Genomic DNA, 576,716 nt, shown 5'->3' with positions numbered 1-576,716 from the left:
GAAATAGAGAGGCAATGCTCTCAGACAGTGCACAGCTCTGCTGCCAGGACACAGGATGAAGATCAAGACTCCAAGTCCCACCTCCCAGAAATCAATCAGTAATTTCTAGTTAGTCCAAGTGCTTCCAACAGGTTTCATTGCCACTCATGACTGGCTGCGTCTGCTTTGAACCTAATTTTTAAGTGTTATCTTTTCTTTATACTGTGTATACTGGATACTGATACCTGTATCAACTTTGTGAATTCCCTTTCTGGAATAAAAGGTCAAATGCTGGGTACTGCAGCACTGTGTGCCTTCATGCTCAGCTCCTCTTTTTTAAGATCTCAACTTTTTCACCAGGGAAGAATTTATGCACAATCTGGCTCTCTGGAGGACATCATTCAAAGGTTATGTAGTTAATCTTTAAGAATTGAAGCTTTTCTTTCGACAATTGAAATATAACTAGATTCATTATCAGAATTATATGAGGACTGCCCCAATGATTTCTCACAGGTAGCATTTCACCTACCCTGGCACCTGACAGACTGTGCCATGACTCTGAAGGGCCTCCTGTACAGGCAGGAGGCAATAGGGAGGAAGGTGTGTGGTCCAAATTTACACACATATGTGCTTGCAGATCATATGAGTGGTACACAGAAAAGAGTACCTGCCCTGCTGCTCAAAACCACAGACTGCGATGGCATCTATGGGAAGGTACTAAATATTAGACAATGCCCTCCATTGTATGGAGATGAAAGGAAGGAAAATAAAACAGACGGTAAGTTTCAGGAAGAATTTCCTGTGAGTGAAAGGGTGAAAAAATGTACTTTAAAAATACTCTTTGAACTTTGCAAATGAACTAAGAAGGAACATTCATTATAGGAATAGATGACTGGCCTTTTCTTTTGAGCACGAGTCTTCAAATCTAAGCAGGACTCCTGAGCACTGCCACAGAAAGAAGATAAAAGCTAAGAGAAGACACATTTCTCCTTTGACAGACTAGTGAATTAGATTGACCAATTAATATTCCAGTTTTGATTTTGTATTTCATCTACAAAATCCTAATGAATTTACTGTTTCAATGCTCCTGGAAAGATAAATAGGTATCACTATTCTAGGAGTGGGAAACACAGTCACAGGGATATTCATCCAAGGCACAATAAAAGGTAACAAAAGGGATAATTTTAGAAATCCAGTACCTCAGTCACCACAAAAATATATCTATACTTTAAAAATACAAATTTGCATGAGAATTTAGTAATAGTGAATTCAAATATAGAAGTACCACCATTTCCCTTATGTTTCATCGCAGAGAAGTAAGTAATCTACAAAACATTTTGGAAATGTGTCACAGAAGAAATGTTTGTTATAGAAAGAAGCCCTGTGTCTATTTTCTAATATCCAGAATGAGAACTATACACTGTAGAAAAATATCCTTTGAGAACTATCACAAGATAGAAAGTCCACTAGGTAGATATCTAGATGTTATACCAGGAAAACACTGAGTGCTGTCAACCTTTTAATGAGATCAATTGTTAATTAATAAATATCAGCATTGAAAGTTTTCTTTAAAAGTTGGCTCTTACATCTTGTTCAGATAGTGTTTCGCTCAGATAGCATATAAATAATAATTCACATATACTAACAGCTCTGTTCAGGAATAGTGTCACAGGTTACAAAACCTATTTATTTTCTTTTTTGAACTTTCTAGCTATTCAACTATACAAATCTTTTGTTGCCTTCAAAAACTTACCAAACGTGTTACTTTTCAAACTAATGTGTTCAATCCTTTTACTGTAGCTAATTGAAGTTTTGAATATTCAGTTTTTTAAATTAATTTTCATTCAAGGAATACCAATTCATTATTACTCTACAATGAGTTATACTACCATAATCCAAAATGTACTCTAAACCAGCTTTCTAACGTTATTTGGACTATACACTGCCTACACTCCTACATTGTTACTGTTCTGCCAAGACTGTAACTTACAAAAGATAAAATTACTTTGAACCCTTTGAAGCTCATCTCTTTCCATTTTTAATTGCATAGTTTGAACTTGCTTATCTGAAAACAAGAGAGGAAAGAGAAAACCCCTGAAATCAGATGCCCACATTAATGTATTCCAAATGTTTGCCTCAGGTCAGTGTCCGAAGACGGCGGAATGCACCGGGATGAGAGTCCTGGCAGAGCTGTGACCTTCACTGCCGCCCTTGACATCCACAGCCTCCTCCCTGCTGTTCTGTGGGCTGGGGACAGAGATGTGAAGAAGTTCAAGTGTGACTGAGCGCCGACAGCTTTCCATTAGTACTGGTTCTGGACATCCTTGCTGCTCCTCACACCCAATATAAAGTGTTTTAGCAGATGGTTCTTTATGTCTCGTATAAAACTACCAAAAGGTAAGAGGCTCCATAGGATCAGATGATAAACAGGAATGAGGAATATTGTCTGTATCAAATAAATCTTGCCACTATTGAAGGTGATACTGAATCTAACCTGTATGGGCATAACAAAGCTAAACAGCCAAATTCGATTCTGTTGCCATGGTTTCTAGTCCTCCATTAAATCTTTCACTCTGGCAATATATGAGAAATGTCCTGCAGGTAAGGACTGTACATTGCATCTGGAAAAACACCTTCTTTTAAAAACTATAATAAAGCACAGGTATCAAAAGTAGTGTTAACTTATTTGAGAGAAACTGATTCTGTTATAAACTTTTCCAGAAACACAAAACTAATTATATGAAGAGATGTACCTTTTGCAGAAGCTCAAAAACTACTCTAGGGAGAGAGTAGATTTCAATATTTTAAAGATAAAATAGTAGAACGTAATTTAAGAACATAACTATCTACATATGGCACTTTTCTGTATCAGTAACTTTACAGTATATATCTGTCACAAAATAAGCAGTCCAGTCACATTGCTAGACAATATTAGAAGTCTCAAAAGCCACAGCAAATATTCCTTTGTCATAATCTAAAAATATGTAAATATATGCATTAGAATTAGAATAAGTATGTATGAATTTCACTACAAATACACACAAAATTTGCATTTTGATACCGGAAAAAGACAACAGTCCAGAAACAAGTTCTGAAGCTCAAACAATTCCAACTTTAGTGACATTTCTTGCATGCTTTTAAACTAATCATCTTGATCTGATGTCAGTTTAAAATTTTTCCTAATAACTATTTTTCTTTTTCAGCATTTTTTCAGAGCATTTTCAAGATCAAAAGTTTCATTGTGCAATTTAAAAGACTCATTTTCTTTTTCAAGCATTTTTTTTCATGGTCATCGTCTTCAAAGACAAACTGAAAGATTGTGATGCCTTGACTTCACAAGGAAGGAATCAGAGATTTAAATATGCTGCGCTGGTGTAATATTATACAACACAGTATCATATAATTTTTGAATACTAGTACAGAGTCATAATATGAATAGAAAAAAGTCGAGACTCTAAATAGGTCCCTGCTAGAAGAAAGGCTGCAGTACATTATATACAAAGCCCATAACACATGGGGACATTTTATTGACAGGAATAATGCATATCATACTGTTTGTGTGCCCTCATCATTCAGGTCAATTTATTATGGAGGCTGTGTCCAGGAAGGCAGCTGGGGCCTATCCACCCACACTTCCCCCCGTGTTTATGAAGTGCTGTCCGTAACTAGGCAGGCAGGAGGGACTGTGGACAGGCAACACCAGGGGGTTGCAAAGTGCATGGCTAAGGAGGGGGGCTTGTTGCCTTTGTGTCATTTCTCAGTGACAGTGCTGCCAGTGTCATGAGGAGCACATCACATGTCAAAGCGGTGAAGTTTTCAGGCTGGGAGCCGCATGGAGTCCATCAGGCCTTCTGATATCAACACAGTTGGTTTTCTACTTGGTGTCGGAGCCACCCAGAGGCAATTCATATTCTGAACATTAACATGGCTTTGCATGCCTGTCACACATAGACCGTGCAGGGGTTTAATGCTATTGAAGACTACGGTTTAAATCTCTATGCAAACAGTGATTACCTTGTAAGAAGGTTCCAGGATAACATGCAACAAAAGACTTTAAAGTTATAGTTTTAGTAAAGCAAACTCATTTACATTTTTATTATGCGTGTCCTTTGTTTAAATCTTGCCACGTCCATTATGGAAAAGACTTCTTATGCAACTGAAGCTTATTGGGGCAGCTACTCTTTTTTTCTTGTTGGTTTCAAAGCTATTGAAAACATTTGAATATATTGTCTTATGGCTGTCTAGATTTTACTGCCACATATTTCTTTTAAAATTATAGAAAAGCTTTCAGAGCTGGCACAGATCTTTATAGTAATACCGGAATATTAACTAACTCCTGAAACCATTTAAAATATTAACACAAAAGAGGAGACACACAACAGTTGCTTTGCTTGCTAAGGAAAATTCAGGATATTATTTGCATTGTTTGGTAAAAATATGAACTTAAAAAAAGATTACTCCAAACAAAAAAATCTTAGACCTTTAAAAATTAAATTTCAGGTTTTGAAATGGCATGTAAACTTAAACCATAGTGTAATGATGGATAAAATATAGTTCATAACTATTTGTTTTTCTTTGAAAAAGACTTTTTTTCCTCCGATTTCCCAGAAGAAATCACCAATGTACATAAAGTTTTGGCTGCAAGGTTTTCATTGATTTTATAAGAAATTGTGTAAATAAAATGTCAAGTGCTTTGCAAATTAATTCATATTACTTCATGGTTACCCTTCCTGTACTGAAGAAACAGTAGCAGCTTACATAAAGACCAAGTGTGAGTAAGAAGAATGTTATTTTTAATAATGTAATATTTTTAATAAATTCTAGTGAAATACTTCATCAATATTTCATCTTAAACAGTGTTTTAGCAGTATCAGATTTAAAATTATTCCTCTGAGATAACTGTGAGAGTGCATGCTTTTACTGAAAACTTTTACCAGATCCTGCGGACAGCGGAACACCCTGCAGGGAAAGCAGTAGTGTTAAGAAAACAGCACATGCGACATTTAGGTAATCAGCTGACACTCTACTTTGGCAGTGGACAGCTCTAAACCACCGAAAACAAGCTCGGAATGTCAAAATACCTTTTAAGTAACTGTTACAGCTCTTAAAAGGCTTAAGTATTTGTTCGGCTCTGGCTGTGTTTGAGCATCAACAGCAGATGCTCGAAGAAGAACCTTTACATAAAATAAACAAAAAAAAAAAAGACTTAAATTAATCCTATGAGTCAGTTCGAAACGGCATCTCAGTGTAGGCACGATCTTGTCCTATTCTAAGGAAAGGACAAGAAAAGCACAAAAAGCTTTCCCGGCCTTTTCTTTGCCCTTTGCCATCCCCGGGCGGCCTTACCTCGAGCGCCACCGCCTGCCGCGGCCGGGAACTGCAGCTCATTAACTATTCCGTCTCCTGCTGCAATGAGGACACTCATTAGCAAAATGAACAAAGGGACAATTTTCTGTAGCTACAGTCATCTGTTACACTTTGAGTGGCAGGTTTTGTAGCAATGTTCTCTCTACCATCTGCCCACAGCGGTAGCGTTTGGCTTGCTTAAACTGGGGAACTTTTAAGTTGTAAGAAAAAAGGGCTAGAGGTTGGACAGCTTACACGACACAGCTTAGACTGGAGACGTCGAGATTTCTCACCTTTTCTGATGTATTGCCTTCATTCCAACACTTTTAAACTCTTAGTAAAATAAAAAAAAATAAAAAATAAAAAAGGAAAGCAACATATTTCAGCCTTACTAATTCTACTCTGCATTTTCTAAGGTTTTGTACTGTAAACTTACAATAGTTTTTCTGATAACTCAAGACAGATATGCACACACAGTTTTGGAGCACAACGAGCTCATGAACCAGATTCATTCACCTATACTTGTAATATTCTAGCCAAACAGGTAAAGTGCCATTCACAATGCAATTGAGAAATACACACTTCTGTTTTGGTGCAGTGCAGTATTTAATGTACACTCAAAATAATAATTCAGCCTTTTGAATAACTGCTATGAATTTTGCACTCCTATTGCAAAGAAATTGATGTGAATTACTGGTGTTATCCCATGGCATGAAAGAACAACATATTTGAGAATATTCCAGTTGAAATCATAAACTAAAGTTGTTATTGTTGTAGATACATTGGTAATTTTCCTTGAAAACAAATCCATTCTTGAGAATCTGTTACCCAAATGATCATGTTCCTCTGTTTCAAATTCGAGTTTAGGTATATACAGGCCACCCTGTGTGCACACCAGAGGGTGCAATTGCCCAGGCTGTCATTAAAACATTTACAAACATACCCAGTTCTGAGTCATAAGGGAAACAATAATTTTAATAATAAATTATATTTATTTTTATTATCCATAACATATTACATTCTCATGTTTATAATATTAAATCTTTCACAGTTTAGAACTGTTTATTTCAAAGAAACACCATTTAAGGTTTAACGTGGGAACTTGCAGTATGGGCACTGGTTGGATACAAGCCTTTACCTTACAGTCATCCTCCCCATTATTAAACCTGTATCTCCCATTCAGCTAACGGATATATTTTATTAGGGCTTGAAGGAGATCAAGATGTCATCATTCCTTTGACAATGTGTTCTAATGAGCAACCGTTCTCATAGAGGTGTCATCTTGTAGCCACTGTATTCTATTTTGTCATTTATGGAGACCTTTTAAATGAAACAAAACATAGACACTCCCTATGGAGGGAGTAACAAGTGGTTTCTGGCCCAGATAGCTCCATTTACCTTCTAATGCCATGTCAGAGTTGGAAAAAGTAAAGACAGCATAGCTTTGGAGGGAAAATAGCCTTTTCATTCCAAATTCTTCGACAAAAGTAAACAGTAAACTTTTCTTGTTCCTGATTTGTATGAGAATGCAGAATTCTCAGAGAAGCTGGTGATGACAAACTTTCACTGTATGGATTAGATAAAAATTGCATAGATCCTGAAATAATCCTTGTAGTGAAGCCTAAGGATGAAGGGTTGGCCAGCCAATTTGACACTAAATGTTTATTGCAACCAGCTGTTTCTGTCCATTCAGAAGCTTGTCGGGGATGAAAACCAATTAGTGAAGTCTTGTAAACTGTTTCTAGAATCCTTCTTGTGACCTGGAGAGAGATTAAGCATTCTCTTAAGAGAGAGATTCCAAACACTAAGCAAATATCTCCAAATCTTCGCTTTGGCAAGGTATTCAGATTCTGTAATTAATTAATCTCAAACTATATGTTAAAAAGATTTAAGCTGTTTTTCAACTTCAGGCACTTTCTCCAGCTCTTAAAAATGTTTTGACTTTTTCATGTTCACTTCCCTATCGATGCAGGCTAGAACTAGTACCAGCACTCAAAGGTCTAGTATCTCTTTACACTTACCTGGAACCTATTCCAGTACCCAACCAACCTTTGTGTGAAGAACCTTTCTCTAATATCCAACCAAATCCTTCCCTGACACAGCTTTAGGTCATTCCCTGTCACTGGTCACCAGAGAGATCAGTGCCTGCCACTCTGTTTTCCCTCACAAGGAGGCTGCAGATTTCCCCTCAGTCTCCTCTTCTCTGAGCAGACCAAGCGATCTCAGTTGCTCCTCACACGTCCCTTCCAGGCCCTGCACCATTCTTACAGCCCTCCTTTGGGCACTCTCCAATAGCTTTATGTCTTTCTTATATTGTGACACTCAAAACTGCACACAGGACTTGAAGTGAGGCTGTACCAGCACAGACTAGAGCAGGACAATCTCCTCTTTGGCCAGCTAGCTGTGCTGTGCTTGTCACAAAGAATTTTCACTATTAATGATTCTACATTTTTATTTAAGAGTAAAATCATACAATTGCATTCACCTCCCTTGCTTCCAATAAATTGATTATGTTGTCCTTAATGGTTCTATTTATACTTCTTTCACTGATACATTGTCCATTTTATGGACAGGTCTTTAGCAATAGCTGTTCTCTTTTTAAGTTATGAGACTATGCCTTTTTAGCTACATAATACTTATTTTCTTAATAATTTCAGCCTTTTTGTTCATATTATTGTGTTCAGATTTTAACTCTGGCCAGTTTTTCTCACCAATATACGTCAAGCTTTGGAAATATTGCATGTGTGCGCACCAAAACCTATTTGCATATACAGATGTGTTCATATATATTTATGGCATAACTTATTAGCTTCTCATTAACTTTGGACTCACCTTAAGCCTTGTGTGCCTTTCTGGGCCACACAATTTCAGAAGGATGTGAAGGTCCTTGAAAGTGTCCAGAGGAGGGCAACAAAGCTGATGAAAGGGCTGGGAGCAATGTCCTGTGAGGAGCAGTGAGGACTTTGGGCTTGTCTAGTTGGAAAAAAGGAGTATGAGGGGTGACCTCATTGCTCTCTGTGGCTTCTCAAGGAGGGAAAGTGAAGAGGTATGTGCTGATCTCTTCTTCCTGGTGTCCAGTGATGGGACACGGGGGGATGGTTCAAGGTTTTGCCAGTGCGGTTTAGACTGGACATCAGGAAGCATTTCTTTACCCTGAGTGCAGTCACACACCTGAAGAGGTTTCCTAGAGAGGTGGTCAATGCCCCCAGCCTGTGTGTTTACAGGGGGTTCACAGGCATGACAGCAGTAATACAAGTGCCCTTAGGATAAGAGACTGAGTCCAAAAACTGCATCAAAATCCCTGATGATCCATTAAATAATTCAGCATTACAGCCCTAAAATCTACAACTAACTGACCTTGTACCACTAGAAGCTGTGAGGCAGTTTAAGTATTGCTGTCATACTGTTTTGAATCCTAATAGCAATGAAAGGTTCAACAGCTGAATTCCAGTGAAGTTACAAATGTCTCTACAGGCTTTCTGATCCAGCTGGGTGTTCTAAAAGTACTCCTACCAACTCAGAACTTTTAAAAGATAGTGAGGAGATGATTTCGTACCCCTAGAATTTCACATACCCTCTACCTTAGGTGGCTGTCAGCATAGTTAGGAGGCATTTTCAGATCTCATTAGTACTACACATCTCAATGATACATAGAGAGCAGGGATGAAAAAGCAATAGACTGCAAGTCTCAGCTGGCACTCTGGAACCTCTTTAGAGCCTGAGACTGCTTTTATCAGCCTAAAACATATGAGAAGTTTTGAAAAAGTGTTACAGATTTGTCACATTTCAGTGAACTCCAGACAAGTAGTCAGAAGGGCAGAAGGACATGCTTATGTTGCAGAAGGGATACAAAGGAGATGTACGGGCAAATGAGACTGAATGTCTCCTATTTGAAGACAAGAGACTCAATAAGCAGGAAGTTCTTTGCCATTATAACTAGCTATTTATGTCTGCATTTGCATGGGGGAAAAGATTCATAATTGAAAAGAGCTTCTTGAATCTATTAAAGGTTGTACCCAAGTAGTTGTTATATTCCATGAACTTCTACTGCAGGTGTTAAGAAAACTCAAACAAGAGATTTTGTATTACACTTTTATATTTCAAATGAAGTTATAGTTTCACTGTATATTTGAAATGCTGATTTAAATGATTAGCAACCCAATTCTGAATCAAAAAAGAAAATACTTATTTTAGAATTCCCAGAAGCATTGTTTCACTACCTAATTGTAAAAGGGAACATAGACTATTCTTCAAATAGTCTATATAGTCTGAAGTGCTCTTTTAAACTATCTCTGCCTAAAACATTAGAAGTAACTGCTAGAAGATTCCTCAACAAAAATCTCCTAGTTTAAACTTGGTTTTGGAGCAGAATTTCTTTCTTCAACTGATGGTGCTACAGACCATTATCCAGGAATGAAGAAAAGAAGTAAAAAATTAACATCTTTATTCTTTGTGAAGTTTTAAGAAAACTTTCAGTTTCTTTCTTGACACAATCTACCATTTCCTACTGAAAAACTAAATGCTTGATTTTGCTTTCTAATCACTCACTTTAAGCTATGCAACATTCTTGAACTGCATATCATCTACTGTCACTTGGTCAGAGCTTTATGCATTCTGATTTTCACTCACATCTTTTTAAAATTCCTCAGCCTCACAGCTCCTTGTATCTTTTCTGTGAACTTTTCTCCTTTGCTTCACATTTCTCTATCCTATTCTGTGAAACATCCACATGATTAATGCTGGCTTAAACCCATTCAGAAGTGCACCTGTTCTCCTGTCCCTGCACATGTCTAGGAGATCATTCATGCTGTAAAACCACATTCTTTTCTCCTTCCAGGATTCTCTATGATTTTTTTAATTATACTGTATTACACAGGAGATGCTGTTAATATATCAGACATATTTCCCACTATATACCTCCACTTGACTGTGCTATGTATAAACAGGAGAATAATTTTGCTAAATATTTTACCCACCACCTTTCCCAACTACCCATATAAGTAAAATTATTTAATATTTTTTTTTTTTTAATACTGATTTTGTTTTGTCAAGAAGTACAACCATGTATGCTCTGCATGCTTGTAGGGGAAGAAAGATGAAATTTAGATTCCATACCTCCTAATGTGGATTCTTCTTACTGTTCCAGTTATATGCTGAAATTAGTTACCATGAAGGTTTGTGGCACAGGCCCTAGAGGGCACTAGGAAGCCACCTGGAGTGCCCATGATTGGTCATCATTGGCTGCTTGGGAGCCTAAGAGTTCAACTACCAAATTCATCAAAACATTTCTTTTTTTTTTCAAATTAAACCAGTCTCCATTTTATGTGATTACTATGTTTCTGCCTCTTACCAGACTCAGTCACAGGATGACAATAAAGCAGGTTCCCTTAATTTGCTGTGAATTAAAGCATGCTCATCCCTCCATGATTTGCCTATCCTGAGTGACATGGAAAAGTGGCACTGACTAGATATTTGGGTCTAATCCTACAATGACTGAGTATTTTGTGGTCAATCTCTACCAGTCAAGAAATTAAAAACTGCCTTCTTCCACTGGTATCTACTAATATTCCTCATTCATGTTGTATTAATTATGATGTTACTCACATAAAACTATATTCAAGAATGCTAAACTGCCGAGGAAAAAACAGCATTTGTAAAAAAATATTTTTGTGTTGATTTTTTTCTATTAAATATAGTTTAAATACCTAATCCTCACAAAAATTTCAAATACCTTCTTCAGGTTTTGAAGTGCCAAATTATACTCTGTAACCACTTTATGACACATTAATACTCAGACCAGCAGTCTATCACATTCATGACAAAAACCTCCCTCAAAATTGCCCCTGAGAACAGTCAGTATATCACATAGCTGTTGCTGTTGCTTTGTTGAATTTGGACCCAATTCTGTAATCCAATTTGTAATACATTACTGAGAATTTTGATGTACAGTAAAAGAACAATTGCAAAATTGAAACAATCTACTTTGATTCTTCTTTTTTGTTTAAGAAAATTAAATCCAAGCTCTTCTACTTAAATGACAAGCTCATGTTCCTTTTCTGTAATTTTTTTCTACACTATTAAACTATTTTTATTACTGTTCAAATGAGTAACTTGAATCTGAGGATTTATGTATACTTCTCTCTTGTAGTGAGGGCCCATTGATTGCAACATGACTGCCATGGAGTGTTAATGCTGGAATGGGCTGTAATTTGCTACCTAACATTCACTGACTGTATTTTATCAAATAAATTAGTGGGAAAAGAACTGTAAATAAATTATACACACAGGGAGTGTGCTACTTTTCTTGCCTATTAAAATATTGCTATAAAGTATTTTACCAGAAATACCACAAGACAATTTAAGAATATCTTTCTAGATATGGTTGTTAATATGCCGAGCACATTGTAATTCATGTTCTGTTTATTGTAAATTTGAAAAAGACACTTTATATGGTAAATTTTGAAACTATAGTAGTACTCTACTTCCTTATTTCCAGTACTTCCATGGATTACTTTTCATTAAGTAAAATACTGTTTTGATCTGCACAAAAAGGATATATGAATGAAACCTGGTATCTAGTGAAGATTAACACAGAAGTAAAAAAGAATTTTTTCTTTACCCATTTAGGTAAAAGGTCAATGTCTCTCAGTGGGTCACTTATGTATTTACAAAGGTTTGGAGCCTGCTCTTCAAAAATTTCTCCATACTGTGTTTGACTGATACTTTTACAGAAGAACAAATCTGGCTAGAGGGAGCAAACGAGCTAGAAATCCAAATCTTAGAATTATTTATTTTTATATAGAAAGCAAGCTGGTCAAAAGAAAAGTATGGCTATTCCATTACTCTGTTCAAGATGCCTGTGACTAGATTTAATCACCTAAATACATATCTATGCCCTACTGTCCACTTGGCCAGGGTCTCTACACCTGTCAGAGCTCACAGCTTCATATCCATGCTTTGGACATCTCAGGCTGCCAGCAGGAATGTCATCTCCAGAGTAAAGTCCTAAATTTAAGTGTCTGCCTAAGAACTTGGGGAGTAAGTTCCCGCCACAGGCAACGAGGCAAATGAAACTTGACTCAGTTGCTCATGAGCACATGGTTTAATGTCAGAAGTGAGGTATGAAACACATCTCACACAGGCCTGGCTGCTAAGGCACGGGGCTGAAGCAAACCTGTCCCTTTCTGCAACCAGAGGCACAGGCCAGGTTGAATATCTTTAGACATCTCCACTGAACAGAAAAATAGATCTGTAGTGACTGTAGTGACAGATCAGTAGTGACACTCCCATAAGACACCTAAATGTATGTTTCTTAATCTGCGAGCTGATTCCCAAAATAACAAATTTGACTATTAAATAAAGTCTCAGGTAGCCTTCTGTAAAGAAAATAACAAATATTGCACTACAATGTTGTTTCATAAAAATTAAAAAGTAATTATATTAAGAAAATTGTAATTTTCTTTTGCAGAATAAATTATAAAAATGTGCCCAAATTAACATACATTGCCAAGTCAGATGTATCAATGACATCTTTTTAATGCTTTTTGTAATCATTGTTCTATAGCATTATTCCTGGGGATGATAAAAATTTAAAACTTACACTAAGAAGACTGTAACTCATGACATGGAAGATCTGAATATACAAAATTGAACACATATCTCATTAGTCCCATGCAAGGAAAGCATGAGACCTGACCCTCAATATAAATATGCTTTGTATACTGGTGTACAAAGTGTTCTCTGTTAAACTAAAGACTCCCCCACCAAACCTTCAGTACTGCATATTTGGAATACACTTGGACTCATTATTTGACAGGCAGAGAATATTTATGCAGGAAGGATATTCAGCTTTCTCAAAAAATAACTAACTTAGGAACACTCAAGTATCTGCCAGATGGTAACTAGTCAGATCCTGCAAATGAGACCCACACACGTGTATTAATACAGACATCAAAATGTAAGCTCAGTAAGTGGCCAAAGCTTGTTTATAAATCCTATTTCAACGCCCTGCAAAGTGTTTTTTGAACAAGAATTGAAATATCAGCATTTTAGTAAGGAACAGGAGAAAGGTTAAAGGAAATAAATTCTGCTTGCACCTGGCTCAGGTGAGCAGAAAAAGCTGGAGTCTTTCAGTGATTAGAGGTAGAATGAGATACTGCTTCTAAAAACAGTACCCAAAGCATTTAATTTTAGTTCGTATACCACTGAGAACAAAAAAAAGAAAAGCTTATTCTTTCTAGGAATTTTGTGGGCATAATTATTTTATAACCCTAAGCACCTTCCTATGAAATTTCTTACACAGTAAAGGGACAGCCTCAGGAACCCTTCATTTTGGAGGATCACATCTCCCTCTGCAGGTCTCCAGAGGCACCGTCTTCCCGCACAGACCGCTCAGGCACTGAGGCTGAGCAGACTGAACCGTGCCTCCTTTAGGACTGCACCCTCCCTCCCACGTCTAAGCACTACATTTCAGAGACACACTGCTTAGGAGACACATAACTGTCCAAGACAAAAGTAGCTTTTATTATTTGGATCTTCTTTCCAATTTGCTTTTGTATGTGATTTGCCAAAGCATTGCATTATTTCATTTAATCTTCTTAGACGTGTGAGATCAGCTAAGTCAAACTTGTAACTCACACTGGACAAGTGTCAATGGAACTGCCAGGCCTGCATTTATTTTCATGCTTTTAGCCACTATCAACTTTCAGAATTTTCACTTACCTTTTTTGTACCTAAAGTCTTGTTAACCCCTGTATAATTTCCTGTGATTCAGAGAGCCAAACAATCCAGTATCTAATTAAGGTATTAATACTTGCATATTAATCTGTTTTAAAAACACAAATCTATATAATTTAGATGAAATAGGAATATGAAAACAGAAGAAAAGCCAAAACAGATTCCTGAAGGGCTACACAATATAGAGATGACAGAGACAGAAGTATTTTTCATAGCATGAAAACATCTGATACTTTCCTAGTTTACATTGACTAAAGCTTGAATAGCAATAGTCAACGTACCAGCTCCTTTATTCTGGTATTTCTTTGATAACTGTTTATGTAGCATGATCAGGGCTGTAATACCTATTTTTTAAGTCATCTGAAATGAAAAGGATACAAAACCTAAAAGATTTGAAAAAAACACTTGCAATGTTAGAGTAATTGCATTATTAATCGATCTTCTGTCAGTAATGGAATTCCAGAGGCAGTACCTGTATTTCTTTTATAATTTCACTCGAATCACTTTTTAAAGACAGACGTGGGTATTGTGTTTGCATGGCCAGGTTTTGGTGGCGGGGGCTACAGGGGGTGCTGTGAGAAGCTGCCAGAGCCTCCTCCGTGTCCGACGGAGCCAATTCCAGCCGGCTTCAGGAATGGCCCAACGCTGGCCAGGGCTGAGCCCATCGGAAATGGGCAGCACCGCCCTGGGAAGAGATTTAAGAAGGAAAAAAATTATAGTGCAAATGTGACTGTGCTCGGAGAGGAGTGAGGACATGTGAGAACAACAGCTCTGCAGACACCAGGGTCAGTGAAGAAGGAGGGGGACGGGGTGGCCCGGCCGGAGCGGAGATTCCCCCGCAGCCCGTGGAGGCACAAGGAACGCAGGGATCCACCCGCAGCCCCTGGGGGAGCCCCACGCCGGAGCAGGCGGAGGCCTGAGAGAAGGCTGCGACCAGAGGCAGGAAAAAGAAGGCCGAGTCCCGTTAACGGCGTCCCCGGTGTCACGGGAGAGGGGCCGGGACCGCCCTGGCCCTGCCGCTGTAGAGCCCGGCGGGGCCGCCCCTGAGGGCCCCGGGCTGAGCCCGCCCGGCCCGAGGGCAGCGCAGGAAGTGACGCGGCGGCGCTGGGCCCGGGCGGGCGGCGCTGGGATCGGCCCGGGGCGGACCCGCCGCCTCCCGCGGCCTCCGCGCCGTCCCCGGGCCCTGCCACCCCCCGGGCCCGGCCACCCCCCGGGCCCGGCCGCCCCGGGCAGAGCCCGCCCCGGGCAGAGCCCGCCCCGGGGCCGGTTCACCCCGCAAAACCTCCCCGAGCGGAGGAAACGTCTCCGGCCCAAGCGCCCCATGTCCCGAGAGGCCGAACGCGCTTCTCCTATTTGCTGCCAGTTACCCGTTGCTTCGCGATTGCTCTCACTGCCTTCTAGATGTTTTTCTCATTGGAGACGTATGAGTCGCATTCCGTAGCCTCTTCCCCACCTTAGGTCAGCCTCGTCGCTGTTGGAGCGTCTGTCCGACCGGACACTTCCTATTTAAGCTAAAAGTGCTGCTAAGTTGTAAATGTCAGTGGTTAGATCCTCGCTGGGGAGCGTCTGATGAGAATTGGCGCGCTGCAGGTAACTGAGGTCAAGAGGCCTTTTCTCCACATGGTGGCAAGTTTCAGACAATATCGCACATAACTGGGCACCAGTGCAGTGACTCCCACCACACACACCCTCCTGAACTTCTCACCTCTCTCTATAGACTGGAGCAGAGACAGGTGGATAAAGTTTAGATCTGTTTTTAAGGCTGCATAAGAATAAGAGGAAAATGTGAAAGAAATACAGAGTAGTGGCTTGGGCCCTGAAGGAAGAAGACGAAAAAGTCTGGGCAGTTTATGACTGCAGGTTAGAGGAAGATGGTGTCGAACATGAGTATAAGCCTTTATGAATGGCCAGTTTTCTTTCATTGCAATAATAAACAGACTTTGACATTCTAGTTTTTGTGTAGTTAGGAGACAATAGTACAATCTCCCAGAACTAGGCATAATTTTCTTATAATTCTCCCCAAAAACTAGCTGAAAAAAGCTATTAATGTGTTTGAATAAACTGTTTGATCTCTTTGACCTCAATAGCTATTAGCATCTGCATTAAAAATTCCTGAAATGTTTTTGAACTCAAATTACACCTGGAGAGATGTCAAATATTCAATATCAAACATCACATCAACATTGCACAGCTCTATAAATGTAGAAGCAATAATTACTTATAGATAATGTCCTTACATTAATATATGTGCATTATTTAAAACTCCTTAGTTTTAAACAGGACGATTTCTTCTAATGGAATTGAATTTTCCTAGTTCAATGTGACACATAATCTTTATGGCTCATAACTCACCATGATTAGATGAATAAAATAATTTCAAGTTCTGTGAGTCCACAGAACTGCCAGGGATTCATATGGCCTTTAGAAAAAAAAAATTGTGCCTTTATTTTCAAGAATGAAAATAATTTAACTAATTATACCTTTTCTGCACGCTGTGGGCATTATCTCATTTCATCTACAGAAGAAAGGTGGAAAGTGATACAAACTGTCAACATATAATTAAATGCTAGATTTTTTCTCTGAGCTCAAGCTGAAAAAGGGATAAACAAGTGATCTTTATTATAATAGTAAAAAAGAGAATTTTAAGAAGTTACATATAGTACAAGAGATAAATCATGAGTACAGTGGCAAATGTTACTTAAATGAATTTAAAAAGGAGATATGCTGAGTAATGGTTTAAATTGATACTTGTAACTCAACTATTCTTCTCAGAGGCTTTGTCTTGGTTAGAAAAATAAAGGCAATTGAGTGAGTGGTGGAATTTATTACTTGGCTTCAAAAGACCATTTGTAAAGCCTGTCTTTTAGGTCACATTTCAAGACTAATAATATAGGGAAGGGTGCATTTTGGTTTGGGGAAAAAATCTAATTACCCACTCGAAACAGATCACAAATTTGTTAAGAAAAAACTGCCAAAGATTACATCAAAGTTTTGACATATAGGAATCAGATCATCAATTAGGAAAACTTATTTATTTATCCCATCTGTTGCTTTGGTACATATGAAAGGAGCAAGTTTTATCCTTTAGAAGTTCTGATCAGAAGATTCACATGTATTTATGAACTGAAAAACTCAACACTTTGTTTATGGCATATTATGACTAACTCTGTTTGTTCTTATTTTTTGACTACTGTTGATCCAAACTATTCTAACTAATGTTTTTATGTTAAGTAACTCGATGCTGCACACCCTAATTACCTACTGCACTCATAATAATCTTGTTTATTTAGAAATGTCTTTGTTCTCTCACCTGGGCAAGGACAGCTATTGATTCTCTTAGATAATAATCAAATGCTGTTTGTTTATAATCTTCATTCTCCAAATACCCTGAAATGAATTTTATGATTATTTTAACCCAGGTAGAAGCTGCTGAAAATGGATTTGGAATGAGTTTACTTGTTACTCTTTGAAAATGAGATCTTACTTGCCTCTGGTTTGTGTCCCATCTTTCCAGGTGTGTTACTGTTTCACTGGCTGGGGATTCTGCTTTCTGTGCAGGGAACACTGTGGAGCACAAAAGCCCAGGAAGAAAAAAAAGCAAACCAAGAAACAGACATAAGTGGAACAAAGAAGTGGAATAAGATTTGATTGCACATTAAGATCAAAGTCTTTACCAAGCTATAGTCCTCTGTTATAATTAAACTGTAATGGTCCTCACATTCATAGGCCACACTGGTTTCACCATGGTGCTGCAAGTATTTTGTTACCTCGATCCTTTCACAAAACTATTTGCAGTTACGTCATATCTGAAAGCCGAGGCTGTGAGTCAGGACTAAATTTATTCATTGCCAGTTTGTATCTATTTCTTTTTGGCCAACACTACCTTCAACCAAAGGAGCTCTTCTTACTCTCTAGTATTTAATCTGTGATGTATTTTTAGGGATCCCTTCTCAACCTTCATTAGGTAAGTCATCTTCTCTTGTTAGACAGCCACCAGTGCCCTGATCATTCTAATTCCCCCTTGCTCTCCTTCCACTCAGTGTCCTTAAGCAACAGTGAACAGAAATGTATACAGAATTCCAGATTAATTTCACAAGTTCTTTCTAAAAGAAATACTTTTTTATTTTGGATATGTATTCACCTACTGTGTTTTAGGATCCTATATGTCCTTTAGAAAGTTACATCACGTTAGAAACTACAGTGATTTTGCCTCTGAATACCATTTGTGGTTCTTCTGTCCTGATGGTTTCCCACAGCTGAGATTATGCTAGTAACAGAAATACTGACCTGCCACCAGGTGGATGGGCTTTCACTTTGCACTGTTGAATTTCAGATCGTCACAAAAGCAATTCTGTCTCTAGTTTTCAGATGTTTCCCATATGACATTTAAAAAATCTTCTTTAAATGCTGCTTAGCTGTGAATCTTGAAGTCAGTAGCACACCTAGTGCTGGTATAATAAATGAAAATATTAAAGTCAGTCTCAAGATGGATCTTTGAAGTATTCCACAAGCAAGTTTCTTTCAGTGTAACGACTTCTTTAAATCATTTTTAGTTGTCTCTCCCCATCATCATCTTTTATTTCTTGTTTTAATCCTTGTCTTCATTGGATTGGTAATGACTCATACCATGCAGTATCAGAAATTTTCTTTAGATACTGCAAGATTAGATATACTAAATTTCCTATAGTGATTCTACATCAAATTCAGATAGACATGCACAAAACCCTTTATGCCCAGGTCTGATATAGTAAGCTGACTGTATTTGGGATTCTCTCTCTGAATTACTAATTGATTAATGCTTAATTTTCATAAAACTGTGCTCACCTATAAATCACAACTTGAGGAATGTTTATTTTCATGTAAAGATAATTTAGCTTTAACAAACAGTGCTTCTTTGCAACGATGTTAATGCTTCTATTAAACTTGAATAAGTACTGAAACTCTCAAATTGCTAAAATCCTATTTTAAAATTTCTGTAGATACTCACTGGAAGCCTCAGGAATGCTAATTTATATTTCAGTCTAAATAAAGATTCCATTCTTATTGGAGTTACCAGTATAAATCTGCAAACTGCAGAGTATCTGCCCCTGATTTCTCCAGTGAAAAATATTTCAGATTCAGGTTCATTGTTATAAATGCTTTTTAAAAATTGTGTCTCGTTATATTAGAACTTTTAAAATTTACATCAGAAAAAATAATTCCATATTGTACACTTAGATATGGTAAAGTATGTTAAGGAAAGATGTAATTATTTGCGCAGACTACGACATCAGTCAGGATGAACTGATGTCATCCCTCCTCTCTAATGGCTCTACCTGTGTTATTTTTTCATGTTAAGACAGTGGAGTTAAATAGCTGTGATCCAACCTTGCCATAACAGTTAGCTCTGTGCTACATAAATGGAAACAGAGCAGGTTTTTAATTGTGATGAGGTAAGCTCTCTCCCTACATTTCATCAGGGATTTGACATGACTTGCTAAGCTGGTTATGTAGCACATAACCACAGCCTTTTCCCACAGGAAGGACTTGGCAGGGGAACAACAAAGCTGGTAAATGTAATTACATGCTATTCCATGACTCTCAAAGCATGAATGTTGAAATGTGGTTTTCCGTGACACTCACTTCTAGCTGCAAAATGATGATTCCTCCTTTTGCTGCTTATTGATGGCAGAAAGGCAGGGAAAGGTGTGTACTGCAAGGTTGTGGAGAATAGAGGGGATGACACTTCCCATGCAATCAGTCTGTTTCCAAAGTCTTTCAGTTGTGAGGCCACACATGGTAGTGCTGGCTGCTTGCTACCTCATCGGAGTCAAGAGTGTTCACTTCAGCAGTATTGCACCTTCTTTTCTGCCACGGTTATTTTATGCTTCCAGTTTTTATCAAGATTAAGCTATTAATAATATTTCCTGTAATTGTGAGTGGTGATTTCCTGCTTCTGGTATTTCTGTATTGGCCATTTCACCCTACCTCCTTCACAGCCTGTCCTTGTTCTGCTCTTAGTTTTAGCCAAAGTATGTACTTTCCTCGACCCTAAATTGCCATTAACCAACATGAAAGGGAGAGAAGGTGATTGATTTCCTGTAACTGACAAAAAAATGTGCATTGTGAACACTTTTATATCTCATAAGGTTTATAAAAATAGAGACAATAACCCTTCTAACCATCATACACATTACAAAGTTTGTCTATGTAACATTATTATCACGTTAACTTTTTTTTTTCAGATGAAACAGCATTGTAGATTCCCCCCTCCTTTCTTTCCTGGTATCATCACCTGGCCCTGTGCACAGTGACCAACTGCAAATGCCATCTACACTTTCGAGCAGAAATGTGAGGCTTGACCTGCGTCATCACTCACATTTAGAGATTCACTTATCAAGTGGGATACCAACTGAGCCCTTGAGACATGAGCAAATGTCTATATTTATCACCAACAGCCCTTTTTCCACAAACTCTTGCCACATGATGTCATAGCACTGGTTGTATCTCTAATGCCTGGTGCACCCATACAGTGAATAAAATTTTAACATATGCAGAAGCTGAACAACAAATTGTGAGGCAAAGCTCTCTGAGACATAGCCGTTGTTTTACGCAACATTTTCACACCTCAGTGTAAGTGTGGATACAGTTTCCCTCCTTTTTAAGTTAGCATTTAGGGTGAAATACACTAGCTATTTTAGTTTATACTAACACTTAGGCCATCACAAAGTAGCTGGCATCAAGAGTAGAAAAAAGAGACTGGGAATGAGAAAGAGCAGAATTGGTTCTTTTGGCAGTTGTGTTGCCTTGTGACAGCTTTATAGATTCACTTACTGAATCCTGAATAAGTTACCTGTAACTGGTAGTTTTATGAAAGGAATGATATGATATGATAGATATCGTATGATATGATATGATATGATATGATATGATATGATATGATCATCTGTGGGCAACAGAGGATGAAATTGATGTTTTGTCAGTTTGTTCCATCTAGTTGAAGTATATAAGCATTTCTTCCCTGTATTGGAAGATTCCGGATATTTTTTTCTATTTTCTAATAGTTTTCAATTTTTTTTCCTTTGTATACCACTTCAGATTATTAGTATAAATTCAACATTTCATCTTCCAGTTACATACAAAGAGTTATTAATTCATTAAATACTTGTCAGAAATATCTTTATCCAAAGGGCTGTAATGTCAGCACAAACAAAAACAATACAAAAAAGAAGCAATGGAAATGCTTATTCAGTGTAATTCACTACATCATTTTAGCGAGCTTCTCCTAATTTCTTCACTAGCAAATGTTCCTGGTGATGTAATTAGTTTGTTTCTTCTATGTCAATCATATATCTACTACATATTAAAGTTAAAATTAGTTCTACTCTCATGCATTTCGTTTTACGTCAGTAAATACCACTGTTGTTCCACAGCTGTTTTTGTGATTGTGGTTTGCCTTCTAAACAATCTAAACTATTCCTGGAATGTGCAGGGTAACCAGTGATAACAGTAATGTCAAGAGAAACTTTAGCCGTGAGAGATGTTTATGCTTTATTACTGCAGAGCTTGTTTTGAGATCTATTCTGTAAGAGCAAAGGACTGTACATTACGCTGTAATGAGGGAACCAGAAGCTCAGGAATATTACTCTGTGGAAAACAGTGAAGGGCATATCCATACTGTGCTCCCCTCAATTTCCAAACACCTCTAGTGCTTGTGAGGCACCTGTAGGCAAAAGTGGACAGAAGCTGGAAATACAGAAGTATTCTGGAAGTAATCAATACGTGGGTTGTGTTTTAGCTGGGTCATAACAAAGAAAAATTTTGTTTTCTCTTGGAATTAACAGCAGTTCTATATGTAGAAAGAAAAAGTTAATTAATGTTAATTAATGTTAATATGTAGAAAGAAATGTTAAAGACCAATATACTGGTAGTAAAAGGCACTGAAGGCAGAACCATGTGCCCCTGGCTTTTATAGATACCATTGCATTAAAGGCATTCAAATATTTCTTTGAAATTTCTATTTCACGGGAATTGTACTTATAACACTTGATTATTCCAGATCATGCACATGGTGGTGGTGGATGTCACATCCATGGAAGTTTTCAAGACCAGGCTGGATGGAGTTTTGAACAACTTGGTCTAGCAGAAGGTGACCAGGAGCCAGAGGATCTTTAAGATTTCTTCCAATCCAGGCCATTCTAAGTTTACTTCCTGGTGTAGACCATGGTTTAGGATGTTATTGTTAAAACCTGTCAGATATCTAAGAAAATTACCTTTAGGAAGTGCTGATCCCTGGTAGCTCCTAGTATGAAAGTTGAAAGCTAACCATGCGATGCCCGTGTAGCAGAAGCTGAATGGGATTTTTGTCATTGGTCATCCAGAAAGACTGGATTCCCCTCAGGCCAAGTACGTGTGACTAGCTCTGGCTGCTCAGTTATGAAAAATGTTGGTTGCATTACACTGTCAGTACTTAATAACAACACAGGTAAAACACACCAAGGTGAGCTTCTCTTTCCATTTACTTCACACAGGACATAATAAAGATATCAAAAGTAGTATACTATTAACACCAAGACAGTGGTTACAATGTTTGTTTTGTCTCTCAGTTACCTAGCAACAGATTTTGTTTGCATTTTAACCTTATTAGTCCGCTTATTATGTGCATTTTAACTGAAAATTTAGGAAAGACATTATATCTGCTTATAAGCAAAAAGTAAAAAAAAGAACAATCTGCTACCATTACAAAAACCTGCTGGCATATTTAGCATGTATTTTGGGATATTCCTTGGATTTCTGTTCAGATAAACAAGTTTTCTTATCCACAATATGCTACATTAGAGCATCAGAATACCAGTACAAGGGCAATTTGGGCATACAAAAATCTGTTTCTCTCCTCAAATGAATCACCACAAACTTCAAGTTGTACCTCGTTGTAACCAACAATCAGAATTAAACAGCTGCCCATCCATTAATGTACCACTGTTCCAAGTAGCCTATGGTTTTGGAGAGGCAGAACATTCATTAGCAGGAGTTTCTATAATATCCTAGAAGAAAAAAATTTGTAGTACTGAGTATTCAAAATGCAGCACTTGCTCCTGGCAGAAGTGCTCTTATTCTGCTGCATCCATTTACTGTTCTCTAAGAGAAAGAGCTGCCTCTCTCCTTCCTCTCTCTGTTACCAGAGTATTGAAGATTTTAACCCACCACCCTGTACTGTATTTTAAACCCACTTGGAAAAAGTAGTTTTACATTAAGTCTCCTATCAGTATATATATAAACACGTTGCTATAGGACATGAAACAAACGACACACACACCATCAGGTCGTCAGGGCAAAAAGAGGGAAGTTTATTTTTTTACTTCAATTTATATAGATTTTGGACAATGAGTACGGATTGGAGGATGAGGTTGACACCTCTCCAACCATACTGGTTAAACTAGAAGTCCATCAATTGTTTCTTCTCAATAGAGGAATGTAAACATCACTTTGTTTACATGAAAGTCTCTGAGAAACTTCACTACAAAAATGCAAATATCAGAAGGCTGAAAAAAATTAGAAGGATATAAACATATGCATGTTAACTTGGAAATAGACGTTATCAAGTTTTGACTAAGAAATAAAACTAGACGGGAATCTTTCCTTTGCTCCAAACCTCCATTTCAAGGAGGGAAGATTTCAATTTGCTGCTATTTGATCAATACATATTCCTCTCTAAGTAATGATTAGTCCAGAAATAAAGACTCACTGACTGGGCTCACAAACTATATTTAAAACAAAGTTCTGAACATTCTGAAATACAGGAGTCACTCTGTAATTTCAGAGCAGTTGTAATATCTTATCCCACTCTAACAGGCTGCCAGAAATGCTCCTGGATAAGGCCCATCACCATTTGTTCTAAAGATATCAACTTTTTGGCTGGCTCTGGCAGGTAACTGAGGACATTTGGGCTTTGATTCATACCTGATATACTTCTTACATTTCAGCTTCGAAGGCAACAGTTTTGGGTCTGTAAAAAAAAAAAAATTCGGTCAAAAATATTTAGTCTGTAATTTTTTATTAAAAGGTTCCCAATATTGCATGCAACAAACTGCTGCGTTTTATCCAGAATAATAATAATAAAAAAGTATGTGAAAACTTTTCCCATAAATATCCACATTACTTTGCATGCAGGATTTGGGCATTTTTTTCTCCAACATGCAATTTAGCTAAATGAGTCATAATATGTTTTCCATGCAAAGAGAATGATATTCCATTTTGTGTAACTTGTAGCCCTGGAATCAGCCGCAGAGACTGAAGATGGGAAGTATGTCCTTAAAGATTGATACAAAATACAAGGAAGGCTCCAAAGAAACAATTATTTTTGACATTGCAGTATATTGCAAGTGATCCCCTTAGTCTGTTTTTTTAATTAATGTAACTGGAATGAGGAAAAGAAAATTTTCAGAATATCTAAATAAAGGGGGTTCTGTTTGTTTTTGTTTGTTTTTTTTTAAGTTACACAATCTGCCCGGAGTACTAACACTTTCCTGAAAATACTTGAGGCTGTGGGATGGAATCCAGAATTGTTTTTACGTATCACTTTGAACTTACATATGTCAATACCTTTTTTCCTATTTTGTTAGGAATGACTTCCAGTGTTAACATTTGATCATAGTGCAAGCTGGTGTTTCTTGGTCAGCATGCCTGTCAGAGTGTAATCAAACCCAGTGTGTACAGATCACACCATTGCCCATGGACAAAGGCTTAGGCATGACTTTATTTATACCGCAGCTAGGGCTAGAAGACATGGCTTCATTTTAAGGTGCTACAGGCCAATAATTAGTAAACAAATTATCAGTGATCTTGATAAGACCCGTATTTCAGACCGCGTGTCTCCCCTTTAAATGTGCTGGTCTACATCACACATTTTTGTTTGCATGCGCTGCATTTCCCAGAGTGGGACTGCAGGACAAACAGCAACCTGGGACTGTCCCACCCCAGGTGCCAGGACTATCTATTCTCGCTGGGGGAGCCGCACACAGCAGCCGCACACAGCAGCCGTGACCCGCGCGTAGGCCGGGCAGGGGCGGGGCCGGTGACGTCACTAACCCCGCCCCCCGCGCTCCCGCAGCTTCCAGAAGGGCCGGAGCCCGCGGGGGGGCCGGGCCGGTGGCGCAGTCGGAATTGCCGCGGCCGCGGGGCCCGGGCGGGGCGGGGCGGGCGGTGATGCCCTTGTTTATTTTTACTCGGGCGGTTCATCCTCCTCGGCAGCCCCAGCGCGGCCCCCGCTGCCGCTCCCCGCCCCAGCTCCGACGGCGGCGCCGCCTATAAAGCGCCGCCCGCGGGGAGCCGAGGATGCAGCTCTACAGCTCCGTGATCACCCACTACCCGGCGGCCGCCACCGCAGCAGCCGCCGCGGCCTCGCCGAGCTCCGCCGCCGTCTTCAAGGTCTCCTTGTCGCCGGGACCCTCCGCCCCGGAGGCACCGAGCGCCGCCGACGCCGCGGGCCCGAACGCGGCCGCCGAGAGCTCCGGCAAGGACAGCTTCGCTCCCGGGGGGGGCAGCAGCAGCGCCGCCGCCATGCCCGCCTTCTCGTCCTGCCTGGAGGTGATGCCGAGCGGCCCCGCGGCGGGCCCGGCCGGGCGGGCGGCGGGCGGCCCGCAGTTCAGCTCCTGCGCGCAGGTCACCGTCAGCCGCCGGCGGCCGCTGGAGCGGATCGTGCCCATCCGCATCGTGCAGCGCGCCGAGGCCGCCGGGGAGCTGGTGCCGGGCTCGCCGCGCAGCCGCGCCTGGCTGGAGGGCATCCTGGAGAGCGTGCGGCAGGCCGGGGCCGACGGCGAGGCCGCCGCCGAGGAGCCCAGCAACCGCAGCCTGCGGCTCAGCGAGCACTGCCAGGCGCTGCAGGCGGCGGCCGCCGGCGCCCAGCCCGGGCTGGTCCCCGGGTGCGGCCCCGCGGAGCGGAGCGGGGGCCCCGCGCACGGCCAGGAGGAGGAGGAGGAGGAGGCGGCGGGGCCCGACGTGCGGAGGGGGCCCGGCGGCAGAGCCGAGCGCAGCGAGAAGCTGGCCCTGTACCTGGCCGAGGTGGAGAAGCAGGACAAGTACCTGCGGCAGAAGGGCCGGTTCCGCTTCCACATCATCCCCGACGGGAACTGCCTGTACCGCGCCGTCTGCAAGGCGGTGTACGGGGACCAGCGGCTGCACGGCGAGCTCCGCGAGCAGACCGTGCACTACATCGCCGACCACCTGGACCACTTCAACCCCATCATCGAGGGCGACGTGGGAGAGTTCCTCATCGCCGCCGCCCAGGACGGGGCCTGGGCCGGCTACCCGGAGCTGCTGGCCATGGGGCAGATGCTGAACGTGAACATCCACCTCACCACGGGCGGCCGGCCCGAGAGCCCCACCGTTTCCACCATGGTTCACTACCTGGGGCCCGAGGACCCGACGCGGCCCAGTATCTGGCTGAGCTGGCTCAGCAATGGGCACTACGATGCCGTGCTGGACCGCGTGTGCCCCAACCCGGAGTACGAGGCGTGGTGCAGACAGACTCAGGTACAGCGCAGGCGGGATGAGGAGCTGGCCAAGTCCATGGCGGTGTCTTTGTCCAAGATGTACATCGAGCAGAACGCCTGCTCATGAGACCACCTGGGCCGCGGGCTGGGAGCTTTGCTGCAGGGACTGACAGAGAGAAGGTGTGCTGGCTGTGATGGTGATGCCTTAATCCTTAATGAAGCAGCAGCACCCCAGACTGAGAAGGACTGTAGGTTGTGGGGGATAAATACAGGCGTATTTGTAATATTCTGTTGTAAAAACTTAGCCTCGGGTTATTTGCAAGCAGATTTCTCTGTGTATGTTTGTGTCTCTCCTCCCCACTGTCTATTTTCTATAAGAATGTATTTTTTGCACACTATTTTTAAACTGTTACCTCCATCTTCTACATCTTACATTAGTATCTGGCTTTCAGCTGTACAGCCAAAAACGTTTGTAAACAGTTTTTGTAAATAAGGCTTATGATGTAACAGCTATTTTTTGCTGTGTTTTTTACCCATGAACCTTATATTTTTACCAAATGAAGTTGATGTCAAACTGACCCCCCTAGTTGATGAAAAATATTGTGGGTATTTTCTTGCAAAATTAAAATAATGGCTTTTGTAAAAGTGCAGCAAAGTGAGAACAGACTGCTTTTAGGAACAGTTGCTTTCTCTGCCTGGAGCATAGAACAGGTCTTTGAGCCAGTTGGAATGCAGCTACACGTGAACAGTGCAGGGAGCAATTGACTCTTCTGGTTTTAATTACTGTTTTGAGTAAACTGGCCTCTTGTTGCCTGGTTGGCTCACCCCTCTGCTCCATTTATATTATTTATCTATAATACCAGAACATTAACTTGCAATAGAATGTTGTGACTAGATAATAGTCTCCTGCTTTGGCAGTAATTGCCTTGGCTGCACCTCAGTGTTTGTGTTCTTGTTTCTGGGGTTATGGTGTCTTTTGTATAAGCCCTGCTTCTTTTTTGGCACTGGTGTTTCACCAACAAAGCATTATCTGATCACAACATTTTATTCACGTGACTTTATTTTCTAATCAAGAAATCAGGAATGGTATTCTACATTATGGTTTAAAATAATAATAATAATAAAAAAACCACTTAAACTGAGGTTTGTATGGTTTGCTGGGTCAAACATTTAAATGTTTCCAATCTGGATTCTGTCTCTTCTACTTTCTGATTAACTTGTTAGATATATTTATTAAGTAATGCAGTTTGTACTTTTTTATTTTGTAATATATTGTGATTTTGGAATTTATACTGTATTTGTATAATAGGAACATTCACAGCTAAAATGGAATGAATGAATAAAGAATATAATTTTACTTGTGCTCTTTTCTACCGTGTTCATTTCTGGTGTGGGGAAGGTGGGTTCACAGGACTGTTTATTTAGCTTCTCTGCCTTAGTCTCCCCTATTAAGAGGTGAGAAGAAATGTGAACCACTGATAATTCTGGCATCTTGTCAATATGTGAAAGAAAGAAATTCAAGCATTTAAAGACAATTTAATATCTAATTATTTTCTGACTGCAAGAGATCTTGGTATATCTGTTTGCCAGTGAGAAACAAATTTCTATATTAATATGCCTTAGAAGAGTTCTCAGGCATAGTTCATGAGCTGGTGACACCAGGGTTGGTGGTGAGCCAGCTCTCTGCTGGACTCTGCACACCTGGGCTTGGACATTGGTCTTTGGGAACCTCCATTCTGCAGTTAGCCCCAAACTTGCTTGAGATTTGTCCTTCAGTAGTGATACCTTGGCACCCTCTTGTTACTCAAGTAGAAGTAATGTCTCAGGAAGATGCAGCTTTTTACTCCCCTCACAAGATGGAAATGCCTTGCGAGTTGTTAAAATGTGTTTAGAAATGTGCACATGTGTTTTGCAAATCAGTCCCTGATCTCAAAGTAGTAAAAGGCCCCATCCTTGAACAACAGAAGGGTACTGGGTTAAAGTTAGGATTAAAAAGTAACTAAATAGCTGAAATGCATCAGTCTTAGTTGAGCACATGTGATAAAGAGCTGCAGGACTGATGTATATTTTTGTTACTGGTTTATGTGGCACAAAGAGTAGATTTAAATATTTTGTTATTTTCAAAATACTGGTAAATACAGTATTTCTCCTGTTCTCTTTACACTCAGTTGTGCCTTTTCTTTAAAGTGCAAATAGTGGTGGAAAGACCCTGGTCATTCTAGTCCACTACTGATTAACCTATGAATCTTTGGAAAGCTGAGTTTTGAGGTGAGAGAACAGCAAAGATGCAGTCATGGATGTGTTCATAAGGAACAGAGGTAGTTTATGGGGAAAATGGCTACTCATGTGACTCTAAAAATGAAAATATTAATACAGCATCACTAAATATCAATGATGTGTTGTCTGATTAAAAACATTGTATTCAGGCTGCTTAGGTTTTGGGTTGGATGTGATTAATTCATTCAAAGTTGTGACTATCCCAAACTTTAAAAAAAGCCCCAAACACATTTATTTTAGGTCTTCAAAAATTACTATTTTCAGCTGTATCATTAATTGTAATCACAAATTTTGTGTTTTGCAACACAAACCTTAGAAATGCTCAGTAAGCTAAGTGAAAAGGATTGGTACTGCATGGTGTTCACTCTGTGCGATAAAAATGTTACTAAAATACCACAAATAAATAAAGTAGTGTTAAAAACCAACCATGCAGGACCCTGGCATGGGTTCCCACAGAGTTCCTCAGCAATTTATCTACTGCATGAGTCACAGGGGCATGCAGATAACTTTAAGGAATTTGAAAAAGTAGGTTACTTGTTGAACTAGTTTGCAAAGACATTGAGGGTGTATTGCTGAAGGGTATAACAAGGCACTTGTTTTTGCAGCTTGCATTACATACTGTGTCTAAAAGGAAATTACAAAAATGGCATTTCAGATGTGTTCAACACATGGAAAGTGTTTTTTTTTTCAATAGATGTGGTGTTTAAAGTTCAGCTGAGACACTAGGTTCAGATGGAAGCTTGCGGTGTCTTGCTTGAACAGGAGTAGAGACGGCTTCATGGACAAATTTTATGGAAGCAGTGATCCTAATGTGGGCAGAGCTTTACTGCTTGTAACACTACTCTCACCCCCAGCAAAAGCAGAGGTAGAGGCAAGTTTTCCTTTACTGGCCTCTGTTCAACAATTCCAGTATCAAGGGAAGGACAGATATTGTCCTGTATCATAATTTCAGTTCCTGATTATTTTAACCTTGGCTAATCACTTGCATAACACAGCTAATCCTTAGACCTGTCTGGGGACTTTGGTCAACAGACTTTTTATTATTGACAATAAGTCAGAACAAGAGCCTAATTTTCAATGTGCCACTTGTACAGTTCTATTCAGATGGAAAATGCTTTCATTCTAAACCAAGCAATTGTGAACCTCAGTCTGTGGGAGCATAAGCTTTGTGGTGCCATCTTTGCTTGTATTTTATAACACAATTGTGAATTAGTTGACATGCTGGATGCTGCATTTCAGGAATTCCTTAGGTTGCCAAGACAATGACATTCTGTCACTAAAGGTGCAAGGGAAATGTTACAATTGTCATGTGTGTTAAACAGACTTTGTTACACAGAGCAAGGTTTACAAGAACTGAATTGGTTTGCAATGAAGGGATTCCAAAATAGGGGTGATGGGCAAGTAGGAAAGGGAAGATTTATGTAACTATCACTGATTTCCATCTCAGTCAAGGGCTTGCTCTTCAGAAATCTTCATGGATGACACTTTGTGCTTCATAACTTTCTTAGGACACATAGAAGTTGTCTAATGCCAGCTAGTCTGGTTTATCTGTCCTGTTGTATTTAGCTGATACATTACGTGTGTGCAAGATAAATCTTTTACATTAATGCCACTTGTAAATAAAAGTGTGTTTCAGTATTTCTTATACATGTACAAAATCACCTGAATACAAATATTTATACAGTCTGCTTTTGCTTTTATGATGTCGGAATTACTTGGTAGGATTTTTGAGGATAAAATTTCAATTTTGTTTTAGTGATTTGTCAGTGTCCTCAGGCATAGCTTCTGAATCCAAGCATAAAATGATGACAGATATCTCACAACAGAGACAAGTAACTGGCAATAACTGTTTATTGTTTATAATTTGCTTATTCTTTTATATTTATTCAAGAGTTTATTGATATGGAGTGATAAGTGTTTCCTAGGAGGTTGGTGCAAAATGGTGCGAAATGAAAAAAATTCCTGAGCCTCAGTGTTAAAAAGATTGTCCCATTTCAGAGAGGTAGTGAGTAACTGTTTAAGAGGATATCAGCTCTGCCAAATGCAATTGTGTAGTCATCTTTAAAAAGTAGAGCTTTTTAAAGAAGCAGAAAAATTTAAACTGAATTTTTACTAACATACAGGCTGATTTGTAACATGCATATATGTTTCAGTTAAAAAAAAAAAAGTGGCTTTCATATTTCCTGTTCAGTTTTTATTTATAATCTTTTTTATTTTATCAGTGGATAAAAAGATACAACAATGCAATAATATATTGTACTTCAGACATTTTTTTCTGAAGTTAGTATTTGAAATCTTTTTATACAAGGAAACCTGTACACAGTATTCAGACTGCAAATCAATGGAAATAAACCACTGTCACATTCCAGGTTTCCGTGGCATGAGTGGTTATTAATCCATCTTCTCATAAATTTGTCCTAATTACTGAGTAAGATCAGGAGAAAAGTTGAGTGTACAATTGTAATAGCATAATGCATGTACACATGGAGGAACTCATCTTTCTTGAGTGATCTTTAAAAATGGCATTTCCTGTATTTTTAGTGTTTCCTTTAAACCATTATGCTTTTAATCCTTATTTTATTTCATAGAAGTTTTACTGGAAGTTGTAGAACGCAAACTACTGAGTTCTTCTTACAAGGCATGGTTGGTTAATAGTATTTGAACCTTCAGCATTTAGCACAGTTAAGCACAGTTAAGCTGAGTACAGAGTGGCCTCTGTGGGAAAGAAGGCACTTGTAGGAGGAAAGTTGGAACTGGGATCTGGCTGTGAATGGGGCCCAGGTCGCCTTCCATCGTTTCATCTGCCCTTGTTCACCCACATCCCCAGCAGGGAGATCCTGACTTGCTGTGCTGTTGTTCTGGTGACAGTTTCAGCATCATTGCTGCTGCTCCTTGGGGTCTAGTTGTGGAGTTCTTGGACTGCCAAGCTTTTGGGGGCTGCAAATGAAGGAAGGGATGCAACACTCATTAAAAAATGAGAAGGATTTCACGAAGGGTGAAGACAGTGTTTTTCTTGCCTGTGAATTTCTCTTACTGAATTTCAAAGACTTAAAGCATGGTTGAACATCCAAATGGTTTGCAAAGGTCAATGTAATTCTGAAAATCACATAAAGCATGTTAACAGATTTTTGAGAGTCAAATGCTGAAGTATGCTGCAATACCTCTTTTTTTGAAAAATTAATCCATAATTACATTAGCAAACCCATATTATTTTCACAGGTACAAGGATCCAGCATTTTTCCTGCACAAAACTTCTGTTTTTGTTGACTGTAAAACTTAACTAACCAACATATCTGGGCAAGAAAATAATGATTTCAGATCTCTGGGTATGATTTGGAATTTGGTAACATCTGTCAACCCAATATCACTAAGTGCAATATTTTTTCCCATTGCTGATGCTGTACACAAGTTTAGAAGTATGCTTTTAGAAATAACATGATCATTGGAACTCCAATTGAGCTTCTTTTGATATTTTTTATGCAGAGCCTGTGGTCAAAATATACTCCCTTTGTAAATAAACCAACCAGTATGTTTCATATCTAAATTGCCAGTCTTCCATATGACTTAAAGATTGAGATATGACCAAGCAACTAAGCAGTTAACTAACGTGTTTATATGATTTGTTTGCTTTCCTGAAAAACTTCAGCTCCACTGGAATAGGTTACTCACAGGGACTGACCTTGCCTTTTGTGATTTAAGGTAAGAACAATGATAAAATTGTTGTCTCAGTAATTACCAACACAATTCCTATTACTTCTGCAAACTCTATTTACAATTTTAAAATTTCTTTTTGTGGTTAGTTTTGTTGATTGTCAATCATATGCCTATTCAGGATTAACCTTAGAAAATAGTTATGCTGCAAACCAAAACCTAATTAATCAGGACATTTGAGTGACTTTAGGAATTGACAGCTGTTTTGCTGTTTATGTATAATCAAGGGAAAGGTGGTGCCCAAAATGAAGTGGTTGTGAAAACACTTGTTTTGCTCTAAAAGACGGTTATGTCAGCTTATAGATCAGCATTGTGACTGCTGATGTAAAAGCTTTAATGGACTTGAATTTATTGTTTCTAAATAAAGTAATAATGTTATCTCACAACAAGTTACATTTTTGCTACACTCGGGATCTTTGCTACACAAGAGACTAATACTGCTAGATTAGAAAGAAAACAATGTTTTTACTTTTAGACCTATTTGCTTTTTTCCCCCTTTATCTCCCACCGTTCTAATATCCAGTGAAAGAGAGCTTTGGCTTTAGGTGAAGAATGTTTGTGCGTGTGGCGTGTGTTCTCCCTGAACTGGTAAGTTGAATACATGTAGAGTAAGTTTTTTTTTAACTTCAGATTAATACCCATAAAAGTGGTGAATAAACGGTTAAAAAATTACCTGTTATGCTGTAGAGCATTTGGCTCAGCAAAGCTGCAGTCCCACTGGGACTTGGATGGGAAGCAGCATTATAACAGCACATGCTTTACAGGTTTATGAAAACTTAATCTCCATTTAGTAATTTTACTTTTACTTTTACTTTTAATTTTTTTTTTATGAACGTTATCTTACTTATCAGGAAGTAAATATTTATGGATGTTTTGTCAATTAGGTTGCTGTCCTTTTGGATATACTCATGATTATTCATGTGTACAATTCATGTGGATGTGATTCCTGGTAGAACTCCATTTTCAGTTAATATTTTACAGCAGTTGCCCTGAAGAGGCTATGCAACACCTGAAATTGCTAGAAATTATACCAAACAGTAAAAAATTCAGTTATTTGATAGTATTAATGAAATCAGATTCTTCTCCTTGTCTAGCTCTGTGCAGAAACAAACATGTTCCAAAACAGATAAACAAGACAACACTGGGGTCTGTTAAGTAAATTAAAGAAGAATTTTCAGAGAAATAATAATTGTGGAAAGCTTCACCAAATATGTTATTGCTAAGAGGGACGTTGGGATACCGTAGTACATATGCTTCTCAAAACTCTTTGTTGTCACACTGAGATTGTGACAATTTCAAACAAACAAAACCTAAAAAATCCGCAAACCAAAATGGCAAACAAAATCCCAAAAGAATATAAACTTTTGCAACCAAAAACCCAAGGGAAGCTGTGCTGGGTAGGCTGTATTTGTGAGGAACCGTTGTCTCAGAGGCAGGTTATATAACATGGACAGTGGCCTCAGCTCTAACATCTACAGGAAATCATTCTGCCAACCAGGCTTCTACCCTGGGAGACCAAGTAGGTAATAGTCGATGCTCTACTTCAGTCAAGGGATTGAGTTAATCTCTGCTAAGACTTTGGTGCTTCCTCAAGCCTTTGAGCTTTATCTCAGTGCTCTCTGGATTAAGCTCTTGCCAGCCAGCAGCGATATCATTTCTCTTTGGGTGCTTGATATTGATAGAGCAGGTAGACAACAGGCAGGTACTGTCTCTGTGTAGAGAATCCTGTGCTCCATCATATCCCATTGGTGTCTTATATCACTCCTGTCTAGTATGAAGTAAAAGAAATCATACACCACTGGAATGTGGAATCAGTTCTATCTGTCTGTTCACTCAAAAGTTCTCACTGAAAAAAATACAAGTCTGTGCCAAGTCAGTTATACTTATTTATTTATTTAATTTTTCTGTGAACTATAAATATTTCATAAGGAATTTATAACTAGCCACTGAGCCATTTTACATTACCCTAAAAATACTACAGATGTTTGGTCATATGGAAATCTTCAGTGGGATGCCATAAGTTTTCTACCAAATTCAATTCTGGATTCAGATTTATCTTCTGCTCAAATATTTATTTCAATCTGTTTACTATCACCATTATGTATTTAATCCCCTCATTAACTTTGAGTGTTTATTCTCATAGCATATGGAGGAAATACTAGGAATTCTTTCCAATGTCAGTGAATACCATCAAATCTTGAAAGGAAAGGAGGGTAGCACCTTAGGGTAGGGAATGTTCCATGACTGCTTAAAACCAAGAAAAAACTGACTGAAATTTGGTCTTGACATAGACATTTTAACTTTCTTTTTCTTTATCTTTTCCTTTTTCTTTTTCTGATATAAGTATAGGCCTTTTTTAATTTTTTTTTCCAGATATCTGTAGGGATTGTGGATGAGAAAGAAAAAAAAAAATCAATTAAATAAATAGACAAAAATGCTTGTATACACACTATAATGCAAGTGCTTGTATACACACACCAATGGATTTCTAGTCTCTTACTAGTAAAAGGACTAACACTTGGAAAAAATAGTTTCAGGCTGAAAGCCTTCTTTAGAGAGCCTTATTCTTGTTAAATATATCTTGTGTTGAGTTTGTGCTGATGCATTTGCTAAACCTGCCGAAGAGAGGGCCAACAAAAACGTGCCAAGTAAAGTGGAAATGCTGTCTCTGTCTCTAAGATGGAAGTGCAGCATGTGAGGCAGCTTTACTTTCTGTTGGCCTAACCTGTGGGGCTTATATCTCATTTATAACTTTGCCTTTGTTTCATTGGCATAAAAAATGATTTTTATAAGTTTTTGCAACATATTTCGTTGTTTCTTGGGAGTCAAGTCCATTTTAAAACTTTTCATTTGGTGAAACAGGATTTATGTGTTGCTTTCAGTTTCACAACCTTTATGATGTAATTCAAGCACAGAGCTGTAAAAAAAGAGGTATGTTTGTAAAGGAGTATAAATTTCACCTTTATAGGCTTTTAAAATAAGTGTTTACAGCTGGGTTAACTTTGATAAACAGCAAGGGAATTCTGAATGGAAAATATGTGAATAGGATATTATAAAAATGTGACATTTCTCGTTCTTATGCTCTTTATTGTAAATTTCCAGATTTAATTTCTTCAGGGGAAAAATAATTGAGAATGGAGTTTATTGAGCTCTTTGCTGCTGCGCTGCTAGGCAAGTTCAACACAGCAACCCTGAACTTTGTCACCTTCCTGAAAGATCAGCCTTTGCCTCTAGATATTGCAGATGAGAAATTAAATGCAGAATCTGTTTACATAGATTTTTTTTTTCTTTGCAAAGAAAATTTTTGAAAAGGAGAATGTAATAGCTACAGCTGTATGGAACAATTATCATCACCTGTACCATATTTGAAATGCCATTTTTGACTTCTCTTCCCTCTATGCTGCCCAGTGAGATGAGGAAAGAAAATTACTGTGGTAGACCTTTGGGAAGTGTTTGCTCTGCAGAGCACAGTGCTGTGTAGAGACATCATTTGAGCTCTGCAGGGGCAGTAGCATCACAGAATGGAGCTTGTTAAGTAGAGGGAAAAAGCAGGTCTCTGAAGGAGGTGAGTAGGATCCTGAGTGCCAGAGTTGTTCTGCTCTCTCCCCAGTGCATGGACAGGGCCCTGGACACTCTGACAAGGTTCATTGCCTATACTCAGTAGCATAGGTCAGTTTTAAGGATTTAACTCTATAGACTCGGTTTGAAGGTATTACTTGGTGCATAGCTGCCGTGCAACAATCTTGCAACATCAAGCTGCAATAATTGTATGAAGAATATGTAGCCCTGGGAGAGAGTTAAAGATACTATATTACATATAAAATTTCCATATATAACCTAATTGCTTTTTAATAGGAAGCCATGGTGACTACAAGCAGGAAAGTGTTTTAGCAGTTGTAGAAACATAAACCACTTCTCAGCAGTTCTGGTGGAGATGAGAGGGAATTACATAACAGCTGCTTTCTAGCCCCAGGCTAATATGACTTGCCCGCTTTGCCAGTTCTTGGGACTCAAAGATCTGAATCGTCACCTCCCACCTACACTACAATTGCAGAGCACAGGAGGGTGGTTTAAAATAATGGATGTTCCACAGTCGTATTTCTGTGAAACATGCAAACTTGGTTCTGTTAGGATATTGGGGGTTTTTTTGGGCATTCTGCAACCCCCCCTCCCCTGCCCCCGCCCCCCAAAGCTTTAAGAGGAATTTGACTGTTCTCAAAATCATGTGTAAACTCAAAAGGTCAAAATGCAGCCCCAATGCACACGCAAAAAAATTTTTTTTTTTTTTTTTTTTTTTTTTTTTCTCTGGCTAATTGAAAAATATATCTTTCACTCCTCATCATCCCAGGTAGGGCTGTCACTGTCCCACCAGTTTGTGTTCCCACCTCCCTCTGCTGCATTACCTCTAATTTTGCTCTTACTGCCTGCACTGCTTTTGGCTAGGATAGAGTTAATTTTCTTCAGAGTGACTCATATGGGGCTGTGTTTTAGGTTTGTACTGAAAACAATGTTGATAATATAGAGATATTTGTTATTGGAGAGCAGAGCTTGCAGAGCAGCAAGGCTTTTTGCACTTCTTGTAGTGCCATGCTAGGGAGGGGGCTGGGGGTGCTGGGGAAGTTGGGAGGAGATACAGCTGGGACAGATGACCCCAATGACCAAAGGGATATCCCATACTATAGAACATCAGTATATAAAGTGGGGGGAAGAAGGATGAAGGGGTGGACATTTGGAGTGACAGTGCTTGTTTTCCCAAGTCACCATTACATGTGATAGGGCCCTGCTGTCCTGGAGATGGCTGAACCCCTGCCTGCCCATGGGGAGCAGTGAATTAATTCCCTGTTTTGCTTTGCTTGCATGTAGGGCTTCTGCTTTTCCTATAAAACTGTCTTTATATCAACCCACGAGTTTTCTCACTTTTACTCTTCCGATTCTCTCCCACATCCTGCTGGTGGGGGAGTGAGCAAATGGCTGTGTGGTACTCAATTACTGGCTGGTGTTAAACCACAACACCCTCTCAGCCCCTTCTCCTTGTCCTTCTGCTAACCTATCCCTGTTGTCTGATCCCAGGGCCTCTTCCCTCTGCCTTGCAGCATGCATCACTCCCAGTGGCCATTGCCACTTTTCACAGCAAGTATCCTATCAGGTTGGATCTAAAGCCCCTGAGTCACAGAGTGGCAACTGTTTTTCAAGAGGACATAGCAACACTTCTTATTAACAGCAAGCCTTGTTTTTATTAGTGATATCCCAGTAGGAACTAGATTCCTTATTAATGATGGGATCTAGCAGTCATTTGGAACAAAGTTGCCTTCCTCCTGTTTTCATGAGCAGCTTAAATAAATTGCAAGTTTGAATGCAACCACAAACCTTCATAGCACTACAAATCTCAGTGTTGTTGGCAGAAAGGCTGTAGTGGAAGGCAGGGAGTAGGCAGAGCAGAGGAGTTGCTGTGGCAGGGCTGGTTCTGCACAGGCCTGGCAAAGCTCAGCTCTGTTCTGATTCAGGGCCAAGGAGGCTTAGGCAGCAGCAGAAAGGTCTGATGACTTTATTATTTTAAGTCCTGCTTTTTCTAAAAATCTATAATTCTAAATTACTTTGGTTCATTGCATAGTCACTGGTAGCTGCCAAAAGCTGTAACAAAGGCGATTTTAGCATCATGTTTTGATTTGCCAGAGACATCAGAGCTGTAGACACAGCAGACAAATCAGCCCACCAGATATCCTGATGGTGCAGAACCTGCAGCTTGATCTGAGAGGAGGTGAGGGAGGCACCTGAGTAAACTGAGCAGTTGGTGAGCTTATTTGTGTCTTAGTTGTTGCTCCCTGGAAACATGAGGCCTGACAGGATATCCACCCCCTGGAAATGTGGCATTTTGTGAGTGCATATTATTTTATGGTTTTGAAAAGCTGCATTACACTGAAAATTCTTCTTTCATTTGAATAATTTTGTAGTCTATATGGCACCCTATAAATTTTTTATCCCAACTGGGAACTGTAGCTTATGATTCCTGCAGTATCACAGCTTTGTCAGTGGCTCATGGCTGTGATGGTCAGGCAACTGCTCTTGCACAATTAATGCATATTACAGAAGCAAGGAACAACTTTCTCACAGAATTAGCTTGACATTAGGTGAGAACCTCATGAAGTACAATAAGGCCACATACAAGGTTCTGCGCATGGGTTGGAGCAATCCCAAACACGAACACACAGTGTTTGTTTGTTGGACAAAGCAGCCCTGGGAAGGACTTGGGGTGCTGGTGGATAAGAGGCAGGGAATGAGCCAGCAATGGGCACTCACAGCCTGAAAAGCCAAACGTGTTCTGGGCTGCATCAAAAGGACCATGGCAAGCAGGTGGAGGAAGGTGATTCTGCTCATCTACTCTGCTCTCATGAGGCCCCATCTTGGGTGCTGCCTCTAGTTTTGGGGTCCCCAGCATAAGAAGGATGTGGAATGAATTCCTACTGGAATGAATCTGCAAGAGGGTGACAAAGGTCATCAGAGGGCTGGAATAGCTCCCATGCAAGGGCAGGCTGAGAGAGTTGGGGCTCTTCAGCCTGGAGAAGAGAAGGCTCCTGGGTGATGATATAGCAGCCTCCCAGCCAAAGGGGGCCCACAAGAAAGATGAACTTTTTGCAAGGGCATGTAGTGACAGGGCAAGGGGCAACGGCCCTTGGAACTGAAAGAGAGTAGGTTTAAGTGAAATATTAGGAATAAATTCTTATGAGTGTGGTGAGACACTGGCACAGGTTGCCCAGAGAAGTTGTGGATGCCCCGTCCCTGGAAGGCAAGGTTGGGTGGGTCTTTGAGAAACCTGGTCCAGTGGAAGGTGTCCTGTCCTTTGGGGATGGGGGTGGGAAGTTTGGAACTAGGTGATCTTTAAGGTTCCTTCCAACCCAAATCATTCTATGAGTCTATGATTTTATGATTCTATGAGTTACAACAAACAGGCTTTATAAACAGCAGAAAATACAATAGAGTTGCTATGAGTCATGGTAGATATAATGCATGCACTTTATTTTTCCTTATTTTTTGTGCTTGTAAATTGCTAACTCATGATCGATGCAAATGAAACATTTGGCATTTCTAGTTTTTCATTCTGTTAGGTTCCTTTTGTTGTTTTCCTTTAGGCTGTAACCCTTTCCTGTCAGATTTGCTTTGCATTTGTTTTTGCTTAGATATTTATGCATTTGTATATTTATATAGTAAAATATAGCATTAATTTTCAACAATTTAGTAACAGAGAAATACACCATTTCCAAGAATCTTTGCAGATTAAAGAGAAAACATACAGAATAGATCCAGTTACTAAGTGGATGCTGGAAACACTTTATAAAAACCAAAATAAGTATATTATGTTCAAATATGGAAAAAATAGAATGCCGTAATGAACATAATACCATAACAATGTCTTGCATTTGAACAGAACGGTGTCTTTAACTCAATTTACATTAAAAAAATTCATATAATTATCATTAAATCCACATTTGTTTCAGTGAAGTTCTCAGCTTTCAGAGAGACAGAGGCCTGCTATCCTACCTATTTCTAGTAGGGCCAGTAATGCTGTTCGTACTTTGGCAAAGGCAGAAAAATGTGCCAGCTCTTTGATTAATAATAATCTGCAAACTAAGTTCCTTCCTCTCAGGCTATTTCATATCACTAATATGTTTTATTTTGCTGTATGAAATATTTTATCTCCCAAACATTATTAGAGATAGAAACATGTTCACAAATCTTTTTGTCCCTAAACTTATGTGTTGTTTATTGTATCATCTCTTTTAACGCCTCTGAAAAACACAAGATTAAACTCCCTCAGTATGTTACATTCCACTGACAGATGAGATTGAGTCTTTTTTATGTCATGTAACTGGGTAAACAATTTTGTAGGAAAACAGCAGTACCATGATATGTTGCTCTCTCAAGGAGTAGGTGCATAATCTTCAACAGAAATACTTTTCAAAAATAGAAAGTTAAAAGTGAATTGCATCGTGTACCTTTGACTTTTAGTTCTACCAGTACTGATATATATCAAAATACCTTGCTACTGTGCTATTTCAACCCTGTGGAAAGATTGGTCCCCTGTAAATAAGTGTCACGCACAGGGCTGCATATCATTGTAATAACAATTCCTTCTTACTTTTCTGATGATCAGAACTCCTGTTTCTTACAGTGCTGAACCTGTAAATAAATGAATCAGACACCTAAATAATGAGAATGAGAATAATAGTGATGTTGTTTGTGATGTGTTTCGTGTTTCATTATTCTTTGGAGCTCCTCACAGGTTTTTTAGTCAAGCAGAACTGCAGCTCAATCCTAACAGCCTGTGTGAGCTAAGTGTGCTTTTGGCTAAACTTTGTTACTTTCCATTTTTGTGGTCTTCAGTTAATATGTCATAAAACTCCACAATCTTGAAAACAGACACCATCTTCTTTGGTTACATATGTCACTACAAACAGATGCTTATGACAGAGGAATTCAGTAGCTTCTCAAAGTGATTAAGAGATTACATTACAGTTTGAGGGGAGCATTATTAAAGGATTAGAAACCTCTCCTAACAACTAAAAGCACAAGCAGTCTAAGGTGTTACATTGCTTGATTTGCAAAGATATAGGTATGTGGGTTTGCACTTTCCAACCTTATGAATAGATGTGGTTTTGGCTGATGTGGAAAGCATTGTTGGGGTCAGAATTCCTAAACACATCCAGAACATGTATTATAAACACCCTAGGAGCACCTACTGTTGCTGCTAGAGAAGGAGAGAATCAAGGTTTAGATTTACAACGCACTGAAGAAAACCACTGATGTGGTGAACTATTTTTAAGTACAATGTTAATTTCAACCAAAATTGGAATTTACATGGAAAATATATTTGGAGTTATTTTCAATTATACATTAATGAAAGAAGGCAATAGACTTTTACTGAGTAGTGTGTTTTTAATGCCATATATATGGTATGGCTCTTAAAGGTCATGGATTTGCTGACAGATGTATGAGAGTGTGCTTCTTGTAATGTTCCTGTGGTAAAAATGATATTGTAATGTAAAACATCTAATGTTTTTAAACATCTCATTCCTGTAGTTAAGAGCAAGCAACTCCATTCCTCTTCTGATGGGAAAATGTGTTTGGATAATGGCAGTCAGTGTGGAAGTGCCTGCAAAATAGTACCTGCAACAGCAGTCACTTCAAGGGAACCTAACAGGTTTGCAGGAAATAGTTGAGCTTTTGGACCCAAGTGAGCAGTATCTGAGCTTAACTTTTCCAATATTCAGTTCTACAATGTAAAAAAGTTTTTCCCAATAAAAACACCCCTTTAAAATGATTGTATTTTCCAGAGCTATGAATTCAATACCAAGCTATACCCCTAATAACTGTACAGTTTTATAACTTATATATTAAAAAAAAATCCATTCCAGGATTTTTTCCAGTCCTTCCAAGAACTGCCCTTTCAGCTTCAAACACCCCAGTGTCACTTAACTTGCCATTAGGAAAAAAAGAAATATCTGCAGGGAAGGAGTCGAATTGTGCCTCAGCAGCAAGGAGACCAGCATACAGCTGTGACAGTCAGGATCCTGTGCTCACAGTCTGCAGGGAAACATAGGAGTAGCTTTATTGATTCAGAACAGTCAGCAGCATCTGGTCTTCTCTTTCCTGTAGTAATTGTAAGTAGATACCTGGATGGAGCACTAACGATATTTCCCTGTGAAATTTTCCCCACAGGTGATTTCTCACATGTAAGGGGATTGTCTATTGGGTTGGTCTGTTTTGTAACCCTTTCTCTTGCAAGATGTCCCAAGCAATGGGCAGTCTCCCATGAATTCTCTTGCATCTACAGCTTCCTTTGGCTGTGCAGGGCACCATTCCATGTCTTGCATCTCACCCTCCACACCACAGCCCTCAGGGAAACTGCAGAGATTAAGCAGAATCACTCCTGCACTCAGGCAGGAATTCCTGGCTGCCTGCTACCAGCATTTCTCACCATCAGCTACTGCCCTCTCGGGCCTCTCAGTCCTGAGCAAAAGAACCTGTTTAAAAAGATGAAGCTGAACCTTCAGAAGGACTACAGCTGTCAGTGTAAGTAGAGAAAAAGACTTTCCATCAAGTTCCACAGGTAGTAATGACCTAGAGCTCCTGTTTCCCAGTAGGAGATAAACATCTCACCTTCTGACCTCATTAGCACTGTCCTAGAGACTCCAGTTACCTTTTCTCTCGGATGATTAGCATACCAATCTAAAATCAAAGGGATTTCTTCAGCTCGTATTTAGCTTTGAGTATCACTGCTCCGTTTGAAGAAAGGGTTGACTGCAAGCTTTTTTTTTCTCCTCTGTAACAGCTGGTCTATCAAAGATCTTCCAGCAAACTCTCTTCCTTTATTGTGCCGCTGAAAGTTCATGCTGGTCGCGGTTACTGCTAAGAAAACCGCTGTCGAAGGAATGGTATTTTTTTAATTACTGCTTGCTGTGTTCCATTGTCAGTTTGTATTTAGTGTCAGTAACAAAGACTTAAGCTTTCCTAGCACTGAATCTTGAGGATAGCGGAAGTCAGGGCTTTGGGGTTAGGATAACTGGGTAAGTAGGCCAATAAGTAATTATGATAAGAAGGTTAGGATAATTAGTGGCAGCAATAAATGGCCAAAGTTATCCTGCTTGAGTTCTCTGTTCTATATTTTGTCAGTGATCATTTTCTTAGGACAAATTATGAGAAGCAGCAATACTTTGTTAAATACTGTTGCAGTCATAGAAGCTAAAATTAAATTATAGCAACGGGGAAGGATCACTGTTTTTTTGATGTAAAAAGGATGAAGTAAATGGTGTTAGTAAAGTGGAATATTATACAGCGAGTGATACTGAATGAGCACTGAAGCCCCAAACCGAAATTAATCAAATGGAAATAGATGAAAATCTTAACCAGCAATACATTCAAGGTGAAACATCCTGCAGCTGACTCGACTAAATAGGGATTTTAAAGAAAAAGTTGTGGTTAGCAGTTTAGTGCATATATGACTTATATTCGCACACAGACTGTGCTCAGCACTGGAGAATTTCCAGGTGAAATGTAGTTTTTGGCTTTCTTTAAATGTCTCTTCTTTTACTATTTTTAAGATTTATATCTCTTGTGCTTAGGCTTTTCACTCCATCTCCTCCTGATGCCTTAAGTTTTAGCTTTCATGGTTTTCAGATTCTGTGCTGTCTAGAGGTGTAGTTCTGAGCCTCATAATAAGTGCTAGTAAGCTCTCTTCACAGAGTAGGTAGACAAAACAAATCCTTTTCCTGCTGAAGACCGAGGACAACTTTCAGGCCCAAAAGTATAAACAATGGTGGACTGAAGGGAGAAACGAGAAGGATGAGACCTCACAAACTGAAGCTCTAATTGCACAATTAAACCCCAATATGCAAATAGACCAAAACTTATTAAAGTGCAAGACCTTGTGGCCTAACAGTCATTTTTTTGTTACCATTTTTAGTCCACCTTGGATGTAGTCCTGATCAGGATTTTGTCTTGCTCAAGGTGTACCCTAAAGGCCTTTCAGTATATATCTACTTTGTTCTCTAGCTCTGTCCAGTCTTCCCAAGGCTTCCTAGTACTGAAGTCTGGGTGACTGTGTCTAGGCCAGCCTCTGTAGAATAGGCTGTCTGGTTCCAAGTAGGATGTGAGTCAGGTCGTCCATAGGCTAATAATTCTCCTGAATCTTTCCTGTACTTTGTCTCAAAGTGGAAGATGTTCTTATGTAAGTGTCACTTTTTCCTAGTGGAGCGTGTAAATGCAAAGAACCATAGACACATGGGTTGTAAGTGTACTGACAATTACAAAAAAGGGTGCAGGTTTGCCATGAAAGAAACCTTCAAAAACGCATCACAACTTTATATTCTGCTTTCTTGCTATTTTCTTTTTCTGACCACATTACACTAGAAATTAAAGTCAGAAGTGGCAGTAACAAAGGCTGCATCGTTGTCCCTGAGATTTTTTTCCTGAAGAATTTAGAACTTGAATATTAGTCTCAGAGTTGGCTGATGTATGCCAGCTTTTGTGTTCATCTCTGTTTATCATGTATCAACTTCTCTTCCTGTTGCCCTAATTGGATTGTGAGGGGTTCCTTTGATTTTAAACTATTGAGCTATGGAATGCTGCATGCCTACATCTGATCTTGTCAACAGCATCTGAGGTTTCCTAGAACCACAAAAGGTGTTGGTCTTCAACCTGAAAACCAAAACTGCATATGGTGGCTTGATTTAATTGAAAGGTTCTTCTTTTTTTATCTCATTTTCATAAACCAGAAATTGTGGGGTTCATCCAGTTCTCAAAGGGATAATATTTCAAAGTAAAAAAAATTATTCAAAACCACAGGTCTTCCTTTTATTTTGCAAGTGTATCTTTCTCTTTGGGAAGATAAATACAAACTCTGCAGGGCTGATCAGGTCTACAGAGTAGATGTATGCCTAAACACAACCTCAAATAAATTGGTGGTTTACATGGCTATACATACTATGTATAGTAATAACATACAGGAGCCCTGAAAATGATTGCTTTAAGCACTCTATAAACAGATAAACAAGTCCATTCTATCTGTCAGAAAGCTTGCAAAAATACAAAATAAGTGGTTGCAGATGAATCAAGTGAGCTAGACAATTTTTAATGTTCTGAGGAGATCAGAATAATGATGCGAGTAGTTTAGTCAAAGTACCAGCTTGCTGCTACGCTTTATAATTAATGTTGTGGCATCCAACCTTCTGAAAACAAAGCATTTAAGAAATGCACACAGGCACACGCACACATATGCACAATCAGTCAGTTCATTATCATAGGTGAAAATATGTTTATGACAATAATTACAGGTTGAAAAATAACATTGCATTTCTTTAACTTAGTAGAGCCATGAGCCAAATTAAATACAAGTTTTATATGCTATTTCTTTTTGGCAGAGCTGACATTTTGCTAAAATTTAATCTTAAAAATACTTCATGTCTGCTACTTTATCATGATTGGAAATGCATCCTGCATGACTAGTGAGGCATGTTTCACCTGAATTTTTCACACCCTATGGAGTATAAAGCATTCAGTAATGAAAAGTAACCACTGCCTCAGGGGTTATACAAGAAGCTTGTATGTTTCCAACTAGGCTTGTCAGTTTGCAGCATGAACTCCAATTCTACATTGAATTGGGGCAGGCTTGGGGCTTCCATCTCCTTTGTGCTGTCCTTGCTTTAAATGTTGGGGTTGGGGCCTTTTGCTTCTCTGCTGAAATTTCTCTTATGTTTCCATTTAGAACGTTTTGAGAAAAAAAAATGTTTTAAAGGAAATTTTTTTCTTTCTTTAAAAGAAAAACTGTAAGAAACTTATAGGTGTTAAATGCTCTCACTCCTTTAAGTGAAAAATAAGCAGCATTGTGATCATTCTGAAAAGACTAGATGAGGTTTCCAAGAGGATTTGAGCCATCTAGGAAGGTAAGGTAATTAATAAACCTAAGCACTGGTGGTGTTACTTGGACAGACACTACTTCCTAAACTAGGTGGCTCTGCATATCACTATGGAAATAAAGTGTTATCATGGTAGTCTTGTTTACTCTGTGGAAGACTCCTCTGCCAGTGGCTTGTAATCTATAAGTAGTGCAGTGCTTCACTCTAACAGAAGAGAAGCACACAGGGCAAAGAAGTGTGTGATTTTCTTCCATCACACAGTGAGGAAATCCAAACTCATTTAGATTGTCATACTTTTCTCTTGCAAAAAATATTTTTAAACCTTCAGGTCTCTGAATGTAGAAATGACACCTATCAGCTCTAATTCTTCCTAACATAATGCCAGCTTTATATTTTCCAAGCAGGGGGTTGCAAACAGTACAAGTGCCTGAAACAGCTGCAGGTGCACAACCGCAGTGGCTCCAGGCAATGCAGGGGGAAAGAGAAATGGATTCTCCAGGTTCACTGCCCAGTGCAGTCATCCAGATCCTATTGAACAACAACATGGGTGACCGTGGACAGTGCAAATTATTTGGGAGGAGTAGCTGGACATGGCATCCCCCCATTTACTTCCCCCTTGCATAGCAGGCAGACAATCAATACAAATACTGTAGCTGAGGTTAGGGAAAGGAAAGAAAGAAGAGTAGCAGCAAAGTCAGGAAAAATGATACAGCCTTTTCTCTCCTTTTGCTGCTCTCTTCTGCCTTTGTGATTGATGTTGCCCCTGGGAAACCCTTGACTGACTGAAGACATATGTTGGACTGAGCAGATCAACCACATCCAGCAGCTGGCCACTGTGCAGAGAGTGCAATAGTAACTGATCTATGAACTAAACTCGCTTCTTTTCAAGTTTTTTCTTGATGTTGCTAGAAGGCAATGAATCATATTTACCATCCAAAAAGAGTTGGACATAACCATAGAAAAATAATAATTCCATTATTTTCTTTGTTACATTTACGTATGAAGGGAGGCTAATCCTGATGGTATAAGTGAGTTTGTGGCATGTCTGTTCAATTTAGAGGACCCTGAATTGAAGCCTGTGCATATTTGCAGACCGAACAAGGATGAGATACTAATCTGGTAATAAAGCCTCTTATTCTAACATGCACACAAGAATTGTAGTAAAGGTCTGATTACAGAAAGGAACAATATTAAGGTAATGTATGATTAAAAATAAAGAAACAGCTTGTTGTATTCACTGGATTTTGAACAGGAAACAGAAAATACACAAAGCATATTGTATTTAACTCTTAATTTGGCAGAGAATGGTCTCAGGTTGTTCTCTTCAATGTGGCCAAGTGCATTTCAACATTTTGGCATCACTAACTACCAAAGTTACGATTTGAAGTATAAAGTTGATAAGTATATGAGGAAACTGAAAAAGTTAATGATAAAATGTGAATGGCCCCATCATCCACCTCCACAATAAAAGATCATATCTTTGGAAAACATTTGAATAATCAATTATAATGTGAGGGGAAATTATATGTATGACAGCTTAATGTGATTTTTGGTGACCAAATTACATTTTCAAAGTTTGCTAATGCCGTGAGAGCTCTGCAATTGGCCTCTGCACAAAAGGTTGCTTAACTCATTATCATCACTGGCTTTTTGTCTAACAGCATTAAAACATTTGTCTGTGATGGTGAAAATTGTTGCTACCAAGTGTATATGGAAATGAGATTAACTTTTTTTTTTTAACGTGGTTAGGGTATAAACAAAAATCTTGAACCATAAATGTCAGCATTAACCTTCAGCTTGAAGGTCTCTCTCAGCCTGGAGGCAATGCTGGATAAAACAGAAATAAAATTGAAATAGAATAGACATTCTTTATAAAATGTCATTTTGAATGCAATAGCATTAAAATTTAAGACACTACCAAAACAACACAAATAAATTCATTTTAACATTAAAGATCTCTCTAACTTAGCTGTTTAAACAAAAGGCCACGACAGACACACAGAAGTGCTGCATAATGAATTAGTATTAGGAAAAGTAAAGTCAATCTCAGATTCAGCTACTTGCTTCCTCTTTTAAACAATAACAGGAATCAAGAATATGAATCAAAATAAATCAGTAAATAGAGAGCTCAAATCGAGGAAGATATAAGAGGAAACTTTTTTTTCACAAAGAAACAATTCCATCTGCAAAGAAAGTAAATAGTTACATTTCCACCCTTTTCAGCTGTTCATCCCTGCATTATCATAATTTTAAAGAACCCTGCTTCTGGAATTATTCTGATACCACAGAAACTTTATTTATGGAGATTCTTAAGCAGAATAAATCATTAAGCATTGTATATAAAATTTGCAGGACAAAAAAGGCTATTTGATTTAATTTTTTAATGGAACATCCAAGGTCTAATAAAGTTATGAGCTTTTAGAGTAATGTAAAGAAGCTGCTACACATTGTGACTCCTGCTTTCATTTGTAATACTTAATGGTCTTAGGTCTTACTACCATTAGGCTAAATTGAACAAATGATTGGAAATGTTAATTGGGAGAAAAGGGGGAAATGTCAATCATGAGTCATTAATAATTTTACTTTTCATGTCTGCCTCTACAAAAGCATGGGCAGTGTACTGAGCATTAAGTATGCCTTAATTAGAATGCAGAGATAAAGCCATAGCTTCACGTTGAAAGAGAGGTATTTTACCTGGTCTCTGGTGAACTTTGAGTCACAGGGCATTAAGACAATTTGTTTTAGAAGGACCCTTCTAAAGCTAATATTCTTAAGTCTTCCAGATCATCAGCTGATCAATTCTCCTCCCCACTGGTGGTACTTATTTGCCAGCTGGGATTAAATTTGCATAATATTTAAAGATAACCTGCTTAAACCAAAGAAATTAACATTAAAAGCAAAAAATACTACAAGGTTTAAAAAACTAAACCATTTGTCCTCATTACAAAACAGAAAAAAACCCTCAAAAACCAGCTGCTGCAATGTATTTCCTCAACTGCTGAAGTACCTGAGGCTTCCTAAGCTGATATAGTGGCTTCAGTTCATTGCAGATGGTAGAAAACATGAGAGTTTTAACACAGACAGATTCAAGACTGTGAGATTTTGCAACACAATCCCTGATATTTCAAGGACTGCTGTGTGCAGCATGGTATGCACACCAAAGTGTTATCAGGATCTGATTACAGGGATAAAAATCCCATCCCCAGTCCTGTCCTTTCATGCCTGTGTTTTTAATGCCTCTCCCAGCAGTGGAGCTGTGTGTTGCCAATTTACGTGCAGAGAATGACTGCTGTAGAAAGCAAAGCAAAGTTTTTGGTAGGAAATGAATGATCAGAAATCAATCTCTTCTTGTTCTTAATGATTATTTGTTCTTTAGAGTGCCTCGATTTGGCATCCTGCCTACTCATTAGTATTCCCTAAGAATGCAGTGGGCTCTACTTAGTGGGATGGTGTAGAGTGAGTTGGGATGGGGTGGGATGTGATGGGGTGAGTGGTCTTTCTCATCCAGGAGTACTGGATGCTCTTTGCCCTGCTTCTCTGATGGCTGCTGCTTTCTACTACCTGGCAGTTGAGAGGGCAGCTTGTGATGTCCTTGTGTTTTGTATTTTGTCATATTAGTTGTTAGACCACTCTCTTTTTTGCCTTGTTTCATAGTTCAGTAATCAGTCAATACTAGAAAACTTGTGCTATAATCTCTGCCTGAGTACTTAGACAGTGGTTTGAATACCATTCCACTCTGAGACATGAATCTGCAAATGACAAATGTTAAAATACATGTTTTATTTGTGGCCACTTCCCTGAGAAATGTGCAGTTTGAATTTCTTTCTCAAGGAGTACTGAGCCTGAGAAGTCAGTTTAATGTTGTTTTTAATAGAAAGGTCAGTGATGGCTGGCTGTATTTCAGAAATTCCTATGAGAAAGGACTCAGCTTGTCTCTTGACAGAGCTGCAGATGAGTAATGATCCCAGCAAAAGAGAGGTCAGTTCAGCTGCCCAAGGGATCAAGATGGCTCAGATTGTAACAGGAATTTCTGAAAACTGAGCTGTGGCTTTCTACAGCCGGTCAGCCAGGCCCGCTCTCTGTGGAGAAAAAGAAAAAGCTTTATTTAGAGTCTGAGATTCAGCACAGGGTTTTCTTTAATGATCATTATTCTTCAGCTACTCCTGAGCATCAGCCTCTGCAGTGTTCCTTCATCCCCACCTCTGTCTCTGCAAACACTGCTTCAGTCCAGGTCTGCTTCACCCCTTGGCCATCAGCAAAGTGAGGGCTCTCCACTGTGAGTTGATTACAATTCGCCCTGAGTTTGCTCTGATGCCATCAATAAATTTTCTCTTCCAAGCATACACCTTCATCTTAATCCATATTTTCAACTTTTAGGGACTTCGTTTCTCTGGAATATGGAAATCTCTATGCAATCATCTTTGGTGCTGGTGCTCATGGTACCAGCCAAAAAGACTGCAGCAGCCATCCTTGCTGACACTGACCTTTTTTCACCAACTGAAATCAGAATCTCACTTGAGAGATATTGCCTTTTGAGGAGTATTTTTATTCCACTCTTTGATTGCCTCCACTGATTAGAGGTCTTTTCTCATAATTTCCTCGTTTTTCATTTGGGGAACAGGCATCATATTGCCTCACCCCAGAAGGCAGGTAACAGATAGGTGGGAATTTCCTCCTGGGAGAAAGTCTTTGATTTACTATGTTCAAATTAAACCTACCAACCTCCTATCTCCCCTGCTGTTGCAATATCCTGTTTTGGATTCTAGGCAATAAAGGAACAACATTAGTTTCAAATGTTTTATTCCCAGAAAGGTTTAGATGAACACTAGCACACGCAAGGTGATGACCTTTCATGTGGTCCTGACAGAAACTGCTAGTTAAAGATGCCAAACTTCTGTGAGGAGAGCAGAAACCCAGTGGGTGTTTAGAGAAAAATCTTTCCAGGGGAAAATTGGTTCTTGGTGGGTAAGCAAGTGTTAATAAACCCATCTTTTTTGTTGATTACTTTCTTCCCTCCCTTTTCATTTTCCCACCTCTAAAGAGATTTTCTTTCTCTGATTCAGTGGTCATGGAATGCTGTAGGGCAATGGAAGATAAATATATTGTGCATTGAAAAGTAGCTAATATTGTATGCCAGACAAGGAGATGTTCTGTGGCATCAGTTTGTCCCATTTGATTTGACCCAGGGACACTTCAGCCAATCAAGCAGTGCATTATCATTTCAAGCTCGAGGAGAGATGCACTATTAATCTAAGTGAGCTGCAGTCAGACTTGACAAGCAGGGGACAAATCCCTAATCAATCTTTTAATCACCCACCTGGGGTGGTTTGAATGAAGTCAATTAAGGGATCGTTCATCAGCAGAAAAATCTGTACTCGGTGAGTTGAAGAAACATGTAAGATCTCCTTTGTGAAGCTATCTTTAGAATAAAACTTGTATCTTTCTCTTCCTTCATTCATTTAGTGGGGAGTAAGCTGGATGAGAAAGAAAAGATGTATGTAGGAGAACTGTACAAAATTTCAATATAATATGATCACAGACATGTATTTGGAATAAATATCCTTTTTCTCCAGAAGTGCTGCAAGAATTCCAGAAAACGCCATACTGGAATGAAACATAAATGCTGAGTAAATATTTTCATAAACCAGCTCTACAAAACATCATGGTCAAATAATTGGATGAGGTGTTAAAGGACTGATTTTCCTATTGTAGATAGTGAAGGAATATATTGTAGAGATGTTTATAAATCTCTTTTCTCCTGTTCAAGTTTCTTACACAATTTGTCACTAATGTTTTGTATTCAAAACTCCTGCCAGACCTAGTGAAGCACAGGATGGCCATAGAAAGCAAAACATAGTTGTAATTTCTGAGTAGATATTTTACTTTAACTCATTGGAGTATGCCTGTAAGTTTTGAGCACAAGATTGGTTCTTTTCCACTGAAAATTTAATTGTGTGATTTGCTTACTGAGACTTAATATTTACAGATCTTTGAAAATATTACCTGTGTGTGCAATTTTGTTTTGTTCTGGAAAAAGTATAGCCAAAGTGTTGTAACCTGTAACATTTTTCAGTCCTGTAAGTCACATAGATTTGATGTTCAAAAGCAGCTTAATCTTAAAACCACCTGACAGCCTACCCCCAGCATGATCATGAAAATGTGACTAAAAACTAAAAGTACTTTCTTAGGTCATCTCTAATGGAGCTTCTTTTAGTGGGGGAACAAAATTACTGAAGGAGTTTTCAGGATAAACATTAAGTAATCTGTTGTGGTTGCTAGACTTCTTACTCATCCCTGTTTTAAGAACTTTGTTAGGCTATTTTGTTTTTCATCCTTTTTTAAAATGCAGCCAAGTTTAAACTTCTGTTGTATGTACGTTGGGAGAGATCAAACCTTTAATGCTGTGGTAATTTTTTCCCTTCCCTAATAGAGTAATTTTAGTGCTGTATTAGGGACTTAAGCACCAAAGGTTGAGCTGACAAATAAATTTTATTTTCTTCTCTGCTTAGATCTTAAACTGAACAAAATCACCAGCTCCTGGTAATGTTGTCTCCCATCCTTATCTCTGTAGAAGACAGATAAATTTCAAAAGAAACAAACAAAGCCTACTTGAGAGTGACCTGAGGGATGTTCAGGATTGCAGTGACATTTTCTGTAACCCTCTTTGGCACACTTTGGTACTTCCTTGTGTGAGCAGCTGAAACCACTTCCTTTTTGAACAGCAGGTGTCATTGCAAGCTGAAGCCCAGATTTGTGGGGACTCTTGAGAACTGACCATACACCTATTGTGTCACAGCTGATGGGAGTCACACACCTGGTTGTCATGTCATGAGCCACCTTTACACATCTGTGAAAATAAACCCCTCTCCTATGCAGTTGGACCTACATGCCTACTCTTGAGGTGGTTTTTCTGGTGTCAGTGTTTATTTTGAAACAGAAATTGAAGTTTTTTTGTTGCTCCACATGATCACTGGGACATTGGCTGCTATTTCAGATTTTATTTTCCAAAAAAAAATGCAGGAACCAGCACATAGGATTTGACTCTGCTTCTGTTGGAACAATAGGAGAAGACAGACTACCATGAAGTACAGCTCACAGAAAAATGACAACCAACAGCACACTGCAAAGCCCATGGGAACCCCTGGCTGCATGGAGGAAAGGTCAATTAAAGCTTACAAAAGAAAAGTGACTTTTCAGTTCTTCTGGCTTATCTGTTTCAGACACTGACACTTCACTGATTTCAGACAAATCACATTGTGGTTACACCACTGTGGGAAGAAAATCAGGAGAGTGGGTCATGCATGCAGGATTTATTGACCTGCAGGAGCCACAAAGCCAGTGTCTCCTTACTCAGGGCCACTTTCAACACAAGGTGCCTGGGTGTCCTTGAGCTGCTGGGGTGACTCTGCTCTCCCTGCAGGGACAGGAGGTACCTCATGCCTGAGGGCAGGATGGTGGATCAGGTTTGGACTCCTTTTCCTGTGTGCTGGGTGGGTGATGTTCCAGGCTGTGCTGTTGCAGTGTGTCCTGAGGTAGAGCAGCCCCAAACTATTTTTGATCCTGTGCTCAGGTCACAAGCACAGTACCTGAGAGTGTCTTGCAGAGTCTGGGACTACCTCTATGCCCTCATGTGTCCCAACATTCCACTGAATGAAGATGCAAGTGTGCATTGTCCCTCTGCAGGAAAGTGATTGGAGCCTGTGGGCCAAAGGGGATCTGAACTACAGTTCTTCCCATGGGAACCATCTGGAACATGAAGAGTTCAGATATAGCTTGTGCTCCCTCAGGAGATAAAAATTGCCTCTTATCTTTCACAGGTTCTTAAAGTCAGAACCCCAAGACACAAAACTGAAGACCTCAACAGTTCACATTCTGCTGTAGGATGTTGCTACTCTCTATCTGTACAGCAGCTCAGGTGGCCATTGCCTTCATGCATGCTAGGAAGTGAGGCATGGGAGTAAAAGGCAGGCCTCATTAAAAATTTTTTCTCTTCTAGTCCATAGCAAGCCTTTGTATCCTGAGGAGATGACAATTAATGAACTCTTTAAATAGTTATTTGAGAGCAGCAATTGCAATTGTGTGTGGTAGACACAACTTTCAGTAGTGTGTGGAAAACAGATTAACTCTTTCTAAAGAGATTAAATTTCCTTCTTAATTACATGTCTTTCTTTTATATAACAATTTTTAATTAAAATTCCTTAAGATAAGTATTCCATAAGTTTGAAAAAAAGGGCTGTGCCTAATTAATGCCATTTAAACTCGAATGACTATTACAGTGTGCAAATATCCAAAATCAAGTGGGAGGTAGGCAGACAATGAACGCACAAAAGACAACATGAAAAAAGTTGCAATTTTTTTGGGTAAAATAGGCCAGAGAGGGTTTAGAGGGGGAATTAGTATAAAGGTGTGAAAGCTGCTATAAAATCTGCTTTAAAAACATCAGAGAAGAAAGTTGTCCAGAAAGTCAACTGGACCAGTAGATGGTAAAAGGGTAGAAAAGGCACCCTATGAAGACAGGACCTTGCAGCAGAGCTAAGTTATGTGTTTCTGTTACTGCTGGTTACAGGAGAGGTCAGTGAGGCTCCCACTGGAGTCATTCTTTATGGGAGATGAGTATAAGAAACTGATTGGCATAAACCAGCAAATTGAATCTAATCTCTTCCCAGGACCAGAACAAATTCATGCAGGAGCTTTTAGGTGGCTGCAGTTGTCCTGTCTGAGATACAGTTTAAAGCACTTAAAGACAAAATAGTGGAAGCCTGCAAATGGGACACAGGTCTTCAAAAAAGGGTTGAGGAATAATCTGAAAGGCTATGGATTGAGAAGTCTGACATCTATTCCAAGAAAGTCAGTGGAATTGAGAAGACATTGGGAGATGGAAGGAGCAATTTTCTCACTCATAAGAAGGCTCTTTCCATTGATCCTTGTCTTCAGCAATGGCCCAAGACAAAAACCCAAGAACCTGATACCAAGCATATCCCTAAGGACAGAGTCATAGGGACAGGCAGAGTGAAGTGCTCCTCTCTCTTTCAAAGATGTGCAACTGGCCTGGGCCAGCTTTGCCACTGTTAGCTCATGCTGCTGGTTAGAAATGTCATGGGTATAGTTTTGATGTGTGTTGGTGAGGACTCTGTTCCTCAGCTCATGCTGATGTGTCCCCCCAGTTTGCACCCCATGGCACCCAGGAGAAAGGAAGGTCACAGCCTGCAGGAGGGCACTTTGCAAAGGGCAGGGACACTGCACAGTGGGGAGGAGCATGTAGGGCATAGGCTTTTAGAGGAGGACTCTGAGCCTGCTTCATGTTCAGGTGTTCCATGGCTGTATGTTGGGAAAAATAGGAGGTTATTGGTGGGTTATCACCTGCTTTGTGCTGATGACTATACTACTTTAAACATAAAGGATATAGTAAGAAAATTTGAAAAATTAAATGAGTGACAGCAATGCAGATGTTAAACCAGAATATTTTCTCAGAGTAGTCTGACCTGAAATTGTCTGAGCAGATTTTCAGAGATGACTGATTAATGAAATGGCACATGAAATTCAATGTCAATAATTATGAGGTAATGCATACAAGAAAAAATCCATCCCTCTAAGTAGAAACATTGTCAGTAAGGGATTAATCCCTAGTACCACTCAGAAAGGAGGCATAAGAGTTAATGTGGATCGTTTTTTAGAGGCATCAGTTCAATGGTTGTTCAAAGTCAAAGGCAGATTGAATCAGACAAGCTTTTAGGAAAGGAACTCACAACAAACCAGAACATATGATTATGCTCCAGTGCAAAACTGTGATGAATTGGCACTGGAGTGCTGTGGATGAGGCCCCAGGATTGACAGCCCTGCTTTGCCAAACCTGTGTGAGACTAAAGCCAGACCAGGAGGAGGGTGCCTGGCTGCCTGTGGGGAACAACTTGCAGGTTTGGTTTTAAATTTATACCTTTGGTCTCTTGTATCAAACCCTGCATATGTGGTTGATTTCTGAAATTGTTAAAATTTGTTCAGCGGATAGGTCTTTGGAGAAATACTGTATGCAAAGTCCTGTGATCAATTTAACTGCAGGTGCTGTTACAGGCAGGAATACAGAGACAGTCCCCATTCTTAATGGATGGCTCAGTTACATACTGAAACAGCAGTGAAGCCTTTGATATGCAATTGCTGCTGAGACTAAAGAAAGTGGCTTTTTGGTGAAACTTTCTCCCCTCTCTATGTGGTCTTCAGATCTCATGATAGGATGAAACTTTTTTTGATGTTTCTCTTGCCTTGGGGAGGGAAAGGAGGAGGACAAAGCAATCTGTCCAACGTATACTCCCTTCCTCCTCCCATCAGGGTAGCAGTCATGAGCCGTTTGACCTATGCCAAGAGGGATGAGCTAGGCTTCCAAATCCAATGGCATTCAAGTATTTCTCTGACATATTTCCTGCAGAAAAAAAAAAAAAAAAAAAAAAGAAAAAAAAAAAGAAAAAAGGTTTGTTCAGTTTATTCTGGTGCCCGGTGTATATATCTTTCTATATTTTTCTTTATATAACTAAAACAGGAAATGTTTCTTTGGTTACTATTGCACAGAAGATAGACCAATTACAGTAAGTCTGTACTATATAACCAATATAACATCAATTTTTAAAAAATAATTATTTGGAGTTTATCTTATTACATTATTTTATATTGTGAGAATATTAGATTATTTTACTTTACCTAGAGGGCTGTGAGTGTGTTTAATTTTGGCATTAGAATCAGTGATAACCTCTTTTAAAAGCATGGTGAATCAAAAAATACTAGATTGCTAATAGTCCAAATGGATGAACTGTGTGAGTGTAATGTAAAGTTCTTACATTAAAGTAAATTTGTATAGTATCTGATAATGTTCTGTTTTACCATTCATGCTCTGTTGTCTGGTTCTGTGATTGGTATAGAAATAGAATACTAATTATGTTCTGCTAGACAAACATGTACTCTTAAAAGATGAAAAGCAAAAACTCAGTTACAAGTAAAGATATAGCCTGCTTTTTCTATTAAACTGGCAGTTTGGTCAGTTAGTTTGCCCTTTATCAGTGCTTTAAAATTGTTGCCCATTTTACTTTGCAGTAGGTTCGAATTTTGCAAGCAAGGGAGTTTTGTTGAGCCCTTCACCTTCAAAAAGTGCCCTTGAGCTGAGCATTCAACTAATCTCTCTTGAAACTCAGCTTTGATTACCTTTTGAGAGATTAGGAACTGTTTGTGGTGTCTTTGGGAACAATAACACCAGGCTGTAGCAGGGGTGTAAGTGTTCTATTCTTGAGTGTGCTGCCGTCCCTCCTTGCTGAGATAGCTGGGGGTTCTGAGCTTTGAATGTGTATAAAAGTGGAAGCGATGCAGACCTTTGCTATCCCACCAAAGTCAGCAGATCTGCTTGCAGTTCTAAGGACTGCACAGCCTGTTTCAGCAACCTTGCATAAACAAGGTTCAGTGATGAGACACTAGACCTTCATCAATATCACCTTGCTGCTAAGTTATAAGCAAGAACGTATTTATTCTTCATAAAAATGTTAATAAATTCCTCTTGCATTAATTTAGGCACCAGCCAAATAGCTTTATGTTCTACAGTGACACTTAACATACCAGGGTAATGGTTTTACTGCAGTGTTTCTACACTCTGAGCAATCGGGTTTGCATCTTACTTGCTCAGCATTTTGCTGCACTGAATGATCAGGATGTCACTGAAAAACTTGGGCACCTCCAGAGTGTTTTAAAAGACTTTAGATGGAGAAGCTCAAACTCACCTTTGTATCCTCTGGTGTCTGCTTGTTCTTGTTTTTTGCCTTGAAGCACCAACATTCATACTTTATTTACAGATCTCAACAGGCTTTGCCTTGTCAAATATTTTGAATTCCATAATGAGGTGTGTAATGTCTCTTATATAAGCTCTCATTTGTGCTCTCCTGGGATGCCTGGCTTTTGTGCTTACATGGATTTGACTGTGTTTGCTCTACTCATTTTACTTTTCACTGAAAAATTAGGCTTAAGGAAATAACTTTGCCTCCTTGGGAAAAAAAAACCCAAATCAAATGAAACTCAAGCAATCGCCCTGCTTCAAATCATCAGTTTGGTTTAGAACTAATGTCAGTTGCAAGAAGCAAGTGGGCTGAGTTGAAGGTGGATGAATGTCTCCAGCAGGAAGTGGGTGCACTCATTTTTCCTGGATGAGAACTTTAATACTGTGATGAACTGGATATACAATGTGAGCTACTTCTATTTATGGTCTGGCTCTCCAATTCATATTTTATGAGTTTCCTCCCAGGCAAAGCTGCTCTGTTTGGTTCATTGGAGTCCTGTCAGGAGAACAATCAAGATGATATTAATCTGGAGCTCAAATACCACGTCAATTAACAGGCAGGGGTTTTAAACCATGGAGTTCAGAATGTACTTGGCAGAACAAATGCAAATAAACCTTTTATCAATGAGAGAACCTTAAAGCAGTAGATAGACACATTTCAGTCCCTTTTCTAAATATGGTCTTAAAATAGTTTATACTGGATGCCATCTATGAATTACACTTTTTTATTCTCATGTTTTGGATAAAAATATTAGAACAGAACTTCACTTTCATAGCAAATATGTGGATGTTTTGATGACATATAAACAAACAAACAATAATCTGTTCTATTTTTTTCTTATGGTACAGAGAAGCAAAGAGAAAGGTCATTCCTCTGGAAGCTGATAATAGTTAGATGCACTTTTTAGGAGCCCCATCCTGAGTGTGGAACATTGGTAGTAATATACGGTGGGAAAGTCCTTTTTTATTGGCAGGCAAAAAAATTTAGCTTTTTATGTAATTGTGGGTAGAATCCATGTGAAGTCATTTCCTTTCAACACATTGGGATGAAATATAAGATTGTGCTTGGGAAGCCATGATAGGAACTGTCCAGGGACTGTGGACACACATTTGGGGCCATATCCCTTGGTGCATTGACTCTTGCTGCTGGGAGGAAACAACTGAGCCTTGGCAGCTCTTCTGGCAATACGTGTTGCATTTGGGTGAAGTGCTTCTATTTCTAGGTTCATTTTCTAAATTATTTAAATTAAAATAAGTACTTCAGTGTTTCAGTCCATTAGAAGAAGTCAGCTTTGATGCAGTTACATTAAAGTCTGAACTAACAGTGCCAGAAACCATTTTCAACTGCTTATGCTGGGTAGTGTAGGCATAAAATGCTAGTAAATAGAAATCACAGTGTGTCACATTCATTTGCACATGAACACAGCTATGTTTGCTTCAAGGCAGGAGACAAATAAGGCATGAATTTACTAGCTAGAAAAAACCTGCATGCATGAGGTTTGAAGTCACAGTCTCACTGGCCATGTGTGTGCGGCTTTATCAGATTGCTCCAGGGGATAGACCCAGGAAAGCATCCCAAGCTGGAGTTCACATCTACATTTTCTGTCTTCCCACATGCCCCAGATGTGTCCACACAGAGTAGCACTGTGTCCTTGGGATTTCCTATCCTATGGAGCTTTAGGCACTGTCAGCAAGAGAGGTGCTGTCTATGTGACCTACCATCTATCTCTGCCCAACTGGCCCCTCTTGCCTGTTCATGATTGCCAGTAGCAAAGACAGGTAAAGACCCTTTTTTTGATTTGTGTGGATGGATTCCCAGCTGGTCCCACTGCTTTCCCAGAGCTTGCCTAGAGTTGGAAGCAAGCAAAGCCCTGCTGGCTGAGCCTTCAGGGGGTTCCCTGATCCCAGGACAAGCAGCAGCCTGTGCCTTCCCTCTTTCTCTGCTCATCTCAGGCTCACTCTCTCCCTGGACCTTGGTTGCAGCAGTGGTCTCCAGCACCCACCCTTGGCAGCACAGGGAGATGGGGAAAGAGACCCTTCCCTTGTACATACTGAAACTGGATTTTTACAGCTTTCTCCTGGAACTGAGTCATGAGCTGGAATGTGTGTTGCCAAGTGACAAACACTTTGGGCAGGACTCAGCCTCGGACACTAAAATTAGTCATCCAGTGTATTTGTAGATGAGATTTCTAAGCTCCCACTATTGATAGTGAAGATCCAGACTGCAAATCTCAGGGGAGGGATATTCAGCAGGGGTAGTGGGGTCTGGAGGCTGAGTCTGCCCACAGTGAGGTAGACACTGAGAAGTTCCCTTTAGCTGCCCTCTTACTAACAGCCATAAGTGGTAACTGAGATGCCTGAGGCTACCTTGGGCATCAAGATGGGGCTTGCAAATGTGACACAGGACCTACAGGAGACATTAGGTCTTCTGGAGCAGCAGTTGGAGGCCAGCCAAAAAACTCCAGGGCATCTTAATATCAGCAGGACACCAATGCTTTGCAGCTGAATCACAGCTGATCTCTACTGGCTACAGTAGGAGCTGAGATGCCCAGCTCACAAATAAATGTTTGTGATTAGGTGCCTAAATGTAGATACCTCAGGCTCTGACTGAATCTCACCTGTGTTTCTGGCAAGAGCCCAGAGCCATTTTTGCACTCTGAATAAGTTTACATCCATAATACACACACACACACAGAGGTATGTACACAGGCAACATAAAATGAAGACAGTTCTCACAGCCAACTACCAAACATCCCCTTTACTTCTCTCTTTTCTGTCTCTAGGCATGGGGCTGCAGCCCTTCCCAGCTTCCTTGGGAAGCTCCTGCGACCTTCTTTCTTCACAAGTGAGTGAACAACAGCTCCTTTCCACCCTCCCCCTTGGTGCTTGGCTGTGGGAGTCTCACAGCCCTGGCCTCAGCCCCTCATGCCAACACAGGACTATTGAGAACATTTGTGTTGAGAGACAAATGAGAGAACATGTGTGCTGCCTCTGAGAGCCCAGGGTGCTGGAGAGTTGGCTCCTTTCATCACAACAGGGGAGACAGAGGCTCTGGCAATGGTCAGGACTGGGCACAAAACATTCCAGTGAGGCTCTGCCGTGAAGTGGGAACTTCTGCTTTCCTGATGTTGTGGCCACTTGAAGGCCATGTGATGACTGTCAGCCATGGCCTTTGATGCAGACTGTGAACATGCAACATCACCTTCAATGCCTGGGGACAAGACCCTGCAAGCATAGCACAAGTGCTGACATGAACATTTCTACCTAAGGAACTTCAAAACATTCTGCTTTCTGAGAAGCTAACCATAGATCTCTTTGTCAGTATGTAGTGTGGAGAAGAGTGTAAACAACACAGTAGTTCTTTAAGTACAGCTATTGACTAGATATCCTCATATAAAATGAACTCCAATTACAAAAACTAATAAAAATGTATTTCCCATTTTATTTATGCATTTGTTAACAAAACAGTTGCTATAGTTGCACCGAATGGTCTGGATATAAAATTTATTAATTCTGAAGATAAGCATGTTCAGCAAAATGTTAAGTTGCACATGACCTTGCCAGTATATGTTTGCCATAATTTTTGATATCTCCATTGCTTGATCCTCTGACAGAAGCACCTGTATTTGTTATTGCTTGTATTAATTCCTGTTATCACTGTAGGCATTCATATCCATGGATCCATACCCTACATACAGCATACACTGAACCTAAAACATTTTTTGGCTAAAACCCCACCTTCTCCATAATACACTGGTTCCATGTACCCCTCTCCACCATTGCTACTTATCCATTACCTGCTCAGCCAACAACTGATTGCTTTGTCAGCCCAGAAAATGTTTGGATGCAAGAGACTCATTTACCACTGTTTGGAAATGTTCAGATATTGCCTCCTGGATCTGAAGCGTGTTATGTTTTGGCAATATGAGCTACTATCAAAGACAAATCCACAGAAATTATTTTATTTGAGCCTTTACTAACAGAAATAATAGAACTTCAGAAAATTAAAGTGTCTGGGTAAAATTAGGACTATAAGCAAAAAAGGACTGAAGGTGGCACTGTAGGAACAGGCATTTCCCTTTTTAGAAAAAAAGATGGTAAATGCCTGCTTAGTCTTTCTCTTTGAAACAAGAAAAAGAAAAGAAAAGAAGAGAAAGAAAGAAAGAAAGAAAGAAAGAAAGAAGAAGAAGAAGAAGAAGAAGAAGAAGAAGAAGAAGAAGAAGAAGAAGAAGAAGAAGAAGAAAAGATACAGTTGTAAACCATGAACCTTATTTTCCCATATGTTTCCTCTCATTTTGCTATTCCTTGTCCTTCCTCAGAGTGGGAAGACTTTGAAGAGAGCACCAGGGCATGCCTTGTCCTTTCCAGCAGGGCAGACACACATCTGCCTACAACGGGCAGGCTGTCCACACCAGGGGCAGGGCAGTCAGCTGGATGTGGGAAAGTCCAGCCAGTTTGATGCCAGGCTGAGGAGTCTTAACTACAGACCTTTTCTTTCCCAGATGGGTCTGGCCTGTGACAGGATATTTACTTTCCACAGATCTACCCCTAATGCTCACTAGAAGGGCAGAGAGAGACACACATCTAAACCGACCAGTCTTTACACAAAATGCTGAGGTTTGTTACTCAGCCCTATAACTCTTAATTCCAGTTAAACCTTCAGACTATCTCTGCCTAAACTAATCCTTGATCCTTTACTTTCCCCCTTTGTTGTCACTCTGTTGTAGGTGGTGGCCCTGCTGGCCTCCAGGCAGGAAGACTTCCCAAGAGCAGCTCCTTCATACTATGAGAAGTCATGGTTATGTTGCAGAGAGTTTTTTTTGATTCACAAATTATGTCCTAGTGCTCCAGAGGTATCCAGCACCTGCTTTAGGGACAGACAGCAAGTACAGTATCCTGAATGTCTGCACAGCCTGGATACCACTTAACTGCAGAGTAAAGACTTCATTTTGCAAATATTGCAGGCCAGATGCACATATGTCAGAAGGAAACTTGTGGGTTATAGCCAGCATCTGCATCTACCATAGTGCTGTTTCACTGTATTTAAAAGCTTTTTAAGACAGGGATCTGCCTTTACACTCAGCCACAAGAACCAGACTCATGTTGGAAAGCAGCAATGTGACCTGCTCTGGGAATCTGCTCCAGCAGTGAGAGCACAGAGATGGGTTTCAGATTTTGTTTGGATTTGATACAGTTAGTGTCTATTTCAACTTTGTTTTGGACCTTGTCTGAAGATTCAGCCTTTTCTGGTCACAACTTTGCTCCTACAGTTCAGCAAATTTGCATGGGATTTATTGCTTTGTTTTGTTTTCATGAGAAGGACAAATCATTTGTCATTGCAGGCGTAAGTAGGCATGGAGGCTTTGAAAATCAGGAAAGGGACCTTGAAGTGGGCTCTGCATCAGGAGCAGGGTCCTGAGCCATGCCCCAGTGTGTGGTGCATCAAAATGAGGCAGATCTTCAACCAACAGCAGCTCCAGCACCAGTGAGCTGGCAGACAACCAAAAAGTACAGCAAACCTGGGTGTGTGCACACATGCACACAGCACAATGGAAGTTCAAGAAAACAGTAGCATACAAAACAGGACCAGCATATGCTATTCCTTATCAAGATACTACTGATGAGATGAGAGTTTTTAGATGTGTATTCTGGAAGCCAAAAATACAGTCATTATGTGGAGAATACATGGTTTTCCTGCACGCTGCGTTGGTGTGCAGCCCAGGACACTCCATGCCTGCCTCTATGGATCTGGGGACAGCCAGTGACATCTCCAGCAAGGACTGTTGGAGAGGTTTCACAAACATGAAAACTATGAAAGGCATGTAGGAGCTAGTAAAAACAAGTATCTATGGGAACTTGTTATTTCTTGTAGCAAGTTGCTACATCTTGTATCTTATTACCTGTTGTAACAGGTTTGCGCAAGGTCTGCACTTGCCTCCTATGACATCACTACAAACTTAACCATGGAAGTTAAGCTCTGTTGCATTTTGCCAGTGCTAAATTTTACTCTTAAGGAAAAATGCCAAGTAAAGACTTTGACAGGGTAAATGAAGAAATGTGGATAGTTCAGCACCCCTAAAGGAGAAGCCATTTTGCCTCTAACCTCTGCTGTGGGGCAGGGTGTGGTGTTCAGAGCCATCTGGGTTATCCTTGGGGAGGGTCTTTGTTCCAGGACCCACAGTATGTGAATATCTGTGCCTCTGAGCCTGGGGGTGAAGTTGGTGTGCACTGTGAGGACAACTCAGTCCTGGTAGAAAGTGGGGTGTTGTCCCCAGAGGGCAACTTGCAAAGCACTTGTGGAGATTTTGAAGGTGTATCTGATTTAACAGACTGATGCCGCCAGCTGAGGCATCTGTTTTAAGGGAGGGGTGTTATTCTGTGTGTTTCCTTCATGTCGGCATTGCTGCTCTTGGGATGTCTTTCTCTGTAGGAGGAGAAAGACAAGATCCTTCCATTATTTTAATAGGACAGAGGGAGTTTTTTATCCTTCCATGGCTGGAGGTGTGTTGTGTGTGCTCTGGGGAGCTTCCCAAGGAAACATTGAGGTCCCACAGCCTGATGCAGGTTTTAAGGCCCTCAGCTTCATCTCAGCTTCTGACACAACAGTGCCCTAGGTCTGAATGTGCCTGGTCAAACAGGAAAGATGAACAAAACAAGCACATGCTGTGTTTTTCTAGAGATGCCAAGGAAGACTGTGGGAATCTGGTATCAGTCTGGATATTGTCCCCTTGGGGAGTTCTTTCTTTCAATAGTTCACAGTTATAGCCCTGATGATTACATGTGAGTACCAAAATCTTCCTTAGTGAGCCACCACATGAAAACATGTTTATTGTCTGAGAGTATTTTAACTGCTCAGATTACAGCTTTTGTGAGAGTGTTTTGTTTACATGGAAAATGTGAGGATGCTTGTGAAGAGATACTCATGGCTCATACCCTGTCTTGCCTCACGTAAGAAATGGGAGATCTGCACGCAACACTAACTGTACTTGAGTTATGGGAAAACAGAAATCCTTTCTATGTCCCTCTCTCACTCTGTCCAACACCCTCCTATTTAACAAGTCCCATTATCTTCAATAGGAGGCAATTCATATGTCAGTGGTAGGATAATGGCTGGCTGTAAGGTAGTAGATAACATAATCTGCCTCTTGAAGTTCTACAGAAACTGTCCTTTCTATTTATTTTACTTGACCTGGAAAGAGCAAAGTGCTGTTAAGCCAGCAGGTTTGATTGATTGCAGATATATATCTATACCCAGGAGTCTCGCCTATCAGTAAGTTGCTTTCAAGTAAAGATGGGTTTGATTTGCAAGCTTTGTCCTTAATCTAAACCAATGTGTAATGGAAAGCTAAACCCCAAGTCATAAGCTGCTGTTATAAATAAAGGCAATCACTATGAAACAAAACAAGTTACTTGTTCAGATTATTTGTTAAAATAAATTAAAATATAGTAATGTGATAATGCTGTCCTTTAGATGCATTTAAACAACTTCTATCACTCTCTGTCACTTGGCAACTTCATTTGATAGCAATTGATTTTAAGAAGGAGAAAAATATGAATTATTCTTTTGGAAGTTGCTCTCCCACACATTCACAAGCAACATCTGTCTTTAAGAGCTATAACATGTCTGAGGCTGTGACAGCTCTGCTCTCTCAAGTGAGTATTTATCACTAACCTGGGGAACCTGATGATTTATAGAAAGTTTTGAAGCATGACAATTATGAGACAGCTTGTAGTAGTCTTTAAGTCATGTTCATTCTGGTCATGGATTGAGCAGTGAGTGGTGTATTTTTTGCTTTCATTTTGAGCCACCTAGTGGTAATATAAATGAGATAAGATTTCTGTGCTGAAGAGCTGTGAACCTTTCTCAGCAACTATTTTTAATTTAATGGGATTAAGCTCAGTTAAGTGAATTGAAACCTCAATATTCTGTCCCTTTTGCTAAAGAATATTTCATTAGAAATACAGTAAAACTTTCAATGCTGTCTAATAACAAGGAGTTAAAACATTCCCTCATATTTTTTCCTGACAATGAGGTGCTCCAGGACTCTGCCAAAGTTGTTTCAAGCCACTTTTAACACTGGGAGCCTTTCTGGTGAATTTTCAACTCACCAAGTGTTCAAGTGGTGCTTGGCAGATGTGGCAGAAAGATGCATTTAGTGCTTCCCTGGGTGGAGAGTCAGGCAACCTTGGGCCATGCCACTTTCTGGCCCTTAGCCAGAGCTGGTTTGAGAAGATTCCCCCAAATATTCTTTGGCTGGAGTCAGGTTTATCAATGGAAACCCCTGGCTCTGATCCTGAACTTGTGTCTTCAGCACTTGCTGCTAGCTTTCATTCTCCAGAGCACCTTTATCCAGTGTATCCCAACATTAAAATGTGAAATTAAAAATAGTGTTTTCCAAAACTGGGCAATTTGTCCAAATACTAACCACATAGCTGAACTAGAATTAGCAGGGAGCATTATATATTCATATATCCATGACAGAGCTGCATTTTCTAGGCCTGTTGTCTGAATGATAATCAATCACACGTCCTTTAGCACTCAAAGAACCAAAGTTAATTACAGACCTGCTCAGTGGTCTATGAGATACACTCAGCACCTCAGATATACTGTAGCTAATTTTAGGGTTTCCTAAATGGGAACTGTAGATCAAAGTATCTTTCATTTTGTCTGTGTGCTCATATAATGGTCTCAAGAGCATCCAGATCACTAAATCCTTATTGCTAATCTTACAGGTTAGAAATCACAGTCACCTTTCTCTTCTGTGCTGAATTCTTGAAGCCTTTCTAGTCTTTGGCTCTTCTCTGATGCCATGTTGCCTAAATTTTCTTTTACTTTCAAATATCACTCAGTTCCCCAAATAAAACTCCCAGATGCTCATACTATGTAACATTCCAGAAAACCCCCTACATACTACATCCTATATTCTCAGCTGTATTACTGAAATACACTTTCAGAGCAATCTTAAAAATAAATAAAATAGTTCATCCTCTGTTTTTAATATGCAATCTAGAAAAACAGGTCTCTTCTTTACAGAGAAGACAAAATTTTAAATATTATGTCTTTAGTGCTTCCTAAAGGTTAAGATGTTCAAACAATCCCCCAAGCATTAGCAAAGAGAACATGCTTTGCCTTCCCCAGAGGAAAGTTAGACTTCCCCACCCATTTAGCATTTTTAATTTGTGTGATACCTCAAGATTCTGGTATATTTCTATTTAATTTTTCCCCTAAATTGGGTACTGGAAGCATCAGGCCTATTAAGCTGAAAGACAGTTACTGGCAGAGTATGGAGACAGGTGCTTGTCAATTCTTGTTCATTCTGAAAAACATGTAGAAAGGATTATAAGAATTCCTTGTAAAGTAGGAGAGGAAGGAAATGTCAGCTGGGACAGGAAAACCACAGGAACAGGCCAGATGGGAAGAGAAATTCAGCCAGATGTTTGTTATCATGCTGAATGCAGGGAAGCCAGACAGCAGGTCGAGGATGCTCCTGGACAAGGAGAGGGATTTTATGTCTTCTGCTGAAGGGCTGTGTCCAGAAAAAGATGTGTCATTTCCAGATTGCTGCCTGTGTGGTCTAACAAGCAGGTCGGCCCTTACAGCGCTGTTCTCGGGGGCAGAGTGAGACAGCTGGGCTGCAGCTGCCGCCAACAGGAGCGGCGGAGGCAGTGCCGGGGACCATCGCGGGCAGTGTCAGGCACCGCCGAGGTGTGCTCTCCTCCGACACTGCTCTGGGCACTGCAGAGAGAGGAGCCGGGCAGCTGCCAGGGCCCAGATGAGCAGCGCTGTGCCTGGGGGCGGCGGGGCTACAGCCCACTCCTCTGGGCGCAGGGCTAACCCCGACCTCCACCGCCCCTGGGAGCTTTCTGGCCTTGCCGGGAGGATGAGGGAGAGCTGACCATGAGAATTGACACCCTAACTGCTTCCCTGAAGGAGTTGAGACCACACCCTGTTCCAGTCCATGTGGGAATACTGACTGTGAAATAGCAAACCCCAGATTGCTGGCAGTTAGACCCAGAGAGGAATTTAGGAATGTTTTCAGACAAAAATCAAAAGAATACACAGGCTGACTAAATGAGCGAGGACAAGTTTCATTGCTTTTCAGTGCTTGTAAGACAAGGCAGTAGTTCTTTAAAACTGGGCTTTGTCTCCTGACAGGGTTGGTTTGCTCACAGGAGGTGGGAATTCCTTAATAAGCCTCAGGGGCAAACAGTGGGATGGAAACACACTGCCTCCCTGGAAAGGAGGTTCTGGAGTTTGCAGCCATCACAAGTCTCAAGACAGAGCAATGTCACTGGTGGTTCCATCTGGCACAACTTTGAGGTAAACTCTGCCCTTTTCTGACCAGAGAAGGTAGGAGTGCACACACAGAGACGTGTGCAATGGGCAGGCAGTTAGCATTGCAGAGGAAAATAGGTTGGGAGGAAAGATAATTTGTCCTCTGGCTTCTTCACGTGCCATAGATGTCCATGCAGGGGACCCTGTGCAAGGACAGTTGTTGGGGAACATCCTGATTTCTTTCAAAGCATTTCCCCAGGGAAGGACTGGCAGTGGTTTTCGATAAGCCCTGCCCAATGGATATGTACCAAAATGACTGGAGCTTTACACCTCTTCTCCAGTTGCCTCCTCCCTGCTGCCCAGGTGTCCCTGGCCGCTCTGCACTGGAGGCAGCAGCATGCTCTGGTGCACAGGCTGGCATAGGGGCTGGGAGAGCCCTGGCATGACAGGGGCATGAGGAGATCCATTTAGGATTCACACTGTCACTGCCAGCAGCTCCTGGAAAACTTTCCAGGCTGTCTTCCTGCATCTCTGTGGACACAGGGAGAGCTGTATCCATAGTTTTGGCGGCACCTCACTGCAGGCCATGCTTTGGGTTCCCATTAACCAGCTGAGAGGCATAAAAAAATAAGGTTAGAAAGGAGCAATAGCTGGAATATCAGAACAGAAAGTGCTAGACAGGATCTGCCTGCTCAAGAAAACAGTATGCTAACAGAAACAGTGTAGCAAAGGACAGACTGTTTGAGATAAAGCCATTGAATTGACTTATCGGCTGGTCCACAGAGATCTGCGTGCTCTTTAGCTGTGCTATTCCACCACAAAGCCTGTCTCGTGGCAGAGTTGTTGTTGCTGTGCCAGTCTGATGCAAGGAACAGTTTCTGGACTTGTGCTGGTAACTGCAGGACACTACCCCTGGCTTTGTAATCTTAGCCATTTCAGCAGTCCTTCAGACCCATATGCGTGTGCCGGGCACAGAAAGGGAATTTCCACCTTGGAGGCCTGTGAAATTTGTCATGCAGCATGCCGGTATGCTCAAAACTTCTAGATGCAACATAACTGCTGGACTGTAGCCACTAAGCAACTTCCATTTGATCATGGAGAGAGCTGCAAAAACCCTTCAAATGTGTCTAGACAAGGAATAAAGTTTAAAATTATTCCCACCGAAGACTTCTACAGACTCACAGGTATATATGTATTTATCAATCCAAAAATAACCTCGGATGACAGTACATTGCTCAGAGTTCATGTTCAATCAGTTATACACAATGTTACCTGCAGAGCAATTATTTTCCTGAGAATATTAATGCATAATACAAACCACCATTCTTATTTTTAGGTGTATAATTTTGCTTTGGCCATTTTCAGAATGCCTGTTCTCACCTGTTTTATAAATTGATCCACCTCTCTCACTCTGCATTACTGACATGTCCCCATTCTTTACTACTCACTGATTTCTCTCAGCTTCAGGATAAACTTTACATTTTCTTCCCAGTCACTGATGATAGTGTATAGCAGTTTCTTGACAAGAGGGAAAGAGCTGTCATGCCAGTCTGTCAGGTCCCTGTTTATTAACTGCAGCAGCCAAAAGCCCCCACTGCTGCAGAGAGGCTCCCTGGCCTTCCTAGCACTGTTAGAGCAGCAATACTCACTGTAACCCTTTTCTTCTCACCCACTTTAATTTCCCTGCAAAACATTGATAATGAATCTTCAAATCCCAGTCATATTCTCAGCAAAGTGATTAAGCTTAAAAATAAGGAATTGCAATTGTTTAAAGAGGGATTGATTTCCTAAAAAAGAGTCCACACTTTTCTGAGCTGCATCTGAAGAGCAAAGAGAAAGAAACAAAATAATGTGCAGCTAGTTAAGAAAGAGCTTTCAGACTTTATTTTGTTGAGAAATGTTTTAATGTTGCTAGTCATGGTTAGACAATAGGGACATGACCTGAACATCCTAGAAAAATACCAGCTGCTCTGCAAGAAAAAAATTACAAACATATGGTGAAACCACTATCATTGAAGCATTTAACTTGACAAATTTCACGTAAGTTAATTCCGGTGGTAATGTAGTTTCTTCCGGGAACATTTATTTATTTGCACACTCTTTTTCTAAGTGAGTTACATACAGGCTTTTTCGCTAAGTTTCACTGTCTCCAGGGAATGTCAATCAATTTAATGTTGCTCAGAGTGGTCTCCAAATGTACTGCTCCAACTGTTTTTTGAACAGCACAGTTTGTGTCTCTCTTCAACCCAGCCCTCCCTCTGCTATTCACTGTCTCACTTTCCAGACTACACCACTACCTTACTTACTTTCAGAAAGAACTTCCTCCAGCCCTAAACATTTTTGTTTGTTTGACTGTTTTCTTCTCTGGGATACACTTATTTCCCTTAACTCAGCCTTCTACTTCATTCTCCAGGCAGCTATCTTGAGTTGGCTTAGACATTGTCTGCCTTTCTCTCAACTCTTCCTGATGGGCTGTGAGTTGCTTTACCCAAACTTATGCCAGCTGTTGCTCTTTTGAAATCTTTAACCATGTCCAAATCAACATATGACTATTGCAATTTTCCTTTCTGGTTCTCCTAAATCATTGCTGTCTTAGCTCTGATATTTCTGGGATGCTGCAGCCAGGCTCTTTTTGGTTCTTGAACAATGCTACTTCAGGATTTTCTATGACTGTTGGTGCATTGATTTGCCCAATATATAAAATTTGATAAATTTTGGGGGCTTTCCTATTTTCTACTGTAGATTTCTATCTACAGTATCTGGCTATATCTGTTGATGCAGCCTGTACAGTATTACTTGAATTGGGAACTAAAAACTGGATTTATGCTGCACCATTAGAGGTGACACTGTTCCCTCCAACTCTGGAGGACTTTATATTGCTCTGTTTCTTGTGATCTATCCTTGGTGAGGTTTCTTTAATCCAACCAGCTCCATCAGCACTGTTCCCTTCTTCTGGGAACAAAGTCTGCCTCACAAACCTCACAATCTCTATTGTCCCTGCTTGTAAATGACACATGGTCACCTGCATGAGAAACCGCTTTTTAAAAGTTTTTGATGCATAGTTCTCTATGCATCTACCCAGCAGTGGGGTACATTTGCACTCCTCTGTATGGGGACATGTTGGCCACCTTTTGTTTTTCTGAAGTCGGTGACTGAGATACTGAATCCGTCTATAACTCTGATTATTTTTGGGCTTATCTCCTTTCAAAATTTCACTTTCGATATAAAAAGATATTTTATATATCTTTACTGTCAAACACATTATTAAGTTACATAAAAATGAAACAGAAATTGGAGGATTATGGATAAGAAAGATTGTGTAGATCAATAATTGTGCGTATACAGAAAAAATATGCCAGTATAAGAGAAAGGGTAGAAGTATTGGATGAGAAGTTTCTTCATGGCTGTTTTTTGTATTGGATAGTACAAAACTAGGGCAGGGGGAGAAAACACAAGAAATGTATGAGGTGAATGGGAGACTGGGTGGGTGAGGCAAAGATGTGAGAAACAGTGGTCCAGAGAAGGCTGGATGGTGACTTTAAATCTCTTTGGGCCTGCTCAGCCCCTGTGCAGGTTCACATGTGATGGTGAAGAGAGGTGGCAGCCAGCCCTCCCCTGGGCTGGGGTGTGATGCTGACACTGGGCTGTTACGAGCCTCTGGGGTTTCTGAATGAAAACAAGAAGTTTAGCCAGCGTCTACCATAAGCCTTCCTTAATCTCAAACTATTTCTTTCAGCATATGGAGTGCATTAAAAGAGTATAAAACCACTCTCAGTGGAGGTTTACTGTGTATTATACAAAAATTGAATTGTAATAGCAACTGCAGTTGACTGCCACCTCTAAAGATGTGGCATAAATCTGAGTTTTAGTGTCCCATGTAGTAAACACTTGGTAAACACTTGGAGGGTAATGTTGCACAGTCTGCACAAACAATGTTATGGAGCAGACCCTGTCTTCTAAAACAAACACATTGCCACCAATCTACATTAGAAAATAGAAAGGCCACACCAATTTAGCAAAAATATGTATTAAACAAAGCAGACCATTATTATACGTATAAATTTAAGCTGTTGTGAGATGTTGTCTCAGCTACAGCAGCATCATAAAATGATCCTAATAGCCTATACAGCCATTTAGCTTGATTTAAAAACACACATTTCTTTGACATATAGGAGAGTGGTATACTGGTGCTGTAATTACCTTAATCTGACAATTGCTGTAAATAATTCTCCTTTTCAAGGATTTGAAGATGCTCTGAGTAGTTCCTTTACTTTGTTCTTACTGTAGCATCATCCCAGTTGTTCAAGGCAATTATTTAGAATTTAAATGTGCCCAGTGAATCAGTTATGTAAATTAATTTATTGTATATAAAACATTAACTGTGTCTAGAAACAGGAGAAATAAGAATATAAAGACCAAGCATATGACTGTGGTCATATCTTATGTAGCATCTAAGTATATATTTTTTTGTTTTTCCAAATCTTATGTCATTTTTCCACATAAAAAGAAGTACAAGGTATCCTGATTCGTACTGTATTCAGTCATATGCTTGTGATTTCTGCTACAAAAATATGAACAAAATCAACTTATTTGATAGACAAAAGATTTATAAAGGAAAATACTTTTCTTAAAAGTCTGATGAATGAAAAGACAAGATATCACTGAATGGTAGAAAAAATGTTGACATACCTAACTTTTTTTATTAATCCAGCAACAACTGAAGATTTCATTAATGGAATAATGAGCTAAAATAAATAAAAAATGCCACAGGGTATACTTGCTTTAATATAATTAAGAATTTTGCCATTCCATATCTGCAACATTAGAAATACTGCACATTGTGTATATATGTGGTGATTCTGCAGGCTACGAAAACAGTGACTCCTCTGTCATTTATCATCCATAAGCTGTAAAAACCAAGTCTTTCTCATTTCATAGGTGAGAAGTAATATTCAGTAGCTCAGTATTTCAATACCTGAAGTTGTGACCCATTGAAAAAAAAAATATGGAGGAACATTACAAGGGATGAGTTCATGAGGAGGTGCCCAAATGAATGAATGAATTCAGAGTTCCTATGAACAAAGGAATCTTCCAAGTATAAACCTGAGTCATGGGTAGGAGGATCCAATCTACAGAGATAAAAGTGAACATCACAATTCTTTGCAATTATGACTATGATTTGAGCAAATATTAGAAATAATAGAAGGTGTTATAAGAAATAATCCTTACTACTCTAAGGGTGACACCATTCTGGAGCTGTATAATACAGCACTACAAACTAGGTTCTTGCATTCTAATACCTGAAAGAAATTTCTGAGGGTGCTCAATCTGAGCCAGCTTCTAGGAGTTTAATTAAAGCTAGGCAAACATGAGAAAAGTCAGCCACTGGAATTTTTTCTCTTCTAAGATATAGCATACATTAAAAACACATGATAATAATAAAATCCCCACCAAGCATGGGGAATGTAGAATTGGAAGTTGATTGCAGTGTTGTATAAAAGCTGTGTCTGAACTTGTCAACTGAGTGTGCCCAGGATGGTGCCTGGACTCAGAGGGCAGCTGATCCACCTCTACTAAATTCCCTCAGGCCTTGGGGTAAGGTGTCACATTTGATGGGAAGGAAGCCAGGCTCTGCTAGCTCCCAACATGCATCTAGGAATAGTTTGAGAGAGCAGGGGGGTGGCACAGGCCAGCCTTGTGTTGGAGGCAACTCTGACAGTTCCAGTGCCTGGGGATGCTCCTTTGAGTTGTTTAATTTGCTAATATTGGCACAATGAGACAGTCCTGAAAAAATACCAGAGTATGTGTGTGTGTGAGAACTGTTCCACAGTCAAAGCCTTATATTTGTATTTTCCTTCTAAGTATGTATGTTTAAATCCTGCAGTCATTTCCTTGAACCCGGTCCTGTGGATGGGGAGAGCGAATCTCTGGAGAGCAATTAAGTGAGCAAGTACTTGTGGTGAACAAAAAGCAAGTGTCAGCAGGATTAATATCCAGATTATTACCTCTGCTCCTGCCCTCGGCCTGCCTGCCTGGCACTACTCTTGTGTGCCTGCCTCAGCTTACCTTGCTGTGCTGCTGCTGCTCCCACCTTCCCCACAGCCCCAGGGCCTCTCTGAGCAGGGAGATGCATCTCCCACCACCCAAGCTCTATCTCTCTGCTTGGCTCCTGCTCGCCTGAACTTCCAGTTACTCCTCTTTCAACAGTGGTCACATCCTCTTTTTGCTGCAGGCTGCTTTTCCCTCTGGCTCAGGCCCATTCCATTTGGGCAGCCGGTATGTTTTTTCTCCTCCAGCATCAAGCCTCAGCTTTCCTAGGAAATTGGTTCCTCTCTTTTTCCTTTCTGTGGCCTTTGAGCAATCTCTGCTTCAGCACCAGACCCAGAACACCCATGAAAGACAAATCTGCCTTGGCTGGGTGTCCTGGAGCTGTGAGTCATGCTGAGGGGACAGTGCCCTCCCAGTCATTGGAACAGTTTGAGCAAGATCAGAGAAAAGTGAATTCTTGGAAACTGCTGTGAGAATAGAAGTCTCCACCCAACAAGAACAAACTGCATTCTTCTTCCCAGAAATTAAAAAACCCAGCAAGAACTGGGGAAATTTATTACAGGGCAGAAAAAAATACAGCTCAGAAGTAGAAACCAGCCATTGTGTCAAAACATGGCTGCACCAGATTTCTCTCATCTGCCATCAGAAACTTTAATGCTGGTAAAACAACAGATTTCTCCAAGTCTTGCATCCTGAAATAATAGAAACTTTTAGGCAGCAACACTCAAACCAGGCAGTCCCAGTAACAAATACTGCCTGAAGCAAAAACCCAGCATAGAAATATCTTAACTGTATAGACATGCACCAGAAGAAACCAAAAAATAGGATATATTGACCTGCCAACCCCACTCTTCATACCAAACCATGCTCACAATGTAGGTGATCAAATATACCAGAGCCAGCCCAGTTTGACACCTTGTGGCTCAACACTACATTTGAAATGCTTATGCAAATGATGAGTACTCACATGATAAAGTTATATTGGCTTTTTTTTAGCTGATTCTCTCATATCAATACTGTCACATAGCCTAAAGCAATTGAAATGATTGACTAGCAAAATGTGCTAATAATGTTGATTATCTTAATTTATTTGCATATAATTCTTTGTTAATTTCTCTGCAGTAATTAGGACTGTGGCACATTGCTGACATGGCTTTTTAAAACAAGAATGTGTTAAAGTAATATTCAAACCTGTTTTGTGATTTCCAGCTGATGTTTTCAATAAAGACAAATCACCTTCAGGCAAGATATTTCTGAAATGAATATGTATTTCTAGATTTTAAGCAATCATTAGAGGGAGATTTTGCTATCAATGTAGATGTTCAAAATCCAGAAGATGTTTCTCTTGAGGCCACAGCTCAGTCAAGATAGATCACTGTTGCCAGTCAGGTAGGAGTTGTTGCCTGGGAAATATGGAAATGACCCAATGTTCTGCACTAAAAGCCCCAAACTGGTTGGAAAAAATACTGGCAGAAAGAAATGCACTCTTGTAGTGTCCCAAAAATTATATTTTAGTTTGCCATTCCACCTGTGACATTTAAGCAAATCTACTGAGGTTGATAAATGACTTACTAACCATACGTATTGCATTTTGGTCAGCAATTCTTCCTACCAAATCTTTGATTCTTTTTGGGGGCTACTTACAAGCATGCTACTGATGAAAGTATTTAAATACTTCTTTTCTTCCTGTCACCACTTTAAATTGCTTCTATACTGTGCATTACTGGGTACGAGGCACTGAAATGTTTTATAGACATAGCTTGGATGTTAGAGGTTATTCTTATCTCATATTAACATCAGGTTAGCATACAATTCACAACCTGATTTTTGTCTGTGTCCCTGCAAGACAAAAGAATAAAAGTCAAGGACAAAAATCCTGAAAATCATGACTGGACAGATGTACACTTTCCTGAATGCTTTGCCAGCCACATGACAATTTTAAATAGAAGAAAGTGAATAGGTGAAGAAAGCCATCAAAGTCAGCATTAATGCTGCTGCCTAAACAGTTTAGCTGTCTTTGCTCCATTTCTTCCACAGCTATTGCTGACTGTGACTACTGATAAGTTGAACAAGGATGGAGGTCACCAAAACAAGAAATGCCTTAATAATTAAGGGCTCAATACATTTCACAAATACACCTTCTGTATCTGCTGCCAAACAGCTGTGGATCTGTGATATCTTGTAAAAATAAATTAAGAAGCCTGAAAGGCTCTGTTCATAATCTAAATGTGGAACTGAGGATGCAGAATGAGGATGAAACTACTAATTACTCTCTCCAGGCTCATACTTGCAATATAATCAAATCTGTCTACCGGGGCGATCAGCACTTAATCAATTGAAGTGTGATATAACCTTGCACTTCGTGCTAACATGAAGCTAGAACTATAAAAAGCCCTGTCATTGTTACAAGCATATTTTCAAGGCAGAGAATTAGCAGGCTTTGCTCTCCAAAATAAGCCTTTCAACATATAATTACCTATAGCAGGCTGCACACATTTGTTAAGGTCTGTGCAGAGCTAACAGCTGAGCCTGCTGATGCCAGCAAGCCCTTCCTCCTCTGCCCTGAGAATGGTTTGCTATAGGAATACTTTGTTCCAGCACACTACTCTGTTGGTAAAATGCTAAGTGCTCTCCTTGTTTTAATGCAAGATGATTTATTAAGTAAAGAGGCAAAGCATTTTCTACTTTTAATGTTGTTGTATTGTATAGCCTGAAGAAAATATTAATCATGGAAAAGTTGTATTAGGCTTTTTCTGTTGTTAATATTTGGAATTTTTTTTACTCTATTTTGTTATTTCCTCCCCTTTTTTAACTGAGACTATTCTTATAGCTGAAAATTTCTGTACAATATCAGCTGTCACTTCAACTCTGTGTTTGGACAGTTAGCAAAATTTTGTGGATGTGAATTTAAATCTCAGGGGAGCTTCTCTGTCTTTCATATCAGTAGCTGGCAGCTCAAGAGGCAGGTTTTCTACAAAGATTCACTTGTCCTTTAATTGCAGAGAAATGAAATAACATCTCTCTGGGTTTTTTTATGACTTCTACTTCCGAATTAAACAGGGAAATACAAGGACATGACAAAGAGAAAGATCTCAGCTTTCTGAATCTGTAACACTTCAGTTAGGCAGTAGAGTGAAGATTCTGTGTCAGCTCTTGTTAATTCAGATATGCTTTTGCTGCCCTCACAACTGATTTTCCTAGTCAATTCCATTTCTAGGCATGGAGAGCAACACTCTGGAAAGGGGCCTGGGGGTCCTGGTCCATGGCAAGTTGAACATGAGCCAGCAGTGCCCTGGCAGCCAGGAGGGCCAATCCTGTCCTGGGGACATCAGGCACAGCCGGGCAAGGGAGGAGATTGTCCTGCTCTGCTCTGCTCTGGGGCAGCCTCACCTCGAGTGCTGGGGCAGTTCTGGGTGCTACAATGTAAGAAATACATTAAACCAATAAAGACTGTCCAGAGGAGAATCATGAGCATAGTGAAGGATTGGAGGGGAGCTGTATGGGGAAAGGCTGAGGTAATTTGTTTTTTTCAGCCTGGAGAAGAGGAGATTGAGGGGAGACCTCGTTGTGGTCTTCAACATCCTCACAAGAAGAAGAGGAGGGGCAGGCACTGATCTCTTCACTCTTGTGATCAGTGACAGGACTCAAGGAAATGGCCTGATGCTGAGTCAGGAGAGGCTTAGGTTGGATATCAGGAAAAAGTTTTTCACCCAGAGGGTGGTTGAGCACTGAAGCAGGCTTCCCAGAGAGGTAGTCACAGCACCAAGCCTGACCAAGGTCAAAAAAGATTTGGACACTCTCAGGCACATGGTGTGATTCTTGGGATTGTCCTGCACCAGGCCCAGAGTTGGACTCAATGGTCCTGATGGGTCCCTTCCAACTCAGCATATTCTACGATTCTGTGATTCTTTGATTCTATGTTCCTTTCCAATTAGTTGAAATACTGACTAAAACCTTTTTGGTTTTGTCTATTGTTTCATTTCTAAAAACTGTTTAACTCCCACACATTGATTGGAAATGCTAAAACACAGAAAAATATTGTTTATAACAATGCTGTGTTTTGAAATTTCTAAAACAAAACTTAAGGCTCACGCTCTCCCTAAAGAGGATGATGGCTGTTTTGCTCAAAGACTGCAAGAGAGATCATCAGTCTGGGGCTCCAGGAGTTTTCCAGGGTATGAAAGGCCTCCTGGCCTGATGCTCACCAGTCCCAGTTGCTCAAGACAACTGTGGTGTCAACAACTTGTTTCCCTCTCCTGGGTCCCTGACTTTTGTCCATTTTGTCTCCAGACACCATCCACCCTGGACAGGACTCTTGTCTCAACAAACTCTGGAGAATAACTGCCTTGCATGTTATTTGCATTTTATCACTCTTAATGTTTGTTTAACACACACTTGTGTTGAATGTGTAATATTACACCTTGGATTTTGGAGAGAGGAGGGAGGAGCCAATCTGGCCATGTCATCGTGGAGAAATGAGTGCCCTGGCAGGAGGAGTAGCTTGGATTGAGCTGGCTGCACCATATGGAAGGCAAACACACTGGATGAGTTCTCATCTGCTGTCTAGGGTGGGTTATCACTTGCAGCTGTGCAAAGCCAGAGCACAAGCCCCTGTTCTTATGCTTTACCTTGCCCTGTTCTGCAGGAGTGTGCATTACTGCATACAATGCAAGAGGCAGCATTTGGCCTAATCACTGTTTCTGCTGAAAACAAAACCTGTCAAGTGGTAAAGACAAAACACCGTGCTCAAAACCTTCACATTTTCTGCTTCTGTTTATTGTGAATTCTGCCTTATAAAGAAAGGAATCACAGAATAAACTAGGTTGGAAAAGACCTTTGAGATCATCAATTCCAACCTGTGACCTAGCATTACCTTATCAGCTAAACCACGGCACTGAGTGCCTCATTAAGTCAGTTTTTAAACACCTCCAGGGATGGTGACTCAACCACCTCCCTGGCAGCCCATTCCAATGCTAAACCACTCCTTCTGTGAAGAATTTTTTTTTTAATATCTAGCCTAAACTTCCTGGTGCAGCTTGAGGCTGTGTCCTCTTGTCCTGTCACTGGTCTCCTGGGAGAAGGGGCTGACTCTCTCCTGGCTACAACTGCCTTTCAGGTTGTATCACTCTATAGAGAGTGATAAGGAAGGCCAGCTTTATGCCACTACAGAAATGACTGAACTATATTTCTCCTTTTTAAGTTCAACACAGCCTGTGCTCTCAGAAAAATATCCTACCAGTAGGCAAATATGAACACAAAGACATGAAAATTTTGCTCATTCCAGTTTTGTCTTTTCACCTTCTGTCAATATCCAAACAAGTGAAACAACCTTTGTATTAAAAAAGAAAAGAAAAGAAAAGAAAAGAAAAGAAAAGAAAAGAAAAGAAAAGAAAAGCAGCAAAAAAACCCACCCCAAAACAATTTCCTGTGTCCTTCCTTCTATGGAACGGGAGGACATTAGAGGAGGTCAGCTATATCCTTGTTTTTTTTTGTCAGCAAAATAAGAACATCAGACTTATGAAAATGTCCAAACTCAATCAAGTGTTCATTAGCATTCTGGGGAGTCACTTTAATTAAAGAAAACTCTTATTTTGTCTGCATCACTAGGGAAATGCAGACTAAAATTGGAATGTAAATGTGGTTGTATTTTAGAATGATTTAATGTGACAATCTTTCTGTTTGCAAATGGCCCAGCAAAGGGGCACAATTTAACACCAATTCACAGAATAAAATGCAAGTTCAAAAACATGTCAGAACAATTTGCAGGAAGTTTTTCAATTATCTGGCAAAGAACACAAAGAGATTTCTTACATGATTTCATTTTTCTTTGAGACTTTATATGCTGCCAGTTCTGAGCCATGAGTTGTTTGCATTCTTAAATTCCAGTTTGAGAGGTTTACTAAGATACTAGCAAGAAGCTCTAGCAAAATTTCCCTTCATTTCTAAGCCACTTCAGTGTCTTTTCCCACTGATGGGAAAAATGGGCTAAGCATTTTCAGCTGCATCTCAGGTAAAACCAAAGCAAACCAAAGCCCTTAAGGCTCTGATTTTCTGAGTGCTTAAAGTAATTGGAGCTGCTGTGGAACTGTAACCCTGAAAACTTGAAACAATGGTCTCTTTGAGAGGACGATGGTCCTTGGATCGTCAAACTGGCCTGGAGCTGTGAGGTAGGACGACTTTGCACATACTGCCTAAAGTAGGACTATGTTTTGAATTCTGTCTGCAATCTGGTTGATCACAATTTAATGGGCTGCTCCTCTGCCCTGTGCAATTAAGGTTAAGAAAGTACTCTAGATATTCTGTAAGTAGGTACAGTAAATATCCAGTAAATAGGTACAGAGGTTCTGCCCAGCCTGAGGAGTTTCCCATTGGGGATTGGGTGGAGGGGAGTGTCCCCTGCCCTGAATGGGGAGCAGCCTGATTGCCGCTCCCTCCTTGCTGGGGATGTGTGTGCCCACATGTGCATGTGTCAGACCCTTGTGTGCACTGGGGTCCTGATCTTGTGGCACTGAACGCTTCCCAGCCAGTCCTCACTTTTCCACTGGCATGAAGAGCAGTGCCTGCTCCATCACACACTGTGCAGCAAAGCAAAGCAAAGCAAAGCCAGGCACATTTTGTAGCTCTTAATTTCTATGGTGGGGAAGACATTAAGAAGTGGTATTCTCATGTGTGTCTCAGTCATGCCTGTTACTAAGAAAATGCTACAAAATCCCTGACCTGTTCTCTGGCTCTCCACCTCTGCCATTGATGTGTCCATTTACAAACCCCTTGGCTGTTCCTCCCAGCTGGAACTTCAGAAAAGAACCAGGATTTGCTGGCATCAATGCCATGAAATAGTGCCAGCCTGTATTACTGAACTCAGTAGAAGCAGAGCAAGGTTTGAACTCTGAGCTCTGTAACTGGCAGACTGTGGTTACTAAAAAATGATAACCCAAAACTTAAGCTACCCTCTTGATATCTGATGTAGTTAAAATTGAGGAGTATAGTAGAACCACAGAATTGTTAAAGCTGGAAAAGACTTTTAGGATCATCAAGTAAGTCCCACTGTTAACCCAGCACCACCACCATATCCACCACTGAACTATGTCTTCAGTGAATGAGATGAACTCCATCTGCACCAAAATCAATATGCCAGGGTCAACATAACTCCAGCAACCATGAAGACTTGAAGACATGTTACAGTTTGACCTCCTGTTGAAGCAGTTCTCCTGTGTCAATTTGTTCACTTACTTCTTTCACAAGTAATCTTTCAGCTTTCAAGTGTGAAACTATAAAGTGCCACTTAAAAAACATCATAATTGTCACAGTCCAGTGAAGATCTATGGTTGCTGTCTGTCAGTGTGGCCCATACCAAATAGGGTTAGTGCGCTAGACTGAAAAATAAAAGTATTTTGCTAACTGTGAATCTTAAAAGCTGGAGTGTATTGACTGAGCACATGAGAAAGTCTAAACCTTTACTCCCAAAATATTACTTTAATCCATTATCTTCTCTCAGAGAGCAGCCATCTGTTGATGCATGGAGAGGAGTACAAAGCCAGGGAACCCACAAACTCTTCCCCAGAATAATATTTAAGCTTCTGATGAACCATGACTCCTGGCCTACACATTTTAACTCCATATTTAATTTAATTGATTTTTTTACTTATCCTGTTTTGACTCATCACTTTCTGAAGCCTGGGATACTCTGGTGAAAACCTATGGAAGGACTTTTCACATCTGACTGTGTGCTTTTATTTCTTTGTTTTGAATTTGCCATCTTTTGTCTTTCTTTGAAACTTTCTAATTCTTGCACTAGAAAAGACAATGAACACAAGATCCTCATTTATGTTTGCTATACACTTGTGATTTCATAGACACACATTTTTTTACAGCCTTGTTCAGTCACCTCTTTTCAGACTGAAAAAGCCTGATCTATTTAATCACTTTAAATGCAGAAACCACTTGGTACCCTTGTAATCCTCATACTCCACTTCTGGACCCTTTTCAGACCTGCTGTACACTATGGAGATGGGTGAATTAGGGTGTGGTAGCCCCATATCCATGCAGCATGGGATGATATTCTCTCTCTCCTTTCTCTTTTCCTTTCTTAATAATTCCTCACATTCAATTTGCCTTTTTTTTTTTTTTATTACTCCTGAGCATTGAGCTCTGACACTTTCATAGACTGTCTATTATATTTCCAAGATCTTATTCCTGAATGTTAATTTAAAGACTGTCACTATGTATATAAAGTTAGGATTGTTTTTCTTTTACATGCTACTTTATATTTATCTATTTTGAATTTCATCTGCCACTTAATCATCCAGTCAGTTTGTTTCCTGCAGCTATCTCTCTCTCTCTCTTTTTTTTTTCTTTTTCTTTTTCTCATAAGCTAAGTTCTTATCAACAGAAAACAGAGCCATCTTGCTATTCACCTCCTTTTCCAGGTAATTTAGAAGTGTGTTGAACAGGGCAGACTTATCACATACCCCACTAAGACTCTACTGGTACCTTCTCTGCACTGAGAAAATTGATTGTTTATTCCTATTCCTCATTTTCTAAACAGTAACTCTTTATCTATCCCGCAAAGGAGTTCCTTTCCTATACTGTGGTAGAAAGAGTTTTTGGTGAAGGACATTGTCAAATACTCAGGAATTCAATTCTAGAGATTGAATCCCAATCAGTATGTGCAGGAGAGGGTGTGAATTGCTTGTTCATTATCTCTTCTTGTACCTGAAGTAGGGGAAATTGAAGGATGCTTCTAGAAGGCAAAATGATTTTTTTTTTAAAAGCAAAACGATTCTTCATGCAATGTGTAGTTAGCTTTCAGAGTTCATAGCCACATTTAATGTGGATAGTATTTGTTATTTGTGGGTTCAAGGGACAGACTGGTCTTGTTTACAGATCTCAAATCCATTGAAGGCTACTAAATGTATAGAAATAAAGGCTGCCTAAAGCACTCATGGAAGTTAAAATGATTTGAAGTCTTAAGAGTCATTCATCAGGAACATCTTGTACGTCTGTCACTGGTTGTATTCTCTTTCCTAGGCATTCACTTTTGGAGACAGGATTCTTAGCAAACCCAGCCTGGCCGTTCCTCTGCCTTTTTGTGCCCATATTCTTAACTGGGTGTATTATTGGATGCTTTCAGAGAATTCTGTCTGGTTTGCAAGACATGACTCCCCTCTTTGAAAGTTCCTTCCCTGGGCTGCTGCACTTTCCCAATATCCTCTTTTTAAGTCCTACTCATGCTCCTGATATAGCTGTCAAACTGAGAGGTGCTACAGCTCTACAGATACACCCTGCAACTTATAAAAATTTGTCATCATGTTTGCCATCCTCCATTCCTGCAGTGCAATGACAGCTCTAATGCCTTGCAGCTTCCTTTAGTAGGTCAGCTTTTGAATCATCTGGACTTGACAATTTTTTACCTTAATTTTGACAATTTCTTCTATAGATTCTTCTAATGAACTCACTATGAAGTAGTTCCTTTGACATATCCCCTCTCATGCATGAAGAAAGGTTCCAGCCCAGATATTTCCCCAAACTCCATCAAGGCTGTAAAAAATAATTTAATTTTCTTCCGCTGCTTTATCTTCTCTGAAAGTTCCTTTTGTACTTTGATCAATTAATGGGCCTCCAAACTCTATAGCTTCCTGCTCCTGATGTGTTTGAGGAAATGATTAATTATAGGTTTTTACGCCCTCTGAAAACTGTTCTTCAAACTCTTTTTTACTGGCCTGAAACGAGGAACAAGGGAGCTTCGCTGAAGGCATTCATTTTGATCTACTATTTTTTGGTTTTTTTGGGGATTTCTACTTCAGTAAAGAAAGGAAAATCCTCATTGATTTTCATAATCCTGAAAATATAAGGGTTTACAACTGAACATACATCTACACCAAATTTCTTACTCTTTTGGTCCTACATACATATCTATAAGAACAGTTATACAGCATATTCTGACTTTTTTCTGTAAAAAACATTTTTACATTTCCTCTGACACATTTTTGCATGCTAAATAACTAAATGCCTTTTTCTTTATAAGTGTGCCAAGTTGCTTCTGTAAAATGCACAAAAGTAATATTTTAGTCTTCTCTTTCTTTAGCTAGATGAAACTACTTGGATGGATTTCCTCTCACCTGTTTACACCTCACTTGTAGCTCAGTTTATGCTTATGCCAGTTGGTTGCTCCATTGTTCTTACACAGACTCCTTTGTACCCCCATATTGGCTTCTGGCTGGTATTTGCTGTTTAACTTTATGTACTTCTAATTTGGTACTTGACAAGTCCCCAGTCGGGGGGCTTGAGTATTCCTGGTCATTAGTGTATCTCCTTTGTTTGTTTAAGCATTTCTATGTTGGTAATTTAACTACTCTGCTCAAAATAGGGGCTGTTGTGAATTAAAATAATCTCCTGGCTCTTGTTCTGTGCTAGGGGTGTCTTGTGGTTGGGAATGCTTCTATTCTGCCTGCTGATGGCAAAAATCCTCTCTTGTTGTGTAGCTTCATCTTTGTACCTGTTGAGAAGACGCTTCTGTGTTCCTCTCTGTCCTATCTGAAATGTTCATATTCCCAGAAATCTTCTCTGTTACACCTTTATTTCTGCTCCTTTCTGGTTATTCACGATGTAAGTAAATTCCCAGGATTTCCTATTTGCTTTTGGATATTCACAATCATTCAAATTTTGCTGACCTTGGTCTTTTTGAAACATTTGGTCTTGTTATCTACTCTGTTACTGCTGGCTTTGGAGGTTTATCTGTAGGTGCATAGAAACTAGGAGGAGGGTTAAGTCAGTAGCAAAAAATGGCTTTTCATGTTTCAGAGAAGGAACTTCACATTTCAGTCCCAGGAACTTCACAGTGTCCCTGTCCCAGATCTGTCTCATCGCCTGCTCATGGGCAGCCCGAAAAGCAGAAGCAATAGCAAACAAAATTGTCACTTTTTAGTCCTGTTGTGCTTTTTTTTAACTCATGATTTTTCTGATTGACAGCATCTGCCTTCTCACTAGATGATTATTACTCTTAGCTAATTCCCTACTCTATCTTTTGAAGTCACTGCATTCTATGAAATTCTCTTTCTTAAATTAGTATTATTAGAGAGGTGGTGCATACCTAAACTATTTAATGACATAATTTTTTATTAAGTATAAGATTTTCCTTCTCTGAAACCTGCTTCTTCTTAGCTACTTGACTGTGTCTGATTTAATTTGTGGTAATATCACTCATTAACATTTTCTGACACTAATAATACTCTATTTCTCATCTTTCAGACTGCCATTCTTCTGGCAGTTTGACAGTAAAATAATCTTTGACATTAGCAAAAGCAAGTGCCCTGTTGGGCACTTCTAAAATTTTCTTTACTTTTAGTTGTCTATATATATCTAAGATTTTGGCCCCACCTTTCTAAAATTAGTCAATTCCATCTCCTCCTACCTTGTTTTATTTACCTCATTAGGGGGAAACATAGATAACATTTTTGTAAAAAAAAAAAATGCAAATAATGTAGTACGATTTAAATACTAATCTTCTTGGAAATTAAACCACTGTGTATTTGCAATTAAAAAAACCCAAACCTAAAGTGTATTGGAATCTAAACTTGGATCTGAGTGTCAGATTGAGATTTGTAACTCCTTCATAGCCACTGGCCATTTGGATTCTGCTGAACTTCAAGGTTCTTGAGTCAAAATGTTTCTAAAACTAATTTTGGAGAAGTTTAGAAGTCTGCTTTGAAAGGTGTGGCAACAGAATGCACTGAAGATGGACTAAATATCCTGCCTTTGCCCGTTCCCTTCTACCATCCTTGGATGTGCTAAGCAGAGCTAGGCAGACCTGTATTCTATGAAATTGCAGGGGGCAATTCTGCTTTATAACATTTCAAATGTTGTTCTGTATGGTCTGAGAATCTCTGCTGATGTCCTCTTAAGAGTGAGCATATTTGCTCCTTGGCTTTTGTGGCTCTAGCTATGGAGGTGTACTTTTGCTTTGCTCAGTTGGTACACATCGCAATGCCTATACACAGAAGTAAAAAACCCACAACAAACAAAATTTCTGTCAGAAGGAACTAGCTTTAGTACTTATTCACTGAGTGTAGATTTAAAACCAAACCAAACTGCTATAAAACACAATCACCACCTCTGTGAGACAGACAGGAGTTTCAAGGTTGGTTGCCTATCTGAAGCATAAAATACACCACTGATCTTTGTCTCTCCAAGAGACACAGCCTACTTTCATCCAGCCTTGTTGTCCAGCCCCTTTTTTTGTGCCCCTTTCCCCTTTGGAAATACTTGTCTGGCTCCTGGAGCACCAACTGTCAGAGTGGCTGGGTCTCGGCTGGGAGACATCTCCTCCCTCTGAGTCCAGCTCACTATAATGTTTTCTGACAGGGGAAGCTGGTTGTGGCTCCCTCTACACTTACCCACACCGCTCTGCTCAGCTGCACAGAGCATCCTGGGCAGTCATTTTCAGATGATAAAAGTTAGCTAATTCCTACAGCAGGAGCATTCTTGCACTGCAGGTGGGCTTTATTTTACTGCTTTGTTCTTCAGCATGTGTGAGGTGGCCCTGGAAGGACTGAGGTCCCATTAATCTGGTATCTCTACAAATCTTTAATGAGATGCTGTTCCCTGCTACACAGCTTGCAATCTACAAATGTCTTATGACATATGATGAAACCAAATCTACAGAATAGAAGCAAAGGGATTTAATTGAATGTCATATCCGCAAAAGCCAAAGGGCAAAATCCTGGCCTAGGGAGGTCACTGGCCAAGCTCCCATTGGCTTTAGTGGTGCCAGGCTTTAAACAAGAGCCTTTGCAGCATAAGTATTTGTATTCTGCTCACGTTGACCTATTTCAGGTCGAAATTCCCTTTAGCAGTGCTCACTAAGCCATAGGGCTTGCTGGTAAACCTTAACGTGTTTAGCCAATGCAAGCTGACAAGGGCATGACATCATTAGCCAAGTTTCACATCCCACTGACCTTGCCATCATGCCTTAATCTGCTGGGGTCTGTCATCCCTAATGGTTTGGTTTGACAGTGCTTTACTGCACTTGTATATTCACCTACTACAGTCTGTTAAGAAAACATGGATATACAGAAGCTGCTGTATGACTCTGATGGCATGTGAATTATAGCAAAGTTTAACAATACATCATTTGTTGGACTAGCATATTGACATCTCTGTCTTGTTTCCTGATACCTGAGTTATGGATTTCTCTAGTCTGATACTATGTGAATTGTGTCACACAGAAATTACCACATCTTAAGAAAACTTGATATTTCTACTGAGAAGGTGATTTATTATGATTTCACATCTATCATGTTTGTCTTTCAAAATTTCACACCATTTTGCAGGCATCATTATCCTGATTTATATTAGAGAGCATGAACCAAAGTTGCACACTGACAGGTCTGACCAGAAACCATTGTTTCACTGATTAGGTCTCTCTGTGCTGGCAGAAGGAAGAGTGAGTGCCACATCTCCAGTCGAAAGCAGAAGGATTGCAGGACTGTTCTGCAGACCAAGCACACAAGCAGCTCACCTTTTACTAGGGAAAACAGAAGCAAGCACCATAAAATCCAGAGCATCATGTGTACTATTCTCTACATCCCACAGAAAAAATCAAAACAACAAAACCAAACAACACAACCCCTCCCCCCGAACATCTCAAACAACTAGAAAAGAGAAGAATCAATACCACCTAAGATAAATGATTTTGGTAGTTGGGGGAAAAGAGGGAGCATATGGACCTGTACCTCAGGCACTTCTATTTGAAACACCTTTCCACATTCTAGGTAATCTCTAGTCCTATCCAAGAAGCTGCATCCTGGGCAGGAGAGTGAGAACTTTACTGCACAAAAGATGAACAAAGTTTTAGAGCTGTTTTTCTGAACTCCTTACATTATTTTAATTAAAAATTTGTCATTGTGGGGGAGTTGTTGCCGAATTAGTGCAGGGGGTGAATTCAAAGTGCAACACTCAGTCTGTACTCATTCCCCGTGTGGGTTAAGCTAAACACACAGGGACAATTTCACTATGGATTAACAATGTCCTCCTGAAGAGTTAGTACGCAATAACTATTCCAGGCTATTTCCTCAGGTAGACAAGTCTAAACATCTGATAAATAGGCCTATTCCTTTTCCTCTTAAGCAATTAAGTACTTATTTTAGAAGGATAAAATGAATTATCACATAACTATTTCACTGCAATACGTCTTACTTAGTGCATTAATGTCAGAAAAAGTGAACTACAGTCCACAGATTGGAAAGAAAGGTATTAGTATTTTGCATATACAAGCAAAGAGATATCTCTTGACCTTATTTTATTTTGGGTAAAGATTATGATGTATTGTTGTTTTTGCAACACTTCACATTTATTTCACAAAATAAATCACATAATGGACTGTCATAATAGCCCCAGTAGTGTGACAGGAAAAAAGAATTGATAGAGCTACACTTCAGTGCACAGTGAAATAGCTAACAATTTGTTAAATATCCCATGAGTGGATTAAATAGGCATATGATCAGTTATGTGGCTGCCAAGCCACAGCAGGAGCCAATTAGAATTCACCAAAAATAATTTAGATGAAAACTGATGAATCTATCAAAACCTAATTAAATTTATGGAAAAAAGCAAACATCTCGTTGACAGATTATATAACCAACAAGTTTTTCTGTAAACAGTCTACAAAGGATGGCCACTGAAAGTAGAGCTGCATTATTTGATCTTGTTTGAAGAGCACTGAGTTCTTTAACAGGTAATATCCTTCCTGTTTAACTTTCAGGTAAATCAGTCACATAAAAGTGAGTCAGCTGGCTTTACATGAAGAAGCACAAAGTCATTCAGCAAATTGTAACTGTTGTTAATTATTTTATGGCTTGTCTTATGTGAAACACGTAGGAGTCTGTGGTGGGGGAGGGATTTGAATGGAGAAGAAAGATGCTGTAGAAAGGGAGCTCTTTCAAGGATCTGATTTTATATAATGAATGAGAAAACACACTGTTAAATACAACTGTTAGAGCTCAAGCTCTTTAATATTGAGATGTTTTCTATGGTATAATGTTGGGGAAGAGGATTGTTTTTATTGAAATGCTGGGTATTAGGCCACCCAATGGTGAAGCAAGTCTGTGTGAGAATGAGCACTGAGCTACCAGCAACAAAACCCAGAAAGCAGAAAGGCAAGACTCCTCTAAATCAGAGCTTTCAGCTGCAGTAAATAGATAACCTGCCTTTAGAACCAAAAGGCAGGGACTTGCATGGTTATTCTCATTATAATCCTGCAAAGAATCAGCCAGAAACAGGGCTGCTGATCATCTTACTCCAGCAATGTCAGGATAGATATTTCTAAAATGTTACTTTACACTCCAGTTGTTTCTCAGATATCTGCACTGTTCATTCTCCCATGAAACTGTTGTACATTGTGAACTATAACCTGAGCTTTTTTTTCACAGAAATTCAGTTTTCCCAGTGCACCAATGCTTTTGTGCTGTATGTGTTTTGTATGACTAATCAGCACAACAAAGATGTAGCTGAGTATTACTCAAGACGGAGGTTTTTCCCCCATGCTATTCAGAAATGAGGCTTTCAGCTGCCAACAGAAGAAAGGTGATACGTGTTTCTCCTCTGTGCCTGTGGTTTTTTGGTGGCCGCATGGGAAAGTGCTAGGGCAATGTCTGATTCATCTCTCTTGAAACCAGGAAGTTAGCAATGACTTTCCTTTTCCCTTTTCCCCAAATCGAAGAAAAGTGAAAGATCCAATCCTTAAATACAGGTAATAACATTCTTCCAGCTTGAAGAGTCTGAATATTTACAGAATAGGTATCTATGAAAATCAAAATGCAGAAGAGTATATGTTCTGTCATCACTGCATGAATGTTAACGTTAGCCAGACTCTTGCATTACATAAAGATGTCTGAATTACCTTGTATAAAATATTCTTTAAGAGTCTAAGGAGACGTCTTAAAGTGAACGTGTCTTAATCCATGGATCCATAACAAGAAGATGCATTTGCTTTCTCTGGGAAAAAGAGCAGTCACACATGCCTCATTTTCTGATTTTTCTCGCTTCTAGAATTAAAGCTGTCCTTTGAAATTAGGCAAAAATATAATTGGACTCATTTAAATTCTTGAATTAACTTTAATTAAACTAAAGATAACCTAAAATGGAGGAAAATGGATAAATAAAGGGGAAAAAGGAGAAAACTGCAAATGAGAAGGAGGATGACGTATTCATTCATCTGTTCTACTACCTCTGAGTCTTCTAAGTCTTCCTGATAGTTTGGGATCTTTTTTGGGGGGTGAGGTTTTCTGGGGGTTGGGTGTTTTTGGTTTTGGAGGCTTTTTGGGTGGAATTGAATTTTTTGGGGGGAGGTGGGAGATGTTGTCTCATTTTGAGGGAGGAAGAGGGACAGAAGGCAGGAGAAGAATCTCACAGGGCCCCGAAAAGGCACAAAAAGATACTATGTTTTACTTGTTCTTGGTGGTTTCTGTGGTACTCTCTGGGGAGGAGGAGACTTTTTGCATGTCTACCCCAGGCAGCGCAACGTGTGTCAGCACAGAGGCTGCAGAAATGATGTAGAGGCTCATACAAATAGATTACACACTGTGCAACTTCACACCATGCCTAAATAGCCATGAGTGAGCTTCCTGTGGAAAACACCCAACAGACAAGCTGTGAACGTGTAACATTTTCTCAGCACTTAACAAGGCATCACCTTGAGCTAAAGAGGATTGCTATCCTTTTCCTCCTTGTTCAGACCAATCCCAAGCCATAAATAAGCCCCTTACACTGCTGCAGTAAGCACTTCAAGGACCAGGAAAAAGAAGCTTTTGCTTGGGACATGACGAAATGCAGGAACACAATCTTTCACTAGGATTGTTTTTTTTTTTTAAAGACTGTTGGATAGCCAAGTCTAACAGAAGCTTAAGAGATCCTCTAAAAATGGGCCTGTTTTGTCCTGAACCTGAGACTCCAAATTCCTCTTGAACAATCATAGTGTCTGCTCTGCTCAGATGTAAAGGAGAGCCTACTTCTCTGTAAGAAGGAATTAGATAAAGATTTATGGTGATTATTTTAAGCCCCAAACTAATGTGCTGAAACTTGCATTCCTTGATGTATTTTGAATTATTGAATGCATGACACAGATATTCCAGACATTTGCATTAAAACAACTGGATTTTAACTTTTTTTTTTTTTGCATAAAGGATAAATGTCACATGACAGGTTGGACATTAGGAGGAATTTTTTCACAGAAAGGTTGATTAAATGTTGGAATGTACTGACCAGGGAGGTAGCAGAGTCAAAATACCTGGAGATGTTTAAGGAAAGACTGGACATGGCATAGTCCAGTTGACATGGTGGTGTTTGGTCAGATGTTGGACCTGATGATTTCAGAGCTTTTCCAACCTGTGGATTGAGTCTGTGATTCTGTAAATACGAAGTTCTGTGACACTACTAGAAATCTGTCCTTTCCATATCCAAGGGTTAATTTTCATGCTTTGCTCCTGAAGAATGCAATTCAGGAGGAATGCAAGAAAACTCCTTTAGAGTCCTTTAAAACATATATCACCTTTTCCTGCTGGGGCTGGTGCAGGCAGGTGAATAAGGGCTAAGCAGCAACTGAAATACATGCATGCCTTGTGGTACATTTCATGTAAGATGGTGCCAATATGTCTCACATCTATCTCTCACCAAAATTTTTCATAGTTCTTGAAGACCTTTTCTATGTAACCGTCCTATTTTTTGTAAGTAGAATGTAAAAATACATTTTTTTTTTTTTAAGAGGACAAATATTAAAAATCTGAAACCAAGGGAAAACAATAAAAGTGGAAGGGATGACAAGAAGTGCAGGGAAATGGGACTAAAGCTTGCCCAATTAATCCTTATTGAAATTGCAAGATTTCATTCCCTTTGAATTGGTCCCTTTGACCAATGAATTCTTGAAATCAGAGAACAAAGTCTAACAAACATTCTGGAAAGGAGATATGATGAAATAAACTGCAACTGACAAAAATCACAACATTTGGAAAGGGAGTGACTGCAACGAAATGGACTGAGATGAAATGAGGGACAGTGAAAAAGACCAGATCTTGCCAAAATTACTCCAATTAAAATCCTGTCATTGGGAAAAAAGGAAAACAAAGAGAGAGGAGAAGAAACTAAAGAAATGAAATGTTAAAAATAAAAAATGAAAAATCTAAAGCCAAGTGAAAACAATAAAAGTGAATGGGATGACAGGAAATGCAGGGAAATGGACTGAAGCTTGCCCAATTAATCCTCATTGAAATCTTGAAATCAGTGAACAAAGTCTAACAAATGCTCTGGAAAGGAGATATGATCAAATAAATTGCCATTGAAAAAAATCAGAAAATTTGGAAAGGGAGTAACTGTGACCAAATGGACTGAAATGAAATGAGAGGCAAGGAAAACAAACAAATTGTACGAAATTTATCCTAATTAAAATCCTAAAATCAGGGAAGAAAGATAAATAAAGAGAGAGGAGAAGAAACTGAAAAAATGAAATGTCAAAAACAAGAAAGTAAAAAAATTTGAAACCAAGTGAAAGCAATAAAAGTGAATGGGATGATAGGAAGTGCAGGGAAATGGACCAAAGCTTGCCCAAGTAATTAATCTTGCCCAATGGGTCTCAAAAACTACCACTGGACACTAATCATATGCAGCAATTTCTTATTAAAGAAGCTTTGTTATCTATTTGGAGAAGTACACAGAAACAGCTTGGTGTATGCACTGGTCTTAATGTAGAAAATTTCAAAAAGTCTCCTTGATAGAGGCACTGGAATGTATTACAGAGCACCTTTAAATGAGATGGAAAGTTGATGTTTTTAAAATCACTGGATATACTCTTGATAGGGAGCTTGATTTATACCAAATAACATCAATAAAACTATAGTCATTGACTTCATTAGAAGGATGCTCAAACTAACTATTTGCTACTGGTTTTACATGTACAATTAATTTTTAACTTAATTTTCAGAGGTACTAAGTGCATTCCCATAACCCATTGATTTCAAATAATGTTTTGGGTGCTAGGGACTTCAAAAAAAATGAGGCTGCCTTATCTACAAATTCAGTCAAATTGTTAATCCACATTGGAATTAATGGACTCAGCTAACAGAATCTGCAAATAAATTGGAAGCACTGAATAAGTGTGTCTCCTGATGGTTCTGGAGAGCAGCCTTATCTAACCAGCCCAATCCATTTTTTCACCTGCTCTGACAACAGGCTGCCAGGCGTGGGCTGATCTGCATGGCAGCAGCCTTCTGCTAGGGCACTTTATGTCACACAAAAATATATTCGGTGCTTAAAATGAGCCTATTATTAATAAACACCAACACATCTCAGGGGTGCTATTCATCTTAGCACCATCCTTGTACAATCCTTTTTATTGTTTGTGTGATACATTCTCAAGATATTAACATTTTTATGTGGCTGGAAAGAGAAGAAAATCCCTGAATTTCACTCTATGAACTCAAATCCAAGAGTGGCCAGTGCAGAAACTGTATAAAATTGGATAATCTGTTTACAGAAAGAGCTGGATGGGTAACAGAGTTGGCAAAGACATTCAGCTTTTTCATAATTGGCTCAGATACTTTCCAAATCAAAAGGGTCAGTGAGGCTTTACTGCCTGAGAGTTGCTTTGCAAAACCTGTGAAATAAACAGCACATTTATCATGAAAGGGACATAGGCCATTATAGGAAAAATACCAACATGCTTAACATTGGCTGGTATCATGGAAAAATTGTCAGGAATTAAATCAAAGGCAGCCAAACAACAAATGGGCTTTCAGGTACTTACAGGACCCTGAAAGATCTGGAGTCAAATGATGACTGGCCTCGCTACCTAATTGAACAATCAACATCCAGACACCTGGATAAACAGCAATAATTAGCTGTTTTGTTGATGTATTAGAAAAAAATATATATTTCAGCATTTTTAATTAAGTTTGGGTTGGAATAAATAATCTTTATTTTTAATCTGATAGTCTCAAGTTCCATTTCCAGTATCTTCAAATATTACTGAATATTCTCTTAAAATGAATTTTGTCTACACAATTTCTTAAAAGCTTTAAATTCCATATTTTAAAATATGCATGAATCTATTCTACAATAAATGAAGAAACTAGATACATGCTTAACAAAGAATGCTGAAAAGACATGAAGTTTAGAGTAAGATCATATTTATTTTTCCTGGTTGTTTTAGTATATGAAGCCATAGAAGAGAAAAAAGCTAAACTTATGCTATATTAACAGATGATAAATAAAGTCCAAAGTAAGGATGGAGAACAAGTGAAAAAAGGAACAAGAAATCCACAAAATATAACAGCTTGAATAAAAATGAAAGCAAAGCATTCACATGTGTATAATTTCCCAAAATACCCTGTGAGTGTAAAGAATTTGTTATTTTCTGTGCTTTTCTGTTCTTGATTTTCAGAGCTAAGTGCAGTAAAGATGTGCAAATTTTTGAATTCTTATTGTTATTTTGCTCCTATTAAATAGAGAAAGGAAGTAAAACTCTTTGAATATTGAATATTCAGTTACAGGTTTTCCTGCAGGCCATTTGGAGTCCTTGTGGCTGTGAGGGAACTGCATGCCAGACCCAGGTAAGCCTGGCTGAAATAGAATGTTTCTATTCATTCTAGGAGAGAAAGGAAGGCTCAGGTATTGGGAACTCTCTCTGTTTGAGTGCTCATAAGCTACAGGATCATTTTCCTCTTTCTTGTGCTGTTTCTGTCCTTCCAGGCTGGATTTCACTTAGCTGCATGTCCCATGGAGTAAGGAATAACCTTCCTGGACCCAGTGGCACAAGGATGGCCAGGGCTTTAGCTCCTACCAAAATGTGTGATGACAGTAAGGAAAAACTGAAGCTGTTCCATCACCTGTAGCCATTTGGTATTGAAGTTTGACACCAGTGTTATCTATTAGGCACAGATCATTTTGATAGCAGTTATCATGTGGATACAACCATTGTGTCCCTCCCTCTCACCTGCCTCATACCTTTAACAAAAGCTGCTTGTATGTATAAAAGTTTGTGCTGAGAAAGTCCTGCTTAGTCATCATGTGAGTAAAGACTTCCAGATCTGCATGTGGAAGGACTCCATGCTTGGAACAAGGGTTTGCCTTACTGGCATTTCTCTTCACAATATGTAGCAGATTTTTGATAGATAGGTCTGTGATAGAATGCAACAAAATTTATCAGGTTCCAAAATTCAGAGGAAATCTAATACTGCCACAATTTTTAGTAGTTCCACAGGAATGTTTGACAGAATTTGCAATGTGTGGTATAGCAGTGAGTATCAGTCTGTGGAGAGGATTTGAGCAGCAGAGTGCCACCATAGACAACAGCAAGGTGAGTTTGCTATCAAAACAGTGGGGCAGTGCAGTGAATGTTACCCTTTGTAAAACACTCCATAAGCCAACAGAAAATAAGCAAGCAGACAAATAGTTATGTCTCTCTCCTTTGTGTTTAGCTGTGTAGTACCCCTCAGTAGGCCCTGCAGCAAAGAATGATTGATGCACGTAACAGTGAATTTCATCCTGCTTCTCGAGGACAGGAGCAATTGCTGTGCCTTTCCTCTTCATTTTATGCAGTTCACCATGCTCTTTACCTCATGCTTTTCAAGTCCTTGCACATAATCAAAATACTACATGCTGTCTGTAACCTCAGAGTAAGGCAGATAATTTAGAAAATGTTTTCGCATATCCTTTCTTCCCTGATTTTTCATTTGACCTCAGATTATTTTGGTTTCTTTTTGGCATCTAATATCAAAGACTATACAGCTAAAGTCAGCCCCTACAAAAGATATATGAAAAGCAACATCACATTTTCAGACTGAGAAGGGTGCTTGCCTGGATGGTATAATTTTAAAAAGTCTCATTTGCCTGCAATAAAATATTAATTCAATACTTTCCATTTGCTGTCCTTATTTCCTTGTGTGCAGCATTCTTTCTCACAATTCTGGTATGTTCTAAAAATGCTACCAACCTAAGAGGAAAATCATGCCTTTAAAAACTTCTTGCTAATGGAATATTAAAATTACAAGTCTCAAAACCACTGAGTAACAGCATTTTCCTGTTTACCAAAAACCCCTACTCTTTTCAAATGACTTTATCCTCCTCTTAAATCTTCCATCTTAGCTTCCTGGCCTGTGAAAAAAAAAATAATAAATAAGTAAATAAATAGAATTATGTGGTGTAGCCAAAACCAGAATCTGCATTAGTTGCCTCTGGGAAGACTGCACAACATTTCAATAGTACAAGCACTCAGTACCTCATTGTGATTTTCAGCTGAGACCACTGGTGCTTAAAGGATGCCTATCTAGGTCAGAGTAGTATTTTTTTATATCCATAGCAATTTTTGTATGCCCAAACAAATAAGGTGAGGCTTAAAGGGCAGAAAAAAAAAAAGGAGCAGCTTCTGTGTCATCAGAGCTTGCTTTGAGAAACTCAGTCACCTATATGGTTCCATAAGAGCATGTCATGTACACAGCATATCCACAAAACCATGTGTTTGAAGGTGGCCTGTCCAGGAGACAAAAGCTTTTCCAGTCTTGGCAAAATGCTATGGGAGCCATTTCAGGTAGCTGGGCACAGGAAACTGCTGGAATTTCTGGTAGTGGGGAAAGGTTTCTTCCCACTCCCTTTGCCACATGGTGATGCTGCAGCTTTCAGATGAAGAAAAAGTTCCATCTGAATCTTGACAAAATTGTTATTGTGTAGTGACTTTTAGAATGATAGAAAATACAGCTTTTGTTGCAAGTTTACAGCTGACTTGGTGGCTGCCTTCTGATTTCAAATGGTGTGATGTTGGGCAGGGATGGTAACCAAACACACCTGTGCAGTTCTTTGGGCATCACTGAATCAAGCATTTACTGATTTCCGTGGATCAAAATAATATAGGAACCAGTATCAACTGCACACCAATATAATACAGTATAGATATTAAAGTGCAAAACCTGTCTTTGCACTGTTTCTCCTTTAGCTCCAGGCACAAATGCAATTTGAGAGACATTTTCTTCTCAAGAACCTTCAACATCTTACTATTTGTTATGGATGTTGAATGTACAATTTTTAGCTTTGAATCATGTCAGCACTGTCACCATTCAAAAGACAGCATGTCAGCTTGGCTTAGTGTATGAATTATGTAGAAACACAGTTTTAGTACTTTATTTTCTATAGTAATCACATATGCAGCCTTGACATACTTCGTGTTCTCTTTAGCCTTTTGGAAATAATCCCTATAAAGCAAACAGGTGTTGTCAGTGCTTATAAACTATTCTGAGATGTTGTTCATTGTGTATATAAAATGAAACTCATATCCTTAGCCACTTTTACAAGAGCTTATTTTCTGGGAGTTGGAGCTCCAAGTGTTGATATAATGATTTCCTGTTTTCATGATGGTGCTCCATCTTCAAACATTCTCTACTTAGAGCACTATCTCAGTTACCCAAAATATAAAACAGAATAATCTATAAATCTAGAAATAAATGTATAAGCACATCATTTTATGCTTGATGTATTTGCCATAGGTTTCCATAAGTCAAAAAAGACACCATTAGTTTTAGCATTTTTTCACAAGTGCTTCTCTTTTGATGGGAACTGCTTAATCATGAGGTAAGAGTAATGAAACTGGATGACAGCAAAGGCCCACCTTACTCAGTACATTTTCTCTGTCACTAGTGGCAGATCACTATGGGAAAGTAAGTAGGAGCACAAATAAGTATAAGCAACACATTTATGTCGGTTTAGGGACTTCTATGCAAATACTCATACATCTCACTGTATTCAACAGTTCCCCTTGGATGTTGATTGCAAAAAACCTAAATTATTTTGAAAATATTTTTATTTCAGGCTGTCAGATATTGTCTTAGACCTATTTCTTTAAACTTGAAGTTGGATAATTTCAACTGGTGGATTACAGATCTTGAATTATGAGGGAGTGCAAATAATGATTTCTTATATTCCATCTCTATGTCATCCATGATTTTAATACCTTGGTTTGTATACTCCCAGTTATGTATTTTCCAAACTGGGGATTTCAGGTTGTCTTAGTTTCTCCTTACAAGAAGATCGTTCTACCCGCAGTCAGAATTTTTTCTAACAGAGACATCATTCTCTTTGGGATCACCTTAGGGGCATTATTACAACATTATTTGGCTTCAATAGGCTTCAAATAGATTTTTTTTCAGCACCTCTAAAAGCAAGCCATTACAAATAGAATAGTTAAAAGGGATTTTAGTTGCCTACCAAAAGCCACACATAGTTTAAACCCCATGACGTCTAAAACATATGGTTTTCCAGGAGTAAATCTGACAGAGTAAATACAGATTCATGTTGGTGTTTCAGGAATTCTTCTTAGTTCTTACTGTACAGGTGAAGAGAGAATGAGGTTCCTTTTCATTTTTTGCTTTTCATAACTTGGTTTTATATTGAGAGTTTAGCTGCCCATCCTTCCTTGACAAGAGGCACATAAATGACAGACATGTAAACCAAACATGTGCGCACACACAGTCCTTTCACTCTGGCACCCTTCTTACACTGCAGAGCAGTTCCTGGTCAATTCCTGCTGCAAAACCATCACCGGCTATACTTCAGCAGCATCTAAACATCTCTTTGCCAACAGTTTCTAGTGAAGGCAAGGATACAGCATTTGTCTCTGTCCTTTGACTTTCCCTAGGAAGACTGCCAACTAGGAGATTTCAATATCCTACCAGGTAGAAAAAAAAAAAAAAAAAAGGAAAAAAAAAAAAAGTTTATTTTCCAACATATTCCTCTTAGCTGGGAAGAGAACGGAGAATATTTGGGTTGCCTTCCTGAAAACACTGATGTCATTGTGCATTTCCATTTTCTCGAAATGTTGTAACTTTCAGCATTTTAATGTCATTTTGGTGGACATAGTCTAGCAGAGAGTTCAAACCTAAAATTTCATTCATCTATGAGCTTTTATTTTCTAATATTTTCTTCAATATATTTTATTTTAAATCAGATGATTCCAAGGTCATGTAGCCTCAGAAACCCAGTGTTCTTTAGCAATGCATAGAAAATAAACAATTAAATTAAACTGTAAAGTGAGAGAAACTGAATTGCTGGGAGGGGCAGAATATTGCCCATTTTTAATTCAGTGTCAAAGTGAGGAGTCAATCAGTCCTCTTTTGGCTAAAACAAGGGAATATGTGGGGTGAGGAAAGGCAAAAAAGGTGTTTCAATTCTTTGAAGGATCCAAGAAGGCCATTTGGCCTTGAAATTAAATATTTAGTTTGGGGCTTTTTTCCAATAGAAGCAGAGAAAAATGCAGGTTTGGAATTAGGTACAGAAGGGAGCACCAGGAGCATGGCAAACACCCACATCAGAGATACTGATGGTAATGATGCTAGAGCTGGAGATGCTCCTCTGACACCTCCAGCCTCGACTCCCCCTATCCTGGATCCTGCCTGTCTTGTTTTGGGTGTGGACACTGAAGCAGTTGTTTTTCATAGGAATTTAATTATTTTTGATACCTCTCTCTTGCTTTAGAACATTCTTGAAATTGGCTGAGTGCTCTGCTACATACTGTTGCAAAATCCTGTGATGATCTCTGATAAACATAAATTATTTTTTGTGTATTTTCCTAATTTTTCTAAAAATCTCTTCTTCCCCTGTTGATTGAAGTTCAATGATTGTGTGCTCCAAAACAGGGGAGAATGTTGCCATGATGAGATTGTGTCTTGCAGTATTCTTTTTTTTTTAAATGCAGGAAGTTCTGAAGGACATTTGTTTTTCTGCAGAGCTCCCTGCTTGGGGAGCTGAATTAAATCTAGGAAAATATTAATAAAGTTTAAAGATCGTTCCATAAGAAAGCAATGAAAACAAGGGCATGCTCTAGCCACAGAAAATGTAAAAGGCTAAATGAATTCCCCATTGAGGTGGTTGCCAGGTTGTGCTGCAGAGGGGATGAATTTGGCTCAGAAGCCAAACTGCAAGTTCACAGCCTCCCCAGAGGTTTGGTTCTGTTGCAGTGTCTCTGCTGCTGTGAACAGTGACTTCTGGGAAGTGCGCCTTCCCTCAGTAATTCTGCAGCAGTGCAATCCTATATTTAATCAATCCAGGTTCTAGAAATACTTCATTGCCCAGTGTGAAAATCACTGCACAGACCCAGAGATCAAGAGAATGTATTTAGCCCCCATTCAGAAAAGTTAGACATTCCTTTGTAGAGAAACAGATGGTGCAATGCAAGTGAAAGAAAGAATGAAAATACTGTGTCAGACTTTTTTGCTCTTTCAAAAGGTGATAAAACTATGAGGAAGTTTGGGTTGGTTTGGTCAGCGGTGTTTCTTTTTTTATATATTTTTAAATTTTTAAAATTTTTTTTAGAGGATGGTATTGATGTTGTTTGTTTAATTTTGTTTTGTTTTAATACTCCTCATCCCTACTTGACTCTTGGAAAGCAAAAGGGATTATTTAAGCATGTTGTACTTAGGTTAGTAAGTTTTAGATGCAATGGTAAATTAAAGCAGCCTCATGATTTTCTCAGGAAAACAATAGAGCAATATAATCAGTGAATGCAGAAGTTTTATGGCTATCACATCTGCAGAAATTTCCTTCATTTCTCATGGTGCAATCAACAATTAGAACTTTCTTGTAAATGGGTTGCAGAATCACAACACACCTGCACAAGAACTCTATCGCGAATACCAAAGTAAATCTTCATCCTAGAATAGAATATTTCCATCTGACTCAACATTTTGCTTACTGCTTTCCACTCATGAATGGCTGCATTTGGGTGTCTTCCTCTTTGTGCATTACAGAAGCTGTATAGAACAGCTAACAGATATCAAATAACTAACTTTACATGAGGGCAACATTGAAAATGGATTCCTTTTGAAAAATCCCACTGAATAGAGAAGATGGTACTTTTTAGCATCTCTAAGGCCTTTATTCTGCCTGCAGGAAAAGCTTGTTTACTTCAATAGGAATACACAAAAAAATAAGTACTTGTCTGCAGATGAAAATGCAGTATTTTAATGAAAGATTTTGATTCAAAAGAATTAAAAAAAATTAATTCACAAGAATAGACTGGCATATGCTTTCTTGAGGCCATCTTAAGTTTATTATTAATGGGTTTGAATCAACCTCAGACAAGGATTTCTTCAGTGCAGTCTTCATTGGTATTAATTATTTGCTGCTATTATGTATTTAAAGGGCTTTGGGCTCTAACCTGCTTGTTAGGCCAACAGACAGGGATCTTGGTCCTGTACTAAATCTGAAGAACATAGTTAGGATTTTCCTACAAGAGGAAGTGATTTTCCATGTACAGGTCACTGTGGGATGTTCAGTCATGCCATTTGGCAAGGCTCAGGGAGCATCTTGTGAGAATGCAGGAGCCCTTGACTGCTGATGTTGGTGAGAGCAGAAATCTGCAGCAAGACCTTTTTGTGCAGCACATGACACTGTTTAGATGGGTACTTGCAAGGCAGTGTCTTCCTTCCAGTCCCTCACAGCTTCCTTCTTATGGAAATTTCTGGAAAGAAATTATACAGATTTGGTCTCAGCTGGACTGAATCCCTGCCTTTGAAAATGCTGAGGTAGATAATTTCAGACATTTTGGAATTAAATAATCTGAAGCATTGTTAAATGCAAAGGAATGTTTTTCTCTTTTGAGTTTATTATAATGATACTGTTACTATTATGAGTGTATCCATTTCAGATGTGTCCTTTACAGTTAGTTAGGACTACTCACTGTTTTGTATGAATTTATGGCCCAAGAGGCATTATCAGTAATGATAATAAACAAGTCCTTAGCATTACTTTAAGTGAAAAATTCAAGCCTGGAAAAATGTATTTAATATTATGATAAAACACTAAGCCATCACTATTGAATTTTACATAAGGGCATATAGGGCATAAAGGTACTTAGTTTTATTGCTGCTGTGTAAAATCAAATGTCATTCAAAAACTATTCTGCTCATAAGTATCTTCAGTGGAGTGGCAATAATTTGTACTAACTCTTGGAAAACCCAATCTGAATTCATTAATTTTGCAACTCAGCAAGAAATGAGCATATTTAGCAAGAAAGAGGAGAACTCAACTGAAAGAGCCTGGATTCAGGAAACCAGTATGAAATTGTATTGAATACCTTTTGCTGCTAGTGCTTAGAGCTGCTGAGAAGAAGAAAAAAACCTCAATAAATTGATGCACCATAACACCAGTCTTACTAAAAACAAAGTTTGTACATTTGATTTTCAGGAATGTGCTCAGTCCATCATTGCACCATTTAAAGCAATGCTTGGCATCACTGGAACTGTTGTATGGGCTGCTGGACCAGAGACACCTCCTGCATGATCTTGGGCAAGTTACTTCATCTTCCTATGCTTCTGTTTCCCCTGTCATCACTTGCCTGTCTTATCTGCTTGGTCTGGACTGGATGTCTCCAAGACAGGAATTCTCTCTCCCTTTTTGGTCAATGAAAAGCCCAACCAAGTCTCAGCTCAGCTGCAGCTGTTGTGCATTGCTGTATTACAAGTACTGCCTCTTACCATAAATATAAATGCAGTGTATCAGACTTGGCAAAACCAAAGTCCTGGTAATAAGACCTCTCTCTAAAGCATCTCATACTCTAAAATCTCAGAGAGATGGAAAACCCACCTTATTTATATGAGCAAGCGTGAAGTTAGGAAGAATATACACTATTGAAGTTTTGTTGTTGGTCTATCTCTTGTTTAAACGGGTTATTCAACTTCATAGCTGCTGGATTTTGCTCAGCACACTATGCAGGCAAAGCTTCATGCCTTTTGATAGAAAGGCCAAGTTCAGGCTGTCTGCCTTCCAGACAGAAGTGTCAGCTAGTTGGGAACAGGAGGTGCAGAAAAGCAGAAACCAAAATTGCATCACTAGCAGATTCCATCTTAAACATACCTGCAAAATAAAACCATCTTCCTCCATCAAAATAAACTAAAGCAAATTTGTGACTTTATAATCAGAGTTTTTAAATGCTGCCTGTCTCAATATTTCTTGCTCTTGCCACTTATAATTCTCAGATAACCAAAATTTAGAAGCATAGTAGTTGTTGCAGGTGGTATTGCAACCTTGCAATACCAGTGTGGGTCCATGCAGCACCAAAATAACTTTTTTTTTTTTTTTTTGGGGGGGGGGGGGGGCAGGGGAACCACAGCAAGGAATAAGATATTAATATTTTTCCTTCATATAAATTGTTTTCTGTCTTGAGACTCTGTTTATTTTGATATTCTTTTAAACATGTGTGAAATTGTTGAAAGTTTCCATAATTTCTATCCTCATTTTCCATCAGATTGCATAGATAACTGCATCCAAGATAAGATACTTGTTTCTGGGCTTCCCATGCATTTAGATTCTTGCTTAAGATATATTTCACAGACCAGTTAGAGTGTGAAAGCCCAGTTTGTCCTAACAGAACTGCTAGCACGATGTTCCCATAGAGGACTGTTGCCTCCCTGTTCTGATGGAAACCACTCAAGGCAGCACCTTCCCCAAAAAGGAGAGAGGAAGGTTTCAGGGGCTGGGGCACAGGCGATGCCCCTCTGGCACATCTCTCCGCCTGGCTGTGCAGGCGAGCGCTGCCCCGGTGCGGAGCCAGCCGGGCCAGTGTGAGCCAGTTCAGATTGCGCCCCTGTAGGGCTGGTTTGGGAGGTTCGAAGCCCAGGAGCGACACGACTAAAACGCTCCTCTTAGCTAGATGCGGCTATTAGGATGCCTAATAAATATTTATAGCCCCTCAGCGAGGAGGTGATTGACAGCACGGGGGCAATCCCCACCCTGCAGCCGCAGGCAAGCCGCCGCCTCGGGGAGAGCATCCCGGCCCGGGGGGCGTCTGTAGTAGGGTCGCGTTCCTTCCGCACTCGCGGAGGGGCTCGGGACGGCCCTCGGAGCTCCACAGTCCGTGCCTTCCCCCTCGGGGGCTGCGGGCACCGGCAGGGCAGGACTCGCCCCGGCCCGCGGGGGACGCTGCGCGGTGCGGCCCGGCCCGCCCGGCTCCCCCCGTGGTGCGGAGGGCGCTGCCGCAGTGACTGCGGTCCCGCGGAAAGCTGCGGAGCCGCCCGCCCCGCCGCAGCCGGGCTGCCTGCAGGTGAAGTGAAAGTCGTCGGGGAGAGAGAGGAGGCGGCGGCGGCGGAGGGAGCGCCAGCCCGTCCTGCGCCCTGCAGCCCGCGGAGGCTCCGCGCCGCCCCCTGCCCTCCGCGGCGGCGCATCCCGGCTCCGCCGGAGTGAGTGCTCCCCAAGTTCGCTTTCCCGGGGGAGGGGGTGACCTTGGGGGCGATCGCCCTGCGGGCAGGTGGGGCCGAGCGGGGCGGGGGTCGGCGCCGCCGCCTCCCGGTGCCGTCAGCAGCTCGGGGGGGGGGGCGAGGGGCGGGCGGGGGAGGCACCGGCGGGAGCTGCCGGGCGCCTGAGCTCGGGAGCGCCGCATCCTCCGGCCGGGCCGGCTGCCCCTCTGCCCGCGAGTCTTCTGCTTGTGAGTAAACTTAGGAATGTGTCAAACTTAAAAGTTACTTATTGGTAAGCGTGGAGTACCACAGAAACTGCTTTTCCCCCGGAAAACACGATGGGGGTGGGGTGGAGTGTATTGCATGCTTTGACTGTCAGAATCTTTCCACAACAAAATGACTGTGCTTTTTGGAGGAAAAGAATCCCAACCTAAATCCTTTAGGAATGTGCAGTTTGGGTCGGAAGCTTTTCGTTTGAGCCCTGAGGACGAAAGCGCAGCTCTCCAAGCGCTCCAAGTGCGGGCTCCGCAACCCCAGACCTGCTGCTCTGATCGCAGGGATTGTGTGGGGGTCTGGAAGATGCTTATAGTAGGGTATTGAACGTGTCCTTGTCCATGTGTGTGCCCTGAGGTATGATCTGCTCGCAGCCGAGAGTCAACTTTTTCTGATGCTTCTGGAGTTCAAGCAAAACTATTGTTAGCTTCAAGAATAGCAGGATTTGGCTTGTTCGTGTTTGGCAAAGTTCAGCCCCTGCATGCAGTACTGGGCAGTGTGGTGATGTCAGCTTCTCAGAATATTTAAATGCCGTGTTTAGTGCTGCATATCTTGTGCTGCTGTTTAAAATCAGTCGTTCTTAATGTGCTTTTATTTCTTGTTCTTTCTCTGTCCTAATTGCCTTCAAAATCCTTGTTTGGAGTTCTGCAGATGAGCATTGCATACTGCCCAGGGAAGTCACCAGCTGCTCGTTTGTCTCTGGTTGCTCAGGGAGGCTGCCTGGACAGTAGCTTTTGCTTACTGGGAAAGCACGGTTAGACTATTAGGCAAAGTATTGCATAATACCAAGCATTAAGATGTAATTTTATAGACTTCTGGTAAACTGACTTTTCTGCATGTTAGAGATGGGTATCAAACCCTTTTTCTTCCTTCTGACCTTGTGAACTGTGTGAAGTACAGTGAGTATGGATAGAAATCTGTATCCTCTAGCTCTCTAAGAATGACATTTTCATACAGTGACCAAGCTAGATCTCTGACTAACTATAACAAGTATTTTTTTTATTAACTCTGTATTCACCGAGTCAAACCTAATCTCAAATTCTTGTGATAACACCTGAACTAATACATGCAGGAATTTCTGTGCACACAGCTGGTCATGTTGTATGTACAGTGGTCAGGGTGCAGCCCTGATAGTACACAACTCTTTCTGCAACCAGAACCTCCTCTGATTTCATGTGTGTACCTGGAGCTCTGACTGATGTGCATAGGCCCAAAGACTTTATATAATGCCATAGTTTAGGCTTGGATTTTAGAGAACCTTTATCCTCAGATCATTGCCCAATTAGAGGAGGAAGTTTAGTATTGAGTATTTTTAATGCTCAATATTTTTAATGCTCAGTTCCTGTGTCTGGGACTATGTATATATTTTTTTCCTGTATGGCAGAAAAATTATTCTAAAACTGTTTTGAAGATTTGTTGTAATTCAGATTAGCTATGTTTTCTAAAGCGTTCAATTGTGCAACAATAAATTTGCCATTAGATATTGGTTAATAAATTGGTTCCTTCCCCCCCCCCCCCCCCCCCAATAAAAGCATTGCCTTTGTATTCTTATTCGTCACTGGTTTTGTCAATCAGGGGTTTTTGTTTATTTGTTTTTGTTTTGTGCCTTTTTTTGTCCTTAACAGATAGATGTTCTGATTAGCTAATTTGCTGTCTACCTACATTCAGTACTTAACATAGCAATCTCCTGTGTGTTGCTCTGTGATCAATTACTGTACTGGTACTCCATATGTGTAGCTTTTGGTTTAGGCAATAGAAAGAGATGGAAAAAGTTAGCGTGCCTTTTTTTTTTTTTTTTTTTTTTTTCCTCTCCCTTACATATGCCTAAGGAAGCCAGTGCTCTGGTAGGGCAGTTTTGTTTCTTGATGAATAAATTAATTTCTCCTCACTGAAGGTTAAAGCTTGGCAGCTCTTTAGTGGGAAGCCTTGAGTAACAGGGGCTGTCCGGACAATGGTTTTGTTGGGGCAAAGATGACGTCTAGGCTGCTCTTGGTAACAGTTTGGATTTTGTAAGGTTGCCCTTAATTGAACAGCTCTCTTGTGTTTGACATTTGCTGTGACCTCCTGCTGTAAGCAAAAGGAGACAGTTAATGATTTTGAAGCTTGTCTTTCACTCAGAGCTGAAAATGAGGATGTTTATTTCTAGTTCCTGTTCTAACTCTTAGCCATGGTTGATTTTTCACTTTTTTTTTTTTTTTCTTTTTTGGAGATGTTCTATTGCGTTCCTATCACACTTAAAGTTTTTACAAACATGCAAAAAATTTATGCAGGTACTGAGAAACCTAGGTGCTTAAAGTTTGCTTTAAAGATAAGAAGTCTTAGAGATAAACCTAGACCATTTTTACAGTAGTTATTTTGAGTGTTCAGTTGGAGTTTTCAGATTATTGGAAATTGTTAGGAGTAGTGAAGAAAGCAATGAGGAGAGAGTAGACTGTGGGTGGTAAATATGGGATGTAGAAAAAGGGCCGTGCTCTGGAGCAAGAAGCAGAGGGTGCAAAGCAAGCTGAGAGAGAATAAAACTAAAGAAATAACTGGGAAAGTGGGGTGGAACTAATGTTAGATGGCAGGGAAAGAGAAAAAATATGGACGTTGTTTTCTATTTGACTCATCACTTATATGAAACTGTAATGAATTTAAATCTAATGGAGGACGACATTTTTTTTTACTTACCATTCCTTATGTCAATTCTGTATTTGACACTATTGTGGTGGGCAGAATCTCAGCCTATAGAGAGGAATTTTATTGCAGACCAGCTTTGCTGGCTTGTGGTAACCAACTACATAATTTGTGCACTACCTCAGTCCTGGGCTCTTCTGCTGAAATAGTGCATGTGAGGGGTTGTGATGGTGTCTGTGTATGTTTACACCTTGGCAATGGTACCCAAACTGGCAACTTGAGCCTTCAAAGGGTGGTTGGTGGTAACTGCTTTGTCTCATAAATAGCCCGGCAGGAATGTAAATTGCTGACCTGGGGGTGAAGGACTTTCCAGTCCATTGCAATTATTTGAGCTTTTGGGCCTCTTCCAAAGCAGTGCGTTCCAGCTAGGCATCACTGATTCTTTAATTCTGCAAAAAATAAATTGCTTTTCCTTGAATGTGTTGTGCTGTGGTACAAAGGGGCATTCCTCTGTGGTACCGAACATCTCAGTCCCTCTGAGAGGAGCAGGTGGGGTCCTTGGTATTGATTCAGTGAAGACTTGAACATAATGCTTGACATTATATTTATCTGTAAGTCCTTCTAGATTTGTATTCATAGATTTGGATTCACTAAAGATGTCTTGGAATTTGTAGACATGGTTTATATACATGCAAGAACTGCTTTGTTTTTTTTCTCCCTCAGTACAGTTGAATAAGAATGTTTCTTCCATTTTTTTATCCAGTATAAGCTGGAATTGGCTATATTCCTGTATGCCTCAGAATTCATTAAATAATGGAATAGTAGTTTTCCAAGCCAGCATGAAATGAAATAACTCTAAACATGTAGACACAAGAAGAAAATGCTGAGATATTTGTTTTTAGCATTAAAGTATACTGTTAGATCACGGGATAACAACATTGTCTGTCCCAGGGTGGTGGGTAATGCCAGGAGAAAACTGAATTTGTGTCAAGGACAGAATGATTTGGGACAGTGCAGTGGTTATTCCAAGATCATCCCCTGATAGTAAATATTGGTGGTGGTTTGGGTTTTTTTCTTTTCCTTTTGTTTTTTTCCCCCCCGTGTTTTTTGTTTTTTTTTTTTTTTTTTAATAAATCAGGGTGATATTAAAATGATTGGTTGTTTTATCTTTTGTTCCAATTTCTTTGTATGGGAGAGGGGAAATATTCTTCTGTAGTTCACCACTGAAAATCTCTCAGGAAATCCTGGGAGGCTGGAGTACCTCCAAATCACTTGATACCGTGTTTGGGTAATTTAATGGTAAATCTCTAAACTCTTGTGGACTATGTGGTTCTTTAAACAGGGTAGCCTTAGGTTATTTTCCTTTATCTCATCCTTCCTCCTGTAGCATTATGTAACTTTTTACTTTAGGTCCTAAATTGCCTAAAATATAAGCTGTGTGTATGACCTTTTCCCTTTTCCCTTTTCCCTTTTTCCTTTTTCCTTTTCCCTTTTCCCTTTTCTCCCTCTCCTCTTCCTCAAAGTGGAAACAGTTACTTTTCTACATCCCTTCTTTGGCCATGGTGAGACCTGAAATGGTGCCTTTGTGGAATTTGATAGAAGTTCAGCTGAGGACCACAGAATGGTTAAGGCTGACAAGGATCTTTGAAGGTCATCTTGTCCAACCTCCCTGTCCAAGCAGGCCCACCTAGAGCTGGTTGTCCAGGTGACTTCTGAGCATCTCCAAGGATGGAGATTCCAGTGCCTCTCTGGGTACCCTGTGCTCAGTCAGTGTTGCTAAAAAGAATGTGGATCCCTTTGAGATGGAGTTTCAGAGGAGTGTTTAAAATCTTTGCAATGGGTGATGAGTATTTGATGAAAGATGCAGTTTAAACCAAGTTAAACCCACCACAATGGAAGACTTCTGGTGTTTGCTTATACAGCTTTATGCTGCTCAAACTCAGAAAAGCTGACATTTTATTCTTCAGCTGGCCTACCTGTTGCTTTCCTTTTTTTTTTTTTTTTTTTTTTTTTTTTTTTTTTTTTTTTTTTTGTTATAGCTTTCCCAAAAAGTTTGAGGGCAAGAAACCTTGAAATCCAAATTTCCTTTACCAGGATGGAGAAGGAAGCCCTGTTTGCACTACTCCCTTTAACTTCGGAAGAATGCAACTTAGTCATGTCAGATTTAGGAGTTCTGGACCACAACCATCCCCATATCCTCCTCCTCTTTTCCTGGTGCAGCTGATGCTGGTGGGTGCTGCACTTCTTCTGTTCCTGAGTCTGGATATGCAGTTTGAACAGACCTTTCCCTAGCTATAGTTCCAAATCTCAGAGCAGATTTTCTGGGGAACAAACAAAATACACATTTATCAATTAATTTAAAGTTTCTGATGTTCACTGTGTGGCTAACATTACTACCCTATTCTGTACTTTCCTTAGAATGCATTGAAACTACATTGCATAAATTCAGTTTTGCTGCATTACTCAGGTATAATGTACAGCAGAGTATGCAAGACTAATTATAGTTGAGCATTTACTAATTCTTTTAGAAATGAATTGCATATAGCTTTTTGACCTAGGAAGGTTTTTATAAGTGAAACATAGCAATACTTCTTTTCCCTCACAATTGACTTGCTATACTCTGTTTAAACCAACATTTTTCTTGCTGTATTGCATAAAATAGAGTAATAGTAGGCTCTCTACCAGTATGTCAGAGCTAAGCATCATGATTTTGGCTATTGCGAAGCCAATGGAGAAAAGCAACAAGGTTCTCTTGGGATCATACAGAAAAGAATATGGACTGTCAAGATAGTTAGGACTGCATATTTCTTTAGTAATGACAAGTCTTACCTTGGAAACAGCATTCTATTGGCAAGAATCTAAATTCTGTAATTAGGAAATATATTCTACCCTTTATTGTTATGACTTTGTATGGAGATTATTTGGAAAGGTTTGTTGGAAGAAGTTTCTGAAAGTATTTGTCTTCAAGTTGAAATCCATAAGGATGGATTATACGTATTTGTTACTCAGTCATGGAGTATGTAATTAGTACTTTGGCTGAACATGTATTATGCATTTAGTGAGCAAATGCTTTCCATTGTAACATTTGTTTGAATAAACCACTTTTTAGTATGGATAATCCTCTTTTAACATAATTGGAACATGGAGCTAATACTTAAACATTTTCAGTTTAAAGACCGATGGGATAGTTGTAGTGTGCTACTGTAAAATCACCAAAGAAATATTGAAGGAGTCATGTGCTATAAGCATGACTACAAGATTTCTGTATTTCAGTCCCATTTCTATCATACTTGTATGTGGCGTTATAGTAATTATAAAGATTTTAATTGCCTAAGAGCTTGCCAGCTTGCATTTGCCAACTATGCTGAAATCCTGGCCAAAATCTTCAAAATCATGCACTAAGCTGCAGTTGGCTCAGAACGGTGGATATAAATAGACGATATGGTGCTGAATTACAATTCATTATTGAAATTCAGATAGTGACTAATAAATAGCCATAAAAAGGCAACATTGTTTCCCTAATGAAGGCTTTAAAAAGAATGCCGTATTTTTTTTACTATTGTTTAGTAAGATCTAGTTCATAGTTTAGTGATTCTTTCAAAAAAAAAATCTTTTTCTGTTTTTGAGAAGAATTGTGGTCTATTGTCTGATTAGTTTCCAGTAGGAACAGTTCATAATTTTATTTTAGGGTGAGGTAAAATTTGGATGAAGACAGTGCATTTTATACATAAATTGCTTTTCAAACATCTTGCTTCAGAAATTATATTAAGGACCTGCAGTATCTAGTATTCTCAAAATTATTTGTGTTGCCTCTTCCCAATAATAAGGAAAATTTGTGCCGGATTGGAACTTTGAAAATTGGAAGATACAAAGGCTTATTCATGGAGTTTAAGCTAATCTATGTGTGACTCCATAACAGTACCTTCTAGAGGCTGGAATAGCATCAAAGTCTCATGGCATGACATGTTGTGGCATGTATGGAAAAAACCCATGGGAAAAATCAGGCTGGAAGGACCTCATAAAATCTTTAGAGTGGCCTCCAGCAGGCAGCAGGGGCAGCTGTGGTGTCAGAACAGGTTGCCTAGGGCTTGATTCAGTCATGTCTGTGCAGGCTCCATGCGTTTTCAAATCTCTCAGGACAGCCTGGGCTGCTGCTTGACTCTTCTCACAGAGAAGAAAATGACTTTATGGGTTATGGACTTCTCCAGCCTGTGTCCTTGCTGTGTGTGTCTGTGTTAGATCTTGGCTCTATTCTTTGTGTTGCCTATCAGGTGGTTTTGCTGTTTGATTTTTAGAGGGAGGGGATAAGTTCCCTGATTTAAGTGTTTCACCTTGGTACTTTGGCTGTTCTGCACACAGAGAAGTTGGGTGCCTTAGAATCCAAGCTAAAATGCAGTTCTTGGGGCAGGAGTTGCAGAGAGTGAGGAAATGCTGATTGTGTTATATTTGATATCCCGTCTCCATGGAGCTGAGGTATGAGGCAATGCCAATTATTGGGCGTGCGAGAAGTCCAAAGTCTGGCATTTGCAAAGTGTTATATGAGGCCAAGACCAGGACCAAGCTCCTGAAGCTTTGTCTGTTTGTGTAGTGCAGCTAGAAAAGCTGTTTAATTGACTTATCTCTGCTCCTCTGAAACATGAGACCTGATTATGAATACTTTGGGGCTTTTTAGGTTAATAGACAAAATGTCAGGTTAGTTTGAAGCACTTTCAGCAGTGTTTCAAGTTACCTTGTACATTGCTGCCTTCATACTAGCAGTTCTTCTGTAGTAGGTTCTTCTAAGATGTGCTAGGTAATTCTGTAAGTGGTAATTTGAGGAATTCAAATTACTTCAGCCCCTAGTTAGCACTTTCAGCATCACTTGGCAGGAAAATGAGAAAAACATTCAGCAAATCCTCAGCCTAAGTAAGTCAAACCCACTTCTGTACCCTAGCATTGTAACTTGCTGAGGTCTGTTTATGTGTCTCCTATTAAAACTCTGCAGCTGGATGAACAAACCAACATCCTTGGGGGCAAGAAAGCATAAAGCTCTTTCCTTTCTTTTCAAGTGATGGCAATGCTGAGAAAAATGGACCTATGAGTGCTGTGCCACTGAGCTAGCGTTCACTGTCCTCAGATGCAGTTTCTCAGGCTTTATCTGTGTTACAGTGGAGTGTGTAGCTGCTGGGGTATTCACCAAAGGTATTAATGATGGATACATCAGCTGTCAGCATGCTAATCAGCATCATTAACTATCCTCAAAGCAGCTAAATGACACAGCTGTTGAAAAGGCAGGAGTTGCACTCTAGCCTCCTGTCTGAGCTCCTCTTAAGGCCCTAATGGATAGAGCTCACTGAGGGAAAACCTGAGGGCAAAAGCTTGGAGATGGGTGTGTCTGTGAGAGATTCCTCCTTTTGATGTTTGCTTTAATGTTAACAGATCAGCAGCACGCACTGGAATTGTTTGACTGGAGTTATTGTTTTGGTGTCTAACAACCCATGACCATTTATTAGTTTTTGATGTTATTACTGTAATTGAAATAACATCAAAAAGTTTCCAAATGATGCAGTGAGGCCACTCTGCCTTCCTTGGTTACTTATAGGTGCAGACTGACTGTAGGTTATCCTTTTAATTTTTTGCTGTTTTCAAGGTGTTGTCTTGTTTATGCTAAATGTTACAGATTTTCTTTGCAAACCAAGTGTCTCCATGTGCAGCTATTACTCTACTTCTGTTATTTCATAATGTAAGTCTTGTAACTTATTCTTTTATGGGGTTCTCTTTATGGCCTCTGGCACAGAGCTGGGTCTCTGGATTGCTCAATAAAGACCAGACCTCTGAATGCTTTATATCATTCACAAAAAAATAGCCCATTCACTAGCATCCAGCCCAGCAATTAATGGTTTCCAATTTTATTTATTTATTTGTTTGTTTTCTTCTGCCTATTAAGGAGAAAATTCCCCTCGCGTTTGCGATAAGAGAAACGGAGCACTCTGAGGTTAAATGGAAGGAGACCCGTGACACAGCGAGGACTCGTCCAGCATCCTCTGCCCTTTATCCGGGCACTGGTGTGCGGGCAGGGGCGGGAGCGGCCGCGGGGGGGAGCGCGGTGGCTCCGCGGCTGTGCCCGACCCCGCAAAACGTCTGCGGCTTAGCCCTTCTGTTCGCCGGGGCTGGAGCATCAATGCTATTTTATGTGTCCAGCGGAGTTTTAAAGGTTACGCGGAGCGTTGTGTTCAGGGTGAGAACAAGAGTCTCTTTCTTCTGCGGGCTGCCGGTTTTGAGAGCTGCTGGCAACTTTTAACGAGTGATAAAGTTGTGCTTTTTCCTACTCGTTTTATTTTTATGACTGACATTTTAAAAATTATGAACAAATATCTGCAAAGGACATCAAATAAGCTGAAAATTATTAAGGTTCAAAGAGATGAAGTACAGTGATGTAAATATTTAAACCACAATTTTGTTTATTCTTTCTTTAGGGGACTGAGCTAGTCAGTGAAAGTCTGTCTCAAGTTCTGTTGCCCACCCGCTCAAAGAGAACATCATTTTGCCATGCAGCACTGCTGGACACAATTGTTACAACAATGGCTCTGTACTAAGCTGAATTTTAAGGATACCAGGTTTTCCCCCCATCTTCACATTCTGTCACTACAAGGATTTTTTTTCTCTAGTACTCAAAAGAAACACAAATACAGTATGTCCAAAGAATATCAATAATAGCTATTTATCAACTCCTTTAAAACGTAGCTATTGTTTTAAAATCAAAGTTCACCAGAAATCAGGTGCTCCAGCCAGTCATGCTGGTTCCTTAAGTGCAATGCACTCTTTGAATTCAGACATAGAGAAGTCCTCCTGACCCTTAGTTTACTGATGTTCAGAACAATGTTTCTCAGCCTTTGAAGATTTGCACAATTTTTTTCCTGATGGGGTTATTTTTTCCGCATCTTAAATTTGTTCTAGGAGAAGAAATGCAATGGTAGTGATGAAAAATATAGACACTTTTTCCTTTTGAGGCTATACAATGGTATTTGACGTACAGAATTAAAGCATAGAGGTATTCTGACAAAATGTCACTCTATTGTAGCCACCTCACAGATTCAGTATTTTATTATAGACCTCTATGTAAAGGCTGTGTTTGTGAGATTGATCTGTCCACTAACTTCTAGCATGATATGTTGCAACTTGAGCCTAAACCCCATCTCCACACCTTCATCCACCTTACTCTAGAAAGATACAGACATTAAACATACTGTCCTTTTTGAAATAAACCAACCCAAATGTACAAACAAATTAGTAATGTAGGACAAAAAATGACTGAGGCATAGAACCTAAGACCTTGTGGCTAGTTATTCTGTGCTTGAATATCACATGAAACATTCAAATATAGCAGAGTTAGCTATTCATTGTAACCAGGCAGAGCTGAATTACTGTGGCTATAACAGTTCACCAAATGTCAGGTACTAAATCTGAACTGATTAAATGTGTAATTAGTTTGGTTGATGCATCGATTTTGAAGAATTTCAAACTACTATGTCTGTACTAATGAAGTGCATTTTTACATTGCGGCAAGCACGAGCAGAACTTTTTATTTGCCATCCCAGCCCCCCAATTTTGTTGTACACAACTGAATAACTGTAAAACTGAGACTTACTGTCATGTGGAAATGAAAAGAAAAATGTTTGTAGTCTCCTAAATAGCCTTTTTTTGTCCTAAAGATGTCATATAGTCAAACCATAATTTTTCTGTATGGTTAAATATTAAATGATGGCAATTTGCTTGTTGATTGTTGAGAATTGTTGATACAACGTTTGATTTGGTGATTTACTTATTTATCAATTTATTCTCCAAAAGAACTTTTTTGTTTCCATAGTCCAAAGAATAACTCTAGCAAGACAGGGACTGATGGAACTGATTCTTTATAGGTGCCTTTAGTTTTGAACTTTGGCACTAATGCTAGCAGTTCTCAGGAACAGAATCAACACTTTACTTCTTCCTGCGTTAATACTTGGCTGCTTTCTGTAGCTCATAGGAGGTGCCATGCTGGACAAGCAATGCTGAGTGAGTGATGTACTGCACACATCTGCCTCTTGCAGCTCTTCCAGTAGAAGAATCAGGAAGTTTTGATAGTAGCACTATAGAATGATTGGAAAACAGGAGGCTGCAGAATTCAGGAGCTTCTGTTAACTGTGAGCTGTTTTCTTTTCTTGTGCATAGGGTAACATGACCTGCTAATGTAACCATTGACTGAAAGGGTTGTGCGAGTTGCATTGTGAAGTGGGGCAGGAAGGTGAAAGTGACAAGTCTGTAGCTAATTGTCAGAAATTGGAGGATATCACAACAGAGGTACTCTTCTGAGCTTTATGATTTCTTTTCCTATAGTTTGCTACTATCAGAGAAAAGAATAGGGCTAATAAATAATAAAGTTTGAAATGCTGCAGCCTGCCTTGAGTTTTATGCTGAGTGGCAGCTCCAGAGCAGTTACACCTGCGACCTCTATTGCTGTCTTCCTCCAATTCTGTTGGTGTTTTAGTTCTGTAGTCCAGAAAAGAATCTTTCATTCATATTTTGACATCAGCTTAGATTCCTCCTTGTGTCCTGAGACCCATGTGTGAGTGTATTTGCAGAAGAACTTGCATAATAGTTTCATAACCCATTTTTACAAACAACCTGCACCTTTATTTCCTTGAGGAATTCCTTTCAGGCGCAATGTTTATCACACGGGTTTGCTTGTGGCTGGGTATATGCATCATTAGTTGCACCCATCTTTATCTGCACTGTAAAGGAGGCTTGGTGTGCACTGCCAGTTCTGCTTTTAGAAAGAACAAAGGGCCTGTAGATGCAGAGGCTGAGATGGAATTGTATCACCTTGTGCTTGATGAAAGCTTACTTTGAACAAATGCTGTCCATAAAATATGCTTCTGCTATATCATTCAGGCTCTTATTATAATCTTCTTCACTTTCCTCTTTTTATTTTTTCCCCCAAATTTCCATCATGGGTATGTTCAAAGTAGTAGTTGGTGGTGCTGAATGTGACAGAAAGCCAAGAGGAAGTCTGGGACTCATAGCCATATTTTGAGCTCCCTTCTGACTGTATGAAATGAGTGAAGCATCCAGGCTGTCTCTCATTGCCATATATGGGTTTTTTTAAACATTGACACAGTTTTATCTCCTAATCTGAGATCTTTTGGTACTAGAGAAAAAAGCTGGTGTGATACAGGAGTCTTGAGCTCCATTGCTTTCATGCAACATCTGCTTCATATACTTGATCACTCAGTTTATTAGCAGTGGTGTTACAGGCTTTCAGTATATATTTTTTTTAACTGTGTCATGAAGTACCATTTAACAAACACTACTTCAGTAATTCATGTTTCTTTTAAAAAATTACGTTTATTATCAAATGGAGTAGTTGAATTATAAGTAGAAACCAAAATGGTTGCATGAAACATAAATATTTCTTACCTTTGGGGATGATGAAAGAAAATACCTTTGAATAACAGTGCTTTACTAAAATGAGTAAAGGTGAAATGTGAAGATGGTTTGTGGACTCCAGATGCCAAACATTATTCTAGGAACTACTAGGACACATCAAATCTTACAAACATAGCCTCTACATCCAGGTTCATAATAAAATACTGAACCCGAGAGATGGCTGCAATGTAGGGACAACCTGTCTGAATCCCTCTATGCTTTAATTCTTCGTGTCAAATATTGTGCTGCAGCCTCAAAAGGAAAAAGTGCCTATATTTATACCTTGTTGCTGTTGCATTTCTTGTTCTACAACAAGTGTAACAGATGATAAAAATAAACTGAGGGTCAGGTGGACTTATGTGTGTCTGAATTTGACTGGTGCACTGCACGTAAGGAACCAGCATGACTTGCTGGAGCACCTCATCACCTCTGTTTCTGGTCAACTTGGACTTTGAAACCATAGTAATGTTTTAAAACAGTTGATAAATAGCTGTTATTGGTATACTTTGGTCATACTGTGCTTGGGTTTCTTTGAGCAGTTGAGAAATGAAATCATTGTAGTGAAAGAATGTGAAGATGGGAAGAATGTGAAGATGGGGAGAAAACCAAGAAACTTAAAATTCAGTTTAGTAGAGAATCATGAAGGAAGAAATGCAATTGTTATAACTACTGTATCCAACAGTGTTGTATGGCAAAATGAAGCTGTTTGAATTTCTTAATTGAATTTTCATACTCTGCGTATTTGGATTCTTTCCACACAGAAGCTTAGTTCATTTTCCTGTGTGCTGTAAGATTAAAACATGGCAACATTAGCAATTTTTTTAAACTTTTAATTCTTAAGATGTTGTGCATAGATTGATTTCCACACCATCACCAGTTCCTATTTTGTATTATGAGAGAAGTATGCATCTTTAAATTCTATTCCTGTATACGCGCTAAAGCCTTTCAAATGCATTGCTGAAGTGTTTAACTGTTTAGCAGTGGTACCCTATTATATTCACATATGTGCAGTTCTGTCATTCCTCAGTTGCTCTGCTTTGGCCACTGTAGTATTTTAGTAGTCTTTTTTGAGCTCCTGGGTTTTTGTCTGGAGTTTACAATTGTACAGGTTGGACTTCTCAGTAAGTCATTCCTGGTATGTTTCTCAAAGTGACAATTACTAAGTAATGTTTTCTCTTTCTGAGATGTGTAGCTCTGGATGTGAACAAAACACAGGTTTTATACTGTCTGGCTACATTTATAAAAGTACTCTTTAGCTGTGAATGGGGATGACTGAAGCACAGCCAGGAAAACTTTATTTGATATTTGGATGATTGCCATAAATAGAATTCAGCTAACACATGCCTTTGTCTGTTGTTGAAATTCAACTTTAAAAGGATTAATTTCTCAATCCTACTCTGCTGTGCAGAATCCTGAATATTAACAGCTTTCCTGAAGGTTAGTGCAACACTGCATTAACTGGTTTTTGTTCAGCTATGAATTGCTCTTTAATAGTAGCATTTTTGGTAATAAGAGTTGTATTTTAAAAATGCAAGAAACAACTTCAAGTTCCCATTTTTATTTTTAAGTACAAGGAATAATGATATTACAGTTGTGATAAAATTTTAATGACTTTGGTGGTTAATAATATATTACTGATAATCATTCTTTAAAATAGAAGTGTCTGTCTTTCAGCAAATCCTATCTTTGCTAACATACTATAGTGTGTATTTCAGTGTTGGACTAGCTGCATTCTCAGGTAGGATTTGGATTTTACATTATCCTGTGCTGCATCATCAACAGAGTGCTCAGATCCTCTGCTGGATTCTTCAGTGGAACTGTGCCAACATGAACTTTTTAATCATGAAGTTTTCTAGTGCAGGTAGAAACATGGCATCTGCCTTTCCCTATGTGCTCATGAATTATCTTGATTTAGAGTTCGCTCCTTTAGTCTGAAGCCAGAGGAAATGGAAGGAAGGTTTTTTTGTCTGGCTGTTTAAGGCATTTCTGTACATGCTGCAGCTTCTTTGAAAAGCTGCCACTGCTGCTGTAGCATCAATGCAGTCCTGCTGCTGATAATAACAGGAGCACTGGTAGGAGGACTTGCTTCCAGTCTTTTATTGCTTCAGCATCTACAGGTGCTCTGAATTCAGTGTGGCAGATAGAGGGAGGGTATAGCACTCTCTACTTTGTTTCCTGTCTTTAGTAGTGCTACTCAAATAAAAAAACTCTATGAATATTAGGAAGGATACCAGTTGTCTTGCTGCTGTAATTTCATTTGAGAGCTGTGTGAAAATTAGTGGTCCAGATAGTGCTGGGAAACTGATTATGAATAAGTTAATGTCAATAGGAACTGAGGGAAGCAGTCTTTATGTGTTTTCAATTAATCACATTATTTTGAGATGTATGCTTGAAGACATTAAATTAAATAAAATTTAGTAAGTCTTTCCAAGCAGATTGAACACAGGGTAAGACAAATTCAATTGTGCCCTGCTGATGGCTGGCTGAGGAATCTAGGCACTCTCCCTATGACTCAGTTCCTGCATTTTCTTTTTTCTACAAAGTTTTAAGGTGTGTCCATCAAAACTCTTATATAGTGTATGGTGCCCTTTTACTCACTTTCACCAAGGGTAGGTTTTTCTTGCTCTTTGGTTTTTGCCATGCAGTTATGGTTAGATTTCTATGGTTAAGTGTGACTTGGCAGAGTTAGGTTTATGGTTGGGCTCAATGACTACAAAGGTCTTTTCCAACTTAAATGATTCTATCCAGAAGAATTTTAAGGAATAACAGAGACTGAAACCATATGAATTAATAATAGCTTTTTGAGTTGTCTGATTGCTGAAAATAGTTCTTTTCTTGGCTACATTACTGACTTCGAGGTACCATAGCTAAGTGCAGATGTTCCTGTTCACTGTAGCTTATGTACCACTTGTGTGTGTATGTGACTTGCTCATCTGTCTGGGGTGCATCTGAAATGATGTCAGAGGTGCAGAGGTGTGTGAGAAACACCATTTGGATGCTTTCATATATCCAGAATGGAGGCTGTTCAGCTCTAAATTGAAATGAATTCCATTAGTAGGAATTCATTTCAAGCAGAAAGCATGTTAAGAGCTACTTCTGCTTACAAAAGCGCACATCACCGCTGAGGAGGCTTGGAAGGATTTCAGATCTGCTTGTGCTTTTGCATTACATGAATTATTTCTGGTGTTTCTATTCCTCTGCCCTTGCTCCATTGCTAGTGTGTCTTTTTTTGCATTTTCCCATTATATTGCCTGTTTGTCCCAGGAAAAGTTCTTGAGCCGTTGCCTTCCTGCATGGGTGGCTTCAGGTGTTCTCTGTGATCTGTTCTGTGTCTGCAGGCACTGTCTCTGCTTGGTCTATGGTTGGAAAGTAGAAGTAGGCTCTTCCCAGTTTACGCTGAGCTATGCAGTTCAATTAGCTACATTTTATACAGCTCACTGAGGCATAACTTTCCCTTCAGCAGAGCCCCCTATTAATGGGACAGCTCTCTGCTCTGCCCCTTGTATGTGTGGTGGCAGATTTTTGTGTCATTTGCATCCTGTTTGAATTGTGCTCCATGAAAGGGGAAGCAAAGAGGGCAAAACGCACTTATACAAATTTTGGAGGTATTTTTACCCTAGTGCTGTGTTAGGAGCGTGGCTAAGAGAGGTAGAAGCTTGGTGAGCACCCTGGCCCTGCACCTCTGGGGCAAGACCTGCCAGCCTCTCTGCCTGGCCACCATGGTCAAACTCTTGTACCTTCCAGGATTTTCTATGAAGGGTGGTGTGTTCCCTTCTTGGAGCCTTAATCTGAGTCTTAAGATGCATGTGAACTAGTGGGGCAAGAGAATGAAAAGCAAAATTTGAGCCTTGGAAGACTGGGGTAGCTCAGTTTTCTGAGATATATAAAGAAGTTTCAACATTTCTAATTTAATTTTAATTGTTAATCTCTTTTTTTTTGCCATTAATCTTCATCTATTTTATCTTCCCCTTCCCCTTCTCTTGGATTAACAGTATTATTCATTCAAAGGGTATAGCTATCAAACATAATGAACAAATAATTTCATGGTCCAGAACTCTTTTTTAAAATTATTACTTTTAGGAAATAGGTTAAGCAGTTAATAGGTTATAGTGAGACAGGAAGAAAGACCCATCTCTCCTTGGTTTGGTCTACATGAACTCCCTCATGTTGCTTGGTTTGGTCTACATTATTCCCTCATCTGCTCCCTTCCATCCCACAGTTAACACTCTCTTTTTGTGAGCAGGAGGAATCTTGGTGAGGCCATTAGGAGAGCAAGTCAAGATGTCTAAAGTCAGTTTGTGGAAAGCTGCTGAAGCTGCTGCCACTGGAGATTGAAGGTTACTGTGTCAGTCTCATGCTGGAGGGTGAATGGGTGATGCCCTTCTTGTAATGCACAACTTCTCTGCTTGAAAGATGAATCTGAGTCCATGCTTATACATTTGAATGTGTCATGTTTAAAAATAAGAGTAATTATCTGTAATGGCACACTAAATAAACTGCATTTTTCCCTCTTCAGAAACACTTTTCCTCTGGAGAATTCAACAGCAGAAGTACAAGGCAGTTGCTCTTTTCAGAATATGTGATTTCTTTCCTGGCCCTGAACTTTTATCTTGCTGAAACAAATATTTTACGATTAAGAACACTTGGTCACATCTGGTACATCTTAAAAAGGGTTACTTTTCCAAGAATAGCATGCAAACATGAAATCAGAATCACAAGCAGATGTTTGCTAATGTGGCCATAGATAACCTTTCAGTTTCATGTTTAGTTTTTTATAAATAACCATCTGTAAAGAATGCAGATTAATGGAGAACAGAGATAATTTCTGTCAGTGTTAACATGTTAACTTTGCTGTGTTGCTGATGCTGTACTTACTACTATAAAGTAACATTATTTATTGTATAAAATTGTCAGCTGCTGGTTACACAAAGAGACACTTTTGTCATTGCTCTTTTACAACCTGGAAATGTTTGCTTTTCTTTAAAGAACACAGGATGATTATCTGTGTTGAAAAGATTGCCAATTTAGGCTTAATTCTTTCATTCATTGATAAATTACTTATCAGAATGCTGTGGAATAGAGGGAATTTCTGGCTTTTTGTTTGCCTTTGCATTTTTAGTGAGCTTGGCATGGCTCTTGCAGTTGGGGTGGTAAAATGAAGTATTTGCTCCCTTGACTGCTGGCCTCAAAGAAGCATATTTTAGCTTATTTTAAAAACTCTGTTTCATAAGGCAGACCAGTAGCCTTTTGTTCTCCTCTTATATTATTCTCCTTTTAACTTACTTAAATTAGTTTTGTATAGTTCAGTGTACAGATGCAGCTGACAATACTTTTCCTTCACTGAAAAGCCTGCCTGTCATGCTGCAGCAGGAGACAAAGGCATAAGCTGTGCTGCCACTGCCTCTGCCCTTCCAGAAGGGTCCTTGTCACACTGGGACCTTAACTGGTGGCAAAATGTATTCAGATGGCATCATAGGGAAGGCATGACATGGGACAATGTCAGAAGTGTCCCTGAGCAGTAAGAGCTGTGGTTTCTGGATGCTCCAAGCATGAGGCAACTGCCATCTGCTTTCTGCTGAGGTATCCAGTACATCATATCTCTAAGGCAGCACTTGGTGTTTGGGAGCTCAGGATGGCAGCGACTGCTCAGGAATCTGAAAAGTCATGGTTGGCAGAGGCAAGTTTGGGGAGGAATGCAAACTACCAAATCTGCTTACACAGAGGATGAACCTTGTAAGGGAGAGGGGAGAAGTGCATTGGTGTGGTGCTGCCTGGACTGTGACACTCGCAGGACCCTGCAAACCCCCTCCCTGGTTCCAGAGACCAGTCAGCAACTGGGCAGGTGGAGAAGGGTGAGAAGGGTTAAGTGCCAAAACAGGTTAATGTGAGTAAACAATCAATCCACAGAAGGTGTGTGTTTGGGCCTTTTTTTTTGGTGTGTTTGGTTTTTTTTTTTATTTTTAAGTTTAGAAACTTTGAAACATCTGACTTGATGATAATATTGACATTCCTCAGACACGGAGATACACATGAGTATAGAAAGTACATCTCAGCATCCAAATTTGTAGATGACGTAAAAGAACTGTTTGGGAAAGATAGCACAGCACTGAGAATTCATTAGAGCATTGCTTGCATTATAGTTGAAATACCTTCAAAGAGAAACTAACAATTGAAATAAGTTCAGAAGCAGAAGAGCCTTGCAGGCATTAGGGAAGGGGTGGGTAGAAGCTTATGTGTTAGCAAAATATCTCCAGCTAGAATATTATTTTACATCCCTGTTCTGTAGTTTGCTCCCTTGGTAATTTACAAATGGAAAAATAAAAATTGGAATTATAGCTGATTAGATATTGTGAGTTCTCAACAAAGCATGTTTGTGTTCTGAATGCAATTATTACAGAGTTGCTGGGTACAACTTGGTAGATGAATTTGAGTTATCTTTTGTGTTCAAGCAATTTAGTCTCTTCTGTTTTGTATAAAGAATGAACTTTGTTCTCCTCCAACTGCAGCATTCTTTAGATAAAGAATATTTTATGGTTTTTTTAAGCAGTAATTATTTTTCAATTTTATAATGAAAATTAACTTAATTTAATCAAGTGTAGCCTGAACGAAAGATTTTGATTTTGCCAGCTATGATTGTGTAGACTGCATTCTGGTTTAAATAAGCAGTATTGCTGTTCTCAATTCTGAAGACACAAACCCAGCTACTCTCTCTGGCTCCTTTTCCTTCTCCTGGCTCACTTATTTGCAAGTACATTTGGTCCTTTCAATCCTAGATGTGAATCTGTGGTTCTTGCTAACAGATTGTCTGGACTTGTTCTGAAAAATGATGTGTAGGCAATACTGGAGCATTTTGCCAGTGCCATGCTCTTTCGATGGGGCAAGGACAGGCAGGGGCACTGGGATTCTGCCTTTTGCTTTCTCTTAGGGTAGTTGGAAGCTCACTAATATGGCCAACCTTTTGCAGGTGTGACCAATGATTCTCTACTGTCAAGCAGTGTTCTTAAAACTACTTTTGTTTTGAAATTTTGAGATCATAGGCTGTGTTTATCAGCCTACAAGGCTTTGTGAATATGAAATGTTGTCTTTAAGTTTAGGAAATATCCATTAAACCACTCAGACGTAATATAAAGGGCAAATTGCATAATTATATGCCTTTCAGCAGATCCACGTTAATTGTTTGGTGCACTTTTAATAATGGCCATTACTTCAAGATATTGTCACCTTGAACCTAAATCACATTAATGGCATTGATAATCTTTACACTTGTAATCTTCTTGAGTGATGGGAATAATGTTGTTCATTTTTTGTTTTCTTGCCTTGTTTTCTTGTCTTTCTTTTGTTTTCTAGATATAATGTTTTCTTTGAAATTACTAGAACTAACAAATAGATGAAGCTTGAAAATGGGTATCAGTGAAATAAAATTTTAGAAATGCTGAGAGCTCAGAATTTCTTTGGGCATATTTCAGCTCTGCCTTGAGATGAAGGGGTAGCTGATGCTTTAAGAAGTAGGATCATTTGTTTGCTAACTTGTGGCAGAGTAATAGAGAGAAGACTCAGGTGTGAGAAGTATGACACTGATTATGTGGATGGTTGTGGCTAGATCTATTGCTAATGCAGTAGCTAAATATTGCCAATGCAGTGCATAATATAATCAGGTCTAAAGGGTTATCCCATAAGCAGGTTCAATTAGAAATGTACAGGTTTGCAGTCTTTGGCCTGCAGAATGGACAATTACAAGGCTACAGAGCACCTCTGTGGCTACTTTTGGATTTTATTTCTGCACGTATCTGGATCTTTGTACTGGTATTCCCCTGTCCAAAAGTGTGTGTTCCCTGTCTTCTGACTGGATGTACCCTGCAGGCATCTCTGCCTGGGGAAGGGGTGAGGCTGCCATCCACCTGGAAGCTGTCTGCAACTTTAGGGGACCTGTTGGCCCAGACTCCAGCATTTTATACTCTTTTGCAGGCTGATCTGTACCAAAGTCAGTTGCAGTCATCACAGCTTCCCCATCTCTGGAATGCATTCATTATGTGGACATACAGACAGTTCCTCCTGCAATTCCCACCTGGTATTCTAATCCTAGGAAAAATCACATTGCTAATCAGAGACAATTGCAAGGGAGTGAGTGGGTGCATGTGTGTAGGGAATAGGGCTCAAAGACCTGACTGTCTTTCCTTGCTGTCACCCAGCTGCTGCAGGGCATTTCGGCTGGGTTAAAAATATCTGGTTTTGAGATCATTGCAATATTTTTCTGAAGTGAATAGCTGTTAAATTCCTCATGCTTCCCACTTTAATTGCATTTTTACAAACAATGATTTGGTTAGTCAGCCTCGATGAAATGCTGTTTGCAGGGTTTTCAGCTGTGGCTGTCTATGGGAGGTCGCCAGTGCTGCTTTCCAAAGGGGCTTCAGCATACTCACTCTTGACTCACCTCTTTCCTGTTTTAGGTTTCCTGAAGTTGCTGTGCTGTGATGCCCCGGAATGCCTCATGGCACAGCCACCCGGCCGCCCCGCTGGAGCGTGGCGCTCCCCTGTAGAGAGCTGGGTAAGTGCAACCTCATCCTCAGTGTGGAAAATGCTGCCTGCCCACATCACCTGTCTTCACAAACCTGGTGACATAAGCTGGGCTCATCAGCCCCTTCTTGTGTGTCTCAGCATGATCTCCTGCACGATCTCCTGGCTTCATGTACATTGGTTTGTTGGGAAGTGGTTGGATGCATGTGTTTCTTATTTCTGACATGCTTTGGGACAGTTTCTTCTGGTGAAGTGATTATGTGTTAGATGGATAGGAAGGATATAAAGGAGTTGGAGATGCTCACTAAGATGTGAATTATGCTTTCTTTGTCTTATATATAAAATATAACCATTAGGATAAGGAAGGTGGGTTAGAGGAGGTGTATCTGAAATGCCCTCTTGCTTCCTTCTCTAAAAAGATTATTTTCTAATTTTTTTCCTGCCATGAACACTGTTGATTTCCTTCATGTGCTATGAGCCCCATCGTATCTTCCGTGTGGTGCTAAAATTTGTTAAATGTGTCTACCTGTTATGGAATAATTACTTTCTATGTGGTACTCCGGTTGTATAATTTCCCTCTTGCAAGACTAAGGTGTGGTGGGTGGCTGGGACCTCCCCTCTAAGGCAGGCATTTGGCTGTTTTCTGTGCTTGAATTGGACTTGGGCCCTTCTTTGTTATATTACCAGTGTATAGATCACTATGTCTGCTAGGGAGTCTTGCTGAGACAGAAAACTCTGCTTACAATTCTCATATTTGGAAATAAATCTAGATATTTACATGTTCATGTTTGTGATTTTATAGATGGTTGTCAGCTATTAGACAGAACTGTGGACTTTTTGACCTAGATCCTTCTAATAGCCCTGGCAACAAGACCCACAGGTCTTAAAGGGAATCTCTAGGAATTAATCCAGCTATCCAAGAGGAAGGACAATTAAAGTACTCATTGACATTTGATCATTTGTTTTAACTATCTATATGGACAGGAAAGACAGAGGTACCTGAAATGAAGAAATATTCTCTTTGTTTTTCTATAACAGGGAACTATCTTGGGCAGTCTAAAGCCTGAATATGCCAAGCAGAGCTGAGAAGAAATTATCCTCTTTTATATAGATAATGCAGTCTGATGCTGGGACAGTTCCTCAGACCTTTGGTTTAAGAAACTTGTAGATTACGTGTAGATGGACTGTTGCCTTTTGGATTTCATTTAGGTTCTGACAAGAATGCATTTTGATTCTCTGAATTCTGCAAGGCCAAATATTTTTGGTTTTGATCTACTACTGTAGTTTTAGCAAGTGTCAGCTCACTTGTCCAGTGGTGGACAGTCATCACTAGTTTCTGAATTAATGGGTAGAGATCCCGCTGATTTTGAAAAATAGCCTGATTCCCAGGAAATGATCTTTCAAAGCCATGTTGTTAACTGATTTTTTTTCCTGCCTTGTCCCATCATCTTGTTGGGAAGAGATGATTGTGAGGAAGAGGCTTTTTTGTCTACAGGCCCACAAATTCAGAGGATGTCTGAGCCTGCTGTCCTGCCTTCTGCTGGGATGGAAACTACATGGGTGAGAGATCTGTCTGCATGGTCAGGGCTAATAAGTTATTTTGTTAAACTGGACAACTTTGTGATCTTAAAGCACTGTCTGTGGGCTGTCGTTCTGGCTTCTGAGGGCTGGTGTGCTGGGCCAACATTTCTGGGAGGATTTGCAGCAGTGGTAGGTGACTGCTGTTGCTGAGAAGAAAAGTGAATTGTTGTCATCCACGTTGATGTGAAACTGCCTGTGAAATCATTGTCAGCAGAGTATCAGTACATTGGCAACAATCACTTAAACTGTTGAGGCAATAAATGTATTGAGGTTTGTGGTTGCAATCTGTGCTTCTGGAGAGACTATACTCTTATTTTCCTCTTGGGTAGATGATGCCAGCAACCTGCTCCTCTCATCTTTAGATCTGACCAGTAAAGTTACCTTGCCATCAGGCTTTGTGTCGCTATTAGCTCAAATGTTTGAGGCTGTTTCTCTTCACCATGCTTTGCATTCATTATTGGCTGTCTTGAGACAGGCCGAGTTTAAATTCACATTACTGCTGTGTTTGTAGTTCTGAGGGACAGACTCTGAGTCTCTGCAAGACACCTTATTTGAATCTGAAGCACTTTTTTAAAGTAGGTTTAGTACTTGAAAATTGCCTCTCCTTTGGGATTTTGCTTCCAGCCAAAGCTGAGAGATAGCAAAGCTTTGAAGTGGGGTCTGGGAAGGTGGTGTCTCAGTCTTTCCCTCTATGTCTGGTTAGTGACACTACAACCTTTTGTATCTGCTTTAAGGAAATATTTTTTCAGAGTTTTTTAAAAACTCCACAGTTATTCCCTTCGCTAATTTTATTTGGAATAGAGTGGATGTAGTTCAATGGTGTGAGCACTTTTCAGAAGTAGATTTTTTGGAGGTCAGTTGATTCATAACCAGCCATGATTGGCATTCACAGTGGGTTGATCCTTGTTTTTGCAGATAACTAATTTTGACCAATATGGTTATATCAGATGAAATAGGGTCGTTTTAGGCCACCTAATCTCAAAATGAGAGTGGCTGTGTGGTGGGACAGAGCTGCAGCACATGGAAGTTTCCCAGCCTTGGCTGAACTGATGTGGATTCTCAGCACTGAGTTGGATTTTTCCTCCAGCACAGTACAGTTATTTTAGGAGCTGAAAAGAAGCCTCTGTGGTAGCTGGGTTAGCTGGAGTTGAAAGCTGTTGAGCAGCTTGAGCACTGCTATACCTCTCTCTCCCTGGCACCACTCCTGGGCTCGTTCTTGAACAACCTGATATAAATGATGGGCTTAAAGGGAATCTTGTGATTCTTTATGGCTATTTATTGGTATTTTCTTGCTGCTATGAATATTCACTATATATACTTGCTAGTTGCATTACATGCTCGTCACTTACCAAACTTCTGTGTTCAGAAGGTTTTTCTTTTCACTTCTGCTTTTTTTTTTTTTTTTTTTTTTTTTTTTTTTTTTAGTATGGTAAGGAGTCTCTGTGTGTGCTCCTAGTATCTTTTGCTTCAAGTTTTCTTTCTGATTCCTTATGTCTGCATATATATTTATGTTGGGTGTTTGTTTTTTAAGTGCCCAGGTTGGAAATTGACTTTCCTTGATAGTGTGCCTGAGGTATTTGCACTGTGTCTTTCCTGTGCCTGTGTGCATAAGCAAAACAGATGTACCTGATAAACAATTTAGACTTTCTCTCTGTCATTTAAATGAGTCAGAATTCTTTTTCTTTACAGATTTTGCCTTTGCCAGTGTGTTGTTCTCAGGTCTGTTTTCTCTCCTTGTTCTTTTGTGTGTCTCTGGCTTGTGTGATTTCTGCACTTCTCTTCTGCTTTCATCCTTCTCTGGAAATCAAAGGAAACATCTAGTTTATGGCACTTTTTGATCAGCCTTTTCCTCCTTTTTATTAATTTCCTTCCTTTCTTTCTGAGATAACTGTAACCTTTGCCTGTCCCGTGATGGGATACTCATGTCTCAGATGTTCCTGTGAGATGCTTGAATTGTATGGGGGGGAAACTGCATCCTGAACAAATGCCTAATTTCCTGATCTTTTAAGCTCTATATTGGTTTTTTTTTTTTTTTTTTTTTTTTTTTTTAATTTACAAAGTACATATATGCGTGAACATCTTTACTTCATCAGTCTGGATTCATTCTCATACCTTGCAAGTCAAGAGACTTTGCACTGAGAGCATTTCCTTATCTCTGCAACTTTTAACCTATATATTAAGTAATTTTTGAAAAATATTCTTCTGAAGAGTGCAACATCCTGAGAGAGGCAGATGGCCTGTAAAAACAAGTACTGCAAGACTCTTTTTACCTTCTTCTGTGCTCCAAGATGTAGTTCTTAGTAGGTCCTGGATCTTGACACACTGAAGAGAGCTGTGATAAAGAGGCCCCATGTTCCTCCTTATTTTTTCATGCTGGAGCAGATTCCTTTACCACTCACTGTAGCCTCAGTTCTGTAGCCCTCAGCACTGCCCTAGTACATATTTGGTGTAATCATAAAGCTGTCTATTTTAATTGAAGACTTAAATTTATGTGCTCTTTGAGATTATAGTTCCACCCTTTCCTCCCCAGGCTGTAGAAACCCTGTGTCTCCCACTGAAATGTCATTAAGGAGACTACCTACCATCACAGTGACCTGAGAGGCTGGGCACAGTGTTTTCCTTGGGCAGTGTTAACACAGTAAATGTATAATCCCTCATAGTGAGCCCCTGGACACAATGCTTCTCCTTAGGCATTGAGTCCTTTCCCATTTTCAAGGCAGACCCATCTGCATATGAAGATGAAAACAGACCCCAGCTTGTAGCCTGAGAAGCAGACTCCTCACCCAGCTGGGTGATGATTCCCACTATCAAGAGCTGGGAAGTTGTTATTTCCTTTCTTTCCGTTGTTCTATTCAAGGAGATTTACAGAACCTTCTGAGAAGGAGAAAAATGATGTCTTTTAACATAGCCAACCCTCCCTTGAGGTGGTATCTTGAGGAACTGCTTGATTTCTTCATCTTTGTTCCTCATGAGCTGCAAAGGTGTCTTGGACTCTGACCATCTGATTGCTCCTTCCAAGAAGGATGTTTACTTTCCTCTTGAATAGGGGAGGGTGGATTTTGAACCCTCATGAACTTGGGGAGGGTAGGTAGTTTTGCATTGAGAACTGTAGAAGAATGTGCATTATTAGCAGTGCGAAGTGTGATTAGGGATTGGATTGGATCTTAGCCTGAGGCTGAAGTCCCTTCCATTAATGTGAGACATGAGGGCTGAACACGGGGATATTGGGATAGAGAGGTTTCCCATTGCTTCTGTGGAGGAATTTTAATTTGCTCAATTTCCACCAGTTAATGATCAGCTGGTGCTTGTTATTCTTGCAGAGAATTCTTGCATTATTCTTGCATTGGTGTGAGTCTGTTGTGATCTACAGTTTAGGCCTCCTGCCCAAATCAGGATGAGGTCTGATAGCCGGTGACATTTTGTGTCAGTAACTTGAATCTGGGACCAGCCTCTCACTTCTGCATTCCTGAAGGTGTTTTGTCCCTCTCTTATCCATCACCATTTTCAGGAAACATCCCAACCTGCACTGCCAGTGCTCCTCTGCAGAGTGTTTATTGTTGGAAAGGCCTTAAATTCTCCCTCAAAGCTCCCTCCCGGTTTTGTGTCAACACACAACTTTCTCTCTGGATTTTCTGTTTGGTTGTTTTTCTACTGCTAACCTTCCACCTAACTCTGAGGCTGAAGTATTTCTACAGCTTTTTAATATTCAGGAGGGTCTAGGGGCATGCTGTGGAGCTCCTGATGTTTTTCTGATTGCTGGCCACAGCCTAGGAGAGGTCAGTAGCATCACTTATCCTCTGCTGAATACTGGGAGTCTCCCATCCAGTTTCTGCCATGAACTGAGTTGTTGCTCAAGTATCAAGAGATCATTTGGCTTTTGAGTGTTGAGGAAGGCAGAAATGATTTATCAACTTTTTTTCTTGAAAATATCTGGTGAGGTGCAAGGAGCAGAATGCAGGGCTGCCAGTGCCACCCAGGTTCAGGGGAACATGTTGGGGAGCAGTGTGATGCACAAGCAAATGTTGTGAAGTGCAGCAAGAATCAATCAGTAAGATCTCATACTGGGTTGCTTTAAAATTACCCTTTGGCATATGCCAGCATTTGGGAAAAGAAAACCAGCAAAACAGTGCTGGAATTTTGATGAAGACATAATGTGGGGGAAATGTTACAGTGATCAGCTTTGTCAGTGATGTTCAAATGCTTTTCTCTGTACCATTTTTATTGCCATCTTAGTTTTAAATTAATTGCTCCTGTAATACATAGTCCTGGCTACTTTGGATCCAATATGACTTCAGGACAAATGTATTCAATACAAAGATTCCTTCTGGTATATTCTTTTTCTGTTAAAATAATCAAGATTTAAAACAAATGCATGGAGTATGGTCATAGCTCTAGAGTGGATGTGAATGTTGAACAGTCATCATGGCAGTGCTGGAAAATATTTGTGTAAATAAAATGTACTTTCTTGGGTTTAGGGTGGGTTTTTAAAAAAGACTAAAAACCCACCAGACTGACAAACCTGGTAGGTTTAGAAGGCTTGGAAGCATCTAGACTGCACTTGTCATGAGTAATTATGGTATTTACTCTCAGAGAAGAACATGGTTAATAGAGACTTTGTCTTGAAAATTATTTTTAACATGATGAAAAATGTCCCATCTGTCTGTTTCTTTTCCGTGTCTATACTATTTGTGTCTTTCATTTCTTTTATTAGTAAATGAGAGGGGGAAAATGGGAATAACTTCAGGAAATAGATGAAGGCACAGTAAACAGTACTATGGGAACAGTAAATAAAGCATCTGCTTTTGATTTTTCTGTGAAGTCAAGAAGTAACTGGAGCAAAACACTTGTTGGATATTTTTTCACTTCTGTATCTGCTGTCAGACCTCCCCTGCTTCTTAGAGTTTCTCTTTTTCTCAAAACAGTTGCTTCATTGAAACCAAGACTGAAGGCTACAAAGGAGCCATAGTGAACGAATAATAAAGGACAGAGATTCCAAATGTTGTTGATCTGGGCTGGATTTTTCTGTGCCTGGTTTGGGATCCGGACGTGACCCTTCCCGGCAGCGCGTTTGCCCGGCTGGGGCCTGTAGCTCTACGGGCCCCACTCATTTACTGTTGAGAAATTAATGTCAACATGACACGTAGTTCACCCTTTTCACAGGTGGAATGGGTCTGTGGCAGAACTCAGGGATGTGAACTCGCAGATTGTTCAGCATTTTGCTCAATCATTTTTTCTTGGGCCCCGTGCCCTCCATGCCCCGTTCGCACACAGATCGTGGCTCCTGTTACAGCGGAGTAGCCAACATGGGGCTCTGCCTGAAGCTCTCCTGTCACAGTCGGGGACACGAAAAGAACCACACTCACCCGTCAGGTAGAAGCAGGGGAAAAAAGGCAGTTTATTATGATTTAGGGTTTATATAGTATTTGGGATTTGGTCAAGGATTGGTCAATGAGAGGAACACCTCTCTGACCCCAGTGGTGAATCCAGAAGTCGATCACCAAGAGGAATGAAAACAATATACATTGTTTTGAGACACTCCAAGGGAAAATATGTAAACAATCATCAGAAGGCTTAGTATTACGGCAATACTCTCCCAAACCCAGGCTTGCATCCTGTCTGGGGCTGTGTGCATGCCTGCCTGGTGGTTAATCCCAATCCCCGAGCATGGGGCAGTGAGTAAAGCAGTGCACTTCCTGACACTTCCCTTCTCCTGAGATGTGTACCAAGGAGCTGGTGGCTAGTGGATTTATGGCTTGCAGATCAATGCTTGCCAGATGTGCCAGCTTCGTATTAGTGAGGATTCTGTTACTACATCTTAGTGGTATCCTGGAGGTTTGTTTGCTGTTCCAAGCTTGTCACTGTAAAATGGTATTAAGTGGGAAATAAAAATGGAGAGGTTTTTTTAAACATGAAAGATTTTAAGCAAAACCCATGTATCCGTCTACCAACTTTTAATGGTTTTATTCCTTTAATATTAAGGACTAGAAGTCTATTGTTTTGGGGTTTTTTTGGTAACTTTTAAAAGTAAGGGAGTCTCTTCTGCAAACATCAAACTTGAAGAACTAAGACTTTGAAAGAGCCAGATGATATTGTGAGACTCTGGAGGGAAAAAATATGATGCTTATAACACTGTAGATAGCTCCTTAAAGTACTCCCGGTGCTTCAGCATCTCTTTATTCTGGAACATGAAAGAGAAACCTGAGCCAATACAGGATTACAGAACTAGGTTACAAACCTGAAGCTAGGCTATTTGTAGTTAAAGCATCAGAAATTTATTTTATATGCTTATTTTGGTTTAGAAGTTGTATGCATTTGGAAAACTATCTCTCCCCATGAGAGTTCTTCCTTTCAAATAATTATGCAAGACAGTAAGCAGAAGAGACAATGAATTGTAAAATTTCATTGCTGGTTTACAACAAGAATTTGAACCTCATCCATCTGTCATCAAAAACAACCAAAAAAAGCCTTTCAAAAAGCAGATGGTCTTGTAACTAAACCAGATCTGAATTCTGGCAGACAGGGTGAGAAATGTGCATTGTGAGAGCAGGGGAAAAACTGCACTAGGAACTGTTCATCTTGGTGGAATGCTCCAGCCGTGAATACCTTTGCTAGTTGTGCCTTGCACAATAGTGATCTTCAGAGGGCAAAATCAGTAACTTCTCTTCCAGCACAGTTTGTATGCTCTTTTTCTGAAAGATATTGTTTCCTAATAGGTATTTTATAAGCAACTTAAATGCACTTTGTGAATGTTAATAACAAGTGTTTCTGCATAGAAAGGATTGAATTCTAAGTGGAAATCATGGATTAGCATTGCAAGAACCTCCTTCAAAATAAAACTCTCTACTTACAGTGCTATGTTTATGTACAAGCATTTGGTCTTATGGGTGCTCTTTAGCAAGATTCTTAAATTAACAACCCAATTAATAATGCCAGCTCTCCATCATTTAATGGTACTTTGAATGACAACAAAAAAAAAATCATCCTCAGACTTGCTAGAGGCTTGCTTTTGCCTATTACTCTGCTTTGCATTTTACTTTGGTGAAGCTGTAGCTGTATAACTTCATTCAGGATTCATTCTCTCTAGGAATCCCTGAGTTATTTAATCAGCTTCATCAGATTCACTGCCTGCAATGGATAAATAAACTCAGTGTTGCTTGCATGGATACCACAGATACACTGATAATTGGAATTCCTAGGTACTCTCTGAGCCTCTTGCATGAGGTTTGGAGTTCAGTAGTCTAGCACACTATTAAAATAATTTTTGTAGTGACAGTCAGCTCAAAATCACATTGAACCTGCTCTCAGGCATCAGAAATGCTTTCTGGAGTTCCTGTAGCCTCCTCATTGACAGCTGACAGTTTTTTCAGGAGTACATAGTGGGAAATTCTATCAGTTGAAAAATACAGTCGTTGTTCAGCTATCCACATTTATTGTAGAAAAACCATTAACGATTTTAGGCCTAATCTTTGGTCCATCCTATGTTTAAAAACAGGTTAGAAATCTGAAGTTAAGATTTTGATAACTGCACAATTGTTCTCTCTTTATGTCCCAAAAAGCAGGAAGATGATCATGGACAGCAAAGTCAATAGTATCAAGTGGAGTCTTTGGGTGGGAGTCTCCTTTATGCAGTGCAGTGCTGGTTTGTGCTGCTGACTGAAGCAGAAAGCTGGGCATGCTCTGTGTAGTCCCTTGGGATGAGTTTTATGCCAGAGAGGCAGCACTTGCCATGCAAATAGAAGACAAACCAAACAAAAATCTTTTTGCATGATTGATGAATATGTTGTTTGGTTGAAGGGAGCCATCCTCCTTCTCCACATCTCTTATGGCAGTACTTCCTTTTAGTGTTGTTCTCTCTTGCATGCATACAGCATGAGTTAAAAAAATGGGCACAGCAAATACTTTTCAAACTATCCCAAGTGAAACAATACAACTGCCCAACCTGATTACTCTCTCTTCTGGCTATTTAACCAAATCATTTCATCAGAAGATGTGGAAAACCTTGAAACAGTTATGTGTACATAGGAAAACTTCTTCCAGAGCCCTTAGTCTTTTTCTTATACCCAAGGAGCTGAGAACATAAGTCATAACTCCTGCAGTCTTCATCCTCGTACATATCCCACATTATACTTATGGGAAGCTGAAAGTATGTGAGCTTTTAGCTTTTAAAATATATGAATAAAAGATGTGAATATTGGTGTGTGGGCTTTTCTTGCTCTGTTGATATAGTTCTGTGGCTAGTGTATCAACGTGCTTTAAAAATAATTCCTTATAATGCATATCATTACGTTTCAGTGACCCACAGACTGAAATGTCCTTACCTTGATAAGTAAAATATTAGAAGGAAGAAATCAAGTTTCAGGTCTAATATCTGCCTTACAGCAGATTTTGAACTGTGCTATCTCACCTAGAGAAAGTTTGTGAAGCTGTGGCTAGAGGGTCTCCCTTAGATGCCGTACTGAAGGTACATCCTTTGGCATCAGTAACAGCTTTGTGAAGCAGTGGTACTGTTTGGTTTTGTTTGTTGTGACCACTGGGGCACTGCCTGGAACAAGAGATCCCCCTGTCACACCCCCTGTTTAGCAGGGGATGTATATTCTGATGCAGAGCCCCAAAGAAAGGTAAGGGGAAAGGGAAGTGCTCTCTGTCCTGGAGCACTTGGTACTCTAGAGCATACTCCTCAAGGATTGGGATATGTGCTTAGGATGAGAAGGAATTATCCATAGACCAGAGACCTGCTCTAGTGGAAGATGTCCCTGCCCATGGAAGGCGATTTGGAACCAAGTGGTTTTTAAGGCCCCTTCCAGTCCAAGCCATTCTGTGATGTTTTGCACAGTTCTTAAATTGACAGTTAAATGAACAAGACAATGCTGCATTTTTCTCCAGCTCCTGTTAGCAACAGTCTTGTACAGGAGTGAAATGTCACAGGACATGCAGCCATCTGGAGCACAGTCACCTCTTCTGGCTGGAGTGGGGCCCAGCTGTCCACTCTCTTCTTTCTGAGTTGGGACTGGGTGCACAGACCTGAATTTCAGGGGCTTTATTTTCCAGCTGAAACCCACACCAGTTCCTGCTGCAGCGTGTCCTGCAGTAATATACCTTGTTTTGTGTCAAAGGGCAAGTTTAAACTTAAGGTTTTCTTTTGATTTTGTTGAAATGCCACCTTGAAGAGTTTCTGAGCTTGTGTGCACTGCTTTCTATGAGGCACAGCTACCAAATAAAATCAATAAAAATTGAAGAGCTCTGGGTGTAGTGTTGAGGTACAGTGTGGCATTAGTATGTTAACATATACTTGGTTTTCCTTATTGTCTGTTTTATTGTTTCATATTTGCTTTTGTTTAAGTATTTAGTCCTATTTAAAATTGATCTTGCTCCTCTTTGGGATGCTTGTATAAGTTGATTTGCTGTAATCTTTCTCATGGCAATTTCTTGGTTCTTTTTGAGTAAGCAGAAATGTTACAGCTGTCCAGGTTAGTCATCACTGCTGCAGCACTAGCCTCAGATGTGTTGGGTTTTTGAGGATAAGATAATCAGAAAAGCTTGATTTCTGCCAGGATAAAACAGCTTCCTTTCTCTCCTTTGACTTCTCTGCTAACAAATCACAGCAAACTGCTGTTGGCAGTGGGAGGGGACTGCAGGGTGTGTAAAGGGCAGCTGAGCCCTCAGCGCTGTTGTGGGATGCAGACGAGCCCCAGAGAGGACGTGTAGAGCTGGCACAGCCCCACTTTCCAGATGTGCACCCTGATCCTTTCATCACATCTCTGGTGTGCTGTGGCAGTGCTTATGCTGAGAAGTGAAGCTACAGAATCCAGAGCATGTGGATGCTGTGATTTGAAAGTTTACCTCTAGTTTTCTGTCAATCCAGTGCAAACCTTGCTGTAAGACATTTGTTTTCCATACAGCTCTGGAAGTGCCTTCAGATCACATTTCAATGTTGAAATTTTTTCTGGTCAGTCAGAATGTGCTGTGTTTGTCAGAACTATTTTATTCAGGTCTGCTAATGGATTCAAGAGAAAGATTTTGCAATTCTGTGCATGTCTCAGAATCTTCTTTGTCAGACTGATTTATCAGAGTTTGAACCCAGCTCCCTGGCTGTTGTCATTTACATCTCTCAAGAGTGCATTTGTTAGGCTGTTGATGCAGTAATTTCTTGAAAATATTAGTGGAGGTTTGGAGCGAGGATCAGGCTTTTAGTCTTGAGACAGGAGTAGTAAAAGAAGGAAGAAGTAGAAATTCTTAGGCATTTTTGCTGTCAGAAATTTCTGTGAAGTTTTTGAAGGAAAATGAGTTCTAGATCATATTTAGATGTGTGTGGATTTTTTTTCCCTTTCTTTTCTTAAAAGGAGAAAATGGAAACCTTTTGAAAATCTGTTGAGGCATCATATCTGAGAACCACAGTCCCCAAAGGGCCTCATCTCTCATTTAATTTCTCCATAAGATACTGTATTATAGACCTTATATCTGTCTATTATATCTTTTTGAGATCTTAATATGCATTATCTATATATACTTATTTATATTTAAGATATTTCTATGTTAAGGGATCTCTGATGTATACAAAAGCAATTTTTAGCTACTAAGTAAATAATATAGTGAATATTTTTCAGAATGTGATGCTGCTTAGAAATTTTATATCTTTAATATATTGTGTAGGGATACCTTTGTAGTAAGTATTCAGTGTAAGTTAAATTATGGATTGAGGAGCAAGATCCTCCATTAGCAAGCTAAAATTCGGCAGGCTCATTCTTTGCTAAGCCCCAGCCTTTCATGGAAAAGGTAATTGAAAAGGGAGAAAAAAAACTCTGGTTATCTTACAGCAAAGGATTAAAACTATCCCACACTGGTCTGGGAAACAGTGTGGCCATGAGGGAAAGGGTGATAAATTCAGCTGACTTTTATTTGCCAGAAGTCATCCTGTCTTCTCCTTTAATATTAGCTGTTGGAGAGCTGTGATTAAGTGTTCTTCCTCCTGATAAGGGCTCACTGAGAAGTGGCTGACAGATAGAAACAGCAGCCAAACTCCTGCATGTTTTAGAAGGTGTTTGCTGATGCCCAGCATCTCTTGTCAGCACTGCTGATAAGCACTAATGCAAACAGCCACCCAGAATTTGTCTGGCAGCCCCGCAAAGGGCCAGATGAATTGTGCTATGCACAATGTGCTAATTGTCACAAATTGGCTACTCTTGGTTGGGAATGACAAGGTGAGAGTCTATGGTTGGTTTTTTTATAGTCTAGTTCTCACATACTTAGTTTCTACCAGTTTTATTCTGAGAACAAGCATTTAGAATTTTTTTGTACATTGGCAGCAAAGGGATTTTTTATTAACCTCAGAAATACTGTCGATTAACTACAGTATAAAATTCAAACCAGTTTTATTTAAAACTAATTTAAAAGTGCGAGAAAAGTTCTGAAATAAAATATGAATAACTTTTTTTATTGTTGAAGTGTTTTAAAAATATTTTAGGAAATGTTTATTTTTCCTTTCCAACACCTTGTAAAGGCAGAAATACCTTCTATCCAAAAAGGACCTGTCCTGCAAAAGCTGACAGTAGAGTGTCCCTTTACATCCCCTCAGAGACAGGTGGGATATCTTCTTTCTTCTCGAAAGGCAGTGCCTGCTGTTTTTTTTTATTTTCTATCCTCCTCCATTGACACTAAAATACTGTTAGAGCAGTTCAAGCCCATGAGATGGGGGTATAAGGGATCATATACAGAAATGGGCAGGGGAGGGAATGTGTGTGTGTGCTCTGTGTGAAAGCACTTAGGAGAGCGAAGCCCTTCTGTTGGACGGGGGAACTGGAATGTTCAGCTGCATTGGGGATGGAGGGAGGTGCTGGGGCTGTCCTGGTGTGGAGGTTACCCTGTGGCACTGCTGCATGGTGGGGACACTGGTGTGGTACCACCACACCACAGCAGCCACAACCAGGAGGGATCGTGGTGACCCATCAGACTTCGACACAGCTCAGCTTTAGGCTGCAGGGCAGATACAGCTGATGTTTCCAAATATCCTTGCTTTTCATTGTCAGAAACCACAAGGCACTTCTAACACTGTTCAGGGAAGTGGAAATGGAGAAAGGAGGTTTATTTACTGTTCCTGTTACAGCAAATAAGCATCCTGGCATAATAAGGGTTGCCTCTGCTTGTCCCAAGCTAAAGACACATAAGAAATGCAGGTTCCTGCTACTATCTGCTTGTCCTTTCCCAGCCAATTTATGATTTAGATCCTAGGTGCCTGCTGGGTGCGTTCATTTCTCTTAGAAATACAAAGCTCTTATCTTTCTTCCTTTGTCCAGCTGCAATTCAGAAAGAAGAATGAGGGAGGGACCCAGGCACAGGAGCTGTGAACACAAGCGTGAGGGCAAGAATGTTTCATGGTACTATTCTTTGTTATAATATAGCAAATAATAAAGTGCTCGGTAGTCATAACACTACATGTTTGCTATGCTGGGGAAATTGCCAAACACTGAGAGAGGGAGCAGTATTAAGAGAAAACAATACTTTGACATGTTTGGTTTCTGGCCAGGAGCCCCAGAAAATGAGGAGAGTGAATAAACAGAAGCAAGAAGATCCTGTATAGTCAAATTGTGCAAAATTGCCTTGTCAATTGAAAGAAGATGAATGGAGAGGGCAGGATGTTCAGAGGGATTTGAACAGCACCTAAGGCAGGAAACGAAGATGCTTAGCAATTGAAACGATGTTGGGGTCTTTTTGTTGGTTTCATTTTGCTGCAGTTGGGTTTTTTCCTAATTTTTTTAGTCTATTATATTCCCAGTGGTAGAATCCAGTATTGCTTTTTCAGCTAGAAAAAGTGATGGCTACAGTAATGGTCACTGTAATACTGTGTGAAGCATGAGAGAAATGCTGAAGGAAAATACAAGTTTATTCTGATTAAGAAAAGCAGTTGAGGGACTGCCATTCAAACTTTATGAAGCAAAGCTGTACACACTCCTTATTCACTTAGTCTTTTTTTTTTTCTTTCCCTTTTCCCCCAACCCCTTTTTTCTTATTTCTCTTTTTTCACTTTTATAAACAGGAGTATTACATGTCAGTAAATAATTGTTATATAATCCTTGAAGAATCATGCTCTTTAGAGTTGTTTAATTTTATAGATTTAATCTGGTTTAAATCACAGTGAATTCTTAGGTGAGTCCATAAAAGTACTTTTAGAGATATCTGCAATTTTACTCTTTATTTAGTTAAGTTTTTCCTAATACAGACTTTCTTTTGCAGTTTTTCATTGGGGTTCAACGTAAATAACACACAATTATTAGATGCATTCTCTTAGAATAGAACTTTTTATCAGCATTCTTGGCTGCTTAGCTCTGAATTCACCATTTATAGCCTTTTCTTGTGAGCACTGCTGGGTTTGCTAAGGCTCTGTGGTCTTGGTAGTTGTGGCACTCCTTTTCAGGAGCAGTGAGTTACCCTGTGGGCTGAGCCTCTGCACATCTTCCTGTTCTCTGTGGCCTCCAGAGAAAACAAAATTGCTTGTGTTTCCACAAATGTGCTTACACCCTCTTGGCTCTATACTCGGTGTCTATGGGTGTCTGTCTGCACCTGGACTCAGGTGCCTATGCCAAGATTTAGTGCAACTGATGTGTTGTTGACCAAATATATTTGGATTGTGTTTCTATCTGGATTTTCTTGCCCTTCTCAGAAGCTACTGAAGTGCTCAGCAGCAGAGACACTCCGTGGGACAGTCAAAGCTTGGAGGTTGTACAGAGCACTGTTTTTTTTGTGAAGATATGACATTTCTTACCCATGTGGTTGTAAGGTTGGGACTTCAGCAGAAATGTTCTTCTTTTCTCCAGACCAGGTATGCTGGGACTCATCCATGTGCTGGGACTGGTCACAGGTTGTCAGTTCTCTGTGATGTTACACCACCAGTGCTGTCTGTGTAACACATGTGTTCCACCTGTGGGACAGACATTTTCTGGCATGTCTTCAAGACCCATTGGGCTTGAAGTGGGATTGAGGGAGAAATGTAATGTTTCATGCACTGCAGGAGTTGGGATTCGGTGGCTGAATAGCCTTAACCTTCACGAAACAGTAGATCTGTTTTGCTGAGGGCTTGACTTTGAGGACTGATTTAGTGCTGTACCCTGCAGAAGCATATGGCACACTTTGGAAACATTTTCCAGGCTAATTAGCAAGATGGAATAACTACCAGTTGCACAAATCCTAAGAGGCCTTCAGTGGGATTCACAGACTGCTAAAGAAGGTGCAATAAAATGGGCCTTGTCCTTTTGTTGTAGCTGCTAAAAGGTTTCTGGGGGACTCCTGAAATAACATGTGACCCCTTATGTCTTTCTCTTATGCAGTTTTAACTTAAAGATTTATGTTGTCAGAGCTGTGCATCAGTTTTATTTTTGATGAGACTATTTGCTGCTTTTACTGTATACTTATGTATTTTAAAAGATTTTGGAGGGTTCCAAGTTTTACTTTGATAAATGACAGAAGTTATTAGTGGCTACTTGCTGCTATTTTACTACAAAACTATCACATATAGAAATTAACAACTTTTATGTCTGAAATGTCACAATAGTTTGCTAAATTTGACATCAGTAATGAAGTGCAGGTTCATTGCGATGTCCTCCAAAGTACAATACAGAGTAACTTGCTTCAAAACACAACCTGTATGAAGTGAGGCTGAGTGTAAGGAGGATCCTTCTCTACTCACAATGTACTGGGTGATGATGTTTTCTACATGTCTGGTAGGAGCTCCAAACTCCTGTTCTAATAATTTCCGTGTAAAAACCACAACTGTTTCCTCATTTGGTATAAAAATTCAGCTGTAAGTTCTGTTGCCTACTGTTAAACAGAACTTAGATTTGGTAGATAACAATGGTTTAAATCACTTTTTCTCCCAGTGCTGTTTCAAAAGGAAACAATTTTGCAATGCCATTTTGTTTTTTACATAGTTTTCTTTAATAAGGTTTTATTAATGTCTTATTAAAAAAACCCCAATCATTCTGATTGGTGCCCTCTGTGCAGCAGAAGTTACCTCAAGCTATAAAAAAATTCCTATTTCCACATTAAAGTAAAAAATCCAAAGAAATGCAGATCACCAGAAAGAACTGAATTTTCTAGACTCACTTTATTTTGTCTGCTGAAGTTGAATAACTGCTTCAGGCAAACCCAGATTTAGTGGAATTGATGACTCAGTCTGAGTCTGCAGGAATTTTGGAGTTTTTTGACCTCTAAATGTTCTGCATATTGCAGTGTTTGAATGAAGACAACAACAAACTTTGCAGACCTTCTATTTTCCTGTCTTTTGTTCTTTCTCTTCTTCCCCTTCTTGATCTCCTCTGCTGTTCCCAGATGCATTAAAACGAAGATGCATCTTCCTGCTCTTCTGCTTAAAGAAACTTGACCATAAACTTGAGCCATGAACCATCCCATAGGACCTGTGGAGGGAGAGGTGGTGGTGGAGTGCACAGAATACTGTGTGAAAGGGTCACAAAGTCACAAGGGAGTGTGGAGTCACCTGCAGCTGGTTATTGGCCACTGGCTGTGATGGGGATATTGAAATGCTTTGATTGAGTTCTGGCAGCTATTGAGATTTTACCCGGTTGTTTGTGTTGCTGTCTGCAGTTTCATCTCCAAGTCTTGTGACTGTGGGAGATGTGGCATTAGTTCCACAAGTGCCAATAATTCCTTGCCTTTGTCATCACTGAAAAATGTGACTATGTGGCAATTGAATAAAAACCTCTCTGAACTTTCTTTGCTAAATCCCATTTTTTTCTTATGTCATGATATTTTTTTCCAGTGCTTAGGTTTGGGAGCACTGTTTAAAATCAGTGAGCAGCATACACATGCTGGTTTTATGTACTGATTTTGTAAGTTGGGACCTGACTCCCTTAGTTTTCAATGAATAAAGAGCTTTATATGATGAAACGGCTTAAAGGTGAACTGATTTTTCTCATTGATGGGAAACTATTTTTGTTATTCTCATTGTGGTTGTGACTCTAGCAGAACTGTCAGAAAACAGTTGAGGTGTGCAGGAAAATGTCCATTTTGTATTAGATTCATGACTCTGCTTTCAAATGGTCTAGTCCAGATGCTATATGATAATGCAAATAGAAAATAGAATATGTATTAAATGCATTATTATGCAAAGGATAGACAAATCTACAAAATCATTTTTGTAGTCTTGCACCCTGCACATGCCAAATCTGAAAGTAAATATTTTGAGGTCTGGTCGTAATTTTGTTCATCTTCTCAAAACCTATCTGCAGTTTTAACTTGAACTGAAATGATTTTTGCTCCAAAGACAGCTTCACTTACAAGGTTTGTAATGTGACAAAGTAATTAGCACTCACCTAGTAAATCAGAGAGAAAGAAACTGGGTGAACCAATTTGCTGCAAATTGCTTCGGAAATTGCTGTAAATATAATGTGAATGTTGTGCAGTTCTCAGAACTTTCAGTGATCCTGATTATTGATTATATTTTGATAAATTGAATCTACTGCACTAAAATGGTTTAATTTTTTTTAAAATGTGTGCATTATGTGAAACTGTATGAGCCTTGTATTACTCCTTGTTGGCTACTCTCTTCTAAACTGAGGCACTATGAAGCCCAAATACCAGGAAACACCATGTTGGCATAGTAAGAAGGACTCTGCTGCTGATGTCCCTACCCAAGTGAAATGGCAAAGCATTTACCTGTCTTCTCCTTTTTCTACCTCTTTTCTTAAACACATTGGTGTGGGCAAACATAACACATCCTCTGTCTTGGCTGGGGCATGGCCAAACTCTGGTTAGCTAAATTTCATGCTGATGTGCAGTGACAGGAGTTCACCATTAGATCTGTCAGTCTTCTTACCTAGAGCTGATCTTGACCTGATTTCGCTGTGCAATCAATTCATATAAAACCACATGCCAACAATCTGTATTAACTGTGAATTAAATTCTTATCAAAATGAATTGCCCCAATTTGGGGTGAAACAAACAGCCCATGTCATTTGTTTCAAAAAGTATACCATCTGTCTGATAGAGCTGATTACCCAGAAGTGGCACTAAAAATGTCTGCATGTCTACTGAGGAGCAAATAGTTTGCCTTAGGAGGGAAAAAAAACCCCTTTTTTGCTGTTTTGCTGAAAGAAAGTTATACTTCTGAAAGCTGTGCTGATTGATATGGTGATTTATTGTCCAGAAAGCCTTGAGATGAGTTGGGTTGTGTGTGGGATTGTTTGTGGGGTGGGATTACTTCTCCTGTGGGTAAGAGAAGGGCTGCATTATGAACCTTGTGTGTGCACTGTACTCTTAGTCCTCTTGCATTCCAGCAACACTAACTTTTATAACCATAGAACACAATTATCACTAAGACATGCCTGCTACTGTTGTGGGAGTAATTCTGAGGCAAAGTGACTATAATATAGCTGAATGAAGAGCTCAGGTGGTTTCTCTTAAAATTGCAGGGCAGGTCATGTTCAAAAAAGAATCAAATATTTAATGAGGGGTGAAAATACATTGGAGTAGAGCCTGGATGCTGTAAGTAAGTTGTTGAGGACTATAACCTGGTTTCCTCAATAAGTATTAATCCAAATCGTGTATGATATGGTGCCGAGTAATAGTAGTTAAGCTAAGGATCAGGAGTCCTATTTTCATCATGTTTCTAGGAAATATAAGACCTAGTGTTGCATAGCAACAGTTGGAGGTATAGCAATATTTGCACTTGAAAATGTTTAGTGCTTTGGGAAGCATAAGGTGGCTGATGAGATAGGCAGTGAAGAAATGGTATTATTCTCTCTTAGGGTACTGGTTTAAATGCAGTCTTGGTTTTACTGGCTAAAGAACATTAACATCCAAATAACTAGCTAGATGTCTGCAAAATGAGTTATTGGTCTCAATCCAGTTTTCAGAGCACCCATATTCACATTTCAAAAACTATTTCTGTAATTGGCAGTGCTGTTGGTGTGCTCTGAAGGCAAATCACACACAAGCAGCCGTGGAGGCAGCCACAGATCTCTCTGCTACAGAGCTCTCCTGCCTGGTTGCAGAGGGCTTCCTGCTCTGGTCCTACTGCCAAATTGAGGCATTTCTACACTTTCTAGCTTATAACTTTTCTCTACAGCTGTGGTGAACTTTAGAGCACGTTATTTAGATTTCATAAGATCCTGGGGGTTTTTGTTGTATTTTGTGTTAACTGTAAGTGTTTTGAATAAAAGATGCTGACTAGGATATTTTTCATCTTTTGAGGTCCTCCTAAAACATTTTACACTGAAATTTTTCAGAATGAGATGTGAGTTCTCATTGAAGGTAAGAGTTTCCCAGAAATGTGCAATCTCTGTCAAATCATCTGTTTTCAAAAGGTCTATATTCTTCTCACCCAGCACACCTGGAAACAGGTCTGAAAAAAACAGGGAACCATCAGAAGGTGCAGAGGAATAAAGCTGCTGGAATGACATGACAACAATTTGGAGTGCCCTAAATGCAGTTTGGTACATTCGCTATTTATTTCTCAAAATTTAGCAACTTTTTGTCAGAAGAGGTTGTCAGATGCTCGGTAGGACCGGAGAATGTTGTAGCCAGGCTAAGGAGCATCATAGAGTAACAATGAACAAAAGGCATAAAAATTGGCAGCTAACAGCGTATGGCAGTCATAGAAGTGCTTGCTATGTTTTTTGTAAACATCTAGTTTTACTTTTTTACTAGTATTTAATATGTTTTAAAGGAAGTAGTAGATCATCTTCAGGGTAAATCCAATACAACTGAGAGGTGTGGAAAAGCTCAGACATGTCCTTTACTGCATGAAGATTTCACTCAATGCCAGTGATGAGACTTCATTTTCTTAGCTGCCTAAAGTAAGTTTGGTAATGAACTTCATAAGAGCATTTCTAACAAGAGAGAGGTCCAAATTTAAGATCGACTAATCTTTAAATAGTCATCTAAGAAAGTATTTTATCATTGACTCCACTTCATTGCTTTAATTTAGGAGACCTCAAGACACATGTAAATTAAATGGAGGGCAGATTTACAGGACATCTTAATCTACTTTGTTCCATAAAAATACACCTTTGAATCTTGAAGTAATTTTAAAATGCTGTAGCCATTTCTAGATAAAAAGATTTATGTTGCTTTTCCTAAAGGTAAGAAATTATGCCTATGTCATTTCACTGTTATGGTAGTAGCAGGGATAAGGAAAGGTGTTTATTAGTGAATTCACTCATATTAGCAAAGTAAATAAAGGACAGTAAACCCCACTAGACCCCAGTCATGAGGCTAATTCTTGTGTAATTTGGAGTTTTGAAGGTCTTTGGTAGAAAAATATTCACTCTTCTTGAGATAACCTCTATTCACTTTTCTTCGGATAACCTTCTGATAACCTAACTTCTAGACAATGCCAGCATGTCTAGAAGTCTGGAGATTTTTGTCTGCTTATATGAGAAGGTGGACAGTAACATTCCATACTCAAATCTGGGAACTTCACAGCAAATTTTAAAGTATATTACTTATTGTGAACTTCATAATTTTTTATGGTACTCAGAACCTAAATAGCTTACCATGTATTCATAAAAAACTCTTCCCCCCCCCCCAAAACCCTATATCTTATTTCTCCTTTTGACAGTAAAACTTCTTATGGTGACTTCTTATGGTTTTAAATATGCCTTTGTCTGTCTATTCACTGTGAATCAAGGCAGTTTTCAGCTGTGATTTTTGATTTAGAGAGAAAGGAATTTTATAAAATGTTGGAAATTATTTCCCATCCAAAGCACATGTGCTTTTTCCTGTGGGTGAATTTTGTCTTTAATCTAAGGGGTTATGGAATTTCTATTACCTTAGTGACAATTGTATCCACAATAAGATGGTTAATTGTGTTCTGCTTTTAAATCTCACGATCTTGTTTAGTTTACCTTTTTATATCAGAACTGGTCACATGAAAACTGAAAATGGAAGGGAATATACCTTATATGCACAGTTAGGGCCAGCATCAGCATGTGAATGCCTAAAGGAGTATGTTTTATTTATATGACCATGTTTTTGTTTCAGTATATTAAGCTCTTTGGCATTAGTGGGAATTCTGCATGCCCCATATATTTAGAAAACCAGTCATGTTCACATAGGTTCTTAAAAACAGTTTTAACTTAAGTTCTTTTGGGCACCTTTGGTCCTGACTTCTAAATAAAGTAGATCCAAAAACAACCTGCATATTCTGTGTTAAAGTATCATGTATACAAAGCAGGTAAGTTAGTACACAAATTTTTTTGTTTTATTTTTATGTTGGCTGAAGAAATCTGCTAGTGCTTCTTGATGTTTGAAATAAAAATTGGTATAAATATATGCAGAAACTTGAATAGATTAATAAAACACTTTGTTTCTTGGTTGCTATTCTACTTCAGTTGTGTTTTGATGAAGTGCCCTAACTTTGAATTAATTTTTGTATGATGGTCTTCTAAGGCAACATTTTAAGGTTTAATGTGTTTTCACCTTTTTCAATGGATTTTGTAGCAGTACTTCTGTTTACTCAGTGTCTGTCAGGTCTGCTCTTGTGCCTTTCTATGCATAAAGTTAACCTGTCTTTTATATAAAACTCATTAAATTTTTATATACATAAACTTAATTCAAGTTCTGTAATTTGTCAGGAGGATTTGGTTGTACATCAATGTATCTCTAGGTGTCTTTCCTAAAGGAGACCAGAACTTAAATATATAACCCTAGGACTTTTGTTAGTTTCTAGAGTGAAAGGAAGATGGTATTTTCAATGCAATAAGCTATTTCTAAAAAATAAACAGGAAATACCACCCCCATCCCAACAATCCTGTTAGAGCAATAAGCCTCTTTGTGACATTTAGCATATATTTAATGTTTCTCTTTTTTAAAGTTGTTTGATACATTCTAAAAAAGCCCAGGTAAAAAGTGATGATAGCTATACCTTTTTCATTTTGCTTGAATTTTCATAATATTCTGTCACAGAAAAGGAAAAAGTATTTTTTTTCTTTGAAGTATGTGCTCATGTTGTTTTTGAAAGATTCTACATGTACATATTTTAGATAAAAAATACACTTAACTTTTTTGGTTACGAAGGCGGCATATATAATCAAAATGCTATTCTCAGAAGGTTCATAAGATAGACTGTGATGGCTTTGATGTAAAACCAAATAATGAAACACAATAGGAATTTGAATGTAATTTTATTGATTTTTAGCCTGTTCTACAGATTATTTTTCATTAAGGTCTTGTTAATGAAAGATCTTTCTAAGCTATGTCCAATATTTTAGGGTCTAGTACTGCAAAATCAGAGGGGAGCTTTGGTATTCTGTATTTCCATTGTGAACGAACTAAGGAGTGTGTGGAACAGAGGGGAAGCATTTTTAATTTCATGCACATGAAGGTTTCTGTATGATACACACTGATGAAGGCATTTTGACATAATCTGAAGTATTCCTGACCTGATACATCTCTTGATACTTCTTATTAGATATTTTCTTGAACTATTGAAATGACTGAAGCGCAGAGTAGACAAAGGCTTTGAATGAGAGAGATTTAGGACCCAAAATATGTGCTCAGGAGCATTCAGTTTTGTTTCTCAGCACGGGTCTACCTGTCTTCTTGAGGAATTATCTGCCACCAATTCAGTAGCAGCAGCTGTAGTGTTTGTGTGTCTGTATGTATGTACACGAAGCTGTTACTGTGAAGGTTTAGCTGGGATTGTACTTCTAAGAACATCTTCCTGAAAAGGAGCTGGACCTTTTCATCACTATATGCTGTGTTTGGCCTTACCCTTTTCCAAGGGACTGCAGAAACAGAGAAGATAAGAAAAGAAAGCTCACTTTGCAGTCTGTGGGATCCTGCGGCTTGTTCTGCCACTTCCCTGGGGGTGCAAAAGCAAGTAGTGCAAGATGCTACTGCATAGTGATCAGGAGCTGCATTGCCCTCTGACAGCTGGGCTGGGCTCTTTCTCCAGTCCTGGGAGATCAGAGATGGTATTTTGAATCTGCATGGCAGCAGAACTTCCTGTGAACCAAATCTGTTCCCAAAGTCTTGCTTGGATCCGTTCTCATCAAAGGATGGTGCGACATGCAATCTGGGGTCCTGTGCCCAGTTCTGCTTTCAGGACAGGTTTTCATGAATGTAAATGGGTGCTTGTTTTTGATATTTTGGAGTCCTTGAGCAGTATAAGGAGCTTACAGAAACATGCAAGGTCTTTAAGGGCCTTTCAAAGTCCTGTCCCATAGTGAAATTTAAAGGAAAATCTTTCCCATGTCAACTGATGGGCATCACACCAACAGTGTCTTGCTACTAGGGCTTAACATTCTGTGGGACGTGGCAGGAAATTTATAACAGAGTAAAAGCTGAATAATCCTCAGCATAAAATCCTGAGGCAAGTGGTAGGCAGAGTGTCAGACTGCCTGCCTGAATAATGAAAGGAAGTGAGTAGGTGCCTGTTTTCAAACACCAGTGCTGTATAAACAGCAACATGTGGGGGTGTCAGTCAATGAGAGCATGGAGGGCTGCAAGTAGAAAAATTAGCAGACATAGAGAGATGGAGATGTATTAAAAATATGTAGGGGAAGAGATTCCTGCTCCTGGGGAGGTGCTGGGAATGATTGGCACCAGCAGGAGTAGATGGTGGCAAGGACATGGACAGGCCATTGCTAACCCAGGTGTGTGGCAGTGCTTTGGTCTGAAAATACTGACACTTATAGGCTGCACACCTGGTCTTGTGGTGTTTATATTTCTTCTAATCTTGTCCTTCAGCCTGATGTTCTTCATCCATTGGCTCTGGGTTTTGCTTCTATGGCTCCTTGTTATAACTGTCCTTCTGGTTGTAGTTGGTTGCTAAGCAGTGGTTCAGTGGGATCACCTGGCTGGCAAGCCCTACTAAACTTGCTCTGATTTTTTCTCCTCTGCTGTTCCCTGCTTGGCACAGTCCTTGTTCTCCCGCCAACTGTGACTACACAGATGCTGCTTTTGGGCAAATTTTCTGCCTAACCTCCTGGTTTTCTAACCAGAAAAGAAAATCAAGAGAAAAAACAGGGAAAAATACTGTTGGTGAAATTATATCAGTTTTAAAGTGAATTGCTATTTCTGTAGACATTGTCAGAGCAAGGCTGTTGCTTGAGCATAGGCAGGACTCACCCTACCCACTGAAGAAGTAGGGCAGAAGCAGCAGATGTCACACAGAGGCCAATGCCTTTGTCATCTGACCTCTGCCAGCAGCTGCTGACTTCAAATGAGTATTGTTACTACCAGATGTTGCAAATAATTAACTGTATATTAACAACTTCTTGTGGGATTCATAGGAGCATCTGTTCTATTTTTAGAGCACTGCAAGTGTAGGAGGAAGTACAGGAATGGGAGAGAGAGAAGTGTGATCCAGGAAACTGCTCACTGGCTCCTTACATTGATCAAAAACTTCTATCATTGGGTACCTCTGGAGTGCATGGTGACACTTCCTTCTTTTATACTCCAATTTGTATTTTGGTGGACAGCTAATCAATCATACAACCTGAAAAAATGAGAAACTTTAGTACTCTCTTCAGACGCTTTAAAAAACTCAGTGAAAACTCATGAAGATGCCTTTTGTGGAAGCATGGGTAGGCCAAGCATGAGCTGCTATAGGGTGGAGAAACCTCTCCATCCCCAACGATTTCATTTTCCAGGTGTGAAAAGAACAAGCTTAAATTTGGAAAGACACTGATCAGTTGTCATGTTTATGCCTAGTTTTCTGCTTGGATATATCTGCAATGTTTGGTTCTGTTCACAGGCAGGCTGAAAAGGCTTTCTGAAGAAAAAAAGAACTTGTATTCTCTAAAGTACAGGTGCTTGAATGGTTTGTGGGGAAGGGCAGTCCTGTGGGTGGATTTTTCATTTCTGTTTTACTTTTATGATGGGAGATCCGTGATGGAGGTGGAGCTCAGGGCTGTGTTTGGAGGACTGCTGACAGGCATGGATACAGGATGCAGAGCACCAGGGCAGTCTCTGCTGGTGGCTCTGGAGCAGCTGCTTGTATCAGCTGTGCTGGGAAATGGTTATGTGCACACACAGCAGAGTCCTAGGAGCACAGGACTGTGACTTAAATTGGATAGCATTTCCATGGAGAAAGGCAAAGGACAAACCGTCTCAAATGAGATTTGGCACTACTTAATGTCTTTTAGATGTGGCAGCACAATACTGCTTAATTTGCAGATGAAAGGCCAGCTACTCTCTTCAGTCTAAAACTGAGTTTCTGCAGACGCTCTGTCTGTCTCACTGTCCTTGTGATCACAGAAGAAATTGCTTAATTTACTAACTCAGAGATGTCTGCCTGGTGCTGGAGTTTTGTCTTTTCCTGTCTCTTTAATCCTTTGTGTTTAAGATTGTGAATAAGAGCGTAGCACATCCTACAGCTGCAGGGCCAAGGCACCACTAATAATTGTTTCCACCACTTCGCATACAAAACAATTGCTTTCCTTTAGGATGTTGTTTGCCTGTGACTTGAAAATCATCAAAACTCTCATTTAGAGACTGATGGTCTTTCAGTTCATCCTAATACACATGCCATCTTTTTTTAATGGCTTGTATTACATCCCCTGAGCACTTTTTGATGTTTCCCAGATTTTTTGAGTATTATTTCCTGTTCCTTGTAGAACTGTGTGTATGCTTTTGGCTTTAGCACTTGATCTTTCTCTGACATTCAGTAATTTTTACTGTGGTAGTAGTTTTACTGAGTGAATATTAAGTACTTACATTGTGTTTCCTTATTTCACTCAAACTAGATCACTACTGTCACTGTTGCAAATATGCATGTGCTTCCTTTTTTTAAGATGAATGCATTATGTTAATGAAATTTGCTTTCCTCAGTAGCTCATCAAGTAGTAACTCAAGGTCATTTTCTCTTACTTGAAATTGCTTTTATAATAACTATAGATATTGTGTAATAATTGTATGATGAGTCATTGAAAACTTTACCAAATATTTGTATTTGCACTACTGAAAAGCCTTTTAACCTAATGTTCAACTTCAGTTTCTATCAGTGAATGGGGAAACATATTAGTGACACTGATTTTCCATGATGTTGTGAAAATATATCATTATCCATCTGTCTTTCCATAGGCCCTAACCATGATTTAGTTTTGTTATTCTAGGAGGGAATATAATAAATTTAAAATTACTCAAAGCATTTTTGTGAGGTTTTTTTTGTTCCCTTTACCTTTGTAAGATTTCTGGCGAACTTTAAAATGTTGTCACAAACCCACTGCATAGTGTTTTTTTCCAGTAAAAAAGGTGGATTTTATGTGGTGGGTTGACCCTGTCTGGACATCAGGTACTCACCAAAGCCACTCTATTGCATTCCTCTTCAACTAGGAAGGGGAGAGAAAATATAATGAAAGATCATGAGTTGAGATAATGACAGGGAGAGGGTCATGGGTAAAACAGACCCAACTTGGGAAAATCGGTTTGATTTGATAGGTAGTAAATTAGAGCAGGGTAATGAGAAATAAAACCTAAATCTTAAAATACCTTCCCCCCATCCCTCCTTTCCTCCTGGAACTTAAACTTCACTCCCCATTTTCTCTACCTCCTCCCCCCACCAGCACAGGGAGATAGGGAATGGGAGTTGTGGTCAGCTCATTGTATATTTTCTCTACCTTTCCCTCCTCCTCAGAGAGAGGATTCTTCTCACTCTTCCCCTGCTCCACTGTAGGGTCCATCCCACAGGAGACAGTCCTCCACAGACATCTCCAGCATGAGTCCTTCCCAGGGACACAGCTCTTCACAAACTGCTCCAGCATGGATCCCTTCCATGGGGTGCAGTCCTTCAGGAGCCGGTTGCTCCAGCCTGGGTCTCTCACAAGGTAACAACTCCTGTCAGAAACCCTGCTCTAGTGTCAATTCCTCTTTCTACAGATCCTGCCAGGACCCTGCTCTAGTGTGGTCTTCCTACGAAGTTGCAGCCTCTGCTGGGAATCCACCTGCTCCAGAGTGGGATCCTCCAAAGGCTGTGGGGGGATCTCTGCTCCTCCATGTCTCTCCATGGCTGCAGGGGCACAGCTGCTTCACCATGGTCTCACTACGGGGCAGGGGAATCTCTTCTCTGCCTCCTGCACCACCTCCTGCCCCTCCATCTGCACTGACCTTGTTTCTCTTATGTATTCTCACTCCTATTGGAGCTGCTGCTATTCCATGCAGTTTCTTTAAATATGTTTCCCCAGGGATGCCACCGCCATCACTGATGGGCTCAGCTTAGCCAGTGGCAGGCCCATCCTGGGCCCAGCTGGAATTGGCTCTGTTGGACATGGGGGAAGCTTCTGGTAGTTTCTCACAGAAGCCACCCCTGTAACCCCTCTGCTACAACAAACTGGTCATGCAATCCCAATCCATTTTAAAAAGGCAACAAACAAAATTTGTCACAGCTTAATTAATAAGAGATAACAACTTATTTTTTTATCCTAGGAGAATTGGTTGGTTTATTCTTGTTTCTATTTTAACTGACACTTGTCATTATCTGGCCTGTACTGTTGGCTCCTGTTTAAGCAGTTACATCACCAGGACACAGTGGGACATTTGTACATGCGGATGGTAATTTTTGAAAGAGTGTGAGTTGGAGACCACTCAACTGTTACTAACCCAAGTCTGTTGCTCATAGAGTTTTAGGGATACAACTGCAAGGAGGGTAAACATGAGTTTGGAATTTAAAAATAAATATTGTCAGTCAACAGAAGCGATTTTGTTTTAGCCCAGTGTAAAAGGGAGAATTTGATTATAGGGAATTATTGATTTTGGTGCTTGAATGTGTTTACTAATTAAATGAAGAATTTTTTTGGTGACACTCTTTGCTCAATCTCCTTGCACAGATCCCTTGCAGAAGTAGGAGGGAAAAGTAATATTGACTAGGATTCATTTCTGCATATAATTGCCTAAATTTACTGAAGAAAATACAGTAGAGGCAGCCACTCTATTTTTATGAATACATTTTATTCATTTGTTATTTTTTTCTTCTTTTTTTTTTTTTTTTCTAATTTATTCACATGCTCATTTTTGTAAATCAAGAACACTTTACAATATCTGTGAAGGTAACTTGTTGTCCATTAAGTGAGGATTGCTTTTTTCTGTTCTATTTTCCCGTGCATTCTTTGCTTTTCTGTACACTGGAAGTACCTTTGTTCCAGGTGCCATATTCCATCCCACTTGACAGCAAAGTAACTTCTTTTAAGCACAGGTTGTAACCCCGTGCTTCTTCTCTCCACACTTGGATCTTCTCCACGGAAAGTTATTTTAGAATTGTCTCTCTGTGCCTTTGTCAATGGATGTTGATGGGGCAGAGGGAGAAACAGGCTTCTTGTACTGCAGAAAAATCTTTTACAAAGTTCTCCAGAACGCATAGATTAGTAAAGAATCAGCTGTTAATACTCCTTTATCAATTAGGAAAGCAGTAAGCAAACTAAGTCACATCCTGGCATGTTGTAATTCATTCTGACTCCTTATAAAATTTACTGATGCACTTATTAGCAGTTCAGATTTAGGTCTCAGTATGTGTTGGTGAGGCAGTGTAAACCTCTTAACAACAGTTAATTACTTACAATGTTTTCTGGAACCTTACAAGATCTATGTAGTGTGGTGTAATTTAGTTGTCATAATTGTGTTAAATTTCTTGACACTATCTGTCACAAGACTTTCCAGCAAACAGAGAGATAAGTAGTGTATTTCTGCTGAACTTTTGAACCTTTGCTAAGACAAGATGTGCTAAAAATACTAAAAAAGTAGAGACAAATTTATGAGTTGGTAGGCGCCAGCAGTCTAATATAGGAGCCTGATAGGAAAACACCCCACAATTAAAAGCACTAAATTCAAAATTTGAATTCTAGCCAAGTGTCTGAAGGCACTCTGGGAAGGAAAAGAGTAAATGTTGCTACTTTTTTTTTTCCAAAACCAAAAAAGGCTAACATTGCTTGGAACATGAATAGTTAATAAATATGCAAGAGACATGACATAGTTGGTGAGGTACCTGGGTAATGGGTCATGAAAACTGAGTTTGGTACTGCTGGGAACTTGAGGATATTGCTGAGGTAATTTCTTTAGCTGTTGATCTGTGCTAGGAAGGATGAGTTTGATTTTATCTTTAATGAAGGCTGCAGTAGTATACCCTGGGCAGCCTTAGTCTGGTGAGGAGGGAGAGGGGTGGGAAGAGCTGCTTACCACATGGTCCAGTGAGAAAGAGGAGACCTCTTGTGGGATTGCAGCTCTTTAATCATCTCTGTACAGAGAACTAATTTCTCCTCTCCTTCTCTGATGCTTTAAACTCCATTGGTATTTACTTCTGTATCATGTCCCAGTGTATGAATATGAGTGCCTGAACACCAGAGGTGCTGCTTCTCTTGCTTGGCTCCGTAGTCTGGATGCATCCTGGGGATTGAATGATTTCCACATTGCTGAAGAGTAAGTGTGAGGAGGCCTCCTTCACTTGTAGTCAGTAGCAAAACTTCCAGGATGACTTGCTGGTATTACAGGAAACCTTGAAAGAGTGAAATTTTCATTTCACTTCATTCAGGCTTTGTCCCTGGTGGGAGCCCATTCCTGGCTCCTGGACTGATGGTGTGGAGAGCTGGGGCTCCCCTCAATGTATAGCTGCTGTTGAGCAGAGCTGTTTTTTGGTGTTATGGTGAGTAAAACTCAGGATCAGAGAAACTCTGTCATATATGAGAGATTTTTAGATGTAAATGTTTTAATGTTTTAACAGAATACCTCTTTTGGTGCTGTGGGAGGTCATCTATAGGAGATCAGAGATGGCCTCTTTTTTGAGGTAAAGGAAAAGCTTGAAATGTCAGGCAGTTGAAAAGTTGTCAGCTGAAATACTTTTTGGAGGTGAAGGAGAAATTCAGTTGTAGAAATCATCTCAGGGGAGTCTATGTGTCTTGCATAGATTTTGTGATAGTTATGTGCAGTCTTATAGCAGCAGCTCTGCACAGAAGCAGTTTCTTATTTTCCTGCTCTTTCAGATATCTCTTCCCTCATGTATGGCTTTTTTAACATCTCTGTTGTTGTTTTCTCCTGTCCCACATTGTCTTGCTTGTTATTATTGCAACACTTTAGGTAACACATCAGAAGTGATGGAAAAACAATGATGGGGCTGGCAAACAGAAGGCTGCAGGGAGGCAGGCAAGGCGCATCAGGCTTCATTTTAGACAAGTCTCAGAATAAAGTTTTAGGCCAAAGCTCTTCTAGTGCAATTAAGTGTAAATTACTATTTTCTAAAAGAACTGGAGAAAATTGTTACTGTCAAGCAGCTTGAACTTCTTTTTTCTCATATGTAAGATGTCTCATAAAATATCAATAAATAATTAAAACAAAGAACAATCTTTTTCTTTCAGTTGAATATCAGGGTAGGGTTAATTCTCCACTTAAATGGTCACTGCAAAACAACTGTCTGCATGAAAGCAGGCACTAAAGCAGATATATTCTCTCAGAAGTACTCTGTCCTGGGGTTTCCAGCCATTCCCATTTGTCTGCTCAGAAACATGATTTTCTGCAGTCTGAAAGTGCACCAGTCAGCTTCAGGTGTTGGGGAAGTGAGCTTGAACTCAGGGAGCACCTTTGGGGCTCTCTGTGGCCTGTGTTGCCACTCATTTGTGCTGCATGATACTGGGTGGGTGTCTTCACTTAACTGCTGCGGTGGAAAACCAGCAGTGTTCTGGCAAAGTGCAAAGTTCAGAGGTTAAAATTCTTGTTTCAGGAATGTAACAGGCAGCAGGTGCTCTGATGTTTGAATATACCCCAGCGGTTTTGCCTGATTTACCAAGAATTCCAGGGTTTGAGCCTAGAGGTGACAGAGTATATATTGCACATTCAGGAAATGCCTGAATGTCCAGTGAAAATCTTCTTATTAATGGTGGGTGGAAAGCAGAAACTCGCCACTCTTCTTTAATCATCCAGAGCTGAAGAATTCAACCAGACCTTCCTATCAATGAGATAATAAAATGATAGTTACCATTTGTCATGGGGCCTTGTAAGAGGTTCAGCCAAATCCTTTGGCAACTTCCCAGCCTTATTGAGATGTGGGTTTGGGGAAGTAATGAGGCCATTAAAACAGCTGGCTCTAGTAAATAGGCTTGGATCGAGTTCTCACAAATTAAAATGCATGGAAAGATATGTACAAACATGCATGTAAGGTTTTGAGTTTGGAAAGGACAGACTGCATTAATCTGATTCTTTAGTTTATCTAAGTCTAATGGGCTGTGGTGCTTGAATAAAAAAGTGGCTTGAATATAGAAGTCTATTTTTTTCCCCCCTTAGGAATTGTACAAATCTGGAATGCGTATCTGAAGCCGAGGGAGACATTTTGGAGAAAATGACATTGCATTTGAGTGACATTTTTAAATAGAAATGGAAAAGAACATCTCTAAAAAAATACTGAGGAGTAGCTTTGTAAAGAACATCTCTAAAAAAAACAATACTGAGGAGTAGCTTTGTAGTGAGGGTATCAAGGACAAAAAATACAAGTGCTTGTAATATGGAACTCAGTGAATAGATTAAAAGGAGCTAAATATGGTTCTGAGGAGAATCAGGGTACTGGGCTTGATTAGTGAGTTGCGCTTTCTCCAGTGGCTATAATTGTCTTGGTGCTGTGGCACCGCCAAGGCTTGTCCAGACCTCAGCAAAGCAAATCACAATATGACATACAGCTTTGTATTAGGTCAGACTTGAAACTGGTCCTTCTGTAAGCTCTACCTGGGCTATCAAGCAGGATCAGGGCATTAGTGTGAACTCCAGCAGCTGGTTAGAGCTCACTGTGGCCTGGAACTACCAGCACTGATTCCCACAGCTGACCAGTTGTTCCCAGTCAGCAAGAGGTCAGCCTCTCTGGGTATAAATGGGCCAGACCTGTGGGTGCAAGGCTTCACCAGCTTCAGAGACAGCAGATGGGCACTGCCTCAGAGTGGAGCACTGGGAAGGGACTGTGTTTGAAGCTGCTGCCTTGGCCCTCAGGCTGAGTCAAGTCCGCTGATATGATGCTCCAGACTAATGCTGACCAAGTCTGCTGCTGTCTCCTCTCTGTGTCAGCTGTAGTCCTGTGGATATGGTTTTCTCTTGATTTATGCAAGAATTAATTAATTCAATGATTTTATGTGTCCATATCATCGCATAACATATTGTGAGTGGTCTGCTGGTATCAGAAGAGGGAAATGTAGCAAAATATTTTGCGGTAATTAAATCTTTTATGAGTAACATGTACAGATTTTTAAAAGCCTCTTATTTTAATGCTTCTGTCTGAAGCTCTGTTGTCTGCTCCCTGCATACTAGTCTCTTATGCTGCTTCTCTCCATGTTGCACAAAGCTGTATAACATCTCTTTGGGGTGTCCTATGTATCAAGTAATCAGTGTAACAATCTCTTTTCTTGTTCTCAGAGTATCCTTTAACTCTGATCTGAAAATCTGTTCTCCCATGCTCTCTAATGGTGCTCGTGTGGCACTTCAGTGTCCTGGGTTTGAGGTTGTCCTCTACTTTCATTCCAGCCATGGTGTCGGGGACTGGCCCTTGAAAATGCAATTTCCACTGCCTGGGATGTTTAAAAGCTAAAAGGTCACAGGCTGCCATGCAAAGTCATCTTACCTCTCTTTTTTTAACATGTGATTTTCTAAAGATAGAAATGCATCTACTTTTCACATTTTTAGGGATAATTGTGAGTAGCTGAAGCTATAGGATAGATGGAGTTGATCCTGGAAACCATTTGAAGATAGAGTAGTAGGGAGTTGCCTGTAATTGATGTCCCTGGAAAGGACAGCAAGAGTCAGGGACATAGGAGAAACCCTTGAGAAGGTTCTGTATTGGCTTTGTTAGAAGCAAGGGTAAACTGGATATATGCAATAGAACACCACACAGGAGGGTAAAAATAGTGGTTGTGTTTCTGAATTTCTCCGTTAGCACACTTTGGTACCAGAGTGGCAGCCATAACCCACTTGTTGATGGCTTTTTAGGATGTTCTTCTCATAACCAGCACCTGACAGTTGCATGCCACAACCTGGCAGTAGGAAAGAGGTGGTTTTGGGGTGAGCGCATTGCATCAGCCCCTCCTGAGGTGGGAATGGATTATGTCTGCAGTCATGCAAATCCAGTTTATTATGAAATTACTTTTTTGGCCCTCCCTCCCCCTTTCTTCCCCCTTCTTGGAACATTCCTTGTAATAATTTATGAGAATACTGAACAAACTTTTCCCACAGGGTTTCGTTGAAGTGGGATACGCAAGTAACACTTATTTTTTTCTCAGCTACCTGTTTCATGATAGTTAACTCTAAAAGCATATAAAATCACAGACTCCAGACAGTTTTTGACAAGAACTCCTGATAAAGTAATTCTGTGCATCTGCTGCCAGATAGTCTGGCTCCATAAGTATCACTGTCTCGTCATGGACTTTTAAAAATAAAGCTGAATGACCTCTTCATTTGAGTCTGTAACTGGCCTGTTTGGCAATGAGATATAAAGTAATAATGAAAGACCCTCAAATGTAGCTCCCAAGAAACTAAAAAATGCAAAATTATGAGATTCCCAAGAAACTGCTTGTATCTCTTTGGGGAAGCTGCAAGGGATAAAAGCAACTGTCTGAGGAAGAAAAATACCAGAGCTCAGAAGACACTCAAGAGTAGGAGATTTGGGAAGCTAAGGCAAGTAGGAAAGGGAAGACACAAAGAGCTCCACCCAAAATGAAAAAAATGGTGGCTTTCCATGTCACTTCTTTTTCTCGTGGCACTTTGACTTTATTCTGTTATTTCTGATTATTAGTCAGAGAGGAATGAATCCATTTCTGCTTTAGATCATGTGTGCTTACTTATTATTTTTTCAATAGTGTGTAGACTTACCATGCAATTCAGCACTGAAAATAGTTTAAAAATATCAGTAGGATTTAATGAGTTTTTTTGTCTTTATGGTTTCTATTTTAATGTGTGCCAAGGTTAAAGATATGTGAGGATTATGATTTTTCTCTTTTTAATTATTATTATTTATTCTGAACTCTGGAAATTCATTCAAGAGTCAAGCTGAGTTCATTCCTTCTCACTCAATAATGCAAGTTTTCTGAAGAAATTATGTCTTAATTAACAATTGTATTGTACCTGAGCCTTATTGAGTCCTTGGTGGTAGCTGTGTAGATCATCTGAGACTAATTCTTACAAAAGAATAAATGTTGAAATGTACATAGCAGTTCTGATAATTAATTTTCTTCTCCCCTTCTCCAGATCCCACTGTCACAGCTCTAGGGAAAGGGATGGAGCACTGTGTGTGCCATGCTGACACAGCCCAGGGCCAGAGAACTTGTTACATCAGGCCCCTGGTAGAAGATTCCTAAGTGAGAAAATCACATCTTCAAAGCAGGATAGCCCTTCAGATGGACTAAAATGGGACTGACTAAACTTCAGGGTTTTCTCCATTCTCTTGGACATCTTAGTGTTTTCCTGGGGGGGGGGGGGGGGGGGGGAGGGGGACTGGAAGAAGAGGGAGATTTCTCCTCTCCAAAGGGATAACTTTGTGGTGTTTTGTTGGTGATTTTTTTTCTTTTTTCTCTTTTTTTTCTACTTCAAGTAATAAAATGGCATGCTTAATTTTTAAGGCAATTCACTGGATAATAGGATTTCAGGGTTACTGCTTTTATCCTCCTGGAAAACCAGTGTGCACACGTCCTGGGTAGAATTAATCCTTTTTAAGATATATGTTTTGCTTTTCCTGTAAACTAATTCTCTCTCTTGAAAGGCAAGGGAATTAAAATTGAAACTTGGGGAAATTCTATTTACTGAATGTGTATTTACTAATAATATAGAGTTACATGTCCTACATATCCCACACCATCTAGTGGAAAGCTTTTGCATCAGCAGTGTGAGGTCAAGGACCTGAAGGGATTGAGAGTTTTCAGAGTGAGAGAGAATTTGGACCTTTCCCCTCAGCCACCACAGAAACAGTGCCACATGGGTTAATGATGAATTTTTACCCCATCTTCTTGAAAAACACATATAATGGCTAGTTATTCCAGAAGAGGGAACCTGCTCAGGAATATTTTCCCTTTATCATTAAATATATCCTTATTGAAGCCCTCATGGACAGATGTTAACTGGAAAAATTGGGGTTGGGAGAGGAGCCAGGCAAAAAGTCTTCAGAAGCCAGTGAGTTTTGGGTGGGGATTGGTCATGCTGCACCTGATATCACATGATCATTCTTACAGAACAGTTTTTACAGAAATACTTTGTGTTTTTTAGATACGTTCAACTGGTGTGGTAGCCTTGGTTAGGAAAGGACACCTTGTGAAAAAGCATTTTGCATGGGCTCTGATTCAGGCATAGAGCCTCTGATCCCCTCTGGCAGTGGTGACCCTGCCTGCACATCTGACTTCAGGTGGCCACTTCTTCCTTAAATGACCACTTTGTCACCTTGGATGCAATGGCTGCAAAGCTGTACAGACAGTGGGACTTAGCTGCAATTGCAAAGGTAGTAAAGTCACTGGTAGCTGAGTTTGTGTGGTGAAAAAGGGAGCAACAGAGAAACTTGGATTGAATTTAAGTCTGGATCTTTTAATGTAGGAATTACTTTCTAATTTTTTATACTTTCTTTGTTGTGCATTGAAATATGGATTATGGTTTATCGTTTACCATCACCTGAGTTTTTTAACCAAAGAAATTCCCATTACAGATATTGTTCTTAATTAGTAATACTTTGGTTGTCCCTGACCTGTAGCTTAGACAGGTAATGTGTCATATCATAGGTCACGGGGTTGGCATAGAGTGTCTGGAGCTCATGCTGTGAGTTAAGTGTGTGCGTAGATGATTTCAACATCCCCTTGTCTGGGCACATGTGCTGCTTGGGATGGAGTCAGTAGCTCAGGTAGTCTCTTCTGGTGTGAGGGGGTGGTCATATTGGTCTTCATGCTACACAGCAGTTTTGTTTTTGAGTCTACACTTGTCTGCCATGTGTGAGAAGTTCAGAGAAAGATGAACCTCCTTTTATATAGCTCTAAATTAGAAGGCCTGTTTTCTTGTATGGCCAGCATCTCTGCCCAGGCAGAGAGGACCAAGAAAAGAAAACCATTAACTCAACACTGAGGCAGTTAACTGTTTCCAAACTGTGAAATCTGATTTATTGAGGAGGGTTTTATACCAACTTTGTTTTCAATAGGCTTGGTTTTAATAAATTATGAGCCAAAAATGTGTCTAATGGCAAGGGATGCTGATTTTGGGGTCTGCAGATTAGAGCCTGCCAGTGCTTATTTGAAGGTGCAGCTTTCTGATATTGAGGGAGAAGACACTGGCTTGCAGAAAGGGCAATCACTGGAAAGTAATTGCTAAAATGGAGATCTGTCCGAAATGGAGGTGGCTGCAAGAAGTATGCTTTACTAGACATACCCAGATATTTCCTAGTCTTTCCAAGTGTTGTGCACTACTGGTTCAGAAATAATAGTCTTCTAGACTTAAAGGATGGTTTGGGTTAGAAGAGACCTTGAGGATTACCCAATTCCAATTCCCCTGGCGTGGGCTAGTTCCCGTAGACCAAGTTGCTCAAAGCTCCATCCAACCTGGTCGTGAACACTTCCAGGGACAGATCTGCAACTTCTCTGGGCAACTTGTTCAGTGCCTCACCACCCTCACACTTCCTAATATCTAATATAATCCAATCCTCTTTCAGTTTTAAGCCCTTTCCCCTTTTCTTATCACATTGTGTCCTATTTAGAAGTCCTTGTCCAGCTTTTTATTCTGGCACCCCTTTTAGTCCCACAAGAGCAGAGTAGGAGTGGTAAGGATGCCCACACACTCAAACATTGCAGTAATTTGTTCCCATCCTCAAATCTGGATTTCGTTTTGAAGAAGAGTTCTTTCTGCTCTAAACAGCTTGAGCTAAGAATGGAAGAAGAAATAAAAAAAAAAAAAAAAAAGAAAAAGAAAAAAGAAAAAAAAGCAATAGCTGCAACTTAGTCATTCTCCAAATAACAATTGTTGTCTCTTCCTGTAGCAGTAGCAGAATTCATTTGTAGAAAACAATCCCAGCTGTAACGCAGAGTGTATGTTTAGACAATAGCCTGAAGAAAAAAAAGAATTTTAGTTTAGGAAGAAATATCATACAGACTGGCTGCAACAGAAAATCTACATGACACCACAATGAAAACATCTTTTTCTTTTTTCTCCTAACTGAAGGTAAAGGGTTTTGAGTCCAGGAGAAAGTAACCCACTAAGTGTAGGTTTCAAATATGTTAGTATGTGGGTGTATATATATATATCTATATCTATCTATCTATCTATCTATCTATGCACGGTTGAAAGAGATAGATATAAAATTTACATGGCAGCATGTGGACTACCTTTGCTTCAAATACAAGAGAATTTTCTGTTTTGCCATGTATTTTCTGCACAGAAGTTTCTGAAGAAAAAATAGTGTTGGGAAAAATGTGCTAACCATGGGTTTCAAATGCAGCAGCTTGGTGGAATCGAAACCGCCTGTACTTTGATTTCTGTACCTGAACACGTACTCTGATATGAAATTGTCACTCTCGGAAGAGGGAGGAATTCGGTAGGTGAGAACAGGGGAAGAGGGGTTCTTTTTCATGTCCTTACTTTTAGAAACATAGTTTACCTCCTGAGGGTTATTAGTTTCATATCTTACAAAAGAAGAATTGTTTTCACCCTGTGTTCAAAATGTGGCTTATTTTTCCTCTGACAATGTTGACCAGAGACCTGCAATTTAATATTTGTAGTGGTGAGCTAAGCTGTGTTCTGCAGTATGCTACCTATTTCTTCTATCACAAAATAGAGATGAAGGTCTATTTCTTTTTTGAAGAAGTTTATAGTGTCGCTATTTGGAATTTTTTTTCTGACTTGAATTAAAATCTCAACAACCTTTTATTTTGGGAGATTTTACTTTGCTTGTTTCTGTCTCTCTCAAATCACCATCACATGAACCCAAATGTTTACTTTTACAACCATTTTGTGGAATTAATGAAAAATTTTCCGCCTTACACAGCTGCCTGAGGATTAAATTGATCTCTGCTTTGTATGCTGAAGTGTCTCAGGTCTATCATGAGCATCTGCAGGATGGAAAAATCTGTCAAAACACAGAGCAGTTTGGTCTCAGAATGCTCAGGGCTTTCCCCTTCCAGTGTGTTCTGGGAATGGATTTGCCAAAGCAGCGTCCCCCAGACCGCAGGCAGCCAGCTGGGCTTTGCTCTGGGCCTTTAGTTGTGTGTCTGAAGGTTCTTGTTTAAAAGTCACATTCTTCAGCATTAAAAAGTCCTTTCTGAATACATATTAAAACTCCTGCTTAGTTTTTATTGGGCACCTTTTGCTATAGATTTAAAATGACTCAATTTCTAAAATTGCCTGAATTGGAAACTGAGTGGGTGCCTTCATGTGGTGATGCTAATTCCTAGCAGAGGTCTGTTCGCTGTAGCCTGTGATTCTGCTGGCTGCAGTTGAATTCTGAAATATCCCAGTGGGGGTTTCCCAGCACCTTGGGGGCTGCTACTGAGCTAGGGAACTTTGAAAACTTCAGTTTGACTGTCTTCAAACTGGCAAAGCCCTGTGAAACCTGCATGTTTTAAAAGCCCAAGGTTGCGAGTTTTGTTTTTAATGTGGACACTCACAGAAGAGTTGTGATTTCCTCAGTGTGTGCCTTTTTTTCATAATAAAGTGCATTTTAAAAGTCAGTGTTTTTAATGATGGAAGTGGGAGGAGTTTGAAGAAGAAATCAGAAGCATGAAGTACTTCTGAAGGTGAGTTATCTGGATGCCCCTGTTAGTAGCCACATTTTAGACTGATTTCCAAATTCAGTGTATGCTACCTTGACATGTATCATGTCTTTCTGCCATTTCAGGGAATGCACAAATAGTGAATCTGTATATTCTGATTTATAGGGAATGAATGCATTGCATTTGTTACACAACCTTGGTGTCTCGCTTATTCATCTACGGACAGAAAAGCAATTGACTTCTCATTTCGTGTGTTTCACACTCTTTTATGGAGCAGAAAGAAGCTTGTGATTAACTGTTACAACATCTTTTTTAATGCATATATAAAATCATTATGCTGAAAGTTTAGCCCAGTAAAGTTTCAAGGATGGTTAGGTACAAGTTGTGTCAGCATCAGGCAGTAGTTCTGTGACACACAGAAATATTTTTTACCTCAGCAGTCAGCATAGGAAACTTTTTCATTATTTTAACCTCCTGGGTGTAACTTTTTACCAGGTTCTGGGGGAGTTTGGGAGCTCATGAATCTGTGCACAGCTCCTAACAAGCAAAAAGTAACATGACTTTTCTGGAGAGAGCTATCTATACGTGCAGGTATGGCTGTTCTTCGGCTTGCTCAGAACAGATCACTTGATGGATAACTTTGGCTTTGCAAAACAAATTTGTGAGAGGTCAAGATGGGTGAGAGTGATTTACTCAAATTAGGATTTGAAGGTGATTTATGCTGTCTGTTCTCTCCACGTGGCAGCTTGGGTTGTGCCTGGTGACTCCACTTTCTGTAATAGATGTGGGCTGTACTCATATTCTTTTTTAGGATACTTTCTCCTAGTTTTGTCTTTGCTTGCTTTCTCTGCAGGAGAGGCACAGAAGAAAAGTTTTCTCAGTTAATATGTTTCATGGATGGCTAAAATTCAATCCTTTGCTGTGAAAGCTGTTATGTTGTGCCTTCCTCTCACCCTGCCTTTGATACATCTAACACATCTGCCTTGTTTATTTTTGAGCAAATACAGATTTAATTTACATTATGGCTCTAGTTATGTTGATGTATTTCTTTTTCGTGCCCAAAGGCCTAAGTGTGCCACCTCCTTGTCATGAATTGAACCTCTCAGCTGCAGGACATCATGTATTGATCTCAGTGAGTAAAATACATTTTATATGAGCTGTATACTCAATATTTTAAATAATTAATGCACAGGAAGAGTACTGAGAAGGACTGTGTATGATCATGATTAGGGCAGGCATAGAGAGACTTGAAATCCTCTGTCCCTAGGTTTGGGGAGGAAAATGATCTTTAGTTTCCTGTAGAGTCCCAGAGAAGCCACTGAAAGCTATGGACAAGGATGGAGACAGGGCAGGTGTCACAATGCTGCTGTGGTCTCCTGCTCACTGCTGCTTTGGGGCAGTCATCCAGTGGATGAGCTTGACAATGCCTCCTACACTGGACTCTGCAGGAGTGGCTGTGGAGCAAATCCCCATCTGGGGATTTCTCCAGTGCTCAGGAGTGAGCTCTGAGCAGCTGCACAGCTGGGAGGCTGATCTGGTGTTTCAGCTAAATGGCAAAGGGGCTTCACTTTATTCTCTACTTGTCAGTAATTATCTACCTACAGCTTTCATTGCTGCCCAGTGTTAGTTTGCTATTTTTGTGCTGGAAGTCCTTGTCAGTGGCTGTCCTTTCCTCCTTGGGTTCTTCCCAGAAACCACTTTAGCAGTTACAGTTTGTTTTCTTTTTCTTCCTTCCATTAATTTAGTAGTTTAAGATAAAATAAATTAATATAGCTCATCATGTTCTAGATCATTGTTAGCATTTAAGAATATGTACAAGGTAGACATTTAAATCCTTCTATCAACAGGAAAGAAATTGATTGAGCTTCTGCCGTGAAACCAATAAATAACTGGGGAGAAAAATATTACAGTTCATCAAACATGTAATTAGGTCAAAGAATCCTCTTGAAATGCATTTATACTATCTATTACCTTATAAATAAAGTTTAATGTTGAAAAGCTTAAGAATAGGAAATGTTTGAATCTCCTGCCAAAATCCCACTCAAATTGATAAGACAACCTATTGTTGGTAAAGACTTGGCAAATTTAATTTTATCTGTAATCTTATGAGAAGAAGTAATACTATTCTGGTAGTTATAAGACAAAAAAATAGTGGATTTCAGTCTCAAAGTAATATTTTGCTCTCATAAAAATATTTTGGAAGTATTAGTGCTTAGTTTCTAGGCTTGTGATCTCTTAATTGTATTATACAACTACATATTTAATAAATTTTCATCTTAAATCAACTATATATTTTAATGAAGAAATGATTCTGCTACAAAAATAAAATTAATTTAATAATTTAATTTTCAGAGTCAGTCTGTTAACTCTTAGATGATATTAGGTATGTCTGGTTTTGTCATGTAGTCAAGGAAAGTTGCCTGACTTAAGAAAACTAAAATGTCTAAATAGGAAGTGTAGAAATATTTGATTTGTCTTACCAGCTTAATAACTATCTACCAATAATAGTTATTCATTATTATTATTAACCAGGCTTATTAATCAACTCATCTTCTATTAATTATGATACAGTATCACTAAATTTATGGGAATTGTGGAGTTTTTCCCTACATTTTATCTCTGTTTTATTATCTGAGATATGCTAGAAGTAGACTTATGGGGGCAGAGGGGAATGTAGCTCTATAAGGCTAGAATCCATATTAAAATTTCCATTTTTATTTCTCATGTTTTTATTATTTATGTTTTTTAAAACCAGAACAGAGAGATTAAAAAGTGATTGTATATCGTACCTGGAGAACTAATTGTTAATATTCACTTAGTGATTTCATTGGTCTCAGTAGGTGTGAAAATGTGGCAAAGAATCAGTTTTACCTTTGAAAATCAAACATGGCCAAGGAATTTCATTCATTACTATTGTATTAACCTGGAATTTATAGACTGAGATTACACTGATGTTCTTTCTTGCTAGATGGTATCTGGGATGTCAATTTGGTTTGTGACTGACTGGACTCTTGCTCATTCTTCTGGTTTGACATGTTATGAAGTTATAGAAGCATCTTTTTCATCAAAGTTAGTAGATGAACACAGGAAACAGATTTCTTGAATGGGAGGTTGTCAGGTGCTTGTTGCGGAGTTTGGAAAAGAGCTGATGAGTTATGCAGGATTTCTGTATTTTGGGACTTCACAGCAGCACAACACTGACACCCCAGCAGAAGTGAGTCTTCTGCTCAGCTCCAGCTCTGAGCAGTTTTTCCAGGACATCACCAACCCCTGCTTGCTGAGAAGGGGATCTCTGTGGCAGCCACCCAGAGGTGTGCCTGGGACCTTCACACTGTGGCAGGGCTGCTCACAAAAATCAGTGCTAACCCTACTAGTCTGAAGCAGCTGTTCCTCTGTGAGCCAGAGCAGGTGCCTCACATCAGGCTCCACAGGATGCAAAATGCCCTTGAGTCTGTTTCTTCTGCTACCCTGGTTGGCCTCTGCAGGTGGCCTCTCCAATGACATATTCAGGCTTCACATCAATAGAGAAAGTTGAAGCATTTGATGGTTATGCCTTAAAAGCTGAAGGAGAAAGTATTAACCCAGATGAGAGTGGGTGCTGCCTAATCCCATTGATGTAGCCAAAAAACAGACAGGAACACCTGTAAGTGCAGAGATCTTTTGAAGCAGCATTTCTATTTCTGCCAGAATTCTAACCCCAAATTATCTTTTGATTGTAATATTCAATAATTTGACAGATTTTAATGTTAAATGGCCAGACTCTCCCCAAGGTACCCAAAGTCTGGCCAAAAGTTGTGGTTCACCCTATAATTTTGAAATAACTCCAAAAATTCAATCAAAAGCAGAAGCAGGAGTGACTTTTTTTAAAATTTTTTTTTTAGTGTTCATGTACTATGTATCAAATACGAAATCCCCATTTCCGTCAGTTTGTAAAGATGACAAAAATGAAGACAAAATAACTCTGCTGAGCTTTTTGTACTACAAAAACCATTCCAGTTCTCTTTCATGGCCAGATGTTCAGAGTAGTTCTGCAGTGCATTTTCAAGGAGGGGGAGGATAAATAATTGTACAGCTTTTTGTGCTCACAGATTTCTTCCCTTTACTGAAACAGTGAGACATGTAATGGCTGTCATTTTGAATAAGATGGTGGTGAATAAGAGTAAAATAAATTGGAAAAATGACTCTGGGAAACTTGAATTACTTGTATAATTAATGTAACAAAAATGACTTTTTTTTCCATTTCTGAAATGTTTTACAATACTCTTGTAGAATTTAGTGGAGGTAATCTTTTAGAAAGATTAAACATATAATAAGGGAGAAGAGCCTTCCTAATAGCAATTTTGGAAGGGCTCAGGGAAGAAAATGTTCAGTGAAAGGTGGTGTTATGAAATTAATTATAGAAATTTTTAGAAGATACAAGAGGCAATAAAAACAATACTGGTTTTCTACAAATGAAAATGGGCAATAACTTTGTTAGTTGTGGAAAATACATGGTGGTAGAAAGGTAATGCCAAATGAAAAAGAATAAAAGCACTTTTCCCCATTGATATTAAGCACCCAAATAACTAGAAAAACTCTATAAGAACCCTGAAGGACCCCTGTAGAAAACATTTTAAACCTTGTTTAGCCCTGTCCCTGAAGACTTGTCGAGATAATGACACAGTTCAGGAAACTGCCTCAGGACATGCTAGGAAATTACAGGCATTCAGTTGTAAACTAAACTGTTAAAAACTATTCTAACATGTCAAGTGGGAGAACATTTAGACACCCACAGCTTTGTTAAATGTGTGTAGTGTAGGTTAGGGAAAAGAAGTGATGCTTTAACCAGAGGCACGAAGGTGGAAGAGGAGATGCTAATTGCTTAGGACTCCAATTAAATAAATATGTATATATACACCCTTTTAGTTTTCTGAGGGAAATATGCACAGAAGCCTCAGAATTATCATGAAGTTTTCAACATAGCAGAACAGCCATGTGATTCTGTGATTTCTTTTTAGATATTCCAGTTGGCTTTTGCTCTTCATACAAAATTATACCTGCCAAAATTGTCAGACAGTGGCACTATTTACAGTATATTTTTGTGCAGAAGAAAACTCTTTACTTTTCCTTCTTTGAAGCAGACACCTGGAACAGGTGTGCACAAAAGGTCCGTTTTTATGTGCTTGTCAACCATTACAGCTTTTACTGCTCTGAAAAAACAGAGTTATTGTGTTTATGATTGACAGAAGTCACATGCAAATACATGAAATGAAGTTAAATACATATTAAATTTTCTAAGAAGGATATAATTATGAATTAAAATCCTATTCAAAAGAAGCTATGTGCATCTTCTGCTCTTATGTTTTCATGGCCAAATGCTAAATAAAGTGGGGGAATCACCACTCCAGCTGTTTCAGAAGATAGAGAAATTATTTTTGAAGGATGGAAGTGTATTCGAAAAGTAATTGGTTTTAGAAAAGCACCTAAAAGTAAATATTAATCTGCTTTCTGTATCTGAGTCTTGCTGCTTGTTTTGAGTTCCTAATAACTTTTGTTGATGAGATAGACTTATCTATGTTTGTATATGTAATTTTTCGGTGTAACTGTTATTAGAGCAAAGTTTGCATAAAGTTCAGTTTACTTCATAAAAGAACCAAACACAAAAAAAAAAAAAAAAAAAGCCCCAAAAAAGGAAAACTACATCAATTCCAGTGATCCCTGAAGTCTAACTTTTGAATATTCAAGTAAATTTTACGTTATGAGGAGCTGTCACTACTTCACAGCTATGGATGCCAAAGCAATTATGTTCGCAAACCTTGAGATGAGTCTGCTTTTTTTTACCTTCTCACTTGGGAGCAAGGAAGCAATTTGGCTGAATATTTAGGAAATTAATGTTGAAATTAGCTCCAACTTCTGAATTTTAAGGAGTTTAGAAAACTATAATCACATATAAATGAACTTTCTGGCACTTGTTAAAGAATACAATTTTCTGAATTGGGCATTAGCTTTAAAATGTGGGTGGAGGTAGGAGCAGGGCTCTGGCAATCCTATCCCTGCCAGAGGTGGGTGGTGTTGTGAGGCAGGAAGTGATGGAAGTCCAGCCCAAAATGGCTTGCTGAAAGCAGCCAGGACCTGGCAGCTTAGGGACAGAGTGAGCAGTGGGGACTGGGGAAAGTGATGTGGGAGATGAAACCTTGCTGGCTTATATTTATGCTGTTCCTTAGTGTGCCTTCTCTTTGGAAAGAAGCTGCTCTCTCCCAGGTGACTTCTCCAAAGCTGTCATGAGTTCTTTGAGTTAAAGTTTTGTGTAACCATCCCAACTATTGGTCTGCTTTATCTTCCAGAAAGTGGGATGAGCTGCCAGGGTGAACTCTGTCTCACTAGAGCAGGGAGGTGGCAAGGCATGACTGTGGGAAGGGGTTTGTGTTCAGCTGTGCCAAATTGCTTCTAGTGTTTTTGAGAAGGCATGTGAAGGTTTGTAAATCTTTATGTCTCCCAAAATCTAGAAGGAAACTTTATAACATGACAGAAGGCATACACCTAAGGTCAAGGCTTTATTATTGTTAAATTTCAAAGTCCAGCAGAGAGGCAGGGTGTCTAAGGAATGGTTAAATTATCTGCAGAGGAAGAATTTTAGGCAAAGCAACAAGATGTGAATTGCTACTCATTCTAACTTTACCAATAGGGATGTGAACGGTGACATTGTGTGAAGCTGTATTGGCCAATTCTCTGGTTATAATTTGCATTCTCAGTTTTTTTTCAGTACAATTGGTGTCCAGGAAAAATCAAAGAATAAGTACTGTGACATTAAAAACGTAATTTATTTGATATTTGGCTTCCAGTCAGTGGCAGCAAGGAGCTATTGCATCACTAATGGAGATAAAGATCTCACCTGAGTCACAGAATATTCTGTATTAAAGGAAACCCACAGCAGTCATCAACTCCAACTTTTAAATGAATGGCTCATCCAGGGACTGAACACGTGACCTTGGTGTTATTAGCACCCTGCTCTAGCCAGCTGGGCTAATCTCAGGGAAAATTATTACTCTCTAAATTTTAGATTCTCTGTTGTTTAAAAGGTGCTCCCATCCCATGAAGGCTTTTAAGTTGGAAACATTTGAAGGCTCCATTTAAAACCTGCTCTTGTAACATTGGCCTTTTGAATGATTGTATGGCAAGAGAAACCTTTGATAAGCCTACTGAGGAGTCTGCTGTCAGTACAGGCTGCCTTAGGTGCTGGGTAGCAGAGAGGCTGTGAGTAGGTTAAGAAGGGATTGGTGGAAAACAGCTTAATTCAAGCATCAACTCCGATTTCCACTGAAACAGGAAGACTGTAAGTGGGAGGGACTAATTTGTACATACAGGAGTTGGGGAGAGTAGAAGGAAGGACATTTTCTCAGCTTGGGTGAATCCTCACACTCATTTTCCTCCTCTTTGAGAATCCCGTGATATAATTACCATCAGCTGAGGTGATGAGGTTAAGATAGTCACACAGAGAAATTTATATGTCTGCCTTGAGATATACAGCCAAAACAGTTACAGTGTCCCAGAAACAACTGTGAAGCAGGTCAGACTTCTACAGCAACAGCTATGCTGCTGGCAGGCAAAGCCTTGATCTGTCTTAGGACATCCTCTGGCATGCCCTAAACCACCAGAGGTCTGGGAATGTGTGCTCCAAAACAGAAAGGGGGATTAGTCTTGAGTAAGCATAATCTTGGTATACAGGTTTAAGTTGCCTTATAACATCCTGTAAACTAGAATTCACAATTCCTTGTGCTGGCTTTTGAGATTGTAAGTTATATCTTAATGTAGAACTCCTAAAGGCTTGGTAGGCTGGTAGGTAGTTCCGTGTTTAAGGAATTAAATGTTGTTTGGTTGCAGAGCTTACTATGAAATACATGCTTTGTGATGTGTAGCTATTTTGGAGTTTAAATATAGATGTTATTAAAAATAATATATAGTCTCTATTTCTAGTAGTGATTTCTCTTTTTGTCATTTAAACTGATGTGAGTGACTGTAACATTTTCCCAGGGAAGACTAATCATATTGCTTTTAGGTGTACGTGGTCCCAGAGACAAGTGTGGGGATTTTGTAGTGTTTTGATATTTCTTTCTTTTAATAGAACTAAACGAGTGCAGCACCATCCTTATTTTCTAGTGACTATTTCAGTTCCAGAGCTCATGACATATGGCTATGAATTGTTTGCAGGTATATGAAGATCCCTTCACGCTGATGAGCAAGGAAGGAACTAATACCATCACATTTGTTATCAATGACACCAAGAAAGTGCTTAATCTGATTATTTGGACTCAAACAAACCTTGCAGCAACCACTGCCCATTCTGATCCTCTCTCATTGCTGGTTCCTAAGGTACCTCAAAGACATCACGATGCTCATATGAGAAACAGAGAAGATATTTCTGTTTTTCTACTCAACCTTGCAAATCACTTAGCAGGAATCAGTGAAACATTCCAGCATAGAGAAACTATTCACAACTTTTAAGGGATGGAGGTTTACACAGTTCAGGCTTACATTGTTTTAACATACCATACAATGCTGGTGAAAGTGGAGACAAATGATCATATATTTATTGTTCTGCTTTTTTCATTATCCCAGGGCTAAAGTAAACCCCAGGCTCTTGTGGCCAATATGTTATTCCTCAATGCTAGAACTGTCCCAGGCAAGCTTTTTATATGGATTTGAAATGATCTTCTAAGAGGCCCAGGTGAGTTGTTCTGTTTAGTTGATTTTTTTCCCTTTTAATCTCATTCGAAACATTTGGTTTTGTCCCACTCAAGAAAGTGGGACACACAAAACTAAAATAAACCAGGCATTGATACTAGACTTAGACTTTATAGCATTAAAGGCAGATATTTTTGAGTTTGGAAAAGGTGGAGTAAATTTCAGACAAATTTTTATTACAGGCTTTGAAATAAATACTTTAAAATATATTTAAAAATTGGTCAACTCTGAATAAAATTGTTATATATTAATATTAAAATACAGAAGAAGCAGTCGGTATTATCAAAGTAGACGTGTCAATATTGGCAAAATAGACGTATCACTGCATGTAAACTGGGATTTATTTATTCAGTATCCAATTATATTATACCTTTTTAGTGAATTATAAAAGCATTTTGGCTTAGATTTTTTTTTCCATATTCAAGAGAATGAAAGTTTGAGTTTTGTGGTTAAGTAGGCTCTGATGATGAAAGATTTGATTCCCATTTTTGCCATTCACATTTTGCATAACCTTGGCAAAGTCATTTCATCATTATGGGATTCTTAGTTCCTCACTGAATTCTTAAGGATAGTAATGTAAAACCTGGAGCTGATACATTATTCTGTTCAAGTGTAGGTATTTCCTCTAGACACCTATATCTAAACATGAATTAATTATGGAAGAAAAAATAAAGGTCCATTTTGGCCAACAGTACTTGCTGAAGAGTAGCAGTGACATAGTTACATAAGGTGATATAAAACATTAATAGTAACCTGACTGCATGTATGAGAAATATTGTGAAAAGCTTTTGATTTCCTTTGTTTGATTAGAAGAATTTTTATTCATCTTTATCACTGATGGTAGAAATTGTAGAATTTACCAGCTTTGCACGTAAAACGTAATCTGTAATGATATTTTATATTTTAATTTATTCCAAAATACCTGTGATCCACCAGACTATGAGCTTATAAATACATAATTGTTTTCAGTCAAGGAATGAGCAGATTAAATTTATTTATTTATTTATAATTTTTTAAAATAATATTTGGCTTTACAGAGTGACTGGGCAAACATTCCTCTGAAATCTAAGAGACTGTGATTGATATGAAGCAACAAAGAGTAAAATATTGAATACTGTTGCATCAAGAGGCATTAATACTTTATGTAAACCACTTCCTATTTTCCAAAAGCTTAATTTGCTTCCTATCTAGAAGGAAGGCATGGAGATGTACAGTGTTGGCAGGAATAAATGGTGAATGATGCTTTCAGGACCTTGCTCTGCATGGAACTTGTATAGATAATGGACTTTGACAGTTGTGGACTTGGGGCTGATTCTGTTGCATATCGCATGGTTTAGTGGTGAGCACAGTAGTTCTGAGTTAACAATTGGACTCTCTGATCTTAGAGATCTTTTCCAACCTTAATTATTTTATAGATCTATAATTTTATGATGATAAAACACAAAAAGAAGTCACATACTTGGGAGGGAGAGCTGTTAGGCCTGTCTGGTGGTGCCAATAGGTTTTTGGTATTATTTGAATGTTGTTAGTCTCTGTACACACAGCAGCACACTCGGAAAGTGTTGATTTGCAAGGGATCTGTGATTTGTCTCTGACCACAGCAAGCACCAGTCATCTCCATCACCCACCACAGGCCCACTCTGCAAAGTGCAGTATAGAGATCCCTGCAGTTTTCCTTCCTGGTGTCTGGTGGTTTCCACTTCTCTGTATTTTCAGTTCATTTTATGTGGAAAAAAGAGCAAGGGTGAGGATTTCTGTCAGTGCAGCTATGGCACAAGAGGTCATGATGACATCCTGGCCTGGTGGATGAAAAGAGTTCTTACGAGAAGGGTTTCCACATCATGTTGAAAGCAGCAAGGTAGGAACTCAGTTTACCTCCTTGGTTTCTGGAGCTCAGTTAGTGATCCAAGAGAGAATATTATTGAGCTAAAAAGTTGTCTTCACAATTGTTTCATAGTAATTAAAATCCATAAACTAACTGAACTGGGTTATAAACAGTTCATGAAGATCAAGAGATAGGATTTTTTTTTGAGAAGTTTCATGTGTGTATTCCATGTAAAGAAGTTTTTATCTCTTCATCTAAATTGTCTTTTTAGTTTTCTGCTCATAATTCGAGCTTAAATTTTCTTTTTGCGAGTGGTTTGAATATATATAATTCTAATGATTTTTTCCAGGAAAACTATTGTAGAGCAGCCATACATTAACAGCACACATTTACAGTCTACAGGAGGATGAGTGCCTAGAGAGGAAGGTTTCTTAGTTTTATATTCATGATGTTTTATTTGCATCTGTGTAACAAAGACTCAGGTGGTATGTATCTTCTGAACGTACATATTGCTGAAAATTATATGTAAGTATGTGGCCACAACAGAAGTGCATGACAAGCCTTTAATTTCCTTACATGCCCTTCAAGGCACAAACCAGTTTGGAGGAGGGCTGGGCTACAATCACTGGAAGTTGCTACATCCCAGTGAGGCAAGAAGGAGCATTTCTGTTTCCTCCCCTAATGTGCCTGTGCATGCTTCATCCTGTTGCTGTTCTCTCCCTCCTTTTAATTCAAGCTGTTAAGAGCTGTGGAGTTCTCCTTGGGTTTCCCCTGGGCTATCTATAAGGGCAACATTTGAAAAGCTATGGTAAGTTTGTGGCATGTTTGAGCATATTTATGGTTAAAATTTGTTTTATTGTCTGAAATGCTGGTGGTGGTCAGTGGCAATCTGGAACAATTAGGTACTCTTCTTGATAGACATAGGCAAAGGTGCTGGACTAAAGATGTTTATGCTTTAAATTGTTGATAGACAGCAAAACTACCCAGAACTCTTCTTATTTCCTGTAAGGCTCTCAGTAATAGCAATGTACAAGGTGCAAAGTTCATATAGCCAGGTAAGGTGCAGGTTTGTACTAGCTCCCACCAGTCTGAGAATAGATTTCTTCCAGCTTACTTAAAATATGGGGGGAGCTGCATGGAGAAATCCATTTGGCTGTCCTTTTAAAATCAGGAGAGATGGAGAGATTTATCTGCAGCAGATAAGCTGTTGCTGCATTGTACAAGTGCCTGAATAATAATGTCTTTGTGGTGAGAAGGAACAGGAGTATTTCATCATAGGTTTGCCCAGCTGGTGAAGAGGGCTTCAAACAAAGGGAGGGGAACCACAGTCTATCCCATTCATACCAGTTTGATGCCAGTGCCAGCAGGAGATGCCCAGAGTCTGGAGAGGGATCACACAGATCAGCAGCAGAGCACCTGAAGAACAGGACAAAGCTGCCAGGTTAGAAAAGTTAGAAAAGTTAACGCCTTGATAGAATTAAAGCTGATCAGGGATATCAGGGGACATCAAGGGCAACAAGGAAAACTTATATATGTGTGGTGGTATGGTGGTGAAAGAAAGATAAGGGGAAGAGTAGGCCCTCTCTGGAAAGAAATGGGAGACTTTTTTACCTGGGATTTGGAGAAGGCTGAGGTATTCAATGACATTTCTGCCTCAGTCTTCACAGACAAGTATGCAAACCATGAGCCACGCTGCCTAAATTGCAGAAAGGAAAAATATGTACTGGGAGAATGAGGAACCACCTGCTCTAGAAACAGGTTTGAGACTGCCTACAGAACCTAGAGGTGCACAAGTCCATGAGATCTGATGAAATGTATCTGAGAGAAATGTTCTCAGGGAATTGGCAGATGAAGTGCCTAAGCCATTTTCCGTCGTATTTGGGAAGTCCAGTTAAATTCCCACTGGCTGGAAAGTGGAAAACATAATGGCTATTTCAAGAAGGAATATAAGGAGGACCTAGGGAACTACAGTCGTGTCAGTTTCACCTCAGTGTCTGGCAAGATCATGGAGCAGATCTTCCTGGAAACTGTGTTGGGGCACATGGAAAATTGGAAGGTAATTTGTGACAGCCAGCATGGCTTCACTAAGGGCAAATAATTCCTGACAAATTTGGTGACCTTCTGTGATGAGGTAAAGGTGTTGGTGGATGAGGAAAGAGTGACTGACACCACCTACCTGAGGTTGTGCAAAGCATTTGATCCTGTCCTGGAGGTTTCCTAGCTCAGGGTTATGAGCGACAGAAGTTGGGTTACTGCTCAGCCTGTCATGCTGGTTTGGGATGGACTCTACACTGTTCCTGGTGGGCAGTGAACATTTTTTCAATCTGTGGATGTTACTTTTGGCAGGACTTCTGTCTGGAATGGTTCAGAATTTGGCTTACTGTATTCTAAAAATGCCCACATTTGAAATCCTTGGACAGAAAAACAATAATAGTTCAAAAACTTTTCTGAAGGAATTAGATGGAAAGAATCACCAGAGTTCCCTCTGCAAATGTATAATCATAATATTTCCAGATGGTCTCAGTAATTTTGCCACATCTGTAAGCAGCAAGCTGGGAACGAACTAAGCAAAAGGTAGGCAGCATGCTTTCTGACTGTTCTAACAGGTGATAGGTTAGTAGGAGACAGAGAGTCAAAGGCTCTAATAGAGCTGTCTAACAAACAGCCTGGCAAACTCCTTGACATAGCCACAGTAGTAGCTTTGGAGGGTCTTTTTTCATGCTGTTCTTTTTTCTCCTGGAAAATTATGTTTGGCAAAAATCAAATTTTCTTGGTGGAAAAATAATTATTTCAGTGATGCTTTGGATTTTTTTTTTTTTTGGTGGATTTTTTGAGGGGAGCAGTGAGGAGGGAAAGAAAAGCAGTGTCCTATTACACTAAAAACACCAATTGCAAGGTGGTATGAGGTGACATGAGATTTCTAGATTGGTATTGCCATTTATATTTTGTGTGTATGCTCCTTGAAGCCAAAATCACCTGAAATAAAAACTTTAGTTTTATCATTTATCATATACAATACCTTAAATTACCTGAAATCCTATAGAATTGTTTTATTTTTTGCCTCAGAAATCCCTACTTCTATTAATCCTGATTTGGAATGTTGATGATTTAAAATATAAATAAATGGGGAAAAAAAGGTCAAATTTTCTGGAACTGAGATGAATCTCAGTTCTAGAAAATGTTTCTTCATCTCTGTATTGTTCAAGTTTTGAAATAATTAAGTGGGTGCTTGCTTTGTATCTCTAGTATTATCAGGGTAAGTGCAGACTACAATGTCGTAACTTTATATTCTAATTAGATAGTAATTATCCTTTTGTATTTGTTCTGATCCTCACCTGGGATGGGCATTTTAAAATGTCATATGTAAGCCACACCCTTCTTGAATTTTTTCTTGTGAACATGTGTCAATCAATTAAACTCACTGATTTAAATGTTCTTGATCCCTGCTGAAGACCTTAGAATTGTGCATTGCCCCTGTATCAACTGCACATCATCAGCCATTGGAAGGATTTATACTCAGAAAGTCTATTTTGTAGGTACTGCCGCTGCCCCAATACAGTATTATTCTGACCTTTAATGAGTCCAGATTAGTAATGCTGAGAAAGGTGCACTCTCTTTGTGACAGCAACCTGTGGTGGATTGGCTAGACCAGGTGCCACCAAATCTGTTCTATCACTCTCTTTCTCAGCTGGACAGAGGAGACAAAATGTAATGAAACATTGTGAGTTGAGATAAGGACAGGGAGAGATCACTCACTGTTTATCACTCACTGTTTACTGTCATGGGCACAATAGACCCGACCTGGAGAAATTAATTGAAGTTATTATCAATCTAAAGATCAGAGTAGGACAACAAGTAAGTAAGAATAAGTAAATTAAATCTTAAAAAAAAACCTTCCCCCACCCCTCCCTCCTTGCCAGGCCTAACTTTATTCCTGATTCTCTACCTCCCATCTCCTAGCAGTGAAGGAAGATGGGGAACGGGGATTATGGTCAGTTCATCACATGCTGATTCTGCTGCCACTTCCTCCTCAGGAAGAGGAGTCCTTTGCCTGCTCCAACATGTAGTCCCTCCCCCTGGAGCGAGTCTTCCCCAGACTTCTCCAATGTGAGTCCTTCCCAGGGGCTACAGTTCTTTATGTGGGTCCAGTGTGGGTCTCCCATGGGGTCTTTTCCATGGGGTGCAGTCCTTCAGGAATTTCAGCCTGCTCCAGTGGTGGACTTCCTAGATGATCACAGCCTCTTTTGGGCATTCACCTGCTCCAGTTTGGGGCCCTCCCTGGGCTGCAGGGACACAGCTGCCTCACCATGGTCCTCACCATGGGACTGCAGGGGGTTCCCAGCTCTGGTACCTGGAGCACCTCCTGCTCCTCCTTCTTCACTGGCCTTGGTGTCTGTGAGTTCCTGCTCTCATATATTCTCACTGTTTGTCTAGCTGCAAATTGCTTCTGCCCAATAACTTTTTCTTTTCCTTCTTAAATACCTTGTCCCAGAGGCTCTGCCACCATCACTGATGGGCTCAGCCTTGGCCAGTGGTGGGTCCATCCTGGTGCCAGCTGGCATTGGCTGCAGACATATAGGAGCCCCCTGTAGCCCCCCCCTCACTACCCAAGCCTTGCCTGGAAAACCAAAAACACAAGCCCAGACAGCAGTTAGTTTAGATAACTTAACTCTTTTTCAATTAATTGTCTTGTATGCAGAATTTTAGGGGGTTGGGGTTTTTTTGTCTTTGGAAAGTTTCTTTGTACTGCTTTAGACCCTGATTCAAGAGTGGACCTTATGTCCAAATACTGCCATGTCAGGTGTGGGGTACTGATTAGGGATGGGAGCTTGCTGAAACAGGTTTGCTGTCTGGAGTGAAGAAAAATTGACCCTTGAACCCTTAGCTGTCTCTTTCATCCTCTTGCCTGTCATTTTCTTCTGAAGAACACTGTGAACCTCATAGCCGAGAAGTACAGCTCAGATGTTCCCTCAGCACAAAGGACTGTAAAAGAGCTGTGGAAACATGAATAGTTGGTATTACAAAAGATGGCCAGATGTATCCTTTTTTAAAATTATTTTTTTAACCTTTTTTACTGGTTCTGATAATTTAATATTCTGATAAATGTAATAATTCTGATAAATTCTGCTTGGAACAGAGCTTCCTGCTGAAGTGTGGAATTTGTCCAGTGTGGAATTAAGCAATGCACTGTTGCCTTGAGAATAGCACTTTAAAAACTGAAGGACTTTGCCAGTGGACCATATGGGAATTCCGAAACTTAGATGACTAAGGTCAAAACCTGTGTATGCTAAGCACTTGACAATATTGTCACTTGAAACTGAGGGTCTGCAACATCTTGTGGAAAGAGATCTGAAATTAGCCACCTGTCTTCAGAGTTAATGCAACTCTCTAGGGTTTTCTGCTTTAAAACCAGAGTTCTTAGAGTCATGCTGGTAATTCAGTAATCTGAGGTAAAATGATTATGTTTTCAAGTCAATGTGCAAGTATAAATGAGTAGTGATAGTTTTGTCAAATAAAAGTGGGACAAAACCTACCAGAGCACTACTGAAGTGTAGTCTCACTGATGGGTGGGTAGGATGGAGTTACAATTGGAAATTGCATTGCTGTCCGTATCAGAATTTTTGCTAAAGAGAGTTTTCTAAGTTGAGGTCTCTAAAAACTGGTCAGGAGCTGTATTTGAACATGGATAAATTTGGATAAACAAATTATTTGCAGCATATCCTTGGTGCATTTTAAATGCTATCTCTTGAAAATTACTGGGCATATCTAGACTTCCAGCTTTGCTGTTGTTGGCTTGTGCAACCAACATTTTTTTGTGCATTTTTAGATTTTCCTTCTTCTCAAGCAGTTTCCATTCTCTATTGATATACTCCTCATTTGTGCTTACCTTTCTTCTCCATCATTGCTTCTTCTACTCTTATTTCCTCTCTATTCTTCCCTTCCCATTAGCTCCATAGTACTACCCAAACCAACAAAAATCTTATGTTGGTGTTGGGTTCATTTCAGCTCAATGACAAACTTGTCTCCGTGTGGTTGCCTCTCTTTGTTGAAACCTCAGTAGCAATGTAAAACCAACCCTGAGTCTGGACTGGCTGAAATGCTGTGCCTCTGAGCCACATCTGCAGTGTGGTGATGCAGTGATCGGCTGTAGAGCAGGTGCTGCCTGTGCTGATGAAGCATCCTAATCCTGTGCAGGCTCCAGTACACTGGTTTTGCTCTGATTCTCCCAGGATTTGGCATAAGATTTTCATGCTTTTACTATTTTATCTAACTTAAAACATTCATACATAACGTGTTAGTGAATGTTAGTAGATTTTTTTTCTCCTCTGAATATTTTCTATTTTCATATAAGGTTAATGATTCACAAGTAGCTGAGGAGAGACCTTAGTATATCCTTAGTTAATGCAATGCACAGTGCTGGGGTTTTTGACTTCCACTTGGCTGCTGCTGAACCCTTTCAGTCTGACCTCAGTGTATTTTTGACTTTGTGTTTCTCTGACTGTTAGTCTGTCATGACACTGCCACTTCTAAGCAGTAATTCGCTGAGCTTGAATAACCCAAGTTTTGAACTTTCTGACCAGTATTTTTAAATGGGGACAGAACAGGTCAAGGAGAAAAAACATCCCTGTTCTTGATGAACTGCTTAATGCTATTGAATAGGCTAAAATTAGCCCTGTCATTCTTCTTGCTTTTAGGCATCTCAGGGTAATTATAATGGGAAAAGCCAGCCAAGCTATAACTCAAATAAGCTTAGGTTTTAAGGCAGTTTTTTTAATGATTTGCCTTTCCCTCTAAGTAAAACAAAGATTATAAAGATTAAGTTGGTGGTTGCTTTTTCTTGCAGAGAGCATCTCAGGTAAAAAAAAATGAACCAGTGGTAAATTAAAGGCAGGTATTCAAACAGAATAAAAATAATAATCAAAAAGTGGACTGGACAGCAAATGCAGCTGATGCTCAGGAGGGTTGGGTTGAGTCCCATTTCTGATGTTTTGGTTAGTTAAAAGCTGTGATTATGTTCCACATGAACTGCAACTTCATATATGCATTTTGCATTTATTAGCTGTGTTATGAAGATGATGCAGACAGAGACGAAACTGTTATGGAAGATTTGGAATGGAACAAGCATGCTAATGAGCCTATGCAAAAATGCATCTATTAGCCAGATGGTGAGTTACACAGACATTAGTTTCTGTTTACCATCTGTTTAGTCCTCAGAAAGAGGCAGGAAAGGAGCTAAGAATGGTGTAGAGGAACAGCAAACAGTAACAGTGTAGTAAGTAACCTTCACAATATGTCCTGAATGTCACTTTTCTTAAATAGTCCAGTGAAATACTCCTTTCTTGTGTCCATTCTCTAAGTCTCTCCAATGCTTCATTCTTTACTGCATCCCCTTTCCCAATATTCCCCTCCAAAAAGAAGACAGGTAGCTCCTCAACATGAGCAAAACACATGGTTCAAGGCAAGTTACAATTGAAAAGTAAAATGCTTTAAACTGTTATCAATGTGTATCACTGGGAGGAAAAAAAGGTCCTGAATGTAGAGAGAAAAAGGCCTTAAAATCAACTAGTTCAATGATCTCCTCAAGAAAAAAAGTGTTTTTAAAGTCAGTTTGCAGTCTTAAACTTCTCAATTTATGAAGTGACAAACTCAGGAAAAATAATTACTAGAAATGCTGTTGAGGGAGGTCTCTGTTTTCGTCTGAAACTGGAAAATTGATTTGATTAATAACTCAATTAAGATTTAATTCAGTGCAAGATTCAAAGGCACTTACAACTTATTTTTCCTTGTTCACTAGAGGGTAGCAGAGAGAATAGTGAGAGCGTTTCAGCACAGCCTGTTCTCAGTAGCAATGAATTCACTTGCAAGCTTCTGCATTCTTAGACTAATCTGGTGCCCTTCAGGCTTCTTGGTGAAGCAGAGAAGGAGACATTTGATGCTATAAGTTTAAACCAACAGCAGAAAAGAGCATTCTTAATGTGATTTGATAAAATTAAAAATCATTCTTGGTTTTAGCACTGTTAATAACTGTTTGGGTTTTTTCAGGTAGTAAACATAAGCATTTTCAAGTTGCACATTTTTAAGAAAGCATGTTTTTAGGAGCACTGTATTTTGCATAGAGGATTCTGTCATATTTATGTCGGCAGCTAATTTAAAAATAATACCATGACTGTAGATGGTTACTTCTCTTCTAGGCTGTACTTGTGGACATTCCACTGAAATAAATGCCTGTGGTCCAAAACTTTCTTCTGCCACCACATTAAATACCTGAAAAAACAAGTAATTATTCTGTATACCAATAATGGAGACCCTATGGCATGTCAGCTTCTACTGCATTAAAATTCAACAGATTTCAGTATGAGTTACCTGTACCCTTTCTGGGCTGCAGATGTCCAAAGGAATATCAAAAGAAGAGTTTCAAAAGCTGTGTTGAAGAGCAGTCTTCTACTCTTATGGTATTAATAGACAAGTCAAAAATGTTGCCCTAAAGCAACATCCCCCACCATCAATATTTATTGCTGTGTCTGCTCTCTGGCATTTGGGATTTCAAAGTTATGCAGTTTTATGAGATGTTGTTAAAGCTAATATTACCTGACTGAGGCTGATGTTATTACTATGTTAAAAATCACCCTTCTCCCCCCAAAATAATTCACATTGTAGGTTGTCTTTATTTGCCTATGATGTGGAAAATGGAATTTAAAAAAAACTTGCTTAAAAATGTTTGCCCATCTCTGTTTTATATATTCACTTGGGCATGAAGTAATAAAAAGGGACCTTTCATTAAGCAGTTCCTATTTGCAACAACAGGAATCATTTGAACTAGTGTTCATTTCTCAAATAGCACTTCAGGTCCAAAGAAAACACCCTTTAGTAATCTCTCTGCATTGTGCTTGTAAAAGAAGAGTATGGACTGCAAAATCTGTTGCCATCCTCCCTTCCCCCTTCCTGTCCCCGTACACATGCAAAGATGTGCCCACAGCCCCTCACAACCTTTAAAGCTTTTGTGTGTGCCTTCTTGCCAGCCCTGTATTGCAAATAGAGAGGTGGGAAGACTTCTCTGGTGCTACCCAACTTCATGTTCCACCCATCAAGTGATTTCTGTAGGGCAAATAAATATTTGGGAAATCTTTGAATGACTCATCCCTTCACATTAAAACCTTTCTCAATTCTTGCCTCGCTTCTGATCTGAATTCCACAAAGAGACTGAAATCCACAGAGGGGATTTATAAATGTGCTCCTTATTAACCATGGCAAACAAAAAGAAAACATGTTGATGTAGAGAACCATCTTCTTTATTTTGCTGATTCAGATGTTTTGTGATTAAACATTATATACCAAAACTGAAACATAAACTCACTTTGTATGCTTTATAAGAAATTTAACATGGTCCTTTTCATCAAATTGAATTGCCACATCAGTCTTCAAAGACTTTGGGGCTTTGGAAGCTTCGTGTTGCAGCATAGCATACAGATGTCCTGCCTAGAGTTGAAGCTTTATTGTGTTTCACTTGTGTGATGGATCATGTCTGTGCTCCGTTCTTTTATCTCTGTTATAGAAAACCTCTTGGTCTGTGATTCATACTTGAGAGTGTAAATAATGCAATTGGTTTTGATGTGCTCCAGTGAGAGGGAGCCATAGGACAAGAAAAAGCCAGATAATATCTCATCTTCCTGAAATCTAAATTGGAATTAGCTGAAAAACAAGTTATGTTTCTCAGTTTCAATTAGTTTCTTATGTCTTTTTAATGAATTCTTCTAAAACAAGTTTAAAGAGCGAATTTCTACAAAATTATGGCATTCATTTTTAAAGGTGTAATACTAGATATTTATCTTTACTGTAAAGCTGCTCAGGAAACTGCATAGCAGTTCTGAGACTGCCTCTGAGACTGCAGTAGTATTTAGTTCAGTCTTAAGCAACTTCTTACTACCAGGATCCTGTTAGTGTCTACATTGTGTGTATTTGTTAGAATCTCCTGTACGTCATGCACTAAAACAAGTCTCTTCCTGTCTGGAGCTTTGTTATCTCAACCTCTTTGATGTTTGGGGCTGTAGGATTTGGGGTATCTGTGTGAAGTACTGGCTCCTGCCTCTATTTTCTTTTTTCTTTTTTTTTTTTTTTTTTTTTTTTTTTTTTTCTCCTGTCCCATCAACCTGGGGGCTTTTTGCACAGAATTTGCTAAAATATAAGCACCGAGCTTCTGTGTTTTGAGTCCTGTCATCTGAGTTCCTAAACTCTTCAGTTAGGCTGAAGTATTCTCCATTCCTTTGACTTCTCAAGAAGTTTTTCCTCACAGAAATATGTTTTTGTTGTTTAGGGGCAACTCTTCAGCAGAAAAGACTGAAGAATACTTTGCCAGTGTTGTGCATGGCAGGATAATATCATTCACCTAGATGGTGTTGGTACCCCTGGACACTGACACTTTAAACTGCACTTCCCCAATGCTTTGGGGTCTTGCTTTCCCTAGTGTTATCTGTCTGGTGAGTTTGACAGCTTATATCCAGATGTTTCCAACTGATGTCTCAGGATGGAGACAAAAGAGTCTCACCTTCATAATCAAATGACAGCTCATGGAGATACATGGACAAGCCTACTTTATATATTAAATAGAATTATGCAATATTGAAGGTGATGAATGTAATGATTTCTCATTATCCCAGTTTATCTCATCTGTTTTTTTATTCTCTTATCTTCTTTTTATCAGCCAATGTGCAATGCTTTTTTGAAGGTAGGTTTGTCTATTTACGTTTATAAAATGCCAATCATTTAGCTGATACTATCAAATCATAAGTAATAATAGCATGAGTCAATATACATTGAATACACAAACCAATACTTAAGAATTTTATGAATTTTCTTACGCTGTGTTTATGAGCTCCCAGAGTATTTTATGTGCATTCAGGCCACTTCAGTTCCTGTGCTTGATGTAATGAAACCAGACTGCTGAATTTTTTTTAACTAACCAACCTTGATGGCCTCTCATTAATAAACAACTTGTTAAATTGAAAAATTTCCGCAAGCATGGATTTATTATTCAAGAAGCTAGTGAAAATAATAATTTAGAAGGCAAAAAACCATCTACAAATGTATGGTTTATGTAAGGATAGCCTAGACTATGGAAAAGTTTCAGTAATGACTGAAATGTTATGAAAGTAGGACAATCATGCAAAATCATGCAGGGATATAAATGGCAAGTATGCACATATGCACAGTATTTCCATGAGCCATTCAACTAGTTTTTGTTCTGTGTCAAACTTGTCATCACTGTTATTTCCACCTTCCAATTCTTGATGCTGCAAATGTATGTTAACCAGTTATGGTTTGCTTGGTCTTTAGAAATATCTTTCTCTTCCCTCTCCCCAGGGTGTTGGTGATGTAAACACGACACCTCTCCCAATACTGGTGGCACTTGCTAAATATTTTGGTGCCTGCTGCTGTGATTATCCTCTGTAGACAGCCATGCACTTCAGAGGGGGAGGATGGGGGGGCACAGACGAAATTAATCCTGTCATAAGGATGTCTGTCTGCTGTTGCTGACAGTGCCAGTGTGAGGCATTAGCTGCATAATGGTGTCCTTCTCTCCCTTGGTCTTTTTGTTCCCCTTTGAAATTGCTTTCTGTAAGCTTCCTCCATGGCAAGGCACAACTGGTTACACTGGTTAGTAAGAAAGAGGAAAAGATAATTGTAATTGAACAAACCTCTTTACGCTTTACCCTTATCCACTGAAAACTAAAGCAAGGGGATTTTTAGGTGATTATATATATTTATGCTGCCTGGGTAGTATCTTGTGTAAATTAGGTTTAATACATGGATGTGTGGATGTGGCCATGTGTGCGCAGCTTCATGCCTCAAGTGTGTGTCCCTGTTTGAGCTCCCTGCAAGTCCCCTTTATTTCCATAACTTGTTACAGTGCAGCTGAGTAATAGCATTAAAAATTGTTCAAAGCCCTGCACTTTAAAATAGTCCTATTGCATTGCTTTAGGTGAATATAGATATCCTCTGAACACAGCCATGCTAGGGAAACTAGGACAGTGTACTCTGTGAATGTGTGCCTCCATGTAGCATCTAGAAACTGAGTTTGGATACTTAATTCATGTCAATAGTGTAACTGGTTATTTTAATTCTTGATCTTTGAACATTTTAATAATGAAAACTGCATATATTGTAATCTGTGAGTGCCTTTGTCATTTGCTAGTAATAACTTTTTGTGTCTCTACTTCACTTATGTTTTTGGTTAAGAAGAAATGTGGGTTTTAAATCTCATAAGTGGGTGATTTCATATATTCTATATAAATGAGAGTTATGAAAGCACAGTGTGTTTAGTGAGGGAAGACCCATGCTGACCTTACCTCCCTGAGGACAAGGAGCATTCTGGATGCCATTCCATAATCTTTCATTTTTATTGGATGTTTGGAATATCTTCATTGAGAAGTTACTGGCCTTTGTTACAGATTTTAAGTGTATGACCTATGGTATGGAGGCAGCATGGATTGTCCGCAGGGTGCCTGGAGATTTTAGTAATTTAAAGTCTTTAATATACTCTAGCTGTCAGAAATGACCAGGGAAGGGAGCGCAGGGGAGGTCCCTCTTACCAGCAGTGCTTTCTATACAGCACTGGAAGATCTTACTCAATGGGGATGAGACAATATTTTGACCATTTCAGGATTTTTGATCTCCCTTGTACTTATGCATGGGGGAAGTTTATTTGGCACATTGTAAGCACTGATTTTCTCAGAAAGAAAAACAAGACCGCATCAAATGAAGCTGCACAACAGACCCCAATCCCTGGGGTTAGAAAGGAAAGTCCTCTTTACATCTATAGGGAAGGAGGGTATTTAGGTGCAGCCCTGCCTGCTTTGTCTGTGTTGGGCATGCAGAACTGTGGGATTAGCAGATGCAGTTTAAGTGGCCTCACACTGGAAGTGGCACAATGGTTGGCTGGTGCATAACTTGTGTCTGTTGACCTGGTCACTGCTGCCTCTGAGCTAATGCCCAGACAGAGGAGTCAGCAGTCACTTTCACTGTGTCTGCACTGTAAGAACAGTCAGGGGAATAAAGCAAATGCCCAGTGGAGATTTAATCTATACACACTTAGTCTCCATTTGCAAAGTCCTAATGGTGGTGATAGAAACAGGAGGGAGTACGACAAGGTTTTGCAGTTAGTCATCCTCTTTTGCTGAGGGAAAAGACAAAATGCAGTCTCAGGAACTTTGTGTCTCACTGGATGGTCTCATTCTCATACGAATCTGGTTGATTAATAGGTGTTGTGGGCAGGGACAGCTTTCTGGTGCTCCTTCTGCCTGCCAAAGCCCTGACATGTGAGTACACAATACGCAGAGCTTCCACATCAGCTCTGAATTTCAGCAGTGATTTGTTTTCAGTATCTCAAGGTAGAGCTCAATATCTTAATGATTTTATTTTTTTTCCTGATTGTTTCTGAATTGCTCCTTATTTATCATAATGATTTGTCTGATCTCCAGTAACTTTTTGAGTAGCTGTGTAGGTTACAGAAACCTCAAGAGAAGTAAGGCAGTTAACTTGATTGAAACTTTGTGGAGTTTGAACACATGAGTTATTTATGCTCTTTTGAAAGTCTAATTGGTAGGACTACTTGTTATTTTTCTGCTTTCAAAAAGCAAAGTAGCACTGGTAAGTTTTATGTATTTGTGTGTGTGTGTGTGTGTGTGTTTGTACAAGATATGTATTGTCTGCACCTCATGGGGCCTGTTTGTGTTGCTGTTCTGACTGCTGTGCTGCAAAAAAGAAACTGCTTAATAATGTTAATTCAGTGTTTGGATCGGAATTTTTTTTTTTTTCGTTTCCAATCAAGAATGAGCTCTTCCTGTGTTTCCTTGTAGTCCTCTTGTAGCATTACAGGCTCCTTTGTTCTCTTCTGCTCTCGCTAGGGAGCTACCCCAGTTTCAGCAGCAAGGCAGATGCTTGCCAAGCCACCTCCTCTCGAGCTGAGCTCCAAAACTACAGACCAACTTTGAGTGGGAGATTAGGGAGCTGCTGTATGACAGCAGGCGAAGGATGAGCAAGCAGCAGTGGCAGAAATGAACTTTTTAAGGCTGTGTGTAAAAAACTGCTTATTGAATGTGACACCACTCAGGATGCTTCCAGAGAAAAAGCAATTTTATCCTTTTCATAATTATTTACACTGATTTGGGCTTTAGCAGAAAATCTTTCTTTCAGAGGTTATCTGATGACAATATTGTTGAATTTTATGAATAAGTATAAGATGCAATCTTAAGCCACACCAAGGGAAATATAGGTTGGGTATTAGGAAGAAGTTAGGAAAGGTGATAAAGGACTGGAATTGTCTGCCTGGGGAGGTGGTGGAGTCACCATCCCTGGATGTATTTAAAGACAGATTGGATGTGGCACTCAGTGCCATGGTTTAGTTGAGGTGTTAGGGCTGGGTTGGACTTGATGATCTTGAAGGTCTCTTCCAACCCATGATTCTGTGATTCTATGAGGCTAGGGAAAAGCCTTGGTTAGTAAGGAAGAGGAAAAGAGAACTGTAGTTGAACAAACCTCTTTACCCTTCTTAATCTTATCTATTGAAACATGCATAATTTTTCAGCTTTTTTTGTTTTAAGAGTGGACCCTCTCCTCTCACATCAACTTTCCTGCTGCCTTTCCAGTGCTTTAGAGGCACCCATGGTCATTGCTGTCAGCAGCAGCCAAGAGAGCAATGACTCCTGCCTGCTAAGGGATGCAGCAGGGGCTTTGATCACAATCTGGAGGGCATAAGGAAAACATTCAGGGAAAATGTCTAAACAACCACTTAAAAGAGGATGCTGGCAATAAAAAGAAATGGGTAGAGGAACTTGAAGAGTGTCTCTTCAGAGAAACAGAATGAAGCTCAGCCAACTCTGAGTCCTTCTGCTTAACCTGGCTGCAATGAAATGCTCATCTCAGGTTTTCCTTCTGGTTACAAGGATGTGGTTAGAAAGCAATCATTGGGTGAATGTGCATGTAGGGTTTTTTTGAGGGAGAAATAGAAAGGGATCCAACCTATGGTGTTTTTCTTTCCATGGGGTTTTCTTTGTTCAGAAATTTAGGGGAACAATAAAATACTGTAGACATTCAGTGTCATTGTGCTCTGTGCCTTCAGTAAACCCTTAGATAATTCAGCAAGTCTTATCCACTCTTTTTTAGGCTTTATACGTTCTCGCATTTTTGTTCTTAGGAGCTGGCCTTTCTCACTGAAAAAAAAATCATAATTATTTACATGCACTTTTGTGTCTAATTGAAAAGGTTAAAACTTCATTGTAAATAAAGTTCTATTGTTTTACCTTTTTCCCTATAATTTGTGCTAGGTTTATGGGAGGCAAATATTTGTATCTTACACATATACAAGAAGCAGTCAGAAAGTACAAGAAGCAGTCAGAAAAAATCAGATGAAGATGGACAACAATTAATTCACCTCTTGAAGAGAAAAGCCTCTGATTAGTTGATATCTCAGAATAAAACTTTGAAGAACGCACAAGATTTAAAGCAAAGTGCTTTGTACTTCTCCGGAAGAGTTTGACCAGATTTAGTAATCTCTTGTGATGACTTCTTGGATGGCTGGGGCTCTCTCTGTGTCTCTGTCTGTGTATGTACTCATATCTGGGTTTATGTTATTTATATATTTTTAAAAATACTATTAATATCACTACAACAGAATTCAGTAAAAATGATGATGCAGTTGTTAAATATATGTTTACATAGTATATATAGAGACAATCTAAAAATGGTCTTTCTCTAGCTACTCTTGAAGTGTTCTCAAATTTCAGGAAGTATTTCATGACTGGATTGGTATCTGGTTCATGTTATTAATGACTTAATCAGAATATAGGTATCAGCCATTCATGTTTTCATGTTTCTGATTTGGTGTAGTGAAAATGTCTCTTAACAAAGGTGGGGGGAAGGGAGTGGTGAGAATAACAGTATCAGTTCAATTGTGTGCATCACTTGAAGCAGTTTCTTCTAGTCTGTGCCAACAGGCCTCCTCCACATCAGCTGCTGCTTATCTCATCTCCAGGAAAAGGAAAAATGGATGATATGGATGGAAAAGGATGGCATGAGCTTTCATTCTTGACATAGATCTTCTTGTAAAAATGCTCCCTAACAATGGTACAGCCTTTTCAGTTGCATTTCTGAAATGTTCTGAATGGGTCACCAATTGTCTATATTTTGGCACAGTTAAAGGCTGTAGTTTGAGATCTCACTCATTCTTTCACTGGTAGTAATAGCTTTTCTGATAGTAAAGGCAGTAAATTTTATCAGGTAAGCCTGATTTAGCAAGTGTCTAAAAACATAAATTTTAGTCTCTTCCAACACTTTTGTTGAAAGCTAAAGGATCGCTTTTAAACAACTTTGGATGTTTTACTTTCCAACTATTTGGTAATCCCATATACCAAATTCTATCTATTTCTATGACTCACAAGGATATGCAATTATTCTGATATTTTCTGAGAGAAAGTACTCTGAAAATATATTAGACACTGCAAACATAATACCAAATTTTTTTTTAGAAAATTCCTATTGTGTCTTATCTGAATCTAACATGCCAGCAGGCTAAGCATGTAGCAAAAATTAGGTCATATGATCTGCTCACTTATGTGAAGTAAATGCATGTTTAAATTAAAAACATTTTTAAAAAATTGTTTGTCAGAGTCTAAGTGTTTAAAACCTCTCCAAATTTGAATTCTCAAGACTTCTCTGTATTAAGTTCTCATCATTAATCCCTGGGGATGGTGAGTATTTTATTATTAATGATTTTTTAGGGATTTTTGGCACATTTTTTGCCCTGTGATAAAGCTCCTTGATGCTGAGCATCTCAGGACAGCAGAGTTGCAACAGATTCCTTGGAAGATGCCCCAACATTATCTGTATTGATAGCAGGATTCACTCTGTTGTCACAAGAAAGGAGAATGTTTTATACTTTTAATTTTGAATTGTAACAAAAAAGCCACATTTGAGAACACTGGGAGGTGAATGCCAGTTACTGAATAAATTACACCTTGCATCTTCATGTTCAAATACCCTACACATTTCAGTTTTCTGAGTGAAATTGCCTGGGCTAGACTCTCAGTCTGACAGGTGACATAAATGGATCTGAGCCCTTCTTTGAGCATCTTTTGAGGAGTGGTCATTTATATTTGTCTGTCTTTTAGCATAGAGCTGTGGCTCACTGAAGTGTATAAATGGTATTTTGCATTGTTCTATCAGTGTACCTCAATTACTGTAACTTTGTACCTGCATTCTCCAGTACTGAGCTTCCCATTTGTTGGGTTTAACTCTGCATTTTTTATAAGAATACAAATATTTTTAATTTATTATGCTTCAAATTTGAAAATCATTTGTAAATAAATGTAAGTAGATATAAAAGATTGCAGTATAAAATTAATAAAACAGAAGTAAAATATATTAACATTCTGCAGTGGGCTTATGCCTCACCGGTGCAGTTCCTGAGGCTCAGTGAAACTGCAGTGACTTTTCACTTGCATAAGGTGTAGAAGGTCTTTTTTTACCAGAAGAGTAAAGGAGATGAAGCCAGAACTCATTTTATTCTGTATCAATATTTTTTAGTAAAAGCTTGGTTTTAGTTGTAATTTGGATAAAACTTATCTTTCCTTTTCCATGATTTGCTTTGAATAGACTGCAGATAATATAACTCATTTCACTGCATGGTGAAAATTCTTCTGGATTTTTTTTGTCCTTCAGCCATCATTTACATTTCCAGTTCATGCAAATTTAACAGGATTATTCATTTACAGATCTGTGGGTTGAGGAGTTTTTAAGGTGTTTTATAAAACAAATATTAGGAGATACTGAAAGCAAGGCTGCTTTCTTCTTGGGTACTTACATACTTTAGCATGTGAAAAAAACAGAAAATGAGAATTTTAGCAAGTGTTTTCTTGTTTTTCTTGCTCATTTAAGTAGTGTTTTTTTGATAAAGAACAATATCTATTCTATATATATCTATTGACATTGACTCATATTGAACACAAAAAATAAAATGCAAGTATGAAGGCAAGAACTGTTATTTTGATGTTATTTTATAGCACAGGTTATGTCTACTAGTAAAACTAAGGGGGTTTTTTTGGTGGGATGATGGGGATATGGGGATGGGGATATGAGTAGGGATATGGAAAATTAAACAATTTTACTTACCTCTTTTTGTTGCATATGGTAATTGTATATCTCAATCTCAGTAGAAATTGAAAAATTTTTGTTTAATTAATGTATTAATTGTATGCTTTTTCTCTGAAAACTCAGTCCAAAATCTGCATTAAAAAAATGCCCAAACCCAATATTTTATGTTTATGGGATTCCTAATTAATATTCTTAGAGACCTAGAAAAGAATGCAAGCAGTCAGTTTCTGTGGCTAAAGTAGTTCAGAGACTCTCAGCTTTATTCCATGTTTAATAACAAATATCAAAAAAGTTGATTCCCTCTCAAGGGCATTATGATATAGCACACATTAATTTTGAGTGAGCAGGAATAAGTAACACTAGCATCTGTTCCAGATGTTAAAATAACTGAAGCTTAAGATGTGGGTGATGCACAGCTGTTGTCACTTGGCTCTCCTGGGGCTGCATGGGCACCCTTGGGGATGGCTTCTAGCCTTTTGTTCAGGTGTCTCATCTAGGCACTGCCCAACCAAAATTTTAGATGGCTTTTCCCATCCAGCCCAGCATAACCACCTGCATTGCCTGGACAGCTTTTGGAGACCTGCATCTCTGGAGACATGGAATGGAAAATCCTCCTTGCTTGCCTTTGGTGCTTGCCTTGATATGTCAATTGTGTTAGGAGCACAAATACCTCAGAGGAGAGACCTGGACATGGATGTCAGCCTGCTCATCTTGTGTGAGCATCTCAGCTGAGGGAGAGAGAAGGTATAAGCAATGCAACTCCTTGAGCTGGAGTCACTCTGCAGCCAAGAACTCAACAGTCATGGAACAAATAAAGGTGGAGCCAGGCTTGAAGGTAGAGATTGGAGTGTTTGTCTGCCCAGTCCTGTTTCCAAAAGAAATCCTTTAAAAAAATGCTTATCCAGTAGTTGAAAGTGTAAAATGCATACATGTGCTTCCACCATTTCTGCCACTACTGCGGGGTTGGCCACATCTTGCTTTTCAGTGTTTTTAACAGATCTAAGCTGTTTGCTGGAGCCTACATATCTTGGAGCACAGCTGATCAGCAGATGCCTGTCTACTGTAAGCATATATATGGGTAATTGAGGTTAATGCACAGGAAACTTTTCCTGGAAACATTAAGGAGTCACCTATTGGGTTTTAGTACCTAGGAGATTAGGTAATTTTGAATAATGAGTAAATTAGTCTGTTGTATAGCTTGAGTAGCTTTTGAATTTCACATTAATTTTTTCTTTTTTGGCACTTTTTATTTCTGCTATGTCTGAGCTCTCAGGACAACTCTTGGCTTGTGATGACTTTGTGGCTTTCACTGTCTCATCAGCAAGTTATTGGTCATCACTCATACCTTATTGAAAGCTGAAATAACTGAGTGCTTCAGCTGATTCTATCTAGAGCTTTTTTTGAACAGGATCACAGAATCAATCAGGTTGGGAAAAAATCCTCTGAGATCATTGAGTCCAACATATGACTGAACAGCAGCACGCCAGCCAGACCATGGCATTAAGTGCCACTTCCAGTCTTTCCTTAAACTCCAGACTTTCATTAAGCATCTCCTTTGTTAATTCACTAGCTTAATATACTAAATCCCATGTGATGGTGCCAGCAACTCTCCCCTTTCAGGTCACTTTCCCCTTCCTCTTGCTTTCCCCTCTGTGATCTCTTGTCTTCAGGGCCCATGGGATCTTTCCTTGTTTCCTAATTTTTTTTATGTAGGAAATAGTCAAGTGAGGGACATCTTGGCTACATTTCTGAGCTGATATTCCTGTTTTCCCTGATGTTTATCAAGGAAGTGGTTGGTTATGTCTTTTATCTTGGCCTTGGGAGCGTTATCATATGTATGTGTGGGAAAGAAGGGAAAGGGGAAGATGGCAGATAGAAAAAAGGGGTTTTCAGTGGAGTGAATACCAGCACTGGTGCATTGACATAAACTGGATTACACCCAGCCTGTTTTGGCTTGCGTCCTCCCTTGCCAGTGTACACTGAGAGTGTCCAGGAGAATGATTTGAACTTTCCCATTATTAACTATTTTGTTGCCATGGAAGGGCAGCCTTACTCAGCATTCCTTGCCCAGGCCATGACAAGTAAAGGAGTGAGTAAGGGCACATTTCTTTTAAACTGGAAGAAGTCAAGAAGAAAAACATCAGCAAAGATTGGGCATTTCTGCTCTGTGGATGCTTCTTTTTTTCCTGCACTGATGCTCACAGATACTAAAACTAACATGAAAGAGGAAAACAACTCCTCCATGCATATCCAACAGCCAGAAATGAGTGTAGTGCAATCAGTTAGTTATTTTGTGATTCACTGAAATAATTTGTTAGTTGGGGTAAGATTACTTGCCATAACATTTCTGTTTCAATCATGAAACCTTTGCAATGTAGGTAAATATACCCATCACCAAAGGAAATAGATTGAGGCATCAAATTTTGAAATGGTCCTTAGATATTGTGCCCATCTGAAGTGATAATGTATTTAGTTGAAATAGTTGACCCTGATGTGTGAATCACACTCAGGGCACGTGTTTTCCCCTTGGGGCCTGTAAACAATATGATAATTTTACTGATTTCCTAAAGTCTCAGCAATAAAACTTCATGATCTTAACCAAGAATTCCAAAAATTATTTTCCTGTTAAGATTTAAGTTTTACCAGTTGTTTGTGCTTACTTTTTATGAATAATACTAAGTTAAAAAAACTGTAATCTAAATTTTATTGGGATGTAATGTATGAGCAAAACTAGAATCTGTTCCTCAAATAGATTTAGCTAGATAATATGTCAGAATATCACTAAGACAAAAAGATAAGTAGGAAGAATTAGATTTTGTTTGCAGAGATGTGGTTTGCAAGATTTTTGTCCATCTCCAAACAGAGACCAGATCAGAGAAAGGTGTTCAAGTTTTGTTCAAATAATTTGGTTTGTTTTTTTTTTTTTTTTTTTTTCTTCATAGTAGCCTCAGTCTAAAAGGCTTAGGAGAGGAATGTATTTTTTATGAACAAATTCATTTCATGTTTTAAATTAACAAATTCATTTCAGTTGAAGTGAGAAATTAGCACACAAGAATTGTGATAGGGAAAAAAGGGAAAAGGATTAAAAGTGGCAGAGGAAGAATAGGGGAGTGGCTTCAAATATTAATAACAAAAGAATAATACAGTTAGGCTCACAAAAAACAGGCAATTTGAAGCACAATGATAACTAAATTACTATAGAAGGTGACTGTGAAGGAGTTACCTTGCCTCTGTTTTTAATACCTTAGTTAAGGAAAATAAAAATCATAAATATCCAGTAGCATTGTTGCCTCTACTCACTTAATATGCGAAGTAAAAACCAAATGTATAGATAGATTTCCTCACACTGGCCTTCCAGGTAAAATGTATGGCGTAAACACAATTGGATGTTAGAGAAAGCCAAGTTTTCCCTATGAAATCTTATGAGTGAGTATCTGGAGTTTACAGTGATGGTAAAGTCCTGATTTCTTAGATGTTATCCTGTCCTCCTTTGGATATTGTTGGACTAGTGATCAGATGTGTCAGAAGAACCTTTCAAGGATGATATAAGTAGGATAAATTACTGGTAGAAGAGGGTACAAATGAATTGTGTTTAACAAATATTTTAGTGTTTCAAAATACAAAATAAATAGTAAACCAGAGAATAAAAAATCCACTCCGCAAACTGTATACCAAAGTTTAGTAAACAAGACTATTAAGTTAATATTCTGAATTTCTATCCTGATGCTTTCAAAAATAGCATCTAATGAGTCAATCTTTGCACAAACTCTTGTGGTAGTAGAGGTTGCTCATTAAAAGTAAACCTCCCGTGTCTGCATTTCAGAAAGTCAAAGAATTAAGGTGTTTGTTTTAGAACAGAGATTTTTCTAACTTCGCAGGCCAGGAGGTCCGAGTTTGTTGACAGGCTTCAAAAGATGCACAAGCAGTTTCAGAGCATCGTTAACTGTGGATGGAGATACAGTTCCTGTCCCAGCAGGACAGCAATAGCATGGGAGCATCCTGCTTGGCTTGTCCTGATGCAGACTTTTTTCTTTGGGTACCCTAAATTACATCCACCATTATTTATTCTTCAGATCTATTAGATTATTTAAATTCAAATTATGAAGGGAATTCCTCAGCAAATAATGTCCTCCAGTTCAGAACTACATTGAAAATAATAAAATGCCTATGTAAAAACAACCTCAGAAAAAATACCAGCTGTATGGGAATAGAGAATCAGTTGAATTTATTTCCCCAATCACAGTATATTTTGTGGATATTTCTTCCAAGTACAACCAACTTGAAAGGAAAGAAACTTTATTCATGGGAATGTAGGTCAGTCAGCAGTACAAACTCCTTTTTTTTCCCCCCTCAAAGGCTCCATATTTGAGTCTATATATAATAAATAAGTAATGATTGCATGTGGACAAAACAGGCTAAACAAGTTATAAAAATAGGAGGAAAACCATCTAGATAGTGTAGATGCAGCTGGTGCTTCTGATCCACTTTGAGGTGGCCTCTAGAGCCTCTGCTGCAAAAACAATAGCTACTGGTCAGGACACCTACAGCATCTTCCCTCCCAGCCCTGCAACCAGCCATCTCCCATGGCCCAGCTATGTTTGGCCTTGGCTCAGGGCGGGAGCATTTCCCTCCCAAGGGAGAGCCCAGAGACAGCCACCTACCAGGGCTGGGAGATAGGGCTGGTGTGCTCATCTCTGATTTCCCCCTTGTGCCTCCATCTCTGGGAAGTAACAATTTTATCTTAATGAGCATAATGAGGCAAGTCAAAGTATTTGAAGATGGCAGTGGTGTGACCTAAGAAATGGGAGAAGATGTGCTGCTGCGCATTTCTTGATGAGGTGTTTCCATAGTGAGGGAGTGAGGAGGGCTAGGAAGATGAAGGCTGTAATAACATGGAGCAAGGTGTGAATGAAGTGTGCATGAAAAAGGACTATTAGGTTGTGGTAGTATCATAATACAGCTGACTAAACTATTTACTTAGTCATTACAAAGTGTTTCTTCTTTGCCACATTGTGCTTTTCCGTGTTCTCTGTGATAGGTAACTCCACCCCGTTAAATCTCATTGAAGTGAGCTCTTCCAAAGAGTCTCTGTTTGCTGTTTATGAAAAACGTTATGCCCAAAAGGTCAGTGTTTCCAAAAGGACATATTTTTCCTTATAAAAAAAAATACCCTTCTCTTGTCCTGTTTGCATGTCATTGCATTCAAATCCAATCATTTATAACAATGAATAGATATTACTACTCTGTGAAGTGTGTTTTGAAAAAGACACCACATAAATGGACATATTTATACACACACACATATTGTACTGTAAACTTGAACTTACTCTGGAGTAACTTCTGTACTTAATTCTGTACCTTACCTAGCTGGACAAAAGCTGCTGTTAATGGTTCTGTGTAGCATGCTAAGCCTTTTCTGACAGGATATGTACGTGATGAACTAAGGTACTCTAGAACTGCTCTGCTTCCTCATACCAGGTCCTGGCAATGTCCGTGAGCTGGTGGACAGCAAGCAAATGAGAAAATGTATTAAACTCTCATGGATCTGTATAGTCCTTGCTACCCCATTTTCTACACAATTGCCTATTTCTTCTGATGAATCATGACAATGTAAAAGGCAGGGTTTTAGATGAGAAGGATGTTAATGTGTTAATGATATCTTCCACTGGGAGCTTTGATGATAAAATTCTAACTTATTTTTTATCCAGTACTCTCCCAGTTGCAGGTGTGTCATGGCTGGGTTGTTCCTGCCTCTTTCATTTTTTCTTTTTTACCCTGAAAATTATGTATAAACATAAAAAAAGCCACGTGTGTTATGGCCCTAGTCTGCATTCACGTGTATAGTATTGGATCTATTCTACTCAAGAGATGTAAGTTTCCAAATCAGAATAAGATGATAAGAAAAAAAAACCCTTTATTTATTTTCATTTCAGTAAAGCTTCTGAAAAACTCCTAAGTACATTTGTAAATGCAAGTTTGTGATGCCCAGGTGTTATTTTTCACAATGTCTAACATTGAAGGAAACATCTATTAGAAATTCACCTTTTAATCATGTGCAACTATAATCATAGATTAAAATCTACGATCGTAAGTATGATACAACCCTTTAAAATTTATTACATCAATTATAACAACTCTAATCTCAGCCCATCTGAAATGTTTGGTGCAAGTTGTGGATCAGACTGAAAAAATGAAAGAAATGAGTGAGTCGTTCTTTCTAGTACTGAATGTATGTGAAACAATTGCTGTGTTCCCTTGCATGCCAGGCAAGGCCTTACAAGTTCTTGTAGACCATAAGTAAATGGATATATGGCTGAGATGGTGCCTTGGGGCTAAATGCTCATGAAATGATAAATCTGAAAAAATAACAAAGCAGCCTGTCAAAGACAGGGCACATTGTTAGGTGTTGATGCTTAAAGGCTGGGAGGGATGGGTTGCCTGAGAAATGATAAAAAATTATGACGTTTACAAGAAGACATGTTAAGTTGTGTAAAATGACTACATATTTCAAAGCAGAAAATTGTACTAGTGCAACTTTAAGGTTATTCTGTTAAAAATCATAACAATTCAAGGAATATTGAAATTAAGTGTCCCATGGCAAAATTGGTTCAGACTCCCTGTGTGCCTGTTTTATGGTCCTGTGTTGCATCTGTAGTACAAACACCAGTCTAACCTACCCTGCAGCAGGCAATGTGCAAGAGGCAAAGCAGAGGTGTAAAATTATTCAGGAGCTCAGCAGAGATAACACTGCCTTAGCAACATTCTTTTATGTTTTTTGGCATAGCAATTAAACCATAAATGTTCTGCAACTACATTAGCTTAGCTTTACCTTGTCTAATATTGTATCATGCCTGTTCTGAAGTAAAAGAAAGCAATTGCTTCTTTCAGGAGGAAGAAAATAATTTTTTCTGATTAACAAGTGGTTGTCTCTGGACAGTGCTGAGCCATTGCTGTTCCACAGTTACTGGCAGTGCTGTTCTGCCCATTCCATTGGAGGGGTTCCACTCCAGATTCACTTGATGATCAGTTCCCTTGGCACCTGCACTGTAACCATAGAGTACTTCTTCATTTTAAGGTTCTAGACCTACATCATTTTGCAATTGCTTATCTTTTTGTGATGTCAGAAGTCGAAGTAGAACTCTTGTCTGTCCCTGGCTTTGCTTTCCAGGCTGGGAAGAGCAGTGCAGGCTGAGCCCTGGGCTTCCCTCACAGCTCACCAGCCTTGTGGAAGGGCAGTGTTTGATTTCTATTGCTGAAGCTTTCATGGAGCAAAAGCCAGGTTTTAACTGAGTCATATATTCAAGAGCTTCCAAACTGGAGGAGAATCTCTTATGGTCTTTGAAGTGTCTGGAAAAGCCACTCTCCTACTGACACTGTAAAATTCTCTACCATATCTTATAAGTCAATCTTTCTCTGTCTCTTGTGTACACCCACCAGCTGCTTCATTTATTTTGTGCCCCAAGCCACCATTTCTCCCTCTGAAATGTTTCTGTCCATTTGTTGTTTATTTGGAAATAATTTGACCATTTAAATCAGATATTTCAAGTCTTATTAGGACCTCTAGAAAACTTTATTTGTGTTTCTGCATTTTGGGCGATGGAGTAAAGAGCCTATGAGAGGCTTGTGCTCCATGGATAAAGTGCAGGTTGTAGGTGATATGTGAGTAATTTTCTCTGTACTTTCTATGTCAACAAACACTTTTAGCTTCTATGAAGCTTCCCTCAAAATTCTCTGTGTTGCTAAGACATCTATCTTTCTTGAGCTGTAGAAACTGTATTTGAACTATGTATTAAAAAACAAAACCAGTTTGGTTCATTCTTGGAACAGGTGTTGATGGTTGTTTGCTATGCTGAGGTGTGGTGGTATTTTTGCTTTTATCTGAAGTTTTTTAGAAATAGTCAACAAATGTTTCATTTTCTACTCAGGTGTTCTACCTCTAACATAAATCATGAGTGTCTGTAAATGTAAGTGCTCAGGGCGGGGGTGGGTGGTGGGGTATGAGGATTGCTTTTGGCAAGAAGAGGAATGAAGGTTACATGCCAGGAAGATGTCTGCTGACATAAAACATTGGGTGGGTAGGTATGTTAAAACCGGTTATGCATCTTTGATTAAAGAATAGTTCTTTTGGACCAGACAGCTCTAAGTAAACACCCTTGGATGATGAGAGAGGCAATCCTGCACCAACCTTTTTTTTTCTCCCTGCAAGGTTACTTTGATTCTGGACAATGACCACATCCCCAGCCAGCCCCAGGCAAGGACAACAGCATAGGGGCAAGTGGATGGCAGCAAGGGATAATTGGGTGGCTTCTTTCTTGGGACAATCATGTTGTGTCTTTATTTAGTTCTGATGATTACTTTTACCTGCATTTTGTAGGTGCAAAATTGTAGATACACTAATTCAGATACCTAGGTAAAATTGAAGGTTTAATTTTCATCTAGCAGAGCAAAAAGAAGGTAATGTTTAATTTCTCTAGAGACTCAATTTTTAGAAAATTGCGTGCAATATTATGTAGTGAGGAGAAAATTTTTCTACACTATGATCATTTTGTGAATGTGTGCACAGGTCTATAGCATGCCATGGAATTAAGTGCTAATTTAATCAGTCATTCTTTGTGGCCTTTAACTGAGATGCAGTTTAATATGACAAACTTCAAACTTCTATTTCATCCAAGGCACCTTCAACTAAAGTGGATATGAAGAGAAGAAATATGGGTGCTTGTCTTCATCTCACTGGTTAATAGATTACTCTCGAATGTTGATAGATAGAAGGTGACTTTTCCCTGGGTTCTGTTTGGAAAGAGACAAAGTGCTGTGGTTGATGACAGAAAGTTCTGCAGGCTGCCATACCTGTCTATTACATGTCTTTATTCAGGTTTTTATGCCTGATTGCTTAGGAGATAAATCTTGTCTCACATGAAAAGACATATTTCCCCACTTAAGACAGTTCTGGCCTTTAATATCAAAACTTCCCCTCTTATACTAAGATTTATTTAGTCCCATTTCTTTTTCCTGGTCTTTGTGTTGTAAATCTGGGTTCTGCTTGACCATATATGTAACAGAGTCTCATAAAAAGTAGAAGGGTAAATTTTGGAACTTGCTCTGATTCCTTATCCTTTGACACAATGCACAGCTGAGGTTTTTTTGCACCAAGTCCAAACACAGTGTTTTGCCAGAATCAGTGAGGATTGTTGACTATCTGCCTGTGATTGCTGTGGAGATACACTGTGTGGAGTTTTTCTCCCTGCAACTAAGTATTATGCAGTTGTGGTTCCAGCCAAAAGTGGAGTTTGTACCTGAGGAACTGTGAGGATTAGAGATCCCTGGTCTACTCAAAGACTGCAGTTTCCCTCCGGTTGGTGATCCTGCTGACACTGGGATGGTAGAAAAGCTACTGCCTTTCAATGAGTAGCATGTTACTCTTCATGCAGTGAACTCACTGACTGCTCCCTCTTGCTTGATGCTCTTGCAAGAAGCATTAAGTGACTCTAATTATAATAGCAGGAGGTGATAATCTCTTTCTTGTTATGTTTGATTTCACAGAGCTATGGAGAGTGCTGCTGTTTAGTGCCATGCAATAACAGAGGTGCTCTGAAGGTATGGCAAGAAGTAGCTGGTAGTTGTGGGGTTGTCTTTTATAAGAAGAAAGTTCTGCTCAGCCTTGAAGGAATTCCTGCACTCAGAGTTAGACCTTATGAGATGACAAGCTGCAGGGGAAGCTCATTAATAAACCTGATAAGATGAAAAGTGAGTGCAAGGTTTCTGGAAGCCCTCTCTCTGTGCAGTTGTCTTCCTAACTGACATTTGGAACAAACATAACATGGAGGTGTCATCAGTATTGGCCACCCACCCCACTTCTCTCCCCTGAAAATCCAGAAAGATGAATAATCACAACAGGAGTCACCTCAAATTGGTACCCAGATGTTCTGGGTGCAAATGGCAGATGCATCTGTTGAAATGCAGGGAAGCCTGTGGGGGGAAGCCAGAAATTAGGACAGCTGATGATGAGATGATCATCTGCCATTTACATCTAGGTTTTGCTATCTAATAGGGGAATGCAGAGGAGGATGGTTTATCTTAAATGTCACTTCAGGAGCACAGTGATTAAAATGGTTACACTGGAAGTGAGATTTTGGTAAAATGCTTCTCTTTTCCAGAGGGAATTTTAACCCTACTTTAAATCAAGAGCTTTAGGAATTAAGTGATTAAGGTGCTTAGAAATCAGTGGAAGAATCTTTCTATGCCATTCTCTTCTTCAGCCAGGACTGCTTCTATATTTTGAATTTAAATAATTAACAGAGTACAAGTCCATTACTTTATCTCAGTTCAGGTTCTCACTCCAGCCTATATAATCCAGACAAGACACGACGTGAGAAGTTTTTTAAATAAGCTGGAAATGTTCATGTACTACCCATCTAGACATTGATGCTATTCATATTCTTATTGTATTGGTGGTTCTGACACATATGAGTGTTTCTCACAGCTGTGCTGCTCCATTTCATTTTGTCTGAGAAATATTGAAGGTAAGCATGAGAGTGATGCTGTCCTTAGTGGGCAGGTTTGGAGCCCTTGGAAATGATGAATTGTCCTTGGGGTTAGTGTGAGCATATTTGATTGCTTGCAGGCATAGGGCCTCACTGCCTGGGCAGTGCTTCCAGGATTTATCTCTAAAAGCCGGATGAACTCAGTTAGGAGAAGCACTAAGTTTTGAGGGACCTTGCAGATGAATATAAAAGGATTTTGATATTTTATGTGCCTAGGTTAGCAGATGGCAGATGCAATGCAGTGCACATTAATGTAGAATAAATAATGAATCTTAGATAAAAGAATAAGAGGAAACATCTGCTGAATTGAAACAGGATGTGTCATATTGACCGAGAGAAGAAGAGCAAGTTACCATGGAGAATTTCTCAAAATGGGCAATATACAAAGAGCAAAAAACCGCTGTTACTGCAAAATTTTTAAACTATTTTTTTGTTAGAACACAATGTTTTTATTTAGGAGTGTATGATTGCTGTGAAGGAATATATATTTGTTTATTGGTTTAAAGAACTTCTCCCCACTTGAACACTGAGTCTTAGGGCACTTAGAGCCATACCATGTCCCATTGCCTACCAAGGGTGCATTTTTTTGAGAAATGTGCCAGTAATTCAATAGAGAGTGAAGCAATGCTTCCCATCTGCATTAGTGTACCAGAAGTGTGATGGTGCAGAGTCTTAAGAAATACAAATCTTCATGTTTAGGGGTAGGATCTCATTGCTCCTTCTGTTGAATTCTCGTGGCTGAGCCCAGAAATGAGCCAATTTCTGGCAATGCTGCCTCGAAGTAACTGGTGTGGGGTTTTCTATAAGCAACCAAATTGTCTGAGCTTTTGGTTTGGTGAAAATTACTTTCTAGGGAAACAATCTTCTGGTTCATTCCAGCATTGTTGTGTATGTGTTAATGAATTAAACTATTTCTTGGTATTTCCATTTACAGAATGTGAAATAAGATGGCATTGATATTGTTGACAGGTTCAAGCTCTGTCTCCTTCCAAGTACTGAATTTAAATATCAGTGCTGTAACTGACCCTATGTAAGATAGGTAAAAAAGGGTCAATTCCCATCTTGAAAATCCTATCAACTAATAGTAGAAATACTGCTAAAACCTCTTTTATCTTTGAGTTTTAATTTGTCTTGGCTTTGTTTCGTAAATGTTAAATCAAAGAACTTCTATATGTTAGTTAGCATTAAGCTTGCACATTAGCCAGGAGAAAATCCTTATAAAATCATAAATGTTACACAATGGTATATTGCTGTACAAATTTTAGTGGTCATGTAATATTTAAGTAATGTTATTCTGTTTTCTTTATATTTTATTATTTGTCTGAAAAACACACTCAGTACTTTCATCCCTTGTATCCAGATACTGTACTTATATTTTCAGAATGATCTTGCAATCAGTGCAATTGCGATACACTTATTCTGTATGTTATAAAAATAGACTGACAGGGATTCTGAGATTCTTATTTTGGTTTTCCCATAAACAAAAAGAAAAAAATTAATAATGTGACCTTTACATTAGAATGCCACTAATTATTGCAGTTCAAATACTTGCATGCCGATGGACAAATACCAGAGGATGGAAGGGAGATTTCCTGGACTATTACGAACGATGTGTTGCAGTGCAGGAGAGCAGTGACCCTGTGGAAGGGTCTGCCCAGATTTCACTTTGTGATATGTTGCCTTGATGACAGGATCAAGTACCTACAAAACTGAGTGGTGTTAAGATGACCTCAATAAGTCAAATGAAAATGTGGAGTAGTGTGGAGAGCTAAAGGTGTCAAATTCTTCTTAAGACAGAGGTGCTGTCAGCAGCAGCCTTTAAAAGTGCTTGGTTTAGTGGTTCTTTCTCATCTGAGGCTTAAAATCAGGAGTTTTTCTTCAGAGAAATAAAAAATATCTCAACACCACTACAATAGTAAGAGAAATTTGTATCTCTCTAGTTTGTTACCCTGGGGACAGTACAATGAGCCCACATAGTTATTCTACATATATATTCTTATCCCTTTTTACCTGTGGTTTTTTTCCTACTATCAGGTTGGTTTCTGCCTGGTTCACTTCTGCTGATACTAAAGGTGGATGTTGCAATACCCATCTCTCTTCTTTCTTGAAAGCTTAATGTGAATTAATCTCTTCCTTTGGTCTCCTAATGAAAGAAGTAACTCTAGCTGCAAAGCTGTTCACTCTTATCTCACTTGCTATTGTTGTATTTAATTCAACACATTTCAGAAAATAGGAACATGGTACTGAAAAAAAGGAATATTATTTTTAATTAAAAAAATTAAAAAAAATGAAATTTACTGGGAAACTCTCTGCATTGTCATGTTATATTTGCTTGTCTGTAAAGTGTCCACTTAAATACAAACCAGCAAGCAGGGAAACAAATGTCTGGGATGTCATTCATAATAAACTTAGATAAGGACTTGACTTAACATTCAAGGAAATCAGGCACTTTTTGATGTTGGGACAAGAAAAATTACTAGAATTGGAGAAACATAATGATTGGACAAAGCCAGGCTACATGGATAGGAATACTGAGAGTTAAAAATAGTAAGCTTCTGTGTATTATGAATATTATCATAATTAATAAATATTCTGACAGAAATACTAGAAGGCAATAAAAATTCTGCTGAGAGTTATGAAGTTTTCCTTGAAGAACAGGATTTGAAACCCTTTGCAATATTTTAAAAGGGTCACTATAGACCCAAAAATGTAGTTTCCACCAAATGTTATTCTATTTTGAACTGTTAATATTTGTGAATTATTGGCAGCTGTGAGCTAACAATTATGCCATCTTTCCTTATTTACATTTCCTGTCTGATGTAAAATCTCAGCAGTTATTGTATATCATTTGGCCTTCTTCAGTGCTTTATATTTTTCCATATTTATCCAAGTCAATGAGAAAAATATTTAAATTGGCATTACAGAATATTCCTGTAAAACAAAAATATTTGCTAATTGAATGTAGAGAAGAATGACCAGGACAAGACAGTTGTGTTAAAATATCCTTCCTAATGTGCAAAAATTACATACTTTAAATGTGATTTTGCTAGAGTCATTCTATTTGAGATGTGGCTGTAAATAAGTCACTTGAAGACTGAGTTGCCTTTGACAAGATTTGCGTGTGTATGTGTACAAAATGTATTTTATAAATGTATGTGTGCATGGCAGCAAATGAGATAAATAGCACCAGAGATATATATGTGTTTATATGGTTTTAGCAACTTAAGTTGCTAGGTTTAGGCCACCGGTTTAATTTTCCACATTCCAGGTCTCAGAAAGGCCTCAAAGAGCTGCTAATTATAAAACAAGCCAAAGCTCTGCTTGCTTTGATAGGTATTTGAGAAATGCACTCCTTTTCCAGTGGAGAAAGCCTGTAAGTCCAAGTGCCTGAGCTGACACAGCAGCTTGGCAGCAGACCCAGGAATGGGGTTTGGGCTGCCCCAGCCTCTGGTGCCTGGGGCTGTGCTACCACACTGGGCATGGGCTGCCAGCACAGCCCTCCACAGGCACCTGGCAGCAGCTGTTTACTCCCAGTCACTGCCTTTTTCCAGGGATTCTCCCTTGCCCCATCATCTGTAGTAAATTCAAAAATTTCATTTTTGCAATGGGAGGGAGGCCATGGCTGCCTCAGTAAGTTGTGCTGTCCTTGTAACTGAAAGAAACTCAGGTTGAATTCAATAAATCATATCAAAGATTTCCATATAGACATTTTTATCATCTTTGTTCAGAGGCTCCAAACCATTTGTTAAAATGCAGATAGCCTAATTGCATCTGAGTAAGAAACTGGAGAGTTGCTATCAAAACACATGCCTCAGTCATAAGGTACCTACCTTATTTTTCATTTCCATGATGAACCATTAAACTACCTTACACTGGTAGGTTTTATCTTATGCTGTGAAGCTCCATGTCTCACATATCAGGTTGTTAGTACACAAATTTTTTACTGATTTTGCTCCCAGGAATTTGAAAAGGGGAGAAAATTGAAGGAACATTAGGTAGAGCCAGGAAGAATATTTTTTAGTGGCTGAAAAACATTACACGTAAGTGATTTTATTATTTTTATGTGCAACATGACATCTTGGCTATTCAACCATTGAAAGACATATTAAATGAAAACTCAGTGAATGTGTGCAAAAACATTTGCAGTTGTAGAGTACTCATAACAATCACATATTTAAAAAGTAGGTGTTTTAATGGATCAACCTTTGGGCAGGAGCTAAGGATCTGCTTTCATACAGCTACTGACTTTCTGTAAATCTTGACAGTTCCATTCTCCCGTTCCTTTTCCCATAATTTACAGTCAAATACAAAGGATAACATCTCTGGAACAAATAGTCAATCTTCAGCATTCGGAGCATGTCCAATAGAAAACCCACCCTGGTCTTGACGGGAACTTTACCACCACTAGCCCTATAGTAGGTCCTGAAGCCTGTTTCAAATTCAGGAGAGGAAATGCCTGCATAAGATTGCTCTAGGAAGTTAGAGGATTGTTGTAGGAAAGCTTTAAAGCCTGCAGTGCCTGGCAGCACAATCACTCACGTGTCGAATAATTAATTAATGTTCCTCTTTATTGCATTCTGTGCCCATATATAGAAACAACCCATACCACAGCACAGGGATTTTAATGATGTTACAATAGAAATGTCCTTGACTGTTTTATTCAGGAGTCCCTTCTAGGAGCTTGCCAGGGCTGTTAGAGCCTCCTGCTGCTTCAGTGCAAGGCCACAAGAGCTCTTTGGGAATTGAGGAACAGCTGGCTTGGGAATTTCCCTTTGTCTTTCACTTGTTCCCTACCTTTGTTTTTCTAGCACTGAGCATAAACCAGACCCTACTGCCTGAGTCTGCTGAGTCTCCAGCACCCTTGTGCTGGAGCCTAGTGAGTGATTAACCTGGGAGGCAGGTTCCAGAGCTCTTGATCAAAAAATATTCAATGACTATTTATGATATTGATGTCTTCAGTCTGGTGCCTGAAATTTCTCAGTATAAAGCAACATTAAATGAAAGAGTATTAAACACTGTGTTGCTATGAAGCCAGCAGTCTATGTGCTATTGCATGTGGTGATACCTGGACAGGCATTATATAGTCATGGGAATGCATTGACTGAACCTGTACTTCAAATTTTAATGGTGCTGCAGTAAAGGAAGTCCATCATTTAAAGGATGCTTAAGATTTACTTGGAGAGGATAAATTGTGGTTCACTGTGTTGTGAGTCAAATGAGAAATGGTCCTCAATTTAGCCAGGCCATGTTTGGAGTTTTTTTCCACATGGATAATCAAAATGTTGGATTCTCATTGTAATAGCAAATGTTATTAAAACAGCACATTTGATCTTCTGTGTTTTGATTTTGCATTCTCTGCAGAGCAGCAGCCCATGCATCTGTAGGCACCCAGCTCAGCAGGGCCAGCTCCTGTCCCCTCCTGCTTAAACCACAGAAGTGAATCCCTGTAGTTGTGTCTTCCTGTTAAAACCCACAGTAGGTGATTTTCCCCTTTCAAACTCACTGTTTTGCTATCATTTACTCAGAAAGATGGCAGGAGTGTTTACTTTCTTGTTAGAGCAGCAGTAATTTTCATTGACTCCAAGATATTATTGAATTGTTTTGAAAGACCAAATATTTACTCTAATAGCTGCTTTTTTCACTATATTAGTTTTAGAGGTGTTTTAAAGTATCTTCATTTTTTGACTGCAGAAAATGGTGGATCATAGTTATTTCCCTGTGTTACCTATTTAATTTCAGAATCCCCAGTGGGTTGCTGTCCTGCAGGATGTCAGGATATTTATTCCTTTAGTTGCCCTCTAAAATTCCTCTTTGACATTGCTGGAAAGGTTTTGGCTTCATTTCCATCAGGATTTGAGATAACACACATTCAGTGTTCTTTTCAGTGCTGCTGATAGAAACATTCACCTGGTAGAGGTTAGAAACTTATTTTTAGAGACACAGGCCTGACCTAAAGGCAAAATATAGAAATCAGTGGAACTCAAAATTGACTTTGCTGCTTTTGTGAGCTGTCTGCATGTGCCACAATCCCTGCATTGCACTGGTCTTCAGGGGGCCAGAGCATCAGGTCTGACGAGTGGGTTCATCACTTGCGGGGACAGGGCGGTGTCACCGGGGAGCCGCGCACAGGGACAGCACGAGAGGCAGATCTACCCGAGAGCATGGAGCCCGCACCTTGAATCTGTGAGTTGGCTTCTTGCCTGTCTGATAACTTAGGCCAGGCTGGGCTGACCTTTGAAGGCATATGGACTGCCTTCAGATTTTGGGGGTGCCCAGTTTGGCTGCTGGCACCTCTCCAAGCTGCCCCCTTTTGCTTATGTTCCCAGGGAGAGGTGGTGGGACAGACTGATGTGAGCCCTGAGCTGCTCAATGCTGATGCAGGCTTTTAGCAGCACAGCACTCTGGCCTGAAGGTGATTACATTTCTGGCAGAAACAGGATATTTAAGATTAATTCAGAACTCAAATGATTATTAGTACTGTTGCAGTGAGATAGTGTTTGTGGGGAAAAGCAGTACTTTTCAAAGTTACCACAGCACTAAATGGAGGAGGCATTGCTGGCTTTACTGAGCAGCTCCTAGACTTCAGAGTTTTTTTGTTTTTTTTTTAGATTGGTTGTGACCATCCTAAGTAGGTCAGTGTATATTTCAAATGTTTCACAAAATGCTAGAGCTCTTAAAGCCTGATTAGGAGAGGTTATTAAATGCTTGCTTTCAGTGTTTGCTCCTTTGTTCAGGTTTTAATTTGTGTTCTTTATATCTTAATATTGCTTTGTTGCTTGTGGAACAGACTGCAAATTATTTTTGCTAATGTTTTTTTAAAAGTCTAAATGGCTTCGAATTTTTTTTTTTTTTTTTTTATGCAGTGGCTTTTACTACTTGGCAACATTATATATATAGTGAAGCTTTCTTTGTTTCTCATTTCTGTTTCATAATACTTTAATACTTTTAAAAATGTCCATTAAGTATAATGATTTTGCTTTACTTACTCCCTATATTGGACTGCTGAGACTTTTTTTTCCCACTCATGAGTTCTGTTTTCCTTTTAGAGGATGGTTTGTCTTTAGAAGAATGTTTTTCATGTCTGATGGCCTTTGTTGCTCTCTTCCTCATACTGCCTTTTGGAGATGGAGAGCTAGGGAGACCTATCAGATTGCTTTTGGGTTTGGGGATTGGTTTTATTTTCATTCTCCTGCTGTGCTTTTAATAATGCCTTTTTTATCTTCATGAAGGGGCCTGGCACAAGCACATATTTTAGTGTTTTATCACTCAGGCTTTCTTTTTGCTAACTTCTGTGTTCTTATATAATTCCTCTCTTTAACAAATAGAATGGGCATGCACTCTGTACATGGGGCCAGGCATTTTCTTCGGTGTTGTGTTGAACAGCAACTACTATAGGTGAAAGGAAGACCTGGGCTTGCCAAGGGAAGAGGGAATGCACTGTTCAAAGAGGAGGGGGATCAGAGGGAGAAAACAAGTGACAGTTGAAAATACCAGGTTCAGGTTACTTTGAAAAATACAGGATAATTTAGTCCCTGTGGGAAAGGACAGAGAGACAGAAAGAAGAGAAACCAAAGGGGATGAGAAGAAGAGAAGTTGATAAAGACACTATATCCATTACAAAGTGGATGGACACTATATTGGAGCAATAGGAATAATATTCAGCTGTCCCTATTAATACTGAAGTGCTTGTAAGACTTTGATGCAAAGAGTAGGGCTCCCCTATAGTGGTAGTCCCTAATCTAAGCTTTACATAACATGTCTGCATACAACCTAATTTATATTTGTCATGAAAACTATTTAGTAGTAGAACTCTCAGTAAAGAATTGCTTACACTTGAATTTGCATCCCTGAGTGAAATGCTGTGGGTCTGACTCTAGAGCTGAAGGAACTCAGAGTCCTCTGGTGGTCTGAAAGCCTGTATAAGAAAAAAAAAAGAGTAACATATATACTTTCATAATATTTGTACAGCTGTAAGAGTTTTACTTTACTTAAAAATTTCAGCAACTGCATGTTATCCAGAAATATTTCCATCAGTCTTTTGAACAACGAACTTAAGATCATGTGAATCTTAGCCCAAAGCCCATGTACATAACACATCTATTGTGAGTTGATAGATCTGAACACCCGTTCCTTATTACTACCTTTATTTTTTCTTTCTGAAGAATATTTTCTTTGCTGCCTTAAAACTGATATGATAAGCAGATCAATTGCATCAATCTGTATTCCTGAAAGATAGGACAGACATATTTGTAGCTGCAGATGTTATGAAAGTTTGACAAAAAAAAGTCTCATAACTTCTGTAGTGTTCAAGGTCATAGAAAAAAATTTCTCACATACAGCAGAAACTTGGTTTTAACCTGTAAGTCATAAAATAGAAGCTGTAAAAGAATTATTTGAAATATAGCAGAAGAATATTAGTTGTTTTCAACTGACAATTCCTTTTGTAGGTACTGAAGTAGACACAATTCTGTATCACCAGTCATTCCTTCAGAGAAAGAAAGTGTATGGTCAGCAAAGACTAATGTCTTTTTATGTGGAGAGGTTTTTATTCCATTAGTAGAGTAGCTTGTTGAAATAATAAAACATGTACTCTTCACCTCTTATTTTCATTTCCTGATGTATGATAGCTTGAACTGCTGTTGAGTAAAATTTGCAGCAAATGTTCTTCCTTGTTCTCATTTGATATAGTTCACACTCCATTAACATCCTGATAGAGAGAAGGACGTTACTGCCTAACTTTTTATTTTCTTGTACCTCTGAGATGACTTTGGGATACCGTACTGTGACTGCAAAACATCATACAGATTTTAGATTATGTCAGTGCAGTGGGATGAATTCTGCAGTGATACTCAGACTCAAAATAAATTTAGTAATCGTATTCTGAATTGTTTTGTTTAATTTTTTTTCATTGGATTATAGGTGAATTCATCCTATTGTGCACACATCTACTGAAGCACTCACACTGTGAATCCTACTCTCATTCTTGCAAGTACTTTGGTTAAGCATATCTGCAGCCCCTTGTTTAAAGAAAATTATTTCACATTGATAAAAAAATCACTTGTTCATGATGACATTGAAGTAGAAAGGTGGTTTTTGTAAAAATAGAGTTTACTTTTTCTATTTTTTGGTTGATTAATGCAGTTAAATATCATTTATTTTTCGGATGAAGCATTCTTTTCCATGTGTCTGTAATTATTTCTTCATCACAGATTATATAAAAGTGACGATTGTATTTGAAAAATTGTCTCCTATACAGGTAGGACAAAATTAGGCTCTGTAAGTCATCTGATGGAGGGGAGATACTGAATACAAGATTATTTTGAATACAAGATTAGTTTGAATACAAACAATTGTTAAAGAAGTAAAGATCTAAAGACAGATACCAAAGGACCTGTCTGGGTGGAAAAGATAAGGTGGCTTAGATCACTTTAATGAATGTTTCAGCTGAAATTCAGAATTAAAGTGCCTAAAATTGGCACCAAGAAATGCCGAATGCTTTTCATTCTTTTTAACTGAAATGAAAATAGAATTTCTTTTGTCATCTGACAGGGTTGTGTTTATCAATCAGAATACATGGCCTGTCAGAAATAATAAGTATTTGCAGATTCCTTTGAGGTCACTGGGAGTTGAGGGATAAGAAACCTTTTAAGTCTACCCTGAGTGTCTGTGACAGAGTGCATGAGCCTTGGGGCAGGTGGCACACGGAAAGGGTTAATTAAACAAACCTTTACGGAGGGACCGGCAGCTTATTCTTATCTGAGGATCTGCTGGGGTATTGGGTTGGATCTGTGAGTGTCTGTGACTCTCTCCAGTGTCTGTCAAGTGAAACAGAGGAAAAGGATTAAAATGGGGCTAGAAGAAGCCTGGCTATTAAGCCTATATTATAGGAGGACTGAGATCAAGCCAACTCAGGGACAGCGGTGCCCACGTTTGGAAGATTTTATTTAACTTAGTCTTTGAGTTGGCATCAGTCTGTTACAACAGGAAGGGGGTTGGTATTTGCAGAAGGGTGTTCTACAGCGTCACACTGGCCATCAGACTGTACTTTATTGTTTTGATTTGTGATTTGGGTACTCCAAGACCAGCTGCATGTGCTCAGAGGAGACTTGAACTGATGCTGCTCTGACCTACTACCCTTGTCCTGTTTTTTTGACTGATTTTATCACGCAGACTACAGACCAGAACCAAATTTTCTCCTTAGCACCAGTTTGATTCCAAAGCACCATGATAAAAATGTTTTTTAGCTGTAAAACAAACCACAGAATAAGGCAAACCCCTTGGTGATGTACCTGTGCTATTAAAATGTTTGAGTGTGGGTAATGTCAGCAGGTTTTGCTCCACAGTGTGACTTCTGCAATACTTCAGCAGTAAACAGTATTGGAACTGATGTCTTCCAATAAGATTAAGAGAGGGGAAAATAAGGAGGCTGTAAATTATATTTTGCTTCTTTAATAAATGTTTTCATTTCAATTTTTCTTAAAACAATCCTTTCTAGGATGTGTATTTTGGATTCCTAATGTCATTTAAGACTCACAAGCAACTCTTAATTAGATTTGTGGGTCCTTAAAATCAGATACCACCATTTTTGGTAGACAAAACATGAGGTATTTTTTGCCTGTGGTATAAGCTGGATTTGAAGTTGATATATTTGAAGACTGACCTGAGTCAACCCTAGTGAGAATAAATCAGGAGGTTCTGATGGGCTCTGTGTCAGAGTGCTCAAGATCTCCTAATTGTGTAAATCAGAAGCCTTGGAAGTATCAGTTCATGGTAGCAGCCATGTGAAGAATTGCTGAGATTGTCTCAGCACCTCACAGGGCACTGTAGCCTTTGACTAACTGTTTTTTTGGCACCTTTCTAAATCTACCCAGCATGAAGCACTGGGTAAGGAGGAGAATTCCTGCATCTGTCTTCTTGATTGTGTTTTGGTTAGTTCAGAAAATCGAGATTTTTTGTGAACTTACTGTGTCTTGACTGGTATCATTTTTTCATTCTAATTTCTTAGAAAACAGCCAAACATACTGCAGAAGTATGACAGCCCCTCACTCAGTTGACAGCAAAGCACAGATTTGTCACTGCACACAGTGTCCTGAGCGTTATGGAGGAGAGTGTGCCACACTGTGTGCCATGAACGACTCTCAGGGTAGGCACTCACAACATACTCTGTAAGCCTTTTGAAAGGCTGTGGAGATTGGGAAGAAAGCCTTTATTTGACTTCAGGGTTGTGACTGAGCTGTTAGATGAGAATTTGGTTTCATCTTGGGCTGCAGATAAGCTGCAATTTTTCTTAATGCACAGACATTGTCTGAAACTTCTGAAGAAGATAATGCATCATCCAGACACCTTTAACTGATTTAGGGCTTCTTTGTCATTATCTTAGATTTCTGTGCACTTCATAGAATTTCATGAGAAATAGCAGGTGATGTCCTGATTTTTTAAAAGAAGCTTTGGGAAAGATCAGGACATGTGGCAGACCACCAATTTGAGCTGATTGCATCAAGTAAAACCTCAGTACTTGTTATGGCAAATTTCATTCCATATATACAATACTACACTTGCTTTTGTATGCCTGTAAATTTTACTTTTTCATATGTACCCATGAGGGAAAAAAAGTTATTTGTGCTCTTTGACAGCCTCCTGCAGTTTTAACACTTGCAGCTAGCTTACATTTCGTGTTTTCTTCATGATTTGAAATGTTTCATATTACTTCTGGTTCCTTGCTGTCCTTCGAGTTTTGCTTGTCTGTTATAGGAAAAATTCTTTCAGTATTATCTGCTGTGATCTTCAGTCTCTTAGTAAACAAGAATAATTGAATTCTATTTAGATGAAAATTCTTTTTACTCTAATTTTTGTATAATGCATGCATTGCATTTTGACTCCTGAAATTTCTGAAATATGGCAATTATGACACTGTCTAGAATTACAGGTATCAAGCAAGCAGCGTCAAAGTGAACAGAACTCAAAACTCTAAGCTGTGAGTCCCTTATAATGAAATAATCATAGGGAGGCATTTTTCTCCCTGAGAGCCTTTACTTTCATCTTTCAGAACACCTCAAAAAGTTTTGTACCAGCTCAAGTAACTTTCACTTGCTTGCAAATCCTTGCCTGGAAGTTAACAAGCCCTTACTTGCTTCTATCTGACTGTGTATTTTCAGGAGTGACAATGCGTCGTGACGTGTGTCACCCATTCTGCACCAGACCCCCACATAAGCAGTGTTAGTTTTCATCAGAGCACTGGAGTCAAAGTAGAACTAGTTTGGCTCAAACTGAACATCAGCTGTTTCCCTAACCTTCCCATATGGTATTTATTGTGCAAAAGGGTTTAAATGACCATCTATGTAAGATGTTGCTGGGCAGCCACATGGATTATGTCTAGCCACTAGGAAAATGACAATTTTTCATAAGATTAATAATGCTGGAAAAGGAAGTGCAGGCTTTGTGATTGAAGACAGCTGTTTAGTGGGGGAACATAATCCTGGGGACAGCTCGTAGGTGCTGAGCCTTGCCGTGGTTTGTCAGCGTGGCCTCTATGCCACTTCACTGTGGAACAGCAGCAATGTTCTTGCCAAGCCATGGTGCTAAGCTTGCAGAGTGTTTCTATTATCGATGTTATCCTAAATACCTGGTGAAAGAGGAGAGGGTGCATGTAGTAACAAGTGGTTATCTCATAGGCACATAGGTTTTGTGCAGCATTCTGTGTATAATGCCACAAACTATATCCAAATTCTGTTTCACTGTATTTTTGTGCAAATGTGCATGTTTTATAAGAATAAATGACTGGCAGTGTTCATGATAATATTTCTCTGTTACTTTTTAACTATCTTACATATAATCTTGGATGATTTTCAATTTACTGCAGAATTTACTCTGGAGGAAAACCGGTGTCTTTGTAGAATAGAGTGGGCTATTTTCAGTTGGGAGAGACCTACAAGGATCATTCAGTTTCAACTGCTTGACCAATTCAGGGCTCACCAAAAGTTAAAACATTGTCCAAATACCTCCTAAACACTGACAGGCTTGGGCCATCTATCATTTTGTGGCTTGCTTTGAAGGTGAGGTGTGAGGTCTGGGTCTGACTTGGAGGAAGGAGAAAAGCAGATCTTCCTTTTAAGCAGTTAGCAATTACCCTGTGAAGTATGGGTAATGTAAAACTTGGCACTTACAAAGGCAACAGCATACTGTTATATTGATTTGTCATTCAAATGTTGCCCTCTGAGAGGACTATAATGCTCCCCCCTTCCTGCCCTAATCAACCTTGAATCTTCCATGCAGTTTTTAAGTCATCTGGTTGTTGTGGCTGATTCCGAAAGTTTGGAATTTTGGAATTTGGAAATTTGACAATGCATATCATGCTTGCAGTTTAATTTGACAAATAAGTAAATAATTTCCATTTGTTCTTGAGTATTTTCCTTTTTTTTATTTTTTTTTTATTTGTTTGGCTTTTTTTTGTTTGTTGGTTTGTTTTTTGTTTAAAGTTTTAAATTTGTAACTTTATGATACAGTAATCATATTCACCACTAATGTCAGATATATACCTATATATGTGTATGCTTTGAAACCTTCTTATACTACATAGTTCAACACAACATTTGTAAAACTTGCACAGTCTAACCACTGAACATACAAAGGTTCAAAGCATTTGTGCTTCCATGCTGCTGGCAAAATAAGAAAAGCTCTTGAATAAATTCTACAGAGAACTACTGTTTTAAGCAAGATTCTCTTGTGGTTCTATGAAAAAAATATTCCACAGAACTACAGAAGCTGTAGCTAAGTTAATATGTTTGAGTTCCATTTAAACCTTTTCAAAAATCTACACATTTTATGAGTTCTGGGTTATAGATATTTCCTTCTTAATAACAATTTTTGTCTCACACTCAAAAACAAGTGCATAAAACAAGAAAGTTGGAACAGTCCAAATCACATCCTCAGTTTAAAAACCTGCCTCATCCACCAAAAAGCTAAAGCCACAAACACACAAAGCTGTTTGTCACCTGGTATCTAAACCCAGGATAAGCTGTGTCATAGGAGACTAATAGTAAAAGTCTCATTTAAAAATAATTTTGGAATTACTCTAATGTGCAATGGAAAATCTGATTTTAGAAAAAATAGAAATACTGTCATGTAAAATTAGTTTAAGTACAGTCTTACTTTACAGGCAGCTTATAAGATATTGAAGTTCTTTTTTTTAAGTTGTGATTCGCTCAGTTAGACTATGCATAAGGCTCTCATTTAACAGCATTGTATCAGGTGCTGGACCAAAGAAGGAAAGCAGCAATCTCAAATCAATGTACCTAAAATGTACACCAAATAATTTGTTCTCTTAATGAGAGGATTTATGTTTTTTCCTTAGTGCCTAAAATTCACTTCCTCTTTGTCTGTTCACATGTTTAAATTCACATTCTAGCTTTGAAATACCTCTGAAAACACTGTATAAAGAGCTTTTTCTGGGCTCAGTTGCTCATCCTCTCTTTACATCTCTCCTCCAACTTTTATGCTGATTATTGTACTAGCTCCATTAAATGCTTATTTCTTGGGTCAGCCTTAGTTGAAATGAAAAAAATCATAATTGTAACTGAGTCAAATGTCCAAGTGAAAAAGCGGTTTATCTGTCTGCAGGGACAGCAGTGTCCTGTATCCCACAGACAGGGACATGGCCAAGAGGTTGAGAGGAGGAATCAATGTCCCCTGCTCAGCACCCATTAAACCTCACCTGGACCTTGTCCAGCTTGGTGCCCTCCAGCACAGGCACACACCACACACCAGAGGGCCCGAAGGCACTGGGCTGGAGCAGCTGCCCTGGGGGGGGAAGCTGCAGGAGCAGGGCTGGCTCCCATGGGGTCAGAGGCACCTTGGGGCACCTTGCAGCCCTTCAGGCCACAGTGAGGAGGTGACTGCAGCTTGTATGTGGTGAGGGCCAGAGACAACAGAGGGAAATTGGAATGAAGGAGATTCAGAGTGGAATTCAGAAATTTTTTTTCCACCCGAGGAAGGTGAAGCAGTGGCACATGTTGCCCTGAGAGGTTGTGCAGGCTTCATCCATGGAGGCTTTCAAGGCCTGAGCAGCTTGGTCTGACCTTGCATCTGCCCCAGTGTCAGCAGGAGATTTTCCTAAGGGAAGGATTTCCCACAACTTCCATCTTGATGCTCTGCTCTTCGGTGGGGATTCAAGTTAATTTCTTCTCCTCTGTGCCTTTAGCATGCAAGTTTCTTGCAAGGTCTCCTGCATCACTACTACTACCCTGGTCCCAAAGCCTTTTGCAGCTGTGATGGTGAAGATCGCAGGCTGCACTTTCCGAGTGCAGGCATTCCTGAATAATCTCCGTGTATCTTTCACAACTTACTGTCCCTTTCTTTAAGAGTCCAAGTCCAAGTTATGTGTTATCTTAAAAGTTGCATCAAAGCTTTAAAGTGTAGAATGAACTTAAATGCAGAGACATGGGATATTTTCTTATCTTTTCTTGATGCATTGCTGTAATACAGCAATGACTTAACTGGTTAAACACAAGTAACTTCCACAAAACAAAGAACATCTCTGGCATCTAACATGGTCCTGCCAACACTGGTACCATCAAAGATTTCTATTGCTTTTTACTGAGCTTGAGGTTAATGAAAATTTAATGAGTTGTAATTAAGGAGTGAAGGAATTGAAGATGCTTTATCAAAGTTTCCAAATTCTGCTTGGTGAATAACAGTAATTGATAAATGCAAACATATTGATTTATCCTTTATCCTAATAGCTATTCTGTAAATGGAATGGCATTTCTGCCTGAAATTAATAAAAGATTATTTTTGACGGTTTGATTAACTGTTCTTTAAAATCTTCATTCATCTAAAATTAACCTTCTGTGACAATTATGCACCTTTAAAAAATTCCTTCTTTGTAACATAATCTATAGAGGTACTCACTGACTTGGCAACCTACTATTAGCTTGCATAAGGGAAGATTTATGGCTGGAAAACACCAGCTGCACCTGTTGTTTTTGCTGAACAAATCACCCTGAAGTACACCATCACTCCAGCCTGCCACTACATCATTTGTATTGCTAGGAAAGTGTTTTTTTTTTTCTGCATCACTAGTATATATTTTTCAGAAATGAGTAAAACCACACAGTTACCCAAAGTATAACTGGTATATTTATGATTTTACTAGAGTCTTATGAATCATTGGTGAAATACACACTTCAATTAATGAACAATATTAGCTACAAAGTCTCTTAAATAAGATTTCAGGGTGTGGTGTTTTTAACCTCTCACAGAGCAAATCTGGGATTTGTGCTTTGCAGATTGCATGTCTCCATTAGCACTCTGTTGAAATTTGCTTTTGTGTTCTTCATAGTAACCAAAATAAAAAGGTTCGCCAATTATAAACTTTCTGGAAATAATGGATGGTAATCACAGCTGTGGTCAAAGAGGCTCCAGGGGATCACATTTGTGTGTCACCTGAGCATAGATTTGAGTGAATTTGTTGCTGACATCCTCTGGTCCCGGGGCTTATTCAGGGCTGCACTCCTGAGTGAAAGGAGAGATGAAGGGGTCTCTTCCCTAATGTTCTGTCAGCCATTTGGAAAGGGGAGTCAAAGCTGCTCCACAGAGAGAATCCTCAGAGCAGCTCCTTGCAATCATGAGAGTGGGTAGATGGACATATCTGTAGCATTCCACAGCCCATTTCTGTAACAACTTATCACCATATATTCTCACCTACTTGAAAATATGCCTGATGTGGTACAGCTGTGATAGCTGGCAGAATGTCCCCACTTTTTTATCCTAATCTCTCTCCTCTTCTCTGACCCAAATTGCCTCTTTGTCTCCACCAGGTTCCCTCACCATCACGTCCAGTGCACCTGGGGGATGATATTAGGCTGCAAACTGCAAGGCTTCCTTTTTTGACAGGCTTTGTAGTATGTTTAGGACAGTAAAACTTGATGCTCTGTCGAATAAATGGAGACAACCACCAAAGAAGCAACTGCAGAGTCTAGTGGCTGAGCTAGAGGTGGAACCAAGGCTGATGCAGACTATAACAGCTGCTGTAAAATAAGTCATAGTTCACTTTAAAATTGTAGGATTAAATCCTGAATCTGGACCAAACTCTTGTTATCTGGTTAGGTTCTACCAAATTAAAATTACCTGTGCAATTACCTTTAAGTGCAGAACCCTAAATAGGTGGCTTTAGTAACTAGAATGAAATTATTATTGAGTGATATATAACTTGATCTTATTAGCTGCAAAATAGACCAAAATAGAGGTAGTCACTGCTAGTGGAAGAAGATGGCTTATTTGTTTGTGCTGTAGAAAACTGGAGAGCTTGGAAGGGAAAGTTTAGTCAGAAAATGTCCAAAACATTGTTAATCAAAGAAATATTTTTTACCTTTTTCTCCTGTTTTCATGTAACGGCGCTCTTCAAAAGTATTAAAGTGTGTGTCATACTTGGCAGGTGACTGGTAATGGGATTATTTTATTCAGTGGAAGACATTTCTTTATGTTAAACATACATTAAGGTCTCACCTTTAGACCTGAAAATGTTACTTGCTTAAAGCTACCTTTATGGTATGCCCCCGTTTTCACCATGTTTTATGGCTCTTAGCATTGCAGAGTTGTTATATTTAAAGGAGAAGGCAGTAGTTTTCTTTAGGTTTATACATTATCTGGGAGTTATTTGAATTCCCAATTGCACAACTTCATTTTGACATGGGAGTAAATAATTTGCAAACTTGTCTTTAAAGTCCAGCGAAGATTTAAAAGATCCATTTAATTCTAACGTTAAATATGGAAGTTGCTCGCATCCTATTTTTCCCCTTCAAGGAGTCTTTATTGAGGTAAGAAACCTGATTTTTTTGATCCAAGTTTTTCCAGTCTTTCCCCCTACAGACCTGTTCATTGAAAGGCATTTTAAGGACTATTAAAATGAGGGACATCATGAAGGCTTGCTCTCAGAATTTGTAACATTAATCTTTAATAGCTTCTGAATTATTCTGTTTATTTTATGGTTCATATAATAACATGGTAGATGTGGTGGTTGCATTTCAGTGAGAGGAATTCAGGTCAGACTTGCTGAAATCTCCCTGATAGCAGACTAGTGCCTGTTAAAACATTGGAGGTTTTATCAGAAGGGAGTTACTGTTCTTCTTCTCCTTCTTTTCACCTATTTTATTTCTGTCTCTCTTTGCATGTGTTTTTAAGTACACACCTGTCTTTTATGTAGCAATCATTATAACATCAATTTTATTTTAATGCTTTGGGATCAAACAGGAACATATTGAAGTCGAAGTTTTACTTTATTTGATTAATGCACCAGTGCAAATGACAGAACTTTGAACTGAGACTCTGCTTTTTACATCTTTTAGTCATTACAGCAAATCAATACAGCATCAAGAACAGTCAGATCAGAGAACACTGTTTGGTAGAACATAGTAAATAATGTGATCCTTGGGAAAGAGAATGTACATTGAAAACATCATTTTAGCAATTTCCTTCATGGTTCTAGGCAGAAATGCTGGTCATGCAGTGTTCTCTTTATTTTAACTTGTGATAACCTACTTTAAAATAACCATTGACCTTTCTTTAAAGAAGATTTCACATTTATATATTGTACTTGACATGGTCATCAGTTTAGTTTTCCATTCAGAAAATAGGATGGGGCTCTTAATAACATACTTCATAGGCCCTTATTTTTATTGATAGGGTTATTAGTTCTTTTCAAGATTTTTCTTGGTTGGAAAGACTAATATTTCAGATTTCTTTGCTTCATTGCCATATACTATTGTCTGCTGTTTGATCAGTGTATTAGTTTTTTCCCTTTGTATTCCTGATGAACAATGTCTAATGATGGAGTTTGGAGGATCCGTCAGGGTAACTGGGACACCACCCTGAATATCTGCCAGAAATAAAGGAAACAGCAATGGCTGCATTCCTGAAGTGTGCTATGTGCTGCAAACTCCTCACTCTCAAGTGCTAGTAATTGGGACTATTTGTTGTTATTTATGTAAATAAAGTAATAAATCATCAAATATGCAAAGCAGGACATCAAAGTCATCTGCATAAATTCTCCAGATTTCAGAACATTTAGTCTCTACAAGTATGGGCAGATTGTAACTAAGAAATATCTTTCCAGATGGCTTGAGCAGGTGAGGATGCAATGGCTGTTCTCTTCAGAGTGGTAAACTTGGACTACCTGAACTATTATCTGTAGCTATAGAAACACAATAAATGGAGTTGCAGATTTTTAATTGTTGTTTAACAGACATGTTCATCTCTCCAGAGCTGCTCAGACAGCAAGGGATCAAGCAGCTGACTGTTCATAGACAGTTTACTCAAACCCCTGCAGTCAGCATTATAGGGCACTTGTTATCTCACTGTAAGGACAGTGTAAGTGACAGAAAGGATCAAATTCAACACCAGTCACCTGAAATTTTGGCACAGAAAAGAGCCTTGTGCATCATATATGTTACACTGTGTAAGTAAAATTGTGCAAAAATTAAAGCTTGCTGTACTCTGATGAGGCACATTTTAAATGGGACTTAGATGAAAAAGTATTTTTTTCCTTTTCTGTGATTGCCAAAACCACACAAAAATCACAGACAGCTGATCAGATTAGCTTCTTGAAATATTCATTTATGGATGTCTGAAAAATATAGTGTCTCACAAATAGAAAAATACATTTTATGTTCTGTGGTTTGTTCACTAATTCATCACTCCCAGGGCTGCTCCTGAGAAAAGGATATGGATTGGTGGAACACTGTGTGTGTGTCTGCAGTTTAGATGGTGTCTCTGACTAATTATTTTTGCTTTTTAAAAAAGCCCCCAAATAAATGTTATTGTAATACCTGACTATAAAGAGTTTTATATCTGCATACTTGTCTTCCACTTTCCATAGACCTGTGGAGGTTTTTCTTTACATTCAAAGTCTGTGGTGGAAAAAGACTGTGTAGTCCAGCCTCCAGCCAAGAATGCCAGAGCTACAGGTGCTCTACAGAGATATTCCTCCTCCTCACCATCTTCAGAAGATGACAATTGTCTTCCCATTGTTCTCTTCTCTTCTCTTCTCTTCTCTTCTCTTCTCTTCTCTTCTCTTCTCTTCTCTTCTCTTCTCTTCTCTTCTCTTCTCTTCTCTTCTCTTCTCTTCTCTTCTCTTCTCTTCTCTTCTCTTCTCTTTGTAGTTTGCTCCTCCTTAAGAGCAACGACCGCAGCGCCCATACCCAGGGGCTATTGATGGAGCCTTGCTGGATGAGGAATAGTTAAAATACTTCATGTGGGATATGAGTGAATTGCCCTCATGCCCGAAGTTTGTCCTCCTTTAATTCATTTTGTGCTTACTTTTCTTACCTGTTTTCCCCCCTGTGTGGATGATGCAGAACTTCATGATGAAAGTGGAGTAATGAAACAATGAAAAGGATTTATATGTGCCTTGACCATATATGCAGGATTCTGTCAGTCAAGGACTGTGTTTGTGTCTCCTGGCCAATCTGCTCTTACTTCCTACCTATTTCCCCTTCATTCCAAGATTTCATTCAAAGCATCATAAGGGGCTGATTTTCTGTAAGGCATATTTTATCTTTTGTAAAGCTTTAAGCTCTCTGTGTTGTATTTTTGATGTGTTAGAGCTCTTCTAAAGGTTATTCTTTTATTAAGAGGTGGACATTTCAAAATGGTGATTCAAAAAGCTAGAGAAGGCTGCAGTTATGCTAAAACAAATTAGCACCTAACGTTTGAAACTAACATTTTCTTCAGAGTAAAATGTCAATGTAGTGTTACAAATTGTTTCTCTCCCTCTCCTATTTATAGTGGCAATGAAGACCAAACCAGTCATAGTTTCACTTACATAATTTCAGAAGACACCTTGAAAGTTGGACACTTTTCTCTTTTATCACAAAACTACTGATGCTATAACTTTGGCAAAAGATAATTTTGTGCACATTTTAAAATGCTTTAATAATCTCATGTGAAATAACTTTCCACTCATGCGGAAAGCAGTATTCACACGTTACTTAAAAATGAAGGAATAATAGTGATGATCTGCTGTGATTTATAGCTAACAGGTATTCCTTTAAGAACATATTGAGCCTAAGTTCTTATTTGATTTGATTAAAAGATCAGAACAAGCGAAAAAGCTTTGAACTGAGATTGTGAAGATTTTGGCACTTTTAATTATTACAGCCAAGTAGTATAGCACCAAGAACAGCCAAATCACAGAACACTTTGCTAGAGTTTAGCAATAATTTAAATATGGTATAAATATTTAAATTTCATAGTCTTTTGTGAGTGTCTGGTATATAGAAAAAGGTAGCATTCTGCAAAAAAAAAAAAGTATTTGTTATGAGTTTGCATGGGCAGCTGTTCACACAGTTGATTGTCCTGTCTGGAATTACTTAGTGATTAACTCATCTCATCAGGATAAAGCACCCAGGCCTGCCATCACAGTTGCCATCAACTGGAAGTTTTAGCAACAATCTTGGCAAACATTTCAAACATGAAAGGCTGTGTTTTCACATACTTGCCCCCTTGCTTTGTTCTTTGGATGGGGCACCCTCTGGTTTATGCAGTTCCCTGTGTCTGAGTGTGCCTGGGCTCCTGTAACCCTTCAGGCAGGGAAGTTGTCAAGAGGCATCCTGGGGACACCACCAGGTGAGGGACAATAGTGGTGTACCTGTACTGGTTTAGAAAAATCATACCCTTGATATAGTTCAATCTTTACAAACACTTTAATAGTAAGCCAGAGACCTGTGTACTCAGATAAACCAGAACTTTGAAGGTCTCGGAACCAAAGCAAAATATAAGATTCAGAAATGATAAAATAGTAAAGAAAATTAATTTTGCCCCTATTGATGGTATTTCTGGGTTTGTGGCAGAATAAGGTACTTAGATTCTACAGCTGTAAATGCTTTTATCTTTAAGAAAGTTTTTGCTATGGTTTAATTTTCTAAATTTTGAATAAAAGGAAATATAGTAGACCTGAAGGGTTTTTTTCTGACTTTTTTTGTGGTTTTTTTTAAGACTTGGAACTGAGATTACTTCTTAATGGCTGAGTAGTAAATCTCTGGAACAGAATTTCCTGATACAAATGACAACTCTGCTTTAATTACACCATCTTCTAGGCAGCTATTATATTAGAGCAGGACCCTTAACAGACTTTGCTTTTGAAGACCATATTCAAGAGTAACAAGAGTTGCCATAATTACAGCTTACTTTCTATTGGAAGGGTTCACTTGCCTTTGAATGAATGACTAGGTTCCTTTTGCATGGTTTATTTTCCCAGCAAGAATGTCTTCAGATCTGTGCAAAATATTTTAAAATTGGTCTCAATATATTGTATGTGAAGCATATTCTGTATTATGCAACTATTTCAGAAATCATATATGGAGAAATAAAGTACTGGTACATAGTTCTAAGAAAGCTTTAACATCTGCAAAATTAACTTGTCACTAATTTTGCATGCTTCAGTTACTAGAAAATGTAGCTTTCTGAAGCACCAAGCTTTTTTTTTATTATTATTATTACATTACCTACCTATCTGTGACTTGCATCTGAAATTGTTTTCATCACTGATCTTGTTCTTTTGGTGCCTATACATTTATTTCTCATTTCATGCTGAAAATGTTATGCCATCTGGTTACTTGCATAATTTTGTAAAGAGAAGACTTCATTAATTTGCAGTTTTAACATCTGCACCTGCAACTTCCATTTACTGGTGTAGCAGTTGTTGCCTGTCAATAGTTTAGAAAGAGTCTGCTGAAGTTGAAATATTTCTGTATACTTGCCTTTCTGTCTTTAGATACTTGCAGGCCAAAATTTGGGGGAGGATTTGGTAGGCTGAGAAAACAGCACATCCTGAACTGTACAGCATCGACTCCCAATTTTTCCTGGTTCACATGCAAGGGATCCTCTCCTCTTCTCTCCCCCACTCTTTATGTGCAAATGTAAACTAGAATTCCATGGTTGCCCAAAAAAGGAAATTTCAAGCTTTGCAAATGCTTTGTTTGGATTAATAACATCTATAGTCACGTTTCTTTTATCCCAGAGGGCACAAACATTTCTTAAGTTAATAGCGGTATCATAACCTATCTAATATGCTATGGTAAAAATGCCTTCTGTTAGATAACCCTTAACAAATTCTTGTTGTCATATTTCAGCAGTAATTTATTTTCTAGGCAGGAAAGAGGAGAGGTTAGTTTTGAAACTAAGAGAACAATGTTTTAAGCAGTGTATGGAAAGCGTATGGTTTTCTAAAAATATTACTTGTTTACGTATACATGATTATTCAAAGGCAAAGACTGCACTGTTGGTCCCTTAATATTAATTTCTGCTGTGTGAGGCTATGACAGAGTTTATTCATTGACCCAAAGCACTACAAAAGTTCCTACAGCACTTTATGAAAGCCTGACAGACTAAACTGCTTTTTGCTTAATGGTATGTTACATCAATATGATGTCTCTACCTAGCTGAAGTTGGCTATCTGAAATCTAAGGGAAAAGGGGCTGGGCTTGTTTTGAACTTTTTGTTTTGGGTTGTTTTTTTTTTTTTTAATTTATTTTTGGTTTTGTGGGTTTGTTTTGGTTTTTTTTAGTTCAAAAGAGTAGCTTGGGGTTTCAAAAAGCCTGAGAGCTGATGAAAGACTTGCTCCCTGGGGAACTTCAATAAGAACCTGTGGTGAAGAAGGAGGGATTGGCAGGAAGGGACCTGCCCCACAGTTGGGAGCAGCCCAGGCCTCCAGGGCAGCTGGGCTGGGGAGAGAGGACCTGTGCAGGTGGGTGATGGGGAGCTGGCAGCAACCCGGGGCTGCATTCTCATGTTCCAGCCCAGAGTGCACTGATTTACTGTGTCTACATCCAGCCTGAAACACAATCAGCTAAGCAACCTCAGCTTTTTTTATGTCAGGGGTTTGGGAGATTTGGGGGTGGAGGGGTTTTTTGTGTTTTGGGTTTTTGGGGGATTTTTTTAAAGAGTTTGATGGTCATAGCTGGAATCATCAGCTTCACATCTCAGAACCTTTAAAACAAACAAACAAACAAACAAAGATGACATTTTTGGGGGAACACCATGCCATACACTGCAGGAAGCTAAAAGGGATGAATGACCAGAAAGGAATCACATCTTCCCAGAAATGGCAGTCAGGCATGGGATAGTTTGCTGGGATTTTAGAGAAAGGTTGTACATCTACTCTTGGACAGATCTAAACCCTCTTTAGGGTTCCAGATTATAAATAGCCTCTGAATAAGTTTAATAATACAGAATGACAAAACTCTGGGGGGTGAGAAGACACTTCTGTAGATTGCCTGGTCCAACCCTGAGCTCAGGCAGACTCTGCCAGAGCAGACAGGTCAGGGCTGTGCCTGGTTGGGTGTTTCTTATCTCCAAAGATGAAGACTTTGTTCCCTCCCTGTTCAACTTGTATTAGTGTCTGACCACCTTCACTTTATAAAAAGGCTTAAGTTCTTTGTTTTCCCCCTGTGGTTCAATTTGTACTCTTTGTCTCTTGTCCTGTTGCTGGGCACCACTGAGAAGAGCCCAGCTCCATCCCCTTCTATCCCTACATCAGATGTTCATGCACATGGATAAGATCCCTCCTCCAGGCTGAGCAAGCACAGGTCTCTCAGCCTCTCCTCACATGACCAGTGCCATCAGACACCGAGATGTTACTGAAAATGGACATCTTTGACTGGAGTATTCCAGGAATTTCCTGTGTTTGAGGACCATGTTTGACTCACCCCATTTATTCAGGGCTGTGTCTCTGCTGTGAGAAAAGGAGCTTCTTTCTTGTCAAAACCAGGATGTTGCTGCTCTCTTTCAGTGCAGAAGTGTCACCTTAGCATCCAAATGGACAATTTAAGGCCTTTCTTATCGAAAGCTGATGGATAGAATTCCCTTCCCTCATCTTTTTTGCTCCATCATTAGAGAGAGCCTTAAGAAAATCTTGAATTCACTGTGTCCTTGCTTAGCTTAGAAATTATTTTAAGTTACAGATAACATGACCACCTAGTTAGATTCTCCTTCACAGATGAGGCCATTCTGTCCATAAGCAACCTGTGTTAAGGATGCTTAGTTTGAGTGAATTTGGGTGTAGTGTACAACAATCTCAGCTGGATTTTGCTTTAGCAGTAGTGATTCAAAAACTGAAATCCTATGTTTGTTGTCACTCAGGACTGGATTTTATTTCACAATTGTTTTGTGTTTTGCAGAATTAAAATATGTCTTTGTCATGTCAGAGGCATTATTGTCACAGCTTTAAAACACTTCCTAAGCATACAGCATTTGTGTCTCCTTACACAGTGAGAAATCATAATGTAAGATATTAAAAATTCCAATTGGTCAAACAGTCCAAGATCTTGAGAGGGAATGACAGTACTTCTTAGGCTCAGTACAACTGAGCTGTCACATACATACTGGGTTTCACATTTTCTCTTCCTTCTTCACTCATTCTTTACCTCATTCTCCATCATCTCTCTATTCATCATCCTATTTCACCCATTTCTGTACTTCATTGTCTTCTGCATGACCTGCTGTGCCTGAGCACTGCTAATGAGCCCAGTTACTCTCATGCCCCTCAGGTCCCTCCTTGTGAGTAGAAATCTTCTCATTCAGACTTCCTGCTGTGTTGATAATACAATATGCAGAACAATATCATGGCAAGGCTTGCTGTATTACACTTAATCTGGCCCATTCTTGATGGGGCAACAAAGCCATAGACACAATGCTTTATAGAGAATTCATAAACAGTTACCTATTTAACACAGGACTCTTGGAAAAAATACAGAAGCAACTTGCAAAACTATTTTACTGCATTGCACAATTGCCATCTCAGAAAATGAGAAATGGCTGTAATAATTTAGTCACATTTTGCTTACTTTTTGCTTTTTAAGCATTTCTCCTAAGTATCTATTAATACTTTACCTTGCATAATATTGATTTGCCTATGTTTGTTCTAGTTTTGTAATAAAATGGACCCTCATATTCTATTAGAGATGCAGCATACTGGTTGCCTGGGATATTGAGAAAAACATTTTAAAATTCAGCATGAAGATTTTACTGTAACTGTAGCTGTGATGTTTTCTTTTGTTTGCACTGTGTTGTTTTTCTTTAGAAGTTGTTTCCAAAATTATGGTGAATGGAATTTTCTTTTCATGTGACCAAATGCTCTTTGTCTTGGCAACATTCACAAGCACAGATCTGGCAGAGGAAGTTAGGCAGGATTTGCCTGGGCATTTTCAAAGAAGAGCACCCAGGAACTAAGATTTGAAATAATGTAGCCTGAGGTCAGGAATTTTTTTCTTTAGAGAGTCAGTAAAGAACATGATTATCTGTAGTGTGCAGGAAGCCAGGGGTTTTCTAGATATATATGTACCACTGAAATAGGAGAATATAATGGGCCATATTCTGTACAGTGTTGCTTCCTAAACAAAGCCAGTTAATAATAAGGGATTTGGGACATTTTTCAAAGAGAGATGCTTTTTGCTGTCAATCCTTCCTTTCTTTTGGTTAGATAATACAGTGCTAGGAGAATATGCATCATTTAATCCAATTTGAGCTTGTGCTCTGCTTAACTCAAAGACAAATATGTTCTTGACATCGGGCATTTACCATATAGCACTGAAGCAGTGTGGTTTTGGCACACTGCAAGGAAATCTGCTGAAACAAGGAAGTGTTTGTTTGAGAGAGAGAGGGGTTGGGAGAGGAATGCGGGAGGGTCCCACATGCAGAGGTAACCCTGCGCCTGGGTGTTTTTTTGCGCTGTACCTGCGTAGGTGGAGCATTCCCCTCATGCCAGAGTGCTCGTCAGTGCACACCAGGAGCTCCAGACAGTCCCTGCAAAAGCTTCTGCTCCCCACAGCGTGGTTGGGACTCAGCACCGGGACAGAGTCATCTGTTTTACCCCAGCACACATTTGCATTCCACAGGTCTGGGAAACTGCGTGACCACCCAACGCTTGGTGTTTAAAACTGATCAGGCTGGCAGCACAGCACTTCACATCCAGCTGCGCTGCACAGACAAACTCCCCAGCCTCTGTGCTGGAAAGTGAGCTGCAAAGGATTTTTTTTTCAGAAATTGCCTTTGGAGCAGGTACATTCCTGTGCAGGCAGGATGTCCAAACCATCTCGCTTGGCTCGACCTGTGTCAGCTAATACAGCTCCTAAATCACCTTTGTCTAGGAAAGAAGATTTTAACAGCCGGTCACGAAAAATTAGGCTAGGTGAAAAGATTTTGAGAGCTGGCAGCGAAGGAAACCTGGTTAAACAGCATCAGCAAGAGCAGGTGGAAATCACAGAAAGGCTTGTGCCACGGAGGGCTCCTTTCCTGAAAGGTAACTGGTTATTTCATGCTGCAAAAGGATAATCAAATGCATTTGCAATCACTGTGCTTTTAATAAACCTCAAACATCGATTATTGTATAATAGGGGATATATGTGTGTATGTGTGTGTGTATTGTTTCTAAATGACAGATTCTTGTACATAAAGCATTGTTTTGAAAATAAAAGGGCTCAAAACATTTTTGTTGTTCAGTTTTGGCTGGATGCTGTATACAAGCTAAAAATGTTGAGCTGTCAAAGTGGTAAATCACAATCTTTTACAGTCTAAGTGTGCCACTGTATTGTAAAGCTTTATTTGAAATAATGATTTGAAATTATTAGCAAGTCTGAGAAAGATTAAATAGAGAAAAATAATGAGAAAATAGACATCAGTGCAGGCATAGAATCTTTCAACCCTGCAAGTAAAACTCTTCTTCGTGGGTCCTAACAAGGCAGCTGCAACTATTTCTTATATAAAACCGAAACAGATCAAATGTATTTGGAAAGGCTTAAATGCTTTCAGAATGGAAACAAACGTGGAGGATAATATAAGATTATGATCTACTTTCACTGATCTGTTGAGCAATGGGCTGCAGGAGCGCTGCCTCTTTTTAACTTAGTTTTTGTGACAGTACTCCTTAGAACTGCATTTAAAAGTAGCCATTTAATCTGCATAGTGTAAAATGAGAGTAAATTGTCATTCTATCAGGAAACAAAAGTAGTAGTATTCCAATTGTACTCTTCATAGCATTTATATTTAAATATGAACAAGAAGAATTCCTTCAGTACAGATAGAGATTGCTGTCCCTCGATCCCAAATCCATAGGGGAGAGAAGTGTAGATTATAGACCTTTGTAACTTGAAACTACTTTCAGTTCACACACATGGCATCCAAGATCACAGGTTTTATTCCTGCCTGAATAAGGTTTAAAAGAATTTTTTTTCCCCCTGCAGTATGACTTTTATTATTTCACAAAGAAGGGAAAAGTGATGACACCTAGTCTTACTCAGGGAGATGGATGATCTCTTTGTTTCTACAAAGGAAACTGGGTTTGAAGCACTTTATTAATGGCAGAAGAGAGTAAATAGAAAAGCTGGAGGTGGGAGGGCTTAAATTACTGGTCTCACTCACAGAACTTCTTGCTTATTTAGCGATGTAATGTGGAAACTGATTTTTGATCTTGAGATATACTGCAAGAAAGTAAAACTTTTATTCCAAAAACCCCCCAGATGTACAATTCTTTATGCCCTGGTAATCAATATTTATTGCTTTTATTGTAAATTATATTTTCCAGTCCAGTTTTTAAAATTTGAAAGCTTTCAAAGGAAATCCTATTACAGTATGTTTTTCACCAAGCCAAAGTTTTTTAAACAGCAGTTTATTCACTTTGTGTTGTCTCATTTATTTGCTGCATTGAGATGAGGAAATCATGTGGGATTTACAGAACAGAAAGTCCTTTTAAGGGATGTGATTTCTATGGCACTCTCAGTTCCTTCATCACTTTACTCTATCAAAACATTGGGCTATGTAATGCTTTATAACTTCAATCAAGGATTGCACTCACTGCTTAGAGTTTTAGGTGAAATTTCTATAAAGGGAAATCTAGTGTATATCAGTAGTGCTGCAACATGGCATGTGCTTTTAGTATTTATAGCTTACACTTACTGTCTTCTTGAGTATTAATTAAACCCTGTTAAGTACTAGTTTTCTGCATTGAGATGGTTGTTTTAGTTTAGGCAGGATGTTACTGTGAGTTGTTTTTGTAAGAGATGTTGAAGAACAAATATTGATATTTCTGAAGGGAGCATAATACAAGGGTGATGGAAATGCAGAGTGTGGGGTTTTTTCCTCTGGAAATGGGACTGGCTGGCTGACCTCCAGTAAAGTCCAAGCATTGGCCAAAGTGATTTGAAAGTTGTATTGTGAGAAGTGAGTACAGACCTGGGAGATGGAGGGACAACATATATGGCAGAAGCCAAAAGAAACAGTGAAAGGTAAAGAAGCCACAAGGCAGGGCCCTGGGGCAAGGCTGAGTAATACAAGACAGCATGAGCAGCAGCTAAGGGTGGTTATGTGGTCTTGAAGTCGTAAAAAGTGGAAGAGGTGGCACAAGGAAGGTATAGGCTGGATGAGATGGCTAAAGTAGGAAGCATACTGAGGGGAGACAGAAAGCTCCTGTGGGAAGAAGACTGGGGCTTGGAGGAGAAAAAAAATGGTGAAAGGAGGAATGGCTTTTAGGTGGGTCAAAGAGGTTGGAATGGAGAAGTGGGAGCAGGAGGCTCTGTTAGGTGGGGAGTGGGATCCTAAACAACCTGACATGGAACACAAGTTTGACCAAATTTCCTTCTTTGTTGTGTAATGTCAGTGAAACCCTATGGTTGTGTGTGTGTGTGCTATGCCTTAAAATCCTGGTCTGTGCACAGGAGATCAAGCTGGGTTGTCTGGATTAGTGTTGAACTTTAAGTGAACAACAGGACACTATTTCTGGTTTCTTTGAAAGTTTTAAATAACAAGAAGATAACATGCATGAGTGGTGCTAACAGACAGCAATCCAGCAAAGCTCAGTGCATACCAGGAAATACAAAATTGTGGCTATAATTTTAATGGGACTGTAAAGCATGATGACTCATTTTAATTATGTGGGGGTGGGGTTCTACAGAATTCTTGCCCTGCGTTATGCAAGATGAGTTGTACTTAACTGAGAAGTTGGGGTTCTATTAGCAGGGAGGCAACTTGAGGCAGAGACAAAAGTAATCCTTGTAGTAAAGCCATTAAAGGTCAGAGTGGATCTCTCTGCCTCTGCCACTGAGATCTGTGTGGCAGAGACAGACATATGGCTTCAACTTTCACGATGGAATGCTGGCTGTATGGATGTGCAAATCTGAGACCATGGGTTCTGATTTGCAGAGCTGAAACCGCATAACAGTAACTGAAGTCAGTGTCAGCTGTATTTTTATTGCATGAAGCCTGATGCAAAGGACTCGAGAAGGTCATCTTGTACTTACCTGTTACTCTTCATCTGAATTTAATGGACAACTTTGACCATAATTTCTCTGGATGCCAGGTTCCTCTTGCTAAAAGAGAAAGGAGGGAGTAGGATAAAATTCTTATTTTATAATGAGGAATACTTACACCCAGGCTGCAAAATTTGATGCTTGGTCTTCAGACCAAGACCTGACCAAGTACATGAACCCCAAGTTCACATCCAGAATAGCTGAGATGAATAATTTGCTTCCATGCATATGAAATGATTCCTGTTCATTTTGTGAGGAGACCAAGGCAATGGCCATATGAAGGATGGGATGGGGTTGTGGAAGGAAAGTCTGTAGGGCAATGCATGTGCAGGTGGAGTGGGAAACAGGCTTGCAGAGACAGTCTGAATTTTGGTATTTCCCAACTGGTGATGGACTTTCTTTGCAAAGTGAATATAATTTAAGGATTTGCTGGTTTAAATGAAAAATAGAGATAGGTAAACCTTTTTTAATTTTCACTTTCATGACTGAATCAATTAAAATAGGATTTTTTTCACCTCTGGGATGTGTTACTGATTGGAGAACTTTATGAATTTCTGTTACCCATAGTTTCCTCCAAGAAACCAGAGAATATACTAATGTCTGTCTTTTCAATTTCCTTTCTCTGTGCCCTTTTATTGAGTTTTGATATTTGCTTTATTATTTGGCTTCGCATTGCTTCACTTTGCTTTATTTTTCACCCTATTTTTGTCCAATAGAGTTTCCTCTCTGATTTCTCCTCTGCCCTTTACTTTGCAGTTCATGGTGACTGGAATGCAAGACCAATACTTTTAGACTAAACCTTTTGGTATCTCATATTCAGTTGGATCCAAAACTAGACAAAACCTGTTTGTTCCATCCCTAGTTATTAGAAGGGGGCCAAAGGACTTTAGGGATATAGTGGGATTCATAACTATGGTCTCTTCATATGAAGCAAGCAATAATAGCACCACAGAAAGTGGAATTAATTACATTTCCCCTATTTTGTTTTTATGACAAACTCCAATGACCATACAATCCGTGTGTATATTACTAATTCTCTCCAACATTATGGTTTTTAAATAGATATAGAATAATGGGCAACGTTTGGAAATTATTCTGTCTGACATTCAAGTAATATTTATGGAATGTTAAAGGCCAAGAACTTTATTTGTCAGGAACTTCCATTTCACAGCATTTCCTGACAGGGATGTACCTACAAATACAGAACACATGTAAGACTAGGGGTTTGCCATCCAAGGAAGTTCATTATTAAAAGAATAGCAAAGCAAAGAATGTTAGTATTTAGCCTACAGTATTTTTTGTTTCCTCTGCAACTGTTTTAGATTCATGAGGGTAGAGAAGACAGATCTTGTATGTACAATACTTGTATATACAAATGTTCATTATCTCATTAATTTAATGCTAGCATTCTTCTTTATTATCAGTACATTTTTTTCAATTTGAAATGCAGCTTTTTACTGTGTTTAAAAAGAAAAAAGGAAAAATCAGAAATTTTACTGTTTTTTTAGAATAGTCTGAAAATTACAGTGTATAGTGAAACTAGGGTTGGTATCAAATGTGCAAAATAATACAGTTAATGGTTCAAAATTTTGAGCTTGAGACATAGCTTTGATAAGGTATAGAGACTATATTATTTCATTTTAGTATATTAGTATTAAAAACAGAGAAATAACCTGGGCTGTTGGATTACAAAATAAATCTAGATTTAAAAAAATCAAGCTGGAAAAGAGCATTATTAAGATAACTCTTGGAATTTATAGTTGCAATGTAGAAACCGAGACTAGGTAGGAAACAGTAGAGATTCTTTCAATTGCCTACATGAACAATTATTTCCATAGCTGCTGAAGGGTGACTTCACCTGGAGGATGAATAGGGCAGCTGAACATGCCTCCTTCCAGTTAAGATTATGCGGTATATAAACTGGAGTTATGGTTATTGAAAACTGAATGTCTGGACATTTGTTTACATTACGAATAATTGGCCTACCTCTGTTCTTATTTGCTGTAAGATCATGACTCAGACCCAAGCATAAAATATACTTCAGCTATTTTTTTAAGCATGATTTCCTCCAAAAATTGGTCATGTCAAAAATACCTGGCAGGCTTTCTTTCATTGGTAACCTTTTTACCCATTATCTGAATTTGTGCAATTATGATGAAGAGGTAAGGGCCTCAAAAATACTGCATTTCTATGATATACTGTATACACTGAGCTGTGTGGAATACTCTGTTCCATACCTGTCAAATAGTACATGCCTATATTTTTCTATAATACTGGGGAAAATTGCTGGCTGGGTAGAGAAGGGAGACCTGATTGATATTGTGTTCAGGGAAGAGCTGCAGTGTGTACTCAACTCTTCCTGCACATCAGAGAGTTCACGTGTGGGTGACACCTCATAAAAGCCAAACCCAAGGGACCAGCTTGGGCTGGAGCTCCCATAATTCACTAGAAGAGAAAATTCAGACTCTGCATGAATTCTGATGGAAGTGTTTTGAAATTGAATGTATACTGCAGGGTAAGTATAATTCAGTTTACCAAGTCAGTAGTCAATCTCAAATAAAAATAATAAAAAGAATAAACTGCTTTGGAAACCAAGTTATAGCAGTTGCCTTGCTTACAGAACTATTTTTCAATTGCAGAAAATATATTCACTTTAAAAGTTCTTCCCCTGGGACTTGGCAGGAAAAGGAGGAGAGCTCTGTACTTCCCCTTGGGAAACTCAGGATCTTCTGTTTCTTTTACATGCCCTCATAAGGGCATGAGGGATGAGCAAAAACTTCAGCAATTCTCTCCACAGCTCTAAAAAAGCTTAAACCATATACGTGAGGGATTTTTGGAGAGGTTACAGTTTTGGTGGAAATTAAGTATAATTTTTGAATGTTCATTTTTCCTTAAAATATCTTTCTGAAATCTGTGGGAGGTTTTCAAATTTAGATTAGATTAAGGGAATGAATAGATGGCACAGATTGTAGGTGTTTAAGTGTTCCTCATTGGATTCTTGCTCCATAAAGCAACATATCAGTATCACTTTCACATCTTGAGGATGTAGGTATATATTTTATACAGAGTATATAACTTTTTATGTATGTACAAAAAATTTAACCATCTAAGTGACATGACTTAATTGGAACCATAGTATTTCAGTATTAGAGATTTCACTGGGTGTCAAACAGTACCATGCAAATCTGGAGTAATTTAGCAAAATCTGAATGAGAAGGCTCAGAAATTTTTTGTCCTACTGTCAAAGTCCCCTCAAGCCTGGCTGTTTCTGTGAAACAGGTTTTTTTTTCTGTCCAGAACTGACCCTATTAATATAGGATGTATAATTTTTCAGTGTACCCTTTTATCAAAAAAGAGCTAGTGTTTTGAATTTAAAGCATAACTTTCAGATTTATCCATTTATTTAATGTTGTGGATATTCTAGTAGGTTAAAAAGTTACTTGTGAGTTCTGTGTTAGTTTATTTGTATGATGTGAAGACAGGAGTTGTTCTACAGTTGAGAGGTTTTTGACTGAAAGTGGAAATATCTCTGAAATATGCTGAAAAGAAATAGCAGTGCTCGTATATTTAACATGTACTTGATAAACTTGTATATATTTTCTTTTTTGGTGGATGGACTGTAGTGTCCTTCTAGGCTGAAATTTAACTCCTATCTCTATCTGTTGTTATTCTTGTCTGCTAATTAAGTGATGGACTGACCTTCCTTTAATTTTCAGGTTAGCTCACATCATCCTCTGAAATGGGATTTTCAAAGCTGGACACGGTGTTCCATCACTGAGTGCAGTGGAAGGATTATGTTACAATTATTGTGGATAAATGTTTATAAATCCTAGTGGAAGTGCAGGGGCTTTTTATTTTGCACAATGGCATGGTAATGTTTTAAGCTTCTGATTAACTCCAAGAGCCATTTTTGCTGTTAACCATCTTTTAACTTTAGGCATCGAGGGTTCCCCCCTGACCCAGAAAGACAATAATTCTAACTGATCTTAATTCCTGAATCCTTTCTAGTATTATAAGTGTAGACACAACATCAGCTCTTTCCAGATCTTCTGGTATTTCACTCATCCTGAGTGAATTCAGGTAAGTATTAAGAACACAGAAATTTTCATCTGTTAGTTCTTGTAGTGCCCTGGGATGAGATTTGTAAGATCCCTGCACAATGTCTGGTTTCATTCCTTTCCTTTATACATTTTCTTGCTGGCATTAATTATGGAAGACACGTGGTCACAGCTGACCCTCTTCTTGAAGTCTGATATGGGAAAGGCATTCAAAATTCTGTTTTCCGCATGCCATTTGTTAAAAACTGTCTTTTCCCATTGAGTAATGGATCCATCTTTTCTTTGCCCTTCCTCTGACTACTAAGGCATTTATGCATTAAGTAGTCACCCAGGCCTGCTGCTTATTTTGAGGAAAGGGAAAACATTCAGGGCCCAGTCGTGAACTGCTTATTCTGCTTTAAAAAAAACCCAAACAACTCCAAATACATGAAAAATCAGAACATCTGGAATGCACAACTAGCTAAAGATATCCAGGGTATTAGTATACAGACATTTTAGAACAGGCAAAGTTGTTTATTACTATTACTGGGAAAGAAGTTTTAAGATGGCCATCTCCTGCTGACATAGGCTGAGGTTGTGTCCTGGCTTTGCCAGACAGGCCTAGATAAAATTTATCTTGAGCCTCATATTTTGATTTTGTGAACATGCTAAGGCCCTTGCTGCAGGTTCAGCATATGAGTAACTTCCTGAGCTGTGAAAACTTTGGAGGTCTCTCCTCAGCCTTCTGTCTTCCAATACACAGATTCATCTGCAGCATCTAGATGTGGCATAGATAGATTTCATTAATTGTTTGAAATTAAACTTTCTAGGCACCTCTTGTTAGAAGACATGGGAAAAGAGGTTAAGGCAGAGAAGGTGTAAGTGCAGCCCAGCTACATGAGGTGCAGATACTGCCTGGCTAACATGCAAGCTTCACAGACAGCTGTGCTGCCTGGCTGCATCTTGACAATCACCTGGAAGGTGCATCACCTCCTTTTGGGGCTGAAGATTTATCTTCTGCCAGTGATGTTCTGCCTGTATGAAGATGGTCCCTCTCTCCCCATACCTGTATGGCTGGCAGAGCCTAGGTTGCCAGGAGATTACGACCTCTTTCTCTCTCAAATATCAATTTTGTTAGGGCAGAGGATAAATACTAAGCATATCACTAATGGGGGCGATCAAATAGCACCTAAAGGGGTTAAAATTAATCCAGCAGTTTGAGACTAAAGTCTAGCTTCCCTTAAACACATTTTATGCTGTAAGTTATTTACTATTTTGTGGCACAGATTTCTCAATGAAGCCTTGAGTGCATGATAAATGACCTCATTCACATGGTGGACATTCCAGGCAATGTTAAAATCATGCTCTCAGTTCATGCACTAACCATGCAAACTCACATGTTATACTTGGCCATTTTCCAGCCTGCACATCTCACTGTGCAGTTTGCTTTTCCTACTGATCTTGTTTGTCATTATCTGACTCATCCACCACTTCTCTATGTTTCCCATTGTTATACAGTGTGTGCACTTACCTTTGTGCTGAATTACCTCTCTTATTACCATTTGGATGCAGTTCAGGTAATTATGTTTCCTATTTTTCATGCTTGAATAAGTAAAGTGTCACTTTGAATGCTGTCTTGACCTCTTGGAACGAACTGACCTCTTCCTTTGCAGGGCTCTGTGGCTCACAGGCCTGTGTTATAGCTTGCATGCTCCATGGCTGGGCTAGAGCCTTGGTGTGGGGCAAAGCTGCAGCTTTTGGGCAAATCAGACTACCAACATGAAAAGCTATCTCTACACAATCTCAGAAGTCCTTCAGGATCAAGCAAATGGTTTAAATTGCACTGCCTTTAGTGATGGCTTAAATAGGCCCTGGCACCAGAGCATCCTTTGTAATGCTTGTGCAAGTGTATGAGTCCTCTGCCTGCAGCTCCCAGGGAAGTTTCTGGGAGACACAGTGGTGGTAGTTATTGCTGAGTAAACATAAGACCGGAATTAGCTGCTCAGGAGATAGTTTTAAGTAGAAAAAAAGTGTAACTAGAACTTACTTGTTGATGACAAAGCATCGGTTTATAATACGTTGTTTGGTTGGGTTTGGTTTTTTTTTTAATATCATCAAGCTGATGTGTATCACTGCATGTAAATAGAAGTGCAAACAATACTTGTGCCAAGTAATCTAATTCTGTATTTTCAAAGGAGTTAAGGGGCTGATCAACCATACAGTATTTCTCCATGAAAGATACTTTTGTTCAGATGTCCTAATATTACAAAAAACCCCAAGCCCATAGCAAAGAGAGGCTTAACTTATGTAAGCCTCTATGCAATATTTTGTTTGTTTGTCTTCCACATTATTACAAGCTAGTCTTTGCTAGAAAATTATGATGGAGTTCTAGAGATTCATTGTAATTAACCCACTGCAATGTTTGTCTTCACAACTGGTGAAATTAGGGAATAGAGATACATAGCATCAGGGCAGCTGCTGCTTGTTAGCTGGGTGGTTTGTAGCAGACAACACAATTCCTTCCTGCTTGACTGGCAAGTAATTTTAACGGAGTGTAAATTAAAGATTTCATTGGTGTTTCTAGTTGCATGATATCCCCTTGGGTGCCTTACTGACATGACCTCTAACATTAATGCTGATGTTGTTGCTTGTTCTGGGGGTATTAGGAGCTGCTGTCTCATCCTGGATGCCGTGGAGCTACTCCCTGAAATCATCTAGAACCTTCATTTAGCAATATCCTCCTGTTTCAAGGACTGAATACCAGTGGTAATAGCCTTGATCTCTCCTTTTACTCATGTGCTAAATCTAAACTATGCATCCAGAGATAAAAATGGTGGCCTGTAGTCATCTTCTGTATTTAGTAATTCCTGTTCAGCCTTGAATGAAAACTGTAATTTTTCAAGTCAAAAATGGACTGCCTTTTAATTTCTTTTTTAGTCTGCTAATCACTGAAAATGCAGAAAATCCTGTTTTGTCAAAAGGAAATTTCCACCAGTGCAAAGCCAAAAGCTTTTGGAGAAAAATGTGAAGATCCAGGCTGCTTCCCTAGTGCCTGGTACAGAACATTGCTCCATCACAGCTGACCCATAAAGATCCAAGGGGGTGAACTACAGTACCAGTTTAATAATGATTTCTGTATTTTCCTCTCAATACTAACACAGGAGTTAATTTTTAAATAACAAGTTACAACTAAAAGCACTGATTTTTCTTTAGTCTCTGTTCTGTCCACAAGCCCCAGCCTTATTTCAGATGACATGACAGAGATTTTTTCCAAGACCTCTGTGAAAATATTGGTAGAAAATAGCAGGTGCAGCCTTAATTTTCACTCTTCATCACAGCATATTTAAGCTCACAGTCCTAACACCAGTTGGTTTTTATCTTCCTCAAAAAGTTCTGTAATGCTTATCAGTACATTGACATTCCTGAGAGTTGGAGCTGTTCTGTGCTGCTCAATGGCATGCAACAGCTCATATCTTTATATCCTATAGAATATATATCTATTTGTTTCATAGAATAATTCTGATAAAATATCATCTCTCAAGCAGAAGTCTTGTCAAGTTACATGTTTGAAAGCCACATCCAATATGTACTGACCATTTTAAAATGATGCTGATAAGATGTGTGGCCGATGAGCCCAGCATTCAGTAGTTTGTCAGATGCTGTTCTGGAGAGATATGAGAGGAAGTTTACCCAAGTGTCCTTATCTCTTCAGGAGGCACATTTTATTCTGTAGCACTAAGGAAATGGAGCCAGCTGATGGTACTCGATATTCTTGCATCATTAAAAAAGCTAACATATGAGATGAAAATCCTGTGGATTGTGACAGAGCTATTTCTGAAGACAGTTTCTTAACCCTCTAAAAAGATTCTAAGTGAATTTGTTTATGATTTTCGTCTACATGTTTGCTTAGAGGACATTAAGAGCAGGTATAGGTCCAACAGTTTGAACCATTTTCTATGCATATGTTTCTGTAGCTGCCATGAAGATGTGATGAAGTGGCCACTGCCTGACCTGTGGGCAGTGTCAGTGTGGAAAGGCAATCTGCTCATTGCCAGGACTGAGGATCCCTGAGCAAAAGATTTGTTTTTTAAAAATTATTGATTTTTTAAAAAAAATTATGTGCTTTGGTAAGTGGAAACATAGACACAACCTTTGTCTATGGATGGAGCAGCCAGGACTCCCTTACCTCAGCCATGCCACATGGTACCTTTTGGGACAAGGGTTGCCTGGTGGATTAAAGGTGCTGTAAAGGAAGGCGATTAAGTGTGTGTTAGCAGCTTCTTTAGAAGCTGAATTCTGAACAAGTCAGAATTGGTGGCAAAATCTGTGTCTTCTTTTCACCATGATGATATATGGTTAAATTACTTGAAGCCCTTGTAAAGGATTTTGAATTTTTTAAATGAAAGGTGATAAAAATGCAGACAACATTACTGATATTTTCAATGGAAAAACTGAATAAACGTCTGATAGCACTTGTGTTGAGGATGATAAAAATGCTGTATAAGATCTCTTTTAATTTACCACAAGATTACTTGTATAGAAATTGCTGTAAGTACCTTTTTAGTCTTTAGTGATTTTCAAAAGAATACATTCAGGAACTTTAAAACAAGTTACAAGTACTTCAGCTTTAATTTTGTGATTAGATGTTTCCAAGGATTGAAGGAAGTGTGTGTGAGCTCTGAGCTTTTCTGTTTTACTTTCTTAGTTCATTGAAACAGGACTTAAATAGACTTGAGGTAAAGAAAGCAAGCACCCTTACCACTTATTATATTATATTATGTGATCTTTGCACAGGCAAGCCTTGTAAAATCAGCAGTGTTTTTAAGTCCCTTGATAGCTACACAAGATATTTATACACTTTTTCAGAAGGAAAGTGCTGTAAAACTGTCAGAGCTCTTCTGAATTTCCAACAGAGCAAAAAACTCCAAAGAACCAAGGAAAATAGTGGCTTTGGATGGTGCAATCAGAATGAATTGCACCCTATCTGCATTGGTACTAAACATTGTCATAAATATTTTTAATTATCACATGATTTTGCTAAACCAAAGTGATGTGCATTCAGCAGTTCTATTGAGTAGTCACAGTCCATATTCATAGATATGTGGATTTCAGGTTTTTGATGTATCTTGGTGTGTGAGATAACCAGCTGTAAGGAGGGGGAAGAAGAGTGACTTACACTAGCAGATTTAATTGGTCATTCATCTATTCACTCAGTATACAGGCTACAAAGTGCTTAGGCTTTGTTTGATAGCAAACAAGATTTATGGTTTCTCCTAGCCTTAAGAAAATTCTTGCACAGTAGGAGTAATGCAATTCCTTATTTATCTGTCTGGTTTTGCTCTCACCTTCATCTATCTGTAAGACCTGGGGCAGTCTTCATCTGTCATTAGCAGGCAGCCTTAGCACCCTGTTGCTGTGTGTAATTAGCCCTGTTGCAGCCCTCTGGACAGGTTAGGAGCTGGAGAGCACATTTCCTCAGCCAGGACCCTTCTGACAGCTGCCCATTCCTATTTCACCAGCCAAGGCATGCAAGGATGTGTCCACACTCTGTGTGTGTCCCGTGGGCAGCAGGGAGTTCTATTTGCAGCCTGTCCAACTTGCTCAGGACAGTCTTGTCTGAGGAGCTGATGAGCTGCAAGGCTAAGCTGTGATGAGGACACAAATGCTTTATTGGATGTGGCTGCTGAGCAGGTGTGTACGTAATGATAGTAAATAACATTGACCAGCAACATATCAGCGTGCTCAAAGTGTCACAATAATATAACGCGCTCTGGCTTAGTGGATATTTACTGTCTCTAACATCAGGTTTAAAATTTGTAGCTAGGTTAATCTAATAGTATGCTTGTATCTTGTGAAAGACTTCATCTTAATGTAGTAATGTAAGCACTATCTTTAAAAGGTTCTGTTATTTCTTCTACCTTCTTTCCAATACATTTGACTCCAAAAGCCTTTTTAACTGTTTCTGCGGTTTATAAAGAAATGTGTCTACTTATTAAATCCAGACATGCCATTTTTTAAAGGAATTACATCCTGTGAGACATCCTGGAGAATGTTCCTTTCATCTTTTAAAAACTGCTTCAGCTAAGTAGAATAGGTATTCAGTCTCCCTGAGTTCACTTCAGTGAATGTTGCAATGCTGACTTTAAAATAAATGGATATCTGGAAGGAGCATGTTGCTCCTTCTGCTCTGCTGAAGTTCTGGTATTTTCAGTATGGTACAAGATGCCTTGTAAATGTTGTATCTGGACAATGGAGCATAATGCACCTAAAGATAACTCTTCTGGTTTCACGAATGTCTTCTCATTATAAATTATTGGGGAAACAAGAGATAGGAGAAAGCTTTGGGATCATACTGCTGATTCCATCCTGGTTAAGTGTAGACTGCACTGAAGGGGTAGTTTGAGAACTGGGCTACTTTCTGATAGATGACTGTAATTGGGCTCAAAGACACTAAAATGAGAAGTAAAGAAGTTAGGAATTTTTGGCTGGGCTGTGAATCTGTCTGATGGTATTGTCAACGCATTAAAATAATATGTACTCTATATTAATAGACCATTGCTTTAAAATTGTTCAGTGTTGTTCTCTCCTGTTGTCAGCATTTTAGGTACGTAAATTACAAAAAGAAAAACCCCTGTGAGCACAGGCATCCAAGTGAGTTCCTGCAGGTCAGATGGATGTCTAATAGAAATTAAAGCATGTGTTGAGTTTAGATTGTGGTCATTATTGATTACCTGCAGAGACCAGATGGGGACACAAAGGGGATCTGGAGAGTCATACGTTTGCTGCTTGTAAGGACATGAGACACCTGAACCAGAAAAGAAATAAGAGAGGAATGGGAAAAGTTCTTACAAATGCTATTTTGAGTGAAGAATGACTGTGATACTCCTGTTGGAGTAGATCAACAAGGACCATAAAAAGATGGAAAATTACACAGGTGAGAGCTGAGATGATCTTCAATAGATCTGTTCAGTAGATCATCCCTAGAGAAGATTTGAAAGGGAGGATGTTTGAGGCAGTTTCATTATTATATGTCAGAAACAAAATAAGGTCATTGTCAGTGAGTGGGCAATATGCAGCTTCCTCATTTTGTAGGATTGATGAGAATAGTTTTAAATTGCTGAAATGGGACACAGGAGAAAGTGCAAGAGAGACCCCTGTAATGCCTGTACAAGCCTTGAAGGCACAGAGAAATTAAAATTGGACAAATGAGACTACACAAGTGCATAAAGGAACAATATTATGAGGTGATAGCCAGCAAGGAAAAGCTAGTTCCATTGTTAGTAAAAATTTTGACATGAAGATTTAGTTAAGGAAAAAATCCCATCTCATCTGGCTGAGAGTTGGGTGAGGTCAGTGTGAATTGTGGAATTGTTGCATCAATGTAAGGATTCAGGCATGGAAGCTATCTATGCCAAAGGGAAATGAGGTGTTATCCAAAAAATGGCAATGTGTCCAGGAAGGCTTGTATTGGCAAGTATAATCAGTTGCGTGTCTGCACTAGTTAAGGGCATAAAGCTTTGAGAAAGGGAAGATGGGATGAAAATAGAACCCCCATAAATAAAGAAAAGAAAAAATGGGAGAAAAACAAAGAGAAAAGCTTTACTGAGGTAGTGTCACAGAAATCCAAAGGTGATGAGAATAAGGACAGGGAGGGAATGACTCAGAAACCAACACAGATATGTAAAGATTTTAGTGGACAAATATTTGAGAAATTGCAGGCAGCAGTCAATTAATCTGTAATAAAAAGTGCAGGGACTACTATATAAGGCAGGCATTAATGTCATCCTTAGATGAAGGTTCAAAAAAAAGCTAGAAATAATAAAAATATATAATTTTTATATATTGTAAAGCAGTTCCCCATGTTTCATTGTATAAATAATCATCCTAAAAATAATATCAAGCATAAGCAAGGAGTCTGAAAGTAATGGAAAGAGGATTGGCCTATGCAGGGAAGTGTACCACAAAAATCAGAAAACATGTTTTGTAATGTAAATGTCTAAGAAGCTACCTAAAAAGATGTAACTATTTTTCTAAAAAGAAAAATTGCAAAATGTAAAGAATTGAAATGTAGTCAGTGGAAAAAAATTAGAATTTTGACATTAGGTAGGGGTGATATAGATGGATGGGTTTTAGATGTAATAAGTGGCACTCCCCATATTTTAATGATTCTATTGAATTCAGGAAAAATGCAGGGTATCTAATAAGAATGATTATGCAGAAATGGAAATTCTTACCTCCAGGGGGAAGCAAAACTTAAATTATGTAATTGTTTCAATCAGAAGAGACCATATCATCCACATCCAAGAACTTGCATAATATTTCAATTCCAAAAGCAAGTACTTTTAATAAATATATCACATCAGTTGGTATTATCTGGGGAAATAAACAAAAAATAGTACTTAAATTGGAAGAAAAATCACTCCATTAAAGAGTATTTCTGTAATCTCAATAGTATGTAAAATCTTCTACAAAAAAAGAGAAAGATTTTAGGGAAAGAATAAGCAAATGACACAAAACATGGTAAGTAAATTAAGATATTATGTAGGATCTCTATGAGGACGTCATGCCTGACTAAACTGATACCTTTAGTTGAAAAAATAGCTAAGCTAGTTCTCTAAACGAAAGAAGTAATGATATATCCACATGGGCTTCAGTAAAATACTGTATTTGTCATCTGCTGTGTAGAGATGTGTTAACATAGGAATTACGAATGAGTAGTAAGAGGGAAAGGGAATGAAAAAATTAACTAGAGGGAAGATTGGAGCTGGAGGATGGGTTGGAGGTCACCAAAGGATTTCCCAAGGACTGACTATGGGATCAGCCTTAGGAAATGTTTCCTTTACTGATTGTACTATGAAAGCAACAATACTGGGAAAAAAGGTCTTGATGACACAAGTTACCGGGAGGATTATGCTGAAGACTGGAGTCTCATTTAGGAGAAATGGGATGAGCATATGAGTTGGAAAATAGTGCCAGGGGGACGACAGACTGCTCTCAGAAGTGAAGGCTTGTGCACTTGGGAGCTTGTATCAGGGAGAGGCTGGACAGGCAGAGGAGTGCTAATCACAAGAAAATTGAGGCATCAAAACGAGACTTTTGTGGAAAGTTGACAGATTTGATTCTAGCATGGATCATATGGCAATATAAAGAAATAATGTTTCCCATGCACGGAAGCCTTCGTGCTGCTTGATATAAGGTATGTGTAAAGTATAACACACAAAAATCTGTGCCAGTGTGATCATATATACTTAAGAAAAGTAAATTCAAACTGTTTTAGAACAGACAGGTTCCTAGGCAGGTTTCTAAAATGCCTTGGGGAAGGGAGAGACTATTTTATGAGGGGATATTAAAATCCTTGATTTGTCTGACTGTAAAAAAGAAAATTGAGAGGAAATACAGTTGCTGTCTGGCACATAGGAGGGTTTGTACATAAAAGATTGTTCTAGCACAAAAAGAAATAATTACACACTGATATTGAGAATCTGTGGGGTGGAAATTTAGGCAGCTTTCAAATATGAAGCACAGTGGGACAAGGCACCTGACTAATTTTTAGAAGAAAATGTGTTGATTCATGGAAAAAAGTATATAACTTAGTGCCATGTAGTGCCTACAGGGAAGGGATTTGGTAATAAAATTGATTTCTCTTCCTAATGAAAGGAGACACTGGAAAGATGGGAAGACTTTAAAATAATACTGGTAAAGGTAGCTTGGTGATACACTTGCAAATTGCAAATCTCATGTGTTTTTGATTCAGAAGGGAGGAAAGCCCCATATAATACTGGTATCTCCAAAAACTACACACCAGAAGAGATTTTTAATCAGAATTTTGCTTGTCTGGGGAGACTTAGACTAATTTGACTCCTTTTTATTGTTTGGATAGTTTTGTTAAATGAAAACCTACCTATATTGGTAAACATTTTTTTATTTTAAACATTTTCTTCTGCCTTTTTTTTTTTTTTGTAAAAGTGATTTTTACATTGTACACTGAAAAAAAAGGAAAGCCGTATTACAGCTGGCATTTTGTTAAGTTTTGCACATAAAACCTTGATATATGCCAAGTGTGATTGTATTTTGCTGTATATTTATAACAGTAATTATTTTTGATGTTACCTTTCTTCAGTAAAACACAATTTCTTGCAACTTATGGGAAGCATAAACTTTATTACTCTCATATTTAGCGTAGAGAAGAAAATATCACAGCATATGAATAGTCAGTGCCTCGTATTAATATTTCTATGATTAGTGTGAGAAGTTGAGCTGATTATTTTTATAGCCCATTTTTATAGCTGATTTTTTTTTTTTTAAATTTAAAAAAGTAGAATTGTATAAATGGGCTTAGTGCAGTGCTGTGTAATGTAATCCTCTTCATGCCAGCAAAGAAGGAGGAAAGGTTTCTGCTGGAAATGGCGTTTGGTGTAGCTCAGTAATGCAGCCTTTCCTACAACAGCACAGAAAGATACTGGCAGCCTCAGGGTATGTTTTTCTATAATGTCACTTTAGTTATTCCAGTTTTTTGGGGCTTCCTTTTTCAGCTTGAAGGAATTAAGTCCCATTGAGATGGAAAAGATCCATATCTAAAATAGCGTAAATTGTTTGTTGATTTTGTGAAATGTGTAAGTCATAATGTGAGCAAAAACAAATCTCTGACTTTGATGGCATGCTGTGAACTTTCTCCCTCCGCCAAAATGTTTGTCCTTGGAGGTGATACATGGTGGAAGCTTTCTAAGGGCAAAGAAAACAATACAGTGATGTGTTCCTGGAACTGGAGCATTGGGTTAAGCGTTTTGCTTGTTTGTTATTTTTTCCAATTCATTTCAAGTAGATGATAATCATTTACACAGACTTGGAGAGCCTGGTGAATAAATGAATCCCAGAAAAATATTAGTTGATTGCCCACAGTCTAGTTTAGAAGAAACAGTGTTTTCAGAGAGGTAGGAGGATTCCTGCTGGAGGGTGGCATTTGTGAATGCTGCCACATGGCAGGAGCCAGCCATGAGTTCAGCTGGGCTGTTGTTATCCTGCCATTTCCTCTGCAAAATGGGTAGTCCTGCTTCACACATAGTGGCTTTTGGAATTTTGGCTCCATCAACACAATTGCATTGCTTCCAGCTCGATTATGATGGTGTAGCTAAGATGGGAATCTGCTGTAGGGTCCTGGTGGGGGATGATGTCCCCATGCCCGCTAGCTTGGCCCCACTGCCCATGAGCAGTGGCATCCCTGCTGAGCTGGGCACTGCCAGGCAGAGGAGGAGTGATCTGTGCAAGGCAAATGCTGGAGCCCTGCAGAGATGCAGGCCTGGGTCTGGCATTGTCCTGGATTTGCACCGAGCTCAGTCTCTCGGCAAGGTCAGCAGTGGGTGTGAGCATGCAGAGGGATTTCTCTGCCGGGCAGCGATGAGTCACCAGCGGGACGCCGCAGGTGGGAGACCGCCTATTTCAGGAATTACAAACAATACGCTGGTTAAGGAGTGTAGGAGGAATAGGGATAGGCCCATTTTCAAGCCAGCCTAGTTGCAAGTTTGTGATTTCTCAGTGAATCTTCTCCCTCAATATTTTTGTTTTGAATGCTCAGAACAACTCTGGATTTCATAACTAAATACATTGGTGGTTTTTGAGTTATTTCCTGTTAGACATAACTAGGGCATGCAGAGGATCTTGGAGGAGATCTAAGACAGCTATCATCTGAGATTTCTATCCTCAATTTGCAGACCATGCTGTGTAACAAAATCTGAATATTAATTTTGAACTTTTGGGGTTTGCTTATCCAAACTATTTGAAATTCACCAATCATTATCAAAGCTAAGATCTTCTCTTTGCTTCAGTTACTGAGAGAGATTGCAAATTCTTACTTGAGAGAGTAGTCAGTATGGGAGATGGACCACACAGCTCCAACTTTGAAAGTGGGACAGTCCAAGTTTAATGTTCTATTTTTTGTATAAAAAAACCCCTAAACCAATGGAAAAAGGACATCTAAAACCTTACATTTCCTTTTTAAAATTTATAAATACAGATGATTCTCCCGTAGCAAGCTGTGATAGCCAGCTTTGCTATTTGCTTGTTTATTTGAGCAATAATGAAGTTACATAACTCTTCTTTAGGTAACACATTTATCAACATTAGCAAAGTCAGTTCTTGTCTTTTATATCTGGATATACAGTTTTCCCACTTTGCCTTCTTCCTTCATTCCTTCATTCCATATGAATGACATAGTTTTAGCCCCTGAACAACTCAGCTCCAAGAGCTGAACACAGTGTCAGCAGAGTGTCCACCTCACCATCCTCCATGAAAGTAGGTTTCTATAATGGAATTTGTGGTGGCACGTGTGACACAGGCTGTCAAAGTTTGTCTTGTATTCAAGATTTAAAATGTTATTTCTATTAATTATGTTTTTCTTTCCCTTAGCTTCATTTCATCTTACTCTCTTACTTTTCCTTTGCTCTCCCTCAGCTTTCTCTTATTCTCCTCGTTGTAGCAAGCTTTTATTTCTCTTTGCTGCCTCACTGCATCTGGCTTTAGTTTATGCTGTTTCTCCTGTTCTCTCTTCATCTTTTTCTTGGTACTAATTTTGTAAAATGGACCACTGTCTATGTTTGGATGACAGTGGTTTGGATGAGAGTGAATGAACACGGTCCTGAGGATGAAAATTTGAAGCTGCTTTGATGGCCAAGTCCAGGGCTGTAGAAATAATGCAGTCACGTTGAGTGCTATGAAGGCCAGAAAACCATATCTTTCTTAAAATAAGAGGTGGGAAAGTTAGTCCATTTTTTCTCTGCCATTGCCATTGGTTGCTCTTCAAAGTTATCCAAGTGGCTGAATGGATTTTGTTCATGCCCCTGGACTGGGCAATCAAGAAGAGGAGTCCATGTGTGACACAGGAGGCTGATGGTACAGAAGAACCCTTCGACAAACTTAGAGGGGAAGGAATTTATCTGACTCCTGAAGGGGAAAATTACTAATTCTTGAAATCATAGGATGCTTCTATGGGATAGTGTGAAATGAGCACCTTCAGGATTCAGAGGCTCTTGGCAAGGGTTTCCATTGCACTGCACCATGAAATGAAAGGCAGGCAAGGAGAGGTTTTTCACCCTGGTTTGTTTAACTGCATTTGAAGGACAAGCCTTTGCATGTAATTTCAACTCCATGCAAAATATACTTTTAAAAATTACTCAAAATAGGTGGTAGAAACTTCCTTTATTTTCAAATGGCCAGGCTGGTATTGCAAAAATGAGAGAATGGAAAAACCTCCCAAAACATATCACAATGCCTGAAGAAGGCTGCATCAATATGACAGACCATGTTACTTTGGTGATTTGAATTACTCCTGCGCTGGGCTGTGTGCAGTTTTCCTTTTGTATGGAAGAGGAATGCTTCTGTCAGAGCAGGCAGCGCCTCTTCTGTCTGTAAAGTGGAATACGTTGTCTACAGTAGTAGAAACAGATTTGTGATGAGACGGGAAAAAAATATTAATCCTTTCAAGAATTAATTTTCCAGACTATGCTTTTGCAAGGTACTGAGTGTGTAAACTGAAGCTGCTTATCTTAGATAAGGATAGAGGGGAAGGACAAATGTCTGTGGACAGGAAAGAAGAGAAACAGCTAAGCACAGACTCTAGGTGCACCACACATAACTTTATGTGTTCTATAAACTGAAATGTGATTGCAAAAATGACAAATTTCTGAGTGTGAAAAATTAGAAGGTAGAAAACAATCCTTTGGCATTGAAGATGAGCGTTGCTTGGGACTGGGGATGGCCTGGCAAGGCAGTGAGCACATCCCTCTGCTGCTGGGTGTGCATCCCTCCCTCGTGACACCCTGAGCAAGGCAGTTCCTCACCCCTGGAATCTGTGCCTCAGTAGGGAGCCTGGAGCAGGACACCCTTTAGCACATGCAAATCCAGAGCTCCTTTCCTTTTCCTTCAGATGTTCTCACACTGCTGTGACATATGTGAGTGAAGTGGTGATAAATGTCGCTGGGAATACAAGGGATCTGTTCAAAGGCTCAGAGTTATTCTGCTGCCTTAAATTTTTATCCATGAGAAAGATATGTATTTTTAATAAAAAAATTGGGGTTTTTTTAAGCTACAATGGGGTATGATGAGAAATGTAGAAGAATGGGAAAAAAAGTTCAAAAGATTTCATAATCCCCTAAGGAAAAAAATCTCACAAAATAACTCTCAAGTGCTTTGGATTTGTTTGCTAACCGGAAAATCTGGATTATTTTAACAAGAAAATTAGGAGTAAGTACTTTTTCTTTGGACTTCTGCTACTGTAAATAAAATGTGAAATACTTTCCCTGTACAGGGAAGAATTATTTTACTGATTCTTACTTTAATTTTGTTATTATATTGAAACTTATTTTCACCTTTTTCATAATGAAAATGGATAAATTACTTTAATCTGCCTATATACGTATATTTTGGAGGATTTTTAGTAACTTTTGTGGTATGGGTTGTAAGCAGGTAATGGGTTGTAAGCAATCTGAACCAAAATATTTTATCCTGTAGTTCTGTTCCACTCATTCATGAGTAATTTATTTCCATTATTTTTTAAAGTAGGTGATTAGAGTAATAGGCACATACTGGTAGTTTTTCAATTATTTTCACTTACATTAAAATAAAATTCCATTTAAAAAGTGAATATGTTTAATGTGTCATTGAATGAGAATATAACTCTCTTAAGATAATGGTCTTTTACTTGCAGCTGTATCCATCAAATATAAAGGCAACATGAAAAATTAGAGTAATAAAAGAGTAGATACTTTGCTTTAGTGGGAGACTGTGAGCTGCCTGGTGAACATTAAGAAAAAATTACCTTCCTAAAACTATTTAACTATAGGATGTGTGTTAGCAGGCATCAGACTGATTAAGAAAAAAAGAGACTTGGGGAAGAATTTTTTTTTAAATTACTTTCTTATTGATTTATTTAGTATGACTGAGAACCCATAAATATGTAGTTTGAAGTAAGCAGCATTTGACATTAATATAAAAAAGGTCTCATCTCTTTTTCTCTTTTTCAAGTTTTAGATTTTCTTGGTGTTCCAGCTCCTGGAATCCTAAATGTAAATTTAAACCTCTGATCCCAAGAAAAGAAAAAAGACTCTCAGCATTAGAGTTACAAAATGAAAGTGGTGGAAATATTACCTGCCTGTAACTTAAATGCTCAAAATCCAAAAAGCAAATGAAGAGTCCAAAATCTATTTTGGATTTTAATAGGGATGTGGATGCAGGCCTCTGCTAAACCAAAGGATATCTTGACTCTTTAGGTTCAAAATACCATAGAACTTCTACTCTTTCTCTTTCTCATATCTTCCAAGCAGGATATAGATTTTCAATAAAAGCTCTGTGAAAACTAAAAGAAGAAATAGTTGTTCTGAGCAGCTTTAATCCTGTTCTTTGGATTCATATAAAGAAGGTGGCTAATTGTCATTTCATTTCTCATGTTGTATTTCTGTCTTCACTAAGTGCACCATTGAGCAGCTTCACACCAGATCTAAATATGAGGAAAAACCACAGCCTTTCTAAGAGAAAGTCTCAGTTGTGGCTGGGAGGGTCTGGGGAAGGGGAAGGACCCACTCTGTTAACTTAGTTTGCCTTCATAGCTTGTCTTTGAGGCATCATCGGCTTTGTTCCCTAGGGAGGAAGGAGATGCCATTCCCTTCTCAAGTCATCATGAGATTCTCCTGGGTCCCTGCAAGGCGTAACACAGTAAAGGTGGGAGGGCCTGCAGTACGGTGGGGCCGTGCTCTGCAGTGACAGACACAATTTCAGCCTGACCCCAAGGAGTCTCCCGAGTCCATTCCTTCAGTGAGGCAGCACGGTGCCACCACTCCTGACAGTGGGGATTTGTAAACTCTGTGTGTGTGGGGCGGGGAGGTTGCCCAAGTGGGCATTTTCTTCATACAATATGAACAATTATTTAGTTTAGTGCTCCCAAGTTTAGACACAATTACTTGCAGATAAAAAGAAAGGATACTGATTTAAGATTTCTGTAAGAAGGAGCTTTTAAGAGTGAAGTTGGCTTCATGCTATGCTTGGTGGGACCAATGACCATAGCCAACAATTTTTGGTGATGCTCAGGTGAGACAGAACAAGATCATTTCTTGCCTCTTTCTCCCTGGCCACCTCCTGGCACTGTGCTGGTTAGATGGGGCAAGATGTGTCCCTATCCCTTGCCAGGACTCACACCCCCAGGGCAGAGTGGGAACTGCAGAGGTGCTGAGAGGGTGGTCATTACCTTGGTTCTTGGCCCTGTTTGGTGAGTTGCCATCGCCAAGGATAAAGGTTGTAAGGATGTACTGGTAAGAAAAAGGGCAGGAAAAAAAAGCAATGTTCCCACTGTGCTGGAGGAGGAATAAACGCTAATATAATCATCCCTGTCACAGATGGAATATTTTACAAAGTATTCTGTCTATAATATAAGAAATATGCTAAACATCTCTATTATGCTGCATTTGAAATGTAGAAATAAAAATAGAAGTTGAAAGGTAGAGCTATTGCTTCTGCTGGGTTTATAGCATGCTGTCAGAGGAAAATGTTAACCCTAAAACTTCCTGGGAGCAGCTCGTTCACTGTGGGGGAAATGCTGGAATAGCCTTAAGGGTTAATAAAGTGTAGCAAATTGAAGTTTTTACCACTATAGCTGACCGTTATTTTTTAAATTCTGTAATAAATGATTGAGCATGGAATGGTAACACAAACTGTTGCAAAAATCAATCTGCTTGTTAAATCCCACTTTTGTTTTGATTGAGGGGGAGTCAGTTATTAACTGCATGATCAGAGCACAGACGCTGAGTCCTATTCTTTCCTTAATTGAGAATTGCTGTTACAGATACTTGACAGTGGTTCATAGTAGCAATAATCCCCTTTGAAAATGGTTGTTATTCTAGTCATAAGTAGCTTGCCAGGGCACTAACCCCAGCTTCACCTCTGATGGTTAGAAAAAGAATCTGGTTGGTAGTTGATGATGTGTAGTGATTTGCTGCCAGATAATTGCCAAACTAGCAAAGTAAGAAAACAACTTTTAAAATATTTTATCTTTGGTTACAAAGAAGGTGTGGGCTGTGAAAAGTACCTAACTTTCAATGTTCAAAATGAAAATTCATTGCTTACTGAGAGTGCTGACTTAAAAATTTTTGCATGTCTTTTGTTGATCTTGCAGGCTGATGCACACGACCTGCTAATGCGATGCTTGGCTTTCCATACAGACCCATTCATCCATGTTATATGTGAATGAAGCTTCCTGGTTTGTACATGTGCTGTGTCACATTCCTCTGGTTTTCTAACAAAGCTTTTAATTGGTATGCTGTGACTAATGAGCATGAAGTCCCAGAGGAAATGGAGCAGAATTTTCTATTATCCACCAAGAAGCTTCAAGCACATAGATTATCAGGGCTTGAACTCCAGGATAAACCAGGGTCAAAGGCTCTGAGTATAATGGAACCTCATAGCTTAATATTTTGCTTCCATAACGTTAAATTAATAGTTTCTCAGCAAAACTGTATTGTCTGTCTGATGGCACTGTGCAAACTATAACTGGCATTTCACTTGGACATCACATCAAATCCCTGACCCTTCACTGTTAAAGTTCCCATAACACTGGAATACTGATGTCCTGCCTTTGTTCCGGTTTGGGTAATGATGTGCTGCATACTTTTGTGGGATAAATCTCTCTTCAGTTTCAAGCAGAGACCTTGCTTTTCATTCTTCCTCTGAAAAACTATTGTACAGTGTTGCTGACACAGGATTGCTGCCATATGGTGCACCCGAAGTGGTTGCATTTTTGGGGGTGGTTTAGAGCTCTCACTCTGACTTGAACAAGTTCAGGACCTCTTTGCTTTCAAAACTAGATGAGATTGGATGTAGTGAGACCAGTATACTTATAGGCTACCTCTGCCAAATAGTGCAAAGTAATTATCTTCTGTGCCTTATGTTCAGCCCACCTACTAAGTGTCCCCAACACGCGCAGTATCAAAGAAAATTTAAATTAACTTAAAAGTGTAAAAAGGTATCCAGATCATTACAGGAATTGATGGGGGAAATTGTGGTTAGCTTTCCAATAAGGTATATGGAATAATATTTTTACCAATTCACTCTTTTAGTAATTAACCCAATATACAATTAATAATTTCCTCTTTTCTAATAAGAGTCTCAGCGTGAGTTACGCTTTGCAGTGAAACCGCTAACCCAGAGAAAGAAAAAAAGAGATTTTTTTTTTTTTGAAGGTTAGTTTCAGCAGGGTCACTACCCTGAGCTGCCATGGTGTGTGGCTGTGCAGAGGTTTGTGGGGACAGGGACTGGAAGTGAACACTTGAGGGAAGAAGGGATGTCTTCTTGCAGGGAGCTCAGAATTAAAATCAAATAAATCTAATTTATTTTATATGTTGAAACTCCTCCATTGCAGAAAAACATCATGGTACTGGTGGAAGCTGTGTGGGGTAGCTTGGTCCTTCTTGTGCAGGTGGCTCCTTGTATTCCCAGCAGCTGTGGCTGCAAGAAAGCCGCCTTTCATTTGCTCCTCTCTTACATATTTGGTTTGCTTAATTTCCTAGCTTGTGGGCTCTTGTAGACCCTCTTTGTTCTCATTCTGTAAGGGAGTTTCCAGAGGTGCTGTCACCTCATGTGCTTAGTGCATGAGTGCCAGTGTCTCTGGGTGGTGTGAGAGTGTGTATCTGTGTTTGTGTGTGTGTGTGTGTGCATGTGCAAGGAGAACATGAGGAGCTCTGTGGTTCTGTGCATCTTTTTGAGAAACAATAAGGAAATTGATGCTCCAGAAGTATCTTGGACAGTTGTTTCACATGACAGATTTGGTTTCTTTTGTTTGCATATTAAAGAAAATCTATATTAGCACTCTATTATAGAATATTAAGGTTGTATTATTAGATTCAAAGGTTACCAGGTGCAAATACTAAGACCAGTAAGTACATTGTGTATTCAGATTGTGATATATTGTCTTTTTATCCTGTGAGGAAGGGGTTTATACTTCCTCTGCAATCAGGAGTTCTGTGTGCACTAGTTACAGCAAATAGCTGTAAATAATTGCCTGTCGTTTTCTTACTGTCACAGATACCAAGGGGACGAACTAACAGTGATACCAAAACATGGTACCTGTTACTGCTTTAAAGCCCACAGAGAAAGGAAAGGGAAGTGGAGTTTAAAGATTTTGGTTACATTCTAGATGCAGGTAAGAGAACGCAGCTGATGTACTCCAGGGTGGCATGGAGTGTATCCATTTACTCATCCAGGTTGCTGTACTTAAAGTACAAAAAACCAAGGGGGTTGAGGTGAAGGTCAGTACTGCCTTTCATTTTCATTTGACACATCCTGTAAAACCCCGAGCATGGATGTCTGCTAACCACAATTACACTGCAGACTGCATTCAGTGACCCAGCAGGATTGCAAAATGTGCCAGAGCTTCACCTGTGGAACATCTCCTGGCTTTCTAGAGAGCAGGATGCCTCACAGCCCTGGGGCACAGGTGCAGCCCTTCTGGGCTGACAGGAGGGAGGGTGCCAGGGGCTGCTGGAGCTCCCCAGCCCACAAGCCTAGACTTAGTGCTGCTCTGACCTTCTGGCATCTTGCTTTTGTTGGCGAGTCCACAAGTGGGAGGAGAATTACTCTGTCCAGTCCAACTCCGTTGTTGTCCTAAAGGCAGTGGTGTTGAATCACACTCACAGATTTGCTGGTTTCGAATTCAAAAATCACCTTCATTTTCATTCTTACTGTGCATATTAGAAAGCTGTTTGGTCCATCATTCCTTTCCCTAGCCAGAATTGTAGCATTTCTGCTGTGCAAAGAACAAGGGCCTTTACCACTCGAAACACCTCCTGTACTGAGAGGGTGGAAATGTAATAGCCAGGCTGTTTCTCTGTGTAGGAAAATGTTTGGGAAAGTCTTCCCACAATCCCCCTCTGGGTTTTTGACCCCTTGTGCTGCCATGACAATTTAGAGAAGCCACAATGTTTTATTTTCGTGGGGGTGAGAGGGAGGTGATTAAAAGTATTCTTTGGAACCTATGCCTTGGTGTCTCAGCAGAACCTTTAACCTTGTGCCTTTAAAAAACAAACATGTTTTCCTACCAACTCTAACAGGTACCTAAAGGCACAAAAGCTGTAAAGAAATGTCAGGCAACAGCAAGAATCTCAAAAATTGTTCTTCCCAGATCCCACTACTGTATTACCCAGAATAATTACACTTTTTTGACAAAAGGGATTTTGGCAGCTGTATAGAAATGACCTCTTTGTAGTCAGTAGTTCAACTGTTCAGAGAAAGATGTATAGAGTGACACTACTTCTTAAATAAAATAAATGCTAATATATGCTAATGTCTAATAATTTCGTTTGTATTTTTGGCTTTATTCTTTTCATTAAAAGCCTTAAAATGTTCTTCTGAATTTTATACTTACATTTTAGGGAACAATAAAGCTATAACCTTTAAGATCATTACTGCTTTATAAAATGAAGGTAAAGGTGTTTGCTTTTTTAGTGCTTTGGGAGATACTCACATTCTAGTAAAATATACCACACTAGTTAATCTGGATCTTCAGTAAGCAAATGTAAAAGTCAAACTTTTTAAAAGAGTGAGAAATACTAGAGTTTTTCACATCTCTCTGAAATAAGATGCAATGTCCTACTTTTTGGCGCTTGGTTTGTTGAAAAGATCAGAAGTACAGCCCTTATTGACTTAGTCCTGTGCTGAGTGTAAATTCACACAAAGAGGAGCAATTTAACATGTGACTGACCTTTTTCACTGCAAGATGAAGAAATGTGCTGTTAAGGTCACCGGAGTGTGGCAGGATGTTTAATCAGCTTCTTTGCTTTAAAGAACAGTAGGAAGGAGATGATGTATTAAAGATGATAGCTTCTTGTAGATTTTAACTCGTAATGCCAGGATCTGAGTACAATAGCAGATTAAATCTCTGTAGGGGAACTTCCTACTGGACTTTCTATTTTTAGATGTTTGTGGCTGCTTCTTCCTTTACTTCTCATTAGTTGGCTTTTGCTCCCTTGAAGAGGTGAGTTGCTTTCTCTGAGATCTACTTCCAAACTCTTACAATGCATTTCTGTTAAGAGTAATTTTTTTCCTCAGTTTTGTAGGAAAGTCAAAAGAAGACAGCATAAATGGAGCCATGCACTTTCCTGTTGTGTTTCAGTGCATGCATGGGGTAAATTCATGGCTTTGAGCACTAAATGTTTGCAGCACTCTTAGCATGTGTGTAACAGCACAGCAAACTTTCATGTAATAATAACAAATAAACACAGTTTTGCTTGTGCAGCTGGGTAAGTAGGATAGTCTGGTGTTCTGTGCTTTCAATTTGTGCCTCGTGTTTGAAAACTCTCCAGAGGGGTGTGTGTCTCCTCTGAGACATGCACATTTGCATCCAAATCAGATGGCTTCACCTGGCTGTCTTTTCTCTCTGACCAACATAGATTCAACATGGAGATAGCACAGCTAAGGTTATTATATGAATTTAATTACAGTGAGACCTTCTTCCTCTTCTCCACTGTTCATCCTCAGGATGTTGCAGTTCTGTGCATCAAAATCCACCACTCTCTGCCCCTACTATGATCTTTTCAGAGGTTCACATATCTTGCATTTCACTGTCTTTCAAAGGTCCATTGTTGTGACCATGCTCTTGAGGTTGGACTAGAGGATCTTTAAAGGTCCCTTCCAAACCAAATCATTCTATGATTCTATAATTTCTCATTCAGGCAATGCATATGTATTTTTTGCAAGTTTCAGTAAGCACTTCTTTATTTGTAATTTGCACTTTTGGGTCATATGTTTACTGCCAATTTTCACCTTTTGCCAGTCAATGATCCTTAATTTTAGAAAGGTATATTAACCCAGTAAAACTGTTAAAATATTATAGAAATATTCTCCTATTAGTCTTGTATATTTAGATGAAGACTTTTTTTTTTCACTATAACAAATTTTCATTTATTGTTTTTTAATGAAGCAGTGTGGTGGGTTGACCCTGGCTAAATGCCAGGAGCCCACCAAAGCTTCTCTATCACTTCCCTCCTCAGGTGGACAGGGGAGAGAGAAAATGTAATGAAATGTTTGTGAGTTGAGATAAAGACCAGGAGATATCACTCAGGTGATATCCCAGACAAAACAGACTCTGCTTGGGGCAATTAGTCTAATTTATTACCAGTCAAATCAGAGTAGGATAATGAGAAGTTAAATCTTAAAACACAACCCTCCCTTCTTTCCAGGCTTTATTTCTGATTCTCTGTGCCCCACTGCCAGCAGCACAGGGAGATTGGGAATGGGGATAACAGTCAGTTCATCACACATTGCTTCTGCTGCTGCTTCCTCCTCAGGGGGAGGACTTCTCACACTCTTCCTCTGCTCCAGCATGAGCACCCGCCCAGGGGAGTCAGTCCCTCACCAAGCTTCCCACCACCAACTGCTCCAGCGTGGGTTCCCCACAGGGTCACAGGTCCTGCCAGCAAACTTGTTCCAGTGTGAGCTCCTCCCTGCATGGGTCCACAGGTCCTGGCAGGAGCCTGCTCCAGCACAGGCTTCTCAGGGGCTACAGCTGCCTTTGGGCATCCAACTGCTCCAGTGTGGGGTTCTTCATGAACTGCAGGGGGAACTCTGCTCTCCCACTGACCTCTGTGGGCTGTAGGGACAAAAACTGCCTCACCAGGTTCCACTACCTCAGTTTCAGAACCTCAGTCTTCCACCATGGGCTGCAGAATCCCTGCTCTGGTTCTTGGAGCAGCTCCTCCCACTTCTTCTTTATTGGTGTCTTCAGAGTTGTCTCATATATTCTCACTCCAGTCTTCTCTGGCCACAACTGCTTCTGTGCAACAACTTCTTTCTCCTTATTAAATACATTATCCCAGAGGCACAGCCACCATGGCTGATGGGCTCAGCCTTGGCCAGGAACAGGTCCATCCTGGAGCCAGCTGGAATTGGCTCTGTCAGACATGGGGAAAGCTTCTGGCAACTCTCCACAGAAGACATCCCTGTAACCCCCTGTCCCCCCACTACCATACCCTTCCCTAGCAAACCAAATACAAGCAGCTTCCCAGCCTTCTGTCTCTCTGATGTTTTGTTTTTGTTTGGCTGTTTGGCTTTTGTTTGCTTTTGAACCCATTGGTGGAGTTCTCTTTATTCTATTCTAGTGGGCTCTTAAATTACAAGTTGCTTACTTGGTTAGTTTGACAGAAGTACTCCAAGTGCTGTGTAGCTTTTGTGTCATTTAATAATTGGTGTAATTTGACTTTGTGGGAATGCAGCCAGATCAGAGCAAGAATTTAAGTTAAATAACTCTAAAAAGCTTGTAATCTTAGAAACTTCTTTTTAAGGCCACAGGAGTGAATGTTTTTTACTGATATTCAGCAGTCTTTGGCTGAGTCTCAAGTGATGCCCATGTCTTCAGCATCAGATCTACTCCCTGCCTCTTGGATGCCAAACACTCCAGCACAGGCAGTGATATAGTGATAGCTGGCAACACCCACTCAGGGTGTATTTTAAACATCATAAGTCCAAGAGAACTACCTGAGCACCTGAGCCCTGCCTGGGTTCTTGTCCTGTGGTCTTTATCTGCTCTTGACCTAGAGATGCTCCAGGTTCTGTCACCACAGAACTAGCATAAGTTCATATGTATTTGTCACCAGGCTCTCCTTGGACTCTGGTGTTTTGTCCCTGGCTTCCTCTTGCCCGAGTGGTGCCCTGGATGCTGGTTATCAGGCTGATAGAGATGGGAAAACCCCAGCTGTGAGAGCAGAGGACAGAGCTCTGAGAAGCAAGGAGGTGTGAGAATTTATAGGACTGCTGCGTGTTGGATATAGGAAAGCTTGTTCCCTCCTCTAACTTCTAGGTATCTCTTGACTCCCCCTTGGATCTGGCTCAGCTTGTCTGGAGGATGGAATTAAATCTGTATACAATTTTTCCTCTCTGTGTCACAAGGATTGTCAAAACCAGAATTGCAAGTATTAGTTTATTAGTTTTAAGAATGGTGTAGCTGAGATAAAAGCATTAGCTGCATCATTGAAACAAATCTCCCCAATGATACTGACACATTACCACTGCAGAGGTCACTTATGAAATGTGTTACAGTGGTTATTTAAGGGATTGCTCCTGAGGAGTGAGTGCAAAGATAAACTTTCAAAGGATACTTCTGTAGCAGCAAAATGCACAGCAATAGCAAAGTCTCACAGGTTACACCCCTACTTCCTGGAAGAGAATTAATGCAAAACAGGGACACGCCAAGTTTTTAGAAGAACTGGACTGAAAGTTCTGAGTCTCTATTTAAGCTGTGGTGGATGATCCTGGCAGCAGCTGCTTCTCCCCACCTACGCCTTGGCTGTGTCTAGGGTGACTCTGAGAGAGGAGGCTGCAGTCAGTACAGATTTTCATTTAGAAAAAAGAAAAGTATTAACAGAAAAGTATTACCTTCTGTAACTTCATAATCAGATAACAATGATGAGTAAAATGAGGATATGGTAAAAAGCATTACAAAAACTTCAATCACTGTTAAATAGCAATTTTAAGCAAAATAGCTGCAGCCTCTTATTGGGTCCTGCTACTATCCTCCTTCCAAAAGAGGCAAAGTTCATGGGTGTAAGAAGGGTAGCTGTAATTTATTCCCTTTATTCCCCAAAGATAATTTTTGGGCACTGTAAAATGAGTTTTCAGTTTTGCAGAGCTGTGCAACAGGCCACACATAGTTTGGGACCATGTTTTGAGAACCATTGTCTTGGACTTTAAATGTGAAATCAAGACAGCATCTGTTTGCATTTAGTCTGCTATTTAGATGAACATGGATTTTGGTATGGCAAATTAATTACTAATTACTCTGAGACGGCACTCCTTTTTCGCATATGAAACAAAAATCATCAACTGAATAAATCTGTAACAAATTTTATTGACATTTTTGGAGGTGCAAGTATTGCTAATGTCAATTAAAAATATTGTCACATGCTTTCCCAGGACAGAATTTCAGTATACCAGTGCATTTTCATACCTGCTGCCTCTATGGTAGAGCATTCACTGCTAATCAGATGGCAGATAGCCAAGGGCCATCATGGCTATCTCTGCGTTTATCCCAGGAGCGTTTTTTATTTCCCTGCTTCCTAATGAAGGATTTCTTTGCCAGAAAACTTGTGGAACTATTTTTCCTGTATTTCTTCAGACTTTTCCCAGTAGAGAGTATCTTTCAATTTCAACTCTTTTCCTCTGTCACGTTGACTCCAATGCCATTCTTTCTGGATTTCCTGCACACTTTGTTTTTCCAAGTTTCTGTTTTCAGTTTGTGATGATTCTTTTGCACTGATGGAGCATCTGCGCATAATTTACGGTTTTCTATTGTGAAAAGCCATTTTGTTACAGTGAGGTTTTGATTCAATGATGATTTCTAGTTCAGTCTGTTATTCTCAAAGATGACTGACTTCTAGTCATGGAACTTCAACCCCTAAATGAGTAGCCTGGGCTCCTGATACAGCAAATAAAACCTCCATAGAGGAGTTCAGAGCACTCTCATCTTCCTGATCATTGATCAGATTGTCTTAAATTGATCAGGGGTAGGGGAAGTTATGTCCTTAGGAAGGACTTTCTTTGTCTCTTGCTTTTTAAGAAAGGTGATGATCCTGTTGTGCTGTTACAGTTCTTCCACCTCACATATTAGCATTAAAAGGCTACATCATGGTTTCTCTGTTTTCCAAGTCTGCAGCAAGGTCAGAAAAAGATATGAGCAAGGGGTTGGTAAATCTAGGAGTGACATGCTGTATTGAAGAAGCCTGCAATTACCAATTCAATGCTATATAAAAATCCTCTGGAGAATGTTTTTTGTCAATATGGTTTCCACAGAAGATTCCTGGGAAGGTTGTGAAGGCTGAAGCACTCACAGCACAGTTGAATTTTCAAGATTTTATATCAAATCCCAGGGTGAATGCATGGACTAGACAGGGACAGGTCTGGCCTTCCACCTTTCTTAAGATGCTGAGGCTGTAGGATCAGTCTCTCTTCCAAAATCCCTTAATGATACAGAGGGATCTCTGAGAGGGAGTTTTGCAAGCTGCTGTGCAAAGCCCTGTTCTTTTGCCTATAAGAGAGGAGGGGAGGTGTTCCAGGCTGAAGAAGTGAAGAAAAGACGGAGAACAATATCTTTAAGAAAACCCAGCAAACCCAAACACACCCTGAAACCAAAGGACCCTCTATTTTCTCAGTTGCTGAATTCAGCTAATGCCCGCCTTTAATCATTGCTGTACCAAGGCTGATCTCAGGGTCTAGCATATGGTTTAGCTACTGATTTGGCTTCCACTTAATTGAGATCTTTGAAATGAGATTGTTCCATGTTGGAGTCCAGGACATCCCCTTGGATGACCTGGGACCTGAGGAAGGGAATTTGAGCCCTGGACAGGGGGGTGCAGAGCCAGTCCAGGGGGTTTGGAGACTTGGCACAGAGCCCAGGGAAACACTGGGTTTGATTTTAGTCCATGGGAGAGGCTTCCGACACTGAGAGGAATTACAGACCACCAAGATGTGAAAAAGTAGTTTAATACAGCAAAAGATGAAAAATTCAGTGGTTTTAGGGTTCGTAGAATAGAGGTAAGTGGGGGACAAAATGGAGGAATTAGGGTGGTACCTTGTGTTCCTTTCCTTCTTCCTCGTCCTCCATCTTCTGAGGCAGTGACAACACAAGGTAGTTAGAATGGATTAGGTCAAAGTAGAAATCACCCTTTTAGTGTGGGCGCTAAGCATTGGTACAAAATAGTAAATAACCTACACGTAGTTATCTGTATACATGTACGGTGACGTCCCATCGGTGGGCAGTTGCCTCATGTCCCAGCCGCTGTCCGGACCTCGGCTGGGAGCAGAGAAAATTTTGAGATGTCAAATAATAAACAACACAAGAAACCTGAAAACAGGCCTTGAAGATTCTGCTTTTTTCGTCCGACGTGACTTGGGGCTTTTAGAGGGTGAAGGACTTTTAACAACCTAAATCTTGGGTGAGGAAACCTTCCCCAAGAGTTCCATGCTGTGCAGTACACATTTATACAGCCACTTGCTGCATATTTTGCCTTTTCCTTGCCTATTAACGATAATAAAGTTGTCAGGAGGCTGTTGCCACCTGAACCTTTTTGTCATTGTCCGTCTTCTGACTGTTGACCCTGCCATATGGAGTGAATTCCCAAATCTTGCAAGGCTGTGTGGGGCTGATGTAGAAATTTTCATTTAACATTCATGGCAAAGGCAATCTGTCTTCTATTGGCATCCATAAACTATCACTGGTTTGTTTACAAGACTGGCTTACAAAAATACACACAGAGAGTGAGTGAAAACTTGTTTCCTTACTACAAGTGATCTTAACAAAGAGCTTTCCGGACTTGAAAGGCAAGACAAGTAAGCATTATGCTATTATTTAGTTTCTGCATTGGGAAGTCTTTTAAAACAGCTCATAGAGATCTTCTTTCTGAAATGGCTGTGTTGATATTTAATAAAGTGATCATCAAAATTTAGGTTGGGGTGGTTTTTTTTAGTTTGTGAGGTTCTTCCTGCCTGTAGATTGAGAGTTGCTTCCTTTTGCTGTTGAAGGCTGGGGTTGGAAAGGAAGACTTACTGCAATCTATTTCAAGAATAGTCGAGGAGGAGGAAATTCCCTTCTTGTTCCTAATAACTGGTGCAGAACGCTCTGCTGGAGGAAGAGAATAGTTCAGTAAGTTAAAACATTTCAATGAAGTTTTGATTTCATACATCTTGTTATTATCTAGAAATTTAATTGCATTTTAAACACAGTATGTTTTATCTTCTTTGTTAAGGGGGAGGGACTGTGGGTATTGTGTAATAGCTTTGAACTCAGTAGATACTAATTTGCTGATGTAGCAAGGGTGAAATGTTCAGTGAGAAAACAATAGCAGATCCGCTACTGCTTGTATTGCAAAGCACCAGTCTAAGCTGCTGGAGTACTCTGAGACACCAGCAGTGCATTTCCTTATCCAGGATCTTGGATTAAGAGACAGAGGTAATTTTGCCCATCTACAAATCTGTAATGTTGTTATCTTTTCAGATGTTTCAGATAGCTTTAGGGTACTTCCACCACCAATTTAGAATCATGGGTTCTGTTTAAATATCAGTCGTAGAGCAATCCAAACCTCCTTCAAGGTGGAGTTAGATACCCTAGGTGATCAGAGTAGAATGAGAGTGTCTAAATGCATTTCTCTTTTGTTTTCATCAAAAATAGTGTGGTGTTCAAGGCATACCTAATTTTGCAGTTCATCCAGAAGCATGTGCTGCCATGCTGGGAGCAGTGGCTGTGAGGACCTGGGTATGGAGGCACAATGGAAGCCCTTGTGCACCTCCATTTCATGAGGAAGGTGCTCCTGATGCAATGGGGTGTGTGCTGAAACACAATTGGGACCCCCTGAAGTCCCCTTGCCCTCTGCTTTTTCCTCACAGGGCTGACTCAGGGAGGCAGCCTGGGTGCAGGACAACAAAGCCCAGGACGTGTTTGTGCCTCCCTGCTGCTCCTCGGCTCTCAGTGGGGAATTTGTCATCATCCCAGTGGCTGCGATTCCACTGCTGTTTATGGGCTCCTTGTAGGAGCCATTATACAAACACCAAAGAGGCTCTGCACCCCAAAAGTGTTAAACTGCTGAAAAATCACATTTGTTCTTCTTCTGTCACCCATAGGAACTGAGGTTTGGTAAGCAAAATCTTGAATTTTTATGCAGCAAAATTCAAAGAAAATAATTGGTTTTTAAAAAATGAGAATAAGCTGGAGATGGAAGAAACACCTTCTGCCAGGTAATTTATCAAGTGTTCTTTGCAACCCCTTTCAAGCCAAGAATGTTGCTGCAGGTGTGAGTTTCCTCATGAAGCTGCTTGTATATCCAGGTGAGCCACCCTCACACACTGTCCCACTGTGTACGTGCTAGCCTTTCAGAGGAGATACATTCCAGCACTAAGTGTCTCATCCTATCCCATGATCTGTTTTGGGACTTGGCCAGGTGGGACTTTTATCTTCTGCAGACAGTACAGCCTGCTCTGAATTTCTTAAAGATCTCTTTCAGATATGTGTGCCAGGAAGTGAAACTATTAATGTTCATTTCAGTCATGCATCTGTTTCATAAGATTATTGCTACATCTAAGTGAAAATCAAGTATTTAACTGAGAGAGACTTTCTGAAATGCATTTTAAAGTATAATTTATTATATTATGAGTAATAGCCTGAAACTCACAGCAGAATTCATTGGACCATTATATCACACACTGTGCAGGAAATTCTTGTGTGTCTTGATAGAGTTTATAATTTAATTGATGATGGGCAATCTAGAGAGGAAGAGATATGCTGTGAAACATAGAGGTGTAGCATTATGTGACTGTGAATACAGGTGTGTATATGGGATAGTTCAAAGTTTAATAACTTGAGAATTTCTGTCTTCCAGTCTATATAGATTTATAAAATTTTGAATAGTATCAAAATACTAAAGGTTATGGCATTCTCTTATTTCATTTTTCTTAAATCACTTTATTTTCCTGTAACTTTGTTCCTTGTATTTCTTGCAAGTAAAAGCCCAGGTTTAAACTTTTAAACTTAATGTTAGAAAAATCTCAGGAATTCATGTGCTTAACCTTCAACTTTCATTTTTATTCTGCTATTGAAAATAGAGAAAAAAAAGTTAATTTGCTGAAAAGCATGTTGGGTGCTTTTAGTATGTTTCAGGTATTCAGAAATTTTAGAACTCTTTCTTCCTTTAAATAAAACAGAATGCATTGTCATGTCCAGTGCTGAGAAGTAGCACTGTAAGGCAATTATTTTTGTACTTATAAACAAGCTTCCATATGCAACTACTTTGAAAGTGTTTTTAAAATTGTGCTACATCTGTGTCTGATGTTACAAGCATGAAAAACAGCCAAAAAACAAGCTCTCCTAATGGCCTCAAACTGTAGAATATATATACATATTCAGAACTGCCTATCTCTAATTTTAATAGCAAACATAAAAGCCTTCCTAAGCTTTCTCCATGAGCTTTACTTTTTTATAGACATTCTGTGCCAAACTTCCTTGTGCTTGCTCACAGTTTTCTTGTCTGGGCAGAGACAGTCTTTCCCTTCCATGCTGTGACCAGAGCTGTTTGGATGTCACCTCATCTGCAGGGTGACACAGCAGAGTACTGGAGCCTCTTGCTGGGGAACCTGGAGCACCCAGTGCCCCACGCCCTGGCACTGTGTTCATGGCCCTGGCCAGGCACGGGCAGGGCTGCAGAGGAGCCCTGGCACTGCACAGACAACCAGGACAGCCAAAGCCTCCTGACTGGGGGAGCAAAAGCCATCTAGAGCCGTAGGAGCAGCTCAGGTGGGGGGAGCTGCTGCTGTGGTCTGGGAGCAGGGTCTGCCATATGCCTTTAGAGAGCAGGCTGATCCCATTTCCAACAGGAGGGGCTGAGCAGCAGAAACCACGGCCTGGCACCCAGATTGAGTGGTGGTAGGTTTGTGCAAGGTGTGTGACATTGTGAATGGACTGGCACTGAGTTTGTATCAGGGTGGCAGGAGCTTTTCTGGCCCAGCAGCTGAGTATTGGTAAATTAAGCCAGTGACAGACAGAGAGAGACTAGATCAGCAGAGGCATACTGGTTTAAAATTTAAATTTAAGCAAATAAGGTCCATTAAAAAATAAACCTAATAGGCTAATTTTTAATATTTTTTTTACCTAATAATATTTAGAAGTATTATATTCTGTGTAAGGAAATCGTTGTGTCATTTCAGGAGACAGCAAGGCTTCTTATGTGTTTAAAATAGAGGTTAAAACACATTAATGAAGTTCTGTAAATGTGGGAAGCACTTTGTGCAGACATTATGAAGCTACACCGAATTTTGCCTTGGCAGTTTAGCTTTGCCCTAAAAAACTTAATGTAGTAGATTTTAAAGGGATTGAAGTCAACAGAATTTTTATGTCATAATTATGCAGCAAGTTGTGATTTTTATGGTTTGGGGAGATTCAACATAGTAAGTGAAAATTTATCCATCACTGAAAACTATGTGAAAATTAGTTTTACTTATTGTTTGCATTAAAATTGATTATCTTCTTATTGACTTATTTGAAGTATAAGAATAAAAGTTACTAGGTTATATAACAATGGTTAAATCTTGAAAATAGTTCTGTAGGAAACCAACCATGTAAGTGCAAAATCAGAATGGTGTGTTTTCCCAAAGCAGTACCATATGTTAGTTGATTAACAAATTGTAGGGTTATTAGAAGATCTTGGCTGCTGGTAAGAAGAAGCATCTGTTTTCTACATCTTTTATCTAATATGTGTAAAGACTTTGCCAAGTCAAGTTTAAGTTTTTTTTGTTTTCTTGTTTGTTTGGTTGGTTTTGTTGCTGGGTTTTTTTGCAGGGATATAACAGCTAGATATTCCTTAGGTGTTTTTCTTTCCATAGACAACACTAATGCATTGTTGGGATTTAAATCTACCACCCTGTGAAGAACATTCAGTAATATTAAGAAGTAATGCTAAATACCCCATGTGCAGATATTTTATAAGATCAGTGCAAAATTCTACCAGCATCACAGCTTGTATTTAGTCTAAAACTTCATTTTGTTTTGCTTTTATCTTCAACCAGACATCAACTCCAGTAACTAAAGAGCAATTATAGAAGTTCAGTTTTCCTTCAGAATTTAGCAGTTTACACTGATGGCATTGCAGTCTGTGCAAAATGCTAAGCATGCATGCCTGCATCATTGTGTAACTACAAAAACAAATGTCATGAGTTTTACAGAGTAAGAGGTACCTCCTTTCTGAGACCTTACATAAAGTTTTAAATGGTTAATCAAACTTATGACACTGGCTTGGAGCAGAATCTCTTGTGGTCTAGCCAGTTTTGAGGCTGTAGGGAGAGCCAACAGCCTGAGGCTTCACCCTAAAAACAAGTGAGGTCTTAGACCAAAGATTTTAAGTTCTTTCAGGACTCTCAAAGAGAATTTCTGCTCTTTTGTGTTAAAAATCAGTCTGTGGTTTCCAAAGCAGCATCTAAGAATAGCTTTAACTTTTCTTATCCAGGCCTGATGAAGTTTCTGGACTTTCATATGGGGATCTTGCCAGTCACAGGGAGCCTGTAGGACATGCTTTTCTGCATGTTCTTCTTTTGGGACTTGTGTTTCATTGAGGATGAGAGACAAATGAAAGTTTTAAAAAGAACTTAAAAAAAAAAAAGTGGTTTGCATGTCGTTAGTGTCTCTATTGTCAAAGTCTGATTTCTGATTTCCCCATACTTTCATTAGAAGACTGTAATTTGAAGCTGTGAAGGAAGTTTTGAAACAGACAATGGGTGGAGATCAACCTATTCTCTCTAAGCTCTGGGACTTTCCATGGTAGGAAACTGTTCGGTTTTGCAAAAATTGTCTGTGTTTCATTGGCAGGACATTGAGCACAGTTGGGTCATGACCGCAGAGCGAAAAGCTAGGACAAGTCTTGAGATGAAGTATCAGGATGGGAAGTGAATTCCCTCTCCTGCTGCTGGGCTGTGTGTTTTAGGGGACAGCAGCTTCAACACCTGCAGGAGGTGGGTGCTTGCCTTCTCTATCAGTGCTGGTCATGCTGGTGCTGAACAGCCTTCAGAAGCTGTAACCCCTAGGCCAGCTCTCAGCCTCTCAGCAGCCCAACTATCCCCTCTATCCAGCTACCAACAGCTTCAAGAACACAGCTTTTCAACTATGCCTTTGTCTATAAATAGCTTTTCTTCCTGTGTTTCTTTGGGGGTGCTAGATGAGGCAAAGTAAGGTATGCTGTCAGCAAAATATGCTGAAGACAATGAGCCAAGAGGTGAGAGAGGCAGCAGCTGAGGAGGCATTGCAGGGTGCACACGTGTGTCTGTGTGAGACATGTCACCTCTGTGTGGTGCCATGTGCTGCACAGACCTGAGACCCCCACACAGCTCAGCAGAGCTCAGTATGGATGCTGCACTGTGTCTACATGGATTGGGGTCAAAGGGTAGAAGGAAGTGCTGTTTGCAGCCCTGCTGGCACAGCCACAGCCACCACTCATGAAGTGTTACTGACACAAGTTTTAAGAGCAAGCTTCGTGCTTCAGTTTTCAAAGTCTGGACAGGAATCATGCAACAGCTCCATCTGGTATGAGATTGCAAACAGAACCATAGTGCAAGGGAAAGACAGACTATCCTCAGCCTTGTAAAACAGCATTTTGTGGTAGTGAGAGTCTCCTCAGAATATGATCTGGGTTGGATTGTTTTGTTTCAAGAGAGAAGTGTTTAAGAAACTGATTCTCTAGTCTGCTGGCAGCAAAACAGTATGACAAAAAGTGTTGGGCAAAAATAGAAATAGCAAAGTCTTCATACAGGGAATCTGGAACATGAGCCTAAAATTTAGAATGAAATGTGTGCTTGGCTCTTGAGGAAAACAGTCTGCATGGGAACCACTGTCTAAAACATTGTGGAAATGTTAGAAAGAGTATTAGGAGGTATTTCCACGTATAGAGAGTACATGTTTTTCCAAATAAAAAATTAATTTTATTTTATTCTCAGAAGTATTTAAGGAAGTATCATGCCATCCAAAAAGCCATATGTGCAGATGTTGTCAAGTAATCACCACTACCTCCACTGGAGAGCTGCCCACTGCACAATAAATGCTCTGCTCTGCTGCATGCAAGAGTCAGCTCCTGTAACATTGGCCCTGTATGTGCTGGGCATTTAGTCTCATGTGTATGCTGCTGTAAAGTCATGGAGAGGTGTCTCAGGAGACTAATCCACCCCATCCTGAAATAGGGGTCTAGATTCAGTGCAATGAATTACCTTCAGCAGTTCCTCTTTCATCCCTGTGGTTACCAAGTGGATATTTGCTTGTATTTTTGATGGCTGAGACTAAGTGAGGTGTGGGAGTTTGGCTTCCCTTCAAAAGAAGGAAGGAATGGGATTCTTTGGTGGTATCCAAGAAGTCCTGCCAGCTAGAAAAGAGCACTGTTGTTTTCTGTCACTTGCAGTGCCAGTATTGCAGATGAAACATCTCTAGAACAACCAGTGCATCTGCCAGCCTGCAGCCACCTTTGCAGGGCCATGTGCAGAGCCCTGGTCTCCAGCAGAGGAGGAATTTGGCTGCTCTACACAAACCACAATATCCAAAGGTTGCTTATGCATGGTGTTACAAATGGTGTGTACACCACATCCATGAAGATTTTATGATTTTTTTGTATTTTTTAAAAATTACTTCAGATTTTCTGGGTCAGGAATTACTGAGATACATCACTGTATACCATATGTACATCACTTGAGAAACAATGTTTAATCATGCAAACAAAATGTTTACAAAGAGTCTGCTGCAACAATCCCCGGGAGCTCCCTGTTACAGCAATAGCTCCAAGTGCACAACACTCCTCACCACTCTGATGTGTTTCTGCAGTTACACAAGTACATAATCTCAGGTATGAAATTGCCATTGCTTTCCTTTGTGTTCGATAATTCTGTAAGAACTGCTTTCTAAAGTACTTAAAAATCTAATGAGATTTTGGATAGGTCTCTTTCAAGTCAGCCGGTCATAACATTCCTTGAGAAATTGCTGGTAAAAGTTTCTTACTGTGCATCACTGCTTAATAAAAGGTGTACTATTCTTTGCCCTTGAAAAATGTCTCCTGACTAAAAAGAAAGAAAGAAAGAAAGAAAGAAAGAAAGAAAGAAAGAAAGAAAGAAAGAAAGAAAGCATAAATCTCCTGTTTCCTTGGACTGAGAAAGCCTAGAGGTGGGTTACACATCTCAAACAGGAAATAGTCAAAGCAAATCTCCAAGGAACTACAGGAACAAAAGCATATGATGCCTTCATTGGAAGGTTGTGTGCAGCAGTGTGAGCAGATATTCAGATTTTGTGCTTCTAAACAAGCAAATCAGTGATGACCTACCAGATCCTAGTGCTGCCTTGTGGAGTATTGTGTGCTGATCTGCACAGCCTTGTCTGCTGTACACTAGGTCCCATATCCCAGAGAAACGGGGAAGGGCACAGGAGGCTTGGTGCATGCTGTGCTTCAGTCTAAGTCAGGGCACCTAAAGTCTTCCAGAGTGGTTTCTTGGTAGGAGGGAATTGATGCAGGAGAAAAGATTATCTCATCCCCCCAAAGCCATACAGATCCCTTGTTCAAAAGGTTTAACAGTGTTCTGACACTTGATGGTATCCAGAGCCTTGGATGCTGATGCCATGTAAGATTTACCCTGCATTGTCTGTCCCCTCTGTGGAATAGCTGAGGCACTGCAAATTTATTCTCTAGCTTCTGCTGCACTAACTTCCCTGTGTAGACAATTTTCTACAACAGATGAAACATAACTTAATGTATTGTATGTATTAACATTTTCTCTCATATTGTCTCTCCAGGAGGAGATTTCTGTGCAATTCTGACCACAGAAAAGAATGGTTTGATTAGGTATAGGGTTGCTGTTTTTCTATTCTAATGTGCTTCTATTTCTCTATGTTTAGCACATATTACAAAGTGTTGCTGTCAGCATTAGGACTTCTTGTACCTTGTCAAGCGTAAAAGCAGTTGTACCAGGCCCAACAACCTGTCTTGAATGGTGATTGCTACCTAAAAAAGGATGTGGGATCAAGGAAACATGCAGTCATACATCTGGAATATCCTCCCAGCTCCCAGAAATATGCAATTAAAAGATTACTTGAGGGAAACCAAGGATTATGTGCTTTTTCTTAACAGTGCTCAATGGATTTTTTTTGCATTAACTAGTTTGTTGGTTTTTTTTTTAACTCCTCTAAACTCGGTAACTGCAATGTCCTACAGCAAGAAGTTCCCCAGGTTACCAGCGCTTCCATAATGCTCTGTGAAATTAATATTCACATCTATGTAGCTTTGAATTACGAGCTTACTTCTTTCATTTGATGACCCTACAGTCAGTATTGAGAGAGAGAATGACCAGCCTTTTTTCCATTCAACTCCAATCACTCATGTTTGTAGACCTTAAACAGATGTTTGAGTTATCTGTTTTGGTAATGGAGAGTCCTACATAATTCAGTTGTTCCTTGTACAGAAACTCTTCTATAACTTTGATCATCCATGCTGCCTTTTTCTTAACGTCTCTATTGTATCATTTTTTTTGATCTGGAGTAAATTAAAATTGCATGCAATATTCAAAATGTGGGTAGATTGTGGATTTGTACATTAGCAGAGTGGTATTATCTGCCTTGTTTGCTATTCTTTTCCTATCATCTTCTAACATCTGTTTGGTTTTTTAATCTCTAATGAGCACTGAGCTGAAATTTTCAAAAAATGGTTATAACCTCAAACTCTCTTTTTGAGCAATAATAGTTTGTTCAGTGTCAATGTGCATTGCTTTATGTTTGCATACATGGAATTTCACCTGTCATTTTACTGCCTAGTCAGTGAATCTTATGAAGTCTCTTCCTTGTAACCAGCCCTTGTCTTCCCTGAATATCATAATGTACTCAGTTAACTCGGCCACCTCACTTAAACCCTCTTTTCCAGCTCAGTAATGTAGAGAGCTGCCTGAACCAGTCCACTCTGTGTGATTGGTAATCTACATCTCCAGGGAAATCTGCCTTTTGTTCCTACAGGGTTTTTCCTATCTTTATTCAGTTTTTTTATCAATGGGAAAATCTCCTCTTTGTTTCTTTACCTTTACCAAGGGATGTTGCTACATGCCCTCTGGAAATCCAAGGGAGCCATGTCTGCTGGCTATCACAGGTGTCTGTTCTCTCATTGGGTTGGGAAATGGCAGCAGTTCCTCTGCTTTCCTTGACTCACATGATCTTGTTTTTCAGATTCTCTCTGAAATATTAAATTGCTAATTTCACAGTACCACATTTGGGGGTTGCTACTTGCTTAATGCATTGTCCACATGGAACCTGTCAAGAGCCCTATTGGAGTGACATATGCTGCTTTCTGAAGTTGGGGAAGTGTTAACGGTTCTTATTTTAGCTCCATCAGCAAAAGAAAATTACAAGCGATAGTGCCTCTGTGGCTAAATTTGTGGTTTATTGAAACTGTGGCAGAGCCCACAAGATGAGGAGAGAAAATAATGTCTGATTTTAAATTTCAGCTGTTGGCTGCAGCTGCAGCTTTCAGAAAGCTTTTCAGCCTGGTTCCTGTCCCATTTTCTCCTAGCTGCCTTTTACTGTAAAGGGAAGCTGAATTGCAACATTGAACACTCCACAACTTAGGTTTTTCAGTACGCAAACAACTTCAACTTAAACTGGCATGGCTTTCAGCACAGGTATTATCAGAAGTAGACTGTTTAAGAAGGGGGTGGGGAAACAAAAAATTTTAATTCATTTTTTAAGTCTGAATGGGTAGCAATCCAATAGATGTTTTAAAATAAATAGACTTGTTTAGATTTTCTGCAAGGTGCTGAGTTTTTACATTATGTTTCATTGGGATGTCTCTCTCTCAATGACATAATAGCATCAGAATTCACAGTTACTTACGTATTGAATAAAGCTGCTACATTCTTGCAACTGGTGACAACTGCTGCAAGATGGAGAGGTATTAGTCTCTAACCTGATTAAAAAATCTCTGTGGCATGGTAGTCCCATACTGATGAAGACAGCTGAGGAAATGGAAATATGTTACCTTTCCCACAAGCAAGGCTTTATTCATTTCTTGGAAACACTCCTGAGATTTACATGGCACTATGAAGAAAGGGTATTTAGTGATGATTTGCAAAACATTGCCACACTCCATTAAGGTCTGTGACTAAAATCAAATACAGTGTAAGACCATGTTGAAAAAGGACCTCATGCTGCCCAAGAGGCCTGGAGTAGCCTTGTCTTTGAGAGGAATATTTCTCAGACTCTTAAGTCAGAAGACCACCCAGTCTTTTCCTTGCTGGGTGGAGAAAACAAACAAATTACCTTCTTTGATGGTTGGGAAAAGAAAGTGATTGATAATTACTGCTTGCAGCATTTTACCCCTAACTGTGGTATTCAGCCTGTGTTTTCTGGCTGAGTTTAGTTAATTTAGAAGACAGTGCAAACGAGTAGACTAAAACAAGCAGCATTACCTGAACACTACTCATGGGCTGCAAAACTCATCCTTCACTTACTTCTTCACCCTCTTCCAAGGGCATTCCTGCATTTCTTTCTGTTGTGAGAGAGGACTTGCAGGAGCTTATAAGACTGAAATGGAGGCATGTGAGTAATATTGTATCTTGTCTCAAAGTGATCTTGGTGCTTCTTTCCTTCTAGCACTGTGCCCATAATATTCTCCAGCTGGTGAAAGGATTTAAATATCATTCCAGCTGCGGTCTTGAAGTATTAATTTTAATGGCAGTTCTAGAAGAAAAAAAGCAAAAGAAGGGTGAAAAAAGTGGGAATTTATTACTGGACCTCATTATATTAATTATGAAAGATTAAAGCAACAGTATGAAAATCATAAATAAAGTTGAACAAATTACAGAGTCACATTTTGCAAATGAATCTTGGAAATCAGAGTATTATAGTATTTACATATGCAGTAAAAGCTGTCTACATTGCCAATTAATATTTAATAGTCTTTTCTTCTGGACTGAGGAAAACCTGTCATTTTCACTACATACTGTCTGCTCCCCACCTTGCCCTGTGCTGCATTTAAAGGCATATGCTATGCTATGAGACACATTTTTATCTCAGCACAGACGTGCAGTTTGTAAAGGGCCATACCTCATAAAATGTCACTTTGTGTTGTCAGTGGAATGCTCACCTGTGGGTCATCCTGTGGTTTGAAAAGTTTTTGTGTAAGAAATACAGAACAGTGGGAATTAAATTGTCTTGGGTTATGTATTTATTCATGAGAGAGACAGAGACTCTACTGCTGAAAAAGCTTAAACCTTGTATGACACCTTCCTATGCTGACGTTGCTTATTCTTGTCTTCACCCCAGGCAGTTCTGTATGCATCTTGTGGCCTGATGAGACAGAGCTTTGTTACTTTTTCTCCCTTTTTATCTTCTTGCACAGGAGCAGCAGATTTCCCCTTGTAGGAGGAATAAGACATGACGTGAATCATGACACTGCATCTCACTTGGTGTTTGGACATTTTACTCTTGCAAAACCTGAAACATTCTTTCCCTTTTTGGGAGGAGGTTGCTGCAGCCACAGGCTCCTGTTCTGGCTGGGCAGAGTGCTCCAGCCTCAGGTCCCCTTTCCCTGGGGGCTCTGTTGTCATGCAGCATCCAGCTGCACCAGTGTTTCCAGAGGTAAATTTAGGTCATGTACCCTTTTCTTACTGTTAGTGTAGTAAGTTCAGAAGAATGGGCTCTGACAATCCCACTAGCTGTACTGCAAGGAGGAGAATACTGGAAAGAAAATGAATGTTTTCCAAGAAGAAAACAAGCTCATGGAGCTCAGCTGATGTGAGTGAGTGAGTGAGTGAGTGAGTGAGTGAGTGAGTGAGTGAGTGAGTGAGTGAGTGAGTGAGTCAGCTGTGAGATGGTTTTCCCACCTAGGACACATCCTACAGCACTGGTGAGTCTGGCTGATAAGGGAATAAAACTGATCCTTGGAAACTGCAGTTAAGGCAACTTTGCCATGAAGAAATAGGGTGCAATTTCTTAGCACTGAGGGTAATTAAACATGAGTTAGTTAACTGTAACAGTCTGTGAAATGAGAACAGGTATATTTACAAAGCCTTTTGAGCCCAAGCAGCAAGAAAGCCTGTATTTACTGGGTGGTTGCTACAGAGTAGAGAATTGTGGCAGTCCTGCTGCTGCTGGACATGGTATGCCCGAGTCAGCAGCTCCATCAGCCATGTCCTGCCTGCTGAAACATCCTCAAATAACAGCAGTGGCAGCTCTGTACTAAAGGCAGTGATTATAATCAACTGCCGTGCTTGCACCTTTCAGCAGACAATGTGCTCAGTAGAATTTGTTCCCTTCCATCAGGATAGGTATGTTTTGAGGTGTTCTTCCTTTCAGGTTTTCTTCTCATGCATAAAAGATGGACTGTGCTGGAGACAGAGACTGGATGTATGTATTGTGTCTTTGGTTAGGATGGTTTGGAGGTTTTTTAAGGTGGATGTCTCATGTGGGAAATAAAAGGCAGAGAGGAGAACTTTGCCCAGGGTTAAGCTCCCTCAGATGGGAGCTTGATGTCCTCCACTTTCTTATGCTGATGATCTGGGTAGATCTCATTGCATGTGTGGTGGGTTTTAAACAAATGCTAGTGCAGATGCAGCATTGGTGTCCTGAGATCAGTAATGTCTTCTTCATCTCACTTAAGCTTTTGGCCTTTGTGTGAGGATCCCACATCAAATTTAATGGCTTGTGATAGATGGGAAATCAGACAATATAATCAAATGGTCCCTGTTGCCCTAAAGCTATGAAACCCTAAATACTGAGGAGTGAATTAGTAAGTGTGCATCCCAGCAGAACAGACTGGGTAGGCCTGAAAAAGAACAGCAGTGCCACTGCTGTCAACTCCAATTGCTTTCTTACTAATCAGCTGTCTTAATAATAGCATGAGCATGGTGTGGGGAGGTCAGAGAGGCACTTTGAAGGAGGGAGATGTACTTACTGTTGGAGAGGTCATTGATAAATTTACAAGTTGAAAGGTCTTCATTAGACATCTACTCTTACATCTGCCTTCAGAGGCTGGTGCCTTACAGAGGGTAGAAATAAAAGCTTTACATATCACAACATGTGACCATCCTTGCTGGGTTAGAAACCAGATCTGCACAGAAACAAAGCTGTAAGAATTTATTCTGCTTGTCTTTATTTCTTTTCAAATATTCAGATTGTCATTTGTTGTATAGTATTGCCTCTGTAATGGGGACAGGGAGAAACTGTAGTAAAAATGATTTAAAATATGCAACTCCTTAAGTCACAATGGTCCTGACCTCTCACTCAATTTTAGTCTGAGTCTTAGAAAAAAACTAGTTCTTTCCAGTGACATTGTTGAGAAAAGTCAAATATATGGTTGGGTACAGTCCAGAGATGAATAAAATGAGTAGTGTTCCCAAAAGTGCTACTTTTCAAGAAAGACCATCATCATGAATTATGTGAATGCTGGGGGTTGGCAACACTGGTGCCATTGTGTTATATTTCTAATCATTATTTACCAATTTTTTAATTGAAATGATTCTTTTTTTCTGTGGTAGAATATTAATTAGAAATGTTGGTTGATAAGTAGGTGGTTATGGTAATCACAGCATAACTTGAACTATTATTTAATTTCTGTACCGAGTCTCCATTGAAGTATACTTTGGATTTCCTGTTAATTCAAGCAATCACCTGAAAATCTTATAAACGTCCAGTTGCATGTGTACTTGGTAAAAGCTGAAATAAAGGATCTCCCATATTATTTCAAAGTATAATTGTACTTTGTGTAGTGCAGCTCCTGGTACTTTGGATCACTAAAGCATGTTGCCTTATAAATTTAAAACCAGATCCTGTGGATGTCCATGAAACCAGCAATAATCAGTGTTTCAAGCAGTAAGTCTGTTCTTCTGGAAATGCTAAAAAGTTGGATCAATTTGAATCCAAACTCAACCAGAGTTCTCTTTAAGTCAATTAATCCAAAGTGAACTTATCAAAACCAAAATGCTTTACACTGGGGAGAAATAGAATTTGAATGTAGAGCAGATGGACTTTAAAGTGACCTCCCCCCCTCCCTTTTGTTCATCTCCTTCAGAAACAACCCCTACACTGTTCTTTCCCACCCACATATTGTTTTTTATTTCATTAAACTGTAGGGATTAAAATTTCTGCAATGTAAGGTATATTTTGCTTTCACAGAGTAATTTGTTTGGTACCTTACAAAACCACGATCATATTTTCTGTTTCTGAGTTGGCAGGCTGATCTCTTTCCTTACCTTCCTGTATGAAAATGTGGTATGTGAAGGAAGGCCTGTCCAGGCTGGTGGGTGTGAGGAGGAGCTGAGGCATGTCAGGGTTTCCAGCTTAAAGCTGGCTGTGCTGGGGGCAGTGTAGTCATATTAATATCAGTTTGGTATGGTGGGATGACAGCAGGAGTGTACAAAGACTGAAATAACGTGTTTCATTGCACAGGTCAGAAATGTGGATCCTGTAATTATGCTCATTTAGCTCTATTCCATCTTCCCTTGGGCAAAGGAAAGGGAAGCCATGTTAAAGTGTATCTACTGTTAGCTTTGTTGGGATTGTCCCAAATTAGAGAGGAAGACAAAGTTATTGATGAAAGAAAAGAATCACCTCTTTTTTTTTTTTTTTTTTTTTTTTTTTCTTCTCACTTGAATGTTAGCACTTCTTTGTGATGACCACACTTTTTCTCAGTTTAATTTAGGGCATGCAAAAGTGTTTACTGCTTATTTTAAATATTAGAGGGAGAGGAAGGAAACAAAAAATAAACTTGGAAACAGAAAATATAATGTATTTAACATGATCTAAGGTGTGAGAGTTGTGAACTTGAAAAAAATGTCTTTTGGAGTGCATGAAGATTGATGTGCTACTTGGAGATAAGCATCTGACAGCTTGGCAGTGCCAAGTGACAGGTGATTATAGCCACTTCCCAGAGCTATATTTGTAATGGAATTGGAAGGATGAATATATCTTCTGCCTGAATATTTCATGTTCAACTTCGTAGTCACTCTTCTGTATAGTTGTTTTAGTGATTAAGCCTGGCTGTTGGCACCACTGTTAAGTCTCTGAACTTTTCTGAAGAGCTGAAACCTGTAGGTCTGACAAGACACAATGAAATTCTGATGTGAAGATGAGCAGAAAAACTCATACTCGATTTACTTTTTTGCTTCAGCTGAGTGTTACCATTTTACTCCTTGGGCTAATTTTTCCTCACAAGTATAAGACTTCTTAACTGAACTGGGATGTACAGAGTATAAATACTTAAACTCTCCACAGATGTTTAACAGGGAAGGTAATTTCATGATAAGTAATCACAGAAGTTGTTTTGAATTGTCATTGTAATTTTTAATATCAAGTTCAGCTGTTTCCCTTTAATGTAAGCACTGAATATTTTAACCACTATGCTTGCATTAAAAATAGGACCCACTTCATTGAGATCTCTTAGGAAGGGGTTGAGACCAAATGATCATAAAGCCCCCCTCCAAATCTTAATAATCTAGAATTCTTTGTGCAATACTTAATCAATAGACAATTAATTTAAAAATTAAGCCTCTTTGCCTCCAGATGTATTTACATGGATTCTTATTGATAGACCTCAGATTTTTTTTCATTTTGCTTGTACAAGCTAGTGGCTGTTATTGTATCTTCTTTCTAATATCCTATCTGAACATAGTCTTCTTCTTTCAGAAGTGAGTCTGTTTTAATTTTGAGCATTCAGAGACCACCACCCAGCTTGGCAATGAAGATGTTGAGGATGAATGAGAACGGAGATGTGCTCAAATGAGCTGCAGCCCTGAAGCTGCTCTCTGCTGTCCGAGGAGGAAATTTGAGCTTCATCACAATCAAGTGACTTTCTCTGGTGTTACTTCCTTTCTCCACTTCAAATCTGACTGGCTGGTTGAGAATAGCCACCCATGATCCCCCAGAGTACAGAGGAGAGATTTTCTGACATGCTGGAGTATCCTTATGATGTTCCCCTCCTGCAGGGCAGTCCCAAGCCATCTCCGTCCATATAAAGGCTTGGAAAGGTGCTACAGTGTGACCCACTTGAATGCTCATAATTCCTCTCGGGCTTCTGCCTCACCACCCCAGGTCTAATATTTTTTTCTGGACTAGAACGGGTTAAACAGTGTCGGGCTGGTTCCTGCAGAGAGCATTCGTGATGCTTTTCACAGTGGCTACAGGATTTCACATGGACATTGAGACAAGTCTTTAATTATGAGACACTTCTTATGATTTAACTATTAATATTTAGCTTCTCAGATTTTTAGTTCTGAATAATTGCTAGAGACATGGAGTCATTGTATAATATGTTTGACTAATTGAGTGCAGCCAGTATTTGTTAATTGTTCCTCTTACGCCCATGCTAAATCCAGAAGTGTTGAAGTCGCTCTGGGACATTAATTTTAAACACAATTAAAACATCATAACCTGTTGGCAGTTATTCTCTGTGCATTGTTTTGATATTGATGGATCCAGATCTGAGCACAGTAATTAAAAGGAACCACTGTTATTGTTGATCCCACAGATAAACAAAAGCTGATTGCGTGCTGTGAACTGGTTAATCAAGTTTATTTAACTTGTTGTTAGTGATTCATCCTGGTGACTGTACTGGGGTGCTCTTTATTTGAGCCTAATAATATAATGGTTCTGGCTGTCTACAGCTGCTAAAAGAGTTTCAGTAATTCTCTAAATAGACTCCGGTAACATCTTAAGGAATGGCATTGTTAGATACACAAATTAAATCCAGCTTGAGACAAAGGAATTTTCACTTAAAATAAGACATGCTTTGAGACCTTGCTGCCCCAACTGCTCCCTGTCCTGAGCAGCAGCAGAGGTGATTATGTTTCCTGAGTGGTGATTATGTTTCATGGGCAGACTCTTTGGTTTGGTTTGATTTTGATGGTACTGAAGTGTGCCATGTTCAGTCTCTTCCTTTGCCAATGCTCTTTAATCCTCTTTGAGAAACTACTTCTTCAGCTGCAGAAGTTCTTATAAGATGATCTCTCTTAGACCATCTCTACATTTTGGGTGTCTGCTTTGCTCAGGCTCCTTAGCAGCACTGTCAATACCATTTACTCTCAGTCTCAGCAGTGGGAGCATCTTGCTCTGGCCATGAAAGCAGCAGCTCCAGACCAGTTTGGCACTGCCCCGAGGGGCACCTGGCTGCTCACTGAGACTGGGAAAGTAAGAGATCAACTCTGCCTTGTGCTCGTGGCTATAAAATCTAAAGGTGCTGTCTAAAACCAGATAGTTACATTTTAATTATTATTATTGTTGTTGTTGTTGTTGTCATTAGTCTTAGAGTAATTTTCTAGATATTTTTCCCTCACCATGCATGGAGGGAAAGCCTTCTAAGGAGCTAGAGTGCACTGATTCTGTTCTTATCAAGGTTCTTGGTACAAACACTACTGACCTCCACAGCAAACCCTGGTTTTGTATAAGGCTGAAAAAGTTCCTTCCTTTCAGGCATTTAATGCTGGTATGTTTTGTACTTTCTTTTGTGTTATTTTAGGGTAAAGTCTTTTTAAATGCCCTTAGTTTCTGAACTCTCAGTTTCTGGGCCCTGTGTACAGATAATGTCTTGGTACAGCTTTCATGATGCTGCTCCAGGCAACCACACTGGCTTTCTTTTTCCATCAGAGGTTTCTGAGTTACTTTACATTTCTTGAAGTTGGTGATGTTCAGTGTTCACTATTCCTGCAAGAACCCTGTCATGCTTCCAGCTGGCTGTGAATCTAAATTGCAAGAGGTTCATAGCAATTGTCCAGAGTTTGGAAAACCTTGGTGTTAAAGGTACATTCCTTCATATCACAAAAGAAACATCAGATAAGTGGGATGGCTGGCCATCACTTCTCCTAAAACAGTCCACAGTCACAATGAGCAGGAGGAACCCAGGGCCAGTAAAAACACTATTCTAAATAAAATCACGCTGTTTTCTTTATAATTGCAGGGCAACTATAGGAGTATTCTGCTGGGAGCACCGTACTGCAGACCTTAAATAGCAGTGCTAATGTTTAAATTGTATTTTTCTATTTTCTGTGTTTTCCATGCCAGATTTCTGGGACTTCTGCCATGTTCCAAGACCGTATAGAATTAGTTGTTAAAAAGGAAAATAAATATTTCTGAAGTGCTACAGATTATGTATGTCTGATCTAATGAACAATAGTTTTGTTCATTTATCAATTGTTCATTGTAATTTACGCAAATGTTTTGTTTGTTTGTTTTTTTGACTGGAAAGAGGGGGAAGATAGGAGCATGAGGAGAGTGATCCTCCTTGAGCTTCCATACTTAATTTATATATACACAAAACATTCTGTGTTCAATAATCTAAGTAGGCAGCATGGCACTTCTGCGAGATGGAGATGCAGAAGGAAATGTAGGGGAATTTTCCTAGCCTGTCTGGACTGGGTGGTTGAGAGGTCATTGCAAACAATTTGGCTGATGTTATATTGAAGGCAGGGTTGAAGAAAACTCAGAAGGCCATATTATGCTCGGTCTGTTTAAAAAGATATCCAAGATTCTGCTACATGGTGTTGGAGAATGAATTTAAGTGAGAAATTGCCTATTTTTATTAATATCTCAGTTATGCTTTGTTCTTAATGTAATTCCGAAGTTGTCTGTGGATGAACTTTCTGGTCTTGATGCTGTAACTCAACACTAAGTTTGTTCCACCATCTCTGACTCAGTGTTATGATCCGGATAGCCTAAATCAGTCTGATACTCTCTGCTAAATCAACACGTGGCATCTGCTGGAATCTGTGGGATTTGATCTCATCCTTCTCAGCCACACTATTTTTTGCCTTGCAGCCTGGTAGATCTATCGATTTTCATGCAGGCTGCTGGCCTCTGATCTGCCAAAAAAGAATTAGTTATACGTTTCTGTATGTTTTGCTACTGAGGCTTCAAAATCCCTCTTAACCCAAGTCCCTGCTTACATATTGCTACCATTCATTTTTGTTGGCTTTGCTAAAGTTGAATTCCTGTATCTTGATTTTTCCCCAATTCATTCTCTGAGCGGCTTGAAAGAATCCAACTGAAAACAAAACCTCAAAGAGTTTATATAAAGAATTACTTTTAAACTAGACGCTAAAAAAGACAGAGGAGCATTTATCAGGAATGTTTGTGGGCTTGGTGGTTACGAGCTTAAAAAAAAAAAAAAATACCGTGTGGAAAGGCTTTTGTCCCATGACAGAGATTTAAAAGGCTGCGGGTTGGGATTCCAGCGGAGGCTCGGGCCCGCGATGGCGTTGGGGGCGCGGGCCGGGTAGGGCGGCGGGGCCGTCACCTGTCGGGGCGCCCCCCGAGCCCCGCGCCGCCCCCGCCCCTCCCCAGCCCCGCGCGGATCCGCCGCCGCTCCCGCCTGGAGAGGGGAGCCCGTGCGGGAGGCAGGGACAATGGAGGAAAATGAAAGCCAGAAACTTGAGCTGTGCCTGCCTTGCCCAACAGACAGCAGGCAGACGAGGGGTAAGTAAGCGGCGATATAAGTAAGGCTAAGATGGAGTTACGTTTAAGCATGTCCCTCGTTGCTACTTTTATATAACTGGAGGCAGAATGCAGGGGAAAAAAAGCTGCTGCTTTTTTTTTTTTTTTTTTTTTTTTTTTTTTTTTTTTTTTTTTTTTCTTGTACTAATGGCTCTGCTGTGCACATTTCCCTAATACTGGAGCTTTGTGAGTTTAACTTTCTCTTCGGAGAGGTTTCCGTGCGCCTCCGCAGCCGGGAGCAGCTGCGGGGCTGTCACGGGTGCGGGACCCGCCGGACCGGCGCGGGGCTCCGCTGGGAAAAGCGTCTCCGCTTCCCTTTAAATGCTCTGCCAGCCTCAGCTATGGCAGAGAAATAGCTCTTCCTTCGTAACAGTGTATTTGAGCTCATCTTTACCTCGGAGTGCCTGTTAAAACAGGGAGATCCACGGCAGATGTGACAGGGTTAGTTTACTTTGAGTGAAACCACTGGGGTTTGTTTTGGAGCGAAGCCAGGACTGTCTAAGCGAGGTTTCCGCGGCGGCTCCGCGCTGTGCGTTCATACCTTCACTGCTGCACTATCTATTTCCTACAAAGTGAAGGGGAACTATTTCCTGGTGAATTCTACATGGGCCATTCCACAAGGAACGTAACATTCAGGTAGCCTGACAAACACCTAATCTAATCTGTGTCTATTACAGTGTTTGTGGGGCACCTGTGAACATTCCCATTTCCTGCATGTTGTATTCCTCAAAGGCATTTCGGGAAAACTTGGGTCACTCTGCTTTTGTGAAACAAATAGTGCACGTGGTTTAAAAAAAAAAAATCCCACAAGTTTACGGGCATGTAATGCCAACAAATAGTGTATAATTTAGGAGGAAAAAAAAAGCTATTCTCTCTCTCTCTTTTTTTTTTTTTTTTTTTTTTTTTTTTTTTTTTTTTTTTTTTTTTAATTGAGATTGAGTGTTCATTAATTGGGTGGTACTCTTTTGAATTACTTTTTAAGTAAAGTTACTGAGCATTGCAAGTAATCTGTCTCTGTGTATGTTTATGTTTAGTGGGACAGAAATCTTCACTTCAATAACGTCTGACTAGGGAAAAAAAGCCTTCAGTAACACATTTCTTCTATAGGCTTGGTTGAAACTCCCTCAGATACATGTGGAGCTAGGAAAACAGAGGGCTGACCAGACTGATTCTTTGGTTCCCAAAAATGTTGAGTGCTGAAAGCTCATAACCAAATGTAGTAGTTTTGGCCCCTATCCAAAATTTACATTGGAAGGAGAGCTAATTGTAAGGACAATGAAGTAAATTAGAACAATTCCAAATAATATCACATTTACTGCTAACATAAATGTAACAGAGGTTGGTTTGACTCATGCTGTTAATTCCATATTCTTTTAAAAATGTTAGTATTGAATGGAGTTTGCTTCAAGGCTCAGTTTCACAGTATCAGTATGGGTGAGGTCCACACTTGTTCCTGTCTGAAATTATTCTGAAGATGTTCTTTTCTCACGTCATCTGGGTTGCAAAACAGAACTATTAAAATCTGCATAGCATTTAAAGTAATGAAGCAAAGTGACTTTCCTGACCTTTGTAGACTTCATGGAGGGTGTGACTTAGAAGGATTACATTCCAGGACATATGAAAGGACTTTTTTATTTTTCTATTTCTCTCCTAGCTCAGAGCCATTAATCCTTCATGATAATCTTGCTGCTAATCCTAGACATAGTCCTTCTGTGCTGCAGACCTGGGCCTTTACTGTAGTAGAGGGTGGTGGTGGTGATGTTAAGAAATCTTGAAACTTGTTTTTAGATTAGAGAAGCAAATCAAGTGTAAGAGTTACTCATGCCTTTGGAAAACCAAATTCCTCCCTGTCAATCAGCAAGTCTTGCTTTTAGTTGCCCTCTGGACTTGCTGCTTATTGAACAGAAAGACCTTCAGCTTTTAGCTTCTGAAAATGAGGGAGGGAGACAAGCTTATCTTACACCTGTATGCTTTCTATTGCCTTCTCTTTGCTCCTTTCCCAAGGAGGGTACTTGAATAATTTATCCCTTTCCTACTCTTAGCATTCATCTGGGAACCATCACATGATGTTTCACACATTTCACAGTTATCTGTGGAGATTGATTTGCTAGGCCTATTATCTTCACTTGGAAGATATGGAAAGTTTACCCACAATGTTATTGAGCACTCCAAAATCCAGACAATCTCTCTCACTTTTCCCTCCCTATAACACTGTGGCCTACAGAGCATCTGTAGAACTGATGTGTCTTGAGTTCTGCAGGGGAGTTTCAGCAGCCCAGTGCTCAGCCCTGCTACTGAAGTCACTTATCCCTATTCAGGAAGTAGTCCAAAAGATTTTTTTCAGCAGTTAGTAGAGAAAAGACCCATACTGAAACACAACAGAATTTGGTTTGCAAAGAAAGTCATGCTGCTGTGTGCTGTAATGATGCAGGATCAGGACCTTGCTGAATGCTGAAGTCAGCTTTCTGGCAAGATGAGAAATTAGTTTGCATAGTTTACATTCCTTTCTTTTCATTGGTATTTATGCAGAATTTTCCAAATATATGAACAAAAAATAAGAGAATTTGTTGATCTTTCTAATACAGTATAAGAAAACTATGTTATTTTTGATTCCTTTTCAAGGTTTCACCTAATAACAAACAGTGGTAAAACACTTTACTTGATACGTCTCTTTATGTGCCAAATAATTAGCTCTTTCTTAAACTATTGAAATTGCTGAAGTGCAGAGTAGGGAAAGATTGTGAGAGATTTAGGACCCAAAATACACACTCATGAGTTCTGGGTTGTGCTTGTCAGCATAGGTTTACCTGCCTTCTTGAGGAAGTGCCTGCCATCACTTCAGTGATTGAAACTGCTGCTGTGACCGTGCTTTGAAGGCTTATACCAAATTGCTGCACTCAGTCACCCATGCACATGCTGACTCCCTCCAGCTCCAAGAAAATCCCTTATTTTATGTCTGTGCCTTTGTTCTAGCAGCATAAGGGATATAACCTCTAGGCTCTTGGCACAACAAATTAAAGATGGTAAATTCCAGCCAGCCCCAGCCCACCTAGTTTTCCTCCCATGTAAAATCCATTGGAATGACTGTGCAGCTTTCAGAAACTGTTTTCACTGAGTATATCTGGAGTAGCCATGCTGGCTTTATGCAAGCAAAACTTCCCTGTTTGCCACTTTTCTCAGACAACCTCAGTGTACCTGGTGGCTCATGCTCTGACTTTCCAATAAGCAAAGAGGACTGATGTCTCTTAATTGAGTTGTGCTTGAAAAGGTTGAGTGCACGTGTGTTTGAGCACAAAGGTGAGGCTGTTGCTCCAAAGGTTTAACCGTGATTGTGCTGCTAAGAAGGTCTTAGAATGTGCTATGAAGATCACAGATGACATTTTGAATCTGTGTGAGAGTAAGGCTTCCCTGTAAACCAGACCTGCTCACAAAGTTGTGTCCAGATCTGTGCTCATCGAACCATGGTGTCACCTGCAGTCTGGGCCCCTGTGCCTGCATCAGGATAGGTTTCCATGCAAACAAGAGGGCATTGTTGAAAATTTTGGAGCCTCTGAACAGTATAAGGAATTTACAGAAACATGTGAAGTCTTTGAGGACCATCCAGTGCCAAGTTGGGTTTGGAACCCAAGGAAATGGATTCCCTATGTGAATTGGTGGGACATCCAACAGCGACTCCACCAATGGAAGATTTGCTTTATTACTAGGGCTTGATGTTCCATGGCATGTGGCAGGCAACTGACAGTGCACACCAGAAAGCTGAGAAATCCTCAGCATAAAATCCTGAGGCAAGTGATGTGCCTACCACACACAGTGTCAGAATGACTGACTGAACCATAAAAAGAAACGAGTAGGTGCCTGTTTCCAAACAGCAGTGCTGTATAATGGCAGCACATGGGCAAAACATTGGGGGGAGGATAAGGGGCTCTGAAGCAAAAAGTGCCAGACAGAGAGAAATTAAGATTTATTCAAAACAGGTAGAAGAAGGAGCTCCCTGCTCCTGGGGAGGTGCTGGGAAGGGTTAACACTCAGAGGCGTCTGAGTCTGAGTCTGTCTGGTAAAGATGAGGAAGGCCACATCAGACTTGGAGAGGCCTTTTCAATACTTCAAGTTTTGGTTAGGTTTTTTTTTTTCCTTCCTTTGCTGACAAAGGAGCGAGGGATTTTTTCAAAGGTATTAGGTAACAAGGCTCCAGTCTACAATTTTTTGAGCACCAGAGGGTTCATGTTACAGAGTTACCTGAAGATAAGCCAGCACTTACATACCCACAATGTCTGCCTATCTCTTTACAAATGTCATTGCGGTCTTTGGTCTTAAAGTAGATTTTAAAGTAGTAGAATTTATCTGAGGGGTTCTTTTTCCCTTTTTTAGATCACACAGAACTTGCTTTTATTCTATTTCTAAAGAAATGGTTTATGGAAAAATGATGTAGAATTTTCCAGCCCGCTGTCCTGAGACGTATAAAATCTGAGGGAGATCCGTGAAATTTAAAACCAGACCACAGTCACAAATCAGGAAAAAGAGGCTCCCAAACCCTCTTATTATTTCCTAGGTGTTTCAGAACATGTTGAAAACACACTGAAGAAAAAGATTAAGTATTAAAAATCTGCTCTGTCAAAAGAATTTTATCAGTTTGTATCCTTAAGAATACTAGTTAGGGGGCCATTAAGTGTACCCAATTGAAGAAATCTGTTTCTTCTTGTAGAAAGCATGTTGTAGATCTTAGAGGTCAGGGAATAAGGGCCCTGTCAGATCTTTTTTCAAGTCATATAGGTAAGCTGATGTAAAAGGAACATCTATTTTAATGATACTTACTTTTCTGTGAGGCAATACTGCAATTGTGTGATAGAAGTAGATATAGCTTATATAAGGGATTATTTCTGGGCCACTTACTATGATGAGTATATGCCTAATGATGCAGAACATGCCATTGTGCACTACCAGAGTTATAAAAGTACCTAGCTTTCATATCAGTCTTTTTCCCCATTTTTTGCTACTAATGTGAATGTTGGTATTAAGTTTTTATAATATAAACTATGTTTGGTTTTGGTTTTTGTTTCTTTTCAGACCAGGCAAAACCCAGTTTGCATGTAACATCACTAGACGATGCAGAATGTCTCCGATCTAAAGAGCTCCTGTCGACCCCGAGCAGTCACACTCCTTCTAATTCAAAGTCCACCCGCAACATCCCTCGAAGACATACAGTAGGTGGCCCTCGCAGTTCCAAAGAAATACTGGGAATGCAAACCTCAGAAATGGACAGGAAGAGAGAGGCTTTTCTTGAGCATCTGAAACAGAAATATCCCCACCATGCCACAGCAATAATGGGACACCAGGAGAGACTGAGAGATCAGGTAAGGAAGGCAAATTTGTATCATGTCTTTTGTTTAACAGTCCTTATAACTCCTACAAAATTGACTGTTACCTCATTACAGAAGGTGAGAATGTAACAAAGTATGAAACAGATTTTTGGGATGTGGCCTGTGAGTCAGATGTTGCCTTAAAATTCAAAGAAACAAAATTAATCTGTTCAATATTACCTTGGAATTGTTTGTTGAAATTGACATTTCTGAAGAGCTTTTCCTTTTTTTTAGAGCAAACACAGAAAAAGGAATGAAGGTGAGACTCTTGATCTTAGTATACGAGTCTCAATCTACTTTTCACAGCTGAAGGGAAAATATGGAACAGCTGTTAACTTCTGTTATACTTTCAGTATTGGCACTGCTGCCTGGGAGAAAAGAAAATACCTGCAGAGTGTGTCTGTGTGCTTTAGCTGGCTCTGTTACTCTTTCATTTGCTTTCTTTTCTATTTTTGAGTTTTGTAATGCAAACATAACTGTCTGCCTCCTCCAGGGAGCTCTGACACCCACATCCGTCTGTCAGCAGCATACCTGAGGGTGGAGTGCCTCTGCCTGCAGCTGCTTTCCAGCAGCCAGCAGGAGATGTAGGGTCAGAGGAGAGGGGACACGCTGATGTATCTCTCAGAGCAGGTGGAGGCTGCCGACACGCCGACCCTCTGAATTCAGGGAATGCCATGCAAGGATCTCTCCTTAACTCTGGATTCTGATTTTGGGTGCAATAACAAGAGTTTAATCTGTTCAGGCAATCTACCATCTATTGCATAATTAATTTTTTTCAATAAGTGTCAGAATTTGGAGTTTGGTCTAAAAAATTGTGTGCTCATTATTCTTGGTTTAACATATGATTGACAGCAAGCCTTTTTGTAGAAGTTTGTTTCCCTTAGTGGTTTATAGGTGTTTCAGCACTAACAGCAAATTAATTGTAAATAAGGAATAAAAATGAGTTGGAAAAATATTGTACTCTGTTATGGAAGCTTCTTAGTGAATTCCAAGCTTCTTTGAAGCTTTGCATACTTGAGAGGCTTTGAAGATCAGACTGTTACAGGTTTGGAAAGATTGTAATTTGTTAACTCAACCCTAGAACTTCTCTTTTACAGGGTCTCTAGAGATCCCAGGTGTTATCACTGTTAGAATCCATCTGTATCCAGCTAAAATTGCTGCAAGACCAGCTCTAATGAGGATGATCTATTCCTTATTTTTGAACAGTTTTACTCCTTTCTTTTTAAAGTCTTGACTTTTTTTCCTCCCCACTTATCTCTTCCATGAACTTTAGTGACTGTGTGGAATGTGCTGGGTGGTGGATAAAGATAGCATACAAATTAAATAAAGGGGGTGGGAGGGGGGCGAAATCCAGAGATTAGATCTTTTGGAGTCATGTAAATATTTAGTTCCAGTGTTGCAGACACTGCAAACCTAGTTTGAACAGCCTACAGCATTACACCCTACACATTTTGTAATTTGAGCCTTTTCTGAAGGCAATAAATTACAGAAGGAATGCAGTAACTGCTCTTGATATTTGTTTAAAATGTGTCTTCCTTGCTAATTTATTGAGGGTAAAAATCATTCTCCTGCTTCTATTTTTTGGTGATTAGACATATGTATTATATGTGTTGTGTGTAATGAGTTTTTTAACAATTTTAAAACAAAATAACTTTAAAACTACTGTTAGAGCGTATAAATACTGAAGACTCCGGCCATTCAGCCTTACATAAAAAAGTATAAACTGAACCAAAACCACATGAAAACATGCAGAAGTAAATAATACAAGTTGATTGTAAGAAAGTTGCTTAGTTGGCATGTGATCTATCAACTGTCTGGTTCATCAGATGCACTAAGACTATGATGATCATAGCACAGTTCAGAGGGGGATTTTCTTACCAATTGTGTCTCTGTGTGCACACCCACGTATCAGTATTTGGTGTGTGTGTTTGTGTGTGTTTTTGTGTAACTGTATATAGATACACATAGGTATGTGTGTATAAATATATATATACACACAGCTGTGTGTGTGCATGTATGTGCACGTATAATGTGTGATTTCTTAGCCACTCCATGAATAAGACTATAGTATAATTTTGCCTTGAAGGGGGTATATGTGTGTTTAGCATCCATACTTCCTTTTTTCCACCCTTATAAGTATGTAAGTATGTAGCAGTGATATAGAAGACAAAATACATCCACATGTAGTAGGTATGTATATGTAACATGTACATGTATCACAAACAAAATTTGTGAGATGTATGGGAAGACATATTTAAAATGTCACATTTTAAATTAAAATATCACAATTTATTTTCCAGGTTCCTTTAAGGGTTCTTTTCTCCCTTCTTACTTCTTCAGCTCCTCCAGTATCTGGAAAGTGGCAACATTGTCCATGGTGGGAATTTCCCCACTGTAGGACGCCTATCAAGGATAGTAGTTACTGCAATGCCATTTTCTAATCTCTCTGTCAAATGGTGCAGCTGAAACAGAAGTACCCTAGTATTTACAGTCAGGAGGTAGCCCCTGGTATATCTCATAATTTCTTTTCCAGGTTGCTCTAAACCCTGTCAGCTCCACAACCAACAGAAAATCAAGATTGGTAATTGTCTCATTTCTTCTATGTGGACATTCTTCTCTTGCCCATTATAGCCATCATTATCTGAGTATGGCAAACTGACTCCTTGTTTGCAGGAAATAAAGATCAAAATACTTGATGCTGTCACATCCTACTGTATCACTTCCACCGGCAAGGGCAGCTGAATGTTGTCTGCATCTTCCACTGTGCACTAATGGTTTCCTCCAGGCTTCATTTATTCAGATAAATTCCTCTCTGGATGTGCCTCCTGAGGACCCATTTCTGCTCCTGATAATCTGCCACAAATCAGAAGTACAATCATGGCCAGGTAAAATGCCAGCAGGGATTACTGATGGTTAGCTAATGTGATGACCTGAAACCTCCCAGCTGTGCATACAGATCATTTCTCCTCTGAAGGTTTGTTGCCTTGTTTGTGATATCCTCTGTAAAGGAAAGCTCACAGAGGCAGAGGCCATCTTTATTTGCACAAGGGGCTTGGGATATTGCAGCAAGGCAAATAGCCTGCAGCTAAGCTGGTCTGTGGTAAACTGGAGCATGATTTTGCTGCAGCCTGGAGGGGTGCAGACATGCCTTGTGCACCCCAGCACAGGAGAATGCAGCATCCAATGGCCACAGCTCTGTGTCCCATAGCCCAACAGCTCACCCTCACATTGCAGCTTTCCCCCCTTCTAAGATAAGTCCACAGCTGGACGCCAGAGCTTGCTCCACCTGGAAGCCTGTAAAGCCGAGGAACAACTTTTTTTTTTTAGGTAATGCAAGTTTCTGCAGGAGCCTTAAACACCTTACCTCTGCCAAGGCTGTCTCACCTGTGGTGAAGAAAGGAAGGTGCTAATGTAATCCCAGGGAAGGTAGAAAAAAAAGAAAGCAAGAAGGAGACAGTCTGGGATGTCTTCAGTTTCAGACAGTGTGAATCATCTGTGTGGAGCTCATGGAAGGACACGGTCACCTGCTTAGATGAGGTTGACTCCGGTCAGCAGAGAAGGAAAACAGGAACAAGTGTAAAAGCTGGATCTGTAGCTGCAAGCATGAAAAGGAGTTAGCAATTAAAAGGTTAAAATGCTAACCTGGCAATGGGAGGGGGTAATCCCTGCTGTGAACCTGTTTTACAAGTCAGCTCTAAAAAAACCTTTCTGAGGGGCAGAGAACAAAAATGAATGTGTAGAAGTTTTTCTGAGCAGGAGCTTGCGAGCCTGGGGTAAGAAAGTGAGCTGGAAGAAGTTTGCCACAGCTTTCTTCAGTTGTTGTTTGACTAGGAAATGGGGTGGGAGGTGCGGAAGGGTCAGGAGCAGCTCTAGTGCTTCAGGCAGTGCTCTGTGAAGAAGAAACTTTCTTGGCAAATGAAATTAGATTTCAATCAATTAAAACCAAAACCCAAATCCTTCCAGTGCCTTTGCAGGGCTGATTGCCTAGAAAATGGTGGTTGAGAGTTTTTTGTTATGTTCATTTTGATCTGAACATGACAGGTAACTCTGGCATCTGGGCAGGTGTGGCTAAGGTTACCATGGAGATCTATGATGTCATGCTTGATAGAGCATGTCAAGACAGCTAATCTAACATGTAGATGTTCAAAAAGTCCCATAGGCCAGGACTAAGCTTTATGCAAATAACAAAGTTACTCCGCAAAGGGTGAAAGAAAACATGGCTGAGACATGGTGTGCATTCTACCTGGCAGCTTGAAAGGATTATTACAGACTTCATCATAAATTAAAACTTTTGGAACTAAAAGAAGAGGATTTCAGACCATCTCTGGCCTCACCTGTGGAATCTCACATTTCGGTAAATAAGCCTCTTTCTGTTTCTGCCCTTGCTGTGAAAAAATGCTTTTGAAATCGTGGAGTTTGCTTCACCACGTTCCTGCTGGCAGCAGGGCTGAGTCAATAAAGCAAGTTTTCTGGCAGGGGCATGTTCCCTTTTCTCTTTCGAAAATGAGTTCTTTATCGAATGAACTAAGAATTCAGAATTATTTGAAAGTCATTGTAATGTATCATGTTGATTATATGAATCATGCTGCAAAAATCTCCTAGGTAGTGTTTTGGAGGAGAAACTGAGAATGGAGACACTGTATTTATTTGTAGATTATTGCCAGATGTCTCTCCTTTAACTGTAAAAATAGAACCCTAAAATTACAACAGCATTTATTCCAGGATTTGCTATCTGTTAAAATACTGAAGCTTTTTGTTTTTTTACATGAATCACAGTATTTGCTAAACTGACTTTGAGTGTGTGTTTTGATATCATAGGTAACATTTGAGCACTTCTTAAGAGATTTTTTTCCTTGGGTAAAAGTATGTTAGTAGGGGGTAAACGTATTTGGAGGCGAAAGTCAAGCAACAGAAAGGCTATTGGGACTTTGGGATTTCAGGTATAAACAAAAGGGATCCTTTTAGTCCCTCTGGAGAGACAGTAAACGCCCTGTGTTCTTAGTTGCAACCACTTTGGTGCTCACATCAGTGGGGACAGACCGAGTAAACAGCAGTAGGTAAGGGATGACCCCCCCGCCCGCACGGGGGATGTGATAACGGGAAGCAGCGTTGGGGCTCCAGAGTTCACTTGGTTCAAACTGCTCAGTGTGGAATGGGAACGGGCAGGTCTGGGTGGGAAAGGGTGGGGACAATGCCTGAGCTTAAAAATGTGAAAAGAGAAAAATTGTGATGTTCTGCCTAAGACTACTGAGAGGTGTAAACTTGAGAGAAACTTCACTTCCATGTAGATCCTCAGTAGGATTTAGGGAGTGAGGGGGTTGCAGAATACGATAAGCACATTGTCTAATTCCAGGTGAAAAAACAGGGTATAAAGGTTTTCTGATATTCTGCGTTGCTTGATTAGGCAAGGTTAAATAAACATTTATTTGAACATGTAGTGACTTTTAAAGTGAAAGAATTGAAAGTACTACAAGTGAAGAAATCACTTTTAAAACTGATTTTTTTTTTTTTTTTTTTTTTTTTTTAGTCACAGCTCTTTTGCTTTTACACCCGGTTATATCTTGAAACTGAGTTATTAATGGGAATTTTTTTCGGTTAAATTTTCAATTTAACCTTTCTCCCAGAGTCTGAGTGTCAGTTATTTAGTACTTGCATATGTACAAATAACAATGTGTAAAATGAACTACCATATTTTACGTTCATTACACTGTTGCTGGTTGATGCCATTTAATCAGGTAGGGAGAAACTGATTTAGTGCTAATTACTGCATGAACACTTCTTTGGTCTGTGCAAGTTGAAAAACAGTGTTAAAAATTACATTCAGTTTTAAAATGTGAAGAATGTGATTTTAATCTGGATATGCTGCAAATTTTGCTACTTGGGAACATCCATTTCATTGAGTTACCACTTGGTTCACATACTGCTGTACTTAAGGTGTCACCAAAAATGCCTATTTCTATTTAATAAGTCACCATCGTACAGCCAGAACTTGCTTTTGTGTTGGCACAGACTGCAGGTATTTGTGCAGGGGAAAAGTAAAGTTTCAGACGTTGTTTGAGGAGATTCCTGTGAGTTCCTACCTCCTCTCCACCGATGGGCACAACTTTCCTGCCCCAGTGAGACAGGAATTCCCTGCTGTCCCTGGGCAGTCTGTGAAACCCAGCAGAGCACGATGAGGAAGGGAGACCCTCCCCAGTGTCCACACGTGTCCCCTGTCTCACCTATATCTGGTGCAATAATTTATTGCTTTCCAGGGCCGCTCTAAGTTAAGGGCAACTGCTCGTATTTTACACTGTTACAAGCCCCTAAGAAAAGCTATGAAAATGAACATATGCAACATGATTATGAGGTTAAATCTCTGCTGGATTCCAAGCCCTTAGCTTTTGTTTATGGAAGCACATGAGATGACATGTCCATTTGTTTTGAGTTGAAACATGCTCTTTAGCCCCTCGATAATGCTGTGATTGCAAGATATTTATAAATAGCCTGATAGATAAATGAACAAAGGGCTGGTTCATTAGCAAAGTAAAGTGGATTTACTTTGTATTCATTCAAAGTGAATATGCTGAGGAAGAAGAATATTCCTAATAGTGTCTCAGTGGAAAGTCTTTCAATTTTACCCTCTAGTTTATAAAAGTAAGGCAACTTATTAAGGTACATAGTAAACTACTAGCCCTAAGGTAGTAAATGGGAGTAAATGAAGTTTAACTAGATTATTAATACTTGCATTGATAAATATAAGCTTCTTCATTTATATCTATCAGTTAAAAGTAGTTTGAAAAGCTGTTTTTTTTTGAACAAGCAAACAAAACAAAGTTGCAAAAAGGCTAATAAAGCAATTCCTTTTCTTTTTCCTTCCCTCCCCCATGCAAACCACACACCAGTGCAGTTACTTTGCCCCAACAGGATTAGTAACTTTTTTCCTGTGGCAACGCCTCTGCATTTTAAATAGTGTGTATTGTTTGTAACTCAGAAGTCCCAGGTAGTTGTTTGTACTTTCCTTTGTTCATGTGAAGTTTGTACATGTATTTTTCTAATCTAATTTTATGACAAGCAAAAGTATTTTTAGAATGCTTTGTATTCAGTTGACTGAGTAAATGCCTGCAGTAATCTTGTTCCAGTACCTATTATTAAATCCAGTAAAGAATCTAGGACTTTGGTATGCCTTAAAGCATATTTCAGGCAGCTGCCTTCAAAAGTGTTGCCCATGGAAACCTCTCCCAGTTATTGTAGACACCTGAGATTCCTTAGGTTTCAGAGACTTAAGCTTTTCTGGCCCAAAATGTCCTGAGGCATTTATAGGTGTGTTTTTGCACATACTTGGTTTAGCTCTCGTTCTTTCTGGGTTGCCTCTGTTGATGACTGCCAAAAGCTGCCCCAAAACAGCCAGCAGGGCCCTGCCTGGGGAATGGGTTCAGTGCAGCACTGCTCCATCAGCAGTGTCCATCAGGAGGAGTGTCTGCACCAAGGGTGCTTCGCCACTGCTTCCTCCTCCAACTCTGCTTTTGAACCAAAGCACCTCCAGCTGCTTCCTGCCCAGCTCAGGGATGAACAGCATGGGAGGCATTCTCAGGAAACCATCCTAGATGGGGCTTGCCAGTGATCCCTAAATACCAAAATTAATTTCAAGTCTCTTATTTACGTATGAAAGCACAGTAAGTTTGTGACAGAAGTGATAATGAAGGCCTGCAAGCTCTGGTCTACAGACACTTTTGGCCATGCCAGTTTTGGGCAGACGTTCTCACTTGGCCATAGCTCTGGAGGTGTGCTACAGGAGGTGTGAGGAGCACTTGTCTGGCAGATGATCACAGCCAGGCAGAGGTGTTGGGTGAGGGCAACAGGTTGTGCTGGTGGTAATGCTGAGGTGACAGTGTAACTTCCCTGGCCATTGGTCAAGGCTCCCTCTGTAACCTGTGATTAGCCTCAGAACTAGTAAATTTGTTGTGTCCAAAAACCATTTCCCTGCAAATGGCTGTGAATGTGCTTGGGTTGTTCTTGTTGCAGGTGAATAGTCCTGTGAGCTTCTCATTGGGAAGCACTTTTGTGCTGTATGCACATTGTTAGTTGGGATGGAAACACATATTTATGTCAGTCATTAGTAAAGTAAATGCACCTCTGGACTATTGCTGCTGTTTTACAGCATCTTCCAGTTGATTTTCTAACAAAGGCAGATTGCACTCAAGTCACCTGATTAACTGGTTTGGTTTAACCATAATCACTGGGATTTAAATTTTCTGGGCTCAAATAGGAGAACAAGAGTGAATAAGACAAACCAATTGCTTATATACATGTATTCCAGTTTGGTTTCTCTTCAAATGAGTTGAGTACACCAGAAAAAACAGTGCTATTGTTAAAATTGTGGCCAACACCTGTGACTCTAACAGCTGCCCTTGAGATGTATGTTTTTAACATTCACCCAGTCATGGTAGTTGTGCCAGTTCAGTAAATTCAGAATCTGTGGTATCAAGTTTTGCATCTTGACATAGAAAATCAGTGTAGGGACTTTTGGTTGGTCAGGAATCTTTTGAAGGGTCCACTTTTGGTCTTACGGCTTTTTGTCCCAATTAGTGCCTTCTGTGATACTGCATTTAGTGTGGCCCCTTGTGCTGGGGATTGTAGTGATTCCAGTTATTCACTAGGAGGTTGCTGCCTTAGTAAGCACTGAGCAGTGTCATTTGTTTCAGTTCAGGAAAGATTTTCATTGGCTGATCAATATACTGCCATAACTGTACTTCACTTAAAAAAAAAAAAAGTCTAAAATTCAGAATTAATTATTAAGGAATGGAAGAGAGAAGCTATTCTCTTAGGTTATTTTTAGATTACAAAATCCAAAAGACCAATAATATATTTTATCACCATGAGTCCTGCCTTTTAAGGGCAAGTTCTTAACACCTGTCAGGTGGTGGATGTGGGATAATCAGCCATCATATATGTTCTGATCTTTAGTAGTTACAGATTATTTTATCCCACATCTTGAGATTTATTTTCCAAAATTATCTTCTTGCTAGTTCTTCCTGTCCAGTTCTGTTTTATATTGCTGAATTCTTGACTATGTCAATGTCTCATGACTGAAAATTCCAGGGCTCAATTAAGTTTTAAGACTATTTCAGTTTCTAAGGGGTTTCTTACATTTCTTAGACATACCTTTAATAAACTATCTTCATTGCAATTATTTCATCCAAAAGAGAAAAATAGTTGTACTTCAGTTTCAATTGAACCTAAATATTTCTTCAGTTTGGAAGGAGATATCTGTCCTTTAAGAAAGAAGGAAGACAGCAAGAGGAAAATGTCAAGAGTAGAGAAACAGAGTTACAAAGTTTGGGGTTTTTTATATGAAAGAACTTAATTCTGATTTTAAATCCTGCACGATATGTTCATTTCAGATGTACTTCCTGCCAAATGAACAAGCAGAGACTTTTCCAATTTGCACCTATGTTGTGGGTATGTGGGTGTCTGAAGTCTGGAAACAGACCTGATGTCAATGTTTATGTATGAGCTTTGGGCTTTCTTCCACTGTGCTTTGAAAGCATAATTTTAGGTGCATTTATTAATTTGTAGCCCTATTTTTAGTAACACAAAATACTATATATCAGACTGTTATAATTAGTAGCAAACTACTCACAGAAGGAACAAATATTTGATTTTGATTAGAATAAGTAAGAAGAAATGTGACTTATTTCCCACTGGCTGAACAAATAAACCATTGGTTGGTTGATTTAAATGAGAGTAAATATTGTTTGGAAGGAAGAATTTTAGGCTAATGTAAAAAAATAATTTAAAAGTACCCATGTAACAAAAATGCTTCCATTTAAAAAGTGTACCCAAAAACTTAGAACATTTATAAAATTTCTTGTAGATGTAAACAAACTATTTTTTTTTTTTTTACAGAGACATGATAATTTGAGTAAATTCTTGATCTACTTATATTTCTGTTATATATTGCCCTAAAAGTCTTTAAAGAAAATCTGCTCCAAAACCTCACAGATATTGTGTGCCAATTTCACTCTTTCATTATGGATATCACATGATCTTTATTTTTTTAAAAAAAGCTATTTCATAATAGAATTTTTTAATAACTTTGCATTAAGCAGACAACATTTACTACCCAGGGATGTGGGAGAGCCTCTGTATTCTTCTGTTCCTAGGATGGGATCACCACACTAATGCAATTACCGTGATTTGTCAGTAACTGCTGCAGTATTTTCGGTTTTTTAGAGGATCTCTATTGTTCTGATTTGTTTTCAGCTGCTAATCCAAGCTGCCATCTTTTTGGCTAATACTAAGTCCAGCACTGGGAATACAGGCAGGATGGTGACTTCTGCCAGCCTCTGTCATGTTCCTGTGTGGGTGAGTGGGGCAGAGGAGGGTTCTGCACTACACACACCAGGGACTCTGCTTTGCCAGAGGCAATTAGTACGGTGTCTGTCACTGGGGGATTTAAATGAAAACATGTGATAGAAACAGCATCAAACCTTTCTGGAAGTCCGTGGAGAACCTCTCCCTTCAGAACATCACAGAAGGGTGGGATGGGGTGGAGCAAGGAGGTGCAGACCACAGAATGTTTTTCTTGGCCGTCGTTGTGCTGGTGTTGATGCCAATAAAATGTTCTTGCTGACCAAGGTACAGTTGGCTCAAACCCCCAGCGGATCATCTGACCGACGTGCTCTTCCTCTGATATCAGATGCAGGCATTTAATTTCTGGCTCATGTGTACTTCCCTTCTATTTTATTTTTACTGAGTGTTTTCCACACCGGACATTGCACCTGCTGCCGCCGCCGCTCCCGGCACGCCGGGCTCGCAGCTCCCTCACACCAGCAGCTGCCGGGCACTGCGGCACGGGCTCCCGGACACAGCCTCCCAATCCTGTCCTGAGCAGCTGGGTTAATCCCATCCTGAGCCTGGAACCCTGCAGCAAGTGGAGTCAGGTTTCTTTGTGAGGCCAGTGAATAGCTTTCAGTAATGCAGGACCGCTGCAGAGGTCACGTATGATACTTGGTTGTTGGTGGAGCTTAATTAAAGATAGTTCACCACAGAATTAACTGTTTGTATTACTTTAATTGCTCTTTCATGTCTTCTTGATGTAGGTTTTACCTTCTTCCTTCATTGCTAAGTTGTGACCTCCTTCATCTTGGGTATTAATCCTGTCACAAAAGGGTAGTTTCCAGCCCATGAGCAAATGTATTTGCCCAATCCCCACCCGTGTGTGAGCATGCAACCATGAGAAACCAGTATTTTCTATGCATGACTCATTCGTGCATCCGGATGTGCAATGAAGTTGCACATCAGATGAGGCTCTGCCGCATGTGTACACCTATGGAAAAGCTGCACCCGGAGGAAGAGGGACCTGCTCTGCTTCTGCTTCTGCCCTTCCATGCTGCTGACAGTCTGCTGCTGAAGGGATGGCTTTTGGGCAGGAGGTAACTCCTCGTGTTCCTGTGGCACAACCAAGAAGAAAAAGAAACCTCTCAGCTCTTTGCTGCTCCTCTGGTGATTCTCCTGCAAGCCAGGTACAGCTGTGATAAAGAGCCACGGCTTTCTTCTCTGGGGCTTGTGTAAGAGAGAATGGAAGTTTTTGGCTAAGCTATTATATTCAAAACATTGCTCCCTGTAAGAAGGAATGTCCTTAAGTGTTCGTTATTATTATCCTATTGTCCATATATGTTTCTTGGTTGATTTTGAGAGGTGCAAAAAAAGTTACGTTACTGCAGTAGTTATCAGATATTTTTAAGAAGGAGACTGACAGTCTACAGAAGAAAGGCTTCTCTTGAACCACGTTAAAATACCACTTGATTTTATCTCATGGTTTCAAAATTTGTCACATGCTGTTCAAAAACCAAGATGCTTTCTTCTCTAATTATAGAGAATGTTTATATGCAGGATATCCAGTATCTCTTTTACTGGAAGTCTTCCAGGACTCTGGACTTTGTGGGCCTCTTCTGAATTGAAGGTTAGGAAACAGTAGACTTCTGAAGATACTTGGATAGTGAAGACGAGTGAGCTGCTTTTTTTCTCATGTCTTCTCCAACTTCTGCTGTAATATTTTGGATTTGACATTTTTTTTTTTCCTCCTGCTGTGACAGCAGGTATTGGTTTGTTTTAAAGAAACTGTGAACTCACAAGTTCCGTCTTGTTTCTGCATGGCTTAAACCTGTCTCAGAGACATTATTTTGCCAAGAATAGTTCCACTTATAATATGTTAGACAGATTTCTTTGTTGCTGTGGTATATAGGCAAAGTCAGCTCGGAATTTAAGGAAAATTTCCACAGTTTGTAAAGGGAGAACTAAGGAAATGAAGGAAAAAAAATAAAGGCTTGCAAGTACTCAAATAAATCCTTGTGAGATGCTTCTCATGCAGAGTTGGGGTTTTTAAATGTACTTTTGTGGATTTCTCACAATATCTATTAGTGATGTGCTGTCAGAGAAAGGGCGGAGTTGTTTTTGTGATGTGTCACAGCAGTGTGATTTTAGGTGTAGCAACTGGGGCAAATAATTCTGAACTGATACCAAAGAGATTTTTTGTTTAAGGTGATCTCTCTCTGTGATGACTGTAAGAAGAGGCATAAACTTCTAGATTAGATTGAGTTGCTATGTAGCCTTTTAAGCACACCAGACTAAAACTAATGTGGGGTAAAACTTAGAGATGTATTGAGTTGCCTGGAAAAACAAGGGCAGTTTAGATAACCATTCAGTAGCTTATTTTGGTTAGATAAACATGGAATTCTAGGTATTTTCCACAATAAAAAAACTTATGAGGTCTTTTGATCTGTGCTTTCTGCTGCCACTTGTCAGACTTTCCTGAATACTGCCAAAATGTCTGTGCTTTTGTCATTGTCCTTCTCTCTGTGTGTCTCTTTTTTAATTTTAGGAACACAGTATTAGATTTTGAGAGCAGAATAGCTTTTCTAACTCCTGACTTGCTCTGCAAAAGCAGTCAGGCAAACGTTATCAAGCCTTTCAAGTGAGGTTTGTCTAGCCACTACTGCTTTGTTTTTCAGCTTATCTTCCCTATGGTTTGAAAACTTTCTTATATGTCTGGGTTCTGTGATCTTTCAGAAGTCTTTTAAAATGCACTCATAATTTCAAAATGTTCATTCTGCCTTCAGATACTTTCAGTGGAGACAAGGGCGATGATCTGGTTTTACTTACCTCAGTATATGGCAGGGAGCTATGCTTGGAAACCTAATCTTACATACTGTTTGACTGCTCATTTAACCAGAACAGCCAGCCTGATTTCGTATTGCTGTCTCTGCCAACCCACAAAATCACCTACATTTGTTCACCCAAATTCAGCAAAGAAGCTGAGTCTGGCAGCGTTCTGTTGCAACAGTAAGATTTAAGTAATTTTATCTGAAATCCAGGAGGGAGAGAGGGAAAGTTGAATAAAAGTTATAAGGGAAATAAAGCCTGGATGAGGAAAGGAGAATGTTTTGCTTTGAGTCCATTCTGTGTGTGTTTGCACTGAAGAGCAAAACCATTAAAATCCTTTTGGGAACTAATGACTGACACCAGGTGCAAGGTTAACAGCATATTGTGGTATCATGCTCAATAAAAGCACATAGTTTATCTTTTCCATGACTAGACTGCCTTGGTTCACAAATAAAGGGAAAATTCCAGTTTCCTTGTTCGTAAAAGACAGGTAAGCAGTCATAACCATAGCTCTGCTATTTGATCACTTGAAAGCTCAGGCACCAAGAAGCATTGCAAAGAACAGATTTGTGCATACTCAGCCCGTGCGATGTCTCTTATCTCTTCTGTCACTTTGTTCTCATCTAAGAAGAGGATCAACCAGTTGTTTCTCGTTTAAGCCCCTGCTTCAAACAATGTTAGGCATGATGCTCAAATATCCTCTATGGAAGTGAAGTTGGTTGTCAGCAATGTTAAAAGGCACCATTTTCCCCCCATTGCCTTTCCTAAAAGCTCCATGTAAATACACAGGCAGTTGATTTTTAATAACCAAGCTCTTCCTGTTGGAAGGTTTCAGTAACTAGGAATATACAAACATCAAACTGACTTTGCTGTCCCAGGTGGGTGTTTGAGTTAACTGCTGTTCATTGAAGATGATTTCAAAAGCATCTGATTAAAATGTTAATACAAGTGCTGTTTTTCAACAGTATTTTTTTTTTTTGACTGATAATATGATTGCAATTTGCTTCTGTAAGTCCAAAGTGTACTGATCAAAAGAAAAGTGATGCTGAGATCTGGAGACATTGTGGGAGTTGTACTTCTTTTACTCAGCCTAATCCAAAAAGACACAACCAAAGCATGTTAATAATTCATCATATTGGAAAATTTCTTAAATAAATACTGCACTATGAGCTCTGTTTGACTTGAATGAGAACAGCTACTATACTTGCACTTAAAAGAGAGGGAGATATTCCTTCTTATCAGCAGAGCTATTTCTTTCCCGACAGTTTGTGCTGGTCAGAAAAGATAAGGGATAGTATCACAGGCCACATAACAAGGCCTTTTGCCCCCTTTTTCATGATTGGTAAGCTGAGAGTCAACAGGACAAAATCTTTATTTATTTCTCTGACACACTGCCTTGCTACTTCACATGAAAGCAGTGCAGTATTAATCTAAGGGGTTTTGCACAGTTTGAGTTAATCCAGCCACTAAGAAGCACATTGTTTAAAGATTTGCAGATACTATTTCACAGGCCAGAAAGCTTCTGAGAGTTTGTTCGGCCATAGTATTAGATAAACAAAATCAGAGTAAACTGTAATGCAGTTGTTTTGCCTTTTTTTTTCTTTTGCAGGGTATTTATTTTGTGTTCCTCTTATATTACAGGTTGCCATAAATCATTTGTTGAGTACAGTGACCTTTACAGAAAGACAAGTAGTAGAAAGTGCTTAGGGATCATTGTCTTGATAGTTGGAAAAAGAAGATTATTGTCACAGGAAATTATGTGAATGATGAAAGATCAAAAAAATACAGATTCTTCCCTACCTCAACCCCTCATAGCCAGAGGTGTATTACCCTCCACTAAGGCTGGACTACTGAATAGGTCATCTGGCATGGTTTTAGGCCTGCTCAGTGATATCAGCATAGTTTCTACGCATCCTCCTTGAAAAATGAAATCAAGAATATTATTTACCTGTAGACAATGGGGAGAGAAGGCTCATACTCTGGATTTTTCCCTGCAGGTATTGCAAGGAAAATTATCAGGGTGCCTTGAGAATTGCTGGCCCTTGGGACTAGCACAGAGAGAAGTAGGTGACGTTTAATATTTGAAGAAATCCATGGATTGCTTCGAAGTTTGGTAATAAAGTGCTCTCACCTGGGTTGCCAGCTTGAGTTTCATATTCAATCTTTTTTAATATTTTTTGTAAATTTGTGGTGAAATGGGTTCATTTGGGAGGAGGTAAATATAGCTAGAAGTTAAGATTTTTCATATAGAAGAATGTTAAATGTCATCTCTTGAAACAGTTCTCGGGAATATATTGACAGGCAGCTTTTATATATATATATATATATTTTTAATGGGATCCGGACTTTGGTGAAGAAATTCATTCTGCTTAAGCTGCCAGCAACTGCAATACAATCTTTTGCCATAGGAGTATGACATATTGTCCTAGTAGGTACACAGTATCTTGTTACAAAACCAGAGTGCATCCCAGCCAGAGAGCATATTTTAATATGACATTATCTTTTGTTTCCTCAGTACTTCTTCAATAAAATAGACAGAGAAGTTTGGCAAGCAATTCTGTAAAGATGTGAAGAGTGACAAGTGAGAGAATGGTGATTTTACAAAGAAAATTAAAAATTAAACAGGCAAGGAAAGATTTTAGTCAGATGTGTAAACATATCCTTTGCATTGAGAGATAAAGCCAGAGGTAATGAACTGTCAGACCCAAATAACCACTTCAGGAAATGTGCACAGTGTTTGTGCACAGACAAATGTGTGCTCCGCTCACAGTTCCTGCTGCGAGGTGGTGCAGAAACCTGCAGCAGCCTGCAGAGTCACTTTTTAGGGCTAAAGAGTAGAGATAATTAATGGTCACGGGCTTAGTGTAAATACATGATGTACATAAGTGTTTGTAATACTACATGGAAAAAGTTTTTCACAGGTTAAGACTTTAATAGAAGATACTGAGCTCGTATTGAAGGAACCAGCAGTGGCATTATAAACCCACAAGATCAGATGACTTTGTAAAGTTTTGCCCCAGCTTTTGAAAACTGAAATGGAGAATGGAGTAACATTTGCATTTGAGCCATTGTGTGTCATAGTAATGCCTAAGTTGAACAGGACTTCTGGGTAGCATCTGAACTGCTGTGGAAAGCAGAGGTTTAGATTAGATTATCCACACACATCAAGCTGAGTCCTGAATATTGCCAGTACAGGAGTTTCCACCACTTCTCCAGATGAAATTTCCAGGAACAAGGTCAACTGTACCCTGGAAAATGGGACGTCTGGAAGGGATGTAAGGAGCTTTTGATCTTTTTGTTTTCACAAGAATTAGTGATAGTGTGATGCTATCATAAAAGGAGAAGGAGTTATTTTCCAGGAAGACAGTGATTACAACTCAGAGATAGCCTTACCTCTGGATGTGCATTGTGACAAGAATGCCTACTGTAGATGTTGAGCCATGGAAGCATTGCAGAATGACACCAAAAAGATTTGAGATTTCATGAAATTATTTCTCTCTGAGAACTGTGATTTTTTCATCCATTGACCCAATCAAAATGGAGATCTTCTTTGATTAAGAAATGTAATTCTCTGGAAGCAGGAGAAAATACACTGAGTTTATATTGGCTTTTTAGAACAGCAATAAAATCATAACAGAAACTAAAGGTTATAGCTGGAGAGCCGGGCAAATTCAAATCAGGAGTAATGCACAGTATTTTTCATATAGAAATGATTCATGATTCTGGCAGATTTTCAAGGGGAGCAAGAGGTTCTTCATCTCTCTAAATCTTTGAACTATGACAGGTTGCTTTTCTAGCTGATATGCTTTAGTCAAACAAAACTTGCTGATGAATAGGGGTGATTGGCAGAGACTTATTGGCTGCTCCTTGGCCCTGGTTATGCAACTGAGACTCTTGGCTATTCATGCAATTTTAATGTTTCAAGCACTGTTCATATGAAACTGAGTTTGACCCAGCTGCTTTTTAATATAGGACTGCAATAAGAATGAGCTGTTTTAGAAAAAAAAAAATTGCTTTAATACTTAAAAATTTAGGTTACTTGAAAATTTAAGATAAAAATAAGAGTAGTGAGCAAAATATTACAAGAAAAGAGTCAGTTAATAAAATTAAAGTAGTGTTAGGGTAAATATTATTTGTCATTTACAATTAGAATATTAATATATATAATTGTTATCCCAGCCAGGATACCAATATTCAGCTATCTTAAACAAGCAGAAGAAAGTGTGACCACAAAAATTTCCCAGCCTTAGATGCCCTTTATTCCGAGTAGTTTTCTACTTTGACCAAAACTTTGAATTTCACCTCAGTTATTCCTTGGGAAAATTCTTGCTTACAGCAGTAACAGTTTTGGCAATGTTAGAGATCCCAGGATTGCTCTGCCCTAAAATTGATACTTTGTAAGGTACTACCAAGGTACTGATTCTTCATGTATGTAATTTGCAAGTAATGGATCTGGCTGCAGTAAATTTTTCTGAACATGGACAAGACTACAGTACACCTTGAAGCAATCAAGAAATAACCCACAGCCAAATTATTTTGGGGTAAGGAGGAGACAAAAAACCCCACTCTTCACAGGAGCAAGGTTCCACAATGGATAGAAGTATACCTGAAAACAGGACTGTGCACCATTTGACAATTATTTGTGGGCACAGCAGAGTGAGGAATGGGAGTCTGTTGAGGGAAGGTGGTGACAGAAATCGGAATGAGTTTTCCAACAGAGAATAAGAACGAAGTGACATAGTCTGAGAATGAGAAATTTCTGTTAGGACTCGAGTCAGAAACAAGAAAAGAACAAGTGCTATGTTAAAGTAATAGCAGAAATCTCTAAGCAGAAAGTAATTCTTGATCTGCTCTTGTAATCACAGCAGAATGTAAAAAAATGAGGTAAAGAAATATATTGCACATGTAGTGTAATAGGCTGGGGACATAACATGGTTCTGTCAGAAAGGCACACACAGTTTTAGAAGGGGTTAAGGGGTCCTACTGGTTGCAGTAGGTGGGGAAGCATTTTGAACCCAGTGACTGAGGTTGCTCAAAGCTGCTGATGCTGAGCAGTTTAGTTCTAGCAGCTGGGAAGGATTTCCTAGAAGATGTACAGGAGGTCTGTGTGTCTGTGCCTGGGGTATTCAGGCTGCACTTCAGTTGTGTGTAGCCCAGCTGCAGGTAGGTGTGGCACTCAGAGGGGGAACCTCATTACTGCCTGTAAATATCTGAAGGGAGGATGCCAAGAGGATGGATCCAGCAGTGCCAGACAGCGGGACAAGAGGCAACAGGCAGGACCTGAGGGACAGGAAGCTCTGCCTGAAGAAATTCTTTACTGTGTGGGAGACTCAGCACAGGAACAGATTGCCCAGAGATGCTGTGGGGTCTCCTTTGCTGGAGATACTTCAGAAGTGCCTGGATGCAATCCTGTGCAATGTGCTCTACGATGACCTTGCCTGAGCAGGGAGGTTGGATCAAGTGACCACTCTGGCCCCTTCCAACCTGACCCATTCTGTGATCTTCATTCCACTGTATGGATAGTTTGGAGTTTGACCTAATGGTTCCAGAAACCATCTGAACTGTATCTACCTTAAAATCCATGTGCCCAAGAATATATAATTTCTTTGTTGAAACCATCCGCAAAAATTAAAAGTTTTTGTAATTTACAATTTCCAATCAAGTGAGGAATAAATTAGTAGTACTGTCAGTTGTAAAGTAGCTAATCTAGCTCTGCTTTCTTTCTTTAGTGCCTCTTTCCTGCTTTTTTCTTAGATCTTACTTCTGTTTTCAGAAAACCAAATTTGTAATAAAAATTGATAATGGCCTACGTTTTTTTGAAAAGCTGCCCCTATCCAGTTTATATTTAATATAGTCTAGACAGACTGCATTCATAAATATCCTGCTTTACATTAAACAGTAGCAAGCTTGACAGTAATAAAAAGAAGAACTGATTTTTCCCCATGCTGCAGTGGTGGGCCTTCCAGGTTTGTGTGGGTGATCCCAAGAGGTTTGCAATATCACTGTCAGCTGCATTGGCTCAACAAAATAAGCAGAAAAATTAATCTCTATGGTCTTTTACTGGTGTTTAAATGCAGAGGCAGGGCATTAGTAAGAAAAGAAATGCAGTTGCCTATAATTCAGAATATTTTCCCGTATTTTTCCCCTGAAATTTCAGTCTGAATGAAGCAAATCAATCTCAATTTTGTTACAGTATCAGCAGGTACCTTTTTAAACTTTAATTTGCTTTATTTATTTATTTTTGTATTTAAGAAAAAAAGCTTCTTGTTTTAGCAGTATTTCCTAATTTTGGAAGTAGAATTTCTGAAATGCTGTGAAGAAATTTTGTGTCAGCCAAAAGGAGGAATACTGAAATGCTTTTAATGCTTTGTTCATATTTTCACAAGGAGGACCTACTTTAATATACAGAGTATGAAAATTTGGATCAGTTTCAGATGAAAAATCTGCCACATATGTGCAAATGAATTAAAAACTAAGTCTATGAACATGGGAGTTCATTCCTTAACATGGTATATACTTTGTTAAACTGAGTTTCTTAAGCTCTGCTCCCAAAACATTTTTCCTCAAGCCCGTATGAAAAGAAGCACTCTTGAACTGAAACTTTCAAATGGATAAAGGTTATATTTTGTTTTCTAGATAATTGTGATCTAAAACATTTCTTTATACCAAGAGTACATTAAACTCCCTATAATATTAATTTCAACCTGTTCCTCTTTTTTAAAAGAAGTGGATGTTTTGTTATATAAAATAGAAGTCTAGTCTACCGGTCACTTTGAATTCTCTGTCTGTCATGGTATAAATAATTTAAAGGAAAACAAAGCATCCAGAGTATGTGCTAATGAGTCAAGTGTACAGTTGCTTTATTAGAGTTCTTGGTGGGGCTGAGTATTATTTTGCTTTTTGAGCTTTGCTGACAGCTACAACACACCTGTAGGGTGTGGGTGATGGAGTCAGCCAATTAATCACTGATGAAAACAACACCAAAATCTACCCTGACATATGTTATGCAGTACTGGGTTTCTGTCTGTACTTTTCTGAGTTTGGGTCACATTCTCTATAAAGTCTCCAGGCTGTGTACAGAAGTTTGTGGCTGATGAAAAATGTCCTTCTAGTATTGCTTGATGCTTGACCTGGGTTATCAAAATTTATTTTCTGCCTGTAGTTCTCAGGCTGTGGATTGCTAGTGCCATATAAGAATAACACTATGCTTATGGAAGACTTTAAAATTGCATGTTAAAGGTCTTGGTTGTAGAGCTCCTTGAGAAGCATGCTGGAGTGCAAAAGTGTTTTTCCTCCATCCCCTTGACCCTACTGCTGTTACAAACCCAGCACAATGTTCTCTTGTTATCCTCTCTGCAAATATCCTCCTTGTACTTTGTTCCACCACTTGGTGAAGCCTCAGTTTTGTCATCTCTTAAGGCTTCTGACCATTTCTCCATGGTCTGACGGGATCAACATTGTCTGTGGTCTTTCCAGGACTTGTACTTGGCTTGCTAGGCTCCCTCCTGCCAGAGAGCACTGAAGTGGGGCCAGCTACCAAATATTTATCTGAAATGTGTGTATGTTGTATATTTGAATTAATACAATCGTATTTGTATATAAATGGTATTTTTAAGCTATTTCCTTCATAAAATACCAAAAGATTCCTTCCTTCCTTCCTTCACTGTGGTGAGGCTGGGGAGCCTGTGAAGGGGAATGGCTGTGAAAGCATGAATGAGTCTGGAGAAATGTCAGGAATAGCCTGTGGAGCTGTGCCATCAGCCAAGTGTGTCCGGGTAGCAGTGACCTTCAGTGTCCCTCAGTCATCTCGTGCCAGTGGCCAGGGTCAGTGGAATCACCACATGACCTTTCCCATGGGAAAGCTTTCTCCCACAGCATTTTTGTGGAAGTCTCTTGTATTCAGGCTTGGAGAGGAGGGGAGTTTGGATCTCTGTATGCTAAGGAGCAGACTGGTTGCTGCCAGTTACACATTTTGCACAGCATAAAGCTGTTCGGATTATAAGACACTAAGATGAGGACAAGAGTTCATACCACTTTAAAAGTCCGTGTAATTCTTTTAAATACTGGAAATATTACTTGAAGGAGTGTCTCTGTGCTGTTGTGTTGCAAGAGTGAAACAATAGCACTTTTGTCTTGAGATCTTGAAAATATTTTCCTCTTTCTAATAAGATTGATACAACTTTCCTAGCACTTGCATTGAAAGCTGGCAAGATGCTGAGGAGCAGTTAGAATTTTACTGTTTAAGTTAACTTGTGCAATCATGTTTGTACCTAGATGGAGAGACATGGTTTACTTAACTGTGCATAAGAAAATTTCAACTATGGGAAACAAGTCTTAGAAGGTGTTTACTTTTAATTCTTATCTTTGCTGAAAGTTGAGGGAACTCATACTCCTGATTTAAATGAACATCAAAATTTCACTCAATATCTTAAAAAAAATGCAAAGACATGTTCCACCACACCTACCACTGGTAGAGAATTTGAAAGAGACTATTTTAAAATGAAGGCAGACATTGTTTTAGGAAAACAAACCCAAGTGTTAAATCCACTTTCTGCCTTGATTTGCAGTCATGAATATCCAAAATTAAAGGCTTTAAGTTATGTGAATCACAGAGAATTTGACATTGGCACACAAGGATTTTAAAAGCATTTTTATATCCCTTAAAAGTGGTGAGAAGCTTTATATTCAGTTTTAATATGTAAGGAGAGTAGCATCTATTACAGAAACTACTTTAAGTTTTGTGAAGTTAACTAGAACTCATTCAGCTGGTGAGACAGGGCATCCAGGCTTTCTCTAAAAAATAAAAGGAGAAATAGAACAAAATCATTTCCAAATAGAGCTGAGCCAGAGGTGGCTCTTCAGAGCTGTGAGTACAACAGGGATGCATTTTGATAGGAAAAAGGATATCCATCTGCTAGCTTCAAACACTTCTTGGCCCCAGGAAAGACAAGCTTTAGCTCTTCATCCAAGAGGTAACTTCTTCATTCATTCAGTTGGTAACTGAAAGTAACTGAAAGTGTGAGCAGCAGTATTTGTGCTATGAAAGTTAAGCGGCAGTGGCCAAGGAGCCTTCCCAGCATTCCAAAGCATTGCAGGTGGGATTTTGACTCATTCTTCTGACCGTGCAGATGAGCCATAAGCTCTGAGGAGGCACCAGGAATTTCTTCAGTGAAAGGAAATTGCCAGGTGGTTTAAAGCCTGTATGTCCAACTCCATCCAATTTCCTTGTGCCAGTACTGTAGGATGAGGCAGAGGGGTCATGGCCAGTGCTGTCACTTCTGGTGGTCTGTGGCTGCTGGCAGCTTCTGGGGACAGCAGGGGCTTGGAAAGGCCATGGGCTATTCACAAATGTACCAGGGAGGTCAAGAATTTATTACGGGAGCACAGAGGAAATTACCTCCTCACCTGGCTCCCTGAATTCACCTTTATTTGTGACACATGTAAAATTAGTCAGGGTAATTTTAATAATATTATATGTAAAGCTCAGATACTGGTTCACTAAGGCAGAGTAGTTAAATTTGATAGGCAACCAAAGATGCATGGGATGAGAGCAGTGTAAAAACCTTAGAATTACAGGCCTGAAAATATCCTTCAGGATTTCTACTGAAAAAAAAAAAAAAAAAAAAAAAAGGAACAGGGTGATTTTGCTTTTTTATTAAAAAACAGCAAACAAAACAGATGGAAGACATCTCGAATTCGTATCTTCCTAATGTGAAGCACCAAAGGGTATTTTTTCTGTTTTTCATTTTGAACATGGGGGTGGAGATAGATTAATGGGTTTTGGTTTAGCCTCCAGTTCTTAAATGTCTTGCACTTGAAAACAGTGTTTTTCTCCTCCTTTATACCAGATGTTGCACTCTGGAGAGTAATTTCTTACTGTTTTCCAAGTTCAGTGAACTGCCTTGTATTTTAATGATGTTGGTTAGGAAATGTACCAGTTCATAACCAGTTATGTACCTAAGGCTGTTTATAGACTTCAGTATGGCATCCATCAAAACTGAAATGGCTTAGGAAGATGAAACTTGATCCTTCTGGACAGCTGTGTACTTACACTGAGAAGAGACACTTGAACGAGGAAGGATGACACTGAATTTTTTACATGATGAGATGTTTGGGAGTTTGCAGTTATTTAAACAATTCTTCAGGATTTACAGGATCAGAATGATTTCCCCCAGGTAGCAGCTCACAGTAAGTTCAGATCATTGATGACATGCATAAGCTATGTATGTTAAAGTAATTTAGATAATATTTGTGAGCATATTTTTTTTTTGCTTTTATAGGGATGGCTTAGTGAAATATGAACAATTTCCTGGTGGATTTCTTTTGTTTTCTCTTTGTGGACGGGGTGTAGCACTAGGCATTTCTCTGAAGTTCTCAGTTCCATTGCCAAATATTATTTCCAGCAAACTAATCATGAGAGTTCATTTACTATTGCTCACTCCATTACACTTTTTCCTTTGTTTTGCAGCATGTTTCTCTGCTTGCTTCTTTGCTTTCTTTTATGCACCCATTAAGCCCTGAACAAGCTGCTTGAATAAGTTTGCTCCTTAAGATTTTCTGCCTTTAAATCCCTCTTGCCGACTGACACATTCCTCTGTGAGATCCGTGCCTGCCATGGCATCTGAGTGGACTAACGGTGCAGCTGCATGGCTGCTTAGCACAAGCAATCTTGCTAATTAATAGAGACTCCCCTTAGGGAGTGGAATCTCAGTTCTGTGCTCACCCTGAAGGAATTGTCTAAAATGGATCAGATGACATGTGTTAAAAATGCCCACTGACTTTTAAAAGTGATAAGCTTACACTTAAAACATACCCAGTGGGAATCTACAGTGTAGGTGTCCTGGGTTAGTGTTAGGCAAGATCAGTGTTTGAATACTTTTGTCTTCTAAAAAGTTGTAATTAATGCATTTTGATCTTTATTTCTTAAAGTTGAAGCTCTGTGAGGAAGGAGCCATCTAACTTCTTGTTTGCACAGTGCTTAATAAGCAGTGGATACTGTCATGGTGTTAGCTAATTAGAGAAATTACAATATTTAGAGCTTAGGGTCAAGGCTGAGAAAACCACATGTTATGGGACAACACAAAGCATGCAAAACTCAGTTCAAAATTCAGAATTCCTACTGCAGATCCTGCCCTGTTTCATGAATAATATTGAGATACCTAAGGATTTTTAGATAATTTTTTTTAACAGCTTCCTCAATCAGGTAACAAATAAAAACCATAAAGCACTGTATAGTGCATTTCCTTTACATGGTGACACCATTGTGGGAGTTGTGCAAAAACCAGTAGAAGGAAGAAGCAAAATATGGTTGGTGTAGTTCAAATACGAGGATATATGAAATATCACACAGGGCATAGAATCAAATATTAGCTGGGAAAGATGCCAGAAAGACTTATGTTTTTGCTTCAGAAGTGCTTTTAGTTGCATGTCTTCTTTTTTTCTTTTTAATTAAAGTACTGGGGTTTTTTTCTCCTACAGCCTTTCCTTCAAAGGCTTCTCATGTAGTTCTTTATTAGTAAACAGCTGCTTGCAATGAAAGACCATTACTTTAAAGCCATTGTGGTTTCTAATGTTGATTGGGGCTTGTTGTGCTTCTGTTTGTCCTAATATAAACCAGATAAGAATATGCAAGTATTTTAAAACTGGGCAGATAACTCACAGAAAAGCTACATAAAGACCAAAAAACAACCATGATTATTCATAGAACTTTTGACCTTTAGGAATCCTTGAAGTAAAATAAATCATTGAAGTGTACCTAAAGTGCATCCTCATGTGAAAGCTTTTATTATATATAATAGCTATTTGTACATTATCTACCTGTATTTTATGTGTGCATGTAAAAATAATGGTTATTAAACACGTTTAATGAGCTCTCCTATGAGGTAGGTGCTTGAGAACACTGTGAAGTAAGATGCTTGATATTAGGTACAACAGTATCAGAATTGCCAGTTGTCAGTTGGTGTCTTGTGTTTGAAAGATGGGGTTTATTGGATATTTGAATCTCTAAGATTGAATTCCTTAAAAAATCTCTATATAAAAATGCAGTTAAAATCTATAAGATACAAATTCATTAAGTTGCAGTTACAAAGTAACCACTCTCATGTCAAAAATTTGAGGCTAGGTACTTGTGGTTGAATGCTGATATGTTGGTCTTTAAAATGGGATGTTTTTGTCCAGTGCAGAGTTGAAAGAAGCTTGGCAGGGAGAAGTTAGATGACTGAATGAGACATGATGGAGGGAAGGAGGAACAGGAAATTACAGAACTGCAAATCTCTAGAGATTGAGAGTTCTGGAGCAGCATCACTATTTGGATCACTGTTCTTAACCAATTTCCTGGGTACTTACTTCAGGTAGGTGGTGTAAATGGGCTACTGGAATAGCTGGACCCTAGGTTTAGTCCTTCTTATTCCTGAAATAATCTCTAGGCCAGAGTAACTCCTGGGTGACAAGGATGAGGTACCATGTAACACCAGGAGAGGAATGAGGCTTGGGGGAAAAAAGTGACAACTTTGCCATTTGAATCCTCTGCCATAAGCACTGAGCCCATAAAGTCTCCAGCTCCCCAGACTTTTTCAGGCTGCCTTTCTCCAGTTGCTCCCTAGTTTCGTGCTTCAAATAGTTTTCCTTATTCCTAGAAAATTGTTTTCTTGTAATTTCTCCTTCACCATGCTACTGTTTTAATTGTTTCTTGAGGGTGCTTTGACCTTCTCCTTCCCTGACTTGGATATATAGTTGTCTTGGTTTGGAAAGACAGGTGTTTGCTAAGGAAGGCTAAATTGTCCTGCTAAATTGAGCTTGAACTAGTGAAACGTTCATGCCAGAAGGCTAGAGCAGATCAGAACAGCACAAGAACCTAAGTTACAGTTCACCATACTATTAAATTTAAGCTTTATCAAACATAGTACAAAATGCCTTTAAAGAAACACTATTGACTTAGAATTTACACTTCATTTTGGAAAAGTTGTGCATGTGATAAATTAAGTCATTAGATAGAACATGTAGGGAAAATTTTCCTTTGTATTTCATCTTATTTGTCCTCTTGCTCACATGTTGTATCTTTGGTCCATGCTTCGGCTTTTTGTTTGTTTGGTTGATTTGGATTTTTTGGGTTTTTTTTTTTCAAAAGAAAACAACTGTAAATCCACAGCAGTAGTAGGTAACCCAATCATTGTAAACCACTTTTCCTTAGTTGACATCTCTTGAGAGAGAAGGTGGCTTGATACTGATTTATAATGGGGGCTGTATTTTTTATAAATTCAATTTAGAATAAGTTAACGTTACTGAAAAGGATATTTTTTATGCTAATAGAATTTGATGGTCTGACTTCTATTTCTCCCCGAAGAATGCATACATGTGCAATAGAAAACATTTTGTAATATATTTAACTAAGTACTCTTGACTGTTCAGTAAGATTGCTATCCAAGGTATGTGTACATTTGGACACTTATTTATGGGGGTAAAGATCTTTATTCTAGGACATGCTATTAGTGTCTCTCTGCTGGTTTTCAGCACTTTGTCACTGTGTGTTGTTTTGATTACAAAATATCATCAGAACCCAAATGAACTGAGTAAAGAGTTTAGTTGTGACCTATGATCTCTTTCTTTCTATAGACTTACTCAAAACTAAAACTTCCTTTGACAGTGGTTTGTAAGGGTAGTATGAGGACTCTAAATCCTTTAGAATTCATTTTAGCTGAAGAGCAGAAAGAATAAATTTGTGTTTCATAGCCTGCTTACTCATGAATAACTTTGACTGAGGTGTATTTGTAAGCCTGGAAAATGAGGCAGAGGAGTGTGTCTGAGCTGCTTTTGAGGTTTTGTGACCAAGTGCCTTTCTGCTTCCCTTTCCTGGAGGTTTTGTGCCAGTGGGAGGTAACTAGGGATATTGGGTTATAGTGATTAAGAACCTTATGTCAAACCTTTAAAAAGATGAAAATACGTAGAATTAGACCAATAGTTTGATATATAGCTTAGTAGCTTAGTTTTGTTAGATAATTTTTTTAATTGTAATGTAATTACATTTAGAAGTGGACAGTTTTCACCTGTGATACATGCAAAGTTGATTTTTGGTGTAAGCCTCACATGGTTTCCTCTATTCCAGCTTGAAAACAGACTTGCTGCATTTTTTTTTTTTTTTTTTGCCACCATGAGGCTCTTTAATTAATACTTTCTAACTCCAGAGCTGCTTTTTTCCTGAGATTGCCTCAGAAGGAATGTCAACCAAGGAAGACTTTGGTAATATTTATAGATGAGTGCAGTAAGATGTGCGGGAGTTTACAAAGTTTACAAAAATAAAAAGAACCTGATGCAATTCCAGCTCTGGGACCTCTTGTTGAAGCTCTTGTGAGTGTCACCATCTGAGTGCACTGTTCATGCCTGCGTACATCATCTTATTTTCATCACTAAAGCTCCAATCTCACTCCTGGGACAAGCAGCAGCCTTCTGGCTAGCTTTTATTAGATTAACAGAAGGAGGACTTACTAATGTCCCCAGTGAGGCAGAGGTATTTCCCATTTCTAGAAGAACAGAATGAAGGAAGCACATTCCTCTACTTTTTACAAGACCTTCTGGGGCCTTGTGGACCCAAAGCTTCCTCCTTGGAGAGCAGTGGCTGCAGCCTTAACCTGTGTGTCCTGGCTGGCTGGCTATCACATCAACACACCTCTCCCACCCCATGAACTATAAAGCTTTAGCATAGAAGGAAGAGCTAAGTGAGATAAAGTTTTACACCTCTGAGTATTTGCAAGGTTAAATTGTATCATGTCCTGTGGCTTTGACAGCTTTTCGGTTTGCAGGAGGTAAATACAGAGTGAGTCAGGTGATTTGATCAAAAAAGAGAGACTTGGACACTTCTGTGTATTGCTGTGATCCAAGGTGAAGAGAGTAAACCTCTGTTACCTGCTGGTATTGGAAACAGAAAGGCAATAACTGCAGGGTGAAATAAAAGGCAGGTCAGAAACTGAGTTACTTATCTGTATTTTCTTGCTGGCTGCCTTTGGTGGGGTGCTGAGCTGTTGTTATGAAACTGTGCCCTGCATTTCCTCATGTCATATTTGATTTGCAAACCTGTGTGCTAGAATGGCAGGTCAGTGCCTCTTTCTCTGGCTGGGAACACCCTTATTCCCTCTCCTCTGTAGCTCCTGAGAACCTTTCCAGAGTATGCCTTAGTCTGAGAAAGGATCCAGACACTGAAGTGACAGTATGTGGAGCAGAAGCACAAATGGGAACTATTTAATACAGAGGGCAGGCAAGCTTTGTCACTCAGCCCTGTGACAGGGAACTCTCCATTTCCTTTTCTTCAAGAAATTTAGTCTGGTAGAAGTGTCTCTACATGACGCCTCTGAACTTCATGGTCCTGTTCTCCTGTTTATCTGCATATCTCAATCTGGCATAGGTATTCTTTGATATTGCTCTTTTAAAGAGACAATTTGATATCTCTTCATTTTCAAAGTGTTTATAAAGGATAGTATTGCTGAGTGAGAATCAAGCATCTTGTCACTGTCGTAGAAATGTTCCAGTGCTAATGCAGATCTGAGGAAAGGTGCTTTCACTTGCCACAAAGGTGCCTGGAAGGATCTGGCACTTGATCCCTCACACACACACACAGATACAGTGTTCAAGATATGCTCTCCTGCCCCTGGTGTTTAGATTTTAAGGTCTACTCTTCTCTTGAAGCCATGTCCCTGAGATAGTAACAGGAAATTTGGGAGGATGCTAGGCAGAGAAAACAAAATCACTTCCTCCTCTTTTGGAGTTCTTGTTCACTAAAATATCACAGGATTGTCTCAAGTTTGTTTTACATTAGAGACCATCTGGAAAGAACACTGATAGTGTTAGATAGAGAGAAGTAGTAGGTTCTTATTCATGGCATTCTTAAGAAATTAAAGTGCAATATAAATTTTAACACTTTAGCTTAAGTCTAACAAAGAAATCTCTATTAAGAGAATAAAACCAGGCCATCACTTACCAATTATCTTGGAAGCAGGTTGAATGAAAGAGGGGAATCTGCCTTCAAGCCAGGCAGATCTTCAAATATATTACCATCTGATGGCCACTAAGAAGCTTGCCCACTGTGACTTAGATTACTCCACACCAGTTAAAAATATATCTCACCTATGTACCCTGGGGCCATTTCATTCAGATCTTGCCAGAGTGTACTCTTTAACCAGATTTTAGAAGCTGATTCCCAAGAAGCTGAATCCCAAGTGGCCTGTAATCCACTCTTAAAAACTGCAGAGTCAAAGAGCAGGCAGTTTGTAGAGTTCCTGAGGGAGCAGTGAAGACAGCCCCTGGGGCTGCTCCATAACCCAAGGCAGCACTGCAGTGTCACAAGGGACACGGAGAGCCTTTTCTTCTTATCTTTTTCTTCTTATCCTGTCTCTGTCTCATTGCAGGGACCACACTGTGTGGGAGGGAAACCCAGAGTAAACCTGGGTTTTCTGAGCAGGGCCAGTGCCTGGCAAGGAGGAGGCCATATGGTCAGCCTTGCCATGGCCCTTTCATCTTACAAAAAGGCTTGTAATTACATTTGGGTTGGATTTAAATAACATATGAAAAGCCAAATTTATGGTCATGCATTTAAATGCAGCAACTACTCTGCTTTTCTGGTTTAGTGAGGATTGTGTGAATCAAAAATACCTTACTCATCTGCAAAAAGGCTTAGTCCCAGCAAATCTTGACTTTAATGACAGGAAATAATCATAAGCTGCTTTATATGCAATTAAAGACACTTTATTTTGGAGATATTTTTGTAATTTGTATTTTTTCGTCAAACCAATTATCTAAAATATTATACTTCTTCATGCCTGCAGTGCAACTTTGTCTTGCATATAAATTGATTTTTTAAAATTAAACTTTCTTTATGTGTGATTGAAACTCGAGACTATTTTACCTTTATCTAGGTAATTGATGAATAGGTCAGGTAACACCTGCTGGATGGCAGTAGCAGCTAACAGTTTTGTGCTACAGTTTGCTTGTTTAGATAATTGTATTAATTTAGGATGGAAATTGACACAATTACAATGGTATTTTTGAAAATGTCGGGTTTATGGTGGGATTTTTATGTTAGTGTCCAATAAGCCGGTAATCAAATGCTGAAACTGTTTGAAACAAAATATTTTTCACACTGAAATTTAATGTAATGCTGGTCCAGAGCTTATTAATTTCATGGGAAGCCCAGTGTTGAATTTGGACTATGGTCATAATTTTATCCATCTGTTGAACCAGAATGACAGTGTTCAAATTCAGACCAAACAGTGGTGTGGCCCAGATCTTTCACAAACAGCTGTAAACAATCAGTGGAGAATTTCACGGCAATGGTAGACTTGAAGGCTAGGGAAAATGTGTCCTGAAGGATATGGGTCCCTGTAGTAATTGCAATCCTTGACATGGGAAGATGAGAAAGGTATTAGATATTTTGTCTACTTTGCTCAAAGTGGCAGTTCAGGGAAGATCCTTAACTTGTAATGAATATCTATGAGTCAGGAACAGAAACATGATAATCCAGCAAAAGCAGTTTTGCCCGTGTGCTCCCATGGCCTTTCCAGGTGAGCTGTCCTAGTGCCATCCTACTTAGTAAATGCATTGACTGAGAGGCTGTGGCTAGGTGACAGGAGAACCATCAGAAGGCTGCCTTGTCAGCCTTCTACCTCAAAGTCCGGCCTGCCTGTGAGGTGACTGTCATAGGACCATGTTTCCCTCCCAGCTGGTGACACCCCCAAGTGCTGGTGTTGACACACGGATTGGCCGCCTCAGCAGGGCAGGAGTTCACACAGCTCCAGGAGTATTGCAATTTTTTTTTTTCATCAGTCCTGATCTGAAATGTGATCTGGGGAATTTGCAGAATGAAGCTGTCAAAACTATGCAAAATTAATTACAGGTTGGATTTGGCATAAAAGCTTAGATACAGTGTTTTCCCTCAGCATTTGTACTTGCTGTTGGAAATGCTTCAGCCTGTACATCTGTGCAGATAATGCCAATAGCAGAAATCACTAATGAAACAGGTGGATTTAGGTGAATTTTCCATCCTTCACGTGCCTGTAGCATAACATTATAATCTTTTCTCAGCTGTGAGTTTTTTAACTTCTGCTGTGAAGCATGAGACACTGACTTCCTTTTGCCTTTATCACTTGCCTCTGTCACCCTTGCATACATGTCTGGGTAACATGCCAGGGTCCATGGGGTGTTGTGCAGTCCTCACTTGGGATCCAGAGGTGAAGATCCCCATGGTGAGGAGTGGAGCTCCTGCAGGGCTCTCCAGAGTTTGCTTTCTTAAAAGCTATGAAAATGGATTGTTGAAGGAGAAAGGCCCAGGTTTCACTGAACCATGTAAGTTCCAGCTGGATGATGGTGGCCAGGGCCACTGGATCCTCTCTCTCAACCTTAGGCCAGCCATTTACTCAATAAGTATAAGTAGGTCATTTCCATTAATTTTTACAGCAGCAAGGATAATTTAGTGTAAAGTGGCGTTATGTTTGTATTGATCTAACGATCGACTATCCTTTTTTTTTTTTCTCTTTTCCCACACACTAGTTAAAGACTCACAGAAATAGGACAAAATTATTGTGGTGCTGGGGAATGAGAAGACAAATTGTTTCACGCTGTGCATCGGGAGGACAATGGGGATATAAGGAGGGGATGGGGGCAGAAAAATTTGCCCCCCTCCACTTCCAGCTAGGCTGAGCTGTTAGATCAGCTGAGCCATAAATAATGTATCTTCAGCCTCAGGTTAGTTCAGGATGTAATCCTTCATTTTTGCCCTTCCCAAGGAATCACTGCTGAAGCTCTTTCACTAATAGCAAAAATATTTATTCAGACACGAGATGAGGATTTGTTTCATTTGTTCCTCCAGAGACACATGAGTAGATCCCATTCAAGTAAATGAGTGTTCTGCAGACCTAATTAGAGACAGAGTCCATGGTCCTGTGCCAAAATACTGTATCATGAACTAAAATTCATGGAAACTTAATACACAGTCACCATTTCTTTACTGTATTTAAATCAGACTTTAAACATTAAATGAAAGCAAATACACCCAATAAAAGCTTGTAATCCAGACTGTAATAATAAATCTCATGCTGCTATCCTTGTACAGATGAGGGTGAAATTTTAAGTGCATTGCCATTAATGTCATAGCACGTCTTGACTTCAATAGATCCAGGATTTTTTTTGTAATGTTTTTAAGAATTTTAATTTACTAGCAAAGTAAGTAATTTAGGATTTCCTGGCTCCCCCCCAGTCATTGATGTGATCAGCTCCTGGGATAATACTAGCATGTACTCAGCTGCATTTCTCTGCATCAGCCACCTCCATTTTTTCATCTGCTCCAAAGCCACTTCTCTGTTTTCACTGCCCTGCCTGCAGTCCACAGGCTCAGCAGGTGTACTGGTGTGTTTGGCTTTTAGACTAATTTCCTATTTCAGCTCATGTGACTGAGTATGTATCTTTTTGTCTGCAGAATGATCTTGGGTGGTTTTATTTAAGTTTGAAAGGAGAATAGCTATCATAAAGGTCACTGGGCAGTGTAATCCCAATTTATACTGCCTCAAGATGCTTTGGCAAGGGAGCAGAGGCAGCACTGCCAGCAGCTGACCACCTGTGGCACAGACATTGCTGCAGCTGGGGCTGTCCTTCCTCAGCAGGATGGTGCAGGGAGTGCAGGTGGGTCTCACCCTGTCATGGTGGGTTAGGGGACAAAGGACACGAATGAAAGGCAAAACAAGTTCCAGAGTTGTGTCCGTTGCAGAATTTCTTTTTTCCCCCTGAGCAGTTTGTTTTCGTACGACTTAAACCCCTTCTACTGAATGGTGGCAACACAATGGTCTTTGCCAAAGTGGCTGATGATGTTTATTTAAGAGGCGTCTAATGGTAGAAAATCAGTAACAAAAATCGATTTGTGGCTTTTTTCTGTGCTTTACGAAAGGCATGTGAGTTTCACTTGCACTAGCTGGAAGCAAGTGAAGAGAAAATAGTTCATAAGTTAAATATTTGTTAGAGTACAGTGATAAAAAACTTATTTCTTGAAGAAAATTAATTTCTATTGTTACATTTTACATTATCATACCTGAATGGGAATTAATTTTATGTCATTGGATATATAAAACAACACAGAAATCTGCAATAAATACTTTTGTGCTCAATTATGGTCATTAAATTGATGTGGAATATCTTGTGTTGTGTTGATTTAGCTGTAGTTTAAAGCTGGGGCTTACGAGCTGGGAAAAGGTAAGGTGTTTGTTCTGTCTGTACATTTTATTCCATGTGTACCTATATTTTAATTGCCTTTGAAAGTATTTGTGGATGTGCAAGAGGCACAAGAATGGCTATGAATGTGCTGGCTACTCACTTATATTGTTTGAAGGGTTTAGCAACTCCTTTATACAGACTTTGTTCATTCATTCTACTTTTTTTTCCTGGTCTTACCTAAAGATTTCCTTTTGCAGGCTCCTGTACATGAGTTTATTTTGAGGTACCAGTACATGAGATACCAGTATTATAGTACTACAAATGTTAGGCTGGTTTCTTGAGGCTAAGCACATGTGAGTTTCTGCAAAGTTAAGGAGAGACAGGGAGACATTGAACTGCCATCTGAATAAAAAATACCTTCATTTTCAGTGGATGTGAGAAATTAAATGTTCCTTAGAAGGTTGCAGACAAGTTTCATGCACTGGGGACTGATCTATGAGCACTTCTTGTCTGCTAGATTAGAGCATAAATATGTTTATTCTTACATGTCACAGTACAAGGGCAGTGCAGTGGCAAGGAGACACCTGGCTGACCAGCAGGTTGAAGGAATGAGGAGAAAATTCATAGTTGTTCTGTTTTCTTATAAACTATGCTTATGGTTCTAATGTGTCTGAAACTAGGGTAGGAAAGAAGGATGTACTGGCAGGATTCAGAAATTAGATTACAGTGATGTGTTACCAATGAAAAGAAGAATTCAGTTATAAAGTTTACTCCCTTATTTTTTATTTTCTTTTCTATAAGGGAGTCTTTTATTTCTGTTTGGTGGGTAGGATTTATCCGTAGCTCAGTTTGCTTACACCACCCCACCCCTCCAATCTCTGTTTGTCAGGAGAAGGGAACTATGTACAGTTGTTCCCAAGAGAAGGGAACGGGGTTGAGAAGGGTTTGTTGCCTGCAAGCAGCAGTTGGGAGAGTCACTTAGTGCTTATATGGTGACTCCTCCAGGGAATAGTTCCTGCCTCTAAGGTCTTCTTCCTGTTCGTTATTTAATACCTATTTTATTTTGGGGAAAAAAAAAAAAAAAAAAAAAAAAAAAAAAAAAAAAAAAAAAAGAGAAATGGGCACTATTGACATCAACTGTTTCTGCCCTGCAGATATGAGGGGAATAGTTTCCTTTCCACAGGGAAGAGTTGCCAGGAGCCTTTTAGCCAATTACCACAGGAGTTGGTGGACCACAGCAATAGAGGGATTACTTTGCCTTCCGTAGTGAACATTAACCACTGCTGTGCTAAACAAATGAGCCTTTTATATTTTATCTACTTTGAAATTTTAAGGAAATAAGAAGTCTTGAAATGACAAAACCCTGGTAATAATAAGGTGAGTTATCACCGCACTGTTATTATCAAGAGAATTTTCTTTTTATAACTAGTGTGTGTTAAAGAAGAGGCATGTTCCTTGTTTGCCTTGGAAGTAAAATCATTCAAGTTTACTCTTGTCAGGTTTCTGAGAAGAATAAAAGATTGTTACTGTTTGTGAAAGAGAAATGCCCTGGTGGAGCCTGGCCCACAACTTGTTTTCCTGGAAGCCAGACAGATCATGGTTCTTGTCTTGTCTGAGGTTTGTCTGATTCCACCTTCATCCATTGTTGGGTTCAGCTGCTGGTGCTGGCAGTCAGTTCTGCATTCATTATCTCCAGTAAAATTACCTTTTTTGCAATTAACCAAACTGTAAAAAAAAAAGTTGGACTTGGGTGTTTTGTGACCAGCATAGACATTACCTGTAAGGTAACAATTCTTTTGGAAGTGAACCACAGTATTTCTGCAGAAGCTGGTAAACCTGGAAGTGTAGCATCCACTACACCCCTGAGGTAAGGTTGTTTTAAGGTGTGTTCCTATTTATGTCCTGATGTCCTTCATGCTGTACTGGGAGTAGACTTACCATAAAGGGAAGCTCATGTAAATACAGCTAACTGAAAATATACCATATACTTAAATTTTATATTATAACATTAAACTAGTAAATCACTATTCACTGTGACTTTTGCATTAATCTTGTTTTCATGTAATACCCTGTAATCACATTTTCTTCATCAGTCAGTCAATTTTCACTGGAAACAGCCAGATGTACAAGGACCTTTGCAGTAGTGCTGTGCTTGGAGTCACTAGCACAAGCACAAAACCATATGTTTGAAGACTCTTGCTACTTCTTTCTTGAGCTTCAACCATGAAACTACATCTCTGTCCAGTGCAACTGTGGAGCAAACCAAGAGGCTGGGTTACACTGTTGTGTGCACTTAAAGTGTAGTGTTACATTACTGCTTTGTGGTGTCAGGGTATTGAAAAATAATCAGTGTATAAATTAACATATGAGCTTTCCAGAATTGCATGTGGTGAGTTTTAGTTTAAACATAGTTAACAACATGGATAAGGTGGCAAAACCTATTTAAATACCTATTTACATTTGTCCCTGTCTGCTTTTAATGTAGGTGCTCTCAGATGGTTGTGGATGCTAGGTATAAAGTTTTTGTGTAGTACAGAACTTGTGTAAGCATGTCAGTGTGCCCAGCAGCCTTTACAACAAGCAAAAACAACCTAACTGAATGTAGAAACCAATTCTGATAAGGGATCGTTTGAAAAGTTTTTTCAGAGAAAAAAAGACAATTTCATAAGAAGCTTGTGCCACTTTAAAGCCTAGAAAAGTAACATTTGCATTCTAAAGCTAATTGGAAAGATGATTTTAGTAATTGTATTAGTGTCAACAACAAAGACATTTAAAAATTGACAAAAAAATTTGCAAATAACTTCATAAAGCTACAAAAGCTTTATAAAAGTAGACCAGATACTGCACAGCTGAATATTCTACCATAATGGATCTGAAAGAACTACAGAAGTAGAAACTCTGAAATTCTTCCAGACATGTGAAGTAATGCCTTGCATTATTGTGTGGGTAGGGCTGTTTTTCTTGGCCATAATTTAGGAAGACTTATGTGTGTTATCATCAACGAATTAGGACTTGAATAACGAATCTTGGATATAATCATCGTGATCTGTTCCTGTTGGGGAGGGTCAGAAGGGAAAAAAAGCTTATTGTAAAATAGTTTAAATGTATTTGATGAAAAAATACAGATAACTCATTTGCTTAAAATAGCTAATCATTTAGGTGGACTTTTTTTTTGTTGAGTGGTTCATAATCATAGAGTCTGCTTTAAGAGTTCCTGACTCAATCACACTGCAAAAGTGAGCTCTGTGTATGGTACTGCTTAGGATCTTATGTCTGCTTTGAGTTCCATACTAAAATTGAGTAATTGAACATGTCAGACTGTCTCATAAAACAAAAATGAGTAAAGTAAAATAAATTAAAAAGATTCTCCATATTGCAGGTATGTTCTCCATATTGCACACCTGCCTTAAGAAATTACTCTTAATAGGCCTTTGCAAGACATTGTAACTGTGTGATGTATGCTCGTATGTATAGATGCAAATATGTATATAACCTTATGTCCATTCATAATTTTTACATCTGTCAAAAGGTATCAGAACTTGCCTTTATCTTACCCTGTGAATGTGAGTGTTCTTTGAGGGTGTGTATGTGAGGATGTCAAGTAGTAACACCCTTTTGAAACTGCAGGCAGTCATACTAGTTGCTGTCTTCTGCCTTGTCTGGGTAAACACTGACAAGAAGGTAGATTTCTGCATGGGGATAAAAGAAACTAAAATTTGTGTGCAAGAGGAATGTGAAAGTACATGTATTCTTGGTTGCAATATATGCGATATCAGACATAACATTCATTATTTCTGTTTCCTTTGTTTTTTTTAAATTTTCTTATTTTTTTAATGAAGGAAAAAAGCATAATTTAAGTGAAAACTATTACATGAACTAGAGACTTTTTCTTATAACTCATATATCCCTCAGCCCAAACAGACTCAAATTCCTCAGTTTTCCAATAGCATGCAGTTTCACAGTTGCACCTAAACAGAAAATCTGCTTCTGATTTGGTAGTATTTTCAATAATTAAAAAAATGTTAATACATTTGTTTGGGGGAATGAAGTGGCTTGTTGAAACTTCTTGTAAGTGGCTGACAATATAACACAGTTATTAGAAAGACATCCAGTGAATTTGTCTTTAGATGAGCTTCTTAATGCATGAAGATTTTGTGGGGCCAGTGGTGTGGGGTCATTCTATAATTACCTTATTTTAATGGGTTTTGGTCCACTGTGTTTCAGGTTCAGAAGCATTTACTTTGTTCTGCTGTGAACAATAGTTCTTCATTATGACATTTGCACTGACAGTTATGGGAGAGGTGCTGAAAGGCCCTAGGGTACATCATCATTTTCAAACTCCCACATGCTTCTCCCCATTTTTATTAGGATCTCCTCAAAGTCAGTTACACACCCTCTTTCAAAGTGTTGTTTTAACTCAGATCTGTCAGTTTGCCTGTACAGCACTCACGAGTGACTGGGCAGCTGGTATGCTAATTGCTACCTTACTGAACCAACCATAATGGCATGTCTTTTTCTCTCTGCAACCTTTTTGTGCGTTAACATTTTTTTCTTTGACCATACATTTTCATTATTGTGGCTTTGGAGTGGATTTTGCTGCCTGATTCAAGCTTTTTGGTGCCTGTATACATCACTGTGCACAGTGAGACCTAATCCCCAGCTGGGCATCATCTCTAACGAGGCAGTACAAATGCATTATATTATATTTCAACATTTTTTGTTTGATTTCAGCCTCATTCAGAAGGGGTTTTGTTGTTATTTCTCAATTCCTGTTTGACATACTAATTTTACAGCGATTTTCTGACTATTTAAAGCTGATTTGGGAGAAACACTTTCAATGTTTTGCAAATCATCCACTGCACAACATAATAAACAAATCCCTATATATATATGGATTGGAGGTTGATGTTTAGCATGTCTGTATACACCGTACATGCTAATGTACTCGAAAGGTAAGATGTGTGACTTGCTACAAATCTTTAGCTTTGCACATCATGGGATTGGAGAGCTGGAGTCTGCCTGTTTGCTTTCTCTTGTTAAAGTGGTAGCTGTCATTACTGTGTGTTATGTTTTTAAAAAAGCAGGGAGGAGAACATTTCTGCTACTGTGTATGCCTCACAAAGCAGGAAAAGTAAGACATCATTTAAAGTGGCTGTTGTGCAGGAGGTTTCTGGAATGCTTGGCATTGCATGTTACACTTTGGCATTTTGTCATTAAAAACTGGAACAGAGCACAGCCTCTCAAATATGCAGTCAGGCCTCTTGAGCTCCTGTAAAAATAAGCTGGCAAACAAACCCCTCTAATAAAATGCTGATGCTGGAAAAGATATATGGTCATCATTTCGTTATGCTACTTTTCTCAGCTATGTCTCATCTATTTCCAGAAGTAAAAGAGAGAGATGATTACCAGAAAAGCAAAAGTCATGGTGAGGTGAAATCCTGGCCTTGCTGAGACAGAGAACAGCTCTGTCACTGAGCCAACCTGCGAGCCATGAAATGTCCCTGTGCCCTGGTCAGGTCACTGCTTTCAATGGCCATTAACCTGCCTTTTAGTCAAAGCAGTTGTTCCTTCCCTCCTACTGGTCTTATGATGTTCATTGTTCAGCAGTGTAAATGGGGCTTATGATTGTTAGTTTGGGCATTAATGACACCATAGCCATTTAAAATGCCCCGCTGGAACCTCCCAGGGGTTGAGTGCACTGGAGAGGCAAGAGGAGGCTTCTGGAATTGGGAGCATTTTGGTTTAGGGCTGCTGTTCATAACCCGGACAGTGACTGTGCTGTGGTCCTGTGGTCTAGGCTTCTTCTGCTTATTGAAATGGTTATTTTCCTAGCAATTTTTTCTCAGGATGAGAATTCATAATTAATTTATAAATTTTTAACTCATATATTTTTCATTCATTTTAAATTTTTTTTCATGTGTATGTACTTGCACTATTCTCTTAGTTATCCTGTGCTCTTTCCTTCAAAAGGAAATATGTGTGTTTAATATGTACTGTGTGGGGTGCTTGTGTGGGATAGTTGAAGGAAGAAACAGGAGTAATGACAGCCTGTAAAAGTATAGTGTATAATATTTGGTTATTTAATTCATAAGTTACACTTTTAGATAAAAATATTTTCAGACTCTTCAAAGTCTATGTATAATCTTCTAATAATGACAGTAAAACTCTCCTGAATACAAATAAAGAAACTTTCAAAACAAACATTTTGGCAGTGCTGAAAATGGTAACTAATGATGTTACAAAAATTGCAGTATCTTTCCTGTCATACCACACTGGCGCATGGGAGGCTTAAATAAGAAAAATACTGACATGACAGTCAAAATAATTTGGTAGAGAGGGAGTCCTTGAAGAGACCAGGTGTGTCAGAGCAGAGCTACTTTCCAAATACTCTTGAGTGTGATAGTGATCAAGTAGGTTCAGAATAAAACAGGCTTTAATGAGACTATGTATTCTGTTTTCAAATTAAACACCTTTGTACTGCCCTCCCCATTGTCTGGCCAGCCCTACTGGGCACCATGGGTGCCTGGCAGACTAAGGGTGTTGAATGAAGGCAGGACATGAAAAACAAGTACTACTCTCATTCAGAGAGTAGTACTTGTTAAACTTCACAGCTTTAAATAAGGAGGAAACAGTACTTCTGTTCATCTGTAGTGTCAATCAATCAGTCTTATCTTTTTCTTTGTGCTGCTTAATTACTGGGGAAATATTTAACTATAAGCAGCTTACATGTTTCTGAAATAACTTTCTGATCATATATTGACTTTTCAGTTTTGGAAAATCTAAAAGGAAAAGTGCACTATCAGGAAAATACTGTTATTTGGTCTCTAACCAGTAATGTGTTTGAATAGAGTGAAGATGAATGGCATCGTTTATTTTCTTTTTTGCTTCATTCAGTAGTGTCCCAGGGGACTAAACAGCACAGTTTGTATGTGTTATCTACTGCTCATATAAGCAACTCCAAGAACTTTTTTTAAACTTGTCTTTTATAAGGTCCTTGAGCCTGGCTATCTATAGCTCACCAGAGAACAGCATGTCCTGTGTGCTGCACTTGGCTCATCACGTCTTGGAATTGTTCTGGTGTGCATAAGCCACTCATCTGGGTGAGATGAAACACAGACATTTCTAACGTTTTGACTCCCTTTATCCTCTCTGTAGGAGCTCAGCAGGCAGGATGTACAGTGATTTGGAAGTTTCTGTGTTGAGTTCCTAGAACAGCTGAGTCAGCACCAAGGTTTCTCATGGCTATGTTTTCAGTTCTCTGTTTCATAGATGGTGATAGGACTGTGGACTGCCAGTGATGATAAAAACAAATATATATTTGTGGCAATTAGACATTGATGTATCTGGAGCTAAGCTGTACCATTGCTGGCAGGATTACAAGAGCTGGGTTGTTTGGAGATTTAATGTTCTCATGGTGGCTATTATAGGGCAAAACTGAAAGCTCATAAAACTGAAGGCAGGTTGTATCAACAGACCAATTAAAGACTGTGTATCATGGATACAGATGTTTGTGAGCTATATTGCTTACACAGTAATCATTATTTTTGACCTTTCAGCATGAACTCTGTTGATTCCTCATCACTTTTTCATTCAGGATAGTCTTTCAGAGAAAATGCTAGGAGACATGACTTCATTCAGTCCCTGACTTTAGTCAGATTTCTGCAGTCCTGATTAAAACCAACTTGGTTTTACTGGAGTGATGTAGGTGACAGAACAAGACAACTTTCCCTTTCTGTGGTTTTTACTGTGTAGGTCATCTGAAAAGATGAAAATTATTTTTCAAAAAAAGAATACTTTCTCTCATAGGTTTTATTACTAAATTGGAACTTGAGTGGATGATTATTGTGTGCACTTGAGTGGCAATTGCAGTAATTGTGTATTTGCAGGTGGCACTGTGTTCTCTGCCATGAAATAGGAGAAGGTCTAAGGAATTTATCTGTTAATGACACAGCCACTGGAACAGCATCAAGGTAGCTCAGTTTGCAACCACAACACTGTTAAAACACAGATAACTTTAAACAACTACATTCAAAACAAACTTCTGTCTCATCAATGCCTGACTGATTTCTAATAAAACCAAGCTTTAGCTCTTCTTTTGATCTATTTGCATTGTAGCTTGTTTGCATGATGCAGATGCATAGGAAATACCTGCTTTGCTTCACTTTGACATTTCCGTTAAGATTACTCTCAGTTTAATCTCGCATCACAAAATCAGATTCAAACCTATTCAGGGCCTTATCTTCTTGCAGAAAGCTGCTGAGCCAAACTGGTGAGGATTCTTAGTTGCTGTGAATTGAAGAGAAAATGTATAGACTCAGAGCATTTGTTAAATGCTTTTTTGATGTGACACTAAATTCAGGCAGAAAGCTGGTGTTCTGATACCAACTGAGAAGGTTGATATGGGCCTACCTGGAAATCATAATCACAGCAAAACTTAAATACTTGCCAACTGACAGCTGACCCAGCATCTTTCTTTATGATATTTTTTCTCTCTATGCTCCATGGTTATGTGACTCTTATGTTGTTAGATACCTTTAAACAACATTAAACAATGTTCTTGAAAAACACAAATAATGTATGGACTTTCATCCATTTCTTACTAAACACCTTAGTTAAACTCTTGGAAGCCCCTATATCCTGTACCCTTTCCATTATTCTTTTCTCTTTTTTTTAATACCATGGTAACTAGAACTAGTAATAAGGAACAAAATAAAATATGAGCAAATATCAGCTCTTAAAGTTCACTTTAACAATATGAAAATTAATCTTGTGCTTCTGGGTTTTGTCCTGCTGAAGTCCCAACTCTTTCCATTAACTAAAATTGGGGTTTCACCTCCAGAAATATACCTTAATATTAGAAAATGCACATCTCTACACTTTAGGACCAAACTGATTGCTATAATAACTTTTTCTTCCTGTCTCACATACTTATTCTTCTGAATTGAAGTGTACTCTTTTATCAGAAATTTCTCATAGGTACCCATTTTATCACTTTTTCCTATTCTTTTGAAAAAAGCCTGAAGGGAGAACTTCTCTGGCATCATCCATAATTCAGAATTTTATAGCTCTTTTCTAAATGTGCTGATTTTTTTCAACATTACTTTTGAAATACACACACCCCAGAACTAAGCTGGCATTATTTTATGGTCCTGTCAGAGTCACACAGAGGAGTAATCCTGCTTCCCTACTGTTACTTTGAATTCCCTTCATATATTGTATTCACTGGTTTCAGGATAGCATTGGGAGTTCATGGTCTGTTGTAGCTTTGTGTTTTTGAAAACATTTTTAAATCATTACCTTAAGGATTGTAATTTGTTGGTGGCAGAACCAGCACAGGTCTCACAAATTTCCTTAATTACACAAGGTGGAAAAAATTCAGCTTACTCCTAAGGAAAACTCTTTAACTGATGGCAAGGCATATCGATAATCACATAATAAGTAATATAATAAATTATATCCTTAAGGTTTTTGAAAGTTGTCACATCCAATAAAGAATTACAGTTTTACAATATCCCCTTAGATTGGGAAGTAAGTTTTATTTTGAAGTTTGGAAACTGAGGCACAAAGTTGTCACTAGCCAGAGTGTTACTATACTGAACCCGCTTTTACTGAGTCCACAACCTTCATTCATTCATTCTTCTTGGGCTGCTTAGGAGAACAAGTGTTTTTTATTTAATGTCACGCCATCATGATGTTATTCTGAAAGTGCTTCCTCGCATGTGGACATCATACCTGTTTTTAGGACAGTCCTGTGCAGGTCAGTAGTCTCTTACCAGTGCATGAAATGCACCATGGCAGCATGAATTCATTTACTCAGCAAGTCTGCATTCCTTGGCACAGGGAGCAGGATAAAACTTCTGGTGTCCAGACCTATTGTTTTCATAGTGCTGCATTTCCTCACTAATGGCTTATGAGGCAAATATTTAAGTGCTTATCGTTACATATTCTCCTTTCATCTCATTATTTATAGAGCAACTATTAGGATTGTGAAACTATATCTTTTTTTCCTTTCATAAAAAATAAGATCAAGCAGCAGAAGTTGAAGACTTTCAAGTGTGGACTTAGGAGTTTGTTCACAGTGACTGTTTTGTCTCCTGTGGTTCACTCCTGGCACTCCTTTAACTTAGCAGCCCTCGATCAGCAGAGCCTGCTGTGCTCCAGCGCCAGAGCTCCTGAAACACCTCTGCATCCTCACTGGGATGAATCTGAGAGTTGTCAGACCCTGGTAGATAGATGATCTTCCACCCTGAGAAATCCTGTCAAATCTACTAAAGTATCTTTTATGGTGGAGAACAGACACTAAGTGCTTCAAAGGACTTGCTCAATCTTGCATCTTTTTTTCTCTGCTGTTAGAGACGTAGGGTTCAGGTCAAGTTCAGCATGGGACCTTTTGCATCATGGAAACTTTTGTACTGCAAGGAAATCTCACCTAGTAGTTAAACTAAAATAACTATTTTAGGAACTTTGGGTACTTTTGTTGGGCCAGATAGTGTGCATCTCCTGGGGAGCAGGTTGTCCTCTTTGCAGTATGTGTGCTTTACTCATTTTTGTACCTGCAAACGTTTTTGCCTCAGTGTACTTCATTCTTTTTTCTTGCCCTGATCACCCAGTATTGCTGTAGAAAAGGACTCTGGGATGTTCCTTTTTCTGCTCAGGAGACCAGTTGTTCCTTTGATCTCAGCTGTTTTCTTGGAGCCCATCTCAGACTGGAAGCCCTTGTCTCATCTGGAAGATGACTGCCTTGTCTCTGTTTCCCTGTCCCCTGATGACAGCCAGATGTACCTCACAGCCTGGATTGGTCTTCTGTGCCTGCACAGTGTGGAAGTAAAGGCAAGAGCTGTTCAGGCAGCTGGAGATGGAAAGATGCTGGTGCCAAAAATATGCTGGTGCCAATCCAGGAGAAGCTGAAGGGATCCTGGTCTGAGATGTTTTCCTCTGAGCTGCAGTTTCAGCCTCTCTGCTTTCCCTGCTGATGCTTTGACAGCACAAGGCAGAAGGAGGGGCTGCCCTGCTGCCTGCCCCCCACCTCATGGCACGGCTTGCTGCTTTCCAAGGGCAGAGCCATGGACTTTTTGTGGATCAGGAAAATGTGGGAGAATCCAACAAAGCCTTCCAAGCCCAGCTGTTTGCCTCCTCTGTGTTGCCCATGCCAACCTGCCACTCCAGGACAAGCCTTGCCAACTCATGAACCCCCAGGCTGAATTGTCCAACATCCCATTTGCTAAGAGGATGGAAGAGGTTTTTTTAATTATTACTTTGTGGCTGGTTTGTTTGTTTGTTTGTTTGTTTTTTTCTTCAGAGCATGCATCAATCTCTAGAGGTCTAGAAAACAGGATCCTCTTTAAAATTACTGCCCTGACTGAGCCCACTTCCTTGCCCAGTGATCAGGCCCTTGGTTCAGCAGTTCTGGTGTTAGATGCAGCCCCTGGAGAAACCAGGTCAGGATCCTGTCTTCTGCTACCCAGAGAGCCAGGGATCCACCACTGCTAGAAACAATCAAAGAAGATAGTCCCTAGCACTTTGCTTAGGGAGTGTTTACTCTGTCTTCCTGCCATATATCCATGATCATAAGGGTCTTAAATTTTTTTAGTTTTTAAGTGCAATTATCAGAGATATTCTAAGTCATCTTCTCTTTAGCCAGTGCCCAAGCACTTGCAGAGGGGAATGCCACTTGCTGTGTGGCCCTTTCATACTTGCAGTCACTGCCACACTGCAGGGTCGTTACCCAGTGTTTGTTTTAAATGTCTGAAGTCCACAGCTATGCTGGTATGTTAACCCACCACTTCTGTGTAGTCTGGAAATGTTAAAACCATAAATTATTATAAACAAAGTGCCTTTGGGGGAGCTTATATATTGTGGTTATTTAAGTAGTTCTAGAGATTTCTGCCTTGGTTTAGTGCTCCTAGCTCCTAGAATGTATGCACGATCACAAAAATATTCCACAGTTCGCTGAAGAACAAAGGTATATTTAAAAGAAGATGTATTTCTACCGAATATATGCTTTTTTAATTAGGATTTTAGCTTAAAAAAATAATTTCAGCTTGCTTCATCTGCTTTCCATATGTAACTTTCAGATAAAATACATAGCTAAAGGTTTAATTGAATCAGTGCCATTGTATAAATATAGAATTGTATAAGTACAGAATTTCTGTATATGTACATTTCTCATTCTGATAGCTTCCAAAAGATAGCTAAGTGACCATTAGAATATTTTAATAAGAAAATATTTTTGTTTTATGAGAAGTAAGTTCTCCTACATAAAATACAACATGCTGGAACTAATTTTTGTTGCATGGTTATGGTTAATGGTTAAAAATTTTCAGTCTGTGCAGGACCATTTCCATACCACTGACCCATCTGTTTTAAAGAGACCTTGTCTTAAATAATACATGATATTTGGTCATTGAGGAGGAACTCCCACAGTCCTGTGTATACTCAGTGCACCCTTGAAATTTAGCCTTTGGCTTTGAAAGGTTCAATATTTCAATGTCTGGCCATTTTTAACCATCAATGAATATTTTGCCATAATACATAAAGTCTCGAGTAAACTACTATAGTTTCTAACCACATCCAGGAGGAACAAAGTGAGTTAAGGCTGTAGCCTAAAATTTCTAGGCAGAACTAATAAAGCTTCTTTTTGTTGAGGTTTTAGATGTTGCTTTGTTCTCATATGCCCTGGTGAAAAAATGTTTCTTTTAAAAAAATATTTTACAGACACTTAATCTTGGTTGTGTCTAATGCCTTTCAATATTTTTAAAAGAAATTCCAAGTGGATGAGTTATTTATGTGTTTAGCTTTTATTTTCCATTATGTCTTTTAATAGATTCCAGATCTCATCTATATTGTAATGGCTTCTGTGTTACGGAGCAACAAAATTTACTGGGCTAAATATCCATTTTTCTTGCCTCTCTGACATGAAAGTGCCACAGACCTATACAATAAATTGCTTACACATTTGTGAGCTTCAAAGCCCATGCTGTCACCCTCACTGCACACAGGCTTCTCCAGACATGAGGACGTCCCAGTGCACTTCAGCACACCTGGAAGCACCATGTTATTCCTAGCACTCAGGTGAACATGCTTGCAAGGTATCATGATTAAAGGCTGTAAATGGAGAAGTGTTCAGGCTTGAATTCTTTGTAAATCACTTCCCTCAACTAACATGTTGAAGCACATGTAGAGCATAATTTTATAGACTTGTCTGAGACCTGGGGTATGCAGATGGAATACGTAACCTGATGTCAAAAAAAAAAAAAAGAGACAACCCCAACTGCTGTTGGCTTTCCCCCTTGCCATTCTGTCTTCCCTGTGCATTTACTTATTTCCTTTTTTGTTTTCCTTCTGGCTAGATTTATTTGAATTTCTGGGAAAAGCAGGTGTTTAGGGGCCAGAACAGCACAGGGAGTGGGGCTGAGCTTTTAGCATCATGGAATTGCCACCATGAATTCCTGATTTTATTTTTCTTTTTATTATTATTATTTTTGAGCCCATAAGCTTCAGGAATTGAAATATAGCATTCCGCACTTAAGAATTATTCCATAGAAAATGTGAGGGAGCCTATAATTAAATACTTGTGCACAGATAGCAGTATTGGAAGAATAAATTTGGTGCCAGTCTCTCCAGAAATGGTTGAAAACCGTAAATTATGATGCGAATAGATAATCACAGATATGACAAACTGTAGCTGCATCTGCTGATTATTTTCTCCTCAGCCTCTTGTGTACAATTAAGAATTCAGATTTAACAGCTGGGAACGATTTTCAAATGTTGATCTAAAGTAGAAAGTTCTATTCAGAAACTTTCAGCAGTTCTTTTATCTTCCCCATTCATTATTTTTTCTGGAATAGGTTAAAAAAGATAGTACTTGACCTGCTCTGCACAGAGACAGAAAAGAGATCATTATAATCTTATATATGGATTTGTGCTTAATGATCCACCTTCTTGTGTGACTGAGTTCAATGGCAAACAAACTGAATATCTGTCAACAGGCTAAACTTTCTTTGGTCAAGAAACTTCATCTGTTAATATTTTATTTTCCTAGTTCAGAAGAGAGACATCTGTCAAAGGTTTCTTGTTGATGGTTGTGGCAAAGAAATTGAGGTTAAAAGCTCACAGTGAGTGCCTGTCAAACTCAAGTTAGAGATGATACACAAGAGAAAACTATTAAAAATTGAAGATATTTACTAATGTAATCATACATCATTAGATACACTTGGTTAGCACAAAGTTCTATAGGTAAATAGACCAATGCACTGAATGGATAGATCTGTGTAGACCATGTCTACATATAAAATTCCTACAGAAAGATCTCATGTCTGTCACTGTGCTCCACATGAATCTGAGTTCAAAGCATTTGGCATTTAGGCTCTTAGACACAGTGTTTATATGTTTATGTTCTGCAGTTTTATTTTTGTATTCTGCCAGTAAAAGCTCTGGTTTTAATGATCCAACAAGCAGGCACAGCAGTTTTATCTGAGTATGTGTGCACATGGATTTACATGCTTCCTTTATGACAACAGATATTCAGAGATCTTTCCCTAGTCTAGTAAAGTGAACTGTGCATCTTTGCTGATGTGGTAGAGGATTATTGTGATTAATTTGGTTAATTAATTAGTCCTTCTAGAAATGGATAAAAGAAGAATTGCATTTTTGGTAGGGGTACATCCTGACAGGGGGTATAAAGTTTTTTTGTTCTCAAGTTTATTTGTTCTCATTTGACACCAACAGTTGTGGTTTACATATTACCTTCAAATATTTTCTTCTCTGTTACTTGTTCTTTTCATGTGGGCATTTCCAGTTGCTTTGCAGTGAAACAGCATATTTTTATTTTTCATTACATTTTTTCAAGTCTTAACCTTATTGTTTATAGATCAGCTCCAGGAAACATGTCTGAAGTCTGATCACCCTACACAGATGTGTCATGTTTTGCATTTTTGAGATAACCTGCATTATCAGCCAAAAAAACATTATTCTTTAGAGCCAATATTCTACTGCTTATCTTTTTATTTTTTGTTTACTTACTTGTGTTGAAGGTTTGTAATTTTTTTCATTACAGCAGTATGCCCATACCTAAGCTATTAATTTTTTTCTTTTGTTCCATTTTAAAGGTACAGAATTGTGCTCCTTTCTCTAACTTGGTCTTGTTCTGGTATCCGGTCTGAGGAGTTTACTTATATTGACTGCTGCTTAGGTTAAGAAGTTTTCTTCCTACAGTCTTTGTAATTTTTAAAAATTTTAGTTACAAAATTAAAAGGGTTTTTTAATGATAGAGACATAACAATTTTTTTTAGGAGCTGAACATTGAGAATAAATGTTGGTTTAGACTATTTCAATATCAATTGAAACAACCAGTCTTCCGGAAAATTTGCTTAGAATTGAAGAGCTGTGGTCCAACTTCACTTAGTTTTTTATGCTGGTCAGACTCATTTTCAGTGTACCCAATGATTTTGGAAAGTTTTGCTCATGATAGACTGTGGTGTTTTCTGGGGCTTCAGCTGGAAGAAAACAGTAATTTTAGCTGGTGGTGTAAGTTAGCAGATGGTACAAGATAGGGAAATAATGAACAATTTTCTTAGTACAAAATGATCTGCATCCACCTATTGCTCAAAGCAATAAAGCAGTTTCCAGTGCAGCCAGATGCCAAGACATGTGCAGGAGCAAAGAACATGGGCCATGCAAGATCCTGAGGACTTGGGCATGTGAAACACTGACTTCAGTAAAACTTGAGAGTTGTTGCTGCATATTCAACCAGTCCTGACTTCTCAAGATGACTTGGAGTGGGAGAGCCTTCATGGCCTTTGAGTTTATAGGAGCAGGGAACTCTTGAGTAATGCCAGGAAGATGACATTGCTTACCAAGCTGAATTTGAAGGAATGCAACAAATTACTCCTAATTTTTTTCCAGTTCTGCTTTCCCCAGTTTGAAAAGAGTATTGAATTGTAAAGACCCAGAGAAGCCTTCTAGTTCATAGCCTAAGATTATTCATCAGAGGAAGCAGGATTTCCCAATTTCAGTCACGTTCCAAACAGGCCAAAATCAAGACAAGATGCACACTCTTTGGAGTCCATGTTTTTTGCATGAGAAAAACTATCCACTTGAATAGATGCTGGTTAGGGTTTCTTTTTGTTTGTTTTGATTTGTTGTTTTTTGCTGTTGCTGTTTTTTTGTGGGTTTTTTTGGGTTTTTTTTTTTTTTTTTTTTTTTTTTTTTTTTTTTTGGGTTGGGTTTTTTGTTTGTTTTGTTTTGTTTTGTTTTGTTTTAATATGTGCTTTGTTCTAACAGGAATTAATCTGGGTTAGCCCCATTGCCTGTGTTCAGACTAGTAGTTTAACTGATTTTTGGTTTGTGTGTTTTAATTTTCAACCAGAATATGTGCATTTCTAATTTTCACCTCTTTAAAAAATGAGGAAGGTTATAATAACATGTTGTGGGCTACTAGCTTCTCTGTCACACTTGGAGATGAAATCTTTCTAATAATAGGGTAGCAGACTGGAAAAATAGTCATATGAACAAAGAACTGTTGAAACCCTTTGAATTAAAATAAAAGCAGAGCTACTCTACACCTTAATCAATGGAAAGAGCTGTTTGGGCCATATGGTTTTTATATTTCTTTTTTGTTTACAGATTTACAAAGAGAATTTTCAAAATTTGTCTTCGGGTCATCCTTCAGAGCATAGTAGCGATGTAATTACAAGATACATATTGGGGAAGAGGGAGCATGGAAAAAAAGATAGCAGTGATGATGGTTTTCAAACAATGTATTTTATACAGCAGGAAGAAAGTGATTACTAAAAGGTTAGCCCAGATTATTATTCATGAGTTTTCTGAGCTGTTAAACAAATTGTTGTGCAAATGTTCATAACCTCATAATTTTCTCCCTCTCAAAAGGTGTTTAGATCTCCACATGTGCAATAGATCAAGAGTACTTCCAAAAATAGACATGTTTGTGCTTGCAGTTCCAGATGATCTTGTTAGGACAATGGAGCTTTTACAGAGTTATCTGTGGGCTGTGTGGATCAGTTCCTCTTACAGCTGGGAGCTGCTACTGCACTGCAAAAAACCCTCTCCTTTTTGAGCACTGGGCTTTGGTTTCAAAGCCAAATGCAATTAAGTCACCCCAATTAGATCATTAGGGCCTTCAGTGAAATCTGCTCAGTAACATGTCTGAACTTTTGCTGTGGTTCCAAATGAATAATTTTTTGATATTTGACTTTGCTTTGAAATGTGGAGTGCTCTTTGCCTAAAGGGGTATCTGGTATTGTATAAACATGGAAGGTTTCAGACCATTTGAGGGACTCAGTGCAGAATAATTCACCCGTGCTGAAGATCTCAAGTATTTCAGCAGTTTCATTAGCACTGTGCTCTGTATCTGCTTCATCTGTAGAAAATTTTACAAATTAGGAGGCCTCCTCACAAACACTTCTGGAAGAGCTCACCAGGCAAAACTAGTTGAGCCTTCTCCCTCCTGTATAACCTCTGTATGTGACCCTGTGCATTCAGCACTAGGAATAAAGTTTTTAAGAGCATCTCCCTCCCCAGACACTTTGCTCCCATGGTTCACCATGTGCCTCCAAAGTGGTAAGAGAGTGTTGCAAAGTGTGGAACACTGGATATTGAATATTCTCGTGGTCAAGGCTGGCATTATTTACCAGCAAAGGTAAATCAGTAGGGAAAGTAGCAATTTGCTTTGAAAATCGGGGTCACTTTCACAGGCCATGTGCCACTGAGCTGCTTTCTGTGGCGAGCCTCACCCCTTGCCACACTGGGCTGTGGGAATGCACAAGTCACTAGGTGCATGTGACATGTTCACTTTGCATTTCTTCACAGTATTTCAGGGGTAGGACATGGCCCCTGCCCCAGCTGAAGAAAATAGAGGGTAGAATATGAAGGTAACAGTGAGTGATGAAAATACAGATCTAAAACTGGGAAGACAAAATACACAGAAAAAATCCCCTAAACATCTGACACCACCAGCTGTGCCTTCACCTACTTAAAAGTAGATGGATGTTTCTTGTGAGCACTCTGACTCTGGTTTTGTTTGTTTGTTTTCAGTGCTAGAAATTCACAGAGATCTACTGCAGGATTAATCACTGTTCAACATGACTTAGGCTAGCAGAATTTGACTGCTTGACTGGTGTGAGACCTCTTTGTCAGAAACAACACTGAAAATTCTAAGCAAAAGCCGGGAATAGAGCACATTATTTTTTTATTCTCCTTGGCATCAAACTAATAATTAATAGTTAACACCATTTTGGTGACTGTTTTAGAGGTCATACTGTTAAAGCTACTTATTCTCTGAGTTCCAAGCTTTTGTTTGCAGTTTATAGCAATACAGTGTTAGTGCTTTAGACTTCACATCAGCTCTGTGCCAATGAATTCAACTATATGAATAGCTGATTTCTTCCTTCCAGCAAAGTATGTTCTTCACAGTAAGCATTTTTGTGCGCTCCTCTGCACCACTCCAGTTAACATAAGAAAATCAAGAAAAGAATTGATAGCCTGAAACATAGTTGGCAAACCTTTTATACTTTCATACTGAAATACTCTTCTTTTGCCAGTAAGTTTACTAAAATTCTTTTTTTTTTTTTTTTTAAGTACAGTGCCTTCAGAAACCTGTACTACTTGCTAGGTACTAACATATTTACTAACCAGAAAATTGTAATTGGAAAAGAGATGAAGCATGGTCCATTGCTTTAGAAATTATTCTTTAAATTGGCCAATTTTCAACTGTAAGGAAGTGTAGAAGGATTCTATCTCATTTCTGCCTCCTAGATTTTTTTTTCCCAGTAGCACACTGATAAAATATTTCATGTGAGGCTTCTATTTTTCCAGTAGGTGAAAGAAATATAAAGTGCCTCTGTGGTTTTTCTTAGTTGTAATGAGTAAAGCCTAGTCTGGAAAGAATATGCACAGAATGGAGAGATGCAATTTGGCCACATGCTTTGCTGTTAATACAGGATGTTGTGAAATAGCAGATTCAGGCATTAGGAATGCAGCACTGTGAGGTGGCAGGTTGTGACTCTACTTGCAGCAATTTGCATAGCATTTTCTGCAGGTCTTTATCAGTTTACTTTTATTGCTGTTTCACTTCCCATGATAAAGAATTGGAAGATCCCCTTCTGGCAAAGAAACCTTTGCAAATTACAATGGCCAAAGGAAGAGTTGCCCTTCCTGATCCCACTATTCCATACCCACCATGAAGATTTTTCGTTTACATGTTACTGGCTTTCCCTTCTTTGTGGGTCTCATTAGTTTTGACTATGGAACAGATGTGCATTACCTTACCCCAAAAGATCAGATACTTAGAAGAATTTGTCAAGTGCTTTAATATCTTGTGATGCTTTTCTAAAATATTGCTTTACTATTGCTTTTAGGTAAAAAGGCAAATACTAAAAGCACTTGGAAAAGATCGTATTCATAAGACGTATGTGAAGGCTAGGTGAGGTCAATCAGATTTTCCTAGCTTTATGTCCCATTGATGGTTTGTGGCAATCTAGAGAGAGACCTGGCTCTTCACATGTGACTGACTTTTCTTCTCCTTGCTTGTGACTCAAATGAAGCTTAGTTTGTCTGTCCCATAGATTGCCATGTAGATTTCTTACCTGTAAGCCATCCCAAAGTTCACTGCAGCAATGCATGCAGGTGTAGCTGAGGTCACATCACAGGGGCCATGACTGGAACAGCTGCTGTGCTGTGGGTCAGAAGTCCTTGTTTTGCTTGGTCATCTGCCCAGCACCAACATGAATCAGGTAGCCTGACAACTAGCAAAAGTTTCTGTTTGGGGATTTCCCCACAGATTTGAGCATAGGCAGCTCTACAGGAGACACCAGGCAGCTGAAGGGTGTGTGGCTGGAGCTCACTCTCCCACTGCTTGTTGCTCCTTCAGACTGCCCAGTGTGGGGCAATTTAGGAGAGGTCTCTAGCCAGCTTATCTGAGTCATAACATGGCTTTTATGGCCTCTGCTTCAAGGAGCCAAGGACATTCAAAGTGGCTGATAGCTGCTCCTCTTTATCATCCCCACAGCCAAAACCAGGCATTTCCCACCATTAATGCGTGGTCCAGAGTTCGAGAGCTTGTCTGAAAATCAGTTTGTTCATCTTGTGAAGGTTAACATTTGGTCGGGGTTGGTTTGCTTGCTTGGAGTATACATTTGACAAAGTAAAGGGAGTTGGCAAATTGTTCTACCTGTTTCTTGGGCCATGATATCACATCTGTCTCAGTCCTTGCACAGTAAATGGTGCAGCTGGAGTTGCAGACTTTAATAAGCTGGTATCTGTTGTAGCTCCTCAGAAGAAAGGTCTCAAACGGTGAGTACTGTTTTGTTCCCTCTTCCTCTCTCCCCACTTTAAATGCTATCTAATAAGGATTCTTTCTAGACCAAATGTTATCATTATTTGTCTAGTATTTACCAAGCCATAAAAAGAGGGCTGCACAGTTTCACAATAGTTTTTGTTCTGTTTCCTTTAAGTATTACATGCAAACAAGACAGACAGGTTCTATTAACTAGATTGAAAGGATTCATGATAGGAGAGTATATTTCGAAATTAGAATTGTCTACAGAGTGTTTTTGAAAACATCTGTGAGGTTTTTTTTCTACTCTTAGGCCACGGAACATATTTTTTTAATTTTTTAATTTGCTTTTCAGGCAAGAACACAGAAGAATATCTAGTTAATTTAGAAGCATACTTTTCTGGATGTTGTTCACTTATGGTCTTCTTCATATTTTTCTACTGTCTGCCTTTCTCTCATTCCTCTTGGGAAAACAATTTCTGGTTTCCTTCAGCACAGAAGCTATCTTTGTAAAGGTCAGCATGAGCAATACTGTTGGGGAGCTATCCACTATGATTAGTCAAACCTTTACTAAAGAAGGGTCTATCCTTTGAATGAAAAGACACACTTCTTATTTGATTTTTAGACCATTAATTTATAAATCATGTAATCTGAAACTGACTTATCTCTATGTCCTGTAAGTAGCCACATGCATTTAAACTTCAGACCTTTGAGTTCTGAAATTCAGCAAATGCTGTTTTAACAATTATTACCATTTAGTACCTAAAATTCCTCTTTGAGAAATCTCTTAAAAGCTTTCAGTTTTCCAGGAAGGGAGCTTTAAATGAAATTTATAAGAAAAAGTAATAGATATTGAGAAAGAATCTAAACCATTACTTATAAAACCAACAGTCCTTCAGTTCACATTTTGAAGGGGTCTGTGGAATCATCAGTTTCTTGAATTCCACCAATTTCTGTGAATCAGAAGAGACGTCTAGGTATTGCTGCTACCGTGTTCTTTTGTTATGCCCTACTTTCTTCTGTTAGAGCTCTGGCAGAAAGATTTATGACATAAAATTATCTATTAATATCTCTGAAATAATCAAATTATTATTTCTTTTTAGAATTCAGTGTTCCATCAGAAAAATTAAATATCACTTTATTTCTTTCAGCATTGTTGTACAACTTGCACCTTTGCATTTTGGACACTATTGAAATTACTGGCCATTTATTCAGTTCCTGTGATAAACAGAACTGAAAGCTCAGTCAATGCATGTCAGGGCAGATATGATCATCCGCTAGATTTTTTTTTTCCACTTGGCTTTCTTACACTGCCTAACCTTCAGTGAACTCCCTGCAACATCTGCTTTCACAGAATCCTCCTTAATCCACCTTCATTGTCAGACTGGGTTTTCTTGTTTGACTTTTAGAAATAGAGAAATAGTGATACTTCTGGTAATTTCAATAACTAGAGAAAAATGATTGAGAATGGGAACTCTTTTAAGAGGGTTAAAGGGATAATAGAGTAACACTGTCAATGTGAATAGAAGTCTTGAATATGTTAATGTCTTCATAAGAACTTCGTATTTCGTTTTGAGTTCATCAAATCAGAGTACCTCTTCAGTTTTGAATTACTTTAGCCCTGAACCTTTAGGTTTAAAAAAAAAAAAAAAAAAAAAAAAAAAAAAAAAAAAAAGGTTTCTCAATCTTTCTTCTGCAGCAAGCAAATATAAGATCCTATAGTATGGAATTATTTGTTATACAACTATTATCTCCCATGTAAAACATCTGTGCATCTCCTTCTTGAGTGGATGAGAATAAGATCTATGTTTTCTAGCTGGTCAACCTGGATATTATTTCTGGGAACAACAATGTCTGTCATCACTTTGTGTTGTGAACAGCATGCTGAATAGAATAGTACTGCTGAGTACATCTCAGGGTCATGATTTCTGATTCTCTCAATCAGAATTGATACAAATACAAGCCACAAGATAATGTCTTGAGGACACTGAAGGGAAAGTATTTACCTCTGCAGTGCACACTTAGATGCTGTAACCTACCATCACAGGGTTTTCCTTGCTAACAACTGCATCAGAGAATAGAAGGCCTTGATAATTGTAAATAGACAATATACATTTAACTGCTGTTTGTAGAAAAAAGTTGTATTTCCATCTAAAAAAGAGACAAGTGAAGGATGAGGAACAGACACCAAAAAAAAGTATTGCTCTATGGCCAAGATAGGAATTATTTTCTAGTTTCCAAGATAACACCAAGACAGACAGCAAACACCAGACAGGCACAAAACTACAATGGAATATCTGTAGAGTCTATGAACACATTTATGTTCACAAGACTAGGCACCTTTACCCATGTTCATACACATCTTAAAAGACCACTGCCAGTAGGTTTTGCTTTTGAAGTCCAGAGAATCACCTGTTGGAAAACAAATTATTCTCAGATTCCTTCAAGAACAATACATTAGAGCCCATTCTTCACTTTGAATCTTTCAATCCTGTTTTTAAGGCTTAAAGACACTTAAAGGTGATAACTTGTAGGGATGCCTGTAGTAAAACACATTCCATGAGCTTCTGTGGAGTCAGGATTCCTTTTGTGTGCATACCTATAACTCACAAGATGTGTGCTCTCAACAGTCAGTAACCAGGCAAATGGATAATCTCAAGTACAAACCTACATTATATTCTGTCTACAATATTTATTTGTGTGCCATGTAATTAGAAGAAACTGAGACCACTTTTTCAAATATTTGTGTATACCCTTTGTTGTTTGAACAGATAACATTTTCTTTTGCTGAATTTAGGAGAGGAAAAGCACTGAAGAATGTGAGGTCATTGAATATTGACAAAAGAGCAGAAGAAGCTATGTACTGCTCATCTGGTTTTGTCTACTAAAGTTTACTTCATTTCAAAGTTAAAAGATTTTATTTGGTAAATTTTCGGCAGTTCTAAGGATACTGTGTTCTAAAATATGTGTATGTGCTAAAAGAAAACTAAATCATGAAAGAGAAATTCAAATGTACATACTCCTGTTACTGCACCTCTCTCTGATATACAGAAAAGATATCTATTGGCTCATACTAATCATGGAATGGTTTGGGCTGGAAGGGACCTTAAAGATCATCTGGTTCCAACCCCTTCCATGGGTAGGGACACTTTCCACTAGAGCAGATTGCTCAGAACTCCATCCAGCCTGTCCTAATTTTTGATACTTTGTCATTTAAGAGTGATGCTAGTGCTGTAGCTAGAAAGGTTTTTGGGGAACAAAGATGTTCCATGTAAAGATCCCAACTTGTGAAATATTTAAGCACTTGAAGAAAAGATATGCACAATACAAGTAAATGAGATTTTAGAAAGACATCTCTATAGCACATAAGAATACAGAATTGCACATTCTGTTCTGCATGAATGTATTAGATCCCCTCCCCCAGGTTGTCCTTAGGGAAAAAAACCCAAACTCTATTGCAAATTATTATCCTGGCGAGGGGCCTGGCCCCTTACAAGTTGGAAACCATTTTATATGCTGTAGATTCTTTTCAGTTTTAAAGCCCTGTGTTGGCTTGTGAGCAATGATGACATCAACTCTTGAAATCCAACTCTAGCTTTGTTCCCTGTTCTGTAAGGTTTATAAAGCCAGTAGCATTTGTTTTTGTTCCCAAATAGGATATATTTAAACTGACATGTCTGATTAATGGGCTGATGTTATGGTTTGCTTATTGTTGGGTTTACATCATATGCCTTAAGTGTGAGAAGATAATTTTAAGAGGAAAAATTTGAAGTACATAATAAAATATATTGCAATAAAGACTTCTGAACAATATATAGTATTTGACTACCTATATATACATCTGAAAATTAAATGAATATGTAAATATCCTTATCAATGAAAACTTAAAGTGTTGCTTTGCAATAGTGATGTCACAATAATTTTCCACGGCCTTAAGTTGGCTGGAGTTAATTAGCCCCTAGCATCATAGCAGTGATGTCTGATTGCATCAAAAACAGGAATCACTTGGGACCTTGCAGAATCTCACTCTTTGTGTATAACATTATATGTACTTGATAATTATCTATCTCACTTATATGAGATAACTGATATTATGAGATAGTAAGACTGACTTATTCTCCTGGATTCCACTCTAATTACTCTATAACTATTCAAGTGTAAGCTGGTGTATGCTGCACAAGGGCATTTCTGAGCTCATAGTTCTCTTGTAATTGTTTAGATGACAATTTATGTGCTTAAGAAAGGGTTGAAGACAATAAATTCAGTTAATCATAAAACAAGTAGGCTTTTTATGTTTGATGTTGTAGTTCAAAGTTTTAGGTGTTCTAAGGGAAAATGTAGGAGAGTGCTTAGCAAAACCTTCCTACTGTGCTAAGACAGTGATCCTTACAAGAGGTTAAGAGCAAACTTAATGTGGTGTATAAAAGTAATACTTTTCTGTAGCAATTTTCCCTGCAGTGTGCTGGAAACTGTTCATGAGTTAATTATTGCAGAAGCCATGTAAGGTAAAAAGGTACTGTGAGTTCAGTTGTACATGGTGGGCCCGAACAGGAAAAGTGGTTTTGTGACTGAAATGGGAACCAAAGCTTGGTAACTCTCAGACAATAGAAAGTTGTGATTGGACCAAAATTATTCACCTATTTCTCAGTGGTCAAGGGAATTATAATTAAGTTTTAAAAGAATGATTTAGTATATTGAGAAATACTTGGTAAGACTTGCCAAAATATGAGGTTGCCACTGCAGTTCTCCATTGATTTTTCTTACCCAGGTTACCCTCAATGAGTGTTCTCTAAATTGTTTCTGCTCTGCAACTTACTTTCTTAAAAGAAATTAGGAGCTTTGAAGCATATAAATGAAGTAGGTTTAGGTTTTGTTTTTTCATAAAAGCTGAGCAGAAAAGCAGGCTACTGGGTGCAGTCTCAGGCATCCTGACAGGCAGGTAGTCTACTGCATGAATCCTTTCCTAAAGTTGTCTAGGGCAGTAGTTAAAATGGTGGTTCTTGGCAGAGACCATAATTTGGAGTTGTGGGCTTTAAGTTATTAGCAAACCTGTCCATCCAAGTTGTTTTATCTTCTGGAGATACACAGCAAAAAGGTGTAACAAAATGTGTGTACACATTTTTGTTTTTACTGTCTTCTGAGTAAATACCTCTTTTTTTTCTTTTGGGGTGGGGAGCAACTCTTGTAACCTTATAATTTTGAATGGGAATCCAAATTTTTATCACTTGAGTAGTTTTTATAAGGTTTAAGTCGATGAGCAGCCTAAAAATTTAGGTATATTTAATCAATATTGAAGGCCAAAATGAAGTCCAAAACCAAGAACTTATTAAAGAAACATTACAATTAAATCTGAGCAATGAAAGATGACAAGTCCATGCATTTTTCTGCATTTCAGAGGATGTTGTTCTCAGTAGACCATCAGTTGTTCTTGCATACACCATACTGTGCTTTTCAGCGATGGTTGTTGTATGAATAACCAGGTCAGCCAGTTGTTTAAATAAAGTTGGGAGAAAAATACCACAGAAAAATGAGAGAGAGAAACCGCTATGCTCTTTAAACATCACATTTTCTCTATTATTCTTACTTTTCAAAATACTGGAGACAGCTCATGAAAATCTTTTCCTTCTTAGGTCATCATTGTGTCTTTATTCCTTTATAAAGGTTTATAATATTTTTTGTTGTTTATCTTCGGTAATATATTGTGATTCCAAGAAGAGAGGATAATGATAGGAGGAAGGGAGTAGGAGAGATACAGAGTAGGAGAGATACACTGTTGGAAACCAAGATACTGCATTTGCCTAATTTTCCTGATTTCCGACAGTGGGACAAATATGGAAAAATGGTAAACAATATTCTTGACAGTTATTTAGTAAAGTTTAGCCTCTGAATCCATACTTAAAATGTTGACTGTCTGAGATATTACATGTCAGTGGCTGAAAACCCTCAACTGAACCACTAACTGAAAATTGATCTGTTTTGTGCAAATCTTTGCAGAATTAGTAGGAGGCACAGGGAGAGGTACCTCCTTGTAAAATCATAAGCCTCATGAGGCAACCAAGTTTGATGTCTTCGGCCAATGTTTTTTAGTTTTCCAGGTCTGTACAATGGAGGCTTTTCGTATACAGAATTCTGCATCACAAAGGAGTGATTCAAGTTCAGGTTCATGGATTCAAATCAGGCTCAGATTACCTCAGAGAAATTAGGACCAGTCATCGTATTTTCTTCAGCCTGCACCAACCAGTCTGGGTTTGCATGTTGCACTGCACAATGATACTTAAATTCTGTAGTGGGGGACAGACAAATCATCAATAGAGGAATAATATCTTTTATGTATTGTCTTGGTTACTTTTATGTGAAATGTGGAAAGAGAAGACTCTGATAAACCCCACCCCTGTAGGTGCTATGGTCCAAGAACAACCAAACAATCTATTCATGCCTAACTTCATTAATGAAAAGAGTCTCATGGATTTCTTCTATGATTATTCCTAATTATGTGTTTAATTATATACTTTAAGCATCAGGCCAAGACGGAAATATAAAATACCATGCAGGTTCTAAAACCTCCTAGACTTACAAGTCATCTAAGGAGAGCAAGAAGTTACATTTTCTTTTGCTATTATATGGGAAACTGGAGTACAGATACAGCATTGTATTTATGTTGAGGCAGTACAAAAATAAGGTGTTTCAACACAGCATCTCTACATGGGTGGAGAGACAAGAAAACAGAGAAGGTTATGTGACCCTGGAGAAATTCTGAACCCCCTGAATACCAAAAAAAAAATATTTTACTTTAACGGTGTAAATATTTTTCTCTCTTAAAAAGTATAATTTGGACTATGATCTGAATTCCCTTGAGGTTTTTCTTTTTCTCCTTCTGGCTGTTTGCTTTTAACATTTACTGTATATATTATATGAAATTATATAAAATAATAGCTTTAATCATCACTATAATGAAACATAAGGTTTTAGCTATTTTTTTACAAGAAATGTGAGGAAGATGAAATCAACAATGAAGAGAAGACCCTTCTTTTTTGTTGTCGTTGTTTGGAAATCAAAACCAAAATAGTTTGCCTGGCTAACATATGTCATTTTCAGCTGTAATGTTCAATGAGTTTCAGCCAAAGAGCGTGTGGCAGTTTGAGGGATACGTAGATGTAGAGTGTGCTGGAAAATGTAAATCTTGAAACATAAGAAATCCTAATGTTTTGTGCAGACCTCTTCCTTTGCTGTCTCTCTGAGTGCATTCCTGGTTTGAATTTCGCCGGCCTTTTTGTTTCCATGCTTCCTTTGGAAACATTTGTCACTGGCCATCACCACGTGTGCCGCCCCCACCCCCGCAGTTGTTTAAGTGCTGTCCTGTAGATCGCCTGCAGTTGATCCTGTACATTGACCGCGTTTTCATATGATAAAAGGTTTCACCCTTTCCTTTCTTTGGCAGATACTTGAGTACTTAACGTTTCTGTTGGAAGAACCTCTTTGGCCTGATCCCAGCTGAGTTACTATCCTGACTTTTTCCCATCTCCATCATTGTTGAGAAACACCATTTTCTCGCATCCTCCCCACAAAGCCATTGCGCACAGGAAATAGGCAGTTGATCCTCATTTCCTTCCTTCAGTTTCAAGCTGTTTTAGAGGACTTATGAGTCAGCATCTCATTTAGTTGTATATCATCATCTACATACTCATCTCAAGCCCTTTGTGTTCTCATTATCATTTCCCTGCAGCTTCAGCTGATTGCATGTCTCTGCAGGATTTCACCCAGAGACTGTAAACCTAAGGAACGCTAATTGTCATCCTAATGTCCTGGGGTCCTGGCTTAGCCCTCCTTTGCTTCATTCTGTACTCTTGCATTTCTCTGATTTTAGCTGCTTTTTTTTCTCAACAACAGTGTCATCTTCCTGGGTGACCCATGATAAATGTAATGTGTTTAATGTATTCTGCTTTTGTAAGAACTTCCCTTTTGAAATCCATCAGAAGCATAAATCAAGGGCATATTACACAGATTGAAAAAAAAAAAAGAGGGAAAACTTAACATGCTCCTCTTTTGCAGCACTGCCAGTGAAAAGGCATTTCAGCTTGTATGTGACTGCCAGCCAGAACAGCAGTGCTGCATTCCTGCGGAGGGAGCACATTGTGCTCCTAACACCCTTCTGTGACATTATTTCAGACTAACTCAGGGGGACAGATGTCCCCTACTAAATCATCAACACAAATGTCTCAAGCATCTGCATTTTCCTCTGGAGACTTAGAACTTCAGTGTTCAACAGGTCTGATCCTGCATAAAATGGTGAATACGTTCCTTTGATCTGCTTAGCGAGCAGATCCCACAAGGCAGACTTGCAGTTCATTCACCCTTGTTTTGAGGGCCCTGGGATAATGACTAATACAGTCAGTCAGCCCCAAGGTATTGTTCCTTGTCTTCTCTAAGCTCATGTGTATTCTTTTGGGCAGTACCTTACAAGTGGTATTCACCAGACTTTTCTTATCTCTTCATTTGATGACATTCAGCACAGTCCTGGAAAATTTTGCTTTCCTTGTATGACTCTTAGCCTTCTACACCTTTTTCCAGGGCCACTACTTGCTCCATTTAGGTTTAAAGTTCAAAAGCAACATGTTTTGCAGCTGTTTCCTTTGTCTCTGGTACTCTTCTCATTACAATGATGTTTGGCTCCCAAAATTTTCTCAAGCGTAACGCCCCTTCCTGCTCATACCTGCCAGTAGTGACATTCTGCAACCATTTCTTCATTGTGTGTTTTGTCCCAGCTCCAGCTTCCACTCTTCTTGACCTCTAGTATTTGCCACCTTTTCCCAGAGGAAACTACTTATGCTCTTTTGTTGATTTTTTAAGTATTACTCTTATATGTCTGCCTACCTGCATTAATTTGGTTTTTTTTTTGAATGCCAGTCCAACATGTTCAAGCGCTGGTGCCTCTTGTATCCTGACTGTTTGCTTCCACAACTCATAAAAACCTAACACTAGTTTCAACAGGAGCCTTTGTGTTCTGAGAGTACTTGGCTAACAGAAAGTAGAAATCTCTTTTTTTCCATCTCATTGGGTTATGACAGGCCCACCTTTCACGGTTTTCCTTGCATTGTTTGAGCTCATCAAGTAATGTTCATTCAAGCCAGCTAAGGATCTGCACTCATAGATGAGAGTGAAATCACAGGCTTTGTACAGCTCCATTTAGGAGAAGGCATGGGATCCTATCTGCTGGCCAGCAGAGGTTGCTCAGAGCACGTTAGTTGAGTGTTCTGCACTCTACAATTCTTTATTTCTGAGTAAATCAAGTCCAGGGGTTTTTAATCCAGAGGGTTTTTTTTAATTTTTAATGTGGGATTTGCTCCAACATCCTGTTTCTCTCCTCATGCTGGGTATTTGTTTTGATGTCTCATCTCTCTGGAACAATGACAGAGTTTGGTGAGGGAAGCAGAAGACAGGGGATTATCCCAGAAACCTGTCCCTGGAGTCGAGAGATCACAGCCCTTGCTGCATTTGGAAATTGCAAAGCTCTCCTTGGACTCATTTCCCATCATTGTGGACTATATATATCCATATGCAAGCTGATAGATGGAAAAAAAATCATACTCCTCTACAATCTAGAAGTAAAGGAAAAAATAGATCATTATTGTTTTCCATCTTTAAATACGCCTGAGGTTAGTGGAGTGCTGATGAAGGCATCAGTGTGGTGTTGAGTTTGGATAGAAATGCAGACAGTTAAGAAATATTTTGGAAAGTTCCAAAGGAAGCCATGCTTCAGGTTTGGATTCAGACCCAAATGCCTTCAAATTTCATTCATAACCCTTATTTGGGCTGCAGTAATGGTCTTAATTATATTTCTCCCACACTGGAGAGATGTCTGCAGGTCTGGATCTTCTGCAGGAGATCTGAAGTTTGCTACATAACACTGTGGACACTTTGTTAGTCTCCTGGTGCTGTCTTATGCAGGAGTTGAAGCCTCCTGCTGCACTGCTGTTGTGGTTCTGGATTTGTGTGTGGTTCATTTTTTCCTGCAAGGCTGTGTTGTTTATTCAGAGAACAGTAGCTCCTAATCCAGCAGCATATCCGTATGAGTTCAAATCAATTCCTGCAGGAGGAGGGAGAAACTTCTGCATCTAAGGGGGACTCATTTTATGAATTTAATTGCATATCTTCATTTATCTACTTGCTTTAAAATAAATACCATGTTGTGATAGGATGAGGGGAAGAGTTAGGGATACAGGCAACGTTTTCTCTGGATTGAGGGTCAGAAGTGTTTTTGGTTTCCTCAAGCATCCTCATTTCCTTATCCCTCCTTAGGTCAGAATTGACGTTTCACTGCCTTGGGACTAGGAAAGTCCAGAGAAAAGTGACACAATTGTAATCCTCCATGAGTTGACAAGGTTTGAAGAAACTAAGTAGCTCAAGTTGATCCTATGCAATGACTTTAGGAAGGGTGACTGTTGCACACTTCTAATGCTGCCATTAGGCAGAGAAATGTCCCTTCTAACGTGTGCTCTTGATATGTAATGATGCCTGAATGTCAAGCAAACATGCAGGATGATTTTTTTTTTTCCTTTGGAGGTCTTGTGTGTTTGGCATTGAGAAGGGACATGGTCTTATACAATCCTTTTCTTTCTTTTTTCTTTTTCTTTTTCTTTTTTTTTTTTCTTTTCTTTTTACACAGAATTGTTTCATAAAAGCCAAGGAGAGTTTCTCAGGTTTGCATATGTGGGATGGTAACATTATAAAAACATGAAAAACCCCAATACAGTTTCAGTATTACCGAGACATTAGCAACAGACTGTTTTGTCTTTGTGGTTTGGAACTGGAATGTTTCCAGTTGTTGCCGGAAGGCTACATTTAATTTGTACTGTGTTTGCATAAATAGCTTATTTGTAAAAATCACATTTTACTTGAACAATTCTAAATGATGCCGTTATCATAGGGAGAAAAATGATCTATTGTTCTCTTTAAAATGAAATGGTACTGCCCTTCCAAAGTATCCAACGGACAAAAGCATGAAAAATCATAGCATACTTCTAAGTTGCTTATCTCATCCCCAGAATCAGCTCTCACATGCTCATATCCTCTGGGTTTGTAAAATTCAAAAGATTTTTTTGAATTACTCTCTTAATTGTGATGTTGGCATTATAATTACTTGCTAAATAAGATTCTTTAACAATGACGTCCTTGTTGTCGAAGCAGTTGCATTTCTTTGCCTGGTATGAATAGCTGCATGTTCTGAACTGGGAAGCAGCAATTGTTGTGGGAGCCTGACTCTGTTAAAGGAGGAATTGAAGGTTAGAGAAGGTTTTTTAGAGCACTCTACAAAAATCTCCATTACCTCCACCCACGGGCAAATGAAGATTAAGGAAAATACAGGACCTCCACCTCTGTGAACTCAAACAGCAGTAGGCAATTTCCCCTCCAATTAGCATCTCGTTCATGTTTTGGAGGAAAAAAAATGGTTGGGTTTTTTTTGGCCCTTAAACCCCTTTTAGCAAATTCTCGCATTCTGTGGGGTTTAAGATCAGAGGAAGAATACTAAAGAGAGATGTAATTGGTGAAGACTTTTTATTCATATCATAGTTTCTCTTACTCTTTTTTAAGTTGTGGTTAATCATGTATTTCTAAGTACTGCTTGAAGGATTCCATGTCCCGTAGTAAGTGTGAAACGAACACGGAGGTGTAATGACTGCTGCTAACTCCAGCCAAGAGTTGTATCATTTCTCAGGAAGAATGTTTTGTTATTTTTCAGTTATGCTTTTTTATATATATATGTATGTATGTATGTATATGAATCTCAATGGCTCAGCTTTCAGCCATTAACTCTTATATTAGAACATTCTTTGTTTCTTTGACATGCGACCACATGTAGCACATCTGAACTGAGACCAGCAAGAGTTCTGAGACTATTGCATATTAAATATTGATAGAGCATATTGTTCTCTGCCACATGTGTTTCCTTCATTGTTTTTCAGTGCTTCTCTTCTCCTTTATTCAGTATATACAGGTTATTCTTTTTTAATTTCTTTTGTTCTCCTTTTTCTTTTCCTGTTAACAATTATCTCTCCCCCTCCCCTTCTTTTCTCTCTTTGATCCACAGGTTTTGCAATGCATGTTGGTCTCCCTTCATTCAGAACTTGACATTCAAAGGTACATGATGAAAATTGAATCCTCTCAGAGAGTTAGTACTGTACTTTCTTTTTTCTGCACTCTGCTGTGAATTGAGTTTGTTACCCTTTAATTGTGTGTGTCTTGCTTCACAACTAAAGTTCTCAAATAAATATGAATCTGCATGCTTTGTCTCTCTGTATTTCACAGCAATGAAGTATTATGCATATAGATTAATTGCATATGGGAGTGTGATGCATGTGCATCCTCTGACAATTTTTTAAATTCTGACTTTTCCTTTAATGGCATGATAGACATGAAGCTCTTGTATTAGATGCTCTGAAATCCACCAACATTCAGTGGGAGATTCTAGATAAGTGACTCCTAAACACTGTCCCAATTACAGCTTTATATTTCTATTTATACATACTTGGAACTGACTTAGGTGGTAAAAGTTTTGCTGCAAAGTTAAGGACAGTTGTGTGGGCAGAGCAGAAAATATTTTTGTATTGGACATGCAAAAGTCTTAGTTCTGCAACTTGCAGAATTATCTTATATGCACAGAATGGACCTCTGAAGTCACCTGTATCTCACCTTTCATCCTGTTGAGCTTCTTTTCCATTTCTGCATGGCTTATGACGCCATACAGAATGGATGTCGACAACAGCTACCTTTTTTCCCCAGGGAGGCAGCGAATGTGTACAGGCCTTGTAGATACGCACATAAAAAGTGTCTCTGCATGGTTTCTACTGCAGTCATAAAAGCACCCCGATAACATGGGTGGGAGCGAGGAGGGAGGACTCAGGAGGCAGAGTGGCAGCGGCTCATTTGCACCTGATTTGTATATCCCCCTCAGGATTGAAGGAGGCCTATAAAGATGCCGACCACAGGGAAGGGTGGGAGAGGCTGAGGCGTGGAGAGCAGTAAGGCTTCTCCCTCCCTCGCCAAGGTGGCCTCGAGGGAGGGAAAAAGAAGCAAAAGGGCAAGGTGACAAGTTGGGAGAGAGGAGCAGCAGAAGCTTGTACAACCTCTCTCCTGCGGCATCCCCCTAACTCTCCCAGGTACCAGTGCAACAAGCTCTAGTAAGTGCTTCAACACGTTTACTTCCCCGAGTAGAGGCTAAAAATAGTCGGTGTGGTGGGTGTGGTGGCGGAGGCAGCGCCGCCGCTCCCGGGCCATTGTTGCTGCGGGGGCCGGGCCGTGCCCTGCCCGCAGACCCCGCTCCCACCCACCGGCCCCGTGGCCAGACGGCTTTTTTCTGGGGTGTTTTTAAAATAGCATGTTAATGCAAAGCCCCTTCTCAGCTCGTAGAAACATAGAAAAACAGGTTTTGCCAGGATCGCTGCATTGTGTTCCTTTGCTTTGGGAAACAAGACACCACAGAAACAGACCCTCCTCCTGTTTTCCTCAGGGACGTGTGTGGGAGAACAGGGATGGGTAAATAATCTTCCTGAATCAGAACTCACTATCCCCTAGGTACATTTAGGCATCTGGTATATATTCTTCCCCCCACCCCCCCTTTAGTTTTTGCATGTGGTTTTAAGCATGTAAAAGATCTTTCCCCTTTAATCAGCATAATGACAGTTTTTGTTTAAATCATCCCTTTTAATCTTCACAGTTCTCATGGCGATTTTGGGGATTGTGTAGATAGGAGTTACCTCACCCGCTGCTGATGAAACGCAGCCATCTCCTGGATGGAACAAAGGGTCGTGCTGGGTTGTGAATACTTCACAGTAGAGTTTTTCAGGAGGGAAAAGAAAAATAGCTTCCAACTGAAACTACCATAAGGTTTTAATTAAGACAAACGCTGATGTCCAGGATGGAATTTATGGATAACTTATTTAAACAAAGTAATAATAAATTGAAGCTGTGATGCAAGAATATGACAGAGACTGTAGAAGACGAAATTTTGCTCTGAGGAAAATTGATGGACCCATAGAAGCCTTTGCAGGGAAAAATAGTGAGGTGATCCATGGCTTTTTAAATTTGACTCTCATGTTTGAATAAATTCTTCACATGACAAAGGATTAGAATAAAGCAGAGAGATAAATGATTTTATTTTAAAGATTTCTTTCATTAAGTATGACTTTTGCTTTACATTAGTGGGTGACTAATAGTTTTCTCTGTTGTTTAACTTCAATTTCTACCCTCAAATCTTAGGCAGGCATTTGTAGAAAAAGAAAACCATGGATTTAGACAGAAACATAGACCGAAATATTTTTACACTTTAATGTGGATGGCTTGGGGTTTTCTGATATTACACGTATTCCAAAGAGATGCCACAGCATGTTGCATATTTCAGTCTGGACTTGTCTGGACCAATTAAGCTGCTCTTAGACGGGCTGTTGAGTTCCTTAGGGCAGCATTTTCAAATGCAAGTTCCTGCAATTAAACATCTGAATAAGAGGTCTGGCAGCTTAAGTGCTGAGCACCTACAGCTTTTATTGCTCCTAATGAATATCTTTACTATAAACACACAGCTTTCCTGCAAAACAGGTTTCAATTTATCTAGGTGCTTACAGTTAAAAAAAGAAGTTTGAAAATGTTTTATGTTCGTCGTTTATAACAGAGTTTCATGAAAATCTTTTTGTGCTAACTCTGGGGATCCACCAGCTGAAGAGCAAGCCATGGTCTTGCCAAGGGGGGAGCAGCCTGTGGATGTCCTCCCGCTCGGTGATTCACAGCACTCAGGATGAAAAGAAATGAGTTTGGCAGCTTGCCACAGCAGGGAGCATGCAGCTGGCCATCATCAGGAGCTAGCAAGGCTCGTGGGAAAACGTGCAGATTTTTAGGATGATTTGAATATCATTACAACCTAAAAATATGGCAGATAAACTCTGTCACATCATTAGATATGTCGCTTTTTTCCTCTAGGTGGAAGAAACTGGGCTCAGCATCAGTGAATACAGAATGGTGATAAAGATACTGTCATAAGCAGAGAGGAGTTTTGCCTTCAAATATATTCACTAAATTGAGTAAAAAGGCCACTCGTTGGAGCGCCCTGACCCTGTCACAGTGACGGGCAGTGTGTGCCTGTGACTGAGCATTGCTGGTGCTGATGACTGAGTTATCTTCCCCTCCTTCTCATTCACCACGGGAAGGAGGAGGAATGCTTTCTTTTACCTTACTTGGAAAAGGTCTTCTGGGTCTGTTTCCTCCCTTTCTCAGAGCATGAGAAGATCTGCTCTGGGGCAGTACCTCAGGTTCACAGTACACTGCATTCATTGCTTTGCTCAATGACCGCACGGCAGGTGGCCAGGGGAGGGCTCTGTCACTTGTGTTCCGCTGGCATCGCCCCTGTGTGAGTATGGCGAGCTCAGGCTTCCCTCGGGACCAGCGGCAGGAGGAGGCCGGCAGCGCTGCAGAGAAGGGGCAGCTCGGGCGGCGTCCAGCGCAGAACATGCCTCCAAGCCAAGGGGGCTCCAGGCAAGTGGGGTGCCTTGCTGCAGTGCTGGGGTGGTGGGCAACCATGGCTCAGGCATGGGCTTTCTCCTTATCAAAGACGAAATAATTCTGGCCACTCATACCATAGAAATCAATATTGCCACCAAACTGAGATGCTCGTGAGAAAGAACTGGCTTTGTGGCTCGTTGATTGAACAGAAAATACTGAAAAGTTTGGGTTCGAAGTAGAGAAATGAAAGTTAGAGACATATGCTAGTCCATGGGCAGTTATCAGGGAAGAGTTTAACAAACACCTACAGGGTCTGCATGCAGACAAGTGAGCAGCTGCCCTCCCACTCTCTTGAGCTCTGCAGAACACAGATGCTGGCATGTGCCTGCTCCTGGCGTGCTACCATTTCTAGCTGATGGCATCTGAAAGAAAGATGCCATAGATTTTTACATCTTCTAATGGTGAAAAAGCACCAAAAGCAGAGAAGTGAGCTTGTCAACAGAGATAGTTTCATATTGCATTCAACTGCTGAGTCATCTCCCCACCCCCAACTCCCCCAGTGAGACAGAGTATCCAAATACATCAATTGCACAGAGGTAATATGAACTTTAGTTGTACAGACATGTGTAATCATTTAACTTTTCTGAGAAAGTGCTGTGGAAAAATATGAAAAACGCTTAAAAACGGGATAATATGGGTAGTATTTGCTTTCTCTTCAACAGTAATGTGTCACTAATAGCATGTCCAGACAAGTAAAACCCTGTTGTTGCGTTTATGTGGAAACCCAAAGATTGTGTATCTGTGGGAAAAGCAGATCCATCCTTCAGACAACAATAATGTGGATCTGACACAAATGTGATGAAGAAGTATTGTTGCAGTAGTAAGAATTCATGTGCTGTGACAATATTTTGGTTAATAAACAGATCATACATGAAACAGAACCTGTTTATATGCCTATTTGCAGTCTGTCACATATCCTGTATCCATCTTTGGTACATGTCACAGGACAAGTAGTTTACCTGAAGGTCAAGAAGAGTAGGCTTCCATTTTTCTACTAATTTTTCCTCTCTATTTGAAATGTCAAGAAGACTATTAAATGTGGGGGGAGGGGGGCTGCCTATACTATGTCCTTTAGAGTACATGATTTGAAAGATATGTTTTGCTACCTCCGTTTTATTTTTTGGTGTCTTTGTTTACCATTTGTACATTGCCAGGAGTTGCCAGGAGCAACTTGCAAGATATATAAGATTCTTCTCCTGAATAGATAAGTTTCTGTCAAGAAAAGGGCTAAGGAAGTTCCTGGAGACAAGAAATAAAAAGTGGGGATTGACCAGGAGATGAAATTAAAACTTTCTTGAGGTTATGCAATTTTTTTCAGAGTTCTGTTTTGTCTATGGAAATGTGTAAAGCAAATTTGCAGGAAAAAGGAAAAGAGAGAAAAAAGGTTTTTGTTATATAGATTAGTATAAAAAGTAACTGGAAATAAGCATAGAAGAACATTATGAAGAGCAGAAACATAAAACTGGCTAGAACAAAAGCATGAGAGGATTAGTGTGGACAAATGTGAGCAGAGGACCAGAGGCAGAGGCATGTAGAGAACTTGATGAAAAGCTCTGCTACTCCGTGATTGCCCTTTACATTGGCATCTCTGCAGTATTTCACTTTTCGTTATTCAGATACTTTCAGACTTCATTCCTAATTGTTTGCAGTTTTACTTCATTTAAAGAGCCTTGCACTTTTTTCTTTATTTTTTCTGAGTCAGTGAAAGGACTAAAGCAGATGTATTAAAAGTTCATTCTTTTGCCAAGCTGTAGCAGACAGATGTCAGTCATGAGGCATGATTAACTACAGTTTTAATTCTTTGTCAAATCCCAAGAGTGGTTGAAAGATACTGGATCTTCTGTAATTGCTAGCTCCATGAGCTATACTTAAATATATGCCCTGAAAAAGTTACAAGGAGTTAGTTACAATATCCTTGTAAATAAAATAGTATATCCTAAGTAAAAGAGTCATCAAAAAGCACTGTGTAATTACATGTAAGTTTGCACCAGAATTGTCCGTCCTTATTTTGGCCTATCTTTTCTGATGATCTTGAAAAACCCAGAACTAGCCCAGACACCATCTTTTATCAGAGAAGTCCTTAAGGAGGGTCAGCTTTACACAGCTGGCTGAAAGATGAACCCTATTGCACAAGGAAACAGGTGCAGGGGAGTGTCTCCTAACATACAGCTTGGGGGGAAGGACCATGGCTGACTGAGGAAATGTGACCTAACTGGTCTTGCCAGAGGGGGGAGAGGGACCTGCTGCCTCATTCTGAACCTTCTTCTGTTTTCTGGCATTTATCCCCGTGGTGGCTTGGAATGTGCCAGCATTTCCTTGGGTTTGTCTGCCTCTGTGGAGTATCTATTTACACATTTTAATTTTGGATAATGCTATTCCTTAGTGGGCATATCTTGAGTTTTCTTCTCTGTTGGATATTTCAGCATTTTTTGCTACAGCACCATTCTGACTCACATAGCAGCAGTCTAGACTATGGCTCTAGTTGGATACTGTTGGCTTCTGAAGCATTGACTATTGGGGTCAACGTTTATTTTGTGAAAGCTTGTACCATGTGTTAGTTCCTGAAAAGTCCTTAAAATTACATTTGCTGAAGTATTATTTAAAGCATTTTAATATAAGTGACCATTCAGGAAAAAAAAAAAAGAAAGAAAAAAGGCATTATTTAGTACTTATTTGTTTGACATTTGTCTTATTTTTCTTATCTGATATTAGAATCAACATCCTGAATAATTATTACAGGGTCAGATAATGCTGAAGGTTTCTGCACTGCTTTCTTCAAAAAGCTTTAAAAGTACTTGTAGCTACAGCTCTGTAACTGTTGCTGGTTCCTTCACCACTGCATGGGTTGGTTTTCTGACAAAGTCATACCTAGGAATCCACTTGATTATTAAGTAGCATCAAGTCTAGTGCTTATTGCCAATGATAAAAATGCTTTCCTATCAAATATCTGCTCGTATTGCTCAGTTAGTTGAATACCCACTGTTGTTGCTGAGTTAGAGAATTTTTTAGAATTTGTTTAAAATTGAGAATACTGGAATGTTTACAGGAGTTGAGCATGACAAATAGCTTGAAGCCTTTCATGAACTGTATATGTATATTTGGCGGATCTCATTTATAGCTTGCATTGGCTTTGTGTTTGTGTCACTCCACTTACTAGAGTGGAATTCCTATGGATTTGAGCTGGTGGATTAAGAGGAAGACTGGGCTCTGTATCTGAGCAGAATCCATGAGGCCTCTGGATTGCTTCAGAAAGCTGCAGTATTGATGGTGAGAAATGAGGGCTGCCAAAAAAGGATCTTTCTTAGTGTGGTGAGTTGGCCCTGGCTGAACACCAGCTACCCACCAAGCCACTCCATCTCCCCTCCTCTGCTGAAGTTCAGGGGAGAAAATAAGACGGAAAAATGTCCTGGGCTCAGATAAATTGCTATTTCTTAATAAATAAAAAGCGAAGGTGACATGCAGAAGCAAAAGTAAACAAAGTATTCTCTATTCCCCGTAAGCAGGTGATGTCCAGGCACTTCCCAGGCTCCAGTATACATAACAGTTGCTCCATAGGTCAAATGTAGTAACAAATGGTCCCTTTACCCCTCCTTTTTCTAAGCTTTTATTGGTGTACAGTCATCAAATGGCGTGGAGTATTCCTTTCATCAGTTTGGGTCAGCCTTTATGACTATTTCCTCTGCCAAGATCTTGCCCACCCACAGCCTCCTGGGTGAGGGAATGTTGGAGAGAGCCTTTATGCTGTACATGCTGTGCTCAACAGTAGCAGAAATAATGGTGTGTTATCAACACCTTTCTAGCCACCAATACAAAGTACAGCGCTATGAAGGTTGCTATGGAGAAAATTATCTCAGCTAGACCCAACAGATTTAGCTACAGTAATGTCATCTGTGGGGATCTGGGATGCTGTGTCTTAGGTCCTACAGCATTTCCCCAGGGACAGCCAAAGAAACACAATGTTGCTAAGGTTGGCTCCATCTGTGCATTCACAGGACACGCCGGGCAACTGCTTAGCTGAATCTGTGTCTGTCGATTTTGGTAATGAAGTGTCCCCTTACTGCTCAAATATACATCTGTTCATATTATCAATGAACAATATACATGCAACTGCATGCCTCAAATGACATTTGGGAATTATTTTATTATAAATTGAAGAGAAAAAATAAGCAAAAGCAAAGCAAAATAAGCTTGATTCATATTTTTATATTATCAATATATATTTTCTTAAAGAAACAAGGAATCTTCTTCCCAACAAACTCTGAAACTAAGGACCTTTTGCCGGTTGATTTTGTTGCCTTTTTTTAAATCTTGTTTTACTTTTAGTCATGGTTTTCTAGAAAGGGAGAATTATGTGCCTTCTAGCTCCCTATTAATGGATTTATACAGATAAGTTTTTACTCAGTACAAGGAGCTAAATAGTTGTAATGGCTTGGCTTGGTAGTACTTCCGTAATATGTCTGTGTAAACAAAATACTTCAATGATGGTTCACCAGCCATTTTGGAAAGCTGAATGAAGAAGTACTGATGTATCAGATTCTTTTCTGTGTTTGCAGGTGACTTGTCGCCTCTGTAACTTTTCCAGCACAAATCCCTGTATTTACAACCTGCAGACTAGTGCTGACCATGTTAGAAGTGCTTTGAAGAATACTTTAGAACAGATGTTTTTAGCCTTAAGTCCTGCATAAAATTTAATGCTCTTGAACAATTTCATTGCAGGACATTGGATAGTACCTACTATTTTACTATTAGTACCTAATATTAGCATTTAGAAAGTGAAAAGTTCTGGAGAATTTACTTTCTTGGGAGGTATATCTAATCATTGTAATTTGTGAGTAACTGCACAGCTTGGCAAGAACAGCCCTCTTCAGCAAGCTAATGAAAATGTATTAAAAGTTGAAGTTCTTCCTATATTCAAAGTCACATAAGGAATATTATGTGATGCATGCTATTGCTGAAATGAGTTCTCTTCATTTCACTTGAAAAACCACTGAAAGAAACAGATGTCAGCAAGATTAGTTAGCTCAGCTTTCCTGAAAGAAGCATAATCTTTTTTGGATCTTGACAGTATCTTCAAACCTCGAGTTGCAGTTGATTTTGATACAGGGGATTTTTAACATAATAGCATCTGACCTTAAATGATAGGGGAGAGAAAAACATGTAAGTTTAATGACATCTTGTGCCTGGTGCTGATTATAGATGTCTATAAAGTTCATATTTACATACTGGGTTTGGAACCTAGTAAGCTTGCTTTGCTTCGAATTTCTGCTTTGTATGTTCCCATTTGCTGTGATATGGTTTGATTCAGAGAGACCAGGAAATTACTCTTCCACAGTAATAGTTCATGTGGTTGTGAGGGGATTTCACTACACAGTATTGAGTATGCTTCTTAAAGTAACCCCTTTTTGTGGAAAGGGGTTATAAGGTCATTTCTAGTTTGCAAAATACGTTCAGGGCATTTTATTTCCAATTGAGTATGTTTTTATTAGGCAGATCCTACGGTGAAGAGTTGGTAGAAGTGCATAAATGAAACCGTATCTCTCCCCTGCTGGAAGAGTTGGGTTTTTTTCCAGCAGCTGTGTTTAGCAATTTACTAGTATGATTTCCCAGTAAAAGTCACAGTTAATTTGGTCAGTTAATGAAGACAGTTCTGAATTATGCTGGTGCAATGAAAAATAAAGTAATTGTGATTTCAGCTTGAAATGTTGGATGGCTATTTTGGTTTTGCTGCATGACCTGGTCCTTGCATAGATGGCACAGCAGAAGATACTGAAATTGATAGCTTTACAGTTCCATTACAGTAGTGTTTTTCAGAGGATTTTTCCTAGCATACTTGATAAAATTAGAGAGTGTGTGTATGTGTGTGTATGGTCAAGGAGAATGACATTACTGTACATCTCCTCAGCACCTCTTATCCTTAGGGCCTTGTTAGCAACAAAATTTGCAATGTGGATTTACAACCATAAAAACTGCAGCAGAATGTCCAAGGACACTTTTCCTAAGTAATCTACACAGAAGTGACCTTCAGCATACCAGTATTTGAAGAAGTTTGGACTCCTTCCTTCTTCTCTTTAATTTTTTTTCCTCCCACATTGTGGTTTCAGTAGACTAATAAGGAAATACTCTCTTTTGCAGACAAGAAGCCCGAAGCCGTCCCAGAGCCCACAGCCCAACTTGGGTGACCACACAGAACACCTCTCTGAAGCATCTGCTGATTCCTTAGAGGCCATGTCTGAAGGTGATTCTCCAACCCCCTTTTCCAGGGGCAGCCGCACGCGAGCAAGTCTTCCCGTCGTGCGGTCAGCAAACCAAACAAAGGAAAGATCCCTGGGTAAGAGCTTTCTTCAGTCCTTCTCCATTCTGTGCTTAGTCTGTCTTTTCCATTTGTGGATTTAAAACAGTCTTTAAATAGTCTGGGTTTGAAAAAGTAAAGACTTTGGTAGCACATTATTTTTCATGTCAGGTTATTCTTTTGAAATGAACTTGGTACGGGATACCGAGTAACTTGGGGGAATGGTGAAATTATTCTCATAAGATCTGAATGTGTGATGAGAGCATAGTAGATGTGCAAGGAGAGAGATGCAGGCCCTGACATGAAATGCTGAGTAATGGTTAAAACCCACTGTTGCAAACATTTCCTTCCAAGCCTGCACAATATTTGGCAATTAACTTAATACAAGATTGTACCCTCATTTTCAGACAGGAGACACAGGCTTTTTCACTTTGTCATCTCTTCAAAGCCAGGCTTAGTCGAAAGAAACCTAGAGATATTATTGCCTTAGTAATCCATCTAACTGAAAAAGTTTGTGCTTGTGTGGTGGTAGCTTTCCAGGCAGAGGATTTGAATGGATATGCTGATGGAGATGCCCTTTAGTTTGGGGCAGTGCCCTTCTGTCTGAACAGCGACACAAGAGACGTGTCAGCACAGGTGGACAGCTCTGCTTCCTGCATTCTTCCCCTACCTCAGGGTTGAATTCAGCCCAGCTGTGAACCAGAGCTCCTTTTTATGATGGTGAATTTTGTCTTTGAGACTCTGCTCAGCTGATGGATGGTAGGAGTAAAGGCTGTTCTTTTGAGAGAAGACACCAGAGGGCAGTTAAAGTGTTGTGGGGAGGCACGTAACTCATGTGTGGATTGCTGAGGAAGGCAGGTTTTGCTCACAGGTAATAAACTGAAATGCTGCTTTCCTGTAGGCTCATCTCCCAATATAGAGAGTGACATAAATCGAAGACTGGACTCATCATACCATGCTTGTAAGCTTGTCATGGTGGTTTACTTGTCCCTCAATAATCTAAGACAGTTTCTGTCAAGAGTATTACAATATCTGACAAACACAAGTGTGAAGAAAACAGAGCTGGAAGGGGTCCCTTACTCTTCCAGAACTGAAAAGTGAAGAGCAGTGGGGTTAAAAACAAGGAGCTGATCCCTGTCCATGTCAGCTTACAAAGTGGCTGCCCTCCCACAGCCTGCTGGGCCACCAATACGTTGGGCTTTTGGGGGAGAAATTTGTGATACTTCAACCTTGATATGACTTTTTGTTTTTGAGGTATTTTTAAGAGCACATGTATGTTAATTATATATGCACTTTTATGTTTACTGTACTGTATGTTTACTGTACTATATGTTTACTGCCTATAAGTCACTGCTGGTTAGGGCATCCCCAGTATGGCTTACTTCACCTCAGAATTTTCTGTAAAACTTGTGTCTGCTTCAATATGATGTTAAGTGTTGAGCCTTTGGAACTCACAGTCCAGCCCCACTATTTGGGCTGAGGACCCCAGAGCTGGATGCAGCAGTGCAGGTGGGGGTCTCACCAAAGCAGAGCAGAGGGCAGAATCCCCTCCCTTGACCAGTTGTCCACACTGCTTTTAATGCAGTGTTTGACTTTCTGGGCCATGAGTGCACATTGCTGGGTCATGTCCAGCCTCTCATCCATCAGCACCCCCAAAGCCCTCTGGGCAGGGCAGCCCTTGCTCTGTCCATCCCCAGCCTGTGTTCATACCAGGGATTGCCCTGACTCAGGGCACCTTGCACTTGGGTCTTGTTAAACCATGTGAGATTCCCACATGTCCACTTCCTGAGCTTGTCCAGGTCCCTCTGGATGGCATCCTGTTCCTCAGGCACGTCAACACAGTACAACACAGCTGGGTGTCATCTGCAAATTTCATGGGGGGGGCACTCAATCCCTTCATCTGTGTGATTTTTGAAGATACTAAATAACACTGGTTCCAATACAGACCCTGAGGGACACCACTTGTCTCTGATGTCGTTTGGGACTCTGAGCCATTGACCACTACCCACTGGATGCAACCATCCAACCACTTAATTATCAATCAAACAGTCCACTCATCAAATCCATCTCTCTCTAATTTAGAGAAGGATGTTGTGGGACCATGTCAAAGACTTTACAGAAGTCCATATTAAGGGCATCTGTAGGCCTTCCCTTGTCCACTGCTGTAGAAGCCCAATGCAGAAGGCCACTGGCTTGGTCAGACAGGACTTGCCCTTGGTGATGCTGTGCTGGCTGTCCTGAAACACCTCCCTGTCCTCTGTTTGTGTATGTGTGATCCTTCCCCCAAGTGTTCTCAGCCTCAGGGGATCTTCAGCTTAGGGGTCTCCTGGTCGTGGTTTATGCCTGTATGATAACCATCAAGATATGTCTCCTCCAGGTATTTGTTCAGTCCACCTTTGATTTCCATGTAAATTTTTCACATCCTCCACAGTGTATCTGTGACTTTGGCAGCGAGTTCTGTTGGTTTACTGCTGACCACTGCTTGCCTCCTGTTTTGTTTTGTATTTGTTTATCAGCTCTAAGTTATGCCTCCTAGTCCTTGTGTTGGAAGTTACAGCAAACATCAGACTGCTCTCTGCTTTCCCCAGGCCATATCTGATTTCTTTGGCCTGTCATTTCCCTCAGGTCATCTCTTCTCCAGCTGAGAAGTGCTGCTATAAGCACTTGTTGCTCATCCAGAAACCATCCTGGACGTTTGATAATCATTCCTGCCCTGAAATTTTGCAGTCCAGTAGTAGTATCTTTGCTAAGATGGAAAGACCATAAGTTCGCTGTTAAGTAGTTCATTCTTAACTCCTCTCTTTAGTATCTCTTTCATGTACTGAAATGTGTTGTCCAGGCCCTAATGGAGGACAGCCATCACTATTTTATTTAATGGCCAGGATTTCAGACCCTGCAAGACACTCTGTCTTTCATGTGCCAGAGACAAGGCCCCAGCTTATCCCATCATGAACAGGCCAAATGCAGGAGAAAGAAAAAAGTAAACAAACAACAGGGAAGCAATGTAATATGAAGCATTTCAGTTGAGATTATTTAGATTTGAAATGAACAAAATAAGCCTTTTCTCTGTATTGCAGGAGGGGTCACAGATATGTGGGTGGCTTAAGGGATCATCATACTAGCCAAATAGGAGGTACTGTGCTGTCATCACTTCTCAATGTGTCTTTTTCAAGTTGTTCCAGAAACCAATTAATAACAAAGAGTTTGTTTTAAATGATAAAAAGTATTCCAAAATAGTTCAGTTTTATATTACTATTGTGAATGTTATGTGCATTTCTTGTATAATAATGTCCTTTTCGATCTCTTCTGCCATTCTATTCTAACACCACCATCAGCAATGTTCTGAAATTTTACTTTTGAGATGCTTTGCATGCTATGGTTCTTTTTAATTCCTGTAAAAGGGGAATGTTTATTTAAAAAAAACCCAGGAAACTGTTTATAACTTCAGTTTCAAAAGTGTCATGAATGTATTTCTATTAATATGATTTTAAATAATCTGTGTGTCATCACCTCCCTTTCCATATCTATTAATTTTTTAATTAATGTAATTCAAATTAAAATCATGTTTTGATCTTTAGCAAACATTATTTCAGTGAAGAGAATAATGAACTTTTGTAAACTTTTATTAATTTTACATCTTATATCTCAATGCGTTTTAAAAAACTAATGTTTTCTTTCTGAAATTCTAATTGTCCTGTGGGTTCCTATTTTACTAGCTATATATGAGTCAGTTTGTTTTCAAATTGTGGTCTGAATTAACATGGAGCCTGAAAAGGAGTAACACATATGCATTTTAGCTACCTCACTATCATGAGTTTGTCAGTCAGGACTAATCTAATAGGACATGGTATCCACGTGGAGTTGACCTAGAAAACAGTATTCCTATTGTGGGCCCATTTAAAATTTCAGCCACAGCTTTTGAAATTTAGGTGTTTCTTGGCTAAGAAAACCAGAAATCAACACTTGCTTCATCATTGTGCATCCTGGAGACAAAGCAAGATATTAAAATAAAGGAATTCACTGTGCAATGGAAAATTAAATGTATTTTAAAATATGTATTTGAAAGCTGGGAGCTTTTCCAGTGCGATAACTGTGGGAAAAAAATTATCTAGCAAAACTGTCAGTGAGAATCAGCTGAAACCTGGAAAGTGCTCAAAAGCTTTCAGTGAACTTCACTTGCAATTTGCCTGGAGGAGGCAGAACCTGACAGGCATCCAGCGAGGTTGAGCCAGCAGCTGCCTGTGCCCGCGCTGCAGCTCGCTGCTGTCCTGCCCCGGTGCCTCCTCAGTGAAATGAAGGCTGACAAATATGTTCACTTGTGGTCTCTCATGTGGTACATCTGTCCAAACAATGGGCAGCGTTCTTTGTAAGGGCAGGCACTCCATCCTCTGTGGTGATGGAGTGACCAGAGCAGTGGATGCGATGGGCAGGGTGTGATCAGACCTCCCATCGCAGCAACAGCTCCTGCGGGATTAGGCTGTACATGCAGGGTTGGATGAAGGAAGACTATGGTACAGGGGGGATTTCCATAAATGCACAAAGATTTGGGGTTGAGGAGGATGAAGCTTTATGACTCAAGGGTTGCAATTGTCTTTTTTGAGTGCCCCAGCCCAGATGGATGAGGAGCAGAGGATGATTGGGCTCCCTGATGGTAAACCTGTGCCTAAAGTTAAGATGGTATGGAAAGGCCTCTTCAGAAATGTCTGAGCCTGCCAACATTTGCATTTTATTTGCATTTGCAGGGATTACATAAATGAGTAAAATTATACAAATGCTTAAAGATTGGCATGGGGATGGTCTTAAGCAATCATGGAGTATTCTGATTATTATTTATTAGCCCCTAAACCCAAGTTTTGGCAGGCACAGTGTCTGATTAATTAGTTTGCTGCCACCTTAAATGGAAATGCCATTACTGATTGTAATCATAATGCCTCAATTTTTTTTAGTGTTTCTTGCAGATGTTTCTCAAAGCCTGTTAAAAAAGAAAGGGCCACAGTGACAACTTCACTCATAGCAAAACCTTTTCAGAGAGACAGATCATTGCTTTTCAGCTGGTGGTAGAAATAACTCTCTGTTCATCTGTAGGCATGATACCGTAAGACACACAGAGAAAATTATAAAAGCTAAAAATAGACATATATTATATTGGAGCTAATTAATTGTTACTTACTATTTATGAGCTAGAAATTAAAATTGGTGTGTAAAACCAGACAGATGATGTGTGAATGGCCATAGACTTTATATGGGAAGCCTGTGATTTGCTAGTAGTGGCACTGCCCTCTCTGATTCCTTAGGGCATGATTTAAGCCTAATGAAGTCAGCAAGAGCTTCAGTTTAGTTCATGGGAGAGGAACTCCCTGGGAAGTGCATTTCAAGTTAAGGCTGAGTATAACTTTAATGTATTCAGTCATCTTAAAGAATTTTCCCTGTCTTGCCTTTTATAGTGTATGCAAAGCAGCCAACATGCAAAAAGGTCATGTAAATATTTGCTGTCATGGTCAGATAGCTTAACAGGGACTGACAAGTCTATAGGAAAAACAGCCTGAAACAACTAGTTCCAATTAATGAATTGGAAACTCTAGGAAATTTCCTAGGAGACTCTAGGAGATTATAATACTCTAATGTAGCTCAAGTTTTCCTCCCAGCTTTCCTAGACTTTATTTTCTTTCCCATTTCTTCAAATTACAATAGCAAAAGAGTTTGGACTTGGAAAGAAAAAACACACACACCTCTTACCTGAAATGTTTTGTATCAAAAAAGAAGCTAAACAATGGTATTGACATATCAGGGTATTTTCTGTTTCATTTTCTGTCTCTACAGGATATGTGAAAGCCAGGTATATGAAAGAGTGAAATATATGACTTCCCAGGCTAGCACTTGCGCCCACAATTGCTGTTTACTTAAGAGTTTTTTTCTCCTATAATAAAATGTCTTATGTGTACCTGAAAAAAATGTTTCCAAGGAGCAAGATACTATTTAGTACATACTGTCTCAACAGAGGCACATTCTGTCTTCCACCAAAAAGCTGATATGCAGGATATTTTAGATGCTGTGTCACATTGGAGCTGAATTTTGTTGCATCAGGTTGTATCAGCGTAGATCTGATGGGTTCATTGCAGTGACACTGGAGTAGAAGATGTGCAGTGTACTAAACAAACATAGTAATTATGCAATTCTGTGTCTGTCACTGCTCTGTTAAATGACTTTTGAATGCAACCTTTATTATTTATTTGCACTGCAGTAATACTAAAGGACCTTGAGCAAAAATAGTGTCTCACTGTGTTGGGTAGTGCACAGTGACAAAATAGTCATATTTCAGAACCTTACAACATGAATAAATCAGAATGAAAAGTGGTGAAGATAGAAGAGGCAGAGTAATGAGTGTACAACCTGGATGAACTGAATAAAGCTATGTCAGGGTGGCTGTGGCTTTTCTCTTTATCCCAAATCATGCCCTCACAAAAGGTGTAATGTCTTTATCCAGCTCTACCATCTCTTCATGTTCTGATTTAGCAGCAGCAATTTGAGCCTTCAGCATTTGGTGTCTGCTGGAAGACAGATCTGGCAGCTGGAGTAGCTTGTACAGGCCTCCTTTTACAGGGAAAAGTAGGAGGCCAGATGGAGCTATCCCATGGGGTGTATCTAGCACAGGAGTTATCACTTGGATAAATCTGATCTAATTTTTGTGTTAGGTAAAATTTGTAAGTCTACCTCTAATACAGTAAGTCATACAAATATCAGAGCCTGCCATTTGACATGGGCATGCAAAGGAAAAAAGTGTATTGCAATTCCATGCACTGTAAGCAGTGTAAGACTTAGGCCAAGGAGAGAAGCATAGCCTGTCCCTCAGCACATTGTATTTAGGATTTGCTGCCAAGGCTGACAGCAAGTCCCTGAATGAGGACAGCTCTTGGATTTAATCATTGCTTCCAATACTGTTTATATATTTAGGTAGTGATTTTAATGCATAATTACTATGCTGGATCTAAGTTTAGTTTTCTGTTCCCAGAGGGAAATAATGTCATCTCGTGGTATCATATAAGGCTGTCTCTTGTATTAGTTCTTGTTCCCTCTCTCTTTTCTGCATTTCTGGCTACAGAAGAGTACCCAATTCAAGCAGGGTAATCACTGCATCAGAAGCTTTTTGAGAGCCTGCTGATTAGGGTGCTCTCTTGGGACAAGAGGGGCAATGGTCGGAGCAGCTGTAAAGATGGGAGCCCTTCTGGATTTTTTTTTTAAACTACTCAACTGCTTCATAAGAGATAGGTGCTTGTACCATTGCTTTGCCCAATTACCTTCTGTGATGAATAGACCATCTGTGGGTATGAGGGCAGAGCGTGGATGTTGTTTATCTTGGCTTTAACGAGGCCTTTCATATCTCTCATAACCTCCTCATAGCCACGTGGAGGAGGTAGGGGTGGCCTTCAGGGTGTGTAATTGGCAGTTGGGTTTTAGCTGTGAAACAGTGTCAGCTGGATTCTGGGGCCAGTGGTTTTTGACATCAGAAACCTTGTTTTTGGGATGGAATGAACCAGCAGTAGGGTCAAATCTGACACTTAAGTTTGAGAGAGCATTCAATGTGCTGAATAGTCAGATGGCCACTTCACCAGGACCCAGTGAGCCAGAGAGATGGACTAGCAGGAACTTCATGAAACTCCAGAGAGGCAAATGCAGCCTTTCATCAGGGACAGAACAGCCCTGCAACAATACTGGCAAGGACAGGTTGGCTTGGTAGCAGCTTTGCAGAAAGGTTTTAGGGTATGATAACAAGGTCACTGTGTGTTAGCAGCATGTCCTTGCAGCAAGGGAAAACTGCACAGCTGTCTATAAGAAAAATTTAGCCAGCGGGTCAAGGGAAGTGATTATTCCTCTCTTCTCACCATTTGTGAGGTTGCACTGTGTCCAGTTTTGGTTCCCCAATACATGAAAGAAAATGACAAATTGGAATGAGTCTAGGAAATGGCCTCTTGGCATTCTTCTTCTTAATCATGCAAACTAAGGTCTTGGTTGCGAGATCCTGTCGAAAGTAGCTTGTGAGGACTTCACACAAGGTCAAGCTGTTTGTTAGAGCCCAGAGAGGTGAATTTTTGGTGTGGTACCGTAACCAGCTATGCTCTTAAATGCTGCTAGCTCAACCCCTAAATTTGCTACTCACAGTAGTGAACTTCCTAGAAATGAAATAACTTCAGAAGTATTGAAGAGAATTCCTGCTGTAAATACAGACCATTTGGTAAATGGAGAAAAATTACAAAGGCATGCATGGCCTACATGACTTTAATGCTTCATGGCTATGGATTATTAAAATGGTCACATTCTGCACTTGAACACATCAATTGTACCTTGTTTAGTACTGAAAAACAGAGTTTATAAAAATAGTTATTACTTAAATGAGTTTGATATAGCTGATTTATACACAAAGGAAATATAATTGGGTAGGATCTCTCTTTCTTCATGTTTATTCAAGAGGAAGAACAAGTATTCCAAGAAATTGAATTGATATTTTCTTGTCTTTTTTGCTTTTTCCCATTTAAAAGTTACTAACAAAAATGCCCCTATGTGAAGGACTTGACTACAGTCAAGTACAGCCTTAAATGCTTCACGTGTCTGTGTAGTCTTTGGCAGGCACATCCTTGGAAACTGTACTGGTCAGCTTGGCACCTTTGGTTGGGAGCCAGCCATGACTTACTGGCTCCTTCAGAGGTCAGGGGTTCAGCTTTTGGTGGACTAAAGCAGAGCCTGTATTGGCATGTCCTGTCCCTTTGTGTGTGGAGTTCTCTGAGTTTACTGTGCTAAGCTGGTGAATGTGAACTGCAGTAAATGCAGCATGGCAGAGCCTGTGGGGGTGCTCTGAAAAATAGCTCTGGTACATATGAAACTTCTCGTTCATCTCACTGAGTTGTTCAGTTATAAGTATTTTTTCATTCAGTATCGTAGGGGTTTTGTGTTCTTCCAAGTTTGCTGGCATTGTTTTGTCAGTTTTGAGTGTGAAAAAGTCACCGTATGGTCAGTTGGGCTATTCTGTGCAACAGAATGCAATTATTGTCCAAAAGACATCCTGCCAGATTTACACCTGGGGAACTAGGTTAAACTGCAATGTTCTCTCAGAATCTCTAGATGATAGAAGTAACTGTTCACAGTAGATGGACTTGCTGATAGAGGTATATGGACAAAGTTGCCTTTTGGTGGTAGGTTTTTTTCACAGGTTTTATCAGGAATCAGATGGGGAAAATACTGCGTTTTCTTCAGGTAAAAAAAGTTGTGCATTTTCTTTTTGATTTTCACTTACTCTTCTTAGCCAGCTGAATGGATTTGTGTGTAGAAAAGTGGTAGTATTTCAGTGGCAGTTAAAAATCTTTATTTTCATAACATTTTGGTAGGAAATTTATGTGACTACTGAGTTTTCCATCTGTCTTTTTCATTAAGTAACAAATTATTGCAAGCCACTGTAAGTAGCAGAGAAGAATGAAATAGCAGTAAAATTTAATAGTGGACTAAATTAAACTGTTCCTGTTTTTATTGAAACTGTTATCAAACAACTTAATACCTTGAACAAATACCTTCAGACTATTGTGCAAAAAATAAATAAAATAAGTAATTGCTTTTATTCATTAAAATATCTACTTTTTTATTCTCTTAGTACTTGAAGACAGCTAAGTATATTTATAGAATATTTTCTGAATGTGGAGGACAGATTTTCAGGAGGGAGTACTAACAGAAGTTATTATGAGAGCTTCAGGCTAGAAATACCACAAAGATCATGGCAATGACCTCAGCCTAGTTGAAACTGTGTGGTGAAATAGGAGAGTTAAGTCTTGAGTATATGGAAAGTAAGAACTTCATATTGAGGAATTTCTTCCATGCTGCAAGAGTTGTTACTGTAATAAACTTGTGTCTGCATAACTTTGGCAGAATTTGGTGATGCATTTGCTCTGTTTATTAGATAGTCACAGGGAAGGAGGGATGGGGAGCAGAGAACAATATGTCCCTATGCCATCCTTACAGTCTAATATATGACAATTTTGTCAAAAGCAAAGAAAAAATGGAAGTATCTTGAAATCTTAGCAAAAAGAAATTAAAATTTTAAAGGAACTTTTTAAAGGTACTTTTGGGGAAAAGCCTGGGCCCAACAAAAACAGTTATCATTGAGACTTCAAAGATTATCCTTAGCTTTTAAAAGTCATGCAAGTCTTAAGTAATGATTTGACATAAATGTAAGTGAGAAACAAGGATGCTTTTTCTCAGTTTTGCTTGTTACCATTGCTGCTGACTTCAGCATGAGGGAATGTCCAGACAGAGACAGTGACTCAATGGACTTATAGCGGAAGATCAAGCTAAAGCAGCATGAAAAGACAAAGATTGCCCATCTTCTCAAAAAGATGTGGTTAACTGATGGTTAGGGGTAAAGAGTGAAACTATTCTAATGGTGTTTTCCCCAGTTTAGTTATACCTTGCTTTGCACCTTGTATTTCAACAAGGTCCAGAGCTCCCAATGCATTGATTGCTGTAGTTTAACCAGCTTTACTATTACTGGAAATTTTCAGATTCAACACAGAGTATCCATAGGATATGTACAATAGCTGTGTTGGAAGAGAGTAGGAGTGTCTTGTTCATGCTGGTGGTTTTTGGTTCTCTGGGAAGGTTTCGATGCTCCAGCACCCAAGCATGCTACACCAGCCAAATACAGATTTTTATCATTAGTTAATACTTTTCTTCAACTGGATTAAGGTATTGCCAAATGCCAGTAAGATACTTCAGTGCAGAAATTTGCAAGACATCTTGCCTACAGAGAGGGAGTCCTGTAGCTTCACAGAAAAGAAACTTATGAATTCAGATGTAAGCTTTAACTGTATTTTATTCATAACACTGAAGAGTTATTTTTCTGCCTCAGCTTTTACGTTTTCCTCATAAGAAAGAGAATTTCCTTATAAGAGAATTATGTAAGAAATTGTATTTTTCCATTTAAAATACATTGTTTGAGAGAATTAACATATACTTTTAAAGGTCACAGAAGAGGACACAATCTTGTTTTTTTACTTATTCTTGTTTTATATTTATTAATATTAAAGGAATTTAACTTTCCTCCCTTAAATAATGAATTTCTAAAGATAATTTTTGTTCTTTAAACAAAAGCTAATTGTGATTAAGGTGGTTCTGAGTATGTAAGCTGCCCTGCATGGAGAGATCATTGTTAGCAATATAATCACGATAACGTGGTGCTTAGTCAGGGTTAGGTCAGCACCGTGTATGTGATGAAGGAGCTGAGAGATGTGAGCTGGGTGGTTTCCTCACACCTGTATGACATTAGCTCTTGCCATAAGGAGTAAACTTTTACCAGTTGTAACTCAGGAGTTATGGCCTTACCAGTATGGGTGCTGTGCAACCCTATTGTGGTTATGCAGCTCCTTGCTCTAAAGCCAGCCTAGACCCCGTGTGTTCAGGTGAGATTCACCATCACACTCTGAGGGGGTGTCCTCAGCTCCTCAGCAAGTGGGTTTTGCAGCCCAGCAGCACTGTCTGAGCTGTACACCTGTGAACGTGTGTGTGTGCCTGAGCTCAGAGCTGTGCTGACTGAAGGCATAGGAAGGCTGTGCTGGGCACCCCAACCCAGCCTTGATGGGATCAGCCACCAAGTCAGGTTAACTCTGCATCTTTCATTGCACTGTGTTGTGTTTCATGTAGATCATCCCTGAAAGAAATGATGAAATATTGTGCACATCCTGCCACTGAGTATTGATAAAGAGGCAGCAGAAAATACTGTGTTTTGAAAGAGCTCTGTGTGTAGGGAAGGAAAGGGCAGTCATGTGGCATGTTCACAGGATCATCATCAGATCTGGGTTTGATGTGTGTAAACCTTTCTTTGAACATGTTCTTTTGCCTCTTGGGTGTTTAATTTCCCTTATATAAAACATACCTCTTTGTTGACAGGAATGTTGTGAAGCAATTTGTTACAAGGCTTATGTTACTAAGGCCTACATGTAAATGTTTTCTGCTGTGGCCTGCGTTTAAGTCTGTGGTCTGTTGCTTGTAGGGAGAAGAATGACCAAAAATTCCAGAGGTATTTCTGCAGCTAAGTTACACTACGTGACAAAGGGGATGGCTTAACATTACAGTTTGTGTTGTAGCTGTAGGACAGTGCAGGGCTGGCGGTACCTCAGAGCTCTTGGAAATGGGAGCTACAGCATTATGTGACATGCACTTTCAAAATTGCTGTGTGTTGTCCTTTACCTCATTCACAGTCATCTTCACACATGTTGTCCTGGAGTAGCAGGGAATTTCATAGTCCTCTTTGGTTTGTGTTGAATAAAAATGGGCACAATCTCTATGTTTTAGGTGACTCCATTATAACAGAAGCATAAGTAAGTGCAAAGGGGGACTTGAGGGTACGTAGAGACAGGAACATCTCTTGTGTTTAATTGTCTTTCCAGCAGCTTTACTGACATATGTTCAGTGCCATAACAAAAACCATGCCTAAGTTATATTGAATTTCTTTTTGCTTTAGTCTCCATGGGAGTGATTTTGAACTGAAGGTAAAACACGCCTCAGAGCTCCATCAGCTTACATGAAGTGAAACCTGTGGGTATTGTTGGTGTTCAGAATTTCACCTGGGCAATGTGTCAAAGAAAAATATTGTGAATGATTTTAACTAATGGATTTTGAGTGTCTTTGTTTTGTCATGCTCAAAAAGGGATTTTTAGAAGTGAGCAGTTAGTTCTGTCAAATAGGAAATGCCCTAAAGCATTGCTGTATCATGATTTGGATCAGATAACTCAAAAGGAAAGGCAGTAGTTTTTTTTTTAAGGGCATGTGATTTAGAGGAGAATAAAGAAAAAAATAATTTATTATGATTTTGAAAAATATTTTTGCTCTCTCAGGCTGAGATAGGGGCCAAAACATTTCTCCAATTTGTATGTTTAAGCTGTCTGTTTTAAGGCAAAATATGCATATTTGCTTTGAAAATTCAAGATTCAAGGACAACTGTGATTTTGCTTTGGATCAGTATTTTGTGGGAGCGTTGAAGCACAGGCAGAATCAAGAGTGTTCTACAATGATTTCGGCTTGTGTGTAAGGAAGATTTTTCAACTTTGCCACTTATTCTGTATTAATGGTTTCAGTAGTTCCATATTGAGTGTGGTTTTAATGTTCTGAAATTCAAAACTAGGATTTCTAAATTTTGCACTAACTTTTAAACTGGGGAGAAAAGAAAGTCACACCCAACTGCAAAGCTGATATGCAAAGCTTGTCTTTTTTGCTAGAAAAAATTTTTCTTTTTTTTCCACTACATCTAAGAAAATTTAAATGCCAAAACATAGAAGGTTCCTTGTGTTCTTCAAAAGAACTGAAAGCTATCATCAAAAATGAGTATCTTTGCATGCCATCTTGGAAAAGTGAAATAAATGCAATCATTAACTTGTTTAATTTTTTTTACAAATATAGTTAGTTTCCGAATCCTAAAGAGTGTTCAGCTGCATAGAATATTTGAGCACTAAAAAGACAGTTTTACCTAGAAGAACATAAAGAAATAAATGATGTCTGAAATTATAATAAAAAATATGAAAATAGTTTAATAGCTCATTTAATATTAGCATTAAAAATAAAAGTCATAGGAAAACTCCTCTCAGTCTTTGAAAGAAAACTAGTTTAATTGCAGTCTGAAAATTTTTTCCAGACAAAGGAAAATGGAAATTTGTAGTAGGATTCATATAAGGTTTGATTGCCATATTAACGAATAAAGAGGTATCAGCTCTTGATATTAATATGAAGATTAAGTTAACAGCTTTATTTTGTAAAAGCAGCCTAATATTAAATAATAGTTGGGTAATGCTGAGTAGTCTATTTAGTATTCAGGAAAGTTAGCATCTTCCTTTCCTAAGTGCAAGCACAATTATCTACCAACTGACTGTAGGAACATCTGACTGTTTCTGCCTTCCTTTATAGCAATTATGAACCATGTAGGGACAAAAATATTAAAGACTAAGGGGAGATGGGGCTCACCTTAGCTTGAAATACCTTCTCTTCTTTTCATTAATTGCCTTCGTATTCTATAACCTCAGCTTTTTCCATTGCTCCATGTTTGTATCTCAGCACCATAAACTGCCTGGCCTGTTGCTGGTGACTTTCAAGTGTGACTCACTGACTTACCATCTAAATTCTGTGATTTGCTGAGATTTGCTGATGGCAACTGCACTGAGGGCCTTGTGTTCCCAACCCTCCTGATTATATTGGTCATGGGAGAGCAGTGCATCCATACTGAACTGATGTGGTGAATTCAGGTTGTGTAAAATGCTCTGCCAGACTTTAGCCCACCTGTGTTAATTATGGTCGATACAAAGGCCTGGCAGCACAGAATCTTCTCAAGCTTGAACAGAATCCAGTAGAGGATCACAAGAATTATTAACTTGGTTGGAGCCTCTTTGCTCTGACAGGTTGAGAGAGCTGGGATTCTTCAGCTGGGAGAAGGGAGGACTCAAGGGCAGCGATGTCATCAATGTGCAAAAGAACCTGAAGGGAGGGGGAAAAGAAGAACCAGGCTCTCTTTATTCATGTCCAGTGAGAAGGCCAAAGACAATAATCACCAAATAAAACATGAGATTCCCCCTAATACCAGGAAACCCTTCTTCACTGTGAGATTCACCAAGCACTGACACAAGTTTCCCAAAAAGGCTGCAGAGTCTCCATTCTAGAAGGTGTACAAAAACTGTCTGGACATGGTTCTGCACAAGTGGCTGTAGCTGTCCCTGTTTGAGTGGGGTGGGAGTGGACCAGATGACCTCCAGAGGTGCCTTTCAGCATCAGCCATTCTGTGATCTGCCATCTTTTTACACCACTGTGGAAGCTGTACTTGCTCCATCTTATACAGACAGCAAGACAGTAAAGGTGTTTCCTTCTGGGACAATTCAGTGCTGTATAGAGCCACTGGGATGGCTCAGAAACAGCATAGTGCATTTAGCTGGGCTTACCAGTCCCCATTTCCTTGTATCCAAAGTAGTTCAGCTGAACACTTGCTTCTGAATCTACTCCCTAGTGCTGTACATCCCAGTAAATTGCTGAGTTTATTTGCAGTCCTGTGGCAGCTTGTTTCCTGCTGTGCAGGTCCTAATAAACCTTCCCACATTGGAGATGCTCGTGAGAAGATCTTTTGGTTTTCTTTAGGAGCCAGACCCAGCATGGTTAGAGTTCATCTACTCTACCGAGTACAGATTGATTTCTTCTGTTGATTGAGATGGCTCTTCCTGAGTACTTTAGTCCTTGGAGGGCTTTGGAGGTCACAATGGCATGGGACTGGGCTGTAGCAATGCTCATGAGCCAGACTCATGCAGCACTGGCCAGTGGAGTACAGGCACCTGCGGGTTTTGCAGGACTCAGCATAGGCCTGGCAGGGCCAACACAGGCATCATGTAAGAATTGCTTTGTATCCCTTCCCTCAGTCCCTGGTCTGCATTATTCATGTTTCTCTCCATTATTGAGCGTATCATGGCCTCTCATTCACTGTAAATAGCTATATCAGAAAGGTGCTCTGTGTTGAGTGAATGAAAATGTCCATATTTTGCAATTCAGCATCTAAGATTGCTTATGTTTCTCCCTGAGTACTAAGCATGATTATTAACTGTTCTGTAAAACTGAAAGGTTCCAAATTTGCTCTTGTTTTTTGTGGGGTACCTCAGTTTTACTCCTGTCGGGAGTTTCACCTGAGGCTTTATGCTATATAATGCCAGCAAATTGAACTGTGAATATAAAATTCCTTGTGCTAAAATTAAAATTTGATAAGTGTGAGGTTATGTATAAGGAAAGCTGAGTACTATTAAAGTATACATTTCTTCCTCTGCTACTTTTTAGAAAAGTATCTTGTGATTTACCAACAACTTCCAATACAGAGCAAACTTGGTGTGTTTGAGATTTTCCATTAGGATTCATAAGGTAAACTTCTGATTTATCTAACTGAAGTACAATAAGAGGCATCTCAGTACTGGGACTAGCACATTTATCAAGGCCAAACCATATCATTGTTCTGTGCTCTATTCCAATAGTCTGTTTAAAAGGAAAATTACATATGTGCTTTATTTTTTAAAGAGTGTGAGTTGATTCTTCTCTTTTCATTATGGGCTTGGTCTGTGTTCCACACAGACTTTGAAACCAGATCATTACTGTGCATTTAAGAATATATATCTTCCTATTACATTTGCTTGCAGGTGTATTATATCTTCAGTATGGAGATGAAACAAAGCAGTTGAGGATGCCGAATGAAATCACAAGCACAGACACAATTCGTGCCCTTTTTGTAAGTGCCTTCCCCCAGCAGCTGACAATGAAAATGCTGGAATCGCCCAGTGTCGCTATTTACATCAAGGATGAGAGCAGAAACATATACTATGAATTGTGTGATGTGAGGTAAGACATGGAATTACGGCTACTGGTTTCGTGGGGTTGAGGTTTTTTGTGGTTTTTGTTTTGTTGTGCACTTATAGAAAAGAAAGGAATGGGTTGATAAGTATCTGACAGAGAGTGGCCTGACACATAAAGGCATGTTCAGTGGTATCTGAGTAATCCAGGAGGTCTGGTCTGACAATGCCTTTAGCTGTAGGTGCAATATCCATTGCACAAGCCACTGATAAATGGCATGCCTTGTTGAAATATTTGTGTAATATACAAAGGTTCACATATTTAATATGTTTATTGAATTTTAACAGAGACACAATCATTTAAAATACAGAATACAGAATAAACATTCACAAAAAAAGCTAGATTGTTTCTTTGCTGGAAATGCAAAGCCTGATCTCATAAGCCTGAAGCAGAAAACATGAATGTCACTGATGTCCTCACAACAGTGGCAGTTGAGCCATCTAACACAGCCAAAGCTTTGTGGCACTGGTGAACACTGCTGCAGCCCCACCACCTTCCTGTTATATGTCAGGATGTGGCAACTGATGCGCTCACTTCCCTTCACTGATTCAGAGCTTGATCAATATATGGTTCATCGTTCTATCCTTTATTTTGTGGGAGTGCAGCTTTTTAATTAATCAGGTTTCTTCAGCAGAAGTTCCAGGGTCTCAGGGTCCCTAGAAAGTCCCAAGTCATGCATAAATAACATGCATAAATAACATGCATAAAAAACATGTCTGCCTCAGACATGTTACACTTTATAAATAAACTGTGATAAAAATGGACAGAGGAGCATAAGAAGATGAAGGAGAAAGCAGAAAGGCTGTTTGCTCTCTGCTAGTCTGCCACTAATGCAGGAAAAAAATTGTGGTGCAAGTCCACTGCTGCCTTGTTTCTTCTGGAGATCCTATGGCTAAGGTGTTCCTCCTTACCATGCTGTAGTTAAAGGAGCAAGTTGGAGCTTTTCTAGCCCTTCCCCATCCAATTCCCCCATTCCTATTCTTAATCTCCAAACAGCACCACACTCCATTTTCTCACCTCTGTCTTGCTTACCTCAGGCTGTCTGTCCAGTGTCTTGTCATTAGCTAGTCTCTTGGATTTCAGTTTCTTTTAATCTTATTTGCTTTGCAGACTGCCACACCCATTTGGCTACTGTAATATCTATGTGAAGACCCATCTGATTTTTTTCATCAAACATCATCACCTTTCAACATGTACCCAAGTTTCTTATACATCAAACAGTTTATTCACAAGATCAGATCAACTGATTGAGTCATGATAGGGGTTACTACATCTCTGTTACCAAGTGCATTATTGCCAACCATCATTTAGCCCATTGGCTTTTTCTCTCTCCCTTTATCCCTCCATCTTCCCTTGAGTTTCAGACTAACAGTTTATGACTTCATGCCCTTGAGAATGCTGTTGTTGATTATCCTACTACCACTCCACCTCTTTTTCTCTTGCTCCCATTGCAGGTGTCACTCTGCCAACCTCAGGCCTGGCTCAATCCCAACATCTGCTTCCTCTGTTCCTATGCCTGTATTGTAGAGCATTTCTAGAGGAAATCCCACAACCCAGCTGACTTCCTCTATAACAAAATCCCCTCCTTCAGTTCTGCCAGCCTTCTCACTTAGGAAACCTCAGCAGTTCCAGGTTAATGGAATCCATCACGTGCACTACCAGCTGCATTTTCACCACCTGTGAATAATTTCCACCACCATTTCTCCATTTCTGTTCCTTTCTCTTCAGAAGATCTTGCCAGTGTCTCCCCTCAGAGAACAGATGAAGCATCCTTTTTCTCTTCTTTGTTTGTCATGTCTTCCTTCAATCCTCTTCTTTCTTTGCCTTAAAAAGGGTAGTTTCAGTCAGGTCTTTAAGCTCTCCATCTCCCTCAAAGGCTGCTCCATGTTCTTCTGTGCCTTGCATTACTTGCAATAGGCCATCATACTCCTTCCCCCATCTCCCCCTCTCCACCCCGCCTCCTCCTCCTCCTCCTCATTCTTACTCTTATTCTTCTTATTCTTATTGAGGTTTTTTTAATTTTTCTTTTTTATCACTGGGGACAAAGACCTGTCTTTCTACTTAAGTCCAGTCTTTTTTCTTAAAGTGGTTCAGGGCTCTGCATCTAGTGTAGACATCACATTTTTGCTCCGAATGTCCCTATTTTACTGCCTTTTATTTCCCATGACAAAGAGAAAAAACACTCACATAATTCTTCAATTTTTTAATAGCAACTGCTGTAATTGTCTTTTCTTGGCAGTTGGCACAGGTAATAGGTAATCTTGCTTGCTCTTACCCATTCAAATGAAGCAACAAAGATCATTCTCCTGGTTTGACAAACAGACGGTTCTGCATACATTTATTTTTTACTTGTCCTCTGACTGTATCTTCTCCATCTCATTAAACCACTTGTCTTCATTATGAGGGCTCCTCCAAGCACACTTCAATGCTACTTTTCATTTCTTGTTGAGTACCAAGTGCCATCTGCTTCCACTTGGTGAATAATGCCAGTTTGAACGCTACATCTTTAATTTTCAAACAAGTGCCTTCCCCCTCTCTCAGGCAGCCCTCTAATGTGCTTGGAAGGTGTCATCCACAGACATCTGCAAAACCACTGTGTTGGTCTCCTTCTCATTCTCTCTGTTGCACTGCCTACTCAGAGCATGCCCGTGGTTCCAGAATTTGTTTATTGCTCTTCTGGCTGGAGAGACTATGATCTTCTGAGTTCTTTTTGTTCACTTATCTTCCTGCAGCTATCCTGTTGTCTTTTGTGACTCCTGTTCACCTTGTCTGCTGGTGAAAAGTTGTCTGCCTGGAGTGTTTACACAGCACATACAGATCAGTGAGGCCGTTGAACATGCCAAGGGCATCTGGGAGCTACAATAATGCAAATTATAGTAATAATAAAAGTACAGTAACATATACCTGTTATCAGTAATGTTTATCTTAGAATAGCAACACGAGGTGAAATACATTCATATCAAAGATCAAATGCCTAGTATTTTGGTGCTTTGCCTTGCAGCAATGTTTTACTTTACTGTGTCATGTTTCTACAAGAAATATTTATGGAAAATGCCTTTTAAAAAACTCTAGTTGTTTGAGGTACTGTCTCATAGCCGTCGGACTATGAGAAAGTCTATCAGAAAAGACAGCAGATAAAATGTATTTAAATGAATAATATGCCATTTCTTGAACAGAAGATGAGAGAGCTTGCTTTGTATCAAGAAGAACATAGTCCCAAGTCTGAGGCAGACAATGTTAACTGAGACTCTCAGTGCAGGTCTCAAAGCAAAAGGGTCACATTTGCAAGATGGAAAACAGTTTATGTTACCGTAAATAATTGAAGAACTTGAACTTGCTGCAAGGTAGCTATTTTCCTATGCAGTCTACAAGTAAACACTCATAAATACTAAATTTCTCATCAGCCCTCCAGTTCTTAAACACAAGACACTGATCTCTCTCTTAAGCTGTGGGGTTTCTTTAATAACTACTTGACATCTACAACAGCAACACAAGTTCTGACTAGCTACCCAGTCAAAGCAATCACTGATTGTAATATGACATTGTAAGAAAGAAATTGGACCTGCCCAACAATCCTTCCTTTCATTTTTAAATTATAATCCAAGTGATTAGGATCAGTTCGCTAGACTTGTAGCTGCACCTGGAGGAAAGGAATTCAGTCACATGTGTAAGTAAATTCTCTAGAGATCACTACAGGGAAATGAAAGGAATCGCAGCTTTGAAAGGATGTAAGTGAGCATAGATTGGATGCTTTGCTACTGATTAAATGTGAACCAGAAATCAGCAGAGCTCAGGGCAAGTGTCAAAGCTGTAAAATTATTGGAAGGTAAGTCTTGAAACAAAATAAAAAACTGTCATCTCTTTCCTAAATGCAATAGTTAACAAATTAACTAATCAAAGACAAAGTGCAGAGTCCAACCTAAACAAAAGTATTCTTGTAGGGCTTTTCATCTAAACTATTTCTGTGTAAGCGTTCATCAAAATTTTTGCTAATTTGTTTCTCTGACACTTTTTCTTTTTTAAAACTGTCTTTATAATAGATAAGGTTTAGAGGAAGAATTTATCTACTACTGAATTTTTAGCTTTTGTGGATTTTTTTCAGCTTTGTGAACAAACTGATAATTAAAATTTCCTCAAAAATAATTACAGTTAGAAAGACTGCTTTTCTTTTGATATTCTTGCTTCTTAGAATAGCAAAAATTTATGTGGGCTGAGTGCACAATAAAATATATAAATATTAACTAAATCCTTTTTGAATGCTGTGTAAATGTTGAAGTTCTATTGTCTTCAAAGTGTTTTCACTCTGTGGCAGGATCTTGAAAGAAACTTGACACTATCTAATTTTTATGGGTGTGGAGTTCTAGTGAAAGAATGATACTTCCCATGGGAAAGAGAATCAAAGTAGGCTCTTGTTTGTTTGTGTGTGTCTTAGTTATGGCATTTACTTTCCTTTTTATAGATTGACTGCAGACCTGCTATGTTTGTTTGTTACCTGAAACATTCAGGCAACAAAGTAAATAAAACTGCTTTCATCTGTTGTCATTGCTGATTCTTTAATTCCAGGAATATTCAAGACCGATCTTTCCTTAAAGTTTACAACAAAGACCCTGCACATGCATTTAATCACACTTCCAGAGCTGTAAATGGAGATATAAGGGTAAGTACTAATGTTGAATTTATACTCTCTTTTTTCCTCCAGCTTTTCTGCTAAGTGTTTAAACTCTGAAATGTAATATGTACATAGCAATTCAGAAAATCAGGGGTATACATATGGCACATATACAGAAAAGGGAATTAATAATGCTTGTTGTAATGTGTTTTAACTGCTTTTCTTTTTCCAGTTATTTGCCCTGGGCATTAACTGGTTTTTTGATCTTGTTTAGATGCAGTAAAGCATATGAAGCAAAACATAGCCTTTAATTATGTATTTTGTGACACAGACAATACTCAGAGTTTTTACAGCTTCCTATTCTGTGTTTCCAAAGCCCTTTACAGTGAAGTATGGCATAGTGTTAGTACACTCCAGCAAAGTTTCAGCAGGGATTGGTGTCCAGTGGCTGAGCAGCTGTACCTTCCTTTGAGTTTACTGAAACTCTTTGTAAATTATGGTTTTGGATAGGAAATTCTAATAAATACCCATCGTAGTGTCAATAGTTTTGTCTTTTTCTAAAATTTTCTACCTGCAGTGAAAAAGCATGAGTATATTTGTATTTTCAGGTGAACATTTTGTATTAGGACACTGCAGAGAATGCATTTGAATCATTTGATTTCTCTCTCTCTCTCTCTCTCTCTCTCACTGTGTGGGTCTTTTGCTGCACTGTTACCTCCCACCTTGGTGCCAGGAGGGCAGGAGATGCAGCTTGGGGCACGTCTTCCACTGTGTTACTTGCAGCTGGTGTTGCAGTAGAGGGTGGTGGTGAGATTACACAACCTCATCTCCTCCCCACCCCTCCTAAGTCTGTCCACAGGAGACAGTACAACCAAATTAACTCCATGGGGCCAGAAGAGAATGCCACTACTGCTTTGTGCCTTTTATGTGCATTCCAAAGCTGATTCAACTGTGCAGAAAATTTCCTGTGAAGTGATTTCCTTAACTGTGCATTTGCTACTTGGCTTCATTATCAATTCTGAGCATATCTCACTGCTTTATTACTAATATTTTGTGTAAGTACTTCTTGTGTTTCAACAGTTTAAGGGCACAATATTTTAGAAAGATTGAAACAGTTTATTTACAGGCACTGTTCTCAACCACCTCTCATTTATGCACTTCAATTATAAAATGGTCCTTTGGATAGGTCAGAAACCTAATTACTTGATTTTTTTACACTGCTGCACACACAACACAAGAAAGGAAATGGATGTGCTTCAAAGGGAAGGTTGTGATAGTTTTTTGTGTATTCTGTAACATCCTGAAATTCTTTAGTTCTGGTTATATTCCTGTGGCAGTAACTGGATGTATCTGATACATCTCCTTCATATCCAAAGGCATGACATACTGTCACTGTTCATTTTGACATTCATGCCTGTATGAATGGCTTTATAAACTTACGTTATACTGTTCTTGTTCCATGTACAATGGATGCTGAAGGTATATACACTGTGGCTTTATTAGTGTGTTCTAGGCCTGTTTGAAGGTAGTTAACTACATATATTTGAAAGTAAAAATTACTTATTTAGCCCTCTTCCAGGCCTTTGCTGCCTAGCAGAGTTGTTTTGAACATAGGTACTGCCTCTGTGCAAAAATTGCAATTATTTGAATCGCTTATTTTAAAATCCTATGTTTTACAACAGAAATGCGCACTCAACATCTCCTGATTATATCTGAGCTAGCACCTTTTGGAGATAACTGAAAAATAATGGTGACACAGTGACGACCTAAAAACGGTGGTGTTTTTATGGCAGAATATTGTGTTTTACTTTACAGAAATGCAAAGATGACATTTTGAAATTCCCTGCATCCAGCAAAAGAGCTATTTTCTCATTTGGCTTTTGCTTTGCATTGGCAGATTTCTTGTCTTTCTGGTCTGAGAGGCGAAGTAAGAGCCAGCATGTTCATAGGGGCTTTGTGGAGAAACGTGCAAAAAGTCTTCCCTTTGATCTATGCAAACTTCTGCACTTCAAAGTTATGAGCATGGAAACAAGTGATTTCTTGAGCTCAGAAATACTGAAGCCTGTTTTTCTAAGAATGTGTGTCTTTTGGTTGGGTTCTTCCTTATACAGCAACACTCGGGTCCTAACTGAGGCTTTTCACAAAATCGTAACACTCTCTAGTGTTCATCCTCTGGAGTCTAAAAAGCTGGAGCCCACACTGCAACTGTTCCTCTCTTTGGCAGAAGTACAGTAGGATCTTCCATCAAATCACTAATTTGGCAAAATTTATAGGGACACAGTAGTTTTATGGTTTCTACTCATTGGTTAAATCTGGTTGAAATTTGCCTGGGGATTCACAGGTTATTAGTTCAGCAGAAAAAATACACCAATAACCAGACGGATTATTTATCCGTCTTTCCTTAGCAAACCAGAGTAAAGGAGGGGGAAATGTGAGGGCTCTAAGTGAAAAACATGTACATTTTATGTATTGGTATTGCAGAGTACCCATAAGATTGTAGAAAAACCTTTATTTCTTCTCTCTCCTTTTATGTTTGCATATCTTTGTGTTAGGCAAATTGATGTTCATCAATTTCATATGATATATGAGTGCTAAATTCACTACAGTGGGAAGGAGGGAGTGTGTGCTTGGCATCCTGTTTAACTGTTTTAAAACACCTGCAGAAAAGCAGCTGATTGTCAGAACATTGAAAAACAGTATTTAGAATATTATGAATTAGTCATTGTAAGTATATTTTCCATGGCGATACTCTGAGTGCGTATCTCTTGTTATCTGTGAGTTAAAGCTTTATTATCTTGATAATTGGGAAAGTTTTGCCTTTCAGATTTTTCTCCTGTTTGTCTTCTTGTCCCTTTGGAATGTTTATCCCTGGGTTTGATGACATTCAGACTTCTATTCATGTGCCTTGTAGTAATTTCCATGTAACTGGCCCAAAATAATCTAAGAAAATAATATTTGCTGCCAGCTTGAACACCTGTTTTAACTACCAAACAGATGTGAGACCTGTAACACTTGAAGTATTAAGTATTACCCATATGGACAAGAAGACTCAAAATGTCCAAGAAGAATGTAGGATCTGTAACTTTCAGATCTTCAATTGAACCATTGAGCTTTCTTGTCCATTAATTCTTATTTTCTTGTTCTTTTTTTGTTTCATGCTGTTTTCTGAGTGGGTTGTGTTTGGGAAAAGGGAGTTGGCTGAGGATCCAAGCAAACTCTAATGGAAAGTTTTTCTTGAAATCCTTCTGAGTGCCTCACTTGCTTACTGGTATTTGCCCTTTCCATCTCAAAGGCCATGCTCTGTTTGACAGGTCTGCCATGTTGTATGCTGCTAAGCAAGAAGTAGCCATATAGTGCTGTCTCACTGAATATTTGTGTTTGTGCTCTTTTTTTTAATTTTTTCTTTCCCAAAATGTACTCTGCGAATCTGCAACAGCTGTTGTTTTGGTTTGTTTTTTTTTAATGTATCTTCACATTGCTGCCTTTCATTCATTTATTCCTTCACCTGAGCTTGTATCATTTATCAGCACTTTCTCTGTGCAACAATACTTTCTTCTGACAAAGTACTGTCTTATGAACAAAAATTTAGATGGTCTATTTTTTCCCCCTGGCATTGTTCTGAATTCCGGTGTAAATGCATGTATACAGCCATGCTGCTCTGTGCCCTTAGAATTGCCATTTGTGGTTTGCCATTTGCCATTTGATAGGTTGGAAGGGGAGGCCCAGGCTGGCACTCAGTCAGCCGTGGTGCGTAGACCGAATGCCAGGACGTGGCTATAAGGAACTGGCAGTGGGGTTTTACATGTTGCTGAGAGAATTGACACAGCTTCTTTCATCCTGGGCTGTTGAGCTGAAGTGATTCCCCCACTGAATACACACAGCATATTTTCTACCCTCATTCTCTACACCCTCCTTTTCTGGAGTGGCTAAAGGCTAAAGAAACTTAAATTACAATCTCCCCCTTCTGTTATAGAAACTAGTCAATGTTTCTGGTAGCACAGCTGGAGACTAATAATGTGGTTTGTTTTGAGCTTCACCTACCAGCTGATTTTGAGAACTGGGAGGGTTTTTACTTCATAAGAAACTAGTGGCTATTTTGCTTGGCAGTCTTTTTCTTCCCATCCACCTGCCCTAAAGTCTGTGGGGTACACTTTATTTTGAAATGTCCTAGACCTACCATAGTTTTACTTAATTCTCTGATCTGCATAAGATCTCTGCTGGGTGAGGTCAAAATACCCAAAGAATGCTTGTTGTGGCTGTTGTTGTATGCTTTGAGGTGTTTTGGATTTCTGTTTCTCCAAGAAAGAACAATTAGGACAAGTTGAGTCAGAGCTGGACTGGGGCAGAGCAGGGTACCTGGCAACTCCACATTTTATGGGAGTTAGAGTGGCAAAAAGATGATAATGTTCCTGACAGCAATGGGGTTTTGGCTGCCAGGGTGAGAGAAGTTAAAATGAATTGTATAGGAAAATGAGACAGACATTTGGTAATTTTTGGGTAAACTTGTGCTAAATAGCTTTTATTATTGAAATTGTACACCACCAACTTTTCATTTTTCTCCTGAAAGTAACTGGTTAGCAGGCTGCTAACATTTTCACTCTAGAGTTAGATGCAATGTGTGAACTTAAAAATACCTTACAAGTACTAGAAACCCTCAAACAACTGCCCAAGAATTTAAGGCTTCTAAGGAGGCTGAAATTCAGTGCTGCTTTGCAGAAAAGGTAGAGAAATAATTAAAGCAGAATAATTCTTCTGTGTTGTTAAGGTACTTGTAAACATACATCCATCTTCTTTAACTTTTCATTGGATAGCTTATGATCTTAACATCAATAAACATAAAAGTTGCAAATGCTGCCACAGTTATATCTTTACATTGCATACTACAGTTAAAAAAAACAAGATCTCTTTGCATTACATAGAGGTATTTAGAACAAAAGTATTTGTTGGAAAATAATTCAAGCAATAAACTGGGTGAATGCATTTTAGTGCTAGGATGCCTATAGGACAGCATTTATACAAGTTGCAATATGTTTACCTTACTGATCCTATTACTTTAAAACTTTGTTTCCTTTTGGGAAGAAAGAACAAAAAAAACAAAAGGAAAAGGCAATTGCTAATACCTCTATTATCTGATAGAGACCTTCCAAATGATACAAATCTCATCTCTCCTGCTGTTTTGCTGTCTGCTTTTTCTAATGCTCTTTTTGTCATTGAGAGGTTATGACAACATAAGCCATATTGTATTTATAAACATCACGTGTTTCCTTGATATGACTTGCGGTGTCTGCCAAACAGAACACATGGAAGAAACATTTCTCATTAGCTCAGCATTGGTTTTGGTTATGCTGATTTCCGGGACAGGAAAAATGCCTTCCTCACTCAGATTTAACTTTCATACAGTGGAAAGAAAGCCTCTGAGTGTCCATGAAATCTCTTGAGCAGAGACGCTGCAGCTCTTCTAGACCACATACTTTGTCTGATGAAAAGAAAAAAAAGCAATTTATTTTAAAGAGCAGATGTAATGGCACATATTGCTGAAACTAATTCTGAATTAAAATACCTGCCAAAGTCATCTAGAAACAGAGCTCATCAAGAGATGTAAGGTAAGATGATGCTTATAAATAATGAAGGATATGTAATTCCTGTTTTCTTTTTTTTTTTTATTTTCCAAACTAAAATATATTTTCAGATTAACTGAGAATTTCAATCAGAACAATGAAGACTCTTTCTTCTTCCTTCAGCTGTGTGAGAAAATAAATATTTAATTGCTCTTTACATCACCAACCTCTACTCTTAGATTTTATGTCTGTTTTACATATTGAACACAGTTATTTCCCAACTTGCTGTTACAAATGTTGCAGAGATCCAAACAAAATTTATAAAAGAAGTCTCTGATATTCTGGATTTTATTTTTACTGATATGGATTTTATTACTTTTGCTTTGAGTGAGTTTTCAATAATTATCAATTATTTATGCGACTACAGACCTGCAGATACCGAGGAGTACCTGCATCAAATCAGTCTGTGATGAAAGATTGTAAATGTACCTGTTCTCTTTCATTCATGTGTCCTTTGATATACAGTACCTACTGCTGTGCAAAGCCTAAATTAGTGAGAAAAAGAACAGAATTATCGGGGAAAAAATATAACTTTTATTTAGCTGCACATAAAACAGTGTATTAGTCTCAAATGTTTTCTAGCCCAAAGCTATTTTGTTTAAAGATACAGTTCCTGTGTAACAGTTGGGTGGATACTGCACTGTGGCTTTTTAAATATGATGGCTTTGTGCTTTGGTGCATTTTATTTATTTCACAAACATTAGGAATGGTATTGTACATATGTATAGGGAATATATGTGTGCATAAGGAATATAACCTTGTAGATCCTATTACTATACCAACATTTTAAAAGATACTTTTTAGGGTTTCTTTAATTTTCATATTATGAGGATGGATTTTAGGTTTATGTGAAACTGCTGCTAAAAGAAAGTGTCACGTTCTTGACATAAAACCACTGAAGGAACATGAGCTTGCCGCGCCCATGCAATAATCTCCCAGTTAGTCTGAGAGGAGTGTCATATGGTAGATATCACAAACCAGTTACCTGGAAACTTCCAGAGAGTGGAATTTTTAGGGGGAGGGTTCTTTATTTCCCACTAACAGGCTTGTATTCAAGCTGGTCTGCCTTTCATGTTGAGATTTGTTGAGAGCTTACCCTGCAGCTGATGAAGTTACCCACAGAAAACATATTGTCTCATTTGGGTGAAGGTCTTTCCAGCTTCTCATTAAAACTAGAAATTTTATCTCTCATACATCTGAAGTTCTCAGGCAAAGATTTTTCTGCCTTCAGTGAGAGCTTGCCCTGAATAAAAACATAAGGAATGGATTTGAGTACGTTTTTTATTGTCTACTAGTTTCTGGTTTTATTCTTACTCCACCTCTTTTTACATAATGTTTCCTTGTGCCAATTCTTTAGAAGTTTTGCTCCTTCCCCCCCACCCCTTTCCTTGCTTTTAGTAGAACAGTTTGCACTAATTTGACTGCTTAGTTGAAATTCCCAAATAGTTGACAGAGTCAGATGCTGCCAGAGCTCCCTGAGCATGTTGATAGATGATAAAAATGCTGTGACCTGCATTACGAGGAGGGGAGGTCCTTCTTTACCTCCTTTATAAACCAGGTAGCTTATCTGAATTGCAGGAGTCACACAAGTCAAAGTCCAGTCAAGTTTTATGACTTCCAAGTAGCTTTCCAAACAAGCTGTTACTCGACCAGGGGATAAAAATGACGTTTTGAAGGTGAGCATTTTGATACCACGGTTTCCAGAACCAAGTGAAGTGAGCAATAATATTTCTTCTTCTTCAAAAAAAGCCATTCTTCTTGTCACGCAGGACCTTAGCTTTTCCAGTAAGTTTTTCACAGGCCCAAAATGTGTTAGTTCATGATTGTGTCCCAGATTCTCTGTTTTCCACTGAGTCTTCACTTCAGCATATAACAATAAGTCATTAGCCTTATGAATACTAAAGAGAATTAATTCTGATTATTTACTTTTAACGAAGAGGAGTAAACCATTACCTGGTGTTTAAGAGAACACACGTATATATCTCAGGATTTTAATTCTTCTCCATGTTGAATTGTACTTTTTTTAATAAGGGCTCTGGAAAACTAATCAGTCTTCTGAAAATATGAGCAGTAAAAATATCTTTCCTTGGATACAGGTTAAGATCTGGGGTTAAAAAAAGCCTCAGCTGGCAAAAGCAAGACAGTTGCAAATATCAGCACGCAATAGGACTCCATGAGAAATGATGTGATGCTGAAGTTATTTTTTGTCTGAATATATGTCTTTCTTACATCATTGCAAATTTGAACTCCGTGTGACTAAGTGAAAAGACTGAACGGGTGTGCTGGGTAAAGGGCTAGTCCCTGTATCACTTAATATTTACTATAGATAGCCTGACCTTTGGGTAACCTAGATTGTTTGCTCCAGCCATGCTGACCAATTTGGATATTTTTGGGATAGAAGGAAGTAAAAGGAAAAGAAAATGTAGGATTCAAACAGTGTAAGAAGAAGTTTTGTGATCTAAGACTTTTAGTTGATGCACTCATAGCACTTCTGTCATTTCAAAAGACATACAACTGCAAATGCTGTTTGACCTTATGGCTATGAGCTGTGGTGTGGCTTTGACACTTTCATTGCAAAATCCAGTTGAACGTAAGATTTTTCATGACCATTTCTTCTGCCAATAGTGCTGACTTCAAAATTCAGCAGAGCAACTTATTTTTTCTGATTTTCTATGTCCTTATATTGGAAGAAATAGGTCTAAACATGCTGCTTATGTCTTTTGACTATCAGCACTGTTTTATAATATTTCTATATTATTTACATTCTAACCCATTTTGTATATCTGTAATAGGAATTGTATTTTGACTCAGTTGTTTGGTAATGTAAGATGAGACCAAGGATTACACTTTCTTTATGTTCATTTAACTATATCAACTTGTTCAGTTTTAATTGTCTTCAGTGCAATGAGAAGAGATACAAATATGGAACAAAATAAGAGCTGAGTTAGTACAGGAAGTCAGAAAGCCATGCATTTATTTTGATTTATGAGTGCAGTTACTAAAAGTATTTTTCTTTTAAATAGCAGAAATCTGATATACAGCGTAGTTAAACCAAATAAAAATGCTGATCTGTACCAGAACTGTACATCTTTGAAACTATTCCTTTTTTGGAAAAAGAAGAGATGACCCCATCAGTTCTGTGGTGCCCTAAGAAATGCTGGAATTGAGATTGGTCTGAAGGGTTTGGCTCCCTGCATTGACAGTGGTTGTCTATGTTATGTTCATGGTGTCCTTCATCTCTTCAAAGAGAATGAGGAGGGAGGAGGAAATGCTTTCTGGATTTTCATGAATTAAATGACTCTGTTCTCAGAAAATTCTACCATAAAAAGCATCACTGTAAAATCAGAAGAAAGGAGCAGTTGGTTTGAAAGCAAAGGCAACAATTGGTTTGAATGCAGCACTAGTTATGAGGGTTGTCATAATGTTAACTTTAGAAAAATAGATCAGTAACAGCTTTTATACATTCAATCCAAACAATCTGAATAGCTTATGGGATGGGTGGGCCATGCTATAGTGATGAGATAAATGTGGATATTGGCAAACCAATCATGTAATTATGTAAATCCAGCCTTTTTAGGACTGAAATGTGTTATGTTTTAGTGTGTTTATATTTTTGTCATTTGTGATAACACCCTGAAAAATCTTGGCTGAAATGCCAAGAGATTTCTTAGTATACTCACCATTCTGTCTGCATAGTACACGAAGAAAGCATAAGAAAATAAAGCATGAGAAATTAATTAACTTCTCTCTGCTTAATTGGATAATCTAAACATTTTTTTTAACTCTCACATTTCATTTGTTCATAAGAAATTAAATACATAAATAGGCAGAAATGAGTGCCTGTTAACTGATCTGGGTGTTTGTCCTGCCAATCAGGAGTAAAGTAATGCAGACTGGTAGCAGGGAGATAGCTCAAATGATGAAATGCTGCTGGGGAAATAAACTTCCACACAGAGGCACTGCGATTTCAGACAGGCCAATGCAAAATGTGCTGCATCTTATCCGCCTTTTTGCTCACTTTGCTTAAAGCCTAAAGTGTGGCTAGACTGGAAGCTCTCATGGGATGGCTCTGGGTCAGGCTCCAGGTGGCCTTATGCTCCATTCCTTTCCAAGCAGAGTTCAGCCAGTGTGTTGTCAAGGTTTTCTCATTGACAGTTCTTCCGTGACAGCAGGTTCACTACAGGTACAACCAGGCTAGTCCGAATACAGAGCCCATTCCTTGAGCTGTATTTAAGATCAGGCATGTTGTAAGCTCGTGATCGTATGGGAAGAAGAGTGATACTACTTTCCTCTTATTTTTTCGTTTGCTTCTTGTTTTACATCTGGAAAAAAGGGTGACCTCAGTTTAGGGATGGGAAGGACCATTGAACATGATGATGGCCAAAGAGCTCTTGATGTGGAGGTGTTCTTGTGGTCATAAGTCTGCCTGATCAGGGGATTGAAAACATGATGGAATTGATAAGGGAAAAAGTTTTCTGAGAAGTAAGGGCAAGGGCTGTGTGCACATGTGCATGTAGACATGACATGTCTCATCACTTGTCAGAGCCTGGTGATGGTTTGATTAAACCAGAACTTCTGTTGTCCCCCACTAACAACCAGACATGTAGCAGCCACCTCAGTGTTATCTCTCAGCACACAGTCCCACACTGCATGGGGCCATGGGGCATCTCAGAGGTGCTGCATTAAGGCCTCACTTGTAGAGAGCTGTTATTTCTTGCACTGTCTGAGGGAGATGAAGCTGTTTGGAACCTTTACATCTTCAGTGGTAATGGCTGAGCTAAGTGCTGGGTTTCAAAAGCCATTTGTAGCTCTGAAGTGCATCTCAAATGTCCTTGTTTTGAATATGAGAGTGGATAGCAAAGGCAAGTGATGGTCTTGTCTTCTTTGCCCATGTCCTCAAGCATCTGTGGGTCACTCCAGCTGGCATTTACCTGAACTGCTCTGCTCACTTATTTCCTAAAAACTACCCTCATGTTCTGACCGCATCTGCCAAAAAAACCCACAAAGCCTCAGAATATTAAACAGAACTAAATAAGTTTATGTTGGATGTTCTTCTTCCTTGATTGCTCTCTCCTTCTCCCTACTATGTCTACTGTGCTACACTACAGCATTGTAGGTAAAGCAAAACAAGAGCTAATGCAAAATCTTCTAGCATTGAAGAAAATTTGCATTAGTTCATGTTTCTCCACTTATTCTGTTGTTTTCTTTCTTTCACTGAATTTTCTGCTGACTTTTCCTTTGTACACTACAGTCTCTCTAACTCCTCTTTTTCTCATCAGTTCCTCTCCTCCCAGTTTAAGTCTCTCATTTGTTTCCTTTTTTATTTATTATCCCTTTTTTGTTTTCTTACTAATTTTTCAGCACTCCATCTCCAATATTACTCTTTTGTCTTTCACAAACTCCTATTTACTATCCTTCACATGGTCTCATTTCTTTTTTGTTTTGTCTCTTTTCCTTCGTTCTGTAGTTCTACACTAAGAATTCCCTATTACCTTTCCACACAATACTTCTTTACCTCCCGTCTCTCTTCCCTGTTTCAGGGAATCACAGACTCATTTAGGTTGGAAAAGATCTTTAAGGTCATCAGTCTAAGTCATGAGTTAAGTGTCAGTTAAGTATCTGCAACATATGACTTGCTTCTTTTTATTAATATTTTTGCATTACCTATGAAGTAAGAAGGGAACATTTCATGCCACAAACTCAGTTATCTGCATTTAAAATGTTAGAAGATTTAGGCATAAATAAGTATGCTAATGGTTGGACTGAGGAAGAGGAAAATGAATGTGCTTCCACGTTGCTCTGCTGAGAAATAAATAATGTTTATTGCCAGTTTCAGGAGAGAGATGCTTAATACTTAGTTTAGTAAAACAGGAACCACAGGTCAAGTTGGGTTCTCCAAGGCAGATCACAGCAATGTCCATTGCATGGACCAGCAAGCAGCAGGTGGAATGAAGCCATCATTGTCCTTTGTAGTTACAAGATCTCAGCTCTTCTATAAAGAAGGGGAAAAAAAAAAAAAAAAAAAAAAGTAGGATGAGAAACAGAACAGAAAGTGAGCTAAATGAAAAGACATATGGGCAGGCTGACTATAAAGAATTTTTTTAAAAAATCTAATCCTTGTAAGATCAGTGTAGAAATTGCCACCCACTGCAATGGTGAGATGTTGGGAATGCAAAAGAGCAGGTTGTCCCACCCAGCTCTAGGGGAACGAGCTGACTCTGGAGGATGTCTGGCTGACTTGCTTTTAATGAAACATTAGGTGAGACAAAATCCTCAATCCAGAGCAATTAATACTGCTTCTTGACTTTTTGAGAGGTGCGTAATGCATATATGTCTGCAATACATGCTGTGATACTTTCCTATAGCTGGGAAAATGTCCTTGCTAAAATTAAGACAGAAACAAGGGGGAAGCATGAGGTTTAAATTACAGGGTAGAGAGACAGACTGCAGACCTGACGTAATAGTTCAGTTTTGCAGAACCTTCTTCATGCAACTCCAGTGAGAGTTGGCTATATTTGCTCTAGTAAACTTAAAAAAATTCCTTAGACACACAGTTTCCAGCTGAGGATTTCCCACTTTCATTTGTTGGCCTTTAACTTTTTTAATCCCTAAAAATCAAAAGTTTCAGATATTACTGATCTGCCATCACTAAAGGATAAGCCAAAATTTTACGGCTTGTATGCAAAACATATATGTTTGTGTGTATATGTGATATTAATACACAGGTTACAAGACAATACTGTTCTCTTGGGAGCTCAGATGCTCCCCTGTGGGCTGGTTCAAAGGCTTTGTGCCCAGGTTGGTCCACACTGCAAGCTCCAGATGTTCTAGTGAGGGTGCTGCTTTGCCAGCAGTAAAGCTGCCTGTCCCATTTATAGTGGTGCATTCTACCCAGTAGTAATGTGCTCTGTGGTGTGAGAGGGCTTTTTGTTTGTTTGTTTGCATTTATGTTGTAAGAACTAGGGAAGTTGGGGTAAGTATAAGAGAATTTTATGGTACTTGTGTTTACTTCAAGGCATATCTGTTTCACTGCATGCCTTTGGAATCAGTAAACAGAGGGAGTACAAACAATATGCATGTTTAGGAGAAGATAGTGTGGTCTGCACATAATTTCAAATCCAGTATGTGTTAGGCAGCCAGAACTGTTCTGTCCCCTCTCTGTTTGTTTAGCTTGGCCTCTCAGATTCAAAGAGCTTCTGCAGGATTTTCAGTCTTCAAAGAAACACCACACACATCCTTGTAGGTATATACATGGGCAGTGAGCTGGAGAGCTGATGTGAAAAAGTCAAGGCCAATTTGAAGGAGTTTTTCAGGGTCATGGAGAGCACAGCAGAGTGCAGTGGCAGCAGCACAGCCTGGCTGGATGCCAGCGTGTGTCACCTGGGTGACTTTGTGAAGGACAGCAGCTCAGGGGGCTATGTTCTGCTCCCTTATTTTTGCCATGGGGAAGCAACTGAGACTAGGATTAGGATGAGGTAAGAACATATTTTCTTCTCTGCTGAGTGTTTGGAGGCAAAGCTAAGCATCACTCTCCTTTAATAGAAGAAATTGACCTTGTGATGGTGCCACCCTAAGCGGAAACAAAGATGCTGATGGCAGTTCCCTAGCTGCCTTCATGAGTCTTCTCCAGATGCCTTCTCGAGATACACAAATTCTTCTTGTGTATCAGAACCAGCAGTTAGGAGATCCTGCAGACTACTCCACAGATTGTTCTTTGTCATCTCGAACTCTTGGTTTCTTGGATCAAAATTAGAAGCTGGGTGGGCAATAGGACTGGTGATGTGCCGTGAGGCCTTTCTTGGCAGAAAAAAACCCGAATCTCAAAACCCAAATCCACACCCAAAATCCTAACCCCAAACCCCCAAATCCAGGAGAAAATATGCTTTCTTTGTAATTCATCTCTAAAAGCTGTTATCAGTAAACTGTCTTTCCATTTGGATTCTGCTGGACTGAGCTAACTTGTTGACTTTAAGCAAAACTCCAGTGACTCCATCATGAACTTTGTTCTGGAGCTCTGAGAACAAAACCAAGTCTTGAGTTAGTGACCAGCAATCATCATAAGTGCTTCCCTGTTTTCTGTCAAGGAAATAGTTGTTTACAGCACTATAAGGCATTAACTACTTAATTATTTCCATCCATGAAAGTATTATTAAAGGAGTAGAAATCAAAAGAGCTGTTATCAGGAGCAAAAAGAACTGTGATCAATTGTCAAGCCATAAGTTATGTCTATGCCACGTGTATATCCCATAGTAGACTTCAAAATATTCTCTAGCTTTATAACTGTGTTTTCTACTGATGTTTAGTCTTTAACATTTTTTCTGCTTCAAAATGAGGGAAACAAGCAGAAAATAAATTGATGTGGTGAGCAAAGTGATGGCAAGGTCCAACAGACCCACATTGTTAATGATGTAGAAGAAAGGAGGGTGACTGTCATTACAGGTCTGTAGTGACGTGAGCCTATCATTAACATTGGTTTTAAAAACCTAAATTAACCTAATCTTCCAGGCTTAGTCTCAGTGAAGCATAGGATGTTGTGCCTGTTAGGGCCATGCCCTTGGTTTACACAGGGGCTTGAACTGAAAAGGAGTTCTTGTTCTGTACAGTACTTTATAAAAAAAATGTATATCAAGTAATTGTACATGGGATAATACAGGGCAAGCTAGATAATGCTTGAGGGCTCTGATAAAGTAATTGAAATGGAAAGTGATGCTTGAATTGTTTCTATGCATTGTAAGAACCTACAAATTACAGCCTTGGTAATGATATAACTGTGTGATATTTATGATGTTGTGCCTGATGTATTCTAAAATTAAAAGCAGATTAATTCATCTAATGAAAGCTTTTTGTATGCATCAGACATACATGAATATCATGTCATATGTATGGAGAACTGGTTATATCCCTGTCTGGTGTTCTGGGATATACTTCGTCATGCTAGAGTCCAATTAATGAAAATGTGCAGCCTACCAGCTTACAATTCATTGCAGGGGAACTTAGCAAAATACAGTCATTTTTTTATCCTGCATGTTAGCATAATAATTTCTCACTTTGGGTTTGTTAGCCTGTAAGGAAGAACACAGATAGAAGAATATTCTCTGCAACTGCTGTAAAGCACGTGTGGCAATAAAGTGTTCTAGGATAATTTGCTTGATTTTTTTGCTCTTGATGTTTCTGAGTCTGGTTGGTCCACCAATCTAAGCAGCTTTTTAACTAGGTCAAGTATATACATCCATTCATTAAAAGGAGATGCCTGACTGGTTAGTTAAACCTGCCAAATATAAACCAGATGTTTGAATGGTAAATTGCCATTGCACAAATTACCAGTGTTTTACCCCTACACTGCAAGAAACAAGCCTTGACTGATTAAATTGGAAATAAAAAAAAAGGTTAAATAAAATAAATAAATATGGCACATTGTTTCTGTGCCATAATAATACTTTATTATAGTGCTAGTGCAAATATTTAATAAAAATAATATTTTAAAATGTTTTTACAGAAACTGAAAAGTAAGCATTTAAGACTATTTTTCTTTTACATTTCTAAAGAAACCTGTTTATATCACACTATATATAAATTTTGTAAAGTTCTAGTCAAGATCAGTAATGGCATACAAATTTACAGCATACATTACAAATCAGAATTCACAGCATCTGTCTAGAAAGCTGGAAGACTTCTCTGATGCTGGGCTGGGGGTAGTAAGAGATGGAACACCTGGATTTTTAGTTTTAGCTATCAGATCTGCACTGATCTTCCTCCTGTTACTTAATGCTTAATGTCAAATTGCCATTTCATAGCAGAAATGAACAATACCTACTTCACTAGTGGCTGAGACTGAGAGCAGTACTGTGAAACAGAAATGCTGCTCCTGTAATGTCCCATTAGGACTCATTCTGTACAGCAATATTAGCTCATTATCATACGCTTAAATTGTATTTTATTCCTTTGAATGCCATTTATTATTATATAGGCAATTTTTTACTTGCACAAAAGCAAAATCTGACAAAAATCCAAACCAAGAGCAAAAGAACCAACCTCCCAAAGCAGAAGATAACTGCAGAATTGGGAAGGGTTTGTGTCATGAGATTTTCCCTTATGATATTAAAATGTCATCTCTTTTAGGCTGTAAATGTTGTCTTTTTAAGGAGACAGTTTCCATATTCTGTGGGTTTTTTCCTGTGAGGGTATAGAAGGAAGTGAAGCATCCTTTCTGTTCTAATTTTTGAAAATGCATTTACCTTCTCAGTTTTACCCTCTTAAAACCAACAAAACAAATCAAACCCAACAACCAATCATAATGGCTTATGTGGTGTGCTGCAGAGATAACAATGGGATTGATTTATGGGGACCCTGAAGTTCAGGTTATCCAAGCGCCCCAGGTGCCTGGTTAATGAGTACACAGATTCTCCACGGGAGGAGCTTGTGCTTCCTTCTACAGTAGCACTACCAGTCTGAGGTGGTGAAAAGCTTCTAAGGTTAAAACTGCTGATTTTTTTTTCTATAATTCTGTCTACTAGGTTTGCTAAATAGTTTGAGGTCTTCACCTGTTGGGGAATGAATATATATAGGTGTTATAGTGTTGCCTTTGAAATGCACTGTGTTACTGAAACAGAGGTTACTCACTATTTTATTCATGACTTTCCCCTCTGTGTGTCTCTTTTGTGGTTCACTCCATAATGTTTGTCTCTTTCTATGCATCTTAAAGGCACACATTAAAAAATGATTGAGTGATTGAATCACATAGTGTTGCATCGTTTGTGACTGGGTGACATGCCAAGGAGGTTATTTAGTGACTAATTTCAAAGGGGAGGAGAAATTGCAGGCTTGTCATGTGGAAAAGTACTTCAGTAGATTGAAACAGCATTACTTAGATGACCGGAAAGCAAGATGGCCTGTTGTGAGCAGAGGGAACAAGGAACATTTTTCCTGTTTCAAAACCTTTTTGCCGAAGACGTGGATATACAAATGTTATACCATAGACCAAGGATTGAGATTCAAGACTGAAAACAGAAAGTGCTTTATTAGAAGAAGTGGAACCAAATGTTCATCTCACTGCTGTAGCCATTCAAGTGATTTCATTAAGAAACAGTAAGTGATTTTAATTATTTCAAAGCGAAGATCTTATCAAAGATTGTTTTATTGGTCCGTAGGCAACAATGTTGTTTAAGAGTGTAGAGTGCTAGTGTTTTGAACTGTGGAAACAAATACTCAGAGTAGCATCCGGATAGTGAAGAAATTATGCCTGAAAGAGCAGACTGTGTAGGTCTGCAAACTCTCTTCTCTGCTTTTTTGCATGATCCATCTTCAGCATGCACATTAACTTACAGGCAAGGTGAAGCAATCAAACATTTTTTTGATAATACCATTACATTTGTTTTGTGGTTAGCTTAGAATTTTATGGATCTGTTTTACATTTAGTAGAAGTGAACTAGGTATTCTTTGTTTTCCCCATGGGAACTTTTGGGATATGGTATGAATTAAGCTTATATGTAGTCAGGGATATAAGACGACATACTGAGACATGTAAAATACCTTGAGGTAAAACATTTGGATCGCTGTAGGGATTCATACACAAGTGTGCACTAAATATATATGTATAAAATAAGGGACAATAATGTTAAGAATGTGTTTGATGCTCTGTGGCATGGCAAGGGAAATGATGGTGTGTCTGAGCCTCAGCTCAATGTATTGGTAACCACAATATAGTATCCTAGAAATTCTAATTTGAGGATCAAATAGTGCTTTTGCCATAACCTCCGTGCACACCTACACAGCTGGGAGAAAGATATGGGGACTGGCTATCACCGTGATATTGAGCAGTGTGGTGGCAACACCTGATTATGGTTCATTCAGAATTCCTCCTTTCTGGAGGGTCATGTTTATGTCTTCTAAATTCCACCTTCTAAGACAGTGAGAACCTTCTGGTTCTCCTATTTTGTTCATGTCAACTTCTAGCTAGCTGACCCTTGCCAAAATAAAAAGTCATCTGTGAACATAGAAACTGGAAGACTGGATAATTTCACCATCACTAACTGTCACAGACTCATCTTAAAAAAAATCTTATATTGACTGATTGTGTTGTTGTTCATCAAGGGAAACAAAAAAACATAAAATTAAGAGCATAAATGGAAGAAGAAAACCCCAGTTATTCTCTTGACATATCCACCATATATGTAATCAGACCCCAGAAAGAGGAAGTTCCTCTTTCATAGATGTTTTAAATTTTTATCTCAATTCTCCTTTCACCATAATACAGAGGTTTTTACAGCTGGGCATATACCAAAACTATACAAAAATACTGAAAGAACTGAAACCTAGGTGCCTGCTAATACTGGGAAGTTAATTAAAAGTGTTGAGATTTCTTAGGGAGCTCTGCAACTCCTTTTCTGGAAAATTATCCAGGAAAAAATAATGGAAATATACGAAACATGTTAAGAACAGCTAGATGGGTCTTGGACTTCCCCATTCATTGGAAGTTTGAACATTTGAAATCAGTTTCGTTTTACCAGCGTGTGGTTCCCATAATAAAAAGCAATTGTGAACCTTGGCAGCTCCTAGAACCTTGTACTGTGGGGCCAGATTCAACCGAGGGCACGTTCCAACTTAGACAAGGTGAGTGGTTTTGTGGTCTGAAATATTTTTTTTGGCATCAGAGGGCCCATTCTTAGCCAAAATTGCCAAGTAAACTTCTATTCTGGAAGCATTGCCAAGGAGTGATGGCCACTGAAACCTCAGCATGCCTCACTACTTGGTAACCCCAAACTGCCAAGCTCCCGCACCACTCAAGAGAACATGGAAGAGTTGAGGTCCTTACCCCAGATCAGACTATGACCAAGCTGACCCAGGTCTATGAATCTGGAAAGCCAAAGCTCTAGAGCACTCCAGGGATGTCTGGTAAGAAATACCATCACTGTTGACTGAAATCTGCTGGGTGGGTTTTTTTCCAGCTTTTGTCTTTAGTGATGTTTTTTACGAAATGTTTCAGCTCTCTTGGATTAGAGTTGTCTGCTCAAAGTACATATCATTGAAAAGTTTCTGACCGGAAACAGCTTAAAAATATGCTAATATGTTCAAAGTTTTCAAATATGGCATTGGGAAGCTGGAGGAACCCACAACTGCAACAAGTCAACACAACAGGGAACTTTATAGGTGCTAGAAGGCATTCTGTGAGAAAGGAAGAACACACAAGTATGACAGCCTCTCAGAGATGTCTGATTTGGCTTCAGACAGATTTGGTACAGATACCATAAAATACAGATACAGATAAAATTCTCATTTAACTGTTTACTAATTCTGCAATTTCCAAGTGCACATTTTCTTATTGCAAATTATCTTATTTTAGAAACACTAAAACTGTATAAAAGTGTTTGGGTTTTTTCAGAAGTGGATTTGTGCTTTCAGCTCTCCAAATCTAATGGAGTGGAATGAAAGATCAGTCATGACAGAAGTGCAACTCTTATCATATAGTGCAACTAATGGTGAAGCTGAGAGGTTTGGACAACTAGTACAGTAAAGTTCCCAATTTATTTTTATGATGAGAGAACAAAATAATGGGTTCTATTGTTGTTAGATTAAGGGTTCTTTAATTAAGACTCTCCTCATTAGAAAAGTGAAGGATCGCCTTACCTTTTAGAGGATTTTTTTCTGTTGAGCCATTTTCATAAAAGATCTCTTTACAAACAGTTTAATTTAACAGTATTGTATCAGTACTTAGTACTTTTGTTGCTTTTTCATCAAAGACTCCAAGAACTCAATAAAATTCTTTGCAGGTGTCCTGTGTTTACTGTTAGGTGAGACAACTTGCAGAGCATAGGAGCACTTTCCTCAGGGAAGTGCAGGGTACCAAAGCAAGAGTAAGAAAAGTAATACCTTCACATGGCTGAGGGCTGATTAATGGAGTTGGGAACTCTGCAGTGTCTCCAGGAGAGCACCTGGATAACCTCCACCTTGGGAACATGCCTCTGTGTAGGTATTTTGGCAGTCTGAAAATCTTGGGGCAAAGCCCAAAGACATGCTTGTTCCCGGCTGATGTAGAGGAGGCCTAAGAGAGCAGTGGGAAAGGCTGCCAGGTCAGAAACTCTGGCCTACTTTTCCCTTTGCCCGAGTTTCAGGCCAAGATCTCAGCAGATAATGTTTTGAGTCAGGCTGTAGGTCTGGTGTGCCCGGGGAGCTGAAGGGCTGGTGCGGTGCTGGTGAGTCAGCAGCAGGCGTGGTGCTGGGCTGGCACTGCCCGCCGTGTGTGCAGGCACAGCTCTGCCTGCCCTGCCTGCAGAGAGACCCATCCTGCTGAGCCTCTGTGCGAGGCTCCTTACACCCACTTGGGTGGATGGATAACTGCTGTGCTGACTTTGTGCATATAGACATTTTCAAAATACTGCAAATTATTCAGTGTGCCAATAAGCCTGGAAATACAGAACATTACTGCTTTTATATAATGTTGACTCTTTAGTTTATAGAGACTCCGTTTAAAAAAAAATAGCAAAATCTGTATCTTGTAGACTTAAGTCTTGTTAGACTGACTAAAAACCTCCACAGGAGATGTTTAAACATGGTGTAATCTTTTTTACTACAGAAAGATTCTCAGTGATGTGATTTTTCCTCAAATGTTTTATACCGAAATGGTTGCTAGCTGTTTGCCGTGTTTTACATAAGGATTGATAAAGCAAGTTTCCATTTCAAGGATGCAAAGTCTATAGGCAGTAGGAACAAGGAAGAGCTATGTGTTAAAGAAAACCACACCCTCAGGCAAGCGTATTACATGGCTGCAGCTGAAAAGCACATGATCCAGTGCTTGCACTAAAAAATCTTCCTTTTGCCCTCAAAGCAATTGTGTGTGACAGCACCCAGTATTTAGAGGCTCAGATAAACCCAGTATCCTCTTTTTCTGTCCCTGAGTCATGCAAAGTCCAGGAACATGTGGCTCAAGACAGCCTATGCAAAAGAGTATGGGGTTTTATTAATCAACATGGGGGTTTTGTGGTGAAGGACAGAAGATGAATAACAGCACAGAAAATGGGGTATGTATGAGAGAGAGTGGTGTGTCTAGACTGTCACACCAAAAAGGTACAGATGAGAAAGCAAGACCACTGTTCACATTTTTAAACTTACCATTAGCAAAGAATCTGGAGAGTCTGGAGAAGAGAGAAAAGTGGAAAGAGAGGAAATACCAACCATGTGGCAGAAGATGCTGTAATCTTCTGGGTAAAGCTCCCTGGCTCTTGGGGAACAGCTCACATATGAATCTTTCCTGGGCACCCTGGGCTCTCTGGCTCCAGCAGTCTTCCCTTTGGTACACTCCACCCGGGGCCTAAGTCCTGGCTTAAAATAGCAGGTGCACTTTTCAGAAAGGGGTTGGGTGCCCAGGTGTTTGTGCCCTGCCCAACCCAAGGGAGCCTTGATTGAGGCTCTGTATTCCAAGCACTATTTAAAAGCAAAAGTAAAAGATGTTACATAAAACAGTATTCAGACACAAGATTTTAAGCAATAGCTCAGTCCCATATTCAAATTGTTTTCCATCTGAAAGTATTCCATCTAAATGATGTTAAGGTGGAAAACAGGAGTTTTTCTTTGAAAGATTGCTTTGACTTATGAGAAATGAATGAGGGTATACAGGAATATGAAGTCCAGAAGTTAGGGGAAATTAAACCTGTTGCTTTCAAATTTTCCCATGGAAATTTTCTTCTCTGTGCAACGTAACATTGGAATTTTCCTCTCACTGCAGCCCAGCATATCCTAGTGGCTATGGTTTCTTTGACAGATACTATTCCATCTGTTGTAGCTTTGTCTGAAGCAACTAAAGAAGGTATTGTGTAGCTTGTACAGAAGAAATCTAGGAGGATTTTCTTTCTCTGGGTTCTTCTCTTGGTATAAAGCAACTGTATCTGCCTGGCCCTGAAGACATGATCCCAAAGCTGCTCAAGCCAGTAGGAGTCATTTTGTTCTGCTGGCTGAGGGCCAGAGTCAGTACACACAATACAGTTTAGTATGTTGCAGTGGTTCTTCAAGCCAATAGAAAGCAATGTTGAATTCCCTCTTATAAAGTGATTCATACTGTTTAGTTATATCTTAATTATATCTTATTTTAAACTCTGGACTAGAATTTCTCTGTGCAGATGAAAAAGTTATGCCATGTTCCTGTTTGGCTTCATAATTTTCATGTGGCTCATGTATGACACATCCCAGTGCACACCTTTGTTCTGTTACACTTATTTATTATTACTGTGGCCACAATCAGATTATCTTCTTTCTTCTTTCTAATACCTTATACTCCAGACTGTTGATCTCTGGCCCTGGGGAATGCCATTTCCAATTCCTGAGTGCAGAACCTGCTATGATAAGAACAGCTGTTGTTTATGTACCGACACTGCAATTCCCTTACCAGTGGAAAAACCTGTGGTGGGCAGGAATAATCTCTTGTTTCATCTGCCATGGATCACTGTAACTACAATGAATCCAGTCACATTACAAAAGCAAGGAGTGAGAGGGGAGAAAAATTGTGTAGATTTCAGATCAGCAACACCTACTGTACATTATTTTGTGCTCTGTAACTTCAGGAATGTGGAGTCAGGGGGAGTGATACACAGTTTTCTACAGTCCCTTGGAGGTGATGGAGAGAGAAGCTGAAATTGTCAGCATGAATTTTAGAAGCTATAATTTATTTTTTTTCCTATGTAGTTGGTCCTTAGCTGACTTTTTCATCTCCCTGTTCACCCACCTTACCCCAAGGGCACCAGAGCAAGCACATGATGCTTTTTAGAGGGAGAATTTGTCTGTCATTGACAGTGTTCAGCCATCCAGAGAGGCCATAGCTGAACACAGTGAGGTTCTACACTCTCAAAAGCACATGTGTCCATTGTAGATTTTTGCCAAGGCCTCTCTTAACAAAGCACTAATACATTTGTTTTGGAAGTTTCCCTTTTCTTTTCCTTGCTTGCTCATTTCTTACTGCTGCTGTTTTCAAAAAGCTATAATAAAATGTTCAATGACTGACTGAGCATGTGCTTCACAAACCCTCTGAATCACTCTTTGCAATGGTACAGGCTATATAGGGTCAGGCTGTTATCATGTAAGTTGACTGTATTATAGTCAATAAATGTGTGTGTTTTTCTCCTGTGCCTTGCATATCCTTTGTGTAATAAAGACCACATCAAGTCATTAGCAAAAGCTTAAATCCTGTACTGAAGAAAATGGCTGCTTAGTTGTAATATTTATTTTTGTCAAAAGGACTTCAGGTATGTTTGTGATGCTAGAGCATCAGCATTTTTATCATGCTTTCGAATCAGTGCACTCTAGCCTGTGTGTTTGATCAATAAACTGTTTAAATTTGTCACTGCCTACGTGTATGTGGAACACCTGGCGCCACAATCCCTGATTTCACCTTCAGTAGCTGTGAATATCAGATTAGGGTGAGATGGTATTTGCATAAGTAAAAGCATTTTTAAACCTCTCATATTCCTTTAACATACAACCCATTTTATTGCTGTTTATAGTTGTTATTTTCATTAGGCACCGAGGTCCCAAAGTGTTTTATTTATGCAGATGTAAAATTATTTTTTCTCAAGGGTTTGTTTTTATTTCCTAATTTTCTGTAGACAACCCACATTATGTTTTGCTCATTCAGTAATTTTATATCTGAGATGTTGTTTCCTTTTCTTTACAGATGCAGAGGGAAATTGCTTATACAGGACGAGATGGCCCAAGTGGTTCCCGCCCTGGATCTGCCACACACCCTCTGCATGCGATGCCCAGCTCTCCACCCTCCACCCCAGTGCCCCACTCCATGCCTCCCTCTCCGTCCAGGATTCCCTATGGTGGGGGCCGGCCCATGGGTGTGCCAGGCAATGCCACCATCCCCAGGGACCGGCTGTCCGGTGTGCCGGCCTCGCGCTCCATATCGCCCAGCCCAAGCGCCATTTTGGAGAGACGGGACGTGAAGCCAGATGAGGACATGAGCAACAAAAACCTTACCCTGATGCGAAATGAAAGTCTCTATGGTGACCCCTACTTGTTTCACGAGGGGAGGATGAGTGTGGCTGCACCCCACTCCGGACACCCCCTCGATGTCCCCGATCACATTGTAGCCTATCATCGCAGTGCCATAAGGTCATCGAGCACTTACTGCAACCCCTCTATGCAGCCTGAAATGCTGGAGCAGTCCTTGTACAGACAAAAGTCACGGAAGTACCCAGAGAGTCATTTGCCCACTCTTGGCTCTAAAACACCTCCAGCGTCACCCCACAGGGTGGCTGACATGAGAATGATCGATATTCATCCTCACCATGGCCCTCACATTCCCGCCCACACCATCCAGCCTGACAGGTCTTCCCCCAGCCGCCAGTCCTTCAAAAAGGAGCCAGGACCGCCTGTGTTTGTGGATGCAAAAACACGGAGTGCTGTCGGCCTCCCAGGCATGGCCGAGGCAATGCCCTCTCCTGTGGACAAGCAGGCTTTTGGCTATGGGTCACCCACGATGCCCAAGGACAAGGAGACAAGGTAAAGCAGAGCTGGGGCTTAATTTATGCAAATGAGAATTGTTCGTAATCTGCACATCCTTTGTCGTTTAAGACTCGGGACAGTGTAATGTGTAGGAGGCTGCTGCACCCGGCTGCAGTGTTTATTAGCTGTCTGTCAAGGTAGTTAGTAATTTAGAGATGTGACACCATCCATTATTAATTTGAAAGTATTGTCAACTCATGATGAATCCCTAGTTATTTTCATTTGTGTAAATTTCAGTCATTGGAAAAAATATAATAAAATAAAATGATTAACTGGGATTTTTCTTTACAGACAGCCAGATCATGTTACAAGAACAAATGATGTTCTGTTCCTGCTAATAAGGGAATATATTTCACCCCTGTTAAGAATGACACTCTGATATTACAATTTTGGTTCTTTATGGAGTGAAGTTTTTCTCATCTAGTGTTAGGAAATGGGAAGAATTTATCATTACTGTCTTATCTCCTGTAAAACATGAATTTGCATAAAAATAGGACAGTTGTTTACAATAATGTTCCTTGAGGGGAAACTGCTGAGAAAAGCAAGTCTGTCCCAGGGAAGAAATTGAAACACGAATTCTGTTCCCAGTGATTTTTCCAACATCACAAGTAGTCAGCGACCTGTTGTTGTTAATTTTTGTGCTATGGCAATGATGACAATGATCTCTCCTGTCTTTTTAAGGACCAGATTTACACAAAGGTCTGTGAAGGCTTCTCCTGCCTTAGGCTCTGCCCTGGGAGAGAAAAAACATTACACTGCCAGGCAGTTGCTGTGTATTTATATGAGCTGCGTTAATCTCTAGCGTGTTGTTTGTGCTGTTAACTTTTATAGAGCTCTTTAGGGAAGAATAGCTGGAAAATGCTGAGCCCATAGAGGCCAAAGGTAACTGCTGATTGCCTTAACCACTGGGAAGATATGGAGCTTCATACAGACCCTAGGCTTCCCCTGTATCGGAGCAACTTGTTCAATAATTAGCTGCTGCTTGCCATGATTGGCCAGAAAAAAAAGTGGGCCATGAGGTGGGGAAAAAATGGAAGAAAATAAAGAAAAACAGCCACCGACAAAAATTACAGACTTATAACTTGGTAGTTATTATGTAAGAGTACAAAGTAGGACATGTTACAATCTAAGGTCAGTGAAATTGGATTTTTATGTATCTGTTTCCGAGAGAAAGTTGCTGGTATCTAAAATTTCAAGTCACTATTATTACATCTAAGAAATTATTTGAAGGAAATTTGCCAATTTTAATCAATTTACAGATTGAAAATTTTACAAAGTCCATGCTAGGGATTGAAAATATGGAAGGACACCAGTAACTTTTCAGTTTGTGCAGTTTTCTGTCTTCTCTCTGGGCATTTCAACAGTTTACTTAACTGCACAGATATGCACAAGTCTTTGTGTTTGTGAATGGATAGAGAGCAACTACACAGATCATTCTGCAGCTCCTTAAAAGGGAGTTTTGCACCAGGAGTTTTAATCCTGGTCCCAGAATATATTAACTATGAAGAAAACAGCATTTGCATAATTGCACTTCCAAATAAATACATGACCTTAAAATTCAACATGGTGTGCATTAGTCACATGGCACTGAAAGAGTAATTTTGAAAGCTGTCTTTATGGTTTGGGGTTTTTTTTAACCTTGAGGAAGTGTGACTTTCTAAAAAATAATTATAAATATCAAAAGCAATTCATGCAAATTGGTGGGTTTTCTAACCACTGGAATATTAAGAATTGAGTTTGTGTTCTACAAACATAAAATGCTGTAAGCTTTAATTTAGCTTTGTAATAATTTCATAAACTTTAAAATTATTTTGAAAGCAAACACTGTTTAAACCATATTAAATTAAACAAGGGGTTGTCCATGTTGAGGTGCTGTTTTCCTGCTTCAGCAGGGACTGAATTGTTACAAGGTTCTTATGGATACCTGAGGGATAATGTACATAATGGCAGAAAGGTATCCCCCTACCTTGTTGTATAGGACTTAGATTTTACCCCCATAACCCGTGTGGGTTTGCTTCTGTGAGGAAGAATATTTTGGGAAAATATTTGTAGAGATAGAGCTGAATTCATTCTATTCCAGGCATGGTAAAATGAGGTGTAGGCTGCTCTGTTGTGTATGTTATCCACTTGCTGATGCCAAGAGCCTGAAAGCCAGGCCACAGAAAGCATGTGTCAGTGTGTTCAGTCAGCCTGCATGCAGAGGTGTCAGCTACGGGCAGACAGAGGAGCTCAGCCTTGCAGCTACTGAGGAGAGAAGTCTTTTTCATCTCTGCACTGTGTCACTGGAGACTCCCCATCCTGACTCATTCAGGAGCAGGTTGAGGACCCTGCAGGCACCAAACCCATCATCTCAGCACTGTTGTTGCTTTAATCCCTAGAGGAGTGTGCTGAGAGCAAAGAAAACATCTCTTGTGTCATAACTTTATGGAAATTTCCTCAAAGTAGCACTGTAACAACCTCAGGACAATGCAAGTTTAAGTATAAATCAGGGGAAGGATTGAAAGTGATAGTGACAATGTCAGAAGTAAAAGTGAATCTCTCTTCTCATCTCAATTCTCCTTCAATTTTGCAGTCCAAGGCTGAACTGGGATATCTCTGTACTTTATCAGAATATGTTGGGTACTTAAAGCAGATAAGACCTCTCATTGACTGTATCCTGATTTTGTTGAAGAAAATGGTTCCATTACCTTTGGAACATTAACTGCAACATATTTGGATCTACAAGAGATGAAAACTGGTGTTTCTGAGCTCTTCTGCTGGAGTTTCCCATTTTAATTTAACACTGCAGAAGCCAGTTTTATCAAGCCTGTTATTTAAGGCAGAGTTGAGGGGGATTTAATTGCTTCATGTAATGCTTTCTTGTAACTGTTTTACCTTGGCTATTTCCAAGATAACTACTTCTGTGGTATAAAGCATTGACTAAATTCTCACAGTTTATTCATTTTACCAGAAGAGTCCCATATAAACCTCTTTTACAACATAGAGATTTAAAGAAATAAAAAATGTTAGTATTTATGTGCAGAAAAATATTAGAAATTATAACAGGTGACAGCAGTTCACCTTCAAAGGGTCATCATCTCTTAGAGCTGAGGTTGACTGGAAGAATGAGTGCATTTTTGTGTGTGAGCATGAGTTGTTTAAACAGTGATTTGCTGTCATATTTTTGGATGGCTCATTTATGTAGCTTGTGGGACATTGCTAAGAAGTTGCTACAGGCAAAGCAGAAGTTTAAATGTTGATAAATTGGAAAAGAAGCTGTTTATCCAAAAGTGCATTAAATTAAATGCTGTTTAACTTAAAATATTTGCATTTATAACACATTTTTCAAAATTCTAGATTATTTGATAGTGCTAAATATGTATATAATAAATGCTCCTACTCTAAAACAGTAAGATAACTCTATAGAATACTTTTCCTCCAAAAGCACTTTTGGGGTGTACTACGGTTCTCTTCTGCCTGAACCCAACTTTTGTCCTCTTCTTTTTATGCCACACTAGTGAGAAAAGATGATAGTTGGATTGAGCAAAAAATGTGATCACATCATTGGCTCATGGCTTGCAGTTCAAGACTAAAGTGTAATGGCCATATGTAGATTGTTAGATACTGTTCCTCCCACAAAACCACTTTATTGTTTGATATATTGAAGTATGGATGGACTCTCTATGCATTAGGAAAAATGGCCTTACTTTCTAAAGTCATGAACAGTGAGAGACTTCATCAGCAATGTACTCAGCATTTTATAAGGGGGGCTTTACAAATACACTCTCTCAGACACTTTCCACAGGGCCAAAACTGTGTATTCCTCTGTGAAAGGTGGTGAATAACCAGGCAGAAAAAATGAAGTCAAATGACCAATAGAGGAACTGTTTGTAGGAAGATGAGATGCAGATTCTGGGATAAGAGTTGTCAAAAAGTGTAACAGCTGGTGTGCTTCAGAGCTTCCTTTTCCCTTTTAGCTTCAAGGTGTAGAAGTTTTGAGTTTAATCTTCTCCTTAGAGGACTGAAATATTCACCTGTGTGAATCTTTCTGTGGGAAGAAAGCACAATACAGAAGAATTCTGTTGATCTTTGGTTCCCACTATTTCAGGACACCCACTCATCTGTTTTGGGGGAATTTGCAATAAAGTCTAAGACACCTTCACTTGATCCTAGGAAAGCCATTGGGAAAAATAGCCTACTCCTGTTTCCTTTCTTTTCCCAGTGAGATTTTAAAAAATGGTAATGAAATGTTTCTCTCATAGGGTAATACAGAAAGAAATGTGTATTTCTGTTTCTGACCCCCTTTTCATTGCTTCATTTGGAGCTTAACTATAAAATAGGAAGTCACTGAAATTTTTTTCTCCAGGAAGCTGTGCCAATTAGTTCATGGTGCAGATTTGGTGTTTGAGTACATCTTTTATGGGTGATGGGGTTGGACAGGAACATGAATGAACAGTTACGCAGACCAGTTTTATTCTGTGTGTGTACGAAGTATCTTCTCAGTGATGTGAATATTAAAGATGTCCCCAGGAAAAGGAAGTAACATGCAAGTAAAATGTCACGTTTAAATAGCATTGCTGTGACAAGTGGATACCAATTCAGCAATATGCTGTACCCCTTCTTGGAATTACGTCCAGTTAACTGCAATAGAAGGAGTAACGTGAAAGATCAGTGAAGCTGTAAGGAAGAAATCTGGTGATGAAATCCAACGTATCAGTGCCTGGTCCCCAGAGAAGCAAGGGCTTACTTTGGTTCTAATGAATTTAGGGAGCAAGATGCTAAGGCGAGGTCCCAGTTCCTGCACATAGCCAGAGCTGTGGGTCAGGCTGCTGGAGGGAAGAAGGCTGGCAAGTGGCCTGTCCCTGCCTTCCTGGTAAAGGTCTGTGAGAAGCCAAAGCCAAGTCTGACAGAGCTCTGCTAGGCGTCACTTCTGACCTTGTCCCCTCCTTTCCTCCCCCACCATGCTGCCACCTCTGACTCGCCCAGCATTCACAGGAAAACAATGTGAAACAATGCCTTTCTGTGCTCGGGCTGATAAAATAGCCATTTTATTCCCAACTGCTGTAAAAGGGACCCTCCCTGCTCTTCCTGGGTGGTTGGAGAGATGCAGCTTTATCTGGGAAATTAATCTGGGAGCAGAGACGGGTTGGCTCTTCTCGGGCTACCACCCTTCTGGTGGCAGCAAGCAGAGGCACCACTTTGTTCTGTTCTGCCTCACCCTCTGTCCTAGTGCTCCACATTCTGCCCTGTGTCACTGTAGTGCCACCTGTCCCATGCCTGGGAACCCTGGCCTGCCCCATCCATGGGACTCTGGCTTGCCACAGCTGTGCAGGCAGAGCTGCTGGGACAGGCTGTTCCCATCTCCCCTCACCACAGCAGTGAGCACAGCAAGGGGTAGAAAACACAATGATGAGAACCAAAAATGCACAATTTTTGTCATGGCAGAGCTGGCATCCCTGATAGGCCCTGGCCGGGCACAGCCTGAGGAAAGCATTTTTTCTCCCTCCTGGAGCAGGGGCTGCTCCAGCCCTTCAAAAGGAAGTTGGAGGCAGAGGGGTCCACTGCAGATCCTGTCCCTGCTCCTCTGGGGCCTTGTGGTGACAGAACTGGGCCACCAGCCCTCCAGCCATGTCAGCCCAGGTTACTGCCTCACCACCAGGCTGTATGGCATCCCTCCCTGCCCATGCTGGAACGTGCTGCCTCCTACCACCTTCAGTCTGACCACCTCCAAAAATCAGGTGTTTTTTTTAATGCCTGAAAGGCACCTCCTTTCAGACACCTGTTTTTTGAAATGTTTGGTGCTAATGGTCATAACAAGTCTGGGTGTTACAGTGAAATGATTACAGGAGAAATCTGCCTGGTTATTCTAACAGAGTAACTCCAGAGCACATGTAGATTCTTCACATTCTTAATGCTTTTACCACATGAAAAATAACGTGTTCTGTGCAATTGATTCCAGTATTTCATTCGTTTTTCATCGTCTCCTATCTTGGAACATCCCTCTCTCTCTTAACAACATACTTTCCTAGATTTCATGGCAAAGGACAAGATCAGCTCTGTGTTGCCATAATGTCTTTTGGAGCAGAAAATTGTTTCCAGATTATCTAATGTGGGATGAAAAAACCATCATATTTATGGATTGCTAAAACAGATAGACTTCTAGTTGAGTTTAGTTCCAGGAAGATTTTGTGATGATTATCTGGGAAAAAAAAATACTTTCATTATTAAGTGTCAAAAATGCTGCATTAAAATTTGTTAGAGTATATTTATCCCTGGGTTTTAGTACTTGTTTTTGTTCCAAAGGTTACTGTAGCTTGCACCAGTTTCTTATTTTAAAACTTGTAATAGTGGAAATTCCATAATGTATTTCTTGGTTTGAAATGAATTAAGTCAGATTCACTAGTCTTCTCATCACCCTTCAAAATACCTTTCAGCATGAAGACAGAACAGTAAGATATGTGCACTGCATTAAAGTGCAGTAAGAACACATCTGCTGGCTAGGGACTGACTGAGCACTCTCTTCCCTGGTTGTGTCTGTTAGCATCTCATTACTTGTTTTGCTGCCCTGTTTGCTCAACCTCTGGGTGTCTTTGAGTCTCTCCTGGTTATGCTATCTGTGTGCTATCCCAGGAAACCTCATTCATTCCCCGAATGAGAATGAAATAATTAGCCTGGATAATCCATCTTGCTGCAGGCAGGGCTGGTTACTTGCTTTTTATCATGTCAGCTTGCTTTTGGCTGCTATTGGTACCTACATTTGAGTTTGTATGACTTTTATTGATTGATGCTGTTGCTTTGGCCAGCAAACAGCCAAAAGCATCTGAGGTGGCCGGAGCTGGGCTGCACCTACGTGCACAGAATGCTGCTATGATGATGGATGGGCCATGCAGCATGCTGAGTCTGTGTCTGTCTCTCCTATCTTCTCTCATCAGTCCCTCCTGCTGGTCTTAACCACTTGCTTTTTGAGTTTTCTTCCCAGTCATCTTCCAAAACCACAGCCTGCTGTTAGAATTTCCTTCTGCATGTCTCCCCACACAGTTAATTGCTGTAAGAGAGGGATGTCTTCTCAGAAGCTCCCTCACTGATGTGTGTCTGTGCTCTGGTGTGTCACTGACATACTGGCATGTGTAAGTAGGCACCTGTGTGAACAAAAGGCTAGTTTGGAGCTGACTGAGGAAGTTCCCTGGTACCTGACTAATATATGCATTTATGCAAACAGATCAGCACACAAATGTTAGCCTTCACAGCCAAAAAATGTTACTGTTCTTGTTTAGTGACCTTTGGTTTCTATGGAAAACATTGATTATACTTAATGTAGTTCTAAATCTCTTTTCTTTTACTTTTTTGGAATTTCTTGGGATATGTGCACAAAAGAAAATCTGTTTTATTATGTTGCCATGCAGTCTGCATTTGATGTCCTGTGCGTTTCTGTCACATTTCTGTCCTTTTCAAAGCAGACAGTGATGTCAGGTGCAAAGGATTTGGACTGGAAAGTAGTCAGCTTGGGCAGATTAAATGCTTCCTAGACAAAAATCCTGGGTCTGGGAAAAATAAAAATAGTAACAAGAAGTAGTGTGAAGTCTTTAATCCTGAAACCTTAAGTACAGACAAAACGATTGGCCCGGTGTAGGTAAAAGAGAAAATGCATGTAATGCTGAAAAAGATTTTTTCACAAGTTCCAAGAGGCATTAACAAATTGTTTTAGGTGCCTGTCTTGTGAGATCATTAGAAATTTATAAATTGGTTGTTTGTTTTGTTCTTTTTAACTAAGCACATTTTTTTAACTGTGTGTTACAATGCAGAAGCTGTCCAAGCCAAGATGTGGTAAGCTGCTGCAATAAGGTATATGTAAACTGGTACCCAAGTGCCTTTGCACAAACTCTGTAGTGTCTTTCCAGTCCTGTGGTAATCATTCACCTAGAAAAACAAGTCTGAAAGCAAATATATCTGGCTTTAACAAACGGTTCTCTTGTCTTACAGAGAGAGGATACAAGCCATGGAGAAACAGATTGCCAGTTTAACTGGTCTTGTTCAGTCTGCGCTTTTTAAAGGGCCAAATACAAGTAATAGCAAAGATTCTTCTAGGTAAAAACAGAATTCATCTGTAATGATTTTAGTAACCAATCAACAAAAATATATTTGATTGTAATAGTAAAAAACATCCTGAATGCTCAATCATTTTTAAGTTTCTTTATCATCTCCATGAGAATGCTAGGCAGAGAGGAAGAATATGGCAAATGATAGATGGATATTAACTGCATTACTCTTCTTTGTGATAAAAAGAATTAATGTAGCTACATCTCTGTGCTTTCTACTGCTTATAGTCCATTTCTTGCTTAATTTGTACTAAAAGGTGATTTTAAAAAAAATTACTGATGACTGACAAATTACTGGTGATTTAAATTTTAAAAATGTATGTTAGAGAAGGCCATTTAATTTGTTGAATATAAACTTCACTACAGTTTAAATAGTTAGTAAACTAAAATTACTTTTTTCTTGTTATTACTTAGTGAGAAGATGATGAAAATTGTGTCCAGCAAGACCAGTGCTGACACTGCAGGTAAGATAATTCACTTTTAATTTACAACTTATTGAGGTATATGAATAGCTGTAACATTACAAACATCCCAGCCTATGGAAATGTCAAATTTACTTAAATTTCCATGGCTGTACTGTCATAACTGAAGTTTAAGTGCAGGATATAGAGTCGATCACATCTTTAAGAGAGGAATTTCTGACAGGTTGAGATGGTATTTGGAATGAATTTCACACCTGTGCTGAATGGTTTAAATGAGATGCAGAGTCTCTGCATCTGGTGAATTTTCCAGTGATTCATCTTGTCTATAGGGTGTGTGTATATATATATATATCTGTCATTAACCCTAGATGTGTCCAGATTGCTATAGAAGACTAAATATTTAATTCCTTTTCTTGTCACCTGAACTTTTTCTAAGGTCTGTCTGTCACAAGGACACTATGGATGTAATGAGACCAAGAAATTTGGCAGTCAGCAAGACAGCACTTTCCCTAATTCAGCCACATTGATCTGTTACTAATTATTAGCGTGCACCTAAACTGTTCTGAGCAAGCACCAATTATGAAGCCAATAAGAGCCGGTCTTGTTTTAGCATCCCACCTGGAGAGCTGTTAAAGATTGAATCAAGACTGTTGTGAAAGAAGATCTCCATGTGGTTGAAGCTCTTTGTGTCTGGGCTGCTGCTGGAGAAGTCCGCAGGGTATTCATGTGCTTATGTGCCTCCTCTTCACCTTTGTCATGCACTGAATGCAAATACAGGCAGTTCCCTACTTCCTGGTAGTGCTGTTCCCACAGGGAGGTCTGTGCTCCGGCAAGTAGTAAACCACACACATTTATTAGCAAACCTGTTATGTTCCTAACCAGCCTTTCTGTTGGAGCTGTTAGCTCACGTTCAGGATTCCTGTTTGTCTGGAATTGCAGTGTCCTCCTAATCGACAGAAACCAAACTAGACCTGGAAACTATCAACCACATGGAAGAGAGAAAGAGCTAAAGTCCTGGTACTAAAAGCTTTGCTCCCAAGCCACTCTCTGGTGCTGTTCCAGCTCTTCCCTTCCTGCTGGCCTCTTGATGGGGAGAGGAATACTTAAAGCTTTGAAGAAATAACTTGTAATTTTTCAGTTTCGGACAATATGATGAAAAGTCTGACATTATTCAAAACAGCTGCTTAGGGTCTTAAGATTTTTCCCTATTGCAGTGTCATTATAGACTGAGAATTTGTAGCATTTCCCACTTCCACAGGCCGCATCTCCTAAAAAGCATTTATGAAACCCTCACAACCAGCACATGTAGTGCCTTGTGTTCCTCTTTGTAGTGCATTGCAAACAGCAGCCTGTCTCCTTTCCCTGTGATGGTGCTAGTTCAGACAAGTACTGGGTGGGGGGCACTGAGTTGAAGGACCTGATCTAAGTGGCCCTGCTTTGAGTGGGAGTTTGGACCTCCAGAGGTCCCTTTAAACATGAATTATTTAGTGATTTGTGTGTGCATGTGTAAACGTACACTCACTTAGTTGAGAAATGGAATAATATTAATTGGAAAAACAACCTTACATAAAGCAAAAGAGGGGATTCCCTGGGAAGTCACGCCCAGCCCAGCAGAATAGTGTGGTTCCTCTGACCAGCAGCCATTTCCTGGCACTGTTGTTCCCAAATACTCCCCACTCACTACCTTAGCATATGACTGACGTGTCCCTGAAATGGCAGCATTACATCTAACAGCTTCATAGTGGGAGAGATAGAAGGTGGGGGTCTTAATTTACTGTCAAAGGCCAGATCATCATGTGTCACTTACTGACAGAGACATTGGCTTTGGCACATGGCCATGTGCCTATCCAGCATATAAGGATTCCAGCATTCAGCTTGTGCTATAGATGCCTTTCTCATCTCTTAGGAAAAGGGGATAGGGCAGTGGGAACAGCCATTCAGCCAGCAGTGTGCAAGGATCCCTATCAGTGCTATAAAGTGTAGTTGTAACTCCAGCACCTGCATCCCTAGGTCCTGTATTTCCAACATGATTCAGCCACAAAATTAAATTGTAGCAGGTAAGGAAAACAAGATGTGATGAACCCAGTGTGCTACAGTGTTGTAACCCACAACAGCTATTACTGAAGACTACTGTATAAAAGAATAGTCTTGCATAATGGAATATTTTCCTGCTTTTGTGCCTGGAATTGCTCAGGACATGGTCCAATAAGTCAGTGCAGTTCGGCTCACTTGAAAATTAGGCAATCTTCCAGAATATACTACAGAATGTTTCTACTTTTTGTAAACATGCTTGGGTTCAAACATGCCAGCAGGAGCTAGACACATTTCTGCTGACCGCTGTTTTGTTCAATCTTCATTAAGTGTAGCCATTTGGGCAGTGACTCCCTCACTTTAGAATTCCACATGACAACTGTGCACTGAGATGCCAGTTTTAGCAATTTCAAAGACTATTTGAAAGACAAAGTGGTAAGATAAAGATAAAATGTTGATTGAACAGTCCTTTCTAGAGCTCTGATAAGCAAAAATCTGAATTGCTTCCCATTCTAAAAAATAAAACATCTGTGCAAGATAATACTGCCTCATCAATGTTGAACCAACATTGTATTTTATAGTATGTGTTCCAATGATAAGACACTTTTGTGCAAAAAATAGAGAACTGCGTCCCTTGGGATGGGAAAGATCCCAAAATTTCTAAACCTTAGATAACTCTATATCACTAGATTGTGAATACTCTGTTTGGTATGTCATGTGAACCAAATTGTTGTATTTAACTTGCTTTTGCTTTGCCAGTCTGTAGAAGCCAAATATTAAGGACTCTGAAGAAACCCAGCCTTTTCACTGAGAAAGATGAGTCTGTAATGACAATGCTTGTCTGCGTTTCTTATCTTTTATTGCTTTAGGCTCAGTTCTTTCATGGGGAATGAATTCAAAGAGCAGTAATCCTCCACAGATTGGCTATGTCTCTTCTGCTAATGTTAGGAGAAATCCTATGACTGAATCTATTTTATAAAGATCTTCAGTTCCTGAAATACAAATGGCATCATTTGTGGCTTTAAAAGGAACTCTTCACTTAGAAACAACATGTGATTCTAAAACCAAACCATTCTAGTAAGAGTCACCATGAGATTACTAACAATTACCCTGAGAAACACTTATATACTCTCTTTTCTGTCATATTTTTGTTCATCAGTGGGAGATCGATTGATAGACAAAATCTTGGATTCATTTATTAAATTGGGATCAGTTGCTTAATGGATTACCAAAAGAAGCAATAGCTTTTTGCTAGTTGCTGTCTTGTTAGAAGAGGAAGGAAGACATTTCAGTATTCCATGAGAGGGGAATCAGAACGTACAATATTCTGCACTAACACTACCAATACAAAACATGAGGAAGATGGCAGCAGGGAGAAGAAATATTACAAACACAGGGCTCAGATTTGATTCTTCATCCTTTGTGAACTGTCTTGTCATCTGTGCATATCTGTGTGCTCTTCTCAGATGCATGACTCTTGCTGTGATGACCTGTGAATTAAATCATTGTCCATATCTGCTTGCTTATCTCAGGTTCAAAGACAGATCATGCTAATCTTAGAACTCCATCAGCATTTGCAGGGAAAATATGATCCTGAATTCATTTTGGATCAATGAGGTGAAGTTGCACACTAATGCAATATATAGAATATATTTAAAAGATATAATAAAGTATTCTATATAATATATAGAGTATTTTATTATTTTGAGGATGAATTATTGCCATCTAATAACTGTCACATCTCCCCAGATAATACTTGAAAATATTGTGTCTCTTTAATAAGATTATTAATTTGTGAAAAAACATTGCTGGATGTCTTCTGATGGGGTTTTGTCTCAACTTGCTTCAAAATAAAATCTTAGCATTTTAGAAAAAAGAAGAAATCTGGAAAACATAGGGAGAGCAGTGTCTTTGCAACCATATCAAAGGTCAAGTGTCAGGGAGTAGAAGTCATGTTCCTTACCTCCTGAGCACATAGCAAACCTTTTCTCTTGATGCACTTCAGTTCTCTTTGTACTCTAAAATGGCAGCTTAGTTCATTAGCCTTTGTAAAAAGTTAACTTTTTTGTTTGTCCAGAGTATTAGGAAATTATGGTGGGAGGTTGAATTTCCCTTACCTAGCTCAAGAAGGGGTTTATTTAAAAATCCAAGAGCCAATGCTGTTTCTTTCCCTTCAGTCCATCTGGCCTCACATCTAATCGCAGAGCTACAGCCTGGGGCTATTTCCAAAAGTGAGCTACACTCCTAGGATGAAGCAGCCCCTCATTCAACTGCTCTTTTATTCTTTCTTGATGAAAATAGGAGTATCTGAGAAATCAGCTGCTGATGGTTGTTGCTCACTCAGTGTCTTGTGTTTCACACCCCTGGAGTCAGCTGTCCCACTGCATGTTTCCCAGGCTCTGAGCACAGTCTGCAGCAGGGACACTGTGGCAGCCAAGAGCACCTAATGGCAAAAAGAGGTGGCTGAGGCAGCAGCGGAGGAGGAGGGCTGCGTCATAGGGAGTTGGAGACATTTATTGCTTACAGAAGCAGATCACAGTCCATCTACACCAAAAGGAAAGCAGACACCCCTTCCTGAGAAAATATGTGAATTGACTGGGGTCCAGCATGGGGGGAGAGACTGGCGGGGTTTGATTCATGCCTTGGCTGCCTCATCACAGGGTCAGGGGCTGAGGTTTTGGAGCTTTTGCTTGAGGCAAAGAACAGCAGAAAGGTAGGTGTGCTTTCAAAAATAGTCCAGATTTGTGGCAAGGGATCAGAACTCTTGGAGGCTTATCCACATTTTTCAGGCTCTCTGGTGGTTTCTGTCTGTAAGGTTTATGAACTAAATACCATTCTCTTAAAAAAAAGGGCAAAAAATAGTGCATGTGGGAGGGAAATAGATGCTTGACTGTAGGAGAAACTGCAGTACATGTAGACAGATAAGTATTGGCATAGATTAGACTGAAGCATGGAGTGGGTACATAATGGCAGTGAACAAGGACTGTTTATTTCTTGAGTGTTGCTTTCTGTTAAGGAGCTCTTTGAAAGTCAAGAGAGCATTGAATCATACTGGAGTATAGCAAAAATGTGCAGCAGCTTGCTCAGCAGTGTAATGACGAGTGCTGTTGTTGAAGCACCAAGCAGATCTAGCTGGAGCACATTCAGGGGAGGTATAGCATTACAAGAGCCTGCACCAAGCTAGAACAGCTTTTTGTCTGAGCATGTCTCCAGAAGCCCATGCCACTCGCTGTATGCAGCATGGATCCAGCCAGAGAGGCCTGTGCTTTTATTGAGCAGAAATGCAAATAAAGGTAAAGTAACAAACAAGATTCTTTAAAAGCTGTATTTGAGGTATCCACACATGTTGGAAAAGGAGTAACAGTGTGTTGTTATGCTGAGCTGTACTTACTCAGGCACATTTGGAGGAATGGTTGGAAAAACTATGAGGGATGAGAGCATGGGGAGAGAACTTCCCACTCTGGGATTCATAGTCATTCCAGTTAGAAGATGTGTCATGCACTTTAGTGCACTGAAAATTTGCCTTTAGTATGCAAAGCTCACAACACTGGTTTTTGTTTGATTTCATTAAACTTGATAGAATGCGTGCTTGTGGGAACAGCTGATGACCAAAATCCCTGTGCAGATCCATTGATGAGCTATTTTCTATTTTCTCCAGTTTCTTTTTTTTAATCATGGAGATGGAAGAAATTGAACCAGGGAGTGACCTAATCATAGAATAGAATCATGGAATTATTTAGGTTGGAAAGGACTGTCCAGATCATCCAGTCGAACCATTAACCTAACACTGCCAAGTCCACCACCAAGCCAGATTCCTAAGCAACACATCTACACATCTTTTAAATACCTTCAGGGATGGTGACTCAACCACTCCCTGAGCAGCCTCTTCAATGCTTGATGACCCTTTTGGTGAAGAAAATTTTCCTAATATTAAATCTCCCTGAGTGTAACTTCAGACCATTTCTTTTTTGTCCTATCATTTGTTACCTGGGAGAAGAGACCAAATCCCACCTTCTTCAAACCTCCTTTCAGGCAGCTGTAGAGAGCAATAAGGACCTTGAGACTCCTTTTTTCCAGACTGAACACCCCCAGCTTCCTCAGCTGTTCCTCATCAGATTTGTGCTCCAGACCCTTCACCAGTTTTATTGCCCTTCTATGGACATGCTTCAGCATCTCAATGTCGTCCTTGTAGTGAGGGGCTGTTAACTCAGTAGTTCAGGAAGCAGCAGCCATTTGACCCGATTGAGATCAAGGAATAAGGTGAATTTGGCAGTGTGATGAGAAGAGTTTGCAGGACTATGTTTTGCCTGACCTACAAAATAAAGTTTGTCATACTGACAGTCTGTCATTCTGCCTGCTGGGGGAATGAGGAGGAGGAAGGGACACATTAAAAAAAATTTTTGAAGAGTCCGGGTGTGTACTCGCAAATTGCAAGAAGGAGCTAACATTTCTGTTAGTGATGAGCTGGAATTTGCTTGTTCTCTCTAAACAGAGCTTCTTCCCAGGTACTTGAGACTGAAAAGAACAAGCTCGATATTGTTGCTGTATAGAAGAACAGCATTCTTTAACAAAGAAAGCTTTGTGAGGACAGCAATCATTATTTTCAGAGTGTGGCTCAGTTCATTTCCTTGTGTTATGCCATATTCTTTTCTGACAGACTAAAAGGGAGTGGGTTGATGCAACATAGCTGGAGAGCCTCTGCCACACCACCATTTCATTTCTCTGGTTTTGTAGGGTTGCTGCTGGAGATACCTGCTAGAAATAATGCAATTGTCCTTTAAGCAGTGAAGCAAGATTCTCTACAGAAATATTTTCCCCATATTTGGCAGCTTGACTGAATCCCTCTTCTGTGATGATTAATCAACAGATAATCAGCAGTTCAGGAGTCCTGTGAATGAATTTGCATCAACTTGGTCTCAGATATCTCCTGGGAGGACAGTCTTGAAGTTACTTTCAGAACCAATTTGATTTGTTGCTGTTTTGTGTAATCGGTGGTTATAACGTATTATCCTGTCTCCACTATATGTGGTAGAAAGCAGTCCTGGTAATGCAGTGCAGTGGTAGAAGTTCCAGCACAGGTGCACTCTGAGACACTGCAGGCTTCCCTCAAAATGTATTGGATAAGGAGGTGCCAGTCCCCTGTTAATACTGAGCCTTGGCATCCATCATTTGCTTTTCTTGTCCATCTGTGTGAAATACCTGGGGATTCAGTGGGCGGAGGAAGGATCATGTCTGCACCTTCTCTGCTCTGAGCTCAACCTGCACTGCTGCTTATTGCAGGTGCTGCCAACATATCTGGGGGAAAGAATGCCCTGGGAACCGTGGAGTCAGCTGTCATCCATCACCCTGCTGGAGCCCCAGCAATGCAAGTCAGCCTGCATGGTATGAAACGCAATGTGTCGGATCTGCGGCTGCAGCTGCATCAGATGAAGCAGCTACAGGTATGATTGTCTAGATAATGCTGGGGGAAAAGGTGAATTATCAGCAAATGCCTTTTTTCTTCCCTCCCTTTCTCTCATTTTCTCTCTTTTAGCTTTTGTACAAATGAGTCTCAGTAGCAGAGTTCTAGCAAAGGGCAGACCCAAGTACTACAGGCACAAAAGTTTGCATAGTCCTCAAGGTGTGAGAATTAGCTCTGTTAAACTACTGATGCTCAGATAGTGAGAAAAAAAAAGTAATTTCTAGCTTTGTTGGATGACTCTAGACATTAAAGCACTATTTATGTTACAGTAATATCAAGTCTGTGATTACAGTTTGGACGCTGCTATGCTATGTGCTGTATAAACATGTCAGAAGAACCATGTTCTTGCTCCATATTGTTTACAGTTGAGACAGATTTTAAGTCCCTGAATACACAACTTTGATGTCAGGAAACCCAAATGTAGCTGAGGATCAGTAGATATGCATTAAGCCAAAATTTGAGTCTCGTATTTACAGAATCCAGAAAAACAGCCAACTTGAACAGTAAGAAAAAAAGGTACTTCAAATGTTGCTGCAAAGGTTTGTTGTGCCCTACTTATATTCAGGTTTCAACAATACCTTCCTAATACACGCCAACATCTCAAAACCTGCGAGAAAGAATACAACCAGGGAAGAGTTAACAAAAGTAGTATGTTGGCACATACGGTCATCTGCAAATATAAATATATGCTGTTATACTCAGACACTGTGAAAATAAGCATAAGCAGCTGTACAGGTCTTCAGCCCTTTACTTAATTGGAAACTGAAGAGCACTGTGTATGGTCTCAGAAGATGGAAAAGAAGGCAGACCACTTTCTTGTAAGACAAAGTGGACAGTGGAAGCTTTAGTACTCTGCCTGTCCTTCTTACCCAGAAAGTGATATCCCATGATAGCTATCACAGGGCTGTAGCTACTGGTTTTATAACCAGAGTGATCGTACTATGTCAATCACATTTGATTTTCTGATAAATTTTAGAACAAAATAATAATAATCAGAATTCAGTGCATGTTTTACCTTCACCTCCTTATCTAAAGGAAATTGAATTATGAACCAGGGGTAGAGCAAAGGAGCAGAAGAGTGAGGTAAACATCAGTATAGGAAAATGTGTCCAACTGAAGGTTCTGTGACAACATCCTGTGCTCTGTTTGCTGGGAATGCAGAAATGGCAGAAGGTGTTCAGAGCAAGGGGTTGGGTCAGGTAACTTCTCCCTGTGATACAGTTCCCACATATTTAAATGTTCAGTTTAGGATGCTCCAGTAGCAAATGTCCCTTTCAAAAGCTATTCCCAGCGGTGCTGCCTACATGCCAGCCATCGTGTTCCCTGTCTAATTTGAAGTCCCTGACATGGGATCTGTGCCCTGGCACGTTATTTATAAGTGCATATTGTTCCACATTTGTGCCACAAACCACTGCAGCCCCTCTGTCCTTCTCCATACCATGTGCCAAATGCAGCTTTTGGCAAATGCTTTCGGTCTGGCCCCCAGCTGTGCTCAGCATGTGGCCTCAGAAGGCAGCTGGAGGCTGCAGTGCTGCTTGGAGGCAGGGAGTTCATCCTCCTCACAGCACTGCCCACCAAGGAGGTGGCATTTCCCCAGCTGAGCTTTGTCTCCATGGCCCTGCCCGGGGCAGAAGCCTTGCTTTTGATCAGACATAACATTGTGGCACACAAGAGTGAAGAAATTCCTGCCATCTGCACAAATAAACGCTGCCAAGGAGGTATTGAAAAGGAAAAAAGGACATATCCCAAGTGTGCTCATTAACTCTGGCTGGCTTCCCTTAATTCAGAAATTATAGCAAACTTGGTGCATTGAGCTAGTAGGAAGTTGAGAAATTTTGATAGTCAGTTGGAAGAACCTGTTGCTCAAGGGAAACTTTGGTATATTACACATAAATTCTATTTATGAGAGTTTCTGTCATGGAATTCCTGAATTATTTTGAAAAAGAGGTCATAGTTTGTAGGGCAGCAAGTGAAACAGGCAGTGTTTTAAACTGAAAAGTGTTGCAATATCACATTCTAAATGAAATATTTTGTATTATGTTTTCACAAAAAAAATATAAGTAAAAAAGAAAAAGTATTTTTCTGGTTTCCCAGATTGTTTTCATTTTATGTTTGACAGTGCTTCATATTTTTCAATTTCACTGTTTCTCTTGGGCTGGCAGTCAGTTTATTCCTGTTTGTGTGGATTTTATACAGTGACAGACTAAAAGAAACAATTCAAAAAAAAGATTAAAAAGATGATTGCAAGCAAAGGCACAAAATTTGGCAAGATAACTAAGAAACAGGAACAGGACATAAAACTATGTTTAATAATGTCTATTGTTAATTTTCAATTATGTTACCACCGTAACTTCATACTAATTTTCTTAATAGAATCTGAGAAACACATGATAGAAAAGACCCATTCATTCATCTATCCTTTGTTTGTGCTGGCAAAGTCTTCTTTTTAAACCATATCCAGCAGCAATGGATCCAGATGTATTGATTCACACACCAGATAAACATATGTTACAAGACGCCACCAAAAAGTTGAGACTCAGTCTGTGGTTGGCTTTTGGGCAAAGATTCTTAGCACACAGACATTTATTTACCTTATGGCTGTTGCTAGAGGCTGTATACACTTCTTGCTACTACACTTGCATGTTCTAAGTGCTCTGATTTTCAGAGACATTCAAGACAGACTAGTTTCATAGTGCTGTGGAGTTTTCCTCAATGCCAGAGATAGGCTGTAACATGACCTTTGTCCTGGATGGATTTGCTACTGATAAGAATTGAGCCCATGATGACTCTAGTGGGATTGTTCAGTGCTCCCAGAGAACTCTTAGTAGCAGGTTTGAACCAAGCCTTAGAGTACATGGTATATATCATTAGCTTATGTGTACATTGGATTTTTTTTGTCTACTCCTTCTTTTCTTTAATTGAACTAATTTTAAGGGAACACAGTTAGGTGTTATTAATCTTCCCCATTAGGAACATGTATGCATGCATGCTCTTCCTTCCCTCAGTGCACTGTTTGCAGGGAAATGAGTTCTGCAGAAAGGACAGAAAATGTAGTCACAACATTGTCATAAATGGTATATAATATTCAGTCTCACAAGTGTGACTTTAAATTAGAAATTCAAATATATTTTGAGCTGCATTATAGAACTGGAGACACTACCAATCAATGTATGGTAACAAACTTCAGGAACTAGATACTTAGATTCTACAGAGGTCCTGAGCTGCAGGCAGACAGTTCCTGTTTGTGGCTGTGCACTGTAGTTCATGGGGAGGTGGGTGGCCCAGAAGCCTCTCCCCCAGAAGGGCCTGGGAGGCTTCCACTGGACAGGTCTCACAGATAATAATTGGTTTAAAGTGAAGTGAACTAGTTATCAGATTATTTTTGAAGTGGACACCAGAAGCGGAGCTGGGGTACTTGTGTGAGAGCAGTGACAAATAATGGCTGGAGCACTAGATGAAGAAGAGGGACAAGGAAGGTATCTGGAGAGGTTGGTGAGGCTGGAAGTGAGAGTCAAGGGTAAAGAATGTATGAGAGGATGCTAGAATTCTAAAAAAGCGTGCTAAATTTGTTCCTGTTGGATTGCTGCTTGCAGTTATACGTTAAGGTAACTGTAATAAGCAAGAAATTGCCATCTGGTGGTGACAGGAAAGCCTGCATTGCTTTTCCTTACTTTTGGGCATTTGCCTTTAGAACTTCAATACTGTTTTAAGACAGATTCTTCAAGTAGAATGTCTAAGATTGTTTATTTGACTTGTCTTCAAGCAAGCTTACAGTACAAAAGGCTCTTTTGTGTGGAACCAGAATAACTATGGCAGATCCATAAAACATCTTGCTTGAGATGATGGAGTAACTAACAGAGGTGGTCAGAGGGGCAAGCAGGGTGTGCACTTAGCCAGGGAGCCTCACACCTGATACTGCTGGCAGAAGAAAGGTAAGAGTCAAGTTCAGTTCCAGAACACGGAGGTAAATGTGATGGCCAGAAACTGTCTTCTCCTTCTCAGCCACAGCTCTCCTCCTGTGCTCCTGCTCTCCCTGCCTCATGCTGTCTTTGGCTGCCTGTTGACACAACTGCTCCCCTCCCACAGTTCTTTATTTTGTCTCTCTGAACCCATATGTATGTCTCCCTTCTCATCTTCTGTCCCTGTTCCCCAAGCATGAACAAACTTAGGTTTTCCATAACTAGCCAATTATGGCATGAATTTTCATAGAAATAGCAAAAACATTTCTTTGATACCAAAATGTGTCATGTCCCAGACTTAAAGTGCTCACCCCAAACACTAAGGTTTGGGAGTTCTCAACATACAAGATTTTTTGAAACCTTGTTGTGTTACATTTTTATTCACTATCCTCATTATCAGAAATAGATGAACTTTTGTGGCTGAAACTTCCTGGTATTGTTCAAGCACTTCATAAATGGAGGTGATAAACGACAAACACCTTAGCCGTGCACATCACCACAATAAATATAGATCCTCTACATATGCCTATAATAGGAAAAAACATGTGCCTGCCATTTCACAACCTCACACACTCACACATACTCAGTTTTGCTATTAGTGGAAGTCCCTGTACCCAGCTGAGGAACATCAAGGACTTAAATTCTGGACATCTGAGACTTAAAGTCTAACTCTGTTACTGACCTTCTCACTGACCTTGGATCAGTTGTTCCACAGATCCTAACTCACTTCCATGTGTCAAATTTCCCCACTTTTTAAAGAGCTGTGAATAAATTGTATGACTGAAGTGTTACGTGCTCATTCACTCATTTATTCATTCATTTAGGTTTTCCTACTTGACAATATGACACAATGAAAGAGGTATGTATCTCAGATAGTTGTGCTGGCCTTGCAGTAAGAGATTTTAATTTATCAAATCCAAGCATTAATCCCATAATGGGGAAAATACACATACAAAATACATATTGTCTTAAAAATAATCCAGACAATATTTATATATTTCTGTGCTGTTGAAATGTTTTTCAGCTTCATTTTTTCATCAACTGCTAACACTTCTCTTCAGCTGAATTTCAAGCTAACTCCTCACACACAGGCCTTCACCCCCTCCAGTGAGATGCTACCCTCCTCATCACAGTTGTGTAGCTGGAGAAGAGAGTAAGAGAGTCAGGCACAGGGACTGAAGAGTTGTAAGTGAGGAACAGAGTTTGTTTCTCTCATGTCCATATTGATTGGATAGAATTGTTTCAGCATAGGTGCTTTTTTTTTTGATTCTCATGAATTTTCTTACATAGATTTTAAAGAAGGCTTACTACATTATACTGTGATGTAGGTGTCCCATTTTTGTGATTCTTCCTATTAGGTCATGGGTTTATTTTGTGTGTTAAATGTGATTTGGCTGTTCAGCCTGGATGTTTGGAAGACAGTTCAAGTGCTAGTTTTAAAATGGGAATTTTGTCCCAATTTAGCACAGATGTTTTTTAAGACCTTACAGTATGAAATGGCTCCTGGGCCAACAGAGTTGTTGTTCATGTTGCCTGTATCCTAAAACTATGACTAGGTGGAGTCCTGCTTATCACTTTGAATCCTGTGATTTGCATAACAGATGTAAACAGGTTTGGTTTGTGTGAGCCTGGCTCATAGCTGCTCCAGGGCTACCCACACAAGAGTACAGCCTACTGACCTATGTTTTGGTCTGTGAGCTTACTATCAGCAAGACAATTAATAATTGAGTTACTTAACATCAGGCTAAGACAAGAAAGAAGGTGTGACTTGTAGTTCTCAGAAAATTACCATAATAAAGGGGGTTTTTCTGGTGAGTAAAGGAGGTTTTATGTATTGCAGATGAGCTGTATGCCTGTACCAAATTACACCATATGTTAGTCCTTCCTCTGCCACTTGAGAGACTGAAAATCTCCATTCTGAAAACAGCAGTGCATTCCAGCCATAACATGAATGTGTGGGATTATCCACTAGGCACGTATGGGCAGTGAGATGCATAAGCTTGTGAGATACATGAAAAGTGGAAGTCAGGCATTCAGCATACTTGTGAGGCGTAATTAATTCTTGATTCATGTTGAACCAAGCAGAATAAAGGAACCACAATCCTTGCAGAAGTTATGCATTGAGGGTGATATACTGATGCCAACATCTTTTATCAGTTTGGAACTGAAAGTTATATATATATACATGGAATAATGTTTATAGGTACAGCTAAAGAGGAAAAGAAGGTAAAAACACTCACTCACTGTAGGATGATGTTTATCCCAACCTTCTGAGCTCTACAATGTATTCTGTTGCCAGGGATGTCAGTCAGGCAGGAAAAATTGAAGTTGATTTCTTTTGTGCAACAGCTGCAGAACCAAGAGATGCTGAGGGCAATGGTGAAGAAAGCAGAGCTAGAAATCAATGGCAAAATGATTGAAACAGTGAAGAGGCTCGAAGATCCTGTGCAGCGACAGCGCAACCTGGTGGAACAAGAAAGGCAGAAATACCTCAACGAGGAAGAAAAGATTGTAAAGAAGTTATGGTGGGTTAAGAAACCTCTTCAAATGTGTTGCTTTTGCCTGTCTTTTTCTTCCATAAAGTAGAAACTTCCACCACTGTTTTGAGGTGCACTACATTTGTATATGCTGTTTTAGCTGTGTTTCCTTGCTGTGTATCACATTGGCTGTAAAACCCTGTCTGTCGTTGTTCAGCTCACTGGTCCTGACTGGGAGTTTTTCTCTGCACAGCCCACTGGGTAAATCCCAGCAGTACCAAGAGTTTCAACCCCTTCAGAAGTCCCTTGTAAAGGGACAGATGACTGTAAGGACTGTGCCCACTCCTGTATTCTGAAAGCCTCCCTTTACCCTAGTTCTCCCCTTCACCCTTATGTATAATGCTTTAGGGAAGGAGGGAGGAATTTCCTCAAGAACAGAGGGAGGTAATGAGTTTGGCTTTAAGTACAAAAATCAGATTTCAATAGTAAGTGCTTTGGCTACTGCATGGGAGAGGTAGGGGAAGCTCAAATAGAGGATTGAAGTTTAATTACAGTCAGCAATGCCAATCCTTGTCTAAAATGTACTCACTGACACTTCCATCTGCTAAACTGTGTACCTTGTATTGTTGTTGTTATATAAAGGCCCTTTGGAAGATTCTGGGTTTTTTCCCCAGAACCTTGGCCCACCAAGACTGGAGGGATCGAGTTGTTTAGTTTAGTTCAGAGTCATCAGGAGGCAAGATAAAGCTGAAATGAGTAAAAAGTTTAACTAATTCTAACACTCACATTTGTAGGATATTACATAACTAATTTTCTCATCGCTACATTTATTTCACACCTGAAGAATTGCTCCATAATAGAGAAGAAATTTCTAGTCAGCTAGTCATTGAAAATTATGACTCAAGAGCCATAGAGTACAGTTCCTGACAGCTGAAGAGAGTAAATCCTTCCTGTTAATCAGTAAGTTGTCAGATTAATACTTTTTGTAATAAAAAAGGTGCATCTGTAAAGAGAAGGTTGGATGTTAGTAAGGAAGAGTCTTGTGAAGAAAGGTTGAATGTGCAGTAATGGTCCATGCCAGTGTAATTAATCCTCTCAGCTGGTTTGTAGTCTTAATTAATGAACTTCCTGCATGTTAGAGCGTGTTAGAGGTGTGACCACTCTGTATTGTAGATGTTAAGCACTTTAATAGAAGGGATTTACAAGCAGAGTATTTAAATTATAGCCACATCCAAACCTCTTCAATTGGATATGATCCATAGTAAGTTACAATTTATATATATTCTGTTAGGAAAACTATCACATATTTTTTATAAAAATAACCATGTTCCGTGAAATCAAAACTTCACTTAGCAATATGGGAGAGCTACTAGTAGCAGATACTTGGGAAAATATATCAGAAGAATCTCTTTTGTTTGTTTTTGAATTTTTCATCTGTGAGTCAATCCCCAGACTCTTAAATAATGCATAGCAGAATATTCGCCCTTGCCATGCTAGTCATTATGTTACAGATACTCCCCCACTCCCTTTCCACTCCCTTTTCCCCCCACTCATGCCTTTTCCAGCCTGAGGAGTCTTAGTCTGTTTAGTTAACCTTCTTCTATAGGCCTCTTTCTACATTTTATCATCCTGTTGCCTTTCTCTTTGCCCTTTCTAACTCTGGTGTACATCTGTGAGATGGAATGGGGAGACAGGAGAGCCCTGCAGCAGCTTTGTCAGATGCAGGCACACTGTGAACTCGTGCATGGTGTGATCTCCTTGTCCTCGTGTTCCATAGGAGCTTTACATTAAATACCCAACATCTCACAATGGATGATTATCAGTTTTAAGTTCATCATTGTATAAAGAAATCTTAGGGTTTGGGGAGATTATTGGTTTTAGGTGGGGTTGATTTTGGTTTTATTTCTCCTCTTCTCATAAGCACACTTCACATGTATTCGGAGTGAATTTAATCTTTGATGTTTTCCTGGTCAGTTAGTATCAGATGGTCCATCTGCAGTCCTCTGCAGCCACCTTTCATTTACATTTCCCTGAATAATATAATAGCCTTTTGAGATTTTTTTGTTATTGTTGTTATATTATTCATCCTATTTTCTAAATTATTTATAGTATGTTGAAAAGCACCAGCCCTAGCAGCAGTCCCTGTGGAACCCACCAGCAAAGTACATTCATTGAGTTAGCTGTTCATTGATCCCTTACATTTACTTCAGTGCTTTATCCATGAAAGAATTTCCTCTTGTCCCATGACAACTTTGCATTCTTGAAAGCTTTTCCTCAAACACCTTGCTGAAAGCTTTCTGCACTATAGTTTGTCCTCAGGCTTCTGTTGCTTGAGGATTTATGAGATTTACCTTCATTTTATACAAACTATGTTAATTCCTACCTAACACAGCAAATTCATCCATTGTTCATTGATTCTTTATTGTTTATTCTTTATTTTGATCCTGTCCATTACACTGGTGTAAGTGTCAGTCTCACAGAGTACAGTTCCCAGGATATCCCCATAGCATTAAAAAAATTTATTTGTGTCATTTATGAAACTTTCCACTAATCTGGTCCCAAGGCAAGAAGTTAGATGCTTAGCATTAATAGTTCAGCTTTTGAATGTCGAGTCGCTATAAAACTCCAAGGTAAATACCATCTGGTCTGGGTGATTTGTTACCATTAATTTTGTCAGTTTGTTTTGTAACCTGTTCTACTGATACTGCAGTCTGAGGCAGATCCTCTGGGGCTTGTTTTTTTTTTTTTTGCCTAAAGAAAGATCTCAGCTTAAGAAATGCCCCACGTAGAATATAGATGCAGAAAAAATGTTTATCTTATATTAGCCTTCTGAAACTGCATTAATGTGCATGTCTTGCTAATTTGCTCAGGCCAATCTGTAAAGCCAAGTATCTTCCCTAGTGAGAGAAAAGAAATTCTAGAGGCCATCAAATCTGTTTCAGTCTTCAGATCCTAAGGGATGAAGTTTCTTTTCCCTTGCAGTTAGCAACATGAAGCTGTGTAATATGGTGTCCCCTGGGTAGTTTCAGGATCAGTTGTCGTGTTTGACAGTATATGGAATCAAAGGGGTTTGTGATGACCCTTCCATTTCTCCTCAAAGAACAAAGGGAAGAGTGGACCTCAAAGTCCTTCTTTTATCCCTACATTTCAAACAAGCATAAACCTACTAAAACATTGTAATATTATTTTGTGTTTTCCTTTCTCTTCTTTCCACACATGAACAAATGTAAGCACCTTTATCTTTTTTGTTGCCTGGTAGATGCAAATATCTACCAAAGAAGCTGGTAGAAGCTTTTTCAATGCTGATCTACGAAAAGGAGGAGCGATACCCCATGATTCCCAAAGCAGCAGTGCCCAGCCTCAGTGCCAATACCAGGGCATGAAGACTGGGGAGGATGCATGACTGCAGAGCACCATCCTGCAGAGCAGGAGCCTTTGCATTAGTGACAGTCACAGAAGGGCACATTCTTTCTCCAGTTCCTGCTAGAGTGTGTCTGTGCCCTTTATTGCATAAGCAGACAGAGACAGCAGATGCCTGCATTTTAGCAGCCTCTGCCACTGGAAAAATACCTTTAGAAGTGTTCCCTTGCTGCCATCGTGTGGTCCAATGGATTGTTTCCTGCAAGTCTGCTTGTGCCGGTGGGAATTGGGACTCCCCTAGCTTTCTGAAGGCAGAGTTGTTGGGAGAAGTAGTCTTAAAGCGGGAACAGAATAATTTACCTCCACTTGTTTGTGATCTGTTCAGACACAACTTATGATTCTCAATTCAAAATAATTTTTTAGTTTCTAAAGTTCTTTGTTTTGGACTGAAATGAACTCTTTGCTGTGCATGCTTAATGTTCAGATGCTGATCCTGTTTCTGTCTCTCTGTGTATGAGAAATACCATTGTGTTGCCATGGAGTGTTCTGTGGGACCGTGCTCTGATTTAAACTGACCTACATGTACAGTAGTACTGTAAGGAATTTTCTTTATTTTTATCCATTACTGGCCACCTGCTTTTCTTCCTCGTGTCATTGAGTTGGGTCTGAGAAATGGCTGGCTTTGGTGGCAGTGGAAGGGAAATATGTGGAAATGCAAGACTGGCAGATGGTGAAGAGGGCAGGCTTCTCCTATTCCTTTCCTGGCAATCCTCTTGTACCTTGATTGTCTTACAGCAATTGCAAAACTGATCCCTGATGGATGCAAGAAATTATGCCCAAGATTAGGTAAAACTGAGTAGCTGATTTGTCAGTTCAGAGTTTCCATGTCATTTTTTCTGTGATTAAACTTCTTCCTTTAGAATATTCCTTTGAGTGTATTTGGTATCTTAATAGAAGTGAATTTCTCCTAGATATTCAGGAGATGATCTTTTTAAGGTGTTTGCATGGGTGTTTGTGTAGTTGCCCATAAAGCATCTCAGGGTTGGGGTTTTTTGAGAAAATTTTGTGTATCTGTGGAAAACTCTAGTAGCTAAAGCAATGTTGTCTCAAGCTCAAATGGAATGAAGTGGCTACTCCCCAAACAAAAACAGAATTTGTGTGTCTGGAGTATTGCAAAGTTTTATATGAACTATGGAAAGGCTGGAAGAAATGTTGCGAAAGGTGAGAAGGAAGCACCAGATGGAGCACAGAATGGCAGTGGTTGGAAAAAAATCTGAAGTGATTCACTCTTAAATCCAAGTTCTGAGCAAGAGCTGCACACAATGCACACTTGCTGTTTCAGTCTGGCTATTCATGGAAACAGAATCCCGTGTCCTGTCTAGAAGTGCCTGGCAGATAACAAGGTTGCATCAAGAGGCCTTTGGTGCTGGTTTTTGGGTTGTTTCTTAACTGTTGGGCATTCCTCTGCATGTCATCAACAATGAGAAAACACAGGGTGCAAAGCAGTACCCGGAGCAGTTGCACAGTGTGTCTGTACCCTTTGAGCACTTGTATCCCCAGAGGGCTCCTGGTTGTTCCCTGTGTTTTACCAGCTCACCTGCCCTTTGTAGCACAGCTGCCCTGAGGTCAAGGTGCTCTGCACAACTGCAGCCTGTCACAGAAATCAATGACTTGGGCTTGTTACAAGCCTGTTCCTGTGCTGTGAGTGTCCAGCATTCTCACCTCCCCTATTGGTATCCTGTCATTTGTTTAGCCTGTGGTGTCAGATTTAAAGGTGCCACAGTTGAGGTTTCTGGTTTACTCCATTCATTTACATATATTTGCTTACAATATGAAAGTCCTGCTTAAATTTTCTGTTCCTGTTATTTCTTTTTGGCAGTGAGCTGGAGACATTTGTTGAAGACCTGAAGAAGGACTCTGCTGCTTCCAGCAAGACAGTTACACTGAAAGATGTTGAGGATGGAGCCTTTCTTTTGCGTCAAGTGGGAGAAGCCGTTGCTACCCTGAAAGGTATGTCCATTTCCTCTTTGCTTTTCTTTTTCTCTTTTAACCACAGAGAACAGTTTTGCCTTTGATCTGGAGGCATTAACTTTCACTTCAAAAAGATTTAAAGCTGGGATTAGGGAGCTTGCTGCATGGCCCCTGGAGAGAGATAGACACTCAAGTAATTGACATTCACCCAATCATCTTTTACTGCCCAGGGCTTTTATCATTTCCTCTTCAGCTTCACAATTATTTTCTTTGCAGGAGAGTTCCCAACATTGCAAAATAAAATGCGAGCAATCCTGCGGATCGAGGTGGAAGCTGTGAGGTTCCTGAAGGAGGAGCCACACAAGCTGGACAGCCTGCTGAAACGTGTGCGCAGCATGACCGATGTCCTTACCATGCTCAGGAGGTGATTTTTGTTGGGTTTTTTTTTTCCCTTCAGGCTTAAAGAATTTCCTCATGCAAGGCTGGAACAGCTTTTGGGTTTATGTTCTTCCCCTCGCCCGTGGCAAATCTGAGCAATTCAGTTTGTTTGCAGTATTTATAGATTGTTCCTAGAGCCCTCTCAAGGGAAATTAAATTAGCCTTTCCTATGCTCTGTGCAATGAGTCCATTCTGACCAACAACCTGAGTCACTGAGATCTTACAATTGAGACTAGATACCTCTCAAGCCAGCAATTCCAGATTTGGGAAGTGCCTGGATGAGAAAACCTACAGTGGCAACAGTCCCATATCTGAGCTAATTAACTTTAGGTGTTTATAGTAATTTAAGCTAACATAAACATTCTCTGACATTGAAAGGTTCATTCCCTAAAATGTAACAGTAAGAAATAAAATAGGAAAAGAGTGCAAGTGGATAAAGGTATCCCAAACCTTCTGAAAAAATATGCTTCAAATTCTTTTTCTCTTCTTTGCAAGGAAGATGCATTAGAGAAAGTTGAAATACTAGATAAAACCTAATGTCCACTAAGTGCCAGTGTTTAGCCATGTTTGTCAGAATATATGAGCAGCAAATGATTGCTGATTTATATAACTCAGTGGGCATTGGATTTAATTTCTGCTCAAAACTGTCAGTGGTGGTGGTCTCAATTTAAGTTCAATTACAAGAAAATGTAAGTCACGAGCCTATTGTAACTATATTATTCTAAGGAATGTAGGGTTGCCAGTGTTTCTATATATCCTGGAGCAATATAAAACAGATTTGGCAGTAGTGGCAGATGGATAAAATGGTTTATGTAACAGGTGTTCTAACAGCCATCACTTATTTTTTCCATACAGACAAATATCTGTATCCTTTCACATTAGTTTCTTTTCTTAAAAATTATGACAGTTATTTCCTGTCTTGCAAAGAAAAATAGAACAATAAGTTATGCATACCAAAGTTTTACTGTACATCATTTTTTGCAGCAAAATTGCATATTGAGCCTCATAAAGTCTGTTTCAATAATGGGAAAACTCATGGCATTTGATGGCTTGCAACACTCAGAAGCTCAGACATTTCACAGCTAGCTGCTAGAAATAGTTGCTTCTTTACATCCTCAGCTCATCCTACCCCACACTCTTGACAGGAAAGACCTTTGTGAAGTATCATTTCAGACAGAACCTTAATTTGAAGGCTCTGTTTTGACAACGTGCCAGACTGCTGCCTCTCATTATATGTAGCTTCACTTTTCTGTGCTTCTAGTCCAGGAACATATTGTTTAGCTAGATACATTGTATACAGTTTATTCAAGATATTTCCATTCTCACTTTAAAATCAACCCACTGTAACTCACGGTTACATGCCAGTACATCACTGAAGGTTTGTAAACACCTTAGAAGGCAAAACCATCTGAATTAGAGTAGCCTCTTTAAAATTCTGAGTCCCTGACTGTGAGAGAAAGCTATAAAATCATACAGCTGAGACCACCAGGAAAATAAAAAACCCCCACCATTTTGATGCAAGTGCTTTTTCTTTGCAAGAGCTTATTGTTACATATTTCTCACAACTGGCCTGTGTGCTAACCATGCGCTGTTGTGTTCAATTTGGCTGGGCAGACATGTTACAGAAGGGCTGCTGAGGGGTGTGGATCCATCCCAGGCCGTGCAATACTCTGCTACGGAAAAGTCCACTGGAGCTGACACTCTGAAAAACCAAGAGGAGCACAAGCCCAAGCAGGGGCACGCACAGCAAAACCTCCCAGCAATGCCATCCGAGTCCCAGGTGTCATCAGTGAAGTCAGAAGTGATCCCTCTCTCAGCCATGACCGTCCACCACGTGCAGAGCTCGCCTGTGGTCATCCATCAGTCCCAGCACTCGGCAGCCCTGGTCAACCACGCCCAGGGCTCTCCCCCTGCGGGCAGTCACAGCGAGGGTGGTCACCCCACAGCCTCCCCAGCCCTGCAGGAACCCACACCAGCATCCCAGCCCACACAAGCCACACCAGCATCACAGGTCTCTGTCAATGGCACCACCATGCAAAGCCTTTTCATTGAGGAAATTCACAGTGCAAGTACCAGAAATCGAGCAGTATCAATTGAGGTACGGTGTATTCTACTCAACCAGCTGTCCTCTCTTTAGGTCTGAGCTCCCAGTCTCATTCTTGAGGCTGCAGGTGGGACTTTTCAAATGCGTTCTGGGGATTTATGTGCTTAAGCCCTAATTACACTGTACTTCTGAAGATACTCTCTGATTTTGTCCCTGCTCATTGCAGAAGGGTTGGGCTAGGTGACCTGTAAAGGTCCCTTACAACCCAAACTATTCTATGATTTTAAATGCAACAGAAAAACTACATGTAACCAAAATTAGTAAACTGTGTTTTTAAAATTCTCTTTATTGAAAAAAACATAGAATTCTATTTTAGAAATTTCAGAACACCTTAATTTTAACCAATAGCTTATAATTCTCTGGCAACACTTGCATATGTGGATTTCGTTCACTCTTTAAATCTCCATATCCCTTATTATGGAGAAGTAAAAGTGAAGGAATGTGAAGCTCCATTGGTTTCACAGAGAGATATTGAGAAAATCCGGAGGTGAACTGCTGTGTCTTACTACAGAAAGGCACTTTAATCACTAGTGTGATGTAGTAAGGCAGAGACCCAGATTTAAATTCTGTCTGTTCCTTTAGTGAGCAATGGCCACTGTCAGTGTGTCATGTGTCACACTGTCATGTGTTTGTGCCAAAACTTGCACAGTACAAGTCAGAACAGTGTGCAATTACTGTTCATGTATTTCCTTTAGTTGCTGAATAGAATTAAAAGAATTTATCCATACTGACCTATATTGTTTACTCATGGAATTTATTTTTAAGTGATCACAATGGAAATCAGAAAACTAAATAGCTGCTTTACTGGTTTTGTCTAGAAGGCTGAAAAGAAGTGGGAAGAAAAAAGACAAAACCTTGATCACTATAATGGAAAGGAATTTGAAAAGCTCTTGGAAGAGGCCCAGGCCAATATAATGAAGTCCATTCCTAACCTGGAGATGCCTCCCCAACCAGCAGCTCTGCCTAAAGGGGATGCAGCAGAAAAGTTAGAAGTCTCAGGTAAGGTTTGCTAGAGTAAATGAGGCTAAAGAATTGCATATCTGGAAAGGAGAGGTTATTTTTCCAACTTTCTAGAATGTTTTCATTTTATAGATTGCCATGATCTTGAGGAAGGACAAAACAATCTCTGAGTACACAAAAGTATGCTTTAAAAAGCAAGAATAACCTGCTCTGTGTGTGGATAGAACAGTGGTAAAAGCTGGCAATTGCAAGCAGGAAGATCTGAGTTAGGCATTAGGAAAACACCTCATAAAGATAAGGAAAGTGAAGCACTGAAGCTGCATGAGGCAATGAGGAGGATGTGAGGTCCCCATTACTGGACAGAATGGTTTAGGCAAGCACTGAACTAGAATTATATAGGTAGAGCTTCTTTGTGGTAGCAAGATGGTGAGATGTCCTTCCAGTCCTGTTTCTTTCACAATTTAACATACAAATCCATGGATGAATTTATTCAAAATCCAAGGAGCAAAAAAGAGGCCTCAGGCAAACCTTGGATTTATCCCATTAGCCAAACATGCATCAGCTGTAAAATTCTTACCCAGCTACAGGTGCAAATCCATCCAGCTCAGTCTTGTACGGGCAATTGGAGACACTGTGTGTGGGAGCACAGAACTGGCTGCCTTCTGCAGTCTGCTGGGAGTCTTCCAGCACCTCCATCTGATTTTGAAGGGAATATCCAAATCTCCTTTTCATATCCATTGTGGAACTTTATCCAGTAATTCCTCTATACTTGCTTATACAATTTGCATCCTCTTGCTGTGGCAGTTAGCTCCCATCTTGTGAAGGAGCTTTCCTTTATCTCTTTTAAACTGGTATCATACCAGCTTCACTGAGTTCCCCATAGTTCTAATATTCTCCAATTTGGCAAACAACAGCTCTTCAGTTCCTTTATAAAATCATGAAGACAGTGGATAAACCTTTATCATGTCCTGGAGCTCTCCTGGAGTCTGCCCCAAAGACTTCAAACTGTGAACTGCCAGCCTTCCTGGTCCCTCCATCCAGACCAGCTGCTCCCTCCCCAGGCTAGATTACCCTTGTTTAACCCCACTTTGTCCTTCTGGCGCTGTGGAGGTCAGAGCTGCATGCTGCACTCAAGATGTTGGCATGCCAACATAGTAAAAAGCTGAAAAACAAAGCCCTAGGGGTTGTGTAGACAAATAACCTATAGAATTTGGGAGGAGTGTTTTCTGATCCAGCATTTTGTTCTGGGTGTACCTTTGATACTGCCAAGTTTTGGCTTCTTGGGTGTTTTGTAACATACATGTTTAAAATAAATTCTGTTGAACCTCATAAAATAATTTTAGAATTCTGGCACCCTTCAGTGAGATTACTGGCTATCAACACAATTAGCTTGTGTAATGTGTGACAGAAATAGAAGAAGTCAGTGAAAATAAGTACCATATGGGTGCAGTGAGCTGTGACATCTTAAAAAGTGCAGAGCACAGTAACTGAGAAGTTTTGTAAGTCGCATAGTTAACTAATCCACTTCTAGAACACAATTTTGCACAGTGTGCAGCCAGCAGATTTAAGAACAAGTTTGATGAGATTGAGACATTTGCCTTCTGTTGTGCATAATGAATCCTGCAATAGTAACATAAATACAGGAACAGCAAAACTTTCCCTTAATATCTGATTAAATATCTCATATACCACTCAGCTCTTCCATGACTGAAGATGAAGAGTTCAGTACCAGTCTCCTGTAGACTTGAAAACTGAGCAGCATAAGAAAAGACAGACCACCTATTTACCAATACAATGCATAAAAAATTTTGGCCATAAATAAGCAGAGCCCTCTGTTGATTTAACTGCAGAACCCAGATAGATCATGCTGCCAGATTGTGTTGTCTCATTCATTCAGGATTCATACAGAACCTCTCCCAGTGAAGAAACTTTTTTTTTTTTTTGCAAAGCACAAAGCAAAATAAAATTACACACTTTACACAGTTTTTGACTGTAGTACATCTGTACTGTAGAGTCATCTGTACGTATTTCTTTAATGTCTTGACCCTAACTTATCTTTGTATCAAGATTGTTCAGTGAAAAAACTGTTTTTTTTCTAGCGTCTACACTAGAAATTGGTCTTCATCTCTCTTTGTGCCTTCATTATGTGAGAATGCCCTGATTTTTGCAAGTGATCAGTATCTTCCATTAAAGAGAGTTTATCTGACTGCAGAGACTGCCTCAATGCAGGCACTATTATTTTGAAATCTTTTGGATTTATTTTGGTACAAGTAGACGTCTGTATGGTGGGAGCAATTAATTCCTGTCTATCTGTGAAAATTAATTCTCGTCTATCTGTTGAAAAATGCTGCAGTTTAGTGAAACAGCTGGCAACAAACAACTCCCATTTTGTTCACAGAAGTGCTCAGCCCTTTGACACCAAAAGAGGTTCCATAATGTGTAGGTTTTGTTCATGGACAGTCTCAGGCTTAGTGAGTTAAATTTGTTCATTTACTCCTCCCTCTTTAAATATGCCAGAGGGAAAAAAATAACAGAATAAGATCTTCCCTGCATTTTTTTTCCTCTTAAGTTGATTTTTTTTCCTTCCCATTTATATTGGGGAAATATAATTGTTTAGTAGATGAAATAGAAATCCATCTTTGAAGTTTTATGAGCAGCCTAGAGTCACTGCACTGACCATGATCCCAGATCCAGTGCATCTGGAAATTCACTCTTCTTGCAAGGGACTGCCAGATAACCAGGGAGGGAGATAATACAACTGAACATTTCTTTAAACTTAAGCAGCTTCAAAGAACATTTGAGCTAAGAAGGAAAGAAAGATGAGATGGTGTCAGACAAGGGCTCCATCCAGTCCCCAGGGCCAGCTGGAGTGCTGGAGGAGCCTGATGGAGCCCCAGGAGTGGGCAGTTATGCAATAATTTGCCCAGAGGAAACATTTAGCCCTAAACAGCTGGGTAATCCCAAAAGCAGGATGTTTTATCTTTCCGGATTATATTTATTCCAGCTGTTTATATAACACTGAGTAGCTGCAGAAAGGTCGTTCTTTTGCTCTTGGAAACAAACACTGTAAACAGCAGTGTGAAAATAGTGGCTGTTGCCATATTTATGATGCTTAGCCTGTAACCAGAAACACACAGGGACAGGTCATGAGCGGGGAAATGCTGCTGCTGGAAATAATGCTGTGCAGGGACAGTGGGGGGGAGGAAGTGGCAGCTGCTGGGGAAGCATCCTCAGGCAGTGCCAGTTTGAAACTGGTCTTCTCTAGGAAGACTCTCCACAGAAATCAAGGGCTGGCTCTGCTTGGCCTTTGCATTTGGTATTTGAATCTTCTTGGCTTAGAAAAATATGTATAGGGCTCTTATATGATAATTCAAAGGCAGAACTGTGCATTTCTGGAATTATAGCAAGTGAAGTGAAAATAAATGCTCGCTAAGAAGAGGAACAAGTGCAGTTGCCTCTGGTGATCCCCTTCCCTGCTCAAGAGATGAAAGGACTCACTGAGATGCAAAGGTGGCATCATCTCTGGAGTACTGCTTACATTTTCACTCAGCCCATGTGTGAACTTTGCTAGTTATGTCCAACTATGAGATGGACAGAACTCTTCAGCTCCTTGCACCTTGCCAGCAGCACCTCTCAGGCAGAGCAGAAATCTGTGCTGGTTGCTTCAGAATTGCTGAGAACAATGAGAAGCCTCCAAGCTGGTGTCTCACTTGTATCCATTGTCAGTGGCCTTGCTCTCAGAAGAGGCTGAGAGGCACTGTTTGTAAGTAGGTACCCAGAACCTGTGCCTCACATGCTTCTTCACGTGCTCTGCTGTCCCATGGCTGACACCCAGCTGCAGTGTCCTGGAGGACAGGAGTTTTGCTGAAAATTTCTGGGTGAAGTGACCCAGATCCTCTGTGCAAGTACAGCACTGTTTACTTTCATTCATGGCAGTTACACTTGAATATCAAATGTGTTTCTTCTCGTATATTCAGCAAACATGACCTTTTAAGCCATTTTTTTCCTCTCCATTTGAGACAGGCATGCAAATACTGTTTTCCTCTCCTTCACCTGTGCTTACTTTGTGCTGCTTTGTTTACCTGCAGAAGAAGCTCCTGATGGAGAGCAGGATAATGACAAGCTGACCAAGTCTCCACCTCCTCCACCTCCACGGCGCAGTTACCTGCCAGGGTCAGGACTGACCACAACGAGATCAGGAGATGTCATCTATACAGCCAGAAAAGAGGCTGCTGCTCTCAAGGTTCAGTGATTCATACTCTAGGCAGTCAGACTCCTTCCTGATGAGATGTTGGCAAAGAGACAAGACACAGGCCTGGGCCTATAAACCACAAAAGTTGAGGCAGAGCTATGTCCTGGAGAGCTACTGAAACTGCTCACCAGGATGCACTTCTGTTAGGACAAATGAACAAGTAAGACTTGATCAGTTCTGTTTACAGGAGTCTTGCTGCTCTTATCTCCTAACAATGCAGCAGGCAAGTCACAGGCTGCTTTCATTTAGAGTGGTAAGAAGATTAAAACAAAAAAAAAAAGAAGCATGCCTTAAACAGATGGGGAAGATCAGGTCAGATTTGAGAGTGTTTTTACAGAAAAGTTGCAAATTAGTTTCTTTGGGCTTGTTTACCCCATCTGTTCTGGGGAAGGAAGTGCTGGGAAGTCCAATTTAGGAAGCTTTTAATCTGTGAACATATAATCACATCAGCAATATTGGTTGCTTTTGAGCTGATGAAGTAGCAGAAAGAGGGACCGTGCAAGAGAGAAATAGTGTTGAATATTTGGTGTTTACTTTGTGTCAGGAGGGTTCAACTGTGTTATCTGTCTGTGCTTTCTCATCCCCTTGCAGGAATGCAGTGAAGATGCTGGGCAAATAGCACAATCCAAAGCCCCTAAAGAGGACCAGGCATTGTCTCGGAGCATAGGTCATGCTGTAGCACCAGCTGCAAAAGATGAAGAGGAAGAGGAAGGAGATAAAATAATGGCAGAGTTACAGGTATGCCTTTTGGGTTGCACATGAGGGCACTTGTGCCCAATATCACTTCTAAGGCCTCAGTGCAATTTCTAGCTCAGAACATGAAGGAAAGTGGGTCTCACCCAGTACCACTTTGTTGCACTGAGTTGGAAGTACTGCCAAATTTTGTTCAAGAGGTCTGGAGCTGAGAGAGTGGTCAAGAATGCAGTAGCTGCCGCTGGAGAAGTCTGCACATGCAAATGGGGCAAGTAAAACATTGGTGTGCATTCGGTGTGGCTGTCCCTGGACTAGTGTTGCTCACCTAGTACCAGACTGGCAAGGTGCTGACAGCCTCTGTCATCTGTGCTAACTTTGGTGGGAGCAGAGAATAACTAGGTCTGCTCCTGGTGGGCTGTGCTGTGGTCCAAAGTTTCCCAGAATGTTTGAACACTGAGATATTGCCCATTCCCTGTGGTGTAGCTGGTACATAACTCTGCCAGTGGTATAGAAGAGTGATCTCTTGCTGGTCCTTCACTTGACATCACTTAAGATTTTGGTGATGAAAATGCTGCAGTAAATGCTAACTATTCCAGCTACCATCAGTGAGCTCCAGCTCCAAGGGGCACCCTCTATTCTCTCCCATGCCCGCATGAGGAAAGGAGATGTGGATCACCCTAACAGGCTGTAACTTCTGGTATTTCAGAGCACTGTCACAACATGAGATGATCCCTGCTGTCCACCTGTCAACAGGTGGGCTTGGTGCTGCCCAGGGAGCATTCAGAGCACAGGACATGGGCACTGAGCTGTAACTGTTAGGTCTGATAGAAGCACCCTGCTCCATTCCTCAGCTCTCACCCAGAAGTGCTGGTTTGCAGGAGTGAGAGCAGCACTTCACCCTTATCCCCCCTCCATGTCCTGATGACCAGTGAGACAGCAGAGCTGGGGGACAGAGAAGCTGTCACAGCATCTCTATCTCTAGCAAAGCAACCTCTGCCTTGCAGCTGGGGACAATGAAGAGGAGGTTAAGGTATGGAAAGGGGAGCTGAGGGAAGTGGGGAAGAGAAATAGGCATGGTTACTCAACAGGGCATGGGTGTTTAAATGCTAACTTTGGGGGCTAGCAATTTTAAACCATATACCATTTTAAACCAATACCAAATACCAGGTATATTTTAGAAGTTTAACAGAGGACCACGTTGTAAAAGGGGCAAATTGCCTGATCTAAGAGCTACAGGCAGATTAGTTTGATGTCAGTCATAGGCAGAAAGATGGAAAATGAGATAAGGAATTCAGTCATTGAAGAACTAAAGGACAGACATAAACAGTTATGCCAGTGAGCACAGTGTAATGGAACAGAGAGCTGTCAAAGGAAACAACAGTCTTTGATCAAGTAACAGGTTTGACTGCTTAAACTGAATTGTATACCTATAAACATTTTAGTAAGGCATTTGACCAAACATCACAAAACATTCTCATAAAAATCTGGCACCTCAGAGTATACAAAAAAAAAACCAAAAAAAACCCCCCAAAACAAAACAAAACAAAACAAAAAAAAAAAAAAAAAAAAAAAAAAAAAAAAAAAAAAAAAAAAAAAAAAAAACACAAACAAACAGAAAAAAAACAACCCTATTGCAGCATAATTGAGACCTGTCTGGTTTTGAAATCATTGACTTTGTTGCAGGTGTTCATAGGCAGGTCTCATAGGGAGCAACAACGGGCCCAATGTCTCCTGTTTTCATCAAAACCTGGAAAGACATTTAAAATCCTTACTGCGTAAATCATCTTAATTCAGATCACTGAAGTATGAGAGCAGATCCATGATAGCAGTCACTTAATGGTCATAATGCTTTGCTGAACTAAAAAGTCCATGTGAAGAACAACATATAGGCCAGGCCACCACTGCATGTCTTGGAAAGAAAAAGGAGTTTCAGTAACAAGTTGACAGGAGCTCCCAGGTCAGTGCTGTTGCCACAAAATTGTGTCTGCTTTGGGTGCAGATGTGAAAATGGGACATGTTTTTGTGTCTGTGTACAGGATCAGTGAGATCCACACTGTGCTGCTGCATCCATGACTAAGTATCCATGTGTCTCCCATTTGAAAAGCCTGTTAAGAATATGAAGGTTCAGAAGAAACTTGAGTGCAATATGAAGATTTTTAATGTAGCAGGAAAAGACATCATAATAATCAGTGGCTGTAGCACAAACTATTTGGAGACTGTTACAGATTTTTCAGAGTAAGGGTGATAAAAAAATACCAAAGGGAAATAGCATTTTTGACACTTAAAGCCTGAAGGACTTTGAGGATGCTTAACTCAAACCCATATCACTCACAAATGGGTAAGTTGGGAAAAAGTCCATATGCTCTATTGTGAGGAGCAAGACTATTTTTTCTATTAGTTTCATGTCATCTTAGGTACTCTGGTCTATTAACACATACAAATAGGATGCAATGGAAAACCAGAAGAAAGTCTACATCCTGATTTTTTGCACTGGATTTTTGTTGTTGTTGTTGTTATCCTCGCTTTTCTGATTTTGCATAAACATAAAGAACAGGCCTGATTCTAATCTGTAATCAGTGCTATTAGTTTCATGAGTTGCCAGGAATCAAATAATTTCCCCAATATATGGTATAAAAATATAATCTTACTGCATATCACAGTGTGTCTGACTCCTGTGAGCACTCGCCCCTCTGTGCTGTGTCCTCCCTGCACATCTCACTGAAGTCAGGCCATGTGCCAGCAGAGGCCTGCAGAGATTCTGGTGAGGCACATTTGCTGCCTGCACTGCACAGTGATAGTGACAGTGATGGTTTTGCTCCTCCAGATCTGGGAGCCAGCTGGATAGAGAAACTCAAAGGAAATGAAAGAAGAATAGCAAAATAAATGGCTGAAAAGTCTGGGCCATGCCCTGGGGGGTGCATGGTGGGAGGCCAGTGTCTACAAACCCATAGGACAGTCAATTTATGGCTCATTATCAAAGGCTGTGACAAAGGCACATCTCCATGTTTAAAGTTGTAGTAACAGTTTGTGTCAGAGACATGGTGTTATGTAACTCCTGCATGATTATCAGCCACAAGGAAATAGGTGCTGTCATAAGCCCTAAGTTTGTCATGGGCTTCCTGCTTGAATCTGGATAGTCTGTAGCACCTCTGTGGGTCTCCATCATCTGCAAATTCAGAAACCAAATTAGTCTTCCTTACAGGGAACACTGAGGTCAGCATGGTGTTAGAGTCTTGAGAGGCTGGAAGGGATGCCCTGGTTCTCTTAATCTGATAGTCTGATCTCAATTATTATCTCATGAGCTTGTAGGACATATTGTTGAGCTGTGACTGTTAAAAACAGGTGCTCTCTTTGTAGTTGGTCATCTCTGGATATTTCTGTGTAACAGTTCTTGGTCTCCTGATAACCTGCAGTATTTATTTCCTAGGCTTTCCAGAAGTGCTCTTTTATGGATGTAAACTCAAACAGTCATGCTGAACAATCCAGAAATGATACACATGTTAAAGACATAAGGCCTGGGACTTTAATGCACCACAAGGAAAAGAAGGTAACAAGTGGCAATTGTAGACATGCCACCCGGTCTTGGCATAACCTTCTTTCCTTCAAAACTAATCTTATATCCTGTGTCCTGTTCTCTTTAACCCCCACCCACCACTGCCCAGCCGTTTCCTTCCTTCTATCTCCCTGTGGCTCAGAAACACTCATATGGAACTCTATATTATATGTGTCTCATTAGCAGTTGTACAACGGTTGCATGAAGTTTTAGGATTCTGTGAAATCAAAACAGGATCCATCACTTCTGTCAGAGATACTCATACTACTAAGAACATCCTTCCCCTACTGTTCTGGTGATGGATGGTGAAGCATCTCTCCTAAACTTGAGGGGAATTAATGGTTCCTCTCAGTCTCTAGAGCCAATTTGAGAATTTGTGCTTTATTTTGTTTCATTTGTTGGTTCCAGAAATAGTTGTTAGATATTCAGAAATCCCATTCAGCTTATTGGATGACAGAGTCAAAGTGGATGGGAGGAATTTGCTGAAAGTTAATGCCCAAAATTCAGTCATGGGATTGAGAAGAGGTGCCATGTGTCTGGGGCTGTATGTAGGTCAAGGTTAAGTTTCACAGCTGTGCATGGACTGAAGTTGCCAGTTGAGTTGATTTGACTTAGCAGGCAATCAATATGCAGGACAAGAAAAGGACAAGTATTTCAGCCCTTGCAGAACTCTTTTTTTATGTTTAAGAACAATGAGCTCCATCACTGCTGGGGTTGGGGGGTTGTGCAAGCATGACAACTTGTCAAGCAAATGCCAGTTTGCAATTAAGGTGGGTATGACAAGGAAGGAAACACAGCTCTTCAGCACAGCATTTCAACCTTCTCATGCATTTTGTGTGTGTATGCAAATGTTGCCAGGTCAGGGCATTGCACTTAAGGACTTGTGTTGAAGCTACCCAAACAGCAGTTCTGGTCTAAAGCTGCAAACAGCTGACTGGGTGAGGGTATAGGTCCATGGGCAAGAGGGAAAAGGACAAACTGTTCTGTGTGTATGACAGTGTTACAGAGGAAAAAACCCTGTGAATTCCTCCTCATTACTGCTGTTGTCAGAATGAGAAGATGATATTGTTACATGAAATCCTGGGTCATCACTCAGAACACTGCACATCCTGTAGCACAAACATTTCTTTGAAAAGTGCTGCCAAATAATTGCCATAAAATGATATTTATTTGAATAACACAGAGTCCAGGAAATTAAGCTTAATGAGATCTGTTTTTGTAATCTGACATGACAGAGTGTTTATTATATTAAATATGGAACATTACAGTCATGATAAAATCATTGAGGAAATGAGTTTTGTTGTGGTTTTATTTTTTTAGTAGAAAAGTGGAAGTTCCTAAAATGCAATCTATTGTACAAGGACACTATGAGGTGTTTCAGTGGTGCTTGGAACTAGAAGTGGAGCTTGCTAAAAAAAGATACACAGTGAGATCCAGAGGCAACAATGCCATTAAGTGACTTGGCCCAGTTCTGGGGGGTCTGACCAGTCACGGGACTGGGAGGTGCTGAGCACTGAGCAAGCCGGGCCTGAGGTGTTCACAAGGTGATCACAAGCCCTGGTGTTTGCTTCCCAAAATGCCTCTCAGCACAACGTGCAGACAGTGTCAGCCTGCCCACTGAGGCCCTGCTGCTGTGCTGGTTTGTATGAGAATTCCTCATTTAGAAATATGGGGGATGTCAGAGTATGCAAGGAGCAGCTGCTCACCTTGTTACTGCTGAACAAGCCTTTGTGGAGGTGAACTGTGACTCTGGTGTATGAGTGATTTTCTTGCTCCTGTATTTTGATTGTTAGTAAAGTTTGTCTGTGTAAAATCTTCCAATAGTACATAAGAAAACATCACATAAGGTGTAGAAACTATACCTTGTGAACCTCCATGTGCCTGGGGCGTGCATGCACACCCAACCGGTGTCACTCATCCATCTCAGTTGGGAGAGCAATGCTCCTGACTGTTCTGCATGTCTTGATGCTCACATAAGTATAATCTGTCCTTATGGTGTGTTAGGAACCAGCTTCTAGTCTCAAGCAAGCAATGTCAGCATTACTGCTTTTGGTTCACTGCCTTCAGGTACTCGAGGCCAAATTACTTTCCTTCTTAGTGAGCTGTCTTTTGACTGTAGATTTCTCTCTTATTCACAGTCTTGATGTCTCCTCAGGTCAGTCCTTCACCCTGATGATTGATGTTTCTCCTAAGTTGTCACTAGCACTTAAACCAAACCCCAGAGAAAAGCCTGGTGTCATGAAATAGTTTTTCATGGGGTCCTCACTTGCAAATAAAGAAAGAAGTCCCCTGAACTTTCATTACTGGGAATAAACATACTTCTTTTAAGCCAGTGGATGACCTACCTGTTTGGTGTTTGGCATTTCTGCTATAAGTGAATGTAACTCAGCGTTTCATTCTGCACTTCCACAGGCACCACAGGGTGCCACTGGTAATTCTGATGGAATTCTTCTAAGCTGCAGCAAGGATGTAGAAGTGCTCAGACTGTAACGATACTAATTGTGATGAAGCAGCACTGCTCAGGTGTGACCAACAATAGAAAGAGCAAAATGTAACTTGAAAACCAGCTTTTACTGGTACAAAACTTCCTTTCAAGGCAAGCCAGACTCGCTGTCAGCCCTTCCACATCAGCCTCCCTTTGACGTGTCCCAGTAGAATGTGACCAGATACTGTGAGACTTTCAGCCTCAATCTTATAAAAACATGGGGGGCAGGGGAGGGGGTTAGCAGGAAGGTGAACAGGTCATGGAGCACTGTGTTGGAAATAAGGTAATTAATGTGCCTATGCATATTCTGGAGGCCTTGTTAAAACAAGGTAACATCCCATCCTGACCTAATGCATAGCACAAAGCAGTAACATCATGCACTGTTCTGCCAGAATTTGGAATTTTGTTCTGAAGAAAGACAGGAATCAGATGACAGCTTGAGACATGTCTCTGCAGCAGTAAATGGAGTGGTGAGTTCACGAGGTCTGCGCTTCCCCTGTGATTAATCTTGGGGGAAAAAGTCCTGTAAAGATAAAAGCCCTGAATAACTAAGTAATCCAACTTTCCCCCTTAGGTGTATGGGGCTACAACAGGATCTCCCACAGATAGTGACCATCCTAAAGAGAAGAGGGAAGGGAGAACTGAAGAAGAATTGGGTTCTGATTCATCCAGTACAGCTGACAGTAAAATTGGCTTTTCAATGAATGACAGTACTACATTTAGCAAGGGTTTGTTTGTAGACAGTACAGACTATTCTAACAAAAACCTTCAGAATATGAGCACAAACCTGTCTGGTGTCAGTTTGCCAGAGGAGGACAAACGAAGAGGGGCTCAAGATACCTTAGGATCACATTTTCCAGCTGTTGAGACTGGAAAACAAAAGCCAAACTACAGACTGTCAAGAGATGCTCACCAGGATGTGCTGCAGGGTGAAGCCTTGCAGAGCACTGGCAAGCACATCCCCATCAGCAGCATTCCCCCTCTCCTGAGGCACACACAGGAGGCTGCAGGGCCTCAACCTGCCTTGCAGGAGCAGGAAGTTTCTGCAGGCAACTACAGTCAGGTTGTGCTGAGACCCAAAGTGTCCAGAGCAAACAGTGTGAGCAGCATTGAAGAGACAGACTCTCCAGCCAGCTCTCCAAGTGAGGACAACCCACCCACAGAAAACATTGCATTCATGATTACTAAAACAGCTGTCCAGGTGCTCTCGAGTGGGGAAGTTCACGACATAGTCAGCCGGAAAGGAGGAGATGTGCAAACAGTCAACATCGACGCCAGGAAGGATGTGGCATCAGAGAAGGCCATCCCTGAGAACGCAGACAGCGAAGAGCCAGTGGTGTGTCTGGACAAAAAACCTGTCATCATCATTTTTGATGAGCCGATGGATATTAGGTCAGCATACAAACGGCTTTCTACAATTTTTGAGGAATGTGATGAGGAACTGGAAAAAATGATGACAGATGAAAAGATAGAAGAAGAGGAGGAGGAAGAAAATGAAGCACATGAAGTCTCTGAGAGGCAGAAGGAAGAGTCACCAGTAGCTAATGACAGAAAAGCTACCGCAGAGCATTCTGCAGCTCACGGTCCCCACGGGCCGTACCTATTTAACCTTCCATCTGACTCTGCAGAAAGCAGACCTCCTGCAGAGGAGGAAAGCACAAAGACAAATTTTAACAAATACCGTCAGATCTATGGGCTAAACACAGAAGCAAACTCAGACTCTGCTGACCAGTTGGGAAGCAGGCAGGATTCTAAGAAAAAATTTAAGTTTAAGTTCCCTAAAAAGCAGCTGGCTGCTCTGACACAGGCAATACGGACAGGAACCAAGACTGGGAAGAAGACCTTGCAGGTTGTGGTCTATGAGGAAGAGGAAGAAGATGGGACCCTGAAGCAGCACAAGGAAGCAAAGAGATTTGAAATCACTAGGTCTCAGTCTGAGGAGAGTGATAAAAGTCCTTCTGGGAAACAAGAGGGGCCCTCCGGAGCTGCAGTGTCCCTGTCTAGGACTGATGAAATTCGACAGAGTACATACAGAACTCTAGACAGCCTTGAGCAGACTATAAAGCAGCTGGAAAACACCATCAGTGAAATGAGTCCAAAACCTATCCCTGAAAACACATACACCTCTGAGGGAAGCACTGTCCCCTTCTCTGCCCAGATAGTACCAGAGACCCCATCCCGAGAGCATGTAGTGCTGGATGAGAGCCTTGCTGGTGTAGAGCCCCCTGCATCACTCCCAGCCACTTCACGTAAGGTACCTTAGTCTGAGAAATCAAACCTCCAGCTGCTTTCTAAAATCTGCAATAATCACCATTAAACAAGAGGGTCTTGTGATTTGTTTGCTTCCTTTCAGGTGGCTTGTTTGGGCTCCCCACGAGGTGTCTAACAGCTAATAGACCATTGGTTTTTGGGGTTTTTTTAATCCTTGCTGCTGATTGGTGACGGGCAAATGCAGGGGAGCTGGGTCGAATAATCCGCTGTGTGAAATGACAAGTGTCACTGACATGAAATCCAGGCTGATCAGTAGCTGAACAGTTTTCTCAGTTTGATTCTGGAAATTAACACCTGCGGTGTGAAGCTCCTGAACTTTCCCTGCATGTAGTACTGTGGCTTTTTTTGGCGCATGGTGTGGAGTCCTCTCTTCAAGCACTCTGGTGCTGACCATGCCTTATTGTCTCCCCTCCCTGCCCCTCCACTCGTTTCCACAGGGCTCCAGTGCTGCCTCCCAGACAAGCCGGATGCCAGTCCCCATGGCTTCAAAAACTAGACAAGGAAGCATGGAGAAATCAGGCAAACAGCACAAGCTGCAGGATCCACGCCAATACAGACAGGTAGTTTTACCCTAAACCTGGTGTCTGGATGGACATTTCATGTTGTTTGTTTATTTAAAAACTCCAGTAACTGACTGAGATTATACCAAATATCGGATGCCTGAGGTCTAACTGGACATCCTGGATCCTGGGGGCATGACAGTACTGATCTTTTCACCATGCTTGTGCATGCATGTCTGCAATAAAACACCTGCTGCTTTTTTCGTTTGTTTGGGGTTTGGGTTGTTTATTTGTTTGTTTGTTTATTGGGTTTGGCTCTTTTTTTTAACTTTGGTATTCAGCTGTAATTTTAAGTCGTCAACTACCTGTTTACTTTCCATTTGGTAAATGTGGTGGTTCCCTAGGAGAACTGGGAATGCTTCTGTTCGGAGTCTTTACAGGAATCCCTGGACACTAACCTGTTGGTGTAGGTGGCAGTGGGTGCACATTAACCTCGGCGGGACGTCTCTCTCACGTTAGTGCCGCGCAGCATGGCCACGTAGTGCCTGGTCCATAACATGTAGGTCGCGCCTTCTCACACAGCTCTCCTGGCTCTCTCTCTATGCACTCTCCCTTGGGCACTTTGGGTTTTCTACCAGGTCCAGTCCATGGCTGCAGGACTTAGCTCAGGCCTCCAACTGTTAGTTCTGATTCTCTGTAGGGCTGTTTTCCCAGGTCCTGTTGGTTTATCATGTTACTGGCTTTCTGACAAACTGTCTCCTGACATCTTTATTTGCAGGCTAATGGAAGTGCTAAGAAAGCTGGTGGGGACTATAAGGCTACTTCTCCTACCCTACCTGCTTCTAAGATCCCAGCCTTTTCTCCCACTTCTGGGAAAAGCAGCTCAGCACCTGCTTCTAGCGGTGACAGCTCTAACTCTCTTAATCCACCTACTAAAACCTCCATTCCTTCCTCCTCCCTTCTCGGTTCTCAGACAGGTCGCATAACTTACTCTACCTCCCTCATCCCCTCTGTCTCTAACGGCTCCTCCAAGTTTCAGAGCCCCACTTACCCAGGGAAAGGTCACCACCTCTCATTCTCGCTGCAGACTCAGAATGGCCGACCACCCCCTCCTTCCTCCTCTACCTCCCCGCCCTCCTCTGTCTCCCCCCCTTCCCTGAGCCAAGGTATGAAGAGCATCAGGACAATCCACACCCCTAGTTTCAACAGCTACAAGGCACAGAACGGGAATGCCGGCAAGTCCGCCCCATCCACGGTCAAGGAGCCATCCTAAAGGCTAAGCACAGCACACCTGCAGGTCACCAAGGCTTTTTGTTCACTTTCAAAGAATCCGCAGCCGATATTTTAACCAGGGAATGTAACCATTTTGTTGTATTGCTGGAGGCTTAATACTAATCACGTGCTAAATATTGAATTAATACACTAGCTTAGAGTGAAGTGGTTGCTGTTGTTAATGATAAAAGAGCATTTTCTTTCTATAGGCAGCACCTCTTACAAAAAGTGTGAGGGTGTGTGAGTGAACTTGACTGTGTGTGCACAGCGGTGTACTGAGCACGGGGAATTGTATGGTTAAAAATTTACTAAGTTGTTTTGTATAAAGCTATTTTTCATTATGGGGTCTAGAAGTGAACAGAGATATACTAAAGTGTGATTATATTCAACTGTAAAACTGAAACTAAAATATTTTTCTTTTATTTTGGTGTTATTTAGCTTTGTTACAGATTTCTATTTTTGTCAACAAATGTCATGGTTCCTTTCGAGATCTTTTTGCCAAAACATTTTGATACTATTGTAATGTACATTTGAAAGTAGTATGCTGGACAGTAAACCTCTGCACAAGAAACAGAACAAGACTGGTCTTATGTGTGTATGAGGCAACTCAACTTATTGCACTGCCATTCAGATTATATTTAAGAATTTGCCAGCCAAGGAAAAAATAAATTGTTTTACACATATAGATAGTTGCTGATTACTTTTTTTCTTAGCTAAATCCACCCTTTTTCCTTCAGTTTTATTTTACTGAGACCTGGTAGCCCCGTAATGTATTGCATTGTGGATTTTAAAATGTACACTTCAGTACTGGTCTGTATACTGGCAAACTTTTGTACATATCTATAAATATCTATAAATAAAGAGATACTGTATGTGGCTGGGCACATAGAGTAGTTTTACCACACCAAAGTTAATTTTTATGCATGCTTAAAAATATATATGGGGAAGGATTGAAAAATATGCATATCAGTTAAATAGGAGAAGAGCAAGAAACTTGCATAGCTAATGGTTTTGTAAATAAATTTATTTGTATAACACCATAATGTAATATACAGAACTATGATAAGCAAAGATCTTTACAAAAATAAAGGGCTGCATGCTTATATATTTGTATTTTGTCACTAGTAACTTTTCAAATGGTCTCAATTGGCTGTTCAGCTGTTTGCCTGAGGGTGTTAAGCCATTAGGCAAAAACCCAATTTTCCCAAGATTAAGGCCATACACGGTTATTAATTCCAAAATGGGGGTCTTTCAAATTGCTGTCGATAAAAGCTTATTGCTGGAACTCCAAGTCAGAAAACCACCAAGCAAAGAAAAACCTTTGAGTGATTGAATGAGGTATCATCCCTTCCACCTTGAGGTATTCCTTGTTTTATTTCCCCTTGTGAAAAGGGAAACTTCCTAGAAGCATCATTACAAGGCAGTGCCCTCGGATGGTTCATCACATGCAGCAGGAGAATAAACATGGAGCCATCCCTGAGGACACAGCATACGGGCTGCCTCCAGCAGGGTCAGGTCAGTGCCGTGCCCTCTGCTGGTGCCTGTGGAGCAGGAGCTGAGCCGAGCAAGGACGGGCTGGGGCACCCAAGGCAAAGCCAAGCCTGAGGCATGGTCAGAACACCACAAGGACCTGCTGGAGTGGAGCCAGCTCCCTTCCAGCCAGGGCAGGACGGTGGGCACAGGTGGCTCCAGTGCCTGCTCTGTTCTCTGCTTTCTCGCCATGGAGTACAGGATTCCCAGGCTCCAAAGGGAAACTGATCCAGTGCTACTGTAGCTTGTTACCAACTCCTGCAACAGACAGCACACACAGCACCAGCAGGCTGGGCACCCTGCTCCCCCTTCACACAGCCAAAATCTAACCTCAAGCTAAGTGATGGATGTAGCAGGATTTGTTCCTAAGCTGTTTGTCTGACACCTGTCCAGGATGGGACACTTACTCAAAAACAGTTACTTACCAATAACTGATCATATGTAATGGCAAGTGAGGTGTCCCCATGAGCCATGGCACTGGCAGGCAGGGTCCTCCATGGCTCCCACAGCTGCTTCTCAGAGCCTCTGTAGGTGAGGGGCTACAGCAGCACACTCTCTGTCTCTGGCTGAACTTAGACACGGACAATGGTGGTATAATTAACCAAGGACCCTGCACAGTCACTGACTGGGGTGCACAGGCAGTGGGGCAGTGCTGTGCTCACTGCTTGTGGTGGTGAATGTGAAAATTGCCATCAGGCAGTGAACACTACACCCACCTGAGGCCTCAGCTACATTGTGACCTGCACTTTTGGTGTACCTGCTCAGGTGCTGGGGTGCAGCACCCCCCAGGAAACAACAACAGGCTCAGTCAGCTCATAACCCACTGCACTGCTGGGACTGTCACAAATCAGCCAAATGCTTATTCCTTCTCCATCCTGCTTGTCCAGCAATGAAGTTACCAGGCTTTCACAAACACAGGCAGGGAAGAGCTGTATACAGGTTGCGCCCAGCAAAACTACTAAGTCTGTAAATAAATTCCTTGGACACAGAAGAAATCAGAACTGGACTCCAGCAAAAAAAAAAAAAGACAGGTTTCCCACTGCAAACGAGTTATGAAGAACAGTTCAGGTGGAGGTAGCTGCCACTGAAGTTTGGATCAAGCCATGGGGCAGGTAGCACTGCAACAGCAGCTATGCATGAGCAGAGCAGCCCCCAGCCCCACTGCTCTGAAATCCAGCAGTGAAGTAGCTCACTGAAGGAGCTAGAAGGTAAGCAGGACCTTCCTGCTGCCTGCTGTAGTCAGAGCCAGCAAACGATTTCATAGCAGAATAAGCATCACCCCTGTGCCAGACAGCTCCTCCTAGAGGGAGGGACTGCAGGAAAACCAAAGTGACAGCAGTGACAGCACAGAGCCCCTGTGCTGGGCAGGACACATAGATGGGAAGGCAGAGCCAAAGAGGGTGCATATAGCAGGAAAAGGGAGGGATGTGCAGGACATCTGAAGTGTGCAGGGCCAAAATCCATCTGATCCCCACTAAAAGGCAGCCCTTCCTGCAGGCTTAAAAACTCATGGATTCAACAGCAGATGGTTAAGGCAGGCTTTTTACAGTGTCCAATGGGAGCTACAGGTACGTGCACCACTTCAAGGTGCATTGCAGGCCAGCTTTAAGCCATTCCCCTTCCAGGCCACACATCAGCCCATGCCCCTTTCCAAAGGCTGGCACAATTAATTGGTTAATTACTATCTAAATGCAAATAGTGTTATGACCTGGCTTTGGGAACAAAACCACAGCTTTTTGTAGTAAATGTGGCCACATTTCAAACTTTTTCATCTTGCCTGAACAAAGTGGAGAGGCTGTCAGAGGCTGCACAGGAACCCGAGGCCTGAATGTGCAGCTCAGCAAAGAATTTTCCTTCAGCTCTGCAGCAGCACAAAAAAAGTTATGAAACTGTCTGGACTGGGGCCATGTCTTAATTCCACATCAGCAGTGCTGTGAGAAATACTAACAGGGACCATAACAAGCCCTTTAAAGTCTTAAAAAGCAGTCACACAGCACCTTCTCCACTCCTGAAAAGGCAGTTCAGACTAAACCACTGCTCACCACTGAAGCAGGAATTGCTGTTAGGGACCATTTAAAAAACCCAAACACTACCATTGCTACCAACACATTTTATTATTTCTCCATCAGATCGCAGCTTATCCTGTCCCTAAGAACTTGCAGCTTCACAGCTCCAAAGATTCCTCAGACCAGAAGTACTTTCTAAGACTGTCTGAATCCTTCTAATGAAATACAGAAACAACAACAACAAAAAAAAAATGGACACAAATAGCAATGTTTAGAAATTCTGTTTAAACATAAAAAGACATCCTTTTTTGCTTCATGACCAAACACTGGCACAGCTTGCCCAGGGAAGTTGTGGAGCTTTCAATTCTGGAAATATTCAAAACCCAGCCAACAGCCCCAGCTCAGAGCAATCTGCCCTGGCTGCAGGTGGCTGAGCCGGGGATGGGCTCAGTGATCCCTGCCCACCTCACCTGCTCTGCAGCCCTGTGGAGCTGCCCATGCCACTGAATCCAGCTTCCAGAGGGAACAGTATCCACCTCAGGACAGTCTCCTGTATGCATGCACTTCCCTTCTTAAGTCAATCAATCACCCTTCTCTTCCACAGGAGGGGGGAAAAAGAGCAAGAAAAAAAACCCAAACCCACAGTAAAAAAGCACTACAGATAAGGGTCTGAGGTAGCTGCTGGTAAGATCAGGGCATAGCAATGACTCCTAAAAAAGTTTTTTTTTTTTTTTTCCTCAGCTGTTACACTGGTTGAAATTTACGGCGACCTAAATCTTGGCAGTCTTCGAGAAGCAGAAAAAGCATCAACATTTTTCCAGCCTCAGATATGCAGTTACTCACTACATTCTTCAGGGGGAGCTCAGTAACCTCTCTCCCTGATGTCCCCGGCAGGCGCTCCCTGCACCTCTCCCCCTAAGTCATATGTTTCCCCTACATGTTCCATGCTACCAGTGCAGCAGCAGAGAATACCATGGAAGCTGATGAGGTTACATAAATTTGTACCTCCAGCACTGTCAGCCAATACAAGTTATGTTTTGCATGTTTATTTTCTAAGTTACCAATTTTTCAGAAGATCTTGTGTTCTTCATTTAATACAATCTATGTTCTATGTTCTCAAAGACAAAAGCTGACAGCCACGTGTCTGGATTCAGGAGTAAACTTATCAGTTACTTATAAACACAACAAAAAGGAAATTAACCCATCAAAATGGCTGTCTAAGCAGAGGAAGGTGCAGACCCCCAGGCTCCCCTGTGCACCTCTCTAAGTACACTCCTTCACTGAGAAGACTTTAGTGACTTCACGTGGATGCTCAACACACACTGACGAGCTTCTGGGACAAATGATGGGACAAAATACAGCTCCAGTAGACAATGGGTACTCGCTGATGAACAGCATTAGAGGCATCACAACACTGTATTCTGAAAGCCCAGCAAAATGTTCCAATACACTTTACTGTCAGGACTGAAACAAAACCCATCCACAGTTACTCTGCCCTTCACAAAACACACCCATTCTTCCTGACACCACACGCAGGAACACTGCTAATGCACCTACATCCCATCTGCTTCAGGAGGAAAAGACGTTTTAGTTTGCATGGAGACCACAAGAATATGGCTCATTTTTTATGGGACTTGGTATTAGAAGCATCCAATTATTCCAATAAGCATTGTCTATGAGAACTTTCACAGAGGTCAGCTGTTGTTTCTGGGACTTCTCTTCACAGCCAGTTTTTATAATGATTTCTCAGAAGGATCAAAACCACAGCAGATCAAAGCACAGGACTGTTACAGTTACTCGGGAAAGAAATGAGGTCTGCCTTAAACCAGTCAGCCAACACATCCCAGTACCACAATTCCTTCTCCTTGCAGTAACTGGACCACTGATAGAGGTTTAATCCTCTGCCAAGAAAGAAACAGTCTAAGACACAGGGACACCCAAAGTGATGAACAGCTGCTTTGTTTTCAAGTAGATGGCAAGAACATTTAATAAAAAAATATAACTGATAGAGTTCATACAGATGAGTTTTTAGGGTAGAAACACATTTTTTTAGTTAAAATTACATGAAGTCCAAGACCCAAACTACAGTATTGTTCTGACTGGCAGATACTGATGTTCATTCTGACTTCACAAAACCTTCACATTAAACATAAACCCTCTTGCTACGTACCTTAGAATCAAATTATGTATCAAGATGAAATTAAACAAATTGCATCTCTCTCACCTGCTGACCTGCACAGTGTGGCCCCACAAACAAAAGATTAATGAGAGGTGTCCTTCATCCAGGAGGAACTGCAGGTTTGGTGATCCCAAGAGCAGTTGCTGACTGCAAGTTATAAATGTGACACTTCAGAACTGCTCATCAGAAAGAATTCGAATCACACAAAGAGTCACCAAAACAATTTTATTTCCAGTGTTTAAGTAGGTATGCACACAGGCATGATACAGGTTTGGATTCATTAGGTCTTCATGCAGAATTATATTCTCAATAAAAGAAACCAGTTCCATCCAGTATCCACTATCTACACGCCTATGTTACAACATTTATATCAAATCTGGTATCTGAAGAAAAGATACACATGTAATATGTACAGTTAAGTTACTTATTTTACAGAAAGATTAGAAATTCAAGTCACATAAAACTCAAAATCTGTATTAAAATTGGAAATATAAAACTCCAATATTTACTGGAATGCCTAAGGAATGGAAGCTCTGTAGCCACCTGTGTTAACATTTGTAAAATGTAATGAAACTCATTAACAGTAAAATGCATTCATTTGTTTGTAGTAAGTTTCTCTAATTTAGCAATATGGCACCCTAACAAACCAAATGAATTTATAATGAGGCACTTGTTAGTGACTAAACCAAAAGAACAATTTTCCTGCATACTAATGCCAGGCCAACTCTCAGTCAGAAAACCATGTATATACTACACAGCATGTTGCATCAGATGCTTTGTTCAACATTTGTATGCAGCCATCAAATATACTTTATCTTAAAATATATATATATATATACTTTAACTTTAGTGTTCTTCTGGCTGTGGTAATGCACTGTGAAGACGTTCCACAGAGCACATTGATGAAACCAGCCCAAATGAAGGCTGCATAACAACAACAGTACAGGAAAAAAAATATTTATATATGTACACACACACACGCATACACACACACGCACACACAGAGTTACTGGGAAGTGTAACAGTAAGTTAATGAATTGCTGCAGTGGACATATCTTCCCATTTCAAAGATACTGGTAAAATCGAGATCTAACCACTTGGGTCCCAGACAGTTTATGAGGATGGGCATCAACTGCAGGGCTGAAGTTGCTTTTGTTCATGTTCTGATAATTTTCACCATTTACCTGGTCTGGTGGCTGAAATGGTCCCGAAGGTGGTGTTCTATTAATTAAAGTCAAGCTGCTGGAAGAGCTGCCTTCATCTGCCTGTATCTCTGCAGATGAGGGCAGTTCTACCTTTGATACCTCTGCTAAGTTAGTGTTCTCAAGTCTGGGCTTTCCAGTTTCACCCGTATTAAGGTCAGTTGTGCTAGTGCGTAAACGTTCTCGTGCAAGCCAGTCCGAGATCGAGAGGTCCTGGGCTGGACATTTTGGCTTCAACCGAGTCACAGCCGAAAGCTCAGATTCTCTCTCTCTACTTTGACTTGGTTCTTGAGCTTTCCAAGCATTCAGGACACTTATTTCAGCAAAATCCCTCTGCCCTCCAAGTGTGTGCCTTCGCCTGATATTCTTTCTCTTTGTAGTCTCTGCAGAGTTAGCTTTTTGATTCCCAACTCCAAACATGTCATCAGCAGATGATTTGAGTCGCAGCTTTAACCTGTCTGTAATCTTAAGTCTCCACGTAGGTTCCTGTTTGTCAGCCTCACTTTTGGCCGATGTAGCTAAACTGCTTGTGGATCTTCCTTTTTTCATGATGTCAAACATTTTGGTCACAGTAGGCAAGTCCTTCTCACTCTTCGCATCCCCCGACCCCTCACTGTCCGTTTTGTGCCGTGCAGACTTTCTCCTGGAGAGTGTATCACATTCAATAAGTTTGTGTGAGCTAAAAAGTCTGCGACTCTCTAACTTTGGCGTGGAACTTCCCTCAGTACAACTTACTTCACTTTCTTCAGAGTTCCTCCGACTGGTCTTTACCACTTCTGGAGCTTTCCCTTTGGACAGCCTTTCAGCAGCAGCGCTGGCAGCAAAGACAGGGAAGTCACTTTCACTGTCCGTCTCCATAGGACGCCCTTCGCTGATCAATTCACTTCTTTCATCATCAGCATCTTCTCCCTTGCTTTCTGTCACAGACTGCACCTCAGGGCTCAGCATACTGGCATCTAAACCAGTCAGATACATAGTAGATGAAGTAGTTGAGTAATCTGAGGTGATGGAGCTGACATCAGCTGCTAAAAACTCATTGTGTTTAATTTCAGGGCTGGCTACTTTTTTGCATGAGTATCTGTGCTGGGAAGCCTGGGAGGAAGTGCTTAGCATAGTGCCAGAGTCAGACACTGTCTCCTCAACCTGGGAAGAAGATTGTGAAATAGGCATTTTTGGGTTATTCTTCTGCATGGTTTGCAGACAGTTGATATTCGATGATTTTGTACATTTTTCATGATAAGGCAGTGAAGGTTCCTCTGTCAGGATATTTTCTTTCTTTAATGACTTCTTTTCATCCTTTACAACATTCACATCTTTTTTACTGCTGTTCTCTTTTTCCTTCAGGACAAACATCCTTTGTTTTCTCCCTATCTCTCTCTCTCTTTCATATTCCCCTCTAGCTGTGTCCTCTTTTGCTGTGTCACCACGAGATTGTTCTGCAAGCTCCTTCTTGAAAAACACATTATCCAACTCATCCTCTGAGCTACTTGGTTGTGGTTTCTCTTTAGTTTTTTTCCGCTTGCGACTAGCTGCTGCAAAAATGGAGGACACAAGCAGTTCCTTGCTATACTGATCCTTTCCAGAACCCCAAGAACCCTGTTAAAAAAAGGGAGAGGACATAATTAAAATCAAAAAGAAACATTCATTAGCCTGAAACAATTTAAAAACACATCCCAAGCTTCACAGCAGAAAGTGCATCTTCATTCAGGAAACATTTACATGCTCTTTCTGTAGTTGAAATGACATTGCCCAAGAATTCCACTTTTTATCTGAGTCCCTTCAACTTACCAAAGACTAGTTTGTGTATACTACTATTTAGTTTTTGATGGACTAATAAAGCAAGCCCCATTACAGTAAGAAAACCTTTCTGAGACTGATTTGCAACTGCTTCACAGATGCTTCACAATCCTTCCTTTCAAGGTCTTACCTATTGAAAAAGGCTAATTTGCTCCACTTTTCAGTTCATCTTTCACCTTTCAGACTGAGTTTGTAAATGGTATCAATTAATTACTACCAATAAAATGATTGTTACTGATAACTAGTTTAAGTGTTGAAAATTTAAAAATAAACTTCCTTATTTTAGAGGCATTTGCCTTTAAAAGAGCACAGAAACAATAAAAGTACAAGCCATATTATTCCATTTTATGAATTAAAAACTATTTTTATTACTCTAAAATTTACTACCTGGCTCCTTCAAAGCTATGTACCTTTCCTACTTAGAGCCTCACTGCTACAGGCAGCGTGTGTAACGTGGTGTCCTGGAAACTGGGCTATTTTGAGGAAACAGCTGAGCCACCAAACATCCGCACAGAGCAGCTGTGTTGGCATCTCCACAATGAACCAGAAGGATGCTCTAGTCCTGTTCCCAGCTTCAAGGGGGGCATCAGTGCCACACCTGGAATGCAAGCCAGTATAAAGCTGTGTGCTGCCCTGTCAGCCTATGCTACAGACACCCAGTGTTAGAACTACTGAGCAACAGCCCAGGAGACAAAGATTTGTCCACGTGTCAGATGAGGGCTTTGTCTGAACTGAACTGAGGACTGAACAAATGCCCATGTTCCAGTCTTGTTCCCCTGCTTCATGAGGTGTTTCTCCCAAGCACAGCAATACTTCTGAGAGAGATTCTGCAGAGCAACCTCTAACCACAGCCTTTGCCTTCCTTTAAGAGGAGGAGCTATTACCTCCCAAAGAACCGGCTGAATTCTAAGTATACTTTTCTCAGTGAAATAGAGAAACATAAATACTCTTTGTGAGTTAGCATTATGCCAACAACAGGGAACATACTATATATACGTTTATGTCTACTAAATAAGATGCAAAAAGGAGGTAAGAGCCCACAACTGTGAGAACTTGGAACAAAGCTGTTGCTATGTGCAGCTGACTGCTTTGGTAGGTGCAGCTAACTGCACATAAGTACTTTTCCAATGTAACACTTCAAAAATAGGTTATGAAAAAACAGTACTACCAGTTACTCAAGAAATTCTACACAAGCTCTCTAGTACACCTGCGTATCAGTGATTTAATAAAGGAAACATCTAACAGATTTCAGAAGCTTATAACTATATATATCAGAAAATTATTTACCTTAGATTTTGCTGAGTCACTAGTAGCTGAATCTGTGGGAAAATCAAAAAAAAAAAATCTGCTCAGTTGTGTGCAATTTTTTAAGTGTTGCTACAGACAATGCTGGACTTATGAAAAAGACAAGCACAGAACAAGATGTGAAGCAAATTAAAACCAGAACAGAGTGAATAGTCAGAGCTCACAAAGATGCAAGCTGCACCACAGAAAGCCACCGCCATGAAAGGATGCTGTGAATTGTAGGCAGAACCAGCTCAATGATAGGAATGGCAAAGGAGCCCTGTTCTTCAAAATAAAAACCAGAAATACTAATGTTTATTCAATGCTTTAAGTATACAGCCCCTGCAAAACCGCAGCTGAGAGACCTTTTCAGGATGGCACTGTGTACTCTCCTGAGATTCAGGATACACAAAGCAAAATTGGGTATCTTTGTACACTTGGCTCCCTAGATATAAATCATTATTCTTGTAGTCATACTCTTTTTGTGAGGTTTTAAAGGGATTAAGTAATATTTTCTGTGTAAATCCCCAATTATACATCTGTCTCCACCTCTTACTACATACACGTAAAATTTTATTTTAAAATTGTCTAGATGTCAGCAGCTACCAGTTTTGTACTTTCCCACAGCAAGCGCTTTTATGAAATGAAAAATGGACACCATAGTTTCACTGTCTCGCAAAACCCAAGATTATACAATTATAAAGGGGGTAGGAAGGGGCTAGCACAATGACTAAAAAACATGAACTTGGGACTTTCTCCCTGGGAAGAAAGAGCTGAGCCCCCTGCCACACCCCTTTTTGACACATGGCTAATGCTTTATGACTAGAAAGACTGGTAGACCATACCATGCTATTTCTCCTCAGGGTCTGCTTCAGAGATAACAAGAAACAGCAGAAAAACTTTTAAAAAGTAGCATTGATCTGTTTAAAATACTCTTAAAAGAAATTTTACAGCACAGATCAACTTGGGTTTTTTTCCATTTACAAGAAACGGGGGTTTCTGCAGACAAGGCAGCTACAGTGTGGGCAACAGTCCTCCTTCTTCCTACAGTTCCAGCTGTCCATCAGTGACATCACAGAGTCCACTAATGACATCACCGTGTGATAGACTCCTCCCACTTCGCCTGTTACAACATCAGTACAAAGTGACTGTTTCAGTAAGTGCTCAACAACCCTTTGAAAACTGAAACAAAAGCTAGAGACGAAGGGATAACATTCCTGGGATACAACATGCTGGGTTAGTGCAATAGAAGAGTGAAGGGAGGAGGGGAAAAAGTCACCAAAAAAGAGCCTGTAATGCTTATCCTTAGCCACAAAAGAGGATGGCATTTATAAACAGAAGGAAACCAGCTTTAGTATAAACATACTGCAACATACTTAGTGTCCATCACTTGACAAGAAAACATAACTCAATTTTTTGCATTCCTAACACTGGGAAGGAGCAATATTAGAACACCACTGCAGATCAGCCTTTCTGCCATCACAACACTTTATAGCAGCGTATCTGCTTGACCTCACGATGATGATTGTATGGGTTACTGTGAATAAATAAAATACTATGTGCAAGCCTCATTTTTTAATGATTAAATTCCTGTTAGAGAAAAGAAGTCTTCCAAATTATATCATGCATGATTATCAACAATTCAAGTCTTTAAGAAGTGTTAAATGGTCTTTTAGAAAAGAGGAAAACATTTTATTAGTCAAAGAAAACAGGAAGAGAGTTACACTGAGTAAAAGAGTAGATTATTCTAACCTATGGATTAACACTGTCCAGGCAAGAGTTACCTGATACGTCTCCAGGAGATACTCCCGTTCTTCCAATGTTGGTGAGTAAATGATCTATGTTTGGCACTGGCTGAGATTCTACAGTGTTTTCCTCCTGAACTGCTGTCTACAGTTAATAAACAAAGATCTCTTCATCATCGTTTCACAAATAGTTCATTACAATTCAACAGCATTTAGAAAACTGCATTATTCACCTGAAGAACACGAGGAAAGCGTGTCCTATTTTCCTTTATGCTTTTAAAACAAATGCATGGCTTGCTTTTTAAAAAAAAAATAGAATTCATTACTACAAGGACTGGAAAGCTAAAAAGGTGCTTCTGAAGAGCAAACCATACAGTGACATAGTAAAAAATATACAGGTGTTCTAGAGGCAGCAGAAGCAGATTCTAAACTAAGGCAGTTAGAACACAAGTATTTATGCCAGAATACTTACAAGAGGTTCTTCAGCATCATCTTCTGTGAAAAACCAGTCATGCTAAAAGTTAAAATACAGAAGGTGAAAACCCCACAGGAGATATAAAACTCAAGTGTGGCACAATCAAACACAGATTTTACTAAAAGTGAGTTTGATGGATAAATACCAGACCCAAACTAGCCCAGTGAGAAAAAAGCTGGTGCATCTGTGTACGAACTTATTTGTTAAATAATGAAATGCATCCACTTACTTTTTGGATGAGTGTTTCTACAATTTTATATTGGTCTGGCATGTGCGTAACCATGTGTGTCATGTTATCATCAGATGTCCTCACAAGTGTTGGACCAAATACTATTGCCAGGTTTCTTGGTTCCATCTAAGAAATGAGATATTTCAACATCATACATTTATAATGAGAAAGTACAGTAATATGGGCTAAGTACATTAATATAACACTATTAATATATATGAGACCCATTTAAAATAAGGACATGAAAGAGTTTTTTAAAAAATACATTACTGACTCAGGTAGGATGTTGTACTACACCAAAACCCTCCTACATGCAGCTGCAATAAATATACCCAACATTTCTGCAATTCAGAATTCCAGCCTTCCTTAACCTACTGCAAGCAAATGGCTCCACAAGCACAAAAAACTCAAGAACCCAGACATATTCTTTACGCTTTCAGAAGGATCTTTTCTTTTTTCCTTAAATTAGTATCTCCACTTTTTTTTTTTTTTTTCAGAAAACATTTACATGACACACACAAAAAGTTAAGCTGGTAATCAAACACTGTATTATATTTACTGAACAAAGACCTCATTCAATTTGCACCAACTTCAGAGGAGGTGGCAGAACAAACATCACAGACCCAAGACATTTATTTGTGAGATGGGCTCAGTGTTGTGTGATCAGGCAACTACTTAAGAATTAAATTAAGTATACGACTAATGTTACATCTTTGACAAATAATTTCAAGAAGCAGCAGAACTTACCTTCTATTTTTGCTTACTTCTTTAACTTAGAGTTCACTGTTCTGGTATAGAATAGACCAATAATATACAGGAGGCAAAGACTGTGCTTATCAGAAGTAAGTTGCACACATGACACAAGCCCCTAATGCTCTCTTGAATTGTGTCTTTTGAGAAGGCACACAACACCTCATTCACCTAGCCTTATATATTCAACAATATTAACAGTATTTAACAACATTTATAGAGCCCATCAAAACCATAAAATGATAAAAAAAGCTTCTTTTAGGCACTGCACTTAAAAATGACATTTACTATAATTTCCTTATAATATTGTCTGTAATTTCACAAAACTTTATAATCTGTTGATTTTTTTTTTTAATGAACACACAAATACTTTGCTTTCCTATTTAACTGGAAGGTATTATTTGCAGAACCTATCATATTCACCTCAACTGATCTTTTAAAAAATTTAAGATGATTTAAATGATCTAGCCACAGGCTCTTCTATATACCACCAATTATATCAAATTTTTTCCTGTACCCTGCACACTGGTAGTCAAGCCACCAGGTTACCTGCCCTGAGGTAAACATCCATAAGCACACCCATGTTATGGACAGTTTTGCACTCAGCTACCCCTCCCTGAGAGGTGAAAAAGGGACACTATTATTAGCATTTACTGAAGAATTATAGCACGCACAGAAGCACTTAATACAAACTACCTCTTTCCCACCCTATGAAAAGTTATACTTAGTAGTGGAAAAAGACCTGGTATTGAACTATCACCATTTACATTATGAATTTTCTTCCTTAAAACCAGCCAAACAGCATCTATAGGGTAATCAAAATACTCAAGTAACTGTAGCAAGACCTAGTCTTAAAAATCTCTCAAGCATCCAGAAGCCAGGTATCAAAGAAAGCTGATGTGACAACCTCTGTAAGCAGGTTTATTCACAGTCTTACTGGTGTCTAGACTGGCTTACAGGAAATTCACAGACTTGGCATAAATTTAGGATGCGAGAATTTATTCTCAAAAGACTGACTACTACTACTAACTGTGAACTTAGCGTTTTTAAACACTAAATTTATTTTAGTGTGAATAGACTTAATTCACACTAAACACGTGCATATTTTGCAGGAGTATTTAGCCTAATACAAAAATCTCCTCCACATAGCAATGCTCCCTAATTTCATCTACAGCAATAAATTATCACCTTAGTTAGACATGATCCTGCACAAAAATAATACTTAAGGAAACAAACTAAAATACATTATATGCTTCTTTCTAATACCTTGTTCTTTTCTGAGTTCTCTGCTACTGTCTTCAGGTGTGCAGAAAGAAACTTCAGAGTCTCATAATGGTGTTCAGGTAAATCATGAATCTGAAACAAACAAGCACTATTCAGAACATTGAACATTTAATGCTAATTTTGCAGTGCACCTACAATACAAATTATTTTAGTTTACCAGTCTCTTCAGTGTTTTCAGACGCTCAACAGGATCTTCTTTTCTATTTGCATCTATGAAATCTGCATATTTGTCTGTTAAAAAAGCGCAAATTATATATGAATTTTTATATCTATATATGTATGCATATAAACCCCCATCTGCCAGCCCCAATCCCCCTTGAACACCAGTAACATACATTAGAGAATGACTGCTGGAAGTCATAAATTAGCCCATTGCACTGTAAATATATGTTGTGCATGACAGTAGGGAAAAAGAAAAAAAGTTTCATGGAATACTGCAACAGTGGAATTGAAAGTTTTACTCTCCTAGTTGCATATTCTTAATCCCTTCACATCAGAGAAACTATATTTACACCTCTCACTCTTAAGATGATCATCATAACTCCCTACTCTTTAGGAAAGACAACATTTATTGCAGAGTGGGGGTGATTTCCCTGTATTTTCTCTCAAATAATCTGAGTGTTTTAGGACAACTGTTCAAGTGCAATTCCAGAAGACAAAACTGTAATGAAAACAACCTACCGTTAGTAAAGAGGGGTTCTGGGAGCTTTCGGAAGAAGGATTTCAGCAAACTGCTGATCACGTTCAAGTCACGCCATTTCTATGTGGTTAAAAGGAAAGGTCAGGCATGCTTTGCATTTCTGTGATCACAACACAAGCAGAAGTTTTGGGGATTTTAGTATGAAAATAGCGTGATCTAAGACTTACATCATCATGAACATCAATGTCAGTCATTCCTTTGTTGAGCTCTTCTTGCATACTTGAGATGGCAGCATTATTTCCAGGCACTCTGTAAATACCTGTGTACTCAAGACCTCTCTCTTCAACCAGTTTGCAGCATATATCAACAATCAGTGGAATATACTGAAGAAAGAGAGTTGTATAGGTAAGTAATTGATTTTAAAAGTATTTTAAATTCACAGTAAAAGAAAAACTCTACTTCCATACTTTGTTGGTATGAGCTGGAGGGCAGTCATCTAGTCTAACACCAAATGTTCCAACAGCAGAGGGCTTCTTTTCAAATGTCTTCCTCATAATGCTTGGAATGCCTTTTCTCCATGTCCCTTTGTCTTTTGGTGGGCTTGTCTCATCTTTTTTGTTGTTAGGACAGTGAAAAAAAAAAAAAAAAGAAATAAAGAAGAAAAATAAGAACATTTATGCCACAAAACTGACTGTAAATACAGGTAACAGATTTGTAAAGAGTAAGTGACACCTGCTGCATTTTTAGCTTTTACCAGCCTGGCTTTATGCAACAACTCATTAAACATTAGTCTGTCTTAAACACAACTTCTGTTACTCTTCTGTGGTTCAAAAGATAAATCTGAACATACTCACACCCTAGACCTAGAAAAGCAAGTAGCTGGATGGTACTGTGGCATTTCATCATTCTAAGACTAAAAGTAGATAACCTACTAAATTTATACTTGAAATTTATATAAACTACTAAAATTTTTAAAAATCACAATCTACATTTAGTAGCACAACACTAAGTCTCCATGGAATCACACTGCTGCAAAAAATAGCCATCCAACTCTAGAGCCATGCTCACACTTGTGCAGACTTACTCACTCTTTCAGAAATTACCAGATTTTAGTCACTGCTAAATAATTCCAAACATTATTCACTTAACATATTCTCTATCCAAAAATCAGATTAAAAGTTCAGTTGCTCTGTTTACCTCTTCTAGAGAATTCTTGTAACAATTTGCAATTGCCATTTATCTTGCACTGTAAGTCATCTAACATAGTAAGTACTTTTCTTTCTTATTTCTGGAGATATTCTTTCAGGAGATTTGTGATTTACCCAACATGTGTAATTTAGTTACATGTGTAGCACTGTAGAAGCAAAGGGACATTTTTTGGCAACAAAAACCAGAATTCACTGATAGCTTGAATTCAAGACTGAATCACTCCAAAGTGACTGATCAAAAGTGGTTGCTTATCCAGTTGCCTTAATTTGTACACATTTTTAAACAACAGTCTGATGTGAAGTACTGTATGGTTACACACTGCATGAAAAAAACAAAACAAAACAAAACAAAACAAAACAAAACAAAAAAAAAACAAAAAACAAAAAAAAAATAAAAAAAAATAAAAATAAAATAAAATAAAATTAAAAAAAAAAAAAAAAAAACACCAAAAACATTAAAAAAAGAGTAGTTTGTGACATTATTTGATGGAGTTCAGATACTGATTCAAGTTTGCAGTGCCAGCTCATCAGACTTTTTTAGAACTCAGGAAGCATTAATTTTATTCTCAAAAAAATAATAGAAGTTCACTTCTGTGTTTCAAAAATTAAGACAAAAAAATCTGTTCTATACTTTGGAAGCACTTTAATTGAAATATTTACCTTGTCACCTCCAAGTCAGCTGGAGACAAAAGTATGAGTTACACACAAAATTATTTCCAAAGCTTGTCAAAATTTTGCTCTCAAGAAACTTAACACCTGTATTTACTACTGTTAGCTCTACATGGAGCTGTAGGGAAAAAAACCCAAAAAACATCTTGAGAGGGGACTAAAATAAGAAGTTTCAGAATCTGAGATGAAGTAGTTCCTAGAAATGAGTGACTAGAGCTGCAGTTTAAAACCCCTGGTCAATACTTGGTTTGCATCTGTATATTCATGAATTCAAAAATACCTGAGAGGGGCACCTCGATGGCCTTACACTGGGGCAGAAGGGAACTAAATACATAAAACATACAGACCTTTAGTGAGAAGCTTCCTTTCCGTCTCATCCTTAGGAGAATGTGGACTCTGAGTCCTCTGTTCTGCTTTGGTTCCCAGCAGAGTCTGTCTGATACTCAGACTCTGGCGAGGTGTTTTGGGAGATGGCTCTGTTTTGCTGCTTGAAGAACTGAACAAGAGAGACTACTTCAATTGAAAGAAGCTAAATAAGAACTCTACAAAAACTACTGGCAACATATAATTCACCCACCTCATCATTGTACTGTACTCTTTAATCCTTCGACTAATTAGATCTCTACTAGTAACACCAGTATCCTAAAAAATAAATTGAGAAATACTTTATAATCTTATAAAATAGAAAAAAAATCCTTTCAGAATATGATTAACTCTTCTGATAACCAAGTAGGTATAGAATTCAACCATTCAGTCCCCTTTAAAAAAACCCAAACTCTCAACCAAACCAAACTAACAGGCAGTTCCTGAGAATAGCAAAGACAAAACACTTAAAAACCGCAAGGAAAATAAAAGTGGTACAAATCAAGCACTGCTATTTACATGAGGTTTTTTTCCAAAGCAATACGATCTGATTAATACCTCTTAAACTGAAAGTAAGTTTAAACAAAAAAAATACACACATTACTACTCCAAAAAATCCAATCCTATGTGCTCATAGTACTTAGAAAACTAACTGCTACTACAAATACAGCTGAAAAAGACATGACTTCAAATCTGCTTTTTTATCTATCTGTGTAATACTTTGGATAATTATTCTGAATCTGAGCAGATGTGCATGACCACAGACATGAAAATATTCCTCTGTTGCTCATCACTGCAATGAAAACACACAATGGACAATATTGGGACAGATATTGATACCTTATGTACAACAGCAGATGCTTGCCTTTGGCAGTGAGCATTAATTTAATCCATAGAAACATCAGCTTTTAATTAGATAAACAGGCATCTTCAAAATTTCATTTTTTAACTACTGAGAAACTCTTCACACTCTTACTACTGCACACACCACTCTGCAATGCAAGTCTGAAGAGAGACCACACTGGTCCTCCACCTGCAATTATCTTTTTAAAAAGGTTAGGTATTTTTGGCAGATCAGTTTACTATAAAGTTTATCTTTAGTCAAATTAGCAACAGCATTAACTAATTTATTTCAAACGTCTATTTTCTGATTATGATTACATTGACTTCTTTTGAACTTTTGATTTACTCAGTTACATTCCCTTTCACCTCATTTTCTTTTATGTTCTGTATGCATTTTGTTTAACTGGCGAATTAAAAATTAATTCTTCTGTTCAACTATTAAAGAAAACACAATACATTTTTAATTAAAATGCAAAACCTACAACTTCTGCTTTATATATTATACAATCACCTCATCATTTAAGTTGCTGTTGTCCTGTATTGCTTTAATCCAGGCTAACATATTATCTCTGTCCTCAGCTTGAAACAGATACTCGCGGTCTGATGTGGTGAGTCTAAATACATTTTTCCTCTTGGTTTCACAGTACGAGATGTCTATCAAACAAGCATTGATGCTTATAGGTTGTTCTTCCTCAGAGAGGGTCACTTGTTCCTTTTTATCCTTGTACAAATAAAGTGAATGACCTCGAAGAACAACATATAGTTGCTTCCACGGCCGAATGCTCCCACCAACTCGCTGAAAAACAGCAACCAAGGTGTCAGTTTGCTTACGTGTTACAGTGCATTCTGGATTGCAAAACTATCTCCAGAAGTTTTACAAAGAAAGACTACTCACCTGGCTGACAGAAAGACTACACAAAGTGGGATTCACTAGCTGCTCTCCACTACAGGAGTGCATTGCTGGATAACCTGCCCTCAGACCACCCCACCCACTGAGTGTGAGTTCACATGTGACAGCAGTAAGAAACAGAACAAGACAATTTCTGGTCTGGTTTTAAGGAACTCTTGCCCATGCCTTTTCAACTGCTTTCAAGTCAGAATGGTATTTTCACACCACTGCAATTCCAGACACCCAGTTTTCCTTAAGCATTAGTCTGTATTTGTGCAGAAGGTTAATTTGAACTCAACTCTGCAACATTCACAAAAATTACAACTTTTTTCATTATTAGGAAAGAGGAAAAAAAAATACAACCACATCTACCAAGGGACTGATTCTTATTACTTAATTAGTAATTAGAAATTACTTTACTTCAACAGATGCTTTAAAATGCAAAATTGAAACAGTTTGGAAAGCAGTCTGTAGACAAAGCTAAAGAACTGATTGAAGTCGATCTCTAACAGATCTAAAACTCTGACAGTCTTATTGATGATCTTATCCCCTCCAAAAAAAAATAAGCCTAAACAGGAAGGCTTGAAGTTTCTTATCTTAGTTTGCCACCAGCTTAGCATTTGTCCTAGGTTAAGAACCCAAACATGACAGGTACCTTTCCTTTGTCTGTAAAAAGCTGACGAAAATGGAGCCATCCTTCTTTGGAAGCATCACCAAAAACCTCTGAAGAAGAATCTTTTCGGGAACCAGAGTCTTCTGAAGATTTCTGGCTGTCTGGGACCTAGAGCAAACATCACAGAAAGAACCTCACAGTGTAATTCTATAGATACTTGCCTACAGTTCTATGTTCAAGATGCTTCCCACTTCAAAAATGTCCCCCAGAATATGGTCCCCAGAAAACATAATTTCTAAAGTTTACACACAACAACAGTGATCTTACACATGCCAAGAATACTTTCAGAAACTTCATGAATCTTAGACTCTCATTAGTGAGTTTTCACAAAATGCCACCATATTTAATACACTTTGTTTACAGAGAATGAGGAAAATGAAAATCAAGGACCATGCGATGAGTCCAGGACAAAAGAGACCATGTTTACTTATATGATGCATACATCAGCAGTTTGATCAGTAGCAATTCTAATAAACTTCCTGTCTGTTTAGCACATCACTTTGTAAAAACAGACCTGTATAATTCAAACCATTTGTCACAGCAGTATGGGTAACGTTTAGGAATTGCTATATATATATTTACCTACCTTAATCCCCTTTAAACTGGATACATGTTTAATGGATCTGTTGGAAGAAAAACAAATGTTAAAATGAGATTTCAGACACTTAAAAAAAACACATGTCCAAAATAACTGATTTTTCCATGAACTCACGATTTTCCCTCTTCTCTGTAGTCGTCCAGTCCTTCATCATATGACTTTGATCTCTCAGTTTTTGCAGCAGGCTGGCTATCCAGGGCACTAGGCCGGATGGATTCTACAAAGAAATAGAAATTTTTGAGTATGCAGGAACTTGAATTACATTTTTGTGATTTATTTCATGCAGAAAAAGAGTTTACAATTTTCACTTCTGATCTCCAGAGTGTGAAAGGAAAAAAGTTGCAAGAGAAAAAGAATGAAATCAACGCTCACCATGATCATGTGAAAGCTGTCGCCGAATTAAAGGGATTGGAGATGTAGGACTGGGAGGAACAGTTGTTATAGCTGGTGCTTGAGAAGCAGATGCAGAAATAACAGCAGAAGCAGGAATGTGTGCTATATCATGGTCAATACTAGGACTAGTCGGTTCATCTACAAAGGTAATATGCCATATATTAACATATTAAATGCATTAATCAAATGCTCAAACCTAACAGCTGTCTGAACTTCTCATTACTGGGATATCAGATATTTTAAACATGAAATCATTCTAACAAACAAAAGGGTCCAATTAATTCACACTGTCACATGTACCCTTTTTTCATGAAGATAAGTCTGTTTCATTTCATAGGGATGTTAATTGTATATTAGAGAGGAAGGCAAAAAAATCATTGATTTTGCTGTATGCAAAAAAGAATCAGGATTTGCAAATCTCAATATTATTTGCAAGTAGAGAATTTTTGTTTATATGCATAAGCAAGCCCCATACTTATTACATCAGTAATTTTGAACTCAGAAGACAGATATCTACAATAAAATAGGGGCACACTATCAAAAGTCATCTGGTTTAAAAGAATGTTCAAATAAAACAGCCGAGTTACAAGCAAACAAAAAAAAGCATTTTAAACAGCTATCTAGCATTCAAAGAATCAATCCCCCCATCCTCCATACATTCAAATAAAGAAGCAAGTATTCAGACCTTTAAAAGATGGGACTACTACATACCAATCAGTTCTTCCACTAATTGTTCATAGAAACGATTGCATGCCATACATGCCCAGCACCTCTCAGTCTCAATAGCCACAAGGGTCATCATGAAAGATTCCAAAAACCTTTAAATATTCTAGTATTTAATATGTTTCTTACAAGATGAAAGAAGCCAAAAGATGCATTTTTCATCATTTTGAGAAAAGCGCCATAACATCTTCTAGAGTACATTACTAGCACTAGAAAAATCATTCTACTTCATGCTCTGGTAGAGGAGGGGATGGAAAAGAAAAAAAATCAAGTCACAAGCAGGGACTGGACTGTACTGCTGTAATGAATATGAATGTACTCTAGGTGCTAAGAATTGTAATATGCAGAGCTACTGAAAAGCCTATTGAAACCAATGAACACTCACAGACAGAGGTTTATTCTTTGCTTTGTGTGAACACAACTGCGTGTGCTGCATTGTGCTGTTCCAACAGTCACTAACAGTTCTGTTAAGGCAGCACTTGTACAATCAAAATTTGGCAATGTACATTTAGAACAAGGCAATAAACAAAGTACAGGATGGCTTAGCAGTAACACGCCTCTCTGTTATCTGGGGTGAAAAATACAGTAACTTTCGAAGTTAAAAAAGTGTATCCCAAAAAACCCAGCTGCAAACTAGAAACATTAATAAAAAGGAAAAGAAAAAGAATTCACACCAAACCATGACACTACAATTAAAAATTTCCATGTTTTACTTGCATCCAAAGTGATAAATTAGAAGCATTTAGATGACTTCACTACAGGAACTAGGACACAGGAAAAAGCTCAGCTACACTTCCATTTCAAATCTACAACAGCTCAGTTTCCTATTTTTTTTAATCTGCTGAGCTTCCCTGACTAATGTTGACTAAGGAATATAATCACTCTCTGCGCAATTGACTGATTTATACCACACAGACTGAAAGTGCTAGGGTTTAAGTTATTTATATTAACAGACATATCTCAAATGTCATAGTCTCTATTCCCAAAAGTTATAAAAACACCAGCACTTGAAATAGATCTGTGCGAGCTGTGAACACAAACATGTTTGGCAACACTACAGCATTTTCCATAACACTTAAATCAAAAAATTCAGACGAGGAAGAACAGTTTTTAAGTCCCTGAAAGCAACAGTAACTATTCAAATCATTATTACTTCACAGTGGATCTAATTCCCAGATGAATCAAAATTAAAATTGTTTTAGAAATACGCAAACTTTAGAGGAACTGCAAATGACATTGGTATAGGAGGGGCATAACTACTCAGTCCCTGAAGAGGCTGAAGGTCAGCTAATAGGAAGCTTTTATGTAATATAAAATGATTATGGAGCAAATCATGACATACACCATAGGAGTTTCTGCCTATTAATTTAATGTACTAGCAAATGCCACTGCTTCTGCCAGTAAGAAACAAAACTCAAACTGCATATATTCCTCGTATATATATTTTGATCTTTCTTTCAAGTGCTTGCAATATTTGTTTACCCTCGACTGGCATATTTGCAGCCCAAAACTCCTTGCACAGCATGTGAACAGATGTGTTCAGCTCACCAATCAATGAAAATGGCTGTGTCCAAAATGCAGTGAAGTGCACAAAACAAACAAGGCAGAAGAGAAACCACATAAAATAATTCTCTTTCAGTTTGCTACCTCAAATTTCTGGTGTCTCTTTAAATATTTGCAACAAAAAGGTCAAAGGCTCCACGGGAAAAGATTATTCTGGGAGGTACTGAAAAACACCTGGAGCACAATGCAGTCATTGGTCAGAGCCAGAACAGCTTCATGAGAGAAAGTCCTGCTTGTCAACCCTGATTTCCTTCTACAACAGGGTAACCCACTGAGCTGATCCAGGAAAGCCAGTAGATGTAACCATTTTGGACTACAACAAAGCTTTGATACTGTCTCTCAGTGTCCTTCTGCACAAAGCATCCAGCTCACAGCTGGACAACCCAGTTACACGATGGGTGAGCAACTGGATCATGGGTTGGGCACAAAGGGTTACAGTGAATGGGGTGACATCAGGCTGGTGACCTGTCACTACTGGAGTTTGGCCTGGTTCTCATCCACATCTTCATTTTAATCACCCAGACACAGGACTCTAAGTAATACCAAATGAGTTTGCTACCAATATTAAATTGGGAGGAGCTGTTAACTCCTTCAAGGGTGGAGAGGCCCCTGACAAACTAGAAAGCTGCACAACCATATGAAGTGCAACAAGGGCAAGTGCCAGATTCTGCACCCAGCACGGGGCAACCCTGGTTGTGTGTAGAGACTGGGGAATCAGGGGCTGGAAAGCAGTGCCATGTAAAGGAACCTGGAGGTCCTGGTTCTTACAATGGCAAGTTGAACATGAGCCAGCAGTGCCCTGGCAGCCAGGAGAGCCAACCCTGTCCTGGGGTGACATCAGGCCCAGCATGGCCAGCCGGGCAAGGCAGGGGATTGTCCTGCTCTGCAGCCGCCTCACTTTGAGTGCTGGGGGCATTTCTGGGTGCTACACTACAAGAAAGAGATTAAACATTAAACCATTAGAGAGCATCTGAAGGAGGGCCACAAGGATGGTGAGGGGTCTGGAGGGGAGCTGTATGAGGTCCCTTGGTCTGTTGAGCCTGGAGAAGGGGAGGCTGAGGGGAGACCTCACTGTGACTTTCAACATCCTCACAAGGAGAAGAGGAGGGGCAGACACTGATCTCTTCTTCACTCTTGTGACCAATGACAGGACTTAAGGAAACAGCACAAAACTGAATCAGGAGAGGTTTAGGTGGGGGTGGGATATCTGGAAAAGGTTCTTGAACCAGAGGGCTGCTGGGCACTGGAACAGCTCCCCTGTCACAGCACCAAGTCTGAATGAGTTCAGGAAACATTTGGACCATGCTCTTGGGCACATGGTGTGATGCTTGGGGTGTCTTGCACAAGGCCAGGAGTCAATGATCCTTATGGGTCCATATGATTCTGTGATTCCAGGACTACTTTATGTTATACTTTTCAACCACAATCTGTTCTGCATTATTATCTACAAAGTGATACAAGACACTGGCCATCAGAACCAAGCCAGCACAGTGACAGAGCATGTCTGGCCAAGGGGGGATACCACTTGCCACTTCTGTTTGCACATGAGACTGCAACTGGTCAACAGTTGCAAATAATGATTTTCAGGAAGAGCCCTGCCATGCAGACACATTTATGGGGGCAAGACACTGAAAACCTGTAATAAATAGCCAACACAGCTCCAGTCACAACTCACTGATCCTCTAGCTAAGGCAGAGAGAAATTTGTGTATTAAAGTATGCTTCTACTGCCATGCAGCTGGAGACTGGGGACCTACATAGATAGGGAGCATCTGCACACAATGTACATGAGGTGAAAAAAACCAGATACTACAAAGACACAGACTTCTACAGAATGGGCTCAGAGGCAAAACCAGACATTTCACAACTGAGGATTTCATGGGTGAGAAAGCATGACAAACAGGACACACTATCCCCATTATGTGAATGAGTAACTAAGGAGTAAGTATTAACCAGTTTATTAAATCTTCAAAGAAGCAGACACAAAATCACTGGAAAAAAGCACAAATCCATATCATAGCCTATTAAGGTGCTATGATACAATTTTATCATGATTAATTTAGCATTTCATGTGTTCGTTTATTCCATCTCCTAAACAGTCCCTCAAACGTTAAGGTTTAAGAGTAATACAAAAGGGGGCACATTTTGAGAACCTCAAACGTAATTTAAATGATTCACAGAATTATTCAGGTGGAAGCAAACCTCAGAAGGTCTCTTAGAGTCACAGTCTCCATAAGGCAGGATCAATGCTGAATTCAGACCATGCTGGTGAGGGCTCTTACCCAACAAGTGCCAAATAGAGGGGAAGATCTCCCTCAATAGCCTGGTGGTGTTCTTTCTTACTGATACAGACCAGGAGAGTGTAAGTCTAGTGTTGCCAAACTTAGTAGGCATACCCTATATCTCCTCTGGTGTTTAAACAAGATGGCCCTGAAGAACACCACTTGTAACCAGCCTTCAGGCAGAATATGAACACCTTTTAGACTTGATAATCCAGTTTTCCTATGTATCCAGAAGTACTGCAATCTAGCCTATGGCACAAGGATGGTGTCACTGAAGAACTCAAAACCCTTGCTGAAGTCAAGGCTGGTGACCCCCTGTGTCTTCTCCTCATTCACAGATTTACTCATCTTATTACAAAAGGCAATGCCATTAGTCAAGCACTTGATAAATCCGTGCTCTTCCAAATCAGCTTCTCCTTCGTTTGGCCAGAAACTAGTTCCAAGAGGAGCAATTCCATTTTTTTCCTAAGGACAGAGATTTTCCTAAGGACAGAGATAAGGTCAATTGACTGCCTTCCCTGAATTATCCTTCTGATCCTTTTTCAGGACTATTTGCCTTTTTCCAGTTAATAGGGATCTTTTCCAGTCTTCATAATCCTTCAAATATAGTATCTCTGCAATGCCACCAGCCGACTCTGTCAGCACCTTCAGATGCATTTCACTGAGCTGCATGGCCAGGTATGGGCTGAGCTGCACGGCCAGGTATGGGCTGAGCTGCACTGGAGCCGTTTTAAGAATACCCTCTTTATCCAAATTGGTAATGATTGTGGAGTTCGTTTGTGTTTGTTGTTGAGCTTTAGCTGGTCTGTGATTTGTTGGGGGGGTTTTTTGTGGTGGTTGGGAAGCAAGGGAGAGAGGCATTTAAGGAAGTTGTTTAGTTAACTGAATCATATACACATGGGAATAAAATTCACAGAAAGACTTTAGTATAGCCATCATTAGGGATGCTTTAATAGGGATTATTAACAGAGAAAGGTGATTCCTCCTCCAATCCATACAGATTCAGTTTGCCAAAGCTTTTCTTCCCTGATAATAAAAAAATTACTGGAAAAAAAAAACTAGCTTCCCAAGGCTAAAGTCATCTTCACATTTCTTCCCCTTCAGGCATGGTGTTGGGAGTCTAGGACATCCCTCTGGGCACCCTGGAAAGTCACAGACCTCGGCAGAGGGGTCTGAGACCCGAGAAAGAGGGTCTGAGGTCTGTCCAAGGGGCTTTGAGACCCTGGCACAGAGCCCAGGAAGACACAGGCTTTGACTTCAGTCCATGAGAAAAACTTCCAACACAGAGAGACAAATGACAAGTCACAAATGTGTGACAGACAGTAGCGTAGCTAATCACCGGGTGGAAAGTTTTGTAGTTTTAGGTTTTTAGAATATAGGTGCAGGGGAACAAGATGGAGGATTTAGGGTGTTGCCCTAAGTTCTTCTCCTCCTTCCTCGTCCTCCATCTTCTGAGGTGGTGATGGCACAAGGTAGTTTGAGGGGATTGGGTCAAAGTAGAAATGACCTTTTTAGTATAGGTACTAGGCATTGGTATGAAATGGTAAATAATAAGCATGTAGCTATCTGTATAAATGCAAAGCGACCTCCCATCACAGGAGGAGTCGCACTGTGTCTGAGCTGCTGTGAACATCTTGGCCGGGCACAAAGAACTTGTATGGTAAGAATTAATACACAATGCGAGAAATCAAGAAAACCAAGACCTTGAGACTCCACATCATTCTCGCACCAAGCACAGACCTAAAGCCTTCAGAGGTCAGAGAGCAAAAAAGACCCACTCAAATCACCTTCTGAATCTCGGGGAGAGAAAATCAAACCCGAGAGCATGGTAGTCTTGCAAGCAATATTTGAATACTTCAAAAGGCCTTAAGAAGGAACTGTGTTATTTAGTAAATGTATTGCAGACCACATTACCATTTAAAACACTAATTGGCCATCTCAATTTAAACAAACAATGTCAATGTGGCCACAAAGCTTAATTCAACAAGCAGGTATTTTATCAAAGACTGATAAAAGATTCTGATCTGATTTAACGATTCAGATAATAAAATGTAACAGCTGTGTAGTAATACACACTTACAAACAGATTTACATTTCCCATGAATAATGTTGAGACAGCATGCACCCAGAAACAACAACAACAAAAAAAGTCCAACATACAATTTCCCAAAAATGCATGCATTGAAGTAGATAACTGTATTTTAATATTATTGGCTTTCTGACAACCATACCAAATTCTTGGATCAGATATTTGTTTATAGATGCTCTTGTAACATTCAATGAAATTTCAGTTACTCAGATCTTTTTGTACATGTAACAGTAATCAATTATAAAAAAACCAGGCTTCTGCAGAAAGCTACAGAGGTAGCTCATGCTGCTGTCTGAAAAGCAAAGGGCTAAAAGAGTCATTAAAAATATTATTTTCATTCAACTGAGCCATAGATGTCAAGGTTCCTTATAGACTCAGATGGCATCTACTTGACAGCTATTACAGTAAGTATTTTAATAATTGCCTCTCTGTTTCTTCAATAGTTCACCTGAACAACAGGCTATGGCTTCAGGATACAATTTAAGAATGAATCTTACATGTCAAATTAATTTGCTTATGTAACAAAAGAAGGAACAAACTATCAAGTATTCATTAGTAGATCTAAAACCCCACTAATCTTCTCTTTATGGAAGGACTGACAGGATGTGCCAGTGACCCTGAAGCAGCACTTTAGAGGCACTGCCTTACTGAATTTCAGCCCTTTGTCAACAACCGTTCAGCACTCCACATCCTTGGCCTGCCCAAGTACTCCACAGTACATGATACCACAGCAGGCACTGCATTTTCACGATGCACCAACAGTACCTTGCTGAAGTATTAGCACTTACTCCTGAAGTACTTATTCCTAAATACAGTAGATAAAAGCTTTAAAATCTTCCCCTATGTCTAATACGCCTTCTGTGCCTCTCAGGTTAGATTCGCTCCAGCCTGCTATGGGCAGCACTTCCTTTAAATACAGCCATGTGCACCAGATGTCTCTTCCTTAAATTCAGCAGCTGGCAGAACAGAAGGGGTAGAGAAAAGGCTGCTGAGGCACAAGTGGAGCAAGGGACAGCACAGCAAGGGGACAGAGACTGCAGGGAAGTGGCACCAGTGAGAAGAATACAGAAAGGAAGGAGAGAACATGGACAAGATAACAGAGGTTTGGAAAACAATCCTCATCCACACACAGGCAGGGAAGTAAAAACAAAAAAAAAGCCTGTCTCCAAGAAACCCCAGAAGAAGCTGCCATTAAGGTAAGCACAGACACACTAATGGAGGCCATTTTTCTTAATAGCCTATCAGGAAGACAATCAAAAATACCATGTAAACAATTTCACCAGGAGTGAGAAGGCCAGAAACAAACAATAAACAAAAATGAACTGTTGAATCAAGACTAAACTATATGGCACTAACCCTGTTATCATACAAGATAGCACAGAGGACTAATAAATGCCCCATAGAAGTAACTTTTTGTTTTAAATCCTGCAGTACAAACTGCTGCATCTTATACTTCAGCCTGCAAGGGGTAAAAGCTCCCTTAGGTATTGAATTCCAAAGCTTAAACACATGATTTAGAAAAAAAGATAACTCTATTGCCTGGATTCCTCATGACTTGTTACCTCACTTTCAAAAAAGAATCTTTAAAAAATCTGGAGTTTTTTGCTGGTTTTTAAGTACTGCCAGCACTGGCAGCACTAATTGTCTTTACAAAGAACTACTTCATATACCTACTTTACGTAATTATCCTCATGTGGCCAAAAGAATAGAATGGAAACATGTCTGCATGCTGAGCACATTCATTGCTCTAAGCCCCAGAAACACAGGACTGGAACAAGCTTCCTGAATCATCAAATCTAGTCCCCTGCTAATGCACTCATGTAAATAATATGTTTGTTATACTGACTGAGTTTCACACAACCAGAAAAGGTTTCCCAAGGTTATTCTTCATGTCAGACTATTGTGAAAACTGTACCTATGAAAGTCTATTTCAGTATCAAACAAAAGTTTAACTATCTTTCTACACAAAGTAATTGTAAAGGTTCCTGCTTGCCATATTTCCCCATCAAGCAAAAAGGTACATTTCTCAGTATATTTTTTGTTGCCAAGAACCCCAACAGCATTCCCTTATTACCTGAAATTATTATTTGAAGTTATAATGATACACTGATGATGATTTATGCTTTGAAAATATTACTCGTTATCAAACAAATCTGATGCTTCCACTCAATTAAAAGTCTTCTAGATGTTATGAATCACTGCTCCCAATTTTAAGTTTTAATTAAAAAAATATATTTGAGTTACAGAAGCATTTAAATGGTATTTAAAACATTAATTTGTAATTTTGCATTTTGGCTGCTTTATTTCAGAATACCACAATGATTTAAAAACTGTTCTTTGCATAAGAAACACTGAAATGTTCAGCCTGGAGCAACAGTGATTTGGCAGGCCACACTGTAAAACCCTGGAAAAAAATAGAAGACTGACGCTTATCTTAGAAACACTCATGACCTGTTAAAAGCTGTTCCAATGCTAACATATAATAATGGAAGAAACAGTCCTCAAAAATGAACATTTGTCAGCCCTAATCTCTTACTGCAATTGCACTTATATTTTCATAGTTTGGAATAGCTAGGCAATAACTTGTAGAAAAGAAAATTATGACAATAGCTGAAGATTTCTTTTTTCCTTAGAACACACCGTATCAGCCATCAGTATTCAGCCACCATTTGCCCTGAAGATATCCACACAGTTTGAGCTGACAAACCACAATCTCTGCTGGAGAAATCTGAGGTTTTGAGTTTCTCCCTTCTCATAAGGAGAAAACAGAATGAGTACATTCTTTCAAATGCTTCCTTTCTGCATATGAGAATGTTTCTGTTGCTTTCCCCTAACTTTGTCTATTCCTACCATCATAACCTGTTTCATAGCATGTTGTGCAAGCGTATCAATTTATTTTCTTGTTTCAATTGCATTCAATGTGTGTATATTCACACTGTCGTCCTCCAAGCCTCAGCAGCCTGCAGAGACAGCCATTAAGATGTAGAGGAAGGATAGGGAAAGTATGGCACATACTCCACTAAGACAAGACAGTAAAGTCTTTTCACTTTCCCAAAAGTACTTGGGAGTTACATACATGACATAGGACTTAAAGGTAAGTATTAAGGTAAAGCTACACATGCCTACTTCCAGCACTAAAGAAGATAAACGCTATCACATGTATAATAAAGTTGGCCTGTAAAGCTTCACTAATAGTAGGTGGTTTAGAATGTTTCAACTCCTAATTCCTTAGTTAATATACTTTTAAAAATATACAGTAACAACAAGAAAAATGAAAAAGGAAAAAGAAAAACAGGCTTGAGCAGAACTCACCAGGTACATTTACTCTATCTGCTAATCGGCAAGTACCCAAGTATTTTTATTTACAACATTTATAAAAAAAACAGGTTGTGAAACACAAAAAAACCCCAACCTACCAAACAAAAAAAACAAACCCCAAAACCAACAAAAAAGAGCACCAACAAACCCCACAGAAACAAACAAACAAACAAAAAACCCTAACCAAAAAACCAACCACAAAAACCAAACCCCCCCACCCAACTCCATGCTTTTGAAAATTAGCATGAAGACCAGCTTTTAAAGCACAGTGAACAGTAGAGTGTACCTGATTACTAACACAGAAATTGCTGTGGTGGTTTCCCTGCACTAAGGGTCGAAGAAATAGATTTATTTTAAGGGTGGTGAGGCACTGCAACAGATTCCTCAGAGAAACTGTGGATGCCCCATCCCTGGAAGTGCTCAAGGCCAGTTTGAATGAGGCTCTGAGCAACCTAGTGGAAGGTGATTCCACTGATGGCAGGGGTTGGAACCAGATAGTCTTTAGGGACCCTTTCAACCCACACTGTGAATTTAGTCAACAGGAGACATGTTTTAGAAGAACACAGACACATGCTAAGGGAATAAATACCATGCAGTTTCAGCTGTGAAACTCCTGGCAAATCTTTATTTAAATCAATACAGGCTATCAGATAACAAAATTTTACTGTAATACAGAAGAGAATAGAGAAATTTATGGTACACTTAAAATCGCATTTGGCTCAGAGTTATTTTAAAGTGCAAATAGTGGGAGAATAGAAAGTACCAATATTAAGTATCACATATCCTTGTCCTGTTCTTATACCTTTCCTAAGGTGTGAGTTTCAGTCAGGGGAGAACACTCATCTAATTTTTACAAAATTTTGGTGTTATCAAAGTTTAGTCAGATATTTTTATCTGGCTAATTTTCTCTCAGTTATTCACAATTAACAGTGGAATGAAGTGACCTAAAATTTTTCTAGGGTAAGGATGTGCTAAATATTTTCAAAATGAGATCACACCTTTAAGGAAAAATCTTTGTACTTACATGATGCTACTACACACCTAAGAAAAAAACCTCTGTAATAGGATGCCTAAGAACTTGATTTTATTTCAAAATAATTTTGAACATCAAGATGATATTTAGGCTAAGGATTTTAAAACATATCTGTATAGAACTTATTTTCATGTGATGAGCCTCTGTGAAGTTGGAAAGAACATTCACCCAGTAGTAATGGCCAAAGCACTAAGCTGGCCTGACAGTACACATGCTGCATTCAGGTTAAGCATTGAAGCAGCACCCCCATTTCACTCCTGTGGGTACTTCATTTAACTCAATATAGGAGTTGGATTAACCTCTTTTACATTTCTTTCTACTCTGCAGTAAGTACTGTAAGAAGCAAAAAAATATTTTCAACCTTGCTGCTAATCTCAGGTAAGCTTACTAGACGTTTATGTCTACAAAATGTATTAAGATAACTATATTCTGCATCAGCATTTTCTCAACCGTTACAAAACACATAAAATGGTTTGGGTTGGAAGGGACCCAAACCCCCTGCTGTGGGCAGGGACATCTTCCACTAGATTGGGTTGCTCAGAGACCCCCCACAACCAGGCCTTAAATACTTCCAGGAACAGGGCATCCACAACTTCTCTGGGCAACCTGTTCCAGGACTTCACCACTCTCATAGTAAAGAGCTTCCTCCTAATATCTAATCTACACCTCAGTTTAAATCCATTGCCCTGTGTCCTGTACTACACATTCTCACAAAAAGTCTCTCTCCGTCTTTCTTGTAGGCTCCCTTCAAGAGAAGGGCCACAATTATATCACCCCAAAGCCTTCTCTTCTCCAAGCTGAACGATCCCAATTCTCTCAGCCTTTCCTCATAGGAAAGGTGCTCTATCCCTCTGCTAAACTTGGCGGACCCTCCTCTGGACTTGCTCCAACAGGTCCACATCTTCCCTGCAGGGGGGACCCCAGAGCTGGATGCAGCAGTGCAGGTGGGCTCTCACCAAAGCAGAGTAGGGCAGAATCCCTTCCCTTGACCAGTTGTCCACATTGCTCTTAGTGCAGTGTTTGGCTTTCTGGGCCATGAGTGCACATTGCTGGGTCATGTCCAGCCTCTCATCCATCAGCACCCCCAAAGCCCCCTGGGCAGGGCAGCCCTTGCTCTGTCCATCCCCAGCCTGTGTTCATACCAGGGTTGCCCTGACTCAGGGCACCTTGCACTTGGGTCTTGTTAAATCACGTGAGATTCCCACATGCCCACTTCTCGAGCTGTCCAGGTCCCTCTGGATGACATACCACCGTTCAGGTGTGGCAACAGCACCTCTCAAATTTGGTGTCATCTGCCAAGGTGTACTCAACCCCACTGTCTGTGTCATTAATGAAGGTATCTAATAACAATGGTCCCAATAAGAACCCCTAGAGACACCATTTGTCATCCACATCTATCAGAATGTTTAGCAGCAGTCTACTTTCCATTCCAGTGAAGACTATCTCATCCAAAAATTACCCAGTGGGTCAGAAAATTATCATTTGCTGTTCTCTAGCACAGAAATTATGAAAAATTACAGGTCTGAAAAATGCATATTAAACACCACAATCGCTAATATAGTCATTGATAGAGAAAATGGTATTTTTATTAGTCTAGAGAACAGGTGAAACCTTTTCTGGATAAAAACAGTAGACTGTCACTAGACTAACTTATATAGTTTGAAACAATATAGACCATTTTAAGAACACAGCTTTTCTTTGGACCTGAAATAGAAATAGCAGCTTTCTAAGAACCATAATATCCTGCATTTAGTAGCACATGGAAAGTAGTGAAGCCTGCAATACCACTGCCTGCTTATCTGTAAAACTGGCAACTTTGTCATCCCCCAAAAACATGTGCTTACCCGAAGAAGAGTTCGAACACGTAGTATTTTGCCTAATTTTTTCCAAAAAATCAATTTCTCCCATAAAAGATATTACAGCTACCTACTAAATTTGGTCTGAACAGATCTCTCATTTCTGCTAGTAAATTACACCCAAAATTTAAATTTCCCTGCTTCTGAACTACCTTTTGGAAAAGACTAGTGTCAAAAGGCAGTTCTTCGGTGCTGTAAGGAAGCTTGATGGAAACTCTGCTTGGATTTCTGTTTGTGGTGCAGGGCACTGTGCTACTTACCTAGAGCTAAAATCATCCTGCAAGTTCGTCACAAAATACTGCTGCAAAAGCCAACTGTTTCTGGCTAAATTTCTATAAAAATATGGTCCTGGCTATATCTACTACTTTTAATAAACAGAAAGTGGTGATAAAAATAGACACACCACAAATATTTTAAACACCACACATTTTAAATGGTGGCAATATAAGTAACCTTGGAAGATATTTGTTACCCTCCCTCCAGTTTACATTTTTACACTACTCCAAGTATCTACTGTACAAATAACTCAGTAAGTGTATTTATTAAATTTGCTCTATCCAATAAAACCCAAGAATGCAAAAAAACCTATTATATGGTTATAAGCATAAGGGAAGTAAAGCAACTGCCAGCTCCCAGGTACATCTTCATTCGAAGTAAGATCCTTCTCAAAAATCAAAGGGAAAAAAAAAAACCAAAAAAACACCACAAAACCCAACCAAACCCAAAAGAAAACCCTAAACCAAAACTACCAGTGATTTTTCATCTGAGGAGTTCAAAAGCCTTTAACTGAATTTCAAAACAGATCTGACTAAGTACAGCTTTTAACAAGTGAAGTTGTAATTAAGCATAATGACAGCAGAACAAGCAAAGTTAGAATAATGCATATAAATTCTAACATAAGAAGATGTCCACCTTTATAACATTTCATGCTCTTTGTATTCAGAGAGGGTTATTTCCTCTTCAAGGTGCTGGAGCTGGGGTGTGAACTTTCCACAGCACCTGTACTGGCACAGGAATTTCTTGCTGGGAAGACAGCCACAAGGACCATGCTGATTCTGATAGTGCCCAGGTTCTAGAAGCACCAGTTTTTAGTATTTCTGAAACACTCAGAAGGTTTCATTCCAAGAGGCTTACAAGAATTCAATCCCATATGGTGTTATGCCAAGAGGCTGCAATGGAGAGTTACAATTTTGTTCCTTCTGAACTGCTCAGATGCTACCAAATACAGTATAGCTGACATGTTTAAGGCTTCTCTGAACTTTTATCAACATGTTTCTCTAAAATATGGAAGCAAGTCATATAAAAAAAAGTTAATGGGAAATCTTTGTCCAAACCAAGAAAGAAGATGGTGTATGTAGAAAAAGTTGGGCTTGACGTTACCAATCTTGATCTGACTTTAACATGACATTTAAACTATATGGGGTTAGAATACACCCAGCAAACACCGTATCTAAATCAAGAGCCCAACATAGATTTTAGGCAGAGTATTTGAAAAATCCTGCACAAAGATCAGTTACATGCCTCACAAACTTCGCTAATCCTTAAAGATTGGCTGGGTCTAAAGAAGAATCTAAAATTATACTGATGCATCTAGTAATAACAAGAATGAAAAATATCTATACAACTCCCGTTCAAAATGAAAAACCCAACAAAAGCAGCATCTGCTAGCTAAGAAAGCACTTTTTAATGTCTTACTAGTATTCTGTCAAAATAACATGATTACTGTATCTTTTGTATGATTACCATTTTCTGATGAATACAAAGCTTCTTCACTGTTTACTTGGTTATTCACTTTCAACTAATAGTGCATATCATAGTTAATGCTAGGGGAAAGGAATCACTGCTTCAGATCCCCAACAGAAGACAATCATGTTAAGACATTGTATTTGTTATTCCCTTAACCTATTGTGTGAAAAAAAATCATTAAAGAGTTTTCACACAGATGAGTCCGAAAATCAAAATTCCATATTCAGTATTTTCTAAATATTTCCTATACTAAATTCAACAGCACAGAGAGCCAGGTATAAATCAACTTCTGTGGAAAATGATCCACATACATCCAGACTACAAAGGATTAAATCAGCCACAGAAAAAAGAAAATCCAACCCAACAACAACAGCAGGACAAAGACAACTGAGGCATTGACTACTTGGATAGAACAGAAATGCTCTGCCACTGTAACTCTCCTTTCAGCAGAGGACACTAATTCATCACATATCCAACATTCAATATAATTTTATTTTTTTCTACTATTTGCAATCATTCCTTTGGTTCTTTTCCCCTTCAGTGTCCTTCCAATAAGCTCCCTGTAATTCCAACCCTGTTTGTGCCACAGCACACAGGCAAATCTTTTTTGCCTTCTCAGATTCTGCTTCCACAAACCCTTTCGTTCATATCCGCATTAGCATTTTATTTGCAAACCCACTTCTTTTTACTGCTATCCCTTCACCTGAAACAGATTTCATCTATTCCCCATCTGTCTCAAAAAACTTTCACCATACCTATTCAGCTGAAAAAATTTTTTTCCCCACACGTCACTCTTATATGGAAATGCATCCATATTCTCTCTGTACTGGATTCCAAGTATGTACAAGCAAAAGTATTTGAATGTTGCAAATGCCAGTTGTCCGTATACGTAACATCACAACATTGTGGAGTGATAATCAGATGGAGTTATGTAACACGGACTTACCCAGAGGGTTAAAGAAAACTCTAGAAAAATATTACATCACTGTGGGCTTTTCATACACTTATTCTCCAGGACTCGCAAATGAAGAAGAATTATTTTTTTTCTCCACTGGAAAATATTTTTACTTTTACCAACATAAAATTATTTTAAATGAGAAAAATCTCCCATGCCACTCAGCCTCAGGGTTTACAGTAAGAGCAGTCAGCTACCTGGCATGGTGTTTTTCATCACCTTTAGGAGAGAAAAGCATTTGACACACAATGAAATAATTTAACTCACCAATAAACGGAATTGAAGCCAAGGAGTCACCAGGTGGGCTGGAATTCGATGCTTTCCTTTCCTCTATTCTTTTTATGTGGACTTCTCTCCGAGCATCATTAGGTAACCAACAGGTAGTGTCCGAGGCTGCCTCTTGGTCATTTACAGCAAGAATGTAGGACTGATGTCTCAAAGGCTGGGGTGTTTGGTGGCCAGAGGGTGATTTGTCCCGCATGACCACCATGTCTTTGTCATTTCCCTGAACATCCATTTGCAGACTTTCAGACTCACCAACATCTTCCCTTTCAAAACCATGAATCTTTTGTCTGATGGAGCCATCTACATTGTCAGAGGTAGTTAAACACTCACTTGTTGGCTGAACAAGTTTGGCAGAAGCTGGAGCCAGAGAGGAGGGCTGGATGGTTTTACCAGTTTCTGTTTTGTGATCTGGGCCACCTTCCACTCGGATCCTTGACTGTTGGTTTAACAGACTGCTTTGATGCAAGTGATTTACTGTTCTTTGGTCTTTGCTGGCAATAGCATCCAGGCCCTGGTTAAGGGGAATTGATGGCTTTGCTGCATAGAGAGCTGAGTTCTTCAGAGAGCTACTTTTAGAACTTCTGGCTGGTGTGAGAGACAACCTCTCTTGTGAAACAGCTGCAGATTTTGAAACTCCCCCAGGAGTCTGCAGATCACGAGAAGGTTGTAACATTTTCATATCTGGTGAAACTTTCTGAAAGTGAGAACCTGGCAGAGAAGCTCTACTGCCTGTTCTCCTGTTGTCTGAAATATAAGTACTAGGAGCAACAGGAAAATTTTGACCTCGAAGGGACATATGAAATGCATGTTGTCTAGATCTGTCATAAATACCTCGCCGATCATCTTGTTCAGTAAACCCTGTCCATTTGTAAGTCTTTCTCCTATCTCCATTTGCATCTGCAATCATATTCTCAGAATGAAAATTTTCTAGCACTTCACCCTGTTTGCTGAGATAATCCCACGACCGAGCCCTGTGATTTTTAGCATTGACTGAAGGCGAACTTAGAGTATCTTGTGAAGCACTTCGTGGCCATTCTTTCATCAACACAGGATCTTCAAGCCTTTCCTGGGATACACTTCTCTGCCGGATCTGGACAGACTGCGGAACCCTGTCGTGAGAGGTGCTCCTGCGCCGTACCTGAGAAGCAGTGCGGTTTGGCACCACCTGATTATACTCAGTTGTGTTCTGAGAAGCTGCCCTTAAGCTATCTAACCTTTCCTGTATTGTTCGGGAGCCATACATGTGCATGCGTCTATTATCAATGTACTCCTTGTAAGTTTTGTATGTCTTCCAGTCTATATGCTGGTGGGAGGTTGGAGAACTGTAGTGATTAGTAGAGACTGAGGGTGAGTCTGTGGCTTGAGTAGAAGGTCTAGTGCTTGGGATGCCTTCTGGACACACGACATAATTTGAAGCTTTACTTACTGTTCCAGTTGTATCAACTGGTCTTGTTATTGGCGTCTGGGGAAGTACAATGGCAGTGGACACTAAAGATGGTGGTGATGTGGTCCGTGCTTTTAGACTGGTTTGATCTTTTAAGCCGTATCTTATTTCCTCTGTCCTGTGTGATGGACCAGCATGGTTATTTCTGCAAGATGGCAAATCTACAGCCTTCTCAGAAGGCACAATAACAGTCCTTACAGTTTCATTGCAAACGCACACGGCTGTGTTTGATTTTGCAATGTCTGTTGGTGATGGAGGCACTTGTATTTCCATTCTGTAGGCCCTCTCTGGCTGTGTCAATGCCCGGACTGGTCTATTGACTTGCTGTTTCCCCAGTGAGAAGTCAGAAGGGAGCTTGTCTCCAGTTTGTGCCTTAACAGAGGCAGTGGATGTCAGGCGTGGATAACATATTGGTGGTGGTTCAGGTATGTTGTGGGCATTGCCACTGTAGGCTTCATTGCCTTTCAAGTAGGCATCTTGGGAATATGCCTGTGGAGAGAAGATGAAGTGAGTATTCAGTGGTGAGTGAGACAGAAAAGTTCACCAATCTAGTATTTGCATGATCAAGCTTCAAGGGAGAGGAACACAGGTTCAAAATTCACACTCACTCTAATTTTAGACAAAATGGTAGTTCAAAAGATCAAACCAGCATTCCGTACCCTTAGTGAGCAGAAACAGAACAAGCAAAATCATGACATACATTCCCTCCCTCAACAATTAAAAAACTGATGACTGATTCTAGGAAATACTGCGAGTAGGGCAGGCACTGATTCAGGTTTCTCAAAATTCGTAAGCACACAACACAGTATTTCTTCTCCTCTTTAATTCTGCTTTCTAACATGCTACTTCACACATTTTTCTTGTTTAAGCTTCCCACTGCTGGAAACTGGAATTTCACAACAATCATTAGGTTAAAATGCTGCATAATAAATTCAACTAGCACTAGAAAATTCTCTATGCGCTTTGTGTATAAAACAATTCTGTTCACTTAATGCAGTACATATGAAAAGTACAAAGAAATAAATACACATACACACACTCCTCTAAAATGTCTTCTACATAAAAGCTACTGTTCCTAAACATATAATGAATAAACTGAAGCAGTAATGTATTGTTGTGAGCCAACACCCTATAAATCATCTTACATTTTACAGGAGACAGCAAGTACATGATACACAAATTTTACTGCAAAAAATATTAATGATATTTAGCATTTTTAACTCTGAGGTACAAATAGTATGACAATTGATACGTATTCACCACTGTCCATGCACTATTAAAACGCAAACTGAAATCTCTCATTTTCTTAGTGCACTTTGCATCTTCATGCATAACAACCTGACTCCTAAGAAAAAAATGGTTATATTGCATTTAGTATGTTTCTGCAGCATTTTGAAAGCAGCATTTGTCATTGTGAAATTAAAAAAACATTCAAAATATATCAATGAGAAGCATACAGCACACTTAAACAATATTCTATTACTGGAAAACTTCAGCATGACTTTGTTCAGTTTCAACATAATGAAATAAAGAGCCAATGCAGAGCCTGCCAATGTAACAGAAGATCAAAATAATTTCTCTGGGCTTTTACGCACTTAGGAGTGCTATCATATCACAGCATTTCCTGTTCAAACCATAACATGCTCAATTACAGTATATCAATGTGCTCTGTCTTAACAGCAGACAGTTATAAAAGCCCAAGTGCAGCCATAAAATTAACACAGAGCAAAATAGAGAGGAGGGCGAGGCATTTACAATACTGCTGCAATGTTACACCAAGCATTAGTGAAGTGCAAAATATTAAAGCACACTGAGAGAAAACAGAGCAAATAACACAGGCACAAACCACAAATCAAGAGATCAGCATTATGAAGACAATTCAGCTCAGATTATCTAGCTCATTTCCAAAGTTGCTATTTCATATTCTTGCTTCTCACAAATCATTAAGAAAAACATGCCTTACAAAACCATCAGAGAAATGGCTACTGTACATTTCTTACCAATGCTGTAACATCCTTGGTAAACTGCAGCTGGCAGAAAACAGGAAAACACAGTAAAAACTGCTTACAGATGTAAAGACAGAATTATTTTGTCACATTGATGTTGACTACAGGAAGCTAAAAATACAGCTACACTGATTTCACTGGAAGGTACCAACAGACATAAAGGGCAGTAGAGCATAAAAAATAACTTCACCCTCCTTGTGAGCATGTCTATCTCAGGCTTTTATCTGCTCCTTACGTTTATCCTGTACAGAAAGCAAAATACGTTTGTGCCATTTTGCCTTGGTGCATCCCTACAGCTGCCTGCAGAGAGCTCTGGCTCTGTGCGATGAGATTTCTCTTCCACTACAGCAACATCACTGTCTCTCATTTCCCTGGGCTGCTACCATCCATCCCTGCTTCCTGGTGACGAAACAACAGCTCTATTATGCATTTAAAACAGCACGCCCCTTCCTCACATATATCCGAACACGACCACGAGCTGTCAGCTGACTGCAGCTGCTTTTACGCTGTACATCTGAAATCAGAGCAATGATGCTGCAGAAACACTCCTCTCTTGTGATTTGTAATTTTTTTTCCTCCACTCACAGTAAAAATCAGAACAGGCTTCCACTGACACATTTAATGGAGGGAAGTACCATATGAAGATAAACATTTCTAAACCTTTAAATAAATGGCTATTTAAGATCTTGAGGGGCTGAAGAATTAAATTAAAAAATTGGACGAGATGCTGAAGACCTAAAAATCAGACTGAGCAAGATCCTTCTGGCATGCAAGACAAACAAAAACCATCATATACTACCCCCTAATTAGAAAATAATTATCAATTTATACAACTGATAAAACAGCTGATATCCCACCTTCTCTGGGATGTGCACACATTACACCAACAGAAAATACCCCATTTAAGTTTTTGTAAAACTTCCCCTGACAAACAATGCCTCACTGACTTTGATAGCAGAAAAGTTAAATTCCAAAGCTGGTGTGATCTGATTGTAGCCGAAGACTACAGGTCAGTATAAAAATAAGTTCTCAGCTCTGGAGAAAATTTATCACAGGTATTAAAATATCACCTTCAGGAGACAGCATTGCCACAGGCTCCAAAATGAGATCAGTTAGGTTTTCTCCTCCCCAAAAAAATATGTTTCCATGATTCCAGGTATATCCAGACAGACTGACAGTACCATGTAAGACAGTTACTGGAAAATGTACTTCTCTCAACCTCATTTCACCCACTACCCAAGAAAGCACTGAAACAAAGCAGAACATACTTCCAAGAAAGGAAAAGTTTATAGATGGGACTGTGATATTTCCACAAAGAATATTTGGTATCTTTGTTTCATAACTGATTAAGGGCCTACAGAAAATAGGCAAATTACAAAGAAACAGATGGATCTGTCCTGCAAATGTCACACTGAAGGATGCATTATCAGCCTTTTTACTAATGAAATACTTTAACTGCTTTAAGCACAAAATCATGAGATTTTTAGAAGAAGTTTAGAGACTAAGAAATGTGAAATATGCCAACATATTTATTAGCTCATATTTTTTTGATATTTTACATATTCTGCAACCACCTAAAACACAGCTTGAGTATTATTCTCTCTCTCTTTAGTTTCTCTAACAATAAACCACGTGAAAAATGCTACCTTACTCTCTAAGTGAGTACAACAGGATACATTCATAAAAATGTCATTAGGGTAAGGCAGAATTTTAAGTGTTTATAGTCTTAAAACAAAAAACAAATCAATCAAACAAAAGAAGGCTCACAACTTAGAGAACAAAAACAGCTTTTTAATATCCAGGTTAGGGATACTCCTGATTCAGACACCAACCAAGCCATTTCAATTTCCAGAACTGGATACTCTGTAGTTATTCAGAAGTCTCAATACAATCCAAAAATTAATCTAGATGTTTTATGAGCTCTTTCACACCTTCTCAAAAAAACGGCAGTTTTAAAAGACTACCACACAAATGCTGCAATTTAGAGTGACATTAACTGCTCTGATGGATAACAGTTCTGCAACAATTACTAGAAGAAAATTGCTGCTCTCACAGTAATAACTCAGTGTGTTTCTAGTTACTGGGTACCATTTCTTCCCACCTTGCAATCTGGTTTTGTTTGTACAAAGTTTGCAAACTCCTATGGTAAAGGATTAATTTCTTACTGTGAATTTGTAGAACCATAAAGGGTTTAACTCCTAAGGTAATACATTCATGCCATATGATAGACAAAATACATTTTAAGCAAATAAATCATTTTACAATGTATTTAATTAACTACCAAAAATTCTGCTGAAGGGCTTTGGTCCCACTTTTACTCCCTTGATTTTACACTATTAGAGGCTAGAACAGTAACAGCCAAGTGCATGAGGATTCCTCTGGGTAAGAATCAAGGTAAAACCTTGTACTTTCAAGAGGTCAAACTGACCATATCCTACACCCATTGGCCCAAATCCATAAAAACATGCAGCCCTGTGTTTCACTGAGGATAGGTGTGCTTCACTACAGGATGAGTAACAACGCCTATTTCAACAGAACTATTCACTAAATTGGTGATAAGCACTTTGATGAATCAGAAGCTAACGTGCCCAAGTCCTTGCAAGACTGAGCTTGAGGCATTCCTCTTTCCTTCTCCTATGGGTTTGGCTTCAGATTTTATTTCTTCACAACTAAATTGTTCTCTTCCCCAGTCTTTACTTAATCTCACAGTCATCATGAGTATGGAAACTGCACACCAGAAAAAGTTTACAGCTCTCTTAGAAGGAAACACTTTCTAATTATAGTTTGTTCTAGCAAGAATGTTAGTAATACAGCTCAACTGCTTTCATTTTACTCTGAGACACCCAAACACTACAGTCAGATAACGTTATTTGGAAAAAAAAAAATGCACATCCTTTCTTCCTAAATGCAGTGAATTTTAGTATACAAAATCTAATGCCTTAAGCCAAATAAATTTTATTTCCAAATACAACCTGCGTAAGAGATTTTCCTGTAAAGTCTAAATTGTGGTTAGGAGGGTTGATGCAAATGGTATTTTCTAACATGCAGTTTTCAAAAAGAAAATTTAAGTCTCTTCTTCTAGGTCACCGTGTCTTCACACCACACTCTGCCTCCCACTGTACTTGCTGCCACAGCTTTAATATTAACCTCTGTGCACATCAGTAACTGTCAGCACAAAATCTGAAAGTAAAAAAGTGCTCCAAGCTTCTGGACTAAACACAGCTACTTAAAAAAACATCACTATCTTTATTAAAAGATAAAGTAAATGAAAATATTTCACAGTTTGCCATGTTGCTCCACTAGGTCTGATGCAACTGGATGGTCACAGGAAGAAAAACAAAATTAAACTTCGTTAAAAGTCTTTAACATTGAAGACAACTGTGGGCAGATCTGTAGTCAGACACAATCTTACTGAAGCATATAAAAATCTAGGATACATTTCCTCAAGTTATTTTTCTTTTTGCTGCTGTTAGCAGGGGAGGGAGGGGGCTAGTGTTTCTTCCACCCCCCCTTTTTTTAATTATAGGTGCATGACTGGCAATTTCAGGGTACCACAAGGCCTTGAGAGCCACCAAATCCCAAAAAATTCTAAGTTCAAATATGATAATGTAGCAAACTCTTCTCTACTGTACAGATATTCTAATATACTGAAAACTTCCATATCACCTGACTAGAAAGAAGGAAAAACAAAGAAGAAAATCTGTGTTTCAGTTGACTTTTACTCATTTTTCTGGTCATTCCCATGTAGGATTTTTGGTCCCCTTACTATCTATGACAAGAGAAACATTTATGTTCAAATGTGGTCAACTTTCAGTTACCGATCTGCAGCTTCATTGGTCTGTAATTCTGAGGAAAAATTAGGATTTAACTAACTTTATCTAAAACATAGTAGTAAACAACCCCCTTTTATTTGCACCTTCACCATTATTCATAAAATGCTCAATAATATCTTTCCATAAGTGAAACTGCAAAGTCCTTTCTGGAAGGCTAAGGCGCATTTCAACTAGTAAAATTTAATGGTGACAATACCTAAGACCAGAAGTGACCTCTTACCTTTTGGGGTAATTCCTGTAAGGAAATGGTTTTTCAGAAATTAAACTATTGGAAGTAGACTAAAAGTTAGGTAAGATGAACTTTTGATTAAGTTTGTAGTGAGAAAAGTGCTAGAAAATTAATGGTTTCTGAAAGAAAGGATACCTTACCTACAGTATGTGTGCTTCTACACAACATATACATTTACAAAATAATATCAACATTTATTTATCTGTAATAAGCACCATATATAATGATTAATATGCTACATTAGAAATAACTTTCCAAATAAGGAGCTCCAAATTCAGATCATATTAAAGGTACCATTTTTCAAAGAGTGGTATTTTCAAGTTCCTTGTACTTAAGTTGTAGTCTTTTTTACATACACAAGGAACAATTAGCAAGTAAGTACATTCCAATGTGAAACATTCCCAGAAAAAGTGGTCCAAAAATCCTGCGTACAGAGGACACGTTGACATACATGTGGTAGACACAACAAAGCCTACTGACAACACTCATAATAATGCTCACCTGTACATAGGCTTAGAAAACTCAATTTACTCTATGGAGCACCTTTACATTTGATATTTTCCACATAGCATAAAAAGCTTTTAAACAACTGGAAACTTGTCAAAATTTGAACAGTATTTTAGTATTAAACTTGTTATCCAAAGGCTACAAAACAGCAACAATTTCATTGAATACACTTGAGAAAAATGAACTATTTGTAGTTGACCTAAATAAGTCTTTCAATTTGCACGAAATCCGTGGTACTAAAACCTACAGGATTCCAAAATTCCATCAAAAAAGGTTGAGAATGCTACAGAAATTGCATATAGATAGATTAAATTTGAAACATCGAGGATAACACAACAAAAATAATCCTCTTCTTCCTACTTTAAAAATGGTCATATACCTAGAAATGTTTCAAAAAAATCTCTTTTGATAAATTTAAATAAATTTATCACAAATTTGAGGAGAAGCAGGAAAAACCCAACACATACACACTGCTGTCAGGAGTTCAAGACTTTGTCATGGATATAGATTTTTAAATATCCTTTTCCCCATCCACAAAGTGACATTTTCAACATCACACCAGTGAACAAACACAACTGACATTGGTTTCACCAATGGTAGGATTTCACATGTAATTCCCTTCCAAGTAAGCACTATTCACACGCCACAGAGGGCAATGGCCTGTGGATTGGACCATTTCATTGTAACTATTGATGAATGGATTTGAAGCCCCGTTTTCAGGAACTTCAATACACCAAGAGGTTCACAGACATATATGGATATTTCTGAAGATTAAAATCAAGGTTTATAAATAGCAAACTAAGGATAGAAACAAGCAACTGTGTTTCTAGCCTTCAGTCATAACCACATGGAGTAGACTGCCAAGTACTATAAAATTTAGCACAACCAGCACAGTTCCTGAATATAATGAAGCTATTCCATCCTCACTGCACTAGATATACCATCTATTAGTGCACACTACAATATCCAGTAGTGCTTAGAGTTTTGCTATTTTTACAGCATAGCAGTATTTAACATCAGTTTACAATGAGTGACACTATTTGAAGATATTTACAATGACATATATCACAGAAAACAAGTTATTTAACATTCTATAATAGATTACGTAACAACTTCAGGTGTAAGTTTTTCCTCTATTATAATTCAGAGGAACCGCACAGATTCTTCTTTTTAATGAAGTTACTGAGAATGTACTGTCTCAAAAGACTGCAAATTATTTTAGAAGTTTTAAAAAATCTTTCCTTCTGTATGGTGGGCTAAAACAGATACAATTACAGGCCACAACAGACAGAGTCTGTTGTAAGATACAACTCATTTTTATCATCTGTTTCGTCACAAGTTGCAGCTCAGCCATCAAAGACTGACACTTGGAAACACATATACTGAAACATTCTGTGCCAGGCCTGAATGAACAAACACCTGCTATCAGAAGTCATTTCCAATACAAGTACACCCAGTGCTCAGCTTTACGGATACAGGAAACACCTGTGCCTCCATAGCTTTCCTCTGGAAAATGCTATGTGGAGCTGCAAGTCCTCAAGAGCAGCAGTTCACTTTGCCCCAAACAAATGCATCTTAGCAAACCGTAGTATAAAATCCTTCTGTATCATGACCCAATCCAACAGTGAACAACTGAAGCAACTCACACAAGCTACAAGATCAATGTAAAGCATTTTCTGCAAAATGATGACTTCACCTGTCAAACCTAATCTTCTTTGTATCTCCAACAGAGCAATCTCACATACAAAGTTTACAACTCTTTATCACATCTTAAAAATCAAAGAACTTTTGTATAATGACACTTGAAGATTTTTCACATATGCAGTCTTTTTTCTAGAACTTCCACAGACAGGTATTTTTTCCTCTTTCTTTACCCCTCATCTCCTCAAGGAAAATGACCTTATTTCTTTTTTTAATATCCTTTCCTAACCTCTAATGGGAACAACCATCTTTTTTTGCCCTCTGCCTCCATCTCACATATTGATATAACAAGTTTATACACTACCAATTATTTCCCATCTCTATTTCACCTGAAGTTTGCACTTTGTGTTCCACCAGCAGAGAGATGACATGCCTAAGACCTTTTCATCCAGACAAATACAAATATTTAACTTTAGAACTACAAATCCTGCCTTGTCTTACACTACTACACTATTCTTACACTATTCTGGCTAAAAGACTGCATTAGATGCATATGGCATTCAGATTATTTAAATGTTTGCATTATTCCTGCATTTATACATATTCACAGTTCTAATTTAAAAAAAAAAAAAAAAAAAAAAAAAACCCTACCAAAAAACACCCCAACAGCTTTTCTCTCCCACTTATTCATGCAATCAAAACTCACACTCTATCCCCAACATTTTCTGTGTTGGATTACTGAAATATGTCTTCATCAAATGTTCTCAAAATATCACTTCTATTCTAATAATCTTGACTTGTCCTAGCTGGAGAGTTCCTGCACTAGCTTCTACCTTCACTTTAATGGAAAACAAAATTTTTTGGTTTCTTTCTTTACCCATTCATTTGGTCTGTAAAAATGGAAAACAGCTACTGAAACCCATAGGTTTTTCTTAACACAAAGTCATCTTACTACTTCTGTGGGGATTAGAAAATACACTTTTCCAACTACTGAGAAGAAAATCAACCCTGCTTGTCATTTTCTCCTCTCCTCTGCTTCCAATTAAAAAAAAAAACTAGAGCAAATCAATATATTAGGTGGTTTTTTGATTCTTCACCATATGCACATCATGTATTATTCAAGACTCTTTTGGACTTAGAGACACAAAATGGGAGATGAATTACATTACTACACATGCAGGACCTCAAAATCAAGAACAAACAGGCACTAGTGCAACAAAACATTTACAGCAGTCACAATTAAAAAATAACCTCTGGCCCATTTATCACACTTAGTCCACTCACAATTACTGAGTCATTAACAAAAGCCTTATATGCTAGTTTTTGAATTAAAATTCTTTAGAACTGGACAACCTAGTTAAAGGAAGCAATGTGATTCATAAATTCTAACATAATGAAATCAATCCAAATTACAGTAAAGTATGAACAAGATGTATTTTTTAACATGATAGAAATATCACATGAAGACAGTACTCCCTATATTTGGAATCTCCTGAAATTTCAGGCATGGCAAGGAGGTAGGAAAATATCTAAGGAGTTACAAAGATTAATTATTTGCTGATAGCACTCTTCAAAGTCTTTGTAACCAAAACCAGAACATTTTTGTTTAGGTAATATACTCTCTGAACAGAAACTTCATAAACATACCAATTGAAGTATGTCCTCATCTTTTGGCATAACACTAAGTTCCAATACGCTGTCACTGAAAGAAACAGAAAAAAAATATATTACAGATTAACTTTTTGGAGATTTTAAATTCTTATTACAAAGATAATAATTTATTTCCATAGATGAAAACTGTTCAAAAACTCCAATACTCAACTATTATGACAAATACGTGACACAACAAAAGTAAACAGTAAAAAAATCAGTAAACTGATTTTCACTAGAATCTTAGGAAGTAAGAGTAGAAGAGAAATCTGACTGAGCCAGTTTATTGAACCAACACACTGGTTTGAGCAGGTTTATTTCTTTTTTTCTTTTTCCCTCAAGTCCGAAGATACACTACTTGTTTAGAGCTTTTTGGACAAAACAATGTGACAAAACTGTGGATAAAAGCTAGAACTTTTTCTTCAATTTAAAACTAAAGTCTCTTATCACTCTTTAAAATTGCTGTGGTGACGCCATAATCACCACATCACGTGAAAAAGAGGAGCAATACCAAGGCAAGTACTGACCTACACTTTTCCACTCCAATCATCTCCTAGCAGAATCAACCTTAACAGTCATTCAGATGACATCTGAAATATGGGTGAAAAACACTTGCTATTTGTAAGTGCTGCATTCAGCTGCCCAGTCTAAGCTGCTGAAACCAAAAGCAGCAGCAGCATAAAGATCCAGGAATCTGAATAGTTCAATCAGTGTGACTCAAACACAAGCAAAATCAGGACCCCAAATGTACAATTTACCCGCTATCCACTTGAGTATTTTAACAACAGTGAAATCCACAGTTGGCGTCTACCAGAAATAAGGTATTTACACAAGCAAGAGAAAAGCATACACTTGTAACATTGGATACAGAATAGCTGAATTTATTATCTCATCTGAGATAATGGAATAATCTGTTCACATTCATTAAATGTGAAGTGGAACAGGTACAGAGAAGGGCTACAAAAGACTAATGCACAGTCTATCATAATGAGACTGAAAAACCAAAATGAAATTACTGTGACCGTTACTTAGAAATCTCACATGTCAGAATTAAAAAGGAAATTTTAAAAAACCTGACCATTATCAGCCTAAGAAAAAAAGACATCGAGCTAACTGGGTAACTCACCTGTACTGGTTAGTGCAATGCATTAGATGAGGAAAGACAAAACCAGCACAAACATTGGCCCAACTACAGGGCACACTTATCAGCCTGTGAATGCACTGAGAAGGACCTCAGTTTATTTCTGCAAAAAAGAAAGCCATCACCACAAAAAGTAATGTGTGATTTATTATGCCTCCTTATATGAAAAATGTTTCTATTTTGTGGTTCCTTTTCCATTTTCTAGCAACCACAGACATAAGGCTAAATTCCAAAACAGCAGAGTAAGGGTATTTGGTTTCACGATCTTCTTAAACCATTATTCATTTTGGAAAAGAGTGTTCTCCAAGCAGCAGAAAACTTACTTTAGGCTTAAAACTGAAGATCAGCAGTAATTTAATTTTTTGTTTTTAAGTCCACACACATCTAGGTAAAAGTAAGTCTTCAAAAGCCTTGTGAAGATTATTGTAAAATACTGAATTATAAGAAACAAGAGAGTATTGGCTTTATATGCACTTACAATAGCATTTGTCATATTGACTGAATGCATAAACAGCTTGAGGCATTTTAAACAAGTGTTCAGATTTCGTTTCTACAGATGGCTATCATGTAGATTTCAGTCTACACATGGGTAACATGTATAAATCATATCAGGCAACTGCTTCCTTGTAGGATGGAGACTTGAAGACTTTGGATGTCAAAAATATGATAGCATTGCTCCTCTTGAAGTACTTTTTATATAAAGAAATATAATTTGACACAGAACAAACCATACTCATTAAAGTATTTTGCATGTTTCCCCTCCTCTCCCTTTTTAAGAAAGTGATTAAATTCATTGACACAATTATTACCTTTTTAGGAGACATTTCAGAAGATTAAAGGGCTCCATTCAGAAACAATGTTTTACACATAATTCAAATAACTACTTAACTATTCTATTCCTGTTTGCCTGAAGAACCTTTTGGAGACAATTTGGATATTTGGTGATATGCTCTCAGGATTTTTTTTTAATTCTCATATCAGAAAGGAAGGAAGACTTCCAGTTTATTGTACTATATAATGTAAATGGAAATTATGAACTAGAAAATGTTAGTTAGAACCACCACACAGAAAGTGATAGTCGACATTGGAGCTCCAGACACAGTACTCAGAATACTCAGAACTCTCAAAGGTATTTATCAATCCAGTTACTCTCATTACCTATTTTGAGAGGTGAATTCAAATGTCTTGATTCCAAATTATCAAACTACAGCACTAATCATAAAGTCTATCTTCTGATGCATTTTTTTGTATTAATGAAACAGATTCAGTAGCTAAACTCTGTACATTTCTGAGTAATCCAAACACTTTCAAGAACAGTTTGAAAAGAGAAGCAGAATAGACAATCATTCAAATTCCCCAGTTTAAGAAAAAAAAAAGGGGGGGGGGGGAGAAGAGAAGTTGCAAATCAGAATCTGTTTCTTTTTGTATTTGGAATCATAAATAATTGACAGAGTTTATGTTAGAAATCAACACATCTCCAAGTTGATTATATATGTAAACAGATAAGAATAAATTCTTAATGGACCAAACCAGCAACTGCTGGCAAAAAGTAGGAAATGTAGAGTTTGAAGTGTAGTTACGGTCAATCTTACAGGACTGTAGTTAATTCTAGCAACTCTTCCGAGGTGTGCCTTTCATCTCCCAGAGATGAACTTCAGTTTTGCTATCTCCAAGCAGAGGAAAATAGAAAACATTCTAGACACAGCTTGAAACTTTTCTGGGAACAGTACAGAGCATGGATGAATCATACCCCATCTTTAAGTCCCACTGGAAGACACAGGTATCATTTCACCTAAAGCAGCTAAGTTCCAATGTCTGCAGCATTATATAATGCAGACAAGCAGTTAAAATTGAACAACTTTTTAGAAAAATAATAAGCCGCTATAAAAATAGAGACACAGAAGTAATCTAAAAAAAAATCTCTGCCAGCCTGCACTAAGTTTTATTGCAAACAGCTGAAAAGTGAGCCGTGGGGAAGCCTTCTCTTTAGAGAAAAGAGAGGATGAAATGTGTTGTAACATTAAAACCTGCTCTGAAGATAAGTAAAATTGCAAAAGAGTAAGCATTCATGCTCATCAATATGTGTGAATGAGTAATTAAAAACAATAAAAGTACAGCAATTAAAATGTCTAGAAAACCAACACAGAACATATTAAGACTATGAAGGAAACTGTCTTTAGTCTTAAAAAATATATCAGCTGACAACTCAGCCTTTCAAAAGGCCTTTCAGCAAGCTGCTTTCACAAGGCCAACTAAAGAAGCCAAGGTGTGCTGGATGAAAGATCAGCTAAGATACAAAACACAGCAAAAAACTGTGTCACCGGTGCTTTTAATGTGAAGAGTGTAAGTGCATTCAAGAGCGAATTTGTGCAAGGCCAACCTATCAAGAATTACTGAATCAAGCAATGAAGATAAAATCTGTGGTTTAGCAACTTCCTGAACCAAGGACTTATAAAAAGTGGACTGGTATTATCTGACCACTCAATCATTGAGTGATTTCACGTTCCAGTGTTTTCATGGACTTAAAAGAAATCTTTACTGGATATTATCATAGAGGAAAATGGCATAACAGACCATCAGTCTGACCCAGGTGGCAAAGCTAATGCAAGAGCAGCATGCACCATAATACCATTTTATTTGCTGCGAAATGGCAGCATAAGAAGTAAACTTATGTTCAGACCAAACTGCTCTGAGCTCAAAAATACTGTTTTCTAGCAAAGAATGAGAGACAGCTGATTCTTCAGTCATATAAGTACTACCTGTAAGCTACAAGATACACCTGATGTGGAGTCTGAGCTCTTTTTATGGATCAGAATTAATATTCATCTGTTTATCCTAAGAGGTTCAGCTGTAGACTTCCTGGTGGTTGTATATGCTGTATAAAACGCTCAAGGATACACACGACCTTTTGTTACAATCTTCTGTGATGTACACATCTGGCTTGAGAAAACAAACTGTTCTCTCCTGACAAACAATAGCATCCCTTCATCCTCCCTGCCCTCATGGAAATCAGGGAGACAGATGCAGCAGTGTCCTACACCCTGCCTGGCTGCACTAGACAATCACTGATAAGGCCTTGTTCAGGTGTCCCAGTTTATCCACAGTAGACAGGGGTTCAGTTCTTCTGAATAGTTCACTACCTACAGTCACTGAAAATAAACTCAATTTACAGGCACACCAAGAGTTAAGAATCACTGACCACACAGGCCACTCAAAGATGTGACTGGTCTCTTTCTTGGATTAAGAGAGTTAATTGACTCATCTACATAGTTGAGCATACACTCATCTTGGATATAAACTATTGTACAATAGTCCTGCTTGTAAAAATACAAAATAAAGCAACAATGCATGGCTAGTGTTATGTCCAGTGAAGGAAATAAAAAAAGCCCATCTGTCTGGCTCTTGTACAGACAACATTAATTCCAAAACATGTTTCAATCTACCTTGTCCGTCACATCTCTGAATACAGTTTTGTTGTTTATAAAAAAAACCAGAACAACAAACATCCAAAACAAAACCACAGAGACATAAACCACCCAAGACGTATGCTTACTGTACAAAATCTTGAATAAAGACATCACTGAAATAGGAAGATCAGGATCTGTTTTTTCCTTCTTCAAACAGTAATCATACCTAAGTTTTAACACATGACAGACAAGCCTCTAAAAATATGACATATGAGATGTACTTAGAAAACGTTCTTTCAAGCTGATCATAATATATCTTTTGCCACATAACTCAGTATTATATTGGAAACTTCTTGCTACAGAACAGAAATTGACACCAAGAAAACTGTAGAAATGGAGGCAGACATGAGACATGAAAGAGTATCTAGATTCATGCATAGATAAGACTTCACAAGTGCTTGTGAGCTGCAGAAGTAATATTAGTATTTCTCAACTCTGAGCCAGGTTCATAATTTGCTGTAAATAGAGAAAAGCAAAACTTATTGCAGATATTCTGCAGGCGTGCACTAGCATAATTTTTTTCCCTCACCAGATATGCTGATTTCTAGCTCTTGGATCTCATAAGCAAAGTGGACTTTATAATCTTCTTTTCCAATTGACATATGTATGTATACCTGATCTGTCTATTTTCAGTTCAAACTTCCTCTATAATGTGACCAGCCGTGGAGTCTGTAGCCCGACCCGGAATGCCACAATCTTCCCGAGGGGTCTCGGGCAGTCCCTGGCCGCTGGGCAGCCACGGCACAGCACAGCCAGGGGCTGTGAGTGATTGAGCTCTCAGCAGTGATTTCAGCTCTGCCTTGCAAGGTTCTCCCAGGCCAACTCAGGGACAGAGAGACAGGAGTATAGTGATTCCACAGCGTAGCCTTTACTATCCAGCGCCCTGCAAAGGGTAGCCAGGGACAGCAGCCCCCTCCTGAGCAGGGTAAACTCTGGGGGATTTATGGGGGAAAGCAGGGGTGGTACCAAACGGAAAGAACCAGCAGGTTAGAAAGGTATATCAAAGCACTGTGAGTACTTTGCTCTGACCTGAGAGAGAACTGCCTCATCTAAAGGTTCTCTTCCCCCAGGGAGGGCTGAGATGAGCTTACCACATTGCATTAAAGGGACATCCCTCCAGGGCAGAGGCCTGGCAGGCTCATCTGCTCCACACTCTAACGCTTGGTGTTATTTGCTAACAAGGGCCAAGTACAGACAATAAAAGGACTGTGGTACCGTTCAGCACATCTATTCTCAAATTTTTCTCAGCAATCAGCAAAAATATGAAAAAAGTGAGTGCGTATAAACGAAAATTTAATAATACAATGACTTTTCAAAACTCCCATAAGTAATCATTTCATGCTCAGTATACGAGAAGTGTGGCACGTAATGGCAATACTATTATCTTACCTATTCTGTATTAAACCAATTACTTGAGAATATGTCTTCCCAATAACACTTTCTCCATTGACTTTTATAATTCTGTCACCTGTAGAGAGAAAAATTATAACTCAAATTAGTTTGTCTAGGTGTTTTTCTAAACAGTTTTTATTCTGTATTTCTATACCTCACAATAATCAAGAATACCCATGTTAAAGTCAAGATTATTCTTCCTCAAAAAAATAAAAGGTTTCTCCAAATATTTTGTTACTCCTTTCTCATTAAGAGTTTCATATACTCTCATAAATTAATTATCAAATATATTTTGAAGAGCTATTTTTAGCCTGCAATGAAAAACATATCTTGTTCTTTTGACCAAACGGTAATTAAGACATCTCTGATCAGAAGAGCAGAAAGGTATCTTGAATTTCCTCATGAGGAGAAAATGTTTACAGGTAGGGAGCTTCAAAAAGCTACTGGAGGAAGAAGAGCTGAAAGGAAGGACCTGTGCAAAGCCACGCAAAGGGAATGGCTTTTTCAACACTGCTTTAGAAACTGAAAGCCCTTTTTGTCTTTCTGGCATGATAAAATCAAAGCAAGGAAAAAGCTGCTCACTTTGACTATTCAGCCTGTCTTGGGGACAATTATGCTTTAATGCTTGTGCTCTGTGGAGGTTCCCAATAGGAGACCCCATGGATTAACAAACTACAGAGATCTGACTTTTTAATTTTGTCTTCTCACATGAAGCAAACATCATGTCAATAAATTGGTGTGGTATTTTCAACTTCCATAAAAGTTTAACTATTCCCCTTCACCCACTGGTTACCACCTTTCTTCTTGCCTGAAAGAACTCTGAGTTTTGTCTCCTGCTTCCTAAGCAATGAAAGCAAGCTTGGTGGTAACAAGGTCTGATCCCTGTCCTGGCTAGGTCCTACTTCAAAACTTCCCCAGAACACATCACATCCTTCTCTGGGACTTTAAGTGGCTCTTTTCCAGGTTGTTTAACAACAGCCTGTAATGTGGGCTACATTGCTACAGATCTTTATTCAGTATTCCCACTAAAAACTATAATTAGGAGTATCATTAGACTAGGTCATATAATTTTATCTATACTTCTGCAGCTTTTTTTCTTTTTCACAGAAGCAGACTAGATTACACACAGCAGTGACACGAGTCTACTTGAAATATGCATCCCATGGATCTGCCAAAAGATCTGATGGGAACACACTGCAGAACTGGTTACATAAATGACATGAGCACAGACAACTCTGCAAGTACAACTTTGTTCTGTTTCAGATACGTGGGAAGGGGAAGTCAGTGCCTGTAGTGCAAAAAAGAAACACAAAGTCTTTTTCTAACAGCTCTCCTCCATCAGTCTGGTGGCCTGCTACATATTTTGATCAAAGTAGAAATTAATCAGAATGCCCTTTCCACATACATTTTAGTTTTTTATATTCTTGCATATAGATAAATGGCAGCAAAAAGATCAAGACATGGGAAATAAAAATGTGTTTGGGCTCTTTGTATTTCAATATTTCTTATATTTATTAACTCCCATATATGTAACTTTTTAATGAAATGCTTTAGAGGTTAAATATGGGAGAAGTATTACCTTTCTAACTCTAACAATGATGATTTTACAGGAGTATTCAAAAATACTTCAGAATGGACTGTCTTACATTTAAGGTATCTTTCTCTATTGCTTAAATTTGCAGGAATATTTTAAGTTTTCTGGTGAGAAGCAGCCAAGTAAGCTCATTTAGAGCTTACTTGAAATAGAGCTCTTATCACAGGTGATGAAACTTATGTTGAAACTTCCAGTATTACAAAGGACCCTGCAACAGTGAAATAAGAACTGACAAACATAACTTCCTAAACTCGTACTGAATATTCAAGTATATTAATTTGTGTGACCACGAAACAGAGCAAAGTTACATTAGCGACAAAAAAATACAGTTGATTCTACAAAATAAGAAATGTATAGTGTCTGCATGAGAGCAATCTACCTGGCTGATTACTCCCTGAGTGTTTTATAATATCAAGACAGAGATATAGTAATACATTTCACCCTAAAATTCATAATCAAGAAATACTGGCATGACCTAATTAGATATAACTGCTATAAGCAGTGTATTTAAGAAGAATATTCTAGTTAATAAAAATGTGTTCTCCCATTTATCTTCTGCTCTTTATTCTGGGCTCCTAAAAATAAAATATTCTCTACATATTTCATCTCACTCAATTTGGCAGACACTGAACAGAGTAGAATTTAACATGGTTCCTCTGTACAAATTCAACATATGCTGCATTTTATCAAGCCAGAAACATCTTTATATAATAGCAATCAAATTTTGCCAAAGTAGCCCTTCTCTAAATAACTATCTAAGGAGGAGTTAAAAAACCCAACAAAACCCTTATGGTGTACAAGTAGGATCTAGAACTGTTTTTTAACTGATCAACCTAGAAACTTTGTATTTCTGTAGGAAGAACACACAAAACTTATTCTATTCCCGTCAAATTGAGGTACTTAACTATCAACATCCCATTATTGATACAAGCCTTTCATAGCATAGAAGTTTTGCCACATTTTTAAGAAACCTGTATTCGTAGTGGCATCCATCTATGTATGTAACTTTATCACCTGTACGATTTTCAATTCTAATAAAGCTTTTTTTCTGCTTTCAGCACTTAAATAAAGGTATGACATAGTTCACAAAAAACCCTCCATGTCTTCTGCTCTCCAGTTTGATTAAATGAGCAACTGAACAGAATTTTAAGAAGAAAGACTTGGACGGTTCCTATTTGATTTAAAGGAGGTAGAGTAGAAAAATTTTATTTAACATACAAAGACCTGAATGTTTTCAGGTTATCAACTGGTCCCAAACCAAAGAAATAGAAGCTTACAAGTATTATTTTCCTTTTTTGCCTCTTCTTCACGTATTTTATTACTCTTTAAGATAGCAAATCAAAAGACTAAGATCAACGCCTTAATAAGCAAAACAGTGCTTCCAAGGTGAAAACACTGGAGGACAACTTAAAAGCTTCTAAAGTAAAGGACAAGGTTTAAATGGAAGAACTATGTAGTAGCAACTTAAATCATATATATTTTACATCATGTACATAAATATGCTATTGAACAGTACCTGTGCACAGCCCAGCTTCAAAAGCAGGTCCACCCTCTTTAACTTGTTTAACAAATATGGTGTCCATTGGCTCCAGTCTATTTCTTTGCTTTCCTGAGAAAGAAAAGAGTATCTTTTTGTAGCATTTCATTATACTTCATTACAATATTACAACATACAGAATATTTTAGGATGCAATCCTGCTGCATTCACAGAGGCATACACAGAAATAATAATGTAATGGAAACTAAAAAAAAATTTGAAATCTTCCCTTAGAAGAAAAAAAACGTAACATTGATTTACAGTTTTCATAGACCACAAAAGTGATTTTCCACCACTGTTTTTCAGAAACTCCAAAATGAAGTCTAAAGTTTTCTTTAAGATTGAGCAAGGTTCAAAAAGAAATTCAGAATTCAAATTATATGCACAGCATATGTCTGCACATGCTTTATCTATGTGTACATACATAACTTCAAGGTAATCTACAGTAGTTAGAAACTACGTACAGCTATATTTTCTTGCTTTCTCAACAGACATTTAATTTCTATACTTCCAGAAACACAGGTACTTTTTGGTTTTACATGCCTGCCACCAAAGCTAAGTAATTCTTTGTTAAGCAGCCACAGCTTCTGAAAATCAACATAGCAGGGTGGATATGTGTACAGCAAAACAAACAAAAAACTCCACAGCTATAGAGCAGGCTAAAATAAGAGTGCCTGTGTGCTTGTCCTACATTTGCACACAACTGGAGTAAGCCATTTTACAGAATCTACACAGCTTCACTCATGGAATTATTATGTCAGTGAAGTTACAAAACAGAACTTCCCACAAAAAACCCAAATATTTGACACACCCACAAAGAAAACCACCCAGAAATAATGAAAAATCCATCAATAAATACATCCATAATGGCCCTGCATGGTCCAGGGCTCACAGAACCAGCAGCAGAACCTGAAAGGCTACAGCCAGATACACAGAGTCTTACAGTGCCAGAGATGGCTTGGATAGCCTTGGTCATTCCAACCCCAGGTTCCAGTTACTATCCCTGTTGCACACTCCCAGCTAAGGAAGTGCCACCTTTGGAGGCTACGTGATGAGCCAGCCCAGGGAACTGACACGACACTAAAATAAGCCGAGTCTGTGTTCCAGTTTAGCAGGAAACCCCAGCATAGTGGAGAGACAGAGGCTTAAACTTCAGAAAAAGAACAGCACAAAAGAATAAAGGAATTACTTAAAACTGGCATTGCTGATAAAAGAAACTACTTAAAACTGGCATTATTAAGTTCTAACCATTTCTGAAATGGCTGACCTTTGACTTAGGCACAAATGACCCTGCTTTTGGAAGTACTTTCCCCACAGCCTTAAATGGTCCCATCTAAAATGTTGAATAAATCACAGTAGTATTTATTGAATATAAATAAGGTATTCTCTTAACCTCTTTTTTTTAGTTCAATTTCCATGTGGGCAAAGTTCATTTGAAAAACTTTAAATAAACTGCAAAAAACCAGATCATCCTCTGACTCTGATTCACATTTTTCAGATCCTAGTTTTAGCCTAATGCCTTTATTGTGCAGATGCTCAGTGTCCTGCCATTTTACCACAAAACAGTTCAACAAAATGGCTCACTCATATTGCTCTAAATGGCCCTCTCAAAATAGTCCCAGATTGGGAGCAAATAAAAAAGTTTATTTGATAGAATCAGATAAATACTATATATAAAGCAACTGAATTACAAATCAAGAAACTCCAGCTGGCAGCTCAGTCCCCAAATACTTAAAATTTGATTAGCAGGATACAGCCACAAGACATACAAAATGCTCTTTGTGAGCCAAAGTTAATATCTGTCATTTTTAATCCGCAGATTTAAATAGACACTGAACATATGATGGGTCTTGTCCTTTAAAAAGCCAGTAACATTTCAGCAAGTTTAGAGAAGCTCCAAGATTAATCTACCCAGATGCCATGAACAAAAGGTTGCTTCAACTGCTTACAGGAATTAAGTTAAAATATGACCTTTTATAGGACCACCAAACATCCTTCCCAGTGCTGCTGCTTATCTTTTACTGAAGACACACACATTTCCAAAAGTGGCAAGAAAAATAAAAATACTACAGCTCCCATGGCACATTTAATTTATCACTCCTCAGCTTCCTTTATATAATACTCTTCAAAAAAATGTTAGCTGCCTACAGCTAGTTTGCTTAATACTCAAGTTCTGCTTCATGCCTTGTCCATACCTGAACATGCAAATCAAGAGGTCAGGCAGATACAGTTACTTGCATTCAGCATGCAATACAGAACTCCTTTAACACACTTCCCACTTCTGAGTAAAAGGGGAAACCTGCCACAATTTATGGAGACCAGAGATTGCAGGCTTCCCTGACATCTGACTTATGACCTGCTGTCAGCTACACCAAGACAGTATGCGCACGCAGTCCACATTTCCACAGCTATTTTATCAATCAATTCAGAAAGCTAATTGCACGTTAAACTTGGCTGCTTGTTCTGCTTGCAGAAGGCAGCGATATTAAACATTCTTACTTCCTAAAGAAGGTCAACCACCACACTAAAAATTGATTTAGGGGCAAAAAATCAGGATGAAAGGTTCAAAATGTTGATTGCATCTGCATGTTCATTTTACTATTCAGCGCTATCCAAATATAAGCAGAAACAAGAAGAAATCTTGGAACTCTCAAGCTCTGGTAAATAAATACATGCTCTTCATTTCTCCTTGATCTTCTACATACTTGGAAACAAACCAAATCTTTTTTAATCAGTAACATATAAATTAACTTCCTTGAATACATAACCCCTACATGTACATTTATACTTTGAGTTTGAAACTCAAGCAAAGCTAAGCAGTATTTTTTGACAGTAGAAGCTAACAGTACTTTCTTCAGACCAGCTAAGGGGAATAAATCTTGAAAATGTGCACTCAATCATAATGGAATTTAACCTCAAGTAAAATGGATTATCTAATAACTCACCTTGTGTCTCAAAATTTAACATTCACTACACTCTGATTTAATTATGCTTAAATTTCAATGTAGTCCTGTCTGCACCCAAGTATAAGCCAAAAGCAAGATGCTGTCTAGAAATGAGAGCTTAAACTTCCATCCTTCTAAACACCACAATCTAGAACAGAGTATCACAGCAAAGCGTTTTACACTAAGTTCTCTAATTCTGCACTATTTATAATTCATGATTATTGTTTCTAATACTGAAAAGACCAATTTTTTTGAGCATGTCAGCAATTCCTGACAAGGTGATACAACAAAGAACAGTAAAAGCACCTCAGACCTCTAGTCTGTAAGACATATAAGCCGTATCTGTGCTTTTCCAGTGCTCATGTACTGCATATGATTTTGCCTCCATCCTCCTTCTCCATACTTTTGTAAACAAAACCCCATATTTTGTAACTGAGCATTACATTGCAGGCTGCCACCAAATACAACTTCTCCCCAATCTTCAAATGCAAACAAAAAATGAGACATCATGCGCACACAAAGAACAGACAAGTGTGAGCTGCCAGTAACACATTCACATATGCAAGGAAACAAGACAGATGAAAAGTACAACTTCTGTATAAAGAACTTCATTTGTATTTCATTCCCCCTTAAATGTAGCTATAAAGAGAGATGTAGTCTTACATTATGGCAATAAAAAGAAAAAAACAAATAAAGTTGGTAAGCACACAACTCAGCTGATCAGAAAATGAAAAGCCCATTAAGTTGTCCTTTCCTGTATTAGTTTTGTAAGCACACGGAAATTTCCAGCATGAGTAAATGGTCCTCAGTCAGTATAAATTCAAAGGCAAGATTTTGTCCATGCAGTGTAGTTTTGCTAACAGAATAACTAAAATACTCTTTGCAGTGCAATGATGCTGCAAACTCTCTTCAATGATGTTATCCAAATGAAAATATAACTTGAGAGTAAGCAAACTGGTGTCTGAATTTTTAATTCAGGGATTCAGCATCATCAGAAATAAGGAAATAAAAATAAATCCCCAAGTATATGGAAGGCTCAAGGCAAAAATTCATTGGTTTAAACAAGAATAGTAAGGAGTCAGGAGAGTCTTAATAATCAGGTCCTCAGTCTAGACAACCAAAGTTAAGAAAAAAGTAGCCTGAAGAAGCACAAACACCTGTAAATCAAATGTAAGATGAATACAGAAAACCAACTGATTGCAACAAAGTTTTTCTGAGCCAGTGTATTTTTCATAATTCTATACAAATCTTTGAGTTAATCAAAGACTACAAAGCCACCTACAATAACCACGGAGTCATGGTAAAATCTAGAAACTAAAATTAGTGTCTTAACTTTTGTTCAAATGACCACAAAATAAAGACTTTACTCATAACACATATCATGGAATAATTTGTGATCTAACCTTTATATTACCTGGATCTATGAGCTGAGACTTGAAGTCAATAATGCATTCACAGTCTGACAGGAGACAGCAAGTCTCCCATTACAAGTTACAAGGAAGCTTTCCTGGCAAATGTTTAAGAGGCCACAAGTGGCAGAGGGGTATATGTTGCACTAGCAACCATCACATTTACAAAATATTAGAATTCAAACATCCTCTCCTTGATGAGAGGGAATATTAAAAGAAGATATTACTACTTTCAAACAGAACAGTAGAATTAAGACTAGGTAATATTTAAAAATTACTTACATCTGGGGGGTGATATTCAGCAAAGCTTCTCCTAACTCCCCTAAATTTGGCATAGAAATTTATTTTATCTAGGTGCCAATTCTAGCTTAATCCCCTAAAAATCCAGTTTGAAATACAGCTATCACAAGGAACAGGACTAGTATTGTATCAAATGAAGCAATCATGACTTAGTTTTAAAATTACTCTCGGCAGACCAGACAATATTACTCTACTGATCTATGATTCACCTGGAAAAAAAATAATATGGCAGAAGTCATGCTACCAAATCTACCAACACACTACAACATAGCAACAAGCACTTCATTTCTCTGAAGTCATTAACCTTTTGATATAAACCACAGATTAAAACATCTGAGTCATAAAGACTATGAAAAGGACAACCTTTGCCTTCTGAATAGGAAAGGAAAAAAAGAAACAAAAAGTCTCAGGTCAAAGTGCTATTGCTGAGAGGGCTCTTCCTTTCTTTTGACCTGCAGAGCACAAACCAGCAAGTATAGGGACACAATATAGTGTTCTTACAAAGTCTCTCTGACTAGCCACTGCTTAAAAACATGCCATTTCTCCTCTTCCTCAAGGAGAGGGAAATTTTTTTCTGCTCAGGACAGCTGAACAGTGCGTAAAAATCCTTATAACAAAGGGATTCAACAAAGTCTACAGGTGTTTGTAAAGTAACTTTCTGTATAACATTTTTACTCCCAGCACTATGCTCAGCAGACAGCAAAAGGATGACTTTCACTTTTACATTTAAGAAACCAGCCTCATGAAACACCTCAGATTAATCGATTAAGACAGGCTCTTATGCACATCTTTCTCTGACTCAAGGAGGAGGAACATTCCTCTTGAGTATGAAGACCTACAAGTAAGTTTTTGGGTATCCAAGGCATTTGAGCTCCAACAGTTCAACAATGCTGAGTGGCACTGATTCTTGAAATGCCTTTTAGGCAAAGGGAGGGGAACAGATATAGCAGGGCAAATGCTTCAAATTGATTACTCAATCAAAAACCTGTTAATCATTCCCAAACTACTCAAAAAAGTTGCTGAAAGTACAGCATAACTTATATTTATTCAGATTTCATTTAATTAAATATAAACCACAAACCTGTCAGGATTACATCTAACTGAGGGAATCCAACTACAGATCATTCTGTATATTATAATCTGCAAACTGAATTTCATACACAGTAAGCATTTCTCCACTAGCAATTCACTCTGGAAAAGGAGCCCAAAGGTCCCAGCCCAGTGCCAACAGAGCTTATTTCATCCACTGTCGAGCTCAAAGCAACTCAACTGAAAAACACTCACTGAAATGCAGTGCCAGGGATGAGCCTCTGAAAGAACATGATAAGTAAATTAGTGCTGTTGAGTCATTTAGCAGAGAAACACCTGGCATTCAACTCTTTAACACAGGAAAAATACACTCTTATTTCTCAAAGCACCTTTGGCATTTTGATTAGGCAATTCCAAGATGGTGCTTCTCCTTTTGCTCACTTTTCTGTTAAACCATTTGACCAATACAACCTCAACCATATCTACAGGCCAAGGTAGGAGGAGGAGATGAGAAAATAATTTGGCAATATTATGGGAAATATATAACACAGTTTCAGCTAAGTTACAAACTCTCCAAAACTGTGTTCTCATTGCATTATTCGCCATTACTATGACTTTATTCAATGCTCTCAAATGAAACCTTTTCAAGTTTAAAATTTAATCTATGATTAGTCTGGAGGATTTACTATAGTCCTTAGATAAGCATAGGGCAACACAATTTTTATCTATAGTAGTGAATTTACAGACTCTCCCTTAAATCACTGGAAATTACATTTCATGTTTTTTTATTCAAAGTCAAAGACAATTTGAACTCAACAGAATCCACTGAGAAACGTTATACATGTGACAAGCCGGAAGACAAATCCACTAGACATTCTGGATGTACTACAAGGGAATCATCAGGCTCTGGTCTCAGTGGAAAACTAAGTGAGTTGTCCTCTTTTAGCATTCTCAACATTTAGGTGTTAAAAAATTAACTTGGATCAAAAATACACAAAAAAGGGCAATTTACTGTCCCACTCTCCTGAAGCATTACTGTTACACACCTCCTGTCTTTTACTCCTAACTGTATTCCCATATACCTTGGACTGTATCACCCCAGCCATCCATGACCTTTCCAAATATTTGCTTTCACATTCATCTTCTTGTTCTTATCTACCTTGTTCCCATCATCACAGGCACAATGTTTATTTCATAACAGACTGATCCCATAGACCATGATTGCTAAAAACCATGGGATTAAAATAAATCCTGGGAGAACACAAGTTACATCACAGAAATCAACAGTCTGTTAAAAGAAATGAAATATTAAAAACTCCAGGCCTTATGTAAGCAGCAGTAATGCAGGAAAAAGAACTTTTCCACCCTTTCCTCAAAGACTCTACCCTGTCAAAGCAAATTTGCACAGATCTGAAGAAGGCCAGGTAATAAATTGCAACTATTTAGCATAGACAATTGAAGGGTAGAAACTTTTGTACATACATAGGCACATTAAAAAAAAAAAAAAAAAAAAAAAAAAAAAAAAAAAAAAAAAAAAAAAGCCTGATATAAATTTTAATGTTCTAGACTTCTCAGTGAAAACATGTCTGAAGTCTCATTAACAAGTGCACACTGGGTCTCTACAGAAAAATACACTGAGTAATACCAGTAATACCTAAGCTGACTTTATTTTATGGGACAAGGATCTCCTAGTTGCTAGAGGTACTTCTACATAGAAATAGAGATGAAAGTACAAAAAACAAGAACATAGCACTAAAAAAAAATACTGAATTATAATGATACTAAATTTCCACATACTGTTAGACACAAAATAGCTTATTTCTATTGAAAGATAAAGTTTTTTTCAGTCTATTTCTTTATGGTTATCACTGTTCATTTTAATCATGATCACCAAGCCAAACCTTTTTAAAGGAGAACATGTTTTAGGACAATATATACAAGAAACTACCTTCATATGTACAAAACTTGTATTTTGGCATTTACAGTTTTAAGTAATGTCTGAAGGACAACAAGATATAGAATCATACTAAATGCACAATCAAATGGCATGAAATTTTCCTCCAGCACCACTCATGAAATCTTGACAGAGCAAGTTTTTAATATGAACGCTAGGTTTTTAATAGGTATAGATATTTTTCAGCTTGGCTCCAAATATTCCTAATATGCTTTCCTGAAAGACTTCTATCTGTGAGATACCACTTAAATAACTGAGTATTGAAACAGGGCAACTCCAAAAAAATAGGAAGAATGGCAAACTGATGGCAAGCCATCCTCAAAACACACAAAATAAATACTCCAAGTTATTAACTCCAAGAAATACTTAATACAGGCTGGTCAGTATAACAGAGATTCCCTGGAAATCAGTAGAAGGTGACTAAAGTTTCCAATTAGTGACTTAAGAATCCACTGTGGAAAATCTGCACCTTATGATAAAACACACCTGGTTAGAGAAGCATTTCAATGACTTGGCTTAAGATCAAGAACCTGGACAAGTGACAGTAGCAAAAGAACTGAAAAACTTAAAATACTAACTACAAAATATTTAGGGTAAATCTGTTGTGATGCCCTTCCATCAGATAACAGGGTGCTAAAGTCTCCCACAAGAAGCAGGACTTGCATATGTGAAGCCTCCACCACTTGTCTGAAGAAACCCTGGGGTACTTCTTCCATGAGATGGCAGCAGCAGACACCCACCAAAACACTGCCCACAGGCTCTAAGCCAGCTCCCTATCCATCTCAGGCCAGAGCTCCATGCATCCGTGCTGTTCTCACAACGGACCACAAAGGCAACTCAACCCTCATGGTCTCCCAACCTGTTCTTCCCAAAGTGCCTCTGCTCAGCCACTGCAGCAGCCTGGCCCTCTCCTGTGAGATATCCCACCACTGTGTGAGTGTGCAGGTGCTTCTGTGAGCTCCTGAACAGGCATGAGAGCACCATGCCATTGTCCTGTAGACTCTCTCTTGATCATGTGTACACAGCTCAGGCAGTCCCCTTCTGTCCCTGCTGCTGACCATGAGGTATCTCCCGGTCATAGCATCCTAACTCCTTTGCCCGACAACCCAATCTTGCTTTTGGGCCAACATCTCCCTCTGGTGTCATTCCCAGTTAAGAGGTCTCCTGGACAAATTTGTATTACCTTGCATTATAAACACTTGAAACTTTACTACTTACCAAAAGGAAGATTAGTGCAAGCCAGGAGCTTGATCTAACTATACACTAAAATTCTATACCAGAACCTAAAATATATAAAAATATTTCTTTCAGTTTTAGAATACATCAAACAGGGTACATGCTTTTACCTTCTGCCCTCTGGAATTAATTAGGTGCTCTGATTCTTTGGAAAAATATTCAGATGCTCTCAATGAAAGGTAATAGCAATAGAGATACTTTTAGCCACACTAATCTAATCAAATATATAAATGCTGAATTTGATATGAAATCCTCACTTTTAACAGGTAAACTTATGCTATGACAAGGGCAAAGCATCAAGGGCAAGTAATTATATTTTTTCACTGAAAACTGATACAAAAAAAAGACACTTCTGCACTGGTACACACTGCTTCACAAAAAGGAAATGCTTGGATCCTTTTAGCTTAGTCTTTCAGAGAAGAAAGAACAAGCGAATTATCATGTACAAACTTCAAAAGGAAAGTGTTTCTCAAGAGGCTGTTTTGGGTTACTTTCGGCAGGGCTCCACAGAGGCCGGTTTTCCCAATTTGGCTGCAATGCAGGGACCCGCCACCAGATGGCTCCGTTCCCAGCGGCGCGGCTCCATCCCGGGTTGGGCTCCAGCAATCCTCGGGATAACCGAGCACAGAACTCCTGCCCTACCTGCTGCTGCTGAATAAACATCGCTTTGGCCAACATGCAAAATGAGACGGGCGGTTTTCCTCATTTTCTCCTCACAAGCTGCCTACTCCCCTTATTTGGGAACAAGAATAACCTGCAGCAATGTAAATAAAGACCGTTTCATCACCTCTGTGTCTGCAAAGATCATGTCAAATGCAGGAGAAAAGTGTCCAACACACTTTGTCCTACCTTGCTGTTTTTAAACGTTTAATATACAAAATTGGCAGGTTAAGTTTTACTGACATCTACATCCTCTGCCTCACAGTCATTTCTTCTCTCTCCAGGGGGACAAGTGCAACCTTCTCTCCTTCATGAGAATGCTGCTATCTTTCAGGGTATTTGTGCCCTCTGATCTGTATTTCAAGGCATACAGCATACTATGGTGCTATAAATAAGTAGTAGTTGAGCTATGATTCATGGGTTCAGAAAGTACACAAAAATTTCCAGAAAGTAATCTTGATTTCACCTTCACAGGTCTCATGGTGAACCAAGTAACCAAGTAAGTATTTGTTCAACGCTGCTTCTCTACTGAAAAATATCTCTCAGATAACATTTTAGATAAACACACCTACATTACATCCCTGTGTGAACAAGAACACCAAGAACTTTTTTTTCTCTAGACCACAAGTGGTGTCTTCCATACTGGTTTGGCACAGGAGATCAACTCCCCTTCCTAGAGGGATCTGCCTTTTCGTTTTGTATGTCAAAACAGATAAAGGATGCTTCGAGTCTGGGGAGTGATAAGAAGTAGGAAGACATTAACTTCTCACTGTTTAACACACAGGTGATGACAGCTGAGTAAAACTAGGAGGATGAAATGGATTAATGCATCTGCTTCCAAGACAAAAGAAAGGAAGTTCAAATAAATTCACATTTCCCAGAATGCTTCTAATATATCACAGCTACACAAAGTAAATGGAAACAGAGTTCAGACAGGTTCTTTGTCTTCCAGCTAAAGGAGGTACTTAAAGGTACACTGAAAGCAGGTCTCATGCTTGGCTACAAATGAGAACTTACCCCTGGAAGCAGCACTCAGGCCAGGCTACCCTGCAGTGCCCTGGAAGGCAGAACACCAAGGGAACCCGCACAGGGCACTCAAAATGCACATACCCTACTGCCCCCTGTACCTCACTATCAGGACAGACTAGGGAGACAAAAAGTGGCACAGGGTTCCCAATCTGAAAACCAGCTTCCTTAAATCAACATGTTTTTCACTCTTTTAAGGGAACAGTAAGGTATCAGCAAAAAGGAAGCATGGATGAGAAAACAGCTAAATACCAAAGAGAAACTTCAATTAACAGGAATGGAGATTTAGCATAAATTTATAAATAATAAGTTCATGTGTGAATTATAAAGAAAGCAGACAAAGGCAATGTGAGAGGGAGAAAGCTATTAAAATGGAGGAGAACTGAGCGGCATAACCTAGAATTAAGTGACTGATCAATGAGCTTGATGTTTACACTGAAGTGATTTTACATTTCAAGCTCTTAGGTAGCAATTCTAGTCTATTACACAGCTGAAGCGTTCAATATACTGGATCTATAAGAGAGTAAAAACAAGACATACCTTGTCTATTCCCATTCTCTTCATCCTAAAGAGGAAGAAAGAGTGCATATTAAAAATTCAATAAATGGAAAAAAATGCACAGGCATTTCTAAGATACAAAGACTTGAAGGGAACTGGTAAGGTTAAGTTTGTATTTTGATACCTCCTACTTTCTTTACAACTGTTCAACTTGGAGAATTATGGCTTTTATTCTGAGTGTGTGGAGTAATAGCTATTTTAAAAACAACAACTAAGCACAATCCTATGAAACATTCCCACAGAAACAACATGAACAGGATTATGTTAAAACAAATGTACCAATCCCTATGAAATACTACCATGAAGCCTCATACTGCACTGTGTGTCCTTGCAAGCATGTTCACCCTAAAAGCCAGGCAGGAAATCTTTAATCACCTCACAACTCAAAGCTACATATGCAAGAAATATAAAATATTCTGTAAGCTGTGTCTCAACATGTTTCATGAAATTTGAACCAAGTTTGTTTTGCTTTCAGTACTACTACTACTTGAAGAGTCTCCTGCCCACTGATCCCAAAAACCACACAACTGGCAAGTACTAGCGGGAAATGGCGTGCTTAAACTAAAAAAAAAAAAAAAAAAAAAAAAAAAAAAAAAGTAAAATTACTTATGTTTTTTGTCAATATTTTGGTATGAAGATTAGGGTTAATATTGTCTACAAAGTTCTACCATTTAAGTAAAATTACCTAACTAGGAAAATACTGGCTTGCTTTCTAAACTGTAGCCTTCATAGAGTAATAAATACTTGAACAAATACAATTTCTGAGATAGTATTTGAAAAATATTTCTAACTATTCACCTCAGCTGATGAGAACAGCTTTTTCCTTTTCATGAAGGAAAGAAGGAGGCAAGGAAATTACCAGAAAAATAGCTTTCACCTAGGCATTTCCTCCTACTTTTAGATGGACTAACCTGAAATTTCCAAGTATTTTGTAAAGGAAAATCACGATACTTTTCAAATTAAATAAGCTCAAAGCAACTACACACTGACCTGAGCAATCCATTCAAGAGAGAAAGACTTGAAGAAAGAGGAAATAAGACCCAGATATGAACACTGTATAATGGTTAGGAAGAGACAAGTCTGTCCTAACAGCAATAGATTTCTTACAAGGCATAGAGAAGTTCTGCTGGATCTTTGAAAGATAACTTTAGGAATAAAGAAATAAAAAATGAAAGAACTCACTCAAACCCAAAAATTTAGCATATATTCTAGTTTTAAAAAGCCACGATATTTGTCATTGCTGCCCAAACAGTGTATCTCTAAGCTGGACAGTCCTGTCTATACTTTGGTAAAAATGGCACACTAGACGCTAAGTACCATGACTGCTTACTCTTGAAACCTTGTAACAATTAGTTGATTTTGAACTACAATCAGCAGCCCAGAATTAGACGCACGTAGCTTCTGCATGTTTTGAGTTGTGGCCTATCTCTCAAGTGAAAAAACATCTTTAGGACCTGAAATATTAGAATTCATAGTCTGAAAAATATGGGTTACATGTATGGGAGGTTACTTGGTTTGATGCTATATAACAAACATTTTTGAAGAGAAAATTAAGCTAATGTAGAAATGCCATAATTTATAAAATACTGCAGTGGGTTCTGTCAGTTTTGTCACTGGTCATGCAAAGTTCTGTTACCAAAGACAGCTGCAAAACATTAGTTTTTCATGGTATCAAGCCAATAAGATCAGGCTTTGAAAAACGGAATGAATTCTTTATAACACAAGTGTTTGGAAACTAGCTTTCCCTCCTACATTCACTCCTTACATGTGGCCAGATGTTAGTATATGCTGCATCCATACCTGAAAAGAAGAGTTTATCACTTACTTGCTTCTCAGACAAATGAATTTGAGAGAACAAACATCACATGCAAAAACAGTGTGTTTCTAACAAATCCTTATAAACATTTGATGTTAAAGGCATTGTCCAACACTTGTTTTTTGCAATGCTAGCTTAAGAAATCTTCCACACATTCCTTATTCACTTTCTTAAGGGAAAGGAGGCATGGCAAGCAAGCACAATACATAAATGGGTTATTCCTAAATGTGCAGCTATTCCCAATTTGGTGTGTGTCCTCACAGAAGCAGAGTCAAGTACTTCTGCCAAAATGAAACGTGTCAAACCGCATCCTCAATTTCCAAGGTCATCTTTCACACAGGGCTATCTCTCCCAAGAGACTGACCAGAAAACATTTTTTTCCATAACCTATCACAGTCTTTATTAGTTAATTAGGTGAACTACAATGAGAAAGAGATTTGTACTTAAATAGCTGTTTTATGCAGGAACCATGAAAAGATAATAGAACTTAGCAAAATACCCTGAATTTGACCTAGACTTGCGCTATTACATATATATGGAATGCTAAATGAATTAGATATAAAAGCATTATATATATATAAAATAAAATATAAATAATTTAAATACAACATACTAGCATTCCATTTTAAAATATGCAGAGACATTTCCCTGAATTGATCATAACCAATCATTTTCCCATGGAAAAAGGATGTCACAAAAAAAAAAATAAATCTACTGAAGTACTATTAGAAGTTTATGTAACAAGACAAGTGTGTTTCAGGACTCAGAGCAGGGCCTGGAGGCAGATCTGCCTAGATCTCCTTCCTTGCAGCAAGTTCTTCAGGACAATAAACAAAAAGGCTTTCCAAATGAACAAAGGTTTTATTTGACTAACAACTAGAACACTGAACTTCTCAAAATTTAAAAGCTCAACACCTCAAACATACCTAAGCAGAGAACAGGTTATTATAAATTTTATAAAGTAATGCCCACTCTTCTCCACTTAATAGATCCTCTGTTCTTTGCTTCCAAGAAAATCCACCTCAGTGGCTTTCCAAGCAGCAGCATCGTCCGGCATATAGAAAGCTTATCTTCCAGTTCTCATGGAATACGCAGCTGTGGTGTGATCTTCACCACACCCTGCAGGCTAAGAATATTATGCTCTATGTCCTAGAGATCACACTGTTCCCCCTTGTGAAGAACCTTATCATCCTCTTCCCAGAGGATTCCACCTGACCTATTAACAGCTTTTTCAAACATGCAAAACATGGGCAACCGGAGCAGAACTTTGAATGGAGACATTTTCACCAGTATTTCTGAACTGGAACCTATAGTAGGTATTAAAAAATAAAATATATATATATACCCACAAAGAATGTAGAAAGATTACTCAAAAAAAAGCACTTTTAGATATTTTTCTTTCTCTTCACTACCTCTACTAGTTCATGTTGATTTGTAATAAAATTTAAGAGATCGTAGGGCAGACTTACATCGAGGGGGCAGGGAGGAATTAAAAAACAATAAAATTAAAGGAGTTGGAATGCTTTTTACCCTAGGGTAAACAACAGAGACTTCTGCACTGATCTAGAGGGAAAGCACCAGCATCACACTGACACTTGTGATAACAAAAGGGCTGTGGCTCTAAGGAACAGGTCAAGGGTTCAGTGACTCCAGCTGTTATGTCAAGGGCATCTTCAGCATCCAGCTATTATCTCTGTCTTACATCAGCAGTGGCTGCATCCTCAGGTGTGAAGGAGGGACAAGGCTACTACAACATTAAGAACAGTCAGAAAACCAAATCATATATTGTTATTATACTCCCTTTGAGGAGTGCAAAATGAAACATCTGTGACTTCTGAGGCACTTACCATCTGGATCAATGAGGAAAGAGGGAGGAATGATACTTGAGTTTACAATCAATGAGAGAGACCGTAATTAGCTGGTAACTTTATCTGATCAAAGATCCTATTGAACAGCTGAGAAATGAGATTTACCTCACATTATCATCAGGCTGACAATAGGTGAATTTCATTCTTTTGTACCATAACTTAGGTACATAGATTTCTACAAAAGCCACTTTATGGACTTGTAAGTAGTAATTTGGAGAATCTGTTCCTTTTTTTGCTTCACCTCATGGACATTAAAAGGTAGGAAAGCGAATATAACCATTCAGGTTAATTAACAGAACCATTCAGGTTAATGTAACCATTCAGTACAAGGGCTCTGTCCAAATGAGCCTTACCATCTTTACATGTAGCTAAATCCATGAATAAAGGTGTTACAGTATCCAATCATCTCATTTCCTTTTCAAAATTAGACAGAAATAGGAATGAATGAACCAGATTTTATTATGTCAGAGAAGAAACAGCAAAAAAAATTAAGAAGGCAGGAAGATCTTTCTTGCAGAAGAAGAGGGAGTTAAGAGCTTCAAGACAAGTCTTGAGATTTACAGGTGCTGGACTCACTACAAACTGCTTGGGTCTCAGAAACCATCAGATATGAACAAGAGAAGACTGACATTTCTTTTTTATAATGCTCTTCCCTTGTGCCTGTCTCCTTTTGCATGAGAAAAACATGTTGACTCCCTCAGAGGCATCTAGTGATGGCTTTCTTCCAGAACATATCCAGTCACTTCTTAGTAAAGGAGGCAAATCTTGCTCATGCTGTTTATTTTCACCCTCAGCACAAGTAGGGGCTCTTGTTGAGAGATTCTAACAAGTGCATGTCATTTGTTCAGCTCAAAGCTAAGGATTCCCCAGCCTCCTTCCTCTGTTTCACACTGAATTCAACCAGAGGCTGCTATTACCTGTGCTCAACGACAGAAATGCTGGATCTGGATCACAAAATACTGCTAATAGTTTCACTTCCACGTAACTTCAGTCACTCCTTGTCAAGGAAAAATATTGGGCACTCAAGTGAAGGCTGAATAGCTGCAGTGAACTAGAAATATGTGTCAACTTCCTTCCGCAAGGCTTTTTCTACTTCAAAAGAAATCTTACAGCCACCAAGGGTAGGCAAAGACAGACAACTTTACTGAAAGACACCTGCAGAGATACATGAGTCAATTAACTTCATGCTCTTTCCGGAAAGCTTCAATACCCATTCCCCAGCTTGGTAACAATTTATACTTCTGCCTAACTGGAAAAGCAAAAGCAAACCTGAGGGATAGCATGGCTCATGAAAACTATTACACTTGATGCCTTTAAAATGAGCAAATGTTATTTGAACTCACTAGGAAACACCCTCTCTCAATTTTCAAATTCCTCTCATTATTAAATGGACTTTTTCTCAACACCCCATATTACAGCAACTTCCAAAAGCTTCAGCCACAGAAGAGAACATATACATGCTTTGAGCAAGGAAGACCAATCAGCTACTTAACATTCAGATATTCTTGTTTTAATTTTTTTAAAAAGTAAAACACTTAAAGAAAGTTGTCTTTTAATGTAGGCCAGTATAGATCTTGTATGTATCTCTTCACTAATAGAGAACTGCAGATCCTATTTTCAGCAGAAAGAATGTAACAGAGAAAAACCAATCTGTCTTTCTAATGTACACTAACTTTAGGATATTCAGTTAGAAACTGAGGCAAACATTCTTCTTCATCTCTTAATGTGAAGGTGTGACAAATTTCAGCTGGGGAGGGGAATGGAAAATACCAACAACAAAACTCAAACATCATACCCTTCAAGTCTACACTTCAGAAGAGGTACAAACTAATTAATGACACTGGCTTTGGATAAAAGAAGAATCTGTACAGAGAAACACCTTCCTGTTCTGCAATGACCAAAATTCTTACCCACAATACAAATATTTTTAACTGACTGACATCCTCAGTCAACTAAGGATTTTGAACAGATTTTATTTGAACAGATCAGCAAACAGCTATTAAACAATGCCATGAGCCCGCTCACCTTACAAGGGATCTTTCACCTGTGTAAAACAGATCTATAAACACATTTATTTTCAAGGAAGCTGGATTTTTGACCCTAAAGGGTACAAGGCTTTATATAAAGTGCTTCATTATTAATTCCACTTACTTTAAAAGAAAATTGAACTGCAGATTCCGGAGGGTAAACTATGAAGTGTCTTAAGGTGAAGCCAAAACCCTGAGATGTCCTCCTTAGCACGACAGTTTTAGGACCAGGCCAAGAGAAAGTTTCTTCCTCCTCCGATGGTGATATAGCTTCACTCTGCTCTTTTCCATCTTTATTTTTTGATGCCTGAAATAGAAAAAGATATGCAGAGGAGTTTTAATTTGGACCATTGAAAAATAAAAAGAATACAATAGTAAGAATTCCTAGACATATCTGTACACTAGAAAATAGAATTTCTCCCTCCATAACCAAAAAAACTTGATGATCACTAGCATTTTCAAATGTGTACACTAAAGCAGTACACCACTGCACCTCTGGTCATACTGCACATAGAATAACATTTACATTTTAAATGAGTTAGATATTTTAAAAAAATCAAATTCAACAATGAAAGACTTGAAGGAACCACAAGAAATGTGTGCAGGTTGCATGCTTTATTTGCCTTCTATTTAGAGAGAAACATGTGACTTCTCTGGGACCCCACTTCTGGCTGTACATATCTCACATACACAAGTACAAAACAAAGTTCTGCTTCCCAACAATTCAGGGATGATTTTCTTGACTAGTACCTCCTCACTTAATGCAAGTAAAACAGAACATGCAATTGGTTAGACTTCTCCAGTAAGACATTTTCCTATAGGCATATCTGTGATTTCACCTTTGCTTTTTCCACCCTTGGCTATCTTCTCTGAACATTTCAGTATGCAAATTGTAAACACAAAAGTAAAAGAGTCTCCTTTCCTTTTACAGTCCAGCTGCAATCCTTCCTCTCTTACAGAAATAAGCAATCTTGGGTGGGTTTTTTCTTATGGATAATTTTATATAACTATGACTCAAGCAACATATTAAAATATTTACCTTCTCAGCCTTACATTAAAAATTTTCTATTTCAACTTTCAAAGTGAGTGCCACACCAGCACTCAAAGGCAGGAGACACAAAGAAAGCATGCAAAATCCTATGACCCTCCTCTAAAGATTCTAGTTCAACGATGCGTGAAACAAATTTAGATACCAGAGCCTATAGCCTATTCAAAGGGTATTCAAACAGAAATAATAGTCTTCTTGTCCTCCAGTAGCTCTGCTGCTGTGGCTCAGCAACTGGCTGATCCCTGTCAGAATTTACTGCTTGGTTTTCTCCCTGTCCTACTTCAAAATAATCTCATTTGCTTCAGTCTTAGAGCTAGAATCTCAAACTGCAGTGTTAGTTAGCAAGGTGGGCTCAGCCAACTCAAATCAGCATCTACAGATAAGAGAGCATTTCCACTCTAACCACAATGAGAGCAACACATATTACTACAAGGAAAGTACTGCAGCTCCTTGGTGAGAGTTAATCCACCAGAACAACATTTTGCATTCAGGTATGCAAAACACAACACATTTGTCCATGGATGCTACAGTCTGTCCTCAGAAATCCACATCTTGCTGATGTCCAACAGGGAGAACCAGCAAATACTAGCAAGTGCTTCAAAGACCAGCCTCCCTACCTCCAACAACCCTATTTTCAGCAATAAAAAAACAAAAGTGGACACTACAGCCAAGCCAAGCAATGGAGCTGCTTCAGGAATAAGAAAATATGGACAATCTATCCTGACAGCCTGCTCTTCCGAACAGCCTGGATGAATTAACAGCAGATTTTGGAAAAAGCAGTTATAAGTATCAATGATTCTTATCTCAGCCTAGTCTGTCCTCATCTATCATCTTCATTCATGTTTTAAAGTGTTAGTGTGAAACCAAGAAGACTCTGCAATTAGATGACTAATGAACAAAAAATTAGTGAGCACTGCCGAACTGCCAAGATGAGAGGTTTGAGTTTAAAGTTCAAACAATGCAAAGATTAGGGCAAAATTTACATAATCCTTTAGCCTAAGGATGGAGTTTGTTATTGAGGTGTTCCTAACCACATTGTTCAGCTTCTGAACACAAGAGCATTTTATCAGTTCTGCACAAATAAATGTCGCTTTTCAGGCTTTCAGTCAAGACACAAGCAGAAACTGGAGCCAGTAAGAACATTTTGATCCTAGTAAACTGGCAAAAGAAATAGCTCCTAGTAAAAAAAAATAATATCACTGGCCTCTAAAAAATGACAGTGATTTCCTCCATCAAATGACTCACAGCAACCCATCTATTTAGTATTCCCTTGCAATCTTTTGTTTCTCCTCTCAGATTTTTATACACAATGCAAAGTTCCAAATGATCCAACAACCACAGATATTGAAAAATGTTCATTAGCAAATACCCATAGTTAAAAATAGGTAAACAGAAAGCTTAAATGTACCACTGAAAAAAACCTCAGTCTTCAATATACTTTCATCTTTTTTCTAACAAAAACCTCCTTAATTAGCCAAAAGGTAGTTTTAGTATATCTAACAACTGATGACAATAATTAACAAACACAAGTACTGTAACCTCAGTTCAAAATACAGCCATGCAGAGAAATTCACTGGCTTCATGAAACAGGAGTTTCAGCATTTCAGTGTATGAAGAGAACCTCTAATTTCCTTGTAATTTCATGTAAACTTTTAGCATTCATAAGTTACTGAACTAAACGTTACTCATAAACTCAGAGTCAATTATTTCTTGAAGGAGCAAACCAAAAGGGAAAGGTGAACTTCATGCCAACCTTGGACCCCTTCAAGGTCTGCCAACAGGGTAACAGAAAAAGCCAGTATCAGTACTAACTGTGAGGCACGTTCAGTAATAGCAACTTTCAGCCACCACTATGAACAAGCAAGAATCTGATTTATAAAGAGAGTCAACATCTGTTGAGTAACCCTGTGACACTTCCAACCTCAGCACACACACCAGAATGTCCCTTGCCAGAAAAAAGCTTTAAAAAGGAACAATAAAAGCTCTCAAAAACATAAACAAAACAAAAATGCAAGACAGCAAGCAAGGAACAGATGATGTTTAGCACAGGCAAGTACACACCACTGAAGGCAAAGTCCCTACACGGTTTTCTTTGCAAATCAAATATCAAGTTACAAATATGTAAGTATCTCATACCCATAAGGGAATCTGTCTTTTGGGTAGAGTCATTTGCATTACAAGAGATAAAAAAATGAATGCTTCATTTTCATATAAGATCTAACAAACCAAAGATTATTGCGCCATAGCCCTTACTGAAGATCTGTATGTTTATTTCTCTATAGACTCAGTCCTCAAAATCAAAGTCAGAATGCATACAATCAAGTTCAAGGACTGAAGAATCCCAGGCTACTAAAAATGATTCCAGCATCATTTCCCTGGGGAATTTTTCATACAAGGTTTCTGCACAAAGTATCTCAAAGCATAATTTCCTGTTCTGTGCAATTGCAAGGACACACAACAGATGCTTCAGTGCACTGTAAAATGCATACCTTGTTTTTAATATTATACTTAACCCTTCTTTCTGAGCAATGAAAACATCAATGAAAAATCAGACGGCACTATAAAAAAACTACAGGAATTACTGGCTGCTTAACATGAAGTAACAGAATTATGTAAAATCAATAAGTAGCATTAATATTTGTAAATAATATTATTTCCAATTAAGTCTCAAAGCAATAGTTTCCCATTATATCAGTCTAAAATAACTAAAAAAGCAAACACATCCAGCCTGCATGCTCTCTAAAGCTTCTCTAATTTTTAACCTTCTGATCAATTTACAGACCTGTACTGTACAAGCTAAAAATCCTTACATGACAGTTGTAGGCAATTGAAGCTATAAATAAAGAATAGTCATCTTCATTGTCTAAATAGATAAATAGGTATGGTCTAAGTTCTGAACACTGTCTTCATAGGTGAAAAATTGTGAACACAAGAAGTAATTGATATATTGCACTATCTATTCTGGAAAAATCATTCAAGCCCTCTTAAAGTTGGTATGAGCAACCAATTTCTATCTTTATTTTGTTTGCAGCACCTAAATTCAAAAATATTTCTAAAGAAATGGGGCATGGGACTGGCATTCAGAATTGCTATCTTTTTTAACTGTTTTGGTTTTTTTTACCATACAGAATGCTTCACAAATAAATTATATAAATAAAAGTCTCATTGTAAATGTAAGAGTTTCCCAGACTACATTTTTCAGAGTCTACATCTGTATTTAAAAACCAAACTAAAACAAACATACAAAAAAACCCCAATTCTCAAACCAACTAAATAACCTCCCTCACCACCAGACCATCCAGGGGACTTTTCTATCAGTAGCTGGGTCACAACACAGAGACTGCCTGTGCTCGGCAGCACCTGCTTCAGCTGCACTTAGTAAATGTTCAACTTTTAGCTGATCTACCAAGAAAAGTGATACCTGATACAGCAGTTCAGCAAGAGAGATACATGCTGAATAGAAAATGAGCTGATGTTACTTGATTTTACTGATTCAACAGTCATCCTATGATTTTTAGGGCTTTTTAGTAACTACTAAGATAAGCCAGAGCAAAAACCCATAGTTATTATTATTGATCCCTAAAACCTTTCTGAGACACTGACAGGATATTCCAAATGCTCTAATAATAGCTGGACTCACTTGAAAACAAGGATATTTCTCGTATAGGGTCATCTGCTTTCCCCAGTTTTGTACCCAGTCACTGTCACTTAGCTAACTGCCCTGTTAAATATCTGCTATTGCAGAGAAAGGCTTTTCTAGAACAGCCTGGCCTCATTTTAATGTGACAATGAAACAGGCTCTTTAAAAAGCCAAAGAAGAAATAAAAAGGTCTTTTCTGGCTAAGACTACAGAACGTGTAGGAAAAAAATCCGCCTATAAGGCAGACATATAAAAGATTATACAACCTTTTCTGAGATACATTATCTCCACCTCATTTGCAGCATAGGAAAGCATATCCAGCACACAAAGACAGCCAGTATTTTATCTTAGTAGATAAAATACCTTCTTACCTGAGAAGGGGGATCACTCACACAAGGTGTAAACTGAGTCCTTTTTTTCAGTTCTCAAGCTAATAAACCAAAATTTCAAGTGAAATTAATTTCACATTTATAAAGCTAAATACCATGATCATGTAATGAAACAGTCTAAAGATGTAGTGAGGTAATTTCTAATGCGTCTTCAAACTGGAATGTACAAACAGCATCTTACACAGAAGTTATTCCCAGTTGAAGAAAAGTAATTACTGACACAAGGGTGACATTTTAAGTAAACCCATCTTCCAGGTATTCAGAACACAACCTTCTTCTCAAAACAAATAAATTAGTTCCATCACTTTTAGCCTCAGGAAATATAGTTACTTCTTACTGAAAAAAGCCATTGCAAAAAGACCAGCAGGAAACCTGGAACACAGAAAACCCCAAACCCAAATCATTTTAGGCCTCTGTGTCCAATACCCACTTGTCCAAACTTCTGACTGACTTGTATGTTTACCAAAATTTGTAATCTTGCCCTGAATAGGTCCGATGTTAACGGAGACCGAAATTCAGGCAGGAAATAAAACCTGTCACTTTATATACTGACAGTGTCCTTCCCTCAAAGAAGTTTCACCATTTTATGTCCTTGAAAGATGGCTACAGAATGTAATCAACAATATTCTCCAAACCCACGTGGATGGACAGAAATCAGTCTGCCAAACTGGTGAGTTATGAAGAAATCTATAAAAATCCTCAATGTAAGATTCTGGATAGTAACTGACATCATAAAAAAGGCATCTAGAATTAGCAGAAAGCAAGAGAGGCAAGAAAAAAAAAAGAAAACAGAAAAAAAAAAAAACCTGAGAAAAACACCAATTGAATATTTAACAGCTGTACATGCTAGACTTGTTAATAAACTCTCAGCTGAATTCCAAAGACGCGTGCAGCAGTGCATGCATAATACCAAGGTTGTCCTGTCTTTACTAACATCAAAATTAGTGCGCAGAGATAATTAACAAATATCACAAATGTTTCAGTATTTTTAGTGTCAAACTGGAGCATTCATTTTTGCATACTATTCCAGCGTCACCTGTCACACTAAACAAGTAACAAGGTTAAAAAAAAGTAATAATGTTTAATTTATGTATAGATTTAAACTGATGGCAGATACATAATAACCAATAATTAACTGTTCCTACCAACATGCTCTACCTACTTCAATCCAAAAGTACATCCTTTTTCTTGTCTACCTTTTAGAAATACAAACTTTACCTGGCCATGGCTGAATGTAATCAATGCCTGTCAAAATGAACTTTGCCAAGCAGAAATAAATCACTAAGTTAAAAGTTTCCCTCTATCTATGAGCTGAACTCTCAAGATACAATTAAAATGCAATACAGATTCACAGCACAATATACTCAATCTAACAGTATCACCTATACATTTATGTGATTGCTGACATTTACTATATGCTGATACACGGTAGTGAAATTAGTTCACTCCACTGAGAAAGCTTTTATCTACAGAGAGACAAGCAACAGCTTCCCATTATAACAGTGAGAGTGTTCCCCAAACAGAAAAATCAGTCAGTTTGAGACAGTGATGTACTGAAGCACAGAAGAGTTTCCTACCCCAGAACATATCTAAGGATTCCTCTTTGCAGAATGGGCCACAGGGAAATGGATCCCACTCAGCAGATCTGACTGGCAGCAAGACCCTCAGAGCAGGAGAGAGAAGATATCTGTCTCCATCCTGTCCACTTCAGTTCTATGTATTTAAGAAAGCTGCAGGAAGGACTCAGTTGCTCGGTGCTTGTAACTGCTGAGTCTGTTTTCAGTAGTTACCAAGAGGAGGCTGCCTTGTCATGAAGCACCTGAAACTGGAAATGCAGATATAAACAAACCCTCAAAGCTCTAAAGATCAAACAGCTACAGAACCACACTCACCACAAGACGAGATGTGTAGATAAACACAGCCTGAGTCCACACACATAAAACCATCAGCAGACAGCATTAACAGAGACAGATAAAGCTGCTCTAGTCAGGGCCCTCACTCTTGGGTCACTGCTGTCTGGTTTTGGAACTGGGGGCACAACCCTTCTTCCATGCTACAGTTCTTTGTGAAGTGGGGGAGGAGGGAGGGGGAAGAAAAAATGAAAGAGTTTCCATAGAAGACTTCAACTCCCAAACTCAGAGAAAGCATCAGCACTCAAAATCACCAGGGTCCCCCTTCACCTCTTATCAGGAAAGTGTAATTCATGCATGAAGCACAGGATATTTACTGAGACTCTCTTGTATTGCCGCTGACTGGAATGCACTAATTGAAAAGGGTAACAGAGGGAAACAAACTGAAAAATTCAACTATCACTAGAACAAGATGCAAATCCTTTATTAGTACAAGTGGAGACTTACTACAATTAATCGTTCAATATCAAACAACAGGAAAATAGAAATAGATTATTAGTGATCACAGTAAGACTAAGGGGAGGACAGGCAATGTCATTCCTCCTGTTTGCTGCTCACCTGGGTTGGTGAGCCCCCAACAATGGCAAGGTGGCCTCCATGAGCAGCTCTCCCTCTCTTAGCCCCCTCATGGGTCTTGCAGAGACCCACAATGGGACAATCCAGAGCAAAGCAAGGCAGTAAAGACATGAGCATCACTTGATGGAGGGACCACAGGTCTAGGTGTGTCCCCCACAGGAGGCCACCTCATCACACCATTAGGGTACTAAGCCTGTGTCCTTTTTGGTGAACTAACCAGGCTGAATTCAGGCATGCGTTAGAACAAAATCCTGGGAGCAAAGCTACCTGTCTTTTAGGACTGTGAATCTCACCCAGACAGAATAGAAGCTGCTCGATAACAAAGGCAGTCGCTGTCTGCCTGTGGCAGAGGTTAGTGAGGACACCAAACTTTGAAGTGCATCTCAGGACTGAATACTCTAATTCAGTAAAATATATAAATCATATCCTCAAACTAAGACCAGGTAAGGATAAAGGCAACTAAGATGGCAATACGTAATTACTCCCAGTGTATGAAGTAAGTGGGAAATCTGCGACCTTTCAAAACCAAAGCATCTGTGCCAGCATGGCAGATGGCTGGCAGGCACAGGGAAGGAAACAAAATTCTGTCAAGCACCATGCAGGCTACAGAGCTGGCTTGGGTTTGGAAGCAGGACAGAGGGATACATGTTTCTGTGTACTTTCTGTCTACTTCTGTACTACTAGCGTTGTAGTAAACACAGTCATTCCAAGGAGAAACAGTATTTTCAAGATAAAGGGATTTCAGTTCTCATAAAGGTCAAGGCATACACAGAAAACAAACAGTAAAAGCCTCCATGTGTGCATGTTATTACACAGCTCAAACTTGCCTTACTGCACTTTACTGTTAATGAAAGGCAGCTCTGTAAAGCAGTTCATGCTCATGTCAGTCTCATTGCTCCACAAGACCTAAAAAGCAAAGCTGAAGGCTATCTACAGCAAGGATGATCTCAAAAATGTCCCCTCCATGTGTCTGGTCAACTGACTGAAAATTTTTCAGTTTACTTGGCTCTGGATTAAAAACAGTAACACCCCAAGTGGTTCTGCAAACTGAGCCTAGCTAGGCGTATTTGCTTGAAGGAAAGCAGCTTTCAGCTTCCCAGGCCAGGCGAGATTGAGAAAGTTGTTCTACTTTGAAGTAAGGAAAATTCCAACTTACTAAGTCTGTCTAGACTTAAAATAACTTTTTTCTTTTTCTACACAGCACAAGCTCTGGTTTTCTCATACTATAGTTCTGATAGCTGGACCTTTTGAACAATGCTCTCAGTTTCACCAAAACCAAGACCATGTCTGGTATGACTAGTGCTCTGCCACTTTTCAAACAGGATTTCTCCACACTTAGCCCCTAACCCGTGAATTACCCACAAACAAACCAGCTTTTCAGATCTCCCTTTAAACTGTAAATACTACCAAGTTCAGCATATTTCAATTCATTAATCTACCATATGTCTATTTTAGTTTTATATATGTATATACACACAAAAAAGTATCCTATGTTGTGTGTGTACAGATATATATATACATATATTTGTAGTAGCTTGTACACATCCAGAAAGTGTATTTATTGACTGGATGCTTTGCAAGCTAATTAAGTGCACTTCAGTTCAGATAATAATTTATACTGCTACAGAGTAACAGTCCATTTCAAGCAACAGCACTGAGACACAGAGTAAAAAGTATATAATGAAAAAGCTTCACAGGACAGAGATGCAAACAACTCTCACTATGTGTTTTGTTTGTATCTTGAATTTTGTTATTCATAACAACAAACATGGAGTTCATAATATTAAATTTAGTCAGAAAAACATTAACAACAAAGAGAAATTGAGAGCTTCCTTGTTTTCTTATAGACCTATTAGCAAAAGCCAACCCTCTTAACAGCTACATCCTTAAACTGGAAAGAAAGGAAACATCTGCAGGGCTGGTAGCTAGCACAACAGCAAAATATCATGTGATCTTAATTTAGCTAAATTGAAAATCTTCCTTCTCTACTTGTTCTGTCATTGCTTGTTAAGAATAGGAAATTCTCTGTCCTCACCTTACAGTGTAATCTGGAAATATCAGAGACAGGAGACAAAGAAAGCATACTTCTGCTCCTCAGCACTGAAAAAATGTTTGAGGTTACTCCATGCAAGACAAAAGAATCTTCTCAGCAGTCTGACAGAAGCGGTAAGAGCACCTTGCACAGTCGCCAGCTGTGAAGAGCTGCCTTATACTGCCTCTTTCAAACTATAGAATTTTTTCAGGTCCAAGACTATGAGCTGCCCTATGACCCACTCTGCTTCCTACAAACAGGGAGAGAACAGTAAGAAATGCCACCTCTGTCCCCAGCTAAGTACACTACTGCAAAAATAGGAATGGAGTTTTAGTGAAGTTTGTACTCTTTTTGCTTTCTAGAATAACCCAGGCTTTACCAAACACACAAGATACCAGATAGTTTCCACTACACTTCCACCATAGTATAACCACAAGCGTGTTTGGATGTGAAACAGTTTTGCAGAAGCCTTCAAGAAAACCGAAATCACTGCAAAATGTGAAATGACCAAAATCACCTGCACAGACTCCATTCCAATAACCTGATGCTCCACACTTGAAACTATTACCAGTCCTGAAACTACCTACAGATTTCCTTCCCTTCACAGTGTCTTCCTCCACTGTAGCCAGAGACTACAGTATGTCTTGGATCAAAAAATTCTTAACTCTACAAGGAACACAGTTAAAGTTGACCAAACCACCCAAGAGAACAAACACTTTTCCACAGCTTCTTTGTCTCTCTGGTAAACCTCTATGCTGACTAGGCTACTCCAGGATGCAGCTACAATACTGAGCAGCTACTATACTACAATACAGTAAAGGCTTTACTGCTTTTGAGCTAAGCAGTGCATCCTTATACCTGCTCTCTATTGAATGCAGGCATGAGGCTGACCTTCTCTTATTGAAATCACTGAACTTTTCAACATAAACAGAATATGTACATTTGTGTTCTTAAAAGAAGAAAATGAGGTCATTTAGAGACTCGACACATCATTTCATCTGCATAAGCACATCACTGTACCTGCTGGTAATTCAAGCTGTTAAAGCTTAAGCTCATTCAACGCTGCACTATGGCAGCTCTTCCTGGGATTTTATTTCATGTATATCAGAAAAGTCTCTTAACCTGCCCAAAGCCAAACAGAAGGCTTTGGAAGATAGAGATTTGATCCTTCAGTGTCAAGCCTAAACAGGAACCTTAAAAACATGATTATTATATGTGGGTTATTATTCCAGAATTTGACTTCGTTTGCAGAAGAATTACCTAGCCATATGAGAGGAGTTTTAAGAAGAACTGCATGGATCAAGGCTAAAAAACATCACAGGAATTATAACACAGAGTACATGGCTCAAAACACCACAAAAAAGACCAGTCTGTCAAGATTCTTTACCTCCCCACACACAAAGCATCCCTCTTAAAAAACCTCTAAATAAATCTACATACAGCTTGAGATACTCAATGTTAAAGCTTTCTAATACAATGACTTATTAATAAACTCCTGCAAACTCAACAGTTAAAAACAATCCTGGTCCTGTGTTTCAAGACATTTAACTTCAACATTCTCTATAAAGTGCAAATCAACACACTCTTATGTTTCAAAGTCCTAAACTTGGAAGCGAAAAGCCTTGTCCATTGTAAAGCAAAATAAAATAAAATTAGCATACACAAACACAAAGCCACATATCCAAACACCCAAATTAAATTATGACCAACCTCTACATTTGTAATCAATTGTGCATATGTAACAGAGGAAAAGAAGCAGCCTTTTCAATCAATAACTTCTTTTACAAAGATACAATGCACAGGAAAACACTTAAAAAAGGAGTGTGAAGTCATTAACCTGAAAAAATGTATTAAATCTTTATGCCCAGAGATGTCACTAAGAAGATAAATAGGAGAAAGTTGTCCACAGGATTTTCAGTTTAACTGCAAATCCAAGAGCTTCTGAACATTGGCTTACAACATGATCATATGTGACCTGCATATATTTTCTCACAGTTTGCATTGCATATGTCAGTAAGAACAGCTGATACAGGTAACTAAACCTACATTTGTTTCTCTGTCTGGAGGTTGGAGTGGGGAGAGAGAAGAAATCTATTTTAACACAAATCTATTTGCTTATTTAAAACCTACTTGTCTTTGCATGTCCATTATTATGGCTTGAATTGTTGCTCGAGTTGCCAAGTTATTTCCCTGTACCTCTGGACATTACAAAATGCTTCTCCAGCAATGTGAATTTCCACAATGAGTTAAGTAACCAGCTGTTTCATGAAATGATTTTACATTTTTTGCTTAAACTGAAAACAGCAAACCCTGCACTGCTACCAGACAGATTTTTATCATATTGCCTCCCTCCCTCTCTGAGGCAGCAGATGAACAGAAGTAAGAGCACAGTAAGATAATAAATATCACATTTCAAAACCATTATCAGCTGCAAATATCTCAGAAGAAATGCAGAGACCTTTGTTATTTCATCCTCCAAGTGACACATTTGGAAGATCGAAAAGCATTTTTAATGTTAATTGAGATTCTCTGGAGGAAGGGAAATAGCTGCAGTGCAGCAGCTGCTGCAGTACTGCTGCGTTCTGGGGCTTGAACAAAGGTGAGAAAGGCAAGAGCTGGGCTTGCACCACAACAACACATTCTCACACTGCCTGCAGTAATGAACTCCAGCTAAAAGAACAGAAATCAGACACCTTGGCTGCTAGGTCACCACATAACAACAAACCTTCATGTACATCAAAATAGACTTTGATGAGAAGGTTTTTCCAAGACCAACAACTGTAATGATGAGGCCCACCCCATGCAGTGAAATTTGACCAACTGGAAGTTTACAGAACCTGCAAAATACTTGCCCCTGACTGAAAAACCCAAGATTGAGGTATTTACGTGGCTGAAAGAACTTTATCATTACTTTTAGAGGCTAGGATGCAGCAGTGAGATTAAAAAAAAAAGAAGCCTGATGCAGTTAATCAAAGAACCAGTGAGAACAGGACATGATCTGCTCTCCTCCAACTAACAGAAGTCTGCTCAGAGCACAGTGCTGACCTTATGCTCTGTGCTGGTAAGAAGACAACCTACACTCAATTTGTAGTCTACTGCTTCATAACACATGGAAGAAAGGCATTTGTGATAAAAGGGGGGGAAAAACCAAAAAGCACTGTATCACCTACTTGATATCACCCACTTTATATTACCTCCCAGTACTTCCAACCATCTGAAGCAGTGGTATTTATTGTTTTAGGCATACTTGCTCTACTGCATCTCATCATGGCCACAAGGTCAGCTGACATACCAGGCATCTCCAGAGTCTGCTCATGTGCTGGAGGCTCACAAAGGACATCCTTGCAACGACAGAGGGAGTAGTTCCTATTACATCTTATCAAGGATGAGCCTAGTTCATATGTTAATGAGGAAAAATATTACCTAGCTCTTCCATACATTCATTGAGGAACTCCTCTTGGACCACAACAAGCATGCTAAGTTTTGATTCCAAGACCACAACTGGAACAGTGATCCAGACTACCATATGGAAAAAAAATTGCCTTAACTTTTTAAGGCACTCTCACCCTCTCTTTTTTCTTCTTCAAGAAAAAAAACACTAACAATTCCTTGTTTACTAAGACCAGACTATATTAAAAATAGGATTAATCGTCTATAATACTGCCAGGACAGTCTGGGTAAAGTACAAATATGAATTTGCACATAAAGCTGTATTTACCAAGGTCCCCTATAGGATACAAACTTTTTACCTACTACTCTGCTTCACTAATTCTACATTTCCAGTCATGCTGAAGTTCTGAATTACCAGTAAGACTATCATACTTGAATCTACCCGCCATGTCCCACAAGACAGCTGTCACAGACAACATATGCAAGAAGCAAGACACTTTGGTACTTTGCAATAACTCATTTTAAGAAATATTTTTAACGCAGGCAGTGCAGTTCTCCCATGAACAAAAGGTAATGGATGAAAAACTGCAAGCAATCAAGTTTATTGTCACTGAAGGCTTCTTAGTAATTATTTATGCATCACCATGTGACAGCCATCAATCCCATCCAACGTTTGGACTAAAAACTGTAATTCACTGATGCCAACAGAACTTCACTGATTTACATCACGGAATGATTTTATTTTAAGGATTTTTGTTCTAGTATGAAACACTGCATATCCTTTGAAAACATTCTAATACACATAACACCTTGCTGTATCAAAGCGCAAAGACCAACTGCGCCCAGCCATAGTAACTTTTGTGTAACACTATGAAAATACTTTTTCTAAAATTTAAACCAAAATTTAAATGATAGACAGAAAAAAATATCCCTGCTATTTCATACTTGCTCACTTCCTGTTTTAAAAAATAAGCTTTCAGAAACATATGCTGCAGAGCCAAGGGAGTGGGTGGTGAACAATAAAAACAAAAGAAATTCTTAGAATAACTGCAAGCTAACTTGAGATATTATTAGTGACACAAACTTCAGAGGTCACCCATCTGCTTTCTCACCTGCAGCCTGCTCAGGCACCACAAGGTGGGAAAGGTGGAGAACAGCACTGCTATGTGGAGCACAGTGCAGCTCTCCCCACCCAGGCTTGGCAGCTCCCACTTCTGCCACAGCACCTCAGTGCAGCAGGAACAGAGAAGCTGCACTGTAATATCCCATAAACTAACTTCCAGCTTCAATTCCAATAAAAGTATCAGCAGCAGTTCATTAAATTGTATAGTCTACGGAGACTGGACTTCAGTTAAAGTAAACAAAACAACCCCAAACACGTAACAATTGCACAGTCTATATAAAATCTAGCAAGATCAAACAGTTCTGCAGTATTACTACCTCAAGCACGCAATTAATTCAGAGTATACTGGTCTAAAGCTTGTTTCTTCTTTCCATATTGGTAAGAAACAGTTTAAAGATTATGTGAACCTTGTTCTGCATTGGGGTGAGTGTTTTTTTGTGGTTTTTGTTTGTTTGTTTGTTTGTTTTGGGGGGTTGTTTTTGTTTGGATTTGGTTGAAGGGGTTTTTTTTGGAGGGGGAAGTGTTTGGGGTTTGGTTTTGGGGTGGGGGGATAGTGTTTTGGTTTTTAAAAAATTTTTCACTTCAATATGCTCAAAAAACAATTATCTTTCCCCTTCCCTCTAGTTATATCAAATGCACTTTAAAACTCTGCAGGACTGCCCACATCCTAAGCCTTTTCTTATTTCTTCTTGATTCATGTGAGGCAATTGTCATATTGCATTTGACAGAACAGGTGAATTCTTACACATATCTAAACAAGCTAGATCAAACAGTTGGGCATCTGCAAAAATTAAGTTTAAAAGAATGCATCGTGTTTCCTCTGTTTTTTCAAGCTCAACAGAAGATACTTTATACCTTTCACATTAACTGGATTACTTGAAAAACCCAGGCACCATCAATAAGGTTTTGCATCATTAACAAAAGAACTAAAACAATACCCACAAACAAAAACGAAAACCAAACCCCACCACCACCACCTAGCAGTGTATTTTCCTGATTAAGAAGCTTCAGTACAGATGTGACATACATGGGTCACGAGCATTTTTAAATCAGATTATTTCAAAGGACCTCTATGTATAGCAGAAAAAAATTCTGCATCACCTGTCTCTAGTAAATGTACTGAAAATGCAATTTTATAAGGAGGGCTTACCTTCCCCTTACCAAATAAAAATAAAATAAATTTTCTTCAGTGACTGGCTGAATGTTATATGAGAAATACAGGCAATATCTAGAGTAACTTTAAAGTAGCATAACAACTGCATACAGTATTAAAAAACCTTTAGTAAGTGGATTCTATTTTAAAACATTTTCATTCAGAATTGAGGCAATTTTGGGGTTTTGTTCCTTTCAGTTCTACAGCAAGGTAGCGAATTAGAATTATATCCGTCTATATATATTAAGAACTGAATAGCATCCTGTGATTTATTTAATTCTGTATATTAAAAAAAAAAAACCAAACCAAAACAACCTCCCCCTCACACTTTTTTAAATCCTATTCATGATCAAGTATTTTGAAATAGCCAAGATGCTCAGTCTTTTTAAAGCAGAAAAACAAATCAGCTTTGTATTTATTAACAACTTTGTTTGTCTTGGCATATCTCCCCCTTCCTGTATGTGATATTTACCTTTTTGTGCAACTTATAAACAAAACCCCTCAGAACATAGGACTCTGAAGAGAACAAAATAAAGTACTCAAAGTGTTAAAAAAAGCAATTATACAGTCAAACCATGCATTGTATGCTTACTTACTCTAGAAAACTCCTTAGTAAATAGCAGCATTTCTAATAGTTCATCCTCAGTAAGACTGGGGGTGGGGAGATCAACCGGAGCCTTTCTGTTCTCCCTTTATCCTGAATTATATAATCATCTTGTATGTAAGGATAAGCAAACAACAAACCTGATCACTCCATGCACAGTACAGGTTACATATGAAACTCCAGTTGTGATTGATCATGCAGTCCAAAATCCTGAACTGGGCCATTGCTGCCGTGCAGAGTGCTGCTGTGCTCTGACTCAGCTTTTGTCCGGGTGATCCTCGAGGATATGAGAGCTATGCAGCAACGACATTCAGGAACAAGGACTTTCCTTCCTGTTCAGTCTCCCTTCCCATCCTAACTATGTGTCAAGTCAACAAGATAAACTGGCAGAATTGCGTAACATTCTTCAAAATAATACTTCCGAAGCTGACAAATTATGCATTCTTGGGAATATATGGGAAATAAAAACATCCTAAGAAACCCCACTAATGCAATCAGAAAAGCACTCTCAAACCGTGCGTGCTTTTTTCCTTGCCCCCTTCATTTCTGCTCCTGCTGAAATCACTCCAAATATAAACAATTTAGTGTCATAATTCATATCATATGGCTCTTGAAATTTCCTTAGGCACGGCTGTGATGATGACTCCCTATACTGTACATGAGATTCAAAAGCTTAGGATGCCTCTTTTTAAACAGTACAATACAAGCAATTTTTCAAAGTTAGAAGAATGTCCCAGTGTTTGTAAAAATTATACAGGTTAATCTACTTTGTACTCTCAAACAGCAGACCCCTCTTTAAACCTATAAAAGTACTGTTAGCATTGCACAGAAATGCTGGCAGCCTTCTGAAATGAAGGATGATAAACCTATAGGTCAGGGCTGCACCACCAGAGGGATCCTGAGAAACTGAAGAAGTTTCTTCCTCCCTTCATGTATTCCTTTTTTGCAATCGCCAAACAATAATCCTATTTTAGCATGAACCTCACTTACTGTATCTTGACTGCTTACCTAATATTTCCATTCCAAAGTGAGATTGAGAAATACAGGAGAAGTGTTTCTGCAGAAACATACACATTTTATCTGGTGACTACACGAATTATTAGACTAGTCACAGAACCAACTTAGAATAATCTGCAGTTTAAAGGATACAATTACCTAACAACATCTGTGAGATGCAAGAGACAGAAAATTGTCTTGAGACAAGATGGAGGAAAGGTTATGGGAACAAGTGGCCAATTCACCCTCTGATTCAGTAATGGCCAAATGACTGAAAAGTACTCCAAATGTCAAAGAAAATGTGTGCTATAAAAGCAGTCTGAAATAAAACAAACTCGTACATGAGAGTCAAACAAATGGTGGGGCCAAAGAGCAGCTCTAACTTTGAGACAGTTATACAAATAAGGCCTCATTTGTTCTAACCAAACCAAATAAAAAAATCTTGTTCCAATTTCTCATCCGAAGAGCCCTGGAAATTAATACCAGAGTCCAAGCCAACCTCTTCCCTTCTTGCCAATGCGAATAGTCTGAAAACCTCCAAGACCCTGTTGTGTACAAAAAAAAAGTATATTCTGGTTCATTTTAAGATATATATGGCAGGAGATTCTCTATTATCTTTAGAACACCTACTTATGCAAAAGGGAGAACAACAGTACCAGTGCAATTCAGCACAAAACGTATGTGTCCTCAGGTGAAAAAAAAAAATGGAACAATAACATCTCAAGTTAGATGGTCTGTAATGAAGCAGGCAGGGCTGACATGACATGTGGCTAGAAGAAATGTCCTGCTTAGCAACTATTACTAGGTGGAACAGATACACTTCCTCACAAGAGACACCATTAACTATCCAAGCTTGAGAAATCTTGGAGAGGATGTCTGGGAAGGTTTTACGGAGCAGGGGGTTACTGCAGAAATGCCAGAGCAGATTGAGGCAGTGAAGTCCCCAGGACAGCAATGCTGGAACGAGGAAGGACCCGGCACCCTGCAGGACTGGCAGCAGGGATGCTGGCACAGAGTGTGGGGCAGCCTACACATGGCTGGAAAAGCAGCCAGCTGCACATTTGTTGGACTGTGGAAAAATGCTGTCACCAACTAAATAAGGCAGAGGAAAGAGGGAAAGCATATCTGGAAAATTAAGAGAAGACTGTTGTTGTATACTCAAATCAACATCCACCAAATCCTTCTTAAACAGTATTTTAGTACAATTTTGTAGTGATTGGTTTTAATATCAATTATCTACTTTTAGATTCATCAAATATCACTCCATATTTATTTCCCATGAAGTACTCAACCTCCTAATAAAGTATCCAACATATTGTATTAGGCATCTCCTGCCATACAGTAATCATTAAAAAACAGCAGTTGCAACTCAGAATCAAATTTGTGTGGCTTTTCATAAAGTCAGCAGTCATTATTTACCCATTACTTTCCATTCAATTTCGAATCTGTTTCAAGAAATCCTAAACCCATTTTTTTACCTCCTACAATCCTACAGTGCTTATACACCACTGCAGTTTATGCAATAGTGTTTAAATACTGCAAACAAAAACATAAATAGCAATACAGAGCAGTAGAATATTTTCAGAAACAGTCAGTCTTGGCCTGTCAGCTGCTGGCAAAGGTTCGTATCAAAATGCTTGTAAATTCCAGTGGGCACAAGAATGAGCTGAGGACAAAAGTTGTTTCAATCTTGAGCCTTTACTGAGGTGCCTCAGGTGAAAGGAGTTCACAAACTGCAGCAAGAGCAGCACCTTCAACAGTAAATTGTAGTTACTGCTTAAAATGGACTGTCTCCAAGTTTTTCTCCAAGTCAGTCTTTATACTTATAAATTTGAATCTGCTGTTACTGAAAACTCTTCCTGATCACCATCAGCTAGCTTGATAATTGCCTTCATTTACAAGAGACAGATCTCCTTCCCGGCATGATGTTAAATCAAATTCCACTAGCTCAGCACTCCCCGGTTCTAACCTTATTTTCTTTACTGTTAACATGGTTTTTGGGAGACCATTTTTACTCCTAAGCATAGTTACTATGTATAACACTTCCTCAAAACAGGCATGAAATCAAGAGAGGGCTTCCCTTTCTGCCTTCCATATACAATTTAACAATTGAATACCAAGCCTTTCTTCAAAAAGTTTAATGCAGAAGCAAAACTGAAATAGTTTTTGTTATAAACATTAAACTTTTTGGAAGTGTTGCTCAAAATGTAAAAGCAAAGCTTACACAATGAATTTTCAATTTGGAGGTCAACAGAGCATTTAAAGATGCACCCATGGCATAACTAGAGAATGACACGACATGCATCAAACATTAGCAGGCACCAAGGACTCCCTGTCCAGAGACAATGTGAGTCCAGCACTCAATTGCCCAGAGAGCTCCTTATCATACACTGAGCTTTGACAGAAAAATAGATTATGACATCCAGGTTTTGAAGTTCTACCACTGGTCAGCTTTCCACCTCTTTAAATAATAAAGGGACCACTAAGAATTCTGAGAACACAATGAAATTGAACCTCAATTATGCAATTTATTAAATTAAAAAAAAAAAAAAAAAAAAAATCAAGAGCCTATCCAATGTCCTCTCACATCTGTTACTAAGTCCAGTGTTCTCTCCTGCTGTTAAAAACCAGTTTTAAGATCTCAGTATTTTGAGGTAACTAAACTAAAAACAGCTCAGAAACAACTTCCTCAACTCTCAGAACTCTCCATCTTTGTATGCAGATTCTAGAAGGTTAAAAAGGAACAGTAGAAAAGAGGCACAACTGTGTAAAACTGTGCCCCTCAGGTATCTAGACTTTTCTGTAAAAACTGCAGTGAGCTTTCTGAAACAGAAACAGCTCATACTCACAGAAAGGAATGGCTTCCATTTCCCTAAAACTCTGGATACTTTTTCTACATGAGTAAATACACAAACCATACACAAGGGTCAGCACATCGGCAGCACATGGTGAAGCGGGTACCAGAAAGATGCTGTTCAGAACTTGCAACAATTCTTTGAAAGGGTAAATCCTTTACCAATGAAGTGTAGACTGACCATGATGATGGTCAAGCTCCAGTGGAAATCTGAGGGGGTTTTAGCAAATGAAATTGAGAAATGCACAAGAACAAAAAAGGAAAAATATGTCTGAGAAAAGGTGTTTTCATTGCTCAGGTCACAAAGACTGAGAAGGAAAAAAGTTCCTACAAACCTAGCCAACAGCAGGAAGAGGCTGAAATTATTCCACTCTAAGTTCTTTCCTATCATTGAAATGTTACAAAAACCTATGAACATTACAAAAAAAGGGAAGAAACAGTAAATACAAAACCCATCTCTCCCCATAGTGGAAAAAAAAAATACCTGGAGTGCTTCCTTCCCTCTGTAACTACTCCTTTTTAAGATGTAACAGAGTTCATAGAATTAGAAACACAAGAGAACCTTAGGGGGAAAAAATGCAGAGTAAAACAGGTGGCACAGTACCATTTCAGGCTGTTTAACACATACATACTAGTCTGCTACAGTTCTACTTGTATTTTAGTCAAAAACCTGAGAAACTAAGGGAGTACACAAGACATCACTTTTTCTTCAGAAACTAAGGGTAAAAGAAAATAACTGAGATTAGCATAACTGTAATATTTTTCTTCTGCATAAATGCAACTTGTATTTTATCAATGTATAAGCTCATAAGAATTCAACAATGTATTTTATGATGCATTTTGTAAATACATCATGCCATCACCCTGAGAACAAATTCACAATATCTAAACCATATAAAGAGAGTTGTTCTAGTAATTGTTTTAAAAACTCATGCAGTGAGTTTTTTAAACAAAGTGAGTCATCATCTGGCTGCCTAATTCTTCAAAAATTCTCCTGCATCCACTCTCAAGACAGCTTCACCATCATGTTTGTTCCCAAGAAGAACATGTTGATAGATTGATCTGTCAAGTGTCAGTTTGAGTTACAACATAGAAAAGTCCTTTTCTCTTGAGCAATCAGTTCAGTTCACCAGTTAGTGCCCATTTCCTTGGATTTGAGCCATAGTTATTCTCAGTACACTAGTTCTGTGTTTCCTTTCTTTAACCAACTTCTAGAACTTCCTTTTCTTTATCTGACACATTCGGCCACAGATCTCCCTGTTTCAGAAAAAAAAAATCAACATCCAAACAAAATCTGACTTTTTACTAGCTTTAGCTATAGGAAACTATCATTTTGCATGTCACCCCATAAAAATGAATATACTGGATATAAAACAGAATTTGATTCCTCAAATTGCATTCTAGTAAAGCAGCTGGCAATCTTTACAAACTGGAAGCAAGCTTTTAACACTGTTCTATTTAAGAAATGCACAGCCAAGCTTAGTGGGGACTGAGTAAGAAATAAAAGCCATATGTACGCTTATGCAAAGTATACTTCTGTCACACCATTAAGCACTTGGTAACATTTACAGTGCTAATGAGATCAAGCTCCTGAGAACATGTAAGTTTACTGAAGCTACCATCCCAGCTACCTACAAGCTCAATGCCTCCCAAGAGCAGATCATTTGTTTTCCACCTGCACGTTCCTGGATGGCAGATGTACTGCTTCTGTGGAAATTCCTGTTTGTCTAATCCAGTGTCCACACGACTACCAGTATTGTTCCAGCATCCACTTGCTCACACTATCTTTAGTTTTTTACATCAGCAGACGATGAAAATCACAAAATCCAGCAAAAAAAATTACAAAAGTCTATTTGTTAAATGCATTTTAAATCACTTTAGTACTATTAACCTGATTATTTTACATCATCTCCAGTCTAGGACAAAATGTAACCTGACTTAATTTGAAATTTCTCTACACGGTAATTTTTCATATCTGAGCAAAACATGGAAAAAAAAATACTGCAATGCTTATTCCTACCATAATGCACCACCCACCACCACTTACTTGGCCCCATGAAAACAACAACTGTAAGATACATTACTAATTGTCTCTAGGTTACGTCTGAATCTCTAGAAGACAGTGTACATATAGCAATGATGCAGCCATGATCAGGTTAGAAAGCAGACAGGTCTTCTTTCCTTTTTTTTTTTTTTTAAATCCCCAGGAATGATGGTAAAAGCATCTAAATTAAATCACATAAAAGGTAATGGCTTTGGTACCTATAGCATCCACATTTTCTTTTACAGAAGGCTTTTCACTTCCAGTATTAGTGATCTGTCGGAACACACATGAGGTTCACAACTGGCTTGAGCATCACCACACGAAGAATTTTAACATGGACTTCCTGTTGTCTTTCCATTTTTCACTACACTGCAGTGCTATGCAATGAACTCAGATATTTTCTGATCCCAGCACAAAGCCAGAACTAAGTTACTTGTCTGCTTAAGACTGGGTTTCAGAATCCTAAAATTTCCATTGTAATAAAACAGATTCCCTACATACATTAATGCCTGTAGAAACACATAGGAAAATACAGTGCTAGCTCTGGTGATCACAGAAAATCCTTTCAATTTACTGGGACTTTTATTTAGACAGCAAATCTATTATAATACAGTTAAGTCTTCTCAATAATCTAGCAATCCCTAAATACAAGGCTAGGATAAAGCTAATCAGCAATTGTGACTACACTAAAGCATCTTCACTGGCAATCCAATACCCTCTTATTGAGACCTGGGGGTGTTCAAAAGGCTGAATTGTTTGTGTACAGAAAACTGCCTTCCTGAAAGACAATCCCAGAAAGCAACACCCATGTCACTCCAGACACACTGCCAGCCTGATCAGAACAGAGAGACATTCCTGCTTTTTCCGCATTCCGGCTGTAAGAAGAGAACCGAAATTAAAAATTACTACTGTTAGTAAACACATGAACTATTGAAATATTAAGACCTTTTCAATAAAATCCTCTTATTTCCATTAGAACAGTAGGTTGTCAGTATTTGACCACATGGTCTACTTCAAAGCACAACTCTGATATATAGAGAATAAGAGAGAACTGTCCTTCAACACCAAGTACAAATTTTGACGTTAACACAGGCTCACCTAACTGGCAACTAGAACAGCTGAGTCTTCCCGAAGCCAGCTAAAATGAGAAAATAAAATCTTCATTAAAATAAAATTACTAGAGCACACATGAAGCAACTCAAGTTTATCAGCTAGCAAAATAATCACATTTGCTTCCCCTGCCTTCCTTTTCCCTCAGCTGGGAGGCAGTCCACCAGTGAACAAGAAAGGGACTGTACCGAGCTCTCAGTCAGAAAGGTAAGCTCCAACTTCAGAAAGCAGAAATCTAATCTTGACTACAATAAAAAATTTCCTAACATTTCTTTCACTTAACTAGTTCATTGACTGAACTGAAAACCAAAAAACCCAGAAAATCAGTTTTGGCATGCTGGAAAACTTATTACACAGTATTACTGATCTTATTTTACATAGAACATCTTTACTTTGCTATTCTTAACATAAAGGGGTTTTTTTCGTGGATAGCGAAAATATGTTTTTATTAAATGATAACTTACCCTTACAGATTGGCAATCTCTATAATTTTCAACTTTACCATCTGCACTATCAGACTCAAAAAGCTTCAAACTCAGCACTAGTTTCTCAAGGTGTTAAGACTTCAGAATGACAATATGAGTTTCTTTTAGAACTGCTCTCCCAAAATTCAAGTAATGATCAGTCATTGTCCATATGTCCTAAAAACCCTAGAAAAAAACACTTGTGAGTGAACATTATATTTCTTAATACCTCCCTGTAGGTTTCTCACAGCAGCAAGAACCCTAAACTCCTAGAGCAAACTTGTTTAAGGCTGCTGCACTCCAGCTGGCAAGGCCCATGATGATGAACACCCTCCTTGGCCACTTCACCTCCACACCCAGAGAGATCTCAAAGTACCTTGACAGGAGCACTTCCAAAAGCCTTTCTCCTGTTCCCAGCTGTGGTCTCAAATGTAAACTTGAGTAGAACTCCCATAATTGTCAGTGTAACACAAATGCTACAGAGAAAAGTGCCACGTGCAAACATTATTTACACTAAAGTACTCAGTGCAGTCTGAAGTCCTTTGTCAGCACATTTTTTTCTGCAGATGCAAGGGCAGGGGACACAGACTGTAAGATACTGGATTACTAATGATCAGTGCTCTTCACACCTGCACTTCTACTTTCCCCTTGTAGGAGGATAAAGTGGAAATATACCAACTAGCATGGTATATATCGGGGTTAGGTTTTCAAATCTGTCAGGCAATTTGCTGTATTGATTACAGGCAACATAATGCAGTACAAAGAAGTCCTGTCACACTTAAGCTACAGAAACCAGAAGAGAAACAAGTATCACCACTTTTCACTCCCAAGAGAAGAGTTAAATAAAAACAGCTTGTTAACTAAGCCGTTTGTTACTTATGTTTTAACCCTAAGTTTGGTGACTTATGCCTAGCTTTCTCTTCTGACTGCCCCCAAATGTTGTTAACTTGCACAGTGCCAGAGGCTTGTCTAGAACTTTGATGAAGCTTTTGTTCCCTTTAATGAAGATGAGGTATCTCAAACAAACAACAAAATCAAACACCCCTGTTCCTTGTACGTCAAGTTTACAAATAAAGTTTTAGTTTAGATCCTATAACCATAGTTTCATATGCTGCGTTTTCAGAGGCTTAAACTCTGGTCTTTTTTAAAAAAACTCAAAGATTAATCTCTATAGTATCTAGTAACCTCTCCAGGCAATTTACGTAACCGGAAGAGATTCAAAAATTCAGATTTTCCTTCAGTTTTTCCATATTTTTTTCTATTAGGAACAAGCCCAGTTTTGCATAAGCAGTGTTACCAGATTAGAGATGTGACACAATCTGAAACTAACTTTCATGACTTCCATTCTTTCTTGTTTTATAAAATAAGTGGACTTGATCAAAGCTCTTTCCCACCACTGCAGATTTTCACCTTTTCTCTAAAGTCTTAATTCATTCAAAGATAGATTTACTTGAAAGAAAATACCCTTTAAAAGAAGTTCACAAATGTTCCATGGAGCTTTGGAATTCTAAGAAGGCTTAAGGTTTATTTCAGAAACAAACTAAACGTACCAAGTTGCTACATGAGTAGTAGAACTGACTTCAGTCTCATACATCTTGTAACTCCCCCTAATTTTCTTTCATTCTGTCAGATCCCCTGTAAGGGTAAGGATGGGTTTTTGGCAGTCACACGCATGCTGACTGGCCACAAGAGCTCCTCCACCTCACCTTCAGCGCGAAGTGTAACAGGGGCTTGTCTTCCATCTACCGAGTGGCTCTGAATTTCCAGGCACTTCATTATCTCTGAGACCTTCTTCCTGCCTTGAAATTTGACTAAAATTGACCAGGGACCTCAAGAGCAACTGCAGAGCAACTAGCAGACGGACAGACTGATGGAACAAAATAAATCAGATTCAAGAATTTTTACTTCTTCACTCCATTATATCACCTGCTTCTGGCACTATCTTTTGCCTGAAGGAAACTAGCCTTGCATTTTCATCTGTACTGCCTTCTGCTGCTTCAGCATGCAATTATACTACAGAAATGCAGATAATGTGATCTTTCCATCAAAAGTAAAACAAGAAACTTGCAGAACTGTAAGCTAGTGCTTTTAATACATTTCAATCTTATAATGCTTGTATACGTTCTTTAAGAAAAAAAAATTGTAACCGAAAATTATGAAATCAGCAATATCCTTGGCAAAAATTATATGAGTGTAGGTGGAACAATGAACTTTTTTTTTTGATCAACATACATTTTCCAATAGATTAAACTGTACTTTCTCATTTTCTGTATGTCTGTAGAGCTAAAGATTTTTATTTTTTTTTCCTGAGGAGCAAGAGTTCAAATTCACAAAATACAGGTAGAGTAAAGGTAATGTTGCACTTTTCTTTACAGGGTACAACTCCAGGTCTAAGCATCTAGTTAGGAAATTCAAAACAGTCAAATACACACCAGGCAGATGCTAAAAAGCAGCATTATGTTGAAGAAAGGAGTACATCCAAAATCCCACTTATTTTTATGGTTCAGACAATGGAAAATATTTTCAGATGCAATGTGAAAAGCACTATGTAAAATTACTGCAATGCATGTCTAAATGATCAAAGGTGCAGAGAAGCCAGGTGTCTGGATTTGTCTGTATGTAACACGCAAATTACCTGTGGCATGAAAGAGACTTGACACAATACTTCGTAATTCTTTCATACAATGGAATTTAAAACCTTTTTATTTCTTAACCACAGGATAAAAGAACTTTTATGACAAAAACACACAGTATGCAAAACACTACTGTAGCACTGGCAAAGACCTGTTTTTTGTTAACTAGAAGCACTGCCCCATTACATTTACAGAGGAAGTCAATAGCTTCACCCTCTGGCCTCAACACTTCAATTACACTGTGAACCCAGGGTAATTTTTAGTGCTTACCACTAAAGGGAAATACACTGATTGCAAAAAACCACAGAACTCAACACATGCAGCTCCGCGGGGATGGTATCTAAGTCGATCTCAGTAATGATGTGTCGCTCAGAATTATGGTCCTAAACCTCACTATGCTGGTGGCACAATTCATCATTCCAAAACTTCTAGAAAAAAAGTCAGAGTATCCTCTGAGAGGTTAAGACAAAGAGAATGTTTGCTTCCCTAAATGTAGGAAGCATCTTAAAAAACAGAAGTTTGCTCACATTAGCACATTACCATTCATCAGCACAAAAAATCCAACTAATAATAACTAAGTTCCACTTTCCAAGTGATCTCTCAAGGTTACATAGCATTTCTAGAAGTGATGAGGGGCTTGGCCAGCCCAACTGCTTCCCCCTTCAGTGAACCACTTCAGCCAGAGACTACTAAGAATACCACCAGAAGTGCAGCCAGGCCTCAGAGGAGATTGTAGAAAAAAATGTCCTATGAACTAGAAGGAACTGGTTTCTGAGAAATATCATTTTTGCTCAATTCATAACAGAAAGTGAATAAGCAAAGTGCCTCATCTGAAGCTAATTCTAGAAGCAAGGACTTACTCTGATTTAGTCAGTAGGGAGTGGAGATATATTCCCTTAATTTCTAACCCAATAAAATAATTTGGTTTTCCTTTCAGCTTTCTATATAGGAGAAAGTTTGCAAAATATCTTTTTTTTTTTAGATTACAAGTATTTGGGCGTGTTTACTATTAATGAAAGGGTATAAGCAGAGCCACACCAAAACTCTGGCCAATAGAGTTCCATCCCACCAAGTCAAGAGCTACTCACAAGCCTATCTCCAACCTTGCACACAAATAGTCAATGTAGCTAATGTTATTTAGATTTCAGTAATAACATCCACTGATCTCGCTAATAAATAAAGGCCAAGCAAGGCAGCTGTGATACAATGGCCTAAATCATAACTCCACCATTTCCTTCAGATTTATCACTTAGATGCACACTGATCTATGAACCATCTTTTCTACTCCTTATTATCAAGATGTTGACAGAGAGAATTATTTACACTAAGAAGTTAAAGCACAATGAAAAAAATCACAAAGGGTTTCTAAGAACAGAATTTAAAACACAATCTCTGGAATTCCCTAATGTAAAGATAAACTAAGAAAGAAAACTCTAGAAAGCACCCCACACCAGTGTTTTGCATTGAATCTAATTCCAATTTTTTAAAGGCGTCTACAGGCACAGGCAAGTGTCCTTTTCTCCACATAACTATATTAAGAAACACCTCATTTTTATTAGAAAGGACATGCCAGTTAGCTTTTACAATGTAGCAGTCCAGGAGGTTTTTTCCAGAAAAAGCAATACACAGCCCTATTCACTGACACTGGAGACTGCTGATTAAAAGGTTGCTGAGGTCTTCAAACAGTGAAGACCCAGAAGTCTCCAAAGAGGAAGGTTCCAGGACCTCTCACAAGCTGTTCCAATGTTCACCCACCCTGAACAGTAATTCTCTTTCTCCTTGCGTTGACCTGGAGCTTCCCACACCACACGCGTTCTGTTGTCCCTCCCCTTTCAGAGGCTGAAGGCCCCATCCAGCTGCCTCCTCAGCCTTCTAAAGCTGGTGCCAGTGGCCTCCTGTCCAGACGGGCACTCCAGGCCATCTCTCCAGTTTGTCATGTCCTGCAGCAAGGGCCAAGCACTGGGCATGGTCTTCTGGGAGGAACACAACGGCAAACAGATCGGGAATGACACCAACACATTCAGAGATTACCGAGTACAAATGTTTACAAACGTTGTGAGCAGTGTGGCCAACCAGACGTGCTACACAAGCACAGCAACAACAATTACACCACCAGCACCACTACTCATACTGATATTAACTTTTTTCCCCTCACTGAAGTGTTTGAATGATGACGTCCAGAGCTGCAAAATCAGTATGTAATTCTCCAGCCTTTCTTAACTCTTCTTCTCATTAAAGGAGAAAGTCTTGCCACATACTAAATAAACCCCAGCAAAGGAGGAAGTAACAGTTGGGCAGGAAGAGGACAGGATGAGAAGAGATGAGAGAGGGCATAAAGTGGACCTCATTTTTAAGATGCATGATAACATAAAAAGGCACACAAAGATTTAACTGAACATGAATCATCTGTCATATATTTAAAAATTACCTCTGTATTGAGTATTAAGCACAAAGTACATTAATGGGCAACAGATACCCTGTCTAAAAAAGCTGGATAGAATAAAGGGTTCAAGGATTTTTTGATTTTTTTTTTTTTTAACCGAAAAGTTCAGGGCTGCAGAACTAATTAAAAAGGTAAAATATTCTGACTCTGAAAGCTCCTAGTAAATATGGAATAAATGTAGTAGCATTTAAAATCTCAAAGAAACTTTTAATAACTAAAGAATGATATAAACAGCCTGAGACAGAAATTCAGGTGCACAAACCTAGGATATGCTATATAAACCCAACCGATGCACAGTATTCCAAAAGACTGAAAAAACTCTTCACCCACCAACACATTTTCTGTATGTAAAAGAACACAAAATGTCATCAGTAAGTTCAAGACACTCTGTGAGAGCTACAATCAAAATCGGAAACTAATGTGCCACTGAAACTTACTGAAATTACCATTTCAAGAAAAACATACCATTTTAAGAAACGAGTCCTAAATCAATCATAACATATCAGGTATCAGACTTCTGCCAGTACTCAGGGGAGTACTAATATTACAGCCAAAAAATCCTAGGAAACAAGTTATAAAAACCTACAACATTCAAAACGAAATTAAAGAACAACAAGCATAGCTGAATGTGTGGAATAGAGAGAAAAGCAATACACTAGCAGAAACTAAAAAACAAGCAGGAGGTTTATAAGTGGAAAACTACAGGTTGACTATCGACTATATAACAAAGTCACATGAATTAAATTCAGAGTTGCTTATCTTTCAGCAGAACGCCTGCCTTGTGTCACCACAACCTTCTTTCAGCCAGCAGCAGGTCTTGATCCTTAACAAAAATTTCACCTAACATCATATTAAACTCACAGTATATCTTGAGAATGTATTTTGCCAGTCTTGTCCCAAGTGTGAGTACACACACTGACCCATCAATCACAAACCACTACACACATGCCAAGCTCCTCATTACATAAGCGATGGTAATCGGCCTGTGCAAAAATATTTGGCTGTCCTCTGGAAGCTTTTGCTTTCATTTTTTACTATGTCTGTAAAAGGACAATGTATTTTCTAACCTTGGCTTTCAAGTGAGAAATTATTTTTTTAAAAATTCACCATTCAGCAACTTCAGGTCAAATGGCAGAAGTTCCATGACCCGGGTGTGTTTGCATGAAATATCACGTGTCAAACACTAGGAGACCTGCACTCCACCAAGATGCAGCAAGACATGAAGACAACACAACTTACCAAAATACTTTCAACCAGATTTCAAAAACGAAATTGACATCAACAATAACTAAAAATTACTTAACTGCAGGAATGCAAGCTCTTGTTTCAGTTTTATTTAATAGTCTTTTTCCAAACCTCTTCACTGCTTTTCTTACCAAATTTATATTCTGGCTTTCAAATTATGTCATATGACAAAACAGATTAATCCTCTAAAGAAACTTCCTCTTCTCTGCATTTAATTCCCCCGTACAAGTTCCGAGCCAACAGCCTGTAAGGGCTTTACCTTGTACAACACCGGTTCAGAAGGTACTCACAAAAACAAATGCAATACAATATATATTATTTTTAATAATTTTACTAACATCACAGCAAAACACAATCCAGTAGGTTTCCAAAATGTGCTAACAGTTCCTTTCTGACACAGGTGACTGAGATTCCAAAAAGGAACAGGCAATCTACTAAACCTAGTATTTACAGAAAATGAAGAATTCTTGGGAGTACAAATTTCAGGGATTACCTTGACTACAGTGACTGTGAACAACGAGGTTCAGGATCCTGAGAGCAGACAGTAAAGCCATATAACAGACTCTCAGCCCAGGACTTCCACAGAACAGGACTGCTCAGTCATCAGCTTCGAAAAATTTCAAAGGAGGGTGTTCTGGAGAGGAGTCCAGGAGAGCTGGTTGATTTTCATGGATCTCCTCCTACAAGCTCAAGAATGGCTCTTACTAGTGTGCAAATAATCAAGCAAAAATGGCAGGAGACCTGCATGGACAAACAAGAAGACTCTGACTGAGCTCAAATGTAAAAAGGAGTGTACAAAGATAACAAGCATGATGCAGGTGATTCAGAAGAAACAAAGACACTGTCTGAGCATGCAGTGTTAGGGGTTAGGAAAGCCAAAGTCCACGGGAAAGCCAAAAGTCACTTGGATTTCCATCTGGTACAGGACATGAAGGACGGCAAGAAAGGCTTCGAACATACAAAGGACAAGAAAATAGATTTATCAAGAATAAAACTTACTTAATCAGCCTGATGGACATTTGTAAAGAGTTGACTGGCTTGGTGGATGAGAAAAGAGCAGCAGGTATTTTTTTACCCTGACATCAAGAAGGTTTTTGACACTGTCTCCTATTATGTTCTTATGGACAAGCTAATGAAGTATGGGCCAGAAAAAAATGAACAGTGAACTGAACTGGAAACTGAAGGGGTTATGAACAACAGAAAGAGGTGCAGCTGGATGCCAAGTATGAAATTAGAAGATGTACAGAAACAAACTGAAATAGAGGAAAACCCATATAAACATCACCACCACCACCCTAAATTTTACTCTAAGCGTGATCAAACACTGAAACACATTGCCAGAAAAGCTGCTGAGTCTCCATAATTGTGCTCAAAACCAATCTGGACACCAACCTGGGCAGACTTCTCCAGTTTACTGAACTGAATGATCCTCAGAAGTGCCTTCCAACCTCAATGATTCACTGATATTGTGAAAAATGGTTTTAAATCTGTGCCATATTTTCAGTAGTGAGAAGGCATTTTACAGCAGATACACAAATCGGAGCTGCAGGCAAATCAGGTTCAGACTAATTTTGGTGAAGTGCTACATTCTAGCTCAAATCCCTAACATCACCTACCTGCTCATGTCCAATACAGTATGCAATATCCCCTGCTGACATGCACACAGGACTTTGAACCTAAGTATAAAAGTGTATCCATTCCTTCTCCGTCGTTCTCATTTAAATTACTGAAACAATGTTATTCATGCAATTGTCATCATTTTCTAAAACTTCTGGCTTCAGCAATCACTTTTATGATTATAACATATGATCACATGTATATGGAAGGAGAAAACAGAAGAACGAATTCACCTCAGTATTGCCTTCAGAGGGTCCAGAAACTCTCAAGTCTTAGATCTAACACCAAAGAGAGATTGCTGCAGGTGTAGCAGTGATTTCTAGGCTCCAGGTAAAATCCTGTGGTAGCTACAGAAAACAAAACCACACCAGGAAGACAAAATTCTTTTAAAACAGGCAAAGTCTGTAAATGCTGGAAGGAGACACTAGATGAAGCATAATTATACTTCAGTTCATGACTAGCTATGGGAAGATGTTCAAGAATTTCTTTCAGTTTTGCCTTTTTTTCTTTTTTCCTTTAGATCAGATTTACACTTTTTAAATTCACTTGTACTACTTTTACAACAAAGAGTCTTATCTGCCTGGTTTTGGAGACATACCTGCAACACTTTCAGGCTGCAGACATTCAAAAAAGCAGGCCTCATTCTTCACTGACTTCCTTTAAACAGCTTTCTCAGCTTTTTCCTTTAAACAAGCTTTCTCACCCTCTAAATTTGAGTAAGAATAAAAAGGGTTGTATAAACAGATAAACTTTTCATTCCTGAAACAAATGTATTTGTTTCCCCGGTGTCTAGCTTCAATATATAGTTATTTTTACATTCTTCATATTTTCACATTGCAACTTCATATATAACAGCATGTCAGGTTTTCTATAGCACATATGGTCTTGCATTATACAAAGAACTAGTATTTGTATGGTTTTTACTCTAACAATTGAAGAAAATGTTAGTTGCTTGGGATGTTTTTGCTTAAACCTGACACTGAACTCCCCAAAAGAAAGTTTGAAGAAAGCATATAGTTCAAGTTATTTATTCAATTTCTACCACATAATACAAAAAAAGCAGTCAGCATTAAAGAACAGAATAGGCACAACTGATTTTCAAAAGAATTAAAGATTTTTTCCAAAGGCTCATTAATTAGAACTACTGATCCAAAGCCTCCTGAAGTCCAGAATCATCACCAGCTGAAAGGACTTATACAGGCTATTTATGAAGTATGAATAAATTTAACCTACCCTATTTTGCTATTTTAAATTAGACCAAATACTTTTTTTCACCTATTATTAAAAAACTTTTATAACATAAACAACACGTTTTTTTATCATTTCTGAAATCATCTAGTCTAAGCACTTAAGAATAAAAAATAGTTCGGACTTCAACCATTTAAAACAATAAATACAATGGAACTTCTCAGAATTCACTGGAACTCAAAGTACAAAACAGTATAATGGAAAAGTAAAGCCTCTACTGCCACTTTGTAAGACCCATTTGTAAATAAGGTAACAAGAGAAAAACAGGCTTGTGAAATTATGTGCAGGTAGGCCAGAAAGGCCTTATTAAGCAGTAAGAATAAATTAGAAGATCCTTCTCTAGTGAGTAATTCTAAAATGCATCATGGTGTATTTCTTTCCCAAATAAGAAGTGTCTCTGCAATAAACAAATAAAGTTCCACAAAAAACAACTGCACCATGGGATAAAGAATACAGAGAAAGGACAACCACTGCTCCTCGTGCCTTGAAAAGGTTAGCAACACTCAGCTGAGGACATATTCCTGTAATCCCAGCTTTCTCACTTAGAAAAGGAGGGAAGACCAGAGGCACTTTCCAAGGAATGAAAGCTCAAGGTGTCTTGGGTCCTAAGCAGGAAAGAGAAATCTGCCAGACCAGATTATCCAAGTGGGGGAAGTCACGACAGTATTAACTGAATTTAAGGTCAAGTCACTCCCACAAATCCTGGTTTTAATCTCACACATAATGCCTTCCCCTTAACTCATTGGTAGTATTAATGGTTTGAATTTTTTAAAAATACAACAATTAAAAACAAAACCCTCAAACCATCACCAACAGAGCAACATATCAGCAAAAAAACATACCAAATAACCACAAACAACAAAAATCCCCATGCAAAAACATAATTATTCACTTTTTTGGCACTATCCAAAATAAGATGATCATGGTGTTTGTGCTTCACCTCCCTCACAGCAGACACAGAACCTAACAGAAAAAAATTCTGTTTCCAAACTTTAGATACCCATTGTGAACTGCAAAGAAACTTATAGACAGCCATTACATCATTTACTGATGTTGCATCATCCAAATTTTAAGCCACTGAATGCTGGCCATGAAATGTATAAAGGTTAACATGCTGAGGGAGTTGCAAGGGGAGAATCTTTTTCCCAAACAAACTCGCACCAGGATAGTGTGAAAAACAGGCACCACTGAATTCTTAACTGAATACAAGATTTTTTCCTAAGTTTATCCAAGTCCCCAATTTAAATGAAACAAGGAAAAAATGATTCTCTACAGACGAACTTACCAGTGAGGACTGTTTACCCTGAACACGCCTTGCTGAGTAACTGTCTAATATTACCACTGTCTCTACTCACTTGCATTAAAAAATTTAGTTTCTCAGTCATGAATCACTGATTACAAGAGCAGAAACCATCTTAGCCACAGATGCCTTTTAACATTTTAGATCTAGCTTTTAAAATAGTTTCTAGGGGTGGAGGTTATTTGTCTACCCATCCACAAATGACAAAAACCCCAACTCAACAAAACTGATTTTGTGGCTATCTCATTTCCCAGTTGTTTAGGTAGAAGTTTCCTCTTTTTTTTTTTTTTTTTTTTTTTTTTTTTTTTTTTTTTTTTTTGCTTACCTTCTGGGTAATTGATTTTCAGGACTGGTGAAGGTGAGAAGCTCTCTCATTTTGCCAGAGAGAGCTGCTCCCTCCAGTCCTTTCCCTATCCATACATCACCCAGTCCCACCCCTTTGGAGCTATGTAGCTTGCTGAGTAGCCTCTGAAGGCGCTATTTCCTTCCCTTAAGCTGTAGAAATGGAGTGAAAGAGGAGTAACTATTCCACAGCAAACAGAAGTCCCAGCAGCATCATTCGACCACAAAAGGAGAAAGGAGTTTTCCACAGGATCTAAGTGGTTTACAGAGTTTGCTGCTGCAATAAGACATGGAATCAAAAATTAATGCAGTCCACTAAAAAGGTGGCACAGGAAACTATTCCACAGGCAAAAAAAGCACCTGCCTGACTGCAAACAAGTAGAAAAGAAATGAAAATATGACAGCATATGTAACTTGTGTGTACAATTCTCAATCATCTTGAGCCCTCCTTCATCTGGGAGAGAGAACAAAGAAGAGATAGACTGAACACAAAAGCAGGCAATGCTGCATTTCATTTTAGCTTATTAAAACTGGAGAACATTAGACCCATATGATGCAACAACCTTAACAAAAGCAAGTAAAACCAAAGACACAAGCTTGGTATCTTCAAGAAGCATAAGCTTGGTATCTTCAAGAAGCAAAAATAGGCCCAGTCCTGAATATTTCTAAAACTCCACTTCCTGTTGCTGATCATCAACAGCTGCCTTCTTTCATCAGGCTTGGTACAGAACCTCCTGAAAGCAGAAGGAATCCTGATGAGCTATTATGGAATCAGCACTGCAACATGTAAGAACATGTGTAGATCAGACAGAAGATTCAACTAGACCAGCTCTAAAACTGACCAAATGCAGGTAGCTGTGAATAATTAGGTAAGAACCCAGAAACAAGCATCACTAGACTATCCTCCCAGCTTTAATTATTCACAAATCCGTAATTCATTCCACTACAAGGGTACTGAGTAGCTCTAAAAGTATTGCTCTTTCAAGAATATATCTGGGTTACACACATGCTTTTAGCTTCCAAAATACTAAGGTGCAGAGTAACGGTTTAATTTTTATGCAAAGGACCATCTCCTTTTGCTTGTTCCCACCCCACCTTGCTCATCTGACACCTCCAAGTTTTTGGTGTACATAGTAAAGAACTGATCCATAAAAATTCAAGATGAAGATGGTGAAAGCTACAACATCTCAACATCTAGTCTCTAGTCTCCTCCTTCCCAAATAGCTTTCCCCCAGAACTTTTCTGGCTCTACTGTTTCTGAGATGGGGAAGAATGAAGAGAGATGGGACCCAGACACACCAGCTCCAAGTGCACTATGGATATATATATACTGAGGGCACAACAGAAAACATTGTCTATTCGAAGTTTTTAGGAAATGGATGACAATTTGCTCTTTTGAACAACACTAAGCATTAAGGTGCTGTTCAGTCCTTAGAATTACCTACCAGAATATTTAAGATTTCACTCATGAGTTCCTGGTTAATCATTACCTCTCAATATTTTATATGTGACATAATACTTTGACATTTACACACATTCTGTATCAACTAATGCTGAAGAAAGTCCTTCAGCATTCCTGCACAGACAATTCATCTTCACTAATCTAAATAACTATCAGGAGGCAAAAGTTTTCTACAAAGAAAGGTAACAAAATAAGCACTTTTACCTCTCCACTGCCATTTAACTCATGAAAACAACAGTTACCAGACCTGTTTAGATATACAGCTGAATCACAGCCTCAGTCACAATGCAGAGAGAAAATTACTCAAAACCATCCACAGTTTTGAATTCACAAAAAACAACACCTAAAGGGCATGGGCTATGAAATGCTACTTGTATTGGCCAGTTTCCATTACATAATGCTTCGTAAGACTTTAATACAGAAAAAGTCCTTAGTTGCACAAACTCAGCTACAAGGACCATTTTGGTTCTGTATTCAGTATTTTTACAAAGCAGGAATACTATTTCTCATGTTTTAAAGGAATTAAAATGCTAACAAAAGAGATGCGAGCAATGAGCTTGTCACCTCCATGACATCGGGATCAGAATACCAGCTTGCCAAACAAGCTTACTGCTACTGATTTACTCACCATCTGACTCACATGTACAGATTGCAAGAAATACTGAAGAGCAAAACAAGTGAACATGAACGTTATTCATGTTCACTTGTTTCACTCTTCCAACTATCATATTATTGGTAATTTGGCAAGATGGGAAACTTTCATACCCTCAGAGCAGCACCCAAGCCATTTATTCTTCTTTCCTTAAGAAAAGAAAGATCATGTTTAAATCCCACCTCACAGGCAGCTCCAAAGCAACTTCTCCAAAATATTTTAAGAAAATAACTAAAGCACACAGACAATGTGAGACTGCATTTGGACAGATCCATACAAAAACAGTGTAAGTACAGAGAATGGAGCAGAAGGCCTGTAAAACTGCCATGAAAATTGATTACTCTGGGCAAAGTTTACTTACTCACCTTTTACCATGGTGATTGAGGATAATAAAATTTTAAAAAGCATGCAAGAAGGAACAAGTCAGATTTTACAGCCATTGATGAATAAGAAATGTTTGCAGCTCTATATGGGAATACTTTTCACTGGAGTCACAGGCTCCCTATTGAAGTGCATCAAAAATAGAGAGCTGAGAAGCACAACAACAATAACAAAGCATGAAGTGCAATGGGAGAACTTGTTACATGAAAACAGCATCATTTCTTTTGGAGATAACCCTAACCAGATCTTTATCTTACAAAACACCAGGTCAAAACCCACAGGTAAGAAGAGTCACCTGCCTGAGGAGCACATACTAGATCTGCTGCTTCTTTTGCTGACCAAAAAGAACAACAAAATGTTTCAGTTCTCAATTCTTGCATCAAAAGGAAATTTTGATAGCTTTGCATACTCCTGCAAGCACTGACTGACCTCTAGCCCTCTTAAAAATTATGGAACTGAGGACATATACATTTAAATGTGTCTAAACTACCATAGACTTTAATGAAAGAATTGTATTTAAATACCTGTCAAGCTTCTTAAGAAATCAACCCCTTCCATAATCTATTACATCAGGACAGACCTTGAACAAGTTATAATATTGTATTTTCCTCAAAAATAACTGGAATTGTCTTATGGCTTTGAAATCCACATGACTATAGCTCCATAAACTAGTTTTTGAACAACATCTCTCCCTGTGCAGTTTTCCAATATAAAACCGCAACTTAATTTGTAGATTGAACTGAGGTTTAGTTTTCAAAATTGAAAAGTCCACCTCAGTGCTGTGAATGTATCACTGAGACTGTATCACTGCAGCCAAGTGATCTGTAAGGGATTCTTCAGAGTTTAAGATTCTCTTTTAGCTCATCCCATAGACAGAACAAGTTGTATCCAAGATCACTATTCACCTCAAAGTTTTAAATCACATTAGCATTTGAATTTTAGTCTTTTCTAAGCCTTGCACTTAGACTAAGACAATTACGCAGATATACTCAACACTGACATTTAAGGAAATTTAAGATTTTTTAAGATCTATTTTATTACAGGATTGTTCACTCTCTTATGTCTCAAACTTTGCAACACAAAAAGCCCCAAATATTTAAATGAAAAACTCAACAAGAAAACAACAAAATATACCCTTTAAAGGGTGAATGGTTTGTAATAAAGTTTTAATAAGAAATAGTATTTCAAAGTGTACAAAGAGCATACATACATACATACAAATAGGAGGGTACAGTCATTTCCATCAGGTAAAAAAAAAAAAAAAAAAAAAAAAAAAAAAAAAAAAAAAAAAAAAAAAAAACTCCTGCCCAAAAAACCCAAAAAACCCACAAACCCCACAAAAAAGCCAACCAAAAGAAACAAAAACTCACAGCAAACAAAAACCGAAATCCCCAACAAGTTCAGGTTTCTCTTTTCAACCTATTTGTACCAACAAGTTGCAAATGTTGCTCAAAACATTTAAAACTTCTCCTCTCAATACAGTTTTCTATTTGATTTCTTGGCCTTTCAAACAGACAAATATAAACCTCAAAACTTAAAATATGGAAGATTATGTTATCCAGCCAACTCAGTGATGCCAGTGCAAGATTATTCCCCACAGCATATCTGCTAGTGCTTAATGCAGTCCATACTGTGTGTCCTAACACATTATGCAAATGACACACACACGAAAGAAAATGTCTGTCTCAGAGTGCCCCCCCTCCACCAGCAGACAATCTGTAATTAGCCATGTCCTCTAAGGGGGCACCTCATTCACTCTCACCCAAGCAGCAGCTGCTGGCAAATGGAAATAAAGAAAATCAGAACAAAAACAAGCCTACTACTTACACTCCCAAAGGTGTACACTCATGGTTGCAAGCCAGAGTCAAAATCAAACAGCTGTTTGCTTCTTTACAGAATGCTCACAGAGAACCTCCCGTGCCCAGCACCAAACATTTACTAACATGATTTATATCAGGCTTTCTCAAACAGGCTGTAGAGAGCTGCAGCAACAGATCCTAAGGCTTCACTAAAACAGTTCTGATATACAAGTTCTCAATGCAAAAATCTAGAACAGAAAATATAAAGCAGCAACACTTCCCAATGAACACAATTCCCTGGCATACAGAACAACAGGGGACTCCAACTCAGAAAAATGCAGTAGTTCTAGCCCCCCAGCACAGAGATGCAGAGAACAAAGCACACAGTTGTGCCTAATCTTTACCATCCTATTACCAGGTGATCCAATCACTAAACTCTAGTATCACCTCCCAAGAACAGTTATCTTCAAATCCAACAGCAGCCATCAAACAGTAAATTCAGAAAACTGTTTCCCTGCTAACTAAGTAAACAAAAAACAGGGAGAAGCCAGATTTACTCTAACTAGAGTAAATGAAAAAAAGCATTTCACCATGGTTAAAAAAATAAAACAAATCAAAAACAAACGAAAATGAAAAAAACACCACAGAGGAAGCCTTCCCATTAAATAACCTTTATGTACTCAGGAACTGTATACATAAAACAGCTTAATCCCACCTTGTAACTCTAAGACTATGTACTCTCAGGTTTACAAGATCTGTCAGGCCTCTGATATGAACACAATCAAAGCCTGTTTGACGTCACTGCTCCCACCCATTATACTTCTACTGTGTGTGCCTACTACTGAGTGATGGGCAAAAAATACCATGGAGTGTCTTCGCAAAAAATAATAAAAATTACATGACATAACAAGGGTTTGAAAACAGAAAACCACAGCATTTACAATAAGCTACATTTCATAATAAACAGGCTAAGTGTTACAAGATTTCTGTAGAAAGAAATCCATCTGAGCAGACAGCATAACTCGCATCCACTGTTATGCTTAGCATAACATATTTTTAGTATATATTCATTATCTATTGTGACAGGCAGGCAAACACTTCCTCTGTAGCAAGGCCCTAAGTTCAAGGTTTTGACGAGATCACAGGCTCTGACAGCTTCCACAATCAATGGGATTGTATGTAACAGCCCACCACACTGACTTCTGGACTACTGTCAATTCAGACTGTTTCAATGCAGTTTAAAAGCCTCAACATTTACACCAGGGCTAACTCATGGTTTTTTAAAAACAATGACTCCTGTTAACCACAAGAAATAAAACTTGTTTTCATTCAATGTAATTTCATAATTTTTTTGTATCTGTTTCCTATTTTATGCCATTTAACACACGAACAACTGCAGGGAAGAATAGCACACAAGCTCTGAATGCTAGAAAATGTCAATTTTTTTTATTCCAGTTGCCATCAGAGAAAAAAAAAACTAAAACATCGGCTACAAAGCACCAATATATATTACTAAAAGCTTAGCCTAATACTGCTACTTAAGACTTCCTCAGAAATATATTTTCTTTTAGTAAGGCTCACAGGTTGCATGTTTATATTATAATCATCATTTACCTGCCCACATATGTATGTAGTCAGAGAATTAAAGAAAAAAATACCAGCTTATTACTCTTTTCAGAGCCCATACTGTTCGGTTAGGATTTGGTTATCCAGCTACATACAGTAAGTTTTTGTGTTTTTCTTTCAAAGACACAATAGGGACAAGATCACAAATGCATATAGTGTGTGAGATGAAATAGCTCCTCTTCTTCAGCTGCTCAACTCCACTCTCAATTCTTTTTGTATGGAAGTAAATATAAATTACTTGAAATAATATATCAGAAGTAGCAGATGTTATTTTTGCATGTTAATAAAAAGCATTTAAAATAGTTTATACAGATAAAGCAATCAACAGTGTTTTGATGTTTGTCAAACCTGTTAAAGTTCTGTTGCATAATGCATTTACTGCATGCAGTAAAAGCAGTTATGTCATGCAGACAACTGTTCAAGATACTCTCAGTCCATGGCATTTCTCTTGCAAAAGTTTTGTTTTTCAGACAAGTATACCAAAGTGGTACAATCAGCAAAGTTGTAGAACTAGGAAGCAAGAAGTCACTTTGAAAAACACATTAAATGCATTAATACATTAGAAGGCAGATACCTTCCTTTTCTTGAAGTAATTACTTCCTGCTTCATATTGTCACTTATCAAATATGTAATATTTCCTCATGAAAGAGGTTCATGTTTTGTCAAATTATGCTAGACTTATGCTGACATAAATCAGAGCAGAAGCCAGCATTATGCTTGCATGATTAAACAAGATTTGACTCAAGCTTTTTGAACAGCTGCAACCAAAACTCCTGGTAAGGCTGGTATTTATACTGAATTTATTAAATGGAAGCTTTGTACAGAATTCTCTATCACTCTAAGTAATGTACACTTTTAACAACTAGTACTGTGTACTATTTGACATATAAAATTTCACACATGGATTTTTCTATTTCTGATCTTTAACACTATGATTAAACCTTCCAGTGTCTGAGTATCAGGCACAGAAAAAGCATCAATACCCAACAACACAGAGTTCCAGAACACTTCAGATGTTTACAGGCACAATTACAGAAAGACTGACATTCTGCTCCGACAGTGGAGAGACATAACACCTGGGAGTCACCACTTGCAGTTTGCCAATGTCGTATCAACCGGGCTGTTAAAATAGCAAACGATCTATTCATTATTGTTAGAGAGAAGGCAAATGATTTTCTATTTTTAGTGCCATCATTGCCCTTCTCTAGTTCCTGACCCAGCACATGCTTCTCTTCAATTTACGCAGTTGCGCTCTCTCTGATAAGTTGTAGGAGTAAGAATATTGTGGGGTTTTCTTCTCCTCTGAAATGGAACAGTTGTGATTACAAACCAAGTACTGAAAAACCTCTTTATTGTTACAGAAGTCTTTGGAAATGTATTCCTAACTTTTGACAAATACAGAAGGTCTTGGGAATCGCTAAAGCCCGTTCACTATTCCTAACAACTCACCTGCTAAGCAAAACAGAAACGTGTAACAAAACCAAAAGGAAAATATCAGACTGAAAAGATAAGTCTTAAATAATTAATAAAATTATTTAATAAAGTATTTTTAGTATTCATTTTAGTATTAATAAACTGAGGAAACAGTATTGTGAATAATTAAAATTTGGCTTTTAAGGCCACACACACTGCTTAATATTTTCTTCAACTTTCTTCTGCATTTAGTATTCAGAATGTACTAATTTTAATACAGATTAACAGTAAAACATAACCCAAAGAGACACAGCACTTCTTTAAATGCAAAACAACAGGAACAGAAAAGAAAAAAAAAAACCAAAGCACTTTTTGTTGTGCCTTTCTAGGCAAAGAATGGGAAATTAAATTTACACTAACGAGGACACCAGTTCCAGTCTCAAATCTGGACAGGCCTGTAGGTGGGATGTTGTGACTGAAGCAGTACTGCCTGTACCTCAGCAGGGCTTAAACTCTCCAACAAAATACTGCTACAACCTGACGGAACAGAGATAGCCAATGCTTATTAATCTAAACGCCAGAAAGAACACGCTCTCACTTATCTGTCCTTATGAACATAAGCCCAGCAATTCTTCCATTTCTAAACGTGTGTCAGATTTCAAACAGAATGGCAAACAGCCCTGAGAGTCCCTGGCCCTCTCTGCCAGCTCCCCCAGGAGCCCAGAGTACGTGACCTGTCCCTTTGAACAGGCGCTCCATGTTCAGATGGAGCCTGCAAGCCTGAATGTGCAATCTTTGTTCACAACAGTCGTTCCAGTGAAGGGGCTCTGAAGTGAGAAAGACTGCCAAGTAGAGGAAAAAAAAAAAAAAAGGTGAAAATAAAAATAGAAAACATGGCAAGGAGGCGTGACCAAACAAAACTTAGTATCAGAGTAGGCAGGCGTCCAAAAACAAAACACAATTATTGACCAATATACACAGTGGTACCCAGAGCACTCAAATCACACATCCTCTATTCTCCTACCCGTGTACACAAAGATTCACAGAAGAACCACTTCTCAGTCAGACACTCCCTTTCTTAGTCTTACTACTGATCTTGAAGCTAGAAGACAAGTTTTTCAATTCTTGCTCAAACCTGGATGACTACAGTTGTGCATTTCCAAAATCTTGAACTGATTGGAAGTTCTAATTTCTGTTTCAACTCCCTTGACTGTGGTGAACAATGGCTATGCCCGGAGTCTTCCTCGTGACAACCTGCTGTGTGTATAGGTCTACACTTAAACATTAAATGCCTTTTACTTAATGACTGCACTATAATGCAAACACCATATGGGATCCCGCGTCCCAAAAATATAAATCATTTCCCAAAATTGCTAATACCTTGCACATCAGTATTAGAATACTTTAAACTCCTGCAACAGCAGCAATTTTTTAAAAAAAACTGAAGTCCCTTTTTATAGTAATTGTTTTTCATTAAAGGTGTTTTCTGATCTTTTAAACAGACAAGACATCTTTACTGTTCAATACAAACATGAGAGACTTCAATTTAAGGTATTTGTTCACATAAAGCACACGAAGCACTGTACACCAAACTGAGAGAGCAGATGTCAAGCCACAAACCCTCCCTCTCTTGGCATTTTACACCAATCTATGAAAGTAAAGTTGTAAGAAAATAAAATGAACTTTAAGACGCGCAGCAATATTACACAAAGGCAGCTGAGAACACCCTGCAGCCTTGATCAGACACACACCAGGGCTGTCTAAGTTCAAGCAAAGATTACATCAGGCCTGCTGTGATTAAGGCAATCACAGGTCCCAGCACATGCTTTCTACCAGTTACATTTTAACTCCAACATGTAAGTACCTGGCAAAACAAGAGGCAGAGCAGTCCATTTTGCAATTCCATGCCTATTAGTAGTTCCCAATTAGACAGCTTTAACACGATGAGCTCCAATAGTGCTACAGGCCTTGTTAAGGCTTACCGGCACAGGAAGAGGTGGAATATGACAAAGGCTAGTGACAAAGATCCGAAGTTTCAATGTGACCGAATTAAAAAGATATTAATTTTTACCCTTAGACACGTAGTTTTCTTTTTCTTCCCCTGCTATCTGAACATTATTGAAGAATAGGTTCTCCAAACATGGTACTGGTTTTAATTTTATCATGAAGTTTAAAGATCTTCTGTGCTCCTAAGACTCTGGTTTTATCCTCACCTAACCCACCTGGCTTTAAGACACTGTGGGAACCTCTTAACTGAGGTGATAGCAAAAAGGAAAACTCTACAATACCATATGTGACATTTTCAAACCAAGGCAAAAGCGTGAATTCAAGATAGCAGTAAACTAAAACTCAGGGTTCTAAGGAAAAAAGAATCACACAAAAAATCACACAAAAAAAAAGAGCCAAAAACCACACACACTTTTAGATTAAAGTCCTGTATGCCTAAAAATCACTCAACTCTATTTCAACTTCAGCAAACAAAAAGGGGAATATCTACATAAAGGGCATATATTTCACAGCCCTATGCAGATCTAAATCAGCTTTTTCTTCAGCACAACATACATACTCTAAGTTTGAGAAACAAAAAATCAAGTTTGTCTTAGTAAATAAAGTTTAAGACAAATCTTTAAAAAAGTCTACTGAAGCTGTTACATTTTGTTGACTCTAAAGTTAATAGTTGTTTCAGAGACATTACTATTAATAGCGAGCACAGGACGATCAGACACACTTTTGTGTTAAAAACTTTGTCTTGCAAGTCAAAACACGCCGCGGTGCCACCATAGGGCATGCTATTAAGTTTCTGAACTAAACACACAGAGGATCGTTCCAGCAACAAATGCCATGGATAGAAATACCCTTAATACAAGCGCCTGCGAGTAGACGGGAGAGTGGCAAGCACTGGGTACAAGCAGAAAGAGGCCAGACCCTTATTTCCCCTAAAAATCACCACGACAGAAATGTGACCGAGACCCTGGCGAGCCCTGAGCGCCCAGCGGAGCGCTGCCCCGGGCCGGGCAGGCTGGGCGTGGGAGCGACACGCCAGGCTCTGCCCGCGGGGCCGGGGGGGCGAGGGGCCCGAGGGGCGGCCCCGGGGAAACCTCCGGCCCGAGGGCGAGGGCGGCGGCGGCTCCGCGGGGCGGGAAGCGCAGCCGCCGCCCGGCCCGAGAGGCAGCGAAGGCGCCGCCGCCGCCCGGCCCGGGAGCGCTGCCCCGAGCGCACGGAGAGCGCTGGCCGGGCGGCGGCCGCCCCTCCGCCGCTGGGAACCGCACCGCTCCCAGCGCCCAACTCCCAGCGACTCCGGGGCGGGCGGGCAGGAAGAGTGGGAGGGAGGGAGGGAGGGAGCGGCCATTAAGCTCGCTCCAGCCAAGCCGTTCCCCGCGGCGGGAGGCGGCCGCCCGGCCCGGCCCGCGCCCCGCCCGCCCCCGCCGTTCCTACCTGGCCGCCGGCGCCGCCGCCCGGGGGGGGCTCGTTGTCTCCATCTCCGCCGGGTGGCCCCGCTGCCCACCGGGTCGCCATTATCTCATTCCCGGTTACAAAGGAGGCGCAAATCCTCTGGAGCCCACATCGGGGAAGGGACGGGCGGAGAGCGCCAACGCCAGAGCCACTCGCGCAGACCGGGCGAGGCTCGGCCAGCCCAGCCCAGCCCCGCCGCCGGGGACGGGGTCGGCCCCTTCACGCGGTTGCCATAGGGAAGAGCAGCGGAACGACCCTGAGCTTCAGCTATGCTCTCCGGCTTCTGCCTTCATGGCTGGAGGAGGAGAGAGAGCAGATGTGTCAGTCCTCGGCAGGGGACGCCTCCGCCGCCCGTCCCTTGTTAGGCTAATTGCACCCACTCGTCATCTTCCTCTTCCTCCGGCTCCTCCTATCCAGAGCCCCAGCGGCGGGGAGGAGAGGGCAGCCAGGGAGAGGCGGGAGGTGTCCGCTCTTTCCTACTTCACTACACGCCGCCGGAGGGAGCGAGGACAGCGCTGTCCGGGCCGCTCCCCGCCTCGGCCCAGCCGAACTTTGATCAACTGGTGGCCGAGCAGGCCGGGGCCGGGGGCCGCTCGCTCTCCGGGCCGGGCGGGAGGCGCCGCCTGCTCGCGATTCCCGCCCCGGCTGGATCCAGCGGAGTGCCGGGGCGGGGGGCGGCGGCAGAAAGCGCACGAGCCCCGACGAAGAAACGGCAACAAAAGACCCCTCCGGCACCAGCGAGGCCGTGCCGGGCTTTTGTCTCTTGGGCGGGTCTGCCCCGCTCGCAGGCCGCTCCCTCCCCCCGTCTACGTAGAC

At 39.3% G+C, this 576,716-nt stretch overlaps 3 protein-coding genes across 16 annotated transcripts; 2 read left to right on the top strand and 1 right to left on the bottom strand.

The window, feature by feature from the left end:
* The first annotated feature begins 25,310 nt into the window (after nucleotides 1–25,310).
* OTUD1 (OTU deubiquitinase 1) lies at nucleotides 25,311–27,888 on the top strand. The gene has a single exon (XM_083867395.1). The coding sequence runs from the start codon at nucleotides 25,375–25,377 to the stop codon at nucleotides 26,656–26,658; it is 1,284 nt and encodes a 427-aa protein (XP_083723521.1). The 5' UTR covers nucleotides 25,311–25,374; the 3' UTR covers nucleotides 26,659–27,888.
* Nucleotides 27,889–104,509: 76,621 nt separating this feature from the next.
* KIAA1217 lies at nucleotides 104,510–458,165 on the top strand. Of its 13 annotated transcripts, XM_083862710.1 has the most exons (22): nucleotides 104,510–104,550; nucleotides 125,039–125,136; nucleotides 289,930–290,216; nucleotides 365,521–365,716; nucleotides 381,865–382,063; nucleotides 386,639–386,732; nucleotides 409,959–410,791; nucleotides 418,754–418,858; nucleotides 419,284–419,333; nucleotides 426,603–426,763; nucleotides 433,092–433,267; nucleotides 438,459–438,589; nucleotides 438,827–438,974; nucleotides 440,603–441,086; nucleotides 441,911–442,091; nucleotides 446,141–446,295; nucleotides 446,896–447,042; nucleotides 450,425–450,544; nucleotides 453,428–453,505; nucleotides 453,610–455,289; nucleotides 455,744–455,866; nucleotides 456,585–458,165. In XM_083862710.1, the coding sequence occupies exons 2-22, from the start codon at nucleotides 125,073–125,075 to the stop codon at nucleotides 457,077–457,079; spliced, it is 5,907 nt and encodes a 1,968-aa protein (XP_083718836.1). In that variant the 5' UTR covers nucleotides 104,510–104,550; nucleotides 125,039–125,072; the 3' UTR covers nucleotides 457,080–458,165. The 13 variants fall into 13 exon arrangements, 12 of the variants coding, with proteins under 12 accessions (XP_083718836.1, XP_083718839.1, XP_083718832.1 ...); XM_083862713.1 differs by lacking the exons at nucleotides 104,510–104,550; nucleotides 125,039–125,136 and adding an exon at nucleotides 265,429–265,542; XR_014590269.1 differs by lacking the exons at nucleotides 104,510–104,550; nucleotides 125,039–125,136 and adding an exon at nucleotides 284,341–284,847 and having other exon boundaries at nucleotides 453,610–455,284; nucleotides 456,585–456,694.
* Nucleotides 458,166–462,672: 4,507 nt separating this feature from the next.
* On the bottom strand, nucleotides 462,673–576,010 carry ARHGAP21 (Rho GTPase activating protein 21). Of its 2 annotated transcripts, XM_083864747.1 has the most exons (24): nucleotides 575,883–576,010; nucleotides 531,078–531,260; nucleotides 525,225–525,249; nucleotides 514,105–514,197; nucleotides 510,992–511,070; nucleotides 504,992–505,046; nucleotides 493,667–495,617; nucleotides 477,815–477,973; nucleotides 477,557–477,659; nucleotides 477,431–477,467; nucleotides 476,827–476,952; nucleotides 475,794–476,078; nucleotides 474,654–474,718; nucleotides 474,424–474,572; nucleotides 472,667–472,809; nucleotides 472,427–472,582; nucleotides 472,241–472,319; nucleotides 471,717–471,790; nucleotides 471,542–471,631; nucleotides 469,526–469,651; nucleotides 469,294–469,335; nucleotides 468,861–468,966; nucleotides 467,080–467,111; nucleotides 462,673–465,591 (listed from the first exon to the last, which is right to left on the bottom strand). In XM_083864747.1, the coding sequence occupies exons 1-24, from the start codon at nucleotides 575,961–575,963 to the stop codon at nucleotides 463,858–463,860; spliced, it is 5,973 nt and encodes a 1,990-aa protein (XP_083720873.1). In that variant the 5' UTR covers nucleotides 575,964–576,010; the 3' UTR covers nucleotides 462,673–463,857. The 2 variants fall into 2 exon arrangements, with proteins under 2 accessions (XP_083720873.1, XP_083720874.1); XM_083864748.1 differs by lacking the exon at nucleotides 477,815–477,973 and having other exon boundaries at nucleotides 462,674–465,591; nucleotides 575,883–576,009.
* Nucleotides 576,011–576,716: the final 706 nt, after the last annotated feature.

Source organism: Zosterops lateralis, assembly GCF_965231275.1.
Source record: "Zosterops lateralis genome assembly, chromosome: 1".
NCBI lineage: Eukaryota > Metazoa > Chordata > Aves > Passeriformes > Zosteropidae > Zosterops > Zosterops lateralis.
This window is presented reverse-complemented; position numbering and strand designations above follow the sequence as displayed.

Bases quoted from the DNA above. Each gene is read 5' to 3' on its own strand.
- KIAA1217 (XM_083862706.1), top strand. From the start codon at position 284,778: ATGGAGGAAAATGAAAGCCAGAAACTTGAGCTGTGCCTGCCTTGCCCA. The intron at 442,092-446,140 runs GTAAGGTTTGCT...GTTTACCTGCAG, and splicing joins AGAAAAGTTAGAAGTCTCAG to AAGAAGCTCCTGATGGAGAG. The intron at 453,506-453,609 runs GTGAGTTCACGA...TTTCCCCCTTAG, and splicing joins CTGCAGCAGTAAATGGAGTG to GTGTATGGGGCTACAACAGG.
- OTUD1 (XM_083867395.1), top strand. From the start codon at position 25,375: ATGCAGCTCTACAGCTCCGTGATCACCCACTACCCGGCGGCCGCCACC.
- ARHGAP21 (XM_083864747.1), bottom strand. From the start codon at position 575,963: ATGGCGACCCGGTGGGCAGCGGGGCCACCCGGCGGAGATGGAGACAAC. The intron at 477,660-477,814 runs GTGAGCGTTGAT...ATTTCTTTGTAG, and splicing joins ACAGCTTTCACATGATCATG to AATCCATCCGGCCTAGTGCC. The intron at 472,583-472,666 runs GTATGGAAGTAG...CTCTTTCTTCAG, and splicing joins CTCCAGCTCATACCAACAAA to TATATTCCACTGATTGTTGA.